This window comes from Stegodyphus dumicola, chromosome 1 (genome assembly GCF_044657685.1).
Source record: "Stegodyphus dumicola isolate Sdum_Otavi_A_Nest chromosome 1, ASM4465768v1".
In the NCBI taxonomy this organism is placed as follows: Eukaryota; Metazoa; Arthropoda; class Arachnida; order Araneae; family Eresidae; genus Stegodyphus; species Stegodyphus dumicola.
Genome location: NC_140768.1, coordinates 98,740,975 through 99,317,690, shown reverse-complemented (window position 1 = coordinate 99,317,690; position 576,716 = coordinate 98,740,975). Strand labels below are relative to the sequence as shown.

The 576,716-nt window shown below is 33.5% G+C and overlaps 1 protein-coding gene across 2 annotated transcripts; it reads left to right on the top strand.

Annotated features, from left to right (window-relative positions):
- The first annotated feature begins 204,447 nt into the window (after positions 1 to 204,447).
- LOC118195467 (LIM/homeobox protein Lhx3-like) lies at positions 204,448 to 464,407 on the top strand. Of its 2 annotated transcripts, none has more exons than XM_085818097.1 (5): positions 204,448 to 204,649; positions 432,609 to 432,783; positions 447,612 to 447,814; positions 451,105 to 451,455; positions 460,082 to 464,407. In XM_085818097.1, the coding sequence occupies exons 1-5, from the start codon at positions 204,565 to 204,567 to the stop codon at positions 460,468 to 460,470; spliced, it is 1,203 nt and encodes a 400-aa protein (XP_085674223.1). In that variant the 5' UTR covers positions 204,448 to 204,564; the 3' UTR covers positions 460,471 to 464,407. The 2 variants fall into 2 exon arrangements, with proteins under 2 accessions (XP_085674223.1, XP_035222683.1); XM_035366792.2 differs by lacking the exon at positions 204,448 to 204,649 and adding an exon at positions 415,745 to 417,001.
- Positions 464,408 to 576,716: the final 112,309 nt, after the last annotated feature.

Genomic DNA, 576,716 nt, shown 5'->3' with positions numbered 1-576,716 from the left:
ACTGTCCACTAGTCTTCTGTTTCAAATGTAAACATCAATGACCGCCATTAAAAACAGGCTTAGCGGCAATTAAACAACTTTAAAATTGCTTATAATTCTAAAAATATTGCACACAGATTTACTAAAGGCATAAAATCCTTAACCGGAAAATAAAAACAACATAATTCAATCATTTTTAAAGAAAAAAATGTACAATTTACAAATATATAAGAGTAAAGAAACTGAGATCACTGAGCCGGGTAATAGAGTGGATATATATATAAATATATTTATATACGTTTGGTGCGGCCGATTACGAGGTGCACATCTATATGTTATAGCAGTCCTATATACAAAATTTCAACGTTCTGAGGCTACTCGTTTTTGAGTTATGCGAGATACGTACGTACGCATGCACGCACGTACGTACATACGTTCGTACAGACGCCACGAAAAATTCTCTTCAGAATTAATTTTAAAGCAGTTTTATATATATATATATATTTTTTTTTGAAGGAAAAGAGTATTTTATTCTGTCCTTACGTACAAATATCACGCAAAAACATCGTTAAATTGCATTCGATAGCGGTCAAAATGGATATTTACGTTGAAATGTGGTGCCTGAAACTTTTCGCGATTACAATACTTCCTTTTTACTTCGAACAAGGAAGTAAAAAAGTACTGGAAGTCCACTGGGGCGGAAGTCTAGAAGCCTCTCTTGCGGTTACTATACCCATGTGCACTTACGAATTATGCTGCCGGGAAAGTTTTCCAGTGGCACACTATGTGAATTACGTTCCTCAATGACGGTCTCACGGACAAAAAAAAAAGTTTCAGATGCAAAACATGTAGAGCGCTTATATCTCAATAACTTCAAAAGCTATAGTTTTCAGTTACATTCATTTTACAGGTAGAAGAGACCATTACAAAACACACACATACACACACACACACAAAGAAAATGAAAATTGGAATTGTGAATGAACTACAGTAGATTCTCATATTTAGGCAAAAATGCGCAATATTTTGATGAGTCATTTTGATTTGTCACAAGTGCAAGCGCACGAGTCAGGTTTACGAGCACAAGAAGCATCAGTGCTGAACTATTGAATTATGTTTGTTTTTCTTCGTGTCATCGTCCAGTCATTACATAAAGTTTCATATTGTACTCAGGAATAATGTTAAGAAATAAAAAATTAATACATTACTATTAGTTTCATTTTATTTTTTTCCAAATTTTCTCCAAAGCTAAACATTCATTCTTTAAAGTAATAAAATAACGTGTAAAATAAACGAAGAGAACACTTAATCAATGAATGAAAATTAAGAAACATTAAAAATCTTAGAAACTAGTCCTACGCATCTAAACTCAGCGTCCATTTGGAACAAATGTTACAAACAGCCTACTGTTAATTTTTTTATATTATTTTATTCAGGTGTATATTACAACTAAGCATTTAAAAAGTGTATATGGCTCAGAAACTGCATAATCTGTCTTTTTATCAAAAAGAAAGATAAAAGTCTGATTAAAAGTCATTCATAAAAGTGGTGTAGTATACACAATAACCAACTTGACGAAAGACCTTTACTGTTGTTGGCTAAAAAGCAGTAAATCCTGTCATAAAAGAGGGGAATGCTTGCATAGAACAGATGTGAAACTTTTAATCACCAAGATTACGGAACAAATCATGGTATCAACCAATTACACTCAGTTTTCCTATTAGAAAGGGAATTTTCCGCTGCTTTGTAACATTTTTTTTTTTTTTTAAATTCTCTAAACTATAGATTTTTGCGCATTATTTGCACATTATAGTTTTAACTTTAAATTAACATTTTTCCTTTGCTTTTTGGGCTTGTCTCATTGACAAAGAAAGAGCATATAAGAGCAAGTTAAAACGAGTATAAATGCCATATGCTACCACGTTAAGATTTAGTAGATGGATTAATGCAATACTCTCAAACTCAGATTGCATGCGGGCCGAATGTTCGATCTGAAAGCAACTAATTGGCCAAACTCCCCTTTTTTGTAACTAAATGTAAAAACATTTTATCAATAATAAATAAATAAATAAATAAAATAAGACAAAAACAAAATTTAGAAAAAAATTCTGAACGGGGGTTTAAATTTTTACGATCTTCCAAAAAGGCTATTTTAAAGTGTAACATGGTTTATCAGTACTTATTATTGATAGATTTCGCTCAGATGGAATAATGAAACATTTTATAGACTATTATATGAATATGCATTTGGAATAATATGAAAATGAAGAAATATGCAACGTAATTCTATAAAAATATTTAATGTTTTAGATGAGATATATCTTGGTTTAAATGCATGTTTATTTAAATAAATCAGAAAAAAAGGTAAAAAAAAAAAAAAAAAAAAAAAAAAAAAAATTCTATTCTTAAGAACTGCATGGTCTGTTAATCCATAACAGTCAGATTCAATTGGAAATAAACTTACATTTTTCCGAATTGCAACAGACTCGTATTAAAAGTGAAACAACGCAAAATTGCGTTTAAATTAATTAATTAAAATTAATAACATAAATGGTTAGATAGACTCAAAAAAGTTTCATGACCCTTGTCAACTCCCACGTGTGCCCCCTTCGCACGGAGAATATCAAGTCGATATTCAATTTCAAGACAGGTACCGGCAAACATGTCGGCATTCACAAAGGCTATTACGGTTGTAATTCTGGCTTTTAGGTCATCAATGTTCGACACTCTCCTCCTGTAAACGTTGTCCTTTACAAATTCCCAAAGGAAAAAGTCCAGCGGCGTTATATCAGGTGATCTGGGTGGCCAAGGAATTGGACCTCCTCGCACAATCCATCTTCCTGTAAAATGGTCATTCAAAGAACTACGAACGATGGTACCCCAATGAGGTGGTGCACCATCTTGTTGCAAAAAGACATGTGGCTGAAGCTCTTCTACTTGTGGAAATACGAAGTTTTCCGACATGTCTAAGTATACGACTGATGAGACCGTCTTTTCTGTATAAAAGAAAGGCCCAATTACTCGGTCGTGCATTAGTCCACACCACACATTTCCCCATGTGCCTCACGGTATTCATGGGGGTTTTCAGATCCCAATATGCGTCAAAAGTAAACATAACATTGCAATAGTTGACAAAAAAAGAGAGAAAAATGCAATTAATAAGCAGACGATATTTAGAAAAGTACAGATATTTAGACTGGAAAATGAAATTATCTGAAATTAACCACACGCTCAGACGACTCTCTTCAGTTATTCCATCAATAAATGCCATAAGTTTGTTTATATCTTTATTATTTTATGAGTTATTAAACATCAAAATGGGTCCGGGACTTTATAAACACCTTGTATAATAATAACGCGAAGAAAAAAATCATATTTATATTTATTTTCTATATGAAGTCTAAAGGTTGGTACCTGGAAGAAATTTTTCTTGGTTTTACTTTGTAGTTCAAAGATAGTGACGACTAAATATTAAATTTTAGACTGACATTTATTTCAGAAAATTCTAATGTGCTGAATCAATCAATCAATAACTTTCTTAACCGGAAATTGCAGAACACTGAAGCGCTACCAACTGTTGTCTTGCAAATTAAATTTATTGACTGTACTAGCATAAGAAATTCTCGCACGTTTATTTAATCAAGTAGCCTGGCGTACAAGCATGTAGTAACGAAGCCTCTACCTATTCACTCTAACTTTTTATTTTCACACACATTAAGTTCAATCTGTGTCTTTACGCCTTTAAAACTACAAGCACATGTTTGGAAGAAATACATAATTCAAATGCTTTCGCAGGTGGCATAAAATTAATCGGGGGTCGCATGTGGCCTGCGAGCCGGGAGTTTGAAACCACTGGATTAGTGAATACATACAAAAGGAATTCTTCCATAATTTCATTTTAGTTGCGTAGCAAAACTGTACTATGATAAAAAAAAATTCCACTGAACTTATTTCTAATACATCTCACAAAAGATTAAATTTGTTGACATTCGGTAACAGGGCTTAAGCCGTAGCCAGGAAGGGAAGGTAAAGTTAGCCTTGGGTGAATGGAAAACGGATTCAGCCTAGCCGTCGACAGAATGCCAGTTCGCGTTTGCTGCGCTATGATTAGTCGGTAATGTTCCTTTCAAACGAAGGTTTTTCTGTCATAAAAGGAATAAGCTTATAAGGTATTTCTCGCGCCTTCCTAGCGTGCCTTCGCGGTTGCTAATTTTTCATCTCTCCGGCCTCGAAATAACCTAATGTCTCTATAAGCTGCATTTTTTGACAATCAAACTTGCTACGTTACAAAACTGGTAAGGATATTGCCTAAAAGTTCTAATTTTTCGACTTTATGGACACTTGGTACAAGAACCGACCAATTACAACGAACTAGGCATGGATTGACATTCGGTCGATGTTTCGTTGCGTCAGATACACAATTAAGCATGCGCAGCTTTACTTTCTCTCATTCGCTGCGGTTTAAACCTTGTTATAGAGATGTGAACGAATTTAATGATTTTTACCCTTTAAGGTGCACAGACTTATGACCAAAAAGTCTTCATCTTTCAACTCTCCTTCCTTCCACTAACTTCTCGAAAGATCTTTTGGCTTGACACTATTGTAAGTGCTTCCATGCCTGGAAGACAATGTACACTTCCAAACTTCCATGCTTTCTTGAAGATTCGAATCCATGACCAAGGTTATGCAGCCGACCTGTTTGTCACGGTTGTCCTTCTATCATGTCAACAGAATGACATTCTTTTCCGATAAACTTAGTAATTGCAAAATAATAATAATAATAATAATAATAATAATAATAATAATAATAATAATGAATGTACAATTTTAAGATATTTTTCACTTGTACGACATATCGCATATTCAAAACTACAATTTTGTTGAAAAAAATCTCATCCAATGCCGTCGATTTTGGTGCGATACTGAAAAATTTTACAGTTTTGTAGAATGTATTTATATGTTATTTTCCAAGGAGCGGTTCAGAAAAGAATAAGGTATTCAGTTTTCCTTCCAAATTTATTCTGTTATTAATTAACAAGCAAAGGATTTAAAAGCAATAAAATCATATTCATTTTTAATTATTATTCATTATTAATAAGACCCGTTAAATGGCGCTAGCTAGATTCATTAAAGCATGTTTATATCTAAAGAAGTGTCCGAGTAATTCATACAAATATACAGTTTTATTCCGATTTGATTTCTTATATTTTGAATACTTTACCTCCAAAACAAGAGGCATGTGTAACATAACATTTTGAAAGTTCACATTCAGGGCATTTATATTAGAACGTTGCGCTCACGACACCCATCTTAGGTTCCCGTCGCCATTTTGAGTTTCCGCTATCAGTTCTTGCCTAAACTGTTTGACAGAGGCATGTTCGCTTATTCTTTAGAATAGCCTTAGAACTTTCCAAAACAGTGTACAGCCTTTAAAGGAAAATTTAAGAGCACTCTCTATCAGTTTTTTTTTTTTTTCGAATATTTCGAAAACGGTGAAGAAATCGGGCGGCAAAGCGGATGGTGATTTTCCAAAAACTCATTCACGGGAAAAAAGTGACCATAACCGAAAACAAAGCAGTGTTCTTTCCTGCTAAAAGACTTTCCTTGTAGCCGTGTTAGTTTTACATTATTTTATATTTTTATTCAAGCTTAGTAAAATTTTGTACAATTCGCCTTCAAACCAAATAAGAGAAAAATAACTGGCTGCTTAAGATTTAGAAAAATCTTCTTCCCCCCTCCTAAATTAAGCCTTTTCACTCTGCCTGGAAGCCCGGGCAATTTTGGGTACCCTAGCCAGTAAAACTTTACGCCTGAAAATGGTATTGGTATTACCTGAATGAATTTTATTAAGGTAAAATACTGAAGTGGTGGTCTTTCTGGTTTCAAATATAGGAAAATACATCTGTGCACTCGTGAAAAGGTTGTAACTATAAATGTAAAATAAGTGCAAGTATTATTTTGAGTAAAATGAGGCATTTTTAGTAAAACTAAGCTTAACTTAAATCAGAGTATGTGGATTGCTTTTATGCATCCTATTATTAGCATTTTTTTTTCTGACAGATCCGGAAATACGTGCGAACGGTTTTTGAATTTATTAACGCTTTGAAGGGGTTGGTTGCTTGTTATACAGAATATAATCAAGGTGAATTCCCTATGAATGAATAATTTGTCCAAATCTTCCAATATTTTCCATGTAAACAGCGCTGTTCAAAATTCACTTGAACAAAAACGTATCCATTGTGCATGCCCAAGACATCGTGCACTACAACACAACGCTTCACCTTCATCCATTTGGAAGATATGATAAAATGATGTAAGTTGTATATATCAATTTTTCTGTATATTCAGAGATATTAAAATACAGTCTAATCTTCTTACAACATACATAAATTCCTGTGATAATTAATTCAGCTGCTTAACTTTAAATGCTCTATATATCTTGTCTACAAAAGTCATTAACCGGCCTTTATTTTCGCAACCGTTGATCGTAGACATAGACTTTCAATTGCAAAATGTTTTATGTGGCACAAATATTCATATTTCTGCATTTAAACGTGAGGGAAAAAAATTGTAAAAATTAGGAACTCTAACTTTTTTGACATTCCTCCTGTACCTATACTTATATTTAGGAAAATGGTTATGCTCCTTATAAAACTAAAAGATGACATCCGTACGACAAAAAATTATTGAGATATTTAATTCCAAAATTTGCCTTCTCTAGAACCATGTTCAGTCTGTATAAAGACGATAGTTAACTAATAATTTTGAATTATTCGAGATTAATTTCTTCCATTTAAATAGCAATAAATGATATTCTTTTGTAATTTATTACTGTGAGCCTTTAATTTATAGTTTTGTCACATTTTCCATGTCGAAAGAAATTTCATGTAAGTAATTTATAAGTTATTACAGGCTTAAAACACGTTTTAGTATTCTCATGAAATTTCATTACTTTGGAATCCTAATCTGGTAATGCTATAAAAATTCAATAAACTACAAACTATTTTTTTACTTTTAATTACCTCAAATAATGGTACGACTTGGATACATCCTAATATGGAAGCCTGCTAAGGTTGCCTAGAATACTAATTCTATACGATTTTGTAAATATGAGTTTCTTCATTTTAAAATAAATTATGTTGATTAATACGTTTCACAATAATCTGCGTATAAACGCCCGTCGCTTAACCTTTAAACACCAGAAACATTTTCTCAAGCCGATATTTAATTTCGAGTTTGCAGAGGCATTACGTAATTTGGAAGCAGGAAAGATGAAAAATGAACAACCGCCTTCGCCGGAAATCGAACCGCGGACCTCTCGAATACTCGCCCAGCGTACAGACTACCACACCACGAAGGTATGCCAAGAAGGCGGGAGAAATACCTTATAAGTCATTTACAAATGCAAACATCTCTCTCTCTCTCTCCTGAATATGATGTTCGACTTTAATTTCTAATATCTCGGTCGGTTTTTAGTGTAAGGGAGTCAAACGTTTTGTGTTTTATTTTTTATAACAAGTGCAAAATTATCTTAAACTTAAGCATAGAGACCAGAGAAAGGTATTAAAAATTAGATTTCTATATTTTTATAAACATGACTTTTCGTTTATTAGAAAAGCCATTGTGCATGCTTAAGCGTTATTGACATTTTATAATTTAAAGGAAACGAAAATAAAAATTGGTTTGTTTTCGTTTTCTTTAAATTATAAAGTGTCAAAAGATGAATTTTCGAGTCTTTAAAACATTTTTTTTAAGTGGAAGTATGTGTCTACGGTCAACGGTTGCGAAACTAATGGTCGTGTAAGACAACTTTTACCTATACGGTGTATATTAACTTTTTACTTAATATTGTATTACTATTTTAGAAGGACCCAGACGCGTTAGCGTTATACTTTTAGAATTTGTATTAGAAAAAATTTCAATGAATATACTTTATTACTAGAAAATCATTAAAATTTAATTAATACAATATTATTAACGTAGCGATATTTTATGAACAATTAAAGCTGATACAGGATGCAAAGTTGAGAAAAGTTATTATATTATTATATAATATAAAAGCTTATACACCTATACACACAGGAGCTTATACACATATTCAAAATAAGACACATCCGTAATTTTTTTGTTACTCAACTTACTTTCTATACCCTCAACAATTACAGTTTTTCTATATATGTACCATTAAAATATTATATTTTTTAACAGAGAACTTAAGAAACAAATGAATGTTTATGAGCAGATTTTTTTACAATAATTTATTCATCAGACAAATTTCTTTTTAAAAGTTAAGTGTCATGAATAGATGATGCAGTTGCACTACGGATAAAAAGTCTCCCCACCTGTCGACATAAATGTCCCCCTGCTCTCTGGGGACTGATCTCTGCAATTCTTTCAAGTCTCGGGGATTGAATAGGGGTGTAAAGTCACATTCAAAAGAGCGCTGTAACAAAACAGCTTGTCGATAAATGGTTTGAACAAATTAGCGACAAAAGGGGGAGCTTAGAAAATGTGTTAGTGGCAATAATTTAAATCTGTTTAGAGCTTCCCCCAACCTTGTGATGTATTAGTAACACTACAGATGCGTATACGTTCTGTTAAGAGGGTCTTTTTTGGAACGACAACTAAAAAAGAAATATATCAAACTAGAGAAACCTATTTTGACTAAGCTCTGCTTTTGATTCCACGCGCGTATGCGACCTTTTCTATGGTCATTTTAATTAAATTAATTTTCTTTTTTTGCAATTGAATTTATTTGATGTTGCTGAATCTTTAGTTACAAAGCAAAAAAGAAGAAAAAAAAAAAAAAAAAAAAAAAAAAAAAAATCGAATCCTAAAATTCACAGTAATGAAATATGTGCTGCTTCCAAATGAAAGAAAAAGAAGTCGTAGAAATGCATATATTTTTGAAGAAGTCTCTTATTTTTGGTAATTTAGCCGTCTAGAATAAAAAACATATATAGATAATGATTTAATGAATCCAGCTAGCTTAATTTCATAACAATATGTAATATTTCTAATTAGGCATCTCATTTAAATCAACCAATTAGAAAGAAGAAAATGTGTTCTTTAAAACTGCGCTTATTGTTTTTAAATCGCTCAGATTGTTACATAGTAACAGGCATAATAAATTTGAAAGTTAAATATTTTAAGCCTTACGGAATGGCAACACGCTTGCATGTGTAAAATAAAAATTATTTTGAACAGTGACAATACATTGCTTTTAAATAACAGAGTAGATTGCTTAAACTTGAAACTTACGTTCTGGCAAATGGCAACAGTCCGACTCCAATGCCAATAATTTAAATTTACCGAATGCTTATGGTTCAAAATTATGTACCTCCACAAAAAAAAAAAAAAAAAAAAAAAAAAAAAAAAAAGAACTAATTAGTGAGCAGAAATAGGAAAATTGTATAACTAGTCTGATTTCCCTGGATATGAAAATGTTTTATTTCGAGTAGTGTTGTCACTGCTTGCTTTTAAATCACTGAGTTTGCTAATCAAAAATTTATTAAATTTGTATATCAAAATATGAAATAAATTCGAAATTCAGTGCTTAGAGCTGCGCGTGTTCGTGTGGAGCACTATGTTTGTTCAAAATGGAATGATGGTTCTAGGTACCACCGATATATATATACATACATGCATACCGATTCTTTATTATTTCATGATATAGAGATAAAGATGAAGCTCGTAGAAAAGGTATATGTGCAGAGTAGAAGTAGAAATGGTGAATGTGCAGAGTAGGCGGTATTCGGTAACTCTCTCAAATTCACTAGATATCCTCATGTACAGAAGTTACATTTTTCAAAGATAAACATATATCCGCATTAGATGAACTGTTAAAGAGACAGAATTACACAATCATATATTTCTTTATATCACTTTAAAATGAATAAAAAAGGTCTAAAAAAATTGTATTGAGGAGATGATGTAACTTCGCACCATATACATATGCGGCTTAAGTGTCTGTTTGTCGCCGATAGTTTATTGGTTGCTTGCGTAACTGTACTAGCCAATGGTGTGAAGCTGCCACGGCACAGGGTTGCCGTTTCAATTGAGACTTAGACAATTTCCTGTAAAACTTGGCTTTGCTATGACCATCAATAAGTCTCGGGGCCAAAAGCTTAAGCGGGATGGCATTTTTTTTACCTCAGCCTGCATTTGGACACGGTCAACTTTATGCTACCTGTTCATGAAAAAACGTGAAAGATGAGTTCGTGAAAGAACGGACGTAAAATTAAAAATAATCGATGGTCCTCTTCATGGAGAGTTTAAAAATGATGGAAAGATCTACACAAGAAATGTTGTGAGATCATTGGCATGTGAATTAACATTTTATTATTTAAATCACCTTTATTTATTGAGCTAGCGGTGGCACTTAAAAAATGTTCCGCCAGTGATTTCCTTCATTGCACTCTACTTTAAGCAATTAAGCAAGTAGAAGAGGGAAATCCCGTGGGACAGTGAGCAAAGAGGCGTCCTCGTCGCCTGCCCTGGGTAATTCAGTTTGAATTAGCAGACACCTTTGCACAAATAATTTTAATTATAATTTAAGCAAAGGGGCGTCCTCGCCATCTGTCCTGGGTAAATCAGTTTAAATTAGCAGACACCTTTGTACAAATCCTTTTAATTACAATTTATAATATCTAAAACAGCGGTCATTTCGTATGACAGCCAGGCTTTCGAGTATATATATAAGCGCCTTAAGTGTTTGTCGCCGACAGATTATTGGTTGCTTGCGTAACTGTAAATTGTTTTATTCCCCGTGTAGTTCGGAAATATGCAACCGGCAAAAACCGGCAACGTTGAAAAAACAAACAAAATGAAATAAATAAATATCATTATTATATGCGGCTTAAGTGCCTGTTTGTCGCCGATAGTTTGTTGATTGCTTGCGTAACTGTACTAGCCAATGGGGTGAAGTTGCCACGGCACAGGGTTGCCGTTTCAATTGAGACTTAGACAATTTCCTGTAAAACTTGCCTTTGCTATGACCATCAATAAGTCTCAGGGCCAAACGCTTAAGCGTGTTGGCATTTTTTTACCTTAGCCTGCGTTTGGAAACGGTCAACTTTATGTTGCCTGTTCAAGAGTTCGTGAAAGAACGGACGTAAAATTAAAAATAATGGATGGCTCTCTGCAAGGCGAACTTAAAAAATGATGGAAAGATCTACACAAGAAATGTTGTGAACAAAGATATTTTTGACTTGTGAATTAACATTTTATTATTTAAATCACCTTTATTTATTGAGCTAGTGGTGGCTGTTAAGAAATGTACCACCAGTGGTTTCCTTCATCGCACTCTACTTTAAACAATTAAGCAAGTAGAAGAGGGAAACCCCGTGGGGCAGTAAGTAAAGGAGCGTCCTCGCCGCCTGCCCTGGGTAATTTAGTTTGAATTAACAGACACTTTTGCACAAATCATTTTAATTACAATTTATAATATCTAGAACAGCGATCATTTCGTATGACCGCCGGGCTTTCTAGTAATATTATAACCAAATACATAATTAAAACATATAATACAATTTACTTTTATAATATATAAATAAATAAGATACATTCAGCTACAGAATGATAGTTGACAAATGGTACAGAATGAGCGCCATCAAACAAACAGTTTGCTTTTTTTAAAAATGTCTTTTATTTCTGTTTAATGTTCATAAAATTCTAAGCAAATCTAATCAGGTATGCAATACATTGCCTTTGTCTTATCATCTAATATTGCAATTAATTAATTAAATTTATTATTTCGTTTTATCACCAAAATTTACTTCCAACATACGTGAACAAAATCTTTCTTTATGCCATAATAATAAATCTGTCTTCTCTTTTAGTACAGGATACTGATGAAAGGCGGTCAGTATGACGATACCAGAACCAAAACGAGGCAGATGGTCGTTCCACGGACAGGGCACAAAACCTTCCTCCACCCTCCACTTCTCTCGCGACTTAGCCGGAGAGGGGATTCAGGAAGGGCATCCATCGAGACCCGTTTTTGACTCTAAAAGCTCGTCTGCGACGATGAATATTTCATTGAGTATATTCATCAGTGTACACACGCTATCCCTTAGACTCCATTGTTTTCAGAGGAACCCGAAAACCGGCGTTAACTGTGACTGTAAAGCTTCCGAAGGTGGAGGCAAAAAAGAAGGGGGATGGCAGACGATTCATATCGCTTCAACCTGTCATTAAGTGCATCGATGGTTACGGTCGGTGATTTACCGTGGTATAACCGCCGTGAAACCCCCCTGGCTTTAGACACGGTGTCCCCCCCGATCTCGGTTATTGTATGCTCGAATACGCATGCCGCCCAAAGTCGGTCGTGTGTTTTACGGAGTTTAGATGCGCTTGTTTCCGCCATCTGCCACGGTATCTGCTGAGATGGGCAATGGGGTGCACATTGAAGGGAGGGTGGGAGGAATCTGAGTGTTGATTTTAGTCGAAAGGGTACGGATTTGTTTTGAGTTTTGTTTGGTTTGTTTTTAGATTAATGATTTTTATAGAATTTCATCTTTGGAGAATTAAAAAGTATAATTTCGACTCCGACTTGAAGAGGAATTCTGTACTCAGGTTTTAAAGACTTCTAATAATGAGAAACTAATGATGTTGGAGAATGTTTTGGATAAAAAATACACTGAATGGTATTGGATAAATTAATTTTAAATGTATAAACTGTCACCAGAGAAGAGTATCATGCTTTATTCATGGCAAGCACCATTAAGCTTAAAATAGGGAAAAGAAAACCTTGCGTTTAGCGTAGATTTAATTGAAATTCTATTGCCAAATTATTTTGCTCCTACAAAGAGGGACCTGTAGCTGTTCGTCCTCGAAATCGATAGAGTTTAAATTATTTAAGTTTTATTTTGACAGGTTTTTCTTCTCACTTAATTTTTTGTTACCACCAAGATTTTCACTTTATTGGTAAAAAACTGTATCATCGACATCAGCAGAATGTCCACTTTCAGGCTAGTTCAAGACTATTGTAGCGAGTATCACCACACGTGTAACATTTAGATCATATCTTCTCCCATCAGCTCCAGAGTAATCACGAGATACATATCTAGGTCTTCCATGCTGAAAACAAATTATTTTATGATCTTGATTATCCCATTATTATGTGATTATATAACAGTGGATTAAGTTCATTCATAGTGGAATAGTTTCTTCATTATTATGTGACCAGATTTTCCTCAGATGTAGCACGTCTTTTTAGATTTACGACATTCTCTGTCAAAATGTCCATTTCGCGCACAGTAGTAAAATGAGGCTCTAGATAGAATTTAAATTGCGTTGAAGCCCACTTGAGCTTGACTCATTGAACTTGACTCACGTGACTCATTTTAGAATAAATCGTAATTTTAGCAGGAGCGCATTGGAGCACTAAATAAGAAAGCTCTAGCACTTTTATATAACTGAACCATTATTTCAAGAGAAAATTCTTTTGATCTCGAAAACTGTAACTTAATAATAAAATTAAATTAAAAATCAATTCTAACTTCTGAATGCATGCCGCTATTTTACTGAGAAATCAGCCCTTAGACGGAGATTGAGACTAGAAAAGGCCTCACCAACATACCAAAGTAATACTTAATCACTAGGAAGTGCAATGAATTTTTGACAATTGGTAAATTTTGTTTCCGCGGAAAAGAGCACCTGGAGATTTTTTAGAGGTACCTAATCAAATATGGGTACGAAAATTATCAGTTGTTAGTTAGTTCTCAAGTAACCCTGAGATTCGGGGAAAAATATCCCTCCCGGTCACATTCTGGTTGGCAGCTAGAAATTAATTGGCATGGGATACTAGTTAGAAAGTGCTGGACTCTTCGCTCTTTGTTTTAGAGTCTACATATCGTCCATGCTGTAATTTTAATTAGTCTTTGTATATATATATTATTCCCTTTTAGAGTTTCTGTTTGATTCTAAACACTAGTGTATGTTGACAGACTTCTGAGACTAAAATGATTCTCCCAAAATAGTTAATTTTCTTTAACTGAACATAATTTTCTTTCTATGAAATATAAAATTCTTGTTTCTTTTTCCTTTAAATTCTTTTTTTAAATCTTTTACTATTCAATGAAAATTTCACGAACTTTGCCGCTTCATGTAAGTTACATATAAGGATGAACTACAAAAAGTCTGTTTCCAAAAAAAGTGTAAAAAATGGACAGTTTTAAGAAGTAAGCAAAAATTTGACATTTTCGAGGCACCGATTTAATAGATCGATAACTATTTACTGCTGCTCTCTCTTTCGTTTTTCCGTTTCTATTCTATTCTAACACAGACTTCGAATACATTTCGACTCAAACCAGGCCTCTATTTATTTAGTCGTGACGTCAGCAGGATTGCATAGAGTGGTGATTAAATAGAACTCGGTGTCCCGAGAAAGGTAATTGGGAGTCGTTTAGAAATCCCACGATCCATTTCAACTGCGATTGTTGAAGCAACGACGATCTTGGGGGCGTATCTATCCGGAATCGAGTCTTCTATTTGAGTCAGGTCGCAAAAACCAGAAGCTTTTAGCCGTTTCCAGCGAGCTTTTATGCTTCTCTTTTTCCGATACAGTCCCATTCGGGAACGTACACAAAAAAATTATATGCTGTAAACTTTCTTGAGATCAAATCTTTGCTTTGGGTGGAAGCATATAACTTATCCACAAACGTCCTTATCCTATCTTTGTTTTCGCAATCGTTGGTCGTAGACATATACTTCCAGATACATAAACATTTGAATTCACTAACGTCCGAGCAGTAAAGTCCCTGAACACTGGTAGTTCGAATTCCGCGAACGGCTTGGGTGCATGGGCATTTCCGTGGCTTTCAACGTGTATAACGCTTATATAAGCCAGTTTTCTTTACAAAATCCTCCTTGAAGGCATTCCTTCCCCTCAGGCAGATAGACCTTAAGTGCTTTGCTATAATAAAATAAATCAAACCATAAATGTTTGAAATGGCTCAAAGAGTCGTATTTTCCTAAAGATATCAGTTTTCTGAAAATTTCGAAATTTAACTTTTTATACGTGTTTTTTTTTTTTTTTTTTTTTTTTTTTTTTGTTTGTTTGTTCCTGTACGAAAGTTTACGCATATTTTGTGCTGCTTATAAAATATAAAATAAAAAATGTTCAACTCTCGTACGATAAAATTGACGGAAATATTTGTTTTCAAAATTTGTGATATTTGACGAATTGTCATTGAGGACTGTTTAATAAATAAATTAGAATATTTCGAGGTTTTTTTTTCACCCTTAATTCGCCAACTGTCGCATCATTCGTATTTAGATGACGCAAAAATTATGACCAGATCGTGTCACCAGAATACCGATGATGGCAAAAATCCTGATTAGGCCACATCACCTGAAAACTGGCGTCGCTTATGTGAGTACTTACAAGGTAAGTTAGTAGATATTTGGAAAGTTATTTCACGCGGTATAATAAGAGTATTAAATTCTTATAAAAGTAAGTAAGAAACACAGCTTGTTGTAAAAATTGAGTACAATGTAATGCTTCGAAACTTTTTATACGAAGCTGGGATTGGTCAGGGCAATTTGGAAAAAACGCTGTTATCTTTCTTCACACTTTTTCGCATCTTTGATAGGTCATTATAAAGAACCATGCCTTCTCCAGAGGTTGAATTTTAACAAAAAATGAGAAAAGTGCAAAGGTGTGTACTGTACCTGTTTGATTCGTGGCAAACTGTTTCTAGTTTCAAAGCAACATAAAATTAATAAAATGTGAGCTTGCAAATTTTTCTTGCATTAGTTTTTAATACTATAGTATTATTTTTAGATTTTAAAAATTGATGTGTAAAATAAACCAAAATTAATGTAAGAAACTAAATTTTTACTGGACATCTTTATATTATCAAACAAGAATCTAATATTACTTATTTTGAAGAAATTTCATAATAGAATAATTTTAGATACTTGTGTTTTTGCTGTAGATTTATTTGTTATTTCGCAGTCCTCAAACACTAAAACTCCTTGCAATAATTTTATGTTGCTTTTTATTCATATAGCACTTTCTTAACAAATATGCACATTCCTTTTTTTGCATGTATGCTTAATTAATTTTTTTCACTCTGTATATTATGTACAATTTTAAATACTTCTCAGTAGAAAGGGAATGTATACCAGTTGTTGCTTCATCTGAAAATCGTATTGTGAAATATCCTCATTTCACTAGTATCTTGAATTCCCCAAAGAAAAGACCTGAAAATAAGGAAGTATGTTATTTTGATATATTTTACAAGGTATCTATACTTTTCTTTATGCTATTTATACTTTGAGAAGCCACAAATTATGGACTATGTACCTAATAATACATTGCTGCTTCCAGAGCACTCAGGAAGGCAGCAGTTTCTTGGATCATGGAGTGAGCAAGGTGATGTTATTTTTGAAGAGACAGCCATTTGTAAAATCTGCAGTAAAAGTTTATTAAATTTGTGATAAAACTACATTAACTGCATTGCATTAGATAATGCTGAATAAATGGATTGTGTTTCCTGCGCTTTCGAAAATGCTTCAAGAAGCCTATATTATAGGAGAAGGAAGCTCAGCGATACGGACAAAAAAGTGGTCAAATTGCAGTGACTCAAAAGAAAAGAAATCAGTCAGATTCTTTTAACTGTATATGCTACTTACAACTTCACGACCATTTTCCTGCAGGTGCAGTTGGTGCGCGCTCCCTCATTTCAAAAGAGAAAGAAACAGCGTCAAAAAAAAAAAAAAAAAAAAAAAAAGAAAAAAAGAAATAAACTTAAAAGGTGTGCGTGAGTTGTGCGTGTGACATAATAGCAAAGGTTCGAGTGTCTGTTTGGGTCTTTTGTGCACGAGGTTCGTGGGCGGACTGGGTGGTCAATGGTTACTGTCGTCCGCAGAGGTGAAATGACAGTCACTCCTGTTTACCTTGCTTCTTCTTTGATGCCGTGCGCCATTAGTTAAATAAGTTGGAAGCGTCTTTGCCTTTTTCATGCTCTCTTCAAAGTGTTCCACAGTTTTGAATGCATTCAAAATACAACTATTATTATTGTTATCATCATTTAACAGAACATGCAGTTTTTAGATTTGTAGAATTTTGTGAAAGTAGTAATGTAGCTGAGTTTAGAAAGGTTAAAGCTGACACCTGTAGCTGGAAATAATAGTAAGAAATGTATATTATTAAAAGTAACGTACTAAGCTTTAATACTTGGACTTTTTTCCCACTCATACCTATTCAGATCGAAATATGTTAGTTAATGCAGGTAAATACTTCTCAAATATTTTGTTTAAAAAAAAGTTTCAAATATAGTTGTCACGTCATTAACTCGTTCCAGATCCTCTGACATATAAATTTAAACAAAATTTTCCAATAAGAAATATGGAGAAAATAATGAATCCTTGATTGTAAAAAGAAATCCTATTGTTATTATTATTCTACTACTTAATACTAAAATACAAATGAAGTGGGTAAAATCATAAAACTATACGTAAATGAAGCGCTGATACTATACATAAATGGTTTTCTGTTATACAGATTAAAAGCAAGTTTCCAGCCTGTTCTAACATCTCTGATCTTTGTTTTGTAATCGATTTTACCGTGTTCAGAACGTTAACCGAGTCAGCAGCGTTTCTGGTGTTTCACAGTCATAGACATTATCGTACTCGACGTACTGTTTCCAGTAGCCATGTTACGTATACGTACACCATCATCACGCTCTCTCATAGTCACCTTTTCTCATCTGCATGGTGAACCTAACCATTTTCTTCATTAACTTTCCTAAAACTCATTATTACTGAATTTGGAGAAAAAATACTCTAAAAAACTAAAAAATCACTTGAAAATTCGGAGTTATAGAGCTAGTTATTTACTTAATAGTATCACCAGGCATATCTCACGGACTGTCGTAGCATTGTCTAGAAAGAGGTGACCAAAGGTGTGCGCAATCATGACTCATCGAACTCGAATCATATACCAAACAAAAATGTTTACTTTCAGACAGGATGTATACCAAGTTGGACGTCTTTCAAAGCGAGACGTATACCGACGTAATATTGTATTTTAGACTTGTATTTAACTAACACCAGAACATTCGGAGAACGTTCAATGGAAGTGTTTCACGAACGTATCAGGAACGTTCCGATGAAATATGCTGAATCATGTCTGCGTGTTACATTTCTGAAACAGGCAATAGCACGTCCCGTACCGGTGCTAGTGCCACTTTCGTATCACGTGTAAAGAACATTTTAAAAAGAAGTTTCTTACAAAGTCATAAAAAATTTACTTGACATTCTACCAGAACGTTCTTGAATGAATGTACTCTACAGTTAATATTATTTTTTACTAATTTTTGTAGTACATACCTTTTTTATTTATGATAGTTTATACAAATAAACGCATTTTTATAGTAAATGTTTAATGAATATATTTCCTATAACCAATAGCGAGGTAAAATATGAATGTCTACTAAGATATTTTCCAAAATAAATAATTACATAGTTCTCTGAAAGCTAAGTAATTGTACTTAATATAACGTTAGTGATACATACTTTATAGCCCATGCTGGAAAAGTTTCGAGAATTACTAGTGCTATATGCCGAAATTGAGCGTCCTAAAATACGGTTGTATCACGCACCATTTTAACATATCATGTAAAATCAATCTATAGTACTTGGAAAATTTCGAAAAGTATCAGGGTTGTACGTTGAAATGCACATCATAATAACACTGTTGCAACACATTAGCACGACATGTACAACGGGCTTTATAGCACATGCTGGGAACGTTTTGAAATGCATTTGTAACATTAAAATAAACATTCTAAAACATGGTTGTAACACGCATCACTTAAGCATGTCATATAGAACAGTGGTCTCAAACTGGCGGCTCGCGGGCCGCAAGATTCTTATGGTTTGGAGTCCAATTTTACATTATTTTCATTACCAGAAACGAACGCGGGTACTCTCCCGAAAACCTAGACTGTAGAGACATTAGGTTATTTGGAAAAGCCATTGGGATGAAAAATTAACAACCGCCTTTCCCTGGAATGGAACCACGGAACTCATGAATACCGGCCCAGCGTGCAGAACCACTACACCTAGAAGGCACGCTAGGAAAGCGGGAGAAATACCTTATAAGACATGGATCTAATTAGTTTACTCTGTGGTATAAATCTTATTCAAAGATTTAAAATACAAATTTGATTAACTTTTGTTAGTAGTCAAAAGATAAATATTCCCAGTCCGAGTTTTATCGCAATAAGAACAATCTCTTTGTTGAGGAGTACATTTACATGCGAACAGTTTCTTTTTTTTTCTTATTTTAAAATTAATAAATCTATGAAGAGAATCAGACTACCGATGAGTATTTACATTTGGCAATGGAAATACTTTCTAACAATTTTTGCTCTAAGTTTACAAACTTTATGCAAACTTACAGCATAAAGTGGAAACGCTATGAGTTGCTGTAACTGAAAAGAACTGTACTAAGAAACAAAAAAGTTTGTAACTATTTACACACATATATTAGGGTGTACTCCAATTGCGCTAATGAAAATTCCCCTCGGGTCGAGCTATAGTCCAACTGCGCCAATAAAAATTTCTTCCTGCTGCTGCCTACAGGGTTACAATTTAACTTTTCGAAGCCAATTGTAGCCAAGAGGAAAATAAAAATAAATAAACAGAATTACATATCACAAGAACAAGTAAAAAATATCTAACAAGCAGGCTAATTACTTGAATAACAGTAATAAATGCGAGAACTAACAAAAGGTATTGATAAACATACATATTAGCATTACAAACATCTTTCATGTATTATAATAATATCATGAATTAAATAATTATAAAGCATACAAATTACATTTTTAATAAATTACATCAATAATAGTCAAGATGTCTGAACTAGACTGGAAAATTTAATAGAGTTCACTAGCTTGCAAAAAATTACTCCATATCAAAGTGTGTTAAAGTGTGCTAAAAATATTTTTTGTTAATTAAAGTAATCATGTAAATGTTTGCAGAAATTAAATTTAGTTAAATTTAAAATAAGCTTAGCATGAAATCTATTATAACAATATTACTATGCATTTGGAACACTGACGTATAAATTGTAAATAAATTTAAATCTCTATGCTAAGAAGTTTTTTCTAAAATTTATCTAGAAGAAAGGAATTAGATAAACAATACTGCAAATTAATATAATCAATCAGGCCTCTCAATAAATAAAAGTTTAATTTTATAACCAAAAATTAGAAATTGGGATGCGAAAGTTTGAGTAATATACTTAGAAATATCTGAGCATATAACTAATTAGAAATGTATAATTAAATCAATAACAAGCTAATTAATAGTAACGTTAAGCTTAATTTTATTCAATCTAAAACAAGCAATCGATCAGGAGCTCCGCATAACTGAAGTTTTAATGCTATTTTGTGTAGATTTGCGTATAAAATAAAAGTTGCACTTGTGAAACAAATAATGAATAATGTACTGATTGATAGTCAACAGGAATTAAAATACAGTGGTTAAAAATATAACTACTTGTCAGAAGGTATGCAAAGTTCCCATGGCTAGAGAAATTGAATGATTATAGAAAACTCATAAAGTTAAGCGCTACAGTGGGAAAAGAAAATTCTGGAATAAACATGTTAAGAAAATTAGATGGAGAAATAATCCTTAATTTATTGATATCCATATAAACTCTATGCTTTTGGAAAAATGTTACATATAATTTGCACCGAGGTATCAATCACCGAAACCGAGTTAATTTCTTTCCTTATTTTTTCTTATTAGAGGGATTTGTAAAAAGATATGCTAAGGTAAAGGTGAAAATTTTTGCAATATTCTTAAAGAATATATTAAAAAAGTATTTTTACTTCATGAACTGAAATTTTTACGTTACATTTTTACACAGTAAATAAGTACAAAAAAAAAAAAAAAAAAAAAAAAAAAAAAAAAGAGCTGGGGGATCACTGGAACTAGAAACTCGGGTCGAACTACCAATGTTTAGTGACTTTTCCGCTTGATCATAAGACTTTTTGAAATTAGGCTGAACAATATATTAAAGAAGATACAACACACGTAAGAACAAAAGTGGGCTGAATTAGAGATTTACATGTTTAATGAATGAGTTAAACTTACCTGTATACCATTATAAAATATTAGGAATGTAGTATAAAAGCATCAGTGAAGAAGGAAATGACAATCTAAATCATTGTAATCTAAATGTATAATCAGTATCTGCTATTAATTTAAATACTGCTGAAAAAATTATAAATGAATTATATTACAAATCACATGAACTCGTTGTATTATAAATTACAACAGTTAGAAATAATATTAGCGTAATTTAGCGACCATCTTTGTTAACAAATAGTTTCAAATAATTAATTTTACAAATAATTCAGCCTGAAACTAGGTTATAAAATAAGCTACATGCTGAAGATTAAGCTTTGCCAAGGTGTTAACATCTTTTGTTAACTAGAGTTGTGATGCAAGAATTTGTAAAAATTATCATTTAAATATAAATTGGCATAAATACAATACAAAATATATTAATTCTACATCCGTGTATACATGACAACTTGAGTACAGTGCAACAATATGTGAAAAAGAAATGGATTAAAAGAGAGCTGAAAATCCCAAGATAAAAATATAGAAAGTTTGAATTTTTTTTTTTTTTTTTTGTTAATCATGAAAATTCTGCGGACGCTCATAATTATTAATTTATTAATTAAATGTGTATTAGAAATTAAATGTATGCCAAAGTACATCAGGTATAGAACAGAATACATATTTAAACGTTTCTAGTATTAAAATATGGAATTTGTAACTAAGTTAAATAACCTTAAAATAACTTCAATGACTAAAAATGGAAAGCTTAATACAGGAATATATTGCAATAATATTAGTGTGAATTTAGAACGACTTAAGAAGTCCAATTTTTAGATTTAATAAAGAGAATTTTTTAAATTAAATTAGAACTGTTTACCTAAAATGGTAAATTTGATAGTTAAAACCATTCTGCTATCTAAGAAGATTTGTTAATATTTATCTAGACAAGAAACTTATTTAAGGTGAGCTACAAATCCGATATTTGATAGGTTGATTATGTATCAGTTTTGTGTATGTCATTAATCTATCAATTTTACTATTCAAAATTGATATATATATATATATATATATATATATCAGCGACTAAAACCTACAACTTGGAAAGTTTTTAATTCTTACAGAGAATAAAAAAGATCTGGCTCATCATTTCTTTTAGTATCATAAATCTTTAAAATGAGTGTAAAAGAAATTAATTTTTACTTTAGCACACGCCAGACTTTAAATTCATATTTGTTTTGCATACACAATTTTTACAATATTGATAAACGAAAATAAAGGCTTGCAGTCTCAATAGAATGTCCTATTAATGGCGATAAATGACTTTTTGTAGCACCTAATCTTCTTGGTAAAGAAATAGGGAAGAGGAAACGTCGCGCAGTTCGTGGATTAGATAAGAGGGGAACGGGGATCTTCGATCAAATTTTGCGCAGTTCGTACCCTACCATATATTATTCTTTATTTTATGCATCATAGAGAAGTCTAAAATAGTATAAAAGGAAGATAATATGTTTTATTATTTATTCGCAACTTTTGTCCCTCTTTGGAAGTTTTCGTATATTCCTTTTTACTTTAAATTAAAGGTAAGTTACTTAATGGATAATTCAGTATATCACAATTATTTTAATAAATGTCAATCTGAAAATTTTAATATTAAATATTTGAATCAATTAAAAAATTACATTAGGCAGATTTTCCACATTACGCTGCAACAAAATCCAAATACAGAAATCTACTTGACGCTGCATCTGATACAAGAACTTAGGTGTCTAGCTTTGCGCCTGATATATAAGAAATTAGTAATTTGGAGACTCAGGCGCGTCAAAGACATTAAAAACTAAAAATGATTTAATTTTTTATATATTTTTTTATTTAACTTGTTTTATGTGACATTTTGTTTTTGTGAAATTTGAAACATAACTTTCTTTTTTTTGTGCGTGATATATTGATTCGAATAAATGTTTATTTTGTTTATTACACTCACATTATTATCTGTATTATCATTTATTATAACTAAAAATCCAAACTTAACTTATATCCGTATTATCATTTAACATATTATCATTCATCTAATATATCTGTGTTATCATTTGCTGCAACTAAAAGCCCAAACTTATCTTATACCTGTGTAATTGGTAAACATATTATTATTTATTTAATATATCTATGGTGTCATTCATTGAAACTAAAAGCCCAAACTCATCTCTATGTTATTATTTATTATAACAAAAAACTTTAGCTTATATCTAACGTTATCATTTATCTAATATATCTCTGTTATCAATTATTATAAGTAAAACCTCAAACTTAACTGACATCTATGTTATCATTTAACAAACTATCAGTAATCTATCTGGTTAACATTTTTTTTTTTTTTTTTAATATTTAAAGATGTAAATTTACTCTAGTGTTCCTTAACTGCCATTTATTAATCGAGGAGAGAATTCCAAAAATTACTAAATCAACGCTCCACTTTAAGAACGACTATATTACACGAAGTGACAGTTTGAATTAATATTGATTACCCGATAACTTCATTCATTAGCATGCATAATTGTCTGAAATTAAAATCAGATTTTTTTCAGAGCATACCAGCCGTCCAAACGGGATGGTTTTCAGCAGCTCGAGTTTTAGAAGGGCTCATGTTCGAATCCCGTGAAAGACATGGACGTTTATAAGTGTACAAAGTCTGTGTAGTACGGAGAACCTTAAAATACTGGCAAGTCGAAAGTACTCTTTCGGTTCACCTCTTGAGTGGCTTGTTGGTGGGGAAGTCTCACTCGAAGCATTTCTTTCATATATTCCATTTCTTCTATATACCAGTACATAAGATAAAAAATGTAAATATAGATTATAATTTAAATTAGCAATAGACCCTCAATGTTTAATTTTATTTCCTCTCTTTTGGAAATGGTAATTTTTTTCCTGCACTGCCTTCCATGACTTTTACGTAAATCGCTGTTGACGTAAATGGAATTAAAACCAATAATAATTTACAGCAGTATTAATTATCCAATCAAATGCACTGAGAAGCGAAACTTAACTCATTCTGAATTAAGATTTCATCTTTTACGAAAATGCACTTTCTTTCTACACTTCAGCCTAGCTGGCTGGACTGCTGCAAAAAAATAACAATAAAAAGAAAACTAAATAAATAAATAAAATAAAATAAAATAAAAACGATTTAACATTTAGAAATAGGCACAATAAACAAACTATTAAAAATGTAAACATTTTGATATAGGCACAAGTAGTGTACCAAGTTGATTGTGGCCTCACCATGTTTACTAAAATAAAAGATAAAAGTTGAAGATTTAAACTGCCTCAGGATCCAGGTAATTCATCGTGGATCAACATTTTATGCTGTCAGTATTTCTACAATATCATTACTTTTAAGTTTGCTTTCATTACAGCTGAGTTTCTTCATCATATATACATATGCTGAAGTATTTTTAATTTCTTGTATAAGCACTGCCAGATAGTGTGGTTAATTTAATTGAATATACATATAAATCAAGTTTTAATAGACTGAATGGAAAAGAGTAAGGAAACTGCTAGTTATGTCTCAAATGAAAGGTCAAAGAATAGGAAGAATAAGCAGAAATAGCTTCTGTTTTAAATTAATGAAACAATTGCAGTCTGAACAATTTTGCATAAAAGGAAAAAAAGGAAAAATATTTCCTAGTATTTTATTAGCCAACGAGTATAGTAAATCTATACCAAACTTTAAGTGCAAGAAAAAGAATTCTACACTGTTGTAATACAATACCCCGAAACTCAAGTAAGCCAACGAGGGAGGTAATGGATAGTTGATTAATCTATGCACAAGCAATCACCAATACATATTCCTTTCCTCCATTAGTAAATGAACTTTCTTTGCTTCGGCCTGTAAGAAAAACTGTAATATACGGAAAGCGCCCAAACTGGGGCGAGTTTGTCCGATCACTTATCAATGTGTTCGATAAAAAAAAGTAAACATTATTTAGAGCAGACTTGTTAAACAGTAGTCGATTTAGTATGAAAAGGAACGAATTTGTATAGCATATATAGCATGTTTTCTATCATAAATGATGAGATGGTTACGATTAAGATTGCTATGAACGATAAGATTGGTATTATGATTGGATGCATTTTGGATAAGGATTAGAAAAATTGAAGAAGATGTCGTATTTATTATATGATAATATAATCAGTCTCGATCCTTACCCTTTTACCCATATCACTTTTCAAATATTGCAACTGTATGTTATCGATATATACTACTTTCAAAGAAATAATATAGCGATTATAAGCAAAAGGAAGGCAAGACGTGCATTATAACTTAACTAACAATTAACACTTACAATATAACTATCAAGAATTCTAAAGATAGGCTATTTCTAAATAATTTGTGATTTTGCTGTTGAATTATACGAGACGTAAGTGCGAAGGAAATGAGATTTAATAAATAAAGTTTAAAAGGCAAAAGTTAATAATAAAAGACAGAAAGTATTTTTTAAGTCATCTTACTGATAAAACTGAACATACGTATGATGGGCTGAAAAAGACTGAAAAAAATTAATGGCAATACTTAATATTGTATATGGAATTATTAACATATAGCGCTTTTAAAAATTCTGTGATTTCACTATTCAATTTTATGTGGCGTAAATGGGATGAAAGACATGTTTTATAATAAAGTTAAAAAAAAAAACGAAAACAGTTGTGTAAGTTGTTCCGAAAATTTAACATTGATATGACGAATTGAGAAAAGACCGAGAAAGTATAACTACTGATTATATTGCGCGATATTTTGAACAATAGTCCGGATATTTCTGAGGAAAATTCCAGCGTGGACTAAATTTATTAACCTTTAATCTGACTTGTGCATTATTCAATCTATTATGAACCCGTACGCACGCAACACTATGCTAAAAATGAACATGAAATTTTAAAAGCTGAAAAAGAAATACTCGTATATATGCGTGCGTGTGTATTGAATCTGTTGTTCGGCGCATATATTTTCGTCATTATCTAAATATTGTTGAATTTGATCTTGTACTTAACTACTATTCCGACATTATACAGAGTAAAGTTTTGCTCTTTTGTCTATGCAATCTGAGAATTATAACTTCAAAATAAGCAAGGTGATATTTGAAAACTTGATTGATTGTGAACTGCTTGCGAAGTGTTTTAAATATAAAATATTTTCGACTAAAAATATTTGGGATCATTATTGAAATCTAATTATGACTGGTATAAGACTCTTGCAGGAGATGCATTATGACAGGATATCTATTTGAAGCTTGCTAATATAATAATTTTGAATTTAACAGGTGTTATCATTTATCTTGATGTCATAATTGTTTTTCATTTTCTTTTACTCTTCCGTGTGTAAATGCTGTACATTTATTTCTGACATTCGATTACTTCCTTTGATTGTTCGTAGCAATTCTTGAACCTAATATGCCTGAAAAGAAGGAGGTAATAGAAAAGAAGGAAAGAGAGGCTTTGCTATGCTAAAAATAGTTGTATTCTATCATTCTTTCATCAATATAAATTATTAATAAAAAAATTTAATAGTCTATCAAAATTAAAATGAAATGTACTGTTCCCTTGTTCAAAGGCAAAAAAATTGTTGAATTCATGCATCAATGTAATTTATTTGTAGAGCTTCAAAAAACTGCTGAAAACAAAAAATTAATACGTTACTATCTCGAGATATGTTCTCGTAATTGAAAACGGTTTAAAAAAGAAGGAGATTTCTCTAGAAAAGATAAGAATTGATTCTGAAATACGATTCTTGATTTGCAAAAGATTTTTTTTTTTTTTTTTTTTTTTTTTTTTTTTTTTTTTAAGTCCAAAAGGGTTTTGTGCGTCGAATCACCCTGAATGTCTGTTTCACTTTTAAAACTGTTGCCACCAAATGTTATATCCTTTTATTATAGTTGAAGAAATTAATTAATTAATGAAGAATCTGCATAAATGTATGTATACGTTTCTCGCACTGTAATAAAACAACGGTACCTAGAGCCATCCAATTTTGAATGACGTAATCCTACTGAGAATATATGCATCTGGAAGCCCAAATTTGAAATTTGGAATTTGTTTTATTATCGATTTCGTACTTTGTAAAATTTTAACGAATTTTTGATTAACAAACTCAAAGATTTCAAAGCCAGCAAGGGCAACGTTGTGCGGAAAAAAACATTTTTATCTCCAGCGCGGGAGACTGTATCGGAAATTCTGAAGATATGTTCAATTTAAAATTATTTTGCGATATTGCTCTTTAACTGAATTTTATAGCTTGAGTGCAAAGAAGATGATATTTAATAAATAAAGGTAACACACAAAATGTTAAAAAAAAAAAAAAAAACTTCTCTTTGGACGTAATTTAAAATCTGAAACCTTTCAGAATTTTTTTTTTTTCACTTTTTATACATAACTTTCTTCGCGCATACTCCACATAAAGTTCAACAACAAAATCACAAATTTTTAAAACTGCTTCTGAATTCTTTAGAAAAGAGCGGGAAAAGTACAAGCTTTTAATAAACCCACCTAGTATTCATTTCGTGGTTCCAGCTAATGATTGATAAAGAAAGGTGTTTATTGCTTTTAAATCGCAAAGTTTATTAATGAGTAATAGGCAGATTAAATTTAAAAGAAAAATTAAATGCCTTACGCAACAAAGTGGCGTAATTTAATATCTGAAACCTTTCAGATTTTATTTCCTTTCTCTCTCTCTCTCTCTTTTTTTTTTTTTTTTTTTTTTTTTTTTTTGTTGTTGTTTCAGTTTTTTGTTCAGCAATACTTTGTCAGCATTCATTAATAGCTTTTATTTTACATTTTTATCAATTTGTTCAAAATTGCACGAGTCAGATTTATAATTGTTCTAATGGCTTGTTATCTCTGTAATTGCAGTTAAATGTTCTCGTGTTTGTACTACACACTTTCCCTATATTATAGGTTGGTCTGTTTTTCTAAGGAATTTGTAATAAATAGCTGTGAAATAAAATAGAGAAAAAAATCTGAAAGGTTTCAGATTTTAAATTACGTCCAAAGCGGCTTTTTTTAACATTTTGTGTATTACCTTTATTTATTAAATATCATGTTCTTTGCACTTAAATCATAAAATTCAGTTCAAGAGCAATGTCGCAAAATAATTTAAAAATGAGTATATCTTTAGAATTTCCGATACAGAATCTCGCGTTGGAGATTTTTTTTTTTTTTTTTTTTTTGTACAGTGTTGTCATTGCTCGCTTTGAATTTTTTTTTTTTTTAAATCAAAAATTCCTTGAAGCGTTACAAAATCTGAAACCGATAATGAAACAAATTACGGCTTCCACATTCCCATATTCTATGGAAGATTACGTTATTCAAATTTTGTTGGCTCCGTTGTCTATCACAATACGATTGTTACCGTTGTTTTATCCCAGTGCAAGAAACATGCATACATTTATGCAGATTATTCATTGTTTAAGTTCTTTAAATATAAGACAAGGAGATAATATATGGTGGCAACGATTTGAAAAGTGATACAGTCTTTTAAAGTTTTCAACGCAAAATGTCGAAACGAAATAAATAATCCTTCATTACGTATTCCCCTTTTGAACTAATAGTAAAATATTGAAATGTTATTGAATCTGTTGTATGGCATACATATTTTCATTATTACCTAAATTATCAACACAACACACAGTCCCTCAAAAAAGCTTTAGATGCATCAGAAGCCAAAATAAGAAACCAGTTTTATGCGATCGCGCAGGATATTATTCGAAATTTATCTTTTATCGCCTACGTTCTATACTGTACTATCGATATTTTAGTTGCGTTTCATTTTTAGAATAAATGAGTTTAGTTATTTTATAATATCTCTCCTCTTAATTAATTTGTATTAATTTATAAATATTTTTATTGATTTTTTTAAAATTTATTTAATTTAACTATCGATTATTACTCAGAAAACTATTAGTATGGAAGCATGATTTTACGTTGTTTCATTTTTAATACGTTATTTACTTTTTCATTCGAATTTGTTGCTAGTTGGTAAAAATAAGATATTATTTTTTCATATTTAATCTGTCTGTTATTAATTAACAAACTAAATTATATAAAAGCAATAGATGCAGTTCTTAATATTATTTTAAAAATTTTAATAAAATTGTTTTAAATAAAAATGCATTTTAATTCACGATGTATTTATTTAAGAAACATTAAAACTTTTTATAGAATTCAACTATATATTTTCCTTTTACTTTTCAAATACACAGACGATATGTGATATTCCCATGTTAGTCTAAATGCATATTCATATGATATCCTACAAAATGTTTCGCTATTCCACCTGGATCATCTCTACCGGAAAACCATAATAAACCACTTTAAAAGCGTTCTTTTGGGCGACCGTTAAAATTCGAACACTTTCAGATTTTTTTTCTTTCTTTCTTTTTAAAAATTTATTTATGGTTATTTTATTTTGTTTCTCTTTGGCTCTTTTGGCAGCCTTCCGCATAAGACTTGGAACACTTTTAAAATCTAAGCCTTAAATGTGATTAAAAGATAAAAATCATTATTGAAGAATGTTATTAAGAGGTGAAATAAACGACTATTCTTTACTGCAGGTATAAAAGCAAATAAGCGACTCTTTTTTTAACAGTTATTCGTATTCTTAGTTTAATTTCGTGCATAGAATACTTTTCGATACACATCTGCATATTATTCATACAAAAAGAGCTTTTTTACTTTTCTATGTCGAGGAAATAGGCCCGCAGTAAGAAATATTGCGTATAATGTACATATCCGATATCCATCTTTTCCGTTTCATTTCCATAAGTCTTTGACTATGACGACTAAACTAGACTATTCATGTAACTTCACTGCTTTATAAATTGCTAGATTATTCTCTAATACAAGAGAGGAATTCCGAAATCTACGTTGGACATTTTAAACCTGTACTTAATCACAGCTCTCCAGAATAGGCACGTGTGGTTGAAGTATAGGCATCTATTGCAAAATCCCTGGTAGCGTGTGGGGGTCATATGAACCTCTGCGTGTGTCAGACTTCAGATCGATGAATGTCCATTACCGATATTAAAGTCAGCTCCACCGCGCCGCACCTCACCACCCCATCGGCCAGGTAGACGTGAGAGGAGTTTCCAGTTACTTCTGCACCTCCGTTTGGGGAGGCTGGTTGCCTCACCACCCGGTTCGTCAAAGTTTCAGGTGGCAGAAGAGCTTTCTATCATTTTGCCACAACCGATCACAAAAGAATTTTTTTTCGCGTGGTTGTTCTTAAGTGCAGCATTTGCATAAGCTTCCTGGTATCTTCTGCTTTCCATCGAATTCTGTTGTTGGTGGTTTAACCTAGATGTAAATAGATAATGGATAACTTCTTTTTCTTTTTTCAGATGATAATACACAATGTAATTTTGCTGCAAATTCTCGGGAGAGAATTCATATTTACATTTGGTACAGCCGATTGCAATAAAAAAGGATGAATTTTTAAGCCTGGGTAAGGGTGCGTATATATACGTTTGGTACTCCGGATTGCATTAAAAAAGGAAGTTGCACAACTAAATGTAATAGCAAACCCATATACAAAATTTCAACATTCTATGGCTAATTAATTTGAGTTATGCGAGATACATACATGCTCACATTCGTCACGAAAAAAAAAATCCATTTTGAATCCGCTTTGGAACAAAGAGTGCTTTATTCTATCCGCACGTACAGACGTCACGCACAAAAAAATCGTCCAACTAGATTCGGTAACGGTGCATTAGAAATTTTTTGACATTAGATAGACATTAGATTATTTTTAGGCATTAGATATTTTTTGAAAACAGGAGAGATGAAAAATGAGTAATGCCCTCCCCGAGACGCGAGCCACGGACTTCTCGAATATCCGTCGAGCGTCCTGACCACTACACCACGAAGGCATGCTAAGAAGGCGAGAGAAATACATTATATACTCGCCCTTTTAAAGGGCAACTGGGGATTAGGGGACCCAATCGCCAAATCCTGTTGGTGGAAAATCATCATCCACCACCTTTTTTTTACTTCGGGCATCACTGTAGAGGAAGTGGTTCTCACAACGGTCAAAATGTATATTTCCGCTGAAATATGATATTCGAAATTATTAGCGATTACAATGCTTCCTTTTTGCTAGGAAGTAATAGTAGTTTATTTTTCTTACACAATAAGATGAGGAGCAACATTTAGAGATGAAAACTAATTTTGATTAATTATTTATTAAATGTAAACCTGGATCATGCTTTTAAAATGCTAATTACAACTAAACATCTTCCTAATGCTATTGAGTGACACGGTGCATTTTTGAAGTACACCATAAACCGAAGCTGTAGCTAGTATATTATTATATTATTAGCATCAGAAGTCAGTTAGTCTCAAAAGTCACTTCTTATCTGAATCAATTTTCAAATTCTTGCTGCTAGATGTTATCACCATGTTTTATTTAAAAAGTTAGTAAGAAGTAAAAGTTAGTAAAAAGTCAAGATTTATATGTATGCTCTTCATTTTGTCGGAAAATCACGAAACCTAAAAGCCACCGAATTTTTAATGCATGTAGTTTTCCAATCAAGCATGGGCACTTCGAAGCTCTAATTTTGAATTTCGAATTCATTTCTTATTGATTTTATATTTTGTACAAATTTAAATTTGCTTAAGAAATTCAAAGATTTGAAAGCGAGCAATGGCAACATTGTTCGAAATATAACTTTTTTATCTCCAGTACGCCAAACTGTTGCCATTCGGCAAAATGGAGGATATTTATCTTTCAATTTTAATCCATAAATACGGCCATTCGAAAGCAATATTTTACCACTACCTCAATACTTATTAACACTACACCACGCATCGGCGTGTTGCCATTCAGGAAAGCATAAGGCATTTAACAAATTAATTTTTCTGTTATTGTAAGCCAAATGATTGAAAACCAATAAACACAGCTCTTAAAAATATTTTTTTCTATTTTTTCTATCTGATTGTTTAAAATAAATATGCATTTAAATTATGAGATGTATAATTATGAATATTAAATATTTTTACGAAATGGCATTAACTGGACTTCTTAAAATCAAGTATACTTTTTTCTTTTTTTATGTTAACTCTTTCAGGCGTCCAGATTTCAAAGAAATAATATAGCAAATATAAAAAAAAATTATGGCAATCCCTAATGATCTACGAGGAATTCTAAAGGTACGATGTTTTTAAATATTTTGTGATTTTGCTATTGAATTTTATGTGATGTCAGTTGCAAAGAAAGCGATGCTTAATAATTAAGGTAAAAAGTTTAAAGAAAAAGTGTCTTGGCAGAAGTGAGTACAAGAACAGATAAGTAACTTGCAAAGCTCAGCCACAGAATAAAATAATTAACAAACCCTCTGGTGCTACGTTTAAATCTGAATCCTTTCACATTTTCTTTCTTTTTACTTTTTTAACTTTTTTCCCTACTGCTTTGACGGTTCTTACTTGCAATTAAAATTGTATTACCATTGCAGTAAGTCGTAAGAATGACATGCAGTTTATTGTTATTTAAAATTATTATATGTAAATATAACTTAAACGGATTTTTAAGAAAGCATGTCGTATCATGATTTCTGTTTCAAATTGGAATGATATTTCAAAGATAAAGTAACTGTTTATTACAACGATAGCTACATTTTAAGAAGCCAAAAAATCACGTGTAACTAACATTAAAGCGAGGTAAAGAAAAAAACGTTTATTAAAATAAATAAGGGCAGAAAAATCAAAAAGTGTTCAGATTTTAAAGGTCGCTTAAAAGGAATCTTTTAAAGTTTAATACGGTTTGTCATTCGAGATTATCGCTAGAGAGGGCAAGGTGGAATAGCGAAAGTTTTTATAGCATGCTAGACGCCTGAAGTATGCATTTAAATTTATGTGGATGCATTATATATATTCTGCCTATTTAAAAAATAGAAAATTATATAGCCTCACTGTATAAAAATATTGAATATTTTTAATTAGACATATCATGAATTAAATGCATTTTCATTTCAATCACTCCGATTCAAAAAGTAAAAAAAAAAAAAAAAAAAAAAAAAAAAACTGAAATTTTTCAGATTTTAAATAACGTCCAAAGGGGCGTTTTTTTAACGTTTTGAGTGTTACCTTTATTTATTAAATATCATGTTCTTTGCACTTAAACCATAAAATTCAGTTCAAGAGCAATATCGCAAAATAATGTTAAATTAAGCATATCTTTAGAATTTCCGATATACACAGTCTCGCGAGCTGGAGATAAAAGTATTTTTTTTTTTCTATATAACGTTGCCATTTCTCGCTTATAAAGCATTGAGTTTGTAAATCAAAAATTCGTTAAAGTTTTACAAAATATAAAATCTATAATAAAACAAATTCCAAATTTGGGATTTCAGATGCCCATATTCGCAGTAGGATTTCGTCATTCAAAATTCGATGGCTCTATGTACCATTGTTTTATCACAATGCGAGAAATAGACAATCATTTATGCAGATTTTTCATTATTTAATTTCTTCAAATATAATGCAGGACTCTAACATTTTGTGGCCACAGTTTGAAAAGTGAACCGACGTTTATGAGTCCGACGCAAAATGCCAAAACGAAAGCAATAGTCCTTCGGGACTGAAATCCCTTTGGACTAAAAAATGTTGTTAAAAGCTATTGTTTTAAAATTCGTTTGTTTTTTTATAAATAACTATTCATTTCGAAAGCAAAATATTTTTCATTTTCTCGAATGATCACAGGATTAAATGAAAATTTTTTGAGCTCAACGGTCTGTTAGTTCAGAAGGGCTACTATTCTCGAAATCGAATCACTATGAAAGAATCACTATAAACGACTGTATCTTTTTTCAAATTGTTGCCACCAAATATTATCGACTTGTATTATATTTGAATAAATTAAATAACGAAGGATCTGTATAAAAGTATGCATATTTTTTGCATTGTAACAAGACAATGATAACTAGAGCCATCAAAATTTCAATATGGACATCTGGAATCCCAAATCTTGAATTTCGGATTTGCTTTATGATCAGTCTAATATTTTTTAAACTTTAACGAATTTCTGATTAAGAAACTCAGTTATTTCAAATCGAGCAATTGCAAAACAATGTACGGAATAAAATATTTTCATCTCCAGAGCGAGCGAGACTGTGTATAGGAAATTCTAAAGACATGCTGTTTTTAAATATTTTTAGCCCAAAGGGCCGTTAGTCCAAATGTTCTCGAAACGTGTATGTAGGTGTAAATGTGGGGAAAAAACTCTGCTTCGCTCCTAACGTAAAATCTTAAAGCTTTCAAACTTTTTTAATGTTTTTATTATTATTTTAATCCAATGCCAGTCACTTGTCAATTCAGCATTGGCCACACCTAAACCTAGTGAAAGCCATTTTATTCTGGAGACACATTCACCGTTATTTCCTACGAAGGGGGCGGACAGTTACAACTATGCATTCTCCAGAATTCGAACCCAGCCCTTCAATACTACACTAGGCTCCGCTAACCACTATATCGTCTAGAATGAAAGTGAAAGAACGCATTGACAGCGGACGACATTTGAACTCATAAATGCAAATCGTGTTATTATCCCTTTTGGGCTAGTAATTACATAAACATTAAAGGTTCGTATTTTATTCTTTATTTCAATTAAAAAAATTCATGAATAGGAAACTAGCTTCTTATTACTTAAAAATAAAGTTTATTTCAGCAGGCCATTTCGAAATTTAGCTGCACTGCTGATGCTGCTTTCAAAATTTCGCTTCATGTTCCTTCGCTTTACTAAAGACTAATATTAAAGCCTTTATAGTTAATGGGAAAAGTCTGAAGAGAATTTTCACGTTCACGAAATAAGACGACGAAGGAAAATACTTTCAGCATTTATTTTACGCAATGATTGATCAAAAGCATTAACTTAACTGCGAAAGTGCGTGTGAACTAACAGCACTTTTGCGCGCCATTTGAATGACCTCCCAGAACTGTTCTCTCTGAAATTCTATTAACTGGCTATAGCATTGATTTTTACTAATTTCCATGTTTTTTTAAAAGCTTAAGTTTCCTTCTTACTTTTTCAATAAAAACCTATTAGTTAATACAAAAATATGACAAATAAAGGTAAAAATATTACTTTCCCCCTCTTGTCACAAAATGTCTAATAACTCACTTAATAATTATTTTAATTCAGAAAACCCAGGTCTGTGATGCTTATTTGTCGGTGCTTTATTTTTGAAGTGATACTTTGTGTGATTTTTTGAAATGATATCTTGTGTGTTTTAAAACTGAAGTTTTCATGCCGTTTTATTTTCTGCCTTGATGTTTTAGAACAGCTATGCTTTCTACTAGCTTTCTTTTCTTTCACGATAAACTTTGTATGACAATGATTTTCCCCCTGTGCTGTTTCATCCGCGAAATTTTTGCCACGATATTTGCACCTTTAAACGTAAGTCATGATGAGAGAAGCCTAAGTTTTGTAAATTGAAAGAAATCTATATTCAGTGATATGACTCATTTTTAGATGCTAGCTAATTTGCTAGATTTCTAATGTTTGTTACTGAAGTAAATTGATAAAAATATCTTCTTTTAAATTCACATCAGAACTGAAAACCTCGTAGAAAATTTTCATTAAAAAGTCTGATGCAGACATCGCATGACTTCCATGTGCTCCTATTAAATTATACACATTTTTTTCATTTAAACTCATTTCCTCGAATCATTCTAATTTAATGAACCGATTCCTCAAGGCAAATTGAAAATGACATCAAAAGCTGCAAATTTCGAAATTAAATTTCCCGGTCAATTTTTGTCATACTGGAGTCAAACATTTTGTATTTCTATATTTTCGTAACGAGTATAAAACTCGCAAAATATAAGTATAGGAACTGGGAGACCGCATTAAAAATTAGATTTCGTTATTTACCAAAATTAAATGTTTTTTTCAATTTGACATAGCCAAAACATTAGTAATTTAGTCATTTAAAACACACGGACATTTGGAACATTTTAAACATTTGGAAGTATATAACTACGACCAAAGACTGCGAAAATAAAGATCAGGAAGAACTTTTAAGTCGGATAAAGGAACTATATATATATATATACACCCTTTGTCAATGCCGATTGCAATAAAGAAAGATGTACAACTAGAAGTTATAGTTTCATACACAAAATTTCAACGTTCTTACGGATAATCCTTTTTGAGTTATAAGAGATACATTAATACATGTCTACAGACTTCCCCTTTAAATCCATTTTGCGACCAGTTTTGGAAAAAGACAGAATTCTTTGTTCTGTCCGTACGTCCAGACTTCTTAAAATATCGTTCAGCTGGATTCGAGAAAGTTCGAAATGGATATTTGCGAAGTAAGGATATTTTGGCAAAGTAAGGATATTTTGTGTAAAAAGTTTGCATGATGTGGAAAATCTTGCAACTACGCCTGATTTTGAGCGATAAAAATTACAAGATATTCTCAGTTTTTTTTCATTCAGATTGAGTGTAAAAAAAATCATAAATTTTCCGAGTTTGTATAAGAAAGATTTTTTTAGCTTGTATAAAAATTATAGAAAGTTCAGTGTGAGTTTTGAAGTGATACAGAGGTTTGCAAAAATATTATATTTTTATTCAAATTTGCATTTGGGTTTGTCTTTTTCTGATTGATTACTCTAAATGATTTAATTATTTGGTGATTTTTTGTGGTTTGTGCGGTTTTTTTTTCAATTGAACTTAACATCGGAAGGGCTGGGATAACCTTCACGCATCAATTTGGTATAAAAGCAAAGAATGTAATTATATTTAGTTAGAGCATATTTTTACAAGTGCAGCTCAATTTTAACAATTATTTTTTCAAAGCTATCATGGAAGATTATTAAGCCTTATTAGTTCAATTAAACAATTATTTGCAAGAATACGAAAATAGACAATAAGCATAAGCGAATGTCAACGGTGGTTGCAGAACTTGAGCCTAGAATTCGAACCTCTTCCCGGAAGATCTGTAGAGCTCGATCAGGATGTCCTGTAGACACTGCCGGGAAAGGGAAAACAAACATCGTAATTTTAAACGAACCAGCAACGTATAAATGATAGTGTACTAAAAAAGAACTTTCTTTTTCTTACTTTTGAAAGTTAAAAGAGATACTAAAAAAAATCTAAAGGGGTTCAGATTTTAAAGTAGCACCAGAAAACTTATTAAAGTTTTACATGCTCTCATTGAGCATCGCATGTTACTAATCTATTCTTTGACTTACTCCTGCTAATACAATTTTTTTTGTCTTTTTAGCTTTACTACCAAGCATTATTTCTTCGCTATTAAGGAGCATTTAAAGAGCAAAATCACAAAACATTTAAAAACATGGTATGTCTATAATTCCCGATAGAATTTCAGGGATTGTCATACATTTTTTATACTCACTATATGATTTCTTTAAAAACTATTCGCTCGAGCAGCCAGCCGCCTAAAAGACTTCAGAGAAATGAGAAGGGTGCAATGATTTTAAGCTCCAATTAGTGTGTTCTAATTAGACATTTCATGATTTAAATGCATTTTCGTTTCAATTAATCCAAGTGGAAAAGTAGGAAATAATATTTAAGAACTGCCCGCATTGCTTTTCAATCGCTTGGTTTGCTACACCGTAACGGAAAGATTCAATTTCTAAGTTAAATATTTAACTATTTAACTCTCTAGTGAATGGCAACACATTGGTGCTTGGAGATAACAAGTATTCTATTTCAGGTAGCGGTACCCCATTGCTTTCAAGTAGCAGAATTTGTGGCTCAAAACTGAACGATAAATATCTTACATTTTTTTTCCGAATATATTTGAATGATCCTGGAGTTCGTTATCCTACAGAAAATGCGCTATTAATGCATGTAAAGATAAAATATTAATATTAACCTTTATTCATAGTTAAACGTTTGTGATTTTTGACAATTAAGAATTTGCAGAATAGGTGGGTTTTACAAAATACGGTCAATTTCATTCGTTATATTTTATGTCACGATACAGCTGATAAATAGCATTTTATAACACGTGATAACAGGACTGTCAATTTTGTTAATTTTTTATCGTTATATTTTTGCTTGTTTTGTTTGTAGTTCGTCTATCACTTCAGCGATTAGCTGTAAAATTAAACTGAGGATAGTAAATTTCGAAATAGCATTAATAACAACATCTTGTTCATTCATTTTTTGCGACTTATAATGTCATTTGTTTCTTTTTCATTCGCCCCAAAAGAGTATTTAAGAGTTTGGTAATTTACTATGTAGAGTCATTAGGTTTTTTTGATGCTGGAGACTTGAAAAAGGAGCCATGCCCTTGCTGGGACTCGAATCTCAACCTGTCGAATACACGGCGAGTGTGTTACCGTTACACCACGAAGGCTTTTGGAAGGAGTTGGAAAATACATTATATACTTTTCTTTTAAAAAGCGACCAGAAATTAAGGGACCCAATCGCCAAATCCTGGTGGCGAAGAATTATTGCTCACCATATTTTAGTTCAGGCACCACTGTAGAGTCATTAGGTTATTATGAAGTAGGAGACACGGAAAATGACCGATGTTCTCCTTCTGGGACATGGAAAATGACCGATGTCTCCTTCCGACATAAAAGCATTCTCCTTTTGGGAATCGAACTTGGACATCTCAAATACACGCCGAAGGTGTTACCGTTACACCACGAAGACATGATGGAAGGAGGGAGAAAATGTCCTATAATTAATCTCCTTTCAGACAAATTTATACCAGAGTTAGTCCATTAGTTTATTTGTTTCTTCCTCAGCGGTATCGAAAGGATTTAGTTCCCTCCCTCCTTCCGTATCCCGTTGAACTAACGTTGCCCTAGCTTTTGAATTTATCTTGTATTTCGATTCTTATTGTCTTCGGTTGAAAATTGCGAATCTGTGTGTATGGATGTGTGTGTTTCTTCCAATGGAAAAAACAACGACATCTAGACCAAACTTTGAATATGCATAGTCCTTCACCGGAACATGTGAATTTCGAATTCCAAAATTTGAACTTTGAATTTGTTTTTGATTTGTTTCACATTTTGCACAAATTTTACGAATTTTTGATTAAAAATTTCAGAGATTTGAAAGAGAAAGTTGCAGCAATCTTCGAAATAAAATATTTTTGTCTTCAGCACGCCGCAGATTGAGGCCATTTGACAAACTACTTTCAGTTTCAATCAGCAAACTCGGTTATTTAAGAGCAATCTATCACCATTGCCTGAAATGAATAAATTTACCTACCACGCACCAGTGTGTTGTCATTCAGTAAAGAGTCAGATATTTATTTTTCGAATTTAATATGTCTGGGTTTAGTAACATACCAAGCAATTTAAAAGCAACAAACGCAGATAGAAGAGTATTTTATTTACTTTTTTTGATTAAATAAAAATTAAGTTATATCATGAGCAGTCTATCTAGAAACAGTTTGCAACTTTTTTTTGGCATCTTTTCACATACAGTGTGGAAAGACTTTATCACCAAAATGATCGAATACCAGCACTGTTCCCTTTTTTCTGAAAAAAAATTATTAACGTGCTAATTTATTATTATGAAAAATGCATTTAATTTTAATGAACTAAGGAAACGAAAGTGTTCTTAGATCCTCAAGCTCTGAAACCCTCACCCATTGCTAAACGAATATCTGTTACGTGCAGCTTCCTGAAGATTAAAGCTGTTGCTCCTGATCTGCAAAAGAGTTACTTTGATTTCCCCACCTCTTTAAAGCTGTAAGCAATTGTTGATTTCTCTTCCGCTCTTAGATCTTCGAAATGATACTCAACGGTACAGCTTTCTTTAGCTAAAGCCTTCTCTACACTTGAAAGTTTTGATTATTTCTGTAGCAACTTCGAAGAAAAGCCTTCCATTCTGATCCGCTTTTAGCTACGTCTGTCAAACGACGGTGACGGCTCCTCTTATTGATCCGCCGCCTCCTCCCAGCATCTTACCCCCCATTCTCTCGGGGGAAGCATAGTGACAGTGCTCTTGATTACACTACTTTCTTGCCTGCCTCCATTCTTCGCTTCGGCTGCCCCATACATCACGGGTTCGCTCTTTCAATCCCGTATAGAAAACTTACTCTTTCAGGGCGGCGTTTTTATTCTATTCTTGTTTCGAGAATGCCTAGCGGAGGATTTATTCCACTCTCTCCCCCTTCCCTACTTCCTTACGGAGGGGTGGGATGAAGTATCTGTCGGATTTCTGGATTCTCATTGCTTACAGGAAATGTTTCATTGTTGCAAAGATATTCGAGAGGATCATAACCGCAATGAGTCTTTTATAATGATCAGTAATTAAATAAATTCAGACTGAAGATCAGTACGCGAGTGATGTCAAGCTAGGTAGTGCGCAACTATTGAATAATAGTATGAATTACAGTCCAGCCTCGCTATAACAAAACCGACTTATAACGAGCTTCCGGGCATAACAAACGAACCTTTGGGTTCCGTTCAGTTTCCTATACACTTAATGTTTTACATCCTTGTACGAAATAAAGGAAGTATTATAATCGCGAAAAATTTCGGTTATAATGTTGCAACGGAAATATCCCTTTTAACTATTTTTTTTCTGTGATGTCCGTACTTGCAAACAGAATAAAGGACTCTTTTTTTCCAAAATGGATTGTAAAATGGGTACATACGTATGTCGTATGTATGTATCTCGCATAACTCAAAAACAGTTTGCCGTACAGCTTTGCTATTTTGTAAATGCCGCTACTGTGTCGTCTAGTTCAGCAATTCCCTTTTTTATTGCAATGAGCAGCACAAAAGTATATTTATGTATACATGCCGGATAAGGGATATACTATATATACATACACCCTTTAACCGTCTTAAAAATCTTTACATATTTACCCGGCCTTTATTTTCGCAATCTTTGGTCGTAGTCATACACTTCCAATTATAGAAGTGTTTTAAGTGATGAAAATATTAATGTTTTGGCAACGTCAAATTTGAAATACGGACTAATTTTGGACGAATAACGAAATCTAACTTTTAATGTGGTTTCTTGTTCATATACTTATATTTGAGAATGCTGGCTATGATAAAACAAAGAAATAAGAAGTTTTGACTACCGTACAAAAAAAATTGAGCGAGATATTTAATCTCAAACTTATAATTTTTATGTCATTTTCAACTTGCCTTAAGGGATTGGTTAATTAAGTTAGAATAATTCGATGAAACAAGTTTGTATGAAATGCAGCCAAAAAAGTCTGTAATTTAATGGGCTTTATAAGGATGACATGTCGCGTCTACATCAGATTTTTTTAACACTGCTATTGCGAACCTTCAAGAACATGAGAATCAGACAACTATATGGCTACCTACAATTGATATTTTCTTTGTACTTTTCATGTATTTTTTTTTTTCAGAATTTCTACAAGTTTTAACGAAAAAGTTACCAACTGTTAAAATGGTCCACGTTTAAGCCGCCCACCCGGTATAGTGGTTAGTGACTCTGACTGCCGTACCGAAGGGGCCAGGCTCAAAACCCGGAGAAGGCAAGGGTGTTTGTAAATTTATAGTGTGTGTGCGGCATGGGGGCACTCTAAATATGCGGTAAGCCGAAAGTCTTCTCGAGAGGTTAATGGTATAGGAAGGGGGAGCGGAAGACCCTCGGACCAGTCTTCCTGTGTTGTTGTCCATCAAAATTGGTTGTGAAACTGAGCAAAGTCGTACTGTCACCTGTATACTGCTCAAGGCTGTTGCCAACGACAGGCACTCCTTGCCACAATGAATTTTGTGGGCTTGTTAGGGTGTTACTGTCAGACACGTGATATAAGTCACAATACATTTTTAAGATATTAAGGACCACATTCCATCTACATCCTTCATTCCATTCGTAAAGGAGAACTTCTTAAGGCTATATTTCTTTCATTTTCACCGCCACTTTTCTAAATAAAGTCTATACGAGACTAGGATATGCTGTTCTAGGAGAAGGAGGAAACAATAAACATATCATAGAGCGCCATAAATCCCACATGATCATTGAACCAAAACAGAAGTGAATGGGTTCCCTGATTCTATTCGAACTCTTTGTTTGAGCTGCCAGACAAAGTTCCGTTCAAGACTGTTGTTAGGACGGAAATTTTCGTATTTTCACTATTCAGGTTATAAGGTATTTCTCCCACTTCCCTAGCGTGCCTTCGTGGTGTAACGATAGCACGCTGGGCCGGTATTCTAGAGGTCCGTGGTTCGATTCCCGGCGAAGGCGGTTGCATAATTTTCTTCTTCCAATTAACCTAATGACTCTACAAGGTAAAGAGGAAGTAGGAAGTATTATGTGCCTGAAGTTTTTCAGTTGATTCTTCTTTTAGGTAATGAAAACTTTTTATCCATAACTGCTTGTTTGGTTTGAGTACAAATGCTCTCTAAGTTCTGCCATCTGAGTCATCTTCTATCATCATAATGAGTTCCTTAGATCTTTTGCAAAACATAAGATATTGTTTATAAAGTTTGTTAAATCTTTGTATCGCAGTCATACTTGTCTTAGGGAAATAAATTTGTTCTCAACAGACATTAGATAAAAACATTTGACGAAATTAACTTCTTTTCCCTTGTTTTCCAGAGGATCAAAGCTCTCATCATTCCCATTTTATATACACTTCATACTATTTTATATGGCGGCATCGAACTTCCAAAGCTCTGAAACTCAGACATAAAGAACTATATGGAATCTTCAATTGAATTTTTTTTTTTTTTGTATATTTCATATTTTTTCCTAGAACTTCTGCAAGTTTCAGCGTAAAATCTATTAACAGTTAATATCATCCATGTTTTGGTTTCAACGGATACACATTCCATCTGAAAAAGAAAACAATTTTACGTTCTTTTATTTATTTATTTAAAAAAAAAAGTTTTAACTGAACTATTCTCTATTTTCTAAGCAAAGACTCTGTGAAACAGGGTTGTTAATGATAACTATAAAAATTACAGTTAAATACATTATAGATCATACTACTTTAATGTTTTATAAATTTTAGGTAATGTGTGTGTGTGTGATTATTTAAAGCCTCAAGGGCTATCTGCCTAAGGGGAGGGATGCCTTCGTGGAGGACTTTCTAAGGGAAACTGGCTCGTATACACGTTACGCATGGGAAAAACCACGAAAACTCCCATGAAGCCAGCCCATTCGCGGAATTCGAACCTCGTACCGAACTACCAGTGTTCAGCGACTTTACCGCTCTGCCGCTGGTGGGCTAAATTTTAGGTAAGCTATTAAAATATAATATATGCATAAATTTCTAAGCAGTACATTTATTGCTTTAAAATCGTTCAATTTATTAAAGAATTGTAGCTTAAACTTGAAAGATTAATTAAAACTTTTACGTCACGTCAAATGATTTAAAACAATCTGGCTGTCTACTGGGGAAATTAGTTACAAATCTTGTATCGCTTAGAATGAAACACTTTTTAGGCTGCAGGGGTGTTAAACGCCTATAGAGTGTTACTTTAAAATAGATACTTCAAGATCCTGACGATCTTTCTCTCATTCCGGTCGTAAAGTGTTTTGTCATCACCGCACATGGAATTAGGAGATTTAGATGAATTAAGGGATTCGACTTTTTGGTTCCCCCAGCAGCAGTCGTTGCCACGGTTATTAATCATGATTTTGGTGGAAAGATATGGTGTTGAAGTGCCTATTCTATAGTAATGAAATATAATGCTGCAAATGTAATGAAGCTTCAAGACAAATATTGCTTTATGGAAATTTTCAACGACAAAAAATTACATACAAACCTAAAATCACAATTCGGAGTTTATAATAAGGATAAAATAACTTTGTACAGACACAAAATTATATTTGCCCTTTTAAGAAAAATTCTGCCTAGGTAATTTTTCTTTCTTTCTTTCTTTTTTTTTTTTTTTTTCATTTTTTAAATTTAGAATAATGCAAATCAAGTTTCACTTATTATCTTTTTTTTCTGACCAAAGTTTACTTCCTTTTGGGGAACGTCTTTCTTTTATAAAATTTTCTCGCGTGGTTCGAGAAATTTTGCCTTTGCGTACGATTAGGACAACATTTTATGCGTTTGACCTTTCAGAGGATCATGGATGCAAGTTAAAAGCGTAGTTAACCGCTAAACACTTGCTGCAAATTTATCAGGGTCAATGTTCCTTCTAACCTTCTTCGGGAACATACAAGGACCTGACTCGGAACAGAGAGCTTACTAAAGCTATGTTCACTAATTGTGGTAAGTAGACAGGATACACATGAAGGGTATACAAAACCCTTTATTTTTCTCTATATACAATAACTTCCGTACTTCGGAATACACTGACCCGCCACTTGGGGTCTAACGTAAAAGTATAAAAATAAAATTAAACTCTAATTTAACTTTAGAATAATAAACGTGGAAGATTGGCCTCATATTAACAGGAAGCGTATGTAGTACAGAGACTGTGAACACTACAATACGTTTGAATTTATCAAGAGGATTAAAACCTCTGGCCTGGAAGGCAACAAGCAACTGCGTAACTTCTAAGGTAAGCGGCCTGCTTCGAACTCACTGCTTCCTCTCTCTCGCTTGGCAAATGGCCACAACTTAAATACTTGGCGTTCGCCAGACAAACTTTGCATAAAAACCTTCACGCTTATAATTCTGGCCGGAAGTAGAAAATAAGAAGTGATAGTAAAGATTTAAAATAAAATAAACGTTAGTAAAACTTAAGATCCTTACAAATTAATAGCATAAAAAGGCTTACTGTCTCGCAGTTCCACAACTGGTGTTATCACTCAAGCATTCGAATTATAAAGGTAACTGGAATCTTAATTATTTAAGTTCAAATATTTAAATTATTTTGATATAAGCAGAAGTAAGCTTTTATAATAGCAAAAATTCTAAGCATCTTGAGGGAAACTGACATTGACATACAGTTAAAAACACTTTTTTTTTTCCGAAGTGGCAAAAATAGTCAAGGCTGTTTTGCTTGAAACATATGTGATTTAAATATTATTAAATAGATAAGTAAAGTAAATAAATAATAATAAAAGTAAATAAATAATAATAAAAGGGTAAAAAAGTATAGCCACTTGCATCGCGAATACATAGTATTGAATGGATTAAAAAAATCATGAGATAACGTTGTAGAGACATTAGGTAATTTGGAAGCAGGAAAGATGAAAAATAAGCAAAGAAGGCGGGAGAAATACCTTATAACGTCATTAAATACTATGACAAAAATTGAAGTGAATTAAATAATTGTAAACAAAAACTGACATTTGATGAATGGGTAAAGCTTCGAGGAAATTTAGTTAATGAGCTGAAGGATTTTTCAAGGGTAATTTTAGCTCGTTTTGAAGTGCTGTTTAATAATGATTACAAGTGGAAGTTTTAAAATAGTTCCTTTTCTGTCATAAGATTTATACTATTAAATATGAAATTTTAACATTGGGAAACCTGGACTGAAGTGTCTTAAATCACACCGAAAAGAAATAATATGAAATTTTATTTATTCATTTATTTATTATTAGTCCATAGGAGCATTAACCCAGAAGAGCTATTAGTCTCAAAACGGGATTTTCCGTTGAATCACTATAAAAGTCCGAATACCTTTTCAAATTGTTGCCACTCAATATTATCGCACTGATTGTAATTGTTTTTAAAGGAGGAATATCCCAGAGCAATGGCCCAAACTCGCGACCCGTGGATCTTATGCGGCTTCCGAAGCAATTCTATGCGGCTCACAAATACATTTAGATTATCAATTCGTTGAAACTCTCGTCCTTATTGTTTAGAGATATGCACACTGAGATCATGGGTAATTTTAGCTCGTTTTGAAGTGCTGTTTAATAATGATTACAAGTGGAAGTTTTAAAATAGTTCCTTTCCTGTTGTTGACTGCTATTTAAGGGGGGAAAAAAAAGACAGCATGAACAGGTTGAGACTTTGTCACTCTATCCTTGTACGCATAGGACATGGCGTACAAGGATTTCTCACGTTAATACAATTAGAAAATTTGGTTTGCGAAAGGACAGTATTGTGATGCTTCTGGTTTTGTGGCTTAAGTGTATTACTTAAGGGTTAATCGACCCATGAAATTATCTGAAGTAACTTCAGTTTAGAATTTAATATGTAGGTTGTCGCCCAGACGGGATAATGGCTAATGTGGCTGACTGCCATACGAAAGGCCCGCGTTCCAAATCCGGAAAAGATATCGATGTTCATAAGGGTTGTAGTTTCTGTGTGGCAACAAGGCACTCGAAATACGTTGCGAGCCAAAATCTTCTCGAGAAGTTGGTGATATGGAAAGAAGGGTGAGAGTCTCTCGAACCGTCCCTCCGCGTGCTTTTCCTAGGAATTCCATTCGGGCGGAAGATTAAAAGTTAGCTAAGTCAGGAATACCTCAACCACCTATGGTACTACAGAGGTATTCGCCTAGCTTGTACCTGTAACTGTCAATACGTTTGAATTACAAAGTTATTACGAACATAAATTTCTTGCAGGTACCAATCTTAAAACTGCAGATAGAAAATAAATATAAACTTAAAATTTTTTCCTTATTTTATTGTTTTTATATTTTTGAATAAATATTTAGTGAAAGAAATTAATTTCATTGTTCGTTTTTTTGTTAAGAGTACCCTTAAATTTCTTTCAAATAATTATCTGGCCCTTCAGATGCTTTTTGTTCATGCATTCGGTCCGTATGCAATTTGAGTTTGAGATCACTGCTATAGAACGTAGTACTGCTGTAGAATGCTATATATAAGAAAAAAATTTAGAAACTTTTCAGTAACACTAAGGGCTCTGCCAACAGCAACAGGCATTCGAATAACTGAATTTTTGTGTAAGAGAATATGATAGCTTAAGAGCATTAAAACCATTTTTAATTAACGTAAGTGACAGGACTTCTACATCGGAAAAGGAAAAGCACACAAATAAAAAGAAAACTAAAAAGGGAAAAAGGGAGGGGGAAGTGAAATTTTGGGGAAAAAGGAAAAAAACGGAGTCGTGGATGAAATTATTAACAATTTTCATATTTACTAATGCTTTATATATTGTGAATACTAAATGCGTAACTCACAAAAATATTAATCGGAACTATTCAAATTGCAGAATTTCTAGATCTGCTTATGAAAAACATTATACATTTGGAGAAAAAGGGATATTTCTCAAATCTGCATTCGTGGAGTTAACTACATAAACACAGTAATTCACAAAAGGATTGCATCATTTACAAATAAATCATTTCCCTACAAATGAGTTTAATAATGTATTTGTAAGTAGCAAAGCAAAATTATTATCATACAAGCTATGAAATAATTTTAAAAAACCAGATTCATCTCATTCTAATCCGAAGATAATTTGGAGGAAGACCCTTTGTTTCCCGTTAACCTTCCCACACCGAGGAACATGCATTAACCCCGCCGGCAGCAGTTACTGTTCAAACACCACACACACAAGCCAGGGGCATTTTGTAGTCTCATTAATTTATATTACACGAGATGGCTTTGTTCCTAGCGTTACAGTTTGCTTCACTTACGTTCTCCAAACTGTGCGGAAAAATATTTCAAGAGAATCTGAGAGAATAATTTTTTTTTCTTATTTTTTTAAGTATGCGCATTTCTGTATTCTGCTTTTTCAGTTCAATTAAACTGCAGACCAAGTTTAAATAATTTAATTCAAGTTATCAGGAATTTTTCTTTGAGCACAGCGTCGTAATTTGATTAAGACTAGGAAAATAATTCATTCTTACCCTGTTCTATATTCAGTCTCTCTTTTTTCCGGGAGGAAGTTCAGTTTTTTAGTTCTGTTTATGTTCTGCAGACGATTTTTAGTTCGCAACTGGCAAGCTGAAGGGAACCACAGGAGACAAACTAAAGAGAAGAAAAGTATTGTTTTTTTTCCTCTGTATAGATTCTTATGAAGTTAGTAATAAATTAAATATTTTATTTATTTCGGTTCCTTTCATTAGAATAAATTAATGAAAGCAAAAAAATAAATATCATGTAAGATTAAATATAAATTTCTTGTTCATGTGATAAAGAAAATTACCTATCAAGTTTAAAATGTTCTTTTTACCTTTTGTCTTTACGATTCCGGAAAAGAATTTACTGTTCTGTTTTCAATAAATACTGGACACTTGCGCAGCCAGCCACGTATTATTATAAAAAAGGAAAAATGTATAATGATTTTAATTATTCTAATTAGTGTAATTTTTTGGGTCCAGCTAGCAATTAATAACAGAGATGAAGAGGCGAGCTAGTTACTTTTAAATCGTTTAGTTTATTAATCATGAACATCACTAACAGGTTGATTAAATTTGAGAGAAAAATTAAATAGCTTGCGTTTTGCCAAAGGCAACAACTTGGTGAATCGAAGACAAAAATATTTTATTTCGGGCATAAGCAAAACCTTTCTTTTAAAACTCTCAATTTGTTGATCAAATTTAAAAGACAAATATATTACAATTGCCGAATAGCAACACATTTATGTTAAATCACTAAAATTTCTGATTAAATTTGAAACATAACTGTCTTGCACTTAGTCGAAGGGCAGCACGTTGCTTTGAAAGCGCCGAATTTTTTAATCTAAAAAGTATTAATTTCACACAAAATAGAAAATAAATAAATAACAAATTCGAAATTCAAATTTCGGACTTTGACGTGGACATATTCGGATGGAGAACTATGTGTGCTCAAAATCTGGTGACTCTTGAAACCGCCATTTTTCCACAGATCAAGGAACATACAGATTTTCTCATTTATATACATATGGATATTCTTCTTAATTATCTCGCGAGATGCTGTTAATCTCAAATCTCACTGTTTTGCCCGTATTACTTTTTAAATATTCTCATCAAATATTATCTCCTTGTATTATTTTTAAAGAAATAGTCTAGCCAATATAGAAAAAAAAAAAAAAAAGTATCGCAACACAAATAACACAAATAAAAGCAGCTACTAAATGTTATCTCTATGTATTATTTTTTAAGAAAAATCTAACCAATATATAAAAAAGGTATGACGACACAGATGAAAGACCGTTGTTATCTAATGTTATCGCCATGTATTATTTTTAAAGAAAGAATCTAACCAATACTAAAAATACTAGACACTTAAAAGAAATGACAAAGTATGACAACACTAATAAAAAAATGTAGCTATCAAGAAATAATCTCTACATACACTGGTGTGCAAAAATTAAGGACGAGACGGTTTTTTCAACATAACTTTGTACAAAAGCTTTCCAAATCAACACATTTAATACCGTAAGATCCCCAATACGTAAGGACATGAGTAATGTAAGCAACACTTACTAAAAGAGAAATCAGAGGGATAAAAAGAAGCTTTATTGAAAAAGTAGCATGGAGCGCAATGCGAATGAAGGCCGAAACATCCCTGTGATGGGTGTCCAGCAAGAAACATCCGGTCTTTAATAGGGGATATGGTCTCCCCTGACTGCTAGGCAGGTTTCACAGCGTCTGCCCATGCTGAGAATGAGGGTGTCAATGAGTTGTTGAGGCATAGCTGCCCATTCGTCTTGCAGAGCCAATGGAAGCTCCAGAATCGTTACTGGTGGTGAGGTACGAGCTGCCAAGCGTCTGCCTAGAAAATCCCATACATGCTCGATGGGATTGAGATCCGGAGATCGTGCCGGCCAATCCATACGTTCAATATCCTCACTCTCTAAGAGCTGTTCGGCAGCTACTGTGCGATGACATGGTGCATTGTCGTCCATGAAAAGGAACTGCGGACCCATAGCGCCTCTAAAAAGACGCACATATGGAAGAAGAATCTCGTTACAATAACGGGTCCCGTTGACTGAACCTGCGTCGAAGATGTGAAGGTCTGTACGACTACCAAGCATGATGCCTCCCCAAACGAGAACACCGCCACCTCCATACCTGTCCCTTTCAATGATGTTCGAGGGATGATTGCGGCTTCCCCGCTTTCTCCAGATGAGTATGCGATGAGAATCGCTACTCAGACTGAATCTGCTCTCATCTGTAAAGAGTACTCGTCCCCATTCATTGTCTCTCCAATTCCGGTGTTCCCGTCACAACAGAGAACGCCTTCTCCGATAGGCAGGCGTTAGAGGTACACACCGTACAGGGCGTCGTGCAAACAGACCACCACCGTACAGTCTTATGGCCACGGTAAAACCCGATATCGGTCTTCCAGTCGCCTGTGTCGTGTGTCTAGCGATTTCTCCCGCTGTCTGCCGCCTGTTTCTTCTGGCCTGTAAGGCAATATACCGGTCATCTGCGGGTGTGGTTCCTCGTGGACGGCCACTACTAAACCCCCGGATAGCTGTTCCTGTAGTTTGAAATAGTCTCTAAAGTCGTGAAACGATGTTGTGAGCAATTCCGAACTCTGCAGCCACACTTGTCACACTGCGGCCTTCCTCCAACTTCCCAATGATTCGACCTCGGGTAAAAGCATCCAGATGTCGTCTAACAGATTAATTATTCGCCATTTCACGCTGAGGCAGCAACTCGGTGTGATTTTAACTGCTATACGGCGTGCAATCTCTTTACCAGAAATACTGATCTAACACCGACAACATGCTTTATAGTACTCAGACACTCCCCCATTACGTCTACCTGCATATCTGCGCATGTGCTACCGTACATCACCTTACTTAATCTCCTGATTGGTCTTTCTGTCCGCTCTGCCTCTTCGTTCAGCTGATATGCTAATTTTTCGACTTCGTCCTTAATTTTTGCACACCAGTGTATAATAAAACAGAGTCTGTCTGTGTGTGTGTCTTTCGTTTGCGCTGAGCGTAAGCTAATAGACCCACGGCTACGAAATTTGGTACATGGGTGCATCTAGACACGAGCCAGTGCACCTCGAAGCGATTTTTTGGTAATTCGAATTAGAATTTTTTAAATTTTATGTTTTGTGACGAAATCGCGTCATTTTGAGACATAATGGGCTATAGGAAAGCGAGATTTTACTCTACGCACTCCATTTTCACATCGTCATGAAATGTAGGCACTTAGCTATTTTACGAACTTAAAATAAATTTCGTGTTTCAAAAAATCGATTAAATACGAATTTATTTAACAAAGTGAGCTTAACACCTTTTCAACGTGATTCTTTCTAAAAACGTTTATGTTTAAAAATGTACAGTTTATTTTCTTTTTGATTTTTGGACACGTTAAACTTTCATCCTTGCGACTGCTTATACAAAAAGAATTTTTGAAAAATGATAATATTTTGCATTTAAAAAGAAAATTTAAATGAAGCTTCCGAGTACACTTTTCACATATCACATCTTTAAAAATGTGATTTTGGCAACAATTTTCCTTTCTTATTGTTGTTGATAGATTTTTGATGAAATCGCATCATTTTCAATAGTTTCATTCTTTTATAAATATGGGTTTGGCAACAATTTTTCATCGTATTTCTTATGTCACTGTTTTTAGAGATTGGCATATTTCATTGCCATTTTTTTACATATATAATACATTTTTATTGTTTTTTATAAAGTTGTTCTGCAGAGTAAAATTCTGCGCGGAATTTTTTGTTTTTTGAGTTTCTTTCATGTTATTTTTTGCTTATTTCACTGTTTGTAAGATATTGAAAAGTTTTGTATGATTTTTTTTCTTCAACGGAAAGTTAGTTAATTTTTTTTAGGATAATTAATATTTGTATTAAGGGATATAGCTTATTTCATTGTAATTTTTGGTGCTACTTTGGTAGACGGTTGCACGGATTTTGGCAATTTTTCTTATGGAGAGTAATACGACTTATAGTAAACCCATTGCTGGATAAGTTATTTATGGTAACCGATACTTTGTTGTCATTTTATTTAAAAAATATTGCGTTTTATTATGCATAAATTCCGTGTTTTAAATATTATTTATTGCTTCTAAATATTAAAAATCAATTTAATTTTGCATTTTTATTTGAAATAAAAATTTTGTTGTTTATTATATTTTATATAATTTTATATTGTGGGTGATGTAATCAATGACGTCACCTTACTTAAAACGTAATTGGTTTTATTAATATCTATAAATTTAATCTAATGTTTTAAACATTATTTATGGCTGTTAAATATTAAAATACAATTTAATTTTGAATTTGTTTTAAAAATGATTTTATTATGAATGATTATTTAAATAATTTTAATTCTATGCGTAATGTAATCAGCTCCCTTATTGGTTACTGAATATTTGTGCATTACCGCGCCATTTTAAAATTTTATTATTCATCTCTTCGAATTCCTCAGATTTCAAATGGAATGGATATGTCCGTTTCAAAGATGAATGTTGTTATTGGTAATTACCAAGAATTATTGGTATCGGAATAAAAAAATTGCCCTTATTTTGACCAACCTGGCTTTCCTAATCAAAGATTTATTTATAAATTGTTAGCGTCAGAGGAAATTTAATTTAAATTTTTGGAGAAAACCTCGCTATTTGCTTCTTCAATGAAGTGCGAGATATGTGAATCACAGATGAAGATCGTTTTTTTTTCTGGTACTTATCAATATACGACAGGTAATATACTTTAAAAAAATGTAAGTACATAATTTTCTTTTACTTTATAATTGTATACTTCAACTTTTATTAAAAATTTAATACAATGTTTTCAAAAATTCCTGAGATGTTCATTGCCACATATGTTTTAATGTTAAATAATTAAATCCTATAAAACTTATTTTAAAGTATTTAAGTAATATTTTAATTCGGTGCTACTTTGGTAGACGGTTGCACGGATTTTGGCGATTTTTTGGCGATTTTTCTTTTGGCGAATTAATTTTGGTAATACAACTTATGGTAAACCCATTGCTGGATAAGTTATTTATGGTAACCGATACTTTGTTGTCATTTTATTAAAAAAATAATGCGTTTTATTATGCATAACTTCCGTGTTTTAAATATTATTTATGGCTTCTAAATATTAAAAATCAATTTAATTTTACATTTTTATTTGAAATAAAAATTTTGTTGTTTATAATATTTTATATAATTTTATGTTGTTGATGATGTAATCAATGACGTCACCTTACTTAAAAAGTAATTGGTTTTATTAATATCTATAAATTTAATCTAATGTTTTAAACATTATTTATGGCTGTTAAATATTAAAATACTATTTAATTTTTCATTTGTTTTAAAAATGATTTTATTATGAATGATTATTTAAATAATTTTAATTCTATGCGTGATCCAATCAGCTCCCTGATTGGTTACTGAATATTTGTGCATTACCGCGCCATTTTAAAATTTTATTATTCATCTCTTCGAATTCGTCAGATTTCAAATGGAATGGATATCTCTGTTTCGAAGATGAATGTTCTTATTGGTAATTACCAAGAATTATTGGTATCGGAATAATAAAATTGCCCTTTGAGACCTTATTTTGGCCAACCTGTCTTTCCTAATCAAAGATTTATTTATAAATTGTTAATAGCGTCAGAGGAAATTTATTTAAAATTTTTGGAGGAAACCTCGCTAATTGCTTCTTCAATGAAGTGCGAGCTATGTGGATAACAGATGAAGATGGTTAAAAGAGCCGATTCAGTTATGATTTCGATTTTTTTGTGGTACTTATCAATAAACAAGAGGTTAAATTACTCAAAAAAATGTAAGTAAATATTTTTCTTTTATTTTATAATTGCATACTTCAATTTTTGCTAAAAAAATTAATACACTATTTTCAAAAATTGCTGAGATAATTATTGTCACATATGTTTTAATGTTAATTATATTTTATATAACGTATTTTAAAGTATTTGAATTTAATAATATTCTAATTCTTTTAAATGTTGGTAGGATGGTTTTTAATTCGATATTCAATTTCAGTAATATTTTAATCTATTAGATTAAACGTTGGCGGAAAGTTTTTATAGCGGTGTTTTTATTCTCTTTTTTGCTATATGAAAGTAATAATAGCCTTACTTTAGTATTTTATACTCACAGTAAATGTATTTATTTACACTTCCCTGCCATCTTAAAAAACGACATTTTCAACAAAAAATTAATCCATTACTTTTAACGATATTTATTTTTTTTTTTAAGTTTCGAATACTTTACTATGCGTAAAAATAGCGTTTTTCAAGATGGCTGACGATTGTAAAAATCGCGCCGACAATTGCGCCAACGTAAATCGCCAAAAATCCGTGCAACCGTCTACCAAAGTAGCACCTTTAATTCTTTTAAACGTTGGTATGATGTTTTAAATTCGATATTCAATTTAAGCAATATTTTAATCCAATTAAATGTTGGCGCAATGTTTTTATAGCGGTGTTTTTATTCTATTATATGAAAGTAATAATTTAACCTTACTTTAGCATTTTATACCTCTTAGTAAATGCATTTATTTACATTTGCCAGCCACCTTAAAAAACAACGTTTTCAAAAAAAAAAAAAAAAAAAAAAAAAAAAAAAAAAAAAAATTAATTCATTATTTTTAACGATATTTATTTTTTTAAAGTTTCTAATACTTTACTATATGCGTAAGATACGTGAAAACAGCATTTTTCAAGATGACTGATGACTATAAAAACCGCGCCAACTATTGCGCCAATGTAAATCGCCAAAAATCCGTGCAACCGTTTACCAAAGTAGCACCTAAAAGTAATAATTTAAACTTACTTTAGCATTTTATACTCTTAGTAAATGTATTTATTTACATTTGCCAGCCACCTTAAAAAAAAAAAAAAAAAAAAAAAAAAAAAAAAAAAAAAAAAAACGTTTCCAACAAAAAATTTTTCTCTTGAAAATATAAGATAAAATATCATTAATTATACTTTGCTTTTCAGAATTTTTTGTTTTTTTGTGTTCTTTTATGTTATTTATTGCTCATTTCACTGTTTTTAAGATATTGAAAAGTTTGAGTGATTTTTTTAGGAAACAAAGTACTTAACATCCTTTATACCATTTGAGTTCTTAAGATTTTGCAAAGGGAAGTTGGTTAATTTATTTATTAGGATAATTAATATTTGTATTAAGGGATATTGCTTATTTCATTGTAATTTTGTTATACGTAATAACTTTTTTATGAAAAGAGTAAAATTCTATGCAGTTTTTAAATTTAAAGTTTGGTGTTCCCTTCAGCCATTTTTCCGGTACATTTAAAAGCCAGACGAAGGCTGGCAGCGAAGCTGCTAGTCTAATATAAAAACACAAATAAAATAAAAACACAAATATATATAAACTCGAATAAAAGAATAAACATATACACATGTTTATATAAGAACACAAATAAAAAAAGTAACTACCAAATGTTATCACCATATATTACAGAAATAATATAGCGAATAGCAAAAAATTTATTTAACACTCTGATAGGAATTCTAAACATATCCAATCTAAAATACGTAGAATCGAAGACAACTGCAGGCTGCACTGCATATTTTCCTTCGAAAAATATGCAGTGCAGCTCGGTACATTTGTTACAATAAAACACAGGAGGAATTAAATATTGTGCACCTAAAAGCTATATACTACATGCTAACCAAAATTTTCTTGAAAAGTCTTCTTTAATTGATATTGAAACAATCAGCAATTCGGAATATATGTTTATGTGATGATGCTTGTGATGTAAAACTTCCCAGGGCGATCCTTAGTGTAAATAAGATCTAAGAGCAGCAATTATTAGTTGACTTACTTTCTTTTATTTATTATGCATATTCTCAAATGTAAGCTGGGTGAAACTTTTAATATTTTTGGACTTACCCATGATGGATATTTTTTAAACTGAAATGACTCGGAGGGGAGCATTATTCAACAGAAATAGTGCTTCGTAAAAGCCACCTTGATATGCGCATCTTCCCAATCTAAGTCGATATAAAATATTTTTGAATTTCATGTGCCACCTTGTTGCGTAAAGCATTTAATTTTTCTTTTAAATTTAATCTGCCTATTACTCATTAATAAGCTTAGCGATTTAAAAGCAATAAACACAATCTTCTATCAATCATTAGCTGGAACCATGAAATGAATGCTATTATGTAGCTGCATTTATTAAAAAATCTTGTACTTTTTCCCTCTTTTCTAAAGAATTATGAAGATAGGCTGTTTTTAAAAATTTGTGATTTTGCTGTTGAACTTTATGTGGTACTCCACATATGCGTGAAGAAAGTTAAAAGTGGATGATGCACTGTTAAAAATTTGGTTCAAGGTTTCACCAAATTATAGTACTGAAAAAAAGATGGTGAAACATTGAACCATTATTTCGTGCCATTATTTAGTAATAGGTTGAACCAAGAATTGACAGTATGTTAAACAAAGAATGGGGAATGTTGAACCAAAAATTAGGAATACCTTGAATGGACTATATTACAATATGGATTGAGAATACCTTAAACCATTAACTAAAACATTGATTATAATTATGTTTATCGTTAACTGTATGGACGCTATATAACTTCCTTGTACGGCCTATTAAATTATGCACATATTTTGCTGCACTTCATTTAAATTTATTTTTTGGAATTATTCTAACTTAATGAACCTCAAGGCAAATTGAAAATGGCATCAGAAATTGCAAATTCTGATATTAAATATCCCGGTCAGCTGCAAGTCAGAGTCCCAGGCAGAGAAAAAGGAGCTAGATTAACTATAAGTATTTATGTCGGTAGAAAATTAAGCCAAAAATAAACAGAATATTCTATTTTTCAGTAGTTATAATCAGCTACTTTGTAAAAGAAATATGATTTGGAATATTTCAAATTTGCATAAGGTTTCGTTGTACTAAATCATAGGTAGTCTAATATACGGATGCATATTAACGATTTCGTATCGTAATAGAATGCGTATGATTTCTTTTCATTACTTTTTAACATTATCTTACAAATTCTTTTAAGGGATTTGCATTCGAGATTAATTTCGTCGTGAACCATAGCAAACCTATGATGATGATAACAATAACACAATAATAATAATAATTATCCCAAAGGGGCCATTAGACCAGAAGGATTATTAGTCTCTATTAGGACTATTAGAAACGGTATTTTGCTTCGAAACACCAAAATCTTTCAACCGCTTTTCAAATTGTTGCCACTAAATATTATCGCCCTGCAGTATATTTAAAGAAATTAAATAATAAAGCATCTGGATGAATGTATGTATGTTTCTCGCGTTGTGAAAAAACAACAGTACCCAGACCCATCACATTTTGAAAAATGTAGTACTCCACCTGAATATTGGCACCTTAAAAACCGAATTTTGAATTTCGGATTTGTTTTATTAACAATTTGATATTTTGTAAAACTTTAACGAAATTTTTATTAAAAAAACTCGACTATTTGAAAGCGAGCAGAAACAACACTGCATAGAAAAAAAAAAAAAAAAAAAAAAACACTTTTTATCTCCAGCGCGCGAGATTGTCTATCGGAAATTCTATATATATGCTGTTTTTAAATATTTTTAGCTCAAATGCTCTCGAAACATGCATGTGTGTGTGTAAATGAAACAAACGCCTTTTTATGCGTAATATAAAATCTGAAAGCTTTCAGATTTAAAAAATTATTATTATTATTATTATTATTATTATTATTATTATTATTATTATTATATTGTTAAAATAATAATGATAAAATTGAAAAGCGTTTTTATTTTAACGGTCGCCCAAAAGGGCTCATTTAAATTTTAATATGGTTTATCAATAGAAATTATCTATAGAGAAGGTCCAGATAGAATAGCGAAACATTTTAGAGAGTACTACATGATTATGCATTTAAACTAACATGGGAATGTTACGTATCTTCTGTACATTTACAAATTGAGAAAATGTAGAACGTCATCCTATAAAATTATTTAATGTTTTGAATTAGATATATCATGAGTGAAATGTTGTTTTATTTAAATCAACCAGATTAGGGAGCAAAAGTAATAATATTCTTAAGAACTGCATCTATTGATTTTAAATAACTTAGCTTGTCAATGAATAACAGAAAGATTGAATTGAAAAGAAAAATACATTATATCTGGCAGTAACAACAGGCTCGTGTGAAAAGTGAAGTAAGACAAAGTCGAAGAAAGACTAATATCCCTTTTAGAATAATGATGATCATAATCATTATAATCATGTTAATAATAACAGCAATAATCATAATAATCGTAATACTTGTCTGAAAACTTGAGATTTTTTTTCTAGAAGCAATTAAGAATTCCAAAATATTTTAAAATACACTGCCCTCAAAATGAGCCCTCCAGAAGGTAAGGATCAGCAAGTTTTTCAAAGCTCATCATTAACATTTAAATTCACAATTTACATGCATCATATTAACAAAGTTTAAGAAAATATATGTAAAAACAATAGGTAGTACTTTTACTTATGAAAATGAATATTTATGTAAGAGTTGGAGAAAAAAATGCAACAACTTTAAATTTTGTTTACGAGTGTTGATATTTAATTGTTAGTAGCAATTTCGTTGGCAATATCCAGGAGAGTCTATCAATATCCAGGAGAAGTCTTTCGCCCGATTTGTTGAGGTAGCGGGCGATCAGGTGGATAGAAATGGGGATGCCACAAGCTGGTTCTCTTAGATATACTATGGAATCAGTTTGAATTCGATGACTCCTTGTCTAGAAGACATGTTCCAGCCAGACCAAGAGTTACAACACCTGCGGGAGACCGTTATTTAGCTCGTTCGGCCTGAAGGAGGAGCGACATACTGTGCCTGAGCTCATGCCAGATCATTTAGTGGTCACAGGAACAAGAATCTCAGCTACTTCAGTGCGCAGACGCCTGAAAAATACAGGCCTGTATGCTAGACTGTAGAGACATTAGGTATTTTTAGAAGCAGGCAAAATGAAAAATTAGCAAACGCCTTCTCCGGTAATCGAACCCCGGACCTCTGGAATACCGGCCCAGCATGCAGAATCACTACATCACGAAGGCACGCTAGGAAGGCGGAAGAAATACCTCATAAGACGATCAGTTATTTGTGTCCCCTTACGCCGAGGACACAGAGCTGCCCGTTTATGTTGCGCAGGAGAACACGTTTCCTGGATCACTCAACAATAGGCTTCTGTTCTCTTCACATAAGAGTCCAAGTTCACATGAGAGAGTATTTCAAGTCGTCAGCTGATCTGGAGAGAACAACGCACCAGATGAACCAATCCGACATTGTGAAATGACACAGTTACAGAGGTAGTGGAATAATGGTTTTAGCTCGGATCTCTCTCAGTGATCACACTGACCTGCAGGTTTTCCATGAAGGAACTTTGATCGTTGTGAGATATCGAGACAAGATCCTTGATCAATATATCCGCGCATACGCCACTGCTATTGGTCTTGGATTTCTTCTAATGGACAACAATGAGCGACCGCATCGAGCTTGGGTTGATGAAGAATATCTTGAGAGTCACAGTATGGAACGGGTGGAATGGCCAGGTCAATTCCCAAACCTGAATAAATAGAGCATCTTTGAGTCTACCTTGGGATACAGGTTGGGATACAGGCTTTAAATTCCCCTCCAAGGTGTTAGATGAGCTTGAATAAGGGTTGCTCCATGTCTGGTCATTGCTTCCCATTTCACTGACCGACAACTTAATTGATAGCATGGAACGTCGCTGCCACCAATGTATTGCAGCTAGGGGTGAGCAAATTCCTCATTAAAACCCGTTTTTGTAATGTTACCACCATACTTTCCTCGAAAAACTGTGATATACTGTTTCTCCAAGATTCGATTTCTCTGCCAAGAGTGCAATTTTTTGTTGTAATTCATGTTTGTGCTGATGAAACTTTTTAGTGAACATGTCCGCTAAGTTTCTTGTTTCTATGTTGCTTCGTTCTCAAACTATTCTTCATTCAAATTATACGTATGTTATTCTCCAACTTTTAGAGGGCAGTGTATATCAAAGTAACATCTAATATCAGACGCTAAAAACTTAAATCTGGTCTTTGTATTCAGATTCTAGTTTACAAAATTCGTGTGATACAATCTGAAGTACTTTTAAGCAAGCGAAGGAAAAGAAGGCAAAGGGGGATTACCTTAGTAGCGGTGAGCGAAACATGGTTGTATCAGCGAAAGTTTGGATCTAGTCATGATGATTCACACGGGGGAAAAACACTTGAAACAGAGTTGAGCTAAACAATTATCATAAGTTTATTAGTTTAAGAATGAATTTAGTATGTCTAGAAAATCAAAAACATAAAAGTCGTACAGGTAATACGAGGAATTCAAAATAACAATGTCAAATGGTAGCGGACAGAAATTACTGCGATAAATTTTATCATAATGTAATGCTATGTGCAGTTTTATATTTGTTAAATAAAGAAAAATTTAAATGTAGTTGTAAATTTCTTTCACTCGATTGCTTGCCCATAACATTCACAACAAATATCCACAACAAGTAAAATGGAATCATATCCTCTTTCGCCGAGACACAAAATTTCAGAAAATTTTGCGTCGTGGAAAAAATAATTTTCTTCGATGTACTAGTAATAAATACATAAACTATAACACTCAAAAATAAAAAACATTATAAAGTATCGTATTATTGGGTAGCATAAACTACGAGCTCTAAAAGACTGTATGAGGAATTATCCTTAGGTCTTAATTATAATAGAAAGTCAAAAGAAAGGTGTAAAGAACCCTTTATTCACTCACTATAATTTCGAAGATGGCCCCACTTGGGTAACGCTGAAATTGAAATAAAATGTAGTAAATTTAGCCTAACGGCTCACAGGATAATTTAACGTGCAGGAAGACTCTGATTCGTAGAAGTCGGCGAAAACAAACTCAATGGCTAGAAGCGCTCAACGCCTCAGCAAATAATCTCTAGTAATTCAAAATAGCAACGTGGGCTCAAGAAGGCATATTACGCCCTCTGTAACTAACTAAAATCACCTTCTAAAATCTTCCAATAAATAGAACTTTTTTCTACCTCATTTGAATGCACATGCGCTAGCTTATTAACATTTTGGCAAGAAAGCGTGGATGAAAATGAGACTGAAAGGAAAGCTGCTTTAACTAAAAATTAACTGTTGGTTAAATTAAATAAATATCCCCAGCATATATAACATGAGCTGTAGAATGTTTTACATGGAAAGCTGATGCATGTTTCTTGAAATGCATGGAGATTTTCTCGAAACAATTATAATCAGAGGTAAATTTATTCCTTTTTAAAATTGCACTGTATTAAAATCATGTGCAATCATTTAAAATTAATGTACTAATTATTTCAATTGCTTTTTAAATTGTCAGAAATTGGCATTTCCCTTACTTCTACGTAGTACTGAAGAAGAGATATAGGAGACAATTTAATCTCCATTGGCAGCCTGACCATGTGTAGGCAAGGTAAGCTGACAAACAAGATAAGGCTCTTTCCGGCAATCGAGCACTTGGTGCACAGAAGTGCTTGTATTCAAAATAATTCATTAGCTGGATAAGGCTTGTTACGCTGAGCGAAAGAAATACAGCACAAATGTTTTCCACACTGAGGTCTTCAGATTACTAAACACATTATATTTTTTATAAAAATTAGACCTTAAAAGTGCCATTATTTTGATATTGTAGGATAACTCTGACGGTTAAGAGGGTTTTTACTGTTGGATGTTCCTCTACCAAACTATTTCCCGTAGACATATTTTTCAAGACGCTGTAAAATCATAGTGGTCAACGTTACCATATATTTCTCCGTAATGCTAGGACTGCTTATCTATCTATAACCATACGTGTATGTGTTACTCATCATCCTCAACTGCCCAAAACACGCTTTTTGTTAAAATTAAGACAAATTAAGCATTATATGTTTTTCGCTTAACCCTCGGGTTTCTATATACATATTCTTCAACACCAAGTAGGTTACAATAGATAGAATAAAGATGGTTACAAAAGTGTCAATGTCGGAAAAATGTAAACAACATGAAGTAAAGTACTGTTTTATATATCTGCAGATAGCACTCTGATAATTTTCACAAAGCAACAACTGCTGTTAAATTACAAGATTTGTAGCTAAGAGAAAAAAGGCAGGCATAGATCTGCAACCAAAAACTAAGAATCCTAAAGAAAGTATACCGTCGTATAAGCAAGAAATGTACAATTGGCAGGAAATTCTTAATGCTGCATTATCGGGTTCCGGGATCAAATCTAAGCGACTTCGCAGTGCTAAGTACGAATATATCGAAATTTTATTTCTACAATGGTTCAGTCCCATACGCAATTCCAATGCGCTTGTAAGCGTAAAATTCGGTCAAAAGCAAAAGAGTTTGCTTTGTAAAAAATTTAGCCATTCAAGATTTCAGTGGGTCCTTTGGTAGGCTGCACCGCTTCCAAAAGAGATATTTGATTTCATCGTCAGTGATTCTTGATGAAGCTAATAAAGTTGACGAAGAAGAAGGAAACAGCTGATTGCATCATTAACTCGACCAACCGAGATAAAGTACGCCTAGTGTAATGTCTACAAGCCATGCGATACCCTCGGAATAAAAGGTGACAGGTGCCATTGTGGAGCTCGCAGTAAACAGCGTTTAACGATAGATAGTCTTTGTGTCTAGTGTAGACGGCAATAATAAACACTGCATGTAGGTACTGTACACTGTATTTGTACTTGTAACACTATACACTATACTTGGTCCGTAAAATAACATTGTTTAAAAATCATAAATAGTTATTAACCTTATCATTTTGTGTGTTCTTCGTTTTAATATGGAATTGTGGCTCAGATTATTAGATATGTTTTTATGACACTGAGTGAGAGTGCAACCCATTACACACATGATCTGAACTCAACCAATGTAAAGGTTCACTTTTCCTTCCAAATGCAACAAATTGCATTCAGGCTTTGGATCAAGACATATTTGCAGTTATGAAGAGGTTTTATTGCAAGCGACTTGTGAAAGCTGCAGTTTGCGCTGCTGAGAAAGAGCTGAAATCTCCAATTTAGAGTGTACTTGATCCAATAAAAGCTATAGGTGCAGTATGCAATACAGGTTATTACAACACATACAAAATTTATTTAGCAGAGCCTTGTAAGCATAAAAACACTACTTCTGTTGAATTGTTAGATAGTGGCAATACTACTTCTTTACTTGACGAATAGAATAGTCTGCAAAGATGGTGCGAACCTTAGTGTTAGTTTTGAGGAATTTATTAGTACATGTCTCGATGCTTCTATGTATATTCCAGTGGAGTCTGATGTAAAAGCAATTGCGTCTTAGGTGCGAGAAATGTTATTAGAAAAATGTGAGGAGGACAATATTATTCAGCTCACCCGCTATGATGTGTAACACGACTTGAGCTCTGTTGAAAGTTTTGCTACAATATCCGCATTGACTGCTAGTTTCCTTGAAGTTTCCTAATATTTTCGTTCCTGTTTGAGACAATGCAATATACAGGAACGTTTCACCAAAAAATTATTGACAACATACATAGTATATTGTAGTACTTGAGTAACCATATATTGTAAATACGTAGTTAATGTATAGAAAAACTATTCCAAAAATAAAATTTGAGTCTCGAGTTAACACGAATTTTTTTATCACGAATTCTTGATTTTTCGGTCTCTTGAGATTTGTGTTAACGATTTGCTGCATATATGTATATATATATATATATGTAATGAAACTGTGGTTCGATGACACGACATGAATGATTTGATCGGGAATGCGGTACAAACTTGTATTAAAATTTTCGGTGAAACAGGACTTTTCCCATGATTCACTGTGAGCATAGCTTAACAAATTCGTGTACATTTTTTCATAATTAGAACTGGCCGATGAATCTAATGACAGAACAATTTTACAGGCATTAAAATAAGAACACTAAGACTTAGATGCGTAGAAATAGTAATTGCGTAGATACTTGGTGCTTAGAGCGTCCATCCATTTTGAAGAAGAAGCAGTCGAGCCAGATTAAATTCCTTTTCTATTTAAATTCTCATTTTGTGGCCACAATTCACTTGGCACTCCACTCGTGCCTATTAAAGAACATTTACGATTTTAGATATTATTGCCATAGAAGCGAATATAGCAGCTCATACATGATTGCAGTAAAGCATCTGGCGAAGAGGAAAGCAAAAGCAAAAGTGACGCATCAGTTCATAGAAAGAAGGAAAGGAGTCAAAAGTTTCAGTTTTTAGTTTTGGTTTACAATTTGGGGATTGGTCAAGTGCCATCTGCATTAAGGGTTACGTAAGATCGTATGATTAATTTAAATGACGCAGTTTAGACTTTCAGCGCTATTTTTAGGTCAGAGAGATAAAGTTTCAAAAGGAAATAAAAAAAAGAGGTTATAGACAATTAAATTTAGAAGTTTGTTTTAATTTTCTTTTTATCTTACACATCCTTCCCTTTCAAAAGAAAAAGACGGAGTGATAGAGAAGCCTGAGAAAAAGCATTAGAGCATCAAAATATGAGAAATATTTTGAAATTATCAAACGTAAAAATTCATTAACTTCTGAACAATAAAACTATAATACGTAAAATTTTGAATTGAAAATTAATTTTAAGCACTATAGTGTTTTAAAATAATTGCACATTAAATATGGGTCAAGTCTCATTAAATATGGGTCCAAACTGTAAAAAGTTCTTGTTGCTGGAACATTCACATTACAATTTTGATACTTTCAGGGAAGGATTTCCAAAAATTTTACCCACAGAATCGCAATTACAAACAAGCTCAAGTCGTGCTAAAAGCTCAAGTCAAGTTGCAGAGCTCAAGTTGTGTTTAAATACCCACAAATTATTACGAATAATCATAAATCTTAAAATTTCATACCATACTAATTTTCACATTTATAAGGAATACTTTATCATTTGTAATAGCATGTTTGAAATTATGGTTTTACTTTTATTACAATTTCCTTATTTTACAGAAACTAGAAGACTCCACAGCTTTCTCCTAGTACACACATCCAGCTACTTGGGCAAATCCACTTTTTAACAAACTCATGTCTTACATTTTCATGAGTGGTTATGTGAACTGCATTAGAGCATTTGACTCCCTCCCTCCTTTCTATGAACTGATGCGTCACTTTTGCTTGTGCTTTCCTCTTCTCCAGGTGCTTTACTGCAATCATGTATGAGCTGCTATATTCGCTTCTATGGCAATAATATCTAAAATTGATCTGCCATTACATTCTTCGGCCAGTTCTTATTATGAAAAATCTGCACGAATTTGTTAAGATATGCTCATAGTGAATCATGGGAAAAGTCCTGTCTTGCAGAAAATTTTAATGCAAGTCAGACGAGCCACCTCTCGCGGAGACGGCAGTCAGGAGATGGAAACAGAAGCAACGATGGAATTCGATAATGTTATTCCATTTTCATGATGCCATGGACTTACTTTCTCATCTTATTTCCTTTCATTTTTATATGTTATCTTCTGTTAATGATGCTCGCGTGTTTTCGTCATTAAAAATACTAAGTGTCATTACCATTGTAATCGTTAGGAGAGTGCAACGTAACCTTACATACATATGTATATGCGAAAAGCACACTTTTACGCATACGAATACCTTTTAATTTTTATAATCTGTTATCATAATTAGTTAATAACACAAATAGCATAAAATACAATATTAACAAAATTTGAAGAGCTGTTAAGAAAAGATCGTGTTAAATGGAGATCATGGTGGTTGAAAACTTCTGACTGAAGCTATCATATGACATAAAAACAGGAGACGTTTCATAAACTTAGCAGAAATGAGTGCTAAGGATGTTTTTCTTTCTTATATGAACGAATTTCCAGTGTATATATATGTTAGATTTTGCCATAAACAGGAGAATTTCTAGTGAGAAATTTCAGGATTATTTCTAAATGTCCCTACAAAGACCATCAAATGAACCTCTGTTCTGACATAAGGACAAAACATATTATTGATACTCGCTGCAGGTAAGTTTTACCAATTTTTTGTTAACGCAAATGAATCACTGAGCAAGGAATAAAAGCCATATCATAGAAAGGACTTATTATCTCCCCATGAAAACATTAAGCCTGCTGAAAAAAAATATGGCTCATAAAGAAGCTCATTAGGCACGGTCTTCATGTTTTAAGTATTAACACTTTCAAGCACATTTTTACTAAACATTGAAAGCTATTAAAAAAAAAAAAAAAAAAAAAAAAAAAAAAAAAAAAAAAAACATCATTGAGCTTCTTTTGAAGCCATGTGCCATTCGAATGCAGTCAGGATTTCCAGCGAATAGGAGAAACTTGCGTTGCGTCTGTCGTAAATCAGGAAGAACTAATTGTCTTTTACCTGTTTCCATATCCTCGAAAGAGCCTATTAGCTACTAACGGTAGGTGGTAAGAAGTTTAAAATTTCTCATGGCTGTTATAAGCGAAATTAATTTAGCTTTTAACTATATATTTTAGTTTATCTTATAAGGTATTCACCCGCCTTCTTAACGAGCCTTCGTGGTGTGGTGGTCTGGACGCTCAGCGCGTAATTTAGAGATCTGCGGTTCGATTCCCGGCGAAGGCGTTGCTAATTTTTCATCTTTCCTGCTTACAACAAAATACCTGATGTCTCTACAATCTTTATGGAGGAGTTCCTGTGATACATGAAAGCGTTTGAGGTAAAATACATTCACGCCGTGATTCCAAGTTTAAACAATAGATAAAGAAACTAATTTATATGAAACAGATCATTAAGGAAATACGCAAGCAATCTTTGAAGGCATTTTATGACAACGCGCTAGCTGATCAGCTACCAACATCACAACCTGATCGATGACTTGATTAGCATATTTTTGGGATAATATATTTTCAAATGATATAAAAAATAATTACAAAAGGTAGAATTAGTCCGTATGCTCTCATTTGTACAAATGTGAAACGTTGTATCCATTATTCCAGTAATGAGAATGAAATTCAATTTCAAAATGATTAATAATATGTAAACTAAGAAGGAATCTGTTTTTACTGGCCTTATGTTCGTTTAACATAAAAATAATTTGAATCAATTACTTAAGATATTCATCAAATTAAAAATTTGTTTACTTATTATGGCATGAGCATTTTAATTTCCCCTACTTATTTAATTTTCAAATCTTTAGATGAGTAAATATGCATTCATGCACTTAGTCTTCCCATTCAAAATACAGTAAACCTTGGCCTGAAAACGTAACTAAAATGACCACGTCTGAGGGTGACCAATATTTTTTTACCTCGATAATAAACACTCGTACTGAATTTCACCTTCCTAAAGTTATTGCCTCACTAGCCTTCGGCGATGCTGTCAAAGATGATTATAAGTTTTCTTTATGATACTTAATATGTGGTAAAGACCATGCCACTGATATAAATTCTAAATGAAAATTTCAAAGATTTACTTAGTTTTCAAAGATTACCGACTAAAATTGAATACTATTCAAATGTTAGCTAAATTACAAGTATAATTGATGTGGTTCTAACATAAATGTCCTGCTACAACTGAATTGATTCAGCTCTTTCATTACCCTAAAATTCGTTTTTGATACTGAAAAATAAATGTCACATTTATTTTCGACAGTATAAAGTTTACAAGAAAAACGAAACCTTTTCCAGTCGGGCCTGTATTGGAATAAATAACAGTATTATTTTACATGTGCTTAAAGGTTAGGCTGCAGTTATAAGAAGATAGTTGCAGAAGAGCATTTTAAAACGAAAAAAGAGTATAAGGTATTTTCTCCCTACTTCCAGCATGCCTTCGTGGTGTAACGGTAGCACACTTCGTGCGTATTCGAGAGGTCATGTTCGAGTTCTGACATTGCAGATTTGCAGATTTTCAGTTCTGTCTTTTAAAAAAATAACCTAATGACTCTACAACTGGCACCCAAACTAAAAGGCGCTGGACAATAAATAATTCGTCATCAGGATTTGGCGACTGGATCCTCTAATCACTAGTCGCCCTTTAAAAAGGGAAGTATATAAGATATTTTCTTCCTCCTTCCAGCTTGGCTTCGTTGTGTAACGGTAGCACATTTGGCGTGTACTCGAGAGGTTCTGATTCGAGTCACGGCAAAAGCATTTCACATTTTTCATGTCTCTTGCTTCAAAATAACAATATGACTTTGTATAATGTTCTTTTGAAGCAGGAGACATGAAACATGACAAGACTTTGTATAATGTTCAGGGCACAGTGATATTTACTTCGTATCTAGAAATGGTGTCAAAATCCAAAGGCATTTTGATAAATTTCTTGTGTCAAAATTGAGGTTTCGTAAAATATCACTATTTAGTTTTCTTATCTCAAAAAATTTTGACAAACTTGGATCTATTTAAAATGACAGTCTCAATTAAAGCTTGATTTTCCCATTTTTCTTAATAACACAAGTTGTAATGATGACGGTCATCGTCAGAGTACCAATAAGGAAAAACTTAAAAGTTAAAACTGCTTGATTCTTTTAAGCATGACAGTTTCTTTCCTCCTGCAGATCATCCAGAACATAGCTTTCGTTCATGAGTTACGCTACAGTCGACTGATTACAAGAGCAATTCTCAGTTTCTTCGCTCATTGCAAAGGGTAAAAGCATGATAATAGGTACAGTTCTCTGCGCACAAGACTTTATCAAATTAAGAGGACAAGAGTGAAGGAAAGGCGAAATATGAAGCAAAATAAATAGAAGAAAAAAATCCAAATGAAAGAGAAGCGTAACCCTGAGCGTGTTATCAGTTTTTTAAAACTGCACAGTTGGCGATGCAATGGCGAGACTGTAATTCAATTTTGTTGAAATAAAAGGTACAAAGACAGAAAAGGGAACTTCTCACGTTGTGCCACGTTTCCTAGCTGTTAGCGAATATTCTGCTATACATGGGAGTGTTAGTAATTGCATTTTAAGGTCTTCAAGAAAATAAGATAGTCTCGGAATTTATTTAATAGAAAACTAAGTAAATCGAGGGCTTACTGAAAACGTATTTTACAAAATATTATCGATTTTAATTTTTCTGAAAAGTGAATGAGTTAAACATGTTTCTGGATTTTTCTGATCCATGGAATTTCAAATTCGTGGAATATTTTTAAAAAATACAAAAGTCATAATTATTGCACAGATCTTGATGACTTATTTATATTTTAATCTCGGTTTAAAAATCTCTTACTTAGTTAATTTACATGCGATTCGTCTAATATTTACAGCAATTAATGTCAGATATGTTAACTACCTACTATTAGATTTAAGACAATTAGTAGTTCATTCAAATGATTCAAACAAGTACTGGACTTGTACAGGTACTGCGAAATTAATTTAAAGACTCAATTTAAGTTTTATGTTTGTTGCTGCCATGTAAAAGACAAAAGTTATACTTATGAATGTTTTCCTTTTATGTAAGAGAGTTGGCCAGGCAAGTGTAAATACCACTCTTGTGTAAGAGAGTCAATAGTTTGAAGATAATAAATATTTTCTTGTTATTTAAATCAAAAAACTGTTTTTGGATAATATCAGTTTCAAATTTAAATACAGAGGAATCTAGAATCACGAAAGCCTCTTATCAGAAGCAAATTGGTTCACTAACAAATCATCTGAACAAAGTATATCTTGGATTACAAACAATGTCTCAATCTACGAACACTTAAGTCGGATTTCTAGAAACATCGTTACAATATTTTCCTCTGCGTCAAAGCTGTTTCATGTTCTGCCAGGCTAAGTTAATGAGATAACTCTCACTAACTTAATGAGAGTTATCTCATTAACTAAGCCCAGCATCAAGTGACAGGACCTTGAATTCTCTCTCGAGGAAACTGTATAGCCAGATTTTCTTGCAGGCAAAGGACTTAGATGCTGAGGACATTTTGCTGATGTCTGATGTCGTTTTATTTCTTAATAATCTAATTTATCTGTCTGTAATTAATCTTAATTTATCTGTCGTTTTATTGATTTGACACTCAGGACATGATACTGTATCTGTAGACAAAACCATGGATTTGGAAGTTAAGAATCAAAACGGGGAGAAGTTACTAGAGGATCACAAAATGAGTTCAACAAGAAAATAATTGAAACAACTTCAGAAGTAACAAAAGAAGGTTGTCGTGAAGGAAGTGCCTTCAGAGGAACAGAAATGAAAAGAATAAACCTAGTTCTTTTATCATCAAAAATTGAGCAAAATAGGGGAAAGTACAAAGTTTCTTGTAATGATATGATCCTGATAAAGCAACAGGAAGCTTCTTTTGTTACTTCTAAAGCAAAACATTATCACTGGCAATGCCATGTCTTATTTTAGAAGCACTTCAAAACGTAGGTAACAAAAAATCACATTTGACAAATTTTGAATGAATTTTAACATTAATAAATTAAAATTGACAAATTTCGAAGGTCAAGTGAAAGCTGAGTCCATTGGCGCCAAGACACGAAGAAAACATAACAGAAAATGCCTAAAGAATATAATTATTAGATGTTTTATGAAAACAGGTTTCCCATCGAAACAATGATATTTCTTGCTTTTCTCTTCCGCATTACTTTCCTTTCATACCATCCATTCCCCTTTGTGCTAAATGTGCGGTAGATTTGCCGTTTATACTATCCATTCTCCTTTGTACGGGTATCTTGTTGAATTTCCATATATATCATCTATTCTCCTTTCTTCTTGTACGGTAGGATTAATTTAAGTTTTTATCTATTCTACCTACTTGATATTATGTTTTTTTTGTCTCAGATTTAATGATTTCTGTTACTTTTGTATTATTAAATTGTTCACAAAGTACTGCTGTAAATTTTAGTAAGCGATCATCAGTCGTCCAAGAAAGGATAAATTTGTTTTTATCATAGATCCTTCGGAAAAAAACGGTTTTAGTTTAAAAATATTTTGGAAGAGGAAAACGGGCTTTAAGAACAAACCAAATCTTAAACTGCATAATAAAAACTAATACTGTATTCAGAGTATTTAAATAACTCAGTTTTAAGATACTCTATTCTTTCTGTTTGTAATATTCATGAATGCGTGCCTACCAGTAGCCATGTATATAAAACCTTGGGCTCGAATTCTCAGCGAATAGCCTGGCTTGAAAGGGTGTTTTAGTATATTTTCTTTTGTGCGATGCAGACGAAACCGTTTACCTCAAAAAAACTTCCACGAAGACATTCCTATCATTAAAACAGGTATTTCGAGCGTTCTTTGCCATATTCACATAAATAATATATTTATATGATAGAAACTACGTAGCAACACATTTGGTCTTGGTTTCTCACTTAAATGCTTTCTACTTTCTTACTTAAATGGTTTGTGTTTTCTTACTTAAATGCTTAGCGGGGTGTTTTGTTTTACTTAAATGTTTTGCTTGTTAAATTTTGCTTCTTGGCATTGTTTGGCTTTATACTTTTTTTTTGGTACTGAATTTTTCAAATTTATTTTATGTTATTACTGTTTCTGCTTTTTCACATCTGAAGTTTATCTGTAGCCAATACTGAAATGTCATACTCATATGTGCATATAAATATATATACATTGAATCAAGAGATAATAATCAAGTCAGAAAGGGGAGTTGACAGTCTAACAGTAAACACAAACATGAAAAATTGAATAAAAAATAAAACAACATAATGAAATAATATAACAGACTTGAAAATTCTTTTTTCTGTTTCAAAGAATTTTCAACAGAGCCACTTTTCTGAATTATATCTGAATGATTACAAATTCTTGAAATAATTAAAAGAAAAATTCACTGGAAAGTGCCAAAGATATAATCTGCTCCAACGTGAATCTAAAACAAAAAAGTTCTGTAAAGATAAATAAACGTATAAAATAAGAATTATCAAAATAAGAAACCAGAAAAAAAATCGTTGGCTAAATTGAAAGCAATAGGCTAAAATATATTCACTAGTGAGTTAGATAACATTTTAAATGTGAAATATATCTCTATTTTCTCAATCTTTACTATTATAGAATATTTTTTTCCCTTTCCTCTCGATCACTTTCAGCTAAGTAGAGAAAGATGCAACACTTTCAAACCTATAGGTATATTTCCTTTTTAGACTGAAAAATAAATTGCCTCTCTGAGATTTCATTGTAGGTTACGTAAAAATACGAGACACATATTTATAGCGATATTTTTTAAACAATCTGATGTGCCATATGAAACATTCTGAAGTATTCGGGACGTTTCTGCACAGATATGAAGCATGTGCTATTTATTTGAAAAACAGGATGTGCACACATATAACTAGAAGTGTAACCCTCTTTAAATAATCGATAAAAGTAACATGATGCGGGAAACTCACGACTTAGAACCTTAAAAATTTTAAGTTAATTAAACCCGTTACCTTATTATTTTGGCCTTATTTTCACTTCTGTTTTCGTCAATGTCCACAGAATGCAATTTAGTTATACATAAATAAGCTCAGTGTTCTTGAGCTTTCAAAAAGCTCTTGGCAATAACTGCTGATCATCACTCTGCTTAGCTTCTTCGCTGCTGAATTTAACTGATCGGCAAGACGCTTCGCTTCGCGAACATTTAGAGGTGAACCAAGGTTTAATTAGGAGTGCTATTTTGTCTTCATCTATTTAGTTTTAATATGCGTTTTGGTTACCTGTAAGTTAGAGTATTTTTGCTTCTGTTAAACTTCCGTATTTGGGCAAGCGAAGTGTTAACAAACCTCTTACATTTTAACTCTTCATTCTGAATTGCCACAATTTTGGTTAGAAGGCAGATGTAACGAAAACTCGTATGACAGTCTATACGGTTAATTTGAGGCCATTTAGTAATTAAAAGTAATAGCGTGGCCGTATACGCTTTCGATCGACAAAAAATAATAGGTGCACTACGCATGGGTCATTGAATTTCAGAAATAGTTCGAAAACCGGGGATTTCTCATTCTGCATTACCGAGAGTATAACGAGAATACACAGACAGCGGGAAATGAAATAAGAATCACGCAAACTACAAGAGACTAATCACCTTTACGATCTTCATCTTCGAAAACTCACCTGTATCATACCTAACCAGCGACACCAAAACTTGGCTCAGGTGACCGCCCAGCTGAGCAGGAGATCCAATCGGACTGCCAGTCCAGTTAGCTTGAAAGGCTGAAGGCCTGAGAATGGGCCATTTCTAATTGCACTCTATTTTTTTCCCCTTTGAAAACATACAGACTCCCCGTGCACCACATATGTACAACACGGGGCTTACATAAGTAAGTTAACTAGAACATTAAAGGTTACATGTATAAATAAACATTAAAAATTACATGCATAAATAAAGCGAACAAAAGCAGAGAACAGCAGTCTGGACTTCACGAAAACAGATAAGTTCATTGGCCAAGTCACTCCGAACATTTTCAAATCGTTCTGTAAGCATAATCTAGAGCCATAAAATGTAGGGCACGAGTAAATCAAACGTTCCACATCCTGAGGAACTCTTTTTGAACATTCACATAAATTGTTTGATCGTAGATCAAAACGAAACAGATAACTTGCAAATTTACCGTGACCAGATAAAAACTGAGACACTTTAAAATTTAACGAGAGGAAAGACTCGGAATTCAGTCTATGGTAAATAGAAGGAAGGAACTTTTTGGTGACTTCAGCATTACAAGAGGAAATGTATTCCTTATTCCACATAGCTAAAACCTTTTTGTAATGAAAGGACTTCCAATAACTCTTTGGAATGCTAATGTTGATATCAATGGGTAAATTTAAGGCATCTTTAGCTAAGAAATCAGCTCTTTCATTTCCGTAGAAACCATGATGAGCATGCACATAAGCAAAGCAGATATCAATACCTCTAATTCTAAGTGAACTAACAGTTACTAAGGTTTCGATAACTAGCAGCTGGTAATACTGTTCAAAAGTTGAAGAGAAGAAAGAGAATCAGAACAAATAAGGTACTTTGAAGATGTTGTCCCATAATCCTGGATCCCTCATTTGACGGCAAGATAAATGCACAGAAGTTCTGCTTGAAAAACTGTACATTCATTTCGTATACGGTGTCTAAGAAAACAAATTTCGGAATGGCCTTCAGAAAAAAAAAAAAAAATGCAAGGCCAACCTTGTTTTTCATCTTGCTGCCATCTGTAAAGAAAACCATATGAAAACTTATTTCAGCAGTCTCTTTATAATCGCAGAAATTTATGGGTTCTAAAGCAGCGGGATGAGGAAGATCAGTGAAGGGGACAATTCCATTAATACAGTTGTAATGTTGCTCGCTCCCAACCTGCACGCAACAATAGTGGTGACTGCTATGAACTGGAAAGTACAACAAAGTCTTGAGAAGGGTTTAAATCCCTTTTTATTCAACTTTAGAAATTACAGATGAGTGCTCTTGACGCTCACAAACTACGCCGACCCGGCGGTAAAATAAAAATAAGAAACTAAAAATGAATAATAACAAGTGACTACCTACGAGGCTCTCTAAACGTAACTAACCTAACCGCGTTCTAAGATACCGCTGATAATTCAGCAAACTTCTGAATATTACGTTGAAAGATTTAGCTATGTACCGAGGCAAGCACACAGGCCGAAACGCGTGGTTCTTCAATTTCTAACTAGCCACCTCCACGCTCGTGAAGCAAGAAAAGCTCACTTTCGAACTCGTTTCCATTCTATTTAACTCAGAATACTTCCGCTGACTATTTTGAATACTTTGCGCGTTCTACGAAAATTTACATACTCTGACATTGGCAATTCCAGGGGAAAGTAAGGCTTGACAGGAAAGATAGTTTAAACTTAAAATAAATGTTAGTTAAAATAAATATAAACTGTACACAGTCTTCCGAAGCATGAGTTGCCAATGACTCAAAAATATTATTCTTATATGCAATTTCAAAATCAATAGGCGGAAGTCCTGCAAGAACAAAAGTAGCCTCATAGCTTAAGGTTCTATAACCACTAATAATACGAAGAAGAATTCTCCGTTGAATCTTTCTTAAATTTCTTTTGTTAACCTTCTTGGCAAGAACATGTCCCCAAGCACGACAGCCGTACGAAATGAAAGGTACAATACACTGCTTATAAATGAGTTTCTTAACATCGTAGCTTACTCCAAAAGTATTTTTGGCAATTCGGTGAAAGCCATTAATAATTTTTTCACATTTAGCAGAAAGGAATTCATTGTGCTTTTTCCATGTTAATTTTTGGTCAAGAATGACACCAAGATATTTAACATTTTCTACAAATTCCAACGGAGAATTATCGAGCATCAAAGAAGCAATATTTTGTTCATCAAACGTACTGGGAACAAGCATAGCTTTACTTTTTGAAGGATTGAAAGTGAGTTTATGAGAAATCGCCCAATTGGAGACAAAAACTAGAACTTCTTGTGCTCTCAAAAGAATGTTATTCAGAATCCTTCCTTGGAAAATTAATTGTAAGTCGTCTGCAAACGCGATTTTTAAACAACCGTTGAGATGACTTAAAAGATCATTTATGATTATGTTCCAAAGAGTAGGTCCGGATACAGAGCCTTGAGAACAGCCTTTTTCTAGAGAATAAACCTTAGCTTCGTTCCCAAGCTGAAGCTCAGCAGTCCTCTCGCTCAAGAAGCTTTTAAGAAGGTTATAGATATTATGTGGTATACCAGCATCTTTTAAAATTTTTAATATAGATGGCCACCAAGCATTATCAAAAGCTCCTTTGAAATCCAGGAAAATAAGAAGTGTAGTATACTTCATTTTCTTTGCACACTGCAAAATATTACAAAGGCGAATAATGGCGTCTTCAGCGGACTTCCGAGGAGTAAATCCGAACTGAGAATCATTATAAAAGCATTTTTGTCTCAAATACCAATTTATTCTGTTAATGAAGAGAGTTTCAAGACATTTTCCCAAAGTCGGCAAAAGACTAATGCATCTGATATTATCAAAATAAGGGGTTCTTGTATCTAAAGTTTTAGGAATCAAAACAACCCGAGCTCTCTTCCATTGTGCTGAAAAAACTGCTCATTGTAAACAAAGGTTGAAAAGTCTGTGTAGAAATGTGCTATCCACCGCATGAAAGTGCTGTACAATTTCATTAGAAAGAGAGTGAAAGCCAGGTGATTTGTTCTTCTTGAGATTTTTAATAACACTGTTAACTTCTGAAGTAGAGAACGGACAGTCCATAAAAGAAATATAAGGTCCATCAGACTCAGTGCGCATAGTTCTATGAGATTTTCTATCATCACGCGCATTATCTCTTGGGAAATTCTTTGTCATTATAGCAACAATTGTATCACTCAAACTCGAAGTAACACTGCCATCCGGGAGTTTAATTCCCGAAATCTCAATCTTTTCGCAAAATTGGTCTTCACCCCACACTTATATATAGATTTCCAGACATTGTGAACAGTAATAGTGACAATAGTAATAGTGACAATTGTACTCTATTGCCATTAGTTCATTAATCGTCTTGCATGAGCCACAGAGCACAGTGTCTAGACCATTGACGATAGGAAGTAGTTTGGAGTGATGATTCTGAGTTCCGAATGCATACCCTGATCATAGGTTAAGAATATTCATTAGTTCCATTAATCTATGTATTCAGCGTGCTGGGTTGAATCAGTACAAGATCATGGCGACTCTGTGATAGCCTGAATTATTCTCTTTTGCCATTGTTTGGTACTTTTAGTTAGTTGTACCAATAATACTCACTGCATACGTAGATTTACTGGGAATCACTTAAGAGAGTGACTTATGAAAACCAAATACTTAACGATTTTCTGATATCCGGTTAGAAATGGAATGTACCAACAGGCCAATTGCTCCTGTCACAGATTCTGATTGGCTACCGCCTAGTTTACCACTTAGTTAGAGGAGCATTTCACTGAATTCTTTCTGCTGAAATGATCGTTTAGAAATTCGGACTGAGACTCCACTGAAAGCCTTTGAGATATTTTGGGTGAGAAGAGAAGGTGAGCAAGCACGTCATCAATTGATTTGAGAGATATTCTTCTAGAACCTCTGAAACATTTCCGAAAATTTATTGAATCCATGTCTCGTGGCATGGCAGCTCTTATGAAAACCAACAGAACAGCAAATTATTACTAGTCAGAATTCAGTGGCTCTTGAATGCATATCAATTACATAGCACTGATACTGTACTCACTACGTCGAAGTATACCTTAAACCTTTATCAACCAGCAGTTTTTTAATATTCTTTTAGTTTAGTATTCCCCGAGAAATAAAGATGAATATGTTAATCATATGTAATATTTATGTTGGCTCCCTTGAGACACGAAACATTACTTCAACGATTTCGCCAGAGCAAAAGATACGTTGCGTATTTTGTTTCATCAAATTGTATGCTCTTAATGATTTATTAATCAACTTCGGGCAAGTACTTGAAGACGATTTACCCAAGGAGTTAATTTTTTTATTGCAAGGCAGCTTAAATTTGTGCTACTTACATTGAAAAATATGATAACCTCATGCACATAACTCTTTCATTGACCAAAAATCAGTTCCAGAATGAATTAACAGCTAGGTAGAAAACTTAGCTCCTTAGCAATTGACGGAATTTGTATTTTTGCATGGTAACAATATGGCAGAGAGACTGAATTTTGGAATTTTTGCTAGAATTACAGCAATTACTTAAAAGTATATTTATTTGCATAAAATACGCATTTTCTGATATTTTGGGTTATAATAGAGGACAAGAATAAAAAGATTATGAAACTGTATAATAACTGACTGATTAAAGAATTTAATAGGTTCCATTTGAAGATTAATTTAGAAAAATTGAGTTTAGGTACAGGCTCCTTATATTCAATTTTAAATCACCCCTTCTGCAGACGGCAGGCATTGAATACAAAAAATTAGAACCATTATTTAAAATTTAATATTCGATGTTAGCACACAAAAGAAATCTAGTTTATCAGCTAAAATTTGGTGAATGTTTACCATCAGGTAGTGATATTTTTAGAAAACTAGTCTCAAGAAAGTTCTGTATACTCTTAATGCAACTTTTGAACAACATGTCAATAGAAAAAAACATATTTGGTGATTTGATACGAGTTTTCTTGAGTTCGCTTTCTCCTCATGTGTAGGCTGCTGGCTCCTCCAATGGCCGAGTGGTTAAGATCGCTGAATGTTAGATGTTAGGTGAATGGGCTGTTCTATGGTAGGTTTTTCCATATGCAACCTGAATTCGATCCAGTTTCTCTTACAGATCTTTTCAGAAATCCATCCCATTCTTAAGTCTTTGTGTGTTGTGTTATATCAGAATACGAATAACCTTAGATTTGGTGTGAATTAATCTGAAATTTCTTTTTCAATAGCTAATATTTATAATATTAAACCCAATACCACCTAAACCAACAAAGACACCCGGAGAATTCTTGCAAAATTTATTACTGACCTATGTTTTTTTTTTTTTTTTTTTTTTTTTTTTTTACAATTAAAGAAACGTCTCCATGCATAAATTTTTCCATGCTATCATGCATAAATTTAACATTCTTTTTCAGATAAATTTTTTGTATCTAAACGCTCTCGTAAACTGCAGCAGCTTTCAGAAGAATCGTCTCCCACTTCAGGAACAATGCTCATTTCATAGCGTGCAGTTTTATCCGTCCACTCCAACGGCGTGTAAAGGCCCGTGATTAAGAGGGCAGGCCAATTCCGTGAACTTGTCCTCGGCTAGAACCGCGCTCGCCTTGGGAAATCATGTGCGCTGCGCACTTAAAAGCGTGCACCACCACAGCGGAGGACATGCCCCGCAGCCTACCCCCTTCTGTTGACATCCGCGACGGAGGGGGCCCCGTGGGATCTCTGAAATTCGCGTGCGCTTCCTTCTTTCCAGTGTTGAGAACGCTCTACGAGGTAATTGGATGAGTAAAATAGAACGCGAAATTTTAATCAAAGGGCAGCGAAGCTTCTTCCTGCGGTTGCTTAATGTAAGACAAGCATTTGGTTTTATTTGTTTCGTCCTCTTTCTAATTCTTTGTTACATTTTTCTAAGGAAATTATCACTATCTATTTCGTGAAGGGTGTTTTAAGTTAGCATAAAGATTATCCATCTTTCTGTCTTGGAAGAATAACACGAAGAAACTCTTGCCGATTAGAGAAACACAGTCGTCTGGTGCTACCGCAAGGGAAATGTGGCTCGTTATGCATTCACCAACATGTCCTCAAATCTGCAGTATACGAATAACTAAGAGTGGCTTGGAAATGAAAGACACTCTAGAGGACGAAGCAAAGAAATCCCCTAAAGTGCTTATTAATACTTATATACATTCATATATATATATATAATGTAAGAAAAGCTTATGAACTAAACAAAAAGGACCTGTGAGGTCAAGAATTTTGTGCATTGAGCTGCAAAATTTGAAAATAAAATTAAAAGCTTATATATACATGTGTGTGTATAAACTTAAAATTCATACAGACAGTCTTTTTTTATATATATATAAAGAAAATTGTCTGTTTGTTTATGTTACATACAAATCTACAGTTTTATTCCGATCTTAATGAAACATGGCACACTTGACCTTCAAAAGAAGAGGAAGGTCACTGTCTACATAACATTTCGCATAAAACACCTATAACAGTGCTTAGCTAAACATCCTGGGACACTCGTCATTTTGTTTTCCTGTTGAGAGATTCGTAATGACCTCTTACGGACTTCGCAATTTTCCTTTGCCTAGCGGAGGGCCAGCTTCGGGAACCACAAAATGGGGGAATGGTCATTAACAGAAGACAATGAGAGAAGAGGGAGTTGTACGATGGAGTTGGGTGAGAAAAGACTCGTTGTCGCTGCACTTAAGACATGTTGCTATTTCATTCCGGTGTACCATTTCGTTTTGTAAGATTTAACATATTCAGTAAATTTATTGTTGTGTTTAAAAGTGAGTCGATAAAAAAGCAAAAGCAAAAGCAAAAGCAAAAGCTACATACCTCATAAGGTCTACTCCGTTTATATATGTACAGGTTTTGCGTGAATTTAGTAAACTTCGGATTAAAAATTCAGCCTAAGAGCTCTATGATGTCCCTTTGCAAAGTGGAACATATTCCTGTTTCAAATTTAATCAGAAAACTCGCAATACAAAAGAATTGCATTGCCAGTGTATTTGTCTTCCGAATTTAGTAAACAAACTCAGAAATTTCAAAGAAATAGATTGCCACCCTATTGAAATATTTTTAATTTTCTTCTCAGTTTATTGCCTTTCAGCAAAGCGTAAGATATTTAATGGTTATGTCATATTTATTCTCTTATTAATTAAGGAACTAAACCATAAAGGTTTAAGAGCAATAAAAGCAGATTCATTTCAGTTGCTATTAATTACTAGCTATATTCATTGAAATCATCTGTACATGTAAAGAAAATTGTCCGTCTGTTTATGTGTATAATACATACAAATTTATAGTTTTATTCTAATATTGATTAAAATTGTGTACACTTGACCTCGAAAATAAGAAGATGGTCACTGTCTACATAGGATTTCCAAAAATCCTCCCACTGTATCTTCTTTCAAGATGTTTATATTAGAATTATAAGTTCACGACACCAATCTTAGGCTGAAATCCCGTTGTTGCGTTCCCGCTCTCAGTAGAACACACGCTAAACAAAATATCTATAATTTTTTTACAAAAACTAAATGTTAATATTTCTATAGTTTCAGTTTTGAAATCAAGTCACTCCTGTTATGTTAACATTGTCGTTGCTGCGTTAAATTTAATTGATGATTAGAGATTCTTACATAATTCAATAGTCTTATTTCTAAAACTTGTAGAAGTGTTAACTTAAATTGATCACGGCAATGTTAATAAAGATTTTGTAACACAAGGAAATAGGATAGGGAGTTTGGTATAATCATTCTCTCAGGTATGTGAATATACGTGAAACTGATTTCTTGTAATGATCTGTTAACATACATACAAAAAATAGCATCATTTTACAGATCTAAAACTAATAATACACGTATTAATTATCAGAGATTTGGGAATAATAATAATAGAATCAATTCTTATAATTAAAGTAAGTAGAAAGTAGTAGATGGCGGTTGCGCGAATGCTATTAAATTAAATTAATCAGCGAGGCTCATCGCAAATGACACATATTTAAGATAGTTTATGGTCAGTACTGATTTTATAAATCCGTAAATGACCTATGTTTCTTCTATTTCTGTTTTCGATAACGATGCTGTTTTTTAACAATACTGTTATCGAATTAAAATCGTTAAATTTTAGTGCAAAATAAATTGTAAGATTTTTTTTTAGAATATTTTTGTTGTTATAAAGTACGAACCATAGGCGTTTTATTGTTATAGCCGTTTGCGAGGCCAGCCGCCTAAAATAATTATTATAAAAAAGAAAAAAATATGCAATGATTTTAATGAACCCAGCTAGTGTAATTTCACGGATTCAGCTATTAATTAATAATAACAGAGATGAAGAATTGATTTTATTACTTTAAAATCGCTTAGTTTTTTAATCAGTAGCAGACTGATTAAATTTGAAAGAAGAATCAATTAGTTTACGCTTTGCCGAATGACAACAACCAGGGCCGACGGAAGCGGGCCTGCAAGGCCTTCTTCGCAGGCGGGCGCTGACCAGCCGACTACACAGAGCTCTTTTTTTTGTTTTTGTTTTCATGCAAAAGAATGTGCACTTACCGGGGAAGAAAAATAATTGTAACTTGAATGCTACATAGGACCGGGACCATGGGCGTTTGCGCCCCGCACCTTTCCTCTCCAGCCCACACAAATACCTTTCCATCCATCCATCAGCCGTTAGGTACAGTGTCACACAAAGAAGTTCGAGTTCCAAAAGCCATGGAATGCAAGTTTAATCTAGGTAATGCCGTACACCGACTACACACGCAGACGTTGTGCACTACTCAAAATAAGCCTTCTGAGCACCTAGCACCATATAAGGATTGATCTCCATATGTCTAGAAAGCCACGTGTTATGTATCATCTACACATCCCTTCTTCGGATTTATTGAGTGGCTGGCGAAGAAAATTTTCGTTATACAATAACCTTACTACTATTGGAAAAGAAAAATCCATTTGATGAAGAACGTACTTATTTCATTTTACTTAATACAATTTCTATTGACCCTTATTTAATCGATTTTATTATATTTATATTTAAAATGTGTACAGTGAAATACTGCTTTTTTTTCCCTAGAAAAGTTTTCTGAGGGTGGAAAGGACGGGAACTGATTAGCCCTTTCTATGGGGACAAATTTGTCATTTTCACAAATGTAAGAATGAACAGAGGTGCCAATTTTTCATTTTCTTCACGGGAGTTGGAGAGGGGGGGGCAAGATTTGCATGGACGAAAATTCAAAGTCGTATAAAGAGGATTTATTTTCCTCTTTCGTGGAGAAGCGGGTTGCAGGGGTTTATAGTCTAAGTCCAAATTCTCAACGTTTATACAATTTATTTAATGACCAGACTCCCCAATTAAGCATCTTGGTGTTCGTGCTCGTGTTTGTAAAGAAAGGCGAAAGGAATATAAAAAGCCGCTAGAGGAGCTTGTTCATTAGGCCCGTAGGCAGGGGGTAAAGAACTGAAGTTTTATATTCAGTTATTTTCATAAAACGTTGATAACCTTTTTTAGATTTTTAATATTAAATTGGCTTCTGGGGCTTCGCCCCGTACCCTGCTGGAGAATGCTGCATCGGATCCCTTGAGGAACTTGTCCTTCTCTTTAACGGTTGAAATTTCAAAATTTGATTAATTTCCTCGAGCTAAAAACAGAATTGTCTACATTGGTCATTTAAGCTTGGGTTTACAACACATGGCAGAATTCATTCATGTACACGTATATTTTTTGTATATCAGCAAAACATTTTGCACTTTCCTCCTCTGAAATTTTTCGAATACGTGCCTGGTACGCATTGTGCCCCCTTTCAGATGTCGAATTTAATTTTAGGATTATTTTTAATGATTTTTTTCTTCAAAATGAAAGAATAGTGTTTACATAGAAAATTTAACTTCAAAATACCATACGAAGTTTGCTAAGACTATCTGTTGCTGCTGTATTCCTCCAACGGGCAAATCGTACCGTTTGGTTGCCATTCTTCCTGGACAACTTCTGTTGATTCCATCTTGATGAAAATTTTGGGGAAGCTTGATTGTGGACAGTCCATTTTTATATATTGTTTATGAATTACATGTCCAAATATCAGCGGTTTTGTCCGTGATGCCTTTTGCAAATTTGGTTTTTGTTGACAGGTGATATATTAAAATAAACAACAACAAAACAATAAAACATTTTAATCATTTAAACAAAAATCAACATTAGAATTTGACAATACTTCAATTATAAAAGCTAATGCAATAGTACAGTGAGACATAAAAAAGAAAGATATGTACAGGGGAACGACAACTTTACGTACAGCTGTTGAATGTGCTGGGGAGATACAGGGACATTATTATGTGGTTAATGTTCGCCGTGTGCTGGTATCTATTCGTTTTGTTTTCGGTATTCTCGTAGTGGTATACAGATGAATTGAGGTAAGACTTAGCTGGTGTTCGGGGAGGAAGACGTTTCGTGGTCATTGTACACGGAGCTCTTGGCAAGCATTTAAGTTTGACCCATCACACAGTCACACGTTTCCTTATTGTTTGATAGAAAGATGCTAATTCTTCACCAACTGCTCGAAAAAGTTATGATAAAGGTTATTTTTTTTAGTTTTTCATTATCTTCATTTCTTTTTTTTTTTTACTTTTCATCTTTATTCTATACTTAGAAGATGTCATGATTTATTTTGAAAGAAAGATTAGATATTTAATATTTATAATTGAATTTTTAAATTTAAATTTGAGTCTGAAATTTTGATAATATGGAAACAAAGAAGAATTCATCCCGTGCGCAGAATCATAAATGCAAAGCTGAGAAAGATGCTGACCTTCAGAAGCAGGCAGACGCAATGTCTCATATCATAAAGACGATTGAGACTACTTCGGATGTAAATGATGTTCACATTGAATCAGAATCTATTACAAAAGGACAGACTTCATCCAGCCAAAGAACATGTTAGCATAAATTTAGGTATTTTGCATAATGAAACTCGAAAGGCATACGAAACGATCGTGCGCCAAGGTATATATTGGCGAGAGAAAGTAAAGATCGTGTGCAATGCAGTATATTTGATTTTCACCCTAGCTACTTATACCTGGCCAAAGGTCTAATCCAGTAGTACTTTCTTCTCTTTCAGGTACGATGGCAAATTATGTTCCTGTTTATTTTTCTTATTGCCTAATATAGGTAAGACTGATGATATTTAGTACTGATGATGATTCTATGTAAGTTATTCTTTTGAATGCTTCAATTTTAATGTCCTTGAACATTATTACTTTTGTTATGCTTAAGTTAAGCAGAATTATCCTATTTTATTAAATAAAGATTTCGTAGTTAATCTTTTGACTTATGATTCTTTAATTCTGGGCTTGAGGAAACGTACTCATTACGCCTTCAGTGCTAATGCACAACCAACAGAACATCAGCTACATTGGATGAAGTTATTGAAAGGACTGATGAAACTTCAAAGGAAGGGAATGATGATCCAAGCTTGGAATCAAACTAATCGGAAGTTAAAGATTATCCAGATAATTCGATGGAAGAGACTGTCATAAATGAAAATTCCTTTTTTCATATTGATTTTGATGATCCTGCAAAGTGGACAACTCTTAGCGACAAAGTGAGAATGACTTTGTCTGAAATGGGGGCCTATTCAAAAGAAAGCTTTAATGTATCTGAAAAGTAATAATGGACATAAATTTAGTGATACATATTACAACAGAAAAATGGTAAACAGAGAATTAGTTCCCGTACACGGCTATTATGTTCCATAAGTATAAATTCTGTTTTTTACTTCTGTTGCAAGGTATTTTCACCGATTGACAGTAGTAGCCTCGTAAAAGGCTATAATGATTGGATAAATGTATCTAAAATCTTGCGTAAGCATGAGACTAGTAGAGCACATATGAAGTATTTCTTAAAATGGGAAGAGCTTGAGAAAAATTTGAAAAATAAAAAAATTGATTCCCAAACACAAGAGATGTACAAAATGAAACAAAACCATTGGTCAAATGTATTAAGAAGACTGGGATCAAAAAACTTCTTGGCAGCCAGAATTTAGCCTTTCGAGGCTCATCTGTGCCAAAAATGTAACGGAAACTTCTTAAAATTAATGAAATTGTTTGCAAAGTTCGATCCAGTTATGGAATTTCACATAAAATGTATAACAATCTAGAGATAGCAGCAGGAAAGTTATTATCTAAACAAAAAGAGTCAAAATGAAATGCTGCAAATTATTGGCAGCCGTATAAGAGAAAATCGTACTATATCTTCGAAAAGCCAAGTATGATTCTATAATTTTAGATTGTACTCCCAAGAAAAACTGAACAGATGGAAGTTGTCATACGTTTTGTCCTCTGAAATGACGGAGTGGCAGAAATCAAGGAATATTTTTAGGCCTTTTTTGGGGGGGGGAGGAGTGAGGCAATTCAAGAATTATACAGTCTGTTTTCTTCTTCTCCTAAGCGAAGGGCAGTTCTTTTGAAAAATATTTCCTGTTTAACCTTAAAACCCCTCTCAAACACTCGATGGAAAAGCAAAATTGAAGCCATTGAACTTTAAGATATCAACTACGAATAATCTATTACGCTCTTTTTGAAATATCCGAAGGTGAATGCTTTTCACAGAAATCGATAATGCAAATTTGAAAATAAAATGCAGTAAATTAGAAAAATTGTTACAGTGGGATGACAATAAAGATATTAACACAGAAGACCTTTATGACAAAATAATAGCTTCGAAAGACATTTTTACAGCCGGTATCGAATGACCATTGGATACTCTGAACTTAATTGTTACTTCTCGAATTGAATGCTTCTCAAACTTGAAGATCATATTGGAGAATACTACTTAGTATTCCTGTTAGTGTTGCTAGTAGCGAAAGATCATTCTCCAAATTAAAATTGATTAAAACATATTTACGGTCAAGTATATCGCAGGAAAGACTCATAAATCTAGCTTTGATTGCCAGTGAAAATAATGGGCAGTCTTCGTGATTCGACCCAACTTATCTGTCTTTTCTGACAGTAACACAAGAACCTACGAAATACGTTGCTCAGTCTCACATATCATTTAATATGTAAAGCACATGTTTTTTTCACGGTGTCTGAAACGTTATCTTGTAAACAATATGTAAACAGTTTTGTGAATCATTATTTTGATACATGCACATACTGTGCAAAAGCCTTCTATAATATCTGGCGCAACATGTCTTTCTTTGTAACTGATGTAAATAATCCTATAATTTATACAGCGCAACTTTTAAGCTCATGATATACCATTCACTTGTAGTACCCCAGGATTCCAATTGTTTCCTTGTAACTCAAACTGTAATATTTGTTAAAAACCGTCCAGACGGTACAGTGGTTAGTGGAATCTACTGCTGCACCAAAGGGAATCCCGGAGAAGGCATGCTTGCAACTATACGTCCCTTCATAGAAAGCAACTGTGGCCGCCTGTTAGGTGTCTTAACAATAAAATGGCCAACACTTTTGGCCTTAGGAGTGGCCAATGCTGAACAAGGAACTGCCCATCATTGGATGTTTGTTAAAATTAAGTTACCTGTCCAGCTCTTCCGGCTCTTCACCGGGCTGCACAGATAATAGATTTCCTGCTCCAAAGGACATGCAACAAGAGTTTAAGCATAATAGCAGGCCTGTTGTTCTCACAGGGAGGCAGGAACAGAGAGTAACATACGAATAATTTCTCGAATTTACCGTAAAGAATTTACCGCAAGGACCGTAAGTCTGCGTCTGCAGTAGGCATCAGCACTTTACAGGTGACAGTACGATTCGATGGTCTGCTTCCTCTCTTCTTTACCACCAAGCTACTTGAGAGGACTTTTGGTTGGCTGTGTATTTTAAGTACCTCATGCCACAAAGATTGCAAGTACACGTACAAACATTCAAGTTTTCTACGAGATTCGAACCCGGACTAAAGTAATACAGCAGTGCTAACTACTAAACCAATCGATAATGTCATAAGATCTGAAAATCGGAACGGGAGCAAAAGATAATTCCAATTCCTTAAATAACTAAATTTTGCACCGGTAAAAAATCTTTTTTCTTTAGAATCATTAGGTTGTCGAGACACGAAGCAAGAAAAATTTACATTGCCCTCGCCGGGATTCAAACTCCAGATATCCCGATTGCTAACCATACTTACTTCCAATTACGCCACGAAAGCCTGCGGTAAGGAGGAAGTATATACCTTACAAAGAAATAAAAATTATATATCAGAAACAAAATATATCGATATCATTTTATCGAAATTTTATTGGCACAACTGTACAGATTATAGACATAGATAGTAGATATTTTCGGAACAGGTAATATGAAAAATCAGCTCGGCCCTTGCCGGTATTCCAATTAAGGATCTTCCATTTAATAACTGGATACGCTATCAGTTACACCACGAAAGCGCTCACGAAGGAATGTCATAATTCTTTCCATTCTTCCATTATTAAAGGATATTATTAAATGATTAATGATTATTATATTATTAACTAGCAGCTTCGCCGCCAGCCTTCGCCTGGCTTTTAAATGTACCGGAAAAATGGCTTAAGGGAACACCAAACGTTAAATTTAAGAATTGCGTAGAAATTTACTCTACAGAACAACTTCATAAAAAAAAGTGGAACAGCTTTAGTATAGCCCATCTTCAAAGTTTGGCGAATTTGGTTTGGCGCCAAAGCACATGAAATACGTTGTTTTGAAAAATGGTTGCCATCCAGATTTTCGACGAAACTCCATGTTTCAAAAAATGGCGGCCATCTTGATTTCACCAGAAATCGTGGATAATAGAAATAAGTTTACGACTATTATACACGATTTTAAGAGAAAGAAATATTAAGAAATGATTAATAAAAATGATTAAGGTTAAAAGGATGTAATTTTAAAAACAATACCGGAAACCTTTAGATATTTCACCTTTAATAAATAATTTGGTGTGACGTCACAATGTATTCTCCATGCTACGCGCAATTTCTATTTTCTCTTAAAAAAATAATGAATTTTTTATTATTGTAAATTAACATCAAATTCTTTAAATTTACATTTCTGAGCATAGGCGTAACTGAAAATAAGTATAATAAATTGTTTATATTTAAAATTATCATGATACAGTAAGCGAATTCTACCAGTTATTACAACGATAAAGAACGTCGCAGTCTCTCATACTTGTATTTCATACAGCTTCAGTATTTTCAAAGATTTTAAGCTTTAGCATTTATACAAATAAAAAAAAAGTTTTTTTAATTAATGCTCTGGAACATATCAATTTTATCATATTTACAAATTAACGTTTTGGTACGTAACAACATAATCCCTTATATACCAGTAAGTAGACAATTTTCATTATTTTCTAAAAATTTTAAACTTCACATTGTAAGGATCTTAAGTTTTACTAACGTTTATTTTATTTTAAATCTTTACTATCACTTCTTATTTTCTACTTCCGGCCAGAATTATAAGCGTTAAAGTATTTATGCAAAATTTGTCTGACGAACGCCAAGTATTTAAGTTGTGGCTTTTTGCCAAGCGAGAGAGAGGAAGCAGTGAGTCGAAGCAGGCCGCTTACCTTAGAAGTTTTACGCAGTTGCTGGTTGCCTTCCAGGCCAGAGGTTTTAATCCTCTTGATAAATTTTAAACGTATTGTAGTGTTCACAGTTCTCTGTACTACATACGGCTTCCTGTTAATATAAGGCCAATCTTCCACGTTTATTATTTTAAAGTTAAATTAGAGTTTAGTTCTATTTTTTATATTTTTACGTTAGACCCCAAGTAGCGGGTCTGTGTATTCCGAAGTACGGAAGTTATTGTAAATAGAGAAAAATAAAGGGTTTTGTATACCCTTCTTGTGTATCCTGTCTACTTCCCACAATTAGTGAACATAGCTTTAGTAAGCTCTCTGTTCCGAGTCAGGTCCTTGCATGTTCCCGAAGAAGGTAAGACGGAACGTTGAACCTGATAGTGGCGCCCAACGAAGAAGAATAACCATGGCCGAGTTTCAAGAAGAACCTGTGCTGCCTGCAGAAGCGGCTCAGAATCCAGAAATGCCAGCTGCCGCCCTGGAAGGATTTGGTTACATCGTCCAGACCATGCGCGCTTCGATGAAACCAGAAGCAACATTTAATGGAAACTCACCGGTAACCAGTTTTTTGGAAAAATTGGATGACCACTTCATGCTCTACCCCGTGCACGAATTTCAAAATGTTACCTTAGCTACCAGCGCTTTGAGGGGCCAAGCGCTTAATTGGTTCAAATGTATAGGCAGAAGTCTCTTGGGTCAAGCAGGAAGTCCCACCTATACTTACGAGAATTTCAAGACTGCCCTACTAAAAGCCTTCCCTGTTGTAAGGGATCGTGCGAAATTAGAAACGGAACTTTTTAGTATATATCAACAAAGAATCGAAAACCTCTCAAGCTTTATTTTAAGAAAAATTCACGTCTTCAAGCTCTTGTATGGAAACCGTCCGGATCCTGAGATAATTCAAGTGATTTTGCCGAGGTTACTGCCCCAAGTGCAAGACTTTATTAAGAAATCCGACTACACTGGAAAAGTTATTTGAGCTAGCAATCCAGTTTGAAAGTAGAAGAACGGCGGACATTGAAAGAAGACGCCAATATCAACAGCGAAACCAATTTGGCGCGCCAAGACTACAGCAAACTCAGGCACACGGCTACGGAAGCAAAGCGAAGCAGTGGGCAAGGAAACCCGAGCATTCAAAACAGCCGGCGAACGTCGACAGTTCAATAGCAATCCAGAAAAAAAGTCTCAAGGCCAGTGGAAAAAGAAGGAAAGCACGGAAATGAAAAATAATTTAAACTAAAACGGATTTCTGCTGACGAGAGGGTGCGGAAATCCGAAGGCCACGAAAACCCCTCTTCCTTCAAGTTAAATACAGTAATGGTGAAAAATTTGACTCTTCCGAAGATTGAAGTGTTGGTGAATAATATCCCAGCCACCGCACTCCTGGATACAGGCGCGCAGTGTTCCTGTGTGGCAGAAGAATTTTTTAGGAAGTATTTTCAGAAATACCGCATATATAATTCGGATAATACGACAGTGTTAGCGGCGCAAGGAGAAAAATGTAAGTGTATAGGTAAAGTACCGCTGTATGTCCGTATCAGGGACGAACAAGTAAAGGTGATGTTTTTTATAGTAAAGAATCTGCAAGCACATATAATCTTAGGAATAGATTTTCTTTCAGAAGCACAAGCAACGCTGGAATTTAATGAAGCGTCCCTTAAGCTGACAATGAAACCAGTTCGTGCAGAAAAGGCTGAACCGCCGATGTTAAATCTTGACCACCTACCTAATGACGAGCAAGGAAGAATCCGACAAGTGGTAAGTGAATTTGCTTTGTTATTTAGTGATATTCCAGGATTTACTCAGGTTACTAACCATAGTATTGACACCGGAGATTCAATGCCAGTTCGCCACAAAGCATACCGGTATGATAAGAATAAGGAAAAAATTATAGAATGGCATATCACCGATATGCTACGTAAAAAGATCATAACGCCCATCTCAAATAGTTATGCTAGCCCGGTGGTTTTATGTAAGAAAAATAATGACTATCCTTTGACACATCCAAAAAGGTGGAGATTCGCAATTGATTACCGTAAATTAAACTCCATAACTAAATATCCGGTATATCCGTTACCTATTATTGACGAAATTCTAAGGAACATAACATCCACCAAATATATGACGACTTTAGACTTAACGACTGGTTATTTTCAAATAGGGGTTAGGCCTGAGGACGTGCCTAAGACTGCTTTTATAACCAAGTCTGGCACTTATGCATTTTTGCGTATGCCGTTTGGCCTTTCAGGGGCCCCGGCAACATTTCAGCGATGTATGGACATTGTGTTAAGACCTGTTCTTGGAAAGTCCACATTTATCTATTTAGACGATATCATTATTACTAGTGATAATCTCGACCAACATGTACAGGATTTAAGACAGGTGTTTTCTTTATTAAATGAGGCCGGTCTAAAAGTTAATGTCGAAAAGTGCAAATTTGCAGCCCCTGAATTAAAATATTTAGGTTACAAAATATCTCAGAAAGGAATAGAGACAGACGAATCAAAAATAATTGCTGTACAAAAGTATCCGACTCCAAACACGGCGAAGAAGCTCTCTTCTTTTCTAGGACTTTGTTCATATTATAGGTAATTTTATAAAAGATTTTGCAGCTATCGCTGAGCCATTGTTAAAATTAAAAAGAAAAAAGGCAAGATTCTCGTGGACGGCCGAAGCCAATAGTGCTTTCGAAAAATTAAAACAAGCATTAACGCAAACCCCTGTATAGAAATTTCCTGAAAAGGATGAGAATTTAGAAATTTCAGCGGATGCTTCGGATTATGCGGTAGGAGCGGTATTTTCGCAAAATCAGCAGCCCGTGGCATTTTTTAGCCGAACTTTAAATCAAACACAAAGAAACTATTCCGCGACCGAGAGAGAGGCACTTGCAGTTCTGTTAGCAGTGCAAAAGTTCCGAGTCTATTTTGGAAAGGCGCCAATAACAGTGTACTCTGATCATGCGGCGGTAACTAGATTGTACTCAGGGAAAAACTTATCCCCAAGGTTAATAAGATGGGCACTCAAGCTACAAGAATATAATCTGGTAATCAAGCATACCCCCGGAAAGGAAAATATCGTAGCAGATGCCCTATCAAGAATTAAAATAGATGAACAAGGTAATACCGTAAAGGTGGCAATGCTCACAGCATGTACAATAAATTCCCGAGAAACTGTAATAACCGAACTGGGTAAAGATCCTGAGTTTGGAAGCATTTATGAGTATTTAAAGGATCCTGAAAATTTTAGCCACCAAAATATATTGTGGCGATAAGAAATAGGGCGGCCCATTACGAACTAATAGATGGTCTATTATTTTATACAAAAACTACGAATTCCAACAACGAATTTCGACCTGTTATCCCAGCTAGTCTTAGATTAAATATCCTGCAGGAGCTCCATGACAGCCCTTTAGCTTCTCATGCTGGTATTCGAAAAACTATCCAACGCGTACGCGAGGCAGTCTACTTTCCTGAACTGCAAAAGTTAACAAGGGCGTATGTCCAGTCCTGCCCAACATGTCAGGCAGTTAATTATATTAATTTCCGCCCGGCCGTGTTTCTAAATAGTATTAAATCCGAATTTCCAAATGAAATAATTGGCATCGATTTATTGGGCCCTTTCCCAAAAAGTCAGTTAAATAAAAGTCGCTATCTCCTTTTTATGGTTGATTATTTTAGTAAATGGACCGAAATTGTTCCCTTAAAACGAGACTCCGCGAAATTAGTTACTGATTCTATTTTAAATAAATATATTTTAAAATACGGGGAGCCCCTAAAAGTTATATCGGATAATGGTCCTCAATTTGTAAGTAATATATTTGAAGACATGTGCCAAAAACTGGGCATACGTCATTTAAAAATGGTCCCGTATCGGCCGCAATGAAATATAGCGGAACGGGTCAACAGAAATATAGTGAAAATTATCCGTAGTTATGTTAAAAATTTTCATAAAAGCTGGGATAACTATGTCAATGAATTTGCTTTCGCCCTTAGGACCGCAAAACATGATACAACGGGCAAAACTCCTGCTGAGTTATTTCTAGGCAGAAAGGTTATAACACCGTTAGATAAACTATTTTATGTGCAACAAAGAGCCCCAGAATTTAAAATGGGTGATATAGAAAAACTAATAAAAGAAGCAAAAAAGAATACGGAAGTAGCACAAAGAAAACAGAAGTTATACTATGATCTGAAACGACGGGGAGTAACTTATAAAGTAGGGAATGAAGTTTTAAAAATTAAGCATTCACTTTCTTCAGCACCAGAAGATAAAACTGCCAAATTTTTTTCCACGATTTGAAGGACCATATCTTATAGAAAAAATAACTCACGCTGTAGTAGTGTTAAAAGCCAGAAATGGTGAAACCTGCTCCGCAAACATTGATCAAATCAAACCCTACTATGATCGTAATAAAATGCAAATATTTTCAGATCTTTTGCAGGATCCGGCACGGCAGACACCGCAGGCACAACCTCCAGAGGTGGAAAAACGGCAAGTACAAGGGCAAGCCATTAAGAGGCAGGAGCAAGTGAAAAGAAAGTTTCCCCGCGGAAAAATTGAAGGTGGCAAGAAAAAGAAGCCGTTCCACCGTCCAGAAAAGAGAGCTAACGAACACCCCCAGAATGAAGAAGGGAGAAGGACGACGTATGCAAAGCCAGGGGAAATGACGGCAACTATAACCCGGCTCTAAAACGGAAGATCTACTCATCCGACAGGACTCTCCGCAGCAAATGTCGCCGAACTGCGGAAGGGCCATCAGCGGCGGAGGAAAAGTTACAAGGAAAATTTGAACGGCCAGCAACGAGGTCCAAGCAGGAACACGAAAGAATTTTCCCGGTTCCGCCAAGACCAGCTGCCATCAAACGACCAAGACCACAGGCAGAAGCGAAAAAGAAGGTATTCAAGGGTGACCGAACTGGAGAAAAAAGAAAGCATCTAGAGGAAGGCACTGAAGGGCGAGCCCGTACAAGAAGGAGGATAAATCAAACAGCAATCTGCACTACCTTTCAAGACTGGGCCCAGAAAAGAATGTCCGAATATCACAAAGTAAAATTTTATGTTACTTTGCAAACTTAAGTTAATCTTTCATTCTTACTGCAAGTGGCAGATTTGAAGAAGTTTTACCTCATGCGAGGTCTACCTTTATCGCCAAAAGGGCGAGAAATGAGTTGTTACCGATTTTGGTATTATGTTTTTCAATTACTCGCGTGTAAAACTAAAGTTGATGTATAATAGCGATGTGTAAAGACTTAAATATTGTAAAAGTTAGTGTATAAATATTATTTAAATCATTCTGGCAAGAAAGAAGTTTTAGTCTGAAAGCCTTTTTGAAATATATTATTTCAATGTAGAAAGAATTGGCACTTGCTTTGAAAAGAATAGAAGTTAACAATGTACTACTAATGTATGTTTTCAAATGTGTAAAATTAACGGCATGTTAATATGTTCTTATATACAATGTGAACTGTTATTTTAAATGTTAAGAAATACCGTGATATGGTAAAAGTGAAAGTAATGTTAAAATTTTTTTTATTCGTGTGACTGTAAAAAGACTAAATCATGGTGAATATGTGTTAAAGGTTGAATGAGGTAGTTAGGCTCTCTGACGCTACACTTCAGAGTTAGCCACTTTCAGAATAGTACCTCAGGGTTTAGAGTTGAAATTAGGGTGTGTTACGAGGTCTTGGTATGTTGAATTTTAACACGTTAGTGTTTTGATTGTAGGAGGAAGTGTTGAACACATAGACATAAACACATTCGTGTTTGGTGTTCTTTTACAACACATGTCACAGAGCACGGGGAGAGATAACTAAAATAGTTATGAATGAAATAAGAATGTTAAGAGAAATATAATTATACATGTTACTTGCCATTTCATTGTGCAACATTTCATTAAACTAGTTTTCCTTCCGGATCTCTGGAAGGAACCAGATTTGAATAAAAGCTCCTGTTTAGATGCAGTACAGATGAAAAGAAATTGTGTGTCCTGGGAGCTGCTATTGTAAAAACAAATTTCTTTCTTTTAAATTTCTAGTTTCTAGCGAAAAATGTTTGTAAAAGATTGGCCTCGCGTTAGATTCTAGAGCTAAAAGTTTTCAACAAGGTCGTTTTAGACCTCAGTTTCAAACTAATTAACTCTGGCGGGAAGTATGTAAGGATCTTAAGTTTTACTAACGTTTATTTTATTTTAAATCTTTACTATCACTTCTTATTTTCTACTTCCGGCCAGAATTATAAGCGTTAAAGTATTTATGCAAAATTTGTCTGGCGAACGCCAAGTATTTAAGTTGTGGCTTTTTGCCAAGCGAGAGAGAGGAAGCAGTGAGTCGAAGCAGGCCGCTTACCTTAGAAGTTTTACGCAGTTGCTGGTTGCCTTCCAGGCCAGAGGTTTTAATCCTCTTGATAAATTTTAAACGTATTGTAGTGTTCACAGTTCTCTGTACTACATACGGCTTCCTGTTAATATAAGGCCAATCTTCCACGTTTGTTATTTTAAAGTTAAATTAGAGTTTAGTTCTATTTTTTATATTTTTACGTTAGACCCCAAGTAGCGGGTCTGTGTATTCCGAAGTACGGAAGTTATTGTAAATAGAGAAAAATAAAGGGTTTTGTATACCCTTCTTGTGTATCCTGTCTACTTCCCACAGTTTTGAACATAGCTTTAGTAAGCTCTCTGTTCCGAGTCAGGTCCTTGCATGTTCCCGAAGAAGGTAAGACGGATCGTTGAACCTGATAACATTAATGAAAAACAGGTTCTTAAATTCCTAAATCACATTATATTCTCTGTAGGCAGGCATACTAGAATTCTACACATAAATAAATAAAAAAATTAATTTCTCGAAATGAAAGAAAATATTATAAGAAAATAAATACTACAAATTAGGAACACTAAGCAATGCTTCACACACACACACACATACAGTGTCTCACAAAAGTGATGGGACACTTGTGCTTTACAAAAGGAAACTGTAGTAGGTTAAAAAAAAACATGTAAAAATTTTTTGTGGTTGTGTTGCATACTTAAATTTAGTAACAATTACTACATAACATACATTTTCTCAAAATATAAAAATATCAATTTAATTAAAATACAATTGTTTAGAACGGATCAAAAAATGGCTCACATAAGTGATGGGACACTTACTTTTCCAGCAAATATTTATCCAAAAATTTTACTTTATAAAAGGTTTTAATATTTTGTTGGATTTTCTTTTACTTTTAAAACATGATTTAATCTTCTTGGGATGGATTCGACTAATTTTTTTACGATTTCTGGAGTGATTTTACCCCATTCTTCTTGAAGCACCGATTTTAATTGTTGTTTTGAAGAAATGGTGTGTTTGCGAAATTCTTCCCTGGTTTTTCTCCACACGAAGATTCTACCGTCAGAATTAAATATATTAAATTAACTCTCATCAGCAAATATAACTTCATTCCAGTAATCAGAATTCTTATTTATGTTGGATTTTGCGAAAGCCAGTCTGAGGTTCCTATTCTTTTCACTCACGAAGAATTTTTTCCTGGCTGCTCTACCGTGATATCCAGCAGATCGAATTACTCTTCCAATAGTCTCAGGATTAACAATTACTCCATATAATGCTTGTAAATCAGCAGCAACTTTAGGAGCACTCATTCTTGGATTTTTTTTAATATTTCGAACGATAATTCGCTTTATTCCATTGGATAGCTTTGATGGTCGGCCAGGTTTTCTTTTATCCTGAATCATATCATATGATTCTTTTTATATCGTTTAATGATACTGAAAACTGTTGAATGACTCAGGTTAACTGTTTCAGCAGTTTCTCTAATAGAATTCCCACGTTCAATATGCAAATTAATAACTAATTTTCGAATTCCAGGCAAAGTTTCTTTTCGTTTAGTGCCTGCACAGAGATAAAAACAAAAAAATTCCAAAACAAACTGGAGAGAAATACTGCAGACGATTTTATAAATTATTGCCAATTGCTTTTGAATAAAAATAAAAACCCCAAGCTATATTTTTATTGCTTACTTCAGACGATTTTTGTTGCATAGTACGTAGTAGTATCTAATGGTGTCCCATCACTTATGTGAACCATTTTTTGCTCCGTTTTAAACAATTGTATTTTTATTAAATTAATATTTTGAGAAAATGTATGTCATGTAATAATTGTTACTAAATTTAAGTATGAAACACACCCACAAAAAATTTTACATGTTTTTTAAATTTATTTTATTACAGTTTCCTTTTGTAAAGCACAAGTGTCCCATCACTTTTGTGAGACACTGTATTATCAATGTAATGCGCAATGCCGAGGTTGTGCGCTAAACTAAATATTAGTAGTTCGATCTGGGTCCAGATCTCATAAAATGCATTGCCTACGTGGATGTTTTCATGGTTTTTCCCCATCTGCAATTTAAAATAGGGTCCAGTTTTCCTTAAAAATGTCCTTCTCGAAGGCATCCCTTTCTTTAGTCGGATAGCTCTGATGCGCTTTGAATAAATCAAATACTGTGGGTATTTAATGTGTAGAAATCAATAGTGAGACGAAACATTGGTATAATGCTACATAATATTATAAAATGTGTCTGAGTTTAATTTTAGATGCAGACGGTAATTAACAAGCACAGACGTTAGACAGAGATCTAATGAAGATTCAGAATACACAACATTGTAATTATTTTTTTTATTAATTACATGAATTGGTTGCAAAATGCTATTAAGCAACAGGTTTTGTAAGCCATACAACTTCATAATATGAAAGATAAATGAAAATCTTATACAGCGTGGATTGGCAATAACTTCAGCTCAGGTTTCGGAAATGATTCTTGAAACAGCCTTTCTAGTTTTGACTGAATATTTAAAGTACATAGAAAGGAGCACACAACATGTGCGCACAAACTGCAAGAGCTGTAACAATTTTTCAATATTCCTAAAGTGTAACCAGAAGTATAGAGATACTTCATAAACCAAGTCTAACCACCATAAATCGTAAAAGTGTAACTGCTATAAACTATGTAACGTTTAACCATCATCACCATAAGCCATGTAAACTATCGTAACCGTAAACCTTATAATGTCATAAATCATCATCCGTGATGTTTAAGTTCCGTTATGTTTGTTAAGTGTAATCAGACATAAACTATATCAGAATATTTTAAGGTTATTCATCAACTACATCCTTGCCCGTAATTTCGTTAAATCATGTAGTTTCGCTACGTCCTTAGTTTCAGTCAAAAAATTCATCTCTATGATCTATTTTCTCCATAGTCTTCATATCCGAGTTTGGCAAAGGACTCTCAGCACTGCACGATATGAGCGACTGCATTACGTTTTGAAAACAATTAAGTCTCGTGCCCCGCGGCTTTCATTAACTTCCTGACAGGAGCAATTCGGTAGCAATTCGTCACTCAATTCAGTCCACTCCGACTCCGACTGAGAGTCTAAAAAATTAATCCTGACCGCGTTTTTGTTTTATTTCGCGAGGAGATGACGCAAGAGGTGATCTTTTCGTTGGCTGACGGATGAAACGATCTTTCAGATTGCACGTCATGCTGTTTTCAATTTACTTATTTGTTAGTTCATTTGAAATAACTCCGGAACATAACTGGGACGCAAGGCTAAAAGAAAGCTTCATATATCTCTATTAATTTAGTCATTGAGTTGGGGGGAGGTAATACATATATACACATATCTGTATAAAACAAATAAATAAAGTAAAAACCAATTCAAAACTTAATCCAGTTGCGCGCTGATAGCAGCAATAAAACGTGGTAATAATGCAAAATAAAATTAAATTAAAAATACTCTTAACTTCCTCCTATGTTTTTAAATTTTAAAAATTTTTTTATATATTTTTAAGATCGAATATTCATTTATTTATTTATTTTTTTTTTTTACTTTTGCATATATGTTACATTATTTCTGTTTCGTATCTTTTTAACTCGGTCCACTCACATTTAAACAATTTTCTTATAATTTCCAGATTTTTACTTGTTTATGATTTATGCTATTAATTTTTTAATCTGGCCAGGTTGCATATGGTTTTGTTTAGTCAAGTACTGGTTTATTATTTTTGCACTTTTTTTTTTTTTTTTTTTTTTTTTTTTTTTTTTTTTTTTTTTTAGACTCGATCTAGTCAAAGTATTTTTTTTTTTCTTTTTTTTCAAATTTTTCTGTTAGTTCGTAATTCTTTGAATTTATGTTTTTTTTTATGCCATAATTTTGCAATTTTTGCGCTGCTTATTTCGGCCTGAAAGGGTTGGACTGCTAAAGGCACAGATTATTTTGATTGTTTTTCTAAGATTATTTTTAAATTTTACACTTTAACTTGTGCCTTTATCGGCTAACAAACCAGTGTTGTTGTTGTATTTTTTTTAACTTATTTATTTATTTTTTTTATTGAACCAACCCCCTGATGACAATGCAAAGACAGATGTAAATTTCACATTTCGTTTTTTGTTTTGGCATATTTTGCCCCCCCCATTTCTTGCAGTTTTTCACTTTGCTTTTGTTCTTCGTTTTTTGCATGTAATTTATTCCGAACTGAATAAATATCTAGCAGAACTGAAATCTAGCACTAATGCAAATAAGATTGATTAAATATTAATGGAGAGATTGCCTCTTCGGAAAATATAGAGTTAAAACTATTGTAATTACATACACAAAATGTTCTAAAAGTTCAAGGAATTTAGGTATAACATTTTTATTTCGTCCGTTTACTAAATTGCAATTTTTCAACACAATTCCCATTAAATTGATTACACTTATCCCAACAAAAAGTAATTTTTTTAAGTCGTCCTCGAAAACCATCTCGTTCTCTGTTTTATCCACCTATTTACGGCACGATTAAACTCTCAAATAGATTCCCCGTAAAAGGTTTTTTTCAAATCTGGGAACAGAATAATACTCTCAAACGTTGAAAAATTTCTGTACTTTTTCACGTTAAAAGAAAAGGATTGATCTACGCTACAAAAATAGTGCTACAAAAATGCTCCTGTGTCAGTCAAACAGCTGAAATGGACTAAGCAGTACTACACGGAATAGACACATCAAGATTTGTTTCTGACCGATAGCGTTGCTTATAAGTTCCAGGAGTTAGAAATTTGTATATATATGTATATATATAATATAATATAATTACAAGGCAATTTATCACTGAATTGTTTCATTACTTCGCTTATGTTTTCAATGCTTTAAATACATTTCTCTTTATTTAAGGTACCAGATTCTAATCATAATTTACCTTGTTTTTTCCTTGCTTTGGGGAGAGGCCAGAATTTCCAGGTGAACTATTATAATTAAATTACATTGAAGTGGTTTATCGACTAATTCTCGATACAGAAAAGTGAGGCTTTTGTCGAAGAGAGATTTTAATTGATTTCAATGTTCCTCCTTCTGACGAAGTGGCACTGAAGTTAATTAAATTCCTCTTCTATTATGTTCGTTTTTCTTTAAATTTCATTGATTTTTTTTAATTGGGGTATTGCTTGTTTGAAGAGTTTTGGTTTTAACATTTTAAAAATTCTTTATTGCATTTATAGGGATGATTTGAAATTTATTACTTACAAATTTCAATTTTTGGTCTTTTTGAAAAATAAGTTCTAAATTTCTTACTTTATGTATTATAGACAGATATACCCTACTAAAAATGCCCCATAGAAACCAGTAAAACTTTTTATGGGTACCCATAAGATTTTATGGGTTTTTATTGACTTTTACTGGTTTCTGTTGGTCTTTGTGGGGTTTTTTTTACTGGTTTCAAAATGACCCATAGAAACCAGTAAAACTTTCTACTGGTACCTATAGAATTTTTGATGGTCTCTATTGACTTTTACTGGTTTCTATTGATCTCTGTGGGTTTTTCTTACTGGTATCAATTGACACCCATACAACCAACATTCAATGGCAGAACTTTGTACTGGTTTGTATAGGTTTATATTGACTTTTACTGGTTTTCTTACTGGTATCAATATAGTAATAAATCTTCTGTTGGTTTATATGGGTTTGTGCTATTTTTTTATCTGACGTTAATATACTTGTAAACAATAAAATTAATAGAAGGAAAATATGATCTCTTTAAGACCACCAGAGTAACCTGGAAACGCAGGTGGTCGTTTTAGAGAGGGTCTTTACTAAATATGCTTATTTATTTGATTAAAAATTTTTTTTCGGAAACAATAACAGTAATCATATACACCACACACAACAAGGCCGCAAATAAAAATTCATCTTTGCAAGTGGTCGCCTTAGAGAGGTGATGCTCAATACCAATAGATACTCACGTTTTCAGAGATACGTTTATCTTTTAGAGGTGGTCGTCTTAGGGAGATTGCATCTACGGAATGAATCTCTCTAAGGCGACCAGACACTCTTGCAGAATTTTCTTTGTGAATGGTCACCTTACAGAGGGAATATTCAATACCAAAGTATACTTATGTTTTCAGAAATACTGGTCTCTTTCAGAGGCGGTCGTCTTAGGGAGGTGGTTTTTGCTACGAGTTGGTTCTCTGAATACACACACATAAGCACTTACATTTCTGATATTACAAATAAACACCGGTATCAACCAACATCTCTTTAACGCGAACAAGTTCATTCAGAATCGCAAAACTTTTCTCCCTGTTAACGCTGACGTGAAAAAAAAAATTCGCCCTCCCTCCCCCACTCTCAGAAGTTTCCCAAACAAGCAATATGGCGCCGCTCTATTTATTGTTGTGCGATGGTGGTGTTATTTTCTTCGTGGTTGTAGTAATGCAATATATTATTTACTAGGATTTACTGTATTACAAATTTTACTATGTTTTAATGTTTAGAAATTAGTAATAAATAATAAAATACCAGCACTGACTATGAATATACAACTAAAGCCATGCACGTGTAATCGTGTTTAATGTTTGAGAGAACGTTGCTGATAACTGACTAGTTGTGAAATGGAGATTCTGTGCGTGAAATTGATTTTCCATCTTTACTTTTAACCTGAAAAACAATGTGCTTAAAGACTGAAAAGTGATAATTTCAGACTTGATAATTTGGTTCAGTGTGCAGATGCAGAAATATAGTTTTTGCATCCTACTGAAACTGTATTTTGGAAAATTTATTTTTTTGATTACAGTTTAGAAATACTTTTTTAAAACTTGTTCATGTAGATGCTTTATCATTTGAATATTATGTACTAATAAATTTGAGCATACCTTACTTAAAAATGATCTTGCATGATTCAATTTTTCAACTAATGTGATGTGGCCGAGCAAAAAGAATGTTTTTTTATGTTTTAAAAAATGTACTAATTATATTTCGCGAGCAAAAAAGGTAAGTTTTATTAATGAAATAAACATTGAAATATTTAATGTGTTTATTACTTACTGAATGGGGTAGACAAGACATACAAGCTTAAGGAATCTTTTTTCCACTACTAAAATTATGTGAAAATTTAGATGATCATAGTAGCTTACATTGTTTTTTCTTTTTGGTCTATTTTTCTTTACAAGTATGAGACTAGAACCACATTTTTACATTAAATATTTTGTGCTATTTTGTTAAAACACATAAATCATTTTTATGCATACTTTAATTTTCATTATTATTAGTTTGATGAAGAAAATTTCAAATGTGTTTTTCATAAATTGCTTTTGAAATGGAAATAGATTTGTGAATAAGATTTATGTAATATTAAATGTACTAGTCTTGGGAGTATAAAAAGTGAATTATTTATTTGAAAAAAATTACATTAAGTTGAAACCTCATATAGTGGTTATTTTCTTAAATGACCACTTCTGATAATGGCACATTTGTCAGAACAATAATTAAATAACAGAACTTAAAAAATCATTCATAGTTTTGTCAGGCTACAGGAAACTGGCATTATCTCGAATTGTGGAGTTGATTGTTTTAGGAACGTTTTGCTGTATAATCAATTGACTTCGGTGTAGTAATTTTTACGTGGGTATGAATTTTGCAGAAGTAATTGAACGTTTTTACGAGACATTTAAAACCAAAGCTTTTCGGATCATGAGTCTTATAAGGGCACTGTTATAGCATTGCTTTCAAATATAGTTAGAGTAATATTTAAACATTTTTTTCGGAAGCACTTCCACAGGGAATCCGGTTGTTCTCTGCGGATGAAAAACCCATATAAATAAATCTTCTGTACAGCCTTATACAAATGCAGTTAAAATTACTGTCATTACAATTAAGCGAATATAGCTACATTTGTTTACAAAAAGTTATTGCTAAACACTGCACTATATCAATTTCATTTGGCATTGTAATTTCAGAAAATGCTCAGCATGAGGTATTTTTATATTATATAATCTACTGCCAAAAACAATAGCTACCTTTTCAGTACTTTAAATTTTACTATTGAGAATTTTTATGGTTCAAAATAATATTTCTATACATTATTTCAAGTATTCTTTCTACAATAGAAATCTAAATAACTTGCACCTAAAACACTGACTCAAATTTATTCCAATAATGCATCACTTTAATTAAATTTATGTTCCTTTGAGATGATATATGAAAAACCTTGTGTAATAATAAATTATTAATATATATAGGTAAATGGTATTTTTATATATATTTTTTCGGGTAAAGTGCAGAATCGCCCACTTATTTATTTGGCACTTTGTACAAAAGTAAAAGGAATTGGATTTTTGTCAATTTTCTTTTGACGTTTTAAGTGAAAATAGGTCGATGTGTACATGAATAAAGTCAAAGGAGTGCACAATGGCATTTTTGTGCAATTCTGGGATGTTTTTTTAAGTGAAAATATGTCGATGTGTACATGGATACCGAGTATGTGCAATTCTTAAAAACACTCCAAGCAGTGGGCGATTCTACACTTTCCCCATTTTTCTATAGGAATTTAGTTTCATTAAATTAGTTATTTAGTATAATTATGTGTATATGAGTATATTCACACTTATTCGCATAGATGGAATTTTTACAGTACGAAAGTTGATCTTTTTTACATCAAGAACTATATATACTATAAATACCCATTATGTTATAGATTTTATTTATATAAAATCTGTGGAAGATTATATAGCACTAAAAGTGAGATACGGAATAAAACATTATACGCTATGAGATATTTTCTTAATTCCCGAACTGTGCGTTAAGAATTGGTATTTGTTGAAACTTGTAAATTTTTTTAAATTCATTTTGTTACAATATAATTTATTGTATTTTGGGTACTATTAAGTTTAATTTATTGTATTTTGGGTACTATTAAGTTTATTATATGTTATCTTCATGTTTCATTTATTTTTTGAGAGATGCAAGTAACATTCAAAGTATTGTAATAAGGGGTCGACACAGTGTTTGTATATTATTATTTCTTCACTACATTATATTCTTGGATTCATCCTTTCTTCCACGCAAAACATCTATGTGTATGCATGTCATAATAAGCTGCAGGGTGTTACTATCATTGGTAAGCGAGCTTTAAGGGGATAGCAAGTATGCTAAATTTGAACTCTATGTTAAGTTTCTAATTTGCAAGTCCCGTATTCTTTTTGCTTGCTTGTTAATAATGTTTCTCTTCCTGAAAATTTGGGTTTCTTCTAGTTTTGTTTTTTAATTTGGTTTAGTGCATTGTAGGTAACTTAAAATTTAAGCAGATGCTAGAAAGTACCATCCTTTGGCAAAACATTTCTCATTAGGTATCAAATTGTTAAACAAGCTGATGTGATTAAATACAATTGTTTAATTTCCCAATTAAAGAACTGAAATACAAATATATGCAGTGAGGTACAGTACTATATGTATATATTTATAATGAAATGAATAATATATATACAGTCAAAGTAATGATTCGCAACCATCAAATGAAATGATATTATATATATATGTAATGGATTCTGTAGTCGAATACAAGCAGCTGAATCCGTAATGAACAGCAAGAATTTTGATGGCTTAGAGATGTTGAAACTCTAATCCACAATGAATAAGAAATTTGGCGGTTGAGGTAGATTTAATTCAACTTTTCTTTCAGCAAATATGTTGCAGCCACAAACAAGTTGGCAAATTATTTATGCCTATTCCAAAAATTAACTTTTTTGATAAATGTGTAGTAAGAAACAAGGAGCAGACAGACTGCAATCCAGCTAAATACAAAGCGTAAAAAGCAAATGCGTTAAGGGTGAAATCTTAATTAAGACCGAGTTAATTTTGGTTTTCGATGCATTTTTACTCGTATTTGATAGTTAATACTGCTATAAAATTACAATTGGCTGTTTGAGTTTTAGTTTCTTTTACAACATCAAATTATGTAAGAGTCATATGACATGAATTAATCTCGAAATGATGCAGTACAGAAAGAAACTGTTTTTAGAATAGAGAAGGAAAATTAATTTTACGCTGCTAATTTAATCTTTTGCATATTCCTTATTTTTCTTCCATATATACATGTACATATATCATTCGATGGTTGTGAATCATGACTTTGGTTATTATCTTTCTATTCATTTTATTTTCAGAATTATATAAAGGTAGTTTAAAATTTTGTAATATGTTTATTGATATTGACGTGCATTAAGGACAGGCTCGTAGGCTTCTAGATATTTTAAAATTTTTATTTATTCGCATTGAGTTTTATTTAAAATTACTTTACATGCTTTCTCCGCAATTTAATTCTGTTCAGTGCTAATTATGTACTTCTGCTGGTTTATGTTTTTATGGAAATTTGATTTACAGTTCTATTTTTGTGTATTGTTTTTTATAGGGATACTGTATATGGATACCCGTTCTATGTACGATTCTATGTATGGATACTCCACTATAGTATAATACTATTGGTTCTGTTTATGGGTTTTGTGCAGCGATTTTTCCAAGAGGTACCTTTATTGGTCTGTGGATTTTTGTGTAGTGGTTTTTACAGGATTTGGCATATGGGTGCCTGTACATGCTTTTGTTTACTGGTTTTTACAAGGCATAGACCTACGGAATATCCATTTTTTTTATGGAAATTTGGCCAATGGATATGCATATAAAGTTTTGATTTTTGGCTATGGGTTTTTACTGGGATTTTGTTTATAGTGCCTACAGTTCTACAGGTTTTTACAGAGATTTGGCCTACTCGTATCCGTACAGTCGTACGGGTTTCTGTTTACAGGTTTTTTTACGGGTATTTGGCCTACAGGTACCTATACAGCTGTGCAGGTTTCTTTCTTTGGGTTTTTACGGGTATTCGGCCTATGGGTACCCGTACAACCGTACGGGTTTCTTTTTATGGGTTTTTACGGGAATTTGGCCTACGGGTACCCGTACAAACGTACGGGTTTCTTTTTATGGGTTTTTACGGGGATTTGGCCTACGGGTACCCGTACAATCGTACGGGTTTCTTTCTATGGGTTTTTACGGGGATTTGGCCTACGGGTACCCGTACAACCGTACGGGTTTCTTTCTATGGGTTTTTACGGGGATTTGGCCTACGGGTACACGTACAGTTGTACGGGTTTCTGTCTATGGGTTTTTACGGGGATTTGGCCTACGGGTACCCGCAGAGCTGTACGGGTACCCGTAGGCCAATTCCCCGTAAAAAAATTTTATGGGTTTCTACGGGGCACTTTTAGCAGGGTAGCCTTCTACCTATAATTTCCCGCACCTATAATTTCAAAATATTTTTAAATTTTAAAGTATATTTTCCGTATAACGCGCACCCTTTCCCTTACTTAGAAATACGAAATGAAAATGTAAAAAGCTCTTATCTTTTGAAGTCATTCAATCGAAAAATTTTCCCAGGCTTTCGAGCAATGGTATACTTGAATTGAGCAGTAATAAGGAGAGTAATATGTGTGTTTGAGAAATTTTTAAGAGAATAAATAACTCTCTAATCAGACTGACTTGTATTCAATGTAGATGTGCACAGGTATTCTAGATTTTCGATAAAGGGGAAACACATTTCGAGGGAAGAACGCACTTCCAACCGGAACGAATTCGCGGAAGAGGAGTCGGACGTTTTCTCTTTCTGCAGTTATTTATAGCCGTGATTCAGAAGTGAAGACTTTCGTAAATAGTTCCTTTTAGTAGTAAGTATTGTTCCTTAAAATGGAACAAATAGAGCACTGGTTTGAAATACAAAGTCAATTAGTTTGCGAAAGTAAATAGAAATCATGCAAGGATGTTTGGTGGGGGTGAAAGTATTAGGTGATGGTTTCCACACGTGAAAGAAAGATAAATGAAATGACAGTAATTAATATGTCAAAGAATAAATGGACTTTGCATAAAGGAATAACGAAATGGCCTATTCTAGAAGAGAATCTTGCTAACTGGGTCCTAGAAAATCGCTAGTATGGATTCATTATTGACGAGAAACAGCGTACGTTTATTTGCCTTATAATGCAAATGAAAGTGAAAACTTTATTTGCAACCTTTATTTAAAACAACCTTGAGTTATTGTAGACTATTTATGGCATGTAATAGTTTAGTTCTAAGAGAAAAAAGGAACAAGAGTTACCCAAAGGCTTCCGAAAGATTGGGACAACAAATTGATAAGTTTTCTGAAGTATGTTATTGACCTACGAAGGCAAAGAAATTGCTTACTGTCACATACTGGAAATATGGATGAAACAACAGTAGTATTTAATATGATCCGAAATATAACAATTGATACGAAAGGAACAATAACATTTCCCATCAAAAGGGTAGGTCATAAAAAATCTTACCTCATAGTAGAGCTTTCCTCCTTAGCTTGCAGTACAAAATTAAAACCTGTGGTTATTTGTAAAAGAAAGACGACGCAGAAATATAATTTCTCATATGTTGTTTACATTCGTGTTCAATAGAAAAGACTGATATGGGAAAACTTACAACAACAACAACAACAAAAACAAAAAAAGACTGGCCCTCAGCCGACTTCGGCTTGACCACTACTAAGGCCAAAAGTGGTTGTCACTTTATTAGGGAACTTTGACTTGCCACTACTAAGGCTAGAAGTGATGGTCACTTTATTATGGAAGTATGTATATTTTTATGTATTTTGTATATTTTTTAAGAAATATGTTATTTTTAAAGAAACAGCGAATATAAAAAATTTGTATGACAACACTTAATGCTCTATCGGCTCTATCGGAGGCTGTTTTTAAATATTTACAATTATACCATTAACGCATTATGTGGCGTAAGTGCGAATAAAGTGATGTTTACCATATAAAGTTGTAAAGGCGAAAAGTTAAAAATAAGTGAAAAAGAAAAGTTGTGTAAGTCATCTTACTAAGAATTCTGAACACTGATATGATGAACTTAGAAATCACTGAGAAAAAAATAATGGCCGCACTTAACACTGTATTGGGAATTGTAAATATATCCCTATTTTTTACATGTCATTCTACAGCTGAATTTTTGTAGGGCGTAACTGCGAAGAAAATGAGGTTTAATAATACAGTTAAAAAGGCGAAAAAAAATGTTCTGTAGGTCATCTTATTAAGAAAACTAAATACTGATATGATGAATTGAAAAATGATTCTTATCCCCTTCCCCAAAAAATAGAAAGATGTATAACAGCATTTTTAAAAATTTGCTGCTTTTAAAAATTTTGTAATTTTACATTTGGAATTTATATGGTGTAGTGCGAAAGAAGGGATGTTTAACAAAAAAAAAAAAAAAAAATTAAAAGACAAAAGAAAGTTACTGCTAGCTCGGCGAGAGCATAAGATAACCTTAACAATTTCTCTAGTGCGACGGTGAAGTCCGAATCCTTCCAGATTTTCTTTTCTTCATTTCTTTTTTTTTTTTTTTCGAGTTATTGTTATTGTTGTTAGGAAATGTGAGAAGTATTTAGTTCATTGATGACTCCTCGTCCAAAAAATTTAATTATCTTTATTAAATCCATATAATTTGAGGTGACTTTACATAGAATAAAACAATGAAAAATAATGGTAGTATTTTTAATTGATGTAATGCACGAAATATTTGGTAGTCGCTGCGCAGATTTATTAATGCAATTTGCAAATTTATACATTTTAATTTGTGCTCCACCCCTTGTGTATATTTTTCTTCGTTTCCTTTTGATCATCCTCTGAAAGAGGATTTTTGTGCCTAGGCTTCTAAAGCTTGCATCGACTTCTAAGCCTTCCCCGAATCCGTTTCCTTTTTTTTTTTTTATATTTCTTTCTTTCTTTGTATGTAGTGCGTGTGTTCAAGTTTTAACATCTAAAGAAAGGAAGAAACAAAGAAATTGCGTGTTTTCGTTTTTTACTTCCTTTTTTTTCTTGCCTCAAGCAAGGAGCATCGTGAAAGCTTTACTTGTTTCTTCCTCTTTTATCTGACTTCTTAAATCCTTTCCCATAACATCTACGTTTAGCCTCGGTTTTATTTTTGTTTTGAATGAGAATACGAAAATTTGCATACTCGCCTCGCATATTGATGAAATAGGCATTCTGGCGTTATGGAATTAAATTAGATTTGCTCTTTCCGCTTCTTTACATGAATTGCGAAAGACTTTGTGTACTTTTAATGGGTTTTCTGTGGGGTTTTCCGTCGTTTGTTCGAGGACTATCGTTTGTGCTCGAAGAGATGTGATTGATTTGGAAGAATTTCAATCATTTAAAGACCCCTTAAACTAAGCATTAACATAATATACTGATCTTTACGTTATAAAGGAGTCAATCTTAGAAAGCCTGTTTATAAATTATAGTCTATGATGTATAAGATCTTCAAGCTCTAAATTTCTGGCTACAGTCATCGCCAGTACAGTACCTTTTGCTGATCTGATTGCTACAGTGATTAGCGTATTTGTCTGCCGTATCGTAAGCCCCGGTTTTGATTCTCGAAGAAGGCTTCTTTGTTTGTTAAGTGTATAGTATCTATGCGGTGTGGAGGTATTTAAAATACACGGAAAATCGAACGTTTTCTCTAGTTGTTTCGTGGAAGAGGAATCTGAGACCTCTGGAGCCGTCTTTCGTGAAAGTGGAGAGAATCAATTCCAAAAGAGAAGAAGTTGTACTCTCATTTGGACGATACTCGAGACCCATGCCATTGACAAAAGCAGTCCTACAGTCCTGGATACGACAATCAGGTTACTATCACCACGATAGCAATCTTTTTTATCAGTACTATAAGCAGGATTTTCATAAAAGCAAGTAAAACCATTAAGAACTGAACCAAAAACAGGATGTTAACAGAAAATTTATCTTTGATTGTTAGATTAATAAATTACGTGTGATTACAACTGCTTGCTGTTAAGAGTACAAAAACGTACAACTGGTTTTTACTATGAAGACAGAAACAAAAACCATTAATATCCTTAGCAGTTCTTCGATGCCATCATCCCACAAGCGGCCGAGCAGTAAAGTCACTGATTCGATACCAGCCGAAAGGACTTTCTGCATAGGCGTTTTCGTAATTTTCCTCCATCTGTAACATAGGTACGAGGCAGTTTCCTTTAGATAGTCCTCTACGGAGATGTCTCTCTCCTTAGGCAGATAGCCTTCGTAATAGCAGTTTTGTCATAATCAAGTAAACCCAATCCAGCCTACACCGACTGCTAGTTGTACGCTATCAAAAGCTTACCTAATTTATCGCTGTATATCAGTTGACAACGACCTTCTAGAAAGGATGCTTACACGTTTTTATAACTTACTTGCTACATGTTAATTAGTATCTGAAACTCGAAGAAATTCTTATTTTTTGATTTTTTCTTTACGCTTCTTGATTTTCACAATATCTTATATTCCCATAAATGGTTGAGTGGTTAAAACCTCTAAACTCTGGTAGTTTGAATGCATTCGTATTTCGACAGAATTCAGCACTGAAAAAAAAGTGCACAAATACTCTGCTTGGAAGAGGAGATTTGTTAAATTTTAATTCGGGTAAAAGGGAGATTTTATAATACAACGATGAATAAAGTTCACATCACGTGACTTCTGGAAACCGTACGCACTGAAAGAATAAGGATTTAATGCACTCTATGGTTATTCATAGTAGATGGAAACAGCTTTCCTACATTCGGACTCATTAATATTCTTTCTTCATTATTTTTGTACCTTCCACGGATAGAAGAGTACCATAAAGTGTATTAATTTTTTTATTAGGCCCTCAAATAAAATACACTGAAATAACTAATACTAAAAATAACTATTTTTAAGTATTAGAATGATTTTGGTCATACGACCCTAAAAATAAAATCATGCTACGTTCATAAAAGTACTGAAAGGGGACATTAAGCAGAATTTTTAAAAACAATAAAAATGATAATGCAGAAATGATATACCGTATTTTCTTCACGTATCTTCCATATTGTTTTAACTAATTTTTTCTTCCGAAAATTCAGTAAGAAAAATTATACGAATAATTTAATTTCCGAAGAATACGGTTACGGTGAAATGAGAACAAATGGTAATCATCATAATATTATTTCTTTAAAAGAAAGCTACATGCCAATGAGAATGCATAGTAATATCAGTATTAAAATATCTGACAGATACTGAGCTGATATCTAGCGATAATTGAGTCAAAACACGACGTGTTCGGCTTACTTACCTTGTAAAGCCCCAGTGGCACCTCACACGAATGAATCTTGACTACAGTTGCTAAGAAGGACATCCGAGGAAAGAAGGAGAAAGGGCCAACAAAAGACCCAGATTTTGAAAGGTCACACACCTCAACAGTAGATAAGGCTACAATTAGCTGGAACGTAAAAAAAAAAAAAAAAAAAAAAAAAAAAAAAAAAAAAAAAAAAGCAATTTGACGGTTTTATTTTTAATCACTTAATGATTATAAGTTTTGTAATAGCTCGTAGGATTTCATTTAATCTGGTTATGTTATTTAGCATTATAACCCTAACAGACGTGAAGAGAATTATCGCCATGTTTGAAACAACTACAAAATGGTGAGAAAGTTAAAATATCCTTTTAATTTTAACAAAATTTAGAAACAAAGGTACTATCTTGTGCTACAATATAACCACAACTCGTAGATGATGCTAAAAGGTATTTCTCCAGCGTTCTTAACTTGCCTTCGTGGTGTAGTGGTCTGCATGCTGGGCGCGTATTCCAGAGGTCCGTGGTTCGATTCCCGGGGAAGGCGTTGCATATTTTTTATCTTTCCTGCTTCCAAAATACCTAATGTTTCTACAATCCAACTAAATACAATAGTTATTGATATAAGTTAAACGTGGAACGGTCATCAAGACTACCCAGTTATTTACTGTACTAGAAGCTTCTAACTCTGGTGCCTCACTACTCCACCAGAGCATCAGAATTAAAATGTCGGCAGCTAGAAGACGTAAAGACAAATAATTGCAACTAGCACAACTGGGAGGAAACTAACACTCAGCGTGCACTCGATGCCAGAAAGACGCTCCATGGTTATTCATAGTAGATGGACACAACTTTCCTACATTTCGGACTCATTCATATTATTTCTAATATCAATGAGATTTCAATTCATAGACTCATTGATATTATTCATAGACTCATTGATATTATTTCTAATATCAATGAGTCTATGAATTCTTTCTATTTAATAAATCAATGAATCAATGAAATTCTTTCTCTTTAATAAAATCCCAAAACTTCGATTTAAGTACTGGTTACTCATTTGCGTTCTGGTGAAGAATACGGAAAGGAGAAATTACATTAAAGGCAGACATTATAAATAACAAGCTAATTAACGTAAAATACCCTAAAAGTTGAAAGAAAATTATTTTTTAATTTAAAAATGTCGCTTACATTATTTTATGCATACAATACTTATTATTATTATATTTTGTTGCATTAACCAAAGTCTTTTAGCAGTCCCAGCTGAAGAAGAAACTTAAAAATATAAATGTCTGCTATGCGTGTTCATTCGGAAAATCAAATACGGTCGAATTGGAGGTAAAAGAGGGGTACGTGGAACCCAGGAGGGCAAATGGATTGAATTTACATTCGAGTAAATAACAATCGTTTGTGGCTCCATCATATGACAGTTAGGAAAATCTAACGAAAAGACCAACTGTTTCTGTTTGAAGTAGATTTCATATTGTCAACAAGAAGCCGTCTGCACTGTTGGCCCGTGTCCATTCAGTGACATAATTTATGGCTGTGGGGTAGTCGAATAAGATTATCTGACAATAGTGGTTGGTTTACTCTCTTCTTGTGCGATCATTTACGATGCGTAACTTGATAGTTTGACCGTTTGCAAGGAATAACAGCCACAAGCTGTAATGAATTTACCAGATTATATTAGATTATGTGTGTGTTTTATATTGCATCTATCTATTCTAACTCAAAGGGAGGTTCATCTGCGCAAACTTTGAATGAAATAAAGTCATGCTTCTTTACTTGAAATGAAATTTCTTTCTTAACTCAGAGGGAGATTTTAAATTTAAAAAAAAAAAAAAAAAAAAAAAAAAAAAAAAAAAAAAAAAAACCACCGATCATCCCCCCCTCCCCGAAACATATGTGAAAGAAATCAGAACCTAACATCCCACCAGAGGGTTTCTTAAGGTTTTTATGCTCTCGTTTAGCTCTCAGGTTACCTCTCGAACTCACTCCTGCTGCTTGTTCTGTGTCAAATTACACTTATGCCAAATAAAATTCAGTAGTAAAATTACAAAATTATTGAAACCAGCCTATATTTAGAATTCCTGTTAGAGGGTTTAATGTTGCCATCCGTTTTTGAATTTGACAAACAGTGAATTTTTAAAAATTATTTTTGTGAATCCAATCCCAGTTTTAACAAAAATTTTACCTTTTGTTAAAAGTTGTCACACGTTTAAACTTCTTAATATACTTTTATCCAAAAACGCATAACCATATTTATATATAACAAGATAGTTTCTTCCAAATGTCATTTATTTTTAACAAAAAATGATACGCATGAAACACTTTAAAATCATATGAATTGCAAAAAATTGCTTTTGAGAAAACTACATTTTAAGTTTTTCCTCAGACTTATTTTTAATAGTAAATGTTCTTATTACATTGTAACATGTTCAAGAGAAATACCAGCTTACCTTTGTAGGTGAGTTTCAAAATGTTAAACACTATTTTCCTCTCAGTTGTGTATTTTTTTGTCTTATAATAATAAATATGACAGAACTAAACTGGATATCACAAGTTCTATACACATAATTCGAAGATATAGGTAAAACAATCTATTTATTATTAAATCAGTAGATATTATTATATCTACTGATAGTAGTATCTGATGATAATATCTACTGGTAGTCTACTAATAAAGGTTAAGCATGAGGTGCGATAGAATTCTAAAGTTTCAGTAGATATAATAATATCTTAATAATATTATCTATAATAATATAATAATATCCACTGAAACTATCAGTAGATATTATTATAGCTACTGAAACTTTAGAATTCTATCGCACCACATGCTTAAACTTTATTTGTAACATTAAAATTATCTTTTAGTGTGTAACAATATATTTACCTACTTTATATCCCCCTTTCCCAAGAGGAAAAAGATTTCCTTTTTGCTTTGCAGGCGACGCTGAGCAAACTTGTTTGACAATCACTACGGGCAGTTCATTTGATTACACTTTGTTCTATCCTTATGGCATTTAAACTGTCAAATTTAAATTCATTCGCAGTTAATTGACATTCCTAACCAGAATAATAAAGAATTACATTTATAAATTACAACACCGGTAGATATCTGTTAAGGTATATTTTTTAAAAATTTCGGACAAAAGAATTTAAATGTATGTAATAATATAACAATGTGGTTGGCATATTTCACACGTGCACATGTGTGTAGCCACCGAGGGAGTGGCTTCTAGGATGGACTAATGAGCATCCAGAAATATTTCTGTTATGTCACATGACCTATCGCGTGCTTTATGATTTAAGCAAGATGGTTGAAAATATTCTGCCACGCGATTTTCTGTACAAAATAATTAAAGCATCGTCGATTGCTTCTGAAACTTTCCATTGCGAAGTTAGATCAAATATAGGCAATTATGAAGATTTCACTACCTGGTTGAAATAAATATAAACACATGTTCGATACTTCGCAAGAATATCGATGTGAAATATTACTTAATAAGTGGTAAATAAGATGAAGAAAGAAATATGTGATAAACATCTGAGCCTAAATGCAGTCTTTAAATAAAACTATGCGTATGAGAAAAATAATTACACCAGTTACATATGTAAATATAAGTCAGCACTTTTTACTGCAGTCTATATGAAAAAGATGTTCTATAATCATAACAAATGCAGAATTTTATTCAAAGTGAACTTTACTAATTCGCATTCGTATACATTTAGTGTGTTAAATTTCACATTTAATAACTGCTCACTCTTAAATGTACTGTCTACACAAGAAATGCTCATCAAACAGAATAAATTTATCTTATTGACGATGAATATATTCAATTTATTTACATATAATTTTTAAAAATCAAAAGAATGCAAGCACTGAAATAAGAAAGCACTAGATTCATTATAACCCGTACAGTCATTCTCAGCTCAATTAAAAAAATATACACTTGAATTCTCTTAATCCACATAATATGCCGTGAACATCAACCCAAATATTAATGCGTGATAAAAATCGCGAAAGTGAAATGTCAGAGATTAATTAAACTCAGAAAACGAAAGCACTGTAAGATTTCTACTATTACGCTATATATTTATAACTGCGAAACAAATGCAAATTAAAACGTAAACAACATATGCTCACATGCACGAAGATTTAGCGTCACAAGAGCAATAGCAGCTCATTGGTCGATTTTCGAAACCCCTCCCTCAGTGGCTACGCTGATGTGCACTTGTGAAATGTGCATACGATTGGCATATTCGCGATTTTTATTAGGCATCAATATTTCGCTTGATGTTCACGGCATTATTATGTGGATTAAGAGAATTCAAGTGTATATTTTTTTAATTGAGCTGAGAATGAACGGGTTACAATGAATCTAGTGTTTTCTTATTTCAGTGCTTGCATTGTTTTGATTTTTAAAGTGTAAGATTCAGGATACATATGATCTGATTATATCCATTACTAACATTAAAAAGTATATGTAAATAAATTGAATATATTCGTCATCAATAAGATAAATTCACTCTGTTTGATGAGTATTTCTTGACAGTACATTTAAGAGTGAGCAGTTATTAAATGTGAAATTTAACACACTAAATGTATACGAATGCGAATTAGTAAAGTTCACTTTGAATAAAATTCTGCATTTATTATGATTATAGAACATCTTTTTCATATAGACTGCAGTAAAAAGTGCTGACTTCTATTTACATATGTAACTGTTGTAAATATTTTTCTCATACGCATAGTTTTATGTAAAGAATGCATTTAAGCTCAGATATTTATCACATATTTCTTTCTTCATCTTATTTACCACTTATTAAGTAATATTTCACATCGATATTTTTGCGAAGTATCGAACCTGTGTTTATATTTATTTCAACCAGGTAGTGAAATCTTCATAATTGCCTATATTTGATCTAACTTCGCAATGAAAAGTTTCAGAAGCAATCGACGATGCTTTAATTATTTTGTACAGAAAATTGCGTGGCAGAATATTTTCAACTATCTTGCTTAAATCATAAAGCACACGAAAGGTCATGTGACATAACAGAAATATTTCTGGATGCTCAATTGTCCATCCTAGAAGTCACTCCCTCGGCGGCTACACACATGTGCACTTGTGACATATATACATGCGGTTGTACTTTTCAGCTATTCAGCTGTTTCAAATGCTTCTTTAAAAATTAAAATATTTAAAAACTCTTTTTAGTCCATAGGGGCAATTTGCCCAGAAGGACTATTAATTTACTTTTGGCATTTTGCGTTAATTCACTATAAGCGTTGTTTCACTTTTCAAATTGTTGTCACCAAATATTATCGCCCTGTATTATATTTAAAGAAATTAAATAATGAAGAATCTGCATAAATGTATGTATGTTTCCCGCATTGTGATAAACCAACGGTACCTAGAGCCATCGAATTTTGAATAACGTAATCCTCCTCTGAATATGGGCATCTAGAAGCCCAAATTTGGATAAAGCGAAAGATATTTAATTTCTCGTTAAAATTTATTCTGTTGTTAATTAATAAACTAAGTAGAAAAGGTAATAAATGTCGATTTATTTCAATTCTTATTAATTGCTACCATTTGTTTGCGTGTGCATATAATTCAAATAGATCTACAGTTTTATTCGATCTTAATGAAATTTTGCACACTTGACCTTTAAAACAAGAAGGTCAATATCTACTAAGATTTTGAAAAACCATTCCACGGGGTTCATACACAGGGCGTTTATTATTACGTTGAATGTTACTCTCACATCACAGATCTTAGTTCCCGTGTGATTGTTGCGTTCCCATTATCAGTTCTTACTAAAACCAATAAATAGTTCAGTGTTCCTCGTTTACTCCTTAGCACGTGTAGAGCTTTTCAGATCAGTGTTGAAAATTCAAAGCAGAATTTAACTCTACCGGTTTTTCTCAAATATTTTGAAAATGGTGAAGAAATCGGCCAAAGTAGATGATGATTCTCCGAAAGCTCATTTCCGGAAAAAACGTAACCGATAACAAAGGAAGTACTAGTTCTTACTAAAACCGTCACATGGCGTCATGTTAGTTCTACACTGTTCTACAATTTTACTCGAGCTTCATAAAATTTTTTGCAATTCACCTTGAACCAGAATAAGAAGAAAATCACAGAATTTTTTCGCTCCTAGAAAAGAGATATATAACTTTTCGCCCTCGAAATCGATAGTTCCAATTGAATTTTCGACAAACACAACGTCATTCTTTGGCTTAATTTTTAAGTTTTATATTAGTTAGCTTATAAATAACCATCCATATGTGTATTTATCTAGATTAATAAGCGTTTCTAATTTAGAAATCTAAATGTGAATGATAATATGGTGAAACAAAATCTGACAAAAACTGAGAAAATCTGAAGCGTTTTCATACGAAATGAAATAGTGGTTGTGTATTAAGATGACCTTTGGAAATCTTCAAATATAATTATCTTCTTAAAAGAATACAGCCATGAATGCAGTATACCGAAAACTTAATTTTCTTTCTAAAATAAGATGTAATCTTGAACGATAGGTAAAAAAGCTCACTTTAAAAATGTATCGTTCAAATTAAGAATGATTTAAAATTTTCCTTTAAGTAACTCAAAGCATATACCCGAAAAGGGAAAATAAGTAAGCCTTGTATTGTTAATCACTGTTGATCCGAAAGCATTTCATTTAGCTTTGTTTTCAAAATTTATCCAAACTTCTACATGTAAGGAACTACACGTTTTTGTTGTTTCCTTCATCAGAATCTGATAATTTAAGTAAATAGTTTTAATCCCAGTCATGCTGCTATAAAAATACTTAAAATATTTTTCTTATTGTTTTTAATCCTTTCTTTAAGAGACAGCGCTACTATGACTGTTTCTATTTTTATTAGACCTACAGGTGCAATGACTTTCGATCCTCATTTTTTCCTCCATATCCCTACTGAAATAAAAGGATGTTGCCACCCAGTGTCACCACCATATATTATTTTTTAAGAAATAATGGAGCGAATATTAAAACAAAATGTATGACAACACTTAACATTCTATCGGGAATCGATGTTTAATTATGAACTTATAAAAGGGAGGACGGAGAGAGAGAGAGAAAAAAAAGTTCTGTTAGCAAGAGCAAGTGGCGGTCATTTTATTATGGAGGTACCTAATAGGCCGCCGTCGTTACTTCCCATGAGAGCACAGACACATTTACATCCATGCCTTCTCTGGGATTCGAACCCGAGCCCTTCGTCATTGTAATCGGCTCTTCTAACCACTATACCTATTAACTATTCTATACTGTTAACCATTATACCTATTAACTAACTATACTAGTTAAAACTAGTAATAGTAGTAGTAGGCAATACGTTAAAACAGGAATCCATTCAGATTTCTTTTCTATTTATTTCTAAGTTATTAAACTGACTTACTTTTGACAAAATGGAAAAGAACGTATTTTCTGTTTAAATTAGAGACCGGTATAGAAATGTGCAGAACTTTTATATAAAAGTAATATTAATCTAAGGTACAGTTTTCTCTAATTTATCCAAAACAGTTTTACTTGCGATGTTTATTTTAACCCCTTTGACATACACTACAAAAGTACATTAAAATGCATTTCTATAACTTATTTATATACACAATGATGTAAAATGGTAAGCAGGGGATCCAACGGATGTCAGAATACGGCAGAAGCCCATTTATATGTGCTGTATTTTTTTATGGCATGTTATTAACCGGTGTAATATGGTACCTTTAGAATTGGCATAAACGAGTCTTTTCAGATGGTTAGGAAATATTTTTCCAAAAACATTTTCTCGTAACCTGTCCTTCTCTTACCTGCGTTAAAGAGTTCAGTAATGAATGCAATTGAATAATTAGAACTTTCCCCATTATCCACAGAATTCTATCTTTATTCATTGTTCAAAATATAAATCAACTGGCATTAAATTTTATTGCATAATTCACTTTAAGGACTCTTGATCTGTTTTGCGCTTTTGTTGCTAAGATGACAAGCACTCTGTGTCCAGTGCTTTATAACTAATGCAATGATTTATGTCGAATAAGTCCTTTAAGCTACTCAGGAGAAAGCTATCTGAGTCGTCTGTAACCCAATTTGTGCCAGTAGAAATCCAAACGGGCAAAAACTTTCTCGATTCATCAGCTAAACGGGGAGCAAGTGACGGTGAATGGGTTAGAGCGAAAGAGCAATCTGCACCTCACCCTCCGTAGTAAACGGATAAAGGGGTGTGAGGTCAGCTCTTCCTGATTCAATTGATGAAGACTTCCACACTCTGCAAATCCATCCTTCGCAGCTGCCGGTCTTCGCCCATTCCTATTTTATTGCTGCTTCTGGGACATTGTTCGCCAATATATCTTCTTATCTGATAAATTCCATTTGAAAGGAGAAAATAAAGTGCGTTACTTGCGCTTAAATTCCAGATGTCATGACTGGAGTTCCAAAAACTCTCAGCAGCAAGTCACTCACAGTATAAAATAATATAAAGTTTCATTCACAGTACAATACGAAAACCGAAAACTATTTTCAGCTGCATACAAATTTCCTTCGTAAACTATATTTATTGCATATATAAATCCGATAACAGAACAAACACCAAAAGGAAAACGTACTTGCATGCTTAAATTGAAAAGTGTTTAGAGATGAAAAGCAATCTGACTGCACAGATGGAGCCATTTAATGTGATTACGTTTGACGGCTATTTTGATAACGTTAAACGAATGATAACATTAAATGATAATGACAAAATATCTTTCAAAATATCAATGGAATTATCTGATTTTATATAAAAATAACAGGAATGTATAAATAGGTATTTTGCAGCATTTAAGCTAGGAAAAAGCAAAAGTTTATTTTTGAATTGTTCGTACTGTCTATGATGCAAAAGTTCACTTATGCACTGCTCACAATGTTTCTGGAAATTAATCGACCAGTGATGTACTCATAATCTTAATATTCGGAAGGCATCTCGCATTGGGAAAGAACGTGTCAATGTAAATTTTTAAATTAAGGAGAAAAACAACCTTAGTATATATCAGATCTTTTTATGGAATTTCTTCTTCAAAGGAAAAGGGAAAATTCTTGAAAATTATATCTCTCCTTTTTTTTTCCTGTTGAAGAAGAAAGATTTGTTTCGGATCACCCTTAAAATCGTCAGAGTCATTCAAAAACTACGTCAAACTAATGCTGCTTCTTTGCCTAATTTGAAATAGTTGTCTGAAATCGAAACTAAGTTGTTTGTGGGTTTAACCCATCCCTTCGAACATTTTTCTGGCTCTCGTTAATTTTTATAACGTATTTTGACTTAATTTGGTGAAGTAATCTTTTATTTGGTAAGGTGAGTATCAAAAGTTTTTCTATAATAGTTTGATCATATTAATCGATTTTTTGATCATAATAAGAGACGCATTTTCCATATTTTGTTATGCAAACCACCGGAATTTCGGCAAATCGATAATAAATCGATAATATGCTAACACTTACTGTGATCGCATTAAATGGAGTTTACTACAGCGATTTCAACTCAGATGTGCAAATTATGCGCGCGCTTCTGTTGTGTTATCCTCCATACACATTTTTTAATATAACTAAAAAGCAAGTCAGAACTCATCAGTTACTGCGAATAGAAGAGAATAGTGGTTTACTCGCGTCACAAACACTCGTTTCTAATTATAATTTATAAGGTATTTTCTTCCTCCTTCCAGCATATTTTCGTGGTGCAATGGCAGCACACTCGACGCGTATTCGAGAGGTCCAGGTTCGAGTCCCGGCGAATGCATGTGATTTACGTCTCCTCCTTCAAAAAAGAACCTAATGATTATAAAACTTTATGCACAAGATTCGAATTCAAATCGAAGGCCTCAGGCTAGACACCTGAGTCAAGCACGATGCTGCAAATATATAGTTTTTATGCAGTTCATAGTCTTGAGGATTCGAAAGTTGTTTAGAAGTTTATGATTGGAAAAGAGGTGTATAAGTCGTTCGGATACTGTCCACCCGCGTGCTCTCTATCAGCAAAGGGACGAAACTGAGCAAAGTGGTTTAGTCATGATAGTTGCTCAACGTCCTTGTCAAAGAAAAGTTCATTCCGTGGTTTCATTCATGATTATGATCATAATGTCTTGACGATTGCTATACGTTCACACATGGAAATGAGCACTCAAAATAGAAAGTAATATATAAATTTTTAAAATCTGGGTTTAATTTCTAATTCACTGACTAATTTAATACCTAATTTTGACTCACCTCTCTTTAAATATCCGTTTAAATCTCTAGAAGAAGAGGAGATCTCAGTAGCATAGAACTTGTAACAAAGGGGCTGAAAGAATCCACATACAGATTAGAATAAGTAAAATAGTTACAGCTAACTAAAGATTCTCAGCGTACATTTTGAAACTTTAAATGAGTTTTTTCCCACCTTTATGAACCGCGCATAACTGAAACCGCAGATACGGGGATACGATTGACATCTATTATTTCTCGTGGTGATACACATAAAATAATTTTTTTCACCAGAAACTTCGGATCGAGGACACAAAGGATAATGAATCAAGTAGTGTTTGACTTCGGATGGCTGTACTGCAATCCCTTGCGTTGGATATTTATATCATCCAACAGAAAATGTGAACGTCTGTGAGGTAACCTTTAATCTGAAAAGAATATAAATTTCCACACAGACCATTTTCATGCTCCATCATCCAAGTTCATCTGATCCCATTGGTTCTGAACCGCATGTGCAGATCATAGTTACAACCTTTGTAGGAAGAAAGTGGCATGGAGCCCATCTGAGGTGCTGCTTTTCGGTACCTTGTAGAGACATTAGGTTATTTCGAAGCAAGCGAGATGACAAAAGAGCAACGCCTTCGCCAGGACTCGACCCACGGACCTCTCGAATACGCGTCGAGCGTGCTGACCACTACACTACGAAGGCATGCTAAGAAGGCGAGAGAAATACCTTTTATACTCCCTCTTTTAAAGGGCGACTGGGGATTAGGGGACCCAATCACCAAATCCTGGTGAGAAGAATAATCGTCCACCACCCTTTTAGTTCCGTCACTGTAGAGACATTAGATTATTTTGAAGCAAGAGAGATGAAAATTAAGCAACGCCTTCGCCGGACCTCGAACCACGGACCTCTCGAATAAGCGTCGAGCCTGCTGACCGCTACACTATGAATGCATGTTAAAAAGGCGGGAGAAATATTACTTTATAATGTTACGGTTCGTTTTCATTCGAGTTTTTGAAAGTAAATGGCTATTTATTTTTATTTATTCTTATCACCCTGAGGGTTTTTGCAAACTGCTGATAACGGAAACCGCGGATAGATAGGTAATGGAAACGGATGGCGAGTGAATAAATAAATTCTGGCTTACATTATATTTAAATTGCTTGAATTTACTAATAATATGTGTAATATTTCTTAGCATAATCTATGCCAGGGATTTTCAACCAAGAAGAAATTCTGTCCCTGGAACGGAATTACATAGTTTAAGGGGGGGGATACCCTCAGCCTTTTATTTAGCTGTTAAATATTTATCAACATTTTTCTATACTTTTTTTTTTTTTTTTTTTTTGCTTAATTTCTAAAAGACGATAAAAATAATCTAAATCGAATTAAATTTATAGATTTTTCGAATTTTGGGAAGAAGGAAGGGGCGACTGATCTATGGTAAAAGTGTTGCATGGGGCAAAATAAACTGAGAACGACGACCGATTTAGGGTACATTCAAAAAATTACCCATGATCCATTTAAATATCCTGAAATGAAATATCGGGAAATTCAATGACAATTAAAAGTTAACATTAAGGAACAAAGCAATTATGTGTGGATAATAATCACAAGAATTATGAAAGGAAATCCTCTTAAGTAGTAAACGTATCGAGCTTCAATATGCATGATTAATCATTATTTTACTAAATTACAGATGTTTATTAAATTACAGATGTTTTCTAAGGAAGTTATTTCTATTAAAATAGCACTGTAAATGAGATTTTTTATTACTTAATTAAATAACTCCTTTCGTATTCATATACATACTAAGTATTTTCATCTTTCCGTAACTTTTATGATGATTTCCGATGTAAAACATAACATTTTATGTACCTTGTTTTGTTTCAGTTTCATACAAAAATATCTCCTTATTACGTAAAATTTTAATGTCTGGCGATAATTATTTTTCTCGATAATGAAATAAAAATAATCTCAGTTAAATCATTACATCATTTATAATTTCAGCTAAACTAATGAGTTTAAGTAACCTACTTTCATTCTGCTAGAATATGAATATGCATTAAAGCAAAGCCATCAGACCTCCGCGACTTGTCGTCTAGAGCCAATTATCAGTTTGCCAGGAGCAATTTCAATATCGTTAACCTATTTCAAATCCATTAGATATACGCATTCTGCCCAAAATGACTTTTTACATTTTCTGATCCTAATGTAAACGAGTTTGCAGGCCTAAAAACTTAAGGATGTTTTTTATTTATTTCAGGTTTATCGCTGATAGCAAAATGTACAAATCTTATCCGATTGAAATGTTTAAATGCAAAAGCAAGATTGAGCTCTAGCATTTATCTATTTATCTTTACTAAAAAAATACCGATTCGGCTAAACGAACTGGCTAGTTTGTAAAAGAGTTTAAGCAAATGCATATGCAATTTTTACAGGTTTAATAGACTTCTACACATGACACAAAAATCAAAAAGCTAAATCAAAAGGCAGCGACGCTTCCGCACAAAAAAACGTTCATTACTGAACGAGTAACAGCTGTATGCATTGTTTAATGTTACTTCCGCATAAAATTCGATCTTGATTATCTTTTCATAAATTTGGAGCAGTGGCAATGATTATGAATCTGCTTTACAAAATTTTAAGCTACTATGTAAAAACAGATTTTAAAGAAATATTTATATTAGGCATGTTAATATCATATATAAAGAATATTAAATACCTTAAGGAGCTAAATAGCTTTAAGGTATCAGAATATAACATATTTTAAAGCACAATACCTTTATAATTAACTTGTTTATGATCGTAAAACTTGTATACTTATATCATCATTTTTGATACAGTGTCTTTTAATGGGATCACGTTTGTTCACCGCTATTTTGATAACATTAAATGACGAGGAAAAATATCCTTCAAAAGAGTTGCCTTAGTTTATTTAATTATAGCAGAGCACTCGAAGAGTATTTACCTAAAGGAAAGGATGCTTTTGTGAAGGACTTTCTAAGGGAAACTGTTTCGTACACACGTTGCACATGGTATAACCATGAAAACGCCCATGCAGCCTACCAGTTTGCGAGAATTCGAACTCCGAAACGAACTATCAGTGTTTAGCAACTTTACCCCTCGGAGTCTGGTTGGCCATATCCTTTGAAAAAATAATGTGATTAAAACTAATTTAACGAAGAAATATCAAGAACCATTTAAATAGGCATTTTCACATTTTAAGAGCTGCTCACAAAGTCTTTAATGTAAAAGTTCAATTATAAACTGTTCGTAACTTGTCTGGAAATTATTTGACAGATGCTGTACCCCTAATTTTAATATTCGAAAGGCATCCCTCTTTCGATAAATTAAACGAAAAAGCAACCTTAGTTTTTGAATTTTTTTCCCCTACTGAAGAAGACAAACTTGCGCTTAATTGTCCTCAAAACTGAAAGAAGTATTCAAAATTTACGTCAAACTAAGTTACTTTTTTGTCTAATTTTAAATAACCGACTAAAATCGAAACCAAGTTGTTTGGCGACTTAATCTTTCACCTCGCGACATTATCTCATCTCTTGAAAATTTTTATAATCTATTTTTACCTTATTTGGATGGCCCACCAGCGGCCAAGCGGTAACGTCACTGAACACTGGTAGTTCGGTCCGAGGTTCGAATCCCGCGAACGGGCTGGCTGCATGGGCGTTTTCGTGGTTTTCCCCATGTGTAACATATATACGAGCCAGTTTCCCTTAAAAAGTCCTCCACGAAGGCATCCCCTCCCTTAAGGCAGATAGCCTTCGAGTGCTTTGCCGTAATCTAACAAACCAATACCTTATTTGGGGAGTTTATCATTTATTTGGGGATTTCGGATTTTTGCATTTTGACATTCTCTACACTTTTAGCTTTCTAAAAATACCATTCTTTAATCTCTATGAAAATTAGAACTGTAAAAAAAAATCTAGTTTTAATCTGTCATCGAATGTTTTGATAAATGAGGATTTTTACATAAAAATGTGTTTTTCTCCCAACAGGATTTTTCAAGAACTAGTGCTCACAGGTATCGAAAATTTTTATGGCTTACGTATTATGTTTCCCAATATTTACTGAAATGAGCTTTTTGTGATAAACTAACAAAACAAAATTTAAAAAAAAAGTTGTGTGAGAAAAGTGCTAAATTTTAGTATGCCCAACAAAATATTCTGTAAATTACTCTAAAATTCAAAATGTTTCAAGAGCTTCAGTATAATTAGATATACTTTAATTACACGAAAAATTTCAAGCGTGTATCTACAACAGATTTTTGAGAAACGTTACATCGAAAATGGCCAATTTAACATTGTCGGTTTAGGGGTTTCCAATACCTCTTAAAAAATTTATTCTGTAATAGTTTGATCATGTTAACCGAATTGTTGATCGCAATAACCGATTGTCTATTTTCGTATATGAACGGATGGTTCTTCGGCAAATCGATAACAATATCTGAGTGATACCATTAACCTTGATCACGATAAACGGCGTCTACGGTAGAGCATTTGTTACTTACTGCGAGCAGCATTATGAAAAAATAAATCACTATTTTTACCTTTTTTTTTTTTTTTTTTTTTTGCTCAAAATAGAAAAATAATGCAGAGTTGAAATGACTTCCTTTAATAGAATCGTATTGTGAGGTTTATCTATTGACTAAAATTTAAATAACTAATATTTCATTTTAAGTTTGACTACCTACTCGTTACTCTCTTTTCACCTGGGCTTTTCATGCCAGAATGGGAATGAGGTAGCGGGATTTTATTCAGATTAAGGTAGAAAGAAGTACTATTTAAGCAAGAGTTTCGAAAGTTAGTTTTAGAGTGTGTCTGCCTATTCCAGGCCACGTTGTGCTGTGATTATTAGCGATTTGCCTTAAGCGGCGTTGAGTGTTCTAGCCATTAGGGTTGTCTCGCCGGTTTACTACAAACCAGAGCGCTTTCTGCATGTTAAAGTATTCTGTGAGCCGTTAAGCTAATCCACCACACCTTGAAATTATTAGTTGCTACATTATTCTGTTAACCTAGAAGTGATTGGCTTTCTGTAACCCAAGTTGGGTCATTTGTTAATTTCATGTTTGAGTAAAAGGTTCTCATACACTCTTCTTCTGATTTATGTTTTGTTTCACAAGGCTAGAAGATAAGTCTTCCATAGTCTTTTTTAAAGAGTCTAATTTGTGTGTTCCAAAGAAACATAGACTTTATAATATTAAAAAAAATGCATTAACATGAAATTGCCAATACCGGTAGTGGTTAGAGATTGCGCATAGTTTCTCTTTAATGATTCCAATGAGGGTAAAATTTCTTTTATATATATCTATTTTTTTTTTTAAGTCCAAAGGGGCAATTTGCTCTGAAGGACTATTAATTTCGCTTTGGCATTTTGCGTCGAGAATTTTTAAAAGACTGTATCACTTTCCAAATCGTTGCAACCATATATTATTACCCTGTCTTATTTTTAAAGAAATTAAATAATGAAAAATCTGCATAAATGTATGTATGTTTCTCGCATTGTGATAAAACAACGGTACCTAGAGCCATCAAAATTTGAATACCGTAATCTTCCATAGAATATGGGCATCTGCAAGGCCTAATTTGAATTTGAAAATGGTTTTATTATCGATTTCATATTTTATAACACTTAAACGAATTTTTGATTAAAAACTAAACGATTTCAAAGCGAGCAATAGCAACAATGTACGGAAAAAGAAAACCTTTTTATCTCCAGCGCGAGACTCTGTGTCGGAAATTCTAAAGATATGCTTATTTTAAAATTAATTTGCGATGCTGCTGTTGAACTGAGTTTTATGGTTTGAGTGCGGAGAATATGATATTTAAAAATAAAGGTAACACACAAAACGTTAAAGAAACGTCTCTTTAGACGTAATTTGAAATCTGAAACCTTTCAGATTTTTTTATGATTTTTTTTAAAAGCGGAACAAACTAATAATGCACAGAAAACACTCATCAGAACAGGAGTAGGCACTACTTGAAAAAAAAAATCAAATCAATAATCATAGGCTGATTGATTGTTTCTGAAAGTCTCTGTAGAAGTATCCGTAGTCCATTACTTGTTACACCTGATAGAAAATTTCGTGTTCTTCTTGGGGTGATGTGCAGAAGCGTCATATCACTATTTCTTCCTCTCCGGAAATTTTATTAGTGAAAAAAAATTCTGCAAACAAATTTAAAAATCTAAATTATGCAAATTTAATAATCCAAAAGCAGATTTTCTTTCGTATGTAAAAACACAGCATACCACAATTCCTTGTTTTCACTGTTCATTTTAATGTTTCTTTCATTTACGAAAATAAATTGCTACTATTCAAAATATTACTTTTGAACGTGGCGATAGTAAATACTTTCGAAATACATAAAAGGTTTCTTTTTTATTCAGTAATACTTATTGTATTTAAATTATTAACCTTGTTTATCCCATAAGTTCAATCTTCAGATAATAGAAAATTTTTTTTGATTTAGAAGAGAACTGGTTATTCCGTTCACTTCTAAGGGTCGGTTAATACGTATCTTAGTCTATGAGCAACTAAATGAAGTAATTTCTCGTTCCAGTAGCAAAGGTTATTTGAGTTAAATGAACTATAAATGGAGAACGATATACAGTTAAACATATATTTAACGAACACTCTGTTTTGTGAGTCCTCTATTTAGTGGACTCTTTCGCGGGATTCTGCACGACGTGCGAATTGCCTTGCATAAAATTCAAAATAGCGAAGTACACTCTCTGTATAACGGAATTTTTTGAATGGGTGATTTTTCTTTCGACTTAATTTATTCATTTATTTTGACACGGATGTGGATGAAGCTGTGGGCCTAAGGAAAAGAAAATGGCTCGTTATTTGTTGTCAAATTCCATACTGGATGAGGAATGAAATGAGAGGGGAGATTCTCGAATCAGAAAGCATTTCCCCACGTTATTACTAAAAATTCCCCAACCAATCATGCTTCGCAAAATAGTTTAAAGTTAAGCAACAGCTGCACTTTATTTTTATTTCTGCTTTTCGGGATTTTATACTGCAAATAATTTTTTTAATTAGTTGTATATTGAATGATAAAAATGTCGAAACGAAAGTCTCTAACACTTAAAAAAAGGCAAAAAGTTAGATAATAAAAATAAATATGATTGTTCTAGTTTTCTCGTCAGAAATAGCTTAATTTTTATCGTTTATTTTATTTTATGCATATTTTAATTTTTTTTGTTAATTTTATTTTTATTCACATTATATTATTTTTTATTAATTTTAACTTTGTAATTAGTTTCCTTCACTTTAAATTAACAAAGCAAACTGAAGTCTAAAATTACCTGAAGAAATATGCACCAGAAAAATCGTGAAGACGAAAAGGAGATACAAAGAAGAATCTCGAAAATTGTTCAAACTCATATAAGTCTCCCCTTTCTCCCCAGTTCACAAAGTAATAAGCACTGGTGTCTCAAAGTAATTCCAGAATAACTCTGTGTTTCGTCATATGGTGAAATTTTCTGTTTCCTCTAGACCAGTGATTCTCAACCTTTCTTTGTCGCGGCACACTTTTAACGATTTCAAAATTTGGCGGCACATAGAGAAAAAGATAAGTTTAACAGTTATTTACTTACCACTATGTAAAATAGTTTATGATAATAAATTTGAATGTAAAATAAAATATGCACTACAAAAACAGCAGTACGTTTATTAAGGGATTAGTTACAAGTTAACAATAAGAATACTTTTAATGAGAAATTTGAGTTTGATCGTTTTTACCATTTCATTTATATTTTGTCGTAAAAATGGCAATGCTTTTCTCGTATTGTCTTTTACATTTAAAAGTCCCGATCTTTTTTTTCGTTTTTTATGTTGGTTAATACTGAAATTCTGAATTCACATAAATAAGATGTAGAAAACTGTAACAATATTTTTAATGCTTTTTTGGCTAGCATGGGATAATCGCATCTAATGCTAATCCAAAATGAATTAATTGATTCTTCCGACTATTTTTAAATTAAATCTCGATTATTAGAAAGCGAAATTAGTTCTTCCTCTTCGTTCAAAGTTAATTCAAATACAGAAGGCTTCACCAAAAATCGGCTTGGATACCACAATTGGCGCGCATATTAATGTCTTAAAAACCGAATTTCGCCAATTATCATGTGTACCGTATACTAGGATTAAACCCATTATAATTTTTACTGTATACATTTCTAAAATTTGCGGCACACTTTAAGAATTTGGCGGCACACAAAAGTACCGCGGCACACTGGTTGAGAATCACTGCTCTATACGAGTACGGCATTTACCCCCTGGCGGCAATGAAATTGCAAAGGGGCCCGATGAGGATCAAGGGGTTTATAAGCCAAATACAAACAGGCAATTGATTAGCATAATCAAGATCCCATTGATTACAAAAAAGTTTCTAATAAAAATGGCAATTAATTTTTCATTGATGAAAAGCTGTATCATACAAATTCAAATCTTATTTAAAGCATATATGTACACTAAGTTTTAGAATTTAAAACTTCTCCGAGAGTGATATCTCCAAATAAAAATTGTTTTTTTACCAGACCAGCATTATTGACTTTTCCTTCTTCTTTCCTAGTGGAAGCAGGCTTTGTGGAGTCAATGATTTACAGGGCAAACAAGAAACTATTTACCAGCTGAACATTTTTCAAAGAGGCAAATTAAAAATTAAACACTTTTATGTCAAATATTTAAAAAAATTCAGTAATTTATCTGCACATCTGAACAACATCACTACACAAAATGCAGCATTACATTCATTAAAATCAACTTTTGCGTAATTAAAATCCGCGATTCTGTTCCTGAAAACTTGTTTCTATTTACAAACCTGAAATAATGATAATACAAATAATAATAATAATTTTTTTCATAATCTTAGTTTAATTGTTATCTTTAAGTTTTTTATGTGCAATTATTCGCATTGTGATTACGATGCATGCTGCTTAAAACGGGATCAATAAACAAGACTATCCTTTTAAAAGAAGTCGACACAATAAAAATTTGCTAATCCCTACTCTAGATGCAACATGTCGTAAATGCCAGAAATCTTTTGTTCTGACACTACAATAAAAAAAAGTTAACAGACTTATGATAAAAATAAATATAACTGCAAAGAAATTTTTAACAATGATGGATTACTTTCTGTGTTCGGTATTCATCGTAACATCAGGCAAACGTGATTCATGATTTGTGATAAAAGATATTCTTGGTTATAGTATAACGCAATAAATAATGTATAAAGATGGTATTTTAATCCAGCTCGCCACCGTCTTCTGGGGCATATTTTAACAGTCAGAAAAATATACGGAACTAAAAATTGAATTGAATTTATTGCTCATGACAGTACATTTTAGCCAAATGTAATGTGTTAGTGAACGAATTCGAAGATGCTTTAAAACTATCCCCTTTTCAAATATAGTGTTATATATCATATTTATAAAAGAAAATGAAGGTATTTTATGAATATTTCCAGAATAAAACCAGAATTGTGATGCGTTTTTCTCCATTTCATAATGATGTATCAGTATAAAACGAGGATGGCATAAACACTGTGAAAGGCTGCTGCTAAATCCCTAATGTTCAACAATCTTTTGCTTTACTTAAGGGATTTCGACATTACTTTAGAACAGTAATGGGCAACAACTGGCTATATGTGGCCCTTCTATATGCTTAATCCGGCCTGTTATGAAATTTCCACAACCACATTTTCATCCCTTTCCTCCCAGATATTGTGCGCAAATTACCGAAATCAGCCGCGCATCTGATGTTAGAGATTAAATGCATATATATACGCGATCAACCTAAGTTGAGAACACTGGATATGCTAGAAAGCTTAAGAATGTAGTCCTATGACTTCTAGCAGCTCTATATTAGAAATTAAGTAATGGCATATGAATATTGTTGAGATAAAAAGTCTGATTGGAAAAAGGAGCTTAGAGAAAAACATTTCACCTCTAACTTTTTATATAAAACTGAAATACAAGTAGTATAAGTATCAATCATTTGTGGAATCAGACACCGCTTTGGGTATTCATTATTTAATGTAATTTTTTAAACATCTCTACTAGGAAGAGTTTTTCTCTTCCCCCCTAAATAAGTACAGGTAGCAGTGGGCAGGTCACTAGAATTTCAGCATTGGTCATAGAGGTATAATCCTGTCGAAATAACTATATAGCTCCAACCCAGTTTTGTAGGAGAATACCGCGCGGGGCGATCAAAGAGTCCACTTCTCTTCCAATACCACCAGCATTTCAAGAGGACTATCGATTCTGCGTGTATTTTGAGTGCCTTCTTGCCGTACGGACACTATACGCTCACAAATATTCATGGCTTCCCTGGGTTCGAACCAGAGCCCTTTGGTACAGCAGCCAGCGTCACCAGCCACTATACTGTCTGGGCGCTCTTCTTCCCATAAACAAGGAGAGGGAAAAATGGACGAAGCACCAGAGCTTTGCATATGTTCACACAGGTATTGCTCCGTCGCGCTGCTCTACACCTACGCATAAACAATAGAACTACGTCAAAAGTTCGTCACGCTCTTCCTGCATGATGCACTGAAAAAGATTTGTTTCGTCTAAAAGTATTTGCCCACCCCTGTTTTAAAACGTACTTTCATCTTAATTAGCTTAATGTGTGAAAATATTCTTATATAACTAATGCGATAAAATCATAACAGCACAACAAATCTTATAATTTTTCATTTCCTTTTCTTTGTTGAATATTATCTTGCAGTGATGGTTCTTATTAACGTAGTTGAAGTATTATAAGAAGACAGCAGTGGTTTTGATTCACATTCTATCGCAAAAGATTGGAAACACTTAAATGATCATGTGAACCGGAGTCTTCGAAAATCCCTCGATTGTTATTTACAGAATTTAAGTTTGAAAGTACGTAAGAATTGTAAAACGAAATTACTGTATAAGCTGATTTTTTTTTTTTTTTTTTTTTTTTTTGTTGTTGTTCTTGGTAAGGCAATACAGCAGAAAGATAATTACAATCTTTTAGATGCTTCTGCAAAAGTTTTATAAAGCTTACAACAGTAACTAGTTATTAATGCAAAACGCATAGTGCAAAGTAACAAATTTGGTTGTTTTGATTCAGAATGTTTGTTTCTTTGCAGCCTTTTTCGATAACGGAAAATCTACTTTTCTGGAAAATTTTACCAAGTTGAAGACAGAAGTTGTCCCTGTGCTCTATCAATGCAGGATGCAGATGATAAAATGTTTCTTATTTAGAGTAACTTTTATGGAAGCAAATTTGTGTCAGCCATTCTTTTCATTCTTTCACTAAGTACTATCATCCAATCAATACTTCATGAACGTTGGAAGTTCTTGTCTTGTACTACCTCAGAGACAAGATAAATACATTCCATCTTGCGTTAACTTGTTTGGCATGGAAAGACTTCGAAGTCGCCAAGACAGGAACACTTCTTTTAATGTGTGCCAGAATCCTCTTCCCTGCCTCTGGAACAATTTGTCGTAAGTGAGAACCCGTCCCATGATTTGAGAGAATAGCGTTGAGTTGTTTGCTCAACATCTCCGGGACTCCCCAGAGGCGGATACAATCCACCTGTTTCCCAACAAACCGCCGAAGCGGATACAATTCCCCCTCCCCTTTTTGCTTTCAACCTCGGGGGGTCTGACCTGCCACCATTTAAGTAATTAGGATCCGTTACTTCCCCCCCTTCACCCCTTGTTCTTTTTGTGGGGAGCGATGGGGTCTTCGGAGATGGATCGCAGGCACTGTGTCCGTGGAGGGGGTTCCATCAGTGTAATTGATTTCAGGACGAAGGGGGTACTGGGATCGGGTGGGGAAGAGCCAGCGTAAAAAGGTGTGTGTAATGTTGGCTGATTTGCATACCGGTTTTTGACGTTCATTACGCCTGTTGGTTTTTATTGGCGTAGGAATCAATTGATGGTTCGGGAGGCAGAGGTTTTCCAGGCTTTTAGCGTTTCTTCCCCTGGTGCTTTTTCGATTGAAGTATCAAAGTGTACATAGGCGAAGAGTTCTGGAGAAAATGTTTTTGGAGCAATCCCTTCTAGCTGAATGAATATACTTATATTTATGCACCTAGAATATTCTTGCTACTCAGAATCTATCTTACAAAACTTCTAAATCTTTTTTGCGCTTCCACCTATGAATGCATTCTCCTCAGTTTATCATTTGTACAGACATTTTTTAAAATTTTTTTAAATTCTTTTTAATTTTGGGTTTCATCAAACCTTTTGTTATTTGTCAAATTCAGGTTCCTTAAAAGATAATTCTACCGTTGTGACGAAGGACGGTTAGGTACTAATTGAGCCGTGTCTCCCATCTCTACTATTAAATGGTGAAGAATCTCTATGTATGTAAGCATATGTGTCTCGCATTGCCATTGTGTGCTCCTGTTAATAATACACTCGCGTGGAAAAGTAAGAGAATTTGCACATCACGTCGAATTTCTGAAAACCTAGTTGACAGATTTTAATGAAATTTGGTATGAATATACATTTATAACACAGAAAGAGACGCTTCAAAAGTTATTTTATGTATGAATGATTATCAGTAAAACTCGCTAGTGCAAGATTGTCTAAAATGCATGTTGTGATACCGAATTGAAAATGAGTATAATATGGGGTATGGTCCTCTCTCATAGCAGTGTGACGGCATTCTGGGCAGGAGGCAGCTTAGAAGTCCCAGTGGCAGTCAATCCACTTCTGCAGCAAGGCAGTTTTTATTTACGCAATGGTCCTTAGAGGGAGATGGCAAGATGAAAATGCCCTCCCAAGAGCCCCCAGATATGATCTTTAAGGTCAGGAGATCTGGTTAGCCAACCCATGCAGCGAATATCCTCACTTTCCAGGAAATCATCGACCAGTTGAGCCCTATGTGGACGAGCGTTTTCGTCCATTAACATGACCCAAGGACCAGCTCTGCCCCTGAAAATTTGAACGTAATTTTCTAAGATCTCCTTTTTATACCTCCGTGGTAGTCAGCGAGTCTTTGTTAAACACATTGCAGGGGAATGCGACCATCCAACATAATGCATGTCTAAACCATTAAGCCTCCACTTCTGTAATAATCCTTTTCCTTGATGATGGAAGAATAATATAGCCTTCCAAGTTCTCTTCAAATACTGTGTAAGGATTATGTTAATTTTATTAACAGTTAAATTTTAAGTTCCTTTCCTGTCAAATTCTTAACTTCAACTTACTACTTCCGGCCAGAACGTAGTTTTGGAATTTGCTGAATATTTAATGAGAAAGAGCGATATTTAAACCACGAAGTTACTTAGACAGAGAGAGAAACAGAGTTTCTGAACTACGCGCGTCTGCCTTTTTGGCCGCTCTCTCTCTCTCTCTCAAAGCTGTTATACGCTCGGCCGTACTCAGGCCCTTGCTAAGCTTCGTAGTAAAATAGGTTAAGGGGCAAACTCTCATTGTACCTTGATAGCTTTGGCTATACTTACTTAGTTAATCTTAGTTTTAGTTTAATTCTTAGTCTTTTAAGTTCAAGTCCAAAGTGCGGACTTTATTTGTTCACTCCCAGGCGGAGTTTTGTTAAATCTTATAGAAATAATAAAGGGTTATTTACCCTTCTCTCTTGTTGTTTCCTGTCTTCGAACTCTAGCGATTATTCGCTTATCAGTTCCTAGGTTCCTCACTTCCAACATTAACTTAGATTTCAAGTGAGGGACCTTACAACTGGTACACCGAGAATAAGCGTCCAACAGAATCTAAGTTGCTTAAAGTTACATTATAATTTGCCGAAATTTTCTCAGCATCAATTTATTGGACTAAAACAAAATTTATATTGCTAGACTAACTTAAAATCATTGGGGATAAATGCTTATTTTAATTCAAAGCTTATTTTTACTTAACGGCAGCGGAAGTTGCCTTTCTTGAGACAAAACATAAAATAAATAGCAACTGAACAACAAATAAAATAAATAACAGTATCGTACAGCAGGTTGGATATATCTTTGTTTGGTGTAAGTGAGGCTGTCTCATAGGCCGTGTTTCACACTCTGATTGGTGCGGAAGTTTCGTTTTCGGATCCGTTCCTTGGTTTTTCCTGATTCTTCTTTGAAATTGCGAAGACTCTAATTCCGCAGCCCGCTTCGTAAATCTGTAGAACTGAGCTCTGAACTGCTGTCTCTGCTTGGCCCCTTGTCCGTAATTTGGGTAGACCGGATGGCTGCAACTTTCGCGGCCTCCTGTGCTGTGTTGAATCCTGTTTCGCTGACCATTTGTGTTGCAGGGGTCATCGTACAGTATTGCTGTTGAACTTTGTAGTCGGAACCTGATCTCGTGCCCGATCTCTGAACTTGTGCCGGCTATCCTTTACTTGCCTACTGAATCTCTTGGAACATCGAACTTTCCGTTGCAATCTTATAATTTTGTTACTTCTTAAACCTGGGACTTGTTGTTTTTGCGACGTTTGCCCTTGAATTTCTTGGATTTCTTTTCAAGATTTGCAGTCCCTCTTCTTTCCAGGGACATGTACTTCCGATGTAGCGCGAAATTTGCTATCGTACTATCTTACTGGTATTCCGGTGACTCCTTCAATATATCTTTAAGCATAGGTATGTCAACCGATTAAAATGGTGCTTCACCTGATCTGCGTTTACAACCTGATTCCCATTTTTATTCTTTAAAAATGTGCCTGCTTCCTGTATATATTAAATTATATATGGCTCTTCAAATTTTGGCCCACACGTTATCACTTTACTATCTGTTGCATCCTTTTACTGCCAATGACAAAGAATGTTTTATTTTCAAAACCTTATCTTCTTCCTTGAAATAATAGTCTGTACACCTTTTATCGCAGAAAAACTTCTGCTTACTTCTTGCCATATCGGAATTTTTAATAATCTTGTCTACTAATTATTGGATGTCAGCCGTCTTAAACTTTAGTGCTCTTTTTTGTACAAAAAATAGTTTATACAGCTGGGTAAGTAACTTTATGCAAGAAATAATTCTGCTTGTGTCTTTCCTGTCGTATTATGTTCAGCCAATCTCAAAGCAAGCGCTAATTCATTAATGGAGTCATCCCAGGACATATAATGTTTTTTACATAGCAACATATAAGTTATATTCCTTTTTACCCACTCTGCTATGTTTGACTGCGGCCGATAAAGTGCCATTTTTAAATGCCCTATAGCATGCCCTGCGCATAGTTTCTCAAATATTTGATTAACGAAGTGTTTTCTACTATTCGAAATTTCTTTTAATGGAGCTTCAAATTTAAAAATATATTTATTTATTTATTATTATTATTTATATATTTATATATGACTTTGACTATGTGAACATGATCATAATAGATCAATTTCTATTAATTTATTTGGGATAGGGGATTTTATGCTATTTAGATACACTGCCGGTCTATAATTAACATCGTTAACTAAAAGGCAAATATCCCAAGGCTGACTAACAAACTGTTGCAGGCGTGGAAAATAAAATGCTTCGTGAACTCCCTGTATTGTTTTCCTTATTCGAAAGTGGTGTACTGAAATTGGCGAATCATGCAATTCCTGCAAAATGCTCAACCTTAAACTAGCTGAAATAACCGGTCTGAATTCGTGATTCTCATTGATAGTTTTTGTACAAAATAAGAATTTTTGATTGACTTAATAATAATTCGCGGCTCTATTCTTAATTGTCGTATTGTCCTGGTTAGGAACTTTTAGATAAACAAAAATGTGTTTAATTTCGGGGTCCGTTTGCAATTCAACAATAATAGATTCACAAGAATTAAGGATTTTTGCAGTATGCATAGCAAAATTTAGGGTATTCTCCTTTTCATCTAATTTTATTCTTGATAACGCATCGGCCACAACATATTCCTTTCCAGATGTATGTTTAATGATTACGTTGAATTCTTGAAGTTTAAACGTCCATCTAATAAAACTTGGCGAGAAATTCTTTCCTGAGGTACAAACGATCCATAGGCGCATTATCGGAATATATTGTAACGGGAAATTTCTCAAAATATACTCTAATTTCTTAACTTCTAACAAAACTGCTAGAATTTCCCTTTCAGTAGCCGCATAATTTCTCTGTATAAAATTGAGAGTTTTACTGAGGTATGCGACCAGTTGACCTTTTTCTAGTTAAAACAACACCCACTGAGTAACCGAAGGCATCCGTAGCAAATTCCAAGTTTTTCTCACCTTCAGGAAATTTTAATACCAGTGTTTGAATTAATGATTGTTTAAGTTGTTCGAATGCAGTATTTGCTTCAAACGACCAAATAAATCTGGCCTTTTTTTTTTTTTTTAACTTTAATAAGAACTTAGTTATTTTAGCGAAATTAAAAAAAAAAAAAAAAAAAAGTCCTATACGTGTCTAAAAATGAAGATAAGTTCTTTGCAGTACTAAGTGAAGGGTAATTTTTTACAGCTATTTATTATTTTTGAATTTTTTGTTTTCTTTCCCTTTTTCGATATTTTACATCTTAAATAACGAATTTCCGTGGCCGCAGATTTACATTTTGAGGCATTTTCTTTTAGTCCTGTTTCGGTTAAAATCGAAAGTGTTCGTCAGTCGTCTCACTATTAATTATTACATCATCTAAATAAACAAACTTGCTTTTACCTTTAATAATTTTTACCTATTAGGACAGGTCTCAAAATTATGTCTATGACCCTTTGAAAATTCGCGGAAGCTTCGCATAATTCAGACGGCATAAACCACTGACTTTGTAATAAATGCGGTTTTTGGAAGGACTTGCGGATTTACGCAAATTTGAAAGTATCCTAAAATCAAATCACATATTATAATAGACCATATATCGGGCATAAGTATAGAGACCCAACTGTTTTGGTCACAAACACTAAGTCATTACTCTAATGTACACGTAAGCGACTTACGGCTATATCTAGATAAGCAAACAGAATTGTACTAAGAGGGTAAAAGAACTTTTTTTATTAAGAACTTAATAAGCTGAACAGAAGACACACTTGCTGCTTACAAATCAGCCAGCATTTACGGCCTGAACACAAAATTAGAATTTAAAATTAAAACTAAATTTTAGCCAAAGTCTACTCAGAAATATTTAAACGCGCAAGACAACACCGGCGTGACAACCTACACCAGCGTGGCAGCACTATCTGCAGATTCACTGACATCCTTCAATTCCTCAATGCTAGCTTAGAGAAGCTCATGGAGAATTTGAAAAGGACCAATTCTGTCTCACGCGTGCCCATTTTTGCAGAGAAAACGGTACTTCTATTTAGGAAAGAAAATTTTTCTAAACAGTTATTTTTCTCATTTGTTAAAACTTTTAATGGTTATTATTAGTCCAAAGGGATTTGAGTCCCGAAGAACTATTACTTTCGTTTTGGCATTCTATAAATATCGGTTCACTTTTCAAACTGTTGCCACAATATGTTAGAGTCCTGCATTATATTTGAAGACATTAAATAAGGAAAAATCTGCATAAATCTATGCCTATTTCTCGCATTGTGATAAAACAGTGGTACCTAGAGCCATCGAATTTTGAATGACGTAATCCTCCTACGAATACGAATATGGCCATGTGGAAGACCAAATTTGAAATTTGGAATTTGTAAAACTTTAACGAATTTTTGAGTAACAAACTCAACGATTTAAAAGCGAGCAATGGCAACAATCTACTGGGGGGGGGACTTTTTTATCTCCAGCACGCGGAACTGTGTATCGGAAATTCTAAGGATAGGCTCACTTTAAAATTATTTTGCGACATTGCTATTGAACTGAATTTCATGGTGTAAGTGCGAAGAACATGATATTTAATAAATAAAGGTAACAGACAAAAAAAAAAAAAAAAAAAAAAAGGCCCCTTTGGACGCAATTTAAAATCTGAAACCTTTCAGATTTATTATTATTATTATTATATGATTGTGATTTTCTTTTTTTTTTAAAGGTGTCTATCCATATGAATATATTGATGACGTCTTCCGCTTTGATGAGTCTGAATTGCCTTTGCCAACTAACTGCATTTTATTCCAACTTACAGAAAAGCCTATCAGCAAAGAGGACTATACTCATGTCAAAACCGTTTGCAAAACTTTTGATTTTACCATCCTCGGTTCATACCACGATTTGTATGTGGTTTGTGATGTCCTTCTCTTTGCCAATGTCTTTGAAAATATTTTTCAAATAACTTAGCTCCGCATCCGAGCATGTGCACCTGGAAGCCCGAATTTTTAATTTTGAAATTGTTTTATTGTTTATTTCATGGTTTTTAAAATGTTAATGAATTTTTGATTAACAAACTCAACGATTTGAAAGCGAGCAATGGCAACATTCTGCGGAATAAAATATTTTTATTTCCATCGCGCAAGACTTTCTGTCGAAAATTTTAAAGATGGGCTGTTTTTAAATTTTTTCTTTTAAAGATACACTATTTTTAAATATTTTGTAATTTTTCTGTTGAATTGAATTTTATGTGGCGAAAATGCGAAAAACGTGATATTTAATAAATAAAGTTAATTCGTAAGAAGTTAATAATAAAAAGACAAATAAAATTGTTAGTCATCTTACTAAGAAAACAGAATATTGATATGATAAACTGGGAAAATATATATATATATATATATATATATATATATATATATATATATATATATAAAACACTAAAACGTACGCCATCACTTAACATTGCATCAGGTTCTAAACGTATGCAGCTCTAGAGCCTTTAAAAATTTTCTGATTTTGTTGTTGAACTATATGAAGCGTAAGTGCGAAGGAAACCGTGCTTAATAATAAAGCTAAAAAGGAGAAAAAAGTAGGGAGTAGGGGTGAGTGCAAGAGTATACTGTAGACTGCAAGTTCAACGACAGCGTAAAAAACCTAAACAAATTCTTTTGGGAGACCATAAAAATCTAAAAAACTTCAGATTTTATTTATTTATTTGTTTAAGATGTTTTAAGCATGATATCATTATTTTCCTAGTCATTAATATTTATTAATTCTCCGTACCTGTAAGTCTTAAGTAAATAATGTAATACCTACAAATATATAAATGTTGCCATCATTCCGAAACTTTTTTCCGTCAGTGATTTAGAATAAGTACCGATCACCGCTGTAAGGGCTTCCGACCTAAGGTTATACCTATCAGAATAATGCCCATACAGCGGAAACAGAACTCCATTACGCAGCCCGGGAACGCATAAAAAATCTTTAAAATGTTACAGAGTCACAATTTTTGTATACATAAACGTCTTTGCACTTTCGTGCTACAATATGCATTCAGAAGTTACAGAACATGATTGCATAATGTAATGGTGGATCATTAAACATAAGTACTTGATTAGGTATAATAGTAGTGGATAAGTAAAGCTGACATTAATACAAACTGTGTATAATCAAGTGCAGTGATTAGATATAATATTCAAAGCAAACTGTACAAGGCTATTTGCGCATACATTATAATCAGAAAATAGTGATAAATATTAGTAGTAAGTAATTACATAATTACATATAGTAAAGTACCGTGTGCAAACAATTGTAGAGAGTAATTACAAAATTACATATAGTACAGTACCATGTGCAAACAAGTGTAGATACAATATTCGATACAAACTGTATATTGCTATTTGTGCTTACAGTACAATCCGTAGATGGTAGTATATTAGTGGTGTTTAGTTACATACAGAGAAGTGCCGTGTGTAATCCGAAGTAGAGAGTATAAACAATATTCGAAACAATCCGTACATAGCTTTTCGTGCATACAGGACAGTCAGTAAATGGTTATACGCATTAGTGGTAGATATTTACATATAGCTAAGTGTCGTGTGTAATTAAGTACAGTGAGTAAATACACTATTCGATACAATCTGTACATAGTTATTCATGCTTACAGTACAATCAGTATATATTAGTGGTAAATAATTACATAAAGTACCATGTGTAATCAAATGCAGAGAGTAAGTACAATATTCGAAATAATCTGCACATGGCTATTTATACTTAAAGTACAATCAGCAGAAGGTTATATAAATAAGTGGTAAAAATTACGTATAGCAAAGTGCGTGTGAAATTAAATGCAGAGAGTAAATACAATATTCGAAAAAAACTGTACATGGATATTTGTGCTTACAGTACAATCGGAAAATAGTTGTAAATATTAGTGGTAAATAATTACATATGGTAAAGTACCGTGTGTAATCAAATGCAGCGAGTATACACAATATTCGAAACAACCTATACATAGCTCTTTGTGCTGACAGTACAATTAGTAATTAGTTAAATTTATTAGTGGTAAGTAATCACAAATAGTATGGTGCCATATGTAATCGGGTGCAGAGCAGATACAAAATTCAAAACAAAGTATACATAGCTGGTTGTGCTTACAGTAAAATCAATAGAAAGTTAAACATAAATTAGCGGTAAGTAAATACTAATAATAAAGTACGTGGTACCAACATTTACAAATAAAGAAAGTCAGCATGTATAATGTTGGTGACCTGTTGTATCACCGCACACTGTCTTGAGTACGAGCAACAGTACAATCAGGTTATAAATACATATAGTAGTAAGTACAGTACTGTGGTCATATTGCAATGCGATAGGCTGAGCAGATCGCAATTTTGAACAACAGCGTGTAGAAATCAGTGTGTGGTTCAATAAGACTACATAGTATTCAATGCTATCAGTATATGATTAACATTACAATCCATATAGTCAGTGCATAGTTAGAAATAATAATAATGAATGGCTACATGTAATCAGTGGCTGCGAATAATTAAAATAGTAGTGCGAATTTAAATTGAATCCATAGGTGAGTTACAAGAAGAGATAGACAATATATACAATATTCTGTAGGAACGGTATAAAATATGAATGCTGTCATTGTAAGGAATGTATAAAAACTGAGGGTATTTAAATACGAGCGGCAGTACAATCAGATAAAAATTACATATAGTGGTGAGTACACTACTTTGTTGTGAAATGAGAGGTTGTATAGGATGCTGTATTAAGTAACAGTGAATAGAATACAGTGGGTGGTGTAAACGGAATGCATTAGAATCAGTACAGTCAATGCATGATTAGTATTAATAAAAGTGAATGAGTAAATATGAAAAATATTATAATATAAATTAAACATAGTGATTGAGTACATTCAGTAAGTACCATAAACAATGCAATTAGTAATTCATAGAATATTTACAATAATGATAACATAGATGATGATTATAGTGAGTACTATGGGGAGTGTAAAATGGGTGAGTAGAAATAGTGAGTACAATGGGGAATGTAAAATGGAGAAGAGGGGAGTGGCCAATGCAAGTTATACGTTAAGAAGTGCAGTTGTGGATGCAGTAATCAATGACATTCTGGAGCTGTCGATGGGGTATCGGCCACTGCATAATGACTTTTGTCCATTCGGTCCAAAATTGCTCTGAGGGCCTTTGGAGGTGATACTGACTGGTGGCAGGGCAGTGAAATACGTAGTGGTTTGGTGAGCCAGGTTGGCCACAGGAGCACATGTCATCATCTATGATCTTGAATCGCGTGAGGTACGTGAGAAATGGCCCATGTCCGGTGGGGAAGACTGTGAGTGCGTGTGACAAGGTACGCAGGGATGTGTCCACTTTCGGTAGAAAAGTGTAAGTTTGGCGGTCTGTATCACCAGTATTCCAACGCGTCTGCCATTGGACCATAAGTTGTTCCATCGTTTGTTTTTTGAGGAAAGAGCTAGGGAAGGGCAGTGGGTTTTCAGGGAGTGACGTGCCTCCCGCAGCTTGCCTTGCTAATCTGTCAGCCATTTCGTTTCCCGTGATCTAAGTGTGGGCCGGGACCCAGAGAAGGATCGGTCCCAGAGTCAGTGGCAGATGAAGAAGGAATCTCTGGATCTCTTTCACTAGGGGGCTTCTGCAGGTAGTACCTCGTAGCGCTTGTAGGCTAGATTGCGAGTCACTGCATATGATGATGCGATTCGCGAAGTGATAGGAGAGGAGAGTTGCCTTCTTAATGGCCACCAGCTCAGCTTGGACAATGGAATTAGTGGCATGGAGCCTGCGTCGCCATGTATATATGCAGTTGCTAGAATAAGTTCCTATCATATATAATTTTCGTGGAAAAAAAAATCTTGTAATTACCTTGCAGAGTCATTAGGTGATTTTGAAGCAGGAAACATGAAAAATAAGCGATGCTCTCGCCGAGTCTCGAACCCGGCGCTCAGAGTGTTGCTGTTACACCAAGAAGACGTTCTGGAAGGAGGGAAAAATTGCCTCATAAACTTATAGATGAGGAAAGAAAAAACATTTTTATTTTGCTATTTTATTACAATAAATATACGAAGAAAAAAATTACTACTAGTAAAAGTACTACTTAAAAAGAAAAGGTAAAAGAAATCTGAAAGCGTTCAGATTTTATATTACGTCCAAAAGGGTTTCTTTTAGCATTTTGTGTGTTACCTTTATTTATTAAATATCGTGTTCTTCCATCCAAATGATAGGCCACGATCATGTCCATTTTGTTTCTGGTATGTTTAATTTTATGTAGAAATCTATTCAAACAATGGTACATCGGTACTTTTATGTATCAATGCAGTGGTACCTCCACCAGTGACTGCTGATTACTGGTAGTTCGATCTAATTTGTGTTCGATCTCAAACGAACCATCTGGTTGCATGATAAGATTTCGTTGTATTTCATGGCCCCAAATGTATATCTCCTCTTAGGCAGAAGTCTTCCACGAAGGTATCCCTCTCTTAGGCAGGTGGCCCTCGTGACTTTGCCGTATTGAAATAACCTAACCTACCTAACCTCATTATACGTCATTAATCCGTTCCAGACCATTCGACTAATGAAGGATTGGACATATACCAGGAGAACTTCCTCAGTAAGAAATAAAGAGAAGATAATTAATCCATTCTTAAAAAAATTCTATTGTTGTTATTATGACACATTTTCATACTAAAATACAACTGCAGTGGGTGAAATATATTCTATACACAAATGAAATATTGTACATAGAAGTTTTTCTGTTATCCAGATCAAAATAAATTTTTCAACTTGTTCTAACATCACTGATCTTAATCTGGAAATCGATTTTGATCCTTTAGCAATGTTGGCCGATTCAGCAGCATTTATTTTTTTGTAATCCTATATACAATTGCTCTCGTTCATACGTTACGCAGTAGCCAAACCCTGGATGCACATGTGATCTCCTCATTTTTCAACAATCTCTTTTTTCATCTCGATGGTGATATGATATCAAGCATTTTCTTCGTTCCTTGATTCTTCTTATTAACCCTCTGAAAACTCACTGTTAACGAAGTTACAAAGAAATTATTCAAAAAACAAAAAAGGATGGAAAAATTTAGAGTAACCGTGCGTGTTGTATACTGAAGAGCTACAACAGGCACACTGACGCTTATGGACAGTCATAACATTGTCTGGAAACAAGTAAACAAGTATAGTTTGAGCAGTTGGCGATTCATTCAACTCGTGTCGTTTTCCAAACAAATGTCGTATGCCAAATGAAATTTTCGTGTCCAAACAGCACATATATCAGAGCGGACGTATGGCGAGATAGCAGTGCATATAGTAAACTTCTTATTCTTGAGATTGTAGAGTTTATATTTATTTTAACTAACATTTATTTTAAGTTTAAACTATCTTTCCTGTCAAGTCTTACTTTCCCCTGGAACTGCCAATGCCAGAATATGTAAATTTGAGTAGAACGCGCAAGGATTCAAATTATCAGCGGAAGTATTCTGATTTAAATAGAAGGAAACAAGTTCGGTGTGTGATATTCTTACTGCACGAGCGCGGAGGTAGTTAGCGAGAATTGAAGAACCCCGCGTTGCGGCCTATGTGCTTGGCGGGAAGTAGTGGTAATCGTTCCAGTGAGCTTCAAGTCTGCTGAATTAGCAGCGGTATTGTAAAACGCGGTGAGTTAGTTATTTTAGAGAGCCTCGTAGTTAGAATCTTGTCTTTACTTTCTTTTCAGGTTATTATTTTTATTTGACTGCCAAGTTGGCACAGTCTGTGAGCGTCAAGAGCACGCAATTGTAATTTATTACGTTGAATAAAAAGGGACTTAAACCCTTCACAAGGCTCTATCTTTTATACAAGTTTTCACAGTCACCTCTTGGTTGCGTGCAAGTTGGAGGCGCGCAACGTTATATTGGCGCCCGAACACTTATCGAACTGAGATGGCCGACAATTGGATGGAAGCCGCTGGACAACACCAAGAAATGACAACTCAGTTAGAAGGATTTGGATACCTGGTCCAGACTTTGAGAGCATCAATCAAGCCAAACGTCCATTTCGACGGAAAAAATTCGGTGGCGGTATTTTTAGAAGGTCTAGAAAACCACTTTCAGCTCTACCCTGTGCCTGAAAGACAAAAAGTTGCCATCGCCACATCAGCACTAAGAGGACAGGCCGCGCTATGGTGGAAAATATAGGTAAATTTTTATTAGGGGAATTTGCAAGCCAGACATATACATTTGAAAATTTCAAAAAATCGTTAGTAAAGGCCTTCCCCATAGTGAAAGATCGCGGACGGCTGGAAGCCGAGCTATATAGTTTCTATCAACGGGTTACAGCAGAATTGACGGACTTTATTCTACGAAAAATCAAGCTAACGGATATGCTGTATGGAAAGAAACCCGATGCGGAGATTATTGAAATAATATTACCAAGATTGTTACCCGCTGTTCAAGACTACTTTGAAATTAGAAACCCAAGAACATTGCAGGAACTCTTCGAATTGGCGGTGAAGTTTCAAAATCGCAGAATAGCGGAAAAAGCGAGAGGGGAAACATATTCTCAAAGTACCCGAAGGAAGGAGGAAACCAGAAATGGAAATCGCTCTTATGGGGGAAAGAACTATCAAGCTAACGCATCGAAACTCGAAGGTCAAGGCCCAAAAAGAAAATTTGAAAATAAACATCCGCGTACCCAGAAGACACAGATTGAAAAGAAAGCTTTAAACGAGTAGAGGGGCCTGTGAAAGGGAGGGTCCAGACCCCGGAAGTTTTAAAAAAACCCTCAAGTAGACATTTAAATACAGTCATCGTAAAAAACTCACAGCTACCAATTAAACAAGTCCTGGTTGGCGATGTACCAGTAGAAGCCCTCATCGATACAGGAGCAGAAGGAAATTTTATGAGTGAAAATTTCTTCAAAAAGAATTTTTATAGGATACGACTATTTAAAACCAAAAATACGGAAATTATAGCGGCGCAAGGAAAAACATGTCACTGCATCGGGAAATTATCATTAAACTTACAGGTAAAAGAGGAAAGTCTCAAAGTATTAATTTTTGTCGTGAAAGATCTCCAACATTCTCTTATTTTAGGCATGGACTTTCTAAGGGCCGCGAGGGCCAAATTAAATTTTCAAGATAGTTCCGTGGTGTTGGAGATGGACCAGAGGGTGGTGGAACCTGTGGAGACACCTGAAGTGGACCTTAGCCATCTGAATGACCATGAAAGTAAAGCAATACAGCAAGTGGTGAGTAATTTTTCTCATTTGTTTTCAGAAAAACCAGGAAACTGCCAAATCGTGACTCACAAGATTCAATTAAATGCCGAAAAACCTTGTAGGACTAAACCGTATCGTTATGATAAACAAAAAGACCTAATCATCGAAGAACATATTCAGGAGATGTTAAAGAATAAAATAATAACGCCCATAAATAGTGAGTACGCGAGTCCAGTCGTACTATGTAGGAAAAAGAACGAGTTTCCTCCTTCGGATAACACACAGACACAAAGGAATTATACAGCTACAGAAAGAGAAACATTAGCCGTATTAATGGCTGTACACAAATTTCGAGTTTATTTCGGCAAATCGCCAGTAACAGTCTTTTCGGATCATGCGGCTGTTGGTAGACTTTACTCGGGAAAAAACCTAACGCCCAGGTTAATAAGATGGGCTTTAAAACTCCAAGAATATAATATCACAATAAAATATAAACCGGGTAAGGAAAACAATGTAGCTGACGCACTTTCTCGTATAAAACTGGACGATGAAGGAAATGAACTTAAATGCGCTGTGTTGACTTCAAAAATTTTAGATTCTAGAGATACGGTTATTACTGAACTGAAAGCTGATCCTGAATTTGGAAATATCTATGCTTATTTGAAAGACCCCGAAAGCTTTGAGCATACAGATATCGATGCGATAAGAAATAGAGCAAAAAACTATGAAATAATAGATAATTTATTATTCTATACGAAAACAACAAACGAAAATCTTGAGTATAAACCAGTCATCCCAGCCTCGCTTCGATTAAGCATTTTGAAGGAGTTGCACGAAGAAAAAACAGCGGGCCACCTCGGGGTCAGAAAGACTATAAAAAGGGTACGCGAGGCGGTATATTTCCCGCAATTATACAAAATAGTAACGGCGTATGTCAGGTCCTGCAATCAATGTCAGTTAATAAATGATATTAATTACAGCCCGGCCGGGTACTTAAATAGCATTCGCGCTACATTTCCGAATGAAATTTTAGGCATAGATCTTCTTGGTCCCTTCCGCCAGAGCGAGTTAAATAAAAATCGTTTTCTTTTAGTAATAGTAGATCATTTTTCAAAATGGATAGAAATTGTTCCACTTAAACGCGCGTCAGCCAAAACAGTCGCAGATGCATTCTTACACAGATACATTTTAAAATACGGTGCACCGATAAAAGTCATTAGCGATAACGGAAAACAATTCATTAGTCAAATATTTGAAAACATATGCAATGGACTTGGCATACGCCATATCAAAATGGTTCCGTATAGACCACAGGCTAACATAGCAGAAAGAGTTAATAAAAACATAGTAAAAATAATTCGCAGTTACGTGAGCACCTATCACAAGCGCTGGGATGGCTACATAAATGAATTAGCTTATGCTTTAAGAACGGCACATCATGATACTACGGGAAAAACTCCAGCAGAATTATTTTTAGGCAGAAAGTTAATTACGCCTTTAGATAAATTATTCTTTGTGCAACAAAGAGAGCAGGAGTTTAAACAACAAGATGTGCAAAAGTTGATTGATCAGGCGCTTAAAACCTCGGATACGGCAAGAAATAGGCAGAAACTATATTACGATAGAAAACGCCATGAAGCAGATTTTAAAGTTGGGGATAAAGTATTGAAGCGGAAATTTTCTTTATCAAGTGCCCCAGACAATTTTATGGCAAAGCTAGCTCCAAAGTTTGAAGGCCCCTATGTAATTCACGAAATCAAAGGAGTAGTCTTATATCTTAAGAACGAGAGAGGGGAAATCTGTAAAGCAAGTCCCGACCAGGTGAAAAAATACTATAATCCAAATGATTTTGAAATCCTTAAAAGTTTCTTGCAGTTCTCAAGTCTAAACGAAATAGAAGATCCAGAGACTACAACAACTATTCCACCACCCAAGAAACAGAGAACTGAAGAGAGACCTAGCACTTCTACAACCCGGACGTCGGTATCAAAAAGAAAAAATAATTTTCAAACTCCAGCGTTTAAGAAAAACAAAAATACAGATGCACCGGGTAAAGAAACCGTGGTAAAGAGAAAAACACCACCTACAAAGGATAGCAGGAGAAATTACACATCAAGGAGAACGCGCACACGGCCACAGAGTCAGGTGCCAGCAAGGCCGCCGTTCCGGAAACTGAATCGCCAGCAGGAGGCACAAAAATACGAGGAACAGAAGAAATTCAAGAAGGACTCCAGACCGGAGGACGTCAAGACCAGCCGTCCCAGGCAGAAACGGAAAGGCCAACAACCAGACGATTACTCCGTCAAGAGGCCAGCATGTAGAGGACGCAAAAGAAAAAGCAACGTGGACGACACTCGGAGATCAATAAGGAGAAGATTGACATCCATGAAACCTCTAACTTGGGATCAATTTTGCCAAAAACGGATGACGGAGTTTCAAGCATCGAAAACTCAAAGATAAGTTAAAACCTTCTATAATTTTTTTTCTCTTTTGTTCCGAAATGTTATGCATAAGTACGAAGTTCTATGTTTTGACGAAAGTCAATATGTCTCGGTTGAGACTTAGTTTTGTTTTACTTTATTTAGCTAAGGCAAAAGTATTATTTTCTTTAAGTGTAAAAGCTAAAAACAAGCATTTTCTGTTGGTCGAAAGACTAATTCTGTTATGTTAAAGCCAAAATTTGGCCGAAGATAAAAATAACTTCGTATTCTTGTATTAATAAGAATTTTAGTTTCAGTGCTGCCAGCTTGGCGAAGAATGAGTAAAGTAAAAATTTATTTTCTCTTATTCATTTTATGGTAAATTGTAAAAAGCATATATATTAAAATTTTGTAAATGTACGTAAATCCTTGAATGTTATGTAAAAGTAGAATTTAGTCTAGAAGCATAAAATTTTAGATGCTAAAAGTAAAATGCTCAAAAGGAGTTAATTTAAAATTTAAGTATTAAACTGTAGATAAAGTCATGCTTTAGAGCGAAAGCCTGCATGTTTAAAGATGAATGAGGGGGAAGTTAGAATGAATGTGTTTTGTAGGGTTCTCCACCTACACTTGAATTTTTAAGAATGTTAAAGTAGCTCATTCAGTTGTAGAATGTCGAGTAAGGTGTGTCTATTTGGTCGTTGAATTCTAACAAATTATGGTGGTTAGGGGAAGTGTTGTAAGACTAAAACACGAATATTCCCGTTTGACACCACACATGGTGGAGAGCCAGGGTAAAGTTAAATTAATGCTTGAAAAATTGAATGAATGTGAATTAAGCAATAACTAAGGAAAACGAATCGTTTAAAAACAAAAATTTATTGTGTCAAGAAAGTGTAAATTATAATGTATTTAGAAAGATACTGATACTTATTCCTTCCAGATGCTGGAAGGAAAAGACCAAGATTGATTGATGAAGTCCAGGAAAAGTTGCTGTAAGAAGAGAGAGTTATAAGTATACACAGAAATTTAGTATACAATTTGTTACATAAGATTTTTTTTTTTTTTTTTTTTGTGTAAACGAGGTTCTCGAGAGTTAGTTCAGAATTATAGAAACTTACAACAGGTCGTTTGTAGGGCTTGCTTCCAAGTTTTCCAAATTCTGGCTGCGACAAATGTAGGGTTTATATTTATTTTAACTAACATTTATTTTAAGTTTAAACTACCTTTCCTGTCAAGCCTTACTTTCCCCTGGAACTGCCAATGCCAGAATATGTAAATTTGAGTAGAACGCGCAAGGATTCAAAATATCAGCGGAAGTATTCTGATTTAAATAGAAGGAAACAAGTTCGGTGTGTGATATTCTTACTGCACGAGCGCGGAGGTAGTTAGCGAGAATTGAAGAACCCCGCGTTGCGGCCTATGTGCTTGGCGGGAAGTAGTGGTAATCGTTCCAGTGAGCTTCAAGTCTGCTGAATTAGCAGCGGTATTGTAAAACGCGGTGAGTTAGTTATTTTAGAGAGCCTCGTAGTTAGAATCTTGTCTTTACTTTCTTTTCAGTTTATTATTTTTATTTGACTGCCAAGTTGGCACAGTCTGTGAGCGTCAAGAGCACGCAATTGTAATTTATTACGTTGAATAAAAAGGGACTTAAACCCTTCACAAGGCTCTATCTTTTATACAAGTTTTCACAGTCACCTCTTGGTTGCGTGCAAGTTGGAGGCGCGAAACGTTATAAGATGTATTACTAAAACTGCAAATGTCAACATTTCCAGTTTTTAGGAAAAGCAAGAAAAACTCTTAGCGTTGTTATACTAATATAATTGACATCGAACAGAAAATCCTTACAAAAGTTATTATATTAGTTATTAAAACTAGTTTCAAATGTAAACAAAAAGTTTCTTATCCTTTTCTGTAAAAAGTTCTTTTCATTTTATATACTTTGATTGTAAAGGGCGTTTCAGTAATAATTGCATGATTTTAAAATAAAATATGCGCGGTTTCACCTGATATAGTCCTGCTGCTTTAATTTTACAACCCTAACAGATGTGAAGCGAGTTATTGCTATGTCTGAGATAAATGACTTAGGAAGATTATAGCCATCCTTTTATTAAAACAAAACTTGGAACATTAGGGAACGCTCTTGTGCTACGATAACCACAACTCGTAGTGATGCAAATAAAGGGAACAGTCAATTTAAATTAAACATTGAAGAGTAGTCTAAGATTGCACAATTAAATACTAAGCTTGAAGCTGTCTCAATAAATTTACCTGAGCGTCAGGTTCAAAGTTTCGGCGGCGGGAGACAGCAGAGCCAAACAATTGCAATTACTTAGAATTGGCAGAATATACCCACGTAGCTCTCAAATGCCAGAAACATTGTCTCACTCAAGACCATTAAACCTCAGCTTTAATACTCACAATTAATTTCCATTCTGGTGAAGACTCTGAAAAGGAAAAGTTATAATAAAGGCCAAAATCATAATAACTAGTCAATTTAAAACAATAACTTTACAAATAAAATAAAAACTGTTTCAGATATAACTAAGCTTTTATATTATTTTGAAGTAAAATGTATTACATTATGTTCTCAATGTAACATCATTTAAGCGTCCACCTCGCCTTAGTTTACATGAGCGAATTCCGTGAATTCAATTTTCGATAACCGTACGCAATAACTGAGGTCTAATATCCCAAATGCAGATGCATGTTTATTCTTAATACATCAACGGTTCATGATTTGTTGCCGTAGATCATTTATTTTAAATAACCCTTCAAAAAGTAATCTAAATTAGTTAAATCGCAATTTCTGGAAGGACAACTAGCAGTTGCATTTCGTGAAATGATCCTTTCACCAAACCTTTTTGGCAATACATCTATAGCAAAGTTATCAGTGTGCATTTGACACCATATTACCGGATTTTTGAAGCCACATGTCCTCCAAATTTAGCCACATAAAAGATTTTTATCATAAATCGATATCGCTCACCAGTGACAATAACTGCATCTCCTCACTCATTTTAAAAGAAAGGAACGATCTGATGCCATAAGCCCCACCATGCACTTTTTCTGAATGCAAGGTTGTCTCGTGAATCTTTTTTGGATGTTTTCACACCAACAAGAACAGTTTTGTTTGTTAACATATCACATCAAATATAAATGAACTTCATCTGACAAGATAATGTTTTGCCCAAAATCAACGCTCTTGAAGCTTGCTTTTAGCCATGATAATTTGCCAGAGCATATTGAACATAAATAAAAAATTAGTGACAGCGATAACACTTTACCCATAGTTACCATTTCGTTTTAAAGTAATATGATTCTTACTGAAGTAAGCTTTATAATTTATTTCGAGTATTCACTTGCTTGGAGATAAAGGAAAAGGAAAAAATAAAAAGAAAGCTTTGCACAAGGTTATAAAAACCGATATTCGTGGTTCTTCCCAGTCTTTAGTGCTCGGAAATGTTTCCAGAGAGCATCCATCCACCCACAGTGCAGCTGAGGCCTGACTTCAAATCGGGTTCCCTCTTTATTGCCCGTAATCGTCCCCATCCTCTCCTCCTTTAGGGTGTCGTAATCTCCCTCTCCCCGCAACCTCACTCTGTTAGGCGATCAGAGCAAACAGTTTCAGAGGATTAAAATAAATGTCCCTCTAGTCCACGGGTCAGTCCCCGTGGGAGGAGTACGGGCCAACAGTGGATTTTTCAGCCAACGTAGTCGCCAACAGTAGATTCACTGCTTTGCATATTTGCTCACATGGTTTAGTGTCATTTGTCACTTTCCTATTTGTAAATTTTATTTTTTTTTACATTTCTATTCTTATTTTTATAATGCTAAGAAGAAACTAAAGAGGTGTCAGGGTAATATTTTATAATAATATATGTTAAGATAAGTTAGGCACACTCTGGAATTTCTAATAATCAGTAACAATTTTCGCCATTTCACTGAGCATCTGCAATGCTGCAGAGTTACTTAGGTGTTCTATTTTGATGCATAATAACTATATGATACATTTCCTGCCCTGAAAGATCTTTAACAAGATGGCAAAAACTTTATGAACCGGAATTTTCTTTTAGTAGGTCCACATAAAAAATCTAACTTGGCCAGCACATAACTTTCCGCCAATTCAGAGTTAACACACGGAATTGGCGGAATAACAACGAGCTTTGAATGAACTATTAAAAAAAACCCTTATTGATCATTTCTAAACAAAATCGAATTTACTCATAAACGTTTTGGCAACGCATGCCTTCAAATTGTTAGCAATAATACATCATATACATCATACCACATGCAATCAGCCATATCTTCATAAGTTTATTTCAAGCATCAGGAAACTTCAAATAACTGAAAGTGGTGCTTTTAGAGCACCTGCTATTCAACTGCTTGAAACTCAAAATAATTGTAAATGAATTTCTGGAAATTCTTAATTTCATAATCTAACTCGATTAGTATTTTCATTATTATACACTGAAGAGCAGTTGAATAAGGAATACTTGTCAAGTAGTATATAGGACTATCTTTCGCCTTGATGACGGCTGCTGTTCGTTTTGGCATGGGCTCGACGAGACACTGAAAGCGATGGGAAGCGATACCTATCCGCTGCTCCTGAGAAACCTCCCACAATTCACGAAGATTAGATGGAAGGAGGTCGTAGCCTCGAACATCTCTCTGAATTGCATCCCAGATGTGCTTGATAGATTCAGGTCAGGTGACCTTGATGGCAGAAAAGTACGTGCAATTCGGAAGCGTGCATCGTCTTTTTGAAAGATTCTCTCTGTAGTAGGCAATCGAAAACGAACTTACGAGAGCAGATGGTCGTCAAGAATATCCTGGTAACGCTGACCAGTGAAAGCCGATGTCACATGTACCACAGTCCATGCGAACACTTTGCCCGGACAAGAACACCACCTCCACCAGCTTAAAGAGTCCTCTGCTGGCAGGAAATATCCATCGCTTCATGTGGCTTACGCCGTATAGGTACTCTGCCATCGGCATGTACCAAAATGAATCTCGACTCCTCACCCCAGGCAACATTTCCCCCCATTGTCAGCAGAGGAACTCTCGTAAGAAGATGAATCCTGTACCCCACTGAGAGGAGATGGTTTTGTATGGTGTGGCAGATTACACGTTGCTGTGCATTAACGTCAAATTGACGAGTGGCCTGTTGCACTGTGACCCGTCTATCAGCTGTTACAATGCGGGTTAGGCGCCGACGACCTCAGTCATCTACATGCTGTCGTCGGCGGCAGTTGACCCTGTCAGGGATGGTTTTACCGGAACCGAAGTACTCACGGTACACCTTTGACACAGTGATGCATGAAGGTTCGAATTTCGGCACTATTTTCTAAATGGAGTGACCCATTTATTGAGTCCCAACGGTTTGGCCACGATCAAAATGCGCTCAGATGCGTACTCTTACCCATTTTCCTTTACTCCTTGTCTTGTCAAACTGCTGCTTATATCATTTGCAAGTCACTTCCAGGCTTGCGCACAGATGAAAATTTGCATAGTGCCAACTATCCCCAATTTAATTCCTCTTCAACATACATCATCACTTTGAATAATTAGTTATAATTCTCATTTTTACGCTCTTCCGTTGGACTTAAAAAGAAGTTTTCTAAATTAATGCCTTCTTGTTCAAAGCTTCTAAGTTTTCCAAGTTAATGCCTTCTTCTTCAAAGCTGTTATTATTTATTATTACAAATACGATCTATTAATTAACATATTATATATTTCTCCTATTTTCAAAGAATTTTGAGCATTTATTCAAGGAAAGAAAGATTTATTTGGATAATTTGGAATTCAGATTACACTGAAATGTGCATAAATAGTAATTTATGCAAGTATGGTTAGATTAATAGAAATTAGCGCGATGTTTATCTGCTTTCAAACGTTTGAGAATTTTTTACTTTTTATTAATTTGGTATGACCCGCTAACACCCATTCAGATGCAACTGCAAGGATCAAGAGAACATCTTGAAGAATTTCCTTAGGCTTCTGTTATTCGAACTGCCGTTTACAATTTCAACAAAGCAGGGTTCCGTTGCTATCTTCTAAATTAAACACAGCTCAAAAGATAAAATCAATTAAATGTAAATTTATGAGCTAGCTTCGTCACACAATGAAACGCTTTTTCCTTTTCTTACTTGAAAGTCGGAATGGAAAGAAAACTCGGAATATTTTTGAAGAGATGGCTTAAATGATAAAGAGAGCACATTAAGAAGCATTGTACACACAGACACACTAATATCATTACATCATGCATCACAAAGAGCTAATCAATTTCAATAATGCTATTTTTACTTTAAACGAATAAAAAATATTTTATGATTGTAATATATTTTTTTATTGGTTACTCGGTGTTAATGTATCAGAACTTTCTAAATCATATACTGAAAAACCGAGGTGGGAAATTATTCGAAGGTGAAAATTATGCGAAAATACAACTTTTTACCTGTATGGAATACTTTGCACTAACTATTGATTGATGTACAGAAACTGTATTATTTTTAGACAGATTTTGTAATTTATTTGCATTGCACAAACACGGAGTTCTATTAACCAGTGCTTGAAACATTTATTTTTCACTCAAACTGTTTTTCACGTTTGGCTAATTCACAGTACAGTCAGTGTTTTGTAATTTACAGTACTGATTTGAAATTCTTTGTGCATCTACAGACAAAATACAATTTAAAAAAAAAATGGAAATACTTTGCACTGCACCAATAGAGACAATCGAAGAATGGCAGTGAAAAAACGCCAAATGTGGCGCTGGCGTGCTCCGGCAGTTAATGCGAGGATTATGTCCCAGCGGGTCTGCCGACCCATTAGCCACTCCATCTCTCGTCCAGCCACATAATTAAATTACCAATTCCGATGATGACGGGCCCCGAGTGTGATGACGACCGCCTCCGCCAGCTTCTCGCTTTAGTCTGGACACCTGCCTGGCCTATCGTCCGACAAACTTTGGAGAACAAGAGGAACAACATAGGCATTATTTGCAAATCTTTGAAACTATCTTTGGAAAAATTAATGTATAACTATCTTATCTACTTACCTCCTAAAGTAAAATCCTAGTTGCATCTGGTTAAGCATCGCTTTGATTTGAACTCGCTTCCGTTTTCTTTTATTCCATTAAATTTGCTGGAATTTCAAAATAATTTTAAAAATAAACTTTCCGAGTCGTCTTTACAGCACCAAAGGTAAAATTAGATTCAAACCTCTTATTTCATTTGTGTCACTTTTTAGATGCTGCCCCGAATGTTATCGCTATATGTTATTTTAAAAGAAATAACATAGGTAGTGTAAAAAAATACATGGCAATACATATAAAAAGAATTTGCTACCAAAAGTTACCTCTATAAATTATTTTAAAGAAGTAATGTCGCGAATTATGGCAACATTTAGCAGTTTATCAGGAATACTAAGGATATCCGAATAAAACATTTTTCTTTTTTTTTAATTTTTTTTATTTTCACGCAGCAATTTCTTGATTTTTTATGAAGCGTAATATATTTAAACTTTCTTTTAAATTAAATTTTTATAGTTTAACAAACTAAACGATTTCAAAGCAATATACGCAGAATGATTACATACTTTTCACAGAAACTATTTTAGGCATCTGACCGCACCAACGGCTAATTATTTGAAAAAAAAAAAAAAAAAAAAAGGACAACAGCAGTGTTCGACGCAAAAATAAGGCTCGAGAATAATAGTCTCACTGTATCGGAAATCGTAAAGATTTTTTTTTTAAATTTTATCATTTTGCAATTGAATTTAATACAGTGTAAATGTGAAGAACTAATGATTAATAATATAATTGAAATGACAAAAGAAAAAAAATCGTATCAGCAGAAGTGAGTTCAAGAGCAGAAAGATAAACTGCGAGCTCATCGAGAGAATAAAAATCTTACGAAACCCACTGTGCCCCGTTAAAATCTGAATCCTTCAGATTTTCTTCTCTCTTTTTTTTCCTTTTTTCTTCCTCCTTTCCCTTCCCCCCCTTTTTTTTTCAAAGTACGTAAAATCTGTAAAAGCTGGTACAGTTCTTTTCCAGGCTTCATTCTTAAGTGGCTGCTAGGGTTTGATACTTACTTTATTCTCTCTAACAAGATAAACAGTCATGCCTAGAAAAGGTGTGTGCATATATGTCTAGTAAAGGTGATATATTGAATATTATCAGAGTTACTAAAAATCGTCGCCATGTTAGTATGACTTTTCTGTACTCTTTTACTTCTTTTCTCAAATAAAAATGGCATACTAGCATCGCATGCTACCAAACGCCTTAATATTTAACAAAACTGTATTGCTGTTTTCATGTGTTAGTCTCACTAGCAAACAAAAATTGAGTTGATTTTAAGCATTATATATCAGAATCAATTCACATAATAAGTACAGCCCCCGTATTATTTTATTAAACTGCAGTTTAATTTTTTTTTCTTTTGCATCCGAATAAGGAAAAGAAAAGAACTGAAGAAATCTGAAAGGGTTCAGACTTTAGCGATGGCCTAAAAGGGCTCTCTTAAAGTTTGACATGATTTATTAAGAGGGATCACAGTTAGTGATGGCTCAGGTGGAACATCGAAACATTTTATAAGATATTAAATGGACATGCATTTAGACTAACACGGGGACGTTATCTCTCTTCTGTGTATTTAAAAATTGAAAAAAATTTGTAATGTAATTCTGTAAAAATATTTAATTTTTGAACTAGACATATCATGAACTAAATGCATTTAAAATTCAACATGTACTCGAAATTTGAGCGCGATTCTTGTAACAGTATAATTCCAACTTTGCGGACAGTAGATGACCAGTCAACAATACATATTCTTTGGTCCAGTATTCCGATAGTCTGAATAACATCTTCTTGCAGGCCTTAATAAACTTAAGCCTATTTTGCTAACGCTTCAATCATTTTTAACTCGTTTGAACTATTTTCACTGTTAGCTTTGCTTTTTGAATATTTCAGTTTTAACTCTTTTTATTTCAGTCACCACGGCACTTTATTGCTTTTTAGTTTTACTAATATAAGAGAAGGAACAGTGGATATAAAGGAAGAATTAACCTTCCTGAAATTGTAATATAAAGCAATGATATTTTAATTTAGTTTTAGTAAATTTTCTTATTTAATGATATTAAGTAGAACCATATACATCAAGTTAAAAATAGGAAAAATATAAAAATATTTTTTTAATAACCTAAGACAGGTGAGCTCGTATTTTGATACCTAACAGCAGCCCTGCTAGATAGCCATGTTGTTGTTTATTAAATAGCGCTGATAGATCATTTAAACGGAAAAGGCCTCGAACGCTAACATTTTTGTTTTAGTATCCTATTTGAAAACGGGGCCCGCCAGCGGCCGAGCGGTAAAGTCGCTTCACACTAGTAGTTCGAATCCCTCGAACGGGCTGGTAACATAGGCGTTTTTGTGGTTTTCCTCATGCGTAACCTGTATACGGACCAAACCAGTTTCCCTTACCAAGTCCTCCACGAAAGCATTACTCCCCTTAGGCAGATAGTGCTCGTGACTTTGCCATAATCACATAAACGAAACCAAACCAAACCTCTCTGAAAATAATGAACTCTTTATAAACTCTAATAATGAACTCTTTATAAACTCTAATAATGAACTCTTTATAAGTATTCGTAACACATTTAATTGAAAGAGACTTAACACATTATTTAGAAAAAGGTTTCGCACCCTTCTAGAAAATAATAAAGAGCGTGAAAGGAGCTCTTCTTAACGTTTAAATGATGAGAGAAACTTTCTCTGATATTATTATGTTTAACTAATTACGCAATCTTTGGTATACATCTTGATATCCACTATTAATGTATGTGCCTTTTTCTGTCATTACACACATTTTTCGAGTATCTTTGGATATCTTGGCTCGTATTTCCAGAATTAGCCTATCACAGTTTGACCACAGCAAATTAGCAGTCTATGCCTTAAAATTCATAAACTTATTTTGGTACTTATCTTTTGCAGCGTCTTGGATATATATAAAAAGCTTAATATAAATTTGTATTTATTTTAATATTTGGTACAATTCTGCCGGCAATTTATTTAAAATAAACAATGTATATAAATATGATGCAAGTTTTATTTATTATTAAACATATCGGAAAATTTTATTTATTATTTGTCTTGATGAAATTTTGTTAGCAATTTATAAAAAATACATAAACATACGGGAAATTCATTTTTTTAACAGGTTTTTTCCAGGTGGCCACGTTTCGGCAGTTGCTGCTAATGGTGCCTCAAATATCAGCTATTGCTTCTTTTCCCGTTGACAGAAGTTTAAAAACAGGAAGTATGATGAGTATTTTACAATGAAAAATCACTATATTCATACTATGTAACTACGAAAAACCAGTTAGATCGTTAATCTTTTATATGTTTGCACATGCGCAGATTAGCAACCGTTTGTTGTTGTTGTTGCGTATGCTCACTTGTCTGACGTAGTCAGCCAAAGCCCTCGAAGTGCCTCGTGGCAAGGAGCGCCCGTTGGCAACAGCCTTGAGCACCATTCAGGTGACAGTGCGATTTTTCTGATTTCCGTCCCCAATTTTGATGGAGACCACCCCGGGGGGGGGAAGGACAGGTCCAAGGGTCTCCCACCCCTCTCCACCAGGTCCACCCGAGAAGAATTTCGGCTCGCCGCATATTTAGAGTGCCGCCATGCCGCACCGACACTGTACATTTACAAACATCCATGCCTTCTCGACGACGGTCGGCGACGCTAACCACTATACCGGTTGGGTGGCTGTAACCGCTTGTTTCTTGCTAATGCGAAAACTCGCCAGTTCTATTTTGTCGCCAAGCCTGTCACAGAAGATTGGTGCTCTTATTTTATATACCAATGGAAGGAAGTACAAAGATTAAAATATTAAAGAAAAAATGAGTCAAGTTTCGCCCCCATTCAGATATTTGAAATTCACTTTACTTCTTTGAGAAATACTTCAACTTTTTAGCTGTAAGATTAAGATTATATCCCATTAATACTCAGATAAGTAATAAAGATATTTACGTTATGCATGAAATCGTGTAACAAAGTTTTATAATTTTTTTATACTGTAAAATGCATTTGGGGAACAAAGGCAGTTTAAGTTATAATATTTCTATACATCAAATTGGAATGTTTTAGGAACTTAAGAACAGATTTTGTATTTTGTAACACATAAATGTCTAAACAAAAGTAATAATTCTTTCTTTGGAAAAAGTATTTGAAAAATACAATAGACTTAATAATAAGGTCCCATTTACTTTTAAAAAAGACTGATGTAGCTATTCCATGTTTTCCACGTTCCATATAAACAAAATCTAATTTGTTGTTCCAATAAACAGAAAGGTCTGTCACATGAAAATTGTATTTTATTGGGCAGTAAGTAAGATATAATTTAATTGTTATTAATTAAAGAAAATTACGTACTCATAATATATTAAAAATAAGTATTTTGAAAGGATAACTTAATAATTAACATAATTTAATTTTCCTCTGTGTTATTTTTATACTATCAACAAATCTAAATTTATTTCGATCTGCACGTATATTCCCACGTTATTTAAGTATCAATAAATAATGCTCTTTAACGTTTTGGAATTACAGCTGAATATAGTGACTACCGTGAGTTCCGGGATCAATAAGAAATAAAGCAATAGGCGTTTTGGAATTTTCTATTTTATCTTGTGTCTTCATTAACAATGCAAGAGATCATTAACAATGTCATTAACAATGCAAGAGAAATACAAGTGTATTTTTTTTTATTTACATGGCTGCGTTATAAAAGTTTTGAAGTTCTATAAAAGAAACCTTATAATAAGATAACCTTATTATAACTTATTATAAATATTACTTGTAGATATAACAAAAATGTGCTGCATAATTTTTCGATTAAATTCCGTTATAGTGATACTATATTCTTCTACGAAAATCTCTTGAGAATTCCAAGTAAAGTACTACTTCCGCGTTATAATGCATAATCAAAACCTTTCTGCTTCTCAATTATGATTATATATACATCGCATATACGAGTTTCAAATACCAAATCTGAGAAACTTAGAATACATCATAAGACATTTTTTTTTTCACGAAAATCTGTTCATAGCTTCACGAAAATCTGTACAAGGTATCATTTCCATTTTGTACATTTTATTAAAAATCTAATACTACGTTATTCCCGTTGATATAAAAGTCTTAAATAATAAAACTGGAAAGTTTTGGAACCGGTTTTTAGTATATTTTCATTATAAAGTGTAATGGACTTCAAGTAAAGTGTAACTTCCTTTTGGCTAATTTTACTCAAAATCTAATCAGCTCTTTATATGAGTTCAAAAAGCTTAAATATAGAAAATTGAAATTTTTGGAAGTTTCATATTAGAGTTATCGGGGGCAAATATGTCACAGATGGACATACAGACAAGCATCGTAAAAATAGTTAGAACATGTGTAGAGTCATTAGGTTATATCGATCCCCGAACGTGAAAATTGTCCACTGCCCTAGCTGGGATTCGAACGCCGGACCTCCTAAATACGCGTCGAGTGCGCTTCCAGTTACACCACGACAAAAACTTACTGAAGGATAGAAGAAAATACCTTATACGCGTTGTGGCCTCTATTTCGGGCTCATTCACCGAAAACTAGCAATTGAATTTTTGGACCGAAAATATCATCTCCCTTATACACAAGTTAGCGAGAGATAAAATAGTGTTTATTGTTATATATACAGTCGGTGTTATCTCTTCCAAATATTGTAGTTACGGAAATATAACATGTGCTTTACTTTGTAGACAGTGGGTATCATCCCTTCCAAATACGGTAGTGAGAAAATATAATCTGTACTTTGAAGAAAATATGCTATTATTTTCTTCAAAGTAAAGTACATAGAAAGGGCTTTAAAATAAGCTATAAACATAAAAATTCGAATAATAATAATAATAAATAATAATAAAGTATCGGATAATTAAAAGTTTTCCAGGTCTGCGAACAGAGTGTCTGGGTTATTGAGTAACAACGACCCGTTATCCTCTTGGTGATGTTTGCGAAACTTTCCAGTCTGCCTTGGGCAAGAAAAGATGAACCTTGTTTCTGAACCAATGTAGCCAAGGAGTAGGTGGGGAGGAATAGCAGAAAACGAGATTATCGCCGAGCGAGGGGCGGCAGGCCTTAAGTGCCAGTGTCAACACTCGACTTGAAGAGGATTTCCGAAGGTGTGCGGTGGAGGTTGACACAGCGACAAGTGGTCGGAAGGAATCTTGTTAGCAGGCCCGCTCCCACTATTGGGTTTACCCATAACAGCGTTCCTCTCTCTGCCTATAGACCTTGCTCGTTAGATAGCCTGGAGTGTCGCACGGCTGGAAAAGTTTACTCGTCGTGGTCGAGGGCGCTTGTTATACAACAGGGATTAAGGTTCGTTAAACAGTGTTCACCTTTTAGAGACCGCGACTGCTTGGGGTGAGCGATAATGTAATTGGAGTTTTATGTGGCAGAGAAATACGTTAGTTTCGGAGGCATGAGCAATTTTGAGAGTGTTTCGAAACGAAATTAGTTTTAGGAGTTTTATAGCATCTAAATTTGCTTTAAAATTTCTTGTTTCTGACACTAAATGAAAGATACCCGGAAAAAAAATTTGATCAGTATAAAAATTTCCATGCTCTTTTTTTTTTTTTTTTTTTCTAAATATAAATTCTACATTTAAAATATTCTTTTGGATATGATAGAATTTTAATATAAATGTATTGATTAAGTATACAGTGTGTGGTAAATAAATATGCACAATTTACAAGTGCAACATATTATGAAAAAATAGTAAGTTAATTAAAAAAAATGTATAAATGTGCAATCACTTCTTTCCATGAAAGGAAAAAAAAAAGTACAGTTGAAAAAAATGTCGCTCGATTATTAGTTGATAAAAAGAAGAGCCTTAAAAGAATTTTTTAGTCAAGAATTACTTACGTATGGCAGCATGATTGTTAGTTTAGAACTACTTATGTTATACATGTGCAATGTTAGCGTGAAGAACGTAACTTTCTAAAAAAGTGTTGCACTGCCCGATAGAAAATGCAACACTATGAAAGATTGGGTAGAACGTGAACGCCAACTGATACACAGACAGAGCATGCATATGTAAATAAGTAATGTTATTTATAGCAAGGTAAATTTCTGAAGCGTTGTTATATACAGGGAATCAGTAAGATGTATGACTACATCTCGCGGCGATTCAAGCTGCAACCGTATAAGGTACAGGTTCCGCTAGAGTGCGCATAGTGTCCTAAGAGTTGGAAGCCCATATACTCTGAACCCTCCGACAGAGTTCGTCCTGTAACGGCTGGGCCAAAGCAGACAAATTACGACCAATCACGTCCCAGATAGGCTCGATCGGCCGAAGATCAGGGAACATCGCAGTCCAACGAAGTAATGGGACATGCTGCAAGATTTGTCGGCTAACGAACACCATATGCGATGTCAGGTTGTCTTGGTGGAAAATACCATTTTGCAAATGCTGAAAGTAAGATATCACAACCAGTTTTAGCATTTCATTGACCTTCGTCACTGTGCCTCTGATGCTTAAAAGCGGTGACCTAATATCATTGCTGAGGAACCCCAAATCATTACGCCACTTTGACGAGTGGCGTGACTTTCAGCAATAGTAATCGGATTATCTCTATCTACCTGAAGCCTCCAGACTCTTCCCCGGTGACTATCAGCAGACAGATAAGACTGAAACTCGTCGCTGAATACCACATCGTGCCATTCAGATGGCCAAAAGGCTCATTGTCGACACCATCGAAGTCTTTCGTGTCGATTGGTTAGCGTCGACGGCAGTGTTCGCAAAAGACGGCTTGTATGCAAGCCGCTTTCATCTAGTCGTCGGAAAACGGTTCTTCCAGAAATTGGAGCATCCAAAGCTCCCTATACATTCTGCAAAATGTCCACAGTAGTCGACTGTGGGGTCACCATCGTTTCTCTTCGTATGCTCGATCTGTGCGTTCTGTAGTACGTTTGGAAGGACCTAGTCTTTTGCCATTATTTACATTTCCTTCATTGAACCATCTAGATCAAATTCTATGCTCAGTGGATTCTACTTGCGTTTCAGCAGAGATACCGACTGTAAGACCAACCAGCCGCACGTAAGCCTACCAGTTTGACACCTCGTAAAGTCGTCCGTTTGCTGGACCTGCGTATGGTGTCGTCGTCCAGGCATGCCTTCATTCACACATATCTTCTGGATCATTGAACTTCTTTCCTAAGTAGCAAATTCTGGATTTCCTAAGCAGCAAAGAATAGCGACTGGTGGTTCGTCCGCCGTTTCCTTCCCTTTTATCTCGGGACAAACGACAACGTTTTATCTCACGTGACCAACTTGCATCTTTCATCATCTGCATGATTTGTTCCAATAGGTATTCCTCGAAATTTACATATTACACAGTCTATATAGTATAAATATTATACAGCCAAATCTTCACAGTTTTGCATTTTCTATGTCGAACTGTGTATATACTGACAGATAGTTTTTCCTTTTCGTTCCGTCCGGAAGATTTAATTCTTTACGGTTTTCTCTGTCTTTATTTCATTCTAGCTATTTAGAGACCTTCAAGTGATATAGCTTTTTTTTTAATTGGTATTAATTTTCCTAATTCTATTTTATCTTTTCAATTATTGTTTAGCTCCTCAATATAAAAACACAGCAATGCTGTCAGAAAAAGTCGAAAAGGATTAAGGTTTTCACGTCGCAACAACGAGTCATTAAGGTACTTTATGCTGTCGTTGAGATCACAACTTATCTATTTATTCTCTTATACTCATATCTGCTGACACAACTTTTTGTGGTCCTTTTTAACTTTTTTCTACGCCTAATAAAATTCAACAACAAAATCACAAACTTTTTAAAAGCAGCATATCTTTAGAATTCCAGATGCAGTGTTAAGTATTGCCATACATTTTTTTAGTCCAGAAGAGCTAGTAAACTCGAACTTCACTTTTTCGTCGAATTACATTTGTTGTCCGTTTGATTTTTCAAATAACTAGCCATTGGATGGGCAGTTATTATAAATAATACTTTTAATCAATCCTACTAGTGTCATTTAACGGATCCAGCTGGTAGTTAAAAAAAAAAGGTAAATTTATTTGTTCGTTGCCTTTAAATCGCTTAGTTTGTAATCAGTAATACGCATATTAAATTTACAAGAAAAATTTAACAATAAAAATCGTGTTGTTATATATTTTTTATATTCCCTAATTACTTATAATTTATATTCACTATATTATTATTATTAATTTAAATATACTACATGGCGATAAAATTTGGTGACAACATTTGAAAAGGATAAAAAAAAAAGCAAAAGTGAGGTTTCACACAGAGGAGCACTTCCTGGTGCTAAAAAACATTCATTAAAGAGAGTAGTAGTAGTATATAGAATAAGAAGAAAGTTTAGAAAAAATAATAAACACGTTTTTCTTCGTTAACAAATATCAACACTTAGCTCTGTTGCCATGTCTTTCCTTTCGCCAGTTGTGGCCTAATTTCTTTTACAACCATTTAGCATTTTTGCTTCTCTCAAACCTAATATATATATTTTATATTTTTTCGAGATTTGTGTATATTTTATTGTCTAGGTTGTCAGAAATAAGTTTATTATTGTAATATTTCCACATTTTTAAGTTTCAGAGGTATGCAATTACAAACTTTAAATCAATAGCAGTCTTATGCTAGAATTCAAGTGTATTTAAGAGACGCAATTAAATTTTAAATGGAAAGATATATTTTGAAAAAAAAAAAAATCAGGAAGGATTTCTCTCTTTTTATAATAAGGAATAGACCATTAGGTTTCTTCCCCCCATGGTGAATTACAGTTGCTTTTATCTGTAATTTAATGAAATAAAACTTGAGGTGTAACTAATAAAACATGAAGTATTTAATTTGTTTTCTTTGATGTCCCAATAGACACTAACTTAAAGTGTAATTCATTAAAAAATTAGATAACAAAAATTTTTCTTAGATAATTACTGTTTGTTAAAATTATGTCAGTGCTATATTAGCAGATAACTAAAATGAAATGACTTCTTTTTGCAATGTAATTAATTAATTGTATTTTAAGAAATAAAACGATAGGCAGTAGCAACAAATAGCTCAAAATTAGAACCTATAAGTATTGCCTGTTGCAAACGTCATTCGAAACACCACAACTACTCTCGAATCATAATATGTTAAAGTACATTATATTATTCTACCACAATATTTATTATCTTAATCCGTCTAAGGAACGTTTTTATTGAAAAGCATCTTTATCTTTCAAATTAAAATAATTCTTTTCTTAACAAACTAAGATTAGAGTAAAGCATTTGTGGGCTATCTGCCGAAGAAGAGGTAGGCTTTAATGAAGGACCTTCTAAGGAGAAATGCCTTCACATTTATTGGCATTGCACACACACTGCACATGAGGAAAATCATAAAAACTCTCTTGTAACCAGCTCGCTTGCCAGGAATTGGGCCCTGGGTGAAACACAAATGAGATTTTACCACTCAGCCTTTGGTGGACCTGCTTAGCAAACTGAGTGGCAAAAGAGTAATATAAATGCTTAACAATTTATATATTTCTTTAACTTTTAGTAACTGGTATAAGTTACATTACTCAAATATTTTATGTTTCATATTAAATTTAACTGATAACTTCATAAAACTTGTGTCTACAGACGCACATACTACTGCAGTGTAATTAATCAACGATGTTATACACTGATGTGCAAAAATTAAGGACGAGACGGTTTTTTCAATACAACTTTGTACAAAAGCTTTCCAAATCAACACATTTAATACCGTAAGATCCCCAATACGTAAGGACATGAGTAATGTAAGCAACACTTACTAAAAGAGAAATCAGAGGGATTAAAAAAAGCTTTATTGAAAAAGTATAATGGAGCGCAATGAGACTGAAGGCCGAAACATCCCTGTGATGGGTGTCCAGCAAGAAACATCCGGTCTTTAATAGGGGATATGATCTCCCCTGACTGCTAGGCAGGTTTCACAGCGTCTGCCCATGCTGAGAATGAGGGTGTCAATGAGTTGTTGAGGCATTGCTGCCCATTCGTTTTGCAGCGCCAATCGAAGCTCCGGAATCATTACTGGTGGTAAGGTACGAGCTGCCAAGCGTCTGCCTAGAAAATCCCATACATGCTCGATGGGATTGAGATCCGGAGATCGTGCCGGCCAATCCATACGTTCAATATCCTCACTCTCTAAGAGCTGTTCGGCAGCTACTGTGCGATGACATGGTGCATTGTCGTCCATGAAAAGGAACTGCGGACCCATAGTGCCTCTAAAAAGACGCACATATGGAAGAAGAATCTCGTTACAATAACGGGTCCCGTTGACTGAACCTGCGTCGAAGATGTGAAGGTCTGTACGACTACCAAGCATGATGCCTCCCCAAACGAGAACACCGCCACCTCCATACCTGTCCCTTTCAATGATGTTCGAGGGATGATTGCGGCTTCCCCGCTTTCTCCAGATGAGTATGTGATGAGAATCGCTACTCATACTGAATCTGCTCTCATCTGTAAAGAGTACTCGTCCCCATTCATTGTCTCTCCAATTCCGGTGTTCCCGGCACCACAGAGAACGCCTTCTCCGATGGGCAGGCGTTAGAGGTACACACCGTACAGGGCGTCGTGCAAACAGACCACCACCGTGCAGTCTTCTGGCCACGGTAAAACGCGATATCGGTCGTCCAGTCGCCTGTGTCGTGTGTCTAGCGATTTCTCCCGCAGTCTGCCGCCTGTAAGGCAATATACCGGTCATCTGCGGGTGTGGTTCCTCGTAGACGACCACTACTAAACCCCCGGATAGCTGTTCCTGTAGTTTGAAATTATCTCCAAAGTCGTGAAACGATGCTGTGAGCAATTCCGAACTCTGCAGCCACACTTGTCACACTGCGGCCTTCCTCCAACTTCCCAATGATTCGACCTCGGGTAAAAGCATCCAGATGTCGTTTAACAGATTGATTATTCGCCATTTCTCGCTGAGGCAGCAACTCGGTGTTTAATTTAAACTGCTATACGGCGTGCAATCTCTTTGCCAGAAATACTGATCTTACACGGACAACATGCTTTATACTACTCAGACACTCCCCCATTACGTCTACCTGCATATCTGCGCATGTGCTACCGTACATCACCTTACTTAATGTCCTGATTGGTCTTTCTGTCCGCTCTGCCTCTTCGTTCAGCTGACATGCTAATTTTTCGACTTCGTCCTTAATTTTTGCACACCAGTGTATATTATAAAATTAGGTATCAAATAATCTTTTGTTATTCACCTGGCAAAGGTGTGCTATATTTTTATTTTAAATAATCAAACATTTACAACTCTTTTTATGTAACATGTTTTTTTGTTTTGGCAGCCATTTAAGAATTTTGGTTTTCTGCAGTCTTTCTATCGATTTTTAGGTGTTTCTTTAACAATATTATTGTATAGTTTTTCTATGCCTGATTGATTCTGATGCATTAACTAATTGTTATATTCTCTGATTGCTTATTATATACAAATATATATGTAAACAAAAGTTTAGTCTAATTGAGATTTGAAAATTAATGTTTTAAATTGTTCAAGTTGTTTAGCCTTCATGAATATATTTTTAAAATCATCCAGATTTAACATTATACTTATTTAATATTTATCAAAACATACAAATATGCATTAACAATATCGCAAAGGAATAAAAAGTACATTTATTTTCTATCTAAAATCTAAAGTTTGGTACCTATTGTAGAGTTCATCACTTTGTAAATCCTAAGTTATTGTTGAACGTGAAGAATCTTAAGAACTGTTAAGCGAATAATCGCTTGAGTTCGTGTGACAAGATAAACCAAGATGAAAGGGTAAATAACCATTTATTATTCAAATAAATTTAACAGAACTCCGTCTTGGAGTGTACAATAAAAGCCGACACTTTGGCTTGAACTTTAGACGCTAAGAAATAAACTAAAACTATTTTAAACTAAAGAGATATAGCCGAAGCTATCAAGATTCTAACCGAGTTGGCCCCTTAACTCTAATTGACTGCGAAGCTATATCAAGGACCTGAGTACGCCCGAGCGTAATAACAGCTTTGAGAGAGAGTAACCCAAAAGGCGAACGCGCGCTAATCAGAAAATTATTCAAACGCGCGCTAATCAAAAATAATTCTTCCTCACTCAGCAAGCAGAACTTCGCAATTAAATACCGCTCTTCCTCATTATGTAGTCAGAGTGATTCTAAAACTACGTTCTGACCGGAAGTAGTAAGTTGAAGTTAAGAATCTTTAACTGAAAATTTAACTGTTAAAACTCAAAATTTAACTGTTAATAAAATTAACATAATCATTACACTATAAAACGTCAAGTAACACTTTGTAACTGAAACGTACTAGCAGCTAAGTATTGAATTATTAGACTGACATTTCTTTCAAATAATTCTAACATGTTTAGTTAATTAACAAACAACTTATCAATAAATTTACACTAAAAATAAACAAATTACGAAACATTTCTTAAGTTTTCAGAGATAATTTACCAAGTGGGACTCAACTTAAGAGCAAATAACAACAATCTACTCTCTTTCCCTTATTTATTACATTTTCCTTCGATGCAGAAATAAAAATACATGTTTGTTTGTAGATATTGCTAACTTTTTACTATAGCCTGACACTTAATAGCGCATCGATTTTCATAAAGTTTCTTAAAGAGAAATTACTAGAAATTATCTTCATCCCACATTACAAATGTCCATTGGTCACTTGGACGCTTTTCCTATGAATTTTCAATTGCGCAAAGTAGCTTTTCACGTGTAAATGTATTCCCAAACAACAGAATTATTCTTATTAATTTTTTTATTATTAAAAATCCATAACTGAGCTTATTTATTTTTGACAAGTACGAATGTAAGTTAATAAAATCCGTATCTTCAAATTTTCGAATAATATTTATATCACACTGTCAGTTAATAAGCTCCATTTCTAGAGTTTCTCATAAGATATTCATGATAAATAAAATAATTTCAATAGAAATAAAAATAATATCAATTCGAACCCCAAAGAATTAAAATCTTTGTAGAACCGTATTTGAAACAAATATATTATTGCAATGATATCGCAGGCCATACGCGTACTGCGACATGCCGGTTTGAGGACACTGTCTTAAAGCTTAAAATGTATACTTATTGAATAATTTTATTTTAGAGTGAAAAAAAATCATAAAAGCTAAATCTGTTTTCCTCTGACCCATTGGCGATAAAATCTAGTACCCTATTTCCTCGACTGCCTCCTCAACAGGCTTCATAAGCCATTAATGCATTTTGCCGATTGGTAAACATGGAGAAAGAAGAGCTATATTTTGCACCCCAATTCACAATATTATAGAGTTTCCTATTTGACATAAGTTTGCGTCATATTACCCTCCACAATTACACACGCGATGCAATTATCTGATTGCTGAAAACACCCAATGCCCCAATATCAAATACGAGAAAGAAATATCCTTGCACACACATACAAACAGATATTACTCTTCGAAGAGCTTCTGCATGATCACACTAGAAAAAAAGCTTTTGCTTCCTTTCACAATCAACAATTGCTGCAACACGACTATTGACTCTGTAAAAATCAGTGCGAGGTACTAGCTCATTAGCGTAAACTCCCACCATTTCTAGTATCGATTAATCGGCTATAATGTCAGACGTACATTTAGTTTGCACTCTGCAAATAAAAAAATAGTTCGTATCCCTTCGCCTTCTCACACTTTGTTTGTTTCGTGTCTAGCGATACCAACTAAAGCCATTCAAATTTCTAAATGCATCTTTTGTGAAAGGACATTTGTTCTTTGAGACTTCAATATTATTCTTTTGTATTTCGCGCTTTGAACCATAATAGATGTAACTGTTTGCCATTTTGGTTACTTTTGCAAAAGAACATAACTTTTGATTTTGTAAAATTGATGTCTTGTGTTATATTTTAGTATAAGTGTGTTAAAAATGTATAAAAAATTATCATATGAATAGACTATTGCATAATTTCTGATGGTTCAGTTTAACCAATTATTTGACACTTTACTACGTTTTATTTTTAAATCAGTTTTCACATTCTTTCCTTTTATATTTTACCACTGACAATTAAGTAATTGCTCGAAGAAAATCATTGTTTCTTTTATAGAAGTTTCATCACTAAACGAAAAAGCTTGTACTTGAAATGGACAGTCATATTTTATTCGTGTGAATTTTAGCTGCATAATTTTATTGTGTGAAAGTGCAATTTTTCTCGGTGAAAGAACACACAAATTCGATATTTTAAGGTCTATTTTGAATGCGGTTTATAATAGCTAATTTCACTGGTAAAATTTCAGCATATGTCTTCTAAAATATACTTTCCGCATAAATTTTTGAAGCATGAATAAATGGTTTTGAAGTATGAATAATGGTTTTTAATAAAAGTTATGATGGTAAAAAAGTTGACATCAATTAAATTTAAAGATAAATCACCCATAACTTCTTTATTCCATGATACCGCGGCATGAAGGAGCTTGCATGAGCTGAGGATCACTTTCTCGCTTGAAGCAGATCGTCGGCACCCTTATGCCAATCCAGGACTTATAATGATAAATGAAAATAAAAAATTAGCATCTGCGTTCTTTTATAGAAATAGCCAGTTCTGTTCTCTAGAAACGCAGATTTCAAAGACTGAATGAACTAGAATAGTGATTCCTAAAACACAGATTGCGTTTTGGAACAGCTTTCAGTGAGGAGTGGAAATATATTTCAATGTTTTTCGTTTTGTTTGCAAGGTTTATCCTAAGTTTTTAACAGTCACCTTTAGTTAAAGCTACTTTCCTATCCCTCCTAAATTCAGCCTACAATTTCTCACCAGAATATGTTTTTAGAATCGCAGTTAATGCAAATGAGTAAGAGTGGTATTTAAGTCGAAGTTCCATTGACTTCGTTAGAGAGCCAGAGATTCTGACTAGCGCGCATTCGCCATTTGGCTACACTCTCTCTAAGCTATTACTACGCCGTATTTCAGGCCCTTGATAACTTCTCCAGTTTAGCTGATATTTAGGGACCAACTGCTTTGAATTTTGATAGCTTCGGCTATATCTTTTTAGTCAAGTATTAGCTAGGTTTTATTTCTTAGTACTCTTGAGTTCAAGACCAAGTGGAGGATTTTCTGTACGCTCTGAGTAAGGAGCCGACTATGAGATTCTCATTTTGAGAAATAAAGTGTAATTAACCCTTCTTGAATTTACATATCTGTTCCTGAACTAAAGCGATTATTCGCTTACCACTTCACAAGGTTCCTACATACTTAGCTAGTAGAGAAAAGGTTGGAGTTTGTTAACCACATGTTTTAGTTATGTAGTACATTTTTTTTATAATTATTAACCCAGAGGTTGTCAGCCCATAAGGGCTATTAATATCGTTTTGGCATTTTGCGTCGAAAACTTTAAAAGTCCGTTTCACTTTTCAAATCGTTGCCACCATATATTATTGCCCCGTATTATATTAAAAGAAATTAAATGATAGATAACCTGCAGAAATGTATGCATGTTTCATTGTGACAAAACAACGGCACCTTGAGCCATCATATTTTGAATAACGTACGTCTCCACCCGAATATGGGCATCTGGAAGCCCAAATTTGGAATTTATTTAGTTATCTGCTTCATATTTTATAAAGCGTTTAGGAGTTTTTAATTAATGAACTCAAGATTCCAAAGCGAGCAATGGCAACACTGTACCAAAAAAAAAAAAAAAAAAAAAAATTATCTCCAGCGCGCGAAATTCTGTATCGGAAATTCTAAAGTCATGATCTTTTAAAATTATTTTTTGACATTACTGTTGAGTTGAATTTTATAGTTTAAGTGCGAAGAACATAATATTTAATAAATAAAGGTAACACACAAAACGTTAAATAAACGACCCTTTAGACGTAATATAAAATCTGAAAGCTTTCAGATTTTTTTAATTGATATAACTGATTGGTTGATAATTATTCATACTTATTTATCATTAATCCGCTATGACTTTATTTTCTTCTGGATTCCTTTTCATTCCTTCACAGAGAGTAACTTCCATTTTTCTAGGAATTTCGTACGTTGCAATGCTAAAAATTTTGGAAAAAAACTAAAAAAAGCAAAAAATTAAATTGGAAGGGGGGAATATGACACATTTCCATCCTAACAGTAAAAATGCTTTTTTTTTTTTATGAAATCGAGGTGTATATTGGATGCCAAAAGGAAATAAGATAGGATATTTAAACTACTAGATATAAGGTAGGAAAAACTGAATACTTGATGGAGTACAGAAAATTCAGTCTAAGACATTTTTATTAAATTTTAGGTCTATATTTATTACAGATAAGGAAAATACACATAACCTTTTCACCCCTTATGCATGTATCAGTTTATCATTTCGGATTTTTAGATACAATTTTAATCTATTGAAATGCCCGAGTATTCTTCAAAGACACACAAAACTTCTGCCTCCTTATGCCAGTCTGGCGTTATTCTGAAAGTCCGACAGTTTTATAACAATTATCCTTGTGCCAGTCTGGCAGTTTTATAAAAATTCAGGGCTCACCAGTGGCCGAGCGGTAACGTCGCTGAACACTGGTAGTTCGGTCCGAGGTTCGAATCCCGCGAACGGGCTGGCTGCATGGGTGTTTTCGTGGTTTTCCCCATGTGTAACGTGTATACGAGCCAGTTTCCCTTAAAAAGTCCTCCACGAAGGCATCCCTCCCTTAAGGCAGATAGCCCTCGAGTTCTTTGCCGTAGTCTAATAAACCAAACCAAACCTTATAAATATTCAGCGTTTCCCATAAGGGCTTGGACAACCTTATGCGAAACTCTCGTTTATCATAAAGGTGCCAAAGATTTATTCCATTTATTCCCTGTGTAATTAATTAATCAGTATTTGAAACGAAAATGGGACTCGCATAAGGGCGCGCGTAACTTTATGAAAAAAGCCTGATTGGTATCAGAATCGTCACTAGGGTTTTCAGCCATATAGAACAAAAGAAAATTTCGCGCCAAAACTGGAAAATATTTAATTCTAAAATTTCGTAGCAACAGTTTGGTGCCTCCTGAGTACTGCGTTCGAGAACTACTTATTGACATAAGGATATTGATGATCAATTTCAAACAAGGAACTGATCTTTAGTTTCTGCATGTTCACTTACACTACCGCACCATTATAAAGATTTCTTTCTTAGAACAGCGGTCGGCTTGCATAAAGGTACGCCACCGTTATGTGAGTCACCGTAATGCAGGCGTCTCATTTCATCCTTCAAAAAAGAGACATTAAAATGTTGTTCGAAAGAGCAGATCACAAACTTTGTGCAAGAAATTTATTTAGGGCAAAAGGGATATTCATTAAAAAAAAAAATTCTATGCTGTCTATGTTATAATTAACGCACGCTCTTTCTGAAGTATGAATCTGCTTCCTTTAAATGCACTTGCAGTTGAAGTAATTATTTAAAGGGAAAGATTTTTTTAAAAAATTGTCACTACATGTCTTCAACAAAAATTTTTAATAACAAAATAAATTGAACTGTAAGCTTCTGTCATTTCAGTTGTAAGATATTTTTTCCTATGCGTGATGTAATTAGAAGCACTGTTGGTTGGCAATCGGAATCCCGGCAACAGCAGTGCACATTTTTCATGTTTTCTGATTTAAAAGATCCAGCTATTCCTAGTTATCCTTAGTTATTTTTCGGTGTTTTACAATATCTCAAAGGCACAAATTCTAATTTACGTTCGAAATACTCTCAACCACCGGTTCTCAAACTGGGGTACATGTACTACTGATAGTACATTAGAATATTTTTAGTGGCACAACTTTTACAGAAAAAAATTAAATAAACATAAAATTGCGCCCTTTTAACATTTCGTTTTAATTATTCAGAAACACATATATTTTTCTATAATTCTATTTTTTGGCTTCGTTTAGGATTAGGCTGCTTGTTAATAATACGAGTAGTGTTATAGTTAAATAATATTGTTAAAGTGCACTATTGAATTTTATGTTCTTGGCTTACATTAATAATTTATTTTACACCTTAACCACAAAACTTGGTAAGTACGTTTAATCACGTGCTTCAATTAATTGAAAATTCACTAAATTTCACAACATTCACCATTTTTTAAACTTTGTAATACCCAAAATGTCAAAAAGACAGAATGTATATATTTTTTAAACGTATCTTGTCAATGTTGGCCCTATGACTCAGGTGTCTTCTTTGCTTTTTTTTGTGCAACTATATTATTTGCTTAGTATATGTATTATTACTCACTATTTACCACAACTGTTATATATATATATATATATATATATATATACATGTAGAAAAATAAGGCACTATATATATATATATATATACTGCACATAAACTCTGCACAGCTAGATTCCTCGTTGGGAGTACATAAAAACTGCCCAAAGAAGCGTTCCTGTACGATCCATAGTTTCATCAGAAATATCAGGAACGTTGGTCTCGTAACATGTGGGCCGGCATACTCGGGGATCGCCTGCTTGGACCATATCTGTTGCCTGAACGGCTCTCGGGACAGTCGTACTTGGTGTTTCTCAATGAGGTCTGAACCGAGCTCTTCGATGACATACCATTAGCGGCAATACAGGGAATTTGGTTCCAGCATGATGAGGCTCCGGCCCATTTCTGTGCTCTTGTACGTGGCTGGCTGGATATGGAATACCCCGGCCGCTGGATCGGACGTGGGGGTCCGGTTCTATGGCTGCCACGTTCACCAGATCTTACACCATTGGATTTTTTCCTATAGGGCCATCTCAAGGAACTGGTGTATTATCACTACGACAACACCAATGGACTTAGATGCTTGTCTGCATGCTGCTTGTACTTCGGTGGACCCCGCGATACTGAAGCGTGTGATGACAGCCATTCCATGGCGTGCTCAAGCCTGCCTCGACATGCACGGCGGACACTTTGGACATCTACTTTAAACTGTGCATATACTGCTGTTGATATGTTCAATAAAGTGTTTTTTCTTTCACCGGCAGTGACGTCATACTTTGTTTTTCGTATTTTTCTCGTAAACTATGGATCGTACAGGAAACGCTTCTTTGGGCAGTTTTTATGTACTCCCAACGAGGAATCTAGTTGTTCAAAGTTTATGCGGTCGTTTTGGAACACACTGTATAATTTCATTTGCGAATATAATTAAATAATATATATTTAAGGAGTTTTATTTTTTTTTTGATTATATACGCTCCATTTAGGATGCATTTTTTTAATGGCGAAATACTTTTATGGTGGTACATATATTTTTGTTTCATATTTATGTGGTGAAAAATTTGAAAAGTTTGAGAACCCCTACTTTAAACTATTATCTACTTCTTGAAACAACTGCATTTCTTATTAACAGTAGTCATGAATCTGCCATTTTATTTAATTTTACCTTGAATAAAAGATAAGCGTTTCGTGAACGCATCTTTTACTCGATTTTCCCACAATAGCGAGAGCTACTTTTCATGTAACACTATACAAGGTCAGCCATTCCAAGTTTTTGGTAGTAAAAGGACTTAGTCGCGAAGCTCAGAATTGCACCTATCGTGGTTGTGGTACATATGCACGTTATAGGTAGCAGTACGAATTTGCTCAAGTTTATCCCAATTTTGAAGGAAAATTTGTTGAAGATCGGGTCCAAGGATCTCCCACCCTTCTTTCCCTTCCACCACCAAATCACTCGAGAAGACTTTCGGCTCACTGTGAACTTTGGATACTCCTCTCCCCAGGATTGAAGTCCGGACGTAATTCAGTTTATTCCTGGTATTCAATCAATGCAAATGTAGTAATTCTGTTTCCTGATTTGGATTGAAAGGATAGGTTTATTTTCCTCTAAAATTGTCATTTGAAACAAACTTATAGGTAATAGGAAGAATATTTTTATTTAAAATTGTATATATATGTTTTAACGAAAAGTTCAAAATTAAAGATTATGGTGCATTCCTAGGCAACTATGAATGATAACCAATTAACTTAAAACCTCCTAATTTTTTTTATTATGCTGTGTGCGTTGCTTTCTAATTTTTGCATTTCTTCATGTAGAAAAATAAGGCACACTTTCAGGCCTTCAAAAAGCATGCTAAATGTGAGACAGAGAAAGTTCATATTTTGTAGCTGTGCATCAATAAAATGCCGCTTTACCTACAATAGGCATGCAAAAAACGTACCGGAATTCCCCACTGAGTCTTCACGCCGTTAGTATTATCTTTTTAATTTGTTATCATTTTGTTTTCAATGTGCGGAATAATTTAAGCATACAATTTAAAGTGGAAAGAATTTCAGGGATACTTTCATTAATTCTAATTGCTTTCTGTTATCCCTAATAACGCTTCAGCAATGAATAACTCGGAAAAGAACACACTGAATATAAATGATTGTCGTAAAGCTCATTTCTTCATTGGTTTATAAACATAAAAATAGTGACGGTACAGATCACATTAGAATTCTTTTACCGTGAGGAAACTGGACACTCGACAACTAAACGTAAAAATAAAATGCCTTCATATGCATTAAGATTAAATGGAAGAAAAGAGTAAAAAGAAAAAAATGGCCGAAATTACGGAAATTATTTTATCTCTTGTAATACTAGACGCTGTGGGTCTCTGGTGGTCTTCCACACCAATCGTCTCATTCCTGCAGCGTCGTCCATCAAATCTCGTACCGCCTTCTAGATTCCCCCTTTTGGGGGATAACTTCCCCCATCAGTAACTCCCCCCATCCCCTGAATAGTAGAGGCTGAGATTGCGTCAATTCGTTTTATTCTTCTTGAAGCAATATCATTGGGGGAGGGCCAGTGGAATAATGTAGTGTTTGCTACTCGGATCATCAGGGGATTACGATTTAGTTCTAAAAAGTTATGATTAATCACAGCCTATGGAACAATTTGATGGTCTCTTTTCCATTGTTTTGCTGAAATGAAAGTATGATAGTCTTGATACTAGACTGGCTTGCTCGCTCTGCGGTAACAAAACACAAATATCTTTGACTTTAATTATTCTCAAACCAAAATAAAAGGAAAAAAATTAATAAAAACTGAAAGGTTTTCAAATTTAACGTGTTTCTTAAAATTTTTTATGCTCTCGTTGAGCCTGTACTATATCTCTCTGCTCTTGGACTCACTCCTGCTTTTTTATTTTTTAACTTTATTAATAAAGATAATTTTCTTTGCACTTACGCCAAATAAAATTCGACAGAAAAATCACAAAATTTTTAAAAACAGTCTATCTTTAGATGTCTCTTACAGTTTTGTTACATATTTTTTAGTCCAGAAGGGCTATTAATATCACTTTTTGCATGGAATCATTTTTGTTGTCCGTTTCACTTTCCAAATAACTAGCCGGTAGCGCAACCAACAGCCTAAAATAAGTACTAGTATAAAAGAGAAATATGTATAATGTTTTTAATAAATCCAGCTACTGCCATTCCGTGGATTCAGCTTGTAATTTATAAAAGAGATAAAAAACTGCGTTTACTGCTTTTAAATCGAATTGCTTGTTAATCAATAACAGGCAGATTAATTTAAAAAAAAAATTAAATACCTAATGCTTCGCCAAATGTCAAGAAATTGGCGCGTGGAAGTTAAAATTATTTTATATCGAATATCTTTATAATTCCCGATAAAGAATTTAATATTGCCATACGTTTTAAAAAATATTTTAGTATATCATTTCTTTAAGAATAATTTATAGAGATAACATCTAACAAGAATATCCTATTAATTTTGCCACATGTTTTTTATATTCGTTATTCTATTTCTTAAAAATAATATACACCTATAACATGTAGAAAGAATATGAAAAGAGATATGGACAAAAAAGTGAGACTTGAGATTAATAGCATCTTTGGCGCTTTTAAGAATTCCGTTAATGCATAATCATATTTATTCTTCATTAACTTAGTACTTTTGAACTGTGATTAACTTTCAGCCTGTTTCCTGTATTTCGACTGCTATGAAGAATTAATTTAAAAAGAAGGAATTAATTTTAAAACAAAATTAAAGAAATGTGAATGAAAAAATATTAAACAAACTTAAGGTAATGGAACTCCAGAAAAAAATATTGAACAAACTTAACTTTTTTTTTCCATTTGCTGGATTCATTTACTTCTTTCAAACATATTATTATTTTGCTTTGGCAAGTGCATTTGGCAGCCGTTGATATTATTGATTTCATTTCAAAACGAATTAAAGAATATAACAATCATTTCAAGCATTACCATTTTCTAAAGCTATATTTACTATCCATTTAACGACTTCAGTAACAGTATTATTCCTTTAATGTTTGCAATATTATAAATTTAAAAAAATCATATTCTATATTCTGTTCTAGAATTCTTTTTTTAAGTTAACGATGTTTTTTGCTTGATATTAACCAGCATATTATTCCCATCTCTTTAGAACTATCTCAGGAGTGTTTGAAATTTTCTTACAGATACTGAAGATTATGATAATCATGTTTCGCATCAAAGCTAAAATCAAACGGTTAGCAAATATTAATTGAGAACTGATTTCTCAGCGATGACAGATTATCTTTGCTTGAAATTTTCGTTAAGGAAAAACGGGCATTCGTTACGTATGACTTGAAATGAAGCAATGCGTGAAACATTTTTGGCTGTGGCTGCGCGGTCAATTTGCATAAAAGTTCCGGCACCTTTATGAAAGCTCCCCATTGTTCGACAAGGTACAAAAGTGCCCCGGCATTAAGACATAAAGGTGCTCGGTACTCTTACGAAGTTCAGTGAATACCATGAAGAATGCTACTTTCATCAAGATTCTGGGATATCCATGTGAACTCCTAAATGAATAGTTGTCGACTTCAGTAAAAATGCCTGCACTCGTAGCAGTTTTCATTTTGTGCCAAGAAGAATGCAACCTTCATCAATATTCCGGACGTTCCTGTGCAGAACTAAGCAAATAGTTGCCAACTTGAATAAATGTTCCGGTACCTTTTCAAGCTACTCATTGATCATCAAGACATAAGGGGTTCACGGACATATAGGGTGCTTGGCACTTTTATGAAGTTCAGTGTATACCATGAAAAGTGCTACCTTCATCAAAATTCTGGGACATCAATGTGAACTAAATGAATAGTTGTCGACTTCAGTAAAAGGGACCACACTCGTAGCAGTTTTCATTTTGTACCACAAAGAATGCAGCCTTTGTCAAGATTACAGGACGTTCCCGCGCAGATCTAAGCGAATAGTCGCCGACTTGAATAAATGTGCCGGTACCTTTTCGAGCTACTCATTGATCATCAAAACATGAGGGGTTCACGGACATATAGGGTGCTTGGCACTCTGATGAAGTTAATAATGTTCAATTTACACAATGAAGAATGTAACCCTCATCAAGATGCCGAAACGCTGATGTAAAGGTCATTATTTTAGTGAATAGTCTACGATGTCCAAAAGAGTGGCCATCGCTTTATGAAGTTCAGTTTAAAACTTGGAGAAAGCAACTTTCGTTAAAATGCCATACCATTTTAATGGTTTCGATTTTTGAGAAATCTATATCATAATGTTGCCGGCACGACACCAAGACATAAAGATGCCCACACCGTTATAAAGTCTACACCATTACAAAATTTAACTCATAAACTGAAGCAAGCAGTTTTCTTCCAGGTGCTGATACCTTTATGTCAGCGCCTTTTCATTAAGGTCTAGGCGAAATAACCTCATAAACGTACTGGCACCATAATGAATTTCAGCTTACAATTGCACCTTTGGTCGGGGTGGAGCGGTATCTTTGTCAGAATACCTTTGTGGTGGCTTCTGCCAGAATGTCAGAATACCTTTATGATGGTCAAATTTGAACTGAAGTTTCTTCCGTTTCTAAACCATGGATATAAGGTGAATAGGCGAACCTATATCGACTTGTGCCTCTGGAAATTTCCCGCATTCCGAACAGCCCCATACTCTTCTAAACCTAACCCCTTAAAATTGGGGAAAAAAAATCAACCCTCGTTTGCCGTAGACTTTAATTTTTGCCCCTGAAAAGAGGGATTTGCGTCTGATCACTCTAGAAATAGCTAACATTTTTTTAAATGCATGCCAAACAAACGTTGCTTTTTATGCAAACAAACAAAGGTTGTTAATTTAAAATTTTTAACACTGGCGTATTTTCCTTTTGCATTTAACATAACCCTTTTATCAAACTTTCCACACCCTGATAATAATGTAATTTTAAAGAAGATATCCTAGTTTTGGATATATGATTGTAAAATATTTTCGTAACATAACTGAAATATGAATGGTATCAATTAAAGCAAAAAAAAAAAAAAAAAAAAGCGTTGGGATGCGTTCCAGATGCTCAGATTTATAGTCTAGCTTCTTTGATGGAGCTCTTTTATGACGATTAATAAAACAATCTTCGTTGATCCAAGAACTATACATCCCATATTGCGATTAATATCCCACGTATTTGACCATCGTCTTTTTGAACCATTCTAGGGGGTGGGAGTAGGATTTATCAAGTACCTATGTCACACATAGGTACATGATCGATCGCATCTAGCTCACAGGTCATGACGTATAAAATTTTTATTTAGTTAAATACTGAAAAAAGAAATCTGAGAGAATTCAAGCTTTAACATCGAAACGGAGAGTTTGTTAAGGTTTTCCATGCTCTTGGTGAACTCTGCCTGCTCTTGGAATTACTCCTGCTGATACAACTCTTTTTTATCTTTAAAGTTATGTTATTAAACATGATTTTCTTTGCATTTACGCCAAATAAAATTCAACTGTAAAATCAAGAATTTTAAAAGAAGCATATATTTACAATTACCGATGCAGTGTTAAGTGTTACCATTAATTATTTTCCACTCTTTTCTCAATTCATGTTCAGCTGTCTTAGTAAGATGATTGATCCAACATTTTTTTGTCTTTTTATTATTAACGTTTTGTCGTTTTAACTTTATTTACTAAACATCACTTTCTTCGCACTTGCATCACATCAAATTCAGCGGCAAAATCACAAAATATATAAAAACAGCATATCTGTAGGATTCTCAATAGAGTATTAAATGTCGCCACACATTTTTTTCTATATTCACTATACCATTTCTTTAAAAATAACGCATAGTGACAATGTTTGGTGGTAATATCCTTTTATTTGAGTGGCTATATATTTTTTATTCGTTTTATTTTTTAAAAAATAATATAGACATAAAATTTAGTGGCACCATTTGTAAAGTTTTACAGACAGAAAAGGGAAGATCTAGACCAGTGGTCTTTGAACTTTGTCGAATCACCTTTAGAATTATAAAAGTGTTTGGAGAATCCCATCCTATCCTTAGAAAAATGTATCTTATAATAATATTTAATGTAGATCAATATGTTCTAGGCATTATTAAAAAATATTATATTTATATTAAAATTTTTAACACAAAATTGTTCATTAAGAGCATTAACTTATGCTCCAAGTGTGAGTGTGACCTACCCTTGCATTATATTTAGTGACTGGAGTGTCATGTGGCAAATATATTTCTTTACTGAAACTGTAGAAATCTAGCTCTATTGATGTTGTCTGCAGTAATATTTTATATTCTGCATTTCATTTGTTTCTTAATTTTATTTTTGTTGCCACATATGTTGAGAAATTTTGATTCTTAAATGAGCTGTTCTTAAAGGCATTAAAATAGTTATAGCTGTATGAGGAACTTCTGCGCATTGTGCAGGACTCTGCAACCAAAAACTTAGGACTTTTGCCCAAATTTAGATTTTAACGTCGAATGTTTAGCTACGTTGACTGTCGTACAGAAGGGCGCGGATACCTTAATTAGAAGACGGCATGGATGTTTGTAAATGTAAAGTGTCTGTGCGGAAAGCGGGCACTCTAAATGTTCAGTGAAGGGAAGAGATGAGATCCTCGGACCCGCCCCCTTCGAATTGCTTTCCTTCAAAACTGGAGGCAGAACTGAGCAAAGTCGCATTGTCACCTGTATGGTGCTCAAGGGTCCTGTCAATGACAGGTGCAATCTTGCTTCCTTGCCACAATGAAATTCGTAGGCTTGTTCTGCTATCCGATAAGCGAGATTAGTCACAACATTAATATATAGTCTATAAGGTGCTTCATTCTTTTTTATTGGCAAGCCTCCTGATTTATCATACAGACGGTTTTTTTATAAAGTCATATTTAGTTTTCTCTTCTACGAAATGTCCTCTAATAATTTTCTTCAACTGAAGAACGTGCTCCATTATACAGTTTTTAACACTAAAAGTTTGATGTAATAATGTTTGAATGTATTCATTTTTCATTTGAAGACTATACAGTTTTGCAAAGCATTGCACTCTTTGACATACTATGTCATGTGTTGAATTTTATTTTACCTCTAAAACCACAGTCTAAAGACCACTGATATAGACTAATAGTGCCCTCTGCTGCTTTAAAAAATATAGTAATTCCTTATTCAGGTTAGGCAAATATCAGCCGATGAGCCTATAATGGCATTATGCTTTAGTTCTTTAATCATTTTATTATTTTTATCTTCTTTTCATGTTCAATTTAATTAATTAACCTGTCCGTATTAATTTTCCTCTATTTTCCATAGCTTTCAAGATTACTCTTGCACTTTCATGGTTTAATAATTCTGTCCTTTCCGCCTCCAAAATTCTGTGCCTAAACGTAGCGGATTCCAAAACAACTGAGCGCCATGTAGATAAAGACCTCGGCAGTTAGGGTATTACGAAATATTTCGGTTAGTAAGCTTAAGTCTTTCTAATAACAAAAGCTACAGATTAAAACATTCGTTATCATATCTTTATTCCTTCCTCTCTTTAATGTGATACGTTTGTTTGAGGTCTATCTGAAAAGTAATTTTGTGCGTGACTAAATTTATGCTAAGCCAAATTAACTTTAAGTTTCTGTCTCAATTATTGACAATCATGGTCCCTTTCAAAACTCAGCTATATTTGTCTGCGTATTAAATATCCGCGTGGCTTACTCAGTAAGAAAGTTACAGTACTGGGGCTTTCACAAATCCTTTTCTTCCTACATATATATATTTCAATATTCTTTCCTTAAGAGAGCTTTTGAGCTTTAGTTTAGTATAGCATTCGACGTCTGATTTGCAAGCTAAGTTTGAAGATTTTTCTCGTTTAATATTACACACTTATTTTGTGAGACTTTACGGATTAGAACTTTAACTAACTGCACTTTTCTAATTCTAAACAATAATTGAAGGTGGCGTAATGCAAAATTCTAGACGATTAAGGCAACATCTATCTGCTCAGTTCCGTCTCACAAATTTTAAAGAAATAGCAAATGTTATTTAGTGAAGATTTTACGATTTCTTTTCACAATAAACAATGCCCGAAACTTCCAAAAGTCACATACGCACCAACTTCTGTTTGAATTTATGAAACGGCTGAGCGGCTACTTATGCAATTTGCACATTCCAAATTTCGATTTCAGCACTAAATTTGTATAACAAAATAGCGAGAAATAAAAAGTAAACTTAAAAAATCTGAAAGGTTTCAGATTTTAAATTACGCCCAAAGGGAATTTTTTTAACATTTTGTGTGTTACCTTTATCTATTCAATATCATGATCTTCGAACTTAAACCATAAAATACAGATCGAGAGCAATATCGCAAAATAATTTAAAATTGAGCATATCTTTAGAATTTCCGATACACGGTCTCGCGCACTGGAGATAGTACACTGTTGTCATTGCTCGCTTTGAAATCCTTGAGTTTGTTAATCAAAAATTCGTTAAAGTTTTACAAAATAGGAAATCGATATTAAAACAAATTCCAAATTTCAAATTTAGTCTTCCAAATGTCCATATTCGCAGTAGAATTACGTCGTTTAAAATTGGATAGCTCTAGGTACCATTGTTTTATCAGAATGCGAGAAATATACCTACATCTATGTAGATTCTTCATTGTTTAATTTCTTCTAATATAATACAGGGCGATAATATTTGTTAGCAACAGTCTGAAAAGTGAAACGGACATTCAAAGTGATTCGACGTAAAATCGCAAAACGAAAACAGTAGTCCCTCAGGGACAAAAACCCCTTTGCACTAATAAAATAAGTATTAACTTAATTAATAACCTAAAATAAGTTAATGCTAAAGATAAACTATTGATTAGATTTTGAAATATATAATTTTTACAGAAGTGTTTATGAATTAGTATACCTATACACTATGTTCACAAAAGTCCCTAGCGGGCATTTATTTTTGCAATCCTTAGTAGTAGGCAAATACTTCGAATTGCAAAAAATGTTTTAAATGACGCAAAGACTTATGTTTTCGTATTTTTGAATTAAAAAAAATGCATAAAATACAAAATCTAGCTTTTTTTATGCTCCACCATATTTATATTTAGGAACTTTTATTTTTATTATTCGGAAATAAAACACAAAAGATTTGACTTACCTGCGACCACTTCAAAACCTGTTATTTTTGACATCACATCCAATTTGCATTGTGAAGTCGGTAAGTAAATAAATTAAAATAAATCCAGGTTGATATTTTCCCTTTAAATTCCATTAGGTGATACTGTTTTTTGATGCACTAGTGTCTTTACCTTAAAATTTATTCCATTTCGCGTGTCGAAAGAATTTCCACACAATTTATAAATTTTCAAAGTCTAAAAATCCGTTATTAAAATTCTTTATTAGGTTTTATGACTTTAAAGTCCTAATATGATAATCTTACAAATTTTTTTAAATTATACATATTGTCCATTTTAATTTTTTCAAACGATATTAGAAATATTAGAAGTTGGCTAAGTGCCAATACCGAAGCCTACTACTGTTATTTAGAACACGAATCCTGTCTGTTGATTCTGCAAATATGATCTTCATTTTTGGGGAAAAAAATTCTTCAATATTTTCCCCGAAAATCTGCATAAAAATGCTCGCCATGTTATCTCTTAACACCAAAAACCTTTCTCTAAAGGATATTTTATTTTTAATTACTTAAAAATGCAAATAATTCGATTATCAATTTATGCGCGTCCATGAATATGGTTCCCAAATTTAATATCAAATATCTTGATAAATTTTTGTCTTAGGAAGTGAAATACGAGTTTTGTATTCGTGGAAGGACTTTGTGGAGACAGTGTGCCTGTGAATACATATATATATATTATAGATGGTTATAGGTATGGATATATATGTGTGTGTATATAATTTACAGTTTTCATTCACATTTATCTAGCTAGTTTCTTTCTACACGTTTTTCAAATCATGTAGACTTGGTGGGTATAGTTCCCAAAGTTATGCTGACATTTATTAATTATCTCTCTGTCTTCCTTTTTGTTTTTTCCTAATTGAAGAAAATTTCCTAGAGTTTAAGCTATACTCAGAAATACCATTGGTGATGACGGATTTTGTGTCATTCGCTGCTTCTCGAATTACATGATATATGATAGACAATTTTGATTATCAACGAATTTTTCCCCCTCTATTTTCCTTTGCATTTTTTCATTTTACAACATTTCCTTATTTGTTTCGTATTATGATGGTTATTTTAGTGTCAATCTGCATTTTTATGTTTAAAGCGGCGCAAAAGGGCCATATGTTAGGCGATATTATATTTCCATTTCTTTTGGGTCATTTTTGATCCACATTAATTGTTATATATTTGTGGATAGACAGATAGATAAACAAAAATACAGATATAGATGTATATCTAGATAGATAATTAGATAAACAACCACCTAAGAACACTTGATTGAACCTTATTTACTTTTATTGATTCAATATTATACATTTCAGCAAGAAAGGGTTCAGAAGCAGGTTTCTTAAGAAGAATATTAACAATTATTCATTGTTTAACTTTACATCAGAGTTCTGTTCATTTAATATGATTTAAGTTTTTTTTTTTTTTTTTTTTTTTTTCCGTAAGTAATTTTTATTTTTACTCTTATTTTCTTTTTGCTTTTACTAGTTCGATGTTGCCAAATCAAGTGATGATAAATCTTATATTCTTCATAAAGCAATTATAAAATTAAAAAGCTTGTGACATAATAAATATTTAAACATGTGCGATATAAATATTCGTAAGTGCATTTTTGCTGTTAAACTATAAGTTTAAAAACAAAAATTAAAAATAAAGAAAATTTTTTGGAAACAAATGCCTTTTTCGAAAAGTAGTATCAATATTAAAAAATTTAATTAAAAAATAGCTTAAAAATCGAATGAAAAGCATGGTAAAACTCTAGATGAAATTTTATAAAAAATAAACTTCCAGAGATGTAAACAACTTAAATTGTTTGTGCAAGATAACAGAAGTACTATAATGCAAAATATTCAAAACAACAGTTTTAAATTCCATTCTTTTCCTTTTAAAATATTTATTCTTTAATTTTAAACTTGGAATTTTCAAAATGTCTTTTTCTCCGCTTGAAAATTCTTAGATTTTTCTCGGAGAAAATAAAATAAAATGTGATTTCTAGATGCTGGTATTTAAGAATGGAAGTGTTCATAAAAAATATCTTCTCTTTTCAATTAATACTAAAAAGTCATAGAATAAAAATATAATGAGTTCCAAGTATTTAGATAATTTGAATTCTAATTCCCAGTGTTCCCAGTAATTTATTTATTTATTTCATTCTGCATACATACTTCTTGAATTTTCGCCCCTAGTCACTTTAAGGTACTTTTAAAATAATGAGCCACATCGAATTATTTAAAAACAATAAGTGAAATGAATATTAATTGCTTTTTAAAAGTGAATAAGTAATTTAAGATCCATTTCCAAAATTTGAACCTCTGCATTCATTTTTATCTTAGATGTACTTAAAATGCGTTGAAGAAACCGATATCATGAATAAAAAGTTGTACATGCATAAGGACATGCACATGTATAAGGACAGCACTTCTGGAAAAATATTGGTTATATCAATCACTTCAATGAATGGAAATTGCTGTTTAAGATATCTTCTGTGCAATGCATGTACGTATTTCAAAGATAAACTGCTATTAACTGCTTTAGAAATTATACATTATTTCACGATGGTGATAAAATATAGGTTAAAACAGAATACGTAGAACATCGTTTGTACTTTATGGAAACGATTTGGGGAATTGATTTTTGTGCATAAAGAGCTTATTACTTGCGATGATTTGCTTGTATTGATTCTTTGCTGTAGCTCTAGCTCGAATTTCCCCTGAAAATAAACTTTTTATTTCGCACTTCATGTCAATTTTATCCTACTTCTCTTGGCTTCTTTTCCACAGTCTGTTTAGTTTTTTTTTTTTTTTTTTTTTTTTTTTTTTTTTTTTTTTTTTTTGGATGCGATTTTCGTAAGACTCGTTTTAACAAACCGAAAACTAAGAAAACCACAGGAGAAACGTTAGGTAAATTTACAGACATTTCCTTGAATGGGATATATTTTATTCCTGTTTGTGATTCTTTCTTTGCTAAATAAGAGGCAGTTGACTGAGGCATGGGACTAGAGGTTTCGTCCATATGAAGATGAACTTCACGGATGTTTTTTCCATACAAGGCTAAAATTTCTACTTTCTAAAATGGTCTCTAAAATATTCCACTAATAGTACTACAGTGAATTAATTTTAGCCTTATTAGTCCAAAGGGGCCAAAAGGGCTGAATTGTTATTCTATTTGGAGAAATTAAATATTGAAACATCTGCATAAATGTAGGCATGTTTCTCGCATTCTGCTAAAATAACGGTACCTAGAGCCATCCAATTTTGAATGACGTAATCCTACTGCGAATATGGGCATCTGAAAGCCCAAAATTGAAATTCGGAATTTGCTTCATTATAAATTTAATATTTTGTAAAGCGAATTTTTGATTAACAAACTCAAGGATTTCAAAGCGAGCCATGGCAACGTTGTACAGAAGAAACATTTCTGTCTCCACCGCGCGAGACTGTGTATCGGAAATTCTAAAGATAGGCTCAGTTTAAAATTATTTTGCGGCATTGCTCTTGAACTGAATTTTATGGCTTAAGTGCGAAGAACATGATATTTAATAAATAAAGATAACACACAAAACGTTAAAAAAACGCCCATTTGGGCGTAATTTAAAATCTGAAACCTTTCAAATTTTCTTTTTTTTTTTTTACTTTAATTATCTTTTTTGAGACTATTTTGAGTTTTAATTTACTGTTGTAACATAAATCTGCAACTATCAGGAATCCTGTTGGGAACTTTCTTGTACATTGACAAAGCTGCCATTTCGTACTATCATTTTTGTCAGTTCAGTAATAGAAATTTGATCTCCTTTTTTAATTACAGTCACCTAGATATACCCTTGCCTGAGTGTTATCACAAATTTCCATTCATTGAGAGCTATGTGTTTTTTATATAATTTCCTAGAATTTATTTAAGAACTGATAAGCGAATAATCGCTTGAGTTCGAGAGACAGAGAACAAAACGGGAGAAGGGTTAATTACTCTTTATTATTCCAAATAAGGTTTAACAGATGACTCATTTCTTGGAGTTATAGTAAAGCCTTCCCTCAGGCTTGAATTCAGGAAACTAAGAATTAAACTAAACTAAAAAGATATAGACGAAGCTATCAAGATTCTAACCGAGTTGTCCCCTTAATGCTAACTAACGTCGAAGCTATCAAGGTCCTAAAGTACGGCCGAGCGTAATAATAGCTTAAGAAAGAGACAGTAGCCAAAAAAGGCGAACGCGCGCTAGTCAGAATCTCTGGCTCTCTAACGAAGTCAGTAGAACTTCAAAGTTAAATACTTTTCCTCATTTGCATTCAAATGCGATTCTGAAAATACATTCTGGCCGGACGTTGTAAGCTGAAATTCAGGAAGACAGGAAAGTAAATTTTAACTAAACATTAACTGTTAGAAAAATTAACATAAACCTTACATCTTTATGAATGATACTTTGCTTACGCTTGCAGAAGACATTCTCACCTCCAATGCAATGGACCTTTGAGTTCGTGAGTTTTCTTTCAGTGTCATACACTACACTTTTTTGATATTTACTCGAGTTTCAACTGAGGATGAAGTTTTGCGGCCTTATTATTTTCACTTTTACTTTCAGCTAGATGCATTTCTCTTTCAGATTAATATATTAAAAACACCTTTATTTAAAATGCAATAACGCCGATTTTTACACCATTTTATAATTTGTTGGTAGGGATATTTTTTCCCGGAAAGTGCACTTAAGTAAACTTCAAGGTCATCTGTCAATTTTAAGAGACATTTCCAAAATAAATCTCTTATTCTGCATTGTAATAAAAAAAACACTGGCATTTTAAATAGAGCACTCTATTGAAAATGCCAGTCTTTATGTCAAAATGCTAATGGATAATTAAAAAAAAATCGTTTCCATAAAACACGGACAAACTTCTGTATGGTGCAAACTGCATGTGTGCTTTATGAGAAGAGTAAGTTTATAAGGTCATTTTAACCACTGAGGTTAAGAAGGAAATCATTAAAAAACGATATGGCTCAGTATTTTTGACCTTGTAATGAATGAATCATTTCTTTTATGATGGTCAGTTTACTTCCAGAGCAGTTCTTCCTGTTTGAAGGGCAGTTCAATAATTCCTTAAATACACATATAACTGCAAAACTCGAAGACTGTTGGAGTCTGTTTCTTTCCAATATCAATTATTTTGTAATGCACACGAGTAGGAAAAAATTGTGCCTAATTATTCAAATGTAGAAAGTTTCCATGCCAGGCATTTATCCAGTTTAAAAGAATCGGTTTCTGTTAATTTACGTTTCATAGTTTTATTATCCTGATTTTACTAAAATTGTTCACCTTTTAGCTTTCTTTTGGAACACGCGTCAGGGACAGAAGAATAGAATTAGGGCAATCATATGTGACTTTAGCCATTTTGAAATATAAACCAAAATTTACGCCTCTGTCATTTTTATTCCGAAGATGATATTCATAAGGCTATAAAAGCATATTTTTCATCGATACCAAGAAATGGATGGCTTGAAATATTTAATGTTTAGAAAATTCGACGAAAAGTGTGCATTGATGTGGGAGGAGATTATTTTGAATTTAGTAAGTTTAACTTATACTATTTAGATTTGGTAAGCTTAACTTGTACTGTTTAAATTTGGTAAGTTTAACTTGTATTATTTAGACGCATCTAAAAAAACTTAGAGTAACTTTTGATATGTTGGTTAGATATGCGTACGTGGTGCTTGGCAAAGTGAAGACTGAATTTTAGACTTTTAAGACTGAAATTTTGAGTTTTTTCAAGAGTAACTGGTACTGAAATTTACATCTATACTATCAAAGGAGCTTTGAGCATCCTATAGGGGATAATACGACTTTTCCTACTTTCCGTCCTACTTTTGAACGACTGCACACTCGAAACACATGCCACACGGAGACTATACATTTACAAACATCAGTCAGCGTCATTAGCCACTACACCGTCTAGACGGCTTTCATATTCCAAAATTATATTAGATTTTGTATAGTATTTAATCCCGTTTTTAGATCTGGTTTTGGATCTAGTTACAGCACATGGTAACTTGTTTCTTTTACAAACTTTTCTTTCCACGTATTTGGGTACTACATACTACAGCGACGTATCAGTCCAATTCAAGAGAAAGAGATTTATGATGTAGGCCATATATCTGCTTCTGAGATTCTTTTTATGACACACAAAAATTCAAGCAAGGGAATTCCCGAGCAATGTGCTGGAATCTTAATAAAATGATGCCCAGCAATCTGTACTTTGTTAAACGCTCAAGAAACTTTGATCGCCGGGATAAAAAGTCGGGGGATTTCGAAGTTTAGAATCACCTCTATGCTTCTTCCTTTTCCTAAGTAAGAGGAAGCTTTTAGTCTCGCCTCTTCTTTGTTTATGTGTTCCGCAGCGACTTCCTCCCAAAGTCGTTTCCTCACAAGCAAATAACAAACAACAACGTATAGAAGGGAACAACGTAGAGAAGGAGGGGGAGAAAACCAACCCATTCATTTTCGGCCCCCCTCGCCGGAGAAGAAAGTTTTTGTTTTGCGAGACATTTTTATAGAACCTTCCAGTTTTTATAACTTTGGTCCATTTCTGAAGGGGGTTTTAACGTTCCGGCCTCATCTCTTTTTGCTGCAATTGCTTTCTTCTCAGAGGAATTTGCTTTTTCCTTTTATTATTTTTTCCCTTGAGTTGCTAGCGTTATTTTTTTCTAACCATGGATTTACACGGCGAGAGCTATCCGTGGGAAAAACGATTCGAAGAATTTTTACTCCTGTTTCATTTTTTTTAATCTGAAATGCTATCGAGAGCCAGAAGTAATTCCGGTCTCAAAAGTCCCGATTGTAATTAGAAGAAAACGAAAATACTGACTGTTCCATAACTCTTCGTATTACTAGGAGAAAATTACCAAAAATATCTAGAGATAAGATGTTCATTTCACGCGAGTAATAAATTTTATTTTTAGTAAAATTATTTCTCATTCGAATTTATAAATACAATGTCATTTGTCCGTACATTTTTGTTTTGCATACCTACATAAATACAAATGCTGAGAATAAGATACAGATTTGAAGAAAATAGATAAAAAATTCAGATACTTATTTTCAAGTTAATTGAAAATTCTGCTTGAGAACTATGATTTAAATTATAACTGTGCATGAACGAGAAACGAGATATGTTTGTTTTTCAACATTTATATTCTGTTTATTTAATATTTTACGTATTTAACGTTTAAATTTGCTTTAAGTTGTTTCAATAATTAAAATTTGTCATCTTCTCTAAGAACCATTTGATGAATTTCTTTTACAACTTAATATGCTTCCAGTGAAATAATCGTTAGCTTTTAAATACAAGTTCCAATTCTTTTTACCTTCCGACAACCTATATGCATAGGTAATGTTTTTGGTCCAAGTATTTGATAGAGTGTTTTCACTAAATAAGCATGAATTAGAGCCTATTTTTAGAATGATGTATGTCTGCCTGTATGTTTGTCTGCATATGTGTGTCTGTAAATGAGGATTTTTTCGCCCGCGGCAACTCTTACATCAAACTTCCAAAAATCTCCATTTTCAGAATTTAAACTCTCTGCTTTCATATAAAGAATTGATTATATTTTGGGTAAAATTGGACATACGGAAGGGATACTTTACTTGAAGCCCGTAACAGTTTTAAAAGGACAACCAGGAGCAGTACTTTACTTGAAGCCTGTAATAGTTTTGCAGAAATCAACATAAAACATTGTTGCAGTTAAGCGAGCATCATTTACCGATACCTAAATATTGTGGAGACATAAGTGTCAATCAAAATAAAGTTTTAGATTGGCTTGTACTGTAGAAACAAATGGAAAATAAAATTATGGCATTCGTTTCAAAGAATTTAATTTAAATATATTATAAAAGTTTAATTTTCTTTGATTAAAAACGAATTAAATTACATGATATTCAACTGCCCAATAAAATATAATTTTTAAATTAAAAAATTAAAGGAGCAAGCTTTTGATTTTGGTTGTATAAATGAAAAAAAGCTTTTTTTCCCACATGGCTAATAATATCTAATAAAATATAATCCAAAATTTTGTGTTACAGACATTTCTATTCATTGGCACCACAAATTAGATTTCGCTTACATATGATCAATCGGAAGTGATATTTTACTTTGAAGCTCATTGCTATTTAAAACATAGTGATTGTACACCGGTTTATTGCTATTTAAACATTGGAGGGACATCATGTTCTATGATAAGGCATGTTATACCATGCCTTTTTCACTTTTCCAACTTCATTTACATTAAAGAAGTAGCAGCGTGTTACTTTTTAAGACTCTTAATATCTTCAGTGTTTTAAAATATCGATATTTGATAACCTCGATTTTCTTTTCATCATTACGATTTGTTTTCCGATTTGATTGGTTTATTACTCATGTGTAACTATTTTTAATATTTTTCCTCTAGCTAAATATTTCTATATCTATGACAGATGTTTATGAGGTAAAATTACTGATTCAGAAAATTTGTAAAAGGACAGCTGGTGGAAACTGATCAGTGCACGGCTGGAAGAATTTTAACACAAGGATAAAGAGTTGTTTAAATTTGTGCAACTCTAGAAGATATACCGTGCAAACATAAAAAGAATAATTATATAAAAGAATTATGGTCATACATTGAGAGAACATGTCTGAAATTCAAAACAGAAACCAGCAATAAATCAGTAATAATAACTCAAATGAATATTTTAGAGTAAGAGCTATGTAATTTGGTTATCTTGCAAGAAATTTCTGGTTTTACTAAAACGAGCAAGAAACTCTTTGAAAATCCAGAATATATAAATAGTCTTTCAATTGAGACCAAATAAAAATATATTTTGGCTATCTGCTATATGATTCATCTTATAAAGTAAAAAAATATGGAATACCTGTGATTCAAAAATATCGCGCGAAATTGTTTTGGTCTTCATTAGTATACCATACGTATATTACAGTTAATTCCTTATAATGTTGCGAGGCCCCCAACTTGTCAGCAACAGTGGTAGTGACTGCTTTGAACTGTAAATTACACGAACTCGTAAGAAGGGTTTAAATTCCTTTTTATTCCACTTAGAAATACAGCTGCGTTCACTTGACGCTCACAAACTACGCCGACCCGGCGGTTTTAACAAAATAGAAAAATAAGAAGTGATAGTAAAGATTTAAAATAAAATAAACGTTAGTAAAACTTAAGATCCTTACACACTGAGCCGAGTAACAGAGTGAGTGTATATATATATATATATATATATACTTTTGGTGCGGCCGGATTGCAATCAAAAAGGGAGGTGCACATCTGCATGGTATAGCAGTCTTCTATACAAAATTTCAACGTTCTGATTCTACTCTTCTTTGAGTTATGCGAGATGCACACACAGAAATGTTTTTGAGATGCGAGATACGTAGATACGTTTTTGAGTTTTTAGAGATACATACGTAGTACGTACAGACGTCACAAAAAATCTCTTCTGAATCCACTTTAAATCAGTTTTATAATTCGTTTTAGGAAGGAGTCCTTTATCTTGTCCTTACATACAGATGTCACGCAAAAACATCGTTAAAATTTCAAATTGCATTTGAAAGCGGTCAAAATAGATATTTACGTTGAAATAAGGTACCCGAAATTTTCAGCGATTACAATACTTCTTTTACATCGTACAAGGAAGTAAAAAAGGAAACCTTAGTGCATATTTTGATGAAATATTTTTATTTTTATTTTCACGAGCAAACGAAAAATGAAAAAATTACTAGTGTTTTTTCTTTTCCCTGAAGAAGGAAAGGAGTTGTGTCTGACCGCCCTCAAATTCAGAAGAGTTTTAATTTTAAATGGTTAACTGAAATCGAAACCTAGCTGTTTGACGACGAACCCCCTTTTTTGTTAACATTCCTCTGCTTCTTGGCAACTTTCATAATTTAATTTGATCTTATCTGGCGACTTTACTTCATTTAAAAATTTGTTGTGTAACATTTTGATCACATTAACTTATTTGTTAATCACAATAAACGAAGTAATTTTCATATTTTCATACACATACAGGAGGGTTTTGTCAGTTAGAAAACAATATTCGTAGGATAACACTAAAAGAAATCACATTCAGAGGCATCTACTGTATTGAAAATTTGACGGGACCAAAAGTTCATTCATTATATCCAGGGAGTTTGTTAAAAACAGGGTTCGTTATTATAGCAGCTTTTGTTTGTAATTCATACTGTAGTTCAATAGATGTGCACAACTTATCTTGATAGCCCTCATTTATTGATCTTCTGCCGTAATTTTAATTAATTACTTATAATTATAAAAGCATCATTGCGATTAAGATCCTCCTGAACATCTTTGCAGCAATGAAATATTTCCTATAAGAGCAATGACAGTCCAGAAATCAGACAGATATTTCATCCCACCTCTCTTTAAGGAAACAGAGAAGGAGGAGTAGAGTAAATCCCCTGCTAAGGCATTCTCGAAACAAGAGTCGAATAAATATGCCGCCTTGGAAGAGTAAATTTTCAATAAGGGATTGAAAGTAGGAATTTATGATTTATGGCAATCAGGAAACATCTTAATTAACGTATATAAAATTTATAAAAATTTATATTTTAGAACCTTACATTAAAAACACTTTTTTTTTATTCTTGTACAATTAAGTACCAGTTTATATCCTATGTACATGAAATGAGTTTTCTTTTTTAAGTTTTGCTATGCAATATCCTTCTTTTCAGTTCACTGTTATTAAGGGGTATGCTAGTTTAATAAGTATGTATTTAAGAAGAGATGGTGCTTTATTTCTAAATCCAGAAGTTTCTAGAATCCTCCAGGAGTCTGGAAGTCCAGAAATCCGGAAGCTGGAGTCCATGGGAGTCCAGATGGTTAGGAAAAAAGCAGTTGATAGCAAAGATAATCAGATACTTGAAGTTTATGCAACATATACAGGCTACTGTTTGCTTAACTGCGATACTGCAGTAATCAAATTGAAATAAGAGTTAACCCTGCGAAGAAGTCTTCTCAATCCCTCATCTCTTTCAAATGTGGACTTAACCATATAGGAGAACATCAGGAGGATCCGATAAGGAATCAACTTAGCGGCAAAGAGAGAAAAGAGAAGCCAGAGCCATAGCTCTAGGAGATAGGGGATGATACTAAATGCGGAAAGAGTCAACTTTATTAATCTGTGAGAGAATTTGACGCATGGCGATATTCAGAAATATTAAGATCAAAAGTCTTGCTTGTTGTCGAAGTTAGATTGCAGTTGAGCAATATATTTTAATTCCTGTAGCTGTGATTAATCTTTTTTAACTGTGTATTAATAAGAGTGCTAAGTAAATTTTAATTAATAAGCCTTTCCAAATGTATTGAATCTGACTAAGTTGTGCTGTTTGCACTGCAGTTAGTGTTTAGCCTTTACATATTGTGTTTAAATTGAAATTTAGATCACAAGCTGTATCTTTATAAAACACTATCTTATAGTAAAGTTCAAGCTATTCATTTGGGAAAATTACTGTCTTAAATATGATTGAGTAAAAGCTTAAAATTTGCGTGTATATATTAAGTGATTTGCTCGATAAAAGCGATACAAAATTTTAGTTTTTATTTAACTGGTGCACTTGTTTTGAGACTCTTGTTTTGTGAAGAGAAGCTTAAAGATTGCTAAAAAGTCTATGACGAGTTTTTTATTACTTTTACTAAAGCAAAAAATTAATCAAACAAATGCTTTCTTTCTGAATCTCCCAGAGGTAATATTTCAATAATGGAAAAGCTTTCTTTTTTTTTTACATCAAGCATTTTTATATTACTGTATTTTAATTTTTATCCACAAATATACTAAGATTTATTTATAGATTTTCAAGAGTTTTAAATGCGTTTTCTAAATCTTTAAACTGTTATAATGTTAAAATTTTCCTCATTCATTAAATATTTGATAGTTAGGTTTAAGTAGTTGAAATAATTGAGAATAACTCTTTACTCAGATTTGTTTACTTTTTTACTCTATTTGCACTCAGATTTTATAATTTAGTTTGTGTATGTTACGGTACGTTTCTTTGCCTGGATTATTTTAAGAATTAGATCACTATGTTAGATTTTATTTCATAAAATTAAAGACAAGAAGAGATTCATCAAAGGCTGATTTCAAGTACGTTACTTTCAAGTACCATTCATATCTTTATCAAAGGAGAATAAAGGGAACTTTATATGAATAATTTGTAATATTTTACAATTTAATTGATCATCAATCTCAAATACCGTATAAGTATGTTAATTTTAAGTACCGTACATTAAGAACCGTGCATTTAAATTCATTTCAAGTTCCGAAAACTTGAAACGAATAACTTTCATATTTAAATATTATTTAATTGACTATTATTTAAGGCGCTGCTAGTTAATCATTAACATACATTTTAAACATATGGATAACACTTTTCTAATTCCTTGAGTTCATCATCTAAAGCTCAGTGCAATTATTTTCATCGCTAATTTCAGTGTATACTTGACTGCTGAATTTGTGTTCAATGAATATTTAAGGAATTGGTTGTTTATTTACCAATATAGAACAGTATGGCGATGACAGTGATAAGCTATTTCTCCCACCTTCTTAGCGTGCCTTCGTGGTGTAGTGGTCTGCGCGCTGGACGCGTATTTCAGAGGTCCGCGGTTCAATTCCCGGCGAAGACATTGTTCATTTTTCATGACTTCAGGTTCCAAAAAATACCTAATGTCTCTACAGTGGCGCCCGAACTAAAGGGGTGGTGGATGATGATTCTCTCAACCCAAGATTTGGCGATTGGGTCCCCTAGAAACCCCAGTCGCCCTTTAAAATGGAGAGTATACAAAGTATTTCTCCCGCTTTCTTAGCGTGCTTTCGTAGTGTAGTGGTCTGCAAGCTGGGTTCGTGTTCCACAGGTCCGCGGTTCGATTCCCGGCGAAGGCATTGTCCATTTTTCCTGACTCATGCTTCCTAAAAATACCTAATGTCTCTACACAATCACAACAAAAAAGAGAAAGATTAATATCACCTGCATTAAAAGTAATGGAAAGAATATTTGTTACTTAAAATAAAGGATCATTCAAAATGTAATTTAGGAATTTAAATGATCATAACTAATGAATGCGCTTTTTTTTTTTTCAGATCAAACTGCGTATATTCTAAGTTGAGAAGTATACAAGTTTGACCCTGGCACCATTGTCATAAGATCAGCGTATTCTTATCATAAAAACTTATTATGAAAATAAACGTTCCATAAAAGAAACACACAGGAACATTTGTGAATCTTTCGGAGCATTCAATCGTCCCACTGAAAATTCTATTCTCAATCTAGTGAAAAACTTGAAAAATTTGGATCTGTTTACAATAAACCCTCTGCAGGAAGATCAAAGGCTGCCCATTCTCCTGAAAACAATGCCGCTATGCATGAGAATATCATGAATAATCCATCAACATCAATTTCTAGATGTTCTCAAGAATTATACATTTCTCAACACAGGCACTGGAGAACTTTGCGCGAAGATTGGCTTTGCATGTCGATACGATTCAAGCTAACACAAGATTGAAGGAAAGAGACCATTTGAAAATCAGAAATTCTGTAAGTTGGATATCAAAACAGAAGACAAAATTCTCGAGGTTTCTCATCAAATTATCTTCAGCGATGAGGCGGATTTTCCTTAAAATGGTCGTGTAGACAAAATAACTGTCGAATTTGGGACCAGGAAAATCCTCGCATTATTCACCCAGAAGCACTTCATGTACGAAAAATATACCGTTTGGTGTAGTTTGGGTATATAGAGGGATCTAGAGGTCTGGGGGTGGTCTAGAGAAATTATCGATCTTTTTAGTTGAAAAATGACAATTGCATTGTGAATGAGGAACGTGATACAGAGATGATTACAGATTAATTTTATTTATTTATTTTTTTTTTTAAAGTCTCAACTTCACGGAGTCGATATTTCTAATGTTTATTTTCAACAGGTGGGGCTACAAGCCATACTACATAAGCTAACATTGCGTTATTAAGCACTCAATTTCCTGAATGTATGATTTGAAGAAATAGTGATATGAATTGGCAACCGAAATCTTGTGACTCGATACCGTTGAATTTGTTTCTTTGTGACGCTATTTAAAAGCAAAGTCTACGCCAACAAATCAATAAATATTGAAGCTTTAAAAGACAACATCAGAACAACCATGCGAGAGATTACTGTGCTGACGTTTGAAAATGCCATTTGTAATTATGATGTGTGCTTAATTGTTGAGGAGGACATTTGAATGGCATAATCTTTCATGTGTTATTGTATACAAGGATCCTTCACTTTTAATGAATGAATATTTAGAATTTTTATTATTTCATTTTAAGAGGTTTCTTTACTTAGAATTAGACTGATTTCGAAGCCTGTGCAACCACATCGTACAAAGGAGAAACTTACTTTGCTATATAATGATAAATATTATTCCAAGAACTTTTTTCCCTAGATATCCGGACATTAAACTTTAGCAAGAAGTTGTGGCTTTGTGACAACTTTTGTGCACATGAAGTAAACCTTCTCTTCATTTTCTATAATAAAACTGCAAACTTGCAGAATTTTACACTAGAATAGGGTTAATTTACAAAAAAATGCATTTAATTCACGTTAAAGTGTATATAATACGAGAGTATAATATTCGTTTCAAACAGGCAAAACTCAGTGTTTCATTGGCGATTATTGTATCGAAATGCACACAGTCCCGATTAACAGAAAGTGTCAGATTTCTCTCAATTCTACTCACTAACTGTAGAAACACTTACAGTATTTTTTTAATTAACCAAAAGCAACGTGATGAAAATTTGTATACAAGTAGTTTAAAATCTGTTTTACAAAAATAATTAATTTTTTAAACATCACAGGCTTAGCCTAAATCTTAAATCGATTTTTAAAAATATATTGTGTTGCGGTTTATCAGTAGTCACACTATTTACTGTTATCGTTACTGATAACATATTAATTTCAGAAATTAATTTATCTGCTATATTGTATGTGTAAATATGTGTGCATCATATATTTAAAAATATTAATAAGGGGTTTCTAAAGCCATGTCGAGTTCACGTTACGTGTTTCAAGTAGCAGTTTTGCAAAGTATATGGTTTGAGCTTACGGGAATTTATAAAATTCGGTGCAAATGATTTTCATGGATAGCGAGAAAATACTGAATGAAATTTCAACCAATTTGGGTACAAATGATACTGCATTCTCTTGTGTCAGCGAAAGAGCCGAAGAATAGAGCAACAGAGTTCAGAAACTTAAATACACACGGCTCCATTTAAACGTCATTTAAAGGACTAGAACCAGAGGTCAATGATTGTTCATGTACTTCCGCCCCCAAGTCCTGTAACTGGATGGACGGTTAAATGGATGCCGAACGGAGTCGGAATGAATGTGCGTTAAATTGCTGTTGCTTGACCATTGGATATTGGTTCCTGTAATTCTAGCTTTATAGACTAGCTGCAGGCGATAAATGATTTGACAATAAAGAGTAGTTGTAATTTGTATATTTTCAGGGAAAAATTTTGGTCATTAATAAATTTTCTAATAATTTTAATAAATTAATAATTTTATGATTATGCGTACTCTTGATTTCATTATTCGATATAACTGCTGTGTTTTCGACTCATTTTTTTAAGTATCCATGTGGCAACAGACAACTCACGCATGCTGGTACCACATGAAAGTTTCAGTAAGTGGATTTAAACGCTCTATATCTGACTACCATTTCGCCAATCTGTGTTCCCCCCCACGACTTTTTCCGTGGTTGGGGGAGCCATACTGCACCGTAATGGGACTGTTAAGTTTATTATCTAATTAAAAAGAAGACGTTGGAATATTTAGAAATATGCGTTTTCTTAACTATGAACTGTAAAGATTGACAAACAACGACTTTTTTTCCAAATCCGCAAAGTCAGCAATGAATTGACGACTTTTCATGAGGCTCCGGATAAACAAGAAATACATATTTTAGTAAAAGCTTGTTTTTTTAGCCTTCCATATAGCGAGCTGTATTATATTAAGTTATTATATTAATTTATTATATGAAGTTAATATTAATAAAATTTCAACTAAGAGATCTTTGTTTCTTCGAATAATAGTGTTTTATCTTACCAGTATTACATTTAAATAGACAGCTTTGTCTTCCGGACTACCAAAAGTGGTTTTCACATCACAATATTATTAAGAAGTGTATCGCAACATGAAAAAAATGACCGTGCTTTTTGCAAGGATAAGCAGTAACCTACAATAATTTAAAAGTGCAAAGTTGTCAGGAAGCGAGCGATGATTAATCGATTTCCTTTTTCCCCTTTAATTTTTTTTTATTTCTTCTGTGAGAGTGGAAAGTATACTAATAATTTAAAACTAGGTAAATTATATATTTACATTTAATAAAAAGTTTTTTAATTTCATTCGAATTCTTCTTCTTAATAATATTTATATGGTTTTCATTTTTCCTTAATTTCCAGTTTTCGTGATTTATAAAATTTGTTGTTTTGATAATGTGAAAAAATTTCAATTAATAAGAAAATATATTAAGCATCTTTATAGATTTGTCTTTATTATCACATGGAAGTCGAAATAAAATATTAAAAAGTAGGACTAAATGCGAAAAATTACATCAAGAACTATTAATAATAGAATTTCAAAGTATAAATAATTACTCAATGAGACAGCACATTTTCAGATGTAGCAAAGATATATCTTCAAAACATTTTTTTTTTCATTCGAAATGACTGAAGGGTTAGGATTTTCCCCTTATGTCATGTAGTTCCAAGCATGGTCATGTGGTTTAAGCACGCTTTAAATAATATGCTTGGAAATTCTTTAAGAAAAGCATACCTACTGAAAGCAGATATATATATGGTTATGCTTTCCTTCAATTAACTGCCTTTTCCTAATTCTCAGATAATTACAATCGAAGTATTGATTCAGCTGTTACTTAAATATTAATGCCAGATAGATGTTCTTCAGTTTAGTTTTATTCAGATTAAATGCATACAAGGAGAAGTTACATGATAGTTAGTTAAATGAATTAAGAAATTTCATGATTTCTTCCTTTATTTATACAACAAACTAAAAACTCTAAAAACTTATCAATCAGTAATCCTGTAAATTTATTTAAAAAATAAAACAAGTGAAAAGGAAAAGAAATAAAAAAATTGTTTAAACCCTTTTTTTTATAATGCAAAATAAAAATATAAAAACACATGGAATATATATAATACATAAAATATCTTTGAACTAAAACTGTGAAATAAATGTTAAGTTCAAAAGAAAAATAACGCATAAATAAATTAAATACTTTTTGTTATTTTATATTTGTTTCTCTAATAGCACTAGGAATAGTTTTCTTTTTTCTTTTTACTTTAAATTACATGTTTCCAAAGTTTTATCTTCATGAAAGTATAAGTTCATGAAAGTGAAGTTCCAAAAATATCTACATGAAAGAAAAGCTATGATTATGAATGAAATTTTCTGATTATGAATCGGAAAGCATTTTTTTGTCGAAAATTTGTCAGAATACCTAATTGCGAGAATCTTGTAAAGACCCAATATCCCCCATTCCTTTTTCTCTGCTTGCAAAGTAACTTTTAATTACTGCCAGAAACTATTACTATTATTTAAATTTTACCTGGGTAATGACATATTGAAATTTACAGAATGTCATTGTCTTAAATATCGATCATTATATTATTCTTTTCCTAATTTTAAATAGCATTTTAAAGTTACATTGGAATACATTACATTTCATTCAATGTAAATAACTTTACATTGGAATGAAGAATATATATATTATTGAAAGAAATTACTTAACATTGGACAGACGTAATAAGACAAAATTCTACACTGTTTTTCCTTGTATTGTTAATTTGTTAATATATCTTGTTTTTATTGTTCCAAAATATTATTTCGCTCAGTGGATGTATTCTAACAAACGATCTATTATAGTTCCGTGTTTACGATATAGCTTTTATAACAATATAAGTGTTTTTAAAATGGAAGGCACAATGTACATTATAAAAACATAAGTCATCAGAATGTTACATTGGCAAAGTTTTGTATAAATTTTTATTCGACATTAAAGAACTAATATTATCTACTAATATTAGAGATGCTTAATTGAATTTCCTTATACAATATATCGAATTTTCCGCATATAAATGATGAGGTTTATTACTCAACTAAAGCCATTCGCATAAAATTGTTTGATATGGCATAACATTATGAAACTCAAAAACAATATTAATAGAAATGAAATTATAAATTTCTAAATGAAGTTAAAACTTTTTTGAAAGAATGGTATTTTGTGATCTGACCAGAGTGATGAATTATTAAGTACACCAGGAAAAGTAGAAGATGAAAAAAGAGATAAATACACTTTACTCATTGAGAAAGGGCGATTAGAACACAGATTTAACTATGTCTAATCCTTTAATTTTCTACTTACTCTGAACTACCTTATTTTGGCTCGATTTCAGAAAAATTGCTGTTTCATTTTAAAATTATGAATTATATTTCAAACTGATAAAAACTTTTCAAAAAGTCTCTCAGCAGTAAAGCCTAATATTTCCGCTGTAGCGAACGTACCCGAAAACTAAACATGCAGGTATTCTTTTACCAAAATCCCATGCTTTGTCTAAAAGCTGAATCTTCCTTTTATTTGTTTCGAAGAAAATGCCAAACCTCGAAGTGAATCGTTCCACTTCTGGAGCGAATATCTCGGCAGACGTCTCCACCACTTCCTTCCTTATAAATCCGCTCCATGGCGGCCGCCATATGCGTCTCAGGTGCGGGCGTTGACAGGTGCCACGGCGCCTTACCACTGGCTGTGTAGCAAAAGCAGGGGCGGAGCCACCGCCTGCATAAGTAATCAGGGCGTGGAGTCGCCAGCGCGCGCCGACCCGCTCTTCTTCCCCCCCCACCCTCTCCCACGTCAACCCCCCGCCGCCAAAATTTTTGAAGAAGTGTCCCTCTCCCAGCCGGTGACACATCCCTTTTTATTGGCGAGCGCGGCGCGCACTTATCCAAATTAAAGCGCGTCTGAGGAAGGAAGGAGTTGTTGTGTTTTTGGAAGGTCCTACCAACCATCATCATCATCACCATCGGCCGGAGCGCGTGGCCGGCGGGCATGTCCACTATGGTCAGCGCCGACGGCAACCCACCCAACGCGGACCTCCTGCTGGCCCTGCTGGCCCGGAACAAGGCTTTAGAAGGTTTGCTTTGCACCCTCTTTTCTACCCGTCCGGTTGTAAACTGCTCGATTTTTTCCTCTCTCGCTCTCTCCAGCAAGCTGTAATTAACTTTAGGCCCGCCGCCATAACCCCCTCGCCCCCGCACCCCCTCAGATATCTAGCGGCTTGCATGCACTTAGCCAAATTGAACTTGCTTATTACTGCGGGACTTGATCAAATTAGCGATCTATTGGAAAAGAGACCAAACAACACTGGAAGGGGAGGGAAGGGGCAATAGCGAAAGAAGCTCGGGCACCACTCGGTCGAAATGATTGAGTGCGTGCGATTGTTTCAACGCGCCTGCAATTATCGTTTAGCCTGTCCCGATATTTCAGAATTAAAAGTGCATGACTAGCGGGTTTTCCCTTGACTTACGTCCCAAATTCTTCTTTGCTTTTTTAATCTTCAGCCCGCGCTTCCCATTGGAGTAGGGATCAAATATGCTCAGCCGCAGCCCAGTTGAAAAGTGTCCTGGTGACAGAGATCTCGAAGAGTGTCCGGCACCAATGTCACTTCATCTGTCGGAAAATCATGAACACACAATTTAAGGAATAAAGTCTCAATCGCCCAGTCTGCAAGAAATTTTTTTCCGAAGTTTCGGGCTGTTTATCCTCTATTCCGGGAAAATTCTTGAAGCTTGGATTGGTTTGCAACTTTTAGACGGCTGCGTTATGTGGTCTTATGACGATTTCGCATATTAATTGACATAACAAAGGAAATTAACTTGAAGAATATTCGGTAAACCCAGGGAGTAAGTCCATTTTCTTATCTTCATTGCAGATATTTTAGGCTGATAGGCTGGTTAATCGGATATATTAACAAAAACATTCCTTTAAACGCAGTTATATCTGAAATATAGTTCATTGCTACAGGTATCTTAGGTAGATCTTCATTGTTTTCTAAAACTAACTTAATGAAATGTATTCTAAGACTAAAGTAGATGTTTCAGTTAGTTGTAGCATGATCAATTCTTCATGTCTGTTTATAGGTGTATATAAATACCTATGTTTTATTTGTCTTAATACATTTTATATAAGTAACTATTAAATGAAATGCCATATTACGCTAATAAACAAATATAAGTATTTAATTCACTGGTTACATAACTTAACTACTTCGTTGAAAACAATACAAATAGTTCATGAAGAGTACGAAAGAAAGAAGCATTTCTTCTACAATATCAAGATCAAAGTGCGATTTGTATTTCCCCATTCATTTTAACTACATCTTTTAATTAGTCTTGCAAATTTTATTTCAGCGTGTGACCGCGATTTACTTGAAATCTGCGTGTGACATAGTGATCATAGCAGAGGATTTTAATTTTTCTTTATGCGCTGCGATACATAAGTTTTGTTTACGTTATTTGGAAATGGATGGGAGGCAGATGAACAATTTAAATAAAACGAATCAAAGTATATGGAACTATACTTATATTTATATCACTTATTAGCATTATTCTAATAAGTAATATAATAATGTGTGTATTACTTGTCACCTTACATTGTTTGTTTCTATGCTTGCTTTATCTCGTATTATGCAAATTAGTTTCCAAGATATCTGATGAAAGCAAATATAAATTTGAAAAATGGTTTTGTATTTATTGGAACTGGATTATCTCAAGTTCCCCTGTATTAAGTTGAGTAATACTCAGATCGTGATTGAATACTTTGATATGTCTATCGAAAGTAAGTATTTTAGTATCTTTGTTTTTATGTATGTAAAAAATAATGTGAGAAATTCCCTTCATGTTATACAAAAAGCACAAAGCTATTTTTGTTAAAAAAATTATTGCTAAATCTCAAATGATATAATTTTAGTTGAAATGGTGCGTTATTTTTTTAATATTTTTTAAGCAAAATATTGAGAACGGAATGAAAGAAAACATATTTTTAAAATGTTATTTCCTTGAATCACGTTGCAAATCGATTCCAGATTTCTTTTTGAAATTTAAACTAGCGTTAAGTTTATGAGACTCGATTACTGATTTTAAATCAAATACGGAATTATGATTTTTGTAATTATAGTAGAATCTCAGAAATAAACACATTCAGAAGCGAATAGAGACGTGAAGAAAGAATATTACATATATTTCATTTATTCACTTCAGTTTCATTGCACTTCAAATGGTTTCACTGTACATTTATTAAGATACATATGAAATACTTAAGTTTTATTGATATATTAATATTTTAATATCAATTAAAAAGTACTTTTTATTCGCATTACATGCATCATTGCGAGTTTTAATCTAATGAAAAGTATTTTAGGATTATTTTTAGCTAATGTTCAGAAAATATTTGCATTTCTTGCGCTTAAGTTCCGTTAGTACCTTAATGGACCACTTATATTTGGAACCAGTTCTAAGGGTATTGCTTACTTGACTTTAATGGTGATAATAGCGAATACAGAAAATCATATATTTGTAGTCATTTTTACGGAATTAATCAAAAAGTGTATTTTTCTCGGAATCGCAGTTATTTTTCAGAACACAGAACTTTTTCTGTATCTATAAAATTAGGAAATTGAAATTTTTGCTTGAGGTATATGGTTATTTCTAATTTTACAATAAACATTTTCCGTGACAAACAGACTTGTATATCTTATCTCGTTAGATATGTTTTTATTTAAAGGAAATTCGTTGTTACGAATATATATATATATATATATATATATATATATATGTATATGTGTGTGTGTGTGTGTGTGTGTAAGGTAGTAAAATAGTTTTATATGTGTAATATTAAGGAAAGGATGAGAGCGTGTTTATACCAATCTATATAATTATTAGTATTCTATTTTTTCATTAATATTTCATACCTTTTTACTTTATTTAAATTGTTTACGAAAGTGATTCATGACTTTAATATTAACGGACTAATATTTTTTTAATCTTTATTCTTTTCCGTCATTTGAAGTTAGTTTTATAAATTTATATTTATTGGGTTTTTTTCCCCACTATATATATATATATATAATTTAGTGTATACTCCTGTGGGAGGACATAATAATAAAATGAATATTAAGTCCTTTTTTTAAAAATTAAAATCATGTTTCCCTTTCGAAATCTTGATTTTGGAATTAAATTTTAGTGTAAGTAAAGAATACGTCTGATCGAGTTTAACGTGATGTTGAAACATATTAAATTTCATTGGAAACAATTCTAGCGACTTTATTCATATCAAACTTTTACTACTCAAACTTTAATTTTGCAATTTCTCGAATGAACACATTTTCTTTACGACGTAAACATTTGGATTGGTAGTAACGTCTTAGAATTTTTTGTTCCAAATACTGTATGTGGTTTAGTAGAACGTGCCTGTAACCTAATAATGAAAAAAAAAATTTAAATGAATTTTTACATTTATTTAGTTGATTAAATACAATCGATTTCTAAAGTGTTATCTTCCATTACCTTTCCTTTTCTTAAGCCATTCATTTGCCAAAGAAATATAAATCAAGTTTAAGCAAATCTTGGCAAATTATTTTTTAATTAACAGTCTACGTCTTCCATTACTGATTTTAAATTTTCACCAAATTAATATGGGAATTCTAAATTTTGAAAATTTTAATTAAAATTTCAGTTTTTTGAACCATGATAAAATAAACTCGCTACAATTTTAGCCATTCCTATATCTCATTGTTAATGCATTAGTATATTTTGCCATGCATAACAACGGATTACGCATTAACAATCTCAGGCTGAAACTAGTAAATGAGACAAGAATTAAAGTGCACAAATACTATTAAGAAACCAGAAATTTATCATTTCTGTATTCGTAAATTAAACTACAAAATACAATTTTGTTAAATTTAAACAAAGAAATCATTATTAATTAAAAAGATTTCTATTATTTTTAATAAAATGAAATAATGAAATGAATTTTATTCACAATAGGCTTTTAGAATAAATTCATAATCTTCTTTAATGAGGTTTTAGAAAATGAATCATTTTTATTGGGGTAAAAATTTAAATTTAATTTAATGGCTTTTTTATAATTTAGAAGAGTGTAGAGCATTTTGATGCGCTTGTTGTGAAAGAAATCATTAAAAGCGAGCTTAATTTTACTTGGAATGGAAAAAACAATCAAGCAAGAATAAAGGCAGTCCGGATAAAAAGAGCACAATTTTATATTAAAATATTTTGACTGCTGTCTTAAATACAGTTTCTTACCCTAAACCTAAAATAATAGTAACGGAGCACATCCTATATAAACACTCGAGGACTTATTATAAACATATTTAAATACCTTACTATAAATATGATTTTTAACACTTTTATATCAAAGAAATTTTTATAAGGGAACGAATTTTGAATTTAATATTTCAACATGAATTTTCGTAAAATAAGTGTTTTAAATAATTTAAATTTTCGCCTTTTTATGTGTTACCTAGAAATAATTTACGTTAAGTTAGATGCATTAATAGAAGTAGCAGTAATTAAAATAAGAGGTTAAATATTTTGAAAATAAATAGCCTTTTTTTTCTTTTGTATCTACTATAAAATAAATTGTCGTAAAACATTTTCTTTTCTCCTATTTAAATGTTACCTGATTCTGAAAAATAAGTAAATAAACAAATAAAATACTAACATAAAACCACAAGGCAAATTTTCAAAAATGTGCATTAATTTCCTAGTGCCATTTTTTTAAATTGCTCATGTTCTTGAAGCTTTGATTAAAAATACATGCTAGAAATTCAAACGATAAAATTTGTCTCCTTAACATACGACCAAGCGCGGTCACATTGAAATTGCGAGCATTGCCTTTACTGTAAAACATGTTTTTCTGCATGCAGCTTTTAATAACCAAGAAAACAACCACACAACATTTCTCTTTCCGAAATATTTTATAGTTAGTTGACTTTTCTGGGATGAATTAATTCTCTGGCATATTAACATGTTTTTATATATGCTGTTAATCAAAGTACAAATTTAGATATAAATTTATATTTTTTCCCCCTTGAAAGAGTTTTTTCACGTAATGAGAGGAAACTGGTATACGGGATAAGCAGGAAATTTGTAAACAGCATTAACAGTATTTATAATATTTGTTTTATATACATTATTTATAACATTTATAATTTCCATTAACTATCTATAAACTTGCTAATATACTGTGATAAATACAAGTGATGATAGTTTTTACTGGAAGCATTAGTATAAGTCACGTCGGGAAAGAAATTATTTGACAATTCTTAAATTTCTTTTATTAAATAATAAAGAATCTGTACGCGTGTAAGTTTCTCGCATTGTGAAAAATCGACGTTGCCTTTTTTGAGCATACGTAGTCCTTTACCCAGGCATATGACCCTAAAAGCCAGAATTTTGAATTTATAATTTTATTTATTTGTTTATTTCATATTTTGTATGAATTTAATGAATTTTTGATTACACTCAATGATTTAAATGAAACTTATTGCCGCTGCTTGAAATAAAATATTTTTATCTTCAACACGCAGGGTATTGCCATTCAGTAATACAGAAGATATTAAACCTTCAGATTTTACCTGTCTGGTATATACGAACAGATTAAGCGATTTAAAAGCATAAACACAGCTCTTAATAATATTTTTCTAACTTATTCTGCGAATGATTTAAATAAAAATGCATTTAAATAATGAGAAGTATGAAATACTTATTGAAATTACGCTAGCTGAATTTATTAAAATCATTCCATATATTTCCTTTTCTTAATAGATGTATATAGTCTAGGTGGTTGACCGCATAAGCCGCTTGTCTGTAATAATAGTTTTATTTAATGACTTTCTTAACCATATGTTAGATTGTGACTGCTGATAATAATCGGTAGTGAACCGATCTGGTATGATGAGACGAAATTTTACATTGATTATCTTGCTATTACGAGGTACAGGCTTTCATTTACCAATCATTTCCAAAGTACCCCTGAGGGAACTATAGAATGTGTGTCTCCCCAGGACTGACGTAAAACTCTGCCTTCAACCACCGGAATTTCCCCGAGCATTTCCCGGCTTCTTTCCGGCTGCAGGCTCCGATGCCTTCAGCATGTACCTCGACTAGCCAGTTACAAACGCCTACACATTTATATTGTTTTATGCTGCAAAAACTTGATATTTTTACAGAAATAAAACAAACTGATGTCTTTAATCATAATTTGTTCTCTCAAAAGCCAATTATCTAAATTCAGCGTAGCTCCCGTATGTCCATATTATTAAATAATGAAGAATCTGCATAAGTATATGTACATATATGTTCCTCGGATTGCGGAAAAATGGCGGCAACCATAGCCACCGTATTTTGAACATATGCAAACCCTCCGAATAGCGCATCTCGAACTCCGAATTTAGAAATTTTTAAAAATTTATTTCTTATTTCGTGCGAATTTTTTTATTTATTTATTTTCGTATTTCGACTTTAGATTTAAAAAATACAGCGATTTAAAAGCTTTGTGTTGTCACTCTGAAAAGCGTAAAGTATTCATGTTTCACATTTAATCAGAAAAATTAGCGATATAACCACTCAGCAAAATGAAATATATTTTTCTTATGAATTTAATCATAATCTCAAGTAATTTAAAAGAAATATGTGCTACTGCTTGAATTAAAATATTTTTATCAACCACTCTGCAGTATGTTGTCATTTAGCATAGCGTAAGATAATATTTCTTTTTTTCCAAATTTACTCTGCTATTACCTGACAAACTAAGCGAATTAAAAGCAATTAAATGCAGATTCAATTCAAGTAGTATTAATTACTAGCTCGACTCGTGAAATTACATTAGCTGGATTCAATAAAATCATTACATACTCTCCCATTTTTATAGTAATTATTTTAGGCGATTGTAACGTTAGTTAAAAACGTGCTATTAATTAACGTTTTGTAAAATAAACAATGATGAAGATTTTAATTACTTAACCGAAATTGTTTGTTTGTACATGATAGATTTTCTTAGGTATAAGAGCTTTCATTTTTGTGCGAATGGTAATTCGAATAACACAAAACTAATTATTTTTATGCTATTCGACAAAGAAAATCGACCTAATATAGATTTATTGAAACAGCTAATACGACTTAATACTTAGAATCAGATTTTTGTTCAGTAAACTTAAAAATATGTTTTAAAAACTAAAAGATTTTATAGTTAAGTTGAAATCAGAAGCTGCTAATCAATGAAGTGAATATTTAGAAATGCGTCACGATTTAATGAAAATATAATTTAAATTTCAATTCTACAATAAATTATGATCGTAGTAAAACTTCCAGATTCTAAATCGCAAAATATATACAGTATCTAAAAATTAATTCATGTTTTATATTTATTTATGCGATTGTTTTTTAAACTAATTAAGATAATAATACTTAATTGGTGAGAAAATTATTTGCAAAGTATTTTGATCTTGAAATAGTTGTAAAGAGATAACACTGTATAGAGAAGTATTTTTAAAAAAGTGTTTCTCTTAAACTGGTGAAAAAGGTACAGAAAATAAACAAGAATTTGCTCGGTATTTTGCATGACGTTAATTTAGAACTTTTAAATTTAATGTAAACTTCTTGATTTTGTTTTTTAGATATCGTTACTTGATAAATATGACAAGTTACTTACTTATGCAAGTGCTAGCAATAAAAATAGTTTCACATAGAGGTTTTAGGAAAAATATAGTATACTGTGATTATATGCGAATGGGTATACCACCGCAACAGGATCACATTCAGAGCGTTTATATTAGAAAGTTGGACTCAAGTCACCCATCTCCCCTTCAAGTCGCCATTGTTGCGTTCCCGCTAGCAAAGAGTTGTAAACGGTAAGCATGGGAATTATAATTGCTTTTTTCCCAGAAATAAATACCAATATTTCCCCAGAGTTTCAATTTTGAAATCCCGTATTAAGTTCACGTCGCCATTGTTGCTTTCCCACTGTAAATTCTTATTAAAACCGTTAGATGGCGACGTGTTCGTTTACTGTTTAGAATAGAATATAACTTTATAGAATAGTTTAAAACCTCTTAAAACAGATTTTAAGAGTGTGCTGTATCGTATTTTCGCAAATATTTCGTTGAAATCGAATGAACGCTGAAAACAGTGAAAAATCGGCCAAAGTGGACTACGATTATCCGAAAGCTCATTTCCGGAAAACGTCGTAACCGATAACAAAGAAACCAATTGTTACTAAAACCATTATATGGCGCCGGGTTAGTTCTACAGTGTTTTTCCAGTTTTATTTGAGCTCGGTAAAATCTTGCGCAGTTCACGTTAAAGGGAAATAAGGGGAAAATGACTATCTACCTGAGACTTAGAATAAACTACCGCTATCCATCTAAACGAAGCACCTTCACTCTGCGTAGAGCCCGGGCAATGCCTGTTTTTCATGATCGTTTCATTGCTCTAATATAAATACACAAATCATTTGGTATTGGTTTCTTTTCTATTTATGCCTATTTTAAAAGGAAGTGTTTCTTTCCAGACCTCATGTCTATATATAGCTAGCGGAGCATTACTGAAAAAAAAAAAAAAAAAAAAAAAAAAAAAAAAAAAAAAAAAAAAAAAAAAGAAACACTCCATAAGTCAGAACAATCAAAACTGACGGAGTGCGATTTTCCTCAGACTGAAGTTCTTTGTTTGACGAGAGAAGTTTTGATGAGCTTTCTTTCTCACTTTACCTGTGTCAGAGATAGAAACTTTCATGTTCTGGAGTAAAGTAATATATGTTATGTATTAGACGTTATAGTTCAAAGACTATTTTGTTTTTCAATAATCTTTAAACAAAAAAATTTATCCTTGCGAGAAATAAATGCAAAATTAAATAATTTTAAATGTGTAAATTGCTCTTATGGTATTGTAAAATATAATAGGTAAATTATTTCTTTGACGAAAAGAGAATTTTAAGTAATATATCCTTATAATTTTTAAGAGCTTAATATTCTTGTATTTATGTTTTAGTTTAGCAATTTATGGTGCTATAATTTTATAATGAATTTTATATTCAGATATTAGAGATAACATAGTTGCATTCAAAGTTATATAGTTTTATAAGGGAATCGAAAATAATACATTAAGCATTAATAAGAAATAATAACAGCATTTTTGCAAACTTATTACTGATTATACAGAGCATGTTTACACATTTTTTGGAACGAGTTCGAGGCAGTTCAAGTGATATTTCAAATGTAAAGATTATTTTTTAAATATTTTTTATCATAGCCTTTTTCCTAGAATTCAAATCTACATCGTGATTTCTATGTTAGAAAGGCTTTTCGCAAAATTTCCGGGTTATTGATTTATATTCTTCTTCCACTACTCCATCTATAGTGGTGGGTTTGCGCTTAGAAAAAGCTCTTTTCAAGAGACCAAAGGCATAGTAGTTCAACGTAAAGGACTTCGCAAGAGTAAGTTCAAAATTGTATATATGCGATACCTGTATCAGTCTTCATTTTTTCAAGGAATTCAGTGGTACTTTTCGAAGTATGAATAGTTGCTTTGTCTTGATTAAGTTTCACTTTTTAAAAGTCTCTGGGCTAAGAAAAATGGAATTTTTGTTGCAAATATCAGATATAAAGCATCGAGTTGATTTTAATACTTCCCCGTCACCTCTTCTTCTTCTTTCTTTTTTTTTTTTTTTTTTTTTTTTTTCTTAAATTTCCCATGAATCCTGCGACAGTCATCTTACTGAAACTAGATGGAATCAAGTTTGTATATTTTATTTTCTCTTCTTTTCTGCCCATTAATATCTTCTCTTTTTGTTACAGTAAACCCTTGCTTTATCAATATGCGTCTCTCTCAGTCTGTGATCTGAGGATCACGAATTATTCTTGAAGCCTGCGCTTATAATCTTCCTAGATTTCCAAAAAATAAAAGAAAATATTTAAACTGTCTGCATATACCATACTATAGCCGAAAATCTCAGAGGTCGAAATTGCAATCGTCTATCACTCTTTCTGCCAAGACTGAGATTTTATTATTTGGCTATCATACTTTAGGATTTCCCGATCTAGTCTCAGCAACAAAAGAGGGATTTAAAGCATTATGACTGTGATGCTTCTTACCAAATTCAGTTAAAACATAGAACAGCTAGTGCAGGAACTGCCAGGTTCATCTATTTAATGAGAGTATCAGCATTTATTTAATTTGTAGTTAATAACACACAGAAATGTAATCCAAGGCCAAAAAAGCCTTGAATTAATAAAATCGAACATAGATTTTCCGCTGTTAAATTGATCACTTGATATCAATGCAAAATTAAGTGAATTTTAATTAATTGTATTTTAAAAATATAAGTATACATATATCCTTTCGAAGGAGGAAACACTAAGGTGGTCCGCAGAATATTTTAATTCAGAAAAGCATCTTTCACTTGAAAAAGCCTGAAAAGCGCTGTTACAAATTAATGTATATTAAGGATATTAAATAGTGATAAATTTCACTAGTTTTTGTTTTTCCTAGTTTCAGAAACATTTGAATCATTCAAACAAGTAATATATTTATTTAAAAATTCTGAAAATCACATGTCTTGTATATAGTGAATAAACTGGGAATATTCAGGGTTTGAATAAACATTATAATGTTCTTTTTAAAACGGGCTTGTTCTGAAAAACATTAGTTACATAGGAATCGATTAAGTTGCAGTTGTAAAGGAATCGGACAAAAATGTCGCCAAATGGTCGAAGTCTGGCGAGTTTCGGTGATTTCTTGCCAAATTTGATGATAAAATTAGTCATCGTCAGCTTAGGGTGACCTCGGCAATTTGGCGAGATAGCCATTTACCTCAATGTGAAATGGACTTGCCCCTGTAACCTTATTTTTCTGGGGAATCTTCACTTTCTTAAGACATTTCGTATTAAATTGCACTACAATTAATACTACCATGTACGTATTATTCCACTCAAATCATTTACAAAATTCGTAACAATATTAAAATATTTCTGATTTATTATTACATGTATCTGTTTGCTTTACAGTTGTTTAAATATAGACGGATTATTGTTTAATAAAGACGGGCGGTCATACGAAATGACCGCTGTTCTAGATATTATAAATTATAATTAAAATTATTTGTGCAAAGGTGTCTGCTAATTCAAACTGAATTACCCAGGGCAGGCGACGAGGACGCCTCTTTGCTTACTGTCCCACGGGGTTTCCCTCTTCTACTTGCTTAATTGCTTAAAGTAGAGTGCAATGAAGGAAATCACTGGCGGAACATTTCTTAAGTGCCACCGCTAGCTCAATAAATAAAGGTGATTTAAATAATAAAATGTTAATTCACATGCCAAAGATCTCACAACATTTCTTGTGTAGATCTTTTCATCATTTTTAAGCTCTCCATGAAGAGGACCATCGATTATTTTTAATTTTACGTCCGTTCTTTCACGAACTCTTGAACAGGTAACATAAAGTTGACCGTGTCCAAATGCAGGCTGAGGTAAAAAAAAATGCCATCCCGCTTAAGCTTTTGGCTCTGAGACTTATTGATGGCCATAGAAAAGCCAAGTTTTACAGGAAATTGTCTACGTTTCAATTGAAACGGCAACCCTGTGCCTTGGCAACTTTACCCCATTGGCTAGTACAGTTACCCAAGCAACCAATAAACTATGGGCGACAGACAGACACTTAAGCCGCATATATATATATATATATATGGGGTGAAGTAACATCATCTCCTCCGAAACGGCTGGCTCCCGGGCTTAGCGAAGCACACTGTTGGATTCCGCAGGTCCGTGGCACGCCATTTTGACAATTTGCGTCTTCGTAGGACTTTAATTAGCCAAGATATTAATTAAAAACTAACTTTTGCCTACATTTTCCACTTAATGTGAATGGTTCTTGGGTTTTTCCTTATCAGAGGGATTTGCCTACGTGCCAAATTCTTTTTTCTTGAATATCTGCGGAATGGCGTCGAGTTGAAATTCGAGACGCATATCCTCGAATTTCAAAAAAATTTTCGAATCCATCGATACCATTCTCATCTTCGTACGACTTTAATTGATACGACTTCGTACGAGATATTAATTAAGAACTGCGATAACGTTAATTTCCGCGCTCATTTTTCCGAGTGGTAACAATAAACTATCGGCGACACACACTTAAGCCGCTTATATATAAAGAGATAATTTTTAAAAGAGAACATTGAGACAAAACTGGTAATTAAAATTTTTTATGAATAATGCAAGAATGGAAAGAACTGTTCTAAATGGGAATTCTGTGACCTACGAGACTTCTGGTTCTGCTCTAGGTTTTAAATAATTAAAATGCAAATATATCCCAGGGTTTGTTTCGGCATTAGAGTAAATATTTGTTTAAATGTTTACTTATTAATGCTTTGCTAATAAATAAATATTTTTTTAATGTTTAAATGTTTATTTAATTTAATGCTAAAATATTAAAGCATGGTTTTCAAAATAATTTACTTTAGGGGGTAGAATTTAATTTTATATTTGTTTTAAATGTATTTTATAAAATTATCTACTCAAGGAAAAGGAAAAATATGTTTAGCAACTTTAGGAACAACAATAATGTTAGATGGTGATTGTTTTTAATATGAAGCGCAAAAGAAAATGATAGTTTTCTACAGAATAATAATAATAAAAAAAAAAAATACTGTACTTAAAGAAAAAGTTCTAGCGGGTCTTTTTTACCTTTGTTCGAATTCAATGAAATTATTCAAATTCACTTCTAAGTACAAGATATTCCAAAAGTAAGTGTTTATTTTTGTAAATCCGAAAACTTAAAAAAATTAACTACAAAAAATAAAATATGGAAGCTCTCGGATTTTACATTACTCCCAAACGGTCTTTATTTTCCTTTTACAGATACAAACACGTTTTGAGAGCATTTCGGCTAAACATATTTAAAAACAACATATCTTTAGATTTCCGGTAGACAGTCGAGCACCCTGTCGACTGTCTACCTGAAAAATGTTTTATTCCCTACAGTGTTATCACTGTTCGCTTTGAAATTGTTGAATATTTTAACAAAAATTCGCTAAAGGTTCACAAAATAGACAATAATACCAATTCGAAATTCCAGATTCATGGCTTCCAAACGCCGATGTTCGGGTGGAGACTCCGTTATTCAAAATTTGGTAACTCTGATTTTCACGATGCGAGAAACGTACATACATTCATGAACAATTTGAAAAGTGACACAGCTTTTTATAGTGATTCGACGATTCGACGCAAGATGCCGTTTTGAGACGAATAGCTCTTCTGAGCTAACAGGCCCTTAATTAAAAAAAAAAAAAAAAAAAAAAAATCATAATTTTGAAAAAAATTAATCCTAAATGCATGATTTTCCCCTCAAAGCCTGATGAATATTTGAATGTCCAGAAAGTGGTGTAGGCTAAAGACATGTGAAGAAGTGATATGAGTATATTTTAAATTAACTGCGCAATAAAAAGTAAAAACGCATTAAAACTTTTTAAATACGAGTAAAATCTGACTTTTGAAAATACTCAATAGCTAATTAAACATAGCCTAAGCACGTGACAAAACTTACTGACGTTCGCTATTATTCAGAAAAAGTTAAACGCGGTGATTCTGTTATACTATTTGCACAACTGCAGATTGATTTTTTAATATTTGATTTTCGGAAATACCGGCAGTAAAAGCATTAAATATCATTTTGCGTATGTCGACAACTGCCCACTAAAGAGTTCACTGGTATATTTTCAACTAGCTAATAACAGAACAATAGATTTTTTTTTTTTGGTCTAGAAAATTATTAAACAGAAAAAAAAAAAAAAAAAAAAACCGACATTATGGGGGGGGGTAATTCTTAATTCTTTTTTTTTTAATTTTATTTTTATTTCTTAAGTTACATACCCTATTCATTTGAATTTAAGTAAACCGCAGTGCGTGTTTTTGAACGTTAAAAAACCGAGATTATTCAAAATATCATTCTCAAACGACTTTCAAATGAACGATAATTTTCTCTATTTGATGTTCAGACGATGTTTACATTTCCTGTGCCATAAAAGCAGCTGCAGTAGAGAATTGAACTAAATGCAAAAATGGGGAAAAGTAATACTTCCATGATGTTTTGCTGATCGATAAACATGAAGTTGATTTAAGGTTTCGTGCCCTCGAACGTCACGCTAGTCGTTCATTAAAAGCTAAATATTCAATGGACGCCAGAGAAGAGAAAATATAAAATAACCATTAACTTGTTTGTATCTATATCAAATTGTGCAATCGATGCTAATGGGCCAATCGATAGATGGATCATCATTCCTCTGTAAGTGTTAACAATCAAATCATTAGGAAACATGCTGCATCATTTTACGAAATTTATTGATTTGATTATCCTGACTTTTAGATTAAAAGATACACCTATTGGTAACTACTGAAAACTCTTTTTCAGTACTTTTGCATTAGTCAATTGTTAAATGTTTATAGATTGTTAATAAATGCGAAATACGAAAACGTTTCTGTCATTCATAATCTATACGTCATTCATCTTAGAAGAATACTTATACGATGACGATGATATAATGACGATGACAGGATGAATGACGATTATTCATTAATCCGTTGAGTACCACTGAACGTATACTAAAGGAACCTTTTCAATGATTAATCCGATCTTTTAATAAAATCCTACAGTTATTATTATAACACTATTTAATACTAAAATACTGTTACGAATTTTGTGCTTAAACTGGTAATTTAGGTGAATCATAAATAAAATTGTTGTCTTTTTCTGTGTACTGAAGCGCGAGACAAATTCTAAGAGAAAGCTATGGCGGAAAAGTAAGAATACAGAGACAGGTGCATTTAACATTGAGTAAACGGGTATCTCGGTAATTTGGCGAGATATCGCCAAGTTAACAACGGCATTGGGGATTTATTTTGTGGTCGTTTGCAGAAAAATTGCCAAGCGGCGCCAAATTTGGCGAGTACTTGGAAACATTTTGGTACGCACCAGGCGTCCCCGACCTTCGTCACCTATGACCTATCACCGTAATATGTATTGAAATTGACCACTATTTAGCTGTAATCGTAATTCCCCCCCCCCTCGTATTGCTTTCCTGCAATTTCGAGAAGCAAAAAGTGCTGGAAATATAGAGCCATCCGGTGAAAACTATTTAAGGGTGAAGAAAGAGCTGTCAGTTGCTTAATCATTGCTGTTACTAGTTGTTTAGTTCCGCGCGAACTGAAATATCCGAGTTAGTTTTCTCTTTAGATGCTCTTTGCATTACGTTTAGGTTAACGATCTTAGTAGTTTGAAGTGTAACTACTAATTATACAGTGTGATATGAACACTTGTACGATTATTTCTGTGGGAACTTCCAGAGTTCTGAAATAATTCTTTTGATAAAAAATAAATTTTTATTAACCGATTATCGGACTTGTGTATTGAATCTGTTTTGAATCCGTATGCACGTTACAATACACATGCAGTGGGTGAAGCGTAAACTGCTACTGTATATAAATGAAGCACCGCACATGATACTGTACACAAAATGTTTTTCTGTCATCCGGATTGAAAGCAATATTTCAACATGTTCTATCGCCTCTGATCTCTGTTTGGTAATCGATTTAAGTCCCTTTGCAAAGTTAGCCAATTCGATAACGTCCTCGTTTTTCACGGGCACAATCATTCAATCTATAAGGTATGCAACATTAAATTCCAGGATATGTATGCTATTTTCGGACTTTTCAGCAATCTCGTTTTTCATTTCCATAGGGATGCTAACAATTTCCTTCATTGATTGACTTTTGTCACGAACCTAAAACCCATAGTTAATGAATTTGTAAAACAGTTACGCAAAAAAGCACGAAATAACTTGAAAATTTAGAGTTATAGCTCAGGTTGTTCAATGAATAATAGCAACAGGCGTACTGACACTCATGGGCAGTCGTAGCATGTCTCGAAAGAGGAAAAGAAGTACAGTGCGTGCAATCGTGACTCATCGAACTCGAGTCGTAATCCCCAAAAAATATTCTATATACAGCAAAAATTTTTGCGTCCAAACAGGACGTACGTCGAGTGGAAAGCATTTCAAAGCAGACTGATACTGAGGTGTCATTGCATACCAAACTAAATTACAGCAGAATACTAAATTGAATTCACAGTGAAAGGTACAAGAAGTGTGCAGCCGTCAAGTATTATATTCCAGAAAGATATTGTGAAAGCTTCAGTTTTTCAAAGACTTTTAAGGAAGTGGTAAAATGTGAAAGAAATGAACAACTTGAAAACTATATAAAGTTTATACATGTTAAATTTACCATTTTCTGTATACATATTTAACTGATACTTTGCGGGTCCCAAGTATCATAACATACAAGTTTGTCCCATGATGAGTCTATTTCAAACATTAAATTATGAATAATTAAAATGCAGTTTGTTATAAAATATTAAGGAAAGATTTTTTAATTTAATGCTTTTATTGTTCTTAATTTTAAAAAATTGGAAAAAAATCAGTTTTATTTTATTTTATTTCGATTAATTTTAATTTTTTGTTTTATTTGCTAAATGTTTTTACCAGTTACAATAGTCCTACGCACAAGCATATTACTCTTTACAGAATAGTATGATCATTAATTTTTGAAAAATTACATATATATATATACGCACACATACATAACCTAACCCGGATTAAAAGTCCTTATCCGGGCTTTATTTTCACCATCGATGGTCGTAATCATATACTTTCAATTACAGAAGTGTTTTAAATGACGAAAATATTGATATTTGGGAAATATCAAATTTAAAGTTTTAATTTTAGGCAAACAACGTAATCCAACTCTAAATACAGTAATCAATTAATTAAGTTAAAATAATTTGAGAAAATAAGTTTAAACGAAGTGTAACACAAAATGTGTATAAGGTATAGCGATGAACTTTGGCATTGGTAAATGAAGAACATACGCAGGTTTCTGTTACAGCATATTTCTCATCTCGATGCAGACTATAAACCTAAACTATAAGAAAATTATATCACTGGTTTAAAAAAATAGGCCTTAGAGCACGGGAGAAGTCTAAATGAATAAAATTTCATAGTATAAATTTTAAGTATTCGTAAAGTTTGGTTATTAATCTGTTTTTGTATATTTCTTCCCATGTTAATTATAAATAATCAGTGTTTGTTTGGAAGCGTCCATTTAATTAGCAATAGAATACTACATCTCTTCATTACTTAACGTATCATAGTTCTCAGATACCCTTTTCATATACTTTTTATTTAAATGATGCCAAGTATAATGTGTCATAAAAAAAAAAGCTGTGGTAAAGTGTCTTGGAAAACCATCAAAAGTTTCATGTTAAATTCAAAGCCATTTGTCTGCAAACCCTCTTCACTTTCTTGTACCATTTTAAGTGGAGTAAGACTTATTCGACAGGGAATAATGGAAAAATTTCCATTATTATTAACAAGGCTATTTTGCAAGTAAAACTCATTGTATGGTCAAAATATTTTATTTATAATTTTATTATATTATTTTATAATAATTATATTATATTATATTACATTATAGTTATTATGATGTTAAAGTTATAGAACCATTACAGTCTTTTTGAAGCAAGAGGCAGGAAAAATGTACAATGCCCTCGCCTTGGCTCGAACCTGGGCCTCTCGAATACGCCCGAAGCTGCTACCGTTACATCACGAAGGCATGGTGGAAGAAGGGAGAAAATACTTTATAAAATTGTAGAGAAATTACGTATTTTTTGGAAGCAGGAAAGATGAAAAATCAGCAATGCCCTCGCCAGTAATCCAATTGCGGACCTCTGGAATACGCGCCGAGTGTGCTGACCACTACACCACGAAGGCATGCTAAGAAGGCTGAAGAAATACCTTATAAAGTAAAAATTGAGTGTTCATCTTTGATATTATATTTTTGGTAAGAAATTTTGAAAGATTTTAAATTGGTAGATTTCAGGCTCATAAATTCAAACAAAGAATGTTCATATTCATAAAATCACTTCGAATGTGCGTTGGTTTAGTTTTATTTGCATTTAAAAATTTATTTAGGAATTTAAGTGAAATTTTGTTCTAAAATGTGAAGCTAAAAAATCTGGAAAAAAATTGTAATTCAATAAAATTCTATTTATTTAAAACCGTAGTATATTTTTAATCAAAACCAGTGTCTGAGCAATTTATTTCCTCTTGGAATAAACTATAAACAGTTTTACTCAATGCGTTTATCTAAGTAACATTAAAAAAATTAATGTTCTTTAGATGGATAGAATTTTGTAAAAATGTACCTAAATATCGAAAAAAATCTTTTTGCAGAAAAGCATGAAAAAAATTCGCTATGCCAACTACATTAAAAAAACATTAAAAAGCTATTTAAAAATTTCTCTCAGCCCAATCATATTGTGATGATAGCTCTGCAGCTTCACGTTTCACTTATTTTATTTTTTAAAAATTCTTGCTAGAGTGGTTTCATAAATCTTTGCTTCAACTTTTAAGTACGGAATTTTTTAATTTTCTAAACCCCTTACGGGCATCACTGTATATCACTTTTAATTCCAGCACTTCAGCTCGACAAAAAATAATTTCTTTCAAATATATAACTATATCCCGTCTCCAGTTTTTTAAAAGTTTTACACCAACAAATCTATTTTTAAGCGCTTCTCTGCGATATGCTCAAATAAATGCTCCTTCGAATTCAAAATTCTAAAAGTATTTTTATTGCTAGCGGACCTAATTCTGAAAGAATATGCTTATGAATAATACCATTGATATAAAAAGTGCATTATAATTTGGAAAACACTGAAACGTCTCAGTTAAATTATATTTAAAAGATACCTCTTGAAAACTATCTCTTTTAAAAAGGCCGTGACCGTGTTAATTGCACATTTTAATTTAACATATAAGTATTCGATACTAAAAATTTAAACATGTTATATTCTTTTAAAATGAGTAATGTTCACTTTATTTTTACTTTAAAGTAAAGAAGTATTGTAATCGCGAAATATTTCAAGTATCATATTTCAATGCAAATATCCATTTTGACTATTTTTTTGCGTGACATCTGGATTTGCGAAAGAATAAGGACTCATTTTTCCAAAGCGGATTGTAAAATGGATTTTTCTGGATGTCTGTACGTACGTTAGTACGTATATCTCTCACATAACTCAAAAACGATTAGACGTAGAAAGTTGATAATTTGGAACTGCTTTGACATCTACTTGTGTACTCCCTTTTTTTATTGCACTCTCACATAACTCAAAAACGATTAGACATAGAAAGTTGATAATTTGGAACTGCTTTGACATCTACTTGTGTACTCCCTTTTTTTATTGCACTCTCACATAACATAACTCTCACATAACTCAAAAACGATTAGACATAGAAAGTTGATAATTTGGAACTGCTTTGACATCTACTTGTGTACTCCCTTTTTTTATTGCACTCTCACATAACATAACTCTCACATAACTCAAAAACGATTAGACATAGAAAGTTGATAATTTGGAACTGCTTTGACATCTACTTGTGTACTCCCTTTTTTTATTGCACTCTCACATAACATAACTCTCACATAACTCAAAAACGATTAGACATAGAAAGTTGATAATTTGGAACTGCTTTGACATCTACTTGTGTACTCCCTTTTTTTATTGCACTCTCACATAACATAACTCTCACATAACTCAAAAACGATTAGACATAGAAAGTTGATAATTTGGAACTGCTTTGACATCTACTTGTGTACTCCCTTTTTTTATTGCAACCAACAGTGCCAAGAGTATATATATATATATATATATATATATATATATATATATATATATATATATATATATACATACTTATATATGTATATATGTAAGAAAACTCTGCACTGCGTCATTTCGGAACTATTCTATGTCATATGACTCTTACATAATTCTGATGATATAAATGGAACTAAAACTCAAACAGCCAATAGTAATTTTACAGCAGTATTAACTATTCAATCGAGATGCACTGAGAACCAAAACTAAATCAATCTGAATTAAGATTTCACCCTGAGCATAACGCACTTGCTTTCTACGCTTTGGCCTAGCTGGAGTGCAGTCGGTCTGCTCCTTCATTCTTGCTGCAAATTTATCGAAAATGTAAACTTTTTTGAATATTCACAATTAATGTACCAAACTGTTTGTGGCCGCAACATGTTTGCTGCAGTAAAAAATGAAGATTTAATCTACCTTCGCCTCCAATTTTCTATTCATTATGCAACACTTCTATGCTACCAAAATTCCTGCTGGCCATTACTTGGAAGTTTGTTTCATATATATATAATACACTAGATTTATATATCCAGTGTGTGTGTTCACGCGTATATATATCTATGCAAATATATATATATATATATATATATATACAAACCCGTAGCCAACTTAAAAGTCCTCCCTGGCCTTTACTTTTGCAATCGTTGGTCTTAGTCATATCTTTATATACTTTAAATTGCAGAAGTATTTTAAATGTCGAAAATAATCATGTTTTGAAAATGTCAAATAAAAAAAATGGAGAAATAACGAAATCTAATTTTTGATGCGTACACCCGGTTCCTTAACTTATATATGGCAAAGATATACACTCATCTAAAAAAAGGTGACATTAAAAGAAGTTTGACTCACAAAAAATGGAGAGAGGTATTTAATTTAAAAAAAGGTGTATAATTTAACAGGCCGTACAAGGAAATCATGTGATGTCCACAACAGATTTTTTAATATGAAAATTGAAAAATCTTCTTTTAGAGATTAATTTGTTCTTGCACCTCTTAATTTGTTCGAAACATAAAACAGAAATGCAGTTTACTTAAACACTGAAAATGATCTTGAGAAATATGCAGCGTAAATTCTTGCAAGGGTGTTTGCATTTATACACGTGTGACTAAACAACACTGTCTGTGTTATGAAGGATGTTTTATAATTCTGGGTGTGTAACTGATTTTTATACAAATATGATTAATGGTGACATTTGTGACATCATTTCATACTTATTTATCGTTCCTACAAATTCGTGGTAGAAGTTTTCCGCATAAATACTATCTGAACTTTCTGTCATTTCCCTTTCCTCTGGGCTAATAGCTTAATTTGATGTTGAGTACTTTTACCCAAGCATCACAACACTTTCCCATTTTTGGGGCAGGTCACGTTGCTAGATAAATGGCTCACGTGCGTTCTGCACGGCTGGTCACGTGTTAGCTTGATACGTGAGGCCCGGAATTGGAAAGTTAGTACCCACATTCGAAGAGGGAGGGCCGAAACATAATCTCATCAAAATGCTCGCCTATCTTCTCTAGAAATCGCATCAACATGCTGTACATAACTTGATCGAGACTGTCGGCATTGGTGTTGCTACAGTATCTTGTGGACCAAATGATTGTTTAGTTAGATTTGCTAGAGAACTCACTTTAAAGTCCTAATTTTATTATAACTGTCTAAGGAATCTCTATGATAATCTAACATGACTTGTAATTTACAAAATATTTGCTTATTTACTTTACTTATATATATATATAGTTAAAAATAAGTACAAATTCTTATTGGTATCGTATAAAGTTTAATTCTCGTCTGATCAACAGAGTAAAAATTAATTGTGGATTATTAAAATATGAACTATTTTTTCTATTTCGAAGTCGTTTGTAAAGGCGTTTCTCAAACATTTTTCAAGGAGGTCACTTTTTAAAATTAGAATGTTTTGGGGACAATCTTATTCTTATCCCTTTACAAAGCAAATTTTAGCGTATGTTACTCCCTTGATTTGCGTATTTTTAAAATATAATTAATTAAAATTAATTTTATATCGTTATTACGTAATTAAGTTAACAAGAAAAAGTCGCATTTGTTTTTAATAACTCGAGCTATTTAAGGATATTAGAGAAACAAATTTCTGAAATCGAAACGAAAATGTAAAAAACTTGTAAAATATCTAATTGTACTTAACAGAGCTTGCTTTCTCCCAGCAGAAAATTGTTTTCGGCCTGTCAGTGGCAGAAATTGCTTGTGACTGATAAAAACGCAGACAACCAGCAGAACATAACAAACTCATTTAAATATTTATAATATTAAATAATACTTGTTTTGCTTTAAACGGTAATATTTTATTAAAGCATTTTAATAATTTAATAAATTATATTTTTGTAAACAAGATATCCATTTATTTTTAATTAATATATATATATATTGAATAACAATTATAAAAATTCAATAAGGATGCAGTTTTTTTAATAAAAAAGAAAACTTATTCAATTTCCTTTCACAATTTAAGTTACTTTATCAATTATTTATTTAACTATAACTTTTTATTATTTCAATCTATTATTTACTTTCACTGAAATAAATTAACCATAAGAGTGAGTTTTCTAACATAAATTTGTGCGGATTTTCTTATACATAAAGTGATATAGCTCCTGAAAATTCGTAAGAACGCAGATGTAACTTTATTATGAAAGGTTACAAACATTTCATAAAAAAATCACAATTTTTCCTTTTCGTATGTTAGAACTTTTCATAGTATAGAGGGCGCTGTTGCGCCAAAAGAATTCTTCTGTGTTTTTACATTATGTAACTGTGGTTCGCAGTTGCGATGTATCTATATTACTGTGGTATATTTTGGTGCTTTCATTAAATATAATTGAAAGATATCGTCAGGTATTTTTTTTATCCAAATCAAGATCAAATTTACCACTGATGCAAACTCCTCGAAACAAAATTAGCGTTCGAACAAGAATCGTCAAGTTATTACTCGCCTTTCGAACTACGCATTCGTATCGTTAATCGCTTCGTAACATGTGGTGCTGTCGCCGGGAATTATCGTAATGGTGGGGTGAGTAAATAGTTTTGTTGAAAAGTTGTTTGAATAGAATATTTTGTAATTGTTGAAGTGGTAAAGTTGTTTGATGTTGTTGATCTTGTTTGGTAAAAATTTACAACTTTAGGTTTCGCATTTTCTGAATATTTGCATTGGTATTTGCAAGTAAGAAAATATTGTGCTTTCTTAGAATTAGAATTTGTTGTTAATGCTTGAAGTGTGATTTGTTGTTGAAAACTACAGTTTTTTCTTAGAATTCTAGAATTAGATTTATTTTTAAAATATTTGAGGGGTAAAATTTGTTGCTAGAAACTGTGAAAATGGCTAAATTGTTAAAGATTCGAATTAAGCGTGACACACATCGTGAACAAACTTTAAAGTTAGTAGAAAAAATAAACAAAAAAATACCTGAAGATATCTTTCATTTATATTTAATGAAAGCACCAAAATATATCACAGTAATACAGATACATCGCAACTGCGAACCACAGTTACATAATGTAAAAACACAGAAGAATTCTTATGGCGCAACAGCGCCCTCTATACTATGAAAAGTTCTAACACACCCTACCTGTGCTCTGTTAAGAGCACACTAAATTTACACATCAATAATATATGTAGATATAATCACAAATCAATATGGACGAATCAATACTAAAAACTACATTGCAAATTAATACAATACATGACACAAACATATATATCTATATAACTTTAAACTTCAAAAGGATAGATCAATTGGACGGATCTTCGATAAAGTCCTTGAGAAGTACGAATCAAGCATGAACGCACATACCCATCCCTACCTTTATAAACTTCTTCTAAAATTCCAATAGGCCATAAAAATTTTAATTTCGTCGACCCCTTCAGCAATACAACCTCACCCTTTTTAAGATTTCTTTCAGGAGATGAATTGAGAAAAGTATGCGCAGACCGTAATTCGAGAAGATAATTCTCCTTCCACTTTTTCCAAATTTGTTTCAAAAGATTAGTTTGATACAGTTTTCTTTTAGTCAAAGTCTGCCTGTTCAATGGTTCATTCCTCAAAAGGTCGGCGAAATGTACAGGATAAGAAATATTTTCTTGCCCTGGAAACAAGAAATGGGCAGGTGTAAGAGCTTCTGGCTCTTTTATTTCATTGTGGACATAAGTAAGAGGTCTATGATTTAAACCTAACTCAATTTCTGATAGAATAGTGATCATTTCCTCAAAGTTAAGAAGAGCCCTTCCGAGAATCTTTCTCAGAGGATCTTTGATACTTTTCATAAGCCTTTCATAAAAACCACCCCACCAAGGCGCGTGAGGCGCAATATATTGCCAAGTTATGCCGTTTATTGATATGAAATCTTTCAATTTTGAATCTATTATAATTTTTGCTAATTCTTTAAGAATTTCATTAGTGGCTCTAAAGCTCTTAGCATTGTCGGAAATGATAACTTTACAATTTCCTCTCCTAGCTAAAAATCTCCTTAATGACAAAATAAAATTTTTTGTTGACATATTTGTGATTAATTCTATGTGCACAGCTCTAGTAACACTGCATGTGAATACTGTTATATAAGCCTTTTGATTCGTATCCTTTCCTGATTTTATCAAAACTGGGCCAGTGAAATATATACCAGTTACAGTAAAAGGAGGGTTTTTAGTAATTCTACTTTTAGGTAGTTGACTAGTTATTTGTTTAGCTGGTTTCAACTTATACTTTCGACAAATTAGGCAGTTACCTAATACTCTTTTTATAATTTGTCTACCTCGTGGAATCCAAAATCTAGACCTAATTTTGGCTAGCGTAAATGTAACTCCACCATGAAAAATTTTATTATGTTCTCGAATAATAATTAACTCTGTAAATTTAGACTGCTTAGGACGAAGTATAGGATGAGCTTCATCCTTTGTAAACGCTCCTTCTTCCAATCTTCCTTTTATGCGCAATACACCACAACTGTCGAGAAATGGGGCTAAATTTGAAAGTGGAGAGTTTTTAGGAATCGATTTACCATTTTTAAGGTTCTGTAATTCTAAGTTGAACTCTATGTTTTGCTCATGTTTTATCCAGTCTATTTCAGCATTTTGAAGTTCTTCTGCTGTGAGGGGACCTGCAATCGTTTGTCGTTTTTGAAGTTTATTAACAAACCGTTTAACTAGTGCAGTTACTCTTAGTACTTTTAACAAACAACTATATTTCCTTAAATCTAAAATAAATTTCGAATTTTCTACCAAACAGTTATTTTGCACTGTACTTTCAAATTCCCTTTTTAGCTCTAAGTCTACGTCTGTAGATTTTAAGTTCTCTCTTTCAGTAGGCCAATATTCAGGTGATTGGCTTAGCCACGGTGGACCGTGCCACCAAAGATGGTTTGTAGCTAAATTTGCTTCAGAAATTCCTCTGGACAAAATATCTGCAGGGTTATCCTTACCAGGGCAATGAGCCCAATTATTGGTATCTGATAAAGATTGAATTTCTTCTATTCTATTTTTTATGAAAATTTTGTATTTACTAGATTGTCCCTTAATCCAAAATAACGTAATCATCGAGTCGGTCCAAAAATAACTAGAAGTATTAAATTTAAGACATTTACTTACTTGATGGACTAATCTTGCGGACAATAAAGCTCCCATTAATTCCAGTCTTGGTAATGTAAGACCTTTCAGAGGAGCTACACGACTTTTAGAACAAATAAAACTGATACTTATCCTCACATCTTCAGATATAGCTCTTAAATACAACACAGTTCCATATGCTAAAAGAGATGAATCTGAAAAAGAATGAATTTCAAATGAAATAAATTTACAGTTCAAATTTGAAATATGACATCTAGAAATTTGAAGATCTTCTAAGTGTTCGACTTCGCTGCACCACAACTGCCACTTGCGATCCAGTGACGATGGAAGTTTGTCATCCCAGTTCATGTCATGACTCCACAGTTCTCGTAGAATGCACTTCAGCTTTATGATGAAAGGTCCAAGAAATCCAATAGGATCATAAATACGACCCACTACTCGAAGAATAAACCTTTTCGAAGCAGTTCCGTTCTTGACAAACTTTGATAGTTCTTTCCCGTTGAAAGATATACTGTCCGCATCTGGATCCCAAACTAGACCCAACACCTTGGATGGTGAGTCAAGTCCCGTACTTGAGCTCTTTTCCTCCTCGATGTCGAACTCAGCATCTTTCCACAGCTTACGCAGTTCCATGGAATTGGTTTTCCATTTTCGTAATATCATGCCACATCTTTTGAGAATTTCTATGCTTTCAGTCGTAATTTTCAAAGCCGTTTGCAAGTCTTCTTCGCCTCCAATCAAATCGTCGACATAAAACCATTCTGGTAGTAATTTGCAAGTATCAGGAAATTCTTGTTTACATTTATCAAAATGATATTTCAGAGTTGCAGATAATAAATATGGACTTGGTTTTAGTCCAAATAAAACTCTACTAAAGTTCATTTCTTGATATGAATTAGAACCGATATCATCAGTCCAGAAGAATCTAGTAAATTTTCTATCACTAGGATCGATCAAAATTTGTAGATACGCTTGCTTTATATCTGCTGTGAAGGCGATTGTATTTTGTCGAAACTTTAAAATCATTTCAAATAGATTTGGATACAAGTTTAGTCCTTTAAATAAACAGTCATTAATTGAGCTCAGAATATGACAGTTCAATATCTGACGACGAATTCTCAATGATACCTTCCCGACGATAATCATCAATTAGCTTTTTATAATCCTCATAAAAAGCTGTATCATTTCTAAATCTCCTAACCAGACCATCGAAACGTTTCCGAGCTACTTCTCTATTATTTGCTAATTTCTCCTGCATACCTGGTTTCCACGGCAACTTTACACAATATCTTCCATCTACGAACCCAACAGAATTATTAAATTCATCAAGTATCTCCTGTTCCACTAAAGTCAAACACTCCGCTTCCTTGTTTATAAATTGAAAATACCTAAACTTTCCAGTTCCCAGAAACGCCTAAGTTCAGCTGATACAGTGCTTTGATCACCTAAAACTAAGTTTACAGCAGCTGTTTTACTCATATCACCACAATTTCCTTGCAAGGACCATCCAAGTTCTGTGTTTACAGCTACCAAAGACGTATTTAACCTTTCAAAACCTTTTGTCAAATTCCAATAAAAATCTATACCTATTCATAAGGAAATTTCATTATCATCTAACGCTTGATTATAACCCCACGTTAAAGTTAATCCCTTGGCTTTCATTTCAGCTCTTGTACTCTCATTTGGCAAATTAATCGCCGACCTCGAAATTTCATCTGTTTCCAACGCCTGTATTACGACTTCTTTTCCATCTAAAATATTTCGCAATCTCATTTCAACTCTGCGACATGTTTGCAACCTAGGATCCTTTGCTCCAAATGAATAAATCTTTAATGTTTCTGACCCTAGACATTTTAATCCCAACTTCATAGATACATGTCTTTTAATAAAACTCTTTTCACTACCGTTATCAAACATTGCAATAACTATACCTGACGATTTACGACCAACAATTTCTGTCCTAACACACTGCAATAAAATCACATTCCTATCATTTACAACTGAATTCGAAATAGTAGGCTGAATTTCCATTTCCTTTGGTTTTTCTTCTTCCGGTTTTGAATTAGATTTACACTTGCTAGAATTTTCAAATTTAAAACAAATAGCTTTTGCGTGTCTACCAAAACAGAATGAACACTGTTTAGCATTACATTTTTTCACAAAACAGTTTGTCTTACAACATAACAGACATCTCCTTTCCTTAATTAATTTATCCCTTTTTTGTTGTACAGTCATGTTTCCACATTCAATCTTACAGTGACCTTGACCGCAGAATAAACCAACTCGGGAAGTTTTCGCCATAAATTCTGTTACTGACGCGTGTTGATTATTGCGACTCGGAGGGAAGTTTCGTTTCTGATTTCAAAAATTGTTTTGTTTGTGTTGGTTAGAATGAAAATTATTATATGAAGATACATTATTTGAATTAATACGGAATGCCTTTTCTCTTGCACTTATAGCATTATGTAAAAACTTCATCAATTCCTGTAAATCATGAGAATTATTTATATTTTGCTTCGAAAATTCAAGAGTCAATTCTACTGGCAGATTTTTTAGTATTATGTTAGTCAGTATTGTTGTGTATGTTTCCGATTTGACATTTAATTCCTCTAAACATCTAATTTGAGTTTGGGCTTCAAAATAAAGGTTACGAAGGGCCTGAATGTTAGAAGCATTTTTTACAGGTGTCAGATTTAATAAATTTGATAAGTGAGCATTTATTAAAATGTCTTTTTGGCCAAATGTTTCAGAAATTAATTTAACAGCCTGTTTATAATTCTCTGGAGTAATTGAGAATCCTTTAATGCTGGCTAGGGCTTTACCACCTAATAACGACTTTAAATAGCAAAATAACACTAAGTTGGTTATTATATTTCAGCATTTTGAAGTTCTTCTGCTGTGAGGGGACCTGCAATCGTTTGTCGTTTTTGAAGTTTATTAACAAACCGTTTAACTAGTGCAGTTACTCTTAGTACTTTTAACAAACAACTATATTTCCTTAAATATAAAATAAATTTCGAATTTTCTACCAAACAGTTATTTTGCACTGTACTTTCACATTCCTTTTTTAGCTCTAAGTCTACGTCTGTAGATTTTTAGTTCTCTCTTTCAGTAGGCCAATATTCAGGTGATTGGCTTAGCCACGGTGGACCGTGCCACCAAAGATGGTTTGTAGCTAAATTTGCTGCAGAAATTCCTCTGGACAAAATATCTGCAGGGTTATCCTTACCAGGGCAAACTTGAATTTGTTTTCTATTACACTAGCTTTAAACATATCTTTAAACATTACCTTATTATGAAAGCACTTAATGATTATGACTTAATGAATTCTTATTATGAAAGGTTACAAACATTTCATAAAAAAATCACAATTTTTCCTTTTCGTATAAATGAACTGATACAAAACTTTTCTCAAACGTTTTAAGTGGAGATGAATTTTATAAATTATAAGGTTCTGCGAAACACCTGTAGAGACATTAGGTTATTTCGAAGCAGGAGAGATGAAAATTGAGCAATGCCCTCGCCGGAACTCGAACCATGGACCTCTCAAATACGCTTCGAGCGTGCTGATCACTACACCACGAAGGCATGCTAAGAAGGCGGGAGAAATACCTTATACACTTTATTCTTTTTCTCTTCGAAAGTTATATTTTAACATGTGTTGTAGAGTCCTTAGGTTATTTTGAAGCAAGAAACATGAAAAATGACGAATGCCGTCACAGGGACTCGAACCTGGATTTCTCGAATACGCGCTGTGTGTGCTACCGTTACACCACGCAAGCATGCTGGAAGGAGGAAGAAAATATCTTATAACATTACTATCTGTATACTTAGATTTTTAAATGCAATTAATAAGAATCCATTTAATTTTAGACCAGTACGAAGTAATTACTTTAATAGTAGAAGGTTCGTACTCGTTTTTAATAATTCAAAATTATTACAATTCGGTTAATCTTTGCTGGTGAGCTCAAGTCTAAGATCGGCACACACAGCAAGTTGATTTCGGTACTTTGTTTTTTGTTTGAGTTGGTTTGAAAACCATTTCTCATACAGATACGTAGAAGCAAACTGAATCATAATTTTTAAATCATAGTTGTACATTTTCAGTCCGCTTTCATCAGTCATGAGCATAACGACGTTAGATGTTCAAAGAAACGATGGCGAGAAACACTCCAATCAAAGCGATTTAAATCCTTTTTACTTCCTTATACGAAGTAAAAAGGAAGTATTGTAATCGCGAAAAGTTTCAGGCAGCATATTTCAACGAAAATATTCATTTTGACTGCTATCGAATGCAATTTAACAATGTTTTTACGTGTCATCTGCCCGTAAGGACAGAATAAAAGACTCTTTTCCTCCAAAAAATTATAAAACTGCTTTAAAATGAATTCTGAAGAGAATTTTTCGTGGTGTCTGTACGTACGTACGTATGTATCTCCCATAACTCAAAAACGAGTAGTCTCAGAAGGTTGAAACTTTGGATATAAGACTGCTATAACATGAAGATGTGCACCTCGTATTTTGATTGCAATCCGCCGCACCAGACGTATATAAATATATTTATATATATATCCACACAGTTACCCGGCTCAGCGATCTCAGTTTCTTTACTCTTATATGTTTGTATATTGTGCATTTTTTGCTTTACAATGATTGAATAATGTTGTTCTTATCTTCCGGCTAAAGCTTTTATGCCTTTAGAAAATCTGCAAGCAATATTTGTACAATTATCAACAATTTAAAAGCTGTTTAAGTGTGGTTAAGCTTAATTTTTAAATAACATGGCCGACATGTTTGATTACATTTGAAACAGCGGAATAGCAGATTTGTTGCCAATCTAGAGAGACTACGTTTCGCAACAACAAAGATAACGCATTCATTTATTATTGCGAATTAAATCATGCTTAATCCTTTCTGGAATTTTTCGAGGAAATAAGTGTTTCAGATTTACTCCGTAATTTCGTAATTTTTAATATAGATATTTTGAGTTTTTATGTATTTTTGCCTTGTCCTGAAGTGAGAATTGAATTAATTGAATGAGAAATACTTAATCGCCTGTGAAAAACTGTTTCTTTTATGTTTTATTTGCTTAATTTCTTTTATACATCATTCTAGATTTATTATAGTATTTGAATAGAACATGTGACAACGATTAGATAATTCTTCAAATGATATAAATTTTGTGCATTCTGAGTTATAATTTGAACGAAATATAACGCTGTTAAGTGAACCTAGCGCCAGAGTGTCGCTATGGTAAAGAAATATAGTGAATTTTAAAGATTGCATTTATTCTATTGTGGTTTATGCGCTATTGACGTAGATTTAATTCAATCCAATAAGTTTAAATGAAATGCAAGAAAAAATGTGTATAATTTAATATTCCATACAAGAAAGTCATGTGGTGTACACGTCAGATTTTTTTTTTTTTTTTTTTTTTTCCCGAGACTAGGAACCTGGACCTTTCGAATACGTGTTGATTACACCATGAAGTTCCAATTACACCATACGTTCCAATTACACCATGAAGGCATGCGTAAAGGAGGGAGAAAATATCTTATACAATTAATATGGTTTTTTTTTGTCGTTGTCGAAAATCTGGAAAGAGTTCAAGGGCAAGCTTCACGGACCACAGTTTTACAGAATTTCTGGTTTATAAAACTGATTTGGCAAATGTAACGTTTGTTTACTATCAAGGTAATTTCTGAGGATGATAAATTCATTTTTAATTTTTACTGTAAAGATCTGATACGACTAAACTATGCAAATAACATATTTAGTTACAGTTCGAGACAAATTTGTTTGCATTAACGTGTAAATTTCACAGCTTACAAAAAGCTCTTCACACGAGAACAGTAATTTTTACTTTTTGAATATCTATTATTAAATTATTAAATTTCCTTACTGGATGAAGTATTATTCTCCCTTTTAAATAAATTTTATATAAAATAAGTGTATAATTATAATAACGTATAATATTATCTTTGGTATTAATTTAATCATAAGTTTTTATATGCTTAAAAATTGATTAAGATCGAGATAGTGATTCCTTTTAATGGTTTCTTAGCAAAACTTTCAAATGCATGCTTCAAAACCAAGCATCTAAAAAATCACTGTTTCGAGATAGATGTTTTAAAGATAAGACATGCATTTGACATTTGGTTTTGAGAAGTATCAGTTTTTGATTTCATGCATTTACATGCATGTCTTTTTTAACGTAGTGTAAAGCTTGAAAAACAATATGCAAGTGAAAATAAATGTTAATAAAAACCAAAAAAAAAAAAAAAAAAAGAAAAGAAAGAAAGAAAGAAAAGCATTTATTTTTTACGATCTTTTTATTTACAGTAAGCAGAGAATTCATGTTAAGTGAAAATAACAAAACATGTAAATTCGAGGTTTTGGCACTGTGATTTTGTGGACGATATATTCACTACCAGCTTGTATGTATAGCTTTACATTTTTATTTAAATAATAACGTACTAAACATTCTTGTTAGATTAGTGATACGTCCCCTTGATGTTGTAAAAAAAAATTAAAATATTTTCAGACTGTTTGGATACATTCATAGAAGCATCAGAGTCAAATTATAAAAATACGATTACAAACTCTTTCGGTAAACTTTGGATAAATGTTCAGAATTCTAAGAGAGGCAAACGATGTATATGCATCAAAAGTTTCTTTTTAACGCTATAGTGTAGCTGAACTTCTAAATCTCTGACATTTGAATAACATGAGAAAGCACGAGACAATGTTGTTAATATTCAAAGAGCAATTGCTTTGTTTAGTTTAATATTCAGAACATTCTCGTTTCCCGTGAGTTTTGCGAATCAATTCTAGCAGTTTTGATGATTAATTGCAGTGATTTTAATGTTAGAGGAAATGTTAGAAATTTGCCAGGAAAAGAAATAGTTCGTTAAAAATAAAATTCCGAATTAATATTAATGAAGAAAAAATTAAATAGAATTACTAAAATGACCGCTACATCATATAAATGTACGAATAAGAAGAATACATTTTTACAAAATTTTAATTTGATTAATTTTTGATTAATTTAGTAAATTGATAATTTTCAAAACATTTCTAAATCTTTATGTCATATATTCGCGGTAATCTTGATTTTTATTAATTTATAGTAGCTGAGTTTAAAAATTACTATTTCTACCAGCATTTTTAAAGTCACGTGGTAATATTTTATTGCTTTAATTAACCTTTAATTAGCGACATGGTTATAGATTACCTGACTACGGAATTATTTTGCCAAATTCATTACTGTCATTCAGATTTTCATCATCATTTTTTTTTTCACTTTATTTTACATTTATAAAGTGCTGGGAACCGGTAAGTGATGAATCGAAACGAAATAGACTAGTTACGATTAGTAAGACATGACTGAAAATCCTCAAAAATTAGAACCCACTTTTATTAGTAATTTTCTGCATTATAATATATTTATATGCATTATAATCTCGAAAGCTAATTAAAAGCAAAAATTAAAGGTGTTATTTTATAGTACTGTGAAAAACCGCATTTAAAATATTACAAATGAACACAATATTTTCAAATATTCGCTTATTATCTGATATCCAGAAGAAAGGAAGAATACTGCATTATTTATTAAGCTGCTAATTATTAATTAATAATCTAAAAATTATTACTTATAGCTTTGTAAATAGTTTTTCCTATATGCACATTCACAACTTTTTAATGTTACATGGGGATGAACTTCTGCTTCATTTTAATAATATTAAGTAATATATGTATATTTTTTAGTATTAATTCAATAATTAAATTAATGAAAAGTAAAAAAAAAATATTTACTTGTTATGTAAGTTTTTTAATATAAATGTAAAATAATCTGATCTCGTGTAAAATAAGCAACATTTTTAAAACAATAAATCACTTAACTTTTTTTATTTTTTTATTTCAGTTTATGTTTCGAAAGCCCAAAATCTCTTTCAGTAACACTGAATGATAAATTTTATATATTTACGTATTGTCTGATGCTATATATAACATATTTCATTACGAAACTTGTAATGTTTAAGATGACGGTAATAACAAAACTGAAAGATTACTTTATTATTAGTTAAAAACTAAGGATTTAATTTTGGGAATAAATTTTATCGGAAAATCTGCATTTCAGAGAGTGCCTAAGCAAGATCTAACCCAAATTTTGATATGTTGGATAATTTGTTTTACAGGAAATTGCGAAATGTATGAAAAGAAATAAGAATGCGGGACATATTTATGTTACTTACCACGGAAATTATGATAGAACTATCTCATTTAATAGATAGAAATTAGCATTCCATTGCTACAAAGCGAGTTCTTTGATTAGTAACTACCCAATGTACCTCCAGAATGTGAACTAATAAGTAATTTTAAATATTACATTGGTTTTCAGAGCACTGAAATGAATAAAAATTAGTCATTCACTTTTCAGACACGATTCAGTTTTTCACTCTTAAGATACTGCAATTAAAGTTCACTTCACTGCTAATACGTTGTAGTTGCAGTAAAACACATTTTACAGGGAGAAAAGGAAAACTTCAATTATCGTTGTTTCCCAAACTTTTGTATCGAGGATCACTTTTTAAGATCTAAAATTTTTACGCAACACTAGAATAAATCTGGCTTTTAATAATAATAAATGATAAAACAGATATATTAGAAACAAAATTATTCCAGTTTTTATAGCATACCTATAAAAGAAACGTTTTTCAAGTTTTAATTTTGCAAAAAAATTACACGTAAATTAATTAAATGAAACAAAAAATAAATAAATAAATAAATAAAATAAAATAAAATAAACATTTTTAGTTGCCAATGACTTTGATATGTTTGAACCTTGGGATTACAAATTCTTGTAAGGGTCATACTCAATATTAGAAACCTGTATATTAGATTCTACATCAAGTCAGTTTGTATATTGGATTTTGTGGTAGCGTAATATGAAAAACAAATCTACAAATACGCTCTCTTTCTCTCTCTCTCTCTCTCTCTCTCTCAAAAAAAAAAAAAAAAAAAAAAAAAGTAAAATATGGGTAACCTGTTTTAAGAATTTCGAATAATTTTTCTCACGGTAATTCTTTAAAAGTTTTGTTTTATGCTGGAATTAGTTGTTAAATCGATTAGTCTCAATTTCATAATATTTCTCGAAATACAATTTGGGAAATACTGCATTAAAGCAAATTACAATGGAGCAAAAACTTGTTTTAATACCATTTAGTATTATTTTATTATGTGCCAAAATTCTATTACAACTGAAATTAAAATGATTATTCGTTTGAACCAGACTTTATACATATATGCACATGAATTTCAAATGAAATAATTACTCTTACGAAATGAGTAATTCTTTAATACAGCTATGAAAATAATTACAATTCTGTTAAAATCCGAACCTTTATAAATATATTGTACACTGCTCAAAAAAAAAAAAAAAAAATGGGACAGTGATATATCTCCCGATCTACTGGGCCGATTCACGAAATTCAAATTGCGTTCTTCATGTCTCGAAAGCGCGACTTAGGATATATATTAGATTTATATATAGCACTATTCTAACATAGGTATTTTGACAAAAAATCGGACTTTTTCTGAAATAACATACCAATTTTTTTACATATTTCGATTCTACGACTCAAATTATGCCAGAATACCAAGTTTTGTAAAAATCGTACGACTAGTTTTTGAAATATTAGCTCTCAAAATTTTAGCTCCTCAATGTTAATTGAATTTGGCAAATATTTATTTATATCTCTTTTTTTATTAAACTTTTTTGATTTTTTCTCTCACATTTCGAAATTTAGGTTCATTCCAAATAAAATTTACCCATTTTTTGTGTTTTATTTTTTAAATTTCTATTTTTAAATAATTTTTATAAATTTTTCGAAAAAAATTTTGAATTATAACCTATAAAATTTTTACCATCATCTTAAAGTAGGTATATTTTTAAGCATATCTGCAAAAAATTAGACTTTTTTATTCAAAATTTTCTAAGATATACAGAAATTTACATATTTTCGCGTTTTGAAATTTGGCATCTTTTTTTTTTTGAGCGATAATAACGCCAAATGTGGTCTATGGATTTTTGTTACACTGTATTGCCACAGCTATTTTTAACCTTAAATTTCAAGTAAAATTTTATGGAGAATTAATTATATGACATTTTTTCCCTCAATGATGCGTAATAAATATTTATTAATACTATATGAAAAGCTATTTTTTTAAATAAATTTTTTAATATATTTTTAAATTTCTCTCTATTTTTTTTTTTTTTTTTTTTTTTTTTTTTTTTAATAAGAATAAATTTTTGTAAGAGTAAATTTTTACCTTCGGCGTTTTATCGTCTGCTACTTTACTTCGTTTAAATCGAATTGTCTAAAACTGAGAATTTTCGTTTGATGTTTATTTGAATTTTATGACATTAACTGCACAATTTATTTCTAAACAAACTGATGCTTTTGAAGTGGCTGAAAGAGCGGATGGTACTATCATCCATATTTTTAAAGCACAGTATATTTTTATAGAAACATAAGATTCAGAATAATCATTTTTATAAAAGTCAAATTATGATATAAATATACAACCCTCTAGAGACTGAATTATTGGAAGTTCAATGGTTATGTAGAAATAATCTGCAGCTACTTAATCTCTGGATAAGTCAGCAGATTCCGTGGAAGTAATCCGTCCGTGGAGTAAGAATAATTTTATAAACGACACCCAACGTTCTGAATTCAATTAACAACGAGGATACGATGTTTATTAAATGAATTCAAGAAGTTTTAAAACAAAAAATCAACTCATTTTCTATCCTAAAATGTATTTTTGTGCGTAGCGTATTTTCATTATTCTAATTTAAAATTCTAATTTAGAATGTAATTGTCAAGAACTGATTCCTAATCATCAGTAATATAATAAGTAATTATTACGGTTATTAATAAATCCTTCTTATAAAGTAATTTCAAATATTTCAAAAAACTTTCTGTCTGAATGCAAATATTTTTCTGTGCAAATATTTTTAATTTTATATTAATCAAGATTGCACACGATATTATTTATTTGCACTTCAATTCTTAACGTCAGTTCTAGTAGAAGTTACAAATCAATTATGTTTAATTAAGGATTGGATAGGATTCTTTAATTATGGCAAAGCACACGAGGGCTACCTGCCTAAAGGGAGGGATGCCTTCGTGGAGGACTTTCTAAGGGAAACTGGCTCGTATACACGTTACACATCGGGAAAACCACGAAAACACCCATGCAACCAGCCCGTTCGCGGGATTCGAATCTCGGACCGAACTACCAGTGATCAGCGTCTTTACCGCTCGGCCGTTTGTGGGCCTTTATGAAATGGAAGGCGATAACTTCATTTAAAATGATTGTCAGAAATACCAAAATGTTTCGAAAAGTTGGATACTTTTTAATATACTTTCAGAAAGCTTAAAGAAAAAGAGAAGAAAAATAAATTTTTTCGTAAAATTTAGTATTTGTATTTTTTTAATTTAAATCTTTTCAATGTTATGATATTTGATTCTTGCGATTTCAAAAATAAAATAATTGATTAAAATATGAATAACATTTTAAGAAACCAAATGTAGGATAAAATTGCGTAAAGCAATGGGCACAATGATAAAACTGTTTAAAGCAATGTATGCAAGTCATCCTAAGTTAAAATGTCGGTTATACATCTCTCTTATTTATATATATCTTTTCTGAACGGAACATTGAACGTGTGAAACTGTGCTTTACTGTATTTTCTCTTTTAATATAGTATGCAGTTTTCAAACTCATCGTAGTCTGGATTACAAAGTATTCTTCCGAAAGAAACGCAGTTCAAATAAATAAAATCAAATTCTGGAAAATTGATATTAATAAATGTATTTAAAATGCTCAGTTCGAAGGAATAAATAGAAAATTTTAAAACAATTATCTGAAGAGACAATGCAACACAAACAATTAAAATAAAAGTATAAAAATTTAAAAATTACCTAAAATAATAACTATGACTAAAAATATATATAAAGAAAACTATTTGAAAAAAATAAACGCTGCACCTTTATTTACGCAGTTCGAATAGGTAAATAGAAATTTTTAAAACAGTTATTCGAAAAAAAAAAAAAAAAACTTGCAACTTAAACAATTAAAATGAAATTCGAAAAAGAAAAAATTACTTAAAATAATAAGTTATAATTAAACATATAATATAAAGAATATTATTTGGAAAAAAGGAACGATGGTGACTTTTTTTCCTCTCACGGGAAAGGAAACTAGGTTGCCATATATTAAACAGTTCGCCAAGTGAAGTATTCTTGGCGCAAACTGACAAAAAAGTGCCAACATAAATTTGTGAATTTCTCCGGAAATTTCGCTCCAAATTTTACAAAATTTCATATTTAGGCGTAATTTGAGTCGTAGAATTGAAATATGTAAAAAAATTGGTATGTTATTTCAGAAAAAGTCCGATTTTGTGTCAAAATACCTATGTTAGAATAGTGCTATATATAAATCTAATATATATCCTAAGTCGCGCTTTCGAGACATGAAGAACGCAATTTGAATTTTGTCAATCGGCAGTGTACATCTGGATACAGGTGCATGTATGTCTGAATACGTAACTATGTGGCATATATAAAATGCTTCATGATTTTATGCGTAAGTACATTTTCTACTATTTACTAACAACGGTGGATAATAAGGAGGTATTTTTTGTTATTAAGGCAAAAATTTGTAGTAATGAGATTTATTTATACAGTTTGGTCATATGAATTTCTTGTTTTTCAAGCTATAAAATTTTGTATTTGTATTGAATATGGGAAATTGTTAATTCATTAATAATTTCTTAGAAAGGAAATTGCTATCTTGCCGAGACATAAGGCATTTTTTTTGGAAGCTGAGGAAAGGAAAAATTAGCAACGCCTTCGCCAGGAATTGTGGACCTCTGGAATCACGTGGACCTGTGCGTCGCCAGCGTGCAAACCACCACACCACAAAGGCATGCCAAGAAGGCGAGAGAAATAAATACCTTATAATCTTACTGGGATATAATTGTAAATCATATTAAACGCGCTCGAATTTGAATGGTTTAAATAAAGGGATTTATTATAAATCTTTCTTTATATTAAAAATAGTATATGTTCGTGCTGTAATTCAATTAAAATTTCGCTGATTTTTATTTTATAGCCAACGGTTTTGTTTAATGCTTGTGCTTGGTGCTTGTTTGTTTACGTGTGTAACTTCTGTCCGGCGCATCGTAACCTTTCAGGTTATTCACTAAAATAATCCACTACTACTACTACTGCTTGTATTTATAATTAATTCCCGAACTCCATGAAAATAATTTATTTATTATTTTTCATGCAACTGAGCTTTGTTGATCTTAAACCTTTTATGTTAATTAATGTTATCTCAAAAGGAAAAAAATAACTTATATCGGGGAAAGCAAAAATATATTTGTATAAAGTTCCTTATTAAAAGCACAAAATTAGATGACCCTCCTGCCAACAGTTAAAAGATAAAATAACGAATGCTTAAAGGCAAGAAATTGAAATTTTTTAGAGCTTAAAACAACTGAAATTCTGTATATTTGCGTTTGAGCCACCGGTCTGTGAAACTGCTTTTTTACATTCCCTTTCTAACATGATTCTGCATTTCACGTAAATAATTAAAAATTACGAAAATCATTTCATGCTTATTCGCTGTTAAGTTTCTCGCATTCTACAATTTTAATTAATAAAATTTTCAGCCTTATGTTTTGCGAAAAGGGGAAACAAACTGTACAGTATATTTTATATAATTTCGAATATTCCTGGATTATTTATCTAAAATCAGCTCAGAAGTTTCACTGTTTCGACAGTAAGTATAACTTTAATTAAATAAATAAAGACAAGCCTCGTTCCTACTTCAGGAAAGAGTTCAGGTAGCATTTCTTTAAGGTACACACTTTGGTAATTCTCACATGTTCAAGACTCCTATTTTTGTACATTAACTGAGATATATCACTCAAATACGTAGTACTTAATAATTCAAAAAGTATTATTAAGTATCATTATGCATAATTAATGAAAATATTTATGAAAACTATCATATTTAATTTGAAAGAATTATTTTAATTTCTCAGTACCTCTAGAAAGGGATGACTTCTTGCTCTGCATTCTAAATAAATTCTTTCATAATAATTCTAAATTATTTCCCAAAAGTTGCACTACTCATGTGTGTTGCTTTAAAATATAGTACAGAAGAGAATCGAAAAGATAAAGTTTCATAATAAATAACCTAATAGGAAAGCAAGACTGGATGGAATTGTAATGTGAAATCGCATTGAATGTAAAAGAATGTTATAGAACCGAACAAAAGAAGAAAATTTCTAGGGATGAGTTCTAGAACTTTTTTGTTATTAATTTAAATAACTATTATTTAAAATTTGAGTAATATTTTAAAACCGGTGATCCAAATTCTTACAACCTAGATCTCATATAAATTCTCAAATCGTTTCTTTCAGCTTCCAGAAGTTATCCGCAAAATATTAAAAACCGTGAAAATAAAATAGAAATTCAATCTTAAGATAGCCGAGATAAAAAAAACTTAAAATCGTAATCTTAAGATTTATTGGCTACAAACGCAACACAAATGATAAAAAGAATTTATGTACGTGACATAGGAACGCATCTGCGCCCTTTATGTGACTGTATCGTCCTCATCCCCTGGAAACCAATAACACACGCAAGTACGGGAGGCTAACACTCGGTGAGCATGTAGCAATTTGCTCATCCACCGTAACCGGCGAAAGCAGGTGTAGTGGCGTCCGGTGACCGCGACCGTGAACTGCACGTGACTTCCCTCCCCTTCTTCATGCAGTGCCATGAAAAATGCAGCGCCGTTTGAAGCTGGTGAACGCCTAAAACGACTCCAACTGAGGGCTCTGGGGATTTAGCAGATGGCCATTATCCACAATAATGGCCCAGACGAATGGCCTCGTCGACGACTTGGCCACTAGCGTTGCTTTCTAAGGGACGACCGGACGATTTTACCACTGACTGGGTAGTGGACGACTGTAAACTTCCAGATACATGACTGCTTTTAACCCACGAAGTAATTAATCCATTCACGGAATTTAAATTCTGTTTTTCAGAACCTTGTAAAATTTTATTTTTCTGAATATCTGGAGCATTACTGAATTAGAACTATACTATGATAGGTTTGTGACTTTTCGAAGCTCACATTTCATCGCAAAATTCATCAAGAGCGGGATAATTTTACTTGCTATAAATAATAAGGTGACATTGCTTCTTATTAATTTAAATAAATTCAATATTACAAAATTAAATTTAACTGCCTTAAAGACCAAATGTAAAAACTCTGAAATAACGCAGGGCTGAGCTTAATCAAAAATTAAGCAGCTTTATTTGCTCTCGTTTGCAATCACAATTAAGTTTCCCCTGATTATTTATTTGAATTTTCTATAGGAGAAGAAAAATTCCTCCAGTATTTAGTTCCAAGATAAATTTCTGTAAATGTCATGCTTACTAATTAGAAACATTTCTCAAAAAAGCATTATTCTTCGGCCATTATATGCAAGTATAAAGAACATATGAATTTGCATACATGATTTCGAAAATATTATACTTTCTGATAAAATATTTTTCCTTTACCATTTCAAAATAGGTATAATGTAAACTAATTTTCCAAAAATATTATTATAACTTATTATTATAACTAACTGTAAAAAATCAAACTACAAGAATTGAAATTTGTTCGAATCGAAATAATTCTATTAAAGATCTAAGTTTGTTGTAATAAGACTCCTTAAGAAGAATTAAGTCTCTTTGATTATACCGACAATTATATCATAGCATACTCAGAAAGTATATTTAAATTAAAAAACTACTTATATTTGAAAATTCTATAGTAAAAACAGTAAGAGCCAAAGGTGGATCTCGTCTGTACTTGCTATTTAACTAATTAACCCTTATTCTTATTTTTAAAATAAGAATTTGGATACGTGGACTCTGCTTGATGATGCAATAATAACTTGAGTTTCATGAAAGCGGTAATATCTAATGCTCTTGATAGTTTACATGCGGAAGAACCAACTAAAGTTTACGGAGACGAAGGTGACGATCGCGATGACTTGCAAGCTTTGGCAGACGACACAGACGGCACTTCCAGCGGGATTAAATTATAAATGAGCAACAATAAGAGAGGAGGATATTTGAGATATAGAGAAGTAGAAATTAAGCCATTTAGGTACTGTAATGTTACTATTTGGGGGGGGGGATTCTCGGACTTATTTTCCGGGTAACTCTCTCGCAAAACTGTGGTGGAGCTGGGCTGTCACCCAATCGTATGGTACTCAAGGCCCATTGCTAACGACAGACGCAATTATGATCTCCTTACCACGATAAAATTCGTGGACTTATTCTGATTAAGTCAGACACATGAGATTAGCAGAAATAAAAATGATGTTAATGTTACTATGTTAATGTTAACTACTATATATTGTTTTTAAAATGTAGGTTTCGTTTAAATAAATTATATTGGGATAATTACCAATAGTTTTTTCTTGAATACTTTTAATATTGTTTTCTTACTGCAACCGAGTCTTTTGGAAATTAAATTATTCGCATAAATTTCTCCTCTCGATTTTCGTATTATAAAATTAGTAGAAAAAGTGCAGAAAATAAGCGTAGAAATATAATAGTTCTTATAGCATACAGTAGAGTTAGCATATTTTTAATACTTATAATATGATACTTTTATGTGATACTGGCTTTTAACTTGAATATAATTGTAATATAAACTATTATTCTCTTTTTATTCATCGGTCGGTGCTCGGAAAAGTAATCCCAAATTTATCAGGATTATGAATATTGCATTTGCTTATTGCTTTAGCTATTTTTTCTCATATTATTGTATGTCATAAACCTAATTCAATGTACTCAAGTACATTATTAGGACTTTTATGTGGTAGTATTGGTATAATTTATCAGTTTTTCTATATTACTGGTTTCATTTTATGCGTAACCCTTATAAATACATTTTAGTTTCTGTTCTACTTTTATTCACTCTCCACTTGTACTGAAACAGCCATTCTTCAGCTGTAAGTGCTGAGCCTAATGGCCTATTTGCATTATGCCTCAACTTTACGTTCGTAAGACGATATAAAAATAAATAAACAGAATAGGTTACTGTTCATAAAGCCGAAAAATTGCGAAACAATTGAAAAAAATTAAATAAACACGGGATAAACATTAAATAATAAATTAAAAGACAAAATTTGCGAAAGATTTATTAGCATATTTGTGGTAGCATAACTTTTAACTCATTTTCCTGATCTGGGATTTTTGTAATTTAATAATACTTCCCAGTTTAGTAGTTTAGCAATTTGGCAATTATTTTATCTCAATTTAATAAGATCAATAATTGCATGTTAAATTATTTCCATTACAGATGACTGCTACTTGTCTTTGTGACAGAATGCTTTTGAGTAGGAGAATTATGAAAATTTCAGAAAATGCGTTGGTCAGTCATGACTGCATGGCAAAGTGAGATGAAAGTAGATACATATCTGCACTTAATTTGTTTCTTCACAATTATTACAAATTTATTATAGAATAGCTCTGAAACTTTTTTCAGCTACTTTTTCAATAGTTGTAACAATAGTTATGGACAATAACTACAAATGAATACATACTTATATAATTAGATATTTTCTAATCCATTCCAAATCCATACACTTACATTGTACGCATATTTTATAAAATATGACACTTACGTAAAACCAACTTTTCTAGTAAGAAATAAAGGGAAAATAATTAATCTGTTCTCATACGAAATCCTGTTATTATTATTATAACACCGTTTAATACTGGAATACAAACGCAGTGAGTGAAACACATGCCATCTTCATACTTTTCAATAATGTCATTTTTCACTTCCCTGGTGATCCTAATTATTTTCTTCATTGCTTGACTGTTCTTATTAGCTTCCCTAAAGCCATTGTTATTGCACATAAATGAATCATTTCGCATAAATGTTTTCTCCCACCTCTAAGACAATTTTTCAGCATGCCCTAAGGCCTCCAATCTTTGCATGATAAACGATTTCGCTCTCTTCTCAACGTTACCGATTTAATAGCGTCTTTGTTTTTTACAATCGTGAACATCATCGTACTCGTCGTACGGTATGCAACAGTCAAGTTCCGGATACGCATGCCATATTCATACTTTTCAATAATTTCTTTTTTCACTTCCATGTTGATCCTAACCATTTTCTTCGTTGTTTAACTATTTTCATTTTTTTTTCTTAAAGGTCATTGTTAATGTATTAAAAAAATGTAAACGAGAAACAAAAATCACTTGAAAATTGGCAGTTATATTGTGAGGTGTTTAATGAAAATGACAACAGGCGTTCTGAGGTTCATGGGCAGTCTTAGCATTGACTTAAAAGAAGCGAACAAGTTAGCGTGCGCAGTTGTGACACATGGAACTCGAACCGTATTTTAAACAAATATCGCATACCAAACGAAAATGTTCAAGTCCAGACAGAATGTACACCACGTTAGAAGTATTTCAAAGTGGACATATACTGAAGTACCACTATATTTTGCGTTACTTATGGGATGGTCCAGAACCAAACTGAGGTTTTATACAAGTGTGCAAAGCTTAAACAACAAATTCACTTTTCAACATACAGCCATGAAATTATTCAAAAATGCTTTCGGCGTTCAATACAATGAAAGGCCAACTCAGTAGAAAGGTGATGCATATGCAAATATCAGCACCATGACTTCCGAGAGTACGTTAGAGCACGCAAAACGCAAGGAATCAGTGCGCACTCTGCAAGTCAACTTAAAAGAGAAAAAAAAAAGAAAGGCATATTACCAGGCACTCTTCTGCGAGTGAATGTGAGATGATATGTGCAGTATGACTACAAAAAACATCAGAACGCCTTTACATATGGTAGTGTGATTGACAAGCTTGAACAAGTGCATAGTTTGACATCTGTTGTCCAAGAGTTTGGAATAGCTGAAACTGTTGTTTCACGCGTTTGGAATGCCTTGCAAACGACAGATACAGCTTTTGAATAAACTGGTAAAGGAAAACAACGGTGACTGCTGTCCAATATGTCACCTTGCAGACGAAAAGAGATCGAGAACAGGAAGGGAACAACCTTGCTGAGCAGTTGTGCACGGCAACCAAACAACAGGTGTCCCGGTTTACTGTGTCCAGACTACTTGGTAAAGGGGGACTCTTCGCCCGTCGTCCTCAAACGCTGCATACCATTGAGAGCAGCCCATCGACAGCAACGTTTACAGTGGTGTCGAGAACATAAAGACTGGATGATACCTCGTCAATGAAATCACATCCTCTTTAGCGATGAGAGCTGTTTCGGTCTGAAAAATGGTTCTCAGGGCCATTTGATATGGAAATAAGTAGGGACACGCTTTCGTCTAACTAACATCAGGGAAAGAGACCATTAAGGTGTTCTCAGCATGCTTGTATGGGAAGGCATTATGATAAACGAAAGGCCACATTTTCGATAGAAGTTCGCTTACCGGAAATCTTTACGGTAATGTAGTTATTCTCCTCACGTGTGTCTTTTCGAAAGTGTTCTGAGTTTGTTTTATGGATGACAATGCACGGCACGCAGGACCTCCGAAACTCTTGTAAAGTGAAGATATCCGCAGAAGGGATTGGACAGAATAGTTACCTGATCAAAATCCCTTTGGACATATGTGGGATACATTAAGAAGGCACTCGGTGGCATGATCTTACCCTCTGGAGAATACCAGACAAATGCTGATTGAAAAATGGGAACTCTTACCCCAAGAACTGTCACATAATCTGATTTTGAATATCGACAGACGGTGCAATGCAACCATTGAAATTAGGGGAGGCCATATTCAGCACTAAGTAGTCTGTTTGGTCTCCCACTTGACTAGACAGTTTGTTGTACCAGCGCCATGCTATCAATAAAACTTTTTCCTATTCGTATTGCTACTGTACTTTTCTCGCCCTTTAAGTATTACATTGCGCCTCTGTATTATGAATTTCATGTCTCCCAGTTGATTTCGATTCGAAATCCCAAACTTTGCTTGAGGTTTGTGCACTGGTGTATTAAGAAATACAAATTCATCATTTGGAACTTTTTTAACTTATGACACACTAAGATTATCGACATGAAACTCGTTATATACAGCACTTATTATTTTTAATCGTAATTTCATATATGAGTTAATAATAAATTATGCTGGTTCGGCTTATTTGATTATATCAATGCAGACGAAGGTTATTTGTCTAAAGAAAGGAATGCCTTTAGTGAAGACTATCTAAGAGAAAAGGTTTCATATACACGTTACGGATAGGGAAAACGACGAAAACGAATCTGCAGCCAGCTTGTTTGCCGAGATTCAAACTCTGTTCGAACTTTACTGCTCAAGCACTGATGAGTAGCTGATGTAGTAGGTAAGTCGCATTTAATGGAAACGATTTTCTATTTAAACTTTAGTGTTAGGATTTTGAGATAAAGATTTGTGTTTTTAATATTTTTTAATATTTAATAATTTTGCCACTGTTTTGTTTTTACGGGAATTCCAGAATAAGAGGTTGGTTTTGTAATTATCTCCTAAACTTGTAGTTATTCGAAGGGTACGTAAATGCACTTTTCCAAAGAAAAATATTCCCACCAACAAATCGTAAAACAATGTTAAAATCAAGGTTATTGAATTTCAAAGAAAGGTAATTTTAATATAGTATATTCTAAACGTAAAAAGCTTCTAGCTGAAAGTAAAGATGAAAAAATGGCCCCAAGCAGCATACTGTTCGAATGGGGCTAAATATAAAAAAAGTAAAGTCTCAAATTCAGAAAGGAAATCCACCGACTGAAAGATCCATTGCTTCGGAATTGGGAATGTCTCTTGGCTCTGTAAGTAAAATACTTCATAAAGATTTGAACTTAAGAAAGATATTTCATGTAATGTTTTCATCTGCAAAGTTAATCTGTTTATGCCAGAGCATATTGAGGGGAAAACAATAATTGTGTTAAAAATTTTTTATTATCATTGTTTTTTTTTTTTTTTTTCAATTTGGCTGCTGATTAATGAAAATTTGTAGTCACAGTCGATGAGGTTTGATCACACTTTAGTTAGTGTAATAAAAATAAGATCAATTTTCTAAACTGACGAAAATGACCGAACGAAATGGCTTCGTCAATGTACAGAAAAGTTCCCAATAGGATTCACAAGAATTGAAATATTTTGTTACAACGGTAAATTAAAACTAAATAAAAAATCCTAAGTAAGGTTAAATTAATTCCCTGTACGATTGGCAGAATATTTTAGAACCAGTTTTTGAAGAAGCCTTCAGCCTTCTATGGAAAGGACGTCTATAAACTTGAGTTTCATCCGGATAAAGCGTCTACGTCGTAAGTCAACTGCCGCTTATTTAGCAAAGACAGAATCAACAAAAGGATTAAACTGTATACTATTTCATGAAATAACAGTAAAATCATCTGGCACTTTTCATACGAATTTTTCCGTTTTGGACATATGTGGAAACGAGCTTTAGGGAAACAACATCCAGGAAAAATAAATAGACTTTGTGAAATGACCGAAGAGGCGTAGGATAAGATAAGATAAAAGTGGTAAAAAAAAGTTTCCTTCCATGGGGAAATTAGAGCTAGAGCTATAGACAAGAATCAAAGCTATCAGACAGAAACCAATCGCCGCAAGAAATAACGCATTTATGCATAAAAATTAATCCAAAATAAAATCCATAAAAATCAAAATCGTTTCCATAAAGTGGGAAAGACTTTCTGTAAATTACGGAGTGTGTAACTAAATGCTTTACACTTAATCGTTCCCCGAAAAAAATTTTCCTAGATGTTTTTCTGAAAAGGCCAAACTTTGGTTACAAAAGCAGTTATTCGGTGAATTAAGATATGAAATGAATAACGCTTTTCAGGCACTGAAAAAGTTACCTTTCTCTATGTAGAATCCAGTGCAGGGCATCCACGGTAGCGTTTCGGATTAGAAATGATCAATCGACTGAAATGGACTGAGAGGGAAGTAAACGAAGTGGTCAGTCAATGCGTGACAGTACTCTGTTTACATAGCCACGCTGTGTGCTGTTGGCATACACTCTATGTTCGGGGTTGCTTCCAAAGATAACATTCGCGATTGCTTGCCTACATTGGATCGGTTAAATAAAAAAAAAAGGAGATAGCTCAAATGTTTTACGTCAGATGGTAGCAATTGCTTTCGCGAGTTAAACCAAAGCGTGCAGGTTTGTGTTTATTTTCGGATGGGGCTGCACGTCACTTGATTCGTGAGTCAAAAATAACCCAGTACTATTTAAAAAGAATATAATATTAGACAGAATATTATTAGGTATGAGATAACAGTCTACAATAGTCTTACACATTTACATACTTATTCAATGAGTTTTATTTTATACCGCACATTGTGAAATAACACTCCATAGCTCTTGAGATAAACCTCCCCCCTTTCAATACATATATATAATTACAAACATTAATATATATATATATGCTTAGTATTTCCGCGCTTTAAGTTGATTGAAGTTGAAGTTAACTTGATTAAATTTATGTTAATTGATTTTAAAGCTGATTGAATTCCTATTCTGTTATGTTCTTTTCTCTATAAATTTCATAAAAAATAGTTTTGAATTGGAGTATTGCTTCTTTAAAAGTTTTAGTTTTAACATTTATTAAATTCTTTGTTTCATTTATAGGATTATTTGAAATTTATTTATTATGAATTTCAAATTTTTGGTCTTTGTGAAACATTAGTGTTCTAACTTTCTTACTTTATATATATAAAGACATAAAGTTAGTTGTGTGTATATATATATATACATATATATAATTATATATATGTATATATATAATTTATTTCCTAAACAGTATTGATTAATTGATTATATTATCTCCTAAGTTTAATTAAAGTAGAATTATTTTAAAAGTGTGCATCCATACTGGTAAGTTATATTTTGAAAGATGTTTTAAAGTAATTTGAAAGCAAAATGTTAATAATGTTTTAACGGGGACTGGAGTTAAATCATCATGAAGAATAATATTACAATTGTAAAAGTAAAAATTAAAACATGTAATTATTGTCATTGATCGGAAATTAGTTGACTTTTCAAGGGGAACAAACCAACTCCCGTTCAATGATCAATAATTGATAGAAATACGTAAATATGAAAGTGTTTCGTCTTTACTCGAGTTATAAGTTAAAGCCAAACCGGCAATTCTAGTCAGGCCAAATATTTCCGCGAATAGTTGTTACTCAAAGAACTGATTCTCATGAAGCATTTTAGTCAATTCAATTTGGAGTAAAAATCAATTACTGTAGAGAAATCTTGTAAAACTCGAGTAATCGTCCCCGACACTATCATCTTTATGTATTTGAGTACTATATTATTTGTAGAAATTAAACATTGGAAATTGTCATTATGAAATCGAAATCAAAGTAAAGTTGAAATAAACATAGAAGATTATAAAAAAGATAAATAATGCAAACTTTGCAAAAACAAATCAAAGAGAACATAAAAATAATATAAAAATAATATAAAAATAAAATAGAAAATAATATAAATAAGATCAGTGAATGTACATGAAGATATAAAGGCTAGAAAGGTATTAAGTAACTTACATTCTTTCTAGTGGGGGAGTTGGCAGTGTGTTCTCTTCGTGTCTGACTCAGAAGTGTAGGGTGTCCGAAAATTCTTAGCGGCAGTAGGGGCTTTGAATTATATCAGTCGGTAAGACTTGGGTGAAGAAATTTATGGTAGTGGGTGGGACTTGGAATTCTTGAGGGATGTATTTTGTGGAGTTCTTATCTGAGAGAGACCGTCTGTTAAGATTTTTTTAAAAATACTAGAGAATGGAAATTAATTAATTTCTGGCTAATTGTCGTGTCGCAATGATTAAGAATTTAAGAAAGGAAAAAGGCATTTTCGCAATCCAAAAGCTAGTAGACAGTCTAAAGGCAGGAAATAGGCCCATTTTTTTAGTAACAGTATAGTAACAGTATATGTCTGAAGACAATTAGCTTTTTACAATATATACAATTGAGTAATTACACTATATACAAATCTTTCAACTGACAGTCATCCAACTTATACCGCCTTCTCAGGTTTAGGAATAAATTATCATATCCCTATCAGTTAAATGATTTAGAGTGAGTATTTAACGCCTGCTCTTTTAAGTTGAAAGGGAATTAGATTATTTTTGAGAATTTTGATAAGGATCAAAATTTCGCGTTGTAAATCTATTGTATCTGTGCATATAGTTTTAATTCGTTGTATTTGATTAATTATAGTATTGTTAATTACTTTTTTGGATATGTTGGAGTTCCAATTTATTAATTTGTTAGTATATATTATTTTCTATTTTATTTTTATATTATTTTTATATTATTTTTATGTTCTCTTTGATTTGTTTTTGCAAAGTTTGCATTATTTATCTTTTTTATAATCTTCTATGTTTATTTCAACTTTACTTTGATTTCGATTTCATAATGACAATTTCCAATGTTTAATTTCTACAAATAATATAGTACTCAAATACATAAAGATGATAGTGTCGGGGACGATTACTCGAGTTTTACAAGATTTCTCTACAGTAATTGATTTTTACTCCAAATTGAATTGACTAAAATGCTTCATGAGAATCAGTTCTTTGAGTAACAACTATTCGCGGAAATATTTGGCCTGACTAGAATTGCCGGTTTGGCTTTAACTTATAACTCGAGTAAAGACGAAACACTTTCATATTTACGTATTTCTATCAATTATTGATCATTGAACGGGAGTTGGTTTGTTCCCCTTGAAAAGTCAACTAATTTCCGATCAATGACAATAATTACATGTTTTAATTTTTACTTTTACAATTGTAATATTATTCTTCATGATGATTTAACTCCAGTCCGCGTTAAAACATTATTAACATTTTGCTTTCAAATTACTTTAAAACATCTTTCAAAATATAACTTACCAGTATGGATGCACACTTTTAAAATAATTCTACTTTAATTAAACTTAGGAGATAATATAATCAATTAATCAATACTGTTTAGGAAATAAATTATTATTAACTAACTTTGCAGCAATTGCGCAAGTAATAATAACTTGTATTCGCACTAAATGGATTTAAGTTCATACAACATTATGTATATATATATATATACACAACTAACGTTTGTATTGTATATATATATTATATACAATACAAACGTTGTATTGTATATATATATATACACAGTTGTATATATATATATATATATATACAACTATATATATATGTTGTATATATATATATATATATATATATACAATTATATGTATATATATATATATACATATATATATATATTGTATTATGTGTATATATGTATATATACAACTAATTCATATATATATATGTATTGTGTATATATATATATATACAATTAATTCATAATACAGTATTTTTGAAAAAAAAAAATAGCAATTTCAGATTATTTCTATTAGAGTTTTATGAAAGCTTAAATAATTAATAATAACTAAATATTTTTCTTCACAGTTCTATTTGTATATGAAATCCGTTTATTCCCCCTTGCATATTAATAAAATTAACTGAGACTGTCGCAACGATTTTGTTTTGTTTTTGCAGTATTAAAATAAAATGTATTCAAATGTTTTATTTTATCATTTTACAACATTACTCTCGCAATGTCGTATTTGTGAATTAAAAAGTATTAAATGTATTTCTGCATAAAATGAATTAAAAGAATAAGCATGGTGGATAAAGTATAGGATTGATTATTTCTGTCTACAGTGTAATGTGTAATTTAGTTCAACTGCTTAAAGCAATCAAAGTAAATGATTTCGCCTGGAACTTGTAAGGAACTATTGCACTCCATCATATGTTCAGTGGTGATGTAATTTAGTGGTCTCAAAATCAAGTTGGCTAGAGCAGTTATTACAAGGTCAAAAATCTGTGACAAAAATATACGTAAAGCATATATGGCCACTAAAACATCAAATTTAATGTACTAAAGTAAACTTGTAGTAGAAAATTGACAGATAAATTAAAACGTACTCTTTAACTTATCCTTAGTGTTTTTTGTTTTTAGCACCAGAAGTGCTGTTGGTCTCGTTCCGCACTTTTTGATCCGTATCATTTTCTAAATTAATAAAAAATAAGTTCAAATTAATAAATTAACAAATTTTAAAATTTTTATTGGCACTCCGCAAAGCGTAAGATATTTGTGTTCTAAATTTAATAAAAGAATTCAGCTAATTAAGAGAAATGTGTTACCGTAACCGAAATAAAATACGAGTATTTTTACATTCCGCACACCAGTGTCCTGCCATTTAGCAAAGAGTAATATACACTGCTGGCCACCGTATATGCAACTTGAAGAAAGCATGCAAATAACATAAAATTAACAACATGCATTAGCCGAGGTGACATATGCAAATGATTGGAATTTCAGCGCAGACGCACATCACGCGCGCCTGTGGCGCCACTTCAAAGTGCTATTTAAGGCTTGGAGTTTTCGACGATTTCAAGTTCGGCAATTGTGTTTTTCTTGTGGTTTTTTCAAACAAAACGATCAATTATGTTACGTAGTAAATAGCGATCGTTTGATCAAGAATCCGAGTTCGACAGAGGAAGGATAGTGGCCTACCGAGAGTGTGGATTATCTTTCAGGGAAATCGGTAGTCGTGTTGGACGAAACCAAACAACTGTAATGCGGATATGTGACCGTTGGATTCAGAAGGGTGCGACGGACCGATGTGTTCGATCGTATCCACCTCAGTGCACCACTTCACGTGATGACAGGAACATTGTGCGCATGGCAGTGACGGATCGCTCAGTCACATCACGAACCATAGCACAGCACATTCAGTCTGTAACGCATCATCCAGTGTCTGCGCGTACCATTCGGCGCCGTGTAGCAGAGTGGTCTGTCCGCAAGATGTCCATTACTTCGTCTACCCTTGACGCAGAGCCACAGACGTCTCCGCCGCCAATGGTACGATGAAAGAAGGATGTGGACGGCAGAATAGAATTAAATTGTCTTTAATGACGAATCACGCTTCTGTCTGCTACACCCCGATGGTCGGATTCGACCATCGGGGTGTTGCAGACAGAAGCACCGTGAGAGACACACCGTGGAGATATCTGGACAGCAGAGTATCTGGACACACCGTGGAGAGAGGATATCTGGACACACCGTGGAGAGAGGATGCTGAACAGCAGAGTTATGCACCGCCACACTGTTCCTGCACCGGGTATTATGGTATGGGGCGGTATTGGATATCACTCTCGCACTCCTCTACGCATTGCTAGTACTTTAAACAGCCAGCGCTACATGTCCGAGTAGTTGGAGCCAGTTGTCCTTCTTAACCTTCAGGGCTTGCCCACAGCCATATTTCATCACATCCCAAGCTGCCACACCAGATCAACTTCGGCAACGTGTGGAAGCTGGTTGGTCTGCTGTACCCCAAGAACACATCCAAAGTCTCTTTGAATCAATGCCGAGGCGTGTGGCAGCGGCGATTTCCAACAATGGCGGCTACTCTGGCTACTAATTCTGGAAGGAACCACACTTCACAGAAGTTTATAAATTTAATCATTTGATGCTTAATCAACATGTTATCTACTAAAAAAATTTTGTTGTGATATACCTTGTCTTTCTTGGTGTTGCAATTTGGGTGGCCAGCAGTGTATTTAAAATTCTTTTAAAGTTTAATCTGTCTGTTACTGAATAACAAATAAAGTGACTTAAAAGCAATGAAAGGAGTTCTTTTTCCCTACCATTAATTACTTGCTGGACCCTTCAGACTGAAAGTGTTAAATATTTTTCTCTTTTTTATAGAAGCATTTTTAAATAGCCGGACACGCCAGTGGCTAGTTATTCGAAAAGGGAAAGTCGAGATTAATAGATGCCTTCTGAGCTAAAAAACATATGCCATCATTCCCTATTGGGAATACTATGCAGTTTTTAAAATTTTGTGATTTTGCTGTCGAATTCTATGGGGCACAAAAGCAAGAAAAGTTATGTTTAATAATAAAATTTAAAAGATGAAAAAGTTACATAGGTCATTTTGTTAAGAAAATTGAACATTAATATAATTAACTGAGAAAAGCCTGGAGGGGAAGAAAAAAGAAAAGAAAGATAGAGAAAAATGTATGGCAATATTTAGCTCCTCTGTGGGAATTTTAAAGATATGCCACTTTAAATTTTTGTGATTTTACTATTGAATTCTTTGTTGCGTAAGGGACTAGAAAGTGATGTTTAATAACAAAGCTAAAAAGATTTAAAAAAAAAAATAAATAATAAAAAAAAAAAAAATTCAAAGCTTTCAGATTTTATATTACTCCCAAAGGAGAGTTTTTTTTTTACCATTTTGTGTGTTACCATTATTTATTAAATACCATGCTCTTTGCACTTAAACCATAAAATTCAATTCAGCAGCAATATCTCAAAATAATTTGAAAAGAGCATATCTTTAGAGTTTCCGATACACGGTCTCGCACGCTGGAGATAATTTTTTACCCCCGTATAGCATTGCTCGGATGGAAATTGTTGAGTTTGTTAATGAAAAATAAGTTAAGGTTTTACAAAATATGAAGTAGATAATAAAACAAATTCCAAATCTGGGCTTCTAGATGCCCATATCCGAGTGGAGGACTGCATTATTCAAAATTTGATGTCTCTATGTATTCTTTCACAGTGCATATTCTTCGTTATTTAATTTCTTTAAATGAAATGCAGGGCTCTAATATTTGGTGACAATCATTTAAAAAGTGAAATGTAGTTTCTAATGAACCGACTAAAATGCCAAAAAGAAATTAATAGACTTTCTAGGCAAATTGCTCCTTTGTGTTAAAAATTCTGTCCAAGATCTTGTCAGTCTGTGTTAGTTCATCTACAGCTAGAAGAAGTTTCTTAATAATTCTTTGTGTAATTCAATAAGTATGTTGCAAATAATAGTGTTAAGTTGAAGTTTTCTCCCCTTCCCCCATATATACTTTTTACTAAAATCTTCTTATAATAATAAATATTAAGAATAAAATAACACTTACATTGTTGCTAACCTCTTAAGAATAATGTATTCTAGATTTTTGGTTGTTTTCCCAACTGTTATTTTATGTAGAATTCCAGATGATACAAGAAAAACAGATGATACAAGCAAAGGAGAACTAATTTATCACTTTAATGTTGCTGTGTATTTGCAAAGATTAAATTCAAACTAGGCAAAAGACGCCATGATACTGAATCACAAGCACATCAAAACCATTTTTACGGTTTAAAAGTGGAAAAATCTGCCCTCAGTCCCCTTCGAAATGATAAATGATTTGCCCGAAAGAAAAAATGGCGCTGTGAGTCAAAGCAGTACGTTGTCACGAGTCAACCGAGAAAGCTGAGATCTTTCTCCAAGTCATCACATTTTTCAATCCGCTTTTAAATATACGACTGAACAGGGACGAAAAGGGAAGGAAAAAATCTCTTTTTTTCTCCTTTTTTCTTTCTTTCAGAGAGGAAAGCAGAGGAAGGTCGACACCTCATTACAATACGTTGAGCGAGCACGCCGTGGTTTCCTCTTCTAATTTGCATGTTACACGGCGTGTGGATCAGCCGAACGCCGCCATTGGTTGAGACGCTTGCGAGTGGGCGTGTTCCTTTTATCCGCGGCTTAAGTGTTTCGAAAGAGGAAACGGAGGGAGAATGTAGAGGGAAAAAAAAGGAAAAGTAACAAAATTTGAAAGGAATGCAGGCCAGCTTTGGCGGAATGCCAGTGTGGAGGAATTGGATTTTTTTCTTTTTTTGGCACTGAATCTTTTTTTTTTTTTTTTTTATGTGTATGCATATATATCGAGGAGCTGAATGTTAATCACGCCGAACAGCCAGCGTTACATGGGATTTTCCTTTCTCAGAGCAGGGAACATGCTTTTTTCCCTCTCCTTAAAGCCGAAATGAAACAGCGAGTAACTCAGAAATACACTGCGTAATTATTGGCGCTATTTTCGTTCTTTTCCGCGTTGGCGTATTTTTCCACAGATCTGCGCTGCAAATAACAACTAATCCGCTTCAAACATAACCTGTTGCAATTGCGTATGTGAAAAAGTATCCAGTTTCTTCTTTTTTATTTTACTAAAGCGAAACTGAATGAAAGGAAAGAAAAAAGCAAAGCATTAAAATCTTCTTAGACCGGTTGTTTAGTGTAAGATATTATAAAGGCTCTTCCGATAAGAATGATACGATTTTAAAATGAAATAAAATAAAAACTATTTCAGATGCAATCAAACCTTTTCTAGTTATTTTGATGCCCAATGCAAGACAATATGCTTTGAATGAAACATTATTTGTGTGTCTTCCTCTACTTATGCAACACAGACGAATTCGATGAACCAAATTTCCGATGACACTAGCAATAATTCGGGCTCAGCATCATTAAAACAGCAATGTTTATTCTTGATCATTAAAGGGTTCGTGGTTTGTTTGCATAAATCATTGATTTCAAATAACCAAACAAAAAAAAAAGTCTACAGGAGTTAAATCGTAACTTCTGGAAGGCCAACTAACAGTCGAATCTCATGAAGTTATCCTTTCACAAAATAGTTTTTTTTTTTTTTTTTGGTCCAATACATTGATAGTTGCGTTAGTAGTTGTAACATATGACACCGTCTTACTGAATCCACATTCTTCTCCAAAACAACGTCCGCCATTTTTTACCACAAAAAACTGATAACCTTAATCGTTATCGTTCAGCAGTCACTGTAACTGAATCTCTTCCATTCATCTGGGGAAATAAATGGTTCGATGACGCGACTATGCCATAAACCCCACCATAAAGTGAACTTTTGCGTATACAAGAGCTTCTCGTGCATCTTTTGTGCATTGTTTTCTCACCGAAAAGAACAATTTTGTTTGTTAACTTATCCATTTAAGTACGAATGAGTTTCACATTACAAAATCCCTTTTATCAAAAATTATTGTTCTTAAGCCATGTTCAAAAGCCATGATAAATTGTCACAGAATACTAAACATAAATAAAAAAATCAGCGCCAGTGATAACGTTTTAAACATGGTTGCCATTTCATTTTAAAATCATATCATTCTTATTGGAATATCCTTTAGCAATGTAAACGTGCATGCAGCTGTAAGTTCACCTACTCAAAGCACAGTAAATATAACGGTAATAACGAGGCAATGGCATTGTTATTATTTTGTTAAATTATATTCTAAAGAAGAAATTTTAATTTTGTTTATCTTTTCTTAAACCAGATGTTGAAATCTTCGAAAATTAAATGTTACATAGATTCTTGATTATGTCTGATTTACGTCCCCACCGTAAGACATATAACCAAGAAATATGACAGTATAATTATGTAAAAGAACAGAAAATTTGTGTATTGAAGAAGCTACAGAAATGGAATATATATGCTTTAAGCATTATTTCTATATCTATTTAAGCATCACCCTTACATTTTGGTGCATAATTCTGCCACTAATAAAAAGCGCTTTGAGAATTAATAATATTTTATTGACAGTTTTTTTTAGTCAAAAGGAGCAATTTGCCCAGGAGGACTATTAATTTCGTTTTGGCATTTTATTTGATTCACTAAAATCGTTATTCCATTTTTCAAATTGTTGCCGCCAAATATTATCGCCCTGTATTATATATTTAAAGAAATTAAATAATGAAAAATCTGCATAAATGTATATATGTTTCTCTCATTGTGATAAAACAATGGTACCTAAAGCCATCAAATTTTCAATATTGAAAGCTTCCATCCGAATATGAACATCTGGAAGCACAAATTTGCTTTATTATTGATTTCATATTTTGTAAAACTTTAAAAAAATTTTAATTAACAAACTCAGGTATTTCAAAGCGAGCAATTACGAGTAAAATCGAGACTGTGTATCGGAAATTCTAAAGATATGCTCATTTTAAAATTATTTTTCGATATTGCTGTTGAACTGAATTTTATGGTTTAAGTGTGAAGAACGTGATATGTAATAAATAAAGGTTACACACAAAATGTTGAAAAAAGGTCCCTTTGGAAGTAATTTAAAATCTGAAAACTTTCAGATTTCCCCCCCCCTTCCTTTTCCTTTTCTTTTCTTTTTCCTTCTTATATTTCCAATTTAAATAATAATTGCGGTTTTGTAACTGTAGCTGAGTTCTGTAGCAAAATAGTTTTAAAATGAACATATCTTTAGAATTTGCGATACAGAGACTCACGCGCTGGAGATAAAAATGTTTTTCCTGTAAAACGTTGCCATTGCTCACTTTGAAATCCTTGAGTTTGTTAATCAAAAATTCGCTAAAGTTTTAAAAAATATGAAATCGGTAATAAAACAAATTCCCAATTTAAAATTTGGTCTTCCAGATGCCCATATTCGCAGTAGGATTACGTTATTCAAAATTGAATGGCTCTAGGTACCGTTGTTTCAACACAATGCGAGAAAGACATTTATACAGATTCTTCATTATTTAATTTCTTTAAATATAAAACAGGGAGATAATATATGGTGACAACGATTTGAAGAGTGGTACAGCCTTTTAAAATTTTCAACCCAAAATGCCAAAACGAAAACAATAGTCCCTCAGGAACAAAGCCCCTTTTGGACTAAAAAAAAAAAAAAAAAAAAAAAAAAAAAAAGCAGAGAAACTTTCTAATGCGAAGGTGATTGATTCAAGCGAAGAACGAAGAAAACACTTTATAAGAGGTATTGAAAAACTTTGCGCTTCTTACCGCGAAACTTTAACATTGTTGGGCCAGTCAATGTTTCACGCAAAAGCCACTAGTTTTTTAAAAATATATCAGTACTACTTATTTAACATACAGCCATGAAAATCCTTTTAGTTAACATTTGTTTCGTTCCCCCTTATAATTATAACATGATTTAGGTCCGCTTCAATTATGCATATCATCTTAATCTGAATTATACCTAAGAGATTTTCTCCATAGAAAGATAATTTTGCATGGAGTGATTTTGTCGTACGAGCTATATTAAGTAAGTAACTCTGCTGTCCGCAAGAGTTTACTGCATTACGTAATATCCAACAAGTTATGGAATAATTAAAATTTACATATCCCTGTGGATGATCGTGTAACCAAGGATACAAATGTTTCGAAACTTTGCTGTAATATAATATACTCTGCGTCATGCAAAAGCGATGTATAAGAGAAGAAAGGTAAATTATTTATCAAACTCACTACGAAGAGTAGTTTTAAAGATTAAAATGCGCAGAAATATTACGCACATCACGCAATTAGGTGTGTTCTAGAAAGGCTTAAAAATTAACCTCTGGGTCCCCCCCCCCCAGTTCTGGTTAATGACAGCCACAACGATGGCAATAACCTTAGCCCAACGTGTTTTGCTCGTAAAACTGTACTACCTAATCATCATAAATGTTTTGCTCCGCTGATGCTAGAACACAAACAGCGGCTCAACTAACTTACTTCATGTTCATCTCTTGAGTGGGGTTATAGAAGGTAAAAAACTTTCGGATTCTGTTTCATGCGCGTCTTCAATCAAAACTGGGATCAAGCTTAAGCAAGCAGCCTTTATAGATCTGCCATAAATGAAGAATCCAATCCTCTAGTTTGGCATGCAATGTAATGAAAAGCTTGTCGTTTTGAGCAAACTAGTCGCTTACTCGACCAGCCGCTAAAATAGTTACTAATATATATATATATATATACATAATAATTTATAATAGGAAAACTTTCAATATACTATCTCCAAGGAACACAAATATCTTACGCTTTGCTGAACGACAACGGATTGCGGCGTGGACGATAAGAATATTTTAATTCAGACAGTGGCAACACATTTCTTTTATGAATTTGCTGATTAAATTTAAAATACTAATACGTTGCATTTTGCGGAATGGAAACACAATTCTTTTATATCGCTTAGTTTTTTGATTAAATTGGAAACATAAACAGATTTCGTTTTGCCGAGTGGCAACACTAAACTTATATATCACTGAGTTTTTAATTAAAACATTTCTTAAATTCACACAAAATATGGTATAAATAAGAATAAATTTCGAAATTCACAATTCGGGCTTCCAGATGCACATGTTCGGGGAACGCATGTTCAAAATTGGGTAGCTCTAACTGTAGCAGTTTTTTCACAATACCAGACACATACATAGATATATACATACATAGCTTCTTCCTTGTTCTGTGGTAAAGAATGAGTTGTCTTATTAGTGATTCTGTTATTGGATGTTTCATTAGTCTAACTACAAGTGAAAAAAAATTTTAGCCACTGACTTTTAATGACCTTGACAGTCACAAAACTTTCATTTCGTTAGCGTCAATTCACAGTAAATGAGATCACCGCATGCAGCACATACTACTCTCCAATAGTGAATAAATTAACAGCGTAGCTCCTGCTGAGCACTGGGTACATTGAGACACTTGGTTGTTCCTCACATACATGTTTGTAAAATTTTATGGAAGATTCTTGTATGTGTTCATTTCAAACAACTCCAACACAGGAGTCATATTAGCAGGGAACAGTATAATTCGTTTCATTTGAACTAAGCTGCAAAACTCCAAAATTACAAGTAATACTGCAATATCTGCATGCAATTTAGCATATTCATTTTTCTGCATTCCCCCAGGACTATTTTCTAATGGCGGTTTAGATTACCCTCTATCATTGGATTATGGTAGCTAGTATGAGATACAAAGACAGATTATGAAAAGAAGGTATCAAAATGTACTGAGGAGTCTTATACAAATTATAACAATAAAGTTCTACGAATATCTTCATGAACTAAAGATTCTTATTCTAATTAAAAAAATTCGAAGTCCAAAAACTAAAGCCTCGAGGTGCGCATGTTCCGATGGAGGATTATATGCGTTCGAAATTTAGTGGTTCTGTACGCAACCGTTTCTCCATAATGCGAGGAATATACATAAATAGATGCATACATACACACACACACACATAAATATATAACATGGAGGTTCTTCATTATTTATTAATATCCAGTCTCTCATGTTAGGTCATGTTAGACATGTTAGGGCATGTTATGTTCTCATGTTAGGACTTTGTGTGTTCAAAATTTCGTGGCTGTAGGTGCTGCCGGTTTTCGAAAATGCGATTAAATTCGAAAGACAGGTATATTGCCTTTGAGGAGCGGAAACATAATTCTTTTATACCGCTGAGTTTTCTGATTTACTTTCAAACATATATATGTTATACTTTGCAGAGTGGCAAAACAAAGCTTTTAAAAACATTGAGGTTTTAATCAAAAGTTCGTTAAATCCATGCAAAGTAGGAAATAAATAAATAAATAAAAAAGATTTCGAATTTCAGGTTTCTAATTTCGAAGTGCACAGTTCAAAATTTGGCGGCTGTAGGTACTACGTTTTTCTCTCAGAATGCGACACACATTCATACAAAATCTTCGTTATTTAATATTAGAAAGGTATGTCTTTTTCAGAGCCTTTATAAGTTATCCTTATTCGTGGTATATTTAGACTCTAGAGGAAAATTCCATGATATGGGCAACAGAAATATGAAAAGTTTAAAAAGTATGCGAATTTTGCAATATTTGTTTTATACGAGTTCAAAATCATACGTATTCAAAATAAAGTTACATCAGTTATTTTGGATGAGAGCTCTTCAGTTGTGTATTGTTTCCATCCGCAGGCCGCCATTTCTGTTCACCTCAGAACGAAGACCAAGCGACATCATTGGAATTTCTGAAGAATCGATCGTTACCATCGTTAAATTCTTTCAGCTTGGGGGTAGGAAAGGCTGGGTGGGGGTCCCGAGCCCCGCCCACTGACATGGCCTGTACCATGTCGGACACGAGAGACAAGCGACTTCGCAAATCTCTGGAGAGAGACTTTCGTGTTAGGTTGCATTCCTTCTTTCACTTTCGTTGTCTCCTGCCACTTGATGATCGCCTTCCAACATCCATTGGTGACCAAACTGACATTGTGGCACGAAAGAATTATAATCTGTATTCATTTTGTTCTTTGGTTAGTCAGGTCATCGACATGCTATTTTTAGCAGCCGAACGATAAATTTTGCGTTGCTATGAGCAGCTGGAACTTTCTAGTACTCTCTGCACTTTTTTAACAGTTTTATATTTTCTTGACTTCTCTTCGTTAATAATCTTCTAATCTAAGCTTTTAAGAAATTTTTTTAATTATTATAGCAAGAAAATGTATTTTGAAGTATATTTCTGTTACGATTGCTGATATTTCCTATTAAAAAGTATTTTTGTTTATGTGAAATTAAAAAGAAGTTATCAAAATATTGGAAAAAATAGTACAGTTAAACTTTGTTTCACGAACTTAATTGATTCCTGAAAGCCGTTCATCAACAGAAATGTTCGCGAGCAGTTTTTCCCATAGAAATTTGTAAAAAATGGAATACGTTTCTGGGCCGAAACTGATTGTTTATTTAAACTTTAGAACAGCTCTTTAAGCATAAGTTCATAACTGAAAACCAATGGATATTTTTAAATTTAAGACAAATAAAATGCACAAAAGCTTAATTTTATTTTATTGCACCTGTACAAAATAGAGCATATAAAGAAGACGGCTTAGTTGGAAAATGATGAGGAAGATGTTATTTTTTTGGATGCAAAATTTTCTTTAGTAGAAACATCAGGCATCTTCTTTTACCTTTTCTGTCTTTAAATGCCACTCGACTCATCGGGCCGCTGTTTCACTCTGAATTTGTTGAGTGTTATTTGTTGTTGTCTACAATTTAAAATGTTTCTAAAGTGAGACATGGTATTGCTACTTAGCATTTTGCTGCTGCTTTATCAGGGTGATATTACTACGTGACAATTTTGAATTTTATTCCATTTGGATAAATTTATAGGAATAAGAACTACGATCTTTTTTCTTCTTTTTCTTGTGAGAAAAGATATTTTTCTTCCAAACTTAATTCTTCTTATGCTGTTACTTCTGAAATTGTTGTAGTTCTTGTTGAGCTCATTTTTATGGTTCCCTTGTAACGCCTTCATGTTCTTCAATCTTAACTTCAGACCCATGGTTTTGCAAGAGGCACAATATCATAGATAACAAAAAAGTACTAAATGTAAAAGTCCTCAAAGCCTCTGCCTCCGAACCAATCTAAGCATAATTTCCTCGAAGTCGATGTTACGGTACTGTGAGTCGTTTGCTCCCAGGCTTTGTTAATAACAGTTAAGTAATGGAAATTATTAACATGATGTTTCCATAAGGCCATGAATATCAATTATGTAGAGTCACTAGGTCTTTTTTTGAAGTTGAAGACATGAAAAATGTGCAATGCCCTCACCGAGACTCGAACCTGGACCTCTCGAATACGCACCGAGTGCGCAATCGTTACACCACGAAGGCATAAAGAAAGGAGGCAGAAAATTATCTCAAAATACTTCGTAACTTGAAATACCGTGTTCGTCATCCGAGGCGCTTTATATATATATATACATATATATATACATACATATATATATATATATATATATATATATGAGCTAATATAATCAATTAATCAATATTGTTTAGGAAATAAATTATATATATATATATATGTATATGTATATATATATATATATATATTTATGTTTGCTCGCAAAGCAAATTGTTCGGAAAATAAAGCATTCGTGATCCGAGATTCCATCGTACATTTTTTTGCTCCTGAAATGGAAATGTTATCGAATATAATAAACAAATATAAAATAAAGTATCTAATATTCTACTAATTACTTTTTCAACAACACTGCATTATACACGAAATTTTGTGCTTATGGAAGTGCACGAAATTTTGTACTATATTTAAAGTTGTCTGATGATATTTTGTGAAGGCAAAATTATTATTTCTGAAAATGACTGTAACGAATGTTTCCAAATAAAATAAATAGAAAGAAGAATTTCGACGCTTTTATTTGATCCAACATGGAAAATATAATTTTTCATGTCATACGTTTGTAACTAAATTTAAGTCTTAAGTTCTTTTGAGAAGTTTTGAATCGTCAAAAATATCAAAAAATTTAAAATGTATTTTATTCTTCAACGGGCTAATAGCCATGCAAATCTAATCCCTAAGGAATAAATCAAATTGTTCAGATTTTGTATGTAATATGTACTGTGTCCAATATGATATAAATATTTTCTATCAAAAATCATGATTCTGTAGTCACACGTTTTGATGGTTAAGCCTTGTAATGCACTGCCTATTATTTTAAAATTATTTGTTTTCGACCGAATAGGTCCACAGCTCATATTATCGGTATATTTATAAATGTCATACAGGAGTTTGTCTTGGATCTCTCAAATGGAGATGATATTAATTGGGTTGCAAAGTATCCGGATCTTCTAATATTACCTTTTTGTGCTGGTTATCTGAAGAGTGTAGTATATCAAGACTGCCCACAAGTACTGAAACTCCTAAAGTAATTAATTATTCAACACCCAGCTCTCGAGAGCACGTTGTTTTGTATTATTCATAGCAACTGCCCTGTAGCCATTGTGATAGGGAAGTCGGCTGGCCTACTATTGGACTCGGATTCGAATTCCGAGGAAGACATGGATAATATTTGTGCATAGGGTTTAGTGCATAGGCTACTTAAAATCCTCTCAAGGCGAAAGTTCCGGTGGTAAGGGAAGGGGATTCCATCCCCAGAGTGTTCTCCTTCAAAAAAAAAAAAAAAAAAAAAAAGGAATTGGAGACAAGGTCATTAGATAGACAAGATTCTCAAACCTTTCTCTTTTCGACGCTCGAGATAGCGACGTCTGAGACGAACAGAAGTGCTTAACTCTTCTGTGAGTATCGTCCACTTTACTCACAGAAGTGGATGATTCCTTCGATTGGAACAATGCGTCGACATCATCACACTGGCTGACCTTGGTCGAGGACAACAAACCATTGTTAACCTTAGGTTGGAGCCATGGAGGTAGGAAAGGGAGGAGGGGCCAACCCGCGCTAAAAGTGAAGCACTGCTTTGAAGCTTGGGTCACCAGATGGGGTGTTCTTTGTTTACATTCAGAAGCTCGCTTGACAAGATTCTGATAGTATTTCGACACACGACAGTTCCATAGAAATCGAAAAAGGGACACTTTCGCATGAAAGAAACATTCATAGTGTGATGGATAATACCAATTTGTATAGTTTAGTGACATTTACGCAAAAATCACATCTTCGTTATTTTTCGATAACTAACAACAGCGACTTTGATTATGAATTTGTTTTATAAAATTCTAAGCTGTTGCACTACAAAAATATAGATTTTAAGAAAAATGATATGCTTAAAGAATGAAAAATACCTTACGGTACATTTAAAATTGTATACGTCTTTCGATACCCTTGATAGAGTATTCGCTACTTTTATTTTATTTTCCAAAAGTCAAAATGTTTTAAATAAAACAAATTTTTTTCACATCCATATATTATTGTAACATGTACCTTTTAAAATTAAGTAACGCATGCAAAGGCTATCTGCCTAAAGAGAGAGATGCCATCGTGGAGGAATTTTGAAGAAAAACTGTCGTTGAGTGGGTAAAAATAATACTTATAATTTTCATTCAAATTATATTCATATATATTTTTTATGTAAAACTTTCGGGTGTATGCTAAATTAGTCTAAATTACTTTACACGAAAAATATAGTGAATGCACAGAAATTAAAGATTTGCACATGCCGGAAATGAAAAATAGGAAATATGTATGAGTATTTATGCATGTGCTTGCAAAAAGCATGTATCTGCCTTTGACAAAATACTTAAATATTCATTAAATTATTTATAAATGTATTTGAAATGAAGAAATTGTTCACTTATAAACAACTGTGAAAGTACTGTGAAGAAATCTAATTATTAAATGTATCTAATTTATAATGATTATAAATGTTATCTAAATATATAATAACCTTAATATTGAATTGTAAACATAAATTGAAATCCTGTTGTGAAATACGTTATAAAACTATTTAAGCAAGAATTGTTCGTATTGGAAAGCAATCTGTTAAAAGGTATTGTAAAGCAAATGCTGAGATGCGCACTTAAGAACGTAATAAAGAGTTTTGGAATATGTATTGTTGAAATGACGGGTAAAAAAAAATCTGATAAGTATAATTAAAAGAATTATTCCCCTTACATTTTATAATAACTCAGTTACAAGTTTTAAATAATACTTAAAAAAAAAAAAAAAAAAAAAAAAAAAAAACTTATTTTATTCCCTTTCAGAAATGTTCAGAGAAAGTCAAGTACTATTTAAAGTATTTCGCTAATTCCTAATAATTCTCTAATTTAAAATGAAACCGAATAGAGCATTTATTATAAATTGACTTACATTTTTCGATTTAAAAGAAGCCAAAAAATCATGTCATATTTAAGAAAGTATTTTAGGAAGAAGCTCTATAAATAGAAAAGAAGTAATGCATAATTTTAATATTAATAATACAATAAACTTTGATCTTAATTTTTGTACCTTAACCGAATAAAATCGAATTACCTTATTTTTTTTCTAATGTAATTAACGAAAACTTGTGAAAATATTTCATTCAAATTAAACCATTCTGAGAAAACTGTCCTGTGAAATGTATAGCATTTTATTCCGTTCAGAATGAAATGTTGTTTAAAAATATGTTGTTTTCATATACTTAGGACTCTGAAGTGTTGTAGAAAAAGAAAATATATACATTTATATGTATATTTACGACGTAATTACAAAATATTTACATCCGAACGCGTCAAATGCCATAGAACTCAATGGTAAATGACCCAATGTTTTGGTCACCACGTAGGGATCGCCGGTGCTTCAGAGCAGGGTACGGGAGAAACTTGTTTAGGGCGACTCCATCTTACTTCCTACCTCCATGGTTGGAGCTTCCCTATCCCGCGGGTATAATTCTGCCCCCCCCCCCTCTGTGATGTACCTGAGCAGCGTTATAGCTAAATGAGCTAACTGTTTTGGTCATTCCCGATGAATGCATTAACTTGAGAGTGTCCAGCTGTTTGCAACAACAACTATGCATGGCTTATGTCTGAAATATGAACATTGTCTGCACATAGATGGAAGTCAGTTGATTTATTTCATCTTGAAAATATAAATTAGAAGCGGTGCTTTTTAAGATTTCATGCATGAAAATTTGTTAAAATATGTTCAAAATTTCGTAATCATTATTCATAATCGCCTTACCTTGCGGGAATCTGTAAAAAAGCTGTTCGTTTTTCCAATTAAGCTGAATACAAATCATTTCATAAATAATATTTTGTCTTTTTTATAATATTTATTTCAGCAGTTGGCCGCGCAAATTAAAAACTGATTAAGGTTGAGGCGTTTTACAGTATTCCATAATATTTCAAGATATTCATATTATTAATTTAGACAAATTTTCGAATTATTGATTTTTAAAAAACCGTATATTTTTCTAAAGCTGTTCAATAGCTTTCATATGATTTGTATTTTATGCAGTTCACTTCTAAGCATTAATAAATATAATTAATTTCTGTTTCGATTGTTTAATAAAGTTTAACTGTATGCTCAGTTGTTAGTTTTTGGAACAATCTCATTAGTTTATTTTTTATACCCAAACTATCAGTTTTGTGAAAATTTTTACTTCAGAATTTAATTTTTTTAAATAAAAAAAATCTTAGAAGAGGAGTGACTATTTACTTAAAAGGATAGTATTTTTATGGAATTGAGTTTAAACCTCGTTGTAATGCAACCTTATACATTACAAATGAAATAAACCGTAAAATTTAATGAAACAACTTAATGCTTAACTGCATAAAGAGTCATACGAAACCTTCCAGAAAACAGAAATATGGTTTTCCTTAGAAGGAAGCTCGCCGAACATCTCAGTACACTTATACGTAATTTAGGCTCTTTCATACTGGAATATAAAACAGTTCAGTAACATTTCGATGACATATTTTTCCAAATATATTCAAATATCTTAAGGTACCAGAAAGCTAGAATACATGTATACTTTAATTTAGGTTTGGTTTCAGAACTAAGTTATAAAACTGATTATGCCATATTTCGATAACTTGGTTTTCCTTTCCGCACATAGTCTAACATTGCACTCTTTTTAAGACAGTTTATTTTTCCTAACTTTCCTTATGCTCCACTTAACGTATGTAAGAGTAATTCTGCCCTCTAACTGCGCTGGCCGAGTTTAGAGAATTTTAATGGTAAAATCGATTTATGAAAAGAGAAAGTATGTTACCAAGGGAAGTGAGTATGTTTTGAAGATCATTTCTTTTTCAGATGCATGTATGCGATATTTTAATGTAGAAAGAAGTTTCAGTACTTGGCTAGGTATTGCTGAGGCGGAAACTTGAAACATACAAATTTTGGAAATTAGATGAGCTGTTTTTTTCCTGTACTACAAAGGTTTTTACAGATTTTTAGACCAATTTTGAGGGGTATCTAATTAATGTTTAAAACGTAACAAGTATTTTTGGAAATGTTTGATCTGGTAGCCTTTTATTATGAGACTATGAGTCTGCATTGTGATTTCCATAAAAGAAGGGATTTTCGTATAATTTCCAGGGGTACTGATTTTCATTCCTCTTTCACTACTTTTCAGACGCCATTAATCGTAGTGAGTTTGCGCTTAGAAAGGGATCTTTCCAAGAGACGAAAGGCACAATAATTCGTATGTGAAACATCAGGGGACTTCTCAGGAATACAATGAAATCTGCAATACGCGTATCAGTCAACAAACAGATACAGTATCTGTATCAGACTTCATTTTTTCAAGGAACAGAGGGGTACTTTTTGAAGTATGACTTGTTGCTCAGTCTTGATGAAGTTTCACTCTTTAAGACTCATTGAGATAAAGAAAAGAACTTCTTTTGCAAATATCATACGTATTAGTCAGTAAACAGATACAGTACCTGTATCAGAGTTTATTTTTTCAAGGAATGCAGTGGTACTTTTCGAAGTATGACTTGTTGCTCAATCTTGATAAAGTTCCACTCTTTGAGACTCTTTAAGGTAAAGAAAAAATTTCTCGATAGTACATTGAGTTGATTTAGATATTTTCCCACTCTTTTTACTTTTCTGTTGTAAGAGAATCCTGCGACAACGGTAACCCCTTATTGAAACTTTCTTTGCATTCACGAAAACCAGGTTTGTATATATATATATTTTTTTTTTCTCTTCGCTTGCAAAATAAATAGACTTTTCTGTTGCAGTCAGTTAGGTAAACCCATGCTTAATCAAGAGTCACAATGTATTTTCATTTATCTCCTGCTAAATAGCTTCCTCCTGGGTTCTACAAATTGTTCTGTGTTGAACATCATACCTCGGCGAAAGCTGCTAAATATTCAGTTTTTTACTTTCTTTAAGTCGTAAGTGTTGACTTATTGTTTTATTTATTAGTTATTCAGATGTATTTAAATACTTTATAACTGATTATTTCTTTGGCGTATTTGTTCTTGAAACCAAAGAATTAACTTTAGAAATATTAGGTATTCGTTTGGAGTCCTCTTTGCATGTAGAAAAAAAATTTTGACAGTTTCTTCCTCTCCGAATAGAAATGTTGCTTAATTTTTCACTTAGAAGTTCTAGTAATATGCATTTCACAACATTTTTTTAAATATGGAATAGAAATACGTGTCTTCGGAAAGTGCAGAAACGTATCTTTTAATCCATAGCTTGTTTACATGCAAACATTTTGAAAGAATTGTAGACATTAGGATATATCGAAGCAGGTGAGATGAGAAATAAGCAACGCTTTCTCCAGGAATCGAACGACGGACCTCTGGAATACGCGTCCAGCGTGCAGACCACCACACCACGAAGGTACGCTAAGAAGGTGGGAGAAATACCTTATATACTCCCCCTTTTAAATGTCGACTGGGGTTTTAGGGGACCCAGTCGCCAAATCCTGGTGGTGAAGAGTCATCATTCACCGAAGTGAAAAGTGAGGAGATGTGAAAAATTAGCAACACCTTCGCCGGGAATCGAACCACGGACCTCTGGAATACGCGTCCAGCGTGCAGACTACTACAGCACGAAAACACGTTAAGAAATACCTTATAGAATAACAAATTTAAAAGTAGCAGACGATATTTGTCATTTCAAGTAATAAACTGTTACGAGAAATTTTTATACCAAAACATTTACTTTTTTAAAAATTCTTAACCGAAATCGTTCTAAAATATGTAAGCATTCCTGTAAATTATCATTTCATACTTGATGATAAAGATTTAACACGATGTGAAAGATTACATGGTCTAAGAATTGTATTCACTTCACCTTAAACAAACTATATAGTGAAAACTTGCTTCATGAACTGAATTCGTACCTGAAGATAGATTGTCACCTAAAATAGTCATAAATCAAAACTATTTTTTCCATAGTATTTAATGTAAAATATTCAATTTCTTCCCGAATCGCAAATAATTGTTTAGAAAAGTTGTTGTATTTAAATTCATAATGAAAAACTGATGTAATTCATTAAATCTAACACAAACACAATATTTAACACAATAGTGGCCTGTTAAATTATACACATTTTTTGCTGCATTTCATTTAAACTTACTTCTTCCAATTTTATTAGAGATGTATTCTCATTCAACCAATTCAGTTTTCACTTCGCGACAAGGCAAAAATGCATAAAAACTCAAAACATCTTCATTAAAAATAGAAAAATATAGAAAACACAAAACACCAAGTGCAGTTAAAATTAAAAAAAAAAAAAATATTAGTTTCTACAATTGAAATTAGAGTTTCTACGCAAAAACAATCAATTCGGCCAGCGGGCAGGAAGGCAGAATATTCGGTGCACAAAACTGAAAGTTTACTTTTAGTTCCACTCGGAAAAAAGACACTGAAGTTGGAACAGAAAGAGTTTTAATTCGCTGCTTTACTAAGAGTTTAAAGTGTAAACAAATGGCTGATCCGTTAGGCTTAGTCACACTTAATTACTTTTAAATTTTGATAATACATAACTATTGCATGCAGATTAACTAAAGGCATAAAAACCTTAGTCGGAACATAAGAACAACATAATTCAATCACTTTTAAAGCAAAAAATGCACAATATACAAACATATAAGAATAAAAAACGGATCTAACTGAACGGAATAACAGAGTGGTTACATATATATATATATATAATAATTTATTTACTAAAGAAACATTGATTATATTATATCCTAAGATTAATTTTAGTAGATTTATCTAAAAAGAGTGAATCCATAGTTAGTAAGTATAATTCCGAAAATTGTTTATATATATATATATATATATATATAAACTTTTGATGCAGTCGATTGCAACCAAAAAGGTGGGGGGGGGGCAAAATTACATGTTATAGCAGTCCTATATACAGAATTTCAATGTTCTGAGAGTACTCGTTTTTGAATTATGCGAGATAGCATACATACGCATGTACAAATGTCAAGGGAAAAACATCTCTTCTTAATCCATTTTAATCCGTTTTGTGGAAACGGAGATCTTTATTCTGTCCATACATACAGATATCACGCAAAAACATCGTTTAGATTAGTTCGAGAACTGTCAAAATAAATATTTTCGTTGAAATATGATACCCGAAATTTCTCGCGATTACAGTACTTCCTTTACTCCGTAGAAGGAAACAAAAAGAGAAAAAATATAATTTAATTTATTAGTTTTATTATTATTTAATTTATACCGAAGGAAAGATGATGGCGTAAGTAACTACTATCTTTCTTTTCCTTTTTTCTTTTCTTCTTCTCTTAACCCCTTTCGCCTCTACTTCAGAATAGCTGGACTATTATTCCTGTTAAAAGTGTTTTCATTGTGATTTACTTTTATTTATGTTTTAAATTATTTCTAAAGCAAGACATGCCATTGCTATTGAAAATATTTATGCTACGGCTTACTGATGCTTTAGCAGGGTGGTAATGTTCTATGAACTTATTGCGCCTTTCCGTATTTTGCCCAAATAGTACATTCGGTACTATTAACTCCTTACAGATAATGACAGCTAAGAATGGGTTTTGGACTACCTATCGTCATTTGTAATCATTTTATAAGTTTTCTTACATGTGTAACCATTTGTAATCAATTAATATATGCATTTGTTTTATTAGGCTTTCTTTTTTATGTTTTTAAATCCCACTGCCATATTAATAAATACACATAAAACAATTTTTATGGAATGTGTGTACAACATTAAGGCTACAGATGCACGGTTTTACAACACAAATACACGTATGTATATATATCATGTATATATATATACAATATAATATATAATTTGACAAAATATATATTATATTGTATATATAACCTGACAAAATAAAATTTATTATATATATATATATATCCCTTTATTCGTGTAAAAGATTATTAGTTCCCAGAGAGAGTACAGAATTTCAAGGATGGTATATAGAACGCGGGCTAGACTAAACTTTATTTCTGTGTTTCGCTAGCCGGCATCAAGAGGCGACTAATGGCAACCCTTTTCAAAGTGCTCGCTTAGCGAGAGGTCTCGAATATTTCGAGGCTTTTATGCCTCTCCATTTGTATGCCGAGCAGCGGCGTCACGTTCTTCACTTGAGTCATCGCGAGTATCATTCGAATGGCCAAAATGCCTTCCATTAGAATCCTGATAGAACAACGCTCGTAAGGAAGTGGTTTGAGAGTGGAAATGAGCAAGGCGTTCTCTAAAGCCTGCTTTTTGGAGGATTTTATAAAATACAGGGTATCCTGCTTTTATACGACGCAATAAGAATCTAATCGCTTTTCAAGCTTCGCTTTCTGTTATTATAAAACTGGTAATATTCTTGATCACATGTTTCATGCAAACACAAGAATAACGAACGAAAATCTGAATTAAAAAAAATAAAATTAATTTAAAAAAATCTGAAAGCTTTGAGATTTTATATTACGCCCAAAGAGTGTTATTTTTATTTGCACATATATAAACGTTTCGAGAGTATTTGGGCTGAAACTATTTAAAAGCAGCATAGTATCAGAATATTCGATGGACAGTCTCGCTCGCTGGAAATAAAAATATTTTATTTCGTAGAGTTATGGTCACTGCTCGGTTTGAAATCGTTGAGCCTCTTTCTTAATCAAAAACTAGTTAAAACTTAAAAAATACGAAGTAAATAATGAAACAAATTCAAGATTCGGGCTTCCAGGTTTCCATGTTCGGGTGGAGGACTACGTTATTCAAAATTGGATGGCTCGAGGTATTGTTTTTTTCACAGTGCTAGAAATATGCATACCTCCCTGATGTTTCTTCATTATTTAATTTTTTTAAATATAACTCAGGGCAATAATATTTGGTGGCAACAATCTGAAAATGATGCAGCCAGTTATGGTAATTCGACGCAAAATGCCATCTCGAGAGTAGCAGCCTTCTGGGATAACGCCGCTTTTGGCTAATAATACCAAAATCTAAAATTTAAATCTAAAACAGAAGTTTTTGTCGTACAGTAATTATTTACAAATAAGCACATAAGGACAATAAATTCACTTGCAGAAATTACTAAGTCATCTTCGACCGCAAAAAAATGCGAAAATTGTTATTATTATTAACGAGATTATTTTCCTAGAAAAACTCAAAGTTATAATATTTTATTTTTAAAAACAACACATTATTATTACTACTATTATGTTAAAACAAAAATTTAGTTTTTAACGTCAGTATTATATTTTTGGGAGAAATCTTGAAAGGTCCTTGAAATGAAGAGATTTCAGATACATGATAACACTTAGGTACACTCTGCACACACACACGAAAAAAAAGGGGCGATGGACAGTTCTATATCTCCCGTGACTGACGGGCTGATTGACGAAATTTAATTTGTATTTTTAATGTCTCGAAAGCGCGACTTAGGATATATATTAGATTTTTATTATAGCATTGTTCTAACTTAGGTATTTTCACACGAAATCGGACATTTTCTGAAATGATACCGATTTTTTTTTTTTTTTTTTTTTTTTCCATATTTCGATTCTACGACTCAAATTATGCCAGATTCTCAGGTTTTTGTAAAAAATCGTATCAGCAATTTTTTTTAAATCAGCTGTCAAAACTTTAGCTCAGTGTTAATTAAACAAAACCTCAGTGTTAATTAAATTGTGCATAAATTTATTAACTTTTTTTATTAAACTTACTTAATTTCATCTTTCACAGTTGAAATGTAGATTCAATCCAAATAAAATTCGCAGATATTTTCTGATTTATTTTTTAAATTTGCATTTTTAAATAATTTTCATTAATTTTTCAAGAAAAAAATTCAACTAGTAAAATTTTTACCATCACATTAAAGTAGATATATTTCTAAGCATACGCCTACAAAAAATTAATTTTATTCAAAATTTCCTAAGATATACTTTAATTTAGATACTGACATGTTTTGAAATTTGACAGCTTTGTTTTAAGCAATAATAACGCCAAATATTGTTTACGGATCTAAATATAAGAAATATGATTCAAAATAAAATGTAAAGAAAATTACTTCAGAGAATGAACAATGCACCTTTTTTCCGCCTAATGAAAGGGATAGGAAAGCAGGTTACCATAAATTAAGAGTTTTCGCCAAGTGAACTTCGCCATTCTTGCCACAAATGGAAAAAGCGTGCCGAGATAAATTTTGAATTTCTTGGGAAGTTTCTTACCAAATTTTACAAAATTTAATATTCAAGCATAATTTGAATCGTAGAATCGAAATGTAGAAAAAAATTATATGTCATTTCAGAAAAAGTCTGATTTTGTGTCAAAATACCTATGTTAGAACAATGCTATAAAATCTATTGTCTATCTTAAGTGGCGCTTTCGAGACATGACATGGAGAGCGCAAGTTAAATTTCGTTAATTAGCCCAATACGACGGAAAATACAGAACTGTCTCCCTTTTTTCAGTTTATTTATTGTTATTATTACTGGTAGAGAGGGTACATATGAATTTTTTTCTTATTTAGAATCACTTCGAATTTACATTAATAGTTACAAATATATAAGAGCCTATTTTTTGTTCTAACATTTTGAGCTAAAATATTTGGGAATTTTTTTTTTTAATTCAAGAGATAGAATTGCTAAACAAAACCAATGTCTCAGCAATTTATTTCTTCTTCGAGAAAAATTCAAATAAGTTCACTCAACACATTTAGATGAGTAATATAATAAACCAAAATTTAAGGTTTATTTGATGAGTAGAATTTTATAAATATGTACCTGAATATTGAAAACACTCGTTTTGAGAAAAACGAAAAAAAATCGTTCTATCAACTAGATTTTAACACATTTTTAACTTTCTGGGGCCGTTATCGTGTTGTAATAATTACTCTACTGCTTCACGTTCCTTTTTTATTTTTTCTTTTAAAGATTTTTGCTTCATGAGTGATTTTATTAATCATTGTCTCAACTTTGAAGAATGAAATTTTTCCGTTTTTCAACGCTCTTGTGTGTATTGCTGTACATTAATCTTGTGCATATTAATCTTTGAAAATTTAAGCATTTCACTTCGGCAAAAAAAAGAATTCTTTAAAATATATAACTATAATCCCTTCTACAGTTTTTAACCTTGTTACAGAAACAAACTTATTTTTAGAAGCTTCGGTCCGTCAATAGATATGCTCCTGTAAATGTTCCTTTAAATTCAAATATCTGAAAAATAATTTTGTTGCCAACAGACAGTTCTAAAATAAACGTTTATGCATAATACCGTTCATATAAACACAGTTTAATAGAGGTATGTCTGTCTTAATTTACATCTTTTAACTTAATTTTATTAGCGTAAATTTTATTAGCGTAATTTTATTAGCGTATTATATAGCATGTTTAACTACAAAGCTAAACATTCTATATATTTTTAGAATCAGCAGTGCTCACTTATTTTTTAAAATCAAAAGGGATAAACCGAGTTTTGAAAGCTTAATTTTGCCTTACTTCCCTTGAGGATACTGATGCTTTAAGCCTGAAAACACCTCTCCAGTCGAATTCAAATCGTAAATAAAGTACTGGTATCTGAATCCAGTCATCCCGCATATACGATGATACATATAATTTTTCAACAGAGCAAACAGTATAGCCCCTTGGGCTATTAGTCTCAAAATGGGAGTTCGTTATAAACGGCGCATCATTTTTCAAACCGTTACCGCCAAATATTATTTCCTAGTGTTATTTTTAAAGTAATTAAATCGTGAAGAATTTGCATGTATTATAAAAAAAACCCTACGGTACATAGAGCCATCAAATTTCGAATAACGTAGTCCTCCACCCAAATATGTGCACCTGAAAGCCCGAAATTTGAATTTCGAATTTGTTTTATTATTTACCTTATGTTTCGTAAAACTTTAACGAATTTTTGATTAAAAATCACAACGATTTGAAAGTAGCAGTGGCAACACTGTTCGAAATAAAATGTGTTTATCTTCAGAGCACGAGACTGTCGCCATTAGGAAGATATTTGTCTTTCAATTTTAATTAACAAGATAAAATATATATGGCAACATTTAAGATTCTAACGATATATTGTTTCTAAATATTTTGGGGCTTCGTTGGTGCGAAATGCGTAAGTGCGAAGAAAGTGATATTCAGTAAGTAAAGTTAATACATAAAATATTAATATTAAAAGACCAAACAATGTAACTTTCTTACTAAGAAAACTGAATATTGATATGAAGATTTGAGAAAAGACTTAAAAATTATGAAACTTGATGCCAATGCTTAACACTGCATCAGGAATTCTAAAGGTATGCTGCATCACAGCTTTTAAAAATTTTATGATTTTTGTTGTTAATTGCTATGTAGCGTAAGTGCGAAGAAAAGATGCTTAATAACAAAGCTAGAAAGGAAATAAAATGGGTTAGCAGGGGTACAAAAGAAGTCTGTTAGACTCTGGTCTGCGTGAGAGCGTAAAAAAATCTTAAAAACCCTTTTGGATGACCGTTAAAGTCCAAAAACCTTTCAATTTTTTAAATAAATTACTTTAAATACATGATTTTGGTAAGTGAAATAATTTGTTTTATCTCTAGACACAAGGAGTCATTTCTCTAGGATATAAACCCCAAGCGATGTCTGAATTTTATGAACTTTATTATTATCAAAATTGGAATGCATCGATTCAAACGAAAACACCAACATTCTATCGACTTTTTTTCTTCACTCGGTTATTAGTGAGTTAGACACTTTTTATCGTATTATGAAAGTAATATAATTATTTAAATCTTTAATTTAAATATCAGAGAATAATGATTTCGGTAAATTTATAAATGTTAAAATTCCAAATTTCTAAAATTTCATTTTTTGAAATTTTGGAATGTAAAATTTCCAAAATTTTTTGAAATTTTGGAATGTAAAATTTCCAAAATTTCAAATAAATGCTTAAAGTTTTTTAAAGTATCGATGGAACATTTTCTAAAATTATGAAAAGAAAAATATAGTTTTTGTAGGCAATATTTGATACGAAAGTTGAGTAAATTTCGGTAAGTTCTGCTCTTCAAAGTAATTTTAAATAGTTTCTACTATACGGCAAATATTTCTATATTTGATTTTTAAATCTTCATGTATCCATTTTTCTCAAGCATCATATTTATTATATGTTAAAGAAAGTGAATAAAATTTGTTTAAGAGTTTAGTAGGTCCTCTTTTTCTTGAGCATAAGTTCTTGGTAAATAAATAAATTACTTGATAAATCAGTATCATTTACATGAGCATAAAATTCATTAAAGAAGATTTTTTTTCGTTGTTTTAATAAATCCTGAAATGTAAAGAACTTTCACATGCCCTTTTATGTTATCGCTTTCCTTTTTATAGTACTCAAAATTCCATACACAAATCTTACTAAAAATTCCCCTTCTAAATTACATGGAGTTCCAGCTGAGATGTTTTTGTTTACTTTCTCTAGTTTATTTGATTTTTATTCCGTAAATCAAACTTTACCTTTACTTCTTTGTTTCTGATTTGCTAATCTTCTAAAACTCACGAAAAAAGGGGAAAATATTCTTTCGATTAATATTCTTTCTATTCGAAAGAATATTATTCTTAATAGAATATTATTCTTAATATTCTTTCGATTAATTACCTTTTATTCTTTGTAATAAACTATGGTTATTAATTAAAATATATTATAATTAAAAATATATAAGTTGTCGCGTAATAGATCCAGAAAATGTCTGAATATAAATATATGCCAAATAGAATGGTAGCTAAGTATTTTCAAATTTTCCATTACTGTTTCTTGTAACAAATATGTTTTAATTTATATGCAAGTATTAGATGAATGAAAGTATTGAAAAAATATGATTTTTTTAATGAAATGAATTATTCATTTCACAGCTTGCTACAATGTAGTCAACTCAGTACGATCTCAAGTCCATCTTTTTAGCACCAGAGGTGATATTATTCTTGATTTCAATTTTTTCTTCGCATCACTTTTGTGTCTGCATCACTTTTCAAATAAAAGAATGTTGCCACCAAATTTTATCGCCCTGTATTATTTTTAAAGATATAATGTAGTGAATACAAAAAACTGTATGGCAACACTTAAGATTTTATCGGAAATTGTGAAAAGAGGGTTTTTTTTTTTTTTTTTTTTTTTTTTTTTTTAATGTTTTGGGCTGTTTTTAAATATTTGTATTAAATCTATAAACGTTTGGCTGCTTTTAAATACTTTGTGATTTTGCTGTGGAGTTTTACATAGCATAAGTGCGAAGAAAGTGGTGTTTAATAGATATAATTAAAAAGATAAATAATATAAATAATAAAAGATAAATATAAATAATAAAAGATAAATATAAATAATAAAAGATAAATAATAAAGATAAAGATAGATAAAGTTAATAATAAAAAGTCAAAAAACATTGTGTAAGTCCTCTTGCTAAGAAAATTTAACACTGAGATGATGAACCGAGAAAGGACTAAAAAAACATAATGGTAACTCTTAACACTATCAGGAATTCTAAATGTGCCGTTATTTAAGATTTTGTGATTTTACTGTTGAATTTTATAACGCAAATGCGGAGAAAGTGATGTTTCAAAGTTTCAAAGTGGGGGAAAAAATATGTTAACAGAAATGAGTTTAAGAAAAAATAATAAATTGCGAGATCAGTGACAGCATAAAAATTCTTTACAAACCCTATGCTGCGAAGTTAAAATCCGAATCTTTTCTTATTTCCTTTCTTTTTATTTTTTCTTTTCCTGCGTTTGTTCTTAAATCTCCTTCTGTAAATGAAACTTTATGAGAAATAAGTGAAAACTTGCTTAAAAGGAATCAGCAAAGAAGAACTATTCATTTAGAATGAAGGAAATTAGGCAAACAAAATCGAAAAACCCAATTTCGTCCAACTTCTTAAGCAAGGTTCTTATAATAGATTCTACTTAATTCCTCAAAATTTCATTTTAGGTAGTCAATAATATACATGAGATCAAACGTATTTTTAACTTCCTTTCACGAAATAAACGGAGTATTGAAATCACAAAAAATTTCGATTATTAGATTTCTACGGAAATATCCATTTTATCCATTCCCGAATCCATTTTGACTACTCTCTTGCGTGACATCTATACATACGGACAAAATCAAAGATTCTTTACACCAAAACAGATTGTAAAAGGGATTCAAAATGAATTTTTTCGTGACATCTGTACGTACGTATGTTAGTACGTATCTCGCATAACTCAAAATCGATTAACGGTAGAACGTTGAAATTTTGCGTGGGACTACTATAACATTTAGTTGTGCACATCCTTTTTTTTTATTGCTATTGACATTCCCAAAGGTGTACATACTTACATATATATATATATATATATATATATATATATATATGTTCTTTTTCTTACATATATATTGTTAAGGCAGAAGTGATCTGGCAACCACGATGGGAGAAAACGACAACGTGGTTAGCTAGCGGCCATTATTAGTGTGCTTGATTGCGTGCTGAGAGGTGCACCTATGCGATGGCAAGAGTGTCCATCCAAACAGAAGTTAAACGAAATAAAGCTACAGTCCATTAAATCTTGGTGTTTGTGTTTCCTGAGTACTTATATGTTTATTCTCGAACATAATTTTGTGGTCCGTGCAACCCGGTAGGAAGATTAGTGCCTATGGATAAAGTGCTGGTTAAAAAGCTTAAAGGTGAAGTGTTAAATTGATAAAAAAGTGTGATATGTTACTTCGCATTCGACATAAAAATTAGTGTGTGTTTGGATTTACAAATTTCGGGTTCATTTGGATTACCTCAAACGGAGGTAAGTGAATTTGCTCATATGTTCGGTATTATTAATTAACGTTAATTATGGAAGCATTTTTAATTAAGAAAAGAATTTTAAAGTCAAATATAACGAAAGCGACATCAGATTTCGAAAAATATACTTGTGATGAATTTCAGTTACAACTTTTTGAAAATAAATGTGCAAAATTTAATAATGAATGTTCAGATACTTTTGATAAATTATTTGTAATAGTTGATGAAAAAGAGTTTGACAAATATGTAACTGAACAACAATTTGTTCAAGACAGTATTGATACTTTGTGGGTTAAGGTTAAACGGCAAATGTCAAAATTTAGTGATAAAGATGCAAGTAATGTAAAGATTGAAAATACTAGTGCACAAGGTATGAAATTACCTAAATTAAACTTGCCGTCTTTTAGAGGAAATATTCAAGATTGGTTAAGCTTTCGGGATCTTTTCATTTCAAGCATTCATAATAATAATGCATTATCGGATTCCCAAAAGCTCTCGTATTTGAAGTTATCGCTTCATGGCGAAGCAGCTAGGATTATTCAATCAGTCACAATTTGTGACAATAACTATAAAATTGCTTGGGATTTTTTAGAAGAGAGATACTCCAATAAACGTTATCAGGTTTTCGCTCAGATAAAGCGTTTCATGTCAATTTCTCCCATACAAAATGAAAGCCCGTCTTCTATTTTAAAATTAGTAGACACAGTGAATGAAAGTGTAAGGTCTCTGGAAATATTAGACCAAAAAATAGAGGGATTCGCAGAAACATTTCTTGCATATATTTTGCTGCAAAAATTGGATGTTTCCACTCGTCTTTGGTGGGAAAGAGATTCAAAAACAAATGAGTTACCTAAATTATCTGAGCTTATTACATTTCTAAAAAATCATGTTAGAACTTTGCAGTCGTCAAAGTCATCTAATGTGTTTAATGCAAAAAAGGGTCAAAAGGTGACTGCCTTGGTGTCAAATGTTAAAGGTCAAGATTTTAAATGTATTTGTTGTAAAAGTATCAATTTTCACAAGTTGTATAAATGTAATTCTTTCTTGGAAATGACTGTGAACGTCTTGAATTTGTTAAGAAACATAAATTATGCTTTAATTGCTTGGGTTTTAATCCGACTCATACTGCAAAGAACTGTCGTTCAAAATTCAGCTGTTCAAAATGCATGAAAAAACACCATAGTTTACTGCATTTTCCCAATCAAGACATTTCGCATTCACCTGCTACTATAGCGAGTTGTGTGGGGAAGGAGGCAGCACCGGCTAATAATTCTGACCCTCCTTTAGTAGACCACTCGAATCTAAACCCTGACGCCAGATGTTTTGAAATGTTATCTAATTGCAACCAAATAAACAATTCGGAATTTAGTGGTTCGTCTGTAACTGCTTCACAAGTGATTTCGAAGGAGGTATTACTATCTACTGCTATTATTTATGTTAAAGATTCTTGCGGGAATTTTATTGCTTGTCGAGCTTTACTTGACTGCGGAAGTCAGTGTTCGTGTTTCACCTATGATTTCGCTAATAGGCTTGGAATAAAAGGGAGTAAAATTAACATATCAATTTCATGTTTAAATGGAAAAGCTCTATCGGTAAAATTCAAGCTTACTGCTGTGATATCAAACAAGCGTGATTACCACCGTGCTCTCGAATTCTTTGTTGTACCTAAAATTAATGATTTGGTACCAGTGAATTATTTTAAATTTTCATTTTCACAGCTTCCGCAAAAGATCAAACTAGCGGATTCTCATTTTAACAAGCCCCAGAAAATAGATGCCTTGTTAGGTGCAGAATGCTTTTATGAACTATTGAAGGCTGATCAAATTCATCCACGAAATTCTAATTTAACTCTTCAAAATTCCGTATTTGGATACATTGCTACCGGTGTAAATGTTGGTTCAAATTCAGGCTATACGATTCAGTGCGGATTTATGAAAGTCGAAGAAGACTTAAATTCACTAATCAAGTCCTTTTGGGAAATTGAGGCTGTTACAGAATCACTCAAAATAAAAAATAAAGAAGAAGTAGAATGTGAGGAACATTTTAGAAAAACCCATCAGAGGGATATTGAGGGTAGATATGTAGTGACGCTACCATTAAGGCAAGATGTTCATTTGGGTGATTCTTCGCAATTAGTCACCCAGCGGTTAAATAATTTGTGGAAGAGACTAGACAAAACCCCTGACATGTCTAGGATGTATTGTGAGTTCATGAGTGAATATGAAGCGTTAGGGCATATGCAAAAAATGCAGAGTGTGATGGAAACTCCTAAATACACAATGCCTCATCATGGTGTTTATAAGGCAGACAGCAGTACAACTAAGTTACGAGAGGTATTCGACGCATCGGCTCCTTCATCGTCTGGTTTTTCATTAAACGACTGTTTGATGAATGGAGGTGTAGTTCAAGATGACCTGTTTGCTATCTTGCTACGATTTAGAAAACACAAGGTGGCTTTCACTGCTGATATATGCAAGATGTATCGGCAGATTCGTATAGATGAGCAACGAAAACTTCAATGCATACTTTGGAAAAATACGTTGAATGATGCATCTAAACTTTATCAATTACTTACGGTAACATATGGAACAAAATCAGCGCCTTTTTTAGCAACAAGAGTTTTGAGGCAGTTAGCCTTAGATGAAAAAGATAAGTATCCATTGGCTTCTAAAACGACACTCAACGATTTTTATGTTGATGACATGTTATCTGGTGCAGAAGATGTCACCTCTGCTGTAGAATTGCAGCGGCAGTTAATAGACATGCTACAATCTGCGAAAATGGAGTTGCACAAGTGGTGCTCAAACGAAAAAATTCTTTTAGAACAAGTTCCATTCGAAAAACAAGAGTATCGTTTTGGAGAATCTTCACAAAGCACCATAAAGACTCTGGGTTTAAGATGGAATCCAGAAGAAGACTCTTTTAGTTTTACTGTGTCTAGTTCGTCAAAAATCTGTACAAAACGCACGGTTTTGGCAGATATTGCTAAACTGTTTGATCCTTTAGGTTTCCTAGGGCCTGTAATCATGCGTGCTAAGATATTCCTGCAAAGGCTGTGGCTTTTACATCTAGAGTGGGATGATCCACTTCCTTTCAAAGAGCGACAAGAATGGGAGACATTTCAAAAGGCCCTACCAGAGTTGAAACAAATCAAAGTCCCTCGTTGCACTCTAATAGAATCAATTAAAGAAATTGAGCTCCACTGTTTTGCTGATGCTTCAAAGTTTGGATATGGTGGAGTAATTTACTTGCGCTATGTCTCTAAACTTGGCGAAGTTAAAGTGACTTTACTTTGCAGCAAATCTCGAGTATCGCCTATCAAGGTAATAACCATTCCTCGTCTGGAGTTGTGTGCAGCAGAGCTCCTTTCCAAACTTGTGTGTAAGGTAATAACATCTTTGAGTTTATATGTTGACAAAGTTATTCTGTACACAGATTCAACAATTGTGTTAGCTTGGATTGCTACATCTCCTCATCTTCTAAAAGTGTTTGTGTCAAATAGAGTAGCTCGTATCCAAGAGCTAACTAAGGATTTCTGCTGGCAACATGTCAGAACAGCAGACAATCCCGCTGACCTAATTTCTCGCGGTCTGAGACCGGAAATTATTGCTGACAACTCTTTGTGGTTTCAAGGACCAAATTTTCTGCATCAACAGGTCATTAATTATAGTGTTAATAATAACTTTGAAAATTCAAATGAGAACTATGTGCGTAAACTGAAACTTATTTCTAATGTAAATTTGACAGTAACTGTTAAAAATTCTCTTTTGGATTATGTTTTTAGTATTACTAATTGTTATGCTAAATTAATTAATGTTTTTGCTTATGTTTTAAGATTTATAAGAAATTGTAGATCCAAGGAAAAACAATTAGGTCATCTGACAGTATATGAGGTTTCGTTAAGCGAAAATAAATTACTTTCCTTAGTCCAATGTCAAAACTTTCCTGAAGAATTCAAGAACTTAAGTAAGAGAAGGGAAGTATGTAAAAATAGTCAGTTAAAATTTTTATGTCCCTTTTTAGATGAATCTCAAGTTATTAGAGTAGGTGGTAGACTGCAGGAAGCTAACTTACCCTTTAACACAAAGCACCCTGCTGTCCTGCCAAAAAATCATAAACTGACTCATTTAATTATGTTACACTACCATATTCGAAACTTTCATACTGGAGCACAAGCGCTCTTGCATAGTGTTAGACAAAAATTTTGGCCGATAAGTGGGCGTAATCTTGCTAGAAAGATAGTAAGAGAATGTGTTATGTGTGCCAAAGTAAAACCAGTATTGCTGGATCAAAAGAGGGGAAATTTACCATTAGAGAGACTGAATCCATCCTTTCCCTTTAACCATACTGGTGTTGACTTTTGTGGTCCTTTTGGTATAAAGTATACAACTCAGAAGGAGAGCGTAGTGCACAAGATTTATGTTGCAATTTTTGTTTGCCTCTTGACTCGTGCAGTCCACTTCGAGATCGTTTCAAATTTGTTTACAGAATCATTTATTGCTGCTTTGAAGCGATTTATTTCTAGAAGGGGTAAATACGCAACCTTATTTAGCGATAACGCTCGAAATTTTGTTGGGGCTAGCAATGAATTGAAGCGACTCTATAATTTGTTCAAATACCCTGATGAATTCTTAACCAAATGTCTGACATCTGAAAGAATTCATTGGAAGTTTATCCCTCCCAGGGCTCCTCACTTTGGAGGTATCTGGGAGGCAGGTGTTAAGTCGTTTAAGTTTTATCTTAAGCGTGCAGTTGGGAGATTGATTTTTACATTTGAGGAGTTTCTTACAATTTTGAACCAGATTGAAGGAATTTTAAATTCCCGTCCAATATCCCCTTTGTCAAATGACACCAATGATTTAGAAGCTCTTACGCCCGCACACTTTCTAGTCGGGGGACCTTTAACATCAATAACAGAGCCTGATTTAACTGATTTTTCTGATAGTTCTTTAAAGCGTTGGCAGCGCACTACTAAAGTAACGCAATATTTGTGGAAAAGATGGCAAAATGATTACATCAGTCATTTACAGCAACGATTTAAGTGGTATTTCTCTAAGGATAACGTTAAAAAGGGCACTATAGTTTTAGTAAAGGAAGATAACATGCCCACTTCGACTTGGTTACTGGGTAAAATAGAAGAGGTAATTTATGGTAAGGATAAAAAGGTTAGAGTTTGTATTGTAAGAACCAAGTCAGGTTTTTTAAAAAGACCAATAACCAAATTAGCTGTACTACCAGTAGATGTTACATAATTTCATGTATATTTCCTGAGTTCAAAAAATTGTTATATATATGCATTGTATTTTAATTTAGATTTCATGTTCTGTGGTTAATTATGTTTATTGCTTTTGTTCATGTGTATCAATTTAAATTTTGTGATATATGATTTGGACTATATGGTGATTTAAAACTGTTTAATTTTGGTCATTGTTAACTATGTAACAAATGTCCAACCCGGGCGGTATGTTAAGGCAGAAGTGATCTGGCAACCACGATGGGAGAAAACGACAACGTGGTTAGCTAGCGGCCATTATTAGTGTGCTTGATTGCGTGCTGAGAGGTGCACCTATGCGATGGCAAGAGTGTCCATCCAAACAGAAGTTAAACGAAATAAAGCTACAGTCCATTAAATCTTGGTGTTTGTGTTTCCTGAGTACTTATATGTTTATTCTCGAACATATATCTATATATATATATATATAGATATATGTTCTTTTTCTTACATATATATATATATAAAACATTTCATTAGCACGGTACTATGATAGCAGTTAAAAAGTATGCTATTAAAATAATGCTGAAAACTGACTTATCACAATAGCTTTTATCATTCCTTGATTACTATTCTAAATTTGATTCGCTTAGTATTTCTTTAACATTATTGGTGGTGAGTGAAGAGGGGCACAAGACTCTTCTTGTATTTCTTCTCCTGAGGAAGGCTACGATCAAAACGTGGACTGAAATCAGTCTTCATGCGCTTGGCCTAAATTACAAAATCCAATCCTCAATTTTATGTCCAGAATTTAATCTCTATTCATCCTGTTTTCCTGCATCGACCCCTTTTAATAGAATAGCTTCATTCATAGACTCCCCCTGACAGCTAGCTCTACAGCTTTTTCTCTCTCTCTGACAGCTATTGATTAGCTATTTATTATTTATGAAGTTATTTATCTGCAATTACTTGTATTGTGATTATGTTATAGGCTATGTTTTCTATACATAGCCTATAACATAATCACAATACAAGTAATTGCAGATAAATAACTTAAAGACAACAATTAGACTAAGCATGTGAACAAAAGTTTGAAAAAAATGGTATGTTAATATTACGTTTTATTATTCCTTGTATTATTTTTAATTCAAGAAAAGACACAAGGTTTTAGTAGGATAATCGCAGATTTTTATTGCGCAAAAGCTCAATTTTAATATCTTGGCTGGGCGTGTTTGATGCAATTTTTTTAATGTTTGGCATAAAATTAATAAAATAACGTAATTCTTAAATCACCTCATTCAAAAATATCCGACCCGTTTCTTATTTTGCATTCTTCCTACTTTTTCTTTCTTTCTTTTTTTTTTCTTTCTTGGTTATGCTTTCTTATGTTCTTGCGCTTTATTTCTTTATATTGCACTTACTGCATAAAAAATTTATGTATTTTTTTAAAACAAATTCTGATTTAAAAAATATATTAAAAAAAATTCGCAAGCTTCCTTTATATTACGCCCAAAGAGCCTTTTTTTTTAACGTTTTGTGCGTTATCTTTATTTATTAAATATCATGCTCTTCGCACTTAAACCGTAAAACTCAATTCAAGAGCAGTATCACAAAGTAATTTAAAGAGCATATCTTTAGAATTTCAGATGCACAGTCCAGCGAGCTGGAGTTTTTTTTTTTTTTTTTTTTTTGGCAGTGTTGCCATTGCTCGCTTTGAAATCGTTGAGTTGGTTAATCGATATTCGTTAAAGTTTGACAAAATATGGAATAGATAATAAAACAAATTCCAAAATGCCCATATTCGAGTGCAGGACTACGTTATTCAAAATTTGATGTCTCTAGGTACCGCTGTTGTTTTTTTTTTCACAGTGCGAGAGACATACATACTTCATGCAGTTTTTTCATTATTTAATTTCTTTAAATATAATGCGGGGCTCTAATATTTGGTGTCAACAATTTGAAAAATAAAACGCCGTTTATAGTGATCCCACGTAAAATGCCAAAACGAAATAAATAGACCCTCTGGGCAAATGCCTCTTTGGGCTTATAATTTTAGTATGTATTCTCCCTTATATTTATTTTATACGGTTTCTTCCTTACTACCCGACACAGTTTTATATGAATAAACAATTAATTATCAATTTTTGTATTATTATTATTACTATTCTTGCTGTTGTTGTTGTTACTATTTATTATTTGTAATAAATAGGATCCCGATCGCACGAATCATAGCCACTGCATGTTCTGCTAGGGACACCTTGATCATCACTGACTTCCTTTAAAATTTCATTGGTGCCCCAGGGGTGTCAATACAGACCTCGTTGGAAACTCTTACTCTATACACTTAGGTAACTCATTTATTGATGATTACATTTTAATCTTTCCAAGCTGTTAATCGCTGCGCCTTAAACAACTCTAGCATTTATTTTTTCTGAATAGTCGGTTATTATTACAAGCTCTAGGTACCTTTTCTTCTCATTCAAACGATATGTTAAAATGTTGTTAACAAATATTCGGTAAATAGAAAGAGTTATATTTTAATATTCAGTACAGAGCAAGATAATACTGCAAAACTTCATATTATTTCTTATAATTTTGATTAATAATGAAAGCCACATGACAGATTTATCCGGAAACTACATAAATATTCTATATTCTCTATTTATTTTACAGTTATTTATTTCAAATTCCTTAAAAACTAGGCTGATATTACAGTAATATTGTGCAGTATGAACTCCAAAGCATATATCTGCAATTACACAGATAATTGTTATTAGAACAATTAAAATTTGACACATACGCAATTAGGAATAGGATGGTATAAATATAAAATACACTCATATCCATAAATTAAGGATAATGCAAAATCAGGCAAAGAAAGAGTTAGAAGCAAAACAAATTTGACTTATTTGTAAAGCTTATTTATTAAACAAAAGGTAAAGAGCAAAAAAAGATGCTATATGTTTGATATTATTAAAAAATTAGCAATTTTTTCTCCCTGGAGCAAATTACAAAAAAAAAAAAAAAAAAAAAAAACTATTTATAAAAAACCAATATTACATGGTTGGTATGATTGTTAATACATTGTATGTTTCCCAGACGATACAATAGAGTCCAACGCCTAGGCATGCTTAGCATCAAATTATCGATTTGATCTTAGGGATATTACACCACTCAAAAAGCAATGCTCTCCGAAGTTCTGGTAGACATGTAGGAAGAGGTTGACGAGCTGCAACTCGTCGGCCAAGTAAGTCCCACACGTGCTCTACTGGATTCAAGTCCGGTGAGAATGCTGGCCAGTCCATACGGGTGATATCTTCCGATTGAAGGCATTCGCTTACGATGTTTGCACGGTGAGGACGGGCGTTGTCATCCACAAACACAAATTGTGCGCCTATGGCGATCCGAAACAAACGTACATGTTGTTCCAGAATGACGTCCCGATAGATTTGGCTTGTCATGGTTCCAATTTGAACATGCGGGTCAGTTCTGGAACACAGAATAATTCCACCCCAAACGAGCACTCCTGCACCACCGTAACGGTGTCGTTCAATGATGTTTTCTTGGTGGTAACGGGTACCTAGAGCTCTCCTTATGAACGTCCGGCGAGAAACAGACTGCAAGCTAAACCTGGACTCGTCGGGAAACATCAGACAAGCCCACTGTTACGGTGTCCACAATGCCTGCTCTCTACTTCAGGCTAACCGCAGGCGACAGTGAGTTGCAGTAGTGGAACGCATCTGAGAGGTCTACGAGCATATAGACCAATCTGTCCTAAGCGTCTGTACACGGTTAGCCATGAAATTGTCGTACCAGTGGCTGAAGAGAGCTGACGAGACAGGTCTGAGGCTGTTCTCCGCCTGTTTCGTTTGAGAGTAACTGCCAAATACCGGTCCTCATTCCGCGTTGTAACTCTGGGGCGACCTGTGCTGTAACGTCTACTCATATTACCATCATCTTGGAATCGTTGCCAAAGCCTGGAGATGACACTCTGGGCAATTCCAAGTTCGTCTGATACTTCCAATTGGGTACGCCCACATTCCAGACGGCCGATAATTCTACCACGTAAAAAATCATCCAAATGCGTCCTTTGTGTCATAACTATTCGGTTATTGCACTGAAATGCTTATAAAGCGCCTGCGAACAATTTTACTTCTTTGCCTGTATTCCTTATATATCACACTCTTACACTCTCGTCATTGTGACGTACCATCGGTGTCATCTAGTTACTTCCTGAAATTTGCATATGATTCTTAAAGATGTGTGTAGTGATTTTACAAGTGATATATTTATTTTGGAGTTCGATTTCCGTGTGACTCCGAATTATCCTTAATTTATGGACATGAGTGTAAATATAAAATTAAAGCTATTAAAAGAATGTTAATATAATATTAATAAAACAGACAAATTTATCTTTACAAAGTTGACCAAATGTTCCAAAAATACGGGACCAAAGTACTATAAAGTAACCCCTTAAGAAATTCAGGAATCTATTTTCAGACACAACTTCCCTATATCTTTTCTAGAAAAATCTGTTCTTTTTCTTAAATCATTTTCAGTCACGAAATATAGTTCGAGATGTTAACTTTTTGTTGCCAATTTTTTTTTTTAACTTTGTATAAATAAATTATACTGTTGGAATACAACAATTTTTTTTAGACTTGACTGACATATTACTCAATTCAGTTTTAGTTTTGATAGAATATTAAAACGTTTTATAAATAAATTATATTAATGTTAGAATATAACTATTTTTAGACATAAAAATCATGTCCTTTGGCATGTGTGTAGTTTATACTCATCTTCATTGGGTATTATGTGATTTACGTTAAACTACGAGATTGTGAGTGCATTGTCTTACATCGACTAAACCGTCTTTCTACCAATGAGTAATTTTTACTACGATGTTCACAAATAAATTTATGTGATAGGATAGCAATTACCAAAGCAAATGTAAAGCCAGACACTTCAACAATCTTTCTCCTACTCCGCGTCGCTGTCCAAACTATGCTGTGACGTACAAAACTGACAACACCTTCAGGGATAGCTCTTTCCCTCCTCCCAACACGTCTACCTTTGCCTCTCCCCCCCCCGAGCCAGACACGCAATGGCACACGAAAAAGGGGGCGGATGGGTCCCCAGGGTGGAGTGCTTTTATCAGGGCGTGGGCAGTTTTCTTTCTGGCGATGGGTGCGCACCTCCTACCTCCGTCTGTTTTATCTCCTCGGCGGCACGTGACTTTTTATGATGATTATCTGCGGCTGCATCTTCGCTTGCACCCGTTCTTTCACTCTCTCTCTCTGTCTCTCCCTGTGCTAGAATGAGCACTTATCTACGCAACCGCTGCAGTTGAGTGAGAGTTCTCTTAGTTTCTCTAGGGCTCCTTTGACAGCAGTCGGCCCAGAGTTCGATGTATTTTTCTTCAAAGCATTTTCTAGCACAGAGTTCTGAAAGGACTTGTGAACAGATGAATGAACAAGTCCAGTCTTCATCGGTCCATAAATTAATACCTCGAATTACCAGTATTAAGGGTATATTAAAAAGTAAATTTGTAATTATCCAGTCTGCTACCAATATAGACGAACTATAATTTTAAATTTGCGATCTCAAAGCGCAAAGATGCGATGCTTTGGATAGTGTTCCCCCTCCCGAGTTTAGTGAAGCGCACTTTTATCCTCATTCTTATAAGCTTGTCAATCATTAAAAATGAGTTTTCTCTCTAATATAAATGAACTCATTTGCGAGGACCTTTTTTTAGACTAAATAGCCCACCAGTGGTTGATTCAAAAGTGAAGTAATTCGCTAAACACTGCTAGTTCGACTCCAGGCAAATAGACTGACTGTATGAGCTTTTCATATGTTTTTCCCCATTTTTATTTTCCCTAAGTGGATACAAGCCAACTTTCCTTAGAAAGTTGGCCCACTAGCGACTGAGCGGTAAAATCGCTGAACATTGGTAATTCGATTCCAGACGAACGGCTGGCTGCATGTGTATTTTCGCTGTTTTCCCCATGTGTAACGTGTATATGAGCCAGTTTCCTTCAGAAACTCCTCCATGAAAGCATCTCTTCACTTAGGCAAATAGCCTCAGTGTGCTTTTTCATAATCAGCTAAACCAACCAAACCAAACCAACCTTAGAAAGTCCTCTACGAAGGCACCCTTTCCTTTAGGCAGGTAGCTCAGCTTGCTTTGTTAAATAATCAAATAATAAAAAATAATATCTTATATTTACAGCGATATAACTCCTAAAAGTTTGTAATACTTCAGATATAACTTTATTAAAAAGGTTTGTTTCATTCATTCTGCTACAAAACTTTCGTGAAATATTCAAGAATTTTGCTTATAAATGAATAAAGGCAGCGTTTCTCATTTTTGATCTCAATTTTGACTGGAGTCCACTTTTATTAGTTAGAATGTTCTGCCGCTCACATTATTATTGCCCCTTTGGAAACAATGTTTTAGCTTATGTTAATACCAGTATAGTTACATTAAAAAAAACAATAAACAAGCATTCGTTTAATTTTTTGCTAATATTAAGTAATTAAGTTTATTGAAAAAGATTCATATTCGTTTATAATAATTCAAGGCTATTACTGTTTGGACAATCTTATTAATTAAAATTTAAATAAATGTTGGTAATCACATTAACGAGATGGACAAGCCTGTCAATTCTTGCACAGCTCTTCTGTATTTGGATGTATGCTGGTAAGCTTAAGTCTGAGATCAGCACATACGTTGAGTCGATTTCGATACTTTGTTTTATTTAGAAAACTGTTTCTCATTCAGATACATACGTGTAGAAGCAAACCGAATTATAATTTTTAAAGCACAATTGTACAGCTCATTATATTTTATTTTTACTGGCAATGAAGCCAGTGGCGTCAGATATTACGATGGCAGGAAGCACTGCAATCATGATGCTTTAAATCACTCTTTAGTTGCTAAGACTCGATTGGAAAGTCTATAGGTAGAGTAACCAGTATTAAATTTCATAAAATGTCCATCATGGGAGAAAAAGTGATCAATGACTGCTGTATGTAACTAAGAGTTTCAGCTATAATGAGGTATACGCAGTTTGAATTTTATTGTTTGTCTTTTTGGGAGGACCACATGGATAGACTTCGATGACCACAGACTGGGACATGTTGAACTGATATACAAATATATATGACGTGAATTTTTTTCAACTTTTATCAAATTATTTATTAGTTATCTGAAAGACTTTCCCTAAATTTATTACCAGTGGCAAATTTATTACCAGTGGCAAAACCATGAAATCTGGTAGTTCAACCTCTGTTAAACTAAACGTAACAATTCCTCATCTCCCCTAAAAAAATAAGTGCATCAAAGTTTCAAAAATAAAAGAAATATGCATATACATATATACGTATGTGCATTTGTGAATGGTGCATTATATATACTTCTATAATACATACCGTATTTATTCACGTAGTTTTCTTTTTAACTTTTTAACACGGATTCTGAAAATTTTTTGAAGTATTCACATCATTTTCTCCTTTCTCAAAGCTTTCAGAAAGCGAACTTTCATAAACTTTAAAACAGCAGAGCATTAAATGATTTGAGGCCTAGGAAGCAGCGCATACTAATAATAGCTGCCGAGATTCTAGGCTAGTAGATATGAAGGTATCTTATTAGATATTGGCACTATGTATTCTTATTGGAATATAGGTTTCATTTAAATAAATAATATTTTGAGATTTACCTGTAGTTTTATAAGGCATTTCTCTCGCCTTCTTAGCATTCTTTCGTAATACGCATGGCGCGTATTCGAGAGCTCCGTCGTTCGAGTCCCGGCGAGGGCATTGTTCATTTCTTCGAAATACCTTATTGTCTCTACAATTTATACATGACTACTTTCCATTTGCTATGTTTTTCTTACGGTAACTGCGTCTTTCGAAATTAAATTGTTAGCATAGATTTCCCCTGTCAATTTTCACACGAAAAAAAAAAAAAAAAAATAGTAAGAAAGGGATGATACTGGAGAACGTTAGTAAATACAGTGTAAATTAGAGTTAATATGAAAACTAGGAAGGAGATCATTTATGCTTACAACTTTGCTGGTTCGTGTCAGATTTCTATTTGCTTAAAACCTATTTAACATTTTGAATTTGTTATTGAAAGTATACAACCCCTTTTATCTGGTAAGTTTCGGGTTTCTATTTACGGATTCAAACGACTCTACTATTCAGTTACATGCATGTTTTTCCATATCCTACTTTAAGGTTAGTGCGACTGTTCCGGTTAGTTGTGCATGCATTTTTTCGTATAACATTAAAAGATTAAAAAGCATAATAATTTGTTCATAAACAGAATAAGGGAAATATTACACTTAGGGAAAAATGCATAAAATGTAAATGAGTCGAACATTTAAAAAATCTGATGCGGAAATCACACTTCCTTTTACGGAATATTAAATTATACGCATTTTTTGCTGCACTTAATTTAAATTTACCTCTTCGAATTTCCTTAAAGATATATTTCTCACTCAATTAATTTAGTTCCCACTTCGCAGTAAGGTAAAAATGCACAAAAGCTCAAAATATCTTCATTAAAAACTAAAAAATGTTAGAAAAAATAAAACACCAAATACAGTTAAAATAATTTTTAAAAAAAACAATTTTACAATTAAAATTAGAGTTTCTACCCAAAAAGAAGCAATTCGGCCAGCGAGCAAATGGCAAACTTTTCGATGCACAAAACTGAAAGTTTACTCTTGGTCCCACTCGGCAAAAGGACATTGCAGGAGCAGAAACTGACTTAATTCACTATTCTGCTAAGTTCCAAATGTAAACAAATATGGCTGCTATGGTAAACAAAAATTAGGATTAGCCGCACTTAAACAACTTTTAAATTGTTGATAATTATACAACTATTGCATGCAAATTAACTAAAGGCATATAAACTTTAACCGGAAAATAAGAATAACATAATTCAATCACTTTTAAAACAAAAAATGCAAAATTTACCGACATATAAGAATAAAAAACTGGCTCAACTACATGTTATAGCAGTCTTATATACAAAATTTCAACATTCTGAGATTACTCGTTTTTGAGTTATGCGAGATACATACACACATACGTAAGTAAGTACATACGTACAGACGTCATGGGAAAAAAATTTCTTCTGAATCTATTTTACAATCCGTTTGGGGAAAAAGAGTCCTTCATTCTGTCCTTACGTACAGATGTCTCGCAAAAACATCTTTAAATTGTTGAAATATGATACTGGAATTTTCCGTGATTACAATTCTTTCTTTACTTTGTACAAGGAAGTAAAAATGATACACATTTGCGAATTAAAAAATATGTTAAAGAATAATAATAGTAGAAATAAACTACTCTTAACGATGAAATTCGAGCAAACATTCTATGAAGTATATTTAATGAAACTCTTTTCAGCAAAGTTCAGCCCGTTATCCTATCATTGAATCGGTAAACAGAGGAATAAGTTATGAAGTAAAGGTACTTCATCATTTTCCATGACATTAAAGTCATATTAATGAGCTGGAAATCATGAAATTTATATCTGAGGCTATTCAAACTGCTAGAAAATTTTCAGCCTCTTTCGGATATCGATTAAGCAGAAGAAGATATTCTTTAACCACAAAGTAAACTCTAGTAAGAAATATTTCTTTATTGTATGTTTAAGGGGACAAGAATGGATCTATATACAGAATTTCGTTCGCGCGCATGCAAATAATTATCCTGAAATTATGCTACTAAGCACGATTAAGATTAGACCTTTTATTTTAATGGAAATAATATTTTCGACTTGGAATTTCCAGTTCATTGGGCAGGTATTTTGTAGATTCAGTTTTCTTCTCAGATTAAAACATCTACATCTCAATTATTAAATAATGAAGAATCTGTATGTATATATGTATGTTCCTCGCATTATGAAAAATGGCGGTACACACGTAGTCCTCCACTCGAACATGTGCACCTTAAAGCCCGAATTTTCACTTTCAAATTGTTTTTAATTTAGTTCCTATTTTGCAAGAAATTTAATGAATTTTGGATACGTTCATAATTTTCATTCATTCGCTCATTTTAAATTGAATCATATTTCGCACGAATATGATAAATTTTAAACTCAAACAAAACAAGTAGCCTCACTGCTCCAACTAAAATATTTTTATCTCAAGTGTGCCAGACTATTGCCATTTGTAAAATGTAAAATATTTATCTTTGTTCAGAGCTTCAAGTAAAGTATCACCACAGGTTTACCAATTTAAACCAAAATCTAATGTGTAGTTCCCATAGTCATATAACTATTAAAACTTAAAAGCTTTAGATTATATTTTAATGGAATTTTCCATTAAAAATTTTTTATAGGCTTCTAGTAAAATACGATTTTCGATTGTCCATTAAAGACTGTTATGGCCCATATGCAAGGACCACTTCCGGTTCTAAAGTTTTACTCAAAATCTAATCAGCTTTTTATATGTATCAAGACGTGGAAAATGGAAATTTTCGGAAGTTTCATATAAGAGTTATCACGGACGAAAACATCATTCCCCACATACGCACAGACAAAAGACGTTTCTAAAGAAATCAAAATTTGTAGTGAATACCGAAACTCGTGGTTATTCATTAAAAAGTGACTACTGAATTTTTGGATCGAAAATTTTACCTTCCTAACTTATGTATGTAGGTTAGCGGGAGGTTAAAAAAAACTGAATGTTAAAAAAAAAATAAGGAACTGGTTACAATATCAAAATGATGCACCCAAAATTTAATGAAACGTAAAAAAATGCCTCCCCCCCAAAAAAAAAATAAATAATCGAAAGCAAAACTAAAAAAAGTGCAAAGAAATTATATTGAAAAACAAGAAATGTTTAGTCTTACTTCCAAAAATGTTTTTAATACTTTTCTGTTGCCTTTTTGCGAAATAAATCTCTGTGCTTGACTCTCATGGTATACTGATCAAGTTAGCTGTTATTTACTCTTATTTTGATTAGGTTTTTGTAGATTTTTACTTCCTTATACTAAGTGAAAGAAGTATTGCAATCGCGAAAATCTTCGTATATCATATTCCAACGGAAATATCCATTTTGTCAGTTCCAGAAACCTTGCGTGACGTCTCTGTATGTACGACTAGAATAAAAGACTCTTTTTTCTAAAACGGATTATAAAATGAGTTTAAAATGGATTTCAGAAGGGATTTTTTTGTGGCGTATGTATGTATCTCGCATAACTCAAAAACCATTAGCCGTAGAACGTTGGAATTTTGTATATATGGAACTGCTATAACAGCCACTTGTGCATCTTCCTTTTTTATTTTAATCGGCAGTACTAAATGCATACCGGGTTTTTATTTTCGCAATCGTTAATTGGAGTTATGTACTTCCAACTACAAAAAGTATGTTTTCGTAATGTCAAATTAAAATATATATATATATATATATGTGTGTGTGTTTTTGACAAATAAAGAAATCTAAGTTTTAATGCGGTTTCCCGTTTCCTGTACTTATATTTGAGACAGTTTTATATTCGTTATGAAAAAATAAAACTAAGAAAGGTTTGACTTCTGTAAAACGTATTGGGCACTCAAAAATCATATAATATTAAAAGTTATTTTTATTAGTTTGCTAAAACATAAATGACACCGTCCTTTAAATTGTAATGAGATAAAAACTAATTTCCAAAAAGAAACGTCTAAAATAAAAAATTAAATTCTATAGCACAGTAAGCAAAATGCATTGATTACATGATAGAAGCCTGACATTTAGGTCAACAGGTGTTGAATAAATTGATGCTCTTTAAACATAAATTTCTTGTTTAGGCAAATTATAGACTGCAAAGTTTTGTGATTTTATTATGATAAGTTTTTGAAATGAATATTTTGCTATGGAGATGAATACTACGTAGAAACAAATGATAGAAGTGCACATATTTCGAATAAAAAGTAGTTCAGCGAGACATAATAAGGTCTATTTTCGTAGAAAGTTTAAATCAGAGTTCCTCATTGGGTTCGGTGACTTCCTAGTTGTCGATCAAATTTTTAAAGGAGTCAGTGCTGATCAAGGTGTCGAATATATGTGAGCAACTGATCGGCGTAATGAATATCCTATTGATTACAAAGTAAATTATTAATAAAATTGATAATTAATAGTTTATTGATATAAAGATATATCGTGTAGTAAGGAAGAAATTAGGAAAAAATGAAAATAAGAAAAAATACGCTAATATTATTTAAAATATCTTTTAAATCAATAATATCTCTTAATCATTATTTTTATGCGATAAGTGCAATATGAAAAAGGTAAAATGAAGGTACACAAGAAAACCCAACCAAAAAAGTATGAACTATGCAAAACTTTTCCCAAAACATTCAAAATAAGAAGATACACTATATTGTTGTATACAAACAACCTGCAAAATTTAAAAGAACATTTTAATGGTTGCTTATAAAACTTTGAAAAGTCCCAAAGTTACCACGAAACGAAAGTATTGACTTCCCCTCTTCTTACCTAGTAGAAGCAGGAGTTAGGAAAATCAATAATTTACTACAGAAAACAAAAAACGAGTTGAATGTTTTTGAACGAGTGTAAGCAATTTTATGCTAAATAATAAGAAAAACTGCATTAAGCGCAGCTATGACATTAATTAAAATAGAACTTTTGTGCGATTAGAATCTGTGATTTTGTTTCTGAAAATTTGTATATATTTGTAAAACTAAAAATCATAATAATACAAAAAGTAATAACATATCTAATACACAATTGTTTTTTCAAGCTTATATTCGTAATATTAGTCTATTTGTTCTTTTAAAGTTATTTATGTCCAGCTATTTGTACAATGAACTTGTTGCATGCTCTATATAATAGAAAAAGATAATGTAAATGAGTCGATAAAGAAAAACGTTCTTTCAAAAAGGATCGAAGCAAGAAAAAGGTTGCGAATCCGTGGTTTAAACAACAGTTTAAAAAAAAGAAAGACTGAAAAAGCTATCGCTACTCAATTTGTTTTCTCCACAGATAACCTTTGTCTCAACTACATCTCAAAATACCCAATTGATTGAAATTCGTATGCGTTCTCTTGATGGGAAATCTGGTTGGCAATGATGTTTCCTTGTTTACCATCCAAGCGCACTGTATCAAATGGAAGTAAAATGCGCCATAAACCAAGTTATTACAGATGCAGAAAAATTCGAAATATCATATTTTTGCAGCTTTCATCTGTAAAACACATCTGTCTTTTAAGACAGAATCCGAAGTTATTTTAAATGCAGACGCAAACACCGCCATGCAAACTCTCCTCTTTCCAATTACTCCTCCATTCGCTATTCCCTTTCATCCTTTTCCGGAAAAGTCTTTCAAAAACATTTCGAACGGATTTAGATCCGAAAAGAAACTCAATAAACTAAACAAAGTCTCTGAGGCGGAAGGATCAAGAATGGGAGAGGAAATCGGATCAGTCAAAAGTCGGAGGCGTCATCTACTGATAATAAAACAGCAAAGGCATGCTATGGGTCTTCTCTGTTGCAAAAGATACTTTCGCAAACATAACTAATTCCTTTCCGGGGGATCTGTCTGGTAAGCCCCTGCTGCCGGCTTGTTATATGAGGTTTAATTAATAAAGAAAGCAAAAAGCAGGCGAAGAAAAGGTACTTCGTAATCCGGGATCCCAATTAGGGACGGGACCTTTGATTAAAGACGATTCCGAGAGCTTCAAAGAGCCCGCTGTACCGGGTAGCTCGGACAGAAGCGAGTATAATTAAAGGTAGGGCGTGCCCGGCGCATGCCCCTTCTTTCGGGCTCTGCCCATGCACGGGTTGCCATATACTGCCCCTTCCTCCCCAACGTTGTTACATTGGGAATAAAACTGTGTGAGAATTGTTACATTCTAACTTTAGCGACTGCAATTATAGATTTTTAAAACTGTAAGACATTTCATTCCTCTCACTTTTCAACAAGAAATGTTTAACAAGAAATGTTTTCAACAAGAAACATTTTTCTAATAGATATAAGATTTGAAAGAGTAAATTCTAAGTATCACTGCACAAATATAAACCAATAATTTAAAATTTCCATCAGAGGTAAAATTAAATCTATATACGGTATATATAAAGAAGAGTGTCCGTTTGTCTATGTGTAATTCATGCACATCTAAACTTATATTCCGACCTTGAATGAAATTTTGCCCATTTATTTTTAAAACAAGCGGGAAATCATTGGCTAAATATGATTTCAAAAAAATTGCTCCTCGTCGTCCACATTCTTTATATATGGCTATATTTTTGGCAAAGTTAATGAACTTTTCTTTAAACTCGGCGGTTTAGGAGCTTTTTGTTGTTACTCTGCAAATGTGAGACATTTATGTTTATAATTTAATCTGAAATCTAAAGGATACAAAAGAAGCGTTTTATCACTCAGCAAAACACAATATATTTATATTTTGAATATAATAAACAAACTTAGATATTTAAAAGAAATGTGTTGCCAATGTCCCAAATAAAATATATTTAGCTCCCACTCGGCAGCGTATTCCCCTCCAAAGTATAGGTTAAAAATTCAAAACTTGAGTTATTTATTTTTCCTTTTAAATTTGTTCTGTTATTAATTAACAAATTAATCGATTTAAAAGCAATAAGCTTAGATTCATTTCAGTTATTATTAATTACTAGCCAGGCACGTGAAATAACACCAACTCGATTCATTAAAATCATCTACATGTGTGTAAACAAGAGCGTCCGTTTAATTATTTGTGAGTATATAATTCATAAAAACCTACAATTTAATTCCGATTATAAAATTTTCCATACTTGATGTTGCAAACACAGAAGGTCACAACTCTACGTAATATTTTGAAAAACCACTCCACAGAATCCATACTCAGGGCATTTGTATTAGAATTTTCAATACTCAGAGCGTAGAATGTAGCGCTTAGGACACCCATATTGTGTATACGTTACCCAGCTTAGGTTCACGTCGTCGTTGTTGCGTTCTCGCTATCAGTGAGGGTCATACATGCTAAGAAAGGAATTTATAATTGTTTTTCTTTTTCACAAAAAAAAATAATTTTAACTATTTCTACACCCCTCCATTTTTAAAACCATGTCATCACACATCTTAAGTTATGTAGCCGTTATTGAGTTCCCGCGTAACTAAAATCATTAGATACCGCCATTTCGTTTACTATTTAGAATACTTTGTAGAACTTTTCAGAACAGTGTAGAACCTCTAAAGTAGAATTTAAGTGCTCTCTGTCAGTTTTTCACGAATATTTCGAAAACGGTGGAAGAAATCGGCCAAAGTGGAGGATGATTTTCCGAAAGTTCATTTTCGGAAAAAGACGTAACCGATAATAAATCAAGTATATGTTCTTACTAAAACATTTACATGGCGCTGTGTTATTTTTGCACCATTCTAAAGCTTTACTAGAGCTTGGTAAAATTTTGTGCAATTGATTTTTGAGCTATAATAAGGGGGAAATCATCTGTACTTGAGATTTCGAAAAAAAAAAAAACTATCCCGATCCGCCTAAATAAAGTCTTTTTACTTCCTTGTACGAAGTAAAAAGGAAGTATTGTAATCGCGAAAAATTTCAGGCAGCATGTTTCAACGAAAATATCCATTTTGACCGCTATCGAATGCAATTTAACGGTGTTTTTGAATGATATCTGTGCATAAGGACAGAATAAAATACTCTTTTCCTTCAAAAAAATTATAAAACTGCTTTAAAATTAATTCTGAAAAGAATTTTTCGTGACATCTGTACGACCGTATGTACGTACGTGCGTACGTACATACGTATCTCGCATAACTCAAAAACGAGTAGCCTCAGAACGTTGAAATTTTGTACATAGGATTGCTATAACATGTAGATGTGCACCTCGTATTTTGGTTGCTATCGGCCGCACTAAACGTATATAAATATATTTATATATATATCCACTCTATTACTCGGCTCAGTAATGTCAGTTTCTTTACTCTTATATGTTTGTAAATTGTACATTTTTTGCTTTAAAAATGATTGAATTATGTTGTTTTTATCTTCCGGTTAAGTTTTTATGCCTTTAGTAAATCTGTGCGCAATATTTTTAGAATTATCAGCAATTTTAAAGTTGTTTAATTACCGCTAAGCCTGTTTTTAATGGCGGTCATTGATGTTTACATTTGAAACAGGAGACTAGTGGACAATCTAGAGAAACTTAGCTTCGCAACAACAAAGATAACGCATTCATTTATTATTGCCAATTAAATCATGCTTAATTCTTTCTGGAATTTTTTCGAGGAAATAAGCGTTTGAGATTTACTTCGTAATTTTTAATATAGATATTTTTAGTTTTTATGTATTTTTGTCTTCTCCCGAAGTGAAAACTGAATTAATTAAATGAGAAATACTGAATCGTCTGTAAAAAACTTTTTTTTTCTTTTGTTGCTTAATTTCTTAATTTCTTTTATACATAGTTCTAACTTTATTATAGTGTTTGAATAGAACATGTGGCAAAGATTAGATAATTCTTTAAATGATATACATTTTGTGCATTCTGAGTTATAATATGAATGAAATATAATACTGTTAAGTAAACCTAGCGCCAGAGTGTCGCTATGGTAAACAAAGTGAATTTTAAAGAATGTATTTATTCTATTGTGGTTTATGCGCTGTCGGCGAAGTAGGTTTAATTCAATCTGATAAGTTTAAATAAAATGCAAGAAAAAATGCGTATAATTTAATATTCTGTACAAGGAAGTCATGTGGTGTACACATCAGATTTTTTTTTCTAGTAAAGTTGTTAGCTCTCACAACGCCGGAACCTGAAGCTTAATTTATAAAAGTATAAACACAGGAGAAAGGTGAAGAGTCAGTTCGTATTGTAAACACACATTTAAAGTCAGTCTTACATGTAAGCATACCTCATTATATATAATAAATATATATAACGGAAACGAAGAATAAGAAAAAAAGTACGCCTTTTACAGCTTGCATAATCTAGTTTTATTTATTTATTTATTTATTTTTTACTGAAATAAAAGGGAGAGTTACTCTTTCGTTTCTTTTTCTGTCTTTTCCTTGGCTAAGACTTAATTAAAACGGGAGTTTTCGGACTCCGCAAACACGGAAGTCAAGCTAATTACTCCAGGATCCACGAATCACGCGAGTCTTCAGTGATTGAGCTTCAAGTCTCCAGGGATGGGGCACTGGATTAAGGTTCCATTCTAGAAAAAAGTAGAGAAGTAAAAAAAAAAAAAAAAAATGAGATGGCGTGATGAAACCTTTGCAGGAATGTTCTTCCGCTCGCGTGACCTCGGAAGAAAAAGATGGGCTTCGTCGAATATGTAACACGCGACATTCGACAGGGAATAGGGTATTCCAGGACACGCCGATTGAATTTACTGCGTAATCACTAGGTTTAGCCAATAAAGAGGATTTTCTGGTACTTGAAGTAGGTATTTCCATGAGAATTAGTGTTTAAAACAAATTCAATTTCCACATTCAGTTCTATATTAAATACTTCTAAAGTATACAGAAAACTGGAATTACAATAACAATGATCCTAAGTATTAGAAGGTATTTTCTCCCTCCTTCCGCATGCCTTCGTGGTGTAACGGTAACACACTCGACGCGTATTCGAGAATTCCACGTTCGAGTCCCGACGAGGCCATTGTTAATTTTTCACGTCTACCGGGAAAAAAAAAAAACGCACCCTAATAATTCTACAGTGGCTCCCGAACTAAAAGGTGGTGGACAATAATTTGTCGCCACCAGATTTGGCGATTGGTTTCCCCTAATCCACGGCCGCCATTTAAAAGAGGGAGTATCAAAGGTATTTTCTCATTCCTTCCAGCATGCTTTCGTGGTGTAACGGTAGCACACTCGAAGAGTATTCGAGAGGCCCAGGTTAGAGTCCCGGAGAGGGCATTGCTCATTTTTCTTGTCTCTTGCTTCAAATAAATCTAATGACTCTTCAATATCACACAAAACATTTTTTCTATTGTACAATTCTATTGCAATTGTAGTGAACCTGTCTTTATTTTCTAAGAAATAATAATTATTATATCTTTATCCACGAAAATTAAAATTAAGTCTTAATTTTAACGTGTAGTAATTATGTCTGTATATTTTTGCCCCAAATATTCTAGTTTGTATAAAAGGATGTTGTTTAGGTAGCTTAAAGAAAGTATCTGTTATACGACTTAAATGTTATATAACAGATACTTTCTGTTATACGACATTTACAGTTAGCCAGCCACTACACAATCTCTTTTAAAGTGATCTCTTTACAAAAAAACTTTCTCAACAGACACTGAGAAAGTGTCAGCCCATTTTTAGATGGAATTAGAAAACGTTCAATACGACTCCATTCTAAAGTTAAAAATTCAGTGAAAAGGGTATCCCCTAATTTTATGAGTACTCTCCTGCACGATTCCCAAAAGGACCTAAATTTCCCATCACATGTGATTTCCATGTTCGGTAATAAGTACTAGTGCGAACAGCTTTCCTGACTTCTGAAAACTAACAAATCCCTTGCCAGATCCAAGTTAACAGACATTCTCCTGACTTCAATTCTGAAAAGTGTTTGTGTGAGCAGCTTGTCTCAAAACATTCGAAAGAGGGTTGTAGGAAAGAGAATGCCAAGTGTCGGGAAACAAGCAATAAGTAGCCATCTAAGTTTCGTATTTCTGTATGTTATTTCTAATTTTTTTAAAGAACTATAGTATTAAGCAAGATTTTTTTGTATTTACACGCGTTTCACTCACTATATCATTAAGTATGAAAATGTGCTTTTTGTTCCTTACGGCTCGCACTACTGTATAAAAGGTCTTTCAGATGGTACAGAAGGTACTTTATGAAAACGACTATTTAAATTTAAATTTTCGCTTTAGAATTGTAGACTTTTGAAATTAAGGAATTTATTTTGGAAATGGCTCCTAAAATCAATATATTGCACGAAGATTACGTAAATGCACTTTTCGAGGAAAACTATTCGAATCAACACATTGCAAACCGATGCAAAAATTGAGTTACTATATTTCAAAGAAAGGTACTTTTAATATATTAATTTGATTTTGGTTATTATTGCAAAGCACTTAAGGGCTATCACGGGGATTCTGGTTACATTTTCACTCGACCGCCGTTGGACTTTTAATGTATTAAATTTGAAAGGAAAAAAGCATCTAGCTAAAAGTGAAAAGGAAACCAATAGCCGCAAAAACGGATCCTAAATCTATTCGAACGCAGGTAGGAAAGTGAAGTCTGAAATAAAATCCGCCGACTCAAAGATCCATTACATCGGAACTAGAAATATCTCCTGGCACTGATAGTAGAATCATATGGACTTATTAAAATTTGAAGTTAAAAAAAGATGTTTAAGCCTAAAGGTCATCTCTTTTTGCCAAAGCATACTGCGGCGTAGAAAAAACAATTTGTGAGTATTATATGAAAAAACAACCTAGCTGATGTATGAAAATAAAACTAATGCTGAACTGACGAAATTTATTCTACGAAATGACCATACGAATGACAAAGTGACCATATAGCCAACTAACGAAATGATAGGCTTCCATATATAAAAAAATTTCCAACAGAATTCATGATAGTCGCATGATTAGGTTACAGCGGTAAACTGAAACTCACAAAAGTCTCAAGCAAGGCTAAAATTAACTCACTGTACTTTATTTTAGAACCAATTTTTGGAGAAGAAATTCCAGTCTTATATACGAAGGGCATCTACAAAGTTGAGCTTCATATGGACAAAGCCTTTAGATACACGACAAGTCAACTACTGTTTATTTAGTAAAAGAGGAACGAGAAACAGGAATAGAATGTATCGCATTAAATGAATACCTGTAAAATCCCTTGACGCTCCTCCTGTAGACTTTTAAACTTTCGGTTTGTTAACGCTTATGAAAATGCCATCCTTGGAACATTTAACAGACTTTGGAAAACGATGAAACAGGAGTAGCATATAATCGACAAGACGGTGCTAAGAAAATTTGACTTAATTTACATAATAAATTCAAGCTCCAGGTGTATCCAAGAACAAAGGCTATCGGATAGAAGCAAATTGCCTCAAATGTGCTTTTTATGCATAAAAATTAATAATAAAAATCGGCTGCATAAAGTACGAACGACCTTCTGGGCACTGATGACTGTTGAGCCCACTTGAGATAATTATTTTGACATCCCTTCTGTTCATAAATATATGGACGGGTATTTTAAGCTGCACTTTACAAGTACATAATTTGGATTCGCTCTAAGATTCATTTTTCTATGATGTGGAGAAACAAATGAAAAACCAAACGTTTCCCGAAGTCCACTCTGCGATTGAAGGAAAATCCTCAAGAATCAGAAAACATCTTTTCCAAGTAGTTTTATCAGAAGAATAGATCATGCTTAGAAAAGCGCCACTCATCCAACATCTTTAAAATCGAGTTTTGAAAAAGGCACTTGCTTTCTCTGCCGAAAGCCCTTTCTTTGTGGGCAGGTTTTAAAACAAAGTACCCCCGGCACGATTGATGGAAGAACGGCGTTTCCAAAATGTTATATAAAAAAGGGGGCTAGAGTTTGGCAAAAATCTTAAAACAGATCACTGAGAGCTCGAACCTAAAAGAAAAAGCAACGCCATTAGCGCTTTGATGGATGGCCAGCAAATATTCTCACCCGCGCAGAGTTGCGCATTTTGAACGGTGTGGAAGCAGCAAATCGTATTAAAGCCAGATGAAATTTAAAGTAGCCCGAAAGGAGGAGGCATGATTTGTCACCCTCTTCCCCCTATCACCCTCTACATGCATTATTCTGCCCACCCCCTTTTCCAGACAAGGGGAAGATCCGTCAATGTCAAGAGCCATGTCTCCCTAGGAACTGGAGAATGAAGCACCGTCGTGAATAAAGCGGGGAATCGCTTGATTGCTGGAGAACTGACTGCTTCGAGAGAAGAGAGCGTCATGAAAACAGTCTTTTGTGGAGAAGTGTTTTTATTCGAATTTCCTCCAAATAAGAGAACTTATTTTCTTTTAACATTTATTCGCCGTAAGTATTCCTCGAGTCTGGAGAATTTTAAACTTGGCGCCGTTATTTATTCCCAGGATGCTGATTTTGGTAATTTATGTGAATATGATTTTAAATTCAATGTCATTATTAAATACGGCAAAACATTCGATAATTAATGATTCCATTAATTTGGTACAAAAATTAGCATCTTTTATAAATTTTTAGAAGCTATTTCTACAGAATGTTGTTCGCACTTTATGGAAATGATTTTTTATTTAAATTTTCCAGTTAGTATTTTGAGATAAAGCTTTGGCAGAATCATCAGCTACTTTTTGTTTTGATTGGAATACAGAATAAGAGATTAATTTTGTAAACGGCTCCTAAATCTGATAGATGGCTCGAAGTTTACGCAAATACATTTTTCCAGAAAAATAAATTCGTATCAACGAATGGTTAAGAGGTCTAAAAATCAAGGTTATTGTATTTCGAAGACATATATTTTTACTATATTAATTTGAGAAGGGAAATGGTGTTTAGCTGAAAGTAAAAATAGAAAACTAACCCCAAAGCCTCTTCTTAAAACTTGTCTAACGCGTGTAAATATCAAGAAACTGAAGTCTCTAATCCTGAAAGAAAGTCCACTGATTCGAAAATCCACTACATCGAAACTGGAAGTGTTTTCCGACACTGTAAAAATGTAAGTAAAATCATTCCTAAAAAATTTCAAGGTAAAAAAATATGTTTAAACCTAAATTTCATCTACTTTTACCAAAGCATGCTACGGGAAGAAAAGGAATTATGCAAAATAACATAAAAAACACCTAGCTTCTGATAAGAAGAAATATTTTATAACGCTCTATGAGACATGGATGTATTTAAATAATTGTAATAAAAAAAGGTCAGCTGGAAAATGATCCAAGAATAGTGGGATAAAATTGGCAAGACAATAATTAAGTAAAAAGATTAAGTAAAAAGATTTTCATCGGGAATTTGAGATGGAACTCTTGCCAAGACTCAAGAAGAAACCGATTCGCAGTAAGAAATACGCTTTTTATGCATAAAAATTAATTATCAAAATCTTTTTTTTTTTTTCGTACGAATCTTCTGTGTATTGAATTTAACCAGCTGCCTGCATCTTCGTTGATCAACTTCCTACCTAGATTTTATTTACAAATTTCTAAGATACTGACACACTCAGTGTACTAACAACTCAATTTTAAGTAAAGAAGTTCTTTTGTCTAATTGTATCGTCTTTATAAAAGTTCCTTTTCTCTTCCAATGAAAACAATTGTAAACATTTTTCTTCCAAATAATAGAATAATATTCTTGGCGATTTCGAAGGTTAGGCAAAATTTGTAGCAACAATATCTTTGTACAACCAAACGGTGTTGAAAGAACTGTGTTGTTTTGTTGCAAATATTCTTCTTCTCATACCTTCTGTCCAAATTGCGTCAATACGCCCTACATTCTTGATTCTTCTCTATTTTTGAGTAAACTTTTACAAACATTACACATTAAAATACTAATTAGATGACAAGATACTCCTTCAGCCAATGTGATAACCGAGGTTGTAGGGTCCACTTGTCTAAGTGAGAATCGTACGTGTTGTAAGGTCTGGTAGGAACTACACAGAAGAAGGTTAAAAGTACCCTTTATTAAACTCTTTAAAATTTATAATGCCTCAACTCGACGCTAACACACTACGCCTCCTTTGAGCGGTATCTAAAATCACAGAACTAAACTAAAAATTCGAAGATATGCACAGGTAGTAGAACTAAGCTACGGGGCTCAGATAGTCCTGTTTCTTAAGCCCGCGTCGAAACTAGTGGCACCAAGTAAATGCAGTTATGCCACGTAAACCAGCAATAACTCCGGGAGTAGAAGCTCACGCTACAGAGGTGACGGCAATAGCCTAACTCTCTCTAACTTTCTTCCCGAATCTCGGTTTTTTAAACTCTTTCTTCACAAGCTAGAATTTGCATTCCTTCACGCGCGCTACCAAATTTAAATGTTCTGGCATTAACAATTAGGGAAAGGAAGGCTTATAGGAAAGTTTAAAATTAAACTTGTTAAAATAAATATAAATCCCTACAAGTTAACATTGTCTTTTTTTCCCTCAATATTTGAACGCCTTTGTGCACCACATTGCATAACACAAGGCTTATAACAGAGATAAATAAAAAGAAGAAAAAGCAACAAACAAACAACACAACTCCACAAACACACAATAAAATAAAATTAACAGAGGAAGAGAACGCCATTTTACCTTGAACAAGCATGTAGATAGGCAGAAGAAAGTCAGTGTTTAAAGAATTTAACTATGAGTTTTTTCCTCCCTGTGTAATCTTTGAACTGTAAATAACAAATGTTCAATTTACATTTTTCCGAAGATGCAGGAACACAATTCCGCATGAGAGAGGCCTAATTTCTTCAGATATAAATTGAAGTTAATGTGCCCAGTTAGAAATTTAGTGATTTCAAAACTACAGAATTTTTTAAAAACATGAGACTGTAAGGAATCAAAGAGAAATAGGCAGTAGAAGAATTTCTATGCAGTTCATTCTACTTTTCCTCCAATTTTGTTTTTGGAAAAATGAGCCAGTGTCATTGTGGTGTTAATCTGAAGGTTTGTAGCTTCCCAACAAATCATTCCATTCTTTTCCTAGATTGCCTTTGTGGCTACGTTCGTGAGATAAGTTGACATCAACATCATTATTATTAAAATCTTTAAGAATCACATGATAAGTGACAGTTAATTTGTTACAGTAAAAGATATTCATAAAAAAATATAAGGGTGAAAGATAATCAGTACATATAAGGAAGTTACAACTTGAGAAAAAGTGATTAGATATCAACTCAATTTATTCATTAATTCAAACAAATCCGGCTTGGAAAAAAAAAATACATTCATTTGGGAATTTTACAGAATCTTTTTTTTTTTTTTTTCCATTTCAAAAATGTGATGAAAAACGACAACTAGTCCAACTTGATTATTAATTTATTTGGCATCTGTATAATATACAACTAGCAAATTATTTTCAACGCCACTATCACAAATTATATCTGGTTCTAACGAATTTTTTCAGCCAAAAAACATTCTTAATGAAGTTAGAAAAAAATATGAAAGCAGTACTTTTAATGCGGACAGTAATCACAACCCAAATCTATGGTTTTCCGCCAAAGTTTCGCTCCAGAAACTTGATGACCGCGAGTCCAAAAACAGATCAACCCCATTTCGTACGCACTGTGTAGAATGGAAGATAGCATCAGCAAGATGTAGCTGCAGATGTGAAAAAAGGTAAAGTCCGAAATAGCGATGTTTTGGCTATATAGTGGGTGTTATGAAAGATCCTATTCAAGTCCGTACAGAGTCCAGCCGGCGAATGCAGGCACATGTGGGCTTGCATTATCTTGGTGGAACATTACCTTTTTGCGCTGGAACTTAATTCTAAGTTTTTCCTTGATAGCAGCGACAACATGGACTAGCAACTCACTGTACATCCTACTGTCGAGGGTTTTACCTTTTTCCAGATACTCTTTGTAGATAATTACTCTTCAATCCCATCAGATATAAAGCAGGATATTTTGTTAGTCAAATTGCTCTTTGCGACGCTGCCAACGGCAACCCCGAGTGCAGACTAACCCTCTTTTTCGGCCTGTGTTGTTAAAGTAAATCCTCTTTTCATTACAAGTGACGATCGGATCAAGAATTTTGTATTTGCCTTGATATTCGAGCAGATTAGTGGAGGCCCGAACACGTCTGTCCTTATTTGCTTGGTCAGGTCATGCGGCACTCAGCGATTAAACTTGTACGTCAAGTTTATGCGATGCACAGAGCGACTAGCGGACATGGCACTAACGCCTAACTCCTTAGTAAGCTGTCGAGTAGTTGCGTACTGATCTTCTTCCACAAGTTCTGGCAGGCGGGCATCGCCAATATCAGTAGGTTGGCCAGAGCGCTCGGCTTCTTAAATGTCATAGTACTTGTTTCTGAACATTTTAAAACTTTTTTGAACTTCGGTACTAAGCCTTCACAGTGTAATATGGTACAACATTAGTGCCTAAATCTGTATACATGATTTGGTCAGATTCTGTGGCTAACTTTTTGCAACAGAACTAACTAGAAGCAAATGATGGCTCTAATCCGGTAGCGTAATAGTTCCATTTCAGACTCCTTGTACTTAATGATAACAATATTTGTTTACAAATTTCACAACACGGTGTTCTAAAAGCAAGTCTCTTCCTTTTAAATGCCAAAAATCGTTCCGCAAAATATGATTAAACACGCCAACGCGAATTATTTGCCTAGACGATATTTGTGATGGCGAGAAACTTCTGTTAAAACCCGATATTTTGAGTTATTAAATGATCAGCAAGATGAGGAAGTCTCTCAAACAATACATTTACATCGAACATAAGTTTGCTGGCATTAAGTACTTTCTCATATGAAACAGGAAGATCATTCAGGGGAAGTACTGTAGCTGCGAAAAGAGTTCATAGCTAATTGTTGTCCCACTCTTCTAAGACTTCAGTGAAGTATAAAGGAATTAATCGCTCTCTCTAAATAATTAATTGCTTAGTCATGAAATTTTCCGTGTTAAGTATAATTGAATATGTGAAATATGATCATATATAAAAATATATAAAAAATATATAAAAATATATATATAAAATACATAAAAACATATTTATAAAATATATAAAAACATATTTATAAAATATATAAAAAATATATTTATAAAATATATAAAAACACGCCGAATAACGCATATAAAATAACACGCCGAATAACGATTATTGGAAATGTTAAGGCAACAAGAATCAGCATTATTGCACTTCTGCACCTGAAGAAGGAGTTCTATGTTTGAAACTTCCAAACTAGTCCTGCAAATTTACAAATATTAACCGACTCTTGTTGGCTTAACACCTCCAATAATATACATCCATGTGTATATTATTTCGAGGCAAGCAGGCAAGCAGATATTGATTATCATACCCCTGATACTCAGCTTCATCTGCTTTTTAGGTTATCCGCCCTTCATAAATATTAAAAAACATAAAGCAAAGAAAATGTGTCGTGCAATTAATTTCTGAAACGACCGTCTCTGTGATGAAAAACACTGTGTACTAAATGATGATGAGGGTTACTAGTTTAAAGTCAGATCTATCCATTTATAATCATAATATTAATTCAAGGTTTTTCTACGGGAATACCCACATCAGTGTGTGGCCTAGACTAGCTCTTAAGAGAAAAAGTTGCGTAACAGCCATCGCTGCCTGGCTAACACAGAAGTGACCTGTCAACTTACTTAAAGGTTTCTGTTACCTCGACTGTCACTAATGCTGACAAGAGTAATATTGAAAGAAAACGTTCATATTCAGCAATTTTAGTTTCAGCATTCTGAAATTCGCGTAAGCTGACAAACGATGGGTGATGTTATGACAGTCTAAAACTAGCGACAACTATTTCTGTCGCATAATAAATGAGATAGGTAGAATGAAAGAAAATTATTTACTAAGCCCAAAGTATGAAGAAATTGCTTTCCTCGATGATTGCATTTTAAACTACGATATATAAAAGTAAATAAAGTTGAAGATGAATTTAATACCGAGTGCGGGGAACAGTACAGAAGATGTTTATGCATTTTTAGAAAGGTTCCGATAAAGAAATAAAAATAAAATAGTTTTGTTATAAAAATTTTTGGCAACTCCTTCTTATCTGGAGTGAGAAAAATCGTTTGCTACCTTTAAATTTATTATTCTTTCAAAATTTTGTATATAAACCAACTATGGTGTAAAGGATATGTTTTTGTATTTTCCGTAGAGAAATATTCCTATTTCTTAAACTAAAAACGTGTGAAATGCAGGGAATTAAAATTTCTAAGAGAAAAATAAGCAACATTATTAATCGGGAAGGGAAAAGCAGTCAATCATTACTTATACATGGAAAGAAGACTCCAAACGTTACCCGATAAAGAGTGCGTACAGTTTCATATGCTTCTAAAGTTAAATCGTTTGGCTGACGCAGAAATCAATTTCAAAGTCTTTAAGTACATATTTAGCAATAATAAATAAAATAATACAAGATTTTCAAATTAAAATAACAAAAAAAAGCAAAAGCAGAATTTTCTGAAACATGTGGCTCAACACAGAACAATTTGTAGAAGCCCGTATTATTATTTAGTGGAAGATAAATGGAAATACATTATGGCCCTCGATCAAGCATGAGTTTCCTTAGTGAATACCACGAAACATAAGGTTTTATTTATTATCGGAACGAAAGAAAAACAAAATCTGAAAACTTCAATCTTCCAACTTCCTTCAATTCAAAGAAAGTTTTAGTAAAGAGTTTATGACTGTAGAAGGATTCATGGAAAATTAAAAATCATAAGAGTGAAAAAAAGGTATTTAAATCAACTCAACATACTGTCAAGACAAACTTTTACGTCCGATATTTACAGAAGAAATTCCATCCCAATGAGCTTCGAAGAGTGAAATTTCATCAAGACAAAGCAACATGTCAGACTTGGTAAAGTACCACTGCATTCTTTGGAAAAATGAAGACTGATACATGTATTGCATATATGCCTTTTCAACATATTCCTGCGAAGTCCCTTAGAGTTTCAGTTATAGACTATTGTTCTTTTGGTCTCTTAAAAAGAGCTCTTGCTAAGCGCAAACCCACCACCATTGATGGCCACTGGAAGCAAGGGAAGAGGAATGGAAATTTAAAAAAAAATCCCTTCTGTGGTGGCAATCACAATGCAGACTCACATCCCAGAAAAAAGGCTATCAGATCGAACATTTGAAAAAATACTCTTTACATTTTAAACATGAATTAAATGTCTCCAATTCATTCTAAAAATGTCTAGCGCATTAGTTAATACTCACAAGACACAACTTTAAACAAAATTTCAGCTAACTGTGAGCTTGAAAATATGTTTTAATATGCAGAAAAAATTATGGAAAAAAAGGAACCATAATATTAAAATCATAATTGAGACACTAATTAGAGTTTCACTAAAATGCTCATGGTACTTTATAAATTTAGTTAGCACATCATCTTAATTAACTCCTCTTAATATTACTTAAAGCAATCAAATTAATATAAAGTGAAGAAAATTAAAAAAATTAATTTTGAGCACATTTTTTAATTGAAATTTTTTTAATAAAAATTTTAACTAGTACTTTTTTTAAGGTGATTGCGAATTATATGAGTGAAATTATAAAAACTATTAAATCAAAGAATAATTACTAGGGATTGAGTAATTATTCAAACTAGCGAAATCTTTGTTAACACTATTTTAGCAGTAAAATAAAGGGGAAATTAAAAAACACTGCTATATTATTCATGTATTTACATATATATATTCTTAACAGCTCTAATTGCAACTGCAAAACGATTAACATGGTATGGGTTTTAATTTTTAATTGCTTGTCTTATTTTCTCCATCTATAAGCATTCCGAAATCAACCATTTACAAGCGAAAAAAAATTCATAATGCTCCATGTACTAATGTGTGAAAAAAAACTGGAATAATTTCTTGATGAGCGCACGTGACGAATACTATGGAATAGTTTATCATTCCAGTATTAAAATATTAATCGAAGGCTAATTACTTCAGAAATTTAGAATATTAGAGCAGCATATGCGTAAAATCACTGTCAACTAAAACAAAATTTATAAATCCAAAAGGGCAGTTTGCATATAAGAACTATTAATTTCGTTTTGGCATTTTGCGTTGATTCACTATAAGCGTTGTTTCACTTTTCAAATTGTTTCCCCCAAATATTATCACGTTATGTCTTTTAAGAAATTAAATATGAAGAATCTGCATAAATGTATGTATGTTTCTCGCATTGTGATAAAACAACTTTACCTAGCGCCATCCAATTTTGAATAACGTAATCCTGCTCCGAATATGGGCATCTGGAAGCCGAAATTTGGAATTTGTTTTATTATCGATTTCATATTCTGCATTGGTTCACTATAAACGGCGTTTCATATTTCAAATTGTTGTCACCAAATATTAGAGCCCTGCATTACATTTATGGAATCTGCAAGAGTGTATTTATGTTTCTCGCACTCTGAAGAGCAACGGTACCTAGAGACATCAAACTTTGAATAACGTAGTCTTCCACTCGAAGATAAGCGTCTGGAAGGGAAAATTTTAATTTGTTTTATTACATATTTCATATTTTGTAAAACTTTAACGAATTTTTGAATAGCAAACTCAATTTCAAAACGACCAATGGCAGTGTTGCACAGGAGAACCATTTTTATCTCCAGCACGCGAGACTGTGTATCGGAAATTCTAAATATATGTGTAGTTGGTTGTGGTAGTCGTGCCGAGACAGATAAGCATCGTTGTGTTAAACCGTAGCGTAGGGTTCAGTTGCTTCACACATGTCACCGTCGATCGACGCATAGATGACACCCATTTTTTGTTTGTTTAACAATAAACTTTAATAAGTAAACAATTCTTGATTATTATACATTATATGTACAAGCATGAATAGGTAAGTCCGGCATGGTCTCCGCCGGATGAGAAAAAAAACCTCTCCATGACGAAAGAAAATGGCGATTCTCCCCCGCCAAAAAAAAAAAACTCCGACCGTCCCGTCCGACAACCAGGGTGCCAAGTCCTCTTCGCCCCCCTCGTCTTCTTGTTCGTCCTTTCTACTTCCGTCCAACGAGCCACCTGCTCCGTCGGACTAATTATTCCGCTCGCTAGGCTTTTCCTTCTCCTTCTCGGGTTATGGGCATTACACGCCCCCACCAAGATGAAGATTTGCCTCTTAAAGGCTAATTTTCACAACAGGTTCAACCGAACCGTTCAGCGTTCATTAGAAATAATGTAGAGTTCATTAGATACAAAACCCAGCGTTCATCCTAAGCAATTCCGAATTCGTCAGAATCAGAATTCAGAGGTTTATTAGTTGACACACTTGATTTCATACAAAATGTCAAAGTTCCTGATGGCTGACATGGATACTGAAATTTTTCAGCCTCCTACCCGACCAAGTGCAGGGGGTACTTAGAAACCAAAATCTGATCAGGATACAAAAGTCTTCTTACCATGTTTATTCGTTTAACAAATACAAATATTACACTAAACCTAACTGCATAAATACATTCTACATTAGACAAACATTTTTTTTTGTTTACCAACATCATTTAAACAAGTTATCTCGAAAAGTATTTTAAGGACAAGAATTAAGAACTTCTGAATATCTGTGGTTCCTTTCTTAAAAAAAAAAAAAAAATATTACTATTTTTCACACCAATCGTGACAATGCATCTGCGGCTCGATGTTGTACTCCTGGACGATAAGTGATTTTTAAATTCCATCTTTGCAAAGAGAGAGCCCAACGTGTTAATTTTGGACTCCTAGGTGTAATTTCAGTGAGATATTTCAAAGGATTATGGTCCGTAATGATTTCCACCGTCCCCCCGAAAATCCACTTATCAAATTTCTTGAGCCCGAATAACACTGCCCAGGCCTCCTTTTCTATGGCTGCCCAATTCTTTTGAGCCCCAGAAAATTTTTGGGATGCAAAAGCTATTGGTTTAAAATGCCCTTGTGCATCTCTCTGAGTTAGACAACAACCGACGGCCACATCTGATGCATCAGAATGCACCTGAAATGGAAAATTAAAGTCAGGCGTGGTCAGAGACGTCACCTGACACAGCATATCTTTCAACTTCTGGAAAGCCGCGTCTTCAACTTGACCCCACCGTACATTATTCGGCGCATTCTTTTTAGTCAAATCCGTCAAAGGTCCAGCTATCTCGGCATAGTTCGGGATATATGAGCGATAAAATCCCATGAGACCCAATACCGAACGGACTCCCTTTTTATTCGTGGGCCTTTCTAGCACTTTAATTGCTGCAATCTTACTAGGATCTGGGCCGTGTTTGCCGTTTCCTATCTTATGTCCTAGGTAATCTATTTCCTTAGCTGCAAAATCACACTTACTGAGCCTGACAGAAAATTTTAACTGTTCCAGTATCTTAAGGATCGTTTCTAGATGCTTCAGGTGTTCTTCAAACGTGTTTGAAAAAATTATAATATCGTCTATATATGCTTGGGCGAAATCGCTGTACTGGAAAAGAACCTTATTCATTTCTCTTTGAAAGGTACCTGACGCTCCTGCCAAACCAAACGGCATGACGTTCCACTGAAACGTCCCGTTGTGAGTTGAAAACGCTGTCAGTGGTTTACTTGATTCCTCCATTCCGATTTGCCAGTATCCTCTGCGCATATCTAAACTTGATAGCCATTTTGAATGCCCAGCCACATATATTAATTCATGCATATCCTTCATAGGAAATGCCGGCACTTTAGTGATCGAATTCAATGCCCTGAAATCAACGCACATCCTGATTGTCGCGTCTTTCTTGACCACACACACAACCGGGTGGGCTATGTCCGCTTCCGACGGTTCAATGAGACCCAGCTCTAGAAGTTCCTTGACTTGTTTGTCCACCTCTTTGCGATATGCCATTGGAATGCCATAACAATGAGGTTTTTTTCTGTCTGCTCCAGGCATAATATCAATCTTATGTTGTCTAGCAGGTTGAACATGTCTCAAAAATAAGTTCTTGTACTTTCTCAACAGTAGTTTTAGATCATTAATCTGCTTGTTGTTAAGATTAGTGGTACTTAGATTATTTAACCTGCTTTCAAAACTACTATCCTGGTCTAAAGTAGAGGGAATATTGTCTACCTCCCCGAACTCTTCCCCGTCAAACATTACATTGATTGCATTTGACCGCACAATGAATTTCCTTATTTTATTTTGATGTACATGCTTAATGCTCCCGTCAGCCAATTCTACTAAAAAAGAGTGTGGGTTTTTTCTTTCCTTTATCACTGCAGGACCCTGCCAACGAGCATATAACCTGTTGCTTGAATCAGGTATGAGGACTACAACCCTATCTCCTATTTCAAAAGTTTTACTCGAAGAGCGCAAATTATAATACTGCGCCATCCTACCTTGTTGGATTTCACTCGTAAGATCAGCTTGCTCAGCAGCACGTTTCAACCGCTCCTTCAAATCTTGCAAATATTTATGAATTGGCTTCAGATCGAATTTTAATTCGTCATGCTCCCCTAACCATGTAGATTTTAAAATAGATAACGGTCCTTGTGGGGGTCTACCATACAATAGTTGGAAAGGTGATACCCCTGTAGTACTGTTAGGTATTTCCCTGTATGCCCACAATGCGTAAGGTATTTGGACATGCCAAGCTCGACCTTCCTCTCTAATAATATGATGCAACATACGTTTCAAAGTCTGATTAAACCTTTCGACTAAACCATTTGACTGAGGGTACATGGGTGTCGAAAATCTCGGACTGGATCCTAATCTTTTCTCAAATTCCCGTGTTAAGTCTGCGTTAAAATTGGTACCATTATCTGACGCTATCACATTAGGAATTCCGGTCCTGGAGAAAATCTGCAGCAACGCGTCGCAGGTAGTCTTTGCCGTCAGACTGGTTAATGGCACTGCCTCGGCCCATCTAGTATGCTGGTCCACCAAGCACAAAATATATTTATGCCCCTTCGAACTAGGAGGATCTATAGGTCCGATTAAATCTACATTGACAACCTGAAAAGGTAACCCTGGTCTTGCTACTGGAGTAATTGGCGCTCTGTCCTTCACTTTCACTGGCTTTGTTAATTGACAACTTTCACATGATTCGCAAAATTCCTGGACATCTCTTTTCACGTTTTCCCAATAAAAGGAATAACGAATCCTCTCTAATGTTTTTTTAATTCCCATGTGTCCTCCAAACACTGATGCATGCGCGAGCTCTAGAATTTCATTCCTTCTGCATTTAGGAACAACTAATTGCTCTGCACTCTGTCCCAAAATCTTGTCCCGATGAAAAAGAAAACCGTCCCTCACAAAATAATTTCCTTTATCCGTTTTCGCTCTTTCCCACATCTTAGATAAGTCAGTGCATTCTTTTTGTTGCTGACGAAACTCCGCTGTCTGAGATAAATTAGTTGTTTTCTCCACTAAGGGCGCTCCGACATCTGGGATAGCAGCTACGTGGCTTTGAATGTCCGTTTCTAACTTACCCTGAGGTGTTTCTGCCTCTCCCACGTTCGAGGAATCCTTCGATTCGTAGAACCAACCACTGCTACTTCCGTCTCCGTTGAACTGTCGATCTTTACAAGTGTTTTCGCCCCGTAACATATATAACACCTGTGGGGGTAATAAAACATCTTCAACTAAAGATTTTGCCACCGCGCAAAGTATCTCCTGATGCACATTTGTACCCTTTCCATTAATTAGTGCTAAAGGTAATTTTACTAACTCACACCTTCTCGGCGGTCCAAAAATCCCCTTCAAATAAATTGCCGATCCGCTTCCAGATCTAAAATTTGGAATTATACTTTTCTTTACAACTGTTATCTCACTGCCAGAATCGATTAATCCGTTACATATCCGACCGTTTACACTAACCTGCACTCTATCCAATTTGCACAACTCCTCTTCGATTGATTGTCTAGAAATTTCCTTTCCAAAATGTCCCGCTTTGGCAACAATAACTCTGTTCTCTTGAGTTTCGATAACCTCTCCACTATCTACTGCACTTGCTCTGTTCACTATCGCAAATTTGTCCTTCGTATTTTTATTTTGAGGGCAATCACGCTTAAAATGTTCTCTTGACCCGCATTTGTAACATGCGAAATTTTTCTGAGGAGAGTTTATTTTGCCTCTATTTGACACTGTTGAAGCCTGCTTCTCTGGACCAAGTTTATAGCTTTCTTTTGGCTTTACTTTAATCCTCTCTGGTGATAATCCCTCTTTAATATCATTCTCTTTCCTATAACCCTTAGCGTAAGATTTCCCGGTTGCCGAAAAAAACATATCGCATTCTCTCGCTAACTCCTTTGGTTTCCACCAATTTTCACCTTGCTTAATACCAATATGAGTAGCAGTTTCCGTATCGAGCGTTTCCATTAATCTGTCCACAACTACTAACTGATTGACAGTTTCCAGATCCGTCGCTCCCCTCAATTTGCAGTAATAACTCCACATAGAATTTAATCTTGTAGCAAACTGAGTAAAATTTTCCTCCGGGTTCCTTTTAGCCCGCTTAAAATTTTCCAAACAAGTCTTAGGTGAAGGTTCATATTCCCGAAGCACTATGGTTTTCAAAGCCTCGTAATCCTCGTACTGTTCTTCCTCTAAATAAGTTAAAAGATGCGCAGCTTTGTCTCCTAACAAACACATTAACACCTTAGATTTTAAATTATCCGCTACTTTCTCACTCGCGAGGGCCTTTTCCAAACTGTTAAAAAAATAATTCCAGCCTTCTGACCCTGCGGGAACCCTCACCGTCAGCAATTTTATAGTTTTCACAATTTCATCCAAACTTTTAACTCTGGGACTCATTGTCGAATCCACCGGACCTTCCGAATTTAGACTCCGGTTTTCCGCTTCGAGTCTTAATCTTTCTAATGCTATCCGTTCGCTTTCTATGCGTAATCTCCCCTCGGCTAGCTCTATATTTTCTTTCTCTTTCCTCTCGGAAATTATCGAAGTTAACAGCTCTTTAACTACATCCTCTTCGTAATTTTTACTTCCTAGAATGATATTTTTTAATTCGATCATTTTTAAATCATCCGAGACAACTTCCCCTAATTCATCGGCCAGAAGTACAAGATCGGCCTTCTTTCCTTTCATTAAATATGCCATAATGAAATATTAAAACAATATGCACAGCAATAAAATCAAAAACTTCACTGATAATTACTATAACATAAGTCATAAAGTATAAATACAGCCACTTATTTTTGTAAAAGAGATATACAAAAATCAACCAGTTATTCTAAAAAAAAATTATTTTACCTACTAAAATTTAAATATACAAGCATATATGCACTCTAATCAATTATCTGAGCTTTTACATACTTTATGAGTTGATACAAAAAATGACATCTGTCAGTTAAATGTTACAACAATCCTTTTAACAAATTTTAGTACTTTACCTCAGAATAACTTTACATTTGATATGAAACAGTAATAAAACCGTAAATAGTATTTGCAGTAAGAAAAAATATCACTGAAAATTACTCTTCACTAAATACACAGTTCCCTAAATTATTCATACGACAAAAACACATACAAAAGTTTACATACATAAAATATATATATAACACTTAAATTCTACCGAGCTTCCACCATTTCCGGAGCTCCAAAACCAGAATTTCAATTGACCTGTGTTATGATACCCCTAAACTTTTGTATCCTGACGCAGAATAATTTTAAACTTAAAGAAAAGTAATTTAACTTCAGATAAAATTTCTCCTACAGTTTGCTTTACAATCTTGCACCTTTTAACCGTACCCAAACAAAAAAATAAGATACCCTGCATCCGATCGAACAGAGAACTAAAAAAAATCGGTACTCACCCCTGCGATGAAGCATTTGATCGCAAAGCTGCCACCATTGTAGTTGGTTGTGGTAGTCGTGCCGAGACAGATAAGCATCGTTGTGTTAAACCGTAGCGTAGGGTTCAGTTGCTTCACACATGTCACCGTCGATCGACGCATAGATGACACCCATTTCTTGTTTGTTTAACAATAAACTTTAATAAGTAAACAATTCTTGATTATTATACATTATATGTACAAGCATGAATAGGTAAGTCCGGCATGGTCTCCGCCGGATGAGAAAAAAAACCTCTCCATGACGAAAGAAAATGGCGATTCTCCCCCGCCAAAAAAAAAAACTCCCACCGTCCCGTCCGACAACCAGGGTGCCAAGTCCTCTTCGCCCCCCTCGTCTTCTTGTTCGTCCTTTCTACTTCCGTCCAACGAGCCACCTGCTCCGTCGGACTAATTATTCCGCTCGCTAGGCTTTTCCTTCTCCTTCTCGGGTTATGGGCATTACAATATGCTCATTTTAAAATTATTTTTCTATATTGCTCTTGAACTGAATTTTGTGGTTTAAGTGCGAAGAACATGATATTTAATAAATAAAGGTAGCACATAAGATGTTATAAAAAGCTCCTTTATACGTAATTTAAAATTTGAAAACCTCTCAGAGTTTTTTTTAATGTATTTTATTTTATTTATTTTTTTTTCATAAATTAAAATTATATCCTTAACAGCTAAATAAATGTTTGACCGCATTTTCCCTGAAATAATGAAATTTCTTCCCATGGGTGAATTCTTTCCTGGTTGAGAACTCCTGTTATAGTGTAGTGTTGTGTGGCCCCAACTTGTCAGCAACTGTGGTAGTGACTGCTATGAACTGTAGTTTACACAAACACGTAAGAAAGGTTTAAAGCCCTTTTTATTCCACTTTAGAAGTAACAGCTGCGTTCACTTGACCCTCACAAACTACTCCGACCCGGCGGTTTAACAAAAACAGAAATGTGAAACTAAAAATTAATGACAGGATGAATAAACAACTAGATCACTACCTACGAGGCTCTGAAATCGTAACTAACCTAACCGCGTTCTAAAATACAGCTGAGATTCAACGAGCTTACTGATTAAACAGTTGAAAGATTCAGCGAACTGCCGAGATAGGCACACAGGCCGAAACGCGCGGTTCTTAAATTTCTACCTAGCAAACTTCACGTTCGCGATTCAAGAAGCACACTTACAATCTCTTTCCCTTCTATTTAAACCCAACTTACTTCTGCTAAAATTTGAATATACTGCGCGTTCTACTACAATTTACATACTCTGGCATTGGCAATTCTAGAGAAAGTAAAGGCTTGACAGGAAAGATAGCTTAAACTTAAAATAAATGTTAGTTAAAATAAATATAAACCCTACAATAGAACCTGGCGAAACTAAGGGCTTAGAAAAATGGGAACAATCTAGTAGCAAATTTGAGCTAATGTTGCCACTGCGGGAAATAAAATACCTTAAATTTATATTCTATTCCTTTAATTTATATTGTTGTTGTGACTCATCTCACTTGTCTGACAGTAATATCGGATCAAGCCCACGAAATTGATTTTGGCAAAGACAGCAAGACATTGCCTTTCGTTGGCCTTGAGCACCATTCAAGCGACAGTACGACTTCAAGCTCAGTTCCGACCTCAATTTTGATGGAGAGCACCCCGCGGGACGTGTCCGAAGGCCTCCCACCCGTCTGTCCCTACCATCAATCAACCTCTTAAGAGCACTTTTGGCTCTCGGCATATTTCGAGTATCCCCATGACGCACAGACACTATACATCTACAAACATCCATGCGTTCTCCAGGATTCGAAACCGAGCCCTTCGGTACGACAGTCAGCGTCACTAACCATTATTTTGGTTGAGCTGCGAATTTAATTTATACATAAGCTTTTCCATTCTTATTCCACATAAGACATTTAATTTATATGATGTTTCTGAGCATAGCGAATTCTCAGATTTCGCTATGCTCAGAATGAACTTCGCATGCATGTAAATAATGTTATGTAAATAATTTTAGTGAAACTATATGTGAAACTATAGGACTTGTATTTTTTTTGTAAAATGTAATATAAAAAGTCTGAAGAGATAAAGCACTGCCGGAAAAATAAGATTACAGGTTAAGTATATATAACTTTAGCTGTTTCGCTAAAGTGGCGAAATATTTCTAAGCTGACGATCGTTTTTGCGATTAATCGTTTTGCTAAATTTGGCAAGCAATCGCTAAGAGTCGCCAAATTTGGAGATCATTTGGCGACATTCTGGTTCGGTCCTCCTCCGTCAAAATTCTCGCAACGATCTGTGAACAGCGAGCTCATAAGTGCACGTTCGCAAAGAAAGACCTCAAGCAACTGTAAATTATGGGCAAATTATGAACAACACGCGCAAACAGCGAATTATTTGCGACTATACACATGTGCAAACTGTTTACCTATGTGAACTACGCAACCGTGGACAACCTTATGTGCAAACGCTTATGATATCTATGCCCTACCAACTCCTAGCACAGAACTCAACATATTGTGCATCACATGCCGGTTGGGGACATTATCCTAGCAACTTAGCTCATCACACACCTTAATTATATTTCTTTGCGTGCTTTAATTCTTGCACTTGCCCTCTTTGTTCTTTTTTTTTTTTTTTTTTTTAAATCCTGCAACATTTTTGTTTTTTTGCCGTTAAGTCAAAGTCTCTCCAAATCTGTAAAACAAAACACGAGCGCCCTTGTTTGGCCATGTACAACCTTTTTCATTTTCATGTCTCAATAAACTCCCGACGCAGCCTCTTGGGGCTCCAGGAAGTTGTTGCCGCTAGATAGGGTAGGGCCTGGGATATACGCCTGTTTATCTATGTTAGACACCAGGCGTCCCCGTCCTCCGTAACCTGTAACCTGTATAACTGTAATTGAATAACTTTAATTAATTTAACATTTAACTGAAAAACTGAAACGGTTTCGGACCCTCATATATAATTTTAGTTTATGTTTTCGAGTAATTTTGAGAACTAGAAGGAACTTGAAATTTATCGGTGGCTGGAGGAAAACTAAATAATCCCGGAGAGAGGCTTAGTTCAGTGTTGAGTTCAGAGTATTAAGAGATCTCCACCTTTCAGATACGTTTTGCATCGCACCTCGTTTAATGTTCTTAATAGTTTGAAGTGTAATTAGCGATTGTACTCTGATATAGAGAACAGTTGTACAGTATTTATGTGGAAGTTCCAGAACTGTAAAGTGTTTCTTTATGTAAAACATATTTTATCAAGCTGTCTTTGTTTTTGCGTGCATTCAATCCATTAGGAACCTCTACGCACGCAACAATATATTTAATTGATTTCTACTTAATAATTTTTATAAGAATTTGAAACTTTATTGTAACTAATGAAAAATGTTTATAATGCATATGTTTTTGGATTATTATTTAAAATATTTTTTCAGAGTAAACTCTTCTTTGAATGGTAATACTGTAATTTGAATTTTTCATAAGAACAAAATTTCTAATTGAAAGGCATAGAATTTTTGTCACGAGCTGTTGGCTAAACTATATCCCAGGCTCACTTTATAAAGCAAACAAAGTTTTAACCAAACATAAATTAATAACATATATTTGAGGCCAAAATTTACGCTTTTCCTAACAGTTTAAAAATACCGTATTGACTGGCAGCACATGTCTTCCCCTCGCATAATTTTTTCTTATATACTATCTGAATTTTATAACTTTTTTAAGTAGTGATTTAATTTTCCCCTTTCTCAAAGTGTTCAGAAAACAAGCCTCCCTAAATTTTATTACATATTCGTCCGCATAATGATTCATTTTGTCTCACTAATTGATTGGATCGGGGATTTTGAATGCGTGAGCTCTTAATGATGAAGCAGTAATAGCGGACAGCTTCAAGGAAATGAGGATACCTAGTGTTCGCGATGCTTTCGAAGAACGTGAAACACGTTAGAAAATAGACTGAACGTTGGCGAAGACGATAACAAGGGTGACGATGTGTTGCAATCTACAGCATACAAAGTATTGAGATCAAGGCAGTCGAGAAGAATAATTATGGACGAAATTCAAGGCATAGAAAGTAGAAATGAAGCTATCTCATTAGATATTGCTAATGTTAATATTACTCTGTAATCTTATTAGAATGTAGATTTCTTTTAAATCTATAATATTGTGATAGTTTTCGGTGGTTTACTTATGAATACTTACTCTCATTGCAATCGAGTCCTTCGGAAATAAAGTTATTCGTCTAATTTTCTTCTTTCGAGTTTAAACGATACAGTTAAGGAAAAAAGGAGGTGAAATACTCGAGTAGATAAGATAATCACTTTTAAAAGCTTTAAGTAAATACATTTATTGCAAATTAAAGCTGGAATTTTATGGTATATGTTGGAGCAGCCTAAGAATATGAATCTGAGATAACGTACCTAAAGTCTGCTTTCAAATTGAGTTATTTTTCTTGTATACTTATAATAAATCTTTCTGAAGTACGTCATTCCAGTATTAATCCCGTGGTGTAATACTACGTATATAATGAAAATCACGCATGAACTTACGTAACGGCAAGCGTAAAAGTAAAATCTTTTATCCAAATTCGATTATTATTAACCAATAGTAATAAAGCGACTATGTCCAACTGTTGAGAATTAAAATAACTTTACCATTCTTCACCTGATAGCAGTGGTCTCAAACTGGCGGCCTCCAAAGTAATTTCATGCGGACCGCGAATACATTTGTCAAATATTTAATGAGCTAAATTTAAAATTTAATGAAATATTATTTCATTAATAAACGCTTACCAGTTTGTTAAAAAAAGTATCTGGCCCGTTAACTATTTCAGATCGTAGATTCGACCCATATTTTGAGTGATAGATCGTGGATTCGACCCAGTTTGAGTGTTAGACCACTATTCTATGACACCATACTAAGTCATATTTACACTATATATACTAAGTCATATTTATATTTTATTTAAGTCATATACTAAGACATATAAGTTTCAGTTCTTTAATTTTGTGTTATTTACAAAGAGAGCTGAGGATAAATTGTCTGACCTGTTAACGTAGCAATTAACGTAACAGATAACCCGAGCAATTAATTAGTAGTTAACTTTAAAGAAGCTGAAAAGTTCATTTAAATCCTGTAGCATAAACTGAAGAAAGAATACCTTAATTTGTTATAAGAAAATAATTTGTCTCTGTTTGAATTTTTATTAATTTGAATAGATAGTAAATTAATCTGATTAAAATAAAAGAAATAAAAAAGTCAGAAATGATTCAGATGTTAACATCGCAACGTAGGGTTTGTTAAGGTTTTTTCTTTAATGCTTTCGTTGAGCTAGCAGATTATCAATCTGCTCTTTTGCTAATTCTTGTTAACACGACTTTCTCTGTCTTTTTAACTTTAAGACTCGTTTGCTTTTCAAACACTCTTTAAACTCCTGCGCTCTCTCCTATAACACAACTTTTCCGTCTTTTTAATTTTTCTTATCAAGAATCGCTATTTTAGAACTTACGACACATAAAATTCAACAACAAAATCCCGAAAGCATTAACAGCAGCATTTGCTTAGAATTCCCGATACAATGTTAAACGTTAGTATTAATATTTCTTAACCTTTTCTTAGTTCCTCATATCGATTTCATTTTTCTTAGTAAGATGACTTACACAACTTTATTTTATTATTAACTGCTTGTCTTTTTAACTTTAATCATGAAACATAACTTTTTTCGTCTTTACGCCGCATAAACTCAATGGCAAAATCACAAGATATTTTAAAATAGTCTATGTTTAGAATTTCTGTTAGAGTGTAAAGTATATCAGGAACGCTGAAAGTAGTATCATACTTTTTTTTTCATATTCGTTTTATTATTTCTTTAAAAATAATATGTGGTGACAACATCTTATGGTAGCGCCCTTTTATTTGAAAAGTGAGGATCGAGGTAAATAACACATGTGACGCTTAAATAATAAATAAAAAAATATAAAAGCAATAAATAAAAAAATATAACAAGAGAAATAAAAATTTAAGTTATATCTATTATTCGAAATTTTTTTAAACGCAAATAAATTCTCTGCGTAGCGTTTTTCGTTTAAAGATCGGAGATATATGTGACAGCTTATAAGAAATAATGCTTTAACCACTGAAGATATCAAAACCTTTCCTAACGACGACGACAGTTTTGTTATGTTAATTCAGATGTCAAAATCATTGATTTCAAAAAGAGAAAATATGCTTAGAGTCATACTTTCATAAAGAAAGGGGAAGAAGATGATGACCTGTCTTTAACGAAGCGTAGGTTTCAAAGAGGTGGAGAATAATCATCAATGAGATGACAGCAAAGCGCATTATATTCAGAACATCATGCTGAAGCAGCAAATTATAGGATACCATACCTAACCTCACGCCATTCGATATATGATACTCCGATGCAAATCTTGAAAGAACATTTCATTTTAAAAAACAGGCATGTTTAATGTCTTGAATAAAAATCACCCTTTTTATTTGTAGCAGACACGGTTTTATCTGATAAAAGGAAACACAAATAATCTTTCTAGGTAATAGTAATACCTACTGATAACTACTAAGATCTGTAATCCAAATAAAATTAAAACGTAATTCAAAAAGCACTTCGGCTTTAAACCTCTAGCTAATTTCGTAAATACAAAAAGTAACAAAATAATACCATATGAATATAATTTTAAAAAATGAACACTTTATAGATCATTCCTATGTAAAAATTACTAAAAAACGGAATCATTGTTTTTAGATTTTATTTTTGAAACAAAAGCTAGTATAAAGAAGAAATAATGTTAGAAATTCGTAATATATATATTTCATATGATATATGATTTTCATATGATATTTCATATGATTTCATATGATATATATATAATAACCTAAACAAAAGGAAAGAAGGATTTAAGAATCCTGCGGCTATGCTACAATGATTTAATTAAACATAACCATACTCCTATCTAAAATACAATAAAGTTAATTAAACATAACCATACTCCTATCTAAAATACAATAAAGTTATTGTTGTCTTGTCCGAGGAGTCAAATAATAGGACCGAAAGTATCCAGAACAGCCTCAGCGACAGCAATAACCTTCGAAGAATAGAGGAGTTGGTGGGAGGGAGCTGAATTAGTTCTGTTTCTGCGATTTCTCTTTCCGCGTTTTTCAAAATTCTTCCTGTTCATTCCATTTGTAATTCTGCTACAATATTAGTTGTTATTTTCACATCTTACATTAATCAATATGAATGTTTTAGACATTATTGGAACTAAAAGGAAAAAACCTTTAGCCCTTTATAAAGGCTATCAGTATCGAATTCAGAATAATAATTAAAAAAAATCTGAAATGTTTCAGATTTTAAATTACGTCCAAAGGGGCGTTTTTTAACATTTTGTGTGTTACCTTTCTTTATTAAATATCATGTTCCTCGCACTTAAACCATAAGATCCAGTGCAACAGCAATATCGCAAAATAGTTTTAAAACGAGCATATCTTTAGAATTTCCGATACAGAGACTCACGCGCTGGAGATAAAAATGTTTTTTCTGCACAACGTTGCCATTGCTCGCTTTGAAATCCTTGAGTTTGTTAATCAAAAATTCGTCAAAGTTTTAAAAAATAGGAAATCGATCATAAAACAAATTTCAAATTTCAAATTTGGTCTTCCACATGCTCATATTCGTTGGAGGATTACGTTATTCAAAATTCGATGACTCTATGTACCGTTATTTTATGACAATGTGAGAAATATACATACATTTACGCAGATTTTCATTATTTAATTTCTTCAAATATAATGCAGGACTCTAACATTTTATGGCAACAGTTTGAAAAGTGAACCGACATTTATCCGTCCGACGCAAAATGCCAAAACGAAACTAATAGTCCTTCGGGATTCAAATCCCTTTGGACTAATAAGAAAAATGTAGTTTATTGAATTTGCAGAAATGAAAGAATTAAAAGCTGCAAAAGCGTAATTACAAGTCGTCATTTTAGAAGAAAGAACGTCGTTTTAGAATGAATATTTATTCTGAAAGATTTTGTTGTAACTCTTTTTTATGCAGAATTTTGGAAGAATATTGTTTTTTACTTTAGGAAACAATCTTTTAATTCATTGCCAAAATCATCGCAGAGTTTGAACATCTCTCTCCTTTTAAATACAGTATTAGCTTCATTCATGCAAAGATCTGAGATCGTAAATATTTTTCGATTATTTCTTTTAAAAATTCTTCTTTTAAATTTTAAATTTTTTTGCTTTCCTACCTTTCGGGAGAGGACAAGGTCCACTCGGCCCACCACTATGTTCCACTTTGGGAAGAGGGGTAATGAAGATTGATGATTTCGCGGAAACAGGAATGATTTTGATAACCGCGGAAACAGGAATCGCGGAAAAAGGAAGACACAGAGGGAGCTTTATCTATATTGAGGAGCCTGGCCAAAATAGCAGGACAGTCGAAGAGATGGTCTAGAAAAAGCTGGATATCAGTACAGTGAGGGCAGCTAATTATAATTTCTCTGGTCATCAGGGGATATCTTCATTCCTTTAAAGTGTTTTACCTCAGTCTGGCTGTGGTAGTGGAAATGATACGGTTACAATTTAGAGCAGGAATGGAGTTCTTGATTAATTGAAAGATAAGTCTTCGGCTGGCTATTGCGCCAGCATCGGTAAGGATTAAGCTGTTGGAAAGTTGAGAAATATTTCGGGCGTCTTTCACAAGGCCATCAGTCTGCCTATTTCTCTAAATATCAACAGGCGCTGGTATATACTGTAGTGTGCAGGTCCTTTGGACTGCAGTAGTTTTTTATTTATTTATTTATTTATTTTTATGAACGTGACAATGTCCTGGGTAAGTTGAGGGTTGCCCCTTAGAATGGCTTTGAGCGCAGATTTAGAATCAGAGAATAATAATAGGCCACTGGAGTTCTGGATTGCCTTTCAAAGGTAGATATCTAAAGTCGTTTTGATAGCCATTAGCTCGCTGGATCTGTGGAACAATAAAGTAAAAATTAAGAATGCCAATAAAGAAAACTAAGAATTGCAATCTGAAGATTACATAAATTTCAATTTACAAAGTCTTAATAGGAAAAGGAAGAAAGTAAAAATTAAAAATTTATTTAATAAATACATATATATATATATATATATCATATGAATATATTTTATAAATTGTGATACTGATCTTTTTATGAATTACACATTTAGACTATCGCTAACATCTGTAGAAAAATGTTTTAAAGAAGTAGAGCATTATTATTTAACCGATTCCTTTTCTTTATTATTTTGATTTGAAACATACTCTTTTAATATGAAACATAAATGAAAGATCTCCTGTATCATCAACTGGCAGCATCTTCCAATTTTGAGAGGTTATTATTAATTCCTATTAAATTAATTCCTATTAAATTATTCCTATTAAATTCGACCGAAAAAAATGGCCGATTTTTGACTAGAGGAAAAAATGTTCTGGCCTAATATGGAATAAAAGAGTTAATGTCCATCTATTCGATATTAAAATCTTCCAAATACCTTCCATTTACAACATAATATCGCTTATCAGGGTAAGAAACCGATCCGTTTTAAAAGATTCTCTATTTCTTAATAATATTTTCATGCTTTTCAGTTTATTTAATTTCATTTATTAGTCCAAAGGGGCTTTGTCCCTGAACAACTGTTGTTTTCGTTTCGGCATTTTGCTTTGAAAATTTTAAAAGACTGTATCACTTTTCAAATCGTTGCCACCAAATACTATCGTCCTGTATTATATTTGAAGAAATTAAATAATGAAGAATCTGTATAAATGTATGTATGTTTCTCACATTGTGATAAAACATCCAATTTTGAATGACGTAATCCTAATGTGAATATGGGCATCTGAAAGCCCAAATTTAAAATTTGGAATTTGTTTTATTTTTATTATCGATTTCATACTTTGTAAAACTTTAACGAATTCTTGATTAACAAACTCAGCGATTTAAAAAGCGTGCAATGACAACACCGTACGGGAAAAAATCTTTTTTATCTGCAGTGCGCGCGGAACTGTGTACCGGAAATTCTAAAGCTACGCTCATTTTAAAATTATTTTGGGAAATTGCTGTTGAACTAAATTTTATGGTTTAAGTACAAAGAACAGGATATTTAATAAATAAAGGTAACACACAAAACGTTAAAAAAAGCCCCTTTTGATTTAATTTAAAATCTGAAACCTTTAAGGATATTTGTTTTACTTATTTATTTATTGTAACATTCGACTTCTCAAGAATGAAAAACAAGAGCAAAACATATCTTTTCAATTTGAAATATTTTCCCCTTTACTTTGAGATCCTAGTATTTGAAAAAGTAGCAAATTAATTTACACTGGATACCTGAAATGTACATCAGTGAAAACAGAATGACCTTGAATGTCAGGTAGACATAAATGATATTTATATGCTTATTTTGCCCTTTTTTATGGAACTGTTGCACTCTCTCATGTTTGTCCTGCTAGCAAATGAGTGAATCCATGTTTCTAATCCCGGCAAGGCGTTTTTGTTTTTTCGTACTTTCTGCTTCGAAAAACTAAATAGTCTCCACAGTCTTTCTCAATCACGATATTAAATATAGCTGAACCTCCGAACAATATAACAAAACCGGCTTATAACGAACCCCGGATACAACAACTGAATGCTCTGATTCTATCAATTCCCTACACGCTTCCTGTTATTTTATACTGCTATAACGAACTTCAAAAGTAAGAAAATCGGATATGGCAAATTATATGGATATCTTCAATTGAAACGCTTTTGCAGTTTTCCTATTTTTTGCAGAATTTCTGCAAGTTAGGTGGAAAATTTCCTAATCATCCATTTAATTCCTTAAAAATCATCCACAGTTATGATGTTAGGATCCATCCGAAAAAAAAAACCCTTTTACTTTGCTTTTTTTTTTATGCTCAAACTCACTTGTCTCTGTGTTCTAAACAAAAGACTTTGCGAAACAGATATGAAGCCCAGTTTAGGAGAGTAAAGGCACAATAAGCAAATCTTAGAGCACTCTATGGTATTCGTTGTTTACGGTGTATATGGCAATTTTCAGGAAAACAGGAAGTAGTGACTTTTATGAGTTTCTTTTTTTTTTAATATAAATGTATTCTAAATATATTAAAAAACAGTAAAGCTTTAAGTTTCATACATCCGCTGCTAAATATAATTCAAAACGAGGAGACATTTTCATGTGCTAGGTCAGAACTTGAAGAATTATACTGTGATATAAGAACTTGATGAGGTCAGAACTTGAAGTAATACTGATTTTTTTTTATTGAATTTAAAACAATCCAGGATAATAACGGCCTAAAATAGCAGAATCTTGAAAATAATCAGATAGAAGATACTTACCTTAAGCATCAGAGCATAAAGATTTATTGTCAAATTATTCTGAAATAATTATTTCAGTTTCTTTGTATGAAAACAAAATTGGGGATAGAGAATTATTTGAATGCGATTAGAATATATATATATTCTAGTAATATGACTAGTGAATGTAACTAGTATGATCTTACATTCACTTAGTTCGAAAACAAATTTTTCTTATATTTGCGCAATAGCTGCAAAGTAAGATAATAACAATTTATTTAATTAAGACACAATAACACGCCGAATAAATACTATTTCAGAAGTCAAACAACAAAAATCAGCGTTAATTTACAAAATTAATTAATTACTAAATTAATTATTACAAAATTAATTAATTAATTAATTACAAAATTAATTTTGTAAATTAACGCTGATTTTTGTTGTTTGACTTCTGAATTAACAATTTATTTACTTTCCGATCAATAGCGATGATTACTTGCTTCTAATTTAATTTGTTTTTCAAAGTTTGAAATTTTGTTATTCATGATTTAATTCAAGTCCCCGTAAAACATTTTTAATAATTTACCTTCAAACTTTAAAACACAATTTTCGGAATTAAACTTCCTACCTATGGGTTCACTGTTTTTTGATACTTCTACTAAATTTATATTAGAAGATAATATGATCAATATTTCTTTAGTAAATAAATTACATATATATATGTATATATAAAACAAATATTCTCTCATTCATATAAAGCCAATTCAAATTTTAAATTTTGAAAATTCAATTGCATACAATTGCATTATTTAACTTTACTATTAGTTTCTTATGAAACAATATATATTCTCTTTGAAAAAAAGCTTGGTATTTTAGCTGAAAAACAATATTCTGTGCAGCGCAGAAATTTTTTTAATTTTTATATTGAAGAAAAACAGCATTTTTTTTTACGTTCAAAATTAAACACTTAACTGAAAAATGCAAAATCCTAGTAAGTTTACTTGAAATTTTTCTTTCTGCTCAAAAGTTTCTCTACTATTTTTAAAAAGTTGAAATTAAAATGTTTAAGTAATTAAAATGCTTTCAAACGGCCTTATTTATGATCAGTACACTTATAATTTGAAAAATAAATTACGCCGTAAAGATTTATGGTACACCGGTTAACAACACTGTGGAAACTAGCTATTTGCCAATTCGTAAATAATCAATACAATAGAACGTAAGGTATACCGTCTCTAACTTTAAAAATCTTTAAATTTTAGCAAACTTCATTTCTTACCTTCAACGTTAAAAAATGTAATATCCTCAGAATATTTTCTATCACCCTTGTTAAGGTCATAGCAAATGAATAGCTCCTAGCTTTCCCTAAAATTATGAATTTGTTTCTTAAGGATTGTTTTCAAAATATGTCACTTCCAATACTGCAGAGATATTAAATATTCTCCAACAGTGGAAAATTTCACTTTTAACATAATTTATACTTTAACTAAAAAGTTAAGGAAAAATGGGGTGGTTGTCGGGATTCATATGTAAAACTTCATCACAAATTCTCATTTTTTTCAAACGCCAATATGAATTTGCTTTATGAAAAAATGTCAGTATTTTTCCTAAACGAAATACTTTGTTTGTTATTAAAGGTTTAAGAATATAAAATAAATATAGTAAGCATATGCGTTATGCCTAGAATTTAAAGTCAAAATTTATGAAGTTTACGTCTATGTAAAATTATATCGGTTAAACAATGTCAAAAATGCAACTAAATTATTAACTATTTTATTTGCATCTGTGACTGCATTATAACAGTCAATATTTGAATATTCAAGAGTAATGTTATAGAAAAAATTCGCGGTAATTTTTCTAGTTACTATACTTAATAGTTAAAAACTTCACAACAACACTCACAGAAGTAACAAATTGAAAAAATAAAATACGAGCACTGAGATAAATTTTAAAATGAGCTGTCATTAATTCCATCCTTTTTCCTCATTGCATAAATCTAGGAAGTTAGAAACAAGTAAAAGAATGTGGATTATCGTCTGCAATGCCTCATGAAATCTTCCTGCTGTAATCTTAGTGCTAGGGGCGTCTTTATTGTCGAGAGGTCTGAGAGTGAATGACAAAACACTGTGGGGAGCAGGCTGTAATTATGGTGTGGGTCAGAGACGTCAGCAACCGTCTCAAGCCATCTCTCTTGTCCGGTGGCGTTGAGTGGCAGAAGGCGGGATATTTAGCACACGTTGAAGACTTGGTATGGCATCCCTGCTCTAAACACCCACACTGATCTTCCTCGTGGACTGTCAAGACATAGCCAAGGAGCTGTTCGCCAATTTCTTGTTCTGCCACTGGGCAATCGTTGCTTGCTTTTTTTGGTTGTTGTTATTGTAGTTTTGTTTTTTACTAGATGACATCAGAGGAAAGTTGAGTTTGCTTTATTTTATTACCAGCTGTTAACTCGTGCGGTCTCTGTTAAGCAGCGTCAGTTAAGATTGGATAAACAGATTCCAGTATTAAAATTTTAGATGTGAAATAAAGTAGATATAGTAAGCGAAGACTTCGAATGGTGCATTTTTGTTTTGTTTTGTTTTGTTTACGTCAACATTTTTTAAACTCTATACTGCAGAAAAATATATATATAAAGTTGAAGTTAGAGAACAACCAGACACTTTTAACTTTTGTGAATGTAATTAAAGCAGTTCTTAAAAGAAATTTTAAAGATAAATCATAAAATAAAATAGTTTAAGTCGCGCGCGTAATAAATTTAGTAATGTGGCACCAGATGGGGAAAAAAAGTGTACATGCAAAATACACTTTTTGTAAGTATTTCTGTTTTGTACTCAGACGCTAAGAAGTGTTCCAGTGTCACTTTAATATTTTAAAAATGCTAGTTTTTCTCCGAACATTTTATTTTTTCTATTTCCTCATTTCTTTGAAATTGATAGGAAAATATAAAATTTTTAATAATACTAACTACTCTTTTACCTCACATATTATATATTCCTTTTAACTAATTTTATCGTCCGAAAATCCAGAGGGAAAAATTATACTAGTAATTTAAGTTTACGAAGAGCGCAGTTACAACAAGAACATAGTTATAAATAAACTACTGGTAACTATCACAATATTATTTCTTTAAAAGAAACCTACATTCCAGTATTAAGAATACTTAGTAATATTAACATTTCTTAAATAATATACTTAGTAATATTAAGAATACTTAGTAATATTAACATGATGCATATCTGGAAAAATACAAAACACTGTCGAGAGTCTACATAGTGCCATTTGGAAAAACTGCTCGAAGAAACATTTGTATCGAAAACAGACTCGAATAGCTGACAGATACAGTCGAAATAGCTGACAGTCGAATAGCTGACAGATACTGAGCTGGTATCTGACGGTAAATGAACCGAGCACTACGTATTCGGCTGAATCATCTTGTAAATTCCCAGAAGCATCACACATGAGTCTACCTTGACTATTTTCTAAAAGGGACATCGAAGGACGAAAAATAAAAGGGCGAAAGAAAAAACCCAGATTTTCGAAAACACGAACACATCAGCAACAGGTAAAACTGAGCTGGAAAGTAAATAACAGAAGTAAGGTGAAATCACATATTTGATAGTTTCTTAAGAGGACAGTAGACGATGATTTTAGCAAAAATCGACCAAAAATTGGGAAATAAAATTTTTATATGATAATAGAGCGCCTATGTAATTCAGCTGATCTGAGTCTGAAGGGGACAGTAGACGATGATTTTAGCAAAAATCGACCAAAAATTGGGAAATAAAATTTTCATATGATAATATTCTACGGTTTAAACTCTATCGTCTACAAAAAAAGCTTGTGTGTAAAATTATTTTAAAGATGTTATAAGCATTTGAATACGCTTGTTTACCTTTCTTGAGACATTTAAATGTCAGTAAAAAGGTAAACACACATTTAAGATACGTTATTTTAATTTCGGTGACTAATACTTTTTACTATTAGTAAGATATTAAATGTGTAAGATATGAAGACTGCAATTTATTTAAGTTTGTTTCACTGTTTCTTCCTCGGACGACTCACCCAGACATTATAAATGCCTAATAGGTGTATATCATGTTTTTTATACCCAATAGGTGCCAATATGTTTATTAGGACTGGTATTCCTCATTACTTGCTTTGGAAACATGAACTGTCCTGACTCGGAACAGGGAGCTTACTCAAGCTATGTTCAATAATTTGTGAAGTAGACAATACACACAGGAAGGGTATACGAAACCCTTTATTTTTCTATCTTTACAGAGACTTCCGGACTTCGGAATACAGAGACCAACCACTTGTGGTCTGAACGTAAGAATATAAAAATATTAACTAAAACTCTAACTAAACTAACTTTGGGTTAATATACAAGTGCCTACTTTAAGATTGGCCCTTAATTAACAAAAAGCCGTATGTAGTACAAAGAGCTGCTAAAACTACGATACGTTTAAAATTATCAAGAGGATTAAACCTCTGGCCTTGAAGGCAACCAGCAAACGAGTAAAACTACTATGGCCAGCGGCCTGCTCCTAATAACTCCTTCCTCTCTCTTGCTTGGCAAAAAGCCACAACTTAAGTACTTGGCGTTAACAAGACAAATTTGCATAAATAAGTTAAAGCTTTTAATTCTGGCCGGAAGTAAAAAATAAGAAGCGATAGTAAAGATTTAAAACAAAATAAACGTTAGTAAAACTTAAGATCCTTACATACTTCCCGCCAGAGTTAATTAGTTTGAAACTGAGGTCTAAAACGACCTTGTTGAAAACTTTTAGCTCTAGAATCTAACGCGAGGCCAATCTTTTACAAACATTTCTCACTAGAAACTAGAAATTAAAAAAAGTCGTTTTTACATTATCAACTCCATGGACAAGATTTTTCATCTGTACTGCACCTATAAACAGGAGTTTCTTAGTTGAAATCTGGTTCCTTCCAGAGATCTGGAAGGAAAACTGGTTTAATGAAATGTTACACAATTAAATGGCAAGTAACATGAATACTTATATTTCTTTTTTAGCATTCTTATTTCATTCATGACGTTATTTAATTATCTCCTTGTGCTCTCTGACATGTGTTGTAAAGGACAACACCAAACACGAGCGTGTCTATGTACAAGTGTTCAACACTACCACCTGCAATCAAAACACTAACTTGTTAAAATTCAACATAACAAGACCTCAGAACACACCTTATATTCATCTCTAAATCCTGAGGTACTATTCTGAAAAGTGGCTAACTCTGAAGTGTAGCGTCAGAAAGCCTAACTACATTCATTCAACCTTTAACACATATTCACAATAATTTGCTCTTTTTACAGTCACACGAATAAGTAACATTTTTTTTTTTTTTTTTTGCATTACTCTAATATTTTCACTTTTAACATATCACAGTATTTCTTAACTTTTAAAATAACAGTTCACATTGTATATAAGGACATATTAACATGCCGTTAATTTTACGCATTTTAAAACATACATTAGTAGTACATTGTTAACTTCTATTCTTTTCCAAGCAAGTGCCAATTCTTCTACATTGAAATACTACATTTCAAAAGTCTTTCAGACTAAAACTTCTTTCTTGCCAGAATCTTTAAAATAAAATTTTATACAATAACTTTTACAATTTTCTTAAGGTACCTTTCTCAAAGATTATGAATGCTTTTACAATATTCAAGTATTTACACATTCCTATTATACATTAATTTTAGTTTTACTCGCGAGTAATTGAAACACATAATACCAAAATAGGTAACAATTGATTTCTCGCCTTTTTGGCGATAAAGATAGGCCTCACATGAGGTAAAACTTCTTGAATTTTGCCACTTGCAGTAAGAATGAAAAATTAACTTAAGGTTTCAAAGCAACATAAATTTTTACTTATCTTTGTGATATTCAGACATCCTTTTTTCTGTCCAGGCTTGGAAAGTGGCGAAGACTACAGTCTGATTGATCTTCCGTCTTGTGGGGGTTCGCCCTTCGGTTCCTTCCTCTATGAGCTTTCTTTTCCTTCCAGTTCGGTCACCCTTGAAGGCCTCCTTTTTAGCCTCTGCCTGTGGTCTCGGCCGTTTGATGGCAGCTGGTCTTGGCGGAACCGGGACAACTGTCTCTCGTTCTTGCCTGGATCTCGTTGCTGGCTGTTCAAATTTTTCTTGTTTCTTTGCCTCCGCAGCTGGTGTTCCTTCATCAATTCGTCGACATTTGCTGCGTAGACTCCTATCCGAGGGGTAGATCTTCCGTTTTGAAGCCGGGTTATAGTTGCCGTCATTTCTCCTGGCTCTCTTTGCATTCGTCGTACTTCTCCGTTCTTTATTCTGGGGGTGGTCGTAGACAATACACACAGGAAGGGTATACGAAACCCTTTATTTTTCTATCTTTACAGAGATTTCCGGACTTCGGAATACAGAGACCAACCACTTGTGGTCTGAACGTAAGAATATAAAAAATATTAACTAAAACTCTAACTAAACTAGTTTTGGGTTAATATACAAGTGCCTACTTTAAAATTGGCCCTTAATTAACAAAAAGCCGTATGTAGTACAGAGAGCTGCTAAAACTACGATACGTTTAAAATTATCAAGAGGATTAAACCTCTGGCCTTGAAGGCAACCAGCAAACGAGTAAAACTACTATGGCCAGTGGCCTTCTTCTAATAACTCCTTCCTCTCTCTTGCTTGGCAAAAAGCCACAACTTAAGTACTTGGCGTTAGCAAGACAAATTTGCGTAAATAAGTTAAAGCTTTTAATTCTGGCCGGAAGTAGAAAATAAGAAGTGATAGTAAGATTTAAAACAAAATAAACGTTAGTAAAACTTAGAATCCTTACATGTTTATGCTCAATAGGTGCATATCATGTTTAAATACTGCCAATATATCAAATAGTAGCCAGTAATCAGCTTTCAGCATGATGGATATCTGGAAAAATACAAAATACTATCGAGAGTTTACATAGTGCCATTTGGAAAAACGGCCCGAAGGAACATTTGTATCGAAAATAGACTCGAAATAGCTGTTATTACAGAAATTAGTGACTTCAATTTTGACTGCTTAAGTACTTTAGGTATGGAACAATAGGATATAAATTCATGTTCAATATCTGTTGGACAGAAGCAAGGTAAACGTCGTATAGACCAAAGCAAAAAGAGGTGTTCGACTGGATAGAAGAAAAGAATTACCAAACAAACCGTTTAAAGTAGATAAACATAATGAAAATGTAAATGAGGAAGGGGAAACATATGGTGCAGGAAGTTTTTAAAGTGATTCTTAGTTTAAAAAAAAAGTATTTATTTGAATTTGCTGAATGCATTCGAGAAAATTTCTAAAATAATATTAAGTATTTCTTACCATTCTGCGATTTTATTAGTAGAAAAATTATTTATGCATACGTTAAACAATGTCAAAATATTTTATATTAAATAAAATCATATATTTGAATATACTGAGAAGTAAATATTAAAGGGAAGCGTAAAAATATTCTTAAAAATGTATTTTTCTCAGAATGAAATTTTCGTGATTATTACATCCTGAAAATGTTTCTTGCGCTTTAGTTTATGTTCAAAATGATTGTAATTTGTAATTTAGATTCCCATTTATACATGTATAAAACCTAGTATGATTTTTGAATGTAAATTGATTAAGGTGATACAAGTCCAATTAAAGTGTATTAAAGTGGGAAATTTTGTCCAAAATTTTGGTATATGTGAAAGACATATTAATTAAAAACTAACATTTTATACTCTTCACTAATTGATCCTAAGTTCTGTTTCTAATGCATTTTCAATAAAAATAAAGCCAAAATAACAAGAAACAGAAAAAAATTAAGTCGCATGGAGCATTTTGAAAATATCTTTAAAATTAAAAAGAAATTTTAAAAAATTAAATTGCAATAATCCAGAATTTTTTTCAAAGCTATCTGATATAAGTAAAATATACACGCACGCAAAGTTTTATATCTCTATGAAAATAATTTTAAAAAAAGTTAGGTAGTTATCCTGGTAGTTTAATGAATACGATTCAAGTTATAAACGCAACAGAATATAAAATGGATGAAATACTAATACCAAAAGAGAAATACAAACTGAATACACTAAATAAAAATAAAAATAAGCGAGACAATATAATTTTCCATTAAACTAGTCTCAGAAGGAAAACTATACATTAGAGAAAAGAGGGAAATTATGCGAATATTTTTTTAATTTTAGGGCCAAAAAGCTAGATTGAGGGGAAAATATGTGAGGAAATACGGTTAAGTCTAATATTTTTTATCGTTAAAAGTATATTGTTTCAAAAATTAATCGGTTTCACAACTGATTCTGACATAAAATAAAAATTTAAAGGTCTACCGTTAAATGCATTTTCAATAATAATAAGTTTGTGAGAAAAATATTCAAACTTATTAAAGCAAGCTGCTCAAAAATCCAAATATAGAAACCGACCTGATGCTTTATCAAACATAAAAAATCGGATCTGAATCGGATCATATCGATGTAACTGAAAATTAAACTTAATTTTTATAATATTATTTGTTTCACTAAAATAGTGTCAGTTTTTTTTTTTTTTTTTTTTTGTAAAGTTAAAAAATAGAAAACGTTTCTTCTAACAGTGTAATATAAAAATTGAAGTTAATATTTGTGTATCACTCTCACATTATTATCTGTATTATCATTCATTAGAATTAAAAATCCAAAATTAGTATTTGTAGTATCATTTAACTTACATCGCCGTTAATTTATGTCTAAGTTATCATTTATTATAATTAAAACCTCAGATTTACTCTAGTGGTTTTTAAAAATTTTAGAACTTTTTTAAGTGTTCTGAAATAAGAAAAGTTTGAGAAAACTGATTCCACGGGATTGGTAAATGACTCAGTTCATTTTTATAAAAGTTTTATTTTTCAAAAGTGACATGGCGTTGTAAGATTATGCAAACAGTCGTGATATGGCAGTTATTACAGATCTGTGCATCGGTAATCGAAACACTACGCAAAATAAATTCGTGAAAGAAATCTCATATGCATATGAAAAAGTACATAAAGTTGGTAAGTCAGCCACTGGTAGGTAACATACTAGGGGAAAAAAACTGATATAACGACTGGTGTTATATCAGTCGACTACCAATGACTATTACTCTACTCAAAACTAATGCTCTAATGAATTAATTCAATAAGAGTAGTTCAAATGTTATTTTTTGCAGTATGTCGTAAATTTAAAATAATTCTAATTCTACAGAGTCTAACAACGCGCAAATCAGCTTCCCGCTGTGCAGAGGGCCATCCCTAAATTTAAGTCATATTTCATGGTTAAGTTGCACCTTTCATGGTTAAATTAAAACTTCAGTATTAAAGCAGTTTAGCAAGGTTAATTGGAACAAAGCCATAAGCCAGCAATGAAAACTGGAATAATGTTTCAAATCGCATGGGAAAACCCCTAAGTCGTTACAAAACATTAAATGCAATAAACTGTAAATATCCATTTATTATTGTTTATCACAACATTTCAGAATTTAAATGTGCATACTAACACATTTTAGTTCAGCATTAAAATGTGCATACAAAATTGCATTTCAGCAATAGCTTGGCATCAAAGTCCAGGCGTTGCTGTGGCTGAGTGTTAAGGCAGCAGAATGATGACGCAGAAAGATTTTGCTTTTAATTGCACATCTTTATTCAATTCCAATGACAGATAATCTTTCTTTTAAATGAAATTCTCTTAATTACAAAGTTTCAAAGTAAATACGATGAAATCTAGGCTTTTGAAGTCATAACTATTCTAACAAAGGGAAGAAAGATGAGAGGCGCCGCACAGATCTTAGCAGCAGAGGGAGGAAAGAGCTTCTGGCGCAAAATGGCGCGAGTTCTCTATTTATGAGAAGCGGTTACGTAATAAGCTTGAATGTTCTGGAAAGTACTGATCTAGGGGGAAGATCCTGAATTGCAGAAAGTTAATTAAAGGTTGTTGGTTCACATAGAGCAAAGCCGTCCTATTTTTTTATATTTCACATGTATATATATATATATATATATACGGATAGTGCATTTACAATGAACTATTAGGAATGGACTGCCCTTAACTGACTCAAAGTAAACATTAAAATAATACTTTAAGATCTGATAATTACTATTACTATAAGTGAATACTATTATTTATTTATAAGTGAATACAACGTATGCTGTCAGGCAAATAGCTGCATTTATTGCGGAATCCAGGTTGATCTTTAATGTTGCCAGGTATTGTTATGAACACTGTTTATGTTATAAACACTGCTTCGATTTCACAATGTTTCTAGATGTCTGGCTAAAAAATAAGAATAAGTACTGCGCAGGTTTTACTAAAACTCATGTGAAAATAATTTACATTTTATCTTTAACTCATTCATAAAAAGAATAATTCGGAAAGCAATATAGCAATAGTTGAAAAAAAAAAAAAAAAAAAAAAAGACTAAATCTAAAGTTCACAAGTAATTATAGATATTTTGTATGCTTGTTTCTTTTTTTAATTTATATTACAATGCTAGCATCAGAACTATAAACAGATATTTGGTAAATAGTGCAATTAGAATGAATGTAACAACTTTCACTTCGAAATATTTGGCTACATTTTATTCTGCCAGCTAATTTAATGTATGTCACGAAACTCCGCCAATTATAGCAACCTCTTCGGAAACTCGAGCATGCGCCTCCAGCAGTCGGCACGTGTCGATCGCGTGGCGCTGAACGTCTGTTCTCGTTGCTGCCATCTGTTGCTTGACGAAGCGAGAATCTGTTGAACAAATAACTGCTAAAATGAAATACAGAGAATTCATAAGTTTTAGCTGCAAGTTTAAAAAGTAAAGTAAGTTACAAAGAATATTTAAATTTATATTTATATTTTATTCTTAAGCACAGTGACTTTCATCATACTCAACACTGAAATTAAAAAAGTACAGATTTTAAAGATGCAAATGCAAAATTACTAGAAATGTTTTTACTTCCTTGTACGAAGTAAAGGAAGAATTCTAATTGCGAAAAATTTCGGGTATCATATTTTAACGAAAATATCTATTTTCACCGCTCTTCAATCTATTTGAAAGATGCTTTCGCATGACATCTTTACGTAAGGACAGAATAAATATCGTACGGACAGAATAAAATGTTTTTCAAAACGAATTGTAAAATGGATTTAAAATGAATTCAGAACAGATTTTTTCGTGACGTCTGTACCTACGTACGTATGTATCTATCATAACTCAAAAACGATTAGCCTCAGAATGTTGAAATTTTGCATATAGAATTTCTATAATATGTAGTTGTACATTCCCTTTTTGTTGCAATCGGTGTCAAGTGCTGTGCCGTAGTAATAATTTCCACATACAAGATACAGTGGAATACAAAATTTGGTATCCTTTGGCCTGCATTCTAAATTATAATGGTTACATAATTTACAGAAGGTTTACATGTTTTGCGCAAAAAAGTATCTAAATATCAAATAATCTTGAAATATGATTGGCAATAAACACTGATTTACTTGCTTTAACTGTTTCTACATGTCTTATTTTTATTTAAAAAAAGTCTAGAAAATATTTGTATTTATTTTTTGATACTAACGCTGGATCTGAATTTTGTCGAATGATATAAAAAGTCGATGGTCGCACTGAAATGTTTTAGAATTGGAACTAGAAATAAGATCGTAAGGTATTTCTCCGGATTTCCTAGCGTGCCTTCGTGGTGTAATGGTTCTGCACGCTGGGCTAGTATTCCAAAGGTCCGTGGTTCGATTCCCGGCGAAGGCGTTTGCTAATTTTTCCTCTCTCCGGCTTTCAAAAAATTACCTAATGTCTCTACAGTGGCGCCCGAACTAAGAGGGAGTTGGATGAGGATTCTCCACACCCAGGATTTGGCGATTGGGTCCCCTAAAAGCCCCAGTCGCCCTTTAAAAAGGGGAGTATGTAAGATATTTCTCCCGCTTTCCTAGCTTGCCTTTGTGGTTTAGTGGTTCTGCACGCTGGGTCGGTATTCTAGAGGTCCGTGGTTCGATTTCCGGCGAAGACGTTTGCTAATTTTTCATCTCTCCGGCTTCCAAAAAATTAACCAATGTCTCTACAAGATATATATAATTATATATCCGTATATAGGCTACTTTGTCATGAGCTATTTTATCCTAGACTATTTTGTAGTGGGCTGTTTTAAAGAGTCACGGACCATTAGAAGACAAATGGCGTATATACTCGTTACTAGAATCCCTAGAATTCCATCTAGTGACAGATGATACAATATCACAACTGCAGTTGTGATATTTATTTTATATTTAGACGTTTATTTGACAAGCGCAACTATTTGATCTACCTGCATAAAATAGGTCCTTTTGTTCATTTTACTTAAAAAAGGAACTCAAATATCGAAATAAAGTATTTAATGCTTAAAAATAAATGAATTAGTTATTAATGAATAGTAATAATGCAGGTTTCTTATTCTTTAAATTTGAAAATCGATATTTCTTGCCCTATCCGCATTTACAGAAATTTCAGTGCACCATACGCAACGTAAAAAAGAATGATAGTTAGAATTGCTCTTAATTATCCTTATAATTATCTCTAAGAAAAGCGATAGGTAAACTCTCAAAACGAGCATTAGGTAAATTGGAATAAACTGACGTGGCTGAGAGAGCGATGTACTTACGGATAAAAACTGGTTTATTGAATTCTAAATTATGAGGTCGGTAACATTCTCAATTGTGATAGCTGACACTTGAACAGCTTGTTGACAAGGAGCTTGACTTCTATTTCAACTATATACGCTCTTCTTCTCTTCTTTCTTTCTTTTCTTTTTCAATGAATGAATCAATTTATATTGCTACTTTTTTTCATGCTCTTACCGTTTAAGGTTTCTGATGCTTAAAAGCGCGGCAGTTTGACAAGTTTCGAATTTAATTGATTTCTTTTATTCGGTCATATTTTCAATTCTCTCAAACTTCTTTTATGACAGCGATAAAAGCATTACTGGTATCATGTAGAAAATATAAACTGCAGTTTATGAATTATAATTTCATAGATTTTTGATAATTAACATTAACAGTGATTTAACTTTATCTCCATTAGCATCAACTATTTATAAGTTGATAATTATGCAGCGGTTTTCATATGCTTCGCCATGTCGTCAGTGAATAAAACCCGATTTTATACTTCAGAACTTTTATATCTGTAATGAAATTGTGTATTGAATCAAGTAATCTAAAATAAATGAGGTTAATGTCTCGAATTAACTGCATGTGTTGCCTCAGAATTGTGTATATTAGCTCATATTTATTTTCGAACAGTTGTATTTCTCAACACTTGGTTTAGTTTTGTATTATTCTCAAATGAGAGGTGTTTTTTTTTTAACAGACATATACACGTTTCGAGAGTATTTGAGCTGACTCAATACTACATTAAAAATATTTAAAAGCAGCATATCTTTAGAATTTCCGGTAGACAGTCTCTCGCGCTGAAGATAAAAACATTTTCTTCCCTACAGCGCTGCCACTGCTCTCTTTAAAATTATTGAGTTTTTTTCAATCGAAAATTCCTTAAAGTTTCACAAAATATGAAATAGATAATAAAACAAATTCCAAATTCGGGTTCCCAGGTGCCCATGTCCGGGTGAAGGATTATGTTATTCAAGATTTGATGACTTTAGGTACCTTTGTTTTTTCATAATGCGAGAAACGTATACACATTCATGTAGATTCTACATTATTTACTTTTTGTTTAATATAATACAGGACGATAATATTTGGTGGCAACAATCTGAAACGTGATGCAGCCATTATAGCGATTCGATGCAAAATGCCGTTTCGAGAGTAACAACCCTTCTGGGCCCATTTGGGTATTAGCACTTTTGGGCTAATTATTGAAAACGCCCTGAAAATGAACTCACATAAGTATTCGGACACTTCAAAAAAATACTTTATTTTCAATAAAAAGATAAAAATAACCAGACATTTCATAATTCATTATATATCTTTTGGCTAAAATGACACTTTTCGTGCACTTTGGCATGCATTCAAGTAAATTTTTCATATAAGAATGATCTATTTTGTTCTATTCCTCCGTGAGGATTGCTTTTACCAGAATTTTCCAAGAAATGCCATGTTTCCTATTACTTTTAGCCAGTTCACTGCATATATACTGTTGGCCATCCAAAATACAACACGAATCTTTGCATGTGTTGTTGGGGAATGGCAGCTCATGCTGCCTCCACACGTAGCCAAATATCATCTAATGCACCCGCCGGTGCGGCATACCGGGTTAATCGTTCTCCAGTCATTCACTAGACATGTTCGATAGGCCATAGGTCTAGAGAAAGAGCAGATCAGGATAACAATGCAATATGAAGGAATACGAAAAAAGCTTGAACACTACGTACAACATGTCTTCGCGCGTTGTCGTGTTAAATGTGGTTGCAGAGAAACTTTGAAAATAAGGAAGGAGAACAGGCTGCAAAACCTCAGAGATATAACACTGGTTGGAAGTGTACTGATATTGCGTACTAGGGAACTGCGGGAGTGAAATTCAATTCGATCTCACACCATAACACCGGATGCAGGACCGGTATGACGATACATAACTCAACAATCGAGCATCCTGTCTCCACAGTGTTTCCAAGTTCTAATCTGACCATCGTGGTACTGCAAACAGAAGCAGGATTCGTCCTTGAACGCAAATGTCATGCCCTTCGGATCTCCATCTCCGCCGTTCATTTCACCACTGCAAAAGCCTGTGGTTTAAAGATAAGAGAAGCAATGGACACCTAGTACTGTACAAGCCGTCGAATTATTCGTGCAGACATCGATTGTTGTGTTACAGACAACATTCGTTGTGATATGGTTGCGGTTGTGGCAATGCGCTCCATCAGTGCCATGCACACAATACGCTTGCCTTACCGTGGAGTGGTGTGAAGAGACGGTTTCAACTGCTCCTTTCCGTCAGTCGTTCCCTCCTAGATTCACCGATTCGATATTCGCATGACTATTGCTTGGGTAAGTCCGACACGATTACCAATTTCCTGGAAGGATAATCGGCAGTCTCTATGCAAAGATTCTGGCTCGGTCGAACTCAGAAACATGCTCGTATGAAGCTCTTGTTTTACTACGAACTGTACTGAAGCTGCAAAGAACAATTCCTGTTATTCAAAACGGCAATCTTTCCTTCCTTTATATACGGATTGCATGAGTTCCTTCTCTTGGGAAGTTGCCGCCAGAAATGGTCAAAAGCCCTGGTTCAGTCATATTCAAGATATTCCTGAGTGGCCTCGTGATAAATCTGTGGCACTGTTATGGCTATTTTCTGGCCACGATTGTCTCTGAAAATACCTTTATAGAATTAACTTGGTTCCGCATCTTGTTTGACCCTTGTGCGACTCTAGAGTGCCATCTTGACATTTCTCGCCTTACCTCCTCTCCTGCTCTTCCTCCTGTATCCTTATGTGAGCGATATTGGATTGCCAGACTTAAGATGACGGATTAACCGATGTCTTCCCATCTTTATGTTCATTTCTTTTTTTATTTAAATATATCTGTTGTCCTTTGTATTTGCCATTAGAAATAAAAAAGTACGGATTGTAAGGAACACTGCAGTCACCCATGAAATGCGCGCATACAGAAATCGTAATCATTTGCATATTCCTTCGCGATATACACGTGTTACAAGTTTTATGCTGTTTGGCTGTTTCTCTTCATGATGTTGCATTTCACATGGCCAGCAGCTAATAGTTAATAAAATTTTAAAATATGAAGAGTAAGGAGGAGTATTAATAACTTCATCTGTATAACAACCATAACATTCATGAGAATATTTACAGTTATATGTTTAGAATCATTATTCTGATAGAAATTGAATGCAATTTACATTCCAAGTTTTCTTGCAAATTATACCTGATTTTATTAAAAAAAAATTTGTGTTTGAGGATATTTATTATTTTCTACAAAAATTTAATTTTTCATCCCAGAATCATTATGCATCCAAATGTTAAGCAAGGGGGGATACATAATGATTTGGGAATATCCCAAAATCATTATGCATCCCCCCTCGCTTAACAGTAGACAGATTTATCGCATTCAGTTCTTCATTCGGTTTTTGCCAAATAGCAATTCGCCCATAGGACCCAAATATATTAAATTTTTGACTCGTCGGCATATATAACATTATTCCTCAATATAATAAAACTTTTTACCATAGATTTGGAGAATACCAAGAGTATTTCCCTTGTTTTCTTGTTCACGAAAGATTTCCTTCTTGCTGATCGGCCATTGTACTGGTATTACATATTCATTTTATTACATATTCATTTATCATTATTAATATTTTTAAAATTATTTTGTCATACGAAATGTTTTGATGATATTTATTTTACAACAAATAAGACTTCAAATATAAAAATATGTTATAAAAAATTTTAAGTTTCTGTTTCAATATTTGGTACAAAATATTTGCAAATAAATCGAAAAAATTATAAGCGTCCAAAATGTGTGCCACTACATGACTATGCGATCTTAAACAAAATTACAAGTGTTTTTCAAATCCTTAGATTATTCTTCTGAAATTTCCATTCCGACAATGCGCAAGTCTGTTTCCTTTATTTATGGCTCGCGATCTTCACTATTTTCTTTTGGGGGTCTATGAAAGTCATTTTACTTTACATTTCACAGGACAGTGCTTTCACAAACTGTTCTTTCCAGGTTTAAAATTCTTCGTCTAAAATTGTGTCAAATGATTCCCCCTTCATTGAATAGAGAAGATGGTAATGGCATTGTGACTAGGTAATTATTAGCAGTCATGTGTCAAATCTCTTTTAGATTACAGATTAAATCCTCAGCGCAACAGTGTGAGTCATTATGCTTCTGAATTAATGCTTTTCAATGGCAAAACGATAGTTAATAAAATATTTGCCAGTTTAACAAAACCAGGAAATCGGTAATATAATTATCTATTCCCTTCAGATGTTTCCGAGTAAAATGAAGAAATGTTATGATTGCACGGTAATTAAAAATTATAGAAAAGTATTCAGTTTCAGAAAAGCATGTTCGGTGAACATCGAGGAAACGTCAGAAAGGTCTTTCTTCACTGAAAGCGCATTATTTTTCGCAAAGCAAATAATTCAATTTGTATAAATATAGTGCAACGGAAACTTGGCATTATATAGTGAAGAAAATCAGAGCCCGCGTGCAACTTTTGAACATGAATTTCGGGAAACAAAATAACTGTGAAATTCTATTGCTTCTGAAATTACAAATTTAACAAGAAGTCTGTTATTTAAATATAGTCTATTATTTAAAGTCATGGCTAGCCCCTCTCCATTTGCGATCGTAGCTCGTGTCATCATCGCCGCATAGTATTTATTTTCTCCACTTCGATTGAGATCATATTTCAGTCATTCTTCATTCATCACTTTTCACGAAGCAAATGATGTGAGGGTAAAAAATCAAGCGGTTCGATCTTTCTTCCACTGCAGTTGTTCCCATGGTTACGAGTCAAATCAGGAAGAAACCTTATTTTATAACAGGCGTTTCAAGGCCACTTCTTTTCCCCCAAACCATGACAGGTTACCATAGCAACGACTGCTGCGAAAAACGTTAAATTCTTAATTGCATACTTTAAAAGTTACTATAGTAACGTTTATTCTAGGCTCATTAGCCTTTTTTTTTTTTTTTAATTTGAGAGAAATTCCATCGCACCAAAATCTCTTAAGTAATCTTATGCGCACGTATTTAGCTTCAGTCAGATACAGCGGGAGTCAATTCATCGATAGTGTCAACATGTTGCTTTAAATACGTTTTGACTTTCGGTTTTGCAGGAATTATCATCTTGGAAAAGGAAATTTCTGCCCATCATGCTAGGCATTATCTTAGCGTTAACGTCCTTCTAGCATGATGCAACTTCAATATACAATATACTTAAATATACACGAACTTTTTTGCCGTGCGGCAGTCTTAGATATAAATGCCTAGAAGCTTCAAATGTGCATTGTTGAAGAACTTGATATTTTAGCACCAAGGCATCGCAAAGAGTTACTTTTGTTAAAAGGATATCCCCACCTAGTACCAGAATAATACATCACATTACAAGGCTATCGCGGAACTCATATACTCGTACTAATAATATTTCGGGTTATATATATCGGTTCGGCATAAAGGGCATATTTGGCCAGTTTTTGATACACCTTTGTGAGCTGGTGCTAGCAGCATGCAGAGATTCCCAACAGACTTCTTTCATTAAGGTTGTAAAGTCATTAGGAGCAGGAAGCATAAAAATTCGACAATATCCTAGCAAAAAATCATTCGCACTCCAGACCTGTGGATTGAAAGCCGGACATGCTTTCCACGGAGGTACAGGGTAAAAAGTGGAAACCCTTTAAAGGGTTCTCCCGATCATATAATCCCACACGATCTGAGACTGTAGCGTACTATCAATGAGGAGCTAACAGCTGTTGCTGCTTGCCTTCTCTGTGGTATAAGTGTTGCGCAGAAGTTCTTTTTAATGCAAATATTTCTATAAATCTGCATGCTTTTTAACGCAATTTTATGTCATCTTTCAGTACACTTTCATATAGGTTTATGATTACATTCCTACTATTCTCAAATTGTTCTCAACACTGGTACGTGAGCTTCGCAAACCGTATGCAGTTATATACCTTGCTATCAAGTATCAGCATTTAAATATAACGCAGTTTCGAGGAAAAAGGTGTTAATGTTTAGTTTGCATTCAGGCATTTCTTCTTGCAAATAGTTACTGCGCCAATGTCTAAGAATGAAAAATGTTGGTATTTTCTCTTTCAGCTTATGTCCGAGAAGCTAATTATATTGGTTTCAGAATTTTGACGATTTTCCTTAACGTATAACATGCTATAAAATCCGTTTTCTTTAAAAATGATTTCACGAAGACATCCTTTCCATGAGGTGACAGGCCTCGCATAGTTTCCTTAATGAATCAATTCAATCCAACCCGTTGTTTCCTGGGAACAGGGCTATACTTTTATGCACCTTACAATATGCCAACGTTCATTGGCCAAATAGAATTCATGAATTTGCCTTCCATGACGTAACAGAATTCTTAACCTATACATTCTTCTATCATATTGTAGGGTTCCTCACTTTTGTTGTACTAAAATGAATGTTGGGGAATCTAGTGAACTATTTCTATTTAGGGACTTATGGCTGAGTTCAAATAACTAACGATGTAGACTCAAGGGTTAAAATACCTTTTATTTCACTTAACTAAGAATAATAGTTGGCCGCTTTCTCAGGCTTACAACAAAGCCTCCACTCGGGCTTAAACTCAGAATAAGAAGTAAAAACTAACTTTCACTAACTAAGAGACTTACAATAGGTAAATGACTTTAGTCAGTTGTACGAGCCATACCTTATTGTACCCAATTAATTCCAATTTCGATAACCAGCGTTTTTATGTTGACTCTTCTTAACATAATTTTTTTTTTTTTTTAGTTAAGAGAAATAACATTAGTACGCGCTGCACTATTTTAAATTAAGTGCTTATTATAGTGATTCGGTATTTTTCCAAAAAAATCCGTTAAGATTTCTAAGAAAAGTACCTTTTCCCGTTTATCATATATAGTCCAAATCTAATATGTTATTCTCACTTGTGATTGCATGCGCATCGTTTTGGAGAAACGAAGTTTAAATGCAAATTTGAGAAGCTTTGGCTTATATCATGATATATTTTTCTCATGAAAATCTGGTCAGAGCATTAAGTAAAGTATCACTTCCGGTTTATTCCTTTTAGCCATGTATTAATATTTTGTTCTGTTTGATGGAAAAGTTTTAAATACTAAAATTGAAAGTTTTGAATTATATGTTAATATAATTTTTCATTAAAAAACTCTTATAGACTTCAAGTACTACTTCCGGTTATTTGGTTTTACCTAAAATCTAATCAATTCTTTATATGAATGCAGAAAGTTTAAGTGTGAAAAGCAGAAATATCTGGAAGTTTGACACAAGAGTTGTCACAAATGAAAGCATTATCACGCATAAACAGGTAGACATCATTGTAAAAATTGTAAAAACCTGTCGCGGGGACCTTAATTTGCGCTTATTCACTGAAACCTCTTTCAAAAACTGAATTTTGGGACCAGAAAATTCTATCCTTACATAAGTTTATAGGTTGGCGAGTGGTTAAAAGAATACAAAAAAATAATTTTTTCTTAATCGCAATATATTAGAATTACAAAAACTGCTTTTTTGAAACCTGAATGAACCTTCAAAAAAGTGTGAAGTTTTCATACTCTAACCATAATAGACTTTTTTTTCCTTTTAAATCAGTTCTCTGACCTATTTCAATCATTAGTAGACGAAAATTGGTATAGTTGTCATAGCATGATCAAACTTCTCCATCTAAAAGAGCTAATAATTCAGTTAGTATACATACGGAAGCATTATGACAGCGAACCATCCATTCGTAAACTTATATTGTCAAATCTTAGGCTAGCTTTCACAAGTTGAAGTATTTGACGAAACTATGACGCATATTTGAAACAAAAACTAATTAATTATATGCAAATAAATTTATTCTTATTTAAAGAAAATTAAATTAGACAAGATAGAGACAATTATATAAACAAATAAGGAATTCAGGAAAGTCAATGAAATAATTTTATGAGGAAAATTTGCGAGTCTATGATGCATATAATGACTGCTGCTTCAGTGCCAATCAATGTCAGCTACAGTTTACCAAAAAAATACGGAGCACCTCTAAAAAAGGATAAATTTATATATAATGCATTTTTTGAACTACGCGAGAATTTTTAAATAACAGTTTGATATCAGAAATTTGCCTTAGATAAGAATAAAATTCAAACAAAAGCGTATTAATTAATTAAAAATATTAAAAAAGCGTATTAATTAATTAAAAATTCAACCTTTTCGTGGTTAGTTTGAATTTAAAAAAATTCTCATTATTTATTTATTTATTGAAGGCAAAATGTATTTCTAATTCCATACAAAACAAAAAATTAAATTTTCTATTTTCTTTTAAGAAGCTGAGAATCTACACTTTTTTTTTTTTTTTTTTTTTTTTTTTTTTTTTGTAGATGTAAGGGAAGGAAGAATTCTGAAATTCAGTCAGTGGAAATACAAGCATAAATACTCACTAATACAAATAATTTTAAAGTTTTTAGCAGCTCTTAAATGTGTTCGCTACAGTCAGTTCACTACAGTTTGAAAAGCATTAGATAGAAATTGTTTCTCTTCTGAAAATCCCAAGATTCGAATTCCAACTGAAGCAAAATTTTAAAAATTTTACTGAAATAGGATGCATTATCTTAAGTACTATATGTATTATAGATGCGTAATATCATTCATTCACTATTAATACTCAACTTTTCATTGCCGTTCACTGTTTTACTCAACTTTTCATTCCTGTTCACTGCTTTCATATTAAAAGGTAAATTTTCTACACGTTATTCTTGAAATTCCATTCTCTCATTCCCAATTTTCTCGAGGTACATTCTCACTGGGGCATTTGTATCATTAACGCATAAGCGCAATTTCGTTATTAAGCAACGACACAATGTTAAACCAGAATACGAGACACAATGTATATGACTCAGAAGTTCAAAGATTTGAGCCTAAAGCTCTAGTTTTTAATAGTGTTCCAAAGTATTTTAACCGGGTCCTGCCCTCATGCAAATGACAAACTATTTGAAGTGAGAGAACTAGCCACAAGCAGGTAAACTTTATCATTTCTGACAGGACAAAAACATGCACATTAGTCTTATTATCTCATGCTAATTTCAATGGAAATTTTTTTTAAATTTTTGATGTTTTATTTTTGTTTCTTTTTATTACAATGAAAAAGGAACGATTTTGTTGGATCGGTTGATTACAAGTAAGAGTTGAAACAAAGTGAAGAAATTCTAGTATTCGCGGGAAAGCGCATGTTAGATTCAAACGCTCATACTAAAATATGCAAAGGATATTCTTCCAAGAGAAGTTCACACTTAATCTCCGAAGCTTTTCCTAGGACGAACGCTACTAGTGATGGTTAGGATTATGTCTGTACTAATTCAGATGCTAGAGTCATGGCGGAAAACACATCCCTACAGCTCAGAATATTGTTTAAATATAGAACTTATTTAATTCAGGTTAATAGCTGTATATTGTTCCTTCAGATTGTCTTTCTGAGAGATAATTCTATTTAAAAGGAATTGTGAAACACTTTCTGCCAAAGAATTTATTTTTTAAAATACTTCCCTTGTTCTAAGTTTTGTCAGCATTTAACAGGAAAGCATATAGTTGTTAAAATGTTGATACATTTCTCCGAAAGCTACTTATTCTCTTACTTTCCTTAAGTTTTCCCATTTTAAAATTATATAAAAATATATATATAAAGATGAATCCTTTCCTATTGAATATCACTACTTTTCATTATGTAAAAATTAATAAATAAATGAAATCTTGAACTTTAATCAAGCACAGCTAATTTACCCGTTGACGTCTGTAATCTTTAAGGATTTGTTTATTCCTTTGAAATCGCTTATCTTGTTAATAAATAACATGCAGATTAAATTTGAAAGCAAAAACATAAATACCTTACTCTTTGGAAAACGGTAACACACTGACGCGTGGAAGATAAAAAATGTTTTATTCTCGGTAGTGGCAATTCATTTCTTTTACACTCATGTCCATAAATTAAGGATAATTCGGAGTCACGCGGAAATCGAACTCTAAAATAAATATATCACCTGTAAAATCACTACACACATCTTCAAGAATCATATACAGATTTCAGGAAGTAACAAGATGACACCGATGGTACGTCACAATGACGAGAGTGTAAGAGAGTGATATATAAGGAATACAGGCAAAATAGTAAAATTGTTCGCAGGCGCTTTATAAGCATTTCAGTGCAATAACCGAATAGTTATGACACAAAGGACGCATTTGGATGATTTTTTACGTTGTAGAATTATCGGCCGTATGGAATGTGGGCGTACCCAACTGGAAGTATCAGACGAACTTGGAATTGACCAGAGTGTCATCTCCAGGCTTTGCCAACAATTCCAAGATGATGGTAATGTGAGTAGACGTTACAGTAGAGGTCGCCCCAGAGTTACAACGCCGAATGAGGACCGGTATTTGGCAGTTACTGCCAAAAGAAACAGGCGGAGTACAGCCTCAGATCTGTCTCGTCAACTGTCTTCAGCCACTGGTACGACAATTTCAAGGCAGACCGTGTACAGACGCTTAGGGCAGATTGGTCTATATGCTCGTAGACCTGTCAGATGCGTTCCACTTTCTGCAACTCACTGTCGCCTGCGGTTAGCCTGGAGTAGAGAGCATGCATTGTGGACACCGCAACAGTGGGCTTGTGTGATGTTTTCCGACGAGTCCAGGTTTAGCTTGCAATCTGATTCTCTCCGGACTTTCATATGAAGAGCTCCAGGTACCAGTTGCTACCAAGAAAACATCATTGAACGACACCGTTAAGATCGTGCAGAAGTGGGGTGGAATTATTCTGGCCGACGAGTTGCAGCCCGTCAACCTCCTCCTACATGTCTACCGGAACTTCGGAGAGCATTGCTTTTTGAGTGGTGTAATATCCCCCAAGATCAGATCGATAATTTGATACTCAGCATGCCTAGGCGTTGTACGGACTGTATTGCATCGTCTGGGAGACATACAATGTATTAACAATCATAACAACCATGTAATATTGTTTTTTTGTAAATAGGTGTTTTTTTTTTAATTTGCTCCAGTGAGAAAAAATCGCTATTTTTTTAATAATATCAAACAAGTAACATCTTTTTTTGCTCTTTGCCTTTTGTTTAATAAATAAGCTTTACAAATAAGTCAAATTTGTTTTGCTTCTAACTCTTCCTTTGCCTGATTTTGCATTATCCTTAATTTATGGACATGAGTGTAAATTGCTGAATTTGTTAATCAGAATTAAGTTCGCACAAAACATAAAATAAATAGCAAAGATGTTCAAAGTTCCAAAATACGGCTTCAAAATGCAAATACTCGGATAGAAGGGTATATATGTTCAAAATTTGGTGGCTCTTGGTACCACCGTTTTTCCACAGTGCAAGGGACATATATACATGCATAAAAACACAATAGTTCTTCATTATTTAATAATAGAGATATGGATTGTAATAGATGAACATCAAAGGAAGGATGTAATGACACATATTAGTAGAAGCAAAATATCTTTCAGACCTCAGTATCTATAGTACTGCGAAATGACTCGCGTAAAAACAGACTAACTATATATACAGTCAAACCCCGCTACAACGAACCTGAAGGGAACCGAATTTTTGTTCGCTATTTCCTATTCGATATGAAAAGTAGGTTAACTCACAAAAGTATAAAATAGTGTTTTTATATTTGCGTGAAAACGAATAATAACAAAAAATACCGATGAACGTACCTTTCGCTTTTAGTAAGATATATATGATTGCAAAGGAAAGAATTAACATCTTTGGTAAGAATACTATATTCTTTTCAAAAGACATAAAAGAATGTAAAATAATCATTCGCAGTACAAACTTGAAGAGCGTTTATGAAACTTGAGAGCAACAGGAAAAAAGATTTAAAAAAAATTCTGTGAAAGATGAATTAACTGTGCAACTAAACTCGTAAGATTCATTACTTCCTTTTTCCCAGAGCTGAAAAAATTTCGAAATTTCCATCGTAGTATCAGCCTTGAACAGAGCTCTGTCTGACAACTCAGTCAAAGAATATGAATATAATCAAAGAACCTACTTAAGTTGTAAGGACTTTATTTTATTCTAACCAATCATTTTTAGCTTTTCTTTCCTTTCTCTCCTAATTTTATTTCCTGCCGGAATGTAAATTTGTAATGAACGTAGATGCTAATCTAAACGTGTTTCAGAAGCAGTATTTAAGCTACGTTTCAAGAGTACGGAAAGAGTAGTAGCGCACTTAGTTCCGAGTTTATGCTGCGTGTTTGAATTTAGCTTTCTAGCCAGTGTTGGACACCTTCAGTTTATACTAATATTTTCTAAGCTCGGCTTTGCTGTGTGCAGCTGATTTAGGGTTAGTTAAGCTAAGTAGCCAGTCGTTAGATACCTTAATTTAATGTGCATTTTATATTCTTATTTTCTATTAATTTAGTTAGCCACAAGAAGTGATGAATTGTGAGCACCAAATTCGAACATCTGTTCATTTTAGCTAAAATAAAAGGTTATTTAAAACCTTCTTCTGCAGTACTTATTCTTCAAGGCATAGCGAGAAATCGCTACCTCGTCTTCTACGTAGAGTCTATATTGTATGGTACCTAAAAGAATACTGAGACTTTAAAGTTGTTTGGTTTAACGGTCACATACATCATACACAAAGATCGCCTTAGAGTTTGCTAAGATTTGTTAATTATATCTTTATTCTTTTATATTGGATGTCACATTTGTTTCGCGTGATCTTTGTTTAGAACAAATAGAAAAACTGAGTTGAGGGCAAAGGGAAAACATTGTAAAAATGCTTTCCTTTACGGACAGAATGTGGATTCTAATGTGCCAAACATAGATGATTTTTAAGGATGAATAATTTTTTCGCTAAAATTTCCAGAAATTCAGGAAAAAATACGAAAATAGAAAAAAAGTTTCAATCGAAAATTTTAATTAGTTCATTATAACCGATTTACACATCTCTAGAATTTCGCTATAACAGTATAAAATAATATTGAGTGTATAGGACATTGGATAAGATCAAAAGATTCGTTCGTTATATCTGAGAGTTCTTTGCAGCGGGGTTCGACTGTGGTTGAAAACAAATTTATTTCCTTATATAATTAATTACAATAGTTTCACGCGAACAACTTTTCCAAACTACAGTAAAAACATGCAGAGTCCAGCGAAAAAATCTAAAATCATATATCAGAAGGTTAAGCAAATTTCCCAATATGCACGACTGAGCAGATCTCTACTCAGTTCTAATTCGCGTTTTCAAACGCATCTCAGCTCTCCGTGACATGAAATTGTATCTGTCGGAATTTTAAACACAAAATGAGGATCCTCTCGTTTCCGTGCAAGTAGAGTTGCGAAAATTCTATGCAAAAAAGAAGAAAGAAAAATCGGAATAAAATAAAAGTGGAAGAAATAGGCGTACAGAAGAAAGCGCGAAAGTCAAATTTATGGGGAGAGAAAAGTTTGGGAAACGGATTTAGAATGCCTCCTCGGATCGTTTGTCAGAATTCCCGGAAAACAGTGGGAATTCTTAAACCGAGAGCCAATGAGTGCCCAGGTTATTCTCCCGCTCGAACGAATCCCAAATTGGAACATCGATTCGGGAAAATGCAAATGAAAATCCTCATCTCGTATTCGGGCTCGCATACGCATTATTCAAATACCCTTAAACGTACGAATAGCATTAACAGTGAAATAGGGAGGGAACTTCTTTTCCTTTTTTTAGTTTTTATTTTCTAGATTTTTTTATCCCTTCCTCGTATTCTCTAGGCAACAAATTGGAAGTAAAAAATCTTTGGCTATAACTTTAGAAAAGGAATTTAATTTGGAAGCTTAGGCGTTAATCCTAAGTATTTTCTGATACACTTGCGCATTTGGAGAGAGTACTTTAAGAATCATGTTGCCATTCAGCAAAGAAAACTCTTCAGAATTTAAAGAAAATTTAGATTAAAAAGTCAAGTTATTTATTAGTTATATTGCTGTTTTATTTCCCTTTTTTAAGTAAATATTTCAAATCATAAAATAATAAAAGAAAAAAAAAGAAAAGAAATCCGAAGGAATTCAAATTTTAATGTCTCAACAAACAGTTTGTTAAGGTCCGTTATCTTCTTGCTGGGCTCATAGTTTACTAGTCTGCTCTTGGACTTCTGACACATTTTTTTTTTCCTTTTTAGTTTTATTATTATCATACATCGCTTATTTTGCCCTTACATCACGCAAAATTCAACAATAAAATCTAAAAATTTTTAAAAGCAACGTATTTTTACAATTCCAGACAGAATGTTAAGTGTTGTCATCTACTGTTTTCAATCTGTTCTCCTTTCGTCATACGAGCTGTTTTCCTTGAAAGTGGTTTAGTCCATTCCATATTATGTGGAGACATTTAAGTGTTTGTATTTGAATAGTTTGAAAGATATTGGTAAATATTATTACGCTCATTTCATGTTTTTTAAATATTAAATTGGTTTAAATTTATGATGTGTTCGTTTTTAAATTATTAGTTAAACGCAATTTATACTTTTGATAACCTATGGACTTACACTACTTTCAAAATCAATAAAATATGAAAATCTTACATTCACGATACTCTTTTTTTTTATTTCCAATGACTAGGCAAAAAGGATCCAAAGAACTAAAATTTTAACAAACAGAGGTTACAAACAATAGAACTAAAAACAAAAAGACCGAATTCATTGCCTAAGAAGCTGCAAAAATTGATGGAACTTTAAATATGTGATTTCAATTGAATCAAACCATTTTTTATGAGATTTTTATTAAATATATCAAAAAAATTTTAAATGCTTTATTTAAATATTTCTTCAGGTAATGCCATTTAAATTACTTTAATTACAACTTTACATTATTACATTATATGATTGAATCAAACCAATTGTTTTATGAAATTTTTATTAAATATGTCAAAAAAATTTAAAATAGCTTTATTTCAATATTTCTTCAGGTAAAATTTAAGGTATTTAAATTACTTTAATTACAACTTTACATTAGTATGTGCCATTTTTAATTTTCATCATGATGAGAGAGTTTTTGAAAATAGTCATGATGTACTAGAGGAATCTAAAGTATTAGATCCATCAAATATCGCTGAATTTTTCGGATCTGATGGACCTGGCATGATGATATAAAAGTGCTATTTGATCTGCTTTGTCTAAGAGAATAAATCTAGTGTGTTTTAAATTCCTCATTTTCATCAAATGAAGTTTTATACAGCATTGCATATGGTTTGTTTTTCAAAACCCTTATCTAACACATCTTCAGCCAGTTTACCTCTTCACCGTTAGTATTTTAGAAGAATCGAACTCATTTACTTCAAGTTAAGTGAACAAACAAAACACATTAATAACTTCTATATTATACTATATAAACACCAAAATTGCAGTGAAGGAACGAAATTTTTTTTGTCATTAACAGTGTTGCCATACATATAAAAACGAAGTAGAATGTAGTATAATTTTTGAACAAATATTGTGTCTTCATCGAAAGTGGACATACACGCAATAATATTTGTAATTTCATTAACTCCGTAAATTTATACTGAAAAAATGATGAAAATTTTGAATGATTTTTGGGGAACTATTTTTAGATAAAAAGTTAATAGTATATTGTATTCATTGCTTTCCTTAACTAAATTTTTGTCAAAAATAGACTTTGAAAGAAAACGGCTCATATATATATTCGGTTTCCTTCGTAAGATGAGTTTTTAAACTTTCGCAACATTTTTAATCATTTTATTATTCACTTTTTGCTTTTAATTTTATTTATTAAAAATCACTCTCTTCGCCTTTACGCCAGAGAAAGTTCATGAGAAAATCCCAAAAAATTAAAAAACAGCCTATCTTTAGAATTCCCGATAGAGTGTTGAGTGTTGAGTGTTACCATACTGTTTTTATAATAGCTATATCATTCCTTTAAAAACAGTACGTGCGAATAAGATTTCATGGCAGCATCCTTCCATTTGTGCTGCCGTGCAATTTTTTATATTCGATATATTATTGCATTCAAAGTAATACATGTCGATAGCATTTGGTGTCAACATTCTTTTATTTAAAATGTGATAGGATTATGAAAGTGATACGGACAAAACGATGAGGTTCGCGATAAATAGGGCTTCTGGAGTTAATCATAAAAATATCTTTTGCTATCTTTGCTGCCTTATTAATATGTTTCAGGTCTTTTCGAGCATAGAAAGTAATTTTAATGCAAATATTTTAACGTACTTTAAAATAAGAGTGTAAGCAATATATTGATTTGAATTATCTAAAATTTCTGGTTGCGTTGCACAGCTTAGGGTTTAGTCGAAATGCGATTTTCACCTTCAAACACCAGTCACATCACTTTCAATATTTAGCTTCAAACAGCAGGTTATCAAAGCTTCTACAGATTATTTTTAAAGCAGGTTTAAATCAAAGCCTTAATAATATGAACTGACACCATAAATTCTGACATCGAAAAAAGTGCTTAAATTTTGCCCATCATTCACTTTATTTTATATTGTTTTCTTACAAGTTAAAAAATTTAGCTTGCTACACTTGTGATTACAAAATATTTATTATTCCTAAAACTTGTTGGGGGAGGACTCATTGAAAATTCTTATTATTTTAGTAGATAAATATATTACATACAAAAATAGTCTGAAAGCTTTCAAATTGTATATTACGCCCAAAGGAGCGTTTTTCAACGCTTTGTATGTTACTTTTATTTATTAAATATCATGTTCTTCGCACTTAAATGATATAAGCGCTGGAGATAAAAATGTTTTTATATACAGTGTTGCCATTGCTCGCTTTGAAATCGTTGCATTTGTTAATAAAAATTCATTAAAGTTTTACAAAATATGAAATAGATAATAAAACAAATTTGAAATTCAAAATTCGGGATCCAGGTGCCCATGTTCGAAATGGACGATTACGTTTTCAAAATTTGATGGCTACAGGTACCGTCGTTTTTCCCAAAAGCGAGACACACACATAGATTCCTGCAGATTTTAGTTCTTTAATTTCTTTAAATATAATATAGGGCAATAATATTTGGTGGCAACAATTTAAAAAGTGATTCGCCGTTTAAAGCGAAACGTAGCAAAATGCCGTTTTGAGACCAATATCCTTTCTTGGCTACCTCCCCTTTGCGCTAATAATTCAGTTAGCAACTTAGATACACATTTTATAAAGCATTCAGTCGAATGATTAAATTTTGTTTGTATAAAATTGAATAAACAATTAGGTAATCCACTTCACTTAAGAAATGTTTAATAAAATTTACATTGTTTCTATCGAACAGTAAGTATTTTCGATTATTGGAGTTTTTCAATAATGTTGGCTTTTACATGGCATAAATTTTCATTACTGATTTTTTTTTTTTTCTTTTTTTTTTTTTTTACATAAACATCAGTATAATTTTTGGCATCTGCATTTTTTTCGACAAAATTAATATTTTACTTGATACTTTCTCCTTGCCGTTTAATAAATACATAAATATAAAATTACATTAATCAAAAATTAAATATTCCACTTCGAAGCTATATCTGAAATCATTTATCATTTTTATTTATATCATGAACACTGGAGTTAATGATTGAATTTCAAAAACTGAGAACACCTCCCTCGAGGCTTCAAAATGAAAATACTTCGCCAATATATATAGAGAGAGAGAGAATGGCAGCCTTAAAAAGGCTCATTCAGAATTATGAGCTCTATAGAGAATTGAGAAACTTGTTAAATTATTGTTTGTTACTTTAGAACATGCACTTTAAAGACACCTCACCCCTCCCACCGAAACAAACGTACCTAATAAACATGGTAAAGACTGTTGAGAAAAAGATTTAATCTTCTTTGATTTGCTCAAATCCCTTAATTCATTTTTTGTGGTGATGACGACGCACGTTACGATAAAAAATAAGAGAACGACCTTAAATTTCCTATTTCTAAGTAATAGACTATAAAATAAGAACTGTCTTTGCTAAAAATGCACCGTTTAAAAAAAGACCCACTTATATTTCCCACACTGTTTCTGGACAGAAAAGAAATATTCTTTTAGCTGTAGAAAAGTTGAAGGAATTTTCTCTTCATACTATCCTTAATTGTAAAAGACAGGCTTAAAATCCAAAATATGCGAAATTTTGATCTGCCAAAATTTTGATTTGAAACCGTCTTCTAGAAAAAGGCAAAGCTTAGCTTCAAAATCTTTGATAATGATCATACGGTGGCCTCTTGTGTTTATTGATAGCTTAAATAGCCATCTTAAACACTGGGCATCTTTTAATGAAGCTTTAGTGATCAACTATTTTTTCGCCTGAAATAATATTCAAAAGAATTTCAGTTTACATATTATTAAATACTAACAAGTCGCAGATTCTCTAACAAATCGAATAAATGCTTTAAATTAAAATACCAGCCAGCGTATCTGTGGCCAGTCCAACGTTCAATCCTTGTTTACAATTCCAGATGATCTTTCTCGCATATTTTTTTTTCATTTGTGTTAATATTCATATTAATTCCTCGAGAGCACAGAGAGAAATAAAATTTTTTAATGATCAGTGATCTCTTTCAGATAGTTTTTCATTGTTCTCATTTTGAAAATATTACTCATATTCGTAAACATTAATTAACTGAATGCGTCCACACCACACATATTTTTTTTTCCTCTTGGCCTTTCTTTTTAATTCGCCATTTTTTTCTTTTCACCTTTCTGAATAATACTAATCAAGATGCAAATGTTACTGCAAACACTGGAAATAATAACTAAATTAACGACAATTAAAACTCATTCATCTCATCAAAACCAAAACAGCTCGTAGAATGCAGATCCTAAAATTAGATAGTAGTGATAAATGTTATAACATCCTATTTACTCCATAGTTGGGATCATAAAATTTATAATTTTAAACATATAAAAATAACAACTTACCTGTTTTCCAAAACAAAACTTAGGATTCTGTTTAAATCGTTTTACAAATCGTTGCGATTCACACCTTAAAACAAAGAAAAAATTAAACATTTTGAAGTTTTCCAGTGTTTAAAGTACTGAGTTAGTACATTTCGTAAAAACTTCGTGAATAAACAAAAGAAAGAAAAGTAACCCAAAACTTGAAATCTTTTTTACATCCCCAAATAATAGTAATTTTTATAGGTGAAGATATTCGGAGCAAATCTAAATATTGTCATCATCCGGATACTTTCATCAATTTACATCCTAAATATAAATATTATAGCGAATATAAAAAATGGCAAAACTTAACACTCTGTAAATGTGAACACTGATCAGTTGACTGTGTCTCTACGGCACACCGTTTTTTTTTTTTTTCGTATCGCCTTTTCTAATATAAAATTGACCATTCCAGAAGAAAATTTCAAAAATAAAGTTGCCACTTTAAGAATGCATTGAACGTATGTAGGTGTCTGTTAATACATTTTCTCTAACGCGATATAAAAATCAACAATATTTTTGTTAAAAAATGGGACTTTTTTTATGTTAAAAAATAATCCGTGAAATTATATCTGGGACTGATATTCGAGTAGTAAATAACCACGAAAACCTTTAAATAATATTTCACGGAATGCCTGACATATATTTTTATCCTTTCGACGTATCAAATAACTTTAAAAAAATGCAAGTTGTTTCTCTGTGCTAACTTCAACATTAAATAAATTCTGATCAATTTGCATATTTAAAACATAAGCCTTTGTCGAACAACTGACAGCCATCTTTTTTCCCCCTTCTCAGCATCATCCAACTTCTTGCGGCCGCATAATGCCAAAAGATCTTTTCTTTGCGTGCTGTTACGTTATCTCAGCTTTTGTTTCCAGTCATGAATATGTTAATAGTGTCTTTTATTGCAACGCCGGGGATTTAATTGCTGTTCTTTCTTCTCCTCAGCCCCTCCTTAACGGAGTTCCTACAACGGAGAAGCGCTTCATTACTGACTTCACCACGCCCCCTATTGGAATGTTTTAATTGCGCAGCTATCTCTTTCTTTCTTTCTTTTCTTTTCTTTGTTTTTCTGCTATTATCTCTCTTTTGCAATCGCAGATGTTCCTCAGTTGTGTAAACAAAGAAATGAATGCATTACTAGTTGTGTTTCGCGTGTCTACGTTTTCCGCTTATGACAGACAAATCGATTTAGAGCGGGAGGGGGGGTTATAAGGAAACAACAGTGGAGTGCTATCAAAATTTTATTTTATTTTGTTAGCGCTGTTTATTTCTCTTTATTTTCCACGCGTAAATTCGTAACAGATGGATCTTTTATTTAACAAATTTCTAACATACTTGTTTGTGTAACTTGTTTGTGTAACTTTATTCTTTTTTATTTTTCTAACATAGCTGTGTGCGCATTTCCGTAATTTCAATGACTGAACATTTCTATTTATTTAATGAATCTAACGCAAATAAAATAAAAAATGTAGCTAATGTATTTAGGTCATTTATTTGGATACATTAAATTCTAAATCATCATTTCCACGAATCTTTCCCATAAATTTCAGTTCAAAATCACATGTAATATTAACAAATGTAAAAATTCACAGTCTTTCCTTTATCTTAATGCTACAAGGATTTGGAAACTAGTTACTTCTATTTTTATGGCGATACACAATATGGTATCCGCTAAAAGGAGGGCTGCTCCGTGGAGATTGGATAGGATTACTCAATTATGGCAAATCACACGAGGGCTATCTGCCTAAAGGGAGGGATGCCTTCGTGGAGGACTTTCTAAGGGAAACTGGCTCGTATACACGTTACACATGGGAAAAACCACGAAAACGCCCATGCAGCCAGCCCATTCGCGGGATTCGAACCTCGGACCGAACTACTGTGTTCAGCCTCTTTACCGCTCAGCCACTGGTGGGCGCCACGTGGAGAACTTTAAGGAAAACTTGCTTGTATCTACGTTATATATGCGGAAGACCATGAAAACGCCCATGCAGCCAGCCTGTTCGCCGAGATTCGAATCCTGAACCGAACTACCAATGTTCAGCTACTTTACCAATCGCCCGCTGGTAAGCACGACTTGCTATTGAACACAAAACATTAAAAAGTCAGGGCGGATGCCAAGGATTTAAAGAGCGCCTTAGTGTACGTCAAGAAATTCGGGGTGGCCCAGCAAACAGCCCGTGGAGATCGTCACTCAATCAAAGCCGCTTAAGTCCAGGAGCTAGTGCCTCAACTGGTAGTTCATCTAGGCGAAGTAACTAAGCAAGTCAATACCGTGACGCTGAACAGAAGTAGCAACAAACTGAACCTAAAGTGATGGAACTGCGGTTTTGAAGGCTACGTGCGAAGGAACTGTAGAGCATTCCAGAGTACGGAAAATAAGACCGCTCCCGCGTAAGGAGGCAGGAAACAAATCATTGACCATCTCACAGAGCGGTGTTTGCCAAATATTGAGAACTACAATTTTAAAGCACTTCAGGTTTCTGCAATACGTGGCGACAGTAATGAATGTTTCATAATGGAACATATCAAAGGAGTTTCTTAAAATATGATCATCGACCATAGACACAGAAGCCAGTATTACCAACATCAGAAAATATCTTGCTCAACGACTGAAATGTAAACGCATCTGGACGCCGCCCTGCTTCACCCTCCAGGTTGTGTTTGGTGTTACCGTGGAAACTTAAACGTTAACATCACATTTGGAAGCACCGCCCATCATTACACGGCATATGTGACTGATATTACAGATGCTTGCATCCTCGAATTAGAATTTTTAAGGAAATACAAATTTTTCCTGGACTTCAAAAATAACGAACTGCATTCTGCGTTTGAGGATATAACCTAGTTCGGAATTAAAGATGAAGATGTTAAATTCATTCACCAAATCATAACTCAAGAAGATGTCACAGTACCAGCAAGAATCAGCGCCGGATATAAATTGATAAGGCCCTAAGCTATTTGAAATATGGGGCCTTTTATAAGTCTGTTATACTATATTTTAATTTTTTGCGGGCCCCCAAGAAAGTGAGGCCGTACGCTATAGTTTGTGTAGCTTATACGTAAATCCTGCATTTTCAAGAACAGAGTTTTTACTACCTGGATCCAGAGCTGAAAACAGAAATTTCTGATACGGTTTAATGGAATATCCTAAGAACTGTAACACTTAGCGAGGAGTATTAATAGTCTCGTCACTTGTCGACTTGTTGAATATAGTTATCCCGGTGAGAGTTTCCGGCATCATTGATAAAGCGAAACTCTGGTGACCTGAGTTAAATGGTCCAATAGTTTACCAGTCTCTGTGTCTTCGAAGATCCTAATATCGGAGTTACTGCAGAATCCACAATTAAGCGATGAAGAGAGGAGTGCTGCCGAACGTGTCATTCAAGAATTTCAAGATGTTTCCCCCGCTCGTCTCCTGACGTAGTCAAACCAGTTTTACATAAAATAGAAACAGGGGATCATCCAACAATCAAGCAGAGCATCCAAGACGTCTACCGATTGCTAAACAAGAGGAGGTAGGAAATCTAAAGCACGTGGAAAAAAAAGCGAAATTATCAAGCCTTCAGAAAGTCTTTGGGTCTCTCTGATCGTGTTTCTCAGAAAGAAATACGATTCAACTACATTTTGCGTTGAATATCACTAGTTCAATGAGGTTAGGAAGAGAGACAGCTATCCTCTTCCTAGATTTGGACGATATTTTGGACACTCTTTCTGAAAGCTAGTGGTTTTCGACGCTTCATTTAAAGAGTGGATATTGGCAGATGAATATCACCTGATAGCTGCACTCTAATAATATTGCACCTTGATGACCTAGAAAAGAGGGCATTTACTATCCGACAACGACTTCGGCAGTTCAAGATAATCTCTTTTGGATTATGTAATGCCCCTGCAACATTCGAAAGCGTCATAGAGACCGTGTTGGCAGGTGTTTCCTGCGAAGCCTGTCTGATATACTTGGACGACATCATCATCGTCGGGAACAGTTTTGAAGAGCATTTAGAAAATATTAGGAAGGTGCTGCAGAAATTAAAGGAAGCCAATCTGAAACTAAGTCCTGCCAAATGTAAACTGTTCAGATTAATGCCAAATGTAAACTGTAAATGTGACTTACCTCGGACATGTCTTCTCTGCCGAAGGTATTTCTAAGGATCTAGAAAAGGTGTCGGGAGTTAAAGTTTCGAGACGGCTTGAAAATGTCCATCATCTGAGATGTTTCTTAGGGTTATGCACCTACTATACGAGATTTGCGAAGGACTTATCCTAACTCTGTCCTAAACTACAGTCACTTTGGGATGGTCCTTAGACAATCCTAAAGAGGCTGAACGACGTCGTTGTTCGGATCCGTAAGTCTCCGAATTCTAAGCCCTAACAGCCCATTACGACAAGCTAGTTCCTTACAATGGCCATAGTACGCAGTGTATATAATGTAAATAGTAAGACCGTGGTCCTATTTGTTTGTAAACTTTTTAAATATGTGCACCTATTTATTGATTTACTATTTGATTTCTTTTATGTTATTTATTGAAATTATTGTTTAAGTTGTAAGGATCTTAAGTTTTACTAACGTTTATTTTATTTTAAATCTTTACTATCACTTCTTATTTTCTACTTCCGGCCAGAATTAAAAGCTTTAACTTATTTATGCAAATTGTCTTGCGAACGCCAAGTTCTTAAGTTGTGGCTTTTTGCCAAGCAAGAGAGAGGAAGGAGTGATTAGGAGCGGGCCGCTTGCCATTGCAGTTTTACTCGGTTGCTGGTTGCCTTCAAGGCCAGAGGTTTAATCCTCTTGATAATTTTAAACGTATCGTAGTGTTAACAGTTCTCTGTACTACATACGACCTTTCTGTTAATATACGGCCAATCTTCAAGTAGACACTTGTTTATTAATCCAAAGTTAGTTTAGTTAGAATTTAGTTAATATTTTTATATTTTTACGTTCAGACCACAAGTGGTTGGTCTCTGTATTCCGAAGTCCGGAAATCATTGTAAAGAGAGAAAAATAAAGGGTTTCGTATACCCTTCCTGTGTATCTTGTCTACTTCCCACATTTATTGAACATAGCTTTAGTAAGCTCCCTGTTCCGAGTCAGGTCATTTAAAGTCCCCCAAGCAAGTAAGGAGGAACACTGAACCTGATAAAGTATTGCATTGATTTGCCTTAGTAGTAGGTATAGCTCCCTGTCCACTGATTATGCTGCCCAGGAGGTTCAGTCTTTGAGAAGGGACAATGTTACGAATTTTTATACATAGATAGATGATTTTAGTGCAGTGTGAAACTGTTATACTTTTCTATGTAATTTTTACACGAAACGTCTAGAAAAAGGAAGCTTGCCGGAATAGTAAAAATATAGTGGCATGTCTATTTAATTGAGTACATGACTATCTCACTAAATTGGCGCGATATCTCTTAGCTGGCGACGGCTTCGGCGACTAATTTTTGTTACCAAATATAGCGAGAAGTAGACAAAAGTCGCCAACCTATTTACCGTTTAGATATATTTTTGTCCGGTCCCTATATAATTGTAATGGGTATTGTAATTGAATAACTGTAAACTGTACTCGTCCCTCATATGCCTTCCAGTAATTTCGAGAAGCAGAAAGTACTAGAAATATCTCGGTTGCCGGGCAAAAACTGTATAAGACCGGAAAGACCGGATTTTCAAAAATAAAATTCATTTATTATTCTGCAAGTCTCACCTGATCTCAGGCTCCCTAATAACTCTTAAATTGAGAACTATCTGTTAGATTGGGACAAGGGGGAAGTGATCACCATCCACAAGGCCAGAATAACAATGGGGACAGTTACCTGAGATATTCGTGCTTTTTTCTAAATGCAGTGCAACTGTGAATAGTAATCTATTGTTCTCGAATTAGTTCAGACTGCATTTCTTATCAAAACTTAATTTTTCGAATAAATTATATTTACGAAAGCAGGAGTACACTCTGCAAAGCAATAGTATAAACTTCTTGCTCTGAAGTGTATAATGCAATGCCAGTGGGTAGGGTTTTGGGGTGAAAATGTTGGCATCCTTCTCTGTATTCAGTAGAAGGGTCTTCGATTATGCTTATGTGTCACTGTGCACTTTCGACTTACTTCGTTCTGAATGGTGTACATTTAGAGCGAGGACCTCTAATCAGATTCAGTATGATTCATTGGCTGCGAAGACGTTCGAAATTATATCATCTACAATTTATATTTATAGAGAATGGCTGAATGTAATAATTCGATTTTCTTGACAACGACTACAACTCAGCGATTTCGGACCTTTCAGCATTATCATCTTCCTTGTGGGCATTCGTCTTTTTCCAAGAGAGTTCACTGCCACAAGAGAATAATGAAACGAAAAGGTCATATTTTCGTTCGAAATAAATGCATTGGTGTAAAAAAGAATTGTAACACCTTTTCTTTTCCTTTTCGATTGCAGGAAGCGGCACTTCAACAAATTTGAAGTTCGAGCGTCGAGAAAGAAATAATAGACGTCAGAATTGCTTAAACAGGTTTCTTACGGAAAATAATTGAAAGGAAAGCAAAGTGTCATTTAAAAAGATTATTTCCCAAAAGAGCTATTAGCCTCGAAACGCGATTTTGCGTTGATTTCCTTTAACAGTTGAATTTGTCTGTTATGGGTTAATAAACGAAGCTTCTTACTTTTGAAACAGTATTATTTAAATAAAAATGCATTTCAATCATGATATATCAAATTAAAAGATTTCAATATTTTTATAGAATAACTGCATATTTTTTTTCCGATTTTCAAACAGACAGGAGGTATGTAACGTTCCAGCGTTAGTCTAAAATCTATATTATTTATCTATATTATTATTATTATTTGTCTATATTATATAATTTATCTACTATCCTATAAAATGTTTCTCTTTTCTACCTGGGCCATCTCTATTGATAATGTCGACTAATAAACCGTATTAGACTTTAGAAGAGCTTTGCTGTGCGACCATTAAAACCTGAATACTTTCAGATTTTTTTATTTATTTACTTAATTATTATATGTCATTTAATTATTCCTCAACTACGATGTTATCTAATTGTAGAATTTCTAACTTTAATCAGCAGTACTATGTCAAAATCATTCAAATTACTAAAGCTTGGCATTTAAGTCATCAGACTACCCACGACGAAAAACTTCTTGAAGAGAATGATTGTTTTACGAGGATCACTCTGAAAATTTTTAGATACATATAGGTTTTAAAGTTATATGTATCTAAAAAGAACGACACCGAACACGGTTACAAGATACTGTGTAAAATAAATTTTAGGAGAGTTCAAAGTAGTCTCCTTCAGCATCAATCCACTTCTGAGAAGAATTTTCCAAAGATTAAATGCTTCAAGCCATTCACTTCTTGGAATCGATGAAAGAAATGCATTCATAGCCTCATTAGTCCCGTCTTCGGAATAAAAACGTTGTCCATCTAAGTTCTTTTTTAGATCAAATAGCCAATAGTCACACATAGGTCATCACTTAGATGTGTTTTCATTCAAGAAACTTAAATGCCAATCTTGCTGAAGGAGAAGATACATTGTCATGGTGGAGCATGGGTCTTCTAACATTCACTTATTGAAGAGTTTCTGGGAGATACTTAGTAGTGTACCACTTAGCTATGACTACCTTCTGTCCTTCCAGCTTGATACTTTGACCAGTATGTACTTTTGAAGAAAATAGCACACATTATTTTTTTTTTCATTGGCACGTTGTCTTTTCACCATTGTGGGTGGGGGATCACTTTCAAAGATCCGTAGGTTTCTTTACTGATCTTGATATGCTCCTCTTTCTGAAGATCAGATATGAGGAACTCAACGGCAAACTAGTTTTTTCATCTGCAATTCTTCATGTATAAGTTTATGTACGGTAGTTTTGGTTCTCAAAGAATTCTGATTGGATGGTTAATATTGTTGTAAAATTATTATTGGCTGTTAAGAGTTTTAGTTCCGTTTACATCATCAGAATTATGTAAGAGTCATATGACATAGGATAGTCTCGAAATGACGCAGTGCAGAGAGGGGTTACTATTTTTAGAACTAGAGAAGGAAAATTAATTTACGCTGCTAATTTAATCTTTTAGAAATTCTTTTTCTTACATATATATATTATATCATTGATATATCAAAATGACATATTGAAATGCTATATAAATATATTTAAATGATGTATAAATATATCGTTTTTGCGGTGTGCAAATTCAACAGTTCAAAAGAAATTTATATATTTACTATTACATAGATATGTATAAACTTGTACACTATTATTACAAGAATATATTTATGACTTCTAAACTCTCCTAAAACTATAAGTACTTAAACAACAGATGAAAGTAATAATGCAAAATATATTAAAATAAAGAATGCGTTTGATATTCATCTCATATTCAATTCGGAATAGACCATATGCAAAATCGAAAAGCAGAACCACAATGTCAAACTGAAAGGAAAAGGGAGCAGAATGTGCCAAAACAAGCAAATAAATCAGCTTTCTTCTGAACGAATATAGACACACAGTTTAAAACTTAAAATAATCTCAGAAAACAATCAAAGTAATCTGCATCTTAAGCCGTCCATTCCCTACAGGTTAAAGTAAGCAGTGTAAAAATTGCAAAATTATAGCATCAACAACATAAACAAGTTGAGAAAAGCATAAAGTTATTATTTTGAGCAGAACGAGGTAAACGAAAAATGCAGATGTAAGCAATCCAATAGGTGACAAAATTAAAAGTAGAATGATATGTAACTTCTGAAATCATACAAGCTAAGTTAAGTATTTTTTAAGAAAATTATGTCCTCAAAATCATAACCACCAAAAAATCATAAATTTCTAATAATTTTCAATTCAAGTGAATCGAGTCCAAAAACTTTGTAAAACGGAAACAGTTCAACGTTTGAAATAAAAATAAATGAAAATTTGATCTAAAAAATATAAAATAAAAAGCAGATTTAGTTTTTAAAGTCTATAACATTACAGTAGCAAAAATTTTGAAATGAAAATATATATTCTACTTGTTTAGTAGTAAAAAACTCTCGAGTAATAGATTTAGATAAACTACTAAAACTGAATATTTAGATAATTATACATTTTTATCACACCATATTTAATGTTAGACTAGAAGATTTTAACTGTTTTTATTAACTTTAATCACTTTGAAATTCGCAGTTTACCTAAATTCATTATTTACACATTTTAGGCTTAGTAACAGTATTTCGCTACTAAAGAGGATGATTACATTTTTTTATTTCAAAATTTCTGTTGCTCTAAAGTTACAGACTTTAAGAATTAACAACTCTTTTTATTTTTTGTGTTTTATTCTGTATTTCTAGATCAAATTTTCATTTATTATTTTTTGAGATGCCGCATTGCTTCTGTTTTTCATTTTTTTAACTTGGCCCCCTTAAATTGAAAATTATTAGTTTTTTTAAGTTTCTTTTAATTTTGAAATTTGAATAATTTTGAAATTTTTACACTGCCAGTAAAAGTTGCTTTTATCGCCATGTAGGGACTGCCTGATAACGACATAGATTACTTTGATTGTTTCTGTGAGATAATTTTAAGTTTTAAACTTCAATTTGCATCTCTGTTGCTTCAGAAAAAGGCTGATTTACTTACTTTTTTCGTTGTACCCCCCCTCTGATGACGATGCAGCGAACGATGTAAATTTCTTCTCGTTTTTGGTTTTGGCGTGTATTGCCCCTTTTTCTTGCAATTTGCCATTGTGCTTCTGGTTTTGGTTTTTTCATATGGCTTATTCCGAACTGAATGTAAAAGGAATTTTAAGCGTAATACTTATTCTAATTTATTTTGCTATAATATAAAAGTACAATGCAAATATATACAAATATATGACATAAGAAAAATAAGAAAAAACCGGAACACTATTGAAGTGTACTTAGATCCATATTGAAGATGAAGTATTCTGATTGCGTCGTATGCTAATGTGTTTTCGTAATATCTAAAAAACTCTGCAGTCGAGGCAGTTTTAATTCCATTCTTATTTGCAACTGACTTTTCTGACTACAGTTCGCTTGGCACTCTGCCTTTTCGCTGCCTTTTTACAGAACATTTACATTTTTGATATTATTGCAATAGCAAGCAAGACAGCGAAATTAACATCCTAGCAGAGTAGAGAGCGAAGCTGAAGTGCGTAGTTATCCTATATGGAAGCACGCGAAAAGATTCTGGTTCGAGTTAAAAGTTTCAGTTTACAGTTATTACGTTATCAGCGCTGCGCAGGCCATGCAAAATGTAATGATCTAGAAATGACGCAATCCTGAGAAGTTGTTACGATTTTTATAACAGATAGAGAGAATTAAAGAGTTACCGCTAGTTTAAATTATAAATTTGATTCACATTTTTTTTATCTTATGTATATGTATGTAAGATACTAGTTAGCTAAATTACTGATACAGAAAAACTAATATAGAAATTACCATAAAACTGATATGGCTTATAATTTATTTTACAGCGCTTATGACTTATTTTTATAACGTTTAAAATTTATCCTCACTTCTGCGTCGAACCACATTTGTGGTGCTCAAATTCATCAATATAAAAGATGTATATATAAACATGTGGAGAGGACTTACATAATAATAATAATGTTACGAAATGTACAGACGCGGTAAGATAGCTACCCGCAAAGCAGTTTTAGGGTTGCCATAAAATGGCAAGATAAAGTAGGTTTGCCACATTTGGCGACAAAATTGGCGATATACCATGGACGGATGGAGAACCTTCTGGAACGAATTCTTACCGGCTTAGGCCAGAATGTTTTCGAACACAAGTTGAAAGCTATATAAACCCTGCTGGTTCGCAGTCAGTTAGTGTGTGTGTGTGTGTGTCTCGTCTAGCGAGCTGATAGTCAGTCATTGAGCGAGTGTCTCGAAGTCTAGCGCCGAGTTGGTCGTCGAGTGCATCGTGAGAGTCTTTTAGTGCATCGCGAATTAGTGCATCGTCGAGTTTTGTCTTAAACTGTGCTGAGTCGAGAGCTATACTCTTGTGCATCGTGTGGACAGTCTCGAGAGTAAGTGGAGTTCCGAGAACGATCAAGCAGAGTTGGGAGCTGTACTCCATATTGAAGATACCAAGCGAACTGTAGTCAGAAAAGTCAGTTGCAAATAAGAATGGAATTAAAACTGCCTCGACTGCAGAGTTTTTTAGATATTACGAAAACACATTAGCATACGACGCAATCAGAATACTTCATCTTCAATATGGATCTAAGTACACTTCAATAGTGTTCCGGTTTTTTCTTATTTTTCTTATGTCATATATTTGTATATATTTGCATTGTACTTTTATATATAGCAAAATAAATTAGAATAAGTATTACGCTTAAAATTCCTTTTACATTCAGTTCGGAATAAGCCATATGAAAAAACCAAAACCAGAAGCACAATGGCAAATTGCAAGAAAAAGGGGCAATACACGCCAAAACCAAAAACGAGAAGAAATTTACATCGTTCGCTGCATCGTCATCAGAGGGGGGGGGGCTGTACTCGGGTGTTTTGCAGTGAAGCTGTCTCCACCGTTATTGCCTGACAGTGTGAAGTACTTTTATATATAGCAAAATAAATTAGAATAAGTATTACGCTTAAAATTCCTTTTACATTCAGTTCGGAATAAGCCATATGAAAAAACCAAAACCAGAAGCACAATGGCAAATTGCAAGAAAAAGGGGCAATACACGCCAAAACCAAAAACGAGAAGAAATTTACATCGTTCGCTGCATCGTCATCAGAGGGGGGGGGCTGTACTCGGGTGTTTTGCAGTGAAGCTGTCTCCACCGTTATTGCCTGACAGTGTGAAGGCTTTGTCGCTGAAAGTGTCAGCGTGTTTATAACAGTTCGACGACTGTAAAATGATTTTGTAGCTGTCCTGATTAATATTGGCTAAATAAAGTGTGTTTCGATACTTCATCAAGTGTCGTCGTTATTCACTCCAAATCTACGAACCCCGTACGAAACGTAAAGGAAAAAACTAACGTAACAACTGATGTCAGAAAAGAAAAACGCAACAATAATAATTGTATCTATATGTAATAACATAAACAAACGTAAAGTTGGACTATTAAAAAACCCTTATATATGTGTGTGTGTTTTGTGAAGGATCACACTAAATGGTTTTCAAACCTCCTGGTATGACTTTATTATCTGAATCATTTCAGATTGTTTAATGCTCTTTCTTTATTATTAATCTCATACTAGTTCAAGACAGTATTTTTATACAGTATATCCATTTTATCTGGCATCTATTTGAAAGGTTTCTCCAAAAAATGACGACCACCCTTTTCCTCCCCTCAAACAAAACATGCTATGGAGAAATTATCTAAACTTTGCTTTTGCAAGGCCATTCCTAGTTCATAGATGCAAAGATCGATCAGAATTAATTGCTACGGTTCCTCCTTCGATAAGTCTACGAGTTGAAAATAAGCTTTTAACGCGACTGCGGAAAAGATCAACCTTCCATATGCTGTCGATTTAAAACCGAGCGACAGATGCGCTGCATGTGCTCAGGGAGTCGGAAGGGGTGTTTCCCGAAGCAAATACTAGTGAGCGTGATGATACGCCTGTCTCACTGATGCAGACCGCAAATAGTGAAAGTGATGGCTATTGATGTTCGCTGCGAATGATACGTCACGCGCCACCTAGATGGCCGTGACTCATTTTTACATAAACATCGATGGTCGTTTCCAGCCCAGGTTATTTGAGTAACCGGCTACGTAAAAAAAGAAAAGGTAGATCTCGTTTTCATTTTTCCTGAATGATAATCATATTATAGCTTGATGTTAATTATTTAGTTATGTCTTGATCTAAACATTCTTTCCAACATCAAAGCAAAAATGTTGAAGTTTGGTGAAATTTAATAGAAAAATTTTTGTTAGCCTGTATTTAGAAGACTATGTTAATTCTTTCTTCAAAATTACAGTTTTCAGTGAATTTCTCTCACAACTTTTTTTTTTTTATTTGATATCTCGTATCTGAAATATTTTCACTACGGATCTCCTGATTAGATGATTTCTTCCGTGCTAAAATTCCTTTAGATGTCAGCATAGTTTACAATTGTTTGGCTCGGCTGTGTTTTACTTTATGGCTTCTAGTAATTGCTCTCAGTGAACAGATTTATGCGCTCTGGCAAAATAAGAGCTATTGCCACTTAACGGAAATATATCCAGTAATATAAAAGCAGAACTATGTCTTAAATAATTAGGTCTTTTCTCTATTAAATAACTGTAAGATTTTGCACGTGGTCATAATTCATGATGAGATAATAAAATAACAAATCTTTTTTTCTCTTACCGTTTTACGTTACTAGCTCGTTTTAGGTGTTAGATTTTGTGTCGGAGTCTTTGGAGATAAATTTTTAAAACAGGTAACTTTCGTTAAAATTTAATTAATACATGAACACAACTCTGTATTTTTTTTAAATTCCTGATTTTATATTGTTTACTTATGATAATTAACCAGTTATTTTATGTTCCGAAACTATACTGTCACTTCTCTCTTTCCGTTTTCCAGCCAAAAGGCAAATTCCCGTATATAAGTGAGAGTTTGAGATTGTTTTAGTCAGAACATATTCTGTCTGCTGAAGCCCACGGTACTAGTTTTTTATTCTAAGCATTCCTGTCTACGACGTTGCTTTAGTGTTGCCGATTGTGCTATCACGGCGTTGCAGGTCCGTTCACACGAGTACGCTCGCGACGTAGTTGACGCAACATTTTTTTCGCCGGCATAAATTTACGTTACGCAGAAGACGTAAAACTGAGTTCGCTTCTGGTTCGGCTTTTACGTCCGTAACGTGAACGAACAGCCAATGCTCGACTGATTTCTTATCACGTGTCATAATCGGAAAATCTTCTTGCTTACTCCTTTCAATATGGCTTCAGGACCCCACAGAGATAAGTTTTTGCTTAGAAATATCATAACTGTATACAGCAATAAAATAATCAGCATTGTTCACGCCATCCTCAGATTTCTCAAACCATATATATTGGTATAAATTTCAAATTCTCATTAAAGGGCAAAACTGTATATTTATAAAGCAATGATCCGACCAGTATATCCATATGCTTCACCTGTTTACAACACCGTAAGTAATAGGAACCTAAATAAATTACAGTTTCTACGAAATCAGTTTCTGCCTTACAAAATTCTCCTTAATTATTATAAATATTCGCTATATCATGTGTAATAAAAAATCTATGAATATCGCAATGTTAAGTACACGAAAAAAAACTAACTTCAGCAATATAAGAACTTCTCAAATAAAACAGTTGACTGTGAAAGAGTATTCAATAAAATACAATTACGAAATTTTGGAGGAAAGTTACAATTTGGTTCATACGGCAATCATTTATAGAATATTAATTAAATTACCTTTGCAGTGACTTCTACTTTTTACATTACTTTTTACGTACACTGTTATTACAGATAGCTGAGTGGTCAACGCGCTGCATCGCAAATGGAAAGGTGGCGAGTTCGAACCTCACCCGTAGACAGTATATAATTCAATTAGATTTTCTCATTTTGAGACGTGTTTCTTATATTTAATCATGAATCATTATATTCTTATTTTACCTATTATTATTATTGTTTTCATTTCTTATTCATTATTATTATTGTTTTAATTTAGTTTAAAAACGCGCATTGCAAATAGAAACCCTTATGTAATGATGTATCTTCATCTCTTTATCATATATCATCTATAAATTATCTCTTTACTTTTACTTTATTGCATACTTTATCATGCACATAATTTCTCATAAACTGTCCAAAGTTTGAACCTCATTCTGAATTCAAAAATAAACAAAAAGATAAACAAAAGACCAAGGGAGGGGGAGTTTAAAAAATATGAAGTTGATTTTATTATATGGTGGATGCTGTACATTCCAAACCAATTTTATAAATCCAAATTTTCATACAATATAGAATCTGCAAGTCTGTCAAACTGGTCGATGTTCATTCTGAAGTAATTAAAAAACAAGTAATATATAAAAAAAATTAAGTCAATTCCTACTTAAGTCAACAAAAAAAATTTAAAATACAATAATAATAATAAAAATAATAATAATAATAATAACAATAATAATAATAATAATAATAATAATAATAATAATAATAATAAATAAATAAATAAATAAAAAATAAAAACAGAATTTTTTTAATTAAAAATTTAAAAAATTTTAAGATGTGAAAAAGCTGTATTAACATTAAGTGTCATCCACTACAAGTTTAAAAAATTTGTATTTGAACTTGAGTGGATGAATAAAAAGTATTTTATTAACGACCGAAAATCTGAACAAGATATACGGAGAGTGTGAGCTAATAGTAGAACTTAATTATTCCGGATATTCATTTCGCAAACCAGGCAGTAAAGAGAAAAAAAAAAAAAAAAAACTCTTTGAACAGGTCGCTCTAAATAAATCTTTCGTATCCATTCACGCCATTTTTTTCGATTTTGCCTCTGCTTAATGAAGTAAAGTTTCAGCATAAAAAAAACCATCTGATTTGGACAACTTGCCGCAAACGTATAGAAGCGCAGCGAAGTAAAACAAGACACAGCTCCGCTGACGCTTTGCGCAAAATAATTCTATTGGTTAAGCACACTCTTCGCAAGCGTACTCGTTTGGACGCTTTTTCGCTGGTAATGGTTAGGTTAGGTTATTTAATTACGGCAAAGCCTCGAGGGCTCTCTCGCCTAAGGGGAGGGATGCCTTCGTGGAGGACTTTCTAAGAGAAACTGACTCGTATACACGTTGCACATGCAGCCAGCCCGTTTGCGAGATTCGAACCTCGGACCGACCTACCAGTGTTCAGCGACTTTACCGCTCGGCCGCTTGTGAGCTTCGCTGGTAACGTAAAAGCGCGTTCGTCAGCTACGTTTCGAGCGTAGTCGTGTGGACGGGACTTGGCCAACTTCCGCGTTTAAATACATTACGTTGCATTTAAATCCTTTAAATGTTTGTTTCGTTTGAAAATGTGATCTTTGAATTATTGGATTGCTAATAATGAAGATTAAAAAGTCTTCTTCGTTTGCAGTTGCATGGAGAGATTAAAAAAACAAATGACTTTGAAAAGAATGATAAAATATGGTAAATAACGTAAAGGATTCTGAAAAAAAAATTTTGATTGAAAAAGTAGTTTCCAATCTACGTAATTGTCATCGCGAATATGTTTTGCTCAAAATTTCAAAAAAATCCTTTTGGTGGGAGAAGGCCAGATATTAATTTCAAGATTTTTGCAAAACAAACGAAAAAATAGATAAACTCAGCTAAATAAAAACGAAACGGGATAAAACGTCTTACATGGGAGGGGAGATTTTCTTTTTCTTTCTCTTTTTTTTTTTTTTCTTTTTTTTTGGGGGGGGTGGGGGTGACTAATTTAAGATTAATTTGCATGGCAGAAAGAAAAACTGGTAAAAAATAAACAGCTTTTTTGGTTTTCCTCAGCAGAAGATCAACAGTCTTTGATATTTCAAAATAGACTGAAATACATATTTCTTTTTTTTTACTAAAAGCCTGAAATATTCAAATTTTCTTATTAATTCCTTTTTGAATCATAAGTGCAAAATGCTCTTGCAAGAAATAATAATGTTTCATTTGTACAGACGTTTTGTAACTATGGTGTGTACAATTATGTAACTATGCCTCTCATCATTTATCCTTCAAAAGATTGCATTTAATTACTATTTGAGAAGTTTTAAACACCCCTATATAAATAATTGGGGGATAATATTGTAACAAAGAGAAGAAATAAGGGAATAAATAGGAAAGGAAACACCGATAGTGAGGCTTAACTTCTAAAATTATAAGTGCCTGAGCCGTGTGCAAGACCATCAGCAAAGGTAGGTAGAAATAAAATAATAAAAATAAATCATTCAAATTAAATAAAATGTAAAGCGATAAAAAGTAACAAATTAAGTTAAATTAAGAATAAAAAATTATATAATAAATAAAAATCGGAGTTCATTATATGTGGGGGCTTTGGCTTGGATTCTGACTTCAGGAAAAAACAGAAATGTTGTAGAGACGGACTCCGGTAAGCTCAGACTGTTAATAGACCTCATTATAGATAATTGGGATATGATACATTAAGGGAAAATAAATAATTTCGAGACAACAAATGAAATGAACACCAATTTTGTGAAAGAAGAGCAAATACGTTTCTTTGTATTTAAAAAATTCTTGCCATGTCCCTTCACACTTTTTCATCTTCCTGTGTTTTTCTTTATCTCTCACAAAACCATAAACTTTTTAATAAGTTTGTAAGGATTATGTTAATTTTATTAACAGTTAAATTTTGAGTTAAACTTCCTTTCCTATCGATTCTTAATTTCAACTTACCACTTCCGATCAGAACGTAATTTTAGAATCACGTCTGAATGCTAATGAGGAGAAGCGGTATTTAACCGCAAAGTTCTACTGTCTTAGGGAGAGAGATACCAGATATTCTGGCTGCACGCGTTTTATAGGCTACTCTCTCGTAAGCTATTATTACACTCGGCCGAACTTTAGGCCTTTGATAGCTTCGCAGTCTATTAGCGTTAAGCGGCCAACTCTGTTAGAATTTTGATAGCTTCGGCTATATCTCTAGTTAAGATTAGTTTAGTTTAATTCTTAGTCTCCTAAGTTCAAGCCCAATTGTCGGCTTTATTGTACAACTCCAAGACGGAGTTCTGTTACACTTGATTGGAATAATAAAGGATTATTTTACCCTACCATCTTGTTGTTTCCTATCACACGAACAATAAACTAGAAGAAGAGCTACTTGACCTCTGGAAACAGCAATGGACATTGAAAAATACAAGTAGAAGAACTTTCCTATTCCTACCTGCACCCTCAAGAAAATTATTACCCTCCAATAGAGCAATCACCCTCTTTCTCGCCTCACATTGTTCTTTTAACAGATTCGGTCCCCATCAATCAAACCTATGTATCTGCGGACACATTGGCACTCTTGATCACTACCTCTTTAACTGCGAAATCCCAAAGGATCTCCACCTCAAGCCATTTACCACAACATCAGCACAACTCTGGTTTAGACAAACATTAAAAAGCAATTTCTTTCACAAGAAACTTCAAAATATCATAAACTATTTATCCATCAATTGTGAAAATTTAAAAGCTCCATAAAAAGGATTGAACAAGGAGATTCTGATCTAATTAACAATATTGTTAAACTATGGACTTCTACATACTCGTATATAGACTGCTACAAGATATGGACTTCTACATATAGACATTATTTCACTCTCTTCAAGACATGGACTTCTACATATAATCATATGGATTACTATATAGAAATTTTGATTGTAAATATAGACTTTTATTATATTTTTTATTTTATTACATTATTGACATTATACGTTTGGATATTCTACATATGAACATTCTACAAGATATGAACTTCTACATATGGTCTTTTACATATATTTATATGTTGGCTTCTACATAGACTTTATATTTTATTTTTATTTTAAACGTTATCTAAGTTGAAAGCTATATTATGTATTCAACATTTCTAATTACTTATGTTTTGTACATTAACCAATTGTATTGTAATATGTACACTAAATTGTTTTAATATATGCCGCTGAGCTGCAGATGGTGGATAGTACCCATCAATAGAGCAGACAAACCGAAAATCTAAATGATGGGGCGGTTGCTCTATTGATAGTTTTCTGTCTTCTGTCACACGAACTCAAGCGATTATTCGCTTACTAGTTCTTAAGATTCTTCACTTTCAACTGTAACTTAGAAATACACAGTGGAGAATCCTACAAGTTCAGTGCTGTTAAGTAGTATCTTTCAATAATTTTTCTTGATCAAAATAACCACCTTAGAAGCATTGTAGAGGGATCCTCCGCTTTACGAATGTTTGTTTTACAACATTCCTCTTCTACAAATATCTAAATTACATTCATATCTTAAAAGTAAGTATCAAAATGCATCAAATAAAATCGAAAAGTATTCATTCAAATTCATTAAAACTCTAATAGATCAAGGCTATAAAAAAAAAAGATAGATTTGAAGATTCCTAGAAAATGACAAAAGAATAATTATCACATTGAAAGCAACTATATATATATATATAAAAGAAAAGGAAATCCTTCTGCTTTGGTCCATTACTTTTTTTATTAACATTCCATTATATGTTCCCTTGTGTCAGTTAATACGTTTGCAAAACGCTGTATTGCATATAAATCTATCTCTTACACCATAATTAGTTTGTATTAATTTAGACACATAAGGTCCATTTGGACAAAAAATTCTATTTTATCCACCAAAGATTTATGTAACATTGGGCTGCCTAAAACTGTTACTTCATTTAATGAAACATAGATTTTTTAAGAAAAATAAAGAATACATGCGGCTGAATTTGAATGCATGTCACAATATTCGAGCTAAGTGGCATGTTAGACTAATGCATCTTGTGTGCATATAGACGCAAATGGCGTTTAATATGCTGAACTATTAATGTTAAAAAAAAGAGCTTAAGCTATTTGATGGTCAAAAGACTCTTTGCTGGAGTTATGTCGGTACAAAATGTTATGATCTCTTCTAAAGGAAAAAAAATGCCCGAGCTCATTGATTCATGCAAAATGCTATCTAATTGTTGTATAAAATATCTGTGCCCATTCACAGAAGAACAGATATTTTTCTCGACTCGTAAAGTCATGGAGAGAAATGAAATGTTCTCCAAGCATGTTCGTACATGATGGATAAGATTTAAGGCAGAGAATCTAAATGAACATTACAGACGGAGCGGTCTTCCCGATCGATTCTAAATGCCAGTTCTATGATGTCGCGTGCAATTCCTCATAAAAATAGCGTCAGCAATAAATGAACAAACATATTAAGTAAGAATATGATATATTAAAGTCTGAATATCTGCAATACGATAATAGTGCCATGAGGAAAGATACGGAGATCAGGCCAATTGCAGTCCCTGTCCAAACAATCAAACCACCGCCTCTGTACCTGTACATTTCACGGAGATTATTGGCATGTTATCCAGTTCCAGACGTTCTAGAGATTAATAAAAATCGAGAATCAGTCTGTGGATGAGATAATCTCGAGAAAAACTTAAGTATGTCTCTCTATGACAGAGCAACAGTGAGACACAAGTGAGGGGTCGTGTACTATGCTGCTAATCTGCACATAGAAGCTTGTAAATGATTTGCGGATATAGTACTAATCTTTTTTTGCACTCCAAAGTGGGAAATAAGTTGATATGTAGCGGCTGACTCGTGTTTTCGTGCCAGCAGACATAGTAAGCGATCATCTTGAGCATTTATGATGTTTCGAAATCCAATTACTAGTCTTCGTGACGTAATTGCTTCACTTTTTTACCAGTCCCACAGGCAGTAAATGATGACGTAACAATTGGACAATTAGTATTCAGGCTACTTCCGATTGTCGCTGGCCTCTTTCGAGATATTCTGCTGCCTCCTATCAGCTAACCTCATTCAGATGATGTAGTGAACTAAATTTTCAAAACTACGATAACTTCATTTTCTGTTACAATTCCATAATTCAGAGATACAGACTCTAGGAAACAGGCCGTTTTTATATCTAACGCATTTCTTTTAACGCATGGTTAGTTTACAATTTTTTTTTAGTTAGTTTCCGCGTGATTTAACTATTTGCATGCAAATTTCGTAGCTACGTATTATTTTTTTTCACCAAATGCGCTAATTTTTCTATTTGTTGATTAACTTTTCAATACCAGTAATATTTTTGGTTAATGAAAAACGTCTATGAAAGTTTTCCCTTTTACAGAAAAAGGCGAAGGGAAAGTATGACCAGCGTGTGTTTTATGCGATGATTGCAGAAATGAATGATTAATTATGATACAGTATTTGTGTTTAGAGACGTTTTTGCAAGTTTTGATTGCTTACCAAGATTAAGAGTGGGGGGAGTATTGGGAGTGGGAGAAGGGATTCTACTCTTCTTAGTCAATGATACAATACTACTTCAAGCCTTTCTTATCAACGAGCGCAAAATAAGTTTAAAACCTTCCATATTAAGACCAAGAGGCTTAAAAACTTCAGAAACAACATTTTTGTATGGATATTGAATGAAGATAAAATATTAATGGATAATCTTCATCTTCTCCGTCCCGTAAGCCTCTATCTCTTAGAACTGAATTTCCAGAAATTCAACATATCATCGTGCTCGTTTTCTTTCCAAGATGGATAGCGAACACGATGTCAATTCTATAAAACGGGAGGTATTTTTAGTCTTAAAGTCTATAGTAGTAAAATTATCCTATTGTTCCGTTTTTACTATTATTTTAGGCTTTTAGACAACTTTTGAAGGATGTGATAAGTTATTTTCAAAACATGGGAATACTCAAAACATTTTTCCATATAAAGTATCGAGTGTAATTGCTTTTTCTCTAAAAAGTATATTATATTTATTTCAGCGCGGGAAAGGTGAAAATTGTACAGTGCCCTGTTCGGACTTGAACTGTTCGGACTTTATGATTGCTAGCCGGGCGTATTTTCGAATTACACCGCGAAGGCAAGTGTTAAGGAAAAGGAAAATTCCTACAAAGGCTTTCCGACTTGCGAATGTTTTCATAGTAGCTCTCTATTTTCATGCGACAAAGGAAACATAGGTATTTCTAAAATATTAACTTTGTAAAAATAATGAAGCAAATAAATGCATTGATAGTATGAAGTATAAAAATTTCGCTGGTGCTTACTTCATGTAATTTCAGCTCACTTTCCCGAATACTTCAGATTGGTCTCTAATATTATATTATATTGGTCAAAAAGGGACGAAAAATCTATAAAATCAAGCAAAAAAACTTGTCTAAATTTAAATCTGGTTTCTTCTTAGGATTTAATTCAGGCAAGATTTTCAAATTTAGTTATTATCAATTAAAATACTTCCAGTCATGCTTCAAGTATTGGAAATATAGCATAAATGTAGAAGAGTATTACTTTGGAAAGATCTAGAGATCTGATTTAATGCGGATTAAGTTACGAAATTTGGTGACTTTATTCAGGTTGCTGTTTTTTTAAATAAACCTTGTATCATCATTCTCCTTTTTATAATACTATAAGTAATTAAGACTTAAACGCATTTGAAAGAATATCTAAAATATAAAATGTAAAATCTGAGAGGTAACGATATTTATTTGTTGTATGTTCGTTTTCTATGGTGTTCTGAAACATTATACCAGTGTTGTAATTTAACGTTTACGTTAAGTTATAAACGGGGTAAAAGGTTAAGAAAAAGATTGCTTCCAGCTAAGGTAGCTATCATTGACTTAAGAAAGAAATTCGGTTAATCTTTAAATTATGGTAACTTGGAGATTTTTTGGCGAAAATTTGGCGACCAACCCTGCTAGTTTTTGTTTGGACGCCATTTTGTTTTCCCGAAATAAAGGCTTTTTTTTTTTTTTTTTTTTACTCAACATTTCCAACATTTTTCTACAACAATCTGCTAGCCGAATTACGCTTATGCTAGAACTTTTATGGAACAAAAGTGCTTAATCATGACGAAGATTAGGTTCGAAATTGGGACAAAGTGCAGAGTGGCCCACTGCTTGCCGCGTTTTTACGAATTGCACATACACGGTATCATCCATGTACACGTCGACCTATTTTCGCTTAAAAAAACATCCCAGAATTGCACAAAAAATCGTATTGCGCACACTCTTGACTATATCCATGTACACTGCTAAAGTCCTAGCTAGTAACCTTTATCGCCTTACCAAAATGTCGCCAAGCTACCTGTTACCATATTCCAAAGTTTAGCCAGAAATTCCTTATAGCTAAGGTAGTTATCATCGTACTTAAACTAAATAGGCTCAGAAATTAATCGAAAGATCGAAGAGAAAATCTTAATTAGTAAAATCTTTAAAAAAAACTTAGTAGGAAAACAAAAAAATAACTTCAGGTTAAAGTAAATTGCGTCAAAATAATGCATGCAGGGTGCAAATAATATGCAGGGTGTTTATAAAGTCCCGGACCCATTTTGATGTTCAATAACTCATAAAATAGTAAAGATAGATTAAAATTAATAACATAAATGGTTAGATAGACTCAAAAAGTTCATGACCCTTGTCAATGAACTTCCACGTGTGCCCCCTTCGTCGCACGGAGAATATCAAGTCGATATTCCATTTCACGCCAGGTACCGGCAAGCATGTCGGCATCCACAGAGGCTATTGCGGTTGTAATTCTGGCTTTTAGGTCACCAATGTTCGACACTCTCCTCCTGTAAACGTTGTCCTTTACGAATCCCCAAAGGAAAAAGTCCATAACATTGCAATAGTTGCCGAAAACAAAAGAGAGAAACATGCAATTGATAAGCAGACGATATTTAGAAAAGTACAGGTATATTTAGACTGGAAAATGAAATTATCTAAAATTAACCACACGCGCAAACGATATTTACAAAAGTAAAGATATTCAAACCTCAAAAGGAAAATATATAAGTTATTCCATCAATAAATGCCATAAGTTTGTTTATATCTTCATTATTTTATGAGTTATTAAACATCAAAATGGGTTCGGGACTTTATAAACACCCTGTCTAATAAATTTAAAACTGCAATAAAATTTATTTTAATTCTTTGTATTCTTATTAAAAATATTAACAAATTATATTTGCAATTTAAAAGAAATTAAAAAATTAATATTTATGTGTAACTAATTTCATGAATGAAACATAATTTATAAATTTTTTCTACAATTTTTAATAATTAAAATTCTTCTGAGTTAAGATTGCTTTTAACTTTCCTTTCTTTTTATTTTAGTTATTTTGATACAACTTATTGGCCATTCGGCTTAATTTTAATTTGGAGTTATTTTTGTTATTTCTCTTGTTAACTTTTTCATTCTTCTTCTTTATCTAATTGGTAGCTAGTATCGGTGTTAAACCTCGGACTAAAATCTTTATTTATTTTTAAACGATTTTTTTGTTATGAGTTTGTCTCCTTTTGAATACCATGTTACCATACATTTGAATACCATTGCTTGCTACTATATTTCCATGAATTATTTGAATGCCACGTAAATGCTCTTGGCTAAAGATTTCCTTCTTAAGCTGTTTTCTCGTTATGTATTTATTTATGGTTTGTGTACTGACTTTTGCATTGCTTTCACACGCATGTTGATTAACACAGAATTATTTATACGTATACAAAATACTTTTTAAATTCATTGCTAAGAAACTACGCGATCGATACCAGATTTTATTGTACTGAAATGAGGATAAATTGATTCAGATTTTTTTACGTATTTTATTAAATGCTTAGTACTTGCTGGCATTACAGTATGCATGTATTGATTGGGAGGATTTACTTGGGCATGCTGGAAAGCCAGCTGATGCCACAGTTGAATGAAGTAGTAATGATTGCTTCATTCAGCAAAATAATTGTCCGGCTCACTACCACAGATCGATATCATTTGCAAAAGTGAACTCATCAAACTTTGCAGAAAATTTATTAGAATATCCTAATGAAAATTTGCCATATAAGGTGGACAGGATCCACAGGACGGGAAGATGGTACAATGAATAAGCGGTTACCTTAGTTTTTGAATTTGCGGGATGACATTTCCCCTTCGGATCTATTACATCATAACTCCATGTGTCTTTTCAGTGGTAGCTGTTTATCAATAATATTTCTTTGTGCATTCACTCTCCATTAATTTCCAAAAACTTCGCAACAGTATCTCCGATGCTGTGGATAGATGTTAGGAACGGAGCCTTTTTTTTTTTTTTATCCATATTTGTTTACCATTCCAATAAAGATGGACAAGTTGAACATTTCTAAAATGTTTTTCTAGATTGAACGTTTTTACTTTGCTTTCACTTTTAGTGTAATAAAATTTGGTATCGTTTTGCAGTTTACTTGTTAGGAATTTTTCATCGGATTATTAACATTCCTGACAATTTTTTTATTCTTTTATTTGAGCTTCTTTCTTGTTTACCTTTATTTATTTATTTTTTATTTGCAACATATGTAGATATACACAAATGAAGAAGGAAAATTAATGATCAACCTTATGGAGTTTTTTGAAGTGTAGAATGGCAACCCATTTCCCTCCTCTCCCCTAATTAATTATGCCGTTATAATGAGAAATTTATATCCATGTTATAAAAATCAGCTGGAGTAAACTTTGTTTTAATTCTTTTATGCAAATCTCTTTTTGACAAATATATTACATGAATTATATTGCCACGAATTATCCTATTATTTGTAATTTTCCCTTTATGCAGCCATTTATATTAGAAATACATTCTAGTTAAACACATGGGAAGCATCGCAAAATGTTTAATGTAATTAACTTCCTTATACACTGTTGTAAAAGACTAAATCGGGTATTCGTCATTCTTATTTTAAACAATATCCTCCTTTCTAGAGTAAGCACGATTGTAAATTATTTATTGTTATTAAACAAAATATCTATTGAGAAATGGCAACAGCTAATTTCTGGATGTCGTTCTATTTATAATTTTAAAATATATTCAGATGATGTACGCTTGAAATGTATATTGGTACGATGCAGTAAGAACGTCTGTTTTGTTATATACGTTTACGAATACGTTACGTGTAGGTTATTAAGTAACGAGGGCGATTTATCTTAAATGTTTCATATCATTTATTTTATTATCTTTAAATAAATGTTTTGTTTGTCTTTTACAATCGTTTTATGGGTGATTAATTTACCTACAAAAGGAAGCTAACACTAGTGATAAAATTGCCTATTATTTCCACGAAATTCTTTCAAATTTCGCATGTGGATCATTTAAATAAACGCTCAGTTTCATATCAGAGCAAGAATTAATCAATTATAGCAGCGTTTTTGAATCTGTGTTCTCGAAGACTGCCCTGTAAGAAAGCTTGCCATATATGAAGCCTCATATAGTGGTCTTCTTAGATTCCATAAAAGACAAATAAAATTAAATTGCATTATAGCTGAAAATCTAAGAGTCTGGAAATTATATATAGCAATCGTTTATTAATTTTTGTTCCAAGACTGATACTTTATGAAATTTATTTCTAGTTATCATACCTATGGACTTCCCACTCTAGTTTTAGCAGCAGAAGAGGAATTTAAGGCACTAGATCGTAGTGCTTTTCGCCACCGTTTTGCTGATCTTTTTTCTTTTTACGAGACTGATATTTTAAGATTTATTATTGGTTATCATACCTACGGAATTCCCACTCTAGTTTTAGCAGCAAAAGAGGGATTTCAAGCACTAGATCGTGGTGCTTTTCGCCACCGTTTCGCTGCGCATCTATCGTGCTGGGCTTATTACCAGTGAAAACGGAATTTAGTGAATTTTATAACTATGCTTAAAAAATTATGATTTAGTTTGCTTCTAGTATCTGTTTTGGGAGAAGTTTCCCTCACCAATTCAAATAAAAACAAAGTACTGAAACAGACTTGATGTATGTGACGATATCAGACTTAAGCTTAAAAGCACACATCCAAACACAGAACAATTGTGCAAAAATCTGTAGACTTATCTATTTGAGGAATATGAGGACCAACATTTATTTAATTTTTAGTTACTATCCAAACTTTAACCCTTTTCGGCACGCTATGCTTTGAAGTTGGAATTTTACCAAAAAAATTTGTAGGCAATCTATTTAGGCCTAGGAGAGTATGCAGGTATAATTTTACAAAGATTGCACAAACCGTTTCCATTTTGTGGGTGTGTCCGAAGCGAACAACACACTGAGCCACACGAGCTGCGATAGGTGAGCATTCCTGTGAAGCACGTATTACAGTAAAATACTTTGTCTACGATTTAAAAACAGTAGAATCTGATCTCTGTAGCAGATTTAGCATAACCCAGGGTGCACCACGGAAAGACCTGCTACTCTACACCCCCTTCAAAAAAAAAGAGGGAAAAAAAGAAAACTCTCTTTGCTTCAACAATGCTGAGGCTCCTCCGAGCATTTTACACAATTTTAAAATTTATAAGAAAAATAATTAAAATACTATAATATTTAAAATTAATTATTGATTAGAAAAAATAATTATTAAATATATATACAAATAAAATCTACAGAAATCAAAACTAAGCAAACTACTCACGATGAAAGCAAGAGAAAAAAGGGTCTGCTCTCGCTGAAAATGAGCTAACTGAAAACCGGGGTCTTCAGAACCAAAAACAGAAAAGAATAAAAACAAATATAAATAAATCTGCGCTCTCAGCCTCCCCCGTGTTTGAAGCATGAGACCAGATTCTGCGACTCACTCCCACGTGACAGGCGCTAGAAGTACAGTGTGTTCAGTCCGAACACACCATACACTGAAGGCTTCACTATACGCAATATTTCAAAGATAAAAATTAAAAGTAATACAGAATAGGCAGATTAGCATACGAACAACAAAACTATATAAAGATTTTTTTTTCATTGATATTCTTTATATTTAAAAAAAAAATCTGAAACATTTCTTTGAAAAATCAGTGTCTTTAAAAACAGAATATATCTCAACGTTAATGATTTGCTTGTGTGGTGCGACCATCTGTTATTCATAAAAAGGGATTAAAAGTAACCATCGTGGTATTTATCGATTTTTTTCGGTGTCCAAAGAGGGAATACTTTTGGTGTGTTCACACCGAACACACTGCGCCGGAAAGGGTTAATAGCCTTGAGTTATTAAAAACAAATATGGACTTTCTTCTATTAACTTAATTATTTAATACCAGCAACAAATTGATTGAATTTTAATTAATTGTATTTTAGAAATATAAATGCACTGGTAGTAAATACATGCTAAAAAATTATTTTCGAGAAGGATAAGAGCAAGGTGGTCCTCAAAACACACTAATTTATAAAAGTTTAAAAAGTCAGAAAAACGTTGAGTTATATCAAACCTCTTAAGTAACTATCTCGGATTCTGGCACTTCCCATGCTGTTTCACACAAATAAGTTTTCTTCAAAATATTATATAATGTATCAGTTTTCGTAGATGTGCGATATTACTCTTATCTGAAAAAAATATTACTCTTATCTGAAATCGATGGTAAATTAATATTTTTCATCGATAATCTTAATTTCTTTCTACAATACAAACTTAAATAATTGTTAAAGTTAAGATAATTGGTCAGCTTTCGAAAGTTATGTGCTCCTCTTCAAGAGCCCCTCATGAATAGAAGACCTATTTATCAAGCCTGAAGTTTTTTTCCAGGCTCTACGTTAGCGTAGTACTATGATTGGATTCCAAGCCAAATAATAAACTTCGGAAAATAGACTATTTTACCTTGATGAAAAAGCCGCCGTAATAGGAGCCCAGGGCCGTAGACGGATGAACCTCAGCAGGTCAATTGCTTTTCATTGGTTCTGAGCATCTGCTTCATGACTGATGGTCAATTGCAAGTCTCTCCTAATGATATTCATGAAATTCTCCAAGAAAGAGTAGCAAGAAAGGGGTCCATAACTCTTTCGCTGCTCTGCCAGCGGCAGAACTTCAGTCATTTATATCTCTTCCCATCCTCCCCAACAAAGACATGATTTTCCTTTTCGTGCTTGGGGAATAAGGAATGTGGACGCCCCTTTACTGGATTCCTCTTATTGGAATATTTTTGTTATAGAAGTATCAGGAATTTAAATCCATACTTAAAAATCATTTTGCTTAAGGGGAATTTAAGCTTCAAGTTCTGCTTCCACATTTTCCTATAATGGACTTTCAAATGCATTTTTGAGGATACATTTGAATATAAGCAGGACTTCTGATATAAAGCTTGGAAACGTTAAGCTTATTATTAAATTGAAAAAGAAATGTTTCATCCAATATATCTTTTTGTCCAAATCATTATTCAACGAGGCCTAGTTTATAGAGTCACAGATGCTCAGTTTTAATAAATTACGCAAAGAGCATTTTATTTTTTTTTCATTGTTATATGAATAATTTTTAGCTCAAAAGGCCTATTAGTCTCGAAACATGATTTTACATTGTTTCACTTTTCAAGTCTGCTGCCATTCGGCCAAATGTAAGATCTTTGAAACTGAATGTGTCTATTATGGATTAAAAAATTAAGATATTTAAAAGCAATAGATGTTACTTTTAAAAATATTACTTTTTTTACTCTTTAATCTGACTGATTCAAATAAAAATCCATTTAATTCATGATAAACTGAATTAAAAACATAAAATATTTTTATAAAATACATTGTATTACTTATATTATATATTTTTCACTTCTCAGACATACCCACGATAGTTCTAAATGTCTGTTCGTTTCGCTTCCTATAAAACGTTTCTCTCTCCCATCGCTATTGATAATCTGTCTACTAATAAACGATATTAAACTTTAAAACAGTCTTTTTCGGCTATCGCTAAAATCTGAAATTTTTCAGCTTTTTTTTTCATTTTTTTAAGTATATATTTTTAAATATATAATTGTATAAATATGGTGTTTATTATTTGTTATTGTATGAATACTTTTTAATAGGCATGTAACTACGAAAACTGTGAAATTTTAAAATTTATTTCAAGCACGGAGCCCTCGCGTGTTTATTAAAATCCGTTAAACATTCTTAAGCATAATAACACATTTAACTTGATTACAGTTCGACGTTATAAGGTATTTTCTCGCCCCTTTCTGCTTGCGTTCGTGGTGTAATTGGAAGCATAATCAAAGCGTATTCGAGAGGTCTAGTCTTCGAAGAGACGACGACATTTGTTACGTCTCCTGTTTAAAAAAAAAAAAAAAAAAAAAAAAAAAACACCTAATGACTTTTCAGTAGCGCCCGAATTAAAAAAAGGTGGTGGATAATAATTCGTCACCACCAGGATTTGGCATTTGGGCCCCCCTAATCCTCAATCGGAAGGTATTTTCTCCCTCATTCCAGTATCTCTTCGTGGTGTTACGGTAGCACACTCGGCGAGTATTCGAGAGGTTCAGATTCGAATCCCGGCGAGAATATTGCTCATTTTTCCCGTCACCCGCTTCAAAATAACCTAATGACTCTATAAATTTATAAACTAATTAACCTACTTAATTTTAATTGCAATAAAAAATTTAAATTCTTCAGCTTAATGCTGCATTTAATATAGTTAAGTGGTTCATATCCTCAGAAACTTCAAATGACTGTTTTTTACAATATGAGAACCTAATTTGTCATCTATTAACTTTTTAAATAAAATATTTTTTATTATTACTGCCGATTAAAACTCAAATTTGTGCGGAACTGATTTCATTTGAAAAATCTCAGTGGTTTCAAGATAAAAACAAGTGATAATTATTCCTCAAGGACAAATGTTAATTATTTTTACCAAAGAATTCTTAATATTATGCTGCTCATAAAAATTCAAACTTATTAATAATACCAAACTTAAGAGCACAGAAAACAGCAACTATAAAATTGCAATTATTGAAAAAAATTATTGCAATTATTGAAAAAGTCAGATTTCTGGCAAATTTTTAAAATGTATAAATGTAGTGATTAAAAGTTAGGTATTCATTTGTATTTCTCTTGAATTACTTGGCAACTGCAAAAGAAAAGACAAGTGATGAAATACTAAATATGTAACAGTTAGTTTCAGTTGACGTATTGAAAACGGTAGACTCCGATAACGGTTTCTCTTTCCTGTAGGAATATATGTTTATGTCATAGTTATGTTTTTCTTAAGTAGAAATAACTGTTCTTATTAAGAAGAACAACTCGTCCTTACATAAAATACTTCTAACCGAACCATACCACATATATATCTATTCTTAATTTAACAATATTAATATACAATTTGATATGAATAAATAAATTAATTAATAATATAATAATTAAATTAATGATTACTTAATTATTTGATATTATTAAGTTAATTAATATAAAATTATAAGTTAACAAGTTAGGCAAAATTAGCAACTAGTATCGTGCTATAGCAGCTCAGTTTTTTAATTTTATTTTATTTTCACTTTAAACAATTAATAAATATCCAACTACATATTGCTGACGAGCTTTTATAGCGCTGTACTAACTTGCTCATCCGAATCATATCCTGAGTTCGAGTTTCTCTCCAACACCAGAATTGGCAAAGAAATACCATTATCAGCAATTATATCGAAGTTGATGTAGATTTTCATATATTCTCATTATATTTCAAAGACGATATTCTGAAAACTTTCCCAACCTTTATGAAATTTGGATCAAAATTAGAGATGGAGAATTTCAAATTTAATCAAACTTTGGTCAAAATCGAGTCAAACCTCTTTTAAATATAAATTTTTCTTAAATAAGAATTTAATGCTTTATTATATACTGAAGTTATATTCTGTGCAGCGTCCGTATTTCAACCTTGTGATCAGAGCTACAATATAGCACATACATACAGCTTTCTCAAGTACTATTTGAGTGCTATTTTATGGAGTTAAAATGAATTTCAGTTTGTATTTAGAAAATTTTAGGTTTTCAGCAGAATTGTGTTTCCTTAACTTATCGAATAAATGTGTAACGCATATGGTTATTCAGATAATTATCATGTAATTTACATACAAATTTATAATACTACAAAATTTTCAGTCCTACCGTCTTATATGGGGAAAATAAATGTTAAGGTTTTTTAAAAGGATGATGCTGAAACTCAAATAAAATATTCTAAATGTACTATTAAAAGTGAATCGAGAGAAACTATGGCACGATAAACATAGAGTTTCGGATTCCAGATTCTAACAATTGAAAAGTAGCAGAGCCTTTTAGTTGGGACTCCAAGATTAAGTAATTGCTTCGGCTTCCGACAGCCTGTTCGTTCAACGTGAGTGACGCAAGAGACCTATTCCCTGCTTTCACCTGCGCGAGCTGTCCGTCTCAGCGGGATAGTGCGTCATGCAGGTTCGAGGGGCGTGGTCCCTTTCCCACACCACGACCTCCGCATTAACCCAGCCACGTGGCCCCCTCACCTGGAGATCACAATGCGAATGCTGTCCCTCCGGAAAAGACAAAACCTCGAATGAAGTCCAGCCCTCACGTATGTCAAGAGTCGAGTCCCGGCGCGTGCTGTAGACGCAGAGATCACGAAAGGGTCACGTGCCTTGCGCCGCAGAACTTTCCAAACGTGTTTGCTTTTCACAACGGCATGACATCAGTTATGCAAGAATGAACTGGAGAGTGCTGCATGTTTGCTCTGCTCCCTATTTCTAAATGCGCTTTTGAGCTCACATCTCCATTTGATTATGTTTCTAACTACAACTAAAAGTAACTAAAAAATTTCACGCCTAGTTTGATTTCGAATATTTTGGATCATCAAATAAATAATGCGTTCTTTAATTTTTCAAAATTAAGACAAACGAAGTTGTTTTGAAATCTGAAGTATACTCACCTTCATCCCCTGATAGTTACGATGAAATTTTGTTCCACCAAGCTTGCAGAACGTCCTCATCGAGCTCTACAGGACAAGGCTCGTTTTCTAGACCATTCCCGGCTCGGAATTTATGGAACCACCTTTGACAGTGGCTTACACTCATTATCCGATCCTCAGGAATTAATATTCCTATCAATAATTATTTAATTGAACTCATAAAGCAAAGCATGCCAAATAGGCTCCTTGGTCACTTTTGTTACACGCTCTTCAAGCAATTGAACCACAGTCTTCGAAACCTGAAGTAAAAATAAGAATAAAGTAAACTTAGTACCTGCTTTTATAACAAGTTGATGCAGGTAGTTTAACCCGTCTCCCTCCGAATTTCAGTTCATGCAATTTAAATATTTATATATGAGATGCCCGTATACTTTTTATAAAAACTTTAAAGCAGTTGTTTGAATTCAATATATAAGCATATGTGAGTTCGCTAAGACCCAAAATTTCGGGATGACTGTCGTTTCGAAAACATTAATATTTTTGCTTGCACTTTATTCTTATCCATGATTTTATGTAAATGGATTCAATGCAAAGCTTATGTCTTATTAATGTTCCATAAGCCAAATTCAGGTTAAAATATTCATACCAAAAATGACTCCCAAAGACATTTCAATCCGATTCTTCCTTAATTCCAAAATGAATTAAAATTTTGGTTGCTTAAACTGTTGCCTTAAGTTATTCCTAAACATAAAAAAAGGGAAGAAAGAAAATAATAATAATAATAATAATAATAATACTCTCAAAATAGTTTGATTCGAGTACAATATAAAGTTCCAAACATAATATCAAAAGGAAGTACTTTCCGAAAAATTCCTTACATACTTTTCACCTTCTTTCATTCCCTCCATCCATTTAACATGCGCAATTGATGCAAATATCATTATAATTTTAATTGAGCAATTATTTGATATCTACAACTATTTACTAACAAGTGCTTTTAACATGTGAGAGCGCAGGTTATGTGTTCACTTTTCAACAGTATTAAGTACTTTGATTAAGCGAAATATGGTCATCTCTTTAGAAAACATCTGAAGTGGACACCTCATCACTTCATTGTACGGCCTATAAAATTATATGCATTTTTGATGCACTTCATTTAAACGTATTTCCTCGAATTTCATTGGAGATATATCTCTCATTGAATCAATTCGTTTCTAACTTTCTAAGGTTTAAAAACGTAAAAATCCCAAACATCTTCATTAAAAAAACTTGCAAAACACAAAACACAAAAGAACCTAAAATATCAAATACAATTAAAATATTCAAAAAAAAAAAATTATAATTAAAAATTAGTGTTTCTAAGCCAAAACAAGCATTTCGACCAACGGGCAGGAAGACAAATATTTCAGTGCACTTAATTGAAAGTTAACTTTGCATTCCACCTATCAAAAATGCATTAAAGTTAGTGCACCAAATGACTTCACATTTCTACTAAGAATTTCAAACATAAATAAATTAGGCCTAGCTCCCCTTAAACTTTTAAATTGTTGATAAGTTTACAAATATTGCATACAGATTAACTAAAGGCATAAAAAATTCAACCGGAGCATAAGAACAACAAAATTCAGTCACTTTATAAGGCGTTTTCTTCCTCCTTTCTACACGCCTTCGTGGTGTAACGGTAGCACACTCGGCGCGTATTCGAGAGGTCCAGGTTCGAGTCCTGGAGAGGGCATAGCACATTTTTCAAGTCTTCCTGCTTCAAAACTTTTAATGACTCTACAAATTTAAAAGCAAAAAATTAACAGCTTACCAACATATAAAAATAAAAAAGGAGCTCACCGAGCGGGATAAGAGGGTGGGTATACATACGTGCACCTTTGGTGCTGCCGATTGCAACAAAAAAAAGGAGGTGCACAACTACATGTTAGAGCAATTCCATATGAAAAATTTGAACATTTGTTTGCTTCAACGTTCGATGCTAATCGTTTTTGATTTATGTCAGATACATACATACATACAGACGTACCAAAAAAAATTCTGTGACGTCTTTTGTCGTCTGTGGCGTCTTTTGACGTCTGTAAGTATGTACAGACGTCCGTATAGACGACACCAAAAAAATCTTTTCTGAATTCATTGTACATCGATTTTATAATCCGCTTTGGAGAAAAGAGTCTTTATTCTGTCCGTACGCGCAGATGTTACGCAAAAACATCATTCAAATGGACCCGAGAACGGTCAAAATGGATATTTTTGTTTGAAATCTGATACCCGAAATTTTTCGCAATCATACTTTCTTTACTACATACAAGGAAGTAAAAATGAGAGGAAAGTTACATTTCGTGATTTGTCCAGATTTAATTTTTTAAACATTTGCAGTTGTCGAGACATTAGTAATTTCGTCATTTAAAAACACTTGCGTAATTGGAATTATATGACTACGACAAACGATTGCGTGAATAAAGGCTGGGTAAGGTTATTTGAGACGGGTAAAAGGGTGGTATATATACGTTTGGCACTGCCGATTGCAACAAAACACACACACACACAAAAAGGGGATGTATACAGTTAGATGGTATAGCAATCCCATATACAAAATTTCAATGTTCTACGGATAGTCGTTTTTGAGTTATGTTAGATACATACAAACATACGTACGTATAAGACTTGACGAAAAAAAAAATCCTTTCTGAGTCTATTTTAAATCCGTTTTACAATCCGTTTTGGAAAAAAAATAGTCCTTTATTCTGTCCTCAAATACACATACCACCGCAAAAAATCGTCTAATTGGATTCGAGAGAGGTCAAATTGGATTTTTTTAAAGAATAAAAGCGAGTTTTCATAAGAATATCCTCTATGCAGGCTCCCTTTCCTTAAGCAGATGACATTTGTATGCTTTGCCATGATCATTAAAAAAAAAAAAAAAAAAAAAATACACTCTATACGTAATCATAAATATTAAGGTGAACAAGCTAATAATAATTTTCAAGCTACGGCATACCGATAAAATGTCTTAATTTCTTCCTGTGTGCACAAATATCGTATATATTAATGCTTTTATCACATAGTTTCTTATTTTTGTGGGCCATATGATAAATTTATTACACAATTTTCAGGTGCGCTGAGGAATAAGGACATTCAGAAATCGATTCTACAGAAATAAACATCGTTCATAAATTTTTCGATTTTTAACAATGCATTGCGATTTCTGAGGTAGTATATGCAGATTTTCGAAAAGGCAAAAAGCTTTGTTTCATACGCCTTATTTCATTATTTTAAATGTTATCATCAATAAGAAAATTTCAGCTCTAAATTTTGCTAAGTCTTATGCTTCTTGGAAACTTTTCAGTGCGGGTCCCCTTTGCCTAAAAGTGCCAAGTTGCCGTTTGCTTTCATTTGACCCTTGCAAAGGCCTTTGTTTTTTTTTCCTATGCTATTACGTTATTTATTTATTGGTAATTGTCTTTGTATTTCTTTAATACCGTGTCTTTTATTATCTTATGTTGGAAAAAGCGAAGAAAAAAAAATTAAAAGATAACAATTAAAAAGAATAAAATCTGAAAGCTTTCGAATTTTACATTACGCTCAGAGGGGCGTTTTCAGTTCAACAGCAATATCGCATAATAATTTTAAAATGAGCATATCTTTAAAATTTCGGATACACAATCTCGCGCGCTGGAGATAATTTTTTTTTTCGTACAGTGTGGCCATTGCTCGCTTTGATATCATGTAGTTTATTAATCAAAAATTCGTTAAAGTTTTACAAAATATGAAATAGATAATAAAACAAATTCCAAATTTGGGCTTCCAGATGCCCATATTCGGGTGGAATCGTACGTTATTCAAAATTTCATGAGGCTCTAGGTACCGTTGTTTTATAACAATGCGAGAAACATACATGCATTTATGAAGATTCTTCATTATTTAATTTCTTTAAATATAATACAGGTCTTTAATGTTTGTTGGCAACGATTTGAAAAGTGAACTGACATTTATAGTGAACCAACGCAAAATGTCAAAGCGAAATTAACAGTCTTTCTGGGCAAATTGCCCCTTTGGACTAAAAATTGTGTGTGGCGGGCACGCACGCAGCTGATCAATGTTTATTAATATTTAACCGCGTTTTTACCCGAAACATTATTTGGTTAATTTCAAAGGTTAATTTATTTTCTCTACTTTACTGCACTTTTTCTGCACAAAATATGAGTTATGTTGTGAAGCGAAACAATAGAAAAAATTTGATCCGGCTTTGTTTAATTTTTATTTAATATTTATTTATTTATTGCTTAACTTCGTTAAATCTTAACACCAAGTCTCAACATGCATTGGCAAATTTCATTTGCATTTCTTCTCTACTTTTTAATTCTCCCATTCTTATTCTCATACTGATCATACCTTAGCGAGATTTAAGTGTTCGCTTATTCGATTCATTATAAAATCGAGGACTTACTAATAATTTATAATCTGTAGAAATTTCAATAAATTCGAATAAAAACTTCATTTTTGCAGTTTAACTTTGGGACATGGTCAGGTAAGGTTGTTTGAACATGGCAAAGCACACGAGTTCTATCTGCCTAAGAGGGCTTCGTGAAGGACTAAGTAAGTCTTCGTGAAGGACTGGCTAAGAAAACCTTGCTTGTGTCCCCGTTACACATGCAGAAAACCATAAAACCGACCGTGCAGCTAGCCTGTTCGTCTGGGCTCGAACTCCTATATTTAGTAATCTTAGTTTATTGAACTTTAAGGACAGGCGTATATACTCAAATAAGAATAGATCAAGCTTATATTTTTATAGAAGATACATAGTTGCTTTAGTTACAATACATTTATGAACAATAATTTGCTACTGTGTAGTGAAAGATACAAAGATTGGAGGTAAAATTTACCTTCTCGTGACAAAGAATACTGGCGTTAATCATTAAACTGCCCTTTAACACAGTGATGTCAGGAGGACGATGTCAATAGTTTCCCATACTCTGCAGATAAACATCAAGAACCTAGTTTCAAGTAATTCTTATCAGTTGATTCTTAACAAAAGGTACAGCTCATTGCCAAGTAAAGCATATGTTGGCGGCATGCACTTTCCTGTTTGGAATTAACGGAACAAAGGGACTGGCTCACGGGTATAATAAATAAGAAGAGTTTTCTAGCAACAGGTATCTATTGTAACTGTTCTGCTGTTTAGGAAGTCACACTATTTCAAGTAGAAGTTGACAAATGATCATTTTTCTCATTATCTGTTGAAAGATAGGTTAATGCTTCTATAATTTTGTCCAGCTGTTCTTGTGAATTACTTCCTGTGTCTGAAACTGTTCTCATAGTGCAAAGTGTACTTTTAACGGTTTGTAATATTTAAAATCCTTGTTCACTTCACATTGAAAAACAATGTTTCCTTTAATTTAATAATGCATTTCTGTAAGCTTCATTTGATCAAAAATGATTGCTTTCCAGTGGCTAGCGAAATAATTAAGCTATTTTCAAAATAAAATATACAGCAATCTTAAGATAGTGGAATTATTGTATTTAAGAATAATTTGCATAATTTAATGCTTTTACAATATCAGATTAAATCTGTAAACTTCTATTATGATTCTTAAATTATCTGAATTCTTACGATAGTGTTAAAATCTGAAAGATGTAATGAAAATTATAATACTCACTGAGAACATGTTTATGTTAGTTTTTTAAGCAATGCTGAACCACATACTTCATTTCAGTATTTTTTTTTTTTTTTGGACGAGGTATTACTTTGTAATAAAATACACAAAATAAAGCTACCGAACAAAAAATGGCGCGACATATCTCCAAACTCTACGATGAGATTGACGACATCTAGTTCTACATGTAGTGGGTCAGTAGTAATTCTATTTTCAATACAGGTTAAATATGAATTTATTTAAATATCATAAGCACAATACTCTAATCCAAGATATATAACGCCTCATTAATAGCATTCAAACTGCATCAAACCAGTTGAGAGGGTGTTCTTTTCCACACATTTGCTACCTATGACTTTCTAAATAAATGCGCTTCTACTAAAGTTCGCATTGCCATTCAAAGGTAGAGAAATGTCTGGAAGGAATATTTATGATTAAAATGCCTGAAGTAGTTTTCAACTGCACATTTGTTTAATATTCCCAACATGCAATGTTTTAAACTATTATTTGAATTAAATATTTCATTTCTGGAACACATTTATACATAAGAATTTTTAAAATGCATATGAATTCGATTGTACAGATTTTCATTATAAATGAGTGCTCTTCTCAGATATTATCTCACAGAAAGAAATATTTAAAACAATACATACATGCCATTAAAACAATACGTAGCTAAATTTCTGATAAACTTGTAGAGTCATTAGGCTATTTTTGAAGCGGAGACTTGAAAAAAGTTCATAGCCCTCGCTAGGGTTCGAACCTGTACCTCTGGAATACGCGCTGAGTGTGATATCAATACACCAAGAAAGCATTCAGAAAGGGCGGGAAAAAATTAAAAAGCGTTTGGGGATTAAGATACCCAATCGCCAAATCCAGATGGTGAAGAATCATCTTCCACCACCTTTTAGATCGGACGCCACTGTAGAATTATTAGGTTATTTTTGAAGCAGAAGACGTGAAAAATGTGTAGTGCCCTTCCCGAAGCTCGAACTTGGACCTCTCGATTACGCACCGAGTATACAACCGTTATTACACCACGAAGGCATGCAGAAAGGAAGGAGGAAATACCTTATAAATTTCAGTGTAAGATATAACAGCTGTGAAAATTCTTTAGTGATTTAATCTAAACATTTAAACTTATACCAATCTATTAATACTCGTACTTCAGCAGTTCTGTCTTCCTTTGTAAGTGTGAAGAGCTATTTATTAACGAATACGTGAAAATACTCTCTATGTACACAGTGGTGGCCAAAATTGTGCACACTTTTGGAAATTTTTATGTTTTTGAATCTTGTATGCTTATAGAAAATGTTACGTTTTGCAAAATGCTAACTTGTATACATCATTTTAAAGAGAATTTATTACTGAATTCAATACAAAACACAAAACTCAATTATTTGCAATACAAAAAAGTTATATGTACTTTAATGTAAATAAAAAACACAGTTATGAAGTGGTTTGTAATGTCTAGCTTTCCTGGTCAATCACTGTTCTTGTTCTGAGAACCAATCAAATGTTAGTAACTGCCAGTAGAAGCTGACATCATGTTTACACTTGAAACAATTCATTATTTTGCTTTGTTCTGTAGAAGGAGGACCTGTTTCTTATACACTGCAATTAAAAGTAGGAATTTTTGTAAAAATTTTTAAAATTTAGTCAAGAAGCAATGATAGAGTCAAATAAAAGAGTAGATTGGACACCTAGAAAGAGGTAATATTATTGTAAAGAAAGAGGAAATATAATGTAATATTATTGTGTTACGAGAAAGTCCGAAAGTTTTGTTTACGATATCAGGCAATTTTCTAAAAAAAAAAAAAAAAAAAAAAAAAAAAAATTAAAAAAAAGGTACTCTATATAAAGGGGACTTTTATCAAGAACAAGAGTCCTCACATCCCTATATCTCCACTATCTAATGAACGACAAAGGCGCTTCTCACCGTATAATTGAGTTACGTTTTAAATGACCATTCATACCACGCATTTGTTCGTAAAATGTGACTATGTACGCTACTCATATCTCTTAATGAAGTTAGTGAAGTTATAAGCAATTAATGCTAAAACAAATAAAAATGCATTTAAACTTCTAAATATATTGCATCATAAACTAAAGTTACAAATAAAGAATTTTTTAACGATCATGTCTTTTATTGTTGTCTATGTAGCATGTCAAGATAGAGTTAGGATGAGGCTAATAAATCTTTACATGGGTGGGTATGAGTAAACGTTTGACCTTGCACTCTGAAGACTCATCTACAAGTAAAGGCGACCAGGAAGTTGTATGTGAGGTGAAATGAATTGTAAATAGATGGGCCGGCAAAACCGATCTCTAAATTGTCTTTCTTAAAATAAGTATCTAAACTTGTCTGAACAGGTTTTCTTTCGTAGTATATAAGACGAGTACTGTACGGCATCGCGTACAGCAGACTGCACTCGGAATTTGTGTCTCAGTCTGTAGAGATATTAGGTATGTTTTTGGAAAGAGGAGAAGTGAAAAATGAGCAAAGCACGCCTTCGCTCAGAATCGAACCACGAACTTATGCTGGAATACGCACCCAGCATGCAGACCACCACACTACGAAGGCATGCTAAGAAGGCGGGAGAAATACCTTATAAGTTGTCCAAAAAAGCGAGGTCTTCTTCAAACCTGGAAAAGGCTACTGCAATATATTTTATAACGAACCTTTTATTGGAGCAAGTTCTTCTAATTCTTTCTCTTGCTTTCCCTTTTGCTCTTCGAGATGCATAAGGTCCGCTGATTGCATCGGCAACTTTGACAGGTTCAAGTATGCAGTTTTTGTTCTTAAGAATTATTACGATCGTCGAATCATTGGAACGCGCTATATTCATCCTTTTCTCAGCGCTTTCAAGTCTTTTATTACGGCGATTTCAACTGAAATGGCTTGTTGCATTTTTGCACTGTCAGTATCAGCACTTGATTTTGTTCTTTTCACCAAGTATTTTTTAATATTATCTATTTTCTTTTCGACTCCAAACACATTTCCCTCTTTTAGAACAGGTCTGTTCATATCTTTAAAAGTTCTTAAAGTGGAGAGCGCCTGTACAAAGAAAATGCTCATTTAATTTCTATGTTGCTTTTCAAATAGCTCATAGAAAGAGGGGTTTTAAACCGAAATATTCCTATATAAAAATTTAAAAATTACTACAATTTTTAGACGCACACCATCTGTTTGCTCTTATTTAAGAGGGCTTGACACGAATTGGGACTTTCAAGAATTATGATTTCTATTCTAAAACAAAAGCTACAAAATCAAATCCTTAAATTTTTAAACGAAATTCTTTCACACAAAATTTTAGAGAAAATTCCTCTCAATTTTGTTAACATAGCAATCAGCAGAAAATACAAGTATCGCCCGATCAATGAAAAGGTGGGTAATTTTCGAATAGAAGTAATTTAAATCAATAATGATTCTCATTGTGTGAATGAAATTATATTCCTGAGAACTGTTAATTATGCGAATGAGAGAGTGCAGTTATTAATCATCAACTGAATGTAACAATGGTAATTAGATATTACAAGGAAATACATTTAGCACCCACGAAATTTGGTGTACTCATATAAACTTACAAATGATGGAGAAAGCAAACGCATTTGCATGAAATAACTGTCATCAACTTTGATTACATTTCAGATCCTTGTACCAGCGTCTGTCATGCAGTTTAGTTCGATGCTATGGAGGGAAGACATAGTCTATGTCGATTTATTAAATGGAAAAGACTGGGTACATACATGCAGAAGTATCCGTGTTGGAGTGCTAAGCATTCGTATATTATTTGTATGTTTTGTATTTTGCAATTTTGCTTCACTGTGAACATGTGTAATTCATACAGATACTGAAGTCCTTTACTGCCAAAACATAGCAGAAATATGTTGCTTACACGTTATATTGGAAATAATTGATTTCATTAACTATCTGTTATGAGCGATTAGGATATCTGCTGCTCGTTGTATAATTTTCTTTCTCTTTTCCTTCTAGTTGAATAGATTCGTTATTGTTCACTGAAATTGCGGTAGCAAAGATAGAGTTATGTGCGAGATGACTTATGATACAATGTAGAAATAATTAGAATTGCAGATCTGTAAAGGGAGACAAATATGTTAAGATGGGTATTTTGTGTATTCGTCACGAGCATTGATAACTAATAGCGGACTATACAAGTAATACACGGTGTGGCATTGAGGGAATGAAACTTGAATAACCATCCGAAACTATTGAATAGTCACCCGTGACTATTTGATATGCATGAAATAATGTCTCAATGGTATTCTGTTTGTTAAATTTCGTATTCAAGTAATGTTTAGATATAAATATTGATGTCACAAGATGGTGATATATAGTACAATAAGCAAAACTTAATTTTATTCAGTGTTTGTTGTTGGCTTGAGATATCAGCAGATTGATTTCTAAAGAATGATCTTGGCCAAATATTTTGAGAGTTTCGAAAAATTCTCAAAATATTTTGAAATGCCTTGAAAGAAAGAGAAAACTGAAACTTTTGAGGGTTGATCTAAGTAAAAAAAAAAAAAAAAAGTAATATTCCCAAGACATGAAAAGTAGTGCTACTACAATAGTTTTTCAATAAAACTGTTTCATTACTTTTTTCAATAATTTTTTAAAAATAGTTATATATCTATATATATATTCCAAAATCGATGTTGACGTAATTATTAATAAATCCATGTGCTGACAAAATAATCATAAATGATCATACAAAGGGACAAAAATACATTACTACAGAGAACAAATTATTACGCAATAAAGATGAGAACATGCTGGTGCCATGTTTGGAGAAAAGTTAATACAAGTGCCTAAAACTGAAAGCGGTAAAGCACAATGGCGGTTTGATTAACAGGCTAGCCAAAATATGGCAAGCCTCATCCGATCGAACGGCCTCATCAACAGTCGAGTGGTTAAAACCACTGAATACTGAATAAACCCAGGTTTCCGGAGCCTGGGCTTGAACCCAGAACGGGCTGGCTGCATAGTAAGCTTTCATAATTTTCCTCATGTGTAAAGCAAATAGAAGCTGGTTTACCTTAGAAAATGCTCCCCGAAGGCATTCTTTCCCTTAGGCAGATAATCCTCATGAGCTTTTCCTTAGTCAAGTAACCTGTCTAACCATTCGACTGAAGATGTGGTAAAAGTATCTTTCGGGGAGAATTAGATTAGACTGGATTTTTTAGATTATGACAAAGCCTGCTAGGACTATCTACATAGGAACGGAAAGCCTTTGTGAAATATTTTTTAAGGGAATTCGGCTGATATTTTCGTTACAGCTGCAGTCAATCCATTCGCCGCCTTTTGTGGAGGACTTCATAAACAAACAGGATTCGTATTCTCATTACGCATAAGATAATCCAATGCTTTAAATAAAGCATAAAATATTGCATATTTAAAGACGAAATTACGAACAAAACATATTTTTCATTAATCAAAAGTCAATGATAAATATTTTTTGCAATTTTATTTTGAATACATATACATCATATGTATATGTATTATTTTTAGCTCAAAGAGGCAATTATCCTTTTTCAAACTGCTCAATTGATCACGCGTTGGGATGTTTTTATGTACGAACAGCATAAAATTATTCGTGTCAGTTGGCAGAAAATTTAGAGGGTTAGGCCTTTTTTCATATCCAACGAGTTGAACTTCTGTTGGGGTAGCTCATGCGTCACATTTCCACATGCCTTGAAACTGTGATCATTTCAGTCTTCGATATTCGCCTTGCAAATTTCTAACCAACAGCATCTTTCATAATATTGAAATTTCATTGAACAAGAGTATAACAAGTAGCTGATGCAAGTTTTTTTTTTTTTAATACTTTTGTAAACGTTCGACATTACAATTTTTTTCCAATTAATCATCTCAGATTATGACTTCTTGTTTAAGTAATTCATAAAAAATATCCTGCTTCAAAATATCCAGAAGAATAATCTTAATTATACAAATAACGCTGAACAAAAACTAGGCGTTTCTTTCAACACTTTGCATATCTTTATAACAAAGAGAAAGGGAAGGCAATTAGAAAAATTTTAAGGAGCAGAAAAATAAACGGTTTAATGATTATTTACTGAAGGAAACTACCGTAATAAAAATGGAAAGCGCTAGCTTAAGCAAAAAATTAAACCAGAAATGGAGGAGGAAGTAGTGTCCACAATCAGGCTGAAAATGCAAACTTTAAAAAATTTGCCTACTTGTGATCAGAACCTTAGGGAAGGGGAAGTCACTACTTTTCTGAAATTTCAAAATTATAATTTTTCTTCAAAATAAAACTGCAAAAAATATTTATCATTGACTTTTGATTAATGAAAAATATGTTTTGTTCGTAATTTCGTCTTTAAATATGCAATATTTTATGCTTTATTTAAAGCATTGGATTATCTTATGCGTAATGAGAATACGAATCCTGTTTGTTTATGAAGTCCTCCACAAAAGGCGGCGAATGGATTGACTGCAGCTGTAACGAAAATATCAGCCGAATTCCCTTAAAAAATATTTCACAAAGGCTTTCCGTTCCTATGTAGATAGTCCTAGCAGGCTTTGTCATAATCTAAAAAATCCAGTCTAATCTAATTCTCCCCGAAAGATACTTTTACCACATCTTCAGTCGAATGGTTAGACAGGTTACTTGACTAAGGAAAAGCTCATGAGGATTATCTGCCTAAGGGAAAGAATGCCTTCGGGGAGCATTTTCTAAGGTAAACCAGCTTCTATTTGCTTTACACATGAGGAAAATTATGAAAGCTTACTATGCAGCCAGCCCGTTCTGGGTTCAAGCCCAGGCTCCGGAAACCTGGGTTTATTCAGTATTCAGTGGTTTTAACCACTCGACTGTTGATGAGGCCGTTCGATCGGATGAGGCTTGCCATATTTTGGCTAGCCTGTTAATCAAACCGCCATTGTGCTTTACCGCTTTCAGTTTTAGGCACTTGTATTAACTTTTCTCCAAACATGGCACCAGCATGTTCTCATCTTTATTGCGTAATAATTTGTTCTCTGTAGTAATGTATTTTTGTCCCTTTGTATGATCATTTATGATTATTTTGTCAGGAGCACATGGATTTATTAATAATTACGTCAACATCGATTTTTACTGGCATTTTTCTCCTGTTATGATTGATGACAATATGTTTATTTTTAAAAACATTTCACTTTCAATGCAAACTTTCATTTAAGCAAAAGAGCTCTGCTTGATATTTTACTTCATTATATCTATATCGATGTATACAGAGATATATGTACAAAAAGATGGGATATTCAGTATACAGTGGAGGCCAAAATTGTGGACACTTTTGGAAATTTTTATGTTTTGGAACTTTGTATGCTTATAGAAACGTTACGTTTCACAAAATGCAAACTTGTATTTATCATTTTAAAGAGAATTTATTACTGAATTCAATACAAAATACAAAATTCAATTATTTGCAATACAAAAAAATTAAACGATAATAGTTATCGATATACATTAGATAGTGATGATTGCAGTGAGTTATCAGTACTTAGTAGGGTACCCTTTATTTTTGATTACAGCTTCACATCGACGTTTCACTGACAAGAGTTTTAAGCTCTTCTTTCGTTATTACGTGATGCCAGGAAACAATTATAGCCTCAATTATTATAGCCTTTTATTTGAGGAGCGCCTCATTCAGGCAAGAGTTTTCAAACGGCGCCACAAATTTTCGATAGGATTGAAGTCAGGACTGTTTAATGGCCATGACAACAATTTAATGCTCTTTGTACGAAACCACTCTTTCGATATTTTGGTCGTGTGGGAAGGAGCAGAATCCAGGTGAAAAATAAACGAAGCATTGTTGTGAAAGAGATCTCTGATGGAAGGTAGAAGTTTTGGTTCTAGAATAGTGTTCATGTATTTTCTGGCATTCAGTGTCCCATCGATGACATGAAGGCGACCAGTACCATCTGCTGACATGCATGACCAAATCATAACACTAGCTGGGTTCTTCACAGTTGCTTGAATGCAGTCAGGATGTAGCTCTTCTCCTATTCTACGTCTTACATATTTTCGCCCATCACTACAGAATAACGATATCTTAGTTTCATCACTCCATATAACTTGTGACCACTGTGATCTGTCCAATTAATTTGTTTCTTTGCCCGCTGTAGTCTTTTTTTTTACGTTGCTGAAAATTAAGATAAGGTTTTTTTCGTGGAATTCTACCTCTCAGTCCAACATCTGTTAATCTTCTCTTGATTGTTCTTGAACTGACAGAAACACCAGCATCATTCAGATCATTTCTGATGGCCGCTGATGACATTTTTCTATCTTGGAGACATAGTCTTTTTATTCTTCTGTCATCAATAGATGTGCACCTTTTTCGGCCTTTTCCTTCTTTGTTTTTTATTGAATTTGTCTCCTGATATCGCCTCTATGATATCCATGAAATTGCCTCATTTATACTATTATACTTTATTGCGAAAATATGTAAGACTATATGCGCCAATCGAATGAAATACTATGCAGTTTTCCATTTTCCATCTGCATCTCCCGATATTCAGTATATGTACACATAAATAAATTACTGTATAAATGAATGACTAGTAGAGAATAAAAATTCAATATATACTAAATTCTCTTTCAAAACTGGGAAAGAGCTTTACTTTTCTAGTGGATGTAATTCGGTCCTTTTTTGTGGTGCAACCTGAGCAAAATTCTCCGCGATGAGACGGCTAAATGACGCATGGGTTTGACCATCCCTACGGATACTTACCTAACAGTGTCCTGCTGTCGGAAGTGTGTATGTGGTGATGGGAGAGAAAGAATGAGAGGATCAACGTACAGAGACTATGATTAGTCTTAAGTCATTTATATAATTTATAAAATTGAGTTGAATTAAGACATATATTTTTGCATTTTCCCCCAAAACACAAGTTATTATTATTCCCAGTGTCTTTCAATATCTGAGGTACATCTTTGACACAACATATTGCCGATGTATTTATCTTTTCTGCTGTCTCAGTAATCACTCCCTGTTCCACAAATTTCATTGCCATCACAGTTCAGTTCAATTGACGATAAATATAGAAACATGGTGAGTTACTAGTGGTCAATAAATAAATCAAAGAAACAGAATCTTTTGCTTTTCTTTATTTATTTTTTAGACTGCGAACTCATCTTGCAATTATTTGGTAATTAATATAGTCATGATATCATTTAGAAAGTATTCAAATTTTAATTGTATTTTAAAAATAAATTTGTTGTTTGTTAACATACGAATTTTATTTAATGAGTAAAAGAGCTACACTTGGTCCGGGATTTGAATCCCTGCGAATGGGCTGGCTGCATGAGTGACCTCAAATTCATTGCTTATTAATTATACCAACAGTATTTATAAATATTTATTGATTATTTATATTATAAATTACACAAATTAGATAAATTATAAAAAATAAAACGAGACTAAACGTTTAATTAAACTAAACGACTAAACGTTTAAGAATTAAGCAAATCACTTTTAAATTGCTTAATTTATTACACTGATGTGCAATATACTTTTAATTTGAAAAGAGGATTGAAAAATCATCAGTTCTAGAAAATTTTTGATTGAACCTCATTTTTGATTGCCTTAGAGATTGACTTTCCTTTTTAAATTCAATATTTTTCACAAGACACTTCTATCTTAAAAAAAAAAAAAAAAAAAAAAAAAAAAAATGTAGTCCTTTCGAGCATTTAGCAAGAAATGAAAATTCGTCGGCTTTTAAAATTATTGATGCTTTCTGAAATAATTATCCAAACCTATTTGTAATTTAAATTTAATGCCATTTTTTTGTTGTAAACAGAAAAATAGGTTACAGGAGGTGAGTTCAAAAGCTTTTCCTGCGGTATATTTTATCGAAAACACATAGAAATGGCCAACTGCAAAAAGGCCACGCGTGGCCGCATCCGAAATTCGGGATCCTACCGGGCGAGCTCGACGGACCGCGTAATCCGCCGAACATCCAGATTGGTTTCCGTGGAAACGGGTGAAGGCAGCGGCGTCGAATGGCGAGAGCTGTTCGAAGTGACGTCAGAGGCGCGGTAACACGCGCTGGCCGTGGGCCTCTGACAGCCCGCAGAGGGGCAGGCGCCGTCATCACAATCGGCACATCCGATTTTCTTTTTCCACTGGCCGTTTTATTGACCTCTCCAACTCGGAAATGTCGCCTCTTGTTCTATAATTGAATTTCGAAAGGGAAGATCTATCCTTCAAAAACAAACGTGGAGTTCCTTTTCATTGTGGTAGACAAGTAGCTATTTCTGAAACATCGCTTTTTCTTCGAGTTTTCGCCTAATGTTGTAAACTATCATTACTGAGATAATTCCTCAAATATGTGACAGAATACTTCCGAATGAATCTCAAATCATGAAACTAATGCAAGAAAAATCTCTTTTTTTTTTTTTTTTTTTTTTTTTTTAACGAACAGCATTTTGATTACTCAGGTCTTCAATCTCAGTCTATCATTTCAAGGAATTTCGTGTAAAAAAGATTAACAGTTATTTTCCCCTTTTCAGTCAACTGAGATTACTTGAAGATATATCATGAATGAACTAATTTATACCATAGCAAGGAATTTAACGAGAAGAAAAATTTATCCTTAATTAAAGCATCGAACTTGTTGTTTCACGTATTCCTTACCGGCAATCTTGGCAACTTAAAGCAACAGCTTTGACATCTTCAAGCAACAACTTCAGTCAACAACTTTTACACATTTTTAATGCCCGAAGATTTAGACAGCATAAATATACATAACAGCTACTTCAAAGATAATTTGAGCTTCTCATTAGCTAGTTAAGGTTACCTTATTTAGTAACTGATGTATTTGAAAGTACTATTCCGCTGAAGTTACTGATGATGAAAAGATGTTGATGAGTACCATGAATGATCCGAAGAATAGTTTGATTCTCCTTTCGTCAAGCTAACTTTCCATTGTGTGTCAAAGATTTATTTTTTTTGGATTCAGCAACTGTACAAGGCTCTGATCTTCTCTGTTTCCTCATTCTCATTTTCTCTAGAAAACTTTCTTTGCCCATTACAAAACTAAAACTTTAGAAGACTTGTAAAAAGACATTGCAGTTACTGAAATTTACAAATTTTAGTCGTTTTTAAAAACTTGAAAGAATTTAGAAATTTTGAAGTAAGAAGAACGAGTTTGAAGCACTTTCTGATTGTGTTGATGCCTTAATTTTTGAATGAACTATCCATGGTGATGACAGCAGGCGGCAGGCGAGGTCTTCGACCAGACCCACATCGGTCACCACCGGCGGGTGCTCTGGCTGCAGGACCACAAGACATTAAACCTTATTGTCCACCTATGTTATATCGTAAGTACAATATTTCATAACGACTTTTTTCTGCGTGAACCCATACTTTGTAAGTCGAAGTTCATTATCTAGAAATGTTTTGAAAATTCACTGAAAAATACTAAAATAATAATAGTAGTATGTCTAATAATAAGTATTCCACTTTCATTTTCTCGTAACATTAATCTGTTCTGTGCTGAAGAATTTTTTATATAATAACTAACAAAGTATACAGCTGCTGATTTATATCATTATAATTTAATACTCAACGTAGTTTTCATTACTTTTAATAATTATTATTTACTCAAAATTATGCTTTCCGTATATTTAAATATTCTACAGGAAATTTCTAATTTATTCTATAGAATAAATCTCTCAATTCGTGCTGAAAAATATTTCTTCCATTTATTAAAAATTATTTTTCACACAAATCAAACACAAGTCTCAGCATTAAACATTTTGCCTATTACAGTCGACGATCGCTGTGGCGACTCCTTATTTTTGCAACCATTCCTTAACAACAATTGTACTAAAAGTCGACATAATGTTGACTCGAATGTATTAAATTCATTTCTGTTATATCCAAGTTCAAAATAAACAAACGAGGTCTCATTATAAACGGGCATTAGCTGTATAATCTGATAACTTAGAAAAGAATCTTTGTTAAAATGAACATAAAAATTAACTTGTCTGTGTAAGGTAATTAATGATATAAGGAAAATTTTTATATCTTACGGAATGATTTACATTCTTATTTTTGCTGTTTTGAAAACAATTTTAAGAAGCAGATCTAAGCTATGGTATTTAATGATACTTAACTGACTCTTTTCCCCAAATAATCAATTAATGTAAATATCGTGTATATTTACGTAATTATCTATTCGCCTGCCTGTTAGACAGAATTTTCACGATATGATCTAACTTTCAACAGTTATGTCCCATAAAAATTGATAGTCCTGAAAAACAGTGAAAAAGTTTTTAATGCTTCTAAAAATCATGTTAAAAAAATATATATATTTCCTAAGATATCAGGTTATAATCATTATGTAATAAAATTTGTATTCACATTAGTACTAATGTTAATTCCCTTACGGTTTCATTTACTGACGGAGTCAGTTGGTTGCAGGAGTGCTTTCGCAGTTTCGCTGTATTAATATAAACCGGAGTCAGTTTCCATTGGAAAAGTTTATCATAGTTTAAAAATGAATTTCTAATTTGTCAAGGAATAGGCTTTCACTTAATATTTACAACAAAACCCGAAATCAAGGCTTAATTCTTTCATTACAAAGAAAATAAATATCCATTCCGTAGTGTCATAGAATTTTTGTACATTTTTATTAGACGCATTAGAATTTTTTACGTCACAAATTACGATGAATAGAATTTGTCGGATATAAAATTCTGGCGCATCTAATAAAAACAGCTTGAATTATTGAAAGTCATTCTAATGATATAACGAAAACATGCCTTTAAAAGATAGAAAATACTATATATCGTCAGTGTACTCCACAATCATCGCTGCATTTGTTGCTTACATTTATCCACATTTTATGCACTATTTTACGATTTTTTGCATCATAAGGAAAAGACATATATTCTACGAGATAATTTCATAATAATTAGTCCATAGAGGTCCTAAATCGATGTCCTCAAACCTAAGGGCGTATCAAGCCCTCATATTTATGTCGATAACATTGCAAATTCGTGGTTTTGGCATAGTCCGATGATATCTTCTAAAGAAATTCATTAAATAGTGAATGAGTAAAAATGTTCAGTTCCTGTTCCATTTCAAGCGTTAATATTAGGCTTTTAAATACGATTATCATATATGAAAAAGGAGTAACGCTAAATGTAACACGTAACTCATATCATTATTACACAAGTAGAAATATATTTGTTGATTTATCAGATGGCTTAAATTCTGTGAATCTGGAGACGACCCTTAGTTTTTTTATTCAATGTCGTAAATAGGTTTTATGAGCTTTATGGTTATTTTGGGGTTACTAGTGATGAAAGAAAGATTGGATGTGAATAATTGTTTGCGCAAGGAATGACATAAAAACATTCATTCTTTCACATATATTTATTTATAAATGTTCATAATTATTTTGACTTTACTTTTCTAGCTTTTCAGTAAATTCACTAATTATATTTTACTATATTTATTATTACGTACAATTTCGTTAGCTTCCGTGAAAACTTTTTCCCCCTCATGAATAAGCATTTATGGACATTAATTTTCTGCTCGGAAAAGCAATACATTGAAACCAGCGATGAGTGAAGAAACAGCAATACTTTCTCAGCCATACTTATGGAGAAATCTGGTAAAGATATGAAAACTTTTTCCCCCTCATGAATAAGCATTTATGGACATTAATTTTCTGCTCGGAAAAGCAATACATTGAAACCAGCGATGAGTGAAGAAACAGCAATACTTTCTCAGCCATACTTATGGAGAAATCTGGTAAAGATATGAAAACTTTTTCCCCCTCATGAATAAGCATTTATGGACATTAATTTTCTGCTCGGAAAAGCAATACATTGAAACCAGCGATGAGTGAAGAAACAGCAATACTTTCTCAGCCATACTTATGGAGAAATCTGGTAAAGATATGAAAACTTTTTCCCCCTCATGAATAAGCATTTATGGACATTAATTTTCTGCTCGGAAAAGCAATACATTGAAACCAGCGATGAGTGAAGAAACAGCAATACTTTCTCAGCCATACTTATGGAGAAATCTGGTAAAGATATGAAAACTTTTTCCCCCTCATGAATAAGCATTTATGGACATTAATTTTCTGCTCGGAAAAGCAATACATTGAAACCAGCGATGAGTGAAGAAACAGCAATACTTTCTCAGCCATACTTATGGAGAAATCTGGTAAAGATATGAAAACTTTTTCCCCCTCATGAATAAGCATTTATGGACATTAATTTTCTGCTCGGAAAAGCAATACATTGAAACCAGCGATGAGTGAAGAAACAGCAATACTTTCTCAGCCATACTTATGGAGAAATCTGGTAAAGATATGAAAACTTTTTCCCCCTCATGAATAAGCATTTATGGACATTAATTTTCTGCTCGGAAAAGCAATACATTGAAACCAGCGATGAGTGAAGAAACAGCAATACTTTCTCAGCCATACTTATGGAGAAATCTGGTAAAGATATGAAAACTTTTTCCCCCTCATGAATAAGCATTTATGGACATTAATTTTCTGCTCGGAAAAGCAATACATTGAAACCAGCGATGAGTGAAGAAACAGCAATACTTTCTCAGCCATACTTATGGAGAAATCTGGTAAAGATATGAAAACTTTTTCCCCCTCATGAATAAGCATTTATGGACATTAATTTTCTGCTCGGAAAAGCAATACATTGAAACCAGCGATGAGTGAAGAAACAGCAATACTTTCTCAGCCATACTTATGGAGAAATCTGGTAAAGATATGAAAACTTTTTCCCCCTCATGAATAAGCATTTATGGACATTAATTTTCTGCTCGGAAAAGCAATACATTGAAACCAGCGATGAGTGAAGAAACAGCAATACTTTCTCAGCCATACTTATGGAGAAATCTGGTAAAGATATGAAAACTTTTTCCCCCTCATGAATAAGCATTTATGGACATTAATTTTCTGCTCGGAATAGCAATACATTGAAACCAGCGATGAGTGAAGAAACAGCAATACTTTCTCAGCCATACTTATGGAGAAATCTGGTAAAGATATGAAAACATTTGTACATTGAATTTTCGATAAATTTTATACATAATTTTCTTCTATCTATAATAAAGCTACTATAAATGAAATGAAAAAAATGCAGATAAATTTTAAAATATGCTGTAATATCATATCCTGTTCAGCGGTTTCTGAACGCTGAATTCGCAGAAAGCTGTAATTTTAATTAGGGTTCGATTGTAGAAGATCAGCTGCTTAAGCACTTTCATGGTCTTTATGCTTATGATAAAATGGTGAATAAGTTAGAAAGTGGAAAACTCTTAACGTACTAAGTTCACCTTTTCATGAAATTCATCTTAAGAAATCTCTCGTAATTCACTAAAATGACCTAAAATTTACTCTTGAAAGAGCACTTACCTTACTATCAAAAGGAATACAGTAATATAGTTTAAATAGAGTATAATAATTTTATATTAGCATTCATGATAATAAAAGGATTTTATCAGTTAAAGCAATCTTCTAAGTAATTAAAATTTATAAATAATTAATAATCAGTTCTTAGGCGAATTTAGATCCTTTTCAAAAATAACTTTTTTACAAATTAGGGATCAGTCCATTTAGCTTTAAGTTTCATACGAAGCTTTTGCAATAAGATTTTACCGCGTCATAAATCGTCAGCTTCTTCCCAAAACTACTAAATTTTTCCCTCATCTGCAAGTATCAGGCTTCAAAGATTGTTTTAACCCTTGTGATGTTGCGTGGCCCCAACTTGTCCGCAACAGTAGTAGTGACTGCTATGAAATGAAAGTTAAGCAAACTCGTAAGAAGGGTTTAATCCCTTTTTATTTCACTTTAGAACTTACAGTTGCGTTCACTTGACGCTCACAAACTACGCCGACCCGGCGGTGTAACCAAAAATAGAAAAGTACAACTAAAACTAAATAACCGGATGCATAACTAACGAAGTCACTATCTACGAGGCTCTATAATTGTAACTATCTTAACCGCGTTCTAAGATACACCTGAGATTTCAGCAAACTTTCTGAATAAGAAGTTGAAAGATTCAACTAACTGCAGAAGTAGGCACACAGGCTGAAACGCGCGGTTCTTAAACTTCTACCAAGCAACCTTCACGCTCGTGAATCAAGAAGCACACCTACAAACTCGTTTCCCTTCTATTTAACTCAAAATACTTCTGCTAAAAGTTTGAATACTCTGCGCGTTCTACTAAAATTTACATACTCTGGCATTGGCAATTCTAGGGGAAAGTAAAGGCTTGATAGGAAAGATAGCTTAAACTTAAAATAAATGTTAGTTAAAATAAATATAAACCCTACACCCTTTTTGGACGATATGAAAGCAATACACAAAACGAATAATCCGCCTTAGAATACTGTTCGTATAGTATTATTCAAGACAGAATGTACGAAACTCTTACATTTATGTAGTTTTCGATTATAAATTTAGATAATAATTAAGCAAGAAAATGTATTTTGGAACGATTACTCTTCCTATAGAAAAAGATTTAAAAAAGAATATAAAGCATAAGGATTTTATTCGTGAACGAATGAAAACTAATGTTTTCGAGCCATGGTAGACTGTTTACTTTCTTAGCCATATCCTATTACTAATGCACTTTATAACTGCTTTGCATTGTTGGGATAAAGAAATAAGAATATGCGGTCAGTCGTATTGGAGAATTTTCAGATGAAATACATTCTAGGCTCTTTCATTATGATTTACAAAATGAAATAAAGTAAACAGCATAAATATTATCTTTATTATACTCTCGATTCTATCAAATAGTAAGCAAAAACGATAGTTAAAGTCAACCAATTCCATTAAAGGCAAGTAGAAATATCACTAGCTATAGAACCTGTTAAAATAGATGTAATATTAAAGGAAGGACTTCTTAATTGAAAAAATCTGATGTGTACACCACATGACTTCCTTGTACGGAATATTAAATTATACGCATTTTTTCTTGCATTTCATTTAAACTTATTGGATTGAATTAAATCTACTTCGCCGACAGCGCATAAACCACAATAGAATAAATGCATTCTTTAAAATTCACTCTAGTATTTGTTTACCATAGCGACACTCTGGCGCTAGATTCACTTAACAGTATTATATTTCGTTTATATTATAACTCATAATGCACAAAATTTATATCATTTAAAGAACAGAATTTTCTAATCGTTGCCACATGTTCTATTCAAATACTTTAATAAAGCTAGAATGATGTATAAAAGAAATTAAGCAAACAAAACAAGAAATAAACGGTTTTTCATAGATGATTTAGTATTTCTCATTGAATACTCATTTCATATTAATACATTCATTTTCTCATTGAATCACATTAATACAGTTCTCACTTCGCGAGAAGGCAAAAATACATAAAAACTCAAAGTATCTATATTAAAAATTACGAAGTAAATCTTAAACACTTATTTCCCCAAAAAAATTCCAGAAAGGATTAAGCATGATTGGCAATAAAAAATAAAGGCGTTATCTTTGTTGTTGCGAAGCTAAGTTTCTCTAGATTGGCAACAAATCCACTAATCTGCTGTTTCAAATTTAAACAATCAATGGCCGCCATAAAAAAAAAAGGCCTAACAGCACTTAAACAACTTTAAAATTGTTGATAATTCTAAAAATATTGCATACAGATTTACTAAAGGCATAAAAACCTTAACCGGAAGATTAAAAACAACATAATTCAATCGTTTTTAAAGCAAAAACTGTACAATTTACAAACATATAAGGCTAAAGAAACTGAGATCACTGAGCCGAGTAACAGAGTGGATATAATATATAAATATATTTATATACGTTTGGTGCGGCCGATAACAACCAAAATACGAGGTGCACATCTACATGTTATAGCAGTCCTATGTGCAAAATTTCAACGTTCTGAGGCTACTCGCTTTTGAGTTACGAAAGATACGTACGTACTTACGTTCGTACAGACGCCACGAAAAATTCTCTTCAGAATTAATTTTAAAGCAGTTTTATAATTTTTTTGGAGGAAACGAGTCTTTTATTCTGTCCTTACGTACAGATATCACGCAAAAACATCGTTAAATTGCATTCGATAGCGGTCAAAATGGATATTTTCGTTGAAATATGCTGCCTGAAACTTTTCGCGATTACAATACTTCCTTTTTACTTCGTACAAGGAAGTAAAAAGGGATTATCAGAAATAAAATTAAGAATTTTATAATTTATGTTATAAAACTCATACATTTATAAGGTTTTGTTCTAAATGCAATCTTTTTTCCTCTACCATTCTTCTTAAATTTTATTTCATTTTTCTCACTGCAAGATATGTAAATGAGAGGTAAAGGAAGACACATATAAAGACTGTTTCGGTCAGCATGATCAGTGTGATCCATCAGTTCTATATTTAGGACAGGGCTCTGTGGCTAATTTATAAAACTCAAGTTTTATTACAATATGTATTGTCAGTATGATCTCAAGCTGGTGTATTTTTTTATAACTTTGAATGAAATCTTAAGTTATTCGGAACTTAAATTAGTTATCTAAAATTGTATCTCACAAATAAAGTAAACTGAGGATACAAAAGAAGCAAACTGCTAGAATTGGGGAATTTGATTCCCTCCAACACGGAACTTCCTCTCGTAAACTTTGTTGAAATCTTTCACAATATAATAATGCAGTAAATGAAATGATTTTGTGTTTCTTAATGAGCCAAAGTATCCACAGAGATGCTCAGGAAGTAACTTTTGCTTAGTCACATACCAGTGCATTTATATATCTGTTTATATACGAAAAAAGTTTGTATAAATATTAATTAATTTTATGTATAAAAATTTAAAAAACACCCTTGCGTTCTGGTTCTGATGCTAATCACAAGCGGTCAGCAGAGAAGCCTTCTGTTTCTTGGATTATCAATGTGATGTTCTCGCAAAAGAAAGTATTTAAACAACTTTTGTTTGCGTTGAACACAATTTGAGAAATTTCTAAATCAAATACAAAATAAATCCATTTAAGATTTTATTTTCCAAATGATGTTTTTTGCTTTCCTGATCAGACTCGCTTTCATATGAAAAAAGTTTTCTATTTATTTTAGGCCGTACAAAAGTTTGCCTGGTTTAAATTGGGTAAGAAACTAATCTTAGATTAGCTTAGATTTATAGATATAGCATAGATGAATAAAATTTTATCGATTTCAAGGGCGATTAGACGTTGCTTTCTTTTCTTCAGCAAGAACAGTTTCTTAACTTCCGTTATGGCAATGATCGGGAGGTGGTCTCAAGTTCGGGTACCACATGTATATTCACTGAAGTAAGTATATTAATTGAAGGGCATGTATAACTACTGTACTTATATAACATGTATAACTATGACTCAATGAGTCATTCTTCATAAATTTGTTTACTGAAATCATTTTTTTTTTTTTTTTTTTTTTTTTTTGGCAAGTTTACTAGGTAAAGCAATATATTGTGCAAAGATGGAAGAGCAGCTATTCTATTTATAAGGAAATAAGCGGATCAAAGCGAAAACAAAATGCAGTGCCATCTGTCGAGAAAAATGGCAATGGAACATCAACAAACAACGACATTAAATTTTTGAAAGCTTTGGGAAGAACTGGGTATTTTGTTAGTTAATATAAATTCCAATCCCTTCTTAATATTTTCTGAATTTTAATATCATTTTAGTATTTTTCAGTTTTCACTATTGTTTTCCTAGACAGATGGCGCAAGGTTAGATTTCGATTTCCTCTGCCTATACATTTCTGTGTCAATAAGGTTATGTTGCTACTTCTCTCTTTGTAAACATTTTTTGCCCTTGACGAATATGTCTGATTCTCTCAAAATCGCTAGTTTTATTCAAAATCTGCACCAATCTTAAGTTGCGTGTCTGTCTTCTCCATTATCAAATAAATGAAGATTATGTATATATATATAGATAGATAGATAGCATGTGTATGCATGTATGTATGTTTATATTATCCTCGCCTGTGGAAAATCGACAGTATCTGCAGCTACAAAATTTTGGCTACACATTGTTCTCCTCTCAAACGTACGCACTTTAAAGCCCAAATTTTAAATTTAGAATTTGTTTTTGCTTTATTTCATATTTTGTATGAATTTATGACTTTTTGATTAAAAACTCCGTGATTTAAAAGCGAGCAGTGTTGGAAATAGAACATTTTAATCTCCAGCGTTAGCTATTGCCATTCCATAATGTAAGAGTCCATTGTGCATTGTCCATAGTCCATTGTCTTTCAATTTTAATCAACGAAATTAGCTATTTAAAAGCCACGTGTTGCCATTGCTTACTTTTATCTTCTATGCACAAGCGTGTTGCAGATCACTCAAACACAAGATATTTAAATTTTAAATTTAATTTGTTTTTTACAAACAAAGCGATTTAAAAGCAATAAACGCGGTTCGTAAAAATACTTTTTCTAAGTTATAATTTGATTAATTTAAATAATAATGCATTTAAATGATGAGATATCTAATAATAAATATTGAATATTTTAATGAAATTACGCTAACTGTAATCAATAAAATTATGTACTTTTTCTCTGTCATAATAAGTATTGCAGGCGGCTGGTCTCGCAAACGACTACAAACTTTTTACATCGGCGCGTTTCTCTTTCTTTTAAAATATTGTCGTAAATTTTAACTAGTATTAAGAGTCGAAGTAGAGAAGATGAATACTTCTCTATCGTTGTAAAAATTTTAATAGTAAAAGACACATACACTAAATGCGAACGATATTATGTAAGTATAGGTTATAAAAGTGACGCAAAATTTGTATCTAATACCTAAATGAAGATCTAGTGCTGGGTTTCTTCAATCGGTTTACATTATCGAAAAATTTTGTTGTAAAAAAATTCTTATAAATAATTCAATTTTTATACACTTAAAATTATCTTTAATGTTTTTTTACGCATTTATTTCTGAAAAACACAATTAATTCCTCGAGGTAAAGGAACGAAGGGGTGGGGAAGCCAAAACTCGATGTAAAGGAACGACAAAAAATAATACTAATAATAACATCCTAACAGTTATTGCATTCATATGCCATTGAAGATATTTTGAGATTTTCTTTTATATATTCTGATGCTGAAAAATTATTCTATCTTCTGTTGAATATCTTTACGTCATAGAATAGTATTTTGTTTTCACTACCCCTAAAATTTCATCGAAAGCATACCCTCAAGAAATTATACTATGTTTTCAAAACAGAATTGAAATTTTGAAAGAATTAAAAATTTTTTTGTAATACATCTGTATGGTTAATTTTCTGTTGTACTTCTGTTTTATAACACATACATGCTAACTTAGAAAGAAAAATATGTTCAGAAGATAAATTATTATTATTAACATAATATTACACGTAAATAACGCGCTTGTGACATAATATGAGCATATAAATCATGCACGTAACGTTAAAGTAATATTACATGCATAAAAGATATAGCTCTATGTCATTGACTAAGATTCACGGATTATCTCAAGTCATTTTCAACAATATTCATTACTGTGACATTACTATGACCTACATCAATTTTAAATATGAATAAATATTTTACTTTTATGATATTTCCTAAATTTTGACTCTTTTTGCCTAAGTTTATATGATTGTTTTTACAATGGGTTTTATTCTTCAAAGGGCTGTTTAATTGTTTTCTTGTTTTTCTAAATTTTTATACATATTGGGTCTTAGCACTATGTTATACATATTTTTCATATAGCAATAGCAGTTTTTTAGTATATTAGAAAATCCTAAAATAACATTAAAATTCCGATTTGTTTTAAAACTTTGATTAATGAATATTTCAGTCAAATTAATTTTTTTTCTTTCTTTTAGGCCTGAACGTGCGTTTCATAACAATTGAATGTGTAAATAGAACGCAACTATTTGAAAAACCTTCTTAACAGAGTATTATTTTGAATTGAAAATCAGTTTTTATCATTCACTTTTTAGAAATTAAACTGCTACTTGTGATAGAGATCGTTTGGTTAAAAATTTGGAGTATGATAAAGTGGTAAAATCTCAGCTATGATGGAGTAGAAGTGGTAGAATCTATGTTATGACACAAATAGTAGATAATAAAGTTTATAAGAGTTACACGGTTACAGTAATTGTTTGCTTAGACCGCATTTAATTTTCAAAACAGCAAGAAAAATCTTTTGTAGTAAAAGAATAAATTTTTCGCATCCATTTGGTGTAATTTTATCTAGCATTTTAAGAATATCTGCATGTAAAGCCTCTTCTGTACGAGTCTCCTCTTTAGCTACATTTTAATTATGCGGGATTGCAAGCTGTTTAGACGTCGTTCAGTGATATAATATATTCTTTCCACCACTGCTTCACTTGAGATAAGTGAAAGGAAATGCTGTTGTCCTAAAAAGCAAACAAATAAATGGCTTATAGAGAATCTGTTCCCCCAACAGCTAGAAGTGGTATTGCAATTCAAACACTCAAAATTAACTAGCGAATCTACTAATAATATATTTATAAAATCACTGCAATAAGAAGCTCGTTATCATAAGACATTATTGTTCTTTAGAATTCTTTTCCCTTTAGTGCTCATTATCTATGATACTGCGTTATCTCTATAACTAAAGTATGCACAATTTTTTTTTGTCCGAAAAATATTTCTTTCGCAATAAATATATTTACCTGAAAATAAGTAACATAGATATATATATATATATCTGTGTGTGTATTTATAAACATGAATTTTATTCATACCTGCTATATTACATATGTATGTAGTATTTCATATATAACAAAATTTTAAAATGTTGTTTAAATTTTTAGAAAAATGCTTTCTATTTCCAAATGTCGTTAGTTAAAGTCTGGTACCTTAAAATAGGCCCTCCCCTTGTTCAGGATCGTAATATGTGTCGTCATTATGGCAGAGGAAGAATTATTAGATTTTACCAAATTAAAGAATCTGGCTTTTTTCCAAAGCAGTCATACCATGGTTATATTAAGATTTGGAGGAATTAAATGGCCTTGAAGCGCCTATTTTAAAGTAACAGACTATATTTCAGGCAATTATGTATTTGTTACATTACGGAAATGAATCATCAGAACATCTTCGAATTCAATCGCTGGTATTAGAGAATTTTCAGATAACAGTCGAACATGGCAATTTCCTACTGTTTACAAAATAAATACCAATATCAGGCATTTCAGGACATTCATGAAAACCTTTATTTAAAAATAAGGTAGAAAATGTAAAGACATATCACTAAAGAAAAGTATACACAATTATGTGCTTATTTTTGGAGAATACTGAATGTAAGAGAGGAATAATTTCCTGAAAGTTAACTAATTCTAAGCTAAATTTTTTCTGTAAAAATGTAGTGCTTTTTTAATTCTATAGATTACTGTTACGAATTTTCTGCATAGGTGAATAATTTTTTTTAGTCAGGTTATATATAAAGTTGCAATATCTTTTGTATAATGTAACATGAAATGCCTCAAGAGACAAAGCTCTGCTGAAAAAATAAGATTACTATTTAACACTGAAGTAAATGACTATCTCGGTAAATTGATGAGATATCGCCAAGCTGGCGATGGTTTTGAAAACTAATTTTTGCCACCAAATTTGGCGAGAAATCGCCAAACTTGGCGACAGGTTAAAGACTTTTCGATCTGGTTCATGTATAACTGTAACTGGTACTGCAATTGAATAATGTAATTGTAACCGTATCCGGCCTTTAAGTAACTTTATCCTTACGTGCTTTCCAAATGACTTCGAAAAATGGAAGGTACTAGATGTTTCTGGGCGGTTTCAGTTCAGAGTTAACTTTGGAGTATTGAGATCGCCGTGCGAGCTTCGCTCTTTAGATGTGTTTTGTATTTAACGTTCTTAGTAGTTTGAAGAGGTAATGACTGATTGCGCTCTATCATACTAAAAAGAACTGTACGAGTACTTTTGTGGAAAGTTCCAGAACTGTAAAATATTTCTTTTGGCAAAATAAATTTTACCAAGCTATCATCGGTTCTGTGCACATTCAATCCATTACGAGCCCGTACGGCGTGCATTATTATTAATGATGTAAACCTTATATAAGACGTGATTAGAATTTCGAGAACATTTTGCCCTTACCATGATTTCTTCCAGCTTAGTTAAAAAAAGAGTCAAAAATCTCGCAAAAAGATATGCTATTTTCTCTCTCTCTTTTATAGATATTTAGTCAAACATGAAGGTCAAAGCATGCAAAAGTATAATTACGTATGGTAATTGTAAAAATCAATGTAATGTGAAAGAGAAAATTCCTTACTCAAAAATAGAATAGAAGCTTCTTAGGAATTAAAATGAACGTTTTCTGTTACATAAATACAGCACGCTTTAAAGCTTTTCGAAAATAAAAGAACATCAGGCAACATTTCACATTACTATTTCCTGTATTCTAAAGGTTACGAAGGCACTTGCAGTCACAAAACTTCATATTCAAGTAAAAGTGGTTACATCACATTACATTGAGTACAAATTATGAGAAACTTGAAACTTTAGCGTAACTCTTGAATGTAGGCCCCTAAAAAATAGTTCTGATTCGAGTTTTAGTTGGAAACCTAAACTTTGCAAGAAACATAAATGAAATAAGATGACGAAACATTCAAAAACAACTACCACAGGCAGACTATAAACACTGCTCGTGGGGGATAGAAAGACTTAAATTGATGATTCATATGGTGATGATGAAATGTCTCAGACGGAATTTCTATCATCCTATCCTCTGAAAATTTATAATCACTCCATAGACGCCTCTTAATGTGATCGCGGTTAATATTATAACTCGGTTATTATTGTCGAAATCGAATTGGCGAAGTCCTGTTCGTTTTCCTTCCCTTACTGTGATCAATGATTAGGTTAATATGATCAAATTACTACATAATTAATTTTTTTAATTAAATCGCCAAATAAATAAATATAGATTGTAAAAATTGTAAGGTGACAGAGAAATGTCACCAAATAAAGGATTTAGCCGCCAAAGAACTGGTTTTTGATTTCAGTCAACTATTTAAAATTAAAGTTGCTTTTTTTTGTCTAATTTTATATTGGCCCGTTGTTTTGTAATGAGAGATGTCCTCTCATTAAGATTAGAGGTATAGCATTAGTCAAATAATTTCCAGAAATGTTATGAACAGTTCATAAATGTACTTTTGCATCAGAGATATGACGGACAGTTCATAAACAAACCTTTTAGTTTTCCTAGTTAAAATGCTGGAAAATTATTTATATGTTTCTATTTATATTAAATTACTTACAATCCACTGCTGTTTTGAACTATATTCTTTATCATAATTTAATATTATCATTCGGCTAATGTTATCAAAATAGTCATGAACGAACGTGATGACAAAGCGAAGATTAACTGTATGTCTATTCTTTTCATACGACTAAAAATAAAATTAAAAAAGTCTCATTAGAAGATTTATGACCCTGATGAATATTTCCTCGGTCCTTTGTTTAATCGATTCGCTTATGATTCGTAGATATCTTGATGAATAATAACGTATCCTATTATCTTAGAGAAATACAATGTAACTTTTATTTCTGTGACTGAAATTAAAATCTATGAGAAAAAGCAGGAGATTTTAAGTAATTTATAAATTATAGTTAATACTGTTTTGCAATTAATGGCAAAGAACACTAAAAGTTAAAATCATATTATTTTCCTCGAAAATTCGATGTTTTTATTCATACTATGCTTAAGAATACTCAACTAACATCAATACTATCCGTGATTAACACACGTCTGTCTGCAACGGTGATTATCAACATTTTTTGCCCCTTGTACCTCTTTAACCAATGCTAGACGATCATTCCACCCCTCCTTTCCATAATTCGAAACATACGTACGCATTTATTTAAATTCAAATTATTTTTAATGCGTTTTATAAACTAAACAAGAAAAAGTATAGACATTGTTGATAAGTACCAGAACGTAAATAAAAGTAGTTTTTTTTTTTTTTTTTTTTTTTTTTTTTTTTTTTTTTTTTTTTTATATTCACAGACTAAAATTAAATCTGTAAAAGGTACATAAAAAGCGTTCCCTTCCCCTAAAACCATGAGCTGGAAACCCTGGCCTTATAACAAAGAGAAAAGAAGTCATTTTAAGACCTCGGTACTTGTATGCGTTTAAAATGGGAAGAAAATATTTTTACCCTCTTTTTGCAATAATCTTTTTACATTTTTATCCATTACACGTTTAGTTAAGAAGTATCACAATCCTAACTTTTTTCCTACTATTCCTCTTTATGGATTGCTTTTTATAACTCTTTGATGGAGTATTCAAATGTAACCCAAAATAAGAATACATTTTAACCTATCATAAAATAATTTTATATTTAGTTACAATTCCCAATTATTAAATTGTTAATTTTATGATAAAACCAAAAACTGTGATTTTTCAGATGACGTTTTTATTTCACTAGTAAGCTCCGATTCTCTAACGAATCGAATAAGCAAGCGCGTGAAACTCGATTCTGTGTATGACTTCAGAATGAGTTTGGGAGAATTAAAAAGCAGAGAATAAATCCAACTTTAAAGCTGTATATATATTTTGAGACTTAGCAATAAGGCTAAATGAAATTAAATAATAAATGAATAATGTTAAATAAAGATTAAATGAAGGTGGATCCATTATTTTACTGTTTTATTTTACAATTAAACTCCGGCTTTGCGCAACAATGAGCAGTAAAGTTAGCAAAATAAATCAACTCATGAAATTAATCAAAAACTTCATCGTACTTAATGTTTCGAGTAAAAATATTGTTAAACATTAATAAACATTGATCAGTTAAGTGCGTCCACGCCACGCACATTTCTTCGCTTTTTTTAATGTAAGATTTCGACAGAGATTTAAATAGCTATTATTGCTTCATGCGAAGGGATTACGAAATATCAAATTTTAATCATAATGTCATTTGTTTTGCAGCAACTATACCCAAGTGTGCCGGCTGCGAACAGCCCATCTTGGACAGATTCATTTTGAAAGTTCTGGAGCGCTCGTGGCATGGAAAGTGTCTGAAATGTATCGATTGTCAAGCCCAGCTCTCGGACAAATGCTTCGCCAGAAATGGACAAGTCTTCTGCAAAGACGACTTTTTCAAGTAATGTACCCTTTCACCATGTAATTTGATAATTCGCTTTACAGCACAATCAGCTGAAATCAATTTACTCTCAAGAATGCTCATCCCTCAAGTTTTAAGCAATACTCAAGAATTTAAAACTTGAGGGGGAAAAGGAGTTTAATTATTGAAAGTTGCTTTACAAGGAGAAAGGGGTGTAATGTATAGTTTCACATGCCAAAATCTCTGTTAGTTTCATTGTTATTTATTTATTAACATTTTCATGTAATTCATAAAGCATATTAGTCTATGTTCTTGGAAGCTTATTTATGTGTTTACTTGAGTACAATTACGTGTGCAAAAGTGATTTCTCAAAGTCTAATGAAAGGTGATAGATTTTGTGTCTGTTCATAGGGAATCTTATTAACGATTGCTAACAAAAGATTAACTTCGGATTTCGATTATTTCTATTTTCTAACTATTTCCTAGTCACAGTGAGATGAACTTGAGAAAAATTTTCAAAGGAATTATGATTAATGTAAGCAGAGTTTCGTAATTCAAACAGCAAGCTTTTTATTTTTAGCCCAAACGGCGTTAGCACAGAAGGGATATTAACTTCGTTTTGGCATTTTGCGTTGAAAACTTAAATGTCCGTTTCATTTTTCAAATTGTTGCACCAAATACTATCGCTCTGTGTTATGGTTAAAGAAATTAAATAATGAAGAATCTGCGTAAATGTATGTACGTTTCTCGCATTGTGATAAAACAACGGTACATAGAGCCATCCAATTTTGAAAAACCTAATCCTTCACCGAAAATGGGCATCTGGAAACCCTTATTTGGAAATTGGAATTTGTCTTATAATCGATTTCATATTTTGTAACACTTTAACGAAATTTTAGTTAACAAACTCAAGGATTTCAAAGAGAGCAATGGCAACACTGTACGAAAAATATCTCTAGCGCGCGAGACTGTTTATCAGAAATTGTAAAGATATGCTCATTTTAAAATTACTTTGCGATATTGTTGTTGAATTGAATTTTACGATTTAAGTGCGAAGAACATGATATTTAATAAATAACCGCCCCTTTGAGCGGAACGTTAAAAAAACCGCCCCTTTGAGCGGAATGTAAAATCTGAAAACTTTCTTTCTTTCTTTTTTTTTTTTTTTTTTTTTTTTTTTTTTTTTTTAAGTAATTATTTTAACATGTGAATGGATTGAAAAAATTCCTCAAGCTTCGAGATTTTATTTGGAAAAAAAAATTAAAAAAAAACAGGACCCGATTTGGTCTTTTAAGGAAAATGGGATGGGTTTGGACCGTATTGTGTCGGCTGTTCTCGCTTCTCAACAGTGCTATGTGAAAACAAGCTTTCTTAAAAAATGCTTTCTAGTATGACGTTAAAGTGATATACATTTGCAGCACCACCTCGTGCCATGAATCTTAACGATCTGTATTCGGAATGTTATTAAGGAAAGGATTTAATTGTTCTTGCATAAACTGGAAATTTTCCATTCAAAAACGAAAGAAATTCACATATTTCATGAAAGGTAAACTCTAAATAAGCTAAGCTGAGAAGAAACAAAGCATAATAAAAATCGACTACCGAATGTCTTTCGACGGTAAAGATTTTTATCCGTTTTTCCTTACTTCTAAAAAAAGCTTCAGGAATTTCGTTAGTGGTACTTCGTTTCTAACCTTCCTTTTTAAAATTTCCTTTCCGTGACACTACAAATTACATTTTTTCGTAATGCAATTTTGCCTCATCTCCAAGGCTGTCTTAAGTTTGAGTGTTCTCGGCTAAAAAAAGTCAGTGTTTTAAACATACTGGATTCAGCAACATTGAAATTATACATATAATTAACTAATTGCATTGCAAAAAAATTATGTTAAAATATACAAGTTTTGCAGATTTTTATTTAACTGAGCAATATTTGTAATGTAATAAAATTATTATATATATATTTATAAAAAAAACACACAACAGAAAAATGGCTTTAAAAATCAGATTTTATTTTTACGTTCTACCAAAATGTGCATAATTTTACTATAATTTATCCTTTCTCATATCCAGTATTAAATGGACAGAATATTCAGCCATGCAGATCATTTTTGATTCGTTTTAAAGTAGGATATTTATTATTTTTCCTTATTAAAACTACTGCAAGAAACTTTTAAACATCGTGTCATAGTATTGGGAAATGTGCATTCAGTTTGTTACTCGGTTATTGTTTTTAGACCGTACCTAGCTTTCGATAGCGTTTATCGGTAAATTAATTTATGCTATCAAAATGCAAACGTTTTTCAAGTAACCTTTTTTTGAATCAGTTGAGTATTTACAACATGGGTTCCCCCCAAAGTTCAGTTTCTTCCACATGGATAGGAGATGGATAGGACACTGCACTATTTGATCAGTTTACGTTGAAATACTTTTAACGCAACCGTTTTATTTTTTCTGCATTTTTCGAGTACTTATTCTTAGTTTAGAGAACATTGTGATATGATTATTGAGTATAAATATACTTGTAAATACAATACAAGTATTGCACCCGAAAATTAAATTGTATATTTTTTAACAAATTAAAAAGAATGCAAACCTTTTATACAGAAAAATTGTAAGATATGTCTCTGTTATTCCACATAAAGTAAATTAGATCTTACAATGAACCTGGCGAATTCTCGCACAGGCGGGAATGAATTACCAGTACAAAAGAAGGATGAAAACTAACCTTTTAATTTAATTCAAATAATTAACAAAAAAAGCTTTTATTATTCAAGATGTAAAATTGTAGGAAATTCTGTAAATAGAATTATTGAATCTATTATTCCCATTAAATTACATGATAAATTATTTTTTTCCTTTTAGTGCATTAATTATCCATTTAAGTAAAAGCTTATTATCATTTAAAAATCTTTTTTAGCTATATTTTTTTCTGCTTTTTAATCTCATTTCCAAGTTATCAATGATGAAATATTTTAACTATTATTAAAATATAAGCAATAAGTTATAACAAAGTTCTGAAATAAAGAACAATAACTAAAAGTCATTCAGATAACGATAAAATCGGCTTTGAATATTGAGCTTCGGAAATTCAATGAAATAACAGTGCTTCAATTGAGCCTTTTACTCGAAGCTAAAATGAAAAAACCTGATGTAAGTATCACATGATTTCCCTGTTGCAACAAATGCATAATTGAAATGTATTCGCGTACTGCATAAAACTGATTTGGGGTCCGCCAGTTCGACACCACTGGTCTAGATAATACTTTCTCAATTCTTAGATGCTTGTCAACGCTACGTTTAAGGTATTATGTAGTCTTTATTTTCAAATAAACAATATACACGTATGTTTAAGTTAAGAAAAGTAATTTCACTTTTTATCTTTTTACTTCAATTATCAGGAATAATTTGTAACATATTAAATGGTCGTAAATCTTTCTTTTACGAAAAGAAAATTTGAAAAAACAGAATGTCTTTGAAATTGTTTATTACATGCGTAGAATTTAAGTATTAATTAATTTACTTTTATGTGTGTGTGTGTATAAAAGTGTATGTGGCTTGAAATGAAAATAATCTTCTTAATATGTTTAAAAGCATATAAATACAGATTATTACCACTTGAGATACCTCATGCATTTCTTATGATGTGAAATAGTTTACATAGTTACTGGGCTGTTTTCTTGGTGTTAATCCAAATTAAGTTAAACAAAATTATCAGGTAGAATTAATTGCTTCAATTTGGACTCGCCCTTATATGTGAGATTAAACTTTCTGCTTTTGATACTTCTTTGGTTTATTTATTTAAGCCCAGTTAACTCCCGTTTCTTTTGGTCTCTAACATGATTAATCTCTGCAACGAGTTAATTGAAGGAATTTTTCTGGAGAGTTTCAGCTAATATTATTAAGCTCTTCCACAGTTTTTGCGACTTTTTTTGGTTTTATAAATTAAAATTATCTACGAGAAAGCAAACTTTAAGAAAAGTTTTCTTTTCATAAAAAAGAAATTCTTTGCTTCCAAGAAGGATGCAGAATAGGAGCCTGCAAAAGGAAGATGCAAATTATGACACTTGCAATTTATTTATTAAGTAAATTTCTTTTGCAACAGCATTTTTTCTCAAATGCTGTTAATTGAATAAAACTGCGAGGAAATAATGGGAAGTGAAAAAAGACAGCAACTAATGAGACTTCAGAATTTCGGAAATAAGAAGAGCAGCAAGGATTTTAATAAATTAAATCAAATTTTTCAAACAGAAAAAAAGTAGGCATCAGCGTAATTCTACTGACTGCTAATATTGCTTTGTTTCTGAAATAATTATTTCATTTTCAGAACTTCATTTGATGAAGATAAATGTCTTGTCAAATTTATTTGTTTTTAAAAGAATATATGCATCAGTGCTATGCTAATTATTTATGTTATTTGGAACACAGAAAAGACTGCTCGAATAGGTAAAATGGTATCTTCGATGTCTTTACCTCAGACTCATTTTTTAAAGAGTCTACTGACAATTCCTCATTTTTTCCCCTAGATTGTGTTAACAATTTCAGTAATTCCTGAAAACTTTTAAGACACATTAAATTTTGCCGCAAAAATAGCATGCTAAGCAGCTAAATTAGAATAAATTTTCATTAAATGTTTTAATCAACATTTTCGTTGTATTCTTTTAAAAACCACACGAAATTTTATAATAATTTAATAACGTTTAAAACAAATAAAAAATTAACCAACAATACCAAAAAGATCATGTAATATGGAACATTTAAGGAACTAATATTAAAAACAAAGAAAAATTTTATATATTAATATGCTACAGTTTTCTCATGCCTCAACTCAATCTCTTTGGTTATGTTAAATACAGATCACATGGTAATAACAGTACTTTACTTTTTTGAAATGCAGTTACAATTTGAACCTTAAATAGTATTATGCAATGTTGCCAGATTGTCCGCTATTTCGCTAAGTTGCTATTGTTCACATAGATATAGTAATAATAATAGATAATAATAATTATAGATAAGGTACTATAGTTATGATTTTTGACAAACCTGAACTATTAAAATTTATGCCTATGTTATTTTGCAAATTTACTGCTACTCCATCAATTCCTTGTGTTACTTTTTGCTACTTAAAATTTTTTAATAATATGTCATAAAATTTTTGCGTGCCACTATAATGTTTCTATTAAAATTAATTTTAATAAAAAATAATTTATTTAGATTTAAATGAAAGTTGGTAACTGGCAATCCTAACATCGTAGCCCATGAATGCACATAAACTTCAGTTAGTAGCTGTTGTGGTGATCCACGGTTTGAAAATGGTTTCTGAATCAGAAGAGATTCGTGCACTAACCTAGTGCTTCGCATTAGAGAGTAAAGAACATCTATGATATAAAAATATACTTTTATTTACACAGCGAAAACGCGCAGCAACATTATTAACGAAAGCTCATTCTCCTCATAACATACTTCTTTTTTCACTCCACTTGCGCATGCGCATTGACAATTACCAAAGGAGCTTGTCAGATACTGCCATCTGTTGGATAAACTATTCGCTACATATTCCTCCCACCTGAATTTACTGGGAGGTAAATTCACACATCTGTTAAGTATAATATATGCATAATAGTACAGTATACAATATTGAAGTATAAAATTATGCCTACCAAGATGTTCTAATTAAATTGAAATACAAATTTACCTGGAGATGCAGCATTCCATAATTTTCTAGACATATTAACAGATAATACTAAACCTAGAAAAATAAAAATAAATAAAATTATTACAAAGTATTCAAACAAGTACAAAACATTTCACAGACGTATCACTGGTTTCACAGTTCTACCACTGCTGGTAGTCATAGGAATATTTTCAGTCATATCCTTTTGGACTGGGTTATCCAGCTCAAGTCTGTACAGTCTTTGCACTGGTCTCAGAAACTCAGTCTCTGTTTTTATGACAGCAAATCTTATTTGTCCATCACGACCAGGTAGCAGCTTTATGACATGCGCCAGGTTCCAAAAAGCACGTTTTTTGTTGTTATCTTCAAGTAGAACAATTTCACCCACCTGGAGAGGTTTAGCTATAGAGTTTTTAATGGACTGCTGACGTAACTGTCCTAGATATTCCACACGGAATCTTCCTCTAAGTTGTTCTCTCACCTTTTGTAGATACTTAGCTCGTTTACTCAATTTTTCCTTATCCACTGTATCGATATCAGGTACTCCTGATTTGGAAATCTCCCGCAGGAACATTTCTGGAGTTAATGGGGATGAATCTTCAACGTCTTCCGACACGTAGGTAAGTGGCCTAGTATTGATAACTCTCTCACAGTCGCATAGTACTGTAAGCAACTCCTCGTAATCCAGGGCAGCGCGACCTAGAACTTTTCTCAGAATCTGTTTCACCATTTGAACTAAACGTTCCCACCAACCGCCCCACCAAGGTGCGGAAGGAGGAATAAATTTCCACTGAATTCTTTGCTCAGCGGCCTTTGATCGCAGACTCTCCCAATCAATTGTATGCAGAAGGCTCTCCGCTCCTTTAAAATTACTGCCATTGTCTGAGTATATTATAGATGGTCTTCCGCGACGAGAAATGAAACGTCTCAATGACTGGAAAAAAGCTTCAGTTGTCAAGGATGTTACTGACTCCAGATGAATGGCCCTATAGACCGCACATGTGTAAAGAACAATATAAGCTTTTCGACCATCTTTAAGGTAGAGGGGTCCTGCCAGATCGACACCCACTATCTCAAAAACATTTGCATCACGTACTCTATCTTTCGGCAAAATTCCTGGAGTTACATCACAACTTTTGGATTTAAATCTTTGACATTTAACACATTTTCTAATGCAGTTTCGTACTGTTTTACGAGTTTTGAGGATCCAATACTTTTCCCGCAAATGAGACATCACCATAGAAGTACCAGCATGCAGCAGCTCATTATGTGCATTCATTATTAGTAATTTTACTACTGCATGATCAGATGGCAAAATTACAGGAAACTTAAAGTCATCAGTATCGTCGCGATAAGAAATATTGGTTTTAGCTCTGATCAAACCATCACGATCAACTATAGGTCTGAGGTCTTTAATTTTATCATCGTTCACACTCTTAAATGATTCTCTTTGAACCAATAACATAAGAGTTATCTCAGCTCTTTCAATTTCCGAAACTGACGAAATTTTGGAGGTTTCGTTTGTAATTCTTCGTAATTTAAAGTAAAACCTAAGAATCCAACCTAACATGCGTACAATTTTCTTTATGGATGAAAAGTACCTGTAATACCAATTGTCAGGTTTAGAATCTTTGTTAAGAGTTGTCAATACTGATTTACGCCTTTCTGAATTTATGATCTCTTCGTCCGGCAAATCGGTGCCTTTTGACCATGACGATTCTGGTTCTAACAGCCATGATGGGCCCTCCCACCATTTCGACAGCAAAAACTGTTTAACTGAACAGCCTCTAGAAGGGAGATCGGCGGCATTCAGCTCCGAAGGGATGTAATGCCAATCTTCTATTTTTGTAAGTGTTCTGATTTCTTGGACACGATTCCAAACGAAAGTTCCCCACCGTACGTCTCGCTGGATCCAACACAAAGTGGTTGTTGAGTCAGTCCAGAAGAATGTTCTTAAATTTGGCATGTTCAAATCTGAAAAGACCATACGTCCCAAGCGTGCTCCGATTAAGCAGGATAATAATTCCAAGCGAGGAATGGATATACTCTTTAAAGGCTTAACTCTAGTGCGTGCTTGCACAAAATTTAAATGAATCTTATTTTCGGTCTTCACTCTTAGGAAAATACAGGTAGCATAGGCATGCGTGCTGGCATCGCTGAAAACATGAAGACTTACATCTCCGTTAACCAATCTGTCAATATTAAGCCATCTAGGAATTTTGACATCAGACAGCAGTTTCATTTCCTTTACCCATTGCATGGACTTCTTTTCTAAATGTTCTGGCAATTTTTGATCCCAATTTAATCGTAATTTCCAACACTCTTGCAATATCACCTTTGGGAACAGGGTAACGGGAGAAAGGAAGCCTACTGGGTCAAATAACTTATGCGCGCAAGAAAGGAGTGTTCGTTTACTCGCGACAATCTCCTCTTTCTTTAGTGACTCAATTTTACAGGAAAGAGTATCATCCTTCAAATCCCAGTTTAACCCTAAAACGCAAACGAATGTATCTAATTTAGAGTTGGGAATTATTTCGGTTTCACAATTCGACTGCCATCCTCTAAGATTAAACTTTACCAGTGACAATAACATTCTCGATTCTAGTACAAATCTATTCAATTCTTCAACATTCTTAAAACTAGTCAGGCAATTATCAACATAGAAGGACTCCTTCAAAATGTTGGCTGTAACTGCAAACTGATCTGGGGCACGATTTAAATGATAGTTCAACGTAGCGGCTAACAAAAATGGACTACAGTTAAGCCCAAAAACCACGCGACTATGTCTGTAAATTTTAGTATTCTCTTCTTCTGCACCTTTCCAAAAGAAACGCAAATAATCTCTATCCTTCTCTCTTATACCAATCTGCAAGAAGGCTTTCTCAATGTCTGAAATTACTGCAAGAGGATATTTCCGAAAACGATTCAACAATGTTGGAATTATTTCTATTATGTTGGGACCTTTCTCAAGACAATCATTTAAGGAAAGTTCTCCTTTGGCGTGTGCCGAAGCATCAAAAACTGGCCTTACTCGCGTAGTTTCGCTAGATTCTTTAAAACCCGGCCTATGAGGCAAATAGTGCTCTCTATCTACTTCGCCTTCATTTACCTCTTCAATAATTCGTTCCTTCAACCAAGTATCAAATACTTCCTGATAAACTTTAATTTGATTCGAATCTAATAATTTCCTTCGCGTATTAGTCAGGCGTTTTTCTGCCAACGTTTTATTATTAGACAAGCGAGAGGGGTCCAGTACCCAAGGTAATGCAGTTTCATATCTCCCGTCTGAATCCAAATTCAAATTTTCCTCAAAATATTGCATGGTCTCCTCATGAATTTCAGCTTTCTTTTTAGACTCAACTGGGTCATTTATACCAATAACGTCTAACTTCCACAAGTTTTCTGCTGATCTTTCGTTTAGCAATAAAGAAACACATGCAAGAGAATCATTTATACCCGAAGATTCTTTCGCTGGAATTTTACCCATTAAAATCCATCCCAAACTTGTTTCCATCGCGACCGGACCACTTTGTAAACATTTAATATTTCCGGTGAATAATTTTCCAGCAATATCAGAACCTATCAACAATTTAATGTCACTTTCGTTTTCGGGAGCATTACCCTCTACATCTGACACTTGAATATTTAATTTACAAAGTTCTTTCAACCAAGGACCTTTAGGTATTTTCTTAACATCAGAACAGATAACAGATTCACTTAAACAATGCACACTACATACATATTTATTATCAAGGCTACTCAAATTAACTATATATTTAGAATGCAATTTTTCTTTTGTTTCTACACCTCCGAATAATTTATGAACTAATTTCACTTCACCAACACTGTTACATTTCAAAGAATCTGTAATATCTTTCGTTAAATAACTTCTCTCGCAACCCGTATCTATAATCCCTCTGACTATCCTTTCCCTGTTGCCATTTTTTACCCTTACGATTAATGTTTGTAGTAACACATCGGAGCTCGCGGATCTGCTAGCCAAAACATTGACCTGATTTTTCGCCACAGGCTCTACTTGTTTAGTCTCTTTCAATTGAGAAGGAACTTGTTGACACATTACTGCCAAATGCCTTTTCTGGCAAATTAAACACTTAACCTTGGACTTACAGTTACGAGAAATATGGTTTTTCTTCAAGCATAATAGACATAAACCCTTCTTAAATATTAAATCTTTTTTATCCTGATATGTAAGCGTACTAGCTTTAAAACATTTTTCTGTTAAATGTGGCTTATCACAAAATAAACACGATTCCTCAACTTTTTTAATAGGAGCATTTTCTTTAAATTTGTCTCCTGTATACAAATCATTACAAGTAGGAATATTAGACTCATCATTAATGTAACTTTTAGATTTTCTACTTTTATCAAAAGAAAAACGCGCTAATTTAATTCTCTCTTCAGATATCACTTCATTTTTCAAAAACAGAAGAATAGATTCAAGATCGCTCTTACCTTGTTGTGACGAGCTCTCCCGTTCCCTCTCCCACACGCGTAAGATGTCAGGGGGCAGGCAAGATTCAACTAACGGAAAAATAACACTAGCGTATTTATCTTCAGTCACACCGAGAGATTCCAGAGCACGCAATTTTGTTTCTAAACTGTCGTACAACGATGATAGCGCAAAGTCCTTTTTGGTTGCATTATTATTTATCAACACAAGATTCAATAAATCCCGAACGTACACTTGTATAAGAATATCTTCACGTCCAAAACGATTCTTTAAATGTTCGATGACTTTCGGATAATTTTCTTTAGTTGTCGGGAAACTCTGCACTATTTCCCGTGCTTTCGATTTGGCAGCAGTAGCCTGGATCAGATATACGAATTTCAAATGATCATCTAGCACTGGATCTTAGTGTATCTTACTAAAGGTATTCCAGAAATTCAACCATTGTCGTGGATCACCTGTAAATTCAATCAAATTTATTTTCGGAAGCTTCAAATTCGTTGCCGTTGTTCTTGAATCAACAGTTCTGGTTTCATTTACCGATGCATGAGTCAGCAAATTTTTCTCTATTTTCACAGTGATTTGCTTCACTTTCATCCTGGCTGCTATTAATTTCTCCTTGTAAGTCTCACATGACTCAAATTCTTTAGTATATTCTTCTTGCGAGACTTCTTTCGATTTTGATAGGAGATCCAATATTTCTTCATTCAACTGTTGTAGTCGAATTCCTTTATCTTCCAGGATTTCCAGGGACGATAATAGAACATCACTGTTTAATTCAGACTCATTCAAATGTCCATGTAGGCTATTATATGCTTTCGTGAAGGCTGCACGCAGTGGTATTCTTCTTACTTTCAAGGCTTCCATTTCTGCTGTTAAACCATCAAAAGCGTCCTTTACCTAACTAATGCGTCCTGTTAGACGGACGCCACTTTTTATTGTGGTGATCCACGGTTTGAAAATGGTTTCTGAATCAGAAGAGATTCGTGCACTAACCTAGTGCTTCGCATTAGAGAGTAAAGAACATCTATGATATAAAAATATACTTTTATTTACACAGCGAAAACGCGCAGCAACATTATTAACGAAAGCTCATTCTCCTCATAACATACTTCTTTTTTTCACTCCACTTGCGCATGCGCATTGACAATTACCAAAGGAGCTTGTCAGATACTGCCATCTGTTGGATAAACTATTCGCTACAGCTGTTAGAAATGAAAGTTGATAACTGGCGATCCTAATCTCGTAGCCCAAGAATGCATGTGTACTTCAACGTTAATAGCTGTTATTTTCATCTGTTTCATACATCTGCTTAATTTTTTTATGCGTGTTTAAGAGGTTGTTTTGTATTAAGATTCTAATATATAATTAAACACAGTAGCTATAATCTGATTTATAGCTACTACTGTATTAATTGTGTGAATTATGAGCAATAAAAAACATTCAGCACTACCTTTCAAAATGCTTAACTTAGTACATCCATATTTGAAAAATTTCTAGGAAAAAAAAAAAAAAAACATTAATCTGAACTGAGAGCATATAAAACATTTAATGAAGCACAATATTTTTTAAAACATAACAGTTCTTTAATTACTAAATTTGAGGTCTAAAAACGAATAGTTATCTTAAGTGTTTTACTGTATTTAATTCTATAATACTTTTATATCAAATATTGCTTGATTAATTTTAAATTGAAAATTTTTGAGAATAATTGATATATATATATATTTGTTGTGTGCGTACGGTTTCGAAATAGATTTAATGCACAATTCCGATAAAAGGTTAATAAAATTTATTCTTATTAAAAGAAATATAACAGAACGCTAGAATTTTTCTCAGAAATATTTGTACAAGTGTTCACAATATCACGCAATAATAATCAGTAATTATCCTTCAAATTACTAAAACGTTAAATAGAACGCAATATCTACAGCACAGAGAAAGCTAATATGATCAACATTAACAAGAGTAGCTAACTAAACAACTGAGCTGTCTCTCTACGGCCTTTTGTCGGTCGCGAGAGAATTCTAGTTATTTCTTTGCTTCTCGAGATTTCTGGAAACCAACAAGAGGATGGAATTACGGTTACAGCTAACACAGTCATCAAGTACATTCGATTTCAATACAAAATAAAAGAGATGTCCATTTAATCAATGTTAAATGCTAATGCTCTTATATTTTTACTTTTTTGGCGTAGATTTCTCTTAAAATTTATCACGTGCTGCATTGCACGTGGAAATAAAACAATTTTAATTATAATTCTGCTAAAAATATCGAACTAAATACAAAATTCGTAGCAATATATAGGCTTAGTAAAGCACAGATATAAATGTTTGTTCATAATTGAAATAACCATCTCGTTGCACCTAGAAAAATTTCAAGACATCATTCTTTATATTCTTTTCATTGCGAAAACTCCATATAAAAATTCGATAGGAAATTCTAAGGTTTACTCTTATTATTTATTTAGTATATACATTAGTAATTCTTTCCATGCTAATAACTTTAGCTTAAATGATGCATACCCTTTTAAAAAAGTACTATAAATATTGTAAAATTTGTACTCGAGCTGCTACTCTTTTGCGTAAAGGACGATTTAAAATACATTTGTATCCAAAATTAAAAGAATTTGCAAATTATGTTTATTTTTACAAAACGTATTGAGCCAAAAGTATTAATTATGCCACCAAAGATTTATGCAAATATTCACAGTCGAATACATAAGCGTACACATGCATGGCTGTGGAGCTGTGATTATGGAAGGAATATAAGCGCACGAAAGTTTTCCGTGATTTGAGTATTCATACTTCTTCATGACATTCGCTGTGTTTCTCACAGGCGCTAGGAAAATTTTATGAGGTTATAAGGTATTTCTCCCGCCTTCTTAGCGAGCCTTCATGGTGTAGTGGTCTGCACGCTCAGCGCGTAATTGAGAGGTCCACGGTTCAATTTGGCGCTGCTAATTTTTCATCTTGCCTGCTTCCAATTAACCTAGGCCCACCAGCGGCCGAGCGGTAAAGTCGCTGAACACTGGTAGTTCGGTCCGAGGTTCGAATCCCGCGAACGGGCTGGCTGCATGGGCGTTTTCGTGGTTTTCCCCATGTGTAACGTGTATACGAGCCAGTTTCCCTTTGAAAGTCCTCCACGAAGGCATCCCTCCTCTTAGGCAGATAGCCCTCGAGGCTTTGCCATAATCACACACACACACACACACAATCTAAAACTTCTAGAAGCATTATTAAGGGTATATGGATGCAGTGAGCGATCAGCAGGAAGAAAATTCTTTATCAACGAGTAAACAAGAAAAATAAGCCTAGCTGTCACGAAATCTATCGAAAGAAGTTTTAGCTTATTGGAACAATGTTATATCTACAGAAAAGTCAAATTTCAAAATATTTAGGTCAGATAGAAAAATTAATGTATGGCAAAAGCCTAATTATGATCTGAATTCGAGGAACTCATTACATACTATTAAGCACGTTTATATTAAGCGGGGAGGGGGTAGACACATAATGGTTTAGTGATATTTCACTGCCTTTGGAAATAGAAATTTAGTGCTTACGGAAAATAATATGGATTAATATAAATGTATAAATAATGCAAACCGATAACGATTCTAAACGTACAGCCCTAAATGCGGTTATTAAAAAAAATTGCCCTGAAATTTAAAAAAAAAATCTTAAATATTCCCCGAAAATAACGTAAATCCTATCGAACAAGCAAGGAATAAATTGTAGAAAAGAATAAGAAAACATGATATGTCTTCGAAATTTCTACTAAAAGTCATTCTTACATAAGAATGTAACATTCTTACACGAAAACGTTAGTTGAATCCATGCCAAAGTGTATGAAAAGTGCCATTTTAGCTAAAGGATATCCTAGGAAATAATGAATGTTTCGTTATTTTCATGTTTTTATCAAATATAAACTTTTTTGAGTTCCAATACTTAAACGAATTTATTTTCAGAATTTTTGGAATGTTTACTTAGTTATTTATTTACCAAAACATTTCGAATAACTTGTTTTAAAACAAGCAGGTTTTAACTAGATGATCAATAGTATATATTAAAAAAATTAAAGTTATTTTGTTAATATTTAGTAACTGATATTTTCAAATAAATCTAAAAAGCACAAGTGTCCGAAAACAAATGTTAGCCACTGTAAATGTCAGTTTGTGACTCTTAGAAATTCAAGCTGCGGCTCTTGAATATTCCTGAGCTGTAACAAATGGCTCCTATTGAAGTGCTGGTTGGCCATTCCTCTTTAGTGAATTCAAATGGGGAGATTAGAAAAATGTTTCAAAGCACTGGAAATACTCTTCCTATTTATTGTGTAGATCTTAATAGAATAATACCAATCCATTTGCATTTAAATTTATTCCAGTTCCTTCACTTTTCTTTTCAAAATGTTTCCTATTGTATGCCAATACAAAACTTCTAATACCTGATTAAAAGAAAAATCACTGCTTTATCTATCTGAATTCTATAAGTAAAATTTTCTACAAGTTTTGCTGGTTATCTCAGACCAAATTCAAGGGGGAAAACACTCCGCAGTTTCAGGAAGAATCGTCTAATCAAATTTGAAATTAAAGCAATATATTCTCGATTTGGAATGCTCTCTAATTTCCGAAAAAATTTACGAAATAATTACTACTTATTTTTGATGTTTTATGCTTTTCTCAGATGAATACTTTTATAAATTTCTTTAATTAATTGCTTTCTTTTGCAGAAGGTTTGGAACGAAGTGTGCAGGCTGCGAGCAGGGCATCCCCCCAACTCAGGTAGTGCGAAGGGCGCAGGATAATGTGTACCATTTACATTGTTTCGCCTGTATCCTGTGCAAAAGGCAACTTAACACGGGAGATGAGTTCTACCTTATGGAGGACAACAAACTCGTCTGCAAAGCAGACTACGAAGCAGCTAAAGCACGCGGTAAGGACTCTGATATGTCAGTAACCCTCTTAGTAATAATATTCAAGGTATCAGGCGGATTGTTAGAATAGTGTCTTCCAAATATATAATTAAAATTATAATGCCACACAAAGAATAACAGTAGATAAAAACAAAAGAATAAAACTGTAGTAAAATTACGCTAAGATACTCACTTTCATTTTTTCTTTGTTACATGAATCACAATATACGAATATGGCAGTAATTTTGTTGCTGGATTCAAACATGTAATTGAAATTTTCCTTATCATGCAAAGAATTTATTGTGATACACAATGCAATTTTGTATGAATATATATAAATTTACTTGAAAAAAAGCATTTAAATCATACGACTTTCTTCTGTGCTTGGCCCAAAGAACATCTGTTATGATCTCCGAATATTATTAAAAGCTCAGAAATCAATATGCATGTTGGATTTCCTTTGAGTATCATATGCTATAATTCAGTATCAGAAATGTACATCGTGCCCTGTTTGAAATTAAGAGAAAATGGTCTGTGAAGTTTTGAAAGTATTATATTACATCTCGTGGTTTCCAACGACTTTAAGAGATTTTTCAATAGATATTAGGCCTCATATTTTGCTAGGAAATATTTGTAAACATTCTTGAAAATCTATTTTGCAACTTTTTTAACTACCTTTCATCAAGTTTCCAACCTAGAAACAACTTTAAGCTTGCGGTCCCGCAAAAATACTTTCTTTGAATTTAGAGTAACCCACGTAGGAAATTTCTTTTCCATGTATGTGAATCCTAGGTCTTTTTATTTGCTGATACAATAAGCTTCTTCAGAAGTCTCGGCTTAAAGTGTTTTTAGATTAACGTGTGTTTCCTCAAGATCCGCAAATTATTAGTGACATTAAAGTTCTCTCAGGTAAATGGTACTTATTATAGCAAGCATTTTCTAGTGAAACAAATTTCCTGTCTTTGTTGTCTTATTCGTAAAAGAAGCATAATCCAAGAACAGCAATTATTTTTAAATCGCCAAGAATATTTAAAACTTTCGTAAGTTTTTTTCTACTCTGCAATGTTAGCTATGCACGATGTTTTTTTAATTATTTTATTAAGAACTGTAGCTTAGTTTGTGGGTATATGTAATAGAAATTAAAAACTGAATTTGAAACTTGAAGTAAAGAACTCAATGAAATACGTTCTTTCAATTTAGACTTCATTGCATTTACTTAGTAATTTAAACTTATTAAGTTTTAGGAAACATTTTCATACTGTCAAGTGATTTCAGCAAACATTCAAGACCTGTGGATAATAGAAAACGTCTGAGATATCAGAAACTGTACTGATACGATTAAAATTGTAAAGGGAATAACTTGTGCTTAGACTGTAATTTTATAATGTGTTAAAAATACTATGGTTTTTTAATTGCTCTAAATCGATACTATTCATCCTTAAATTTTTATTTTTTTGCTTTCCTTCGAAGAATGAGCAGGAATTAGTCAATTTCAGAGCTTTTTTAAAGGAGAGAAGTTTTTAAATGTAAAGGCTGGCTCTTTGTTGTTATGTGTTTGCTTTTTGTAATATGGTGTAGTATGGAGGCTCATAGACGCTGGAAGTTTAGTATTAAAATTTAATTCAATTTTGACGGAACTTCTTCTATCTGTCGACAGTGTTCTTATACTGCAGAATATCAAAGTAGCTGAAGAGGTACCAGTTGCGTTGCGTTGAGAGATAGCCAGAAATAGTATTTGAAAATGGAAATTCTTTAATAGTCAGAAGTGACCACATTTTTTAGATTGGAAGATGCCTATGGGAATTTGCTTAGGGAATACCCTCTAGCTTAATCCAAAACATCATTTGGATGATAATTTTTATATTAGTAGAACGAAAGCAGAATTTGAGGAAAACATCTGACCGTGATGTGACGTGCCATTCCCATACTTGAATAAAAAAAGCTTTGGGATAAAGAAATATCTAAAAGTTCCGAAAAACCTAAGGTATTTAATTCATGTTCGGTATTTATAACGTTCTTATTCAATCGAAATTTGATTTTGGATTGCTTGTTTATAATTTGGCACGATCTTATTCGTTGTACAGTTTTATTCCATTTTATTATCAGACTGAGGATTTTTTTCTGACTTCTTCAGATTATTTCGTACGTAAGGACTATTGGGTTTTTCGAGCTCTTCTCTGAGTTCGGGAAACTGCAGGCAACTAGAGGTTATCACTTTTATGTAGCGTTATTATCTCAATATCCTGCGGTATTTTGCTCAATTCCTTTTCCTTCCAGACATTTAACATCTTCTACAACGAACCGCAATATTTTCGTATTCCGTTCTTTGGTTTTATATGTTAAGAAACCGATACAGTAATATTTCCTGGATGGTTTCATAAGTCAATATTAATGTAACTGAAAATCTTTCCATTGCATGGTTTATGTGTTCAGTAATTAATACAAGAATATTTCTGGAGGATTTCATGATTAAAATAATAATGTAATTGAAAATCTTTCTGAAGTATGGCAGAAGTATCAATTTCTATATTCAATTACTTATTTTCTTTTAAAATTCCGTAAGCACTATTATCAGTATTGCAGTGTGCAAACTATTTTTATATGCGTACAAATACGAGTATAACAGCTATAATTTCGGTCTGTTCATATAGATGTATTTCAGTCTACACTCAAAATTACTGGGAATCAGATCGTTTCAACCATTTTATGCCAGAGTAAAAAGGAAAAGGAAGGATTTAGAATGCACTAAACCCATGCCATACTTACTGCGGAAAATGCTACAATTTATAGTGTTCTCCTATTGCTATATACTGAAAACTTTTTATTACTCTAAAAAACTTTTTATTACTCGAAAAACTTTCGAGTGCTCTAAAACCGCTGTATTATTTGAATGATGATAGAAATTTACTGACTATCCAAGTAAAATTATAACTTTGTCAGAACTGAGAGAATACCATATTTTTATCTTCTAAGAATTACATGCATTTCTTATTAAGAAAAATTGATTGATATATATGACAGCAAACTATGTTGTTAAAAACTGTAGCCAAGACATTTAGCAGCATAGCTTCTGATGTCAGTAAATAATAAATATGATTAATTTTTATTTCAACAAAAATGCCATACAAGTTTGCGAACTTCTAACATATACTTTGCATGAAAATTTAGCTGGTAAATGAGTTATTAGGAACTTAATTATTTTTCAGTTTGTCAATTAATTTTTGTAAGGTGTATAGCGAGTGAATGTGTAACAACAATTTATGGGGCTGACTTGTGACCGTCGTTAACGACTTTGCATGTTCCAGAACAGAGGGGACAACGAAGCGGCCGCGGACCACCATCACCGCGAAACAGTTGGAGACACTGAAAACCGCCTACAACAATAGTCCGAAACCAGCCCGACACGTCCGAGAGCAGCTCAGCCAGGATACGGGGCTGGACATGCGAGTCGTCCAGGTCTGGTTCCAGAACAGAAGAGCCAAAGAGAAACGCCTCAAGAAAGACGCAGGCAAGAGTCGCTGGGGAGAATACTTCCGAAATGGCCACCTCAAACAAGCCGTTGCGTCCGGTAGTGGACCCCCTACCTCACCGGACAGTAGCATTGACAGGGGTGGTGACGACTCGTTAGAAATTGATCTACGGTCACACAAAGATTACAGAGGTAAGCAGATGATTGTATACTGCACTATTTTTCAGACTTTTGCACCAGAGGTGATATTAGTCTCAAAACCTTCCTTTTTCGTCCGTACCACTTTTCAAATGTTGCCATCAAATATTGTCATCGTGTATTATTTTAAAAAATAATAGACTCAATTAAAAAAGTATATGTAAACCCAAATAAAAAGATGTTGCTCCCAAATGTTATCTATGTATTACTTTTAAAGAAATAATACAGCAAATGTAAAAAATACGTATGGCAACGTTCAATACTTTATCAAGAATTATAAAGCTGGTATAAAATGTTTTTAATTTGCATGCGGCAGTTTCTTGCCACTTGGCGAAGAGCAATGTTTATTTTAAAAATTTAATCTGCTTTTACTGATTAATAAACTAAGCCACTGCAAAGCAACAAACGCAGTTCTTTATCTTTGTTATTAATTACCAGCTGGACCTGTGATGTGAAATGATTTTAGCTGGATTTATTAAAACTTTTGATAACGTTAATAATCTTTTTCTTATATTAACTATTTTAAGCGGCTGTTCGCGCCATTAGCTATTTATCAGGAAAGTGAAACGGACAACAAAAGTGATTCGACGTAAAAGGAAGGTTCAAGAATGATAGCTCTTCTGGGCTAAAAAATGTATGGCAACGGTTAATATTGTATCAAAATGTATAGCAACGCTTATTGCTCTACTATGTATATGCCGTTCTTAAAAAATTTGCGATTTTGCTGTTAAATTTTATGTGGTGTAAGTGCAAAGAAAGTAATGTTTAGTAATAAAATTAAGGACAAGAAAAAGTGTCAGCAGGAGTGAGTCCAAACACAGATAGATAATATCTGCAAACAATATCTATAACAAAAGAATTACTGTAAAAAGAAGTTTTCATTCAGAAGGTTATGGAATAAAATATTGGTGTGCTTATCTGAGAAGCTCTTTGATTGTCCTTTAATGAACGTTTTAAACTGATTCGAATATACTTCTATAGGAAAAATCATATGATTTATTCGAATCCAAGATGTTTTTACTAGCTACTGAAGCTGGGACCATCGAAAAATACTTGAATAAATTATACGTAGCAGAGCTCCAATTATCCGAATACCAGTTATTTGGAACTCAATTTATCTGCATTTCTTGCTCTTTTTTCATTTTTTAGACGAAGTGAAATTAAACTTGCTTTTAATTTATTTATGCATTTTGAATTGTTTATTTGATTTAAATAAAGTAAAAGTTAACATTCTATTATATATAAATGTACGTATCTAAAATATTATTAGATGAATTTAGCTTAACGTGTACGGCATGTAGGTTAGCCTAAAATGTTCCCTGTATATGTAGCTTAAGATCTTTGCTAGAAAAGAAATTATCTATTGTAGCTCATAAACTTGTTGCCTTTTCTTTCCCCTTCGCTCTCTTTTTGTCCGTGAGTCATTGCTTGGACATAATAAGTGTTTCTTTTCGCTACCTTTTGATGATCATCAACGAGCTCGGTTCGCATTCCAGTTACGCACCTCAACAGGCGCAAAGGAACGCAGCTCGCATTACAAATTTATGACTGACAGATATTGCGCGTATTTGGGAAAAAAAAAAACTGGTTAATCTCACAGTCAGCCGAAAGGTTAAGATGTATTAAACAAAATAGTAATATTATGTTGACTCTCTTTCCACCCAAGGGAAATTTTATTTTACAATATGAGAGAAATTAGTAACATGAGAGTAATATAAAACATGGAATTAGCACCTTAAGTAACATGAGAGAACTTAGAAACTCTCCGTTAGTCTGTTGATGAAAGACATGTCGTTGTTTGCGTGTGAATTTTTATTCTCCAGGATAAAATGTAATATTTTCCCCTACTTACATAGTGTAACATTTTGCATTTTCGCATACATTACATAATTAACATTTGCATAATGTTAATCACGTGCTTTACATTAGATATGTGTTTGACACAAGGGGGAAAAAACAGTTATCCAGACGGGTTGTGATTTCAGTTTACGGATGTACGTAGGTTTGTTTGCAAAGAATGATGGGAAAATATAGTCAGTTTATTTAAATACAGCAAACAAAAACTAAGTTATCGAATAAATTTACTAAATTATTTCCTTTCAAGTGCCAGTTTTTAATAAACTGATGATTTTAAAGAAAAATAATAAATATGAAATTAATAAATAAAATGATATTATTAAATAAAAATATGAAAGCTTTCAGAATTTATATTACACCCAAAGGGGCTCTTTTTTAAACGTTTCGTGTGTTACCTTTATTTATTCAACATCATGTTCTTCGCACTTAAACCATAAAATTCAATTCAACAGCAGTATCCCAAAATATTTAAAAAGAGCGTATGTTTAGAATTTCCGATACAGTCTCGCACGCTAGAGATAAAATTGTTTTTCTTTTTCGTACAATGGTGCCAATGCTCGCTTTGAAATCGTTGAGTTTGTTAATCAAACATTCGTTAAAAGTTTTACAAAATATGGATTGGATTGGATTATTCAGTTATGGCAAAGCACACGAGGGCTATCTGCCTAAAGGGAGGGATACCTTTATAAGGGAAACTGGCTCGTATACACGTTATACATGGGGAAAACCACGAAAACACCCATGCAGCCAGCCCGTTCGCGGGATTCGAACCTCGGACCGAGCTACCAGTGTTCAGCGTCTTTACCGCTCGGCCACTGGTCGGCTTTACAAAATATGAAATAGATAATAAAACAAATTCCAAATTTGAGTTTCTAATTGCCCATATTCGAGTGGAGGACTACTTTATTCAAAATTTCATGTCTCTAGGTACCGTTGTTTTTTCACAATATAATAAATATAATATCTTCATGCAGCTTCTTCATTATTTAATTTCTTTAAATCTAATATTTGGTGGCAGCAATGTGAAAAGTAAAACGCCATTTTACAGTGGACGACGCAAAATGAAATTAATAGCCCTTCTGAGCAAATTCCCCTTTGTGCTAAAAATATTCAATTTTTCGAAAATTTGAAGTTGAAAGTTTTCCTTAGAAAAATTATCCACAGAGGCGTTTAATCTCTTTCGGAGCTTTGGGGTATCCAGATAACAGGAAAAATAAAAAGTAAAAAAACTGATTGAGGAAAAAATTACGTGAAAATTATGAACAATTATGCTAAAATAGCCGGAAAATAATAAAACAGAATATTTCTGACTAATAGACGTTTGCGTATGGATATAAATTAATAAAACTAATGAACCAACCTTGTAGAAAAGGATTCCTTTTTATACTTAGAAGCACACCATTGACTTTTCGTCAAGTGGCATCATTGCTGTTTTAACCGAAAAGAGAAACTAAAAGATATTTATATATGCATATTTTTAAAAGCACATAATATTACTTATCGAACAATTGTAAAATAGCATCATTTTCAAACTAACATGTACCAAAAACTGTAAATTGCTTTAGAAAAGAAAAAGAGGAAAGACTCCCTAGTGTCTCTTATAGGATAATATACATCCACCTTTAAGTAAAATGGATTAACAATATGATTTTACTTTAAATATTATTTATCTTCTACAAAATTATCTTATATAATAAAATATCATTCATCTCATATAAAATTTTCAAATGTAATAAGACATTAGTTATCCTCTACAAAAATATGAAATATAAAGTAAATTTATTATACTTTTTCTTCAAATTTAAGCATACTTAAATGCAAATCGAAAGCCTCTTTGATTAAAATTAATTATTTTATGATAGTTTAAAGACTAGCCATATTAACTTTCACATAAATTAATTGGGATAATATCTAGTAATAAATTAGTTAGATAAAAAAAATCATTAAAATTTTATAAGAAAAGCCCATCTTTGAATTTTCGCAGATGCTCTAGTCCTAATGATCTATAAAGCATACTAACTAGCGTCAATGAAACAGAAATTAGGGCTTTCATTTTTAAACCAAACTTTCTAGATTATATTAACTCTCAGCTTAAAATAACATACTGTAAATTTTATATATTAAGAGCATTAGAATTTTTTTTCTTTTAATATACATGAGATTTTAGATCGCAAACTGGAGACTAGAATTTGTTAATTAGCACTGCTAATGTATGGCTTTTACTGTCATGTCTTCATTTGATTCCATGAGGCCTGCAATTAGAGCTTTGTAAATTTGTATAAAACTGTTTACTCGTTTCTACTGTAGCTTTGGATAGCTCTAGATCGTTTAAACGGTTGTTCGATCATCGAATTCTAGTCTCCTAGCCTACAAATAAAGTTAAAGCGGTGACTGTGGTTTCTGTAAAATTTGACGACGGAGAACAAGAATCTGGTGATCAGGGTAAACTTTATATTTAGATCCTGAATATTCTTAATAAATCATGAAGTTCCCAAAATAGCTTTGGCGCACTTGTTTTGGAATCTTTGAAACATTAGTTCTAGCAGCATCTGCGGCTTTTTGGAGAAAGAGACCTTTAATGCACCTTGTGGAACCATTATTCATTTATTCATATAATAAATGAATTTTGGAATCACATAAAGGCCATTCACATAAAGGCCATTTACATAAATAGGAATCTGAAACTGAATGCATTCCTATTCACGAGTGCCAGTCATTATGCTTCTGACTGATACATTTCAGTACTCTGTGAGGATTTTATATGCAGTAAAGACGTAAAGCGATGCTGTCGGGCCAGTAAACCTATATGCAAGAATGATAGCAGTCTTTTGAGGGAAAAGGGGAGAATATGTGAATTCCGATGAAATCAATAATAATGTTACCTGAATTTTTCACCTTCTGAAGCTCATTGTGAATGTATGTAGAGCACAGCCGCAGCTAACAGTCCAGATTTATGATCCTTATTAATTACTGAATTTTTAGATACTTTAAAATACTAAGGATAACCCTCACTTTTTAGTTTTTTATTAATAAAATCTGAATTAAAAATTTTATGAAAAATGGCAGAAATTACTATGATCAACAACAATTTTCTAGGCTATCAGTATGCCCACGCGCACAACTCGTTTTATTTATATTAGATGCGTAAATCAAAGTATTTAAAGAGAGGTCTAAAAACATACTTTATATCAGCATTTTTTAAACCTTTCTTAAGTGGAAACCACTTTTATTGTTAGAAGCATTGTTAGTTCACGTCTAGTGTAATTCCCAACCAGTGAGTGAAATAGTGAAATTCGCTTCCAGCCAGCGAGTCAGTGACTAATGCAGCGTTTCTCGAACTTTTTTCAAGTTAGGACCACTTTTATAAACTAGAATGTTCTGCGGACTTTCGAAAGCAGTTTCTTAGCGTATGCTATTACCAGTGTACTTATACTTTTAAAATACAATTCATTAAAATTCATTTAATATTATATGCAATTACGTTAATAGGAGAAATGATATTAATAGTAATAGTATAAGGTAATAGAAAAAAATGTTCCATTTGTTTTTAATAATTCAAAACTATACGAGTCTGGATAATCTTTATCTTATTAAATAAAAATTGACGCTTAAATTATTGAGATGGATAAGCCTGCTGTTTCTTACTTAGCAGTTCTGTTTGGACGCATGCTAGTAAGAAGCACCCCAGTCATAGTGCTTTAAATCCCCCGTTTTTTGCTAAAACTAGAGTGAAAAGACCGTAGAGATGGTAACCGGCAATAAATTTCATAAAATATCAGTCATGGGAGAAAATGTGATAGACGATTGCTACATGTAATATCCAGATTATGAGACGTCAGCTTTAATGTAGTATACTCAGTGAATTCGATTTTTTTTTTTTTTTTTTTTTTCTGTTTTGGAAATCGTAAAGGACCAATAGGGCAAGTTTCGAAAACCACATATTGAGAAACGCTGCTCTATATCATTAAATTAATATTCTTAAGTACTAATAACAATTATTTCTTATTTCTCTATATATCATGTAAGAGCACTAAACTTAAACTTACCGGATTGTTTAGATTAAACTCGTGAATAAATGACAGCTAAACATTACTTATCTTTTGTAAAGAAGTCTTATGGTAAAATAGGAAACTAAAAGTATGTTATTTCAAAAGATGACATATGTGATGTAAGGCGAGCATGTTGTCCAATGAGAAGTAAACGTGACAGACGTGGAAAATTGAGACAAACGTTGTGCTCTCGCCGTCACGAAACCTCTCGGGCTTCTCGCAACCCAAGTACTTTTTCTTTGCTCCTTCCTTTTCACTCGTATTTTATTGCTTTTGAGGGGTTTCTAAAGTTTACGGAAGTGAAAGGGAGTAGAGTAGGGCTTCCTTTTCAAGGTTCCTCCTGAGCAAACAAGGGGTCTACCCTCTCTCATACTTGGTGAAATGCTTTTTGACTCTTGGGAAGTCCCTCAAAAGATAGATCAGTTGTCTGTGTTTGTACAAGCATCACAATCTTTGCAAACTTTCAGGTACTCATGTTTCAGTTTTTAAATGTTGTTTCAAAACATTTTTCAAGTAGCAATTAGTATAATCATTTAGCTTTATGCAAAGTATTTGAAAAGATATGCGAATATTCATCATACAAAATTTAATATTATCCCTTTTTCTTCTTCTAGAGTTTATTCTGCTTAAACAAGTACTTCTAATATTTATTCTAACTAAACTAAGCTTGCATTTACTGTAAAAATTGCAAAAATCTGAAAAGAATAATTTACATTTCGTACAGCAAATGAGTCATAAAATTAAAACACATAAATAAAATGTAACACTTCAATAGGACTGAAATATGATTGCTTTGGATATGCTAATTAATTATAATGTTTTCTAATTTTTATATAATTAAAAAGAATATATGTTTTTATAGGATAGCAGTTCATTTCTTCCATTCTGAAGAAAGCCTCTGGTTCAAAGTTAGAAACTTAAATTAGATTTACTGCTTTTAAAATTTCAGAAGTTGAATGTATTGTATCATCATTAAATCATATAGAAATCAAAACTGATGACATCTTTTATTACATTTAACAGCTTGATATTACTATAGTTCTTTAATAAGTTTTTAATTATACAGAAAATATCGCCTTTGAAAGATGTCAATATACATTTTATTTATTTTTTATTTTAGTCTTTCTTACGTTGAATTTTCCAAAAGTAGGCTGTATTGTATTAGATTTGCATTTCATTAGTAGTAAGGGCTGTATAAAATCTCACCTGTGAAAGATGTCAATATAAACTTTATTTATCTATTTTAGTCTTTTAAACTCTTACGTATAATTTTCCAAATGTCTTGTGGGCATTTTATTAGATTTGCTTTTCATTAGTAATGGGCACTGTATGAAATCTCCCTTGTGAAAGATATCAATATAAATTTTATGTATTTCTTTATTTTAATCTTTTAAACGCTTACGCAGAGTTTTCCAAAAGTCTTTTCGTTAGTAATGGGCACTACTAACGAAGAAGGGTCTGGTCTTTCAGGATATCTACTGTCAATAGCAAATAATTTATAGCAAACATGTGAATCGTTACAGAAAACTATTTAAAAAAATTTAGTCCATTTTTAATTTTATAACATATTAAACGGGCTTCGAATCAAAATTACAAAGTAACAAAGTTATATGCTGTAGAAATGCTAAGCTGCAAGCACGTATAATATCCTTCCTAACTGTACAAAATACAAAACAACGAAATGAGCCGTTCAGAAAAAAGAACAATTTGGAAAATATCGTCAAAAGTAAATTATATATTGTAACCTAGCAAAGTTAAAACAATATCTAACAAAATCAAGTCTACTAATATTAAATCGCGTTTAACTCTGCCGCCTACAACAGATTCGTAATTATCACAACTACCATTTCTTTTCTTTTCGTTCATTTTATGTGAAAGCATTTCAGAAATATAAATAACAAATATACTGGTATTATTAAAACAGTCTCATTTTCTATGTCTGCGGGATTCTGTAAAACTCTTATTTTTATCCAGTTTACATAAAATTTTCCATAATTTCTCTTTATGTTTAGGCGAGTCTCTTTAATTTGAGGTTATATTAATTATTAAACATTAAGTAAGTAAAATGTTTTTCTCAAAATTAAAACTCAAACTTTCTCAAGATTAAAGACAATCGTACTTTGTTGAATTTTCAGCAATAATAGTGGCGTGACGCTCGTGGCCACTACTATTGCTGATCGTGGCGTGACGCTCACATGGAATACTAACTGTTACTCAACGAATACTCAAATATGCGATATTATTACAGTAAATTATGTTTATTAATATCTTTACAAAGAAAGTTTGGCAGCAATCTCGCAAAAGAAAAAAATTTCCCAGCAGGTAACATTTTTGACATCTGAACAATGTCTTAGCTGTTGTGACGTCATCATTATCTATAAGCGTTATAGCAATTCATATTCCTCAAACATCTTCGCAAAAAAGTAAATCTCTCCAAATTGGAACTTATCACTGAGTTTCTGTACATGAGGTTTCCCATTCCTTGAGTTATTTGAAGGTGCTACAACAGTGCTAAAATTTTTAGTGTTCAAGCTAGAATAATTTGAGTACCCACGTATTTATAAAAGTAAGGAATGAATCTTATTCCGAATGATGGCAAAGCCTCGCTTCCTTACTGAAGTGCGTATAAATATTAAATAATAATAAGAATTTTTTTTTTTTTAATTTTTTTTATTATGTTCGTATTTAAAAGGCTTCCTTGTTTTTTCCTTTAGATGACGACCTACGGGAGCCATATGGTACTCCAATGGGTAATTCTCAACTCGGCGAGACAGACTCTTCCATGCGGCCCTCGCCGCCCCCTGCAAATGGAATCAACTATCTAGGTTCCGGGGGTCACGGCTACCCTGGACCGGGGACGCCCCCTTACCTGGCGGGCAGTCACAGCCCTTACCCGCCATCCTACTACGGAGATGCCTATCACCACCCTCAGAACGGCCATCTATCGGCGCTACCGCCGCCACGGCTTTTAGGGGTGCCCCAGCCCACGGACCTGAGCGGGGGCGCCCGGAACTTAGCTTTTCCCGAGTTTCCGCCGAGCCCCGCATCATGGCTCGACGAAGTGGAAGGGGGAGGAGTTCCGCCCTCCTCTGCCCAATATTGAGGAGAGTCAAGAGGGTTAAATGAAAGCAATGATTGGCCTGCGAACCGGATGTCTGGGAAGTTGCAGAGAGCGCGACCTTCCCGTCGTGGTTTCCTGTGCGGTCAGATTATTTGCATGTAAACGTCAGAGGAGTCGCAATTAACAGATGAGACCATGATCTGTGGTTTGAATTTGGTGTCTTTCAGCTGACAATTAACGTCAAAGATAAGAACATTTAGTCTGAGCCGTGTAATAGCTTTTAAATTTGACTGAAGTGATTAAAGTTAATTTTTACGTCCACTAAATATATTCATTAGAACGCCATGTTAATTTTTCTGTTCGGTACATTATTGCGCACCTTTTAATATTACTCATCTTGGCATTTGTCATCAAATGCTAACTAAAAAGCTTTTTTTCTCTGTTAATTTTTCCTTGTATCAAGAACCATACAATATACGAAAAGAACCATTTCTTATCTTAAATGGCATCGTGTTATCAAAAAGTAACTTTCGTGCATCCAATAACGGTTCTGTTCAGTCGACACCGCGCAAAACACGCTATTGAAAATTAAGTTTTATTTACATAGCATGTCTACAAAGAAGTTTAAAACTTAATGTTGTATTCATAAGAAACTAATGATAAATAAAATATTTTTATGTTTAATTGACATATTACTTGAACATTGCAGAATGAAATTTGTATCACAGAGTTAAACCGCAGAAATGTGTTCTTTTTGAGCTTAGAGAAAGACTTTCCGTTTTAGTCAACATTTCATAAAACACAAAAGGAAGAAATAGCTACCTCCTTTTGTAGTGATTCTTACACTGATTTCAGTGCTTGATACATTCTGCGAGACATTTAACACTATTTATCATCAGACTCCAAAAATCTTTATAGTTGCCATATTATTTTATTTAAAAAATCAGGTACCTTGTTAACTACAGTAGGCGCCGTTTAATGTGATTACATTCGTCCACGGCTGTTTTGATAACATTAAATGATGAAAAAATAGATATGAAATTTAATTAATTTAATATAAATACAACTAAAAGCATATAAATAGGCACTTTCACGGCATTTTAATCAGGAAAATGAGAAAGCTTATCAATAATAAACTTATCATAAAGTCTTTAACGCAAACTAATTTTAAAAAGGTTGACCAAAATCGAAACGAAGACATTTTGCCACCTAAACCCTTTCTTGGGGATATTTTTCTGGAACTATGTAATTTTTATAATGCATTTTAAACTTATCTGGCGAGTTTTCTGTCTATTTGGCTACTTTACTTCAGTTTAAAAAATTTATTCTTTAGTATTTTGATAACGTTAACAAAATTATTGAGCACAATAATCGATATATTTTCCATGTTTTCGCGTAGAAAAGGGTGGAACTTCGGCAATTCGATAACATTAACCGGGATCACATTAAGTGGCGTCTACTGTATATAGTTTTAATGAAAATGCAACATGAAATCGTATACTTTTTCTCTAGATATTCTATATATGATTTGCTAAAAACATAAAGCTCATTCTAACCTAAAATTTTCGAATTTTATAAGGTTTCTTTTTCTCTTATTAAAAACATTAGTTTGGTAATTCAATTCCGTGACATTAAAGGCTAAAGTTTTATAAGAAAAACTCAGTTTAAAACTTTTAAGTTTATTGAAAATCTCAGTTAAATTCTTTGAAATAAAAAAATACAATTACCGCATGCATGAAAGTGAAGCTCAATGTATGGGAACTAAGAGGAAACCATGACGGAAGGAGGCTATACTGTACAAATAAATGAGATATTCTAACTGTGCTACCAAGGCTAGCAAAAAGAAGGAAATTACAAAACGTGACTCACCACGCTTCTCCCAACATTTCAACGTAGGGACCCATATTAATCGAAATAAGTTTTAATGTGTAAAAAGAAAATGAAGATAAATCACTTATTCGTCGAAGGAAACAGGAATAACATTGTATTTATTTTGATTTGTGTACAGACAATGGAGGAGAGCTTCATACTTCGTTGTGACCAGTGAATGCATATTTTATCTGTGGACATAATTTTCATGTTTTGTTCGATTATGTGTATGCCAATCTTGCTGCATCTTGCAAAGAGACAGCTTTCTCCGTTGAAACATGTATTCGAAAAGAAATCTTCACGAAATAATAATGTTAATATTTAATGAAGAATTATATTTATAAGCGTGAAATTTTATTAGAATTTTTGTACCCTAATATTATTACCATATTTTATTTTAAACATGTTTTTACACACTTCATAGTAAATATTACTTTTTGAGCTTCCTCCAGTGATCTAGCAATATATATTTAATTATGTTCAACTACAACATAATCTATGCAACATTGGTAAGAATCAGAGCCTTCAATACTACTTATTTCAAAATTTAAGCGAGTGGTCTCAAAACTGCATGAGGGCCGATTCATTAATCTGAAAACAGCTGACGGATCAAATTTAATTTTTTTAATAAACTGAAAAAATTATTAATAATTTTTTTTTTTTAAATTTAACTTCGTTTAGGAAATATTTATTGAAATAATGTTGTAGAAGAAAAAAATTGAAATTTATATTTTTCTTTTGGAAATCTATAGTTTGTTGACTAAAAGATATTTTTATTGATTACACTTTGCAGTGCAAGGAGAGCTAAATATTAATTCTTAGACTGACATTTATTTCAAATATTTCTAATATGTTTAAATAATCATTAAATAATTTACCTTAATTTGAACTAAACAAATTATGAAAACTTTCTAAGTTTTCAGAGAAAATTTGTCGCGTGGGACAAAACTTTGAGACGCTATCTTATTATTAGATTTTCCTTCAACGCATAAATAAAAATATATATGTCTGTATGCAAATAATTAAACACCTTTATATCTTACCACACTTTGACCCTTGGTGGCATTTCGATTCTGATAATATTCTTTGCCTTCGAGAGAAATTATTTGAATTTATCTTCATCAACGGATTGTAGATGCTCGTCGGTCAATCTGGTTCTTTTAAAATTTCAACCCTGAAAATAAAATCCGTTCAAATATAAATGTATTCCCAAACAAAGGGATTATTCTTAGTGCAACAATTCTGAGCTTATTTACTTTTTGAAGACTAAACGTTAATAAAATCTACGTCTTCATATATTTTAATAAGATTTATATCACATTGTCTAGTGCGTTATTCTATGTGCTTTTAATGGAAATTAAAATAACGTAAATTCGGACTTCAAATAACTAAAATCTTGAAACCTTTAAAACACTGTATTTACAAAAAGTACGTAATTGAAAGGTCTTCGCCAGTCGTCAGCTAGAGACCACTGATTTCAGACATTTGATTACGTCATCAATTCATTTAAAACGTTTCATTTAAATACTACAACACATCGGTTTATAAATAAATATGATATATAAATAAAGTAACACAATATAAAAATCGTTTATCATGCTTTTTTAATCCATAATTCTTTATTTTTTGCACAGAAATACCACAGGTTAAGCTATTAAAACTTAATATGTTGCCTTAAGCGGACATGTGATATATCGACTGGCGAAATGCAACTATTTAGGGACAAAGGTTATTACGGTAAAACTTTTTCAAAATAAAAGTATATTCTAAATTCTTTTTTTCATTTAAAATAGACAGCTTGTAGATTATATAAAACACATAGTTGAAAACATATCATTTAAGAATAAAAAGTAGTATTTTACATTTTACTTAAAAAGAAAAAATATTAAACATAAATTAATAAAATGTTTTGAAAATCATAGAAAAAAATGGTTAAAAATGGTTTATTAAATTTTTAATATATCCAAAACTAATGATCATAAATTTTATATCCTGCTTAGTTTCAAAGAAATAGTTAAGATAAACAACTGTGGAAAATTTAAACCTTCTAGGCTGAATAGTTTTCAAGAAAAGTGTACCGAAAGTTAAAAAAAAACACGTTTTGAGAAAAGCTGAAAAAACAATTTAAGCACTAATAATTTATAAAAAAAAAACATTTTAACATTTTCCTGCAACTTAGCCATCTTGAACTGGCATTTAGTTATTTTTGTTTTATTAACTTAAGTTTTTTTCTAGCCATTTTAGAAAGCTTTTGGTAAGCGAGATGGGCCTCACGAATTCTATCGCAATCTATTTTCGCAAAAACTTTACCGTATAAAATCCTCGTTGTATTCCCAATAATTCCATTATTTATTGCGACTTTTTACACTATCATTAAAATATATGACCGCATCTAATAAACATAATTTTAATGTGATGACTTTCACAAAAACAGTTTTTGGTATGCGTGTCCAGATGCAATTATTAAAACTTTCATTCGGGTTTTGAGTTGTTGTTGTTCACTAGTCTGACGTATAACAGCACTAGGAGCACCTGAAGTTGGCAACAGCCTTGAGCACCTTACAGGTGACAGTGCGATTTAGCTCAGCTCCGCCCCCAATTTTGATGGAGAGCACCCCAGGGGGGATGGGTCCAAAGGTCTCCCACCATTCTTCCCCTACCATCCACCTCTCGAGAGAACTTTCGACTCGCCGCATATTTCGGGTGCTTCCATGCCGCACTGACACTATACATTTACAAACATCAATGCCTTCTCCGAGATTTGAACACGGGCTCTTCGACACGGCAGCGTCGATAACCACTATACCGGTTGAGCGGTGGGTTTTGACTTCTTCCATGAATGCGATTTGACAGTAGTTTTTTGTCAGAGAAACTTCTAAAGACTTCTTCTAAGTTAATAAAACAGGTTCTAACAAAGAATGCTTTATGAACATACTTTCTAACAGCTGATATGGCTTTGTTGTTGCCACACCAGACGTCTGTTCCTTCTCAAGTGGTGGGCTTGCTAGTGCTTGCTGGCACTTTTTAATGAAAGATTTGGGTCTTAAAATTTCTAAACATGGATAAATTACATATTTTTGGAATCGCCTCAGGCTACTTTATTTTTTAGCCCAAAACTGAAAATTTCAATATTTGAAAATTTTTATGTCATATGTCTCCTTAAGGTAAACCAACAATAGTGTTTTGAAATTCGTTTCAAATATACGTCTTAAGATTTAATTTCTCGTTCAAATTTTAGGAAAAGCAATAGTTACTATAAAAATAAAGTTTTCTTGAAAAATTTTAAAAATTTATTCAGCTACCATTTTGTTTGATTTTAAGAATATGAAATTATCGAAAAATCAATTATAGGATCAGATTATAATATTTTTAACCCTGGATTTAAACTTTATGCTTTGCGTGATTTTATTAAAATTTCCGTTAATTATTATGCCTTGAAATACTTCAGTAAATTTTATAACCGATACACTCTATAAAAAGGTGAAAAATTCCCTTCATTCATAGCTGATTAAGGGCACTAATTTCAAATTGGAATTTGAAAAATATTGCATAGTTTTATATGCTACTAATAAAATAAATAAAATACAGATAGAAGTATATATCGCCTTTAATGGAAGCTATAACTTGAATTTAATGAGGAAAATTGAAACATGTTTCCATTTAAACATTTCTTATTTACAATTTCCAAATCATTTAATATTCTTCATTTATGTATTTATGCTAAAGTTTACATTACTAAAAGCATATAAAAATTATTCGGTATTTCGTCATATGGCTTCAACATCGTAAGAAAAAAAATATATATATATATTGAACAAATTATGAATAAAAATGCTTCTAAATGAAATGTGTACTTCTTGAAATCATATATTAAATTTTATTCTTTGCAAGATGCCGCAATCGATATAGTTTCATTGTAATCATCATCATTTTTCTAATACACCTGGGCACAATAAACTAGTCAATTGTATAGTGTTGTTTTCTTTATTTAAACATTATAAAAACTTTTTTTTCGCCTTTTGACGTGATTTCGTGCACAGAACCAACATGCACTCAGCTACGTAAGATGTATAATAAAACAGATCTATTATTTTTGCCTTAAATTATCTAACTCTAAGAAAATTTATTTTGATCTCATAGCGTGTGTATTTTTTCAAAAAGATCGCAAAACTGCTGATTTCTGTGAATCCGTGTTATCATCAAATCAAAAGAAAAAAACACTGTAAAAATTTAAGGTGCAAATTTTAATCATTAAATAACCCTTTTATTACTTGATGTAGCAAATGCTGGCCTTCTGTATAATGCCTAGTCATTTTAGGCAAATCATGAAATATGAGAGTTATTTGAATATGCATATATTTTCCCTAGCATTGAAAGTTAATACCTGGGCATTCTATAGAATGGCAAATGCTATTTAGGCAAAGTATGAATAGATGGTAATGATAAGGCTTTTATTTAAGGTGTAAATTTTAATCATTAAATAACCCTTTTATTACTTGATGTAGCAAATGCTGGCCCTCTGTATAATGCCTAGTCATTTTTAGGCAAAACATGAAATATGAGAGTTATTTGAATATGCATATATTTTCCCTAACATTGAAAGTTAATACCTGGGCATTCTATAGAATGGCAAATACTATTTAGGCAAAGTATAAATAGATGGTAATGATAAGGCTTTTATTTAAAAGGTGCGCATTCTACAGAATTACAAATATTACCCAGGAAAAATAATAAGGATGCCATTAAAATATTTTATTCAAAATATGTAAAGGAAAATCAAAGTTATACAAAACAAAATGTATGCCTGATAAAACATGAACTCACTTGTTGCATTAAGAAAGGGAATTATTTTATTTTGAATTGCACTTACTTTTATTCCTTATAAAAAGTAATAGAGCATCATGAAAAGACCTTTGCTAAAAATACACTTAATTAAAAGAGAAAATATAAAAAAACATGCTAGGCTTGAATGACAACAGCATCAGACAGAATCACTGCAGACAGATCATTCAAAGGTGCTACTTTGGTAGACGGTTGCACGGATTTTTGGCGATTTACGTTGGGGCAATTGTTGGCGTGGTTTTTGCAATCGTCAGCCATCTTGAAAAACACTGTTTTTACGTATTTTACGCATCGTAAAGTATTCGAAACTTTAAAAATAATGGTTTGATTATTTGTTAAAAACGTCGTTTTTTAAGATGGCAGGCAAATGTAACTAAATACATTTACTACGAGGATAAAATACTGAAGTAAGGTTAAATTATTACTTCCATATAGCAAAAAATTAGAATAAAAACACCGCTATAAAAATATTGAGCCAACGTTTAATTGGATTAAAATATTACTGAAACTGAATATCGAATTAAAAAGGTGCTACTTTGGTAGACGGTTGCACGGATTTTTGGCGATTTACTTTGGCGCAATTGTTGGCGTGGTTTTAACAATCGTCAGCCATCTTGAAAAACGCTGTATTTACGTATTTTGTCCATAGTAAAGTATTCGAAACTTAAAAAAAAAATAAATATTGTTAAAAATAATGGATTAATTTTTTGTTAAAAACGTTGTTTTTTAAGATGGCAGGCAAATGTAAATAAATACATTTACTACGAGTATAAAATACTAAAGTAAGGTCAAATTATTACTTTCATATAGCTATGAAATAGAATAAAAACATTGCGCCAACGTTTAATTGGATTAAAATATTACTTAAACTGAATATCGAATTAAAAACTATAAAAATTCCTTAAATTCAAATACTTTAAAATAAGTAAATAAGAACGCTTCGTATACTAGAGCTAAAATGACAGCAATTAGAATTTTACTGCCGGTAAAAAAGGAGGAATGTTTAATACTTTTTTTACCGTTACAGGGGTTATTTCTTTCACCGTGAACCACAATACCATACACGACCGTCCTCAGAATCGGCTCTTTTAACGATATTCGTCTGTGATCCACATTTCCCGCACTTCATTGAAGAAGCAATTAGCGAAGTTTCCTCCAAAAATTTAAAATAAATTTCCTCTGACCCTTGTAATAATTTATAAATAAATGTTTGATTAGGAAAGCCAGGTTGGTCAAAATAAGGTCTCAAAGGATTATTTTTTGATTCCGATACCAATAATTCTTGGTACTTAACAACATTAATCTTTGAAAGGGATATATCCGTTTTCTATGAAATGTAAGGAATTCTAAGAGACGAATAATAAAATTTAAAAATGGCGCGATAATGCACAAACATTCAGTAACCAACCAGGGAGCGGATTACAGCTCGTTAATGCACAAATATTCCATAACCAATCAGAGAACTGATTATATCACGCCTAGAATTAAAACTATTTAAATAATCATACATAATAAAATCATTTTAAAAAAATGCAAAATTAAATTGTATTTTAATATTTAACAGCCATAAATAATTTTTAAAACATTAGATTAAATTTATAGATATTAAAACCAATTACTTTTAAAGCAAGGTGACGTCATTGATTACATCATCCACACCATAATTATGCCGTTTTTTTATCACAATGCGAGAAATACAACATACATACATTAATGCAGATTTTTCATTATTTAATTTCTTCAAATATAATGCAGGACTGTAACATTTAGTGGCAACAGTTTGAAAAGTGAAACGGACATTTATAGTGATACAACGAAAAATCGCAAAACAAGAACAATAGTCCTTCAGAACAAAGTTCCTTTGGACTAAAAAAAGAAAAGAAAAGCGAGAGAGAAAGGGGAGAGGAAAAAGTGCGAAAAAATATAGGTATGTAAAATGGTAGGGTACTAATTTGGTAGACGGTTGCACGGATTTTTGGCGATTTACGTTGGCGCAATTGTTGGTGCGATTTTTACAAACGTCAGCCATCTTGAAAAACGCTGTTTTTACGCATAGTAAAGTATTCGAAACTTTAAAAAAATAAATATCGTTAAAAGTAATGGATTAATTTTTTGTTGAAAATGTCGTTTTTTAAGATGGCAGGCAAGTGTAAATAAATACATTTACTATGAGTATAAAATACTAAAGTAAGGTTATTATTACTTTCATATAGCAAAGAAGAGAATAAAAACATCGCTATAAAAACATTGTGCCCGCGTTTAATTAGATTAAAATATTACTTAAATTGAATATCGAATTAAAAACATGATACCAATATTTAAAAGAATTAAAATATTACTAAATTCAAATACTTTAAAATATGTTATATAGAATATAATTAACATTAAACATATGTGCCAATAATTATCTCAGCAATTTTTGAAAATAGTGTATTAATTTTTTTAACAAAAATTGAAGTATACAATTATAAAATAAAAGAAAAATATGTACTTACATTTTTTTGACTCATTTAACCTGTCGTTTATTGATAAGTACCACAAAAAAAAATCGGAATCATAATTTCGATATCAATGAAAACAATTTGAAAAATGTAATATCAAGGGCAGGAATAAAAAAAATTTTTAAAAGATATAAATAGATAAAGCAATTTAGAGCGAAATTAATGGATTATAAAGATTAAAAATAACAAAAAAATTTGAAAAAAAAATTCCAATAATAGGTATTGTTTTTAAGATTTCGAAGATCCTTTAACCGCCCCTTTCTGAAGTACAAAGGACAATTTTTTGATTCCGATACCAATAATTCTTGGTACTTACCAATAACAAAATTCATCTTTGAAAGAGACATCTTTGAAGGAATTCGAAGATATGAATTAAATTTTAAAATGGCGCGGTAATGCACAAATATTCTATAACCAATCAGAGAGCTGATTACATCACGCCTAGAATTAAAATTATTTAAATAATCATACATAATAAAATCATTTTTTAAAAAAATGCAAAATTAAATTGTATTTTAATATTTAACAGCCATAAATAATGCTTAAAACATTAGATTAAATTTATAGATATTAAAACTAATTACTTTTTAAAGTAAGAGCACGTCATTGATTACATCATCCAACATAAAATTTCATAAAATATCATAAACAATAAAATTTTTATTTCAAATAAAAATACAAAATTAAATTGATTTTTAATATTTAGAAGCCATAAATAATATTTAAAACACGGAATTTATGCATAATAAAACGCATTATTTTTAAAATAAAATAACAACAAAAGTATCGGTTACCATAAATAACTTATCGAGCAATGGGTTTACCATAAGTCAAATTACTCTGCAAAAGAAAAATCGCCAAAATCCGTGCAACCGTCTATCAAAGTAGCACCTTTGAAATACGGAATTTATGCATAATAAAACGTATTATTTTTTTAATAAAATGACAACTAAGTATCGGTTACCATAACTAACTTGTCCAGCAATGGATTTACCATAAGTCGTATCGCTTATGGTAAGCACACTGCCATTATAAGTCGTATCGCCAAACAAAATCACCAAAAATCCGTACAACCGTCTACTAAAGTAGCACCCATTCAAATTCAGTCTCTTTCGCAAATAAATTCCTTCTCATGTATAGCTGTAATACAGACAAAAAAACTTTAATCATACCTTTCCGTCAGCACATACACCACATTATGTAAGTCAAACAGTGATGCTATCTTAAAAATACGTAACCATAATACCCATTTAAGGGGACTCATACACCTTAAAACCCATAAGATGTTCGAATAGGTGACTGTTAGAAGAATTGGGATAACTTATTTATTTTAAAAGCAATTACTACCAACTTTTTACAGCTGACTACATAATATAGCTGCTTTCTGAAATAGTAATCAGAAAGCTTGTGTTGCCACAAATATTTTTATAATTTAATCCGCTTTGTGACAACATTTTTCGTCATGTTTCCAACTTGCGCGCACAGTTTTAAAACATTCTGTTTCATAATTTAATTCCATATTTAATATATAGCTTTTATAACATGTGAAAACTACTGTAAACCTAAAATTCTAAAAATTTCATGTTAAATTTTTATTTTATTTTGAGTTGAGTTTATAAAATGTATTTTATTCAAAAAATTTGTAATATTTTCGTCCATAAAATTTTTTAATATTAAAATATTCATCAGACTGTTGGTTCAGTTAGAAAATAGTGCCCATATAAAGAATTCCATCCAATTTCAAGTATGTACCATTAGCCATTTTTAAAATATCATACGCGCAAGGTGGAAACATGGCGAAATATTTTGTCACAAATTACAAAAATATTTGTGGCAACACAAACTTTCCGGTTACTAGTTTCCAAAGCACCTATATTATGTAGTCAGCTGTAAAAAGTTGGAAGTAATTGCTTTTAAAATAAATAAAATATCCCAATTCTTGCAACAGTCACATATTCGAAGATCATGAGGGGTTTAAGGTGTATGAGTCCCCTTAAAAATACGTAACTTTAAAATTGACAAATAGCGTTTAAAAACAGACAACACGTGACCAAGAGAGAAATACCCCACAGTCCCCATTAATCCCGGCTACCAAAAACTAAAGTTGCCAGATTAAAACCATTACGTTACAGCGAAAAAAAGGGAGATTACCAGATTAAAATCATTACCTAACAGCAACAGCACCAAATCTAACGTGCACTCTTCACTTTAGCATAAAAGGAGATAAAACCTACTGTTCACTGCCAGGTTTGACTCAGGAATTAAAATTAGAAACGCAAATAACAGTGCTATTATTTAATGTTTTTTAGTGAAAGAAGATTTCATATTTTCTCTACAGGCGTATTCTTTTAAAATACATAGTACATAAATAGAACGAGTTTATAAATTCCTTTTGTAACAATACTTTGTTTATAATTTTACAATGTATCAAATATGAGCTATAGCAGAAGCTAAAGTAATAATCAAGTGCAAAATAAATGTATTGCAAAATGGACACAGAATTGTGAAGAAGAAAATAAAAGTGTTAAAAGAAATGACTAAAAACCTCATATGGCAATAAAAGCATCACATGCAAAACGAGTAAAATAGAATTAATCTATTATTTAGGTTAATACTCTTCTAAAATAGAGACTGAAACTTAAATAATTAATACCCTCACACCTTTCTGTCGTTGATAGCAAATAAAAAGGCTTGATGCATTTGGAGAGACCAACGCGCGGCCTTCCTCCTTCAGGAATAAATTCTTGGAAAATACTCAATATTTTATTCCAGAAAGAGCGCAGGAATTTTTCTTTAAATCAATCAATCAACACCAAGTAAAGAAATTTTGCTAGTTGTTGATACTGGCTATTGACGTGCCACATTTTTTAATGCCAATTCTTAGCTGCAGCGAATTAGCAACAGTGTTGCAGAATAACATGATTGAGTAGTTTGTTTACTGAAAGTGAATGATCGTATTTTTCAATAGTGGATGCTCCTAAAGCATTGCAAATGCTTAAGACTAAAAGTATAATAAAAATATGAGAAATAAGATCGCAAACATGTGGGTCCAATGTCTGTTTGAAATAAAATGATAAATCTACGTTTTGGGGACTAACTAAACACTTAAATTACCCTAAAAACTTAATTTTGAACCAAACACAAAAACATAAACATAACTCACCGTTAGGTCTTTAGAATTCTGAAATCTCGTTGTTGACAGTTTCAAAAAGGCGTTCTTAAAAACAAACAGTATTGCCATTTATTGGCAGACAATTGTTTAAATGTTTACTGTTCCCGTATACCTAGGATGTTAAAAATGCGAAAACAACTAAAATACATTATCTGTCTTTTCGATATAAAACACAAATTTTTCACTCAGTTATACTTGCGTTGTGCTATGTCATTTATTGAAAGTTAATGTGTGAAAAAATATAGTTTTGCTTATGCGAAATGATGTTTACTGTTAATTTTGGTTAAACAAGGTGTTTGGAAACTGTGAGTAGAGCATTTATTTCTTTAAATATTATTTCTAAGCACATGTACTTCCAATTACCAAATTAATTAAAATTAAGTGCAGAATTTTTTTTTTGAAAACATTCTCAACACTGCAGGTAAAAGGATTTCATAAATTAAATGTATGATTATTCTATAGCTCTATAGACAAAATTCCAATTAATAAAACATTCAATATTATTTCATATGTTAGATATAAAGCGTTTACCAAACATTTACATAGGCTAACATTTCCTTTCAGAGACTTGTGTTTTCAGTTTTATTTGAAAATATCAGTTACTAAATACATTGCTCGACATTGAAAATGCAACACCAAAAAGGAGTGGTCAGAAATTTATGCAAATTTTAGAGTAGACGAACGTTACTGAGTTATGCGTGTGATGTGAAATGCGCAGCTCTCCGACGCACGTGAAGTAAGATATATGGCAGTAAGAATGGGCAATATTCGTGTCGTTATTTCTGCCAGACAAACTATCGAAGAAAGTTGGTTTTTGTCCCGGAGGATACGTGTAATAGCAGAGAATGCCAGGCCGCTATCAACGAAGGCACTTCCAGCAGATAGACGATTTTACGAGGGGTATGGTGATCGGACTGAGAAGGGCAGGTTGATCCTTACGTCAAATCGCAGCTGATACCCACATGGATGCCAGCACGGTGCATCGGTTATGGCGAACAAGGTTGAACAAGGAAATGTGGGAAGAAGAAGGGGTGCAGGTGCAACCACAGTGACGTCAGCACGCGTAGATCGACGCATCCGCCGACAAGCTGTGGCGGTCACTTGTACCGCGATTCTGCAGCATGTGCAAGATACCCTTGATGTTCCCGTGTCGACCAGAACCGTTTCCCGTCGATTGGTTGAACGTGGCCTGCACTCAAGGCGTCCGTTAAGAAGACTGTCATTGACCCCACAGCATAAATGGCAACGTTTAGAATGGTGACGGACTGGAGCGATGTGGATGACAGAATGGTGAAACGTCGTGTTCTCAGATGAGTCACGCTTCTGTTTATCCAGTGACAGTCGCCGCATACGTGTGTGGCGTGGAAACAGATCTAACCGGCAATAACTGTGGAACGCCCCACCGCGCGACAATGTGGAATAATGATTTGAGGCGCTATTGCCTACGATTCCAGGTCACCTCTAGTTCGTATTCAGGGCACTATGACGGCCGAGCGATACTTGGATAATGCACTGCAGCCGGTGGCAATCCCCTACCTTCAGGGGCTGCCTAATGCAAAGTGGTCGGGCGTTATCCTGCAGAAAATCTGCCAACATGCTCTGCAAGGTATACAGATGCTTCCCTAGCACCGTACTTTCCTGACCTGTCACCAATCGAACATGTGTGGGATGTGATTGGACGCCGTTTGCAGACTCTGCCCCTGCCTCATTCAGAAGATGAACTGTGGCAAATGTTTGAAAGGAAATGGAGAGCCATCTCTCAGGATACCATTCGCACTCTTATTGACTCTATGCCTAGACGTGTTCTTCGCTGTCCACGGTGGTCCTACATTCTATTGAGCAGACGCCGTTCTCGCTCTGTATTCTGACTATAATTTTGAAATAAAGATCACTTATTGCTGCTTGCTGTCTCTGTGTTTTTCCAAATTTCATCACTTTCTGACCACTGCTTCATAGTGTTGCATTTTCAATGTCGAGCAGTGTATTAGCGAAGTGATTTTTTTTTTCATATGCATATATAATTTTTTTATTCTTATTAATATTATTCTAAATGTTTTTGGCAGATAAAATAATTTATTCGAAGAGTTCTGAAAATGAACTCGCACAAGTATTCGTACAATTTGAATAAACAGTTTATATTTAATAAAAACATGAAAATAACGGGATATTACAGTGGATTCCTTTAGGTAAAATTAGACATTTTGTGCACTCTGGAAAGAATACAACTAATTTTTTCCATGTAATTTTATACGTACATTCTTCAATTTTATTCCATTTCTCAGTAAGAATTATTTTTAGTAGAGCTGTCGAAGAAATATCCTGTTTATTTACTCTTTTCTCCACATAGACAGTGTAGAGGTGCTTCGATAATTTCGGAACAATTGTCTAATAACCATAAGCGAGCATTTAGGGTTGTATGTTTAAAACTGGTTTTTCTGACAGAATTTTAATCTCTTTTTGCATGCCAAATTCTCTTGCAGATGCTTCCAGGTTTTCATTAAGAATCTTTATATGTTTACGCTGATCCGTTTTAAATTTCCCGTCTCAGAGGCAACGAATTATACAGGCCATGCAGTAATTCATTCTTCAGACACTAATATATTAAATTTCGACTTGTATGCAAATGTAAGATTGTTCCATATGATCAATCTTCGTTAATCATGGGCTTTGAGAAAAGCCAGGCATATTACCCTTGTTTACTTGTTGACTAAAGTCTTCCTCCTAGTTGATTGCATATTGCATCCGTTTGCCCTAATGACTCTTTTAATAGTTTCAGGGTTAACTTTTATTGCATTAACTCTTCTTAAATCCGTCGCTAGTTTTGTAGCGATAATTTTTGAACCTTGTTTGATTTTTCGTAAGATTAATCTCATTTTCCTACAAGTTAGCTTGCACTGTAGTCCAGACTTCAGTGCTTTTTTAATAGTTTCATGAAGTTTCCATGGTTTTATAACATCAAAGACGGTGAATGTTTTACATCAGCGGTTCTCAAACTTTTCCGAGTCGTGACGCCTTTTTTTAATTAAAAGTTTCCCGTTGCGCCCTACCCTAAGTAAAATATGACTAATCGTATGTAAGAGATAAGAATAAATTAAGCACGTGTATCTTCATTATTTAACATATTTTTTAAAACTTTATTAACAATAAATTAATAATTAAAGAATGAGCTTGCAAATCACTGCACCTTTTCTCAAAATCGAGTAATTAAACTGGACACTCTCACTCTCATTTTCTACGTTGACTTTTCCTTTATACTTGCTTTTTATTACAGCGACAAATAGAAACCCAATTTCGCACAAAATATGACGTCCAAAGTGGAACTAAAATTTGCTGAGTCTTATTACTCAGAAGAAGATATTCATGTTTCATTTAAATCCAAAATTCTGTCAGTTCCATGTTGCCGAAGTTTGCCTTCAAAATGCTGTCTCAAGGTAACTCGATAAAAGATTCTTTTCTTCCACAGAGGTAAGTTTATCAGGTTCAATGTTTCTTCTAACCTTCTTCGGAAACATACAATGACCTGACTAGAACAGAGAGCTTACTAAAGCTATGTTCACTAATTGTAGTAAGTAGACAGGATACAGACGAAGGGTATACAAAACCCTTTATTTTTTTCTTTATATACAATGACTTCCGTACTTCGGAATACAATGACCCTCCACTCGGGGTCTAACTTAAAAGATATCAAAATAAAACTAAACTCTAATTTAACTTTAGAATAAGATTGGCCTTATAATAACAGGAAGCGTATGTAGCACAGAGACTGTGAACACTACAATACGTTTAATTTATCAAGAGGATTAAAACCTCTGGCCTGGAAGGCAAAGTAGCAACTGCGTAACTTCTAAGGTAAGCGGCCTGCTTCGAACTCACGGCTTCCTCTCTTCTGCTTGGCAAAAAGGCCACACTTAAATACTTGGCGTTCGCCAGACAACTTTGCATAAACTCCTTCACGCTTATAATTCTGGCCGGAAGTAGAAAATAAGAAGTGATAGTAAAGATTTAAAATAAAATAAACGTTAGTAAAACTTAAGATCCTTACATACTTCCCGCCAGAGTTAATTAGTTTGAAACTGAGGTCTAAAACGACCTTGTTGAAAACTTTTAGCTCTAGAAACTAACGCGAGGCCAAACTTTTACAATCATAACTTAGCTAGAAACTAGAAAATTTTAAAAGAAAGAAATTTGTTACAATAGCAGCTCCCGGAATATACAACAATCTTTTTTCTTTTTCATCTGTACTGCATCAAAACAGGAGCTTTATTCAATTCTGGTTCCTTCCAGAGATCTGGAAGGAAAACTAGTTTAATGAAATGTTACAGAATGACATTGCAAATAACATATAGAATATACTTTTCTTAACATTCTTATTTCATTCATGACTATTTTAATTATCTCTCCCCGTGCTCTCTGACATGTGTTGTAAAAACACCAAACACGAATGTGTTTCTGTCTATGTGTTCAACACTTCCTCCTACAATCAAAACACTAACGTGTTAAAATTCAACATACGAGACCTCTTAACACACCCTAATTTCAACTCTAGACCCTGAGGTACTATTCTGAAAGTGGCTAACTCTAAAGTGTAGCGTCAGAGAGCCTAACTACATCATTCAACCTTTAACACATATTCACCATGATTTAATCTTTACAGTCACACGAATAACAAATTTTTTAACATTACTTTCACTTTTACCATATCACGGTATTTCTAAATATTCAAAATAACAGTTCACATGTATACAAGAACATATCAAGATGCCGTTAATTTTACACATTTGAAAACATACATTAGTAGTACATTGTTAACTTCTATTCTTTTCAAAGCAAGTGCCAATTCTTTCTACATTGAAATAATACTACATTTCAAAAAGTCTTTCAGACTAAAACTTCTTTCTTGTTAGAATGTTTTAAATAAAATTTATACAATAACTTTTTACAATATTTAAGTCTTTATACAACGCTGTTATACATCAACTTTAGTTTTACGCGCGAGTAATTGAAAAACATAATAAGAAAATCGGTCACAACTCATTTCTCGCCCTTTTGGCGATAAAGGTAGACCTCGCATGAGGTAAAACTTCTTGAAATCTGCCACTTGCAGTAAGAATGAAAGATTAACTTAAGTTTGTAAAGTAACATAAAATTTTACTTATCTTTGTAATATTCAGACATCCTTTTCTGGGCCCAGTCTTTAAAGGTGCTGCAGACCGTAGCTTGGTTGATCCTCCTTCTTGTACGGGCTCGCCCTTCAGTGCTTTCCTCTGGAAGCTTCCGTTTTTCACCACTACGGCCACCCTTGAACATCTTCCTTCTGTCCTCTGCTTGTGGTCTTGGCCGTTTGAAGGCAGCTGGTCTTGGTGGAACCGGGAAACTTCTGTCGTGATCCTGCTTGGACCTCGTTGTTGGCCGTTCAAATTTTTCTTGTACTTTTTCCTCCGCCGCTGATGGCCCTTCCGCAGTTCGGCGACTTTTGCTGCGGAGAGTTCTGTCGGATGAGTCAATCTTCCGTTTCACAGCCGGGTTATAGTTGCCGTCCTTTCTCCCGGTCTTTTCCACATACGTCGTCCATCTCCCTTCTTCATTCTGGGGGTGTTCGTGAACTCTGTTTTTTGGACGGTGGAACGGCTTCTTTTTCTTTGTACCTTCAATTTTTCCGCGTGGCAATTTTCTTTTCACTTGCTTCTGTCTCTCATTGGCTTGCCCTTGTACTTGTCGTTTTCCCACCTCTGGAACTTGTACCTGCGGTGTCTGCCGTACCGGATCCTGCAAAAGATCTGAAAAGATTTGCATTTTATTACGGTCATAGAATGGTTTTATCTGGTCAATGTTTGCGGAACAGGTCTCACCATTTCTTGCCTTTAACACTACAACAGCGTGAGTTATTTTTTCTATAACATATGGTCCTTCAAACCGTGGAAAAAATTTGGCAGTTTTATCTTCTGGTGCTGAAGAAAGTGAATGCTTAATTTTTAGTACTTCATCCCCTACTTTATAAGTTACTCCCCGTCGTTTCAAGTCATAATACAATTTTTGTTTTCTTTGTGCTACTTCCGTATTCTTTTTTGCTTCTTTTATTAGTTTTTTTATATCACCCATTTTAAATTCTGGGGCTCTTTGTTGCACATAAAATAGTTTATCTAACGGTGTTATAACCTTTCTGCCTAGAAATAACTCAGCAGGAGTTTTGCCCGTTGTATCATGTTTTGCGGTCCTAAGGACGAAAGCAAATTCATTGACATAGTTATCCCAGCTTTTATGAAAATTTTTAACATAACTACGGATAATTTTCACTATATTTCTGTTGACCCGTTCCGCTATATTTGATTGCGGCCGATACGGGACCATTTTTAAATGACGTATGCCCAGTTTTTGGCACATGTCTTCAAATATATTACTTACAAATTGAGGACCATTATCCGATATAACTTTTAGGGGCGCCCCGTATTTTAAAATATATTTATTTAAAATAGAATCGGTAACTAATTTCGCGGAGGCTCGTTTTAAGGGAACAATTTCGGTCCATTTACTAAAATGATCAACTATAACAAGGAGATAGCGACTTTTGTTTAACTGACTTTTTGGGAAAGGGCCCAATAAATCGATGCCGATTATTTCATTTGGAAATTCGGATTTAATACTATTTAGAAACCCGGCCGGGCGGAAATTAATATAATTAACGGCTTGACATGTTGGGCAGGACTGGACATACGCCCTTGTTAACTTTTGCAGTTCAGGAAAGTAGACTGCCTCGCGTACGCGTTGAGTAGTTTTTCGAATACCAGCATGAGAAGCTAAAGGGCTGTCATGGAGCTCTTGCAGGATATTTAATCTAAGACTAGCTGGGATAACAGGTCGAAATTCGTTGTTGGAATTCGTAGTTTTTGTATAAAATAATAGACCATCTATTAGTTCGTAATGGGCCGCCCTATTTCTTATCGCCACAATATCTTGGTGGCTAAAATTTTCAGGATCCTTCAAATACTCATAAATACTTCGAAACTCAGGATCCTTACCCAGTTCGGTTATTACAGTTTCTCGGGAATTTATTGTACACGCTGTCAGCATTGCAACTTTTACGGTATTACCCTGTTCGTCTAATTTAATTCGTGACAGGGCATCTGCTACGATATTTTCCTTTCCGGGGGTATGCTTAATTACCAGATTATATTCTTGCAGCTTGAGTGCCCATCTTATTAACCTTGGGGATAAGTTTTTTCCAGAGTACAATCTAGTTACCGCCGCATGATCAGAATATACTGTTATCGGCGCCTTTCCAAAATAGACTCGGAACTTTTGCACTGCTAACAGAACTGCAAGTGCCTCTCTCTCGGTCGCGGAATAGTTTCTTTGTGTTTGATTTAAAGTTCGGCTAAAAAATGCTACTGGCTGCTGATTTTGCGAAAGTACCGCTCCTACCGCATAATCCGAAGCATCCACTGAAATTTCTAAATTTTCATCCTTTTCAGGAAATTTCAACACAGGGGCTTGCGTTAGTGCTTGTTTTAATTTTTCGAAAGCACTATTGCCTTCGGCCGTCCACGAGAATCTTGCCTTTTTCCTTTTTAATTTTAACAATGGCTCAGCGATAGCCGCAAAATCTTTTATAAAGGACCTATAATATGAACAAAGTCCTAGAAAAGAAGAGAGCTTCTTTGCCGTGTTTGGAGTCGGATACTTTTGTACAGCGATTATTTTTGATTCATCTGTCTCGATCCCTTTTTGCGATATTTTGTAACCTAAATATTTTAATTCAGGGGCTGCAAATTTGCATTTTTCGACATTAACTTTTAGACCGGCCTCATTTAATAAAGAAAACACCTGTCTTAAATCCTGTACATGTTGGTCTAGATTATCACTAGTAATAATGATATCGTCTAAATAGATAAATGTGGACTTTCCGAGAACAGGTCTTAACACAATGTCCATGCATCGCTGAAATGTTGCTGGGGCGCCTGAAAGGCCAAACGGCATTCGCAAAAATGCATAAGTGCCAGACTTGGTTATAAAAGCAGTCTTAGGCACGTCCTCAGGCCTGATCCCTATTTGAAAATAACCATTCGTTAAGTCTAAAGTTGTCATAAATTTGGTTGATTTTATGTTCCTTAAAATTTCTTCTATAATCGGTAACGGATATATCGGATATTTCGTTATGGAATTTAATTTACGGTAATCAATAGCGAATCTCCACCTTTTTGGATGCTCCAAAGGATAATCATTATTTTTCTTACATAAAACCACTGGACTAGCATAACTACTTGAGATAGGCGTTACGATCTTTTTACGTAGCATATCGGTAATATGCCATTCTATAATTTTTTCCTTATTCTTATCATACCGGTATGGTTTTTGACGAACCGGCAATGCATCTCCGGTGTCAATACTATGGTTAGTAACCTGGGTAAATCCTGGAATATCACTAAATAACGAAGCAAATTCACTTACCACTTGTCGGATTCTTCCTTGCTCGTCATTAGGTAGGTGGTCAAGATTTAACATGGGCGGTTCAGCCTTTTCTGCACGAACTGGTTTCATTGTCAGCTTAAGGGACGCTTCATTAAAATCCAGTGTTGCTTGTGCGTCTGAAAGAAAATCTATTCCTAAGATTATATGTGCTTGCAGATTCTTTACTATAAAAAACATCACCTTTACTTGTTCGTCCTTGATACGGATGTACAAAGGTACTTTACCTACGCACTTACATTGTTCTCCTTGCGCCGCTAATACTGTTGTATTATCCGCATTATATATGCGGTATTTGCGAAAATACTTTCTAAAAAAGACTTCTGCCACACAGGAACACTGCGCGCCGGTATCCAGGAGTGCGGTGGCCGGGATATTATTTACCAAGACTTCAATCTTCGGAAGAGTTAAATTTTTCACCATTACTGTATTTAACTTGTAGGAAGAGGGGTTTTCGTGGCCTTCGGATTTCCGCACCCTCTCGTCAGCAGAAATCCGTTTTAGTTTAAATTATTTTTCCTTTCGGTGCTTTCCTTCTTTCTCCACTGGCCTTGAGACTTTTTTCCTGGGTTGCTATTAAACTGTCGACGTTCGCCGGCTGTTTTTGAATGCTCGGGTTTTCTTGCCCACTGATTCGCTTTTTCTCCGTAGCCATGTGCTTGAGTTTGCTGTAGTCTTGGCGTACCAAATTGGTTTCGCTGTTGATATTGGCGTCTTCTTTCGACGTCCGCCGTTCTTCTACTTTCAAACTGGATTGCTAGCTCAAATAATTTTTCCAGTGTAGTCGGATTTCTCAATTCAATAAAGTCTTGCACTTGGGGTAGTAACCTCGGCAAAATCACTTGAATTATTTCAGGATCCGGACGGTTTCCATACAAGAGCTTGAAAACGTGAATTTTTCTTAAAATAAAACTCGAGATGTTTTCCATTCTTTGTTGATATATACTGAAAAGTTATGTTTCTAATTTCGCACGATCCCTTACAACAGGGAAGGCTTTTAGTAGGGCAGTCTTGAAATTTTCGTAGGTATAGGTGGGACTTCCTGCTTGACCCAAGAGACTTCTGCCGATACATTTGAACCAGTTAAGCGCTTGGCCCCTCAAAGCGCTGGTAGCTAAGGTGACTTTTTGAAACTCGTGCACGGGGTAGAGCATGAAGTGGTCATCCAATTTTTCCAAAAAACTGGTTACCTGTGAGTTTCCATTAAACGTTGCTTCTGGTTTCATCGAAGCGCGCATGGTCTGGACAATATACCCAAATCCTTCCAGGGCGGCAGCTGGCATTTCTGGATTCTGAGCTGTTTCTGCAGGCAGCACAGGTTCTTCTTGAAACTCGGCCATTGTTATTCTTCGTCGGGCGCTACTATCAGGTTCAATGTTTCTTCTAACCTTCTTCGGAAACATACAATGACCTGACTAGAACAGAGAGCTTACTAAAGCTATGTTCACTAATTGTAGTAAGTAGACAGGATACAGACGAAGGGTATACAAAACCCTTTATTTTTTTCTTTATATACAATGACTTCCGTACTTCGGAATACAATGACCCTCCACTCGGGGTCTAACTTAAAAGATATCAAAATAAAACTAAACTCTAATTTAACTTTAGAATAAGATTGGCCTTATAATAACAGGAAGCGTATGTAGCACAGAGACTGTGAACACTACAATACGTTTAATTTATCAAGAGGATTAAAACCTCTGGCCTGGAAGGCAAAGTAGCAACTGCGTAACTTCTAAGGTAAGCGGCCTGCTTCGAACTCACGGCTTCCTCTCTTCTGCTTGGCAAAAAGGCCACACTTAAATACTTGGCGTTCGCCAGACAACTTTGCATAAACTCCTTCACGCTTATAATTCTGGCCGGAAGTAGAAAATAAGAAGTGATAGTAAAGATTTAAAATAAAATAAACGTTAGTAAAACTTAAGATCCTTACAAGTTCAGATGAAAAACTAATATTAAATGTATCTTGAAACCAAATCTATCGAAATTTTCATTCTGAAAGTATTTCTCAAACCAGATAAGTGCCCTTCGAACATAGTATTTATATCTTGAGAATGATCAAGTTCATTTGACGTCAAAAATTGTTGCATAATAGAAAACAGTCTTTGTTTACATCTGTATTCAGTTTTCTTCTCCATAGTTTGTATTTTTTTTTTTTATAAAAATGTAATATTTTAAAAAAAATTCTTTTCCTGCATCTTTATTCAGTTTTCTTCTCCATAGTTTGATTTTTTTTTTAATAAAATGCTGATATTTTTCCCGTTGATTTCAAACTTCCAGGGAAAAGCTGCATGTTTTTTCCTGGAGAGATTAAGGAAATTTAAGTTTTCCCAAATGTCGCATAAATATGCCAGTTTTCTTACAAAATCGGCACGGCAAAACCTTCTACATCTTTGTAACGTTCCTCTTTAAAGAAAATAAAAAGTTCTTGCTGCAGTTCAAAGGTATGTGACATAACATTGTAAGGATCTTAAGTTTTACTAACGTTTATTTTATTTTAAATCTTTACTATCACTTCTTATTTTCTACTTCCGGCCAGAATTATAAGCGTTAAGGTTTTTATGCAAAGTTTGTCTGGCGAACGCCAAGTATTTAAGTGTGGCCTTTTTGCCAAGAGAGAGAGAGGAAGCCGTGAGTTCGAAGCAGGCCGCTTACCTTAGAAGTTACGCAGTTGCTATTTGCCTTCCAGGCCAGAGGTTTTAATCCTCTTGATAAATTAAACGTATTGTAGTGTTCACAGTCTCTGTGCTACATACGCTTCCTGTTACTATAAGGCCAATCTTACACGTATATTATTCTAAAGTTAAATTAGAGTTTAGTTTTATTTTGCTATCTTTTACGTTAGACCCCGAGTGGAGGGTCATTGTATTCCGAAGTACGGAAGTCATTGTATATAAAGAAAAATAAAGGGTTTTGTATACCCTTCGTCTGTATCCTGTCTACTTACTACAATTAGTGAACATAGCTTTAGTAAGCTCTCTGTTCTAGTCAGGTCATTGTATGTTTCCGAAGAAGGTTAGAAGAAACATTGAACCTGATAGTGGTGCCCGACGAAGAATAACCATGGCCGAGTTTCAAGAAGAACCTGTGCTGCCTGCAGAAACGGCTCAGAATCCAGAAATGCCAGCTGCCGCCCTGGAAGGATTTGGGTACATCGTCCAGACCATGCGCGCTTCGATGAAACCAGAAGCAACATTTAATGGAAACTCACCGGTAACTAGTTTTTTGGAAAAATTGGATGACCACTTCATGCTCTACCCCGTGCACGAGTTTCAAAAAGTTACCTTAGCTACCAGCGCTTTGAGGGGCCAAGCGCTTAACTGGTTCAAATGTATAGGCAGAAGTCTCTTGGGTCAAGCAGGAAGTCCCACTATACTTATGAGAATTTCAAGACTGCCCTACTAAATGCCTTCCCTGTGGTAAGGGATCGTGCGAAATTAGAAACGGAACTTTTCAGTATATATCAGCAAAGAATCGAAAATCTCTCAAGCTTTATTTTAAGAAAAATACACGTCTTCAAACTCTTGTATGGAAACCGTCCGGATCCTGAAATAATTCAAGTGATTTTGCCGAGGTTACTGCCCCTAGTGCAAGACTTTATTGAATTAAGAAATCCGACTACACTGGAAAAGTTATTTGAGCTAGCAATCCAGTTTGAAAGTAGAAGAACGGCGGATGTCGAAAGAAGACGCCAATATCAACAGCGAAACCAATTTGGTACGCCAAGACTACAGCAAACTCAAGCACACGGCTGCGGAGGCAAAGCGAATCAGTGGGCAAGGAAACCCGAGCATTCAAAAACAGCCGGCGAACGTCGACAGTTCAATAGCAACCCAGGAAAAAAGTCTCAAGGCCAGTGGAAAAAGAAGAAAAGCATGGAAACAAAAAAGGATTTAAACTAAAACGGATTTCTGCTGACGGGAGGGTGCGGAAATCCGAAGGCCACGAAAACCCCTCTTCCTACAAGTTAAATACAGTAATGGTGAAAAATTTGACTCTTCCGAAGATTGAAGTGTTGGTGAATAATATCCCAGCCACCGCACTCCTGGATACAGGCGCGCAGTGTTCCTGTGTGGCAGAAGATTTTTTTAAGAAGTATTTTCGCAAATACCGCATATATAATTCGGATAATACGACAGTGTTTGCGACGCAAGGAGAAAAATGTAAGTGCATAGGTAAAGTACCGCTGTATATCCGTATCAAGGACGAACAAGTAAAGGTGATGTTTTTTATAGTAAAGAATCTGCAAGCACATATAATCTTAGGAATAGATTTTCTTTCAGACGCACAAGCAACACTGGATTTTAATGAAGCGTCCCTTAAGCTGACAATGAAACCAGTTCGTGCAGAAAAGGCTGAACCGCCCATGTTAAATCTTGACCACCTACCTAATGACGAGCAAGGAAGAATCCGACATGTGGTAAGTGAATTTGCTTCGTTATTTAGTGATATTCCAGGATTTACTCAGGTTACTAACCATAGTATTGACACCGGAGATTCAATGCCAGTTCGTCAAAAACCATACCGGTATGATAAGAATAAGGAAAAAATTATAGAATGGCATATTACCGATATGCTACGTAAAAAGATCATAACGCCCAGCTCAAGTAGTTATGTTAGCCCGGTGGTTTTATGTAAGAAAAATAATGACTATCCTTTGGCGCATCCAAAAAGGTGGAGATTCGCTATTGATTACCGTAAATTAAACTCCATAACTAAATATCCGGTATATCCGTTACCGATCATTGAAGAAATTCTAAGGAACATAAAATCAACCAAATTTATGACGACTTTAGACTTAACGACTGGTTATTTTCAAATAGGGGTTAGGCCTGAGGACGTGCCTAAGACTGCTTTTATAACCAAGTCTGGCACTTATGCATTTTTGCGTATGACGTTTGGCCTTTCAGGGGCCCCGGCAACATTTCAGCGATGCATGGACATTGTGTTAAGACCTGTTCTTGGAAAGTCCACATTTATCTATTTAGACGATATCATTATTACTAGTGATAATCTCGACCAACATGTACAGGATTTAAGACAGGTGTTTTCTTTATTAAATGAGGCCGGTCTAAAAGTTAATGTCGAAAAGTGCAAATTTGCAGCCCCTGAATTAAAATATTTAGGTTACAAGATATCTCAGAAAGGAATAGAGACAGACGAATCAAAAATAATCGCTGTACAAAAGTATCCGACTCCAAACACGGCAAAGAAGCTCTCTTCTTTTCTAGGACTTTGTTCATATTATAGGTCCTTTATAAAAGATTTTGCAGCTATCGCTGAGCCATTGTTAAAATTAAAAAGGAAAAAGGCAAGATTCTCGTGAACGGCCGAAGCCAATAGTGCTTTCGAAAATTTAAAACAAGCATTAACGCAAGCCCCTGTGTTGAAATTTCCTGAAAAGGATGAGAATTTAGAAATTTCAGCGGATGCTTCGGATTATGCGGTAGGAGCGGTACTTTCGCAAAATCAGCAGCCCGTGGCATTTTTTAGCCGAACTTTAAATCAAACACAAAGAAACTATTCCGCGACCGAGAGAGAGGCACTTGCAGTTCTGTTAGCAGTGCAAAAGTTCCGAGTCTATTTTGGAAAGGCGCCAATAACAGTGTACTCTGATCATGCGGCGGTAACTAGATTATACTCAGGGAAAAATTTATTTCCAAGGTTAATAAGATGGGCACTCAAGCTGCAAGAATATAATCTGGTAATCAAGCATACCCCCGGAAAGGAAAATATCGTAGCAGATGCCCTATCAAGAATTAAAATAGATGAACAAGTTAATACCGTAAAGAAGGCAATGCTCACAGCATGTACAATAAATTCCCGAGAAACTGTAATAACCGAACTGGGTAAGGATCCTGAGTTTGGAAGCATTTATGAGTATTTGAAGGATCCTGAAAATTTTAGCCACCAAGATATTGTGGCGATAAGAAATAGGGCGGCCCATTACGAACTAATAGATGGTCTATTATTCTATACAAAAACTACGAATTCCAACAACGAATTTCGACCTGTTATCCCAGCTAGTCTTAGATTAAATATCCTGCAGGAGCTCCATGACAGCCCTTTAGCTTCTCATGCTGGTATTCGAAAAACTATCCAACGCGTACGCGAGGCAGTCTACTTTCCTGAACTGCAAAAGTTAACAAGGGCATATGTCCAGTCCTGCCCAATATGTCAAGCAGTTAATTATGTTAATTTCCGCCCGGCCGGGTTTCTAAATAGTATTAAATCCGAATTTCTAAATGAAATAATTGGCATCGATTTATTGGGCCCTTTCCCAAAAAGTCAGTTAAATAAAAGTCGCTATCTCCTTGTTATGGTTGATCATTTTAGTAAATGGACCGAAATTGTTCCCTTAAAACGAGCCTCCGCAAAATTAGTTACTGATTCTATTTTAAATAAATACATTTTAAAATACGGGGCGCCCCTAAAAGTTATATCGGATAATGGTCCTCAATTTGTAAGTAATATATTTGAAGACATGTGCCAAAAACTGGGCATACGTCATTTAAAAATGGTCCCGTATCGGACGAAATCAAATATAGCGGAACGGGTCAATAGAAATATAGTGAAAATTATCCGTAGTTATGTTAAAAATTTTCATAAAAGCTGGGATAACTATGTCAATGAATTTTCTTTCGCTCTTAGGACCGCAAAACATGATACAATGGGCAAAACTCCTGCTGAGTTATTTCTAGGCAGAAAGATTATAACGCCGTTAGATAAATTATTTTATGTGCAACAAAGAGCCCCAGAATTTAAAATGGGTGATATAGAAAAACTAATTAAGGAAGCAAAGAAGAATACTGAAGTAGCACAAAGAAAACAGAAGCTCTATTATGATTTGAAACGACTGGAGTAACTTATAAAGTAGAGGATGAAGTTTTAAAAATTAAGCATTCACTTTCTTCAGCACCAGAAGATAAGACTGCCAAATTTTTTCCACGATTTGAAGGACCATATGTTATAGAAAAAATAACTCACGCTGTAGTAGTGTTGAAAGCCAGAAATGGTGAAACCTGCTCCGCAAACATTGATCAAATCAAACCCTACTTTGATCGTAATAAAATGCAAATATTTTCAGATCTTTTGCAGGATCCGGCACGGCAGACACCGCAGGCACAAGCTCCAGAGGTGGAAAAACGACAAGTACAAGGGCAAGCCATTAAGAGGCGGGAGCAAGTGAAAAGAAAATTTCCCCGAGGAAAAATTGAAGGGAGCAAGAAAAAGAAGCCGTTCCACCGTCCAGAAAAGAGAGTTCACGAACAAGAGAACCAGGAGAAATGACGGCAATTATAACCCGGCTCTAAAACGGAAGATCTACTCATCCGACAGGACTCTCCGCAGCAAATGTCGCCGAACTGCGGAAGGGCCATCAGAGGCGGAGGAAAAGTTACAAGGAAAATTTGAACGGCCAGCAACGAGGTCCAAGCAGGAACACGAAAGAAGTTTCCCAGTTCCGCCAAGACCAGCTGCCATCAAACGGCCAAGACCACAAGCAGAGGAGAAAAAGAAAGTATTCAAGGGTGACCGAACTGGTGAAAAAAGGAAGCTTCCAGAGGAAGGCACTGAAGGGCGAGCACGTACAAGAAGGAGGATAAATCAAACAACTATCTGCAATACCTTTAAGGACTGGGCCCAGAAAAGGATGTCCGAATATCACAAAGATAAGTAAAATTTTATGTTACTTTGCAAACTTAAGTTAATCTTTCATTCTTACTGCAAGTGGCAGATTTCAAAAAGTTTTACCTCATGCGAGGTCTACCTTTATCGCCAAAAGGGCGAGAAATGAGTTGTTACCGATTTTGGTATTATGTTTTTCAATTACTCGCGCGTAAAACTAAAGTTGATGTATAATAGCGTTGTGTAAAGACTTAAATATTGTAAAAAGTTATTGTATAAATTTTATTTAAAACATTCTAGCAAGAAAGAAGTTTAGTCTGAAAGACTTTTTGAAATGTATTATTTCAATGTAGAAAGAATTGGCACTTGCTTTGAAAAGAATAGAAGTTAACAATGTACTACTAATGTATGTTTTCAAATGTGTAAAATTAACGGCATCTTGATATGTTCTTGTATACATGTGAACTGTTATTTTGAATATTTAGAAATACCGTGATATGGTAAAAGTGAATGTTAAAATTTTTTTTTATTCGTGTGACTGTAAAAAGACTAAATCATGGTGAATATGTGTTAAAGGTTGAATGATGTAGTTAGGCTCTCTGACGCTACACTTTAGAGTTAGCCATTTTCAGAATAGTACTTCAGGGTTTAGAGTTGAAATTAGGGTGTGTTACGAGGTCTTGGCATGTTGAATTTTAACACGTTAGTGTTTTGATTGTAGGAGGAAGTGTGGAACACGTAGACAGAAACACATTCGTGTTTGGTGTTCTTTTACAACACATGTCAGACAGCACGGGGAGAGATAATTAAAATAGTCATGAATGAAATAAGAATGTTAAGAGAAATATAATTATACATGTTACTTGCCATTTCATTGTGTAACATTTCATTAAACTAGTTTTCCTTCCAGATCTCTGGAAGGAACCAGATTTGAATAAGAGCTCCTGTTTGGATGCAGTACAGATGAAAAAAAATTGTGTATCCTGGGAGCTGCTATTGTAAAAACAAATTTCTTTCTTTTAAATTTCTAGTTTCTAGCGAAAAATATTTGTAAAAGATTAGCCTCGCGTTAGATTCTAGAGCTAAAAGTTTTCAACAAGGTCGTTTTAGACCTCAGTTTCAAACTAATTAACTCTGGCGGGAAGTATGTAAGGATCTTAAGTTTTACTAACGTTTATTTTATTTTAAATCTTTACTATCACTTCTTATTTTCTACTTCCGGCCAGAATTATAAGCGTTAAGGTTTTTATGCAAAGTTTGTCTGTCGAACGCCAAGTATTTAAGTTGTGGCTTTTTGCCAAGCGAGAGAGAGGAAGCAGTGAGTCGAAGCAGGCCGCTTACCTTAGAAGTTACGCAGTTGCTGGTTGCCTTCCAGGCCAGAGGTTTTAATCCTCTTGATAAATTTTAAACGTATTGTAGTGTTCACAGTTCTCTGTACTACATACGCTTCCTGTTAATATAAGGCCAATCTTCCACGTTTATTATTTTATAGTTAAATTAGAGTTTAGTTCTGTTTTTATATTTTTACGTTAGACCCCAAGTAGCGGGTCTGTGTATTCCGAAGTACGGAAGTTATTGTAAATAGAGTAAATAAAGGGTTTTATATACCCTTCTTGTGCATCCTGTCTACTTCCCACAATTAGTGAACATAGCTTTAGTAAGCTCTCTGTTCCGAGTCAGGTCCTTGCATGTTCCCGAAGAAGGTAAGAAGGAACATTGACCCTGATAACATTATCCCATGTAATACAGTCTGGCTAGTGGAAGATATAAGCGTTTGATTTTGCGTACTGGCAACACACCGTCGTTTTTTCTTGCAGAGTTTGTTTATTAAATTTGAAGCATAGATATGTTACGTTTTGACGAATAGCGACGCACTGGAACGTGGAAGGTAAAAACATTTTATTTCGGGCAGTAGCAGTTAACTGCTTTTATATAGTTGAGTTTTAATCAAAATTCAGTAAATTTGCTTAAAACATGAAACAATTTTAAAAAAACAAATTCAAAATGCGTGTTTCGAGGTGCATGCATTCAAAATGCATTAAAAATCACATGCATTCAAAATTTAATGTGTGCCGCTGTCTTTCCGCAATGTCGCTCAAAAACGTACATATTTTCAGTTATTTAATAACTAGACATCCCGGTGGTCGTACGAAATGACAGCTATTCTACATATTATAAATTGTAATTAAAATGATTTGTGCAAAGGTGTCTGCTAATTAAAACTGAATTACCCAGGGCAGGCGGCGAGGATGCCCCTTTGCTTGCTATCCCACGGGGTTTCCACCTTCTACTTGCTTAATTACTAAAAGTAGAGTGCAATAAAGGAAACCACTTGTGGTACATTTCTTAAGAGCCACTGCTAGCTTAATCAATAAAGGTGATTTAAATAATGAAATGTTAATTCACATGTCAAAGATCTCTTTGTACACAACATTTCTTGTGTAGATCTTTCCATCATTTTTAAGCTCGCCATGAAGAGGACCATCCATTACTTTTAATTTTACGTTCGTTCTTTCACGAACTCTTGAACAGGCAACATAAAGTTGACCGTGTCCAAATGCAGGCTCAGGTAAAAAAATGCCAACACGCTTAAGCTTTTGGCTCTGAGACTTATTGATGGTCATAGCAAAGGCAAGTTTTACAGGAAATTATCTACGTCTTAATTGAAACAGCAACCCTGTGCCTTGGCAACTTCACCCCATTGGCTAGTACAGTTACGCAAGTAACCAATAAACTATCGGCGACAAATAGACACTTAAGCCGCATATATATATGGGGTGAAGTAACATCATCTCCTCCGAAACGGCTGGCTCCCGGGCCTAGCGAAGCACACCGTTGGATTGCGCAGGTCCGTGGCACGCCATTTTGACCATTTGCGTCTTCTTGGGACTTTAATTAGCCGAGATATTAATTAAAAACTAATTTTTCCCTACGTTTTTCCTACATTTTCCACTTTTTTTCTTGTGTTTTCCCTATTAGAGGGATTTGGCTACGTACCAAATTCTTTTTTCTCGAATATCTACGGAACGGCACCGAGTTGAATTTCGAGACGCGTACCCTCGGATTTCAAAAGATTCTCCGAATCCATCGATAGCGTTCTCATCTTCGTACGACTTTAACCGGCCGAGATATTAATTAAAAACTGCGGAAACGTTAATTTCCGCACCCATTTTTCCAAGTGGCAACAATAAACTATCAGCGACACACACTTTAGCCGCTTATATATATAAAGAAGATAAAGAAAGTCAAAAGCGAAATGCAAAAAAATATTGTACGAATTAATCTTACTAGCATTAATTTTTGGCGAATTTTTAAAAAATCGCACAATTTTCTATACTATTTGACACTTGTGATTTTAAATTTTTAACATATAAAAATGTATCAGATATCAAATATTGAAATTTTCTCAATTATAAATAAAAATTTTCGCCATCTTTTGAAACAAAAATGTTTAAAAAGAATAACTGGACGAATTTCTACAAATTTAAAAAAGTGTGTTGCAGTCTAAGCAGATAGGAGAAAAAAAGCGTTTCTCGCGAAAAAATTGCTTTTGAGTTTACGTCTTGTACTTAATGATGAAGTTTGCCATCTTGTTGCACTTAATGACGAATTGTCGATATTCGTTTTTCATTCCACATTTAAGTAAAATGCTCTTTTTAACATTGTTATTACAGCAATTTCCGAACGTGAATATTCGAGCTTCATTCTCTGAATCCTGTTCAGTTATTTTCCTTTCTTTCATAATTTTCTTATAATTTGTTGACTGTGTGTAAGGATCTTAAGTTTTACTAACGTTTATTTTATTTTAAATCTTTACTATCACTTCTTATTTTCTACTTCCGGCCAGAATTATAAGCGTGAAGGAGTTTATGCAAAGTTGTCTGGCGAACGCCAAGTATTTAAGTGTGGCCTTTTTGCCAAGAGAGAGAGAGGAAGCCGTGAGTTCGAAGCAGGCCGCTTACCTTAGAAGTTACGCAGTTGCTATTTGCCTTCCAGGCCAGAGGTTTTAATCCTCTTGATAAATTAAACGTATTGTAGTGTTCACAGTCTCTGTGCTACATACGCTTCCTGTTACTATAAGGCCAATCTTACACGTATATTATTCTAAAGTTAAATTAGAGTTTAGTTTTATTTTGCTATCTTTTACGTTAGACCCCGAGTGGAGGGTCATTGTATTCCGAAGTACGGAAGTCATTGTATATAAAGAAAAATAAAGGGTTTTGTATACCCTTCGTCTGTATCCTGTCTACTTACTACAATTAGTGAACATAGCTTTAGTAAGCTCTCTGTTCTAGTCAGGTCATTGTATGTTTCCGAAGAAGGTTAGAAGAAACATTGAACCTGATAGTGGCGCCCGACGAAGAATAACCATGGCCGAGTTTCAAGAAGAACCTGTGCTGCCTGCAGAAACGGCTCAGAATCCAGAAATGCCAGCTGCCGCCCTGGAAGGATTTGGGTACATCGTCCAGACCATGCGCGCTTCGATGAAACCAGAAGCAACATTTAATGGAAACTCACCGGTAACTAGTTTTTTGGAAAAATTGGATGACCACTTCATGCTCTACCCCGTGCACGAGTTTCAAAAAGTTACCTTAGCTACCAGCGCTTTGAGGGGCCAAGCGCTTAACTGGTTCAAATGTATCGGCAGAAGTCTCTTGGGTCAAGCAGGAAGTCCCACCTATACTTACGAAAATTTCAAGACTGCCCTACTAAAAGCCTTCCCTGTTGTAAGAGATCGTGCGAAATTAGAAACAGAACTTTTCAGTATATATCAACAAAGAATGGAAAACCTCTCGAGCTTTATTTTAAGAAAAACTCACGTTTTCAAGCTCTTGTATGGAAACCGTCCGGATCCTGAAATAATTCAAGTGATTTTGCCGAGGTTACTACCCCAAGTGCAAGACTTTATTGAATTGAGAAATCCGACTACACTGGAAAAGTTATTTGAGCTAGCAATCCAGTTTGAAAGTAGAAGAACGGCGGACGTCGAAAGAAGACGCCAATATCAACAGCGAAACCAATTTGGTACGCCAAGACTACAGCAAACTCAAGCACACGGCTGCGGAGGCAAAGCGAATCAGTGGGCAAGGAAACCCGAGCATTCAAAAACAGCCGGCGAACGTCGACAGTTCAATAGCAACCCAGGAAAAAAGTCTCAAGGCCAGTGGAAAAAGAAGGAAAGCATGGAAACAAAAAAGGATTTAAACTAAAACGGATTTCTGCTGACGGGAGGGTGCGGAAATCCGAAGGCCACGAAAACCCCTCTTCCTACAAGTTAAATACAGTAATGGTGAAAAATTTGACTCTTCCGAAGATTGAAGTGTTGGTGAATAATATCCCAGCCACCGCACTCCTGGATACAGGCGCGCAGTGTTCCTGTGTGGCAGAAGATTTTTTTAAGAAGTATTTTCGCAAATACCGCATATATAATTCGGATAATACGACAGTGTTTGCGACGCAAGGAGAAAAATGTAAGTGCATAGGTAAAGTACCGCTGTATATCCGTATCAAGGACGAACAAGTAAAGGTGATGTTTTTTATAGTAAAGAATCTGCAAGCACATATAATCTTAGGAATAGATTTTCTTTCAGACGCACAAGCAACACTGGATTTTAATGAAGCGTCCCTTAAGCTGACAATGAAACCAGTTCGTGCAGAAAAGGCTGAACCGCCCATGTTAAATCTTGACCACCTACCTAATGACGAGCAAGGAAGAATCCGACAAGTGGTAAGTGAATTTGCTTCGTTATTTAGTGATATTCCAGGATTTACTCAGGTTACTAACCATAGTATTGACACCGGAGATTCAATGCCAGTTCGTCAAAAACCATACCGGTATGATAAGAATAAGGAAAAAATTATAGAATGGCATATTACCGATATGCTACGTAAAAAGATCATAACGCCCAGCTCAAGTAGTTATGCTAGCCCGGTGGTTTTATGTAAGAAAAATAATGACTATCCTTTGGCGCATCCAAAAAGGTGGAGATTCGCTATTGATTACCGTAAATTAAACTCCATAACTAAATATCCGGTATATCCGTTACCGATCATTGAAGAAATTCTAAGGAACATAAAATCAACCAAATTTATGACGACTTTAGACTTAACGACTGGTTATTTTCAAATAGGGGTTAGGCCTGAGGACGTGCCTAAGACTGCTTTTATAACCAAGTCTGGCACTTATGCATTTTTGCGTATGACGTTTGGCCTTTCAGGGGCCCCGGCAACATTTCAGCGATGCATGGACATTGTGTTAAGACCTGTTCTTGGAAAGTCCACATTTATCTATTTAGACGATATCATTATTACTAGTGATAATCTCGACCAACATGTACAGGATTTAAGACAGGTGTTTTCTTTATTAAATGAGGCCGGTCTAAAAGTTAATGTCGAAAAGTGCAAATTTGCAGCCCCTGAATTAAAATATTTAGGTTACAAGATATCTCAGAAAGGAATAGAGACAGACGAATCAAAAATAATCGCTGTACAAAAGTATCCGACTCCAAACACGGCAAAGAAGCTCTCTTCTTTTCTAGGACTTTGTTCATATTATAGGTCCTTTATAAAAGATTTTGCAGCTATCGCTGAGCCATTGTTAAAATTAAAAAGGAAAAAGGCAAGATTCTCGTGGACGGCCGAAGCCAATAGTGCTTTCGAAAAATTAAAACAAGCATTAACGCAAGCCCCTGTGTTGAAATTTCCTGAAAAGGATGAGAATTTAGAAATTTCAGCGGATGCTTCGGATTATGCGGTAGGAGCGGTACTTTCGCAAAATCAGCAGCTCGTGGCATTGTTTAGCCGAACTTTAAATCAAACACAAAGAAACTATTCCGCGACCGAGAGAGAGGCACTTGCAGTTCTGTTAGCAGTGCAAAAGTTCCGAGTCTATTTTGGAAAGGCGCCAATAACAGTGTACTCTGATCATGCGGCGGTAACTAGATTATACTCAGGGAAAAATTTATCCCCAAGGTTAATAAGATGGGCACTCAAGCTGCAAGAATATAATCTGGTAATCAAGCATACCCCCGGAAAGGAAAATATCGTAGCAGATGCCCTATCAAGAATTAAAATAGATGAACAAGGTAATACCGTAAAGAAGGCAATGCTCACAGCATGTACAATAAATTCCCGAGAAACTGTAATAACCGAACTGGGTAAGGATCCTGAGTTTGGAAGCATTTATGAGTATTTGAAGGATCCTGAAAATTTTAGCCACCAAGATATTGTGGCGATAAGAAATAGGGCGGCCCATTACGAACTAATAGATGGTCTATTATTCTATACAAAAACTACGAATTCCAACAACGAATTTCGACCTGTTATCCCAGCTAGTCTTAGATTAAATATCCTGCAGGAGCTCCATGACAGCCCTTTAGCTTCTCATGCTGGTATTCGAAAAACTATCCAACGCGTACGCGAGGCAGTCTACTTTCCTGAACTGCAAAAGTTAACAAGGGCGTATGTCCAGTCCTGCCCAATATGTCAAGCAGTTAATTATGTTAATTTCCGCCCGGCCGGGTTTCTAAATAGTATTAAATCCGAATTTCCAAATGAAATAATTGGCATCGATTTATTGGGCCCTTTCCCAAAAAGTCAGTTAAATAAAAGTCGCTATCTCCTTGTTATGGTTGATCATTTTAGTAAATGGACCGAAATTGTTCCCTTAAAACGAGCCTCCGCAAAATTAGTTACTGATTCTATTTTAAATAAATATATTTTAAAATACGGGGCGCCCCTAAAAGTTATATCGGATAATGGTCCTCAATTTGTAAGTAATATATTTGAAGACATGTGCCAAAAACTGGGCATACGTCATTTAAAAATGGTCCCGTATCGGCCGCAATCAAATATAGCGGAACGGGTCAACAGAAATATAGTGAAAATTATCCGTAGTTATGTTAAAAATTTTCATAAAAGCTGGGATAACTATGTCAATGAATTTTCTTTCGCTCTTAGGACCGCAAAACATGATACAACGGGCAAAACTCCTGCTGAGTTATTTCTAGGCAGAAAGATTATAACGCCGTTAGATAAATTATTTTATGTGCAACAAAGAGCCCCAGAATTTAAAATGGGTGATATAGAAAAACTAATTAAGGAAGCAAAGAAGAATACTGAAGTAGCACAAAGAAAACAGAAGCTCTATTATGATTTGAAACGACTGGAGTAACTTATAAAGTAGAGGATGAAGTTTTAAAAATTAAGCATTCACTTTCTTCAGCACCAGAAGATAAGACTGCCAAATTTTTTCCACGATTTGAAGGACCATATGTTATAGAAAAAATAACTCACGCTGTAGTAGTGTTGAAAGCCAGAAATGGTGAAACCTGCTCCGCAAACATTGATCAAATCAAACCCTACTTTGATCGTAATAAAATGCAAATATTTTCAGATCTTTTGCAGGATCCGGCACGGCAGACACCGCAGGCACAAGCTCCAGAGGTGGAAAAACGACAAGTACAAGGGCAAGCCATTAAGAGGCGGGAGCAAGTGAAAAGAAAATTTCCCCGAGGAAAAATTGAAGGGAGCAAGAAAAAGAAGCCGTTCCACCGTCCAGAAAAGAGAGTTCACGAACAAGAGAACCAGGAGAAATGACGGCAATTATAACCCGGCTCTAAAACGGAAGATCTACTCATCCGACAGGACTCTCCGCAGCAAATGTCGCCGAACTGCGGAAGGGCCATCAGAGGCGGAGGAAAAGTTACAAGGAAAATTTGAACGGCCAGCGACGAGGTCCAAGCAGGAACACGAAAGAAGTTTCCCGGTTCCGCCAAGACCAGCTGCCATCAAACGGCCAAGACCACAAGCAGAGGAGAAAAAGAAAGTATTCAAGGGTGACCGAACTGGTGAAAAAAGGAAGCTTCCAGAGGAAGGCACTGAAGGGCGAGCACGTACAAGAAGGAGGATAAATCAAACAACTATCTGCAATACCTTTAAGGACTGGGCCCAGAAAAGGATGTCCGAATATCACAAAGATAAGTAAAATTTTATGTTACTTTGCAAACTTAAGTTAATCTTTCATTCTTACTGCAAGTGGCAGATTTCAAGAAGTTTTACCTCATGCGAGGTCTACCTTTATCGCCAAAAGGGCGAGAAATGAGTTGTTACCGATTTTGGTATTATGTTTTTCAATTACTCGCGCGTAAAACTAAAGTTGACGTATAATAGCGTTGTGTAAAGACTTAAATATTGTAAAAAGTTATTGTATAAATTTTATTTAAAACATTCTAGCAAGAAAGAAGTTTAGTCTGAAAGACTTTTTGAAATGTATTATTTCAATGTAGAAAGAATTGGCACTTGCTTTGAAAGAATAGAAGTTAACAATGTACTACTAATGTATGTTTTCAAATGTGTAAAATTAACGGCATGTTGATATGTTCTTATATACAATGTGAACTGTTATTTTAAATGTTAAGAAATACCGTGACATGGTAAAAGTGAATGTTAAAATTTTTTTTTATTCGTGTGACTGTAAAAAGACTAAATCATGGTGAATATGTGTTAAAGGTTGAATGATGTAGTTAGGCTCTCTGACGCTACACTTTAGAGTTAGCCATTTTCAGAATAGTACTTCAGGGTTTAGAGTTGAAATTAGGGTGTGTTACGAGGTCTTGGCATGTTGAATTTTAACACGTTAGTGTTTTGATTGTAGGAGGAAGTGTGGAACACGTAGACAGAAACACATTCGTGTTTGGTGTTCTTTTACAACACATGTCAGAGAGCACGGGGAGAGATAATTAAAATAGTCATGAATGAAATAAGAATGTTAAGAGAAATATAATTATACATGTTACTTGCCATTTCATTGTGTAACATTTCATTAAACTAGTTTTCCTTCCAGATCTCTGGAAGGAACCAGATTTGAATAAGAGCTCCTGTTTGGATGCAGTACAGATGAAAAAAAATTGTGTATCCTGGGAGCTGCTATTGTAAAAACAAATTTCTTTCTTTTAAATTTCTAGTTTCTAGCGAAAAATATTTGTAAAAGATTAGCCTCGCGTTAGATTCTAGAGCTAAAAGTTTTCAACAAGGTCGTTTTAGACCTCAGTTTCAAACTAATTAACTCTGGCGGGAAGTATGTAAGGATCTTAAGTTTTACTAACGTTTATTTTATTTTAAATCTTTACTATCACTTCTTATTTTCTACTTCCGGCCAGAATTATAAGCGTTAAGGTTTTTATGGAAAGTTTGTCTGTCGAACGCCAAGTATTTAAGTTGTGGCTTTTTGCCAAGCGAGAGAGAGGAAGCAGTGAGTCGAAGCAGGCCGCTTACCTTAGAAGTTACGCAGTTGCTGGTTGCCTTCCAGGCCAGAGGTTTTAATCCTCTTGATAAATTTTAAACGTATTGTAGTGTTCACAGTTCTCTGTACTACATACGTTTCCTGTTAATATAAGGCCAATCTTCCACGTTTATTATTTTAAAGTTAAATTAGAGTTTAGTTCTGTTTTTATATTTTTACGTTAGACCCCAAGTAGCGGGTCTGTGTATTCCGAAGTACGGAAGTTATTGTAAATAGAGTAAATAAAGGGTTTTATATACCCTTCTTGTGCATCCTGTCTACTTCCCACAATTAGTGAACATAGCTTTAGTAAGCTCTCTGTTCCGAGTCAGGTCCTTGCATGTTCCCGAAGAAGGTAAGAAGGAACATTGACCCTGATAACATTATCCCATGTAATACAGTCTGGCTAGTGGAAGATATAAGCGTTTTATTTTGCGTACTGGCAACACACCGTCGTTTTTTCTTGCAGAGTTTGTTTATTAAATTTGAAGCATAGATATGTTACGTTTTGACGAATAGCAACGCACTGGAACGTGGAAGGTAAAAACATTTTATTTCGGGCAGTAGCAGTTAACTGCTTTTATATAGTTGAGTTTTAATCAAAATTCAGTAAATTTGCTTAAAACATGAAACAATTTTAAAAAAATAAATTCAAAATGCGTGTTTCGAGGTGCATGCATTCAAAATGCATTAAAAATCACATGCATTCAAAATTTAATGTGTGCCGCTGTCTTTCCGCAATGTCGCTCAAAAACGTACATATTTTCAGTTATTTAATAACTAGACATCCCGGTTGTCATACGAAATGACCGCTATTCTACATATTATAAATTGTAATTAAAATGATTTGTGCAAAGGTGTCTGCTAATTAAAACTGAATTACCCAGGGCAGGCGGCGAGGATGCCCCTTTGCTTGCTATCCCACGGGGTTTCCACCTTCTACTTGCTTAATTACTAAAAGTAGAGTGCAATAAAGGAAACCACTTGTGGTACATTTCTTAAGAGCCACTGCTAGCTTAATCAATAAAGGTGATTTAAATAATGAAATGTTAATTCACATGTCAAAGATCTCTTTGTACACAACATTTCTTGTGTAGATCTTTCCATCATTTTTAAGCTCGCCATGAAGAGGACCATCCATTACTTTTAATTTTACGTCCGTTCTTTCACGAACTCTTGAACAGGCAACATAAAGTTGACCGTGTCCAAATGCAGGCTCAGGTAAAAAAATGCCAACACGCTTAAGCTTTTGGCTCTGAGACTTATTGATGGTCATAGCAAAGGCAAGTTTTACAGGAAATTATCTACGTCTTAATTGAAACGGCAACCCTGTACCTTGGCAACTTCACCCCATTGGCTAGTACAGTTACGCAAGTAACCAATAAACTATCGGCGACAAATAGACACTTAAGCCGCATATATATATGGGGTGAAGTAACATCATCTCCTCCGAAACGGCTGGCTCCCGGGCCTAGCGAAGCACACCGTTGGATTGCGCAGGTCCGTGGCACGCCATTTTGACCATTTGCGTCTTCTTGGGACTTTAATTAGCCGAGATATTAATTAAAAACTAATTTTTCCCTACGTTTTTCCTACATTTTCCACTTTTTTTCTTGTGTTTTCCCTATTAGAGGGATTTGGCTACGTACCAAATTCTTTTTTCTCGAATATCTACGGAACGGCACCGAGTTGAATTTCGAGACGCGTACCCTCGGATTTCAGAAGATTCTCCGAATCCATCGATAGCGTTCTCATCTTCGTACGACTTTAACCGGCCGAGATATTAATTAAAAACTGCGGAAACGTTAATTTCCGCACCCATTTTTCCAAGTGGCAACAATAAACTATCAGCGACACACACTTTAGCCGCTTATATATATAAAGAAGATAAAGAAAGTCAAAAGCGAAATGCAAAAAAATATTGTACGAATTAATCTTACTAGCATTAATTTTTGGCGAATTTTTAAAAAATCGCACAATTTTCTATACTATTTGACACTTGTGATTTTAAATTTTTAACATATAAAAATGTATCAGATATCAAATATTGAAATTTTCTCAATTATAAATCAAAATTTTCGCCATCTTTTGAAACAAAAATGTTTAAAAAGAATAACTGGACGAATTTCTACAAATTTAAAAAAGTGTGTTGCAGTTTAAGCAGATAGGAGAAAAAAAGCGTTTCTCGCGAAAAAATTGCTTTTGAGTTTACGTCTTGTACTTAATGATGAAGTTTGCCATCTTGTTGCACTTAATGACGAATTGTCGATATTCGTTTTTCATTCCACATTTAAGTAAAATGCTCTTTTTAACATTGTTATTACAGCAATTTCCGAACGTGAATATTCGAGCTTCATTCTCTGAATCCTGTTCAGTTATTTTCCTTTCTTTCATAATTTTCTTATAATTTGTTGACTGTGTGTAAGGATCTTAAGTTTTACTAACGTTTATTTTATTTTAAATCTTTACTATCACTTCTTATTTTCTACTTCCGGCCAGAATTATAAGCATGAAGGAGTTTATGCAAAGTTGTCTGGCGAACGCCAAGTATTTAAGTGTGGCCTTTTTGCCAAGAGAGAGAGAGGAAGCCGTGAGTTCGAAGCAGGCCGCTTACCTTAGAAGTTACGCAGTTGCTATTTGCCTTCCAGGCCAGAGGTTTTAATCCTCTTGATAAATTAAACGTATTGTAGTGTTCACAGTCTCTGTGCTACATACGCTTCCTGTTACTATAAGGCCAATCTTACACGTATATTATTCTAAAGTTAAATTAGAGTTTAGTTTTATTTTGCTATCTTTTACGTTAGACCCCGAGTGGAGGGTCATTGTATTCCGAAGTACGGAAGTCATTGTATATAAAGAAAAATAAAGGGTTTTGTATACCCTTCGTCTGTATCCTGTCTACTTACTACAATTAGTGAACATAGCTTTAGTAAGCTCTCTGTTCTAGTCAGGTCATTGTATGTTTCCGAAGAAGGTTAGAAGAAACATTGAACCTGATAGTGGCGCCCGACGAAGAATAACCATGGCCGAGTTTCAAGAAGAACCTGTGCTGCCTGCAGAAACGGCTCAGAATCCAGAAATGCCAGCTGCCGCCCTGGAAGGATTTGGGTACATCGTCCAGACCATGCGCGCTTCGATGAAACCAGAAGCAACATTTAATGGAAACTCACCGGTAACTAGTTTTTTGGAAAAATTGGATGACCACTTCATGCTCTACCCCGTGCACGAGTTTCAAAAAGTTACCTTAGCTACCAGCGCTTTGAGGGGCCAAGCGCTTAACTGGTTCAAATGTATCGGCAGAAGTCTCTTGGGTCAAGCAGGAAGTCCCACCTATACTTACGAAAATTTCAAGACTGCCCTACTAAAAGCCTTCCCTGTTGTAAGGGATCGTGCGAAATTAGAAACAGAACTTTTCAGTATATATCAACAAAGAATGGGAAACCTCTCGAGCTTTATTTTAAGAAAAACTCACGTTTTCAAGCTCTTGTATGGAAACCGTCCGGATCCTGAAATAATTCAAGTGATTTTGCCGAGGTTACTACCCCAAGTGCAAGACTTTATTGAATTGAGAAATCCGACTACACTGGAAAAGTTATTTGAGCTAGCAATCCAGTTTGAAAGTAGAAGAACGGCGGACGTCGAAAGAAGACGCCAATATCAACAGCGAAACCAATTTGGTACGCCAAGACTACAGCAAACTCAAGCACACGGCTGCGTAGGCAAAGCGAATCAGTGGGCAAGGAAACCCGAGCATTCAAAAACAGCCGGCGAACGTCGACAGTTCAATAGCAACCCAGGAAAAAAGTCTCAAGGCCAGTGGAAAAAGAAGGAAAGCATGGAAACAAAAAAGGATTTAAACTAAAACGGATTTCTGCTGACGGGAGGGTGCGGAAATCCGAAGGCCACGAAAACCCCTCTTCCTACAAGTTAAATACAGTAATGGTGAAAAATTTGACTCTTCCGAAGATTGAAGTGTTGGTGAATAATATCCCAGCCACCGCACTCCTGGATACAGGCGCGCAGTGTTCCTGTGTGGCAGAAGATTTTTTTAAGAAGTATTTTCGCAAATACCGCATATATAATTCGGATAATACGACAGTGTTTGCGACGCAAGGAGAAAAATGTAAGTGCATAGGTAAAGTACCGCTGTATATCCGTATCAAGGACGAACAAGTAAAGGTGATGTTTTTTATAGTAAAGAATCTGCAAGCACATATAATCTTAGGAATAGATTTTCTTTCAGACGCACAAGCAACACTGGATTTTAATGAAGCGTCCCTTAAGCTGACAATGAAACCAGTTCGTGCAGAAAAGGCTGAACCGCCCATGTTAAATCTTGACCACCTACCTAATGACGAGCAAGGAAGAATCCGACAAGTGGTAAGTGAATTTGCTTCGTTACTTAGTGATATTCCAGGATTTACTCAGGTTACTAACCATAGTATTGACACCGGAGATTCAATGCCAGTTCGTCAAAAACCATACCGGTATGATAAGAATAAGGAAAAAATTATAGAATGGCATATTACCGATATGCTACGTAAAAAGATCATAACGCCCAGCTCAAGTAGTTATGCTAGCCCGGTGGTTTTATGTAAGAAAAATAATGACTATCCTTTGGCGCATCCAAAAAGGTGGAGATTCGCTATTGATTACCGTAAATTAAACTCCATAACTAAATATCCGGTATATCCGTTACCGATCATTGAAGAAATTCTAAGGAACATAAAATCAACCAAATTTATGACGACTTTAGACTTAACGACTGGTTATTTTCAAATAGGGGTTAGGCCTGAGGACGTGCCTAAGACTGCTTTTATAACCAAGTCTGGCACTTATGCATTTTTGCGTATGACGTTTGGCCTTTCAGGGGCCCCGGCAACATTTCAGCGATGCATGGACATTGTGTTAAGACCTGTTCTTGGAAAGTCCACATTTATCTATTTAGACGATATCATTATTACTAGTGATAATCTCGACCAACATGTACAGGATTTAAGACAGGTGTTTTCTTTATTAAATGAGGCCGGTCTAAAAGTTAATGTCGAAAAGTGCAAATTTGCAGCCCCTGAATTAAAATATTTAGGTTACAAGATATCTCAGAAAGGAATAGAGACAGACGAATCAAAAATAATCGCTGTACAAAAGTATCCGACTCCAAACACGGCAAAGAAGCTCTCTTCTTTTCTAGGACTTTGTTCATATTATAGGTCCTTTATAAAAGATTTTGCAGCTATCGCTGAGCCATTGTTAAAATGAAAAAGGAAAAAGGCAAGATTCTCGTGGACGGCCGAAGCCAATAGTGCTTTCGAAAAATTAAAACAAGCATTAACGCAAGCCCCTGTGTTGAAATTTCCTGAAAAGGATGAGAATTTAGAAATTTCAGCGGATGCTTCGGATTATGCGGTAGGAGCGGTACTTTCGCAAAATCAGCAGCCCGTGGCATTGTTTAGCCGAACTTTAAATCAAACACAAAGAAACTATTCCGCGACCGAGAGAGAGGCACTTGCAGTTCTGTTAGCAGTGCAAAAGTTCCGAGTCTATTTTGGAAAGGCGCCAATAACAGTGTACTCTGATCATGCGGCGGTAACTAGATTATACTCAGGGAAAAATTTATCCCCAAGGTTAATAAGATGGGCACTCAAGCTGCAAGAATATAATCTGGTAATCAAGCATACCCCCGGAAAGGAAAATATCGTAGCAGATGCCCTATCAAGAATTAAAATAGATGAACAAGTTAATACCGTAAAGAAGGCAATGCTCACAGCATGTACAATAAATTCCCGAGAAACTGTAATAACCTAACTGGGTAAGGATCCTGAGTTTGGAAGCATTTATGAGTATTTGAAGGATCCTGAAAATTTTAGCCACCAAGATATTGTGGCGATAAGAAATAGGGCGGCCCATTACGAACTAATAGATGGTCTATTATTCTATACAAAAACTACGAATTCCAACAACGAATTTCGACCTGTTATCCCAGCTAGTCTTAGATTAAATATCCTGCAGGAGCTCCATGACAGCCCTTTAGCTTCTCATGCTGGTATTCGAAAAACTATCCAACGCGTACGCGAGGCAGTCTACTTTCCTGAACTGCAAAAGTTAACAAGGGCGTATGTCCAGTCCTGCCCAATATGTCAAGCAGTTAATTATGTTAATTTCCGCCCGGCCGGGTTTCTAAATAGTATTAAATCCGAATTTCCAAATGAAATAATTGGCATCGATTTATTGGGCCCTTTCCCAAAAAGTCAGTTAAATAAAAGTCGCTATCTCCTTGTTATGGTTGATCATTTTAGTAAATGGACCGAAATTGTTCCCTTAAAACGAGCCTCCGCAAAATTAGTTACTGATTCTATTTTAAATAAATACATTTTAAAATACGGGGCGCCCCTAAAAGTTATATCGGATAATGGTCCTCAATTTGTAAGTAATATATTTGAAGACATGTGCCAAAAACTGGGCATACGTCATTTAAAAATGGTCCCGTATCGGCCGAAATCAAATATAGCGGAACGGGTCAATAGAAATATAGTGAAAATTATCCGTAGTTATGTTAAAAATTTTCATAAAAGCTGGGATAACTATGTCAATGAATTTTCTTTCGCTCTTAGGACCGCAAAACATGATACAACGGGCAAAACTCCTGCTGAGTTATTTCTAGGCAGAAAGATTATAACGCCGTTAGATAAATTATTTTATGTGCAACAAAAAGCCCCAGAATTTAAAATGGGTGATATAGAAAAACTAATTAAGGAAGCAAAGAAGAATACTGAAGTAGCACAAAGAAAACAGAAGCTCTATTATGATTTGAAACGACTGGAGTAACTTATAAAGTAGAGGATGAAGTTTTAAAAATTAAGCATTCACTTTCTTCAGCACCAGAAGATAAGACTGCCAAATTTTTTCCACGATTTGAAGGACCATATGTTATAGAAAAAATAACTCGCGCTGTAGTAGTGTTGAAAGCCAGAAATGGTGAAACCTGCTCCGCAAACATTGATCAAATCAAACCCTACTTTGATCGTAATAAAATGCAAATATTTTCAGATCTTTTGCAGGATCCGGCACGGCAGACACCGCAGGCACAAGCTCCAGAGGTGGAAAAACGACAAGTACAAGGGCAAGCCATTAAGAGGCGGGAGCAAGTGAAAAGAAAATTTCCCCGAGGAAAAATTGAAGGGAGCAAGAAAAAGAAGCCGTTCCACCGTCCAGAAAAGAGAGTTCACGAACAAGAGAACCAGGAGAAATGACGGCAATTATAACCCGGTTCTAAAACGGAAGATCTACTCATCCGACAGGACTCTCCGCAGCAAATGTCGCCGAACTGCGGAAGGGCCATCAGAGGCGGAGGAAAAGTTACAAGGAAAATTTGAACGGCCAGCGACGAGGTCCAAGCAGGAACACGAAAGAAGTTTCCCGGTTCCGCCAAGACCAGCTGCCATCAAACGGCCAAGACCACAAGCAGAGGAGAAAAAGAAAGTATTCAAGGGTGACCGAACTGGTGAAAAAAGGAAGCTTCCAGAGGAAGGCACTGAAGGGCGAGCACGTACAAGAAGGAGGATAAATCAAACAACTATCTGCAATACCTTTAAGGACTGGGCCCAGAAAAGGATGTCCGAATATCACAAAGATAAGTAAAATTTTATGTTACTTTGCAAACTTAAGTTAATCTTTCATTCTTACTGCAAGTGGCAGATTTCAAGAAGTTTTACCTCATGCGAGGTCTACCTTTATCGCCAAAAGGGCGAGAAATGAGTTGTTACCGATTTTGGTATTATGTTTTTCAATTACTCGCGCGTAAAACTAAAGTTGACGTATAATAGCGTTGTGTAAAGACTTAAATATTGTAAAAAGTTATTGTATAAATTTTATTTAAAACATTCTAGCAAGAAAGAAGTTTAGTCTGAAAGACTTTTTGAAATGTATTATTTCAATGTAGAAAGAATTGGCACTTGCTTTGAAAGAATAGAAGTTAACAATGTACTACTAATGTATGTTTTCAAATGTGTAAAATTAACGGCATGTTGATATGTTCTTATATACAATGTGAACTGTTATTTTAAATGTTAAGAAATACCGTGACATGGTAAAAGTGAATGTTAAAATTTTTTTTTATTCGTGTGACTGTAAAAAGACTAAATCATGGTGAATATGTGTTAAAGGTTGAATGATGTAGTTAGGCTCTCTGACGCTACACTTTAGAGTTAGCCATTTTCAGAATAGTACTTCAGGGTTTAGAGTTGAAATTAGGGTGTGTTACGAGGTCTTGGCATGTTGAATTTTAACACGTTAGTGTTTTGATTGTAGGAGGAAGTGTGGAACACGTAGACAGAAACACATTCGTGTTTGGTGTTCTTTTACAACACATGTCAGAGAGCACGGGGAGAGATAATTAAAATAGTCATGAATGAAATAAGAATGTTAAGAGAAATATAATTATACATGTTACTTGCCATTTCATTGTGTAACATTTCATTAAACTAGTTTTCCTTCCAGATCTCTGGAAGGAACCAGATTTGAATAAGAGCTCCTGTTTGGATGCAGTACAGATGAAAAAAAATTGTGTATCCTGGGAGCTGCTATTGTAAAAACAAATTTCTTTCTTTTAAATTTCTAGTTTCTAGCGAAAAATATTTGTAAAAGATTAGCCTCGCGTTAGATTCTAGAGCTAAAAGTTTTCAACAAGGTCGTTTTAGACCTCAGTTTCAAACTAATTAACTCTGGCGGGAAGTATGTAAGGATCTTAAGTTTTACTAACGTTTATTTTATTTTAAATCTTTACTATCACTTCTTATTTTCTACTTCCGGCCAGAATTATAAGCGTTAAGGTTTTTATGGAAAGTTTGTCTGTCGAACGCCAAGTATTTAAGTTGTGGCTTTTTGCCAAGCGAGAGAGAGGAAGCAGTGAGTCGAAGCAGGCCGCTTACCTTAGAAGTTACGCAGTTGCTGGTTGCCTTCCAGGCCAGAGGTTTTAATCCTCTTGATAAATTTTAAACGTATTGTAGTGTTCACAGTTCTCTGTACTACATACGTTTCCTGTTAATATAAGGCCAATCTTCCACGTTTATTATTTTAAAGTTAAATTAGAGTTTAGTTCTGTTTTTATATTTTTACGTTAGACCCCAAGTAGCGGGTCTGTGTATTCCGAAGTACGGAAGTTATTGTAAATAGAGTAAATAAAGGGTTTTATATACCCTTCTTGTGCATCCTGACTACTTCCCACAATTAGTGAACATAGCTTTAGTAAGCTCTCTGTTCCGAGTCAGGTCCTTGCATGTTCCCGAAGAAGGTAAGAAGGAACATTGACCCTGATAACATTATCCCATGTAATACAGTCTGGCTAGTGGAAGATATAAGCGTTTTATTTTGCGTACTGGCAACACACCGTCGTTTTTTCTTGCAGAGTTTGTTTATTAAATTTGAAGCATAGATATGTTACGTTTTGACGAATAGCAACGCACTGGAACGTGGAAGGTAAAAACATTTTATTTCGGGCAGTAGCAGTTAACTGCTTTTATATAGTTGAGTTTTAATCAAAATTCAGTAAATTTGCTTAAAACATGAAACAATTTTAAAAAAATAAATTCAAAATGCGTGTTTCGAGGTGCATGCATTCAAAATGCATTAAAAATCACATGCATTCAAAATTTAATGTGTGCCGCTGTCTTTCCGCAATGTCGCTCAAAAACGTACATATTTTCAGTTATTTAATAACTAGACATCCCGGTTGTCATACGAAATGACCGCTATTCTACATATTATAAATTGTAATTAAAATGATTTGTGCAAAGGTGTCTGCTAATTAAAACTGAATTACCCAGGGCAGGCGGCGAGCATGCCCCTTTGCTTGCTATCCCACGGGGTTTCCACCTTCTACTTGCTTAATTACTAAAAGTAGAGTGCAATAAAGGAAACCACTTGTGGTACATTTCTTAAGAGCCACTGCTAGCTTAATCAATAAAGGTGATTTAAATAATGAAATGTTAATTCACATGTCAAAGATCTCTTTGTACACAACATTTCTTGTGTAGATCTTTCCATCATTTTTAAGCTCGCCATGAAGAGGACCATCCATTACTTTTAATTTTACGTCCGTTCTTTCACGAACTCTTGAACAGGCAACATAAAGTTGACCGTGTCCAAATGCAGGCTCAGGTAAAAAAATGCCAACACGCTTAAGCTTTTGGCTCTGAGACTTATTGATGGTCATAGCAAAGGCAAGTTTTACAGGAAATTATCTACGTCTTAATTGAAACGGCAACCCTGTACCTTGGCAACTTCACCCCATTGGCTAGTACAGTTACGCAAGTAACCAATAAACTATCGGCGACAAATAGACACTTAAGCCGCATATATATATGGGGTGAAGTAACATCATCTCCTCCGAAACGGCTGGCTCCCGGGCCTAGCGAAGCACACCGTTGGATTGCGCAGGTCCGTGGCACGCCATTTTGACCATTTGCGTCTTCTTGGGACTTTAATTAGCCGAGATATTAATTAAAAACTAATTTTTCCCTACGTTTTTCCTACATTTTCCACTTTTTTTCTTGTGTTTTCCCTATTAGAGGGATTTGGCTACGTACCAAATTCTTTTTTCTCGAATATCTACGGAACGGCACCGAGTTGAATTTCGAGACGCGTACCCTCGGATTTCAGAAGATTCTCCGAATCCATCGATAGCGTTCTCATCTTCGTACGACTTTAACCGGCCGAGATATTAATTAAAAACTGCGGAAACGTTAATTTCCGCACCCATTTTTCCAAGTGGCAACAATAAACTATCAGCGACACACACTTTAGCCGCTTATATATATAAAGAAGATAAAGAAAGTCAAAAGCGAAATGCAAAAAAATATTGTACGAATTAATCTTACTAGCATTAATTTTTGGCGAATTTTTAAAAAATCGCACAATTTTCTATACTATTTGACACTTGTGATTTTAAATTTTTAACATATAAAAATGTATCAGATATCAAATATTGAAATTTTCTCAATTATAAATCAAAATTTTCGCCATCTTTTGAAACAAAAATGTTTAAAAAGAATAACTGGACGAATTTCTACAAATTTAAAAAAGTGTGTTGCAGTCTAAGCAGATAGGAGAAAAAAAGCGTTTCTCGCGAAAAAATTGCTTTTGAGTTTACGTCTTGTACTTAATGATGAAGTTTGCCATCTTGTTGCACTTAATGACGAATTGTCGATATTCGTTTTTCATTCCACATTTAAGTAAAATGCTCTTCTTAACATTGTTATTACAGCAATTTCCGAACGTGAATATTCGAGCTTCATTCTCTGAATCCTGTTCAGTTATTTTCCTTTCTTTCATAATTTTCTTATAATTTGTTGACTGTGTGTAAGGATCTTAAGTTTTACTAACGTTTATTTTATTTTAAATCTTTACTATCACTTCTTATTTTCTACTTCCGGCCAGAATTATAAGCATGAAGGAGTTTATGCAAAGTTGTCTGGCGAACGCCAAGTATTTAAGTGTGGCCTTTTTGCCAAGAGAGAGAGAGGAAGCCGTGAGTTCGAAGCAGGCCGCTTACCTTAGAAGTTACGCAGTTGCTATTTGCCTTCCAGGCCAGAGGTTTTAATCCTCTTGATAAATTAAACGTATTGTAGTGTTCACAGTCTCTGTGCTACATACGCTTCCTGTTACTATAAGGCCAATCTTACACGTATATTATTCTAAAGTTAAATTAGAGTTTAGTTTTATTTTGCTATCTTTTACGTTAGACCCCGAGTGGAGGGTCATTGTATTCCGAAGTACGGAAGTCATTGTATATAAAGAAAAATAAAGGGTTTTGTATACCCTTCGTCTGTATCCTGTCTACTTACTACAATTAGTGAACATAGCTTTAGTAAGCTCTCTGTTCTAGTCAGGTCATTGTATGTTTCCGAAGAAGGTTAGAAGAAACATTGAACCTGATAGTGGCGCCCGACGAAGAATAACCATGGCCGAGTTTCAAGAAGAACCTGTGCTGCCTGCAGAAACGGCTCAGAATCCAGAAATGCCAGCTGCCGCCCTGGAAGGATTTGGGTACATCGTCCAGACCATGCGCGCTTCGATGAAACCAGAAGCAACATTTAATGGAAACTCACCGGTAACTAGTTTTTTGGAAAAATTGGATGACCACTTCATGCTCTACCCCGTGCACGAGTTTCAAAAAGTTACCTTAGCTACCAGCGCTTTGAGGGGCCAAGCGCTTAACTGGTTCAAATGTATCGGCAGAAGTCTCTTGGGTCAAGCAGGAAGTCCCACCTATACTTACGAAAATTTCAAGACTGCCCTACTAAAAGCCTTCCCTGTTGTAAGGGATCGTGCGAAATTAGAAACAGAACTTTTCAGTATATATCAACAAAGAATGGGAAACCTCTCGAGCTTTATTTTAAGAAAAACTCACGTTTTCAAGCTCTTGTATGGAAACCGTCCGGATCCTGAAATAATTCAAGTGATTTTGCCGAGGTTACTACCCCAAGTGCAAGACTTTATTGAATTGAGAAATCCGACTACACTGGAAAAGTTATTTGAGCTAGCAATCCAGTTTGAAAGTAGAAGAACGGCGGACGTCGAAAGAAGACGCCAATATCAACAGCGAAACCAATTTGGTACGCCAAGACTACAGCAAACTCAAGCACACGGCTGCGTAGGCAAAGCGAATCAGTGGGCAAGGAAACCCGAGCATTCAAAAACAGCCGGCGAACGTCGACAGTTCAATAGCAACCCAGGAAAAAAGTCTCAAGGCCAGTGGAAAAAGAAGGAAAGCATGGAAACAAAAAAGGATTTAAACTAAAACGGATTTCTGCTGACGGGAGGGTGCGGAAATCCGAAGGCCACGAAAACCCCTCTTCCTACAAGTTAAATACAGTAATGGTGAAAAATTTGACTCTTCCGAAGATTGAAGTGTTGGTGAATAATATCCCAGCCACCGCACTCCTGGATACAGGCGCGCAGTGTTCCTGTGTGGCAGAAGATTTTTTTAAGAAGTATTTTCGCAAATACCGCATATATAATTCGGATAATACGACAGTGTTTGCGACGCAAGGAGAAAAATGTAAGTACATAGGTAAAGTACCGCTGTATATCCGTATCAAGGACGAACAAGTAAAGGTGATGTTTTTTATAGTAAAGAATCTGCAAGCACATATAATATTAGGAATAGATTTTCTTTCAGACGCACAAGCAACACTGGATTTTAATGAAGCGTCCCTTAAGCTGACAATGAAACCAGTTCGTGCAGAAAAGGCTGAACCGCCCATGTTAAATCTTGACCACCTACCTAATGACGAGCAAGGAAGAATCCGACAAGTGGTAAGTGAATTTGCTTCGTTATTTAGTGATATTCCAGGATTTACTCAGGTTACTAACCATAGTATTGACACCGGAGATTCAATGCCAGTTCGTCAAAAACCATACCGGTATGATAAGAATAAGGAAAAAATTATAGAATGGCATATTACCGATATGCTACGTAAAAAGATCATAACGCCCAGCTCAAGTAGTTATGCTAGCCCGGTGGTTTTATGTAAGAAAAATAATGACTATCCTTTGGCGCATCCAAAAAGGTGGAGATTCGCTATTGATTACCGTAAATTAAACTCCATAACTAAATATCCGGTATATCCGTTACCGATCATTGAAGAAATTCTAAGGAACATAAAATCAACCAAATTTATGACGACTTTAGACTTAACGACTGGTTATTTTCAAATAGGGGTTAGGCCTGAGGACGTGCCTAAGACTGCTTTTATAACCAAGTCTGGCACTTATGCATTTTTGCGTATGACGTTTGGCCTTTCAGGGGCCCCGGCAACATTTCAGCGATGCATGGACATTGTGTTAAGACCTGTTCTTGGAAAGTCCACATTTATCTATTTAGACGATATCATTATTACTAGTGATAATCTCGACCAACATGTACAGGATTTAAGACAGGTGTTTTCTTTATTAAATGAGGCCGGTCTAAAATTTAATGTCGAAAAGTGCAAATTTGCAGCCCCTGAATTAAAATATTTAGGTTACAAGATATCTCAGAAAGGAATAGAGACAGACGAATCAAAAATAATCGCTGTACAAAAGTATCCGACTCCAAACACGGCAAAGAAGCTCTCTTCTTTTCTAGGACTTTGTTCATATTATAGGTCCTTTATAAAAGATTTTGCAGCTATCGCTGAGCCATTGTTAAAATTAAAAAGGAAAAAGGCAAGATTCTCGTGGACGGCCGAAGCCAATAGTGCTTTCGAAAAATTAAAACAAGCATTAACGCAAGCCCCTGTGTTGAAATTTCCTGAAAAGGATGAGAATTTAGAAATTTCAGCGGATGCTTCGGATTATGCGGTAGGAGCGGTACTTTCGCAAAATCAGCAGCCCGTGGCATTGTTTAGCCGAACTTTAAATCAAACACAAAGAAACTATTCCGCGACCGAGAGAGAGGCACTTGCAGTTCTGTTAGCAGTGCAAAAGTTCCGAGTCTATTTTGGAAAGGCGCCAATAACAGTGTACTCTGATCATGCGGCGGTAACTAGATTATACTCAGGGAAAAATTTATCCCCAAGGTTAATAAGATGGGCACTCAAGCTGCAAGAATATAATCTGGTAATCAAGCATACCCCCGGAAAGGAAAATATCGTAGCAGATGCCCTATCAAGAATTAAAATAGATGAACAAGGTAATACCGTAAAGAAGGCAATGCTCACAGCATGTACAATAAATTCCCGAGAAACTGTAATAACCGAACTGGGTAAGGATCCTGAGTTTGGAAGCATTTATGAGTATTTGAAGGATCCTGAAAATTTTAGCCACCAAGATATTGTGGCGATAAGAAATAGGGCGGCCCATTACGAACTAATAGATGGTCTATTATTCTATACAAAAACTACGAATTCCAACAACGAATTTCGACCTGTTATCCCAGCTAGTCTTAGATTAAATATCCTGCAGGAGCTCCATGACAGCCCTTTAGCTTCTCATGCTGGTATTCGAAAAACTATCCAACGCGTACGCGAGGCAGTCTACTTTCCTGAACTACAAAAGTTAACAAGGGCGTATGTCCAGTCCTGCCCAATATGTCAAGCAGTTAATTATGTTAATTTCCGCCCGGCCGGGTTTCTAAATAGTATTAAATCCGAATTTCCAAATGAAATAATTGGCATCGATTTATTGGGCCCTTTCCCAAAAAGTCAGTTAAATAAAAGTCGCTATCTCCTTGTTATGGTTGATCATTTTAGTAAATGGACCGAAATTGTTCCCTTAAAACGAGCCTCCGCAAAATTAGTTACTGATTCTATTTTAAATAAATACATTTTAAAATACGGGGCGCCCCTAAAAGTTATATCGGATAATGGTCCTCAATTTGTAAGTAATATATTTGAAGACATGTGCCAAAAACTGGGCATACGTCATTTAAAAATGGTCCCGTATCGGCCGAAATCAAATATAGCGGAACGGGTCAATAGAAATATAGTGAAAATTATCCGTAGTTATGTTAAAAATTTTCATAAAAGCTGGGATAACTATGTCAATGAATTTTCTTTCGCTCTTAGGACCGCAAAACATGATACAACGGGCAAAACTCCTGCTGAGTTATTTCTAGGCAGAAAGATTATAACGCCGTTAGATAAATTATTTTATGTGCAACAAAGAGCCCCAGAATTTAAAATGGGTGATATAGAAAAACTAATTAAGGAAGCAAAGAAGAATACTGAAGTAGCACAAAGAAAACAGAAGCTCTATTATGATTTGAAACGACTGGAGTAACTTATAAAGTAGAGGATGAAGTTTTAAAAATTAAGCATTCACTTTCTTCAGCACCAGAAGATAAGACTGCCAAATTTTTTCCACGATTTGAAGGACCATATGTTATAGAAAAAATAACTCGCGCTGTAGTAGTGTTGAAAGCCAGAAATGGTGAAACCTGCTCCGCAAACATTGATCAAATCAAACCCTACTTTGATCGTAATAAAATGCAAATATTTTCAGATCTTTTGCAGGATCCGGCACGGCAGACACCGCAGGCACAAGCTCCAGAGGTGGAAAAACGACAAGTACAAGGGCAAGCCATTAAGAGGCGGGAGCAAGTGAAAAGAAAATTTCCCCGAGGAAAAATTGAAGGGAGCAAGAAAAAGAAGCCGTTCCACCGTTCAGAAAAGAGAGTTCACGAACAAGAGAACCAGGAGAAATGACGGCAATTATAACCCGGCTCTAAAACGGAAGATCTACTCATCCGACAGGACTCTCCGCAGCAAATGTCGCCGAACTGCGGAAGGGCCATCAGAGGCGGAGGAAAAGTTACAAGGAAAATTTGAACGGCCAGCGACGAGGTCCAAGCAGGAACACGAAAGAAGTTTCCCGGTTCCGCCAAGACCAGCTGCCATCAAACGGCCAAGACCACAAGCAGAGGAGAAAAAGAAAGTATTCAAGGGTGACCGAACTGGTGAAAAAAGGAAGCTTCCAGAGGAAGGCACTGAAGGGCGAGCACGTACAAGAAGGAGGATAAATCAAACAACTATCTGCAATACCTTTAAGGACTGGGCCCAGAAAAGGATGTCCGAATATCACAAAGATAAGTAAAATTTTATGTTACTTTGCAAACTTAAGTTAATCTTTCATTCTTACTGCAAGTGGCAGATTTCAAGAAGTTTTACCTCATGCGAGGTCTACCTTTATCGCCAAAAGGGCGAGAAATGAGTTGTTACCGATTTTGGTATTATGTTTTTCAATTACTCGCGCGTAAAACTAAAGTTGACGTATAATAGCGTTGTGTAAAGACTTAAATATTGTAAAAAGTTATTGTATAAATTTTATTTAAAACATTCTAGCAAGAAAGAAGTTTAGTCTGAAAGACTTTTTGAAATGTATTATTTCAATGTAGAAAGAATTGGCACTTGCTTTGAAAGAATAGAAGTTAACAATGTACTACTAATGTATGTTTTCAAATGTGTAAAATTAACGGCATGTTGATATGTTCTTATATACAATGTGAACTGTTATTTTAAATGTTAAGAAATACCGTGACATGGTAAAAGTGAATGTTAAAATTTTTTTTTATTCGTGTGACTGTAAAAAGACTAAATCATGGTGAATATGTGTTAAAGGTTGAATGATGTAGTTAGGCTCTCTGACGCTACACTTTAGAGTTAGCCATTTTCAGAATAGTACTTCAGGGTTTAGAGTTGAAATTAGGGTGTGTTACGAGGTCTTGGCATGTTGAATTTTAACACGTTAGTGTTTTGATTGTAGGAGGAAGTGTGGAACACGTAGACAGAAACACATTCGTGTTTGGTGTTCTTTTACAACACATGTCAGAGAGCACGGGGAGAGATAATTAAAATAGTCATGAATGAAATAAGAATGTTAAGAGAAATATAATTATACATGTTACTTGCCATTTCATTGTGTAACATTTCATTAAACTAGTTTTCCTTCCAGATCTCTGGAAGGAACCAGATTTGAATAAGAGCTCCTGTTTGGATGCAGTACAGATGAAAAAAAATTGTGTATCCTGGGAGCTGCTATTGTAAAAACAAATTTCTTTCTTTTAAATTTCTAGTTTCTAGCGAAAAATATTTGTAAAAGATTAGCCTCGCGTTAGATTCTAGAGCTAAAAGTTTTCAACAAGGTCGTTTTAGACCTCAGTTTCAAACTAATTAACTCTGGCGGGAAGTATGTAAGGATCTTAAGTTTTACTAACGTTTATTTTATTTTAAATCTTTACTATCACTTCTTATTTTCTACTTCCGGCCAGAATTATAAGCGTTAAGGTTTTTATGGAAAGTTTGTCTGTCGAACGCCAAGTATTTAAGTTGTGGCTTTTTGCCAAGCGAGAGAGAGGAAGCAGTGAGTCGAAGCAGGCCGCTTACCTTAGAAGTTACGCAGTTGCTGGTTGCCTTCCAGGCCAGAGGTTTTAATCCTCTTGATAAATTTTAAACGTATTGTAGTGTTCACAGTTCTCTGTACTACATACGTTTCCTGTTAATATAAGGCCAATCTTCCACGTTTATTATTTTAAAGTTAAATTAGAGTTTAGTTCTGTTTTTATATTTTTACGTTAGACCCCAAGTAGCGGGTCTGTGTATTCCGAAGTACGGAAGTTATTGTAAATAGAGTAAATAAAGGGTTTTATATACCCTTCTTGTGCATCCTGTCTACTTCCCACAATTAGTGAACATAGCTTTAGTAAGCTCTCTGTTCCGAGTCAGGTCCTTGCATGTTCCCGAAGAAGGTAAGAAGGAACATTGACCCTGATAACATTATCCCATGTAATACAGTCTGGCTAGTGGAAGATATAAGCGTTTTATTTTGCGTACTGGCAACACACCGTCGTTTTTTCTTGCAGAGTTTGTTTATTAAATTTGAAGCATAGATATGTTACGTTTTGACGAATAGCAACGCACTGGAACGTGGAAGGTAAAAACATTTTATTTCGGGCAGTAGCAGTTAACTGCTTTTATATAGTTGAGTTTTAATCAAAATTCAGTAAATTTGCTTAAAACATGAAACAATTTTAAAAAAATAAATTCAAAATGCGTGTTTCGAGGTGCATGCATTCAAAATGCATTAAAAATCACATGCATTCAAAATTTAATGTGTGCCGCTGTCTTTCCGCAATGTCGCTCAAAAACGTACATATTTTCAGTTATTTAATAACTAGACATCCCGGTTGTCATACGAAATGACCGCTATTCTACATATTATAAATTGTAATTAAAATGATTTGTGCAAAGGTGTCTGCTAATTAAAACTGAATTACCCAGGGCAGGCGGCGAGGATGCCCCTTTGCTTGCTATCCCACGGGGTTTCCACCTTCTACTTGCTTAATTACTAAAAGTAGAGTGCAATAAAGGAAACCACTTGTGGTACATTTCTTAAGAGCCACTGCTAGCTTAATCAATAAAGGTGATTTAAATAATGAAATGTTAATTCACATGTCAAAGATCTCTTTGTACACAACATTTCTTGTGTAGATCTTTCCATCATTTTTAAGCTCGCCATGAAGAGGACCATCCATTACTTTTAATTTTACGTCCGTTCTTTCACGAACTCTTGAACAGGCAACATAAAGTTGACCGTGTCCAAATGCAGGCTCAGGTAAAAAAATGCCAACACGCTTAAGCTTTTGGCTCTGAGACTTATTGATGGTCATAGCAAAGGCAAGTTTTACAGGAAATTATCTACGTCTTAATTGAAACGGCAACCCTGTACCTTGGCAACTTCACCCCATTGGCTAGTACAGTTACGCAAGTAACCAATAAACTATCGGCGACAAATAGACACTTAAGCCGCATATATATATGGGGTGAAGTAACATCATCTCCTCCGAAACGGCTGGCTCCCGGGCCTAGCGAAGCACACCGTTGGATTGCGCAGGTCCGTGGCACGCCATTTTGACCATTTGCGTCTTCTTGGGACTTTAATTAGCCGAGATATTAATTAAAAACTAATTTTTCCCTACGTTTTTCCTACATTTTCCACTTTTTTTCTTGTGTTTTCCCTATTAGAGGGATTTGGCTACGTACCAAATTCTTTTTTCTCGAATATCTACGGAACGGCACCGAGTTGAATTTCGAGACGCGTACCCTCGGATTTCAGAAGATTCTCCGAATCCATCGATAGCGTTCTCATCTTCGTACGACTTTAACCGGCCGAGATATTAATTAAAAACTGCGGAAACGTTAATTTCCGCACCCATTTTTCCAAGTGGCAACAATAAACTATCAGCGACACACACTTTAGCCGCTTATATATATAAAGAAGATAAAGAAAGTCAAAAGCGAAATGCAAAAAAATATTGTACGAATTAATCTTACTAGCATTAATTTTTGGCGAATTTTTAAAAAATCGCACAATTTTCTATACTATTTGACACTTGTGATTTTAAATTTTTAACATATAAAAATGTATCAGATATCAAATATTGAAATTTTCTCAATTATAAATAAAAATTTTCGCCATCTTTTGAAACAAAAATGTTTAAAAAGAATAACTGGACGAATTTCTACAAATTTAAAAAAGTGTGTTGCAGTCTAAGCAGATAGGAGAAAAAAAGCGTTTCTCGCGAAAAAATTGCTTTTGAGTTTACGTCTTGTACTTAATGATGAAGTTTGCCATCTTGTTGCACTTAATGACGAATTGTCGATATTCGTTTTTCATTCCACATTTAAGTAAAATGCTCTTTTTAACATTGTTATTACAGCAATTTCCGAACGTGAATATTCGAGCTTCATTCTCTGAATCCTGTTCAGTTATTTTCCTTTCTTTCATAATTTTCTTATAATTTGTTGACTGTGTGTAAGGATCTTAAGTTTTACTAACGTTTATTTTATTTTAAATCTTTACTATCACTTCTTATTTTCTACTTCCGGCCAGAATTATAAGCGTGAAGGAGTTTATGCAAAGTTGTCTGGCGAACGCCAAGTATTTAAGTGTGGCCTTTTTGCCAAGAGAGAGAGAGGAAGCCGTGAGTTCGAAGCAGGCCGCTTACCTTAGAAGTTACGCAGTTGCTATTTGCCTTCCAGGCCAGAGGTTTTAATCCTCTTGATAAATTAAACGTATTGTAGTGTTCACAGTCTCTGTGCTACATACGCTTCCTGTTACTATAAGGCCAATCTTACACGTATATTATTCTAAAGTTAAATTAGAGTTTAGTTTTATTTTGCTATCTTTTACGTTAGACCCCGAGTGGAGGGTCATTGTATTCCGAAGTACGGAAGTCATTGTATATAAAGAAAAATAAAGGGTTTTGTATACCCTTCGTCTGTATCCTGTCTACTTACTACAATTAGTGAACATAGCTTTAGTAAGCTCTCTGTTCTAGTCAGGTCATTGTATGTTTCCGAAGAAGGTTAGAAGAAACATTGAACCTGATAGTGGCGCCCGACGAAGAATAACCATGGCCGAGTTTCAAGAAGAACCTGTGCTGCCTGCAGAAACGGCTCAGAATCCAGAAATGCCAGCTGCCGCCCTGGAAGGATTTGGGTACATCGTCCAGACCATGCGCGCTTCGATGAAACCAGAAGCAACATTTAATGGAAACTCACCGGTAACTAGTTTTTTGGAAAAATTGGATGACCACTTCATGCTCTACCCCGTGCACGAGTTTCAAAAAGTTACCTTAGCTACCAGCGCTTTGAGGGGCCAAGCGCTTAACTGGTTCAAATGTATCGGCAGAAGTCTCTTGGGTCAAGCAGGAAGTCCCACCTATACTTACGAAAATTTCAAGACTGCCCTACTAAAAGCCTTCCCTGTTGTAAGGGATCGTGCGAAATTAGAAACAGAACTTTTCAGTATATATCAACAAAGAATGGGAAACCTCTCGAGCTTTATTTTAAGAAAAACTCACGTTTTCAAGCTCTTGTATGGAAACCGTCCGGATCCTGAAATAATTCAAGTGATTTTGCCGAGGTTACTACCCCAAGTGCAAGACTTTATTGAATTGAGAAATCCGACTACACTGGAAAAGTTATTTGAGCTAGCAATCCAGTTTGAAAGTAGAAGAACGGCGGACGTCGAAAGAAGACGCCAATATCAACAGCGAAACCAATTTGGTACGCCAAGACTACAGCAAACTCAAGCACACGGCTGCGGAGGCAAAGCGAATCAGTGGGCAAGGAAACCCGAGCATTCAAAAACAGCCGGCGAACGTCGACAGTTCAATAGCAACCCAGGAAAAAAGTCTCAAGGCCAGTGGAAAAAGAAGGAAAGCATGGAAACAAAAAAGGATTTAAACTAAAACGGATTTCTGCTGACGGGAGGGTGCGGAAATCCGAAGGCCACGAAAACCCCTCTTCCTACAAGTTAAATACAGTAATGGTGAAAAATTTGACTCTTCCGAAGATTGAAGTGTTGGTGAATAATATCCCAGCCACCGCACTCCTGGATACAGGCGCGCAGTGTTCCTGTGTGGCAGAAGATTTTTTTAAGAAGTATTTTCGCAAATACCGCATATATAATTCGGATAATACGACAGTGTTTGCGACGCAAGGAGAAAAATGTAAGTGCATAGGTAAAGTACCGCTGTATATCCGTATCAAGGACGAACAAGTAAAGGTGATGTTTTTTATAGTAAAGAATCTGCAAGCGCATATAATATTAGGAATAGATTTTCTTTCAGACGCACAAGCAACACTGGATTTTAATGAAGCGTCCCTTAAGCTGACAATGAAACCAGTTCGTGCAGAAAAGGCTGAACCGCCCATGTTAAATCTTGACCACCTACCTAATGACGAGCAAGGAAGAATCCGACAAGTGGTAAGTGAATTTGCTTCGTTATTTAGTGATATTCCAGGATTTACTCAGGTTACTAACCATAGTATTGACACCGGAGATTCAATGCCAGTTCGTCAAAAACCATACCGGTATGATAAGAATAAGGAAAAAATTATAGAATGGCATATTACCGATATGCTACGTAAAAAGATCATAACGCCCAGCTCAAGTAGTTATGCTAGCCCGGTGGTTTTATGTAAGAAAAATAATGACTATCCTTTGGCGCATCCAAAAAGGTGGAGATTCGCTATTGATTACCGTAAATTAAACTCCATAACTAAATATCCGGTATATCCGTTACCGATCATTGAAGAAATTCTAAGGAACATAAAATCAACCAAATTTATGACGACTTTAGACTTAACGACTGGTTATTTTCAAATAGGGGTTAGGCCTGAGGACGTGCCTAAGACTGCTTTTATAACCAAGTCTGGCACTTATGCATTTTTGCGTATGACGTTTGGCCTTTCAGGGGCCCCGGCAACATTTCAGCGATGCATGGACATTGTGTTAAGACCTGTTCTTGGAAAGTCCACATTTATCTATTTAGACGATATCATTATTACTAGTGATAATCTCGACCAACATGTACAGGATTTAAGACAGGTGTTTTCTTTATTAAATGAGGCCGGTCTAAAAGTTAATGTCGAAAAGTGCAAATTTGCAGCCCCTGAATTAAAATATTTAGGTTACAAGATATCTCAGAAAGGAATAGAGACAGACGAATCAAAAATAATCGCTGTACAAAAGTATCCGACTCCAAACACGGCAAAGAAGCTCTCTTCTTTTCTAGGACTTTGTTCATATTATAGGTCCTTTATAAAAGATTTTGCAGCTATCGCTGAGCCATTGTTAAAATTAAAAAGGAAAAAGGCAAGATTCTCGTGGACGGCCGAAGCCAATAGTGCTTTCGAAAAATTAAAACAAGCATTAACGCAAGCCCCTGTGTTGAAATTTCCTGAAAAGGATGAGAATTTAGAAATTTCAGCGGATGCTTCGGATTATGCGGTAGGAGCGGTACTTTCGCAAAATCAGCAGCCCGTGGCATTGTTTAGCCGAACTTTAAATCAAACACAAAGAAACTATTCCGCGACCGAGAGAGAGGCACTTGCAGTTCTGTTAGCAGTGCAAAAGTTCCGAGTCTATTTTGGAAAGGCGCCAATAACAGTGTACTCTGATCATGCGGCGGTAACTAGATTATACTCAGGGAAAAATTTATCCCCAAGGTTAATAAGATGGGCACTCAAGCTGCAAGAATATAATCTGGTAATCAAGCATACCCCCGGAAAGGAAAATATCGTAGCAGATGCCCTATCAAGAATTAAAATAGATGAACAAGGTAATACCGTAAAGAAGGCAATGCTCACAGCATGTACAATAAATTCCCGAGAAACTGTAATAACCGAACTGGGTAAGGATCCTGAGTTTGGAAGCATTTATGAGTATTTGAAGGATCCTGAAAATTTTAGCCACCAAGATATTGTGGCGATAAGAAATAGGGCGGCCCATTACGAACTAATAGATGGTCTATTATTCTATACAAAAACTACGAATTCCAACAACGAATTTCGACCTGTTATCCCAGCTAGTCTTAGATTAAATATCCTGCAGGAGCTCCATGACAGCCCTTTAGCTTCTCATGCTGGTATTCGAAAAACTATCCAACGCGTACGCGAGGCAGTCTACTTTCCTGAACTACAAAAGTTAACAAGGGCGTATGTCCAGTCCTGCCCAATATGTCAAGCAGTTAATTATGTTAATTTCCGCCCGGCCGGGTTTCTAAATAGTATTAAATCCGAATTTCCAAATGAAATAATTGGCATCGATTTATTGGGCCCTTTCCCAAAAAGTCAGTTAAATAAAAGTCGCTATCTCCTTGTTATGGTTGATCATTTTAGTAAATGGACCGAAATTGTTCCCTTAAAACGAGCCTCCGCAAAATTAGTTACTGATTCTATTTTAAATAAATACATTTTAAAATACGGGGCGCCCCTAAAAGTTATATCGGATAATGGTCCTCAATTTGTAAGTAATATATTTGAAGACATGTGCCAAAAACTGGGCATACGTCATTTAAAAATGGTCCCGTATCGGCCGAAATCAAATATAGCGGAACGGGTCAATAGAAATATAGTGAAAATTATCCGTAGTTATGTTAAAAATTTTCATAAAAGCTGGGATAACTATGTCAATGAATTTTCTTTCGCTCTTAGGACCGCAAAACATGATACAACGGGCAAAACTCCTGCTGAGTTATTTCTAGGCAGAAAGATTATAACGCCGTTAGATAAATTATTTTATGTGCAACAAAGAGCCCCAGAATTTAAAATGGGTGATATAGAAAAACTAATTAAGGAAGCAAAGAAGAATACTGAAGTAGCACAAAGAAAACAGAAGCTCTATTATGATTTGAAACGACTGGAGTAACTTATAAAGTAGAGGATGAAGTTTTAAAAATTAAGCATTCACTTTCTTCAGCACCAGAAGATAAGACTGCCAAATTTTTTCCACGATTTGAAGGACCATATGTTATAGAAAAAATAACTCGCGCTGTAGTAGTGTTGAAAGCCAGAAATGGTGAAACCTGCTCCGCAAACATTGATCAAATCAAACCCTACTTTGATCGTAATAAAATGCAAATATTTTCAGATCTTTTGCAGGATCCGGCACGGCAGACACCGCAGGCACAAGCTCCAGAGGTGGAAAAACGACAAGTACAAGGGCAAGCCATTAAGAGGCGGGAGCAAGTGAAAAGAAAATTTCCCCGAGGAAAAATTGAAGGGAGCAAGAAAAAGAAGCCGTTCCACCGTCCAGAAAAGAGAGTTCACGAACAAGAGAACCAGGAGAAATGACGGCAATTATAACCCGGCTCTAAAACGGAAGATCTACTCATCCGACAGGACTCTCCGCAGCAAATGTCGCCGAACTGCGGAAGGGCCATCAGAGGCGGAGGAAAAGTTACAAGGAAAATTTGAACGGCCAGCGACGAGGTCCAAGCAGGAACACGAAAGAAGTTTCCCGGTTCCGCCAAGACCAGCTGCCATCAAACGGCCAAGACCACAAGCAGAGGAGAAAAAGAAAGTATTCAAGGGTGACCGAACTGGTGAAAAAAGGAAGCTTCCAGAGGAAGGCACTGAAGGGCGAGCACGTACAAGAAGGAGGATAAATCAAACAACTATCTGCAATACCTTTAAGGACTGGGCCCAGAAAAGGATGTCCGAATATCACAAAGATAAGTAAAATTTTATGTTACTTTGCAAACTTAAGTTAATCTTTCATTCTTACTGCAAGTGGCAGATTTCAAGAAGTTTTACCTCATGCGAGGTCTACCTTTATCGCCAAAAGGGCGAGAAATGAGTTGTTACCGATTTTGGTATTATGTTTTTCAATTACTCGCGCGTAAAACTAAAGTTGACGTATAATAGCGTTGTGTAAAGACTTAAATATTGTAAAAAGTTATTGTATAAATTTTATTTAAAACATTCTAGCAAGAAAGAAGTTTAGTCTGAAAGACTTTTTGAAATGTATTATTTCAATGTAGAAAGAATTGGCACTTGCTTTGAAAGAATAGAAGTTAACAATGTACTACTAATGTATGTTTTCAAATGTGTAAAATTAACGGCATGTTGATATGTTCTTATATACAATGTGAACTGTTATTTTAAATGTTAAGAAATACCGTGACATGGTAAAAGTGAATGTTAAAATTTTTTTTTATTCGTGTGACTGTAAAAAGACTAAATCATGGTGAATATGTGTTAAAGGTTGAATGATGTAGTTAGGCTCTCTGACGCTACACTTTAGAGTTAGCCATTTTCAGAATAGTACTTCAGGGTTTAGAGTTGAAATTAGGGTGTGTTACGAGGTCTTGGCATGTTGAATTTTAACACGTTAGTGTTTTGATTGTAGGAGGAAGTGTGGAACACGTAGACAGAAACACATTCGTGTTTGGTGTTCTTTTACAACACATGTCAGAGAGCACGGGGAGAGATAATTAAAATAGTCATGAATGAAATAAGAATGTTAAGAGAAATATAATTATACATGTTACTTGCCATTTCATTGTGTAACATTTCATTAAACTAGTTTTCCTTCCAGATCTCTGGAAGGAACCAGATTTGAATAAGAGCTCCTGTTTGGATGCAGTACAGATGAAAAAAAATTGTGTATCCTGGGAGCTGCTATTGTAAAAACAAATTTCTTTCTTTTAAATTTCTAGTTTCTAGCGAAAAATATTTGTAAAAGATTAGCCTCGCGTTAGATTCTAGAGCTAAAAGTTTTCAACAAGGTCGTTTTAGACCTCAGTTTCAAACTAATTAACTCTGGCGGGAAGTATGTAAGGATCTTAAGTTTTACTAACGTTTATTTTATTTTAAATCTTTACTATCACTTCTTATTTTCTACTTCCGGCCAGAATTATAAGCGTTAAGGTTTTTATGGAAAGTTTGTCTGTCGAACGCCAAGTATTTAAGTTGTGGCTTTTTGCCAAGCGAGAGAGAGGAAGCAGTGAGTCGAAGCAGGCCGCTTACCTTAGAAGTTACGCAGTTGCTGGTTGCCTTCCAGGCCAGAGGTTTTAATCCTCTTGATAAATTTTAAACGTATTGTAGTGTTCACAGTTCTCTGTACTACATACGTTTCCTGTTAATATAAGGCCAATCTTCCACGTTTATTATTTTAAAGTTAAATTAGAGTTTAGTTCTGTTTTTATATTTTTACGTTAGACCCCAAGTAGCGGGTCTGTGTATTCCGAAGTACGGAAGTTATTGTAAATAGAGTAAATAAAGGGTTTTATATACCCTTCTTGTGCATCCTGTCTACTTCCCACAATTAGTGAACATAGCTTTAGTAAGCTCTCTGTTCCGAGTCAGGTCCTTGCATGTTCCCGAAGAAGGTAAGAAGGAACATTGACCCTGATAACATTATCCCATGTAATACAGTCTGGCTAGTGGAAGATATAAGCGTTTTATTTTGCGTACTGGCAACACACCGTCGTTTTTTCTTGCAGAGTTTGTTTATTAAATTTGAAGCATAGATATGTTACGTTTTGACGAATAGCAACGCACTGGAACGTGGAAGGTAAAAACATTTTATTTCGGGCAGTAGCAGTTAACTGCTTTTATATAGTTGAGTTTTAATCAAAATTCAGTAAATTTGCTTAAAACATGAAACAATTTTAAAAAAATAAATTCAAAATGCGTGTTTCGAGGTGCATGCATTCAAAATGCATTAAAAATCACATGCATTCAAAATTTAATGTGTGCCGCTGTCTTTCCGCAATGTCGCTCAAAAACGTACATATTTTCAGTTATTTAATAACTAGACATCCCGGTTGTCATACGAAATGACCGCTATTCTACATATTATAAATTGTAATTAAAATGATTTGTGCAAAGGTGTCTGCTAATTAAAACTGAATTACCCAGGGCAGGCGGCGAGGATGCCCCTTTGCTTGCTATCCCACGGGGTTTCCACCTTCTACTTGCTTAATTACTAAAAGTAGAGTGCAATAAAGGAAACCACTTGTGGTACATTTCTTAAGAGCCACTGCTAGCTTAATCAATAAAGGTGATTTAAATAATGAAATGTTAATTCACATGTCAAAGATCTCTTTGTACACAACATTTCTTGTGTAGATCTTTCCATCATTTTTAAGCTCGCCATGAAGAGGACCATCCATTACTTTTAATTTTACGTCCGTTCTTTCACGAACTCTTGAACAGGCAACATAAAGTTGACCGTGTCCAAATGCAGGCTCAGGTAAAAAAATGCCAACACGCTTAAGCTTTTGGCTCTGAGACTTATTGATGGTCATAGCAAAGGCAAGTTTTACAGGAAATTATCTACGTCTTAATTGAAACGGCAACCCTGTACCTTGGAAACTTCACCCCATTGGCTAGTACAGTTACGCAAGTAACCAATAAACTATCGGCGACAAATAGACACTTAAGCCGCATATATATATGGGGTGAAGTAACATCATCTCCTCCAAAACGGCTGGCTCCCGGGCCTAGCGAAGCACACCGTTGGATTGCGCAGGTCCGTGGCACGCCATTTTGACCATTTGCGTCTTCTTGGGACTTTAATTAGCCGAGATATTAATTAAAAACTAATTTTTCCCTACGTTTTTCCTACATTTTCCACTTTTTTTCTTGTGTTTTCCCTATTAGAGGGATTTGGCTACGTACCAAATTCTTTTTTCTCGAATATCTACGGAACGGCACCGAGTTGAATTTCGAGACGCGTACCCTCGGATTTCAAAAGATTCTCCGAATCCATCGATAGCGTTCTCATCTTCGTACGACTTTAACCGGCCGAGATATTAATTAAAAACTGCGGAAACGTTAATTTCCGCACCCATTTTTCCAAGTGGCAACAATAAACTATCAGCGACACACACTTTAGCCGCTTATATATATAAAGAAGATAAAGAAAGTCAAAAGCGAAATGCAAAAAAATATTGTACGAATTAATCTTACTAGCATTAATTTTTGGCGAATTTTTAAAAAATCGCACAATTTTCTATACTATTTGACACTTGTGATTTTAAATTTTTAACATATAAAAATGTATCAGATATCAAATATTGAAATTTTCTCAATTATAAATAAAAATTTTCGCCATCTTTTGAAACAAAAATGTTTAAAAAGAATAACTGGACGAATTTCTACAAATTTAAAAAAGTGTGTTGCAGTCTAAGCAGATAGGAGAAAAAAAGCGTTTCTCGCGAAAAAATTGCTTTTGAGTTTACGTCTTGTACTTAATGATGAAGTTTGCCATCTTGTTGCACTTAATGACGAATTGTCGATATTCGTTTTTCATTCCACATTTAAGTAAAATGCTCTTTTTAACATTGTTATTACAGCAATTTCCGAACGTGAATATTCGAGCTTCATTCTCTGAATCCTGTTCAGTTATTTTCCTTTCTTTCATAATTTTCTTATAATTTGTTGACTGTGTGTAAGGATCTTAAGTTTTACTAACGTTTATTTTATTTTAAATCTTTACTATCACTTCTTATTTTCTACTTCCGGCCAGAATTATAAGCGTGAAGGAGTTTATGCAAAGTTGTCTGGCGAACGCCAAGTATTTAAGTGTGGCCTTTTTGCCAAGAGAGAGAGAGGAAGCCGTGAGTTCGAAGCAGGCCGCTTACCTTAGAAGTTACGCAGTTGCTATTTGCCTTCCAGGCCAGAGGTTTTAATCCTCTTGATAAATTAAACGTATTGTAGTGTTCACAGTCTCTGTGCTACATACGCTTCCTGTTACTATAAGGCCAATCTTACACGTATATTATTCTAAAGTTAAATTAGAGTTTAGTTCTATCTTTTACGTTAGACCCCGAGTGGAGGGTCATTGTATTCCGAAGTACGGAAGTCATTGTATATAAAGAAAAATAAAGGGTTTTGTATACCCTTCGTCTGTATCCTGTCTACTTACTACAATTAGTGAACATAGCTTTAGTAAGCTCTCTGTTCTAGTCAGGTCATTGTATGTTTCCGAAGAAGGTTAGAAGAAACATTGAACCTGATAGTGGCGCCCGACGAAGAATAACCATGGCCGAGTTTCAAGAAGAACCTGTGCTGCCTGCAGAAACGGCTCAGAATCCAGAAATGCCAGCTGCCGCCCTGGAAGGATTTGGGTACATCGTCCAGACCATGCGCGCTTCGATGAAACCAGAAGCAACATTTAATGGAAACTCACCGGTAACTAGTTTTTTGGAAAAATTGGATGACCACTTCATGCTCTACCCCGTGCACGAGTTTCAAAAAGTTACCTTAGCTACCAGCGCTTTGAGGGGCCAAGCGCTTAACTGGTTCAAATGTATCGGCAGAAGTCTCTTGGGTCAAGCAGGAAGTCCCACCTATACTTACGAAAATTTCAAGACTGCCCTACTAAAAGCCTTCCCTGTTGTAAGGGATCGTGCGAAATTAGAAACAGAACTTTTCAGTATATATCAACAAAGAATGGAAAACCTCTCGAGCTTTATTTTAAGAAAAACTCACGTTTTCAAGCTCTTGTATGGAAACCGTCCGGATCCTGAAATAATTCAAGTGATTTTGCCGAGGTTACTACCCCAAGTGCAAGACTTTATTGAATTGAGAAATCCGACTACACTGGAAAAGTTATTTGAGCTAGCAATCCAGTTTGAAAGTAGAAGAACGGCGGACGTCGAAAGAAGACGCCAATATCAACAGCGAAACCAATATGGTACGCCAAGACTACAGCAAACTCAAGCACACGGCTGCGGAGGCAAAGCGAATCAGTGGGCAAGGAAACCCGAGCATTCAAAAACAGCCGGCGAACGTCGACAGTTCAATAGCAACCCAGGAAAAAAGTCTCAAGGCCAGTGGAAAAAGAAGGAAAGCATGGAAACAAAAAAGGATTTAAACTAAAACGGATTTCTGCTGACGGGAGGGTGCGGAAATCCGAAGGCCACGAAAACCCCTCTTCCTACAAGTTAAATACAGTAATGGTGAAAAATTTGACTCTTCCGAAGATTGAAGTGTTGGTGAATAATATCCCAGCCACCGCACTCCTGGATACAGGCGCGCAGTGTTCCTGTGTGGCAGAAGATTTTTTTAAGAAGTATTTTCGCAAATACCGCATATATAATTCGGATAATACGACAGTGTTTGCGGCGCAAGGAGAAAAATGTAAGTGCATAGGTAAAGTACCGCTGTATATCCGTATCAAGGACGAACAAGTAAAGGTGATGTTTTTTATAGTAAAGAATCTGCAAGCACATATAATCTTAGGAATAGATTTTCTTTCAGACGCACAAGCAACACTGGATTTTAATGAAGCGTCCCTTAAGCTGACAATGAAACCAGTTCGTGCAGAAAAGGCTGAACCGCCCATGTTAAATCTTGACCACCTACCTAATGACGAGCAAGGAAGAATCCGACAAGTGGTAAGTGAATTTGCTTCGTTATTTAGTGATATTCCAGGATTTACTCAGGTTACTAACCATAGTATTGACACCGGAGATTCAATGCCAGTTCGTCAAAAACCATACCGGTATGATAAGAATAAGGAAAAAATTATAGAATGGCATATTACCGATATGCTACGTAAAATGATCATAACGCCCAGCTCAAGTAGTTATGCTAGCCCGGTGGTTTTATGTAAGAAAAATAATGACTATCCTTTGGCGCATCCAAAAAGGTGGAGATTCGCTATTGATTACCGTAAATTAAACTCCATAACTAAATATCCGGTATATCCGTTACCGATCATTGAAGAAATTCTAAGGAACATAAAATCAACCAAATTTATGACGACTTTAGACTTAACGACTGGTTATTTTCAAATAGGGGTTAGGCCTGAGGACGTGCCTAAGACTGCTTTTATAACCAAGTCTGGCACTTATGCATTTTTGCGTATGACGTTTGGCCTTTCAGGGGCCCCGGCAACATTTCAGCGATGCATGGACATTGTGTTAAGACCTGTTCTTGGAAAGTCCACATTTATCTATTTAGACGATATCATTATTACTAGTGATAATCTCGACCAACATGTACAGGATTTAAGACAGGTGTTTTCTTTATTAAATGAGCCCGGTCTAAAAGTTAATGTCGAAAAGTGCAAATTTGCAGCCCCTGAATTAAAATATTTAGGTTACAAGATATCTCAGAAAGGAATAGAGACAGACGAATCAAAAATAATCGCTGTACAAAAGTATCCGACTCCAAACACGGCAAAGAAGCTCTCTTCTTTTCTAGGACTTTGTTCATATTATAGGTCCTTTATAAAAGATTTTGAAGCTATCGCTGAGCCATTGTTAAAATTAAAAAGGAAAAAGGCAAGATTCTCGTGGACGGCCGAAGCCAATAGTGCTTTCGAAAAATTAAAACAAGCATTAACGCAAGCCCCTGTGTTGAAATTTCCTGAAAAGGATGAGAATTTAGAAATTTCAGCGGATGCTTCGGATTATGCGGTAGGAGCGGTACTTTCGCAAAATCAGCAGGCCGTGGCATTGTTTAGCCGAACTTTAAATCAAACACAAAGAAACTATTCCGCGACCGAGAGAGAGGCACTTGGAGTTCTGTTAGCAGTGCAAAAGTTCCGAGTCTATTTTGGAAAGGCGCCAATAACAGTGTACTCTGATCATGCGGCGGTAACTAGATTATACTCAGGGAAAAATTTATCCCCAAGGTTAATAAGATGGGCACTCAAGCTGCAAGAATATAATCTGGTAATCAAGCATACCCCCGGAAAGGAAAATATCGTAGCAGATGCCCTATCAAGAATTAAAATAGATGAACAAGGTAATACCGTAAAGAAGGCAATGCTCACAGCATGTACAATAAATTCCCGAGAAACTGTAATAACCGAACTGGATAAGGATCCTGAGTTTGGAAGCATTTATGAGTATTTGAAGGATCCTGAAAATTTTAGCCACCAAGATATTGTGGCGATAAGAAATAGGGCGGCCCATTACGAACTAATAGATGGTCTATTATTCTATACAAAAACTACGAACTCCAACAACGAATTTCGACCTGTTATCCCAGCTAGTCTTAGATTAAATATCCTGCAGGAGCTCCATGACAGCCCTTTAGCTTCTCATGCTGGTATTCGAAAAACTATCCAACGCGTACGCGAGGCAGTCTACTTTCCTGAACTGCAAAAGTTAACAAGGGCGTATGTCCAGTCCTGCCCAATATGTCAAGCAGTTAATTATGTTAATTTCCGCCCGGCCGGTTTTCTAAATAGTATTAAATCCGAATTTCCAAATGAAATAATTGGCATCGATTTATTGGGCCCTTTCCCAAAAAGTCAGTTAAATAAACGTCGCTATCTCCTTGTTATGGTTGATCATTTTAGTAAATGGACCGAAATTGTTCCCTTAAAACGAGCCTCCGCAAAATTAGTTACTGATTCTATTTTAAATAAATACATTTTAAAATACGGGGCGCCCCTAAAAGTTATATCGGATAATGGTCCTCAATTTGTAAGTAATATATTTGAAGACATGTGCCAAAAACTGGGCATACGTCATTTAAAAATGGTCCCGTATCGGCCGAAATCAAATATAGCGGAACGGGTCAATAGAAATATAGTGAAAATTATCCGTAGTTATGTTAAAAATTTTCATAAAAGCTGGGATAACTATGTCAATGAATTTTCTTTCGCTCTTAGGACCGCAAAACATGATACAACGGGCAAAACTCCTGCTGAGTTATTTCTAGGCAGAAAGATTATAACGCCGTTAGATAAATTATTTTATGTGCAACAAAGAGCCCCAGAATTTAAAATGGGTGATATAGAAAAACTAATTAAGGAAGCAAAGAAGAATACTGAAGTAGCACAAAGAAAACAGAAGCTCTATTATGATTTGAAACGACTGGAGTAACTTATAAAGTAGAGGATGAAGTTTTAAAAATTAAGCATTCACTTTCTTCAGCACCAGAAGATAAGACTGCCAAATTTTTTCCACGATTTGAAGGACCATATGTTATAGAAAAAATAACTCACGCTGTAGTAGTGTTGAAAGCCAGAAATGGTGAAACCTGCTCCGCAAACATTGATCAAATCAAACCCTACTTTGATCGTAATAAAATGCAAATATTTTCAGATCTTTTGCAGGATCCGGCACGGCAGACACCGCAGGCACAAGCTCCAGAGGTGGAAAAACGACAAGTACAAGGGCAAGCCATTAAGAGGCGGGAGCAAGTGAAAAGAAAATTTCCCCGAGGAAAAATTGAAGGGAGCAAGAAAAAGAAGCCGTTCCACCGTCCAGAAAAGAGAGTTCACGAACAAGAGAACCAGGAGAAATGACGGCAATTATAACCCGGCTCTAAAACGGAAGATCTACTCATCCGACAGGACTCTCCGCAGCAAATGTCGCCGAACTGCGGAAGGGCCATCAGAGGCGGAGGAAAAGTTACAAGGAAAATTTGAACGGCCAGCAACGAGGTCCAAGCAGGAACACGAAAGAAGTTTCCCGGTTCCGCCAAGACCAGCTGCCATCAAACGGCCAAGACCACAAGCAGAGGAGAAAAAGAAAGTATTCAAGGGTGACCGAACTGGTGAAAAAAGGAAGCTTCCAGAGGAAGGCACTGAAGGGCGAGCACGTACAAGAAGGAGGATAAATCAAACAACTATCTGCAATACCTTTAAGGACTGGGCCCAGAAAAGGATGTCCGAATATCACAAAGATAAGTAAAATTTTATGTTACTTTGCAAACTTAAGTTAATCTTTCATTCTTACTGCAAGTGGCAGATTTCAAGAAGTTTTACCTCATGCGAGGTCTACCTTTATCGCCAAAAGGGCGAGAAATGAGTTGTTACCGATTTTGGTATTATGTTTTTCAATTACTCGCGCGTAAAACTAAAGTTGATGTATAATAGCGTTGTGTAAAGACTTAAATATTGTAAAAAGTTATTGTATAAATTTTATTTAAAACATTCTAGCAAGAAAGAAGTTTAGTCTGAAAGACTTTTTGAAATGTATTATTTCAATGTAGAAAGAATTGGCACTTGCTTTGAAAAGAATAGAAGTTAACAATGTACTACTAATGTATGTTTTCAAATGTGTAAAATTAACGGCATGTTGATATGTTCTTATATACAATGTGAACTGTTATTTTAAATGTTAAGAAATACCGTGACATGGTAAAAGTGAATGTTAAAATTTTTTTTTATTCGTGTGACTGTAAAAAGACTAAATCATGGTGAATATGTGTTAAAGGTTGAATGATGTAGTTAGGCTCTCTGACGCTACACTTTAGAGTTAGCCATTTTCAGAATAGTACTTCAGGGTTTAGAGTTGAAATTAGGGTGTGTTACGAGGTCTTGGCATGTTGAATTTTAACACGTTAGTGTTTTGATTGTAGGAGGAAGTGTGGAACACGTAGACAGAAACACATTCGTGTTTGATGTTCTTTTACAACACATGTCAGAGAGCACGGGGAGAGATAATTAAAATAGTCATGAATGAAATAAGAATGTTAAGAGAAATATAATTATACATGTTACTTGCCATTTCATTGTGTAACATTTCATTAAACTAGTTTTCCTTCCAGATCTCTGGAAGGAACCAGATTTGAATAAGAGCTCCTGTTTGGATGCAGTACAGATGAAAAAAAATTGTGTATCCTGGGAGCTGCTATTGTAAAAACAAATTTCTTTCTTTTAAATTTCTAGTTTCTAGCGAAAAATATTTGTAAAAGATTAGCCTCGCGTTAGATTCTAGAGCTAAAAGTTTTCAACAAGGTCGTTTTAGACCTCAGTTTCAAACTAATTAACTCTGGCGGGAAGTATGTAAGGATCTTAAGTTTTACTAACGTTTATTTTATTTTAAATCTTTACTATCACTTCTTATTTTCTACTTCCGGCCAGAATTATAAGCGTTAAGGTTTTTATGGAAAGTTTGTCTGTCGAACGCCAAGTATTTAAGTTGTGGCTTTTTGCCAAGCGAGAGAGAGGAAGCAGTGAGTCGAAGCAGGCCGCTTACCTTAGAAGTTACGCAGTTGCTGGTTGCCTTCCAGGCCAGAGGTTTTAATCCTCTTGATAAATTTTAAACGTATTGTAGTGTTCACAGTTCTCTGTACTACATACGTTTCCTGTTAATATAAGGCCAATCTTCCACGTTTATTATTTTAAAGTTAAATTAGAGTTTAGTTCTGTTTTTATATTTTTACGTTAGACCCCAAGTAGCGGGTCTGTGTATTCCGAAGTACGGAAGTTATTGTAAATAGAGTAAATAAAGGGTTTTATATACCCTTCTTGTGCATCCTGTCTACTTCCCACAATTAGTGAACATAGCTTTAGTAAGCTCTCTGTTCCGAGTCAGGTCCTTGCATGTTCCCGAAGAAGGTAAGAAGGAACATTGACCCTGATAACATTATCCCATGTAATACAGTCTGGCTAGTGGAAGATATAAGCGTTTTATTTTGCGTACTGGCAACACACCGTCGTTTTTTCTTGCAGAGTTTGTTTATTAAATTTGAAGCATAGATATGTTACGTTTTGACGAATAGCAACGCACTGGAACGTGGAAGGTAAAAACATTTTATTTCGGGCAGTAGCAGTTAACTGCTTTTATATAGTTGAGTTTTAATCAAAATTCAGTAAATTTGCTTAAAACATGAAACAATTTTAAAAAAATAAATTCAAAATGCGTGTTTCGAGGTGCATGCATTCAAAATGCATTAAAAATCACATGCATTCAAAATTTAATGTGTGCCGCTGTCTTTCCGCAATGTCGCTCAAAAACGTACATATTTTCAGTTATTTAATAACTAGACATCCCGGTTGTCATACGAAATGACCGCTATTCTACATATTATAAATTGTAATTAAAATGATTTGTGCAAAGGTGTCTGCTAATTAAAACTGAATTACCCAGGGCAGGCGGCGAGGATGCCCCTTTGCTTGCTATCCCACGGGGTTTCCACCTTCTACTTGCTTAATTACTAAAAGTAGAGTGCAATAAAGGAAACCACTTGTGGTACATTTCTTAAGAGCCACTGCTAGCTTAATCAATAAAGGTGATTTAAATAATGAAATGTTAATTCACATGTCAAAGATCTCTTTGTACACAACATTTCTTGTGTAGATCTTTCCATCATTTTTAAGCTCGCCATGAAGAGGACCATCCATTACTTTTAATTTTACGTCCGTTCTTTCACGAACTCTTGAACAGGCAACATAAAGTTGACCGTGTCCAAATGCAGGCTCAGGTAAAAAAATGCCAACACGCTTAAGCTTTTGGCTCTGAGACTTATTGATGGTCATAGCAAAGGCAAGTTTTACAGGAAATTATCTACGTCTTAATTGAAACGGCAACCCTGTACCTTGGAAACTTCACCCCATTGGCTAGTACAGTTACGCAAGTAACCAATAAACTATCGGCGACAAATAGACACTTAAGCCGCATATATATATGGGGTGAAGTAACATCATCTCCTCCGAAACGGCTGGCTCCCGGGCCTAGCGAAGCACACCGTTGGATTGCGCAGGTCCGTGGCACGCCATTTTGACCATTTGCGTCTTCTTGGGACTTTAATTAGCCGAGATATTAATTAAAAACTAATTTTTCCCTACGTTTTTCCTACATTTTCCACTTTTTTTCTTGTGTTTTCCCTATTAGAGGGATTTGGCTACGTACCAAATTCTTTTTTCTCGAATATCTACGGAACGGCACCGAGTTGAATTTCGAGACGCGTACCCTCGGATTTCAGAAGATTCTCCGAATCCATCGATAGCGTTCTCATCTTCGTACGACTTTAACCGGCCGAGATATTAATTAAAAACTGCGGAAACGTTAATTTCCGCACCCATTTTTCCAAGTGGCAACAATAAACTATCAGCGACACACACTTTAGCCGCTTATATATATAAAGAAGATAAAGAAAGTCAAAAGCGAAATGCAAAAAAATATTGTACGAATTAATCTTACTAGCATTAATTTTTGGCGAATTTTTAAAAAATCGCACAATTTTCTATACTATTTGACACTTGTGATTTTAAATTTTTAACATATAAAAATGTATCAGATATCAAATATTGAAATTTTCTCAATTATAAATCAAAATTTTCGCCATCTTTTGAAACAAAAATGTTTAAAAAGAATAACTGGACGAATTTCTACAAATTTAAAAAAGTGTGTTGCAGTCTAAGCAGATAGGAGAAAAAAAGCGTTTCTCGCGAAAAAATTGCTTTTGAGTTTACGTCTTGTACTTAATGATGAAGTTTGCCATCTTGTTGCACTTAATGACGAATTGTCGATATTCGTTTTTCATTCCACATTTAAGTAAAATGCTCTTTTTAACATTGTTATTACAGCAATTTCCGAACGTGAATATTCGAGCTTCATTCTCTGAATCCTGTTCAGTTATTTTCCTTTCTTTCATAATTTTCTTATAATTTGTTGACTGTGTGTAAGGATCTTAAGTTTTACTAACGTTTATTTTATTTTAAATCTTTACTATCACTTCTTATTTTCTACTTCCGGCCAGAATTATAAGCATGAAGGAGTTTATGCAAAGTTGTCTGGCGAACGCCAAGTATTTAAGTGTGGCCTTTTTGCCAAGAGAGAGAGAGGAAGCCGTGAGTTCGAAGCAGGCCGCTTACCTTAGAAGTTACGCAGTTGCTATTTGCCTTCCAGGCCAGAGGTTTTAATCCTCTTGATAAATTAAACGTATTGTAGTGTTCACAGTCTCTGTGCTACATACGCTTCCTGTTACTATAAGGCCAATCTTACACGTATATTATTCTAAAGTTAAATTAGAGTTTAGTTCTATCTTTTACGTTAGACCCCGAGTGGAGGGTCATTGTATTCCGAAGTACGGAAGTCATTGTATATAAAGAAAAATAAAGGGTTTTGTATACCCTTCGTCTGTATCCTGTCTACTTACTACAATTAGTGAACATAGCTTTAGTAAGCTCTCTGTTCTAGTCAGGTCATTGTATGTTTCCGAAGAAGGTTAGAAGAAACATTGAACCTGATAGTGGCGCCCGACGAAGAATAACCATGGCCGAGTTTCAAGAAGAACCTGTGCTGCCTGCAGAAACGGCTCAGAATCCAGAAATGCCAGCTGCCGCCCTGGAAGGATTTGGGTACATCGTCCAGACCATGCGCGCTTCGATGAAACCAGAAGCAACATTTAATGGAAACTCACCGGTAACTAGTTTTTTGGAAAAATTGGATGACCACTTCATGCTCTACCCCGTGCACGAGTTTCAAAAAGTTACCTTAGCTACCAGCGCTTTGAGGGGCCAAGCGCTTAACTGGTTCAAATGTATCGGCAGAAGTCTCTTGGGTCAAGCAGGAAGTCCCACCTATACTTACGAAAATTTCAAGACTGCCCTACTAAAAGCCTTCCCTGTTGTAAGGGATCGTGCGAAATTAGAAACAGAACTTTTCAGTATATATCAACAATGAATGGAAAACCTCTCGAGCTTTATTTTAAGAAAAACTCACGTTTTCAAGCTCTTGTATGGAAACCGTCCGGATCCTGAAATAATTCAAGTGATTTTGCCGAGGTTACTACCCCAAGTGCAAGACTTTATTGAATTGAGAAATCCGACTACACTGGAAAAGTTATTTGAGCTAGCAATCCAGTTTGAAAGTAGAAGAACGGCGGACGTCGAAAGAAGACGCCAATATCAACAGCGAAACCAATATGGTACGCCAAGACTACAGCAAACTCAAGCACACGGCTGCGGAGGCAAAGCGAATCAGTGGGCAAGGAAACCCGAGCATTCAAAAACAGCCGGCGAACGTCGACAGTTCAATAGCAACCCAGGAAAAAAGTCTCAAGGCCAGTGGAAAAAGAAGGAAAGCATGGAAACAAAAAAGGATTTAAACTAAAACGGATTTCTGCTGACGGGAGGGTGCGGAAATCCGAAGGCCACGAAAACCCCTCTTCCTACAAGTTAAATACAGTAATGGTGAAAAATTTGACTCTTCCGAAGATTGAAGTGTTGGTGAATAATATCCCAGCCACCGCACTCCTGGATACAGGCGCGCAGTGTTCCTGTGTGGCAGAAGATTTTTTTAAGAAGTATTTTCGCAAATACCGCATATATAATTCGGATAATACGACAGTGTTTGCGGCGCAAGGAGAAAAATGTAAGTGCATAGGTAAAGTACCGCTGTATATCCGTATCAAGGACGAACAAGTAAAGGTGATGTTTTTTATAGTAAAGAATCTGCAAGCACATATAATCTTAGGAATAGATTTTCTTTCAGACGCACAAGCAACACTGGATTTTAATGAAGCGTCCCTTAAGCTGACAATGAAACCAGTTCGTGCAGAAAAGGCTGAACCGCCCATGTTAAATCTTGACCACCTACCTAATGACGAGCAAGGAAGAATCCGACAAGTGGTAAGTGAATTTGCTTCGTTATTTAGTGATATTCCAGGATTTACTCAGGTTACTAACCATAGTATTGACACCGGAGATTCAATGCCAGTTCGTCAAAAACCATACCGGTATGATAAGAATAAGGAAAAAATTATAGAATGGCATATTACCGATATGCTACGTAAAATGATCATAACGCCCAGCTCAAGTAGTTATGCTAGCCCGGTGGTTTTATGTAAGAAAAATAATGACTATCCTTTGGCGCATCCAAAAAGGTGGAGATTCGCTATTGATTACCGTAAATTAAACTCCATAACTAAATATCCGGTATATCCGTTACCGATCATTGAAGAAATTCTAAGGAACATAAAATCAACCAAATTTATGACGACTTTAGACTTAACGACTGGTTATTTTCAAATAGGGGTTAGGCCTGAGGACGTGCCTAAGACTGCTTTTATAACCAAGTCTGGCACTTATGCATTTTTGCGTATGACGTTTGGCCTTTCAGGGGCCCCGGCAACATTTCAGCGATGCATGGACATTGTGTTAAGACCTGTTCTTGGAAAGTCTACATTTATCTATTTAGACGATATCATTATTACTAGTGATAATCTCGACCAACATGTACAGGATTTAAGACAGGTGTTTTCTTTATTAAATGAGCCCGGTCTAAAAGTTAATGTCGAAAAGTGCAAATTTGCAGCCCCTGAATTAAAATATTTAGGTTACAAGATATCTCAGAAAGGAATAGAGACAGACGAATCAAAAATAATCGCTGTACAAAAGTATCCGACTCCAAACACGGCAAAGAAGCTCTCTTCTTTTCTAGGACTTTGTTCATATTATAGGTCCTTTATAAAAGATTTTGAAGCTATCGCTGAGCCATTGTTAAAATTAAAAAGGAAAAAGGCAAGATTCTCGTGGACGGCCGAAGCCAATAGTGCTTTCGAAAAATTAAAACAAGCATTAACGCAAGCCCCTGTGTTGAAATTTCCTGAAAAGGATGAGAATTTAGAAATTTCAGCGGATGCTTCGGATTATGCGGTAGGAGCGGTACTTTCGCAAAATCAGCAGGCCGTGGCATTGTTTAGCCGAACTTTAAATCAAACACAAAGAAACTATTCCGCGACCGAGAGAGAGGCACTTGCAGTTCTGTTAGCAGTGCAAAAGTTCCGAGTCTATTTTGGAAAGGCGCCAATAACAGTGTACTCTGATCATGCGGCGGTAACTAGATTATACTCAGGGAAAAATTTATCCCCAAGGTTAATAAGATGGGCACTCAAGCTGCAAGAATATAATCTGGTAATCAAGCATACCCCCGGAAAGGAAAATATCGTAGCAGATGCCCTATCAAGAATTAAAATAGATGAACAAGGTAATACCGTAAAGAAGGCAATGCTCACAGCATGTACAATAAATTCCCGAGAAACTGTAATAACCGAACTGGATAAGGATCCTGAGTTTGGAAGCATTTATGAGTATTTGAAGGATCCTGAAAATTTTAGCCACCAAGATATTGTGGCGATAAGAAATAGGGCGGCCCATTACGAACTAATAGATGGTCTATTATTCTATACAAAAACTACGAACTCCAACAACGAATTTCGACCTGTTATCCCAGCTAGTCTTAGATTAAATATCCTGCAGGAGCTCCATGACAGCCCTTTAGCTTCTCATGCTGGTATTCGAAAAACTATCCAACGCGTACGCGAGGCAGTCTACTTTCCTGAACTGCAAAAGTTAACAAGGGCGTATGTCCAGTCCTGCCCAATATGTCAAGCAGTTAATTATGTTAATTTCCGCCCGGCCGGTTTTCTAAATAGTATTAAATCCGAATTTCCAAATGAAATAATTGGCATCGATTTATTGGGCCCTTTCCCAAAAAGTCAGTTAAATAAAAGTCGCTATCTCCTTGTTATGGTTGATCATTTTAGTAAATGGACCGAAATTGTTCCCTTAAAACGAGCCTCCGCAAAATTAGTTACTGATTCTATTTTAAATAAATACATTTTAAAATACGGGGCGCCCCTAAAAGTTATATCGGATAATGGTCCTCAATTTGTAAGTAATATATTTGAAGACATGTGCCAAAAACTGGGCATACGTCATTTAAAAATGGTCCCGTATCGGCCGAAATCAAATATAGCGGAACGGGTCAATAGAAATATAGTGAAAATTATCCGTAGTTATGTTAAAAATTTTCATAAAAGCTGGGATAACTATGTCAATGAATTTTCTTTCGCTCTTAGGACCGCAAAACATGATACAACGGGCAAAACTCCTGCTGAGTTATTTCTAGGCAGAAAGATTATAACGCCGTTAGATAAATTATTTTATGTGCAACAAAGAGCCCCAGAATTTAAAATGGGTGATATAGAAAAACTAATTAAGGAAGCAAAGAAGAATACTGAAGTAGCACAAAGAAAACAGAAGCTCTATTATGATTTGAAACGACTGGAGTAACTTATAAAGTAGAGGATGAAGTTTTAAAAATTAAGCATTCACTTTCTTCAGCACCAGAAGATAAGACTGCCAAATTTTTTCCACGATTTGAAGGACCATATGTTATAGAAAAAATAACTCACGCTGTAGTAGTGTTGAAAGCCAGAAATGGTGAAACCTGCTCCGCAAACATTGATCAAATCAAACCCTACTTTGATCGTAATAAAATGCAAATATTTTCAGATCTTTTGCAGGATCCGGCACGGCAGACACCGCAGGCACAAGCTCCAGAGGTGGAAAAACGACAAGTACAAGGGCAAGCCATTAAGAGGCGGGAGCAAGTGAAAAGAAAATTTCCCCGAGGAAAAATTGAAGGGAGCAAGAAAAAGAAGCCGTTCCACCGTCCAGAAAAGAGAGTTCACGAACAAGAGAACCAGGAGAAATGACGGCAATTATAACCCGGCTCTAAAACGGAAGATCTACTCATCCGACAGGACTCTCCGCAGCAAATGTCGCCGAACTGCGGAAGGGCCATCAGAGGCGGAGGAAAAGTTACAAGGAAAATTTGAACGGCCAGCAACGAGGTCCAAGCAGGAACACGAAAGAAGTTTCCCGGTTCCGCCAAGACCAGCTGCCATCAAACGGCCAAGACCACAAGCAGAGGAGAAAAAGAAAGTATTCAAGGGTGACCGAACTGGTGAAAAAAGGAAGCTTCCAGAGGAAGGCACTGAAGGGCGAGCACGTACAAGAAGGAGGATAAATCAAACAACTATCTGCAATACCTTTAAGGACTGGGCCCAGAAAAGGATGTCCGAATATCACAAAGATAAGTAAAATTTTATGTTACTTTGCAAACTTAAGTTAATCTTTCATTCTTACTGCAAGTGGCAGATTTCAAGAAGTTTTACCTCATGCGAGGTCTACCTTTATCGCCAAAAGGGCGAGAAATGAGTTGTTACCGATTTTGGTATTATGTTTTTCAATTACTCGCGCGTAAAACTAAAGTTGATGTATAATAGCGTTGTGTAAAGACTTAAATATTGTAAAAAGTTATTGTATAAATTTTATTTAAAACATTCTAGCAAGAAAGAAGTTTAGTCTGAAAGACTTTTTGAAATGTATTATTTCAATGTAGAAAGAATTGGCACTTGCTTTGAAAAGAATAGAAGTTAACAATGTACTACTAATGTATGTTTTCAAATGTGTAAAATTAACGGCATGTTGATATGTTCTTATATACAATGTGAACTGTTATTTTAAATGTTAAGAAATACCGTGACATGGTAAAAGTGAATGTTAAAATTTTTTTTTATTCGTGTGACTGTAAAAAGACTAAATCATGGTGAATATGTGTTAAAGGTTGAATGATGTAGTTAGGCTCTCTGACGCTACACTTTAGAGTTAGCCATTTTCAGAATAGTACTTCAGGGTTTAGAGTTGAAATTAGGGTGTGTTACGAGGTCTTGGCATGTTGAATTTTAACGTTAGTGTTTTGATTGTAGGAGGAAGTGTGGAACACGTAGACAGAAACACATTCGTGTTTGATGTTCTTTTACAACACATGTCAGAGAGCACGGGGAGAGATAATTAAAATAGTCATGAATGAAATAAGAATGTTAAGAGAAATATAATTATACATGTTACTTGCCATTTCATTGTGTAACATTTCATTAAACTAGTTTTCCTTCCAGATCTCTGGAAGGAACCAGATTTGAATAAGAGCTCCTGTTTGGATGCAGTACAGATGAAAAAAAATTGTGTATCCTGGGAGCTGCTATTGTAAAAACAAATTTCTTTCTTTTAAATTTCTAGTTTCTAGCGAAAAATATTTGTAAAAGATTGGCCTCGCGTTAGATTCTAGAGCTAAAAGTTTTCAACAAGGTCGTTTTAGACCTCAGTTTCAAACTAATTAACTCTGGCGGGAATTATGTAAGGATCTTAAGTTTTACTAACGTTTATTTTATTTTAAATCTTTACTATCACTTCTTATTTTCTACTTCCGGCCAGAATTATAAGCGTTAAGGTTTTTATGCAAAGTTTGTCTGTCGAACGCCAAGTATTTAAGTTGTGGCTTTTTGCCAAGCGAGAGAGAGGAAGCAGTGAGTCGAAGCAGGCCGCTTACCTTAGAAGTTACGCAGTTGCTGGTTGCCTTCCAGGCCAGAGGTTTTAATCCTCTTGATAAATTTTAAACGTATTGTAGTGTTCACAGTTCTCTGTACTACATACGCTTCCTGTTAATATAAGGCCAATCTTCCACGTTTATTATTTTAAAGTTAAATTAGAGTTTAGTTCTGTTTTTATATTTTTACGTTAGACCCCAAGTAGCGGGTCTGTGTATTCCAAAGTACGGAAGTTATTGTAAATAGAGTAAATAAAGGGTTTTATATACCCTTCTTGTGCATCCTGTCTACTTCCCACAATTAGTGAACATAGCTTTAGTAAGCTCTCTGTTCCGAGTCAGGTCCTTGCATGTTCCCGAAGAAGGTAAGAAGGAACATTGACTCTGATAACATTATCCCATGTAATACAGTCTGGCTAGTGGAAGATATAAGCGTTTTATTTTGCGTACTGGCAACACACCGTCGTTTTTTCTTGCAGAGTTTGTTTATTAAATTTGAAGCATAGATATGTTACGTTTTGACGAATAGCAACGCACTGGAACGTGGAAGGTAAAAACATTTTATTTCGGGCAGTAGCAGTTAACTGCTTTTATATAGTTGAGTTTTAAACAAAATTCAGTAAATTCGCTTAAAACATGAAACAATTTTAAAAAAATAAATTCAAAATGCGTGTTTCGAGGTGCATGCATTCAAAATGCATTAAAAATCACATGCATTCAAAATTTAATGTGTGCCGCTGTCTTTCCGCAATGTCGCTCAAAAACGTACATATTTTCAGTTATTTAATAACTAGACATCCCGGTGGTCATACGAAATGACCGCTATTCTACATATTATAAATTGTAATTAAAATGATTTGTGCAAAGGTGTCTGCTAATTAAAACTGAATTACCCAGGGCAGGCGGCGAGGATGCCCCTTTGCTTGCTATCCCACGGGGTTTCCACCTTCTACTTGCTTAATTACTAAAAGTAGAGTGCAATAAAGGAAACCACTTGTGGTACATTTCTTAAGAGCCACTGCTAGCTTAATCAATAAAGGTGATTTAAATAATGAAATGTTAATTCACATGTCAAAGATCTCTTTGTACACAACATTTCTTGTGTAGATCTTTCCATCATTTTTAAGCTCGCCATGAAGAGGACCATCCATTACTTTTAATTTTACGTCCGTTCTTTCACGAACTCTTGAACAGGCAACATAAAGTTGACCGTGTCGAAATGCAGGCTCAGGTAAAAAAATGCCAACACGCTTAAGCTTTTGGCTCTGAGACTTATTGATGGTCATAGCAAAGGCAAGTTTTACAGGAAATTATCTACGTCTTAATTGAAACGGCAACCCTGTGCCTTGGCAACTTCACCCCATTGGCTAGTACAGTTACGCAAATAACCAATAAACTATCGGCGACAAATAGACACTTAAGCCGCATATATATATGGGGTGAAGTAACATCATCTCCTCCGAAACGGCTGGCTCCCGGGCCTAGCGAAGCACACCGTTGGATTGCGCAGGTCCGTGGCACGCCATTTTGACCATTTGCGTCTTCTTGGGACTTTAATTAGCCGAGATATTAATTAAAAACTAATTTTTCCCTACGTTTTTCCTACATTTTCCATTTTTTTTCTTGTGTTTTCCCTATTAGAGGGATTTGGCTACGTACCAAATTCTTTTTTCTCGAATATCTACGGAACGGCACCGAGTTGAATTTCGAGACGCGTACCCTCGGATTTCAAAAGATTCTCCGAATCCATCGATAGCGTTCTCATCTTCGTACGACTTTAACCGGCCGAGATATTAATTAAAAACTGCGGAAACGTTAATTTCCGCACCCATTTTTCCAGGTGGCAACAATAAACTATCAGCGACACACACTTTAGCCGCTTATATATATAAAGAAGATAAAGAAAGTCAAAAGCGAAATGCAAAAAAATATTGTACGAATTAATCTTACTAGCATTAATTTTTGGCGAATTTTTAAAAAATCGCACAATTTTCTATACTTTTTGACACTTGTGATTTTAAATTTTTAACATATAAAAATGTATCAGATATCAAATATTGAAATTTTCTCAATTATAAATCAAAATTTTCGCCATCTTTTGAAACAAAAATGTTTAAAAAGAATAACTGGACGAATTTCTACAAATTTAAAAAAGTGTGTTGCAGTCTAAGCAGATAGGAGAAAAAAAGCGTTTCTCGCGAAAAAATTGCTTTTGAGTTTACGTCTTGTACTTAATGATGAAGTTTGCCATCTTGTTGCACTTAATGACGAATTGTCGATATTCGTTTTTCATTCCACATTTAAGTAAAATGCTCTTTTTAACATTGTTATTACAGCAATTTCCGAACGTGAATATTCGAGCTTCATTCTCTGAATCCTGTTCAGTTATTTTCCTTTCTTTCATAATTTTCTTATAATTTGTTGACTGTGTGTAAGGATCTTAAGTTTTACTAACGTTTATTTTATTTTAAATCTTTACTATCACTTCTTATTTTCTACTTCCGGCCAGAATTATAAGCGTGAAGGAGTTTATGCAAAGTTGTCTGGCGAACGCCAAGTATTTAAGTGTGGCCTTTTTGCCAAGAGAGAGAGAGGAAGCCGTGAGTTCGAAGCAGGCCGCTTACCTTAGAAGTTACGCAGTTGCTATTTGCCTTCCAGGCCAGAGGTTTTAATCCTCTTGATAAATTAAACGTATTGTAGTGTTCACAGTCTCTGTGCTACATACGCTTCCTGTTACTATAAGGCCAATCTTACACGTATATTATTCTAAAGTTAAATTAGAGTTTAGTTTTATTTTGCTATCTTTTACGTTAGACCCCGAGTGGAGGGTCATTGTATTCCGAAGTACGGAAGTCATTGTATATAAAGAAAAATAAAGGGTTTTGTATACCCTTCGTCTGTATCCTGTCTACTTACTACAATTAGTGAACATAGCTTTAGTAAGCTCTCTGTTCTAGTCAGGTCATTGTATGTTTCCGAAGAAGGTTAGAAGAATCATTGAACCTGATATGTGTTTTAATAATTATTAAAATTTCATCATTAATAACTGAGATTAAAAAACAAAAAATAAAATACAGTTAAAAAGTTATTTATACAATAAGCTTTTATTTAAAATGTATATGACAATTAATCCATTAAAATGAAAAATAGTTTATCACTTATTTTAAATAATTCTGTGCATAGAATACATCTTCAATTTTGTATCGCGAATAATAAAAGCGTGAGGCTCCCATGATGAATTTGAAAAGATAATGGCTTAAAAATTTAAAAATGAAATTAAATTAATAGAAAATTTAAAAAGGTAATGGTTTATACATTTGATAATGCAGTTGAATTAACAGATTTCATTAGTTAGGAGCACGAATCATTTATTATTCGCGGTATAAAATTTTAGATGAATTTTGGAATAGAATTATTTAATCAATAAAGCCCTTTAAACTATACGATAATTATTTTTTCCGTTTAGTGTATTAATTCTCATATACATTTTAAATAAAAGTTTATTATATAAAAAAACCTTTTTTAAAATTGCGTTTTATTAAATTCTAAAGAAAAACATATTGAGTGTTGACATCCCATTTAAATTTGAAACATAAATATACTATGCTTCGCAGAGAGGCAACATACAGCTTTTAAATCACTGAATTTTACGCAAAAGTTCACCCAAAATCTGTATATTTAAAGTGGAGTCCGTAAGGAGGTGGGGTTTCGAAATCTTATGTAGACAGTGACCTTTTCGAAGGTAAAGTACGCAAAAGTTCGTCAGGATAGGAATAAAGCTGTGGAATTGTATCAGAGAGGTTATATACGATTACGTATTACAGTGGTTAGTGACGCTGAGTGAAGTACCGAAGGGCCCGGGACCGAATCCCGGAGAAGGCATGGATGTTGGGAAGGGTATAGTGTCTGTGAAGCAATGGAGCATTCAAAACACACGGCAAGCCGAAATAGTCTCAAGAGATTGGTGATAAGGAAAGAGAATTGGAAGTCCGAACCGCATGTTCTGCCTCAGAATTTCATCCAAGGCCGGGATGTTCTGCCTCAGAATTTCATCCAAGGCGGAAAATGAGTGTTTAGAAAGGTCCAGACACACCTAACATGCCTATTCAGATGTAAAAGTGCCAGCTTTGCTTTAAACTGTTCCTGTAGTCTCTCGTTTTCCAAATAATACTTGGCCCCAGGCAAGGTATCAAAAAAAAAAAAAATGAAGAAGAAGAAAAATTCTGAAAGGTTTCAGATTTTAAATTACGTTTAAAGGGGCGTTTTTTTTTTTTTTTTTTTTTTTTTTTTGTGTGTGTGTGTGTTACCTTTATTTATTAAATATCATGTTCTACGTACTCAAACCATTAAATTCGGTTCAAAAGATATATCACAAAATAATTTTAAAATGAGCATATCTTTAGGATTTCTAATACAGAGTCTCGAGCGCTGGAGATAAAAATGTTTTTCCCCCCTACAGTGTTGCCATTGCTCGCTTTCAAATCGTTTAGTTTGTTAATCAAAAATTCGCTGAAGTGTTACAAAATATGAAATCGATAATAAAACAAATTTCAAATTCAAATTAGTCTTCCAAATACCCATATTAGACGGAAGATTAAGTTATTCAAATTTTGATGGCTCTAGGTACCGCTGTTTTATCACAATGCGAGAAACACGCATACATTCATACAGATTCTTCATTATTTAATTTCTTTAAATGCAATACAGGGCTCTAATATTTGGTGGCAACAATCTGAAAAGTGATTCGCCGTTTATAGTTTTCAACGCAAAATACCAAACCGAAATTAATAGTCCTTCTGGGCAAATTGGTCCTTTGGACTAAAAAAAGCCAGAACGTTTTCAGTTAATAAAGAGAGAATATTACTATTTACACAAGGGTAGCAGTCTTAGACATCATTTTCTCCCTTAAAATGGGAATCGAACTTAGTGATGAGATTGATGAGTAGACTGTAAACATCTATACTGTATGCTTTGAATTATTTTTAAATTATCCGCACAAATCAATAATGATTTTTTACTTTTTCTATAAAAAGTTAATAAATTTTTAATTTCGAATTTCAAATTATGTTACTTGACAATAGGACAAGTGTCTAAACTAACTCTGAACGTCAACGTAGACACTTAATAAAAAGCAATTTTTTAAAATGAAGTTTTAACTTCATTTCACACAAGAAAACACTTACTTAAGAAATAAAACAGGGGATATTTGTTTATACATTTATCATCGATTATATAAATACAGTGTCTCAAAAAAGTGATGGGACACTTGTGCTTTACAAAAGGAAACTGCAATAAAATAAATTTTAAAAAAATGTAAAATTTTTTGTGGGCGTGTTTCATACTTAAATTTAGTAACAATTATTACATAACATACATTTTCTCAAAATATTAAAATATTAATTTAATAAAAATACAATCGTTTAGAACGGAGCAGAAAATGGCTCACTTAAGTGATGGGACACTACGTACTATGCAACAAAAATCGTCTAAAGTAAGCAATAAAAATATCTTTTGGGGTATTTATTTTTACTCAAAAGCAATTGCCAATAATTTATAAAATCTTCTGCAGTATTTCTCTCCAGTTTGTTTTGGAATTTTTGTGTTTTTTAGCTCTGTGCAGCCATGAATGCTAAACGAAAAGAAACTTTGCCTGGAATTCGAAAATTAGTTATTAATTTGCACATTGAACGTGGAAAATATATTAGAGAAACTACTGAAACAGTTAACTTCAGTCATTCAACAGTTTTCAATATCATTAAACGATATAAAAAGAATTATATGATTCAGGATAAAAGAAGACCTGGCAGACCATCAAAGCTATCCAATGGAATAACGCGAATTATTGTTCAAAATATTTTTAAAAAATCCAAATTCAAGAATGAGTGCTCCTAAAGCTGATTTACAAGCATTATATGGAGTAATTGTTAATCCTGAGACTATTAGAAGAGTAATTCGATGTACTGGATATCACGGTAAAGCAGCCAGGAAAAAATTCTTCGTAAGTGAAAAGAATAGAAAACTCACACTGGCTTTCGCAAAATCCAACATAAATAAGAATTCTGATTACTGGAATGAAGTTATATTTGCTGATGAGAGTAAATTTAATATATTTGGTTCTGACGATAGAATCTTGGTGTGGAGAAAACCCAGGGAAGAATTTCGCAAACAGAACTTGGTGCCAACAGTAAAACATGGTGGAGGAGGAGTTATGGTATAGGGGTGTATGTCGTCCGCTGGAGTTGGTAATCTTGTTTTTATTGACAGTATAATGCATCAGTACAAGTATATTGACATTTTAAATCAAAATTTGAAATCTTCCTTCAGCACGAAAATTGAACCTTCATAACGATTTTAAATTCTACCAGGACAATGACCCCAAGCACAGTGCTTTGAACGTTAGACTCTGGCTGCTGTATAACTGTCCTGAAATAATAAAAACACCCCCACAATCTGTACAATTAAATCCCATAGAGAATATTTGGCAAGAATTGGAATCAAGAATTTGCAAACACACCATTTCTTCACAACAACAATTAAAATCGGTGCTTCAAGATTAATGAGGTAAAATCACTCCAGAAATCACAAAAAAAAAAATTAGTCAAATCCATCCCAAGAAGATTAAATCATGTTTTAAAAGTAAAAGGAAATCCAATAAAATATTAAAACCTTTTAAAAAGTAAAATTTTTGGATAAATATTTGATGGAAAAGTAAGTGTCCCATCACTTAAGTGAGCCATTTTCTGCTCCGTTCTAAACAATTGTATTTTTATTAAATTAATATTTTAATATTTTGAGAAAATGTATGCTATGTAATAATTGTTACTAAATTTAAGTATGAAACGCACTCACAAAAAATTTTACATGTTTTTTAAATTTATTTTATTGCAGTTTCCTTTTGTAAAGCACAAGTGTCCCATCACTTTTTTGAGACACTGTAGTTTAATCTGAACAAGATGTCTTCCAATTTAATGCAAACTGCTTCAAATGAAATAAAAACGCCTTTAAGAAACTTTCTTCAGGAGTTTCGTAGCACGCAAGGAAAACAGTATTACAAGTATTTAATAGTATTTTTTCTGCGGAATATGGATATAAATAACGGTAATTTTTAAAAATATTGCAAATATAGTTGAAGAAAATTATAATTATATTTAAAAGCATACTCAAAAAACATTAAAACACTATAGTTCTATTAATTTTTTTAAATTACTGAACTTTTCTACCAATGTTACTTTCGGAAGAATGCAGATTCTTTCCTTTATTTCATTTTTTCAATTTATCTGTTAGACAGACGATAACTTCCCAAAGCCTTGTTAAAAAATGACTTTATTTTAATTGCTTCAGCCTTCACGTATGCATAGGCTGGACATCATATATGCCGTAAAATATACAATGTGGTACAAAAGTTCTTCGACTCTTCATGAAAGCGTGGGTTTTGTGCATCTAATCCCATTTTTTTAAAAAAATCTGATGCGCACATCACATGACTTTCTTGTACGGAATATTAAATTATACTCAATTTTTTCTGCATTTCATTTAAACATATTGAATTAACAGTTAACGAATTTAAAATTAAAACTACTTCATCGATAGCGCATAAACCAGAATAGAATACCAGAATAGAATAATATAATTCTTTATTTATTAAGTTCACTATATTTATTTAGCACAGCGACACTTCGAAGCTAGGTTCACTTAACAGCATTACATCTCATTCGTTTTATAACTCAGAGTGTGCAAAAATTCTATCGTCCGAAGAATTACCACAAGTTCTCTTCAAATACTGTAATAAATCTAAAGCGATGTGTGAAAGAAATCAAACAAATAAAAAAGAAACAGTTTTTCGCAGACGATTCAGCGCCGCTTACCTAATGCTACTAACTAATTCACTTCTCACTTTTCCCGGCAAGGAAGAAATACATAATTCAAAATATTTTCATTTAAATTTGAAAGATATAGAAAAACATAAAACACCAAAAACAGTTCAAATAATTTTTTTTTAAAAAATTTTACAATTAAAATTATAGTTTCTACGCAAAAACAAGCTAATAACTTAAATGATAATTTCACAATGAATTAAATTTAATTGGCAATAATAAAAGAAGACATTACTTTGTTGCTGCCAAGCTTAATTTCTCTAAATTGGCAACAAATTCACTATTCTGCTGAGTTTCAAATGTAAATAAACATGGCTGCTATGGTAATCAAAAATTAGGCTAAGTACTTCAAAAACTTTTAAATTGTTGATAATTCCACAATTATTGCATGCAGATTAATTAAAAGCAAAAGAATATTACCCAGAACAACATAGTTCAATCATTTTTAAAGCAAAAAATGCACAATTTACAAACATACAAGAATAAAGAAACTGAGCTTACTGAGCCGAGTAACACAGTGAATAAATAAGTTTTGGTGCAGCGGATTGCAACAAAAATAAGAGGTGCTCATCTAGAATGTTATAGCAGTATTAGCAGTCCTATATACAAAATTTCAACGTTCTGAGGCTACTCGTTTTTGCGTTATGCGAGATACGTACGTACGTATGTACAGACGCCACGAAAAAATCTCTTCAGAATTCATTTCAAATCATTAAAATTTTTTTGGGGAAAAGGAGTCCTTTATTCTGTCCTTACGTACAGATGTCACGCAAAAACATCGTTAAATTGCATTCGATAGTGGTCAAAATAGATATTTTCGTTGAAATATGATACCCGACACTTTTTCGCGATTACAGTACTTTCTTTTTACTTCGTACAAGGAAGTAATTAATTTAAATGCTAGCATTAATGAATAATATATCAATATAAAGGTAATTTTATACAAAATGCCAAATTTTTTCAATATTTAAAATAATAACATCATTGCAAATGTAACTTTTTTCCTCTTTCTCTCAAAATTCAGAATATTTTTTCATTATTCCCATGTAATAACTTGTCTCCCAAGCTATGCAAAATAATTTTAAGGAATCAAAATCTTAATTTTTACTGTTTTGAAAAAAAGAAAAAAAGTAATTCTGGTGATTTAATTCAATGTTTTAAAGCATACAATTCCTAAACGAAAGAATGAGAGCTCTTAGGAAAAAATTCATTATTTATGTGTTTAAAATAATTCATGCATCTCACACATTAAGTACAGTTAGATGCGAATAAATAATACTTTTTATAAATAATACTTTATACTATTATTACCGGAATTCCAAGAGGAAAATTAGGTGATAAAAATGCAATTTAATATGAGGAACAGTGTTTTTAGCCCGGTTTTAAACTTTAATGAGAATTCTAAAATTTTAATAATAATTGAGTTTTTTAAGCAGCAGTAACTAAGGTGGCATTTGATGAACTAACTGTAAATTATTATTTATTTCTTCAGTTAAAATGAATAAATCTTGAATGAAAACATTTATTCACATTTAAAAATCTCAACATTATTCATTAAAATTCAATACATACACATTTAATAAAAATTTATTAATTAAAATTCAAATAATATAGCTTTGTATTGAAAAATATCGCATGTGAACACTACATGATTTCCTTATGCCGCCTATTAAATTATAAGCATTTTTTGCTGCACTTCAATTAAACTTTTACCCTCGAATTTCATTAAAGATATACAGTGGCCCCCAAAAGTGTTCGTACACTTATGATTTTCATTGAAATAGGACTCTATCTATTAATTAAAAGTAAACTCTCTGAATGAGATTTAAATAATAAGATTTAATTTTTATTATGTAATTATCAAAATTCTAAAATTTTATTGTATTTTACATAACACAGTTGGTACTAGATGATTCCATCAGTTGAGTGTAAAAGCTGAATGTCTTAAAGGCGGTGCAGCTGCTCATCTGATGGTAAATAAATAAATAAATAATAAGATCTATAATCTATTCGTAACAAAATTACGCGAAATATTTTTAAAATATAGCGAAACTTTATTTTTAGGAAATTAATAATAAAAAAATGAAATATTTTTATCTCGCAAAAGTCTTTGTACACTGAAATATTTTTGGATAAAATCAAAATTAGAATTTTCATTTGCGGCTTTTGTAATTTTCGCATTGTGGTGGCATTTAAAAAATCGTTTGATTTAATTTTTTATTGTTTACTTCATAATATTCTATTTATTACTGAAAAATGGATCGCAGTGGTAAAGAAATTACAAACAGCATTCGAAAACTGATAATTTTTCACCATAGCAATAGTAAATCAATTCGAAATATCGCTAAATTAGTTAATTTATCCCATTCTACAAAGCAGTATGTGATAAAACACTTTAAAGAAGAAAATCGGATTGAAAACAAGGTAAGAAAAAGTCGACCGAGAAAGTTAACTAAACGTGATGAGAGATTTATTATTAGAAAATTTGTGAAAAACCCTCGTTTGAGTGCTGTAAAAGTTTCTGCAGAATTTAATGCAAAATTTTTTCTTCAATTTCACCTGAAACTGTTCGATGAGTTCTCAGAGAAGCTGGATTACATGGGCCTTCTGCGCGTAAAAAAATTTTTGTTAGTGAGAAAAACAGAAAGCTTAGGCTTTTATTCGCAAAATCAATGATAAATACACCCGAAACGTACTAGAATAATGTCCTATTTGCGGTAAAAGCGCAGAATAGGCTGCATCAACAAAGTTCAGTTGGCGGAGCTGTGTGACATCCATAAATGGGTGGGACTAAGTTTGTGACGTCACAATGTAGTCTCACATTTACACTACGCATACATTCTATTTTCTCTTAAAAATAACAATAATAAATTGTTTATTATTGTAAATTAATATCAAATTCTTTACAATTAATTTACATTTATAACATTTAAGCTTAGGCGTTACTAATAATAAGAATAATAAATTGTTTATATTTAAAATTACCATGATACAGTGAGCGAATTCTACCAATTATTAAAACGATAAACAACGTCTTAATTATTAAAACGATAAACAACGCAGTCTCTAATACTTGTAGAGCTTCAATATTTTCCAAGATTTTTATTAAAGAATTTATACAAATAAAAAAAATTTAATTTAAATTCATATTGTGGAAAATTTCAATTTTATCAATTTTACAAATTACCTTCTAGCTACGTAACAACATAATTCCTTACATACCGATAATTAGACAATTTTCATTATCTTCTAAAAATTTTGAACTTAATTAATAAAAACGAAGAATATTTTTTATCGCACATGAACATCATTACACAGCTTTCATATCAGTTTCTAAAATTCCTAAATCACATCATATTCTGTGTAGGCATACTAGAATTCTACGCATTAATAAATAAAAAAAAAAAATCTAATTTCTCAGAATGAAAGAAAATAATATAATAAAATAAATACTACAAACTTGGAACACTAAGCAATGCATACGCACACACACACATATTATCAATGAACTCATATTATCAAGTGCAATTACGATACCAAACACTACGTATTAAAATATGAGGTAAACGTTACTTCAAGGGTTAAAGTTTACAGTTTTGCTACTGTTGAGTAGATCGTCGGGCTATCGATATATATCGTAAGTCGGAAAGCGTTATAAACATATCAAAACCAAAAAATAAAAAATGCAATTTAAATGAAAAATGCTGTCTTAAATGTAATTCACAATTAAAACAACAATACAAATTTAAAATACACAAACGATATGTTAAACATTGCACATAAATAAAGTTACATTACTGCTCGGCATCACACACAACCTCATTTTCCCTTTTACACAACGATCAGTATTCGCTCGGAAAACATCAAAGAATTCCACAAACTCAGTGTCCATGTGCTCATCCATCTATTTTCACTTTAAAGAAAAATCAGAGAGTTGCTTAAACTCGGCATAGCACACCACATTGACTTTCCCCATGTGCACATCGATCTATTTTCTCTTAGAAAAACATCCCAGATTTGCACAAACTCGGCATCGCGCACAACCTCGGCATTGTGCCCCACATTGGCTTTGCACATGGTGCAAATCGATCTGTTTTCACTTAAAAAAATCCCAGAATTGCACAAACTCGGCATCGCGCACAACCTCGGCATTGCGCACCACATTGGCTTTGCCCATGTGCACATCGATCTATTTTCACTTAAAAACATCCCAGAGTTGCACAAACTCGGTATCGCGCACAATCCCGGCATTGCGCACCACATTGGCTTCGCACATGTGTACATCGATCTGTTTTCTCTTTAAAAAAATCCCAGAATTGCACAAACTCGGCATCGCGCACAACCTCGGCATTGCGCATCACATTAGCTTTGCCCATGTGCACATCGATCTAATTTCACTTAAAAAACATCCCAGAGTTTCTCAAACTCGGTATCGCGCACAACCTCGACATTGCGCACCACATTGGCTTCGCACATGTGCACATCGATCTTTTTCTCTTAAAAAAATCCCAGAATTGCACAAACTCGGCATCGCGCACAACCTCGGCATTGCGCACCACATTGGCTTTGCCCATGTGCACATGGATCTATTTCCACTTAAAAACATTCCAGAGTTGCGCAAACTCGGCATCGCGCACAACTTCGGCGTTGCGCACCATTCAAAACCGTCTATACGGTTTTTTCGCTCTACTAGTTTCATATTTGTTCCACAAATTGGGCACTTATACGATATTGCAATCAAACTTTTCTCCATATACCATTCAAAAAGGCTCTTTTTACCTCTCCGCTTCAAGTGATAAAAAAAACCCAGATTCAGATACTCATCCATTCTACAGTAAGCACCGAGTTTGACACACTCATCAATAATCAAAACATTCTTGAAGCAAAAGAATTCTCTTCTGTATTTTCAGAAGTTACGGTTATAATTTTTAACTCATGCATTCAATAATTTCAATCGTTTGGTAATGATCGTTTTCAATCGTTTGGCATCTTAATAATACATTTGTGAGAGATAATTCGTTGCGTTAAATGCTAACACTACCATACAACACACAAAAGTAGATTTATAATTTAAAAAATCTCGCGCAGAACATTATAAACCTATTATTTCAATTCAGTTAAAATATAATTTAAGTTTTCTTTAAATACGAAGCTATAGCATACTTATAACTTGTTTTTAAGAAGAGGCGTAACCAATAGTACGTCATAAAAAAGCGTGTCCAAGCGTAAGAGAAGTAAACACAGCATCGACTGATGCAGCCTATTCTGCGATTTAGCCCTATGGGCTGACGAAAGCAAATTTAACATTTATTCGTTCCGATGGTCGAATAACTTTACGGAGAAGAAAAAATGAGGAACTTCATTCTAAGAACTTAGTTGGAAGAGTTAAGCATGGCGGTGGAGGTTTTCTTGTGTGGGGGATGCATGGCAGCATTAGGACTAGGTAATTTGGTATTTATTGATGGCATAATGAATCATTCTCTTTATTTAAATATTTTAACAGACAATTTAAAATTATCAGCCCAAAATTTGGGTATTGGAAACAACTTTATTTTTAATCATGATAACGATCCTAAGCATACGGCTCCCAACGTTCGCGTGTGGTGTCTCTATATTTGTCACAGGTTTTTAAAACACCACCTCAGTCGCCAGATTTAAACCTCATAGAACACATTTGGAAAGAATTGGAGATTAGAGAACGAAAACACTACATCAAAACGAAAAGCGAACTTAAAACAGTCATGATGGAAGAATAGATGAACATCGATACAGAAATTACAAAAAAAAAATTAGTAAAATCTATTCTCAGACGTTTAAAAACTGTTGTGGATGCTAAAGGATATCCTACTAATTATTAATTTAACGAAAAAGGAAAACATTTACTAAAATATCAAGAATTTTTTGAAGTGCACGAAGACTTTTGTGAGATAAAATGTTTGTCACTTTTTGATTATTAATTTCTTAAAAATGAAGTTTCGCTATATTTTAAAAATATTTCATGTTATTTTATTAGGAACAGATTATAGATCTTATTATTAAAAATCTCATTCAGAATGTTTACTTTTAATTAATGGATAGAGCCGTATTTCAATGAAAATCATAAGTGTACGAACATTTTTGGGAGCCACTGTATTTCCAATTCAATCAGGTCAGTTCTCACTTCGCGGCAAGGGACAAATACATAAAAACTCAACTTTCGTTTATAAATTGTGAAATACAGCAAAACTCAAGCAAACATAGTATTCTGCTCTGTTAAAGTATCAGGCATCCATGCATTGAAGCAGCTTACATCTTCAAATGACTACATAATTGTACGTTTTGGAAAATTTATTCTATGTGATAGTTCCTGACCTGCATAACTTGGATTTTCAGCAGTACTCTTTTAATAGGATCTTATTTACAGAGAAGATCATCCAGAGCGGGCATCATCTTCGAAGCTGAAATTTCGACTCATAAATTTCTCACACCATCTTCGAACTGTGCCATAAAACACAATTTTCTGTGCATAGCACACATTTTCCCTTTTTTTAAAAAATAAAAGAGCACAGTATGACAAAAATGAACTTCTGAATTCTCCATTCTTAGCACAGCAATGAAACAAAACTTATGATACAGTACATGCCAGCATTACACAACGTGAGCAGAAAAGAGCGTATTTAAACATTTGTTTCGATCAAGGTCACTCCTGATCAGCAGTAACAAAATAATTAGAAGAAAACGTACTTCGATTCGAAAAACCATAGAACTTTCTGGATGACCCATTAGCTGCATATTCTTAACGATTTACCCCTCGCTTTGCTAAATATGCTACTTTAGCAGTAGTAAATAATCACTATATATTATTCTTAAGCATAATTAGCCTACATTCTCCAACAATGCATTTTCCATCAGTGGCTGAGTGTTAAAGCTGCTGCAGACTGATAGTTTGACATGGTACGATACCAAGTGAACGGGCTGACTGCATGGGCATTTTCGTGATCTTTCTCATGTGTAATGTGGAAATGAGCCAGTTTCCTTTAAAATGTCCTCCAAAGGCTTCATTACACTTAAGCAGAGAGCCCTCATGTCCTTTGGCATTATCAAATAAACCAAGCTTCAATGCACCAGCAGAACAAATGGCAAATAACAAAACACAAATTACTTTTTCGTAATACATAGTTTTAGAATAGTTCACACAATTTGTATTCTTATTGTTTTCAGGTTTTGAAAAATGCTTTGGTGTTCAAATTTTCAGGTAATGCATACAACTTGTGGAAAGCATAATTTTTTAAAATTGTTAATATAATTTACAACTAAATAAACTAAATGGATGGTCCTCCAGACAAAGCTAAGTTTATAGATTAAAGATCATGCAAGCTTGTAACCTGTGTTTTCATCTTTTAACTTTGAACAGTGAGATGATGATAATAAACGTTCGGAAAACTGGTTGCAGAATTTAGATACGTCTAAATGATGATCTATTGAATTCTTAAGACAGCCAATTCATATTTCTTCAAAAGCCTTCCTGTATTAAATTGGCAGATGTTTTCCTTCTCCCCCCCCCCTTACTAGTCGCTTGCGCAGTCAGCCACATAAAAAAATTAAATACATATATATAGATTTTAATGGGTCCAGTTACTGCAACTACATTAAAAATATTTAAGAGTTCTAATAAGAGATCTGAACTAATTGCATTTTTCTTTAAACAATCAGACTAAAAAGTGAGCAAAATATTCTTAGCTACGTTTATTGCTTTTTTAGATCATCAAGTATTTTGAAGTCTCGTGAAATTTTTTGATGGTTTTCATTTCTAAATCAGTATGGGAACTGTTATTTCTTATAAGAGATAGCAGATATTTCTTATAAGAGATATAACCAAGATGCTTTATTTTTGCAGCGTGTTCCTACGTGGGGAAGGCGTAAGGTAAAGCTTGACGGATTATTGTTTCACATAATATTTTATTCTCAAGAGAAAGAGCGCTATCTTTTCCCATAAGGGGTCCTAAGTTAGCTATGGGAATACTAAATCTATTTCTGAGTTTGTCAAAATGAGGCCTGCAACTTTATTGCCAAGAAATGACGCTTAAATATATTACTTCCTTCCTGTGATTTTCTTCTTCAAATAACGCAGCTGTATATGGTAAATTGACTTAATGACCTTGACGAAATAATCTTATTTGATTTTTAACATTAATTGAAACTCTCCCACTTATAAACCATGCCTCTAGCAAACCAAGATAATGTTGGAGCTGACAGTAAACATTTTCAAGTATTTGGGCCTCTGTCAGAATAGCTGTATCATCAGAAAAGAGTGCTAACTGAATTAAAAAGTGTTGCGAGATATCGATAGCACATATATTTACATAATAAAGGACTTCGAACTTAATCTTGGGATTCACCTGCTTTAATCAACCTCTAGGACGAGAATGAATTTGCAATTCGGAAGCTGAAAGATCTCTTATGGGCAAAAGAAGCGATAATTCGTATTAGATTATTTAGAAAATTAAGTTTGATTAATTTATAAATAAGGTTACAATGCCAGAAGCGGTCCAAACATCAAGAAAGACTGCGTTTGTGGGCGCTTGGCTATTGAAGGCTTCCGTAATAGTGTTGAGGATGCGAAGGAGTTGCCCTGTAGTGCTACGTTTTACCTTAAATCCAAACTGCCTGGTAGTATCCAAACTACCAAACTTTTGGCAGAAAGAAGGATGTTGGAAAGGGTGGTTTGAAATTAGTTGAGTATAAAGTTTTCTGCAACTTTTTAGAAAGAGAGCTAAGCAAGCTAACTGGTCACTTTTGTAAAAAAAAAAAAAAAAAAAAAAAAAGTATTATCTTGATTTGGTTTCAGAAAAGTAATTGTAAATTGCATGTTTCCAACAAGTAGAAAAGTGACAAACTTTGAGAAAGGTGTTAATAATTTTTGTAATGCGGATGATCCTTTTTACTGACATACTTTCTAAAGCTAGATATTATACATTATCAATCCACTTGCTTTATTTATTTTGAATTTCATTATAATGTTCTCTACTAAGAAGGTGGGATAACAAAGGAAAGAAGCAGGAATAAATAGAAGGGCTAGGTCATTCCTTTGATCGATTCCTCGCCGACGCGAGCCTCATGGAGGGGGGGGGAACCGGAAGTAATCTGACGTGTCTCTGTTGCACCTGCTCTGATTTCGCGCCTTTAAAATTGTAGTTTCATTCAGTTGCGAGACGATTTTCTGGAGGTCGCATATCCCAAATTAATTTTAATCATACATATTTGTTTTCTAATAATGCAAATATTTAAAATAATTTGTGTATATATATATATATAGTTTTAGTAAGTTTTCCTTTTAAATTCTATATTTAAAGTATCCTTTATGTAATATGGCTTCTTGTGCTGTAGCAACGTGCCGTAACACTTATAGAAATACGAAAGGAAGAGTTATTGTTAAGACACAATAACACGCCGAATAAATACTAATTCAGAAGTCAAACAACAAAAATCAGCGTTATACCTACAAAAGTTTTTCATTCCATTGGAGGAAATTAGTTCTCCAATGGATTTCTTCCATTGGAGAACTGGATTTTCTAGAGGCATTTCACATTCATAAAAATCTTTCTGTTCTAGTTAACGATCCTAATTCCAATCCAAATTTGCCTTCGGCTTTTAGAGAAATTATGTTTTAGTTCTGGTTTCACCAACAGATGGCGCCACTTGCTTATTCTTGTCCAGGCTTTCTTATCTTATCTAATCATTATTTCCTATCTTGTTCATTTGCGGTTTTGCAGCTGAAGATGATGGTTCGGTAAAACCATCGAAACTAGTCATGTGAAAATTTTGTAGGTATAACGCTGATTTTTGTTGTTTGACTTCTGAAAGAGTTATTGTATTTCATGCGCTTTTCCCAAGGACAATTTGCTTTTGACGAAAGAATGGATATATAAATGTCGAAGACAGGATTCTATTAATGTGAAAAACGCAAGAATTTGCAGCGAACATTTTCTGTGCAGTGATTATGAAGATGACATGAGAAATCGCATGCTTGGATTGCCGCAAAAGAAACTGTTGAAATGCAATGCTGTGCCGAAAGTAATTTGTGCAGTAAACGAAATAACACCAAGAAATCACAGACATTTGAAAAGAAAACTAATGCAGAGTGCTTTTGAAAGACTACACGAATTAAGCCCAAAGAAAATTTATTTTGAGGCCGAGAACGAAATTGAAGCTGACAATAATAAATCAAATGTGAATGATTTTGAAATAAAACTCACAAGTGACAATGCCCTAATGTGACAATATCCCTGAGTGCCCTAAGTGTAAAGATAAACAAGAATGTATTGATAATTTGAAGAACAAAATAATATACTTAGAAAATTGTAATAAAATATTGAAAAATAGAGAAAAGAAAAATTTTAGAATGTTTGCTCAGCGACAAAGAAGGTGGACGAAATCTAGAAAGAAATTTGTATCGGAAATTCAGAAATTAAAATCCCAAACAGCGAAATTTAGGAAAAAACAGCTAATTTTAGCTAAATTTTCATGTAGTCCAGGAATTCAGAGTGATGTTTTTGCTGTAATGAAGGAAAGATGCGAATATTTGAATTATGTAGAAAAAATATGCGTTCTCAGTTTCGACGAAATGCACATAAATTCTAAACTCTGCTATGACTGGACCAAACTCTCGGTCCTTTTCAAAAAGTGCAGTTTGTTTTAATCAGAGGTCTCATTTCGCAGTGGAAACAACCAATATTTTTTTATTTTAACACTTCAATGAAGAAAGAACTTCTTTTTTCACTCATAAGACATTCAAAGACATAAGACACTCAAAGAATGTCAATCATCTGGAGTAGAAGTGAAAGCAATAGTGTCTGATTTAGGAGGATCTACTACTTTGTGGAAAGAGTTACAGATTTCGATTAATAGTTCTCAGTTTCTAAATCCAGTATTGCAAACGAAAAAAATATGGGTTTTTGCAGATTTAGCGCACTGCCTCAAATTACTGAAAAACCACTTTTTAGATAAAGGATTTGTTTTAGAAGATGGAACTGCTTTAAATGTTGATATTATTAAAGAGTTTTTAAATAAAGATTCAGGAGAAATTAAATTGTGTCACAAACTAAAACCAAATTATTTAATGGTCAAGGGAAACGAGAGACAAAAAGTCGCTCCAGCGAAAACATTATTTTCAAGAACTACAGCAAAAGGTATACTCCACCTCACAGGAAATAAAAAAGCATCCGACTTCTTTGAGTTAATCTACAATTTTTTCGATATTATGAATAGTACCAAAACATACCCTCCTTCAGATAAAATACTTAAAGCAGCATTTGGATTAAATGAACATCATGAAAAACAGATTCAAGTTTTAAAATTAATGAAGAAAGTCATTGGTGGATTAAGAGTTCAGGGAAAAGCCAACTTACTGCCTTTCCAAAAAGGAATAATAATTTCAATAAATTCTCTTTTTGGCTTACACCAGGATTTGAAATCATCGTATGATGCTAAATATATTTTAACCTCTAGATTAACTCAGGATGCACTTGAAAGTCTCTTTAGTCAGATTCGAGGGCTTGGTAGGTTTAGTGACCATCCATCACCTAGTGAAGTTATACGCCGCTTAAAGCAATTAATACTCACTAATAACCTGCTAAATTTATCTTCAAAAGTATGCATGACTAAAGAAAGCAGAAATATTGATTCATATTTAACATCCGAAATACTTGAAAGGGCTTTGAAAACTGAGGAGGAAGATGCTTTTCCATTAAATACTATTGATGATTTGGATTTGGATTTCATAGAGGAACCTTCTTCTATGGCTTGGGAATTAGAATTGAATTCCGACAGACAATTTTCGACAGCCGAGAAAGAAGCATTAACATATGTTGCAGGTTATATTGCCTATCGTGTGCGAGACAAAGACCCATCATTGGGAACAATATCTAAAAATACTGCTGATGAACCAATATTTAATTCAGAATGGATTAAATTATTGTCCTTAAGAGGTTTGACTACACCTTCTCATTCATGGATGAATACAGTTTATGAGTTCGAAAACATATTTTGTGCAGTTCATGGTACAACTTACTATAAAGGAAAGCATGTAATTGGCTCTTTAATTAATAAACTGGAGAAACATTATCCTGAAGTTAACAGAGAAGCAATTCGTTTATTTTGCAGAGTGATAACTTTTATTAGAATACGTTTCTTAAATAGAAATGCATATTTTTTCCCAAAGAAAAGCAACCCAAAAGGCAAAAATATGGATTTCTCCGAATGTGGCAGCCAATAAATAATGTTTCAACAACTTGTAGTTGCATTGCGACTGTACAAGTAAGCATATATAATATGTTTTGATTTGAAATATTTCTAGATGGCATTTCAGAAGTTTATAGCGTAAGCATATTTCAAATGAGAACTAATTCTGTTAAATTATTGTTACAGTTATTTTTATTGTATCCTCTGTTATTATTGATTCGATTTTGTGTTAGCTTAGCATTCTAGATAAAATATATATAAAGTATAATATTAAAGTAATTGGCATAAGAAGACCTGCCCCCTTAACTCCCACCTTTGAAAAATTAAATAATTATTTTAGGTACTGTGAGTAAAGTTGTTTTGTCTAAATTAAGATAACTATCTTACATGTATTTATTTAAATGAAATATTGATGTAAGCCTAAGTTACAAAATTATTGAAAAAAAATATATATGTTATTATATTGAATCGGGAGAAAAATATGCCAATGTAAAATTTACAATTAGGCTGAAACTCAAACTTAGATTAGCAGAAATTTTGCCATATATAAGCATACATGTTTAAAACTATGCCAATTTAAGGTTGTTTTTTGATTAATTTTAAATAGCTGTTATTATAGTTATCTTAGAAGCAGTAGTACAGTTCTCTTAGTTAACATGCAGATAAAGAAATGATTAGAAACAAACAGGCATTTAAAGAAAAAAAAATTCCTGCAAATAAAAAAAGGAACTTTATGCTAAGAGTAGCGTATTTTATCTATTATTTTAAAATTGAGTAAGGACTATTAAATTTTGTAATGTTCAGTGTAAAATGCATACTGCAGTAACATTGTCTCTTCCAAATTATAGCTATCTTTCACACACAGCTCATTTTAAACTCTGGTTCTTCAAATTTAAAACGCTAATTTCTATGTTGTCAATTACATCTCCGGGCTCAGTGGCATCATTGCTACGTCATCACTCTCCACTGCCTGTTTCACGGGGAAACGTTCTATGAGCTAGCCCTTCTCTTTAGTCCTGGGAAAGAAGTAAAGAAGTCATTGAGTGCTCAGATAGTTACGAAAAGTTATCTTAACATGTGTAATTAAGTTATCATTGTAAGAAGTTGAAATGTTGTTTCTAAGATGTCTGCAAATGGATCACTGGCTTTGTCTTCTTAACTGTATTAACACTGCTTTTAAATCACATCGTTTGTTACTTAATTAAAGAAAAAATTGACAGTTAAATATCTTACACTTTGTTGATTTATAAGATATTCGCGCCTGGGAAAAAAAAAAAGGGTATTTTATTTCAGGAAGTGGCCACATACGTTTCTTAAACGTTTGTGGCCTCTTCAATAATACGTAATTAAATAATACGTTTATTAAATTAAAAGATTAACATCTTACATTTTGTAGAATGAGAAAATGTAAATGTCTTGAGTCTGGCGCGCTGGAGATAAAAATGTTTTATTTCGAGCAGCGTAAAAGCTCTGAATTTATTAATGAAAAATTCATTACATTCTTATAAAATATGAAATAAATCAAAAGCAGATTCGAAATTCAAAGTTCGGGCTTCGAGTTCCACATGCTCGGATGGAGGCCTTTGCGTATTCTAAATAGGATAGCTCTAGGTGCCATCATTTTTCTACAACGCGAGGAACCTATCTACATACGTACATACAGACAGATTTTTCATTATTTAATAATAGTGATTAACTGTCACCTGAAGAATCCGTGAAAGAATCACATTAAGAACAAAAAATTTTGCATAACTCTTTCCAAAGATTTTGCGATTGCTAGCTGCCGATTTAACGAAAATGTGGAAAAGGGAACCTAAAACTAAACGAACAGGTAAGAAAAGAGAATTTGAACTGAATTTTCCATTTAAAATTTGTATACATCAAACAAATTTAATTTTCTGCTTGCAAAATATTTGAAGAAAATTTCTGGCAATAATACTGTAATTTCTCAAGGTTAAATCCAACAACAGAAAGATTACACCCGAGGAAGAAAACACTTATTAATAAACATTAGATATTTCATTCTGCATAAATTTTAGCGGGAACTTTTAGAACAGAGAAAACGAGGTACTTCTGTGACTTAACAGATGAAAGTTAAATACATGAAACCGTTGCGGTTGCATCCCACCCGCAACCGCAGTACACCGTTGTAAATTACTTCCGAAATTAATTCACAGAGAATGTAATTAATCTTTTTAAAAGAAACTTCTTACAATAAAAAATTAAAGGAAAGAAAAAAAGAAGAGGTACGGGGGAATTTTTTTCCTATTCTGAAAAACAGTAAATGAATACGTCAAAAAAATTAATTATTGTTTTCCTTCCCAATTCCCAACGTTGGAAAGCTGCACACGCTCTCATCTTTCTTCTGTGAGCCTGTTCTTGGTCTTAAAGGAAAAAAATAAAAATGTGTGAGGGGTAGCGAGCAAAAAATGAGCCGGAATAAATTATAAAAAACAACACAGGAAGGCGGGACAAATGAGTCGCATTCCGAAATTCATTAACGTAAAGTTCACTCATTACACTTTATGTTCGATTCTTCCCCGGAGACAATGTAAGTACAAGAAGAATGAAGCCGTGGGGGGAAATGTATCATCTAAATTTCTTTTTTTTTTTTTTCTTCTGAAGCGCTGTCGATATTTTGAGTCATGTATACATTTTATACAAGCAGTTAAAATAGTTCTGTAGCTCCTCCACAGACATCGCTTTATTTAAATTTTCAAATTTAATTTATTTTTGGGCTCTGTAGTTGCATATATTACACACAAAGAGAAGAAATACAGCATTATCTCACATAGTCCGGCTTCGATCAGTCTAGATTCACAATAGAGTTTCACATTAGAGAATTTCAAAACAAAGTAAATTTTAATTGAGAAAAAAAAAAAAAAAAAAAAAAAAAAAAAAAAACCTAAATAATCAATACACAAAGTTATTTTTTAATAAATAAATTTTTCTTTAATATTTTATATAGACAAGTCTGATTTGTGAGGTGAATGCGGTTCAAAAGTTACGCAATATGATACATACTTAAATTCTTTCAGGAACTCTCCGTTGTACGCGCCTATATACCGCGATGGAATAAGCAAATGATTACGATTTCACCGCACGCGAACATCAGGAGCGACAGCAGTGCTTCTTGCAATCCGTACATAAAGGGAAGAAAGATTACCATTTTGAATAACGTAAATTATTCTCTCGTGAGATTGTTTATGAGTGCACCTTCGGTATGCCTCGTAGAAAAACAAGAACATCATTCGAGAATGTTTTTAAATGCGACCGAGGCAGAATCGTTGTAAACATAGATTGCGGATTGTCTTTCTGGGAAATCACTCCTCGTGTCGAACGTAGCCAAGCAACATTCATGCGTATAATGGAATCGGTGATGCAGAGGGGAACGACTAATGGACAGGAGCAATTGCAGCCGCCTCCTCGCACAACTTCAAGGGAAGACAGATATACTGTACACAACGCACTGATAGAGCAAACCGCCTCCTCTGCAACCATATCACAACGAATGCAGTCTCAAGAATCGGTGTCTGCGCAAACAATTCGACGACTTTTACAGTACAATGGACTATCCGCTAGACGTCCATAAGTTTGTGGAGAGTGGATGCTCGACTGTTATTTTATGCAACCTCATACTGGTCCAGCACTCGATGTTATGATGTAGGATATGTTACTGGATTCCATTCCCACACCCTTCTAGTACGCATTGTCGGTACACTTACCAGCCAATGCTATATATCTGAGGTTTTGCAACCAGTTCTCATTCCTTACCTTCAGGGCTTGCCTGCGGCCACACATTGCACGCAATACTCAAGTTTTCTTCTTACCCTACCATACTGCACTGTTATAGCCTTCTGTTAAAAAAGAAAGCGTGGCTTAATAGACACCATATGATCGACAAAATGGATTTGAAACAGTTGCGAGAAGTTTGTACACATAGCGTTCTAAACGAAACTTCCAGAACATTCGGTGGCCCTAACAAAATAGAAGAAATAAATAAAAACTTTCTACGAAACAGGTCGAATATCGATTGTTTATTAAATAAAAAAGGCGTTAGTTCTGTCAGAACTCTGTAATAACGACTAGCACAACTTTGGTGGGATTTCTGTAACTTATTCATGGTTCAATGGTAGCCAACTCTTTACGTTCAAAGGGGTAATTTGTAAGTAATGTTTTTAGAGATACATAGAAGAAATTAATAATTGTGCGTACCTCTGACCAAAATGCAACCTTTACAGCGATTTTTGGTGCTGTACACTGGATTGCATATGAACAGTTCAGAGGTAACAAAGAATATTCAGGATGAACAGTGCCTTGAATCTCCAGGGCTTAGATTGGTTTATTGGATTATGGCACTCTTCGAGAGTGCTAAGTGTCGGCTACAGAACGAAGAATATGCACTCCCTTAGCTAAATTATTTTGATACCTGGATAACTGATCACTAACGCAGCGAGATGTGGACGAGAACTATAGTCCGTTAGGTAAAATTTATTATCGATAGCACTTACGAACACACAGACATACCGAGTGGTTATAATTAAACTTCCCTATAAACGACATCTTACAGCGCAAACGAGTGAACGGAATGCAACGAAATTCTGTATATGGGCTATACATGAGATGCGCTTACGGAACTTCGAAAAAAAAATTTAAGTTCCAAAATGTCCACCAGAGGGCGCCTTTTCGGAAAAAACATGAAATTTAACACAATAAATGACCAAAACGGAATACAGAAACAATATTAACATTTTAATTTACAAGTCAAACAACAAAAATCAGCGTTAATCTTCAAATTTCACAGGACTAGTTTCGATGGTTTTACCGAACCTTCATCCTCAGTTGCAAAAGCGTAAATGCTGATTTTTGTTGTTTAACTTCTAAATTAATATTTATTCGGCGTGTTATTGTATTTTAATAGTAATATTTATTGACTAGTTTCTGATCACCTTGTCATCGAGCAACATTAAATAAAGGTAAGCGAGATACATAAACAATTCAGTTTGCAGAAACAAGAACAAAGTTAGGACGAAATTGCACAAGAGGAGCAGTCGCTAATCGTTCCCAGGACGATGTAGGGAAAGGTCTTCCACGTGACCACCCTCATTCACCTGCAAAATTTCAAGTCGATGGATAGTGTATTCAATAACAGATCGTAACTGATCACTTGTGAGGCTACGCACATGAAGTGTTATGGAGTTCTTTAAGTCATGTAGATATGTGGGGCGCACCACCCTATATGAAAATGGTCGATGTAAGGGCCCGGCTTTGCTGTAGTTGCAGCATGTCATGGTACCGACGGCCCGTAACGAAACATGTAACAGCTCACGTTCACCGATTTCCTCAAAGAAGAATGGACCAAGGATGAATGTCGACATGAATCCACCGCAGACAGTGACCTTTGGAAACTGTAGGGGAATTTCAGTGTGGATCCGCGGATTTTTCATAGCCCAAACGCGGCAATTATGTGTGTTGACTGTCCCATTGAGGTACAAATGAGCCTCGTCGCTCTACAGAATATTCCAACGCCATGACACATCAACAGTCATTCTGTTGAGAAAACTGACTGCGAATGAGTAATGTTCTGGGTTGTCCTTATCAAGCAGCTCCTGGGTATGGCGGATGTTGTATGGGAAGTTGTGCATTATGTTTCTGAATACTTTACGAACGGTGCTGTAAAAATAGCCTGTCTGCAGAGAAACTGCACGCGCACAACTGCCCCAAAACTCTGATGTCTGTGACTGCGCGTCAACAGCTGTCTTGACGGCATCAACAAGTACAGGTGTGACACGTTTACGGCCTCTTTCAGGTTGAACTACTAATTTTCCCGTCTCTTTAAATCTCTCAATCATGGCCCGGATACCTTTAGTAGACAATGGTCCACGCTGTAGGTTCTTTCTGCGACGAAATTTCTGTAGGAGCATTCCCCTTGTTTTCGTAAAACAGCTTCATCAATAACGCACGTTCAACTAAAGAGACCGTCATTAGTACAGCCAAAACATCGACTTAAACACCACAACGTCTACAAACGTTTCATACCCTAACCTGTTTTGCATAAAGCTTCCTCTTCTTTTCAAGCATGCAAACTTCGACATTTTTCTCTTACAACTGACAGCTTTTCCCGATTTTGCATTTTATTACTCATAATTCTTGTTCTGGATTGTTAATATTGATTCTGTATTCCGTTCTGGTCGTTTATTGTGTTAAATTTCATGTTTTTCCTGAAAAGGCACCCTCTGGTGGGCATTTTGGAACTATTTTTTTTTTCGAGATTCCGTGAGCGCATCTTTTGTATAGCCCGTATACAAAATTTCGTTGCATTCTGTTCACCCGTTTGCACTGTAGGATGCCGTTTATAAAGGAAGTTTAATTATAACCACCCTGTATATCTCAGCATTTAAAGTGTCACTGGCAAAAACGTTTAGAGCGGCCATACAAAATTACTCCACCAACTTTGTATCGACGCATTTCACTGATATTTTCAAGCTTATTGCGTGTGTTTAGCTCAATCCAAATTGAAAGTCTAGAATCCCTTTCCAGACAAAAACGAGGCCAATTAATAAAGAGAATTCGGATCGTCCGTTGTACTCCAAGCACGATGGTCTCTTCACAACTGCAATAGGGCGTATTTCATCGTGGGGCTCTTTGCATACAGCCGTCTTTTAAGCAGCCTGTTACTCAAGGTATATCCGAATAACCGAGTTCCTAAAGCTACAGCGAACTTCCTTGCAATACGGGCTAAAGTCAGTTGTCTATTTCTTTCAGTAATCGTAGCTAAATAAGTCATAAGAGTTACTTGTGGCCCGTTTTTGGCCTTGTTCTGGTTGTGTGCGTCTATATCACCGTGTTCAATTCATGATATCATGTTTTCAGCTATTTTTACATCTTCACAAGTTTGCGTCTTTCTTCCATTTCCTCAATCCGTCAAGCGCCTTCTCCACAAGCGAAAATTTTAGCCAGCTCTCGTATATCTCTTTACTAGAAGAACGGTCGCAAAAATTTCATTATTTCTGCTTATCGAAAGCGTATCTCATTGCATTACGCGATAACGGTGAACTTTACAAACCAACTACCTTCGAAGGGAGTTCAGTTCAGAGAAAAACATAAAACTACTTCATAGCCATTCCTTAAATGTTTTTCTCGCCAGTGTACAATTTCCTAGGCAAGTTAGTTTATAAAGCTCCATAATAATAATAATAATAATAATAATAATAAAAAAAAAAAAGTCAGCTTCAGTATAATAGTTTTGTAGAAACATTAGGTTATTTTGAAGCAGAAGACAAAAAATGAGCAATGCTCTCGCCGGGACTTCTCGAATACGTGCCGAATGTACTACCGTTACACCACGAAGGCATGCAGAAAGGAGGGAGAAAATGACTTACACTTCCAATAATAAATCTTAATGTTACACAGCAATGAAACAGCAGCACTTTTGAGAACAAATTAATGTTCATAATTCAGCTACATTGTTTATAAAACAAAAGACTTCTTAACCTCTTCCTAGGAATTAATAGAAACAACAAGATGAAAAATTCACATTAAAGAAACTAGACTGCGGAAAGGTGAAGAAAACCAGTTAATTCCTTTTTCTGCTTATTATGTTCACACTCTGTTGTATCAAACATAAACTTTTTATCCCAGAAGACAGTTAAAGGAAATAAGACAATTAGCCATGTAGCACAGAAAATTAAATAAATATCAAGAATGTAATATCAAATTATAGCTACCATTAATAAAGTTTGATATTTTAAATACAATACTTCAAAAGAGCTTCTGTGTGTATTTCAAGGTTCAATAAACAATCAGTTTCTTTATAAAATGAAGTTCTAACTTTTTATAGCTAATTTGGCCCCTCTTCTAAGATATTCACCCGAGGCAGGTGATGTCATGCTAATATTACTGTTAGTTATTGCCTTAATACCCGCTCACTCAACCCATTTCTTTGACTACATATTAGAGTCAGATTAATAATTCAGATTTAGAGACTATAATTGCAGATAAAGGCCCATAACAATAATTTTAAGAACTAAGAAAACTATGGAACGCAGCTGCAATACACAATGTATATTGGTGTAGTTATAGTTTGCTATTTTAGCCCCTTACCACACTGAAATCGTAAATCACGTCACCATCGCCTCACAGCATTTATTTTCTCCATTCTTTTATTTGCATGCTTTTCACACAGCAAAACAGACTAAACGAAAATGAAACAGAGGGAAAAATTAAGCGATTTGATTTTTTTTGGGGGGGGCAGCTGCTGTTCCAGTGGTTATGAGTCAAACTGGGTGGTGGAAAAGAACCTTGAGGTTCCCTACTTTAAAGTAACAAACTAGTCACTGGAGGTGAACGACAGAGAGAAAGACAATATTCAAACACTGCAACTACTCTGAACTTTTATGAATAGACAGATGTCCCGTTATCTCGAGTATAATGATGTAATTTTAAGATTTTAACTATACTTTTGAAGAACTCCTCCAAAAGATTTTGTTAAAGTGTTTATATTTACTCTTCATAGACTTATAATTTAATTTTCATCTTACCCACAATGTATAACAAGTGTTCGCTCGATCTTTTTGTTTTACTTCTATGGAAACAGGAACTACTTGGCTACTAGTTATTGTATAGCAAAAAATGTAGAAATTCTTTCAAATTTTGTAAATCCAGAATATTAAAAATTTCAGGAAAATATTCTGTCATTTCTAAAAGACTTCCGTAAATTTCTTTGAGTGGCAGAGACGTGTAGAGATTTTCAAAATCATAGCAGCTAATATTGTAAATTTTAAGATATCTAACTTCAATGATTTTCAAGTTGCTGTAAATAAGCCAACAAAAGTTTTTATCGGCTTTAACTTGTTCAAAAACTATATTACAAATAGCTTTAAGTAGATTGGTAAAAATATTATCAAAATTCTTCTTGAAGTTTCTGTTACTATTGGCTATAAATCTAAATTTGACAGGATTTTTATGAAATTTTGGTAAGGCATAAAGATTGGCAAATCTGTTATTTGTAGAGAAGAGAGAAATTCTCCATTTTTTGTGAAAAGCAGAAATTTTGTTAATAACAGCTCTTTCTTCATTTTTGAAAATATTATAGGTAGAAGAATTTTTCAGTTCATTTTCAACTGTATGTGTCTATAAAAGTCCCTAACTGGCCTTTATTTTCGCAACCGTTGTTAGCAGACATATACTTGCAAATACAACTATTTTTTAAATGATGCAAAGATTCACGTTTTCATATTTTTAAATTTAAAAAATAATTTTATAAGAAATACAAAATTTAATTTTTGATATGTTGCTCAAGTCCCAATACTTACATTTAAGGAAAATTTTATACTCATAAAAAATAAAACAGAAAAAGTAGACCTGTACAACAAAATTTCACCAAGATCTTTGAAATTAAATTCGAGAACCATATTTAGGGGCCATACACAAACTGAAGACCGAAACGTTTGCACTTGCCCATAACTAAAAATAAAATATAGTTTAGAAAAGATTCTGATGTTAAGAGATTACATGACGAATATTTCTACACAAATTATTGTGAAAAATATTGATCAACATGATGTTTTCCAAAATCCAGATCTTATTCACAAAAGTTATAGAAGTTGTTTTCTGGAAAACACTGGCAGACTTCAGTATTGGCACACAGTCAACTCCTTATATTATTTGCATTAATTGAAAATGAAATATATTTATCCTTTAATGAAATTTTTGTAGACATAATGTTGACAATTCCCAGACAGATTATAATTCTAAAATGTTCTAATATTTCTAAAGACGAGAGTTTTACCAGAATATTAATAATTCATTTTTAGACTTCGTGAATTTATAACTTATTTGTGTGAAAATTCTTTCATCATGCTAAATGTAATAAAATTATAAAGACACTAATACATTACAAAACAATACTACTAAATGGCAATTAATGGAGGGAAAAAAACTACCTTGATTTATTCTAATTTATTTATTAACCATCTCCTTAATGCAAATTGAATATGATGCATAAAAATATCAGATTTTTAAATTAAAAACTCTTGGTCAACTTTTGTCGCGAGTCAAATCTTTTATGTTTTACTTTTTTATGGTGAACATAAAATTTTTCTTAATATAACTATATGTACTAGAGGAATGTATAAAAAGTTATGTTTCATAATTTTCACAAACTTCTCTTTAAACCTAAAAATGAACAAATATGAATTTTTGTATTATTTAAAACATTTTTATAACCGATGTTTCTTAACTGATGAGTGTATGTCTATTATAAAAGGTTGTTAAAAAAAGTCTGGTAAGGATTTTTATAGACACAGTGTAATATATACACATACATTAATTCCATGCATGGCTAAACAATTCTTCTGCTTCCTAAGATGCAGTCAATCTGAAATGATTACCAATAACTTGTCGTGAGGAATACAGTACATGTTATGGCCCAAACTTTAGTCATGACCTTCAGCTTTAACCTCTTCGTCGTCTGTAATGCATCTAGCGCGTTCAAGTGAAACTTCTGCAGGGCGGCCGTAATGCGCTTCAAGCTTTCTTCTACATTTTAAAACTTTTAAAGGTTTTCTAAATGTTTACTTGTTTGAGTTTTTATTTTTGTTTGTTCCAATACCTCCTAGAGAGCTGCACTAACGAGGCATTCTATTTCTAATTGAATTTTCTCCACTTTTTATGAATATTCACGCCATTTTAAATAAGATACAAGACAGTGAGAGATGGCTTCAACGTCTACTCAGCAAAAAAAGAGAAAAAATCAGGTTGTGAATTGGAAAGACAAGAAGGATATACGCTTGATGAGTACAGTTCATAATAACTCGATGATTGATGTTGAAACACAGAAAAGAACTGTAAAAGAATCAATAATTGTAAAAGATTACAACAACAAAATGGGAGTAGTGAACCGTCTGGATCAGATGTTATCATATTATCCTGCTGTTAGAAATAAGAAGAGATATTATTACTTTTCCATTATGCTTTATTTCCTTATAATTTTACTTAATATTCGTTTACATTCATCCACTATGAAAGTTATGTATGGAAAATTATGATGTACAGAGAAAGCAACACTACACACTGCAAAAAACAGAGAGCTGCTGGAGAGAAATTTTCGCAGACAGGAGAGGATGGCGAAAGGGTTAATGACCAGCTTTTTCCAACTATAGAAGCTCATATAGCCATAGCTTCAGGTAGTACCAAATTATCTTTCATGACACCACTCAAAAGATTGAAGGATGCATTATTTATACATCATTTCATTATGAACTAAAAGTGAATTACTGATAACTAAGATTAAACGATTGAATACAAAGCTGAATGATCAACAGCCTTTTAATTGATAGGTTTACAAATAAGCTTACCAAAATTTCATTACTGCGTAAAAGTGCTATACATTTCAGCAATCTAACTACTACACGCAAAAAATAATCACGTACATGCCACTAGCAGAGAATATTAATTAAAAAACTATATACAGTAGTAGTAAGTTTTTAATCCGGACTCGTCGGGACTTCAGCGATTCCGGATTAGGTGTTTTTCGGATTATAGAGATTATAGATAATCAATTTAAATCTGGTAAGATGGCATGCAGAAATAATAAAATTAAAAATATGAAACTGTAATTTATGAAATAAAGAGAAATTATGATCTAAAGGGTATCAAAATTTACAAAAAAAAAAAAAAAAAAAAGCTTAATATTTATTTGTTTACTTTATTAAACATTTCTTTCAATGTAAGTTGTTTAAGTTGCTTCATTTTATGTGCTAATACTTTCTCTTTAATTCTATGAACAGACATAATTTCTTGTTCAGTTACAAAGTTCTGCTGTTCAAGTCCCGTAATTGCTGTGTCGAGAATACCGACTAATTTGTCAATCGAATTTTTTTCATTTTCACTAACCTCTCTGTCACTTTCTTCATGCCTTTATCCATTTTTTGCAGCAATTCCACTTTTTGCTTGATGAACATCGAAACATGCTTTCACTTTGTAGATCCTTTGGCAGCTCCAGAATCGGAAACTCTTTTTGACATAATTGAAAGTTCAAGCTTACTTTTTATAAAATTGCTTTAACAGTCTGCAAAAAATAATAAGCCGGATCCAATTATAAGATTAAGGAACAACACAATCTGCAACATTAACTGAAATAGATAGATAATTTCAGCCTAGCTTATACCGTTCGTTATACATTAAACATGCATGCGTAAACGTATTATGCGCGTGCATTAATGGATTTTGCGTTTACGCATGCGCAGAAAGTTTGTAGCTTTGAAGTCCGGATTATGGACGTCCGGACGATTAAAGACTTTGTACTGTAGATGATAAGACAGAGTGAAAAAACACTGCAGAAAAGCAAATAAACATTACTCAATGGTTCTCATAAAGTCAACCACCTACTCTTCCACCCCTTTCATACCACCTTTTCAGCCATAAATCTTTGTACAGGAGACTTCAGTCTTGAAACAAATAAAAAGTAACATCCTCTGCAGAATTATAGCCTTCAAAGTAATTAAAGATTAGAAAAATGTTAAGATGGTCACGAGTCATACGAGACAGCCCACATAATAATAGGCACATCGGTGAGTTTGTCAAACTCGTACAATAGATCTCATACTTTGGTGAGTACTAGATGCAGTCAGTAATCATATTTTGAAGCTCAATAAACCTCCAATTAGTTAAATATTACTACAAATATCGTAAAAGTTATAAGAAAATATTTTAATTGATATTACATTAAAGAACTACATTAATTAATATTTTAAATAAATAAACGTTTAAAGTTATTTATTTCCCTTTGTGATTC

Coding starts and splice junctions, on each gene's coding strand:
- LOC118195467 (XM_035366792.2), top strand. CDS start 416,881: ATGGTGATGACAGCAGGCGGCAGGCGAGGTCTTCGACCAGACCCACAT. Junction 432,784..447,611: donor TGCAAAGACGACTTTTTCAA/GTAATGTACCCT, acceptor TTTCTTTTGCAG/AAGGTTTGGAACGAAGTGTG. Junction 447,815..451,104: donor CGAAGCAGCTAAAGCACGCG/GTAAGGACTCTG, acceptor GTTCCAGAACAG/AGGGGACAACGAAGCGGCCG.